This window comes from Lagopus muta, chromosome 1 (genome assembly GCF_023343835.1).
Source record: "Lagopus muta isolate bLagMut1 chromosome 1, bLagMut1 primary, whole genome shotgun sequence".
NCBI lineage: Eukaryota > Metazoa > Chordata > Aves > Galliformes > Phasianidae > Lagopus > Lagopus muta.
Window position 1 is genome coordinate 82396941 of NC_064433.1, and position 498484 is coordinate 82895424.

General features: G+C 39.7%; 1 protein-coding gene across 30 annotated transcripts; it reads left to right on the forward strand.

Moving 5' to 3' along the window:
- The first annotated feature begins 15342 nt into the window (after nucleotides 1-15342).
- Nucleotides 15343-484227, forward strand: ZBTB20 (zinc finger and BTB domain containing 20). 30 transcript variants are annotated; one of them, XM_048958187.1, is made up of 13 exons: nucleotides 15343-15483; nucleotides 15780-15909; nucleotides 76259-76318; nucleotides 108505-108625; nucleotides 152707-152782; nucleotides 179999-180084; nucleotides 181935-182010; nucleotides 301471-301573; nucleotides 347109-347163; nucleotides 430676-430772; nucleotides 437298-437485; nucleotides 458409-460019; nucleotides 463805-484227. In XM_048958187.1, the coding sequence occupies exons 12-13, from the start codon at nucleotides 458429-458431 to the stop codon at nucleotides 464221-464223; spliced, it is 2010 nt and encodes a 669-aa protein (XP_048814144.1). In that variant the 5' UTR covers nucleotides 15343-15483; nucleotides 15780-15909; nucleotides 76259-76318; nucleotides 108505-108625; nucleotides 152707-152782; nucleotides 179999-180084; nucleotides 181935-182010; nucleotides 301471-301573; nucleotides 347109-347163; nucleotides 430676-430772; nucleotides 437298-437485; nucleotides 458409-458428; the 3' UTR covers nucleotides 464224-484227. The 30 variants fall into 30 exon arrangements, 23 of the variants coding, with proteins under 23 accessions (XP_048814144.1, XP_048814115.1, XP_048814153.1 ...); XM_048958148.1 differs by lacking the exons at nucleotides 15343-15483; nucleotides 15780-15909 and adding exons at nucleotides 16613-16749; nucleotides 133347-133417; XM_048958137.1 differs by lacking the exons at nucleotides 15343-15483; nucleotides 15780-15909 and adding exons at nucleotides 16613-16749; nucleotides 178642-178726.
- The last annotated feature ends 14257 nt before the right edge of the window (nucleotides 484228-498484 follow it).

Below are 498484 nucleotides of genomic sequence, written 5' to 3' on the forward strand. Positions count from 1 at the left end.
GTAGTATTTTAAGGGATCTTTCTTCCTTTTGCACACCTAACTGTTGCTGACGGTATTGCAGCCTTCATGTTCGTTATTAGTAGTCTCCAAAATGGACTATCCCATGTTTTCTGAGAACAAGAGCAAAGTACGATTTCTGCTATGCATCCCTGTGCTCCTGTTGGGGTTAGCCAGCCTTTCTGACCTGGCTGTATCATAACTCACCTTTCCTCCCATCACAAACAGGCACAAAAGTACCCTGCCAAATACCCCTACTAGAATTCTCTATCCACTTCTGACCGTGGGGTTCTGGCCATGTGTAGACCTTAAAGGTATGGTGGAATGGGCTCATTGCTTATGCCTTTCTGCTTTTATTTGTTTTATGAAGTATTTCACAAAAGCAAATAAATAACAAAGGATAGGATTTTCAAAAGCTCTCAGCATCAGTCTAGCGCTTCTCCCTTTGAAGACAACGGGGACTTGACTGGAGATGGAATTAAGCCAACGTTGAGCGTTTTCAACAATTCCAGTCATAGCCTCTCCCCAGAGAACTTAGGATCTAACAAAAAGCATTAATTGATTAATACTCATGTTGCCCAATGGATATTAATCTTTAGCTCTAAAGAACAACTCTGATTGTGGAACAAAAAATCTCCTGAGTTTTTGTTTTGATTACTATGAGTTAAGTTTCCTCCCAGTTTGTTTTATTAGAAAATAGTATTTATTTGACTGCAGTACGCTACCTAAAATTGTTATACTTTGTTTCTTTATTTCCATAAACATAACTCTGTTTATTTTGGAAGGATGGTTACTTAAAAAAAATACAAAGTAATTTAAAAAATATATTGGTTATCTCCCATATTTAATCTTCTCTTGTAGTCACTATATGTAATTAGTGAATTAGAGAGAAGGGACATTTGAATCTATTTTCAAGATGGCATATCAGACCACACGCACTTACGGGGTAGAGCACATTTGTTATTTTGGGCAGTACTGAGGAATTTATGAGAAGCTTTCTTTTTTTATACAAAGTTAGTTCAGAGTAGATTAAAGTTTATTTCAAACTCAGCATATTTGACCTCAAGCATCATAAGAGTCATGTAGAATTGGCTCATGCTATTAAATTCCTACAGCGAACTCCATAATAATGATTAATTTCTTTCATAAACTCTTTTCATAATTAATACAGGTTTCATTGTGGGCACTGCTATCCTCATATTGATTATCTCTACAATTTAGATTGGCCTCGTGAAATGATGGCTTTGTTTACTCTGATGACCAGACATTTATTTTATTTGAATAACTCTCATCATTTGCAAGTCGAACTGGGGATATCACTGCTGTAGATATTACAAATATTTCAGAGCTGTTTCATGCAAGAGAAGGGATAATTTTTTGGCACCTGAGATTAATAACACTTTGGTGTTCTCTGATGCCTCTCATCTGAGAATGTGAGTTCTTTATGAACATCAATTAATTAAGCTTTAAGACACCCTTCTGAAATAGGGAGGCATTAGTAGCCTTTTGCACTCAGATTCAGAGGTGCAGACTGACTTAGTCAAAATCGCCTGGCAAACTATCACAAATATAACCCAGATTTGTTGATTACCAGTCTTTCCATTGTGAGGGATTCCTTTATCCTGGCATGGTAATTTCTGATGTGGCACAGTTGCTTTTGGCAAAAGTAGGTTTTTGAAAAAAAGATACAGTGACTGAGGATGTTTTAGCTGCCTGAAGAAGAATGGACCTTTCTCAGTGCTTGTTTCTTCTGAAAAATAAATTAACTTTACAGGATTTTCTCATAAACTGAAGTCAATATTAGTAAATTTTTCAGATTCTCATAATCTCCTATGGAAAAAGGGGATTTTCATATTTCTGGCATGTTTCAGAAGCACCTTTAGGGAAAAAGCAGAAAATATTGAATGACGAGACTGTGAGATTTGAGCGTCAAAGGAAAAAAAGCCACAAAGCAGGTTTTATAACATCACAGCGTACTATACAATGTTATGCAACAGGTGAACCTTCCTCTTGGTCACTCTTGTGTGCTAACAGTATAAATCCTCCTTATCCAGGAAAGCTTCCATATATCTCCAGTCCTCAGAGAGCTCAAGGATGGGGCGCTATATTTTATGCAGTTGTTGCCCAGGCTTTCAGTTTCCTGAGCCCCTCAGCGTTGCTGTGCTGTCCTTGTTTTGTGAATTTCAGAGGGTCCTGGGAGAAGCTGCAGCGACTGACAGAAGACAATCTGCAAAAGACCACTAAGAGAAATAGGAATTCCCATTTTTGAACTGAATTCAGCAACCCTGCTGCTGCCAGACCTACAAGCAGGGAGGGGAGACGTGGATGGAGCAGGCAGCACGTATAGCAGTTAGTGCTTGTGGTCCCCGAGCCTGAGGACAGGGAGTGCAGCTAAGGACATGGTGGAGTTTACAAGAGTACCTCATGTGTTGAGATGCTTTATAGTCCCCCCTGTGACTAGCCTAGCAAAAACCATATGTGAAATATAAATATACTGGGACTTAAAAACTGAGTTGTATTCCAGCCTTTTAAGTTAATTTTATAACATGCTGCATCCGGGGGCTTAATGTGTGCTGTAATGTGGTGCTAGCTGAGAAGCACCACATAAATGTGGTATGTACTGGAGGCACTAGAGAGGCTGATGGAAGATATGGGAAAGAGAAAGGTAGATGGTGGAAATAACATATTCTAGTGAAAGAAGGAATCCAGTTTAAACCAACTGGTTGCTTGCTTCCTTCAGCCCAATGCAACAATGAACTCCTGTTGTCATGCTGAGTCAGTTGGCAGTGACTCATTTTATCAGTCTTAAAATTGTCCAGCATTTCATCAGAACTGGATTACACAATGGGTTTTTCCTTTTCCCCCTCTTTTTTTTTTCCCAATGCACTTGTAATATTAATAGGCACATAAATCATCTGATGTTAACATGTTTCCTCATTAACTTTTACTTTTTTAATTATAAGATTGGTAATCATACAACTTCCCAAAGAGGGACATACGGAAATCCCAAATCTGACTTGAAATTGTAAAGTACGAACTTTCTTAGTTATTCACTTCTCTCAGTTAAAAATAAATTAAAGCCCTTTGTTACTTTCCACAGGATACTGGCATAGCTAACATATGCTCACAATTGTTCAGCTGAGGTATGTGTTCTCTATTGGGTGTGGAGAGAAAATTTGTATGTGGCAACAGCAGCCAACGTGTCAGGGATGATTTTTGTCCTCAGCAGGGCTTTTTCGGCCATTTCTGCAAAAGCCTCTTGGACAAAACACTCAAATGTGGTATTTTATTCACTGAAACACTGCACATGCAATGTGATTTATTTATGGGCTTATTTATTCCTTAAACACACATAAAAAAACATGTTATGTAAAACATAAAGAGAGCGGTTCTGTCATTAAAGCTTACGAACGTTCTCTTGGTCTTCATAGTCTGAAAATGTTAGCTCTGTCAGGTTTATAACTAACTCAGCCTATCAGGGCACTTCACCAGATTCTTTGATTTTAGCACCTATGCTGTTACACAGTTTCAATCACGGTGATATGAATAAATTGAAAATGTGTAAAAAGTGATGCTGAGTTGGCTGGACAGCGATGCATCTGTTCTAAAATCCGGCATTTCTAAGTCAACCATCTTGTGTGCCCTAACATAACATCTGTATTTTCCACCCACATGATTAAATTAATTGTGTTCAATCAAATCCACTTTCTAATTGTAGATTTAGGGCAAAAGGGTGGATTTTAATCTGAGAAAATCTGAACTATTGGAATATGCTCCGTTTCTGTCCCAAGCTATACACCCTGTTCTGGGCTTAATCCCATCTGTCTGTGTTTGGACTCAGTCCTGATGGCTGGGAAATGGAAAGCTTCCAAGCGTCTTTGAATAATTTTTTAATTTTGTTCTTCAGTGGTTCTAGTTCTTTGTTGTTAATTAGATCAAACAGTGTCTCCACCGAGGATGTAACGGTTGTGTCATCAGCCTGTAATCTGTCAGGTCCCTCTGAAACTTCCTTCAACTGCTTTTGTAAATTTAGTATCTCTCTGTAAAGTTCCTCTCTGAGTAAAATGTGTGCTATTTTTTGGGATCAAAGTCCTTCTTGTTCTCAGTGCAAATTTCAGCCTACTTGTTGATGCAGACATAAAGGCATGTGTTCCTGAGAGCAGCAGAAGCAGAAGAAATTATAAGTTTAAATAGCTTTGTTTTAACTTTGTTTCTTGCTGTCTAACGAGTACAGACATTGTGCTCAGGTATTTCATCTTTGTTCTTGGATAGTGTCTTCACTAATGTTTTACTAATACTGTGGTTTTCATTTTGCTACATAATAAATAGCAGAACAAGGGCACGCATTTCACTGTCTGCATGCTAGTGGCCTTCAAGATGTCATTTATCATGTTCACCTACCTCTCCTGCACTGTTCAGTGCTGTTGCTTTTTCTTGTCTTCTGCCTCTGTTTCTTCACTTCTTGTAGTGGACAGTTGAATTTACAAGTCTCTAAAATAAATGTTTCAATCATTGCTATCAATTGCTCCTTTTATGTTCCTTTGAAGGCAATATCATTAAGAAAAAGAAGAAGAAAAAAAAAGATTGCATCTGTCTTGCTAAGTAGAGCTTTTCTTTACAGAATAATCAACTAGTAAGCTCATTTTTGGGTCTTCAAGGCACAAAGGTGTCTAATGTTGAAGAGCATCTAGGAGGTTTGGAACACAGATTTAAATTGTCATTGCAGCTTTGTATGATAATGATAGCACTAAAAACATCTCACTTTCAGGATCATCAGACTCATCAGAGTTCTGCTTCAGTAGTTTCACTTAGAGGAACATCTCACCTTGAAGAGTAGGTAGAAACAAATTGTCTGTGCTTTTTGAGATAGATGTGAATTCATCTCAACTTCCTTAACAATTTCTGACAATGGCTAAAATATACTGCTTAAGAATGACGTCTCGTTTTGTATCACTTTGGTACATGAACTCACTTACTTCCTGTTGCTTTCTGCAACTTTAAGTGAAGTCAAATAAATTAATTTTCTTATGCATGTTAGGGATTAAGTTCCAGTTTTTAACACTGCTATGTATAATATTAAGATATTAACTGCATTAATATTTTTAATGTTAGTAGAACAAGAAACCAGCTCTCTAGATTTAACAGTTAGCAGTGAAAATCTGGGTGAGGCAGCTGGCTTTCCTTGGAACCTTGTTACAGAATACTCTGATGACTTAATGGCAGCTTTTAGATCCTAAAAATATCTTAAGATCACGTTCAAAACTTGACCCATTTACTACTTTCTTTTTAGCATCTGATGACAAATGATTCCATCAACTAGCAGCATCTCTCATCAGCCCCTGATAGCATTGTGTTTCCCCATGTAAGTAGGTAGGCAGAAGTGTATGCTTTTTTCTGTCTTTGACAAGGGTCACTGTACTCGTCACCCCCCTATTAAGTTTTAGAATGTTTAATTTTTTTCATTTTCAATAATTTAATTTTGAAATTAGACCCTAATGTTTCAGGTATCACATTTCCATTCTGTTTTGTTTTCATAGCAGCATTTCTAAGTGACAGATCCTAAATAGACAGCACTAATAGAAAAATGCTACTGGATTGTTCCTGTGCCTGACACTGTACATATAGGTATCATGACTCATGGGCTCTTGGCCAAACTCGATATAAGCAGCAGCAGCAAAATGTAATAACATTTCCTTTGGGACCATTGTGTAGTGCTTGAGGAGTGTTCTGCTGTCACTGTGTTGTCTGTATTCTCAGTGCTCCTTTATGGTTTGTGCTATTGAAAAATTAGATGCAGACGTGGTATCTTGGGTCAGATGTGTTTCTGCTTTTTAAACCATCTGTGGATTTGCCTGTTGGGATTCCATCTCATCAATCATGCCTGTGTGAGTTTTGTTTTGGTGATTAAAGTTAAGAAAGTATAGGGAGCACCTCTCTAGAAGCTAGTGTTCCTTGGATGCTTTCAGCTGCTGAAAAGATATTCTAATTTACCAGTGTAAATACTGTTTTACTGCTTTGTCTATATTTGTCATTGGCATATTTAGTAGTTCTCTATAGCTTAGTGTTGTTGGTGGCAATTTTTTTGTTTGTTTGTTTCTGTTTTTTAAAACTCTCTCTGGTGGCTGCAAAGTAGTCTGCACCTATGTGCCAGTGTTACCCCCTCTGCACGATTTTAGACACAGAAGTGCAGAATCACTGAATTGCAGAGGTTGGAAAGGACCTCAAGAGATCATCAACTAAAACCCCTTTTTAAAGCAAGATCCCTACAATAGGTTGCACAGGTAGGCGTCCAGCTGAATCTTAAATATCTCCGTAGGAGACTCCACAACCTCTCACTCAGAGAGCTGCGGTCAACAATGTCCCAACGAGCAGAGTTTCTCAGAGATTGGTGCTGGGATCAGTGTTATTTAACATCTTTGTAGGCAACATGGAGAGTGCGATTGAGTGCACCCTCAGCAAGTTTGCAGACCACACCAAGCTGAGCGGTGCATTTGGCACGCTAGAGGGAAGGGATGCCATCCAGAGGGGCCTGGACTGGCTTGAGAGGTGGGCCCATGCCAAACTCATGAAGTTCAGCAAGTCCAAATGCAAGGTCCTGCACCTGGATTGAGAAATTCCCAAGCACAGATACAGACTGGGCAGAGAATGGCTTGACAGCAGCCCTGAGAAGAAGGATTTGGGGATGACAGTTGATCAAAGACTCAACATGAGCTGGCAATGTGTGCTTGCAGCCTGGATGGCCAACCATATCCTGGGTTGCATCAAGAGAAGCGTGACAAGCAGGTTGAGGGAGGTGATTCTGTCCCTCAACTCTGTCCTTGTGAGACCCTACCTGAAGTTCTGCATCCAGTTCTGGGGCTCCCAACACAAGAAAGATGTGGAGCTGTTGGAGCAGGTCCAGAGGAGGGCCACGAAGATGATCAGAGGGTTGGAGAACCTCCCCTAAGGGGACAGTAGAAACACAAAACCATGAAGTTAAGGGTGCTTATGCCTGCTCCTAAAACGTGGGAGTGCTCCTGACCATTAATGGTTACAGTGGAGTAGTTCAAGTTACGATATTTTACTCCCAAAATTTAGAGTCTGCATTTGCTACAATTTTCAACGTGCTTCCTAGTCTTTAATCTACCCTGTAGTTAGCTGCTAGAAAACAAATTGAAAGTATCATCTTTTACTCAGGTATGGAGGTTTTTTTTTACACTCCTTGAGGGGAATGAGATAACTCTATGCACTTTTCCCTTATTTTATTCCCCGTTTTGCCTGTCTGCTCCTTGATGGCTTTCACTCTTCGATCAATTCCATCAGTGTTAATTGGAATTTTTTCCCATCTTCTCTTGTGATAAGAATATATTTTCATGTAATCTGTTTCTTTGAGCCCAGTGGTAAAAGGTCTGTCTTTGGGAATTCGGACATCTATTTTCCATTAAAATGAATGGAAAGTATTTGAGCACCTTTAAGCTATTGTGAAGCAAATAGTCTTGTTCCCCTGAAAGGGATCTTTTGCAGTGAATGACAACAGATAATCTTGAGCTTTGAAACACGTGGATAGTGCTGAAAGTCTGTAAGTAAACTCTGTCATTTTATTTGCCTTTCACATAACTTTTCTGTTCTCAGAGGAGTAGCCTTTAAAGTAATCCCAAAGAACTTCCCTCGTCATGAAATACCTAACATCCAAAACACACCAACTTTGTTACGTTGCAGCTTCTCCAGAAAATGATGTAAATTTGTGTCCTTCATATTTTGAGGCAGAGATCCGACTGAGCTGACTTTTGGCAGTATGGAAAACCATTGGTGTTTGTTTTTTTTTCCCTGGTGGTTTACTTCCTGTGCTCCAAAATTACAGCTTTAATTCAGGAGGTAAAAAGCTCACAGCCTCTCTGACTGTGAGCTTCTAATAAAAGATTGCACTAGATGTGAGCTGACACTTGGTTATTTGCAGTCAGATTCCTAATACATGAAGTCTTGGATGCTTGAAGTTGTGTTGACTTTGAAGACTACTGAAAAACATTTAAATGGTAAAATTATTTATTGGAGTTTTTTTGGGTTTTTTGTTTTTACCATTTTTTCAAGAAATAAGCAGGAAAAGAGGTAATCCTATTATGGAGACTTTGCTGCTCTTCAATACTTTGAGCCCTGAATAGATCAAAACATCAGCTTGATAGAGTAATGCTCCGTACATTCTAGCCCTACCTTTCTCAGAGCAGTTTTCTAACTGAATGATTACTAGCACTAGGTGTGTGCATGAGCTGGATATGATGCCAGAGCAGCTAGCCCCAGCTCTCATGACTGATGGTGTGCTGCCCAAGTAGCCATTGGCATGGCACTTCCAGCTGTCTCCCCATCCCGTAAACCCATACGTCATAGCCCCCAGTGAAATTTTATGGTGTGTTACAGCTTTACTATTTGAATCTCCAGGAATTCCAGACTGAAGTTCAGCTTTTCTTATTCAATTGGATGGATGATGGATAGCTTGATATTTTTGTTGGATTTCTGTTCAGACGTGATGTTTCTCTCTTGCCTGGTGCTTGGACCACAAATGGTCCACTGAACCTGAGGCTTTCATTTCACTGCTGTAGTAATACCTTTGTTTCTGAAACAGAAAGCTTTAAGATGTAGCAACATTTATGATTCTAACATTGCAAAGTTATCACGATATGGTAAAAACAAATGTTGATTCATTTCAAGACCACAAAGGGGTTTCTTTAAAAGCCATGCTTATGCCCTGATTTTTACTCATTTTTTGTTGGCTTCTGGAAAATTCAACAAAAGGAACAGTGAGGACAGTAAAATATCAGTTAATACAGAGCTATTTTTATTCCAAACTTCTGTTCATTTATTATTATTATTATTATTTAGTTTGTTACATACTATCAAATGGTTTCACAATGTGACCCCTGATTTTGAAATGAAATAAATTAAATGTTAGTTAGTACTGATTAGTGGAATATTAACATGGATTTTTTTATTTACTAAAAAATCAGGAAATTAAAGTTCCCCTGGCAAACTTAATTATGTGTAATTGCACAGATATTACAATGGGGATCTCATTATATGACCATAGACCATCCTTGCAGCAGTACTAAATATTACAGTCCTTACTAATAATTGCAAGGAAAGTCACAGGAAAAGAGCCATTTGACCATAAAATAGTATCTGACTCAAGCTCTTGACAATACCTGACTGAAGAGTAGCATTGAAGTTGGTACACTTCATTTCCATTATATCATTTCGAAAATATTATGTCACCTTGCTCGGTATGTTCCAGTTCTGTAATGAAAGACTGTTTTGTTCAAATACAGCTAAAATAAAAGAGCTGTTTGTCTATAGGATACCTAATCTTATTTCTGTCAGGCTTGCAGGATGACATCAATACTAACCTCACCAGATCTCCCAATTTTTGATAGATTTCTCTGAAAGAAAGGCTCTTATCTCTATTCTTGCGTAAATAAGACCTGAGGCTTAATTTCGAGTTAATAAAACTTTTTGCTTTTAATTTCTCTGCCTTTAAATAATAAACGCTTTCATCTTTTCCTTCCAAAATGAATTTCAATTAAAAGAAAAATAACCCCAAAAACATCCTTTAAAACAGCTGAACAAACTGTGTTCAGATTACCCAAAAATATTCTCCTTTAGGCCAAAACTGAAGGTCTAATTGGAACCAGTCTTGCCTAGTTTTCTAAGCGAATTTAGCTTATGTAAAATAAAATAATATTCAGACTGAGACATTCCTTTTCCCTATTACATCTAGTATGTCTATCTTTTTTATTCTTCAAGAACATCTTGGAATCAAAGATTATGAATAGTAGATCCTGCCCATCTGCATACAAAAATAACCCCGCTGAGATGGTCTACAGATGGGTAAGTTGTGTGAAAGGGAAACTTGTATACTTAGTTTTGATGTTATTAGTGCTAATATAACATTTGCATCCTTTCTAGTGTTTCCCCTGTATTTGATATGGAGGTCACCACGTCACCGTTTAATGGGTTTTTTATTTTTCTTACAGGGGGATTTTCAGACTAAAAAGGACAAATCTTCGCTTGATGTTTTACTCATTCTCATTTTCTTCTTCTTCCTGCTCTCTGTAGTGTTTCTTTGCCCAGGGAGAAAGGAAACAGAATCAGGCTCTTCTGTACACTGTTCAGGTCAGCCTGTTGCCCTAAACACCCCTCAAGTTCCTTTGTCTGACATTTCCTGTTACTTGGCTATGAGATTTTAAGGAAATATATCCAGAAACTCTAAGCATAGGGACTTAGCAGGAATTTGGACCATTTGAATTTGGGCCTTAGGGTTAATTTTGTGTTGAGTTGCTTACAAGTGTCATACAAGCCACGTGGTCTCAAGAGTCATGCCTTTTCAGTAACGTAAAGTTCTAGTCTGTTTGGTAAATACATTGATTTACCCTTGCCTGTTATATATGGAGACAGGTCTTACATAGGAGTTTTCACACTGTGTCTATATTTGAGGAAAAAAAATCCTATGTCATCTGAAGGGATTTCATGGTGAAGTATTAGATGAATAATGGCATTTAGCATTGTTCCTTTCAAAACTTACAGCGTTATTGCACATGTTGGACCTTCTTTTGGTGTTAGTTGCACAGCCTGAGATTTAAGGAAATTAATAAATAATTTTCCAGTTTCAAAGTTCTAAAGAAATACTTAAAAATACTTGGGAAAAAGTGTGAAAAAGCTAAATAATAACAATCTGATAGCAGTTAAGACACTTGCATAACTTCAGGCTTACTCAGGGGTTTTGAATATTTGAAGTTTCAGTACTGTCTGTCTCTTTTCTCTAGAGGTGGTGTTTGTCTCAATCAAGTCAACCAAATAAATGTTAAAGCATGGAATTTCTCTTTATCCATCTGACAAACAAATTTTATTTTATTTTTTTTCTTTAAGTAGCTACTCATTTAGAGGGCAATAGTCTCATGCAATATTCTAAACTAGAAGATAATTACTTCTTGAAAGAATACCATCTAATGAAAATGGTGACATAAATATTTTCCAGGTAGAAAGGATTCACGCCCATAAGCATACATCAACTCACACTCAGAGGGGCCAAGTTGCTTTCAAAATGTAGCTGGTGATACTTTTCACTTCTTTTTTTTCCATCTGGATCAGATCTCTGTCAACAATAAAATCTGAGCATCTGACCTGATATGACAGTCACTGGAATCACAAAATTTCTTTTCAGACTATTTAAAGGGGGTAAAAATGAACTGATGACAAACCTACAGCTTCAGCATTTTTCCTGTGGTCCATATCCATATCCATCTATAGCTATCTACAATTATTATGGCAGAAATCATATTCTCCTTCATGCTCCCTAAATTTCTGGGACAAAAATACAAATCTTTGATAGCTCATCATAGTTATGTGGTGGAAGAGAGTGATGGATGTGCATCCTCACTTGTTTGTCACCATAGTATCCTTCTAATGATAAAACTACTTTTTACCATTTGCTGATCAGCTTCTAATGGATTTCCTGAAGTGAAACATCAAATTTCTAGTTCTTTAAATACTGACTGAGCTGCAATATGATACTTTATAATTAAATTATAGATAACCTTTGGGAAGCATATAGTTATATAATAGAGGGTGTACAATACAGTGCAGTAGGGTATGTAACAGGATCCGCTTCCATTGTAACTCCATGGCTTGGATGAGGGCCTTACACATTAGCTCAACAGCTAAATTGGTCACAAATTGCCTGCTGATGCAAATAAAGTTGATATCCCAGCACTCTGTAAATGGAGAGGACAAATACAGATGGATCGGAGGCTGCGTGCTTAGCTACAGGTTGTTATATGTTGAATAATTACAACGTAATCCATACATTCAAAATATAAAGTTCACATATGATATTTCAAGTACGCGTACGAACTTGTGCAGGGAGATGGAGATAGAGTATGTGGGAGTTTGAGGACTGCTATGGATTTTTGTTCTTTTTATTGCAGAATGGCACTGTGGTCTGATATCGATCTTCTGGACTCTGTTTTATTAGGATTCTTAGTCCCTGTAGTATAAAGAGCAAGGAATAGTCTGTGTTTGGACAGAATTTCTTACGCTGCGTAGATCTCACTATCACAGCTCACTGATGTAGCAGCTATAATTACTCCACACAGTACTGAAGTAATGCAGCACTGTTGCATCTGATGTGGAATGACTGTACAGGCTAAGCATCATTTTGCAGCTTTTATGCAAGGTGGCCCAAATGCTATAAAGGCACAGTCACTGTTCCTTTGCCAACATGCTGATAGTGTCATCATAAAAGAAAGTGGGCATTTATGGTACATCGTGACTTGGAGGCAGATTTTCACAAAGCCATTGAAACAGTTGGAGACGTATCAGCTTTGCATCTGATCTATTATTCACCACATTCCTGGATTACAAACAAAACAAAACAAAACAAAACAAAACAAACAAAAACAATAGAAAAGCCAGTTCTTGTTCAGCAAATGTGCCCCAGCCTTGCCAATCAATTGGGCTGTCTGAGAGCCTGATCTATAAAGGCAACATAGCCTGAACTGACCAGGAAAGTCTGACATCCCAGTCTCACGTTTGTTTTCAGCAGAATGGTTAACTCTTTCCATTTAGCTTTTACTATTTGTACAATGAGAATAGCGGTAGCTTTTTACCAAAGGAAATTGTGAGATTTGATTTGTTGATAGGTGTGTGCAAAAGGACTGTGGAATCATGGATCAAAGCTGCTAAATTAAAGGAAAATGTTGCTTATTTGGAGTTCTGGCAGTAAGGAATGACTGCTGAGCTGGGGAAGCAGTTGAGATTCTTTGAGTATTGAAAAACTCCAGGAGAGCGCAGTATTCCTCTCCTTCTGTCTTCAGCATCTTCACCAGTAAATGTGCAGGGGTAAAGAGCATCCGCATGGTTCTTCTACATTTTTGTTGACCCCTGCTGATGTAAATCAAACACGCTGTCCTCCTGTTATCTTCAGATTTAGAAAACCTATTTTAATCACTTCATACAGGTACCTAATTTGAATCAGCCTGCCAAGCTGCAGGGCTCTTGTGCTTTTTTAATTGGCATCTTTCTTGTTACATTTGAACATAGTTGTAAAGACACCGCAGAACATGAGCAGAGAAAACTAAATCACCATTCCTGTTGGACTGGCAATGTGATTGTGTGTATAGCAGGGGAATCTGGAGGATATGAACGTGTTCTGAAGGGGACTGCATGGATGAAATCCAGTTCAGATATGTTGGCATGAGTGTTTCAAGGTCTTGCCCACAGTATCTGGCAAAGAGCTGCAACAGAAATTTTTCTGGAATTTTTAACACTAGTATGGTATCCTTACATTCAGCCTCAGGCCCATGTAGGTTATTGCAGTACATGGGATCAGGTGTTTTCACTTGGAATCAGTCTAACAACCTATCTATAATATCTGTAATATCTATAATATCTATAAGATCACTAAGAACCTCAAACTGTGTTTCTGATCTGCTCTTTCTGGATCAGCTGGAAGCCACAAGCTGGTTTATAAGAACAATTCTTGGTATTCTAGTAAAGCAGAGTCCCTGAAGGTGGTGATGAAACTGTGATGGGGCAGATAAGTGGAGTACATAAAAAATAATGTGTTAACCCATCGCAAGGATGAGCTTGGTTCAGGTTCATTGAGTCAGTCTTGCTTAAATGCCTGTAGAATTTGAAAACCAGCGTTTATGAAGCTGCTGAAAGGCCAAATTCTTTCAAATGAAGCAGATCATAGCCTCAGGTGTGGTTGTACGACACCTCTTCCAGTTGTGGTTGCATATAAGATTTGTCTAAACTCACCAAGCTGGTGAGCCTGGGAACATAAAAAGGAGAGGAGAGAACAGGGCACTACAGAGCATGTTATTTGGCACTGAAGCACATTCCTTCCCTCTCAGTCTGTCATCCAGAATCTTGTCATGTACAACAAAGACTTGCACAGCCGTATCAGTTCTGGAGGACAGTTTGACTTTCCCTGTTTTCCATTTGCTCTCGAAGATCAGCATGTTCTTAGGGCTCTGAGCTGAAAAGACAGGTTTACAGAGAAAGAAAAGCAAGTGTTATCTTTCGGGCAGACTAGGTGGCCTGAGGTATAGCGAGAGACAACCCAACCTCTGCTGTCCCTGCGGTATGACAGGCATGTTCTTGAGCACACGTCATGTGCTGTGCGTGGCCAAATGCAGGCTAGCTACTTACCCTTTCCTCTTTCTGCAGGTGAAACAAGTGCATTGGCACCAACCAATACTTGAGAGGAAGAGTGGTGGAAATGAGGGGATGGTGAGCAGACCAAAGAATGAACGTTAGCTTGTGGTAAGAATTCTGGAGTACTAAGACATTCTTATAATATCCTCGCTTTGGAGTAAACCTAATTTTTAAAATTGGAATTCAGAGACTCTTCATATTATTTAAACTGAATAGCAGTGTCTTGTGATTTTCATCAATTGGCTTTGATACAGACAACTCTTGATAAAATATTTATATTCTTCCCATAACATTCCCCATCATATAACTCTGGGATTGGAAAACAAAGCACTTCGTATGTTTATGGTGCTACTTGCCCATGGAACTATTGTTGGGCTCATTTTACAGATGGAAATACTGAGGCAGTGAGTGATCATTGGTCATTTGGCATGTGTACAGCCAGAACGAATTATATAGAGACCCACAATTAGAAAGTCTCCTGGAGCACCTTCTGCTTTCCTAACCTTACATACCCTTCAATAAGGTGATTGTGGTCATAAGTTCCAGACAAACAAATATATAATGAGGCTAAGTTTTGCTGTATTTGAAGTAACTTAACTTGTAGAGCTGTTTCCACGTACTCCATATGTGCATTTAGCTAAATCTTACTGAAGGAGTTGAACTAAGTCACCTAATAGAGATTTTTGCTCTTTGTATTTTATTCTAAGGTAAGAAAGGCAGTGTTTTGATGAAGGTGTTAAAGAAAGTAACTATTTGAAAAAAATTGCTTAATTATTTCTGTATTTACTGTACAGCTATATAAAAATGGGCTGTTTCTAAGCAAAATACAAAAATGTAGTAGCTAGCAGTGAACAAAACTAATCGAATTCACCAGTCACCAGGCTGGTTAATATTATAAAGCCTGCACATGAATCGTGAATATATGGCCAGCCTCAGGATACAAATCCATGAATCCAGGGAGTTTATCTGTCTTTTTAGAAAGCAGGCTATCCCTTTTTGATCACTACAATTTAAGCATATATTGCCTAATAATAAATATGATGATTAAAATGCATTTGGGGAAGTAGGATGTTGTAATAGAGCTTTGAATCAAAAACAGATTCATTTTACTTAATTTTAGCCATCCTCCAGATCACTGCCTCACCTCTCCATGTTCTGTAGGCTCCCTCTTCATTTAGGGGCATGGGGAGCTGGGCAGAAGGGCTTTTTAGAAGTGCCTGTCTCTCCACCAGCAACAGTGAGAGCCTACACAACTGCTTCAGACGGGACGCTTAACTTTTAGTTGACTGCAAGTTACTCGAGGTAAATTCCCCATTAAGCATCAAGAGATTTGGATCCTCATTTGTTTGTCCACTGATTTTCCACATCCCTGGAGGCGTTCAAGGCCAGGTTGGATGGGGCCCAAGGCAGCCTGAGCTGGCGGGGGGCATCCCTGTCCACGGCACAGCATTGGAGCTGGGTGGGCTTCCAGGTCCCTTTCAACCCAACCATTCTGTGGTTCTATAACTGTGATTCTGTGAATCTATGATTCATAGCATAGCCATGGCAATATCACTTAACTTTTTTTTTTTTTTTTTTTTTCTTTCCCTTGGACCCAGTTTTTCCAAGTAAAATAATAATTCCCTGCTGATGAAGTTGTTGGAGGAGCTTTGTCCGAGGGCGAAGTCCGGGCACAAAACCTTGTTTTGCCACTTTCATCGTAAGAATCAACAGAATTCCTGTGACGACGTAAGTTTACGCATGACGTGAGGCAGGGCTGGGTGAAAATTATTTTGAAAGCAGTGTAGATATGAGAGTGTATTGTAAAAATGAATGAAGATGTAGCAGCGAGTGATTGCGTGCGTTGGCTCCCCGGTCTTTTGTCTGCACACCTTGCTCCCAGCCTTTCTCCATCCAAAGAACACGAGGAGTGGGGAGAGCGTGTGCGAAGCCAGCCCTCTATTTTAACTACCCTTGGCCTGTTTGGGAGAGCGTCGTGAGAGATTGATGTCTGCTCACGGAACACCGCGCGCCGGATGCGTTGCACCTGTTCAGACATAAGCACGCTATTACAGATGCTGGGGAAAAGGTTCTCGATCCACGCGGGGACGTATTTGGGGAGGGGGTGTCCGATTGTTTACAGGGTCCCTCCTCTCCGAGCCCCGCCGTCCCCTATTGTCTAGGGAGCCGAGCTCCGCGCCCGGCCCCGCCGCGCACCTCCCTGCCCGCAGCGAGCGGAGCCGGCGGGCGGCGGGGAGGAAGGTGCGGCGGGGCCGCCCCGGAGCCCAACCTGTTGCTGCGGCGGCCGAGCGGGGAAGGAGGGCCGTCGGCCGCCCCGGAGGAGGGCTTTGTCTGCGCCCGGCTCCGCTCCCCCCCGCCGCCGCTCCCGCTCCCTCTGCCCGCCCGCTCTCGCTCTCGCTCTCCCTCTCGCTGTGGTTTTTGTAAGGTAGGTTGCAGCGCGTGTGTGTGTACACAACATCGAGAGCAGGAAAATGGACTCATTAGGGAGGCAGGCGGTCGGGAGCGCTCGCGCTGTAGTGCCGGGGAGACGGAGGCTATGAGGAGGCAAACTGAGGACGGGGGAACAAGGTAGGCCAGCCAACTTTTGGAAAAAAACGAGGGGGGGCGGGGGGGGGGAAGCCCGAGCCCCGCTCCGCTGCGCCCGGCGGCACTTCTTTCTCCGGCCCCCCACCCGGGCTTTAATTTGGAGATGCAAGTTTGGCAGAGCCCAGTGCCAGCCCGCGGCCGGGACCACCGCGCCGAGGCCTGACCCCTGGAAACGTGCTTCCCCCCTCCACTTATCTCAGGGTGTGCCCCCTACGATTCACTTTAATCACTTTCTCTTTTTTTCTTTCTTTTTTTCCCCGATGGCGAAGGAAACAAATGCGTTTGTTTTCCAACACCGCTTCCAAGTAAATCAATATCTCGCACTCCTGTGAGCAGCCCTCCCCGCCCGGCTCGCCGCTTTCCTCCTCTGTTTATGCACTTCCATCTGTCCGTCCATATATCATCTCCTCCTTATTTACCGCTAAATGGGTTTTATTACTATTTGCCGACGACTTCTGCCCGCAGCGCCGGCGACGGGGGTGAACGGGGACTCTTTGTTGTGTGGCTATATGTCGGCTATAAGTTTGAAGTCCAGGCTCGTCATGCGTTAAAATAAAAGCAGAAAAGAGAAAGCGGAGAAAGCAGGTTCCACTCCTCCTGACAGGGCTTTATCCGGAGGTTTTGTTGTTTGTCTGTTTGCCTGCGGGGGCGGAGGGGGTTAATTCGGGTGATCGTACATCGACTTTTTCCTCTCGGGTATTTTTAACGTCTATTTTTCATTATTAGTATTTTTCCAGTTTCCTTTCCTGGGCAGAAAGGAGACGCAGATCGCAACTTTTGTCTCTCGGAGCTGATGTCACGTTATGGAGGCATCGCCGGGTTCGGAAGGACCCCAAACTTTGGCGGAGGGAGTTGGTATCCTCAGCTGCCCCCCACCCTCTGCTCCGCGCTTCCGTCCGTGCCGGCAGGGACGGCAGGGGGAAGGGAGGGGATATTTTTTTACAGCGGTGGCAAATTATGAAATCTATCAAGCCATTTTGTCCAGCACGAGTAACTATTTATTTACCTTTTTTTTTTTTTTTTTAAATTTGAGCAAATATTCCTGCTTATTTGTCATTTCAGACCTTGAAGCTTTCCTCTGAATTAATCCTTATTGTATTTTATTTTATTTTTTTTGTGGTTGGGGAGGGATGTGTGATGCATTTCGTCTCCCACTGAGCACTGTCGAGTTTTGGAGCCCAGATTTACTGTGGGTTCTCAGGGCTGCTCACAGTGATCCATTCGAAATGGTCCTTTTATGTGAGCTCCTGTCAGTGCTGGTGGAGGGCTGAGCTGCTGCTCTGCCGGTGACAGAGAGAGAGGAGAAAGGACAGAGGCAGCCGTGAAAGTGAGTTACATAAAATGTTCTGGAGAACCCGAAGTAATTATGTAAAATGGACGCTGATCGGTGGAGGTCTCTCCATAACAACAATCACCTTTTTAAAGAGAAAATAATTTATTTAATAGCAAGAGGGCTGACTTCTTAAAAAAAAAATAAAATGCATTAGGCCTTCCTCTTAGCACAAAGAAGTGCATAGAGCAGTATTCCCAACCCACCTGGGACTGCTTCGGAGATCCTCCGAAACCTTCAAATCCTTTAAAAATATTTCTTAAAAATCCCTCTTTTATTTTATTATTTTATTTTTTTTTTGCAGCCAGTGCAAACTTCTGCTGCCAACAGGTTTTTGTGGCTGTTGTTGCACTGTTTTTCTCGCTGTCCTTTAACTTGCAGCTCCCCGGTTGCAGCTGAAGTGCCTCCCCGCTGAACAAACTAAGTTAATTGAAATCCAGAGCAGCACATCTATTCACTGGCACGACAACCGCTCAAACTACTTGCTCCATTTTATCCAAAGCTTTATTCCAGAACCTGAGCGAAACTTTTCAAGGTTTTCTCTATCACTGTGCCAAGAACTGGTGGCTTGTCTCTTAGCTGAGGAATGGCATTCATTGATTGCTTTTCCCCCCCCCCCCCCCCCCCTTTTTTTTTCTTTCTCTTTTTTTCTTTTCTTTTTCTGCTTTTCACTCAGGCTTCTACATTAATACTTTGTTGATAGAATTCCAGTGCACTCATGGCTTTGCACTGCCTCTCCTCCCAGAGCTCAGACCTCCAGCTCTGAAGCTGGGATGTGGGGGTCCCAAAGGCACTGTGGTCACCTGCAGAGGGACAGCTGATGTGGCCCCAGGAGGGGTGGCTGTGGGTTCTCTGGGGATGTTCCCTGGATGGATGGCAGTGCTTTTGGGCTCCTCGTGTGTCTTTTGAACTTGCGCAGGTGGGCAGCATCCCACTGGAGGGCAGCAATCCTGGCCCTGGGGGTCTCACCCTTTAGCAGAAGCCCAGCCTCACCTTAATGTTTCAAATAACTTTTAGAACGACTGTGATATATCTCTGCATTTTAGAACACCCCTACAGGGAAAGAAACATTTGAGCGTAGAAAGAGTTGGGAATAGGAGAAATGTTTTTCTGTATGCAGCAAAGTCTCTTTAATCTTAAAAACTTTTTTCGGTAGAAGAAATCAATTTACTTTGAAATGGCTTATTCTTAAAAAAAAAAAAAACAAAAAAAAACTCTTTGCCCTTTTGATGGCACAAAGTCCATCTGCAAACTGGGCACAACGGCAAAGGCTGCAGCATGCTTCAGTAAACTTCAAACCAGCGTGCGATGCTGGGGCTGGCACCCAGCGAGTCCAAGCCTCGGGACGGTGTGGTCTGCAGGGCCGGTGCTCCTGGAACTGCCTTGGCTCTGGGTGTGCGTTGTGCGGTGCAGAACAGACAGTGATCCAGCACCCCCACACCAAGGTAGTGCCCCGGAGTGGTGGTTTTGTGCCTCGCCGTGTCCTGTGGCCAGAATCAGTTTGGAGCGGGGCTGCGTGTGTGCTCCTGTGAGACAGAGCGAGGCAGCTGGGGCTGTGTGTGTGTCGGTTTGGGCCGCTGTTTGTTGTGGGTTTGCTGGTTTGTTGGTTTTTTTTTTTTTCCCCAAATGAGGCCAAAAATGGGGAATAAGGCGGTCAGATCCAAATACCAAACAAATAGCGAGCCAAATTAATTTTAATAGTGGAGGATTTTGCTTTTCTCTTACAGGAGGAAAAAAATACGGGGTTTGTTTATTTTGATAAAGGCAGTTGTAGCAATTTCCTGAGTTGGATATATCATTATTGTAAATATTGCTCATGGTTCTCTTATTTTCACATTTTCTTCATAGGCCCGGCTTATTCATAAGGGAAAACAGCTGCAGAAAATTAGAAAAATGCATTATTATTTATATAAAACTTTGATGTAAATAGGGAACAGTGTCCCCCACTACAGATTTCTGTGGGATGGCTTACAAATCCCATACAAGAAAGATTATGGTCTTACATAAATTGTTATTTAAATCATTTCAAGAGAATCCCGTTTGTTTTTGCAGGCCATATGAGTCTTTAGCAGCACGGTTTGAATAGGACTTCTGTTTAGAAATGGATGGCATGCTGTGGCCTTACAGATCTGAGCCGGTTTCACTCCTGTCCCATTTTATAGGGCCCTTTTACAGGGTGATCTGTGTGGTAAAGAGCTCTGCCTGAAAGAGATTTGTAAATGTTGATGGAAAATTAAACACTGAAATTTAACTTCAGGTTACTTCATCGGTTTGGTTTGGGTTTTTTTTCTTTAGCAAAACTTTCAGAAAACCCAAGCCCTTTATAAACGTTTTTTAAGATTTTTTTAAATGAAATAATGCACTGGAAATAGTTGTTTTTAAACAATAACTTGTTCCCTCTGTAGAGTCGGCAAGTTCAGTCCGTGCTGCAGAGAGAAAAGGATGGCAAATCAAAGTGAAACTGACTTCATTGATTGCTTGAGGGTGGCCCACGAAAATTCTGAAAGTAAACAAACAGCATCATCTATGGAAAATAAATTGGCTTTTTATTCATCTGTCCATTCCAGTAATCCCAGCTCCTCGTGCTAAAGAGCAGTGCATAACTGTGCACGAAGTTTGAAAGTATCGTGGTAATATTTGTACAGTCTTAACTTGAGCAGATTTACATGGGTTGTTCAGAATTTCAGTAAGGAGTGAATAAAGGCAAAAGCTTTCGTCTGGGACAGTTTTTGCTCTGACAGTGTTGCCTGTGTTCCTTGCTATTATTTCCCTTGCAAGTTAGCAGTTGGTTCTGACAGCAGCAATCCAGTCCTCTTTAAGAGGTAAGTGGCATTTTGGAATGCTTACTTCCACTCCACATTTCCACGTTAGTATGGCTCAGATGTCCTGTTTCCCCATGTCCCATGAAAGCTTTTTGCCTGTCTGTACTGGTGGCAGCTCAGTCTGGGAGCTGCTCTGCTGGCGTGGTCACTGGGGTGGACATGATGCCGGTGAGACGCTGCTAGTGGCCCCACATCTGCAATGGAGTGGGAAGGAAATAAGCCCAGCTTCTGCCCCATACATAGCAGCCTCTGTGTCTTGAATAGTTAAAGTACAGCAGCGAGGGAATGGGCTGGTTAGATAGGGCTGCCCCTAAAAAATATGCTGTTCCTGTGATGGCTGGGGTTTGGCTTTGGTGTGGCGAGAGTGTTGGGTCGCAGCCTGCCCTGTGGGGCAGATGCTCACGGTAGGAAAAAGCAAGCCAGTAACGGAGCCGGCACTAGGTGGCACTATGGAAAGAGAGGCCACGGAGCGTGCAAGCACAAAGAGCGAAATGTGGTGGTGCCAAGCAGGGGTCCCTTCCCACCAGCCCCGGGGAAGGCAGGTGTTAGGGCTGCTAGGGCTGCAGTCTGACCTCGCTTGCTCTGCTGCAACCCGGCTCTGCTCCTCAAAGCCCCTTAGCAAAAAGAAGCATTCCACAAGAAGCGAGTTCTGCCAATTCAAGCACTGGCAGCGTCTTCAGCACTTCGTTCTTAGTGCAGTGCTATACACCTTTCCTTGTGCTGTTGTGAAGAGAGCACAGACTCCATTCTCCAGCCAGTTTGCATGAGCGTTAACGGCAGTACAAAAGCTGAGCTCAAACCAGCACATACTTCCTCCAGCTTGATACTAGCTTGAATATTGCCACTATATACTGTTGTATTGAAAATCCTTCATGACTGCTGTGAAGAGGAAAGGAAACCTGAAGGGGCAGGGCAGGGCGTGTGACCCTTTGCAGAGCGTCTGTGCTCTATCTGTTGGAAACATTTGGCAGGACAGAAGTATTGCCATTCTGTAAGTCACGTCTGTAGATGACCTCTTAATGTTATGCTTCCGTAGTAAATTTATCTTGGGGTTGTGGTGGAGCTAAAAATGCAGGCAGTATGGTGCCATTTGATTCTGAGGTAAACATAGCATGGAAAGTACTGGCTTTTTTTTTTTTTTTTTTTAATTTTTTTTTTCTATTTTTCCCAACCAAAAGACTTACTTTCTAATATTTTACTTCTCTGATCATTGACAGCTGAAAGTATGACCCATCTCTTGCAGATACAGAAGTGAGACTGGGAAAGTTGCCTTATGGACTTCAGAGTTTTCCTTTCAGCCAACTGAAAGTTAATTATTGATTTCTCTTCCCTCTCCAGGGCTCCCTATGCCGTTTACTCTGGCTAGAAAGTTGGTGGTCACAGTGCTGGAATTTGGGAGTCATGGCTATATGGCAACATGGGACTTTGTGTTCAGGCAGTCAGGAGCAGATTAGATGGAGGCTGATATGGGGAAGAGTGAAAAAAGATGTTGGTAAAGCTTCTCTAAGCTTTTATGCAGGGTGGACGTAGAGACTGTTCTTCATGGCTTTGGCTCCTAGAAATTTTGATAGCTAAGTGAGTCACTGGTGTTAGTGACAGAGAGGAATGCTGACAATAAAACAAAACCAAACAAGCTAACGGCCCCCCAGACTCATTGTTTAGGCTCAGGCACAAGAAAACCATGTTTAACTGCTACTGTGCTCCCTCTGCTGGCTCTGCAAAACGAACGAATGCAATTCCCAGGAGACTCAGCCACGCCTGCCAGGACAGCACCCTGCAAAAACTGGGGTTAAGTAAGCAAATGGCTTCGAGCTCTCTTCTTCTCCTGTATTTGCAGAAGCCTTCATACAAAGTGTGCTACAGCCTTATATACTTGGCATGACACACTGAGCATGGTCATGAAATCTCAATCCACTAACTCAGACTTCTTTTGCTTTGTTTCCAGTCTCGCTTATATTTGATAGGCGTTTTTTTTTCTGCCTTTCCCAGAAGTTTGAATTTTCCATTTTACTGCTGCTTCCTCTAGGATTCTTCCCCTCTGAAGGAGTTTTAGATATGTTCATGTCGGTGCTTTTATCGTCCATTACAGTGTATGTAGGATCTGAAGAAGCCTGGGTGCAGCTAAGGCTTTGGCTGCTTCCAACTCTCTCTGTCCCAGTTAAATCTGCCTGTCAGCTCTGTACCGCTGTGCCCACTTCATCCTGGCCTTTGGCGTGAATAGCGGCTGTTTTTTCGGGATGCTCTCGAACATCCTTCCTCGTTGTGATGCATCTGTATTTCTTTTCCAAACATAGACCCAATTGTTTCATATGTTCCCTGCGCTGTGCGTTTTCCCCAGTAGATCTGTTTTCAAAATCCAGCATTTTGTACTTTCATACTATGACACACTTTGAAGTTCTGGATAAGGCTGTGTTGGAGAAAAAGCTGGAGAGAGCTTTATTAATTCCATTAGAATATTAGGAATGTGTGGAAGATTCCTGACACAGTAATTATATAGTGAAATACTGTGCTGTATTTCCCGTATTTTTCACCCCTGAGGACTGTCATAATGAGGAACCTCATCTTGCAGCCATAGGCATGTTGGTGGGAGTTGGCCGTGCTGAGTTGCAGCAGGACTGGGCTCGAGTTCTCCGTGTAGAACAGTGAAAAGTTTCCTCTCTGTGAGTCTCACGCTGCCCATCTAGGTGGCTGCTTATTAAATCCTTACCCAGTAGGGACAATAAACCAAACAGCCTGGTGGGTAGCTAATTGGCTGGAGTGACTCAAGCCACATATAAATCTCATTTGTACTCAGAACACTGACTCTCTCTGGCCTCATCGGTCTTCCTAGTATTCATTCGTTTGGAGATGGCCAGAATAGAATACAAAGAAAATCATTCCTTGCTCTTCTTTCTCAGCGTGTCTCTTAGGGTGCACATGGGATGATTCTCCATTATTTCCCTTGCATAGACCCTGCCGTTTAGGAACCCATCCTCCTGTAACATAAAGCAGGGAGCTGGGCCCCGTGTGTGCAGCCACAGCAGAGACATCAGGAAAGCGGAGCAGCGCCGAGAGCAGCTCACCCTCCACCAGGTCCCTTGCCATGAGGAATCGTAGCAGGGGTTGGTATGGAGATGACTTGCCCTCCTGCTGTACCTGCTTTGGGGATAAATAGAGAATTCAGCGCCTGGGGCTACCAATCTGGCACCTTTTGCTAGTACTAAGCTAATGATGTGATTAGGACCAATACACGTTTTCAGCAAAGGCCCGGCCTCTGCTGACTCACGGCGAACTGCTTGAAGCCCAAACACTGTTTTGTTTTTTCCAGCATTTCATAAAAACGCTGCTTTTATTTTCCTTTCCGAGCCACGGCCAAGTTCTGAAAGCTTCAAAACCTGCTCCAACCAGATAGTAAAAGTGCGTTTTTAAGATACTGACGTTTCCTAAATGAGTTGGTCTTTTCTGAGCTATATCAACTTCAAATCATTTATCCACTAAGTCAGTCGAGCTCAGCCTGAAACATTTTGCTGCTGTGAAAGCAGCTGCTCCTGAATGAGGTTAAAAGCCAGTTGTGCTCCTGCAGTACATTTGGCTTTGCTATACTTTGTGCTCGGCAAGAGAAAGCTCAGGCTTTTTCTCTGGTGCAGGGCTTTTTTTTCCTGCTAATCTCTGAGTCCCTTTTTACAGGAGATGGGATCCAATTCAAAGCTTTTCATAATAGTTTTTAGGCAATTTTTTTTAACCTATGTACAAAGATGTTAAATATTTTATTCAGCACGGAGGCACGGAGCAGTATGGGAAATGGCAGTGAGACTGCAGTGTAGTAGCTGGAGCAATGTATGCAAGTACATAGGTACTAGAAAGAATAACCCACTGATGATGGACGCAGAAGTCTTATTTTGGTTATAGTTTATTTTCCAATTTTCAACAAGTCTCCCCATTTCTCAGTTTCTCAGTTCTATGTCTTCAAGACAGGGATAATGACATTTATTTATTTCTGAGAGCAGTTGGGAGATTGGTAGCCACAGCTTTATCAACTAGTTTTAACATGTCAACAATCTCTCCCTCTCTACTTTTTATCCTATTGCCCTAGAAGTGCATTGCAGCCTTTTTCTTTACTTTAATGGGGTTTCCTTAGTCAAGTTTTTGAACGTGTACTCTTTCTCACAGAATCATAGAATCATAGAATGGGTTGAAAAGGACCACAATGATGATTTGGTTTCAACCCCCCTGCTATGTGCAGGGTTGCCAACCACCAAACCAGGCTGCCCAGAGCCACATCCAGCCTGGCCTTGAATGCCTCCAGGGATGGGGCATCCACAGCCTCTTCGGGCAACCTAGAGGTTCCCTAGCATGTCCAAGCAGAACGTACACCTGAGGTCCTGCTTGTTGGTTTTTTGTTTTGTTTTGTTTTTGGGAGAATTTTTCTCCACATGGAGGCAAGTGTTGGCATTTGCTTCAGTGGTAGAGATGGCAGTAACTGTTTAGCCCAACGCACGCAGACGGTACCATCTCAGGTGAATTTTGAATGAGTTGTGAGCCATATATTGCTACTGCAGTCATCCCTAGATTGCCCTTACCAAATTACTGTTAGCAACAGAATTGGCCCAGGTGGAGTGAGAGCCATCTTGTCTAGATCACTTCTGTATCTACCAGCCACAGGGACAAGTTCATTCTGCTACCAAACAATTTTCACTTCACATCTTTTTTTTTTTTTTTTTTTAATTTTTGAGGGAAAAGAAAAGGACAATAAAGAGGGAAGGAGTTAAAATGAACATTTCTGGAGTTCTCTGTTGGAGACTGGTTGTTTAGAAGCATTGTTGACTGAAAGCTTTAAAGGGTTATTGAAATCTGGTTGAGTGATGTTACTACGGAACGCTGGCTTCTATATGGGAGAAAGATACATGTGGAGCATTTAGGAGAGGGGGTTGGGACAATGTGAGCAATAAAAAATAAAAACTGAGACACAGGCAGGGGGCAGAGCTGCTCAAAGAAAATGAGGACAAAAAGTCTGAAGTTCATGCAAAAAGAGGGGCTATCTTGGTCCCACTGGCAGGAAAGGGAAGAAATGTTAGCAGAGGGGTTTGGTTTGAACCGAACCACAGTGGGGTGGGATGAGGCCATGGCTCTTCTCCCTCAAAGGAGCGGTGAACTGGAATAATCATCATACAGCAGTTATCTTGAAAGGACCGTGCTCTTGGGATAAGGAATTCCATGTGAAAGTTCTGGATGTCTGTGTATCTGCTCAAAAGTTTATGGTTCATGTTTTGCCTTAAGTTATGTTTGTGTAGAAGTGGAGTAATTGCTTAAAAACTAGAAGGATCAGCACTGAGCTGAGAGCCAACTTTAGCTTAGTATTTCTAGCTTACTGTCTGTAGTTGGCATCTATCTGAAGCAGTAAAGATGATGCATGGTACTCTACAAATGATCATGGCCAGGATAGAAGCTTTCTCTGGGACAACACTGCTGAATTTGACCTCATTTTTGCTGTTTTCAATACTGTTTCCCCTGTGGCAGCACACATAGGTGTATTAAAAAGATTCTTACCAGATTGTTCCTTGAAATTCAAGCTTACGAGGTCTGATGAAAATTCTTGCTTTCAGGTGTTGGTGATTATTCTCATCATACTCAGGCAAAACCTGCAAATAATTTGACATCCACAAGGTGCCTTTTTGTTGCTGATCATTTTGTTGTTGTGAAAGTTTAAACCTAAAACCTCATGGGATTGTTCTTTTATTTTTTGTTTTGTTTTGTTTTGCTTTGTTCTCATTGCCCAAAGAAGAGAAGTGCCAGTTCTGTCTAAGTCATTCCTGGGCTTTTTAGGTAAAGGAGTGCCACCGGTAGTTCCCAGCAGTGAGCAGTGAGCAGCTGAGTTCATCTGGGGAAGGGAATGCCTACATAAGATTCCAGGACAGTTTAGCCACATATGGCTGCTGATATGGATGAATAACACTTGATGTTTCTGAAGAAACATATTCAAATATCTCACAGTGTTCAACAAAAGTAATCAGTTTAGTTTTGCTTAGCTCCAGTAGCTGAGTTAATGTTATGATTTCAGTTTCTTAAATCAGGAACTATCGAGGCACGGGAGAGAAAGAGGAAGTGATGCCTTCCTTCCTTCCTCAGTTTATTGTACGAGCAGATAGGACCTGGAAAAGTAAAGACCATGTTCCATGGACAAAGAAAGCTCAAATGAGTCTTGACCATATTAAAATTGTTAATGCTTTTTTTAAATCACTGTGGTGTCATAATGCAACTTCTTTGCCATAGAAGTCTTGTACTTTCAGAGTGAGATAAAAAGACTTCACTGTAACTGGAAATCAAGTCCAAACACATTTAATGTGCCCACATGTCTTACTTTTAACAGTGGAATTAAAAAAAAAATAATGTTATTTTGTTTGCTTATTGTATAATTATTTATTATTACTCTGTTAGCTCAGTTAGTATAACTTCAAAGACTTGTAAGCAACAAGTAACTTTTGTTTTCCAGTTGGCTTTACCACATTGAGATCTGTCCCAGTAAGGTACTGAGTTAGATTTGATTCTGCCCAAGAAAGAGGTGTTTGAAAATGGTACCAATATGTCACCTCTATATGCACATTAATAATTATAAGGGAAGATTACACCTTGCTGAAATAAACAGTGGTGTTGCTGGCTTCATGAAGTAGTCGTAAGAAGGAGGCTGAAGCTCTGTATTGCAAATAAAGACAAAAGTACAGTCCAACAGTCATGTTGTTCTGGGCTTCTTGTGTGTATAGCTGCTTGTCTGCATCACTGCTGGTAAGCTCTATGGGAGCTGCAGTAAGTAAGAGAGAGGATAGCCCCTCAGGGTTCTTTGGACACACATATTTGAAGAGGATTGTTACTTGTCTGTATAAACTGTCAGTGGAAACGAGGCATATGCAAGTAATAATGGAAGCTTGCAAGTACTGGATTTGGGCAGAGCACAGTTGTATTACTGCTGAGGCATTTGTGAGGGAAAGAACAGAGCTGTTCGTACATTCAACCTGAAAACTGTGCAGCAAATAGCTGCATTTAACTTTCTATTTCCTGAGAATGAGATTCAAATCTGAATTCTTGAAAACTTGCAGGCAAGTTTTCATTTTGTTCTTCTTTCCCATGTCTCAAATGCCAAATTTAATGTTTACTGATTGGAAGGATGGCAACAGAAAGTTTTATTAGCCAGCACAATTAATACTTTCTCCTTTTGAGAGCCAAATTCATCTAGTTTAGTATGTTTACAGAAGAAAAGGCTGGAATGCACAGCAAGGCTTTTTCTTTATCAGACACATGTGGACTTACCATCACTGGATATATTTGCGAGATGCTCTAACAAAGAGCACTCCTCAGGCATATCTCATATTTCAAGACTCAAAGGGCAAAGTGAGTGAATGTCCCTTGTAGGAAATGGATGAACCAGGTTTTAATATGCGATCTCCAATTGCAGTAATCCTCAAGAAGCTTATAAAAGCCAGGATGGAATCAAAAACCTCCTCTTGTTAACCTCCAGAAGGACACAAAGAGCTTTGGATCTCAAGGCTGGTCTGGATGCCAAATGCACTCCTTAAGTACTCTCAGATTGTCTCAGCGTGCCATAACTTTTGGTAGATACAATATGGTTCATCCAGGAGATGAAGAGACCAGGTTTACTGGGAGAATTCCCACTCAAGAGAGGCTGATCAAGCTGCTTTGTACAGGGAAGCCAATAAATGCCTTATTTGTTTGTTAGTTTTCTCTCACTGGAGGTTTTTCCCTGCTATCCTTTCATTTATGCATAATGACCCATTTCATAGATTGAATGGTCTCTGAGATTTGTTTGCCTCTGCTTGTAGCACTGGTCCTATGAGAGACGTTCCTCAGGACAACTCCATTTGAATGCTCACACCTTTTAGAACACTTAGATCCGGTTTACCTTCTGAACTCAGATGTAGGGAAATTCTGCAGATTACATGCTTGCCTCTGCTTGCTATCTCAATAAAAACCAGCAACTTTGTTTCCTCATTGAGCATTTCCACCCTTATACATTTACTTACATAACTGAGCTTCCACGTCATTGTTTGTATGTTTCTTTCTTTCTCTAATTTGCTGAGATACAACATTTGCTGTATATAATTAGAGCACGTGTATTCTTCACAACTCCAAACCAGTGCTTTATATGGCATTCCATTTTTCCTTTGAGGTGCTATGAACCATATAAATCTACCTGGGTTTTGGGAAAAGGTGGATTGAAGTGCCAATGGCTGTGTAAACATTAAGTTAGCAAACCCAATGGATACTTTTTTTTTTTTTTTTTTAACTATTTTATTGAACTCATCTTTTTGTAGCACTTCCTCCTACCATGATGGGACTAACTGATGTGCTTAGGGGGAAGTTCTCCTTGGCTCTTCTGTTTTCCAAAGCTTCAAACATACTTAGGGATCCACAAGGCAAGTGCATCTTGGGAACTTGAAGAAAGATTGACAGGGCATTCCTTCTGAATGTTTGGGAAGCCTGGGTGAGTGAGCTGCATTTCTGGCTGAATCAGTATTAACCAGAATGGGTGAGACTCTGTGTCTACTCAGAAGTGCTCTCAGTTTAATTCTGTGGGGAGAGACCAGGAAAGGAGCAGTGCAGGAAACATGTAGGCAAATGCCCACTTTGTCATCTGCAAAAAACTACAGAGCTTCAAATCTTTTTTTGCTCTCTGCTTGTTTTACAAAGCTTTTGCTTTTCTGTAATTTCTCTTTTGACATCTATATATTTGACTTTAACAAAAGCAGCATAGTAAGCTGAGCAAATGGAGGAGTGTTCAATTTGCTTATTTTCAGCCTGAGCAGATCACATACCTGCTCCTTGTGGCAGAAAAGGCCATATGCCCTGGCTCCTTCTCTGATATGTGATCTTGTTGTGCATGCACAACAGAATGGAGCTGGGCAGAATTCAGTTGTGGTGCACCGAATTTTCTCATGTGATACAGATGTAATGTCTATGCTCAGGAGCTCCAAAGCTTCTCAGAATCACTGAATTTACTGTGAATGCACCAGAACTGATTGGGTTGAAGTGCATCCTACATGACCTGGCCTTTCTTGACTGCATCCATGTTAATCCTGCGCTTGCAAGGGATTGGGCCTTCCTGAGTGAGTGTCATCAGGAATGGGTCATGAGTGAGAGCAACTGTCCATAAACAAAGGTCAAGCATGCTTAGAACAATCTTCAAACACTAATTTAAAAAAAAAAATCAATCAGGTACTGTTTATATTGACCTTCAATAGTGCGTCTGGAAGAAGTGAAAATGTGAGTAATGTAAATAAACTGACTTTATAGGCCTTGTTACTCATCTAGGTGCTTCACCCCTCTGTTCCCCAGCTCTAAAGTGGAGTGACGGGAGGACCTTCTTCATGCCTTGAAGCTTAGCAAATGTTTTGCCAGGCACTCAGAAATCTTTAGGTGAAAAAGCCTGGTGATGAAACAGTGATTATTGCCACATTTACCTTCTCTTAGTCTGGCAGGAACAAGCAGAAAACTCAAACACTTGTGTTACCATGAGAAACGGAGACATGTTCCTTTCAAAAACTTTCCCGGTGAGGTGGGTAGCCTTTCATACTGTCTGGAAGTTTCTCCACAGAAACGTCTTCTAAAGCTGTAAACCTTTCCCTCCTTATAGTTTTGCCTGATCACCTCATCACTGGAAGAATACAGAAGTGAAACAAAGGGGGGAAGTACTAAAAGCAAGTTCTGACTACTTCAAACCTTGCGTTCCACCGAGATCTGTGGAAGTTTGAATGCCAGCCCAGGGTTGCAGTTAGCTTTCTGGGTATCAGGGAATGAGCAGAGGTTGCAGTATGGGTAGAGAGGAAAATGAGATGAGCAAGCAGTGAGTGTGTGTGGAGTGACTGGAGGAGCTGTATGTAATTGGCAATGTGGAAACATGGCTATGTCACAATGGGGGACATTGCTGTGTTTGTACCATCCCTCCTGACAGGATTTAGGGCAGAGGTAATTTAAGTAAGATGGAAACAAAGAGGGAGAAGGAAATGGAAGGTCCTGTGCTCCGGCAGCCACCGTTGGGGTGCCTGTGTTTATTCTTGAGTTCGTGGCAGTGCTGAATATCGTTGGGGCAGCGCCGTGTTCTCAGTATAAATAGAATCCATAAATAGTTTTGCAGAGAGTCGGGATTTTATTTTGCTTGTGAAGTTGGACTTACTGTGACTGTTGGCTCTGCCGTTTCTTTCCTTACCTTATTGCTGGGATAAAGTTTATATTGCTTAGCCTGAATTCGCGTATATATTAATACGCTTTCATCTCTTTCTCTGTTGCTTTGTTTATCTGTCTCTGTCTATCTCTGTGTGCGCCTGCTGCTTGTCTGCCTGCCAGTTTTTTCTTTGTCTCTATCACTTCATCATTGAACCCATCTGTGTAGAAAATGGGATATTTGGCTGTCTTGTATTTTTTTTTATTATTTTTTTCATTCGTGTCATTTTGTTCCCTCAGACTTACGAGGATAAAACTCGCACTCCTGGGGGTGCCAGGCGTTTCAGATCTTGCTTTTAGGAGGAGCTGTGATGCTTTTTGTGTCTGTTTGTCTGTCCATCTGTCTGCTGGTCTATAATAAGCTGTGCAGCGAGACAGCAGCTTACTATCTGTGTGTGTGAAATTAGCTAATTGGTGTTAGCAGCAATATTTTCACATGTTTTATAAGCAAAGTGCAGCAAGGTATATAAATGTAGATATGATCCAGAGACACACACACATACACACACGCGCGCGCACGCAAGCCTGTCGCTGCTCATGCATAGACGCTCAGAAGTAATTAATGTTAATAAGATTTTAATGTGCTTGTGAGATCATAATGAGGAGAAATGAATGCTGTGATTAGAAAAAGGTAACTGTGTGTGTGTTTTGGCTTAGAACAAGATTTCCCCTCTTTTTTTATAAATCACAATTTCAGAACTTGTTTGTGATTGCATCAATCGGTTTTTATTTTCAAATTAGAGGTCTGTTCAGCCATTTGAATGATTAGCCAAATAAATGGGTAAAATCCTGATCGTAAGGAACAGTGCAGATTGGGAGATTTTTTTTTTCCCTCTTAGAAAGCAATACTAGTATGTGACAGGGCTGGGCACCCCTCATCCTTCTAGCATTACGGGTTGTTTTTTTTTTGATGCTGCTTTTAAAGCCTCATCAGAAACTGCTCCCAGAGACGGCGCTCATTTTTTACAAATAGAGATGTTTATCTATAGGTGTCTGCAGTGCATAATCAACCACTGAAACTATTGTGCCAAGGCACATTCCCGTTCTTCAGTAATGATGAATCCTCAGAGTCCAGATGATCACATGATACCTTGATAATATTTTGAAATAATTAGTTTAAGAAAGAAGAACCGTATAGGTTTATTTTTTAGTTTAATCAGTCGCCTTCTAAAGAAGTCAGATAGGAAAATGCTTGCAGGAAATATTTTCCAAGCTAAGATGTTCTTTCATCCTGGATGCTGCACAGCCACCAGACCGAGGCTGGCTGGAATCCAGATGGACACTAGGGGTCCTTCTCCCCAGCAAATCAGTGAAAATATTGTCCAGAGGGCTCTGCTTTCATTTGCATTCTTATTGTTGTCATTATTTTGAGTCATAAAAGGTATCAAAATATTAAAAAGTTCTTACCTGATGGCACTGCACAAATCACTTTCGGATTGGGGATATTTTTTTTTATTAACTGATGCTGAGAGATTAAATATTCTGTTTTAAAAACGTACAGTGTCTGCACTGTATGCTTCCCACTTCTTTCTTTGGTGGTGCCTGGCTCTAGTGGTGTTCAAAAATATTAATCTGTGTTTGAATTCACAGATTATAATTAATTTTCAGAAATTGCTGGGGTAATACAACAAAGTTCGGGATGAGAAATGATAGAATGTGGTGATCTGATTGCTGTTTCCAAAATTGTGATGAATGAAACCAAGTGTCAGTAGGTACAACTGTGACATGATGTGAGGTCTCCAAAGAAGACGATCTGACAGTTCATTTGAAAAGAATGAATTATTCTGGGGAGAAGAAACATCAGGCATTTTGTATATTTGTTATTCTTCTAAACACTCCCTTCAGCCAGCTGCTTTAATTCAGGAGTAAATTAGTCTTAGGCCAATGTAGCTTAACTGAATAAGGAGCTACAGGGAGCTTTGCTGCTGAATTAGAGCATCCACTCACAGCTTCAAGACAGCTAAGCGTGTGCATATCGAAGTTAAACATTTGGTTGATTTGCCTTAACTTTCTGAACATCTCCATGCAAGCTTGACATTAGAGACAGATAAACTGTCCCAAGAAATTCATTTGATACTGGGCCCCGGAACAAAGCAAATTTCAATAGTTCCTTACTCTGAGAAAAATATTCTGCCACCCAATTACTGCACTGTTCTTGTGAGAGTACTGGTTGTCCAGCCAGTCCTTGGACACTGGTGTTTTTCTGCGCAGTTGTTGGAGGGTACACAGATAACGATGATGATTTTTTCATAGAGTCACTGTACATGCATAGGCTCCAATATTTGGGAGTAAAACATGATGAAGGTAAGAAGTACTGCACGCTTACAGTGACTTCTAGAATTACTAAAAGAAAGGAAAGTGTATTCACAAGTTCTGTCTCCTTTTGGCAACTTGCTTAGATTTGGCTACTCTGGTGTAGGGTTAGCTCAAAGTTGACAGAGGGATGTGCATTTTTCTCTGGTTATACTGAGAGAATATGTTGGGAGCACAGCAATGGCAAGCCATCTTGGGAGAGACTCATTTTCTCTTAAAGAGGCCTATGTACCCTGTGAAAATAGGAGCTCATAACTGTATGTTCAGATTGTGCCCTGAAGAATGTTTTAGAGCACGTTTGCCAGCCTTACTTGTATTACATCCGTTTAATTTGACTTTATTCCTAAGTGCACATATAAGGTTAAAATGCTATTGATTAAAGTTTATAAATGACAAACTGTGAGTTAGCTGAATAGAATCTCCATGCTAAGGAACATGAGATTTGTCCATGTAACTTGCACAGTGAAAACTTCTGTGTATGCATGGATTTTAAAAAAGATCTGCTTGTTCTAGGTTTACCAGGCCAGCAGAAAAAGTGATCAACTTGAAGGTTTTTTTGGAAGTAGTCATCTGCTAGCCTCAAAATGGGTGTGTTTGTTCAAGTATACGAGCCAACCTTATGTTTATCGTATGGAGACAGAGAAAGCATATATTCTGAAACTGTCAAGACTGAAGGATTATCTCATCTTACTTGCCCAGTTCCATAGCTACGGTTCTATGTAAGCAGCTACTTTTTCAGAGTGCTTAATACCAAAAAACCCCTGCAGAATTTGCTGGACGCACCGAACTTTTAGTAGCATGTGGATTTAAAAGAGCCAGTCTATATGCCAGTTTTGAAAATGCTGTACAGAAGTCTTAGGGATCAAGATGAACTAAGAAACTCCAGATAAAAGGTACTTCTGACAAAAACATTATTTCAAATGGTTTTGTGATTGTAGTGTACGTATGGGAACATATGGGTGTCTGTAGGAAAAGAGCTGCTGAAAAAATCAAATAAATTGTTCATAACACTCTGTCTCTTCTGCTTCTCAAAGTGTTAGAAACTTCTGAGATAAATAAGGAAAGTCTTCTAATGAACAAGTAAACTGTCCATGGAGTAAGGTCCTACTTTGCTCTGCCATGGGATAATTCTCCAAATCTTTGAGCAATGTATGTACAGATTTTCTACTTGATTAGAGTTCTGTTTGATGTTATAATGGATATTCATACTAGCCATGTAAAATTTCTTTTTTTATTTTTCTTTTTTTTCTCTCTTTTTTTTTCTTTAAGTAAGCTCTTGATCTCAGTGTTGCTTTGCTGTGGGTATCATGTGATCTGCAGGTTGGATCACACATGGAAGGACTAGCTTAATTTTTCTGAAATATTGTGTGTGAAAGATATTTGGAAATTTGAAGTTTAAAGTAATGTAAAAGCAGACAGCACTGAGCAACTAGATGGAGTCAGAAATACGAATCACTGTATGAATTTGTCTCTTGGTATCTCAACTTCATTCTCTGGGGAACATGTGTCTCCAGAATTCCAGTGGCTTCACAATGGCTACAGCCATGACAGAAATATACAAAATAGTTTAGGTGTGTTTAGATATGTGCTAACCCATACACTTATGCCTGTGTTTACAAGTAGTGCATTTAGAAAGGGTAGGAATCCATAAGAAGTGTTTGAATAAGAAGTTTGGGGAATGGTTCAACTTGTTTGGAAAATGTTGGAACTTAATCTTGTTCCCATCCCCAAACAGTTCTGCCACTGAGATTGAGAGAATTAAGCTTTTTTACCTATGCCTGTATAAGTTACTCAAGAAATTGGCAAACTTCTTGAGTTTCCTCGAGCAAAGCAGTATTATGTATCTACTACCTCAGTTTACCTATTAATAAGATAGGGTAAATATTTTTATAGATTTTTATAACTTCCAATTGAACAGGTGGACTTTAACTGAAGGCGAGAGCCTTTGTTGTGTCGTGTGGAGCCCTTTCACATTTGCTAGGCACTGTACATTGTGTCGGGGACTCACTCATTTGTCAGTCTCTACATTACACTTCCTAGTGATGCAAGTCCTTGCAATTCACATTGGCCAACACGTCACAGCTGTGGGACTCCATGTTCCTGATGCATCTGAGCATCCTGCTGGCCACCTGTGTCTTCTGCATGCGATTCTGGGAAGCAGGCAGAGATCATTGTGTTAGCAATATCTATAGGGCTTAGTATCTCCAAGCTCTGGGAGAAGGGGCTCTGCTAGCAGGCATAATCTGTAGTTACAGCCCAGGTAATGGGAACTATGACATGAGCTGCTGTGTGAAGTCTTATTCCTTGGGCCAGATGAGGTCCTCTTGGCAGGCAAAAAGCTGTGAAATCTGCTTCAGGAGAAAAATCTCTGTAGTTCTCTTTTGTGATACATGCTAAAGACTGAACTTATCCATTGAGTGCATGAACCGCTCAAATACCCAGTGTCTCCCAGCTCTGCCCAGGTGGAGATACTTACCTGACCACATAATAAACATCTTTCCTTCAGTAATGGTCTGGGTCACCTCAACAGCAGTTAAGGCAAGTCATGTGGCATTGGCTTAGGTAAAACAGCCTGTTCTGCTCATGAAACACTGTCAGTCTCTGTTCAAGATTGGGGAGAAGGCCCGAGGCAGCACGGGGCAGGGAACATGCTTGGACCTTGCTTCTGTGAAAGAGAGGAAAGCAGGGAGGGAGTGAAGCAGGGAACAGTACTGCAGGGTGGGCTTGATGGAAGGGCACAGAAAGTGAATTCTATAAAAGCGGTTTTAAGTACAATCTGTGTTAGAAGCATGGGGAGGTGGGGGAATGGAGAGAAGATGAGAATCAACATTAGAGACTGTTGCCACCTGTGCACACTTGAGGTCATCAGAGCTGCGAGATGCTGTTGCCAGTGCATTGCTACCATAAGAAACTTCTCGACTTCTGGAAAGTCTCAAAAATATTATAAATAGGTATGGTTGAGGCCCATTCCTTATTGGATTTTCTGTTCTTCCTTCGTAATACAATAGCCTACTCTTGATGAGTGCACTATTAGCAAAGTCATGCACCCCCAGTAGAACTGCTTTTCAGCATTCTACCTTTGCTTCTTCTCTCATGGTGTTTCCTAACTTATCTTCCTTTTTCTGCCCCTGATAGCAAGTGACAGTAAGTGGTTAAATTTACTGCTGCCACTTTACTGTGACTTGGTGCTGGAAACAGACCAGCTGTAAGGCCTAGCAGGTCCTGGCTTATGTTCTAAAGACTCTGTGTAGTCTTTGAGCACAATGGATTTAGTTGTAAGCAATGTAGTGCATGCTGAAACCAAAGGGGGTTGACAGTCAGTTTTTTTTTGTGCATTTTTTTTTCCTACTCTCTGATATCCGTATTTATGATCATTCATGCTTTTTTGTAGGTATTCCTCTGCTGTTTCTTGAACAGCTGTCTCCATATTTGGACAGTTTGCATCTTGAAACTTGCCAAAACTGAGTAGAGTTGAAGGTTTACTTCCTGTATCCTCTGGGCTACGTCTGCTTTGATAAAGCCAAAAATGACGAATGACCTTGTGCTTCACCAAGATATTGCAAATGTATATCAGGTTTATAATTCACCATAACCTTAGATCCTTTTCTGAAAAGCTGCTGTTGTCTCACTTATATGCTATTTTGTATTTATGTCATTAATTTCTGCCTACGTACAGTACTTCACCCATATTCCTCTTGAATTTCATCCCCTGTCTCTAGACCATTACTTTTATTTGCCAAGGACATTCAGAATTTTATTCAGTCATTCAGTGCCTTTTCAGATTCAAGTTGTTTGCAAGTCTGATAAACTTTTTTTTTTCCCCATCATATACATTATTAATGAAAAAGTCAAATAATAATAATAATTTAAAAAGCCCTCCAAGGCAACAACCCAGTTGTTGTAGTCTTATATTTTAATAATTGTTTGACTCCCATAACCAAGTGCTTTTTTATCTGTACAATGCTTACAAGACGGTGCTTGCTTTTTTCTGAGCTTGCATGTAAGATTATTACATAAAACTGTCAAAAGGCCAAAATGAAGCCAAGGTACATGACACTGGCTGTTTTCCACAAGGCTTCTTATTCTATAGTGGAAGGAAATTAGGTTGTTGACATGATTTGTTTTCAAATCAGTGTTGATTGCTACTCATCTTTTATAGTTAAGTGCTTGCAAGCTGTTCTGATTCATTGTTCAAGAATTTTCTGGAAATTAAGCTCAAGTTGCTGGTCAAGAATTCCCTTGTTTCTTTGTTTTATCTTTTTTCTTGCTTTTCATGGTAGATACTGTATTAATTTGTCCAGACTTCACCTGTCTACCACAAAGTCTCAAAGACTGTTTCAGGCAGTTCTTTAGGTATACTGGGATGAAATTCATCAGGACCAAATGGCTTGAAAAATGTCTAATTTTGCTAAGTACTCTCTAATCTGTTTTGCTCTTCTGGAGTGAGACTGTACGACCATATCCCTCTTTGTGAGTATTAAGTGAATTATCCATGTCTCTTCATGAGAAATTTTGAATGAAAGGTGACATAAAAAGGATGTTAAGCACTTCAGCCTACTCACATCATCTGTCAGTTGATCTTCCTCTCCATTGATTTACAGATCCACATTTTCCTTCATCTACCTAATGTACTAATAGAATGGTATCTTATTATTCTTGATGTCCCTAGTTAGTTTTGTGCTTTGTGCTTTGAGCATAATGATTTTGCCCCTTCATGTTTGTACTATTCTTTTGCTCCTCATCATATATTCTGATACCTTGCTATTTTCTTTGGGCTTTTTATCTCCTGTCTTGATAGCAGTAAAGAGCTCGTAATTTAGTGATGTTAAAACCCTACTACTCTTCTTTATTCCTCTCTATTGGGATAGTTTGTGTTTATGATTTTATTAGAATTTCTCAGAAGAACAGGTATATCTCCTTAACTTCCTTTTCCCTGCAGACTTTCTCTGAGACTTCATTCTACACCCTTTGTGTTGCACTTACTCAGTTTGTTCACCCATGCAGGCTAGAGCCCAAGTCTAGAAAAAGTGTCCATTTAGTCTTTTAATTACTTTCTGTTGTACTAATTAAGCCTCAATCTTGATGATGTGTCAAGGTTTCTAGTTGATTTTTCTATTCACCAAACTTGTTCTTCTCTCAGTTCTTCTTGTAAATAATTTTCTTTTCTTGGGAGCTTTTTTGCATGTTTTGCAGATGATTGCAGACCATTGCAACTATATGGTTCCTCGGAGCTGTACTCTAAAATTAGTATTTGTCCAGTTTTTGTCCCAGTGTTGTGCAAGTCTTTTCTGCCAAACTTTGCTCATGCTCATTTGCCATTTCAACCTGTTCAAAACTAAAAGAAAGCTAAATGCTCTTTCTTTAATCTTAGTTAAACTGAACATCTTAAGGCAATGACAGATTTCCATAGTCATGGACATAGAACTTGTCATGCTGCAACTACTGTTTGCAGATGTGCTTGGGAGGAAATCTTCTACACAGGAGAAGTCAGTAGTTCTTGGCTTATTACTTGGAAGGATTAAAGGACATCTTAACACGCACCTACAGTTTTTTTCTTTTTTTTTCCTTTTTTTTTTTCTTTTAATAACAAATAGTTGGAGAATTCCAGAGAATCTGAAATTAGATTTGTACAATCTAGTTTCTTATGTTAGCTTGTTCAGAGATTGACATTTTAAAATAATGGTTGTGTACAGGTTACTAAATATCAGTCATTTCAAAGGAAAATGCAGTCAAGGCAGCAATTTAGTGTCCCTCTGTTATCAGTGAGAGGAGGAGAAATACCCTTGGAGTCTTACCCATTCTAAGTATGTTCGAGTTTTAGGATGAGATTACTGGCTCTCTGGAGAGTATCATGATGGCTTCAGTTAGATACCTAACTTTTAGATAGTTAATATAGGATATGCATCCCATGCCTGATCGGATTTATCTGAAGAAAATTCTGTTCAATTATGCAACAAAGGATGCTACCATCCTTTGTCTTTTTTTGGAGAGATTTTTTATGTTGGAATTTTCCAGAGTTTCAGAAGTTTATATACGTTTTTAAAAATTCCCTTTTTTGAAGAACTTTGCATCATCTTCCTTGCTTTTTGACTGTAACTTGCTCCCGTGTTTGCTTTGTTGCGAAGAAAGTGTCCAGATTCTTTATTTTGGTGTGGTTTCTTTTTGATGGATCATTTCACTGCCCCAGCTATTTGCTCTTCGACACTGCAGGTAAATACTGTTCCATGTTACCTTCCTCACAGGTGACATGCAGATTAGTTAACATTTGCACAAAGTATTGAGTATGTTAATCCCTCTTTGTAAGCTATTATGTATTTTTGATGACTATTTTTACTTGCATTTAGGAGCGAGCGACTCAAAATAAATGACCGTGAACAACAGATTAAACATATTTGTTGTTTTTTGGGGAATAGTTAATGTCATTTTGGTGCTGCCTAAGTTTTCCTCTTTATTTCTGTACAGCCGTAAGGTGCCCATGACACTATTATTTTGGCCACTCTCTTGCCAAAAAATTGTCAAGAAATTAGTGGAGAATTCAGAGAAGAGCAACAGAAGTTAAGAGGCTGAAGAGATTGAAATATGAGCAAAGATTACAAGAATTTAATATGTACAGTTTGGACTAAATGATGACTAAAACATATGATAACAATCTACAAGTATTTGAAGGGTGTAAAATATTAAGAGAAAAAAAAGAAAAAAAAAAAGGATTATTTTAAGATCTTCAAAGGGGTAAAATGCGGTGAGGAAAAATTTCAGTGTGAACCACAAAGACTTCCAGAGAACTGCGCGTGCTGCCTTCATGGAATGGAGCCTATAAGAAAGTGGTAAGAAGCCTGCAGTTTCATGCAGGCCTGGGATCGCACACGGGTCTGGCTGAACAGCCAGGTTTGCCTGCTCCCCAAATCGTGTTTTCCTGGGGCTTCAGAAGAGAGAGCTGCAGCACAGAGGGTTCCTTCCAGTAGCAGCAGCCTGCCTTCAGCTGCTATTTTTGTGGATCAGCCCTTTTCTATCATGTGGCTGTATGTGTACCCGTCCATTTGAGAAGCGTAGGCAGAATCACGCTATCACCAATGGATTAATTAATCTAATTTTCAACTCATTCCCTGCTGAGGTGTGAGAAATACCCAAGGAAGAGTAGGACAGAGGGGACATTGCAGAACTGGTCTGTTGGTGATGATTTGCCCTTGGCAGCTTTCTTTCCCACACAATCCGGACCTGGAACCAGAGTAATTTCACAGGTAAAGTACAATGTAGGCCTGTAGCAAATTTGGTTATGAGTTGTCAGAAGGTCTTACGTGCATCTAATATTGGAAGAAAACAAATGGCCCATCAAGAAAGGAAACTGAACATCACTTAACAGGACAGTTCTGTAGAAACTAGACCGGCGCAGGCAGCAGATCAAGGAAATGCAATAAGAATAGAATTTCACAGTATCTTGGCAAAGGACTGGAACAACAGCTTAGGTGTTTTTCTTTTCTGTTTGTTTCTTCTTTCCTTTCTCTAAGTTACTGCAATCACATGAAAAACTGTTTCCACATAGATGTTTTTACCCATAACCTGAGAGTGCTCAACAACTATTTGTTCGTTCCAGTAAAGGCTGCAGGTTGATACTGAATGCTTAGACTAATTAGCAGGTCTTCTACCATCCTAGTGAATCATAATGGACTAGTTTAAGCCTAAAAATATTTAACTGTCCTGACCACTATTAACTGGTTGGTATTTTTGCTTAGTAAGGGCTTCTTTACTGTTTACAGCTTGTTTTGCACTCTTAATAGATATTGACAGGAGGAGTGAGGAGTACAGCTCTTGCTCCCTCTTCTGCCCTCTGTTCCTCATTTTTATTTTTGTGTGTATGCAAAACCATCATGCATGCCAGCTTGGGAAGCTGGCATCCCTCCTGTTAAGACCAAACTTACTCTCTGTTGCAATATAAATAGTGCTTGCTTCCAACTTCAGAGCAGTACCCGTGTTGCATGCATTTTGTAGCTGGCTGGGAAGCAGGAGCTGTATTAAAGAGTTTTTCCATGTATATGAGGATTTTATATTTGTAGCTTTACATTTTCTGGCTGACTTGGAGCACACATCTGGGAATAGGCCTTTAAGCTTTTGTGATATTAGGGGGCTGGAGTATTTCAATTTTGGAGTGATTCAGTTTAAGAAAGTCCTTCTTCACTGGCATGTGCGGGAGAAAGAAAAGCAAATGCCATTCTTTATACTACTCCAAATATAAACCTGGGAGCACTCCCAGCTTTGGCAATCCTACATTATCTGTAAATCACTGGAAGAAGAGGGGGAAATTGCACCAGGTGAACCAGATGTATTTGGAAATGTCATTTAGTTTGCTAGTCTGGGCTTTTTGATTTGGTAAAAACACATTGTTCTGCTTTGTAAAAGTACCTGGCTAGGCAAAACTAAGACCATTTGGTCACAGAAAGGACACAGAGGAAGGAAGCTGAAGGGAGGTTTAAGAGAGGACATTCTGAGTTACAGAGGTAGACTTTGCTGTATGTATGTGAAGTTGTGAAGTTTTACCATCAGCGATTAGTCCTTGGGCTTTGGAAAAATGTTCTCTTAAAGTTACACTATAGAAAGAGATAGCTGTTTTCCTTAGACCCACTAGAACTGTTGTCTTCCCAATGGAAAATGCTGATCTGTCTGCCCCAGTTATCCCCTCGGGAAGTGCCTTGCCTCTCCTTGGCTCTCTGGGATTCACGGCCAGCTAAACCTTGGAGAAAAGGAATTACTTTATCCTTTTGTCTGCTGCATTTTGGTTTTGGTTTTGGAGTTGGGATTGTCTGCTGCACACACTCAAGCAAATCTCGCCAAGAGTGATGCTGGGTTTTAGGGTTGCGCTGTGTTGCTACAGATCATGTCACGTCCATGGGTAAACAGTCCAAAAATAAAAGCAGTAAATGATACAAAAAGGAATCCAGTTATATTTTTATATCTCATTAAGTTTCGCTCCTCCTGGTTTTATTGGCAGAGGTATAAGGGGAGTATAAAACTCCATCTGAGAAGAGGTGAGAAGAGTTGTATTGTTTGGGTGGGCGGACATATTTTTTTGCCCCCCTCCTTTTTTTTTTTCTGCTGTGGGGATTAAATGGGAACGGGTTAAGCTCTCATTTGTGGACATCCTTATTTTATCATGTATAGAAAACACCTGTTGATTTAAGAGTAGTTACTAGTATGCTACCAAGGGGTTCTTTATTTAGGTACACAGCTGAAAGAGCTGCTGCCCAAAGCTGTCATTTAACAGAGCAGATTACTTACTATTGCTGTGAGCCAAAGGTATAGGGTATAGGTGGGTGGACTCGTTTTTGAACCCTGAACTTTCCCTGTGTGGTGGTGACAGATGAGTAGGGTGGAAAACAGGCAAGGATCCACAAACACCAGTCTTGTGTCACCGTGTGCATGTCACCAGAGCTGTGCATTAGCTGCAGAATACTGGCTACAAGAGTTGTCCTCTATTTAATGTGAGGCTAATAGCTAATTTGTAGTGTTATCTTTTGTTATTTTGGGTGGTCCTTGACTGCCTACTTTACAGGAAACAGCTAGGATGTGGTTGGACAATTGTGTTGGAAGTTGACTGAAGAGCAGAAGGCTCCAGGGAGACCTCACTGTGGCCTTCCAGTACTTGAAGGGAGCGTATAAACAGGAGAGGGAAAGACTGTTTACAAGTGATAGGACAAGGGCGAATGGTTTTAAACTGAGACAGGGGAGGTTTAGGTTAGAGATTAGGAGGAAGTTTTTCACTCAGAGTGTGATGTAGCACTGGAACAGGTTGCCCAGAGAGGCTGTGGATGCCCCATCCCTGGAGGCATTCAAGGCCAGGCTGGATGTGGCTCTGGGCAGCCTGGTCTGCTGGTTGGTGACCCTGCCTGTGGGAGAAAGGTTGAAACTAGATGGATCACTGTTGTCCTTTTCAACCCAGGCCATTCTATGGTTCTGGTCCAGCAAACTTTTCAGTCTTTAAATTGGAGTAGTGAACCTTTTTTATAGGTTAATCCATAGTGAGTATCTTAGTTCTGCCAGATTTTGATATTGAAAACAGTTGATTTTCAGACAGAGGCTACGGGTTTGATAGAACGGGAGACAGGATTCTTTTTATAGCCATAATCCTGTGCTTTAAGAATTCTGTTTGTCTCATGTCCCTTACTTAGGATTTCTGTGCAGTTATTTATACCATTCTTATTGCATGCAGTAAGGGGCATGACTCCCCAGTGCGGATCTGCAATCATGATGATGCATGGAAAATTTCAGTTAGTATTTAATGAACTTCTTCATATATTCAGTACAAGGACATTGCTGAGGATGCAAGCCTTGATAAGTAGAAGTATCAACTGTTTTGTTTTGTTGTTTTTTTTTTTTTCTTTTTTACCTACTTAAAGCACTGAACTTAAGCACAGTTGAACAAGCATCTAGAGAAAACATATGATTTCTTAAACTCATTTCTGGAAGTTAGTATTGTAAGATGGCCTTGCAAAGACCAAATAATGAGGTATTCCCAGTGAAAGTGTTAAACAAAAAAATCTTAATTAAAGTATGTACGAGTTATGACTATTCTTCCTGTGAAAACACCAGTGTTTCTATCACTTCACTAAAGGTCTTTTTGTACAGTAGACAAAGGCCCGTAAGGAAAACAAAAGACTTTGTATCTAGGAATTAAAAAAGGAGTATTTTCTTTGTTCCAAGTAACCTATACTGTTAATTCTAGAAATGAAATAGAATATTTCTCTAAAAGCTTAGTATGCAGCTCAAGCATTTCCATGGAATGTCCTTTACTATTCACTGACTCACTCGCTATTCATTTATTGTTAATATATGGCACTTTTATTGTGGTTTCTAAAGTATGGAGGTTATGTGAGTCAGATGCAATTTAGAATAGAGATTATCTTTAAATAATCAAAAACATACTTTGCCAAAAATACTTAAAAAAAAAAAAAAAAAAAAAGATAGAAAGCATTGAGTGTTCTCAAAATGAGAAGTGCTTTTAAAAAATAGTTTTTTTCAATAAATAAGGGGGAAGAGGTGTTATGTAAACCTAAGTGCTTAGCAGACATCCGTTCACTTCCTCCAAGGAGAGAAGGGGTTTTAAGATTGTCAGAGCTCATGAGAAAGGCACATCCTTGAGTATTTGCACCAAGGACACGATGGAAACATTTTTCCTTGAAAATCTGCAGTGTGAACACAAAAGGTTGGAGGCGGCACAGATGATGAATTTCTTGAAGATTTTAATCAGGGGTGTTTTGGAGAATCAGTGGACGTTTGGATCTTTCCATAAAAACAGAAGAAAAAAAAAAGCCCCCCAAACAAGCACCTCCCTTTCTGCCCTTTCTTTTTTCACTTCTTTCTTCTTCTTATGTCAATTATGGTTTTCATAAAGTTGTTCATTAACGATATGGTGTTAGTAAGGGCAATTATTAGTTTTTCTGCTGTGACTTTGAAGTCTTTTTGTTGTGACAGCTGTTAGGCTGGCATTTCCTGGACATCAGTGGTGTATTATGATAGCTTGCCTGCTTCCCTTCTTTTGGATGGATTTTCTCAGAAAGGATAGCAGGTTGGCAGACTCAGATTCCTGTCTTATAAGAGCAGAAGGTGGATTGTAGTGCACTGTAGTTGAGAGAAATATGGGGATCCAAAGACTTAACAGCTTTTTTGTAACATACTTAGCAATGTGATCTGTAGACAGATTGAAAGGGATCTCGAAGTTAGAAAGGTGCATGCATCCTTTTGCTATTTGTTTTTAAATTGAGTGCAGCAACAAATAATGCTGGACTATCAAATTGATACCGAATGTAAATAGAGGCCACATTATGATAAATGCATATTTTTTTGCAGTCATGAAAAAACATGCTGTTGGCTTAAAAAAAAAGTCTAAACAGCCCTGCAGAGATGATGTATTTTCAACCATACATTAAGTCTCGTGTCTTTCAATGACAACAGGACTTTTTTCCTCTGCTGTTTTTTTTTTTTTTTAAGTAACCAAAGGAACAAATACGTCTTGGTTTTCAGCTTTATTCTGGTGCTTCGTGTACTCTGATGACCTCCTAATCACACTCTCTGTGACATGTCAATCTGCTGCTATGGAAAGTGGGTGATTTGGGCTGCCATGAAAGTGATGATATGCTCATATATCTTGTGCACTTAGGACAGAAAAGTTCAAAGAAATGCATTAACCAAATGAATGAAATGTTATGGGAGCCCATAATTCAGCTACAGAGTGTCTCTCCCAGTTCATGAGTGGTTCTTTATCTGTGTTGTGACTTTAAATGTGAGCACCAGGTGTGAAGATTTCTATTTATCTTTATTTCAGCAAAAACAAACACAAAAAAATTCAGAGCTGATGCAGATGATGAAATGTAAAGATGTGTGATGGGTTTAGTAAATAGTCATGGTGCATATGTCTAAACAAGGAAGGAGATTGTGGAATGTGGTGTTAGTTTATAATGCTCTCCTTTCATTACTATAGAACCATCTGCCTCTCTGGCATGTTCCTTAAAATTTTACACTGTGGTTTAAACCTTCAACATTACTGTGGTGTTTCCTCTGCTGAGTTAGTGGAATCATCTACATCACAAGGTAAATACCGGCAACATCTACAGCAAATTATTCTTCATCCAAACTGTAAGATATGACTGACTTTTTTTCTTAAATGAAGAAACCATTCTAGTACATAATTTGAGAGCCATGATGCAAATGTGAGTTTTGGGGCAAGAGTAGACTCCTCCTGGCACCAACATCAGTTCCTCTGTGATCTTAGATGCATTACCCAGATGTTCTACAAGGGATCTCCCATCTGTAATGTGCAGATAATGCTACTTGCCTCCCTGGTGAGGATTACCATGGTTAGTTAATGTTTGTAAAGTTCTGTGAAAATAGAAAGTGCTTTATTAAAAAATAAATAAATTGATAAAAATTTTATCCCTGCTGGATGTCCTCAATACATTGAAGACTGTGTTAGTAGATGTTTTTACCTTCAATCCAGCACCTTTTAAGTGTGGAATTGTGGCTGTTTGAGAAATGCGCGGCCCAACATCGTAAATGCACATTTCTTACTTTCTTCAAAGGATATCGTCATCATTTAACAGTTATGACTGAGCTTTTCTTCCAAAAGTTTTTTCTAAAGTTTATCTTCACCTGTTCAGTTTGATCAAATGGTTAGGAGATTTAGATTTATAGAGCTGCATTTCAATCCACCCCAGCTTGCTAGGAATCCTGGAGCGAGTCAGTTTGACACCTAAAGAATGACTCGTGACAGATTCCTTTGGATGTGCCTGATGCTCTTCTGAATACTGTGATGAAGAACAGAGAAACTTGTCCATGGATACAGACTGAGAATCTCTGTTCAGCATTTGTAGTCTATAAATTGGTACAAGGTTTGGAACAGATCTGTGATCTCTTATGTGCTTGTAAAACATGCAAAAATACAGTGTTTTAATTATTGGCTTGCTTCAGTGAATTTGTGATGATGGTTTTAGAAGTGGTAAATGTTTCTTTTGATGCATGGTTTAGGATGAAGGGTTAAAAGATTAGGAAGTCCAAACTCAGTTTATTAGGTCTCTTGGGTGTTTCTTTTTTTGTTTGTTTGTTTGGTTGGCTGGTTGGTTTTGTTTAAATTATAAATACTTTATGAAGAAAAGGAACTTGAAGCTCCTTGCCTAGGCTGATCTTCAGTTGTGGTGTGGATACTTTGAGGGTATAAACCACAGAGGAAGTTGGGATAAAACAGCTACTTAAAAAGAGATTAAGGGATTTACTTCATTGCCTCTATGGGATGTGATTTAAAGGGAGAAGAACCCACTTTTTTGTATCACAGATACTTTTATTGGCTATAGGTTTCAACCTCTTGGAAAGTTTCTCACATCTTTCTATCAGCCAATTTTTAATCCAGACCAGTCAACAGAATTGTACATTGCACTTGATTTCTTGCTAATTTTAAAAGCCTTCAGTGCCTTCTCTGATGGTGTAACTCTCTAGCCTTTTGGCGCAGATGGCAAGGGTGAGCAAGGACAATAGATAACTGAACCTAAATATTATTTTCCAGAGATAAAAGAAATTGAAAGTTGAGTTGTGGAGGGAAGAAGGCATTATGTAAGAACAACTGAACAGAGAATGATGACTCCAGTTCAAATGACTTGTTAAACTCTCTGTGGTTAGTTAATTTTTTCCCCTGTAGAGTTACATTTGGGACAGAATCTGAACTTTGTCTTCCAACTTGCCAGCTACAATCAGTGGGGGCACAGTACTTTTAAACTGTACAAGTTTGCTGACACCCTCAGAATTTGACGGTCACAGTTCTCAATAGTGTATTTTTTAGAAGTTTTTGGTAATCTTTCATGGTAATTGATTTTTATGTGACTGTTTGAGATGGTATGATTTGGGGCACTTGAAATGGGAAGCTCAGTACTGTTACCACTTTCAGTAGGTGGAGGTTTTTTCTGTAGTTCCAAAACAGCATTATATGCCAGTTAGATGTTGTGATTGAAAAGTGTTCTCAGTTGGCTCTTATTCACCTATGTCTGCCTATCCTCTGTGATAAAACTTTCAAGCTGCTTATATTTTCTTTCCCAAAAGCTTGACTCTAGATTTGTTATCTATTTGTGCACATTTATTTTATCTTTATCAAATGTCAGCTCAGTATTTCAACAATAGATCCAGTCATGCTTGAAGTTCTTACAATCCATTTTCAGTAGTGGATCATCCAATTAGGAGATCATGCCCTCTGCACTTCTGCAAAGCTTGATTTATTTTAGGATTAGAAGTATGCGAAGTCACGTTTGAGGAAAAGTTACTGGTGCCTACATAACTTTCTTTATTTAAAAAAGTCAAGTAGTGGAAATTGTATATTGCGACTGATTTGGTCTTCTAAATTAAAGATGGCCAGGAGGTGAGTTTGAACATCTTACTCTTCATCATCCATGCAGTTCATCTGCTATCTCTCTGTGTGGCTGTGCTTTGAACTTTCTTAAGTAATTCCATCCAAGACCAGTCTGTTGTAGGGAGAAATTAGCTCTTTGCAGTGTGAATTTGAGCTAGGTATTGTCATGTAGACTTAGGAATTGAGATTGGTCCCAGGTTCTTTTGTTTTAAAACTCTTCTCTGTTATCGTATAAACGTTGCCTCTGTGACCCAAATGTTAGTCTAGAGAAGAGGAGGCTCAGCTTATAGCTCTCTACACCTACCTGAAAGAAGGTTGTGGCAAGGTGGGCATCTGCCTTTTCTCCTGAGTAACAGTGATGAGGGAATGTAGCAAGGGAGGTTCAGATGGCTATGAGGAAAAATTTCTCCTCAAAAAGAGTGGAAAGGCACTGGAATGGGCTGCCCAGGGAGGTGGTTGAGTCACTATCCCTGGAGGTGTTCAAGAAGTGTGTAGATGTGGTACTAAGGGACATGGTTTAGTGGGCAACATTAGTGGTAGGTGGACAGTTGGGCTAGATGATCTTGGAGGTCTTTTCGAACCTTAATGATTCTGTGATTCTATGGTTAAATGATACAGAAGACTGAGGTAGTTAAAAGGATATAGGTTTGCTGGCAACTCTTAAGACTGTTGAAGTGAAAATAGTAACCTGTTCTCTTCTGTGCCTAATATGAATTTAGAATTGACATTCTAATACACTGTTTTTTTTGCTGTATTCCTTCACCAACAAGACATAACAGCAGCAGGTCTCGTTGACTTTAAAGATGCATGTGATTCAATTTGATGCTACTGAGACACTACCATTTTGGGATACTCTACTGAAGTTAAATGAAGATTGAAGACTTCTCTGTTGAAAAGGGTACAATGCACCACTGAATTTGTGAACAAGTGGAAGCTCTCCTTTTCTTTCTGGACTTTCTGATTCCAGCATCAGTCAAGACAAAGCAGCTGGCTAAATAACCAGATGTTTGCTATCAACCTGCCTTCATGGTTTGTGATGATATATGCTTGCTAAGAATCTGCCTGATAAAGCTGAATCAAAATACAAGGTTTCTGTGCTGGCCCTGGCATTTCACTTTTGTTTATGATCTTGGTCTTGCCTGTGAAAAGACAAAGAGAATTTGATTAATGCCATGATCATGGCTGCCTTTTTACTTGTCATATTTCTGGTTCTTAGTCTAGGTTGAGTGTTTGTTAATAGGTTCCTTTGGAAGACATTCAGTGTTAATAACGTTCTCTTTCTTTGGAAGTGTTTAAGAAATGCTAATAAAAAATCAATGCCATCCAACCCCCGGTGGTTTCTATCATGTAGCTTCTTCTCATTTATAAAATTTCATTGTTGTTGCTTTTAACCAAAACCAGCCAGTTTTAAGTCTACATATTAAGCCTTCGTATTTTTGGTCTAGAGTTTGGAAACAGAAGTGTCTGATACCCAGAGCAACATATAATTTTTTTTTCCCCTGTGTAAATCAAACCCAACTTGATGGATTAGGTGTTTTTGGTTTTTATATGTGGGATAGTAGTGGTGTTGGAAGGAAAACAAGTGAAAAGGACAAACATAACCTGTGAATTCAGACTGGCAGTCAATGTTCCAGAAACCTTAAAGTACTCTTTGAAACTTCTGGAAGGTTTAGCTCCGAAGATTAGGGCTCAAAAAGGCAAATAAAAAAATAAATGTAGAAATATTTCAGGTTAAATCTTTTCAATCTGTTTTTCTCCATGCTGCCTTCCAGCATCCTGTGTTTTCTCTTTGCATTCCATTCCCTGAAAACCTTTTCTACTTTAAGAAACTGTTGAAATGCTTATTTATGATCAGCATAGTATTCAAGATTCTCCAGCTTTTGAGGCACTGAAACCAGTGCTATGCCCTTCATTTCTAGCCCTACGGTTCCCTAAAACACTGAGAGACATAAAGATGAGAAAAGTACCTCCTGTGCACATATCCTGTAGTTTTTGTTCAATATGCCATAAAAATAATCCAAAACCACTCTGTTTTTTAAACACAGAAAGCATTTTAAAATGCTCATCAGGACTGACAGCTTGTATGAAGATTCCATCCCTACATAATTTAAAGCATCAGCTGTATCTTCCCCTCTTCCCTCACCCCAAGTTACCTGAAAATGAGTTTTGTAATGAGTTTTATAACTTTAAACAGAGAGCTGCTGGATACTGCCATAAATGTCATTCCATACATTAAAAAAATTGTATATTTTAAACTAGAACTATTTTTTAAACACAATTAAGCCAAATGCATTTGAATAATATAAGTAGAGAGAAATAAACTAGCTTAACTACAGCTACAACACCTTGCCTCATATTTGCTATCAGAACTTTAACATGGTTTCTTGTGCAATGCTGACACGGAGTTATAGGAATAACAAAAAGGAGAAACAAAAATAATATCTAAGACATGGAATTAGAGCATGGTTGTTGCTTGCTAACTGTACCAGCAGTATGTGCAGTCTGTGGGTCTATTGATCATTCTTTTATGACAAACCCATACTGCATGTGCCAAGTTATTGGGAAGAGCTCTATCTCAGCCAGTTAGAAAATCTTTTATGCTTTTCTCTCATGGTCAGGGGAAAAGAGTAGAAAATCTTAAGTCTTATCTGCATTAAAGTGGAGTTTCTTTGTTTATATGTCAAAACATCACCTGTTTACCTAGTGGAACTTGAGAGGAGTTCTTGAATGGACTAAGATTTGAACTTCATGGATCCAAATTTTACCTTTAAAGAACCCTTTTCAACCAAACATCCTCTTGAGTAAAAATATGCCATGGGCTTACTGTAAAATGGAAAATATTTAGACTGGGAATGGTCATTTCCTGCTGACATGACATCCGGAGGGCAGTGCTTTTGGGGTTACCTTTTGGCAGTGAAAGAAGAGGAGAAATAGGAAATCTGAAGAAATCACCCAACTGTGAGTGCAGAAGTCAGGACAAAATGCACTGAAGCTCAGAAGACAGCAAAAGAACTTGCAAGCAATTGTGTGCAAATACATCAGAGAAAATTGTATTTAGTCATCATACACTATTATGTTGACGCTAGTAGAGATTACATTTGGTTTTAGAGTTTTTAAAGGCTTTTACCAAATTTTACTAACAGTTTCCTGGGCTTTATAGCATTCATAAAAAATACCTGGTCAAAGCAACAGAACCTCAGAATGGTCACTTGCCTTATGTCAAGTCTCTTTACACAGAATAACAGCCATGTTTAAGTCCTTTATTTGAATAAGGTCTTGTCCCCGATCCTCACGTGTCTCAGGTGAAAGACTGTGCTGTTGTGACCTTTTTAGTTTTTCATAAAAGACTCAATAGAATTTGTTTGTTTGTCTGTTTGTTTCTGATGCAAAATGGTAAAAAATGAAATTGTAAAGTTTTGTGGAACAGGAAAAATCAACTCCTCTAAAAGATGCTGAAGCTATGCTTTCAATATTAAGTAAAGAATATTTGCTAAAATGATTATATTGAAGAACATAGGAAAGAATCCCAGCTTCTTCTGTACTGCTCAGTAGAAGTGTAATCAAAACTCTTTAAACAGGAAAATTGTTGTAAATAAGGACTTTTGTTTCCTACAGTTCTAAGTTATAAGGACCTGGTAAGCAAGAGAGAAAGTAGCTAAGCTCTTAACTTTACCCGAATTTCTTGAGGAAGAATCATTATAGAGGACTCTAGTAGTTTCTGATCAGCTACATATGAGTGCAAAGTGCAAGGATATGGATTTGCCTGCAGGATTGGGACTTCCCAACTTCCTGGGGAACAGCAAGGCCTTTCATTCCTTGAAGATGTGAAGTGCACATGCACTGAAAATTGGGTAATGTTTTCCCCAATCGTTTTTCAGTGCTGTTACCGTTAGCTGTATAAGTACAAAAAACTGCAGACAATTGCGGGGTTTTTTTTGTGGTTTTTTTTTTTGAGTGGAAGTTATCTCTTTAGAAGAGGTTTCCATTCATGTTAATAACTACTTCTTAAGTGCTGCTCACCTTGTTGGCATTCCGTGGTCTGAAAACGTGGCAGTGCAGTTCTCTGAGAGGGAATTTGACTTCCATTCAATTCCCACAGGCTTAACACCACTGTCCTTCCTTTCCGCTCTGAAGCACCTGGTAGAACGGTGCTTTTGGTTTGCTTGCAGTGGGGCTTTGAGAGGATTGTGGGTCCATTGAGATCCTGAATTAGGAACAAAAGGGAGAAAACCATTGTTCAATAATTTTCCATGTTTTAAGTCTGTAATAGAGCCCTCAAAGTTTCAGAGCATGCAGTGTTCTCTCAACCATACCCTGGCCTATATTAAATGTATGGCAGCTAGAGCTGGAAAAACTGGTATGGGGCTAGTGCTGTAGCAGGCAAACAGTGGGATACTGGTCCAGTCCCAAACACAGGGCTGTGCCACCTTTTATACATATTCAGCTGAGCTTGGGGATTGGTTTGCAAAGGCTGTTATGAACTTTGAGCTCTTCCCTTTAGGCCTCTGTTCAGTTTTAATACTGTTCCCCTGTTCCCTACTCCTACCTGTAGAAACAATGAAAAATAATACCCAAAAAGAAAAGTTGTAACTAGATTTTGGGCATTCAGTGCTGATTGGCACCCTATTCGTGGCTACGTAGATTGCAGTACTGAAAACAGTGGTGAGACATCTACATACTTCAGAGCAGATCTGACTCTTACTCCATTTTGTTTTCCTAGTGTCCATTTCATAATGACTATGAGCAAAGGCACTGTTATGCTTCTTTAATTACATTTATTTGATTCTAATTAAGTAGGATTTCAGTCTTTCTTTTTTTTTTTTGAAACCACTGTCTGTACTGAAGAAACATGAATTTGGAAAGAGAAGTGAAATGATATAACAATATCCCTTGATCTTACAAAGTAGAAAATAACCCATCTAGGCACATTTTACTGCTTGTTTTTTTCTTTTTTTTTTTTTTTCCTTTTCACTTCGTTAAGGTGTGCCTTAACTCCATTCAAAAGTACAATTAAGAGGTCATTAGAGTTGTGATGAGAAGTATTCAGAATTATAGGAATAAAAAAGTCAAGATTGAACATTTTATTTCAGAGGAGAGACTGGCAGTTTGAAGCCCTCACTTTTCTTTCTTATTGTTGTTATCTGTGTACAGTGCTTTTATAGCTGAATGCTGAAGGAAAAATCCATGTATTTTGTATGTTTGATAAGCTTTCAGTTGAGGCACTTTGTCTCCCTGGTATATGTATTTCACGTTGCATGTTGATGCCTCACACAGCAATTGAAAAAGGAAAAAGCAATAAGGAAAGGGGTAAAACAGTGATCATGAGGGGAAAAAAATAAAGACATTTATAAAACTGTGAACATCTTTAGAATATCCTTAGAGAAGCAGTAAAACCCAGATCTTTGCCCTGCTGATTTAAAAAAAAAAGAGAGACTAGATTTTACATGGGTGGTTCATCAGTTGGCTGTATAGTATGACCTAAATGGATGCTGGAGAGATGTGTAATATCTTATAATGGCAGAGAAACATGTATTAGACCTTTTATTTCTGCATATGCTAGTGTTTTTGTCATAGGTATTGAGTTTATCTTGGCTGATCCACAAGTTTCAAACAAGAGTGTGTTTGAGCTTTCTTCTTATAAACAGAAACACGTTTCTGATGAAATTATATTGCTCTACTACTCAGGATTTTTAGATTCAGAAAAAGAAAAGCATAAACTAAATGAAAAAGACATATGGGTTGTCTCATGTTAAACTTTTAGAGCTCTATTTTACCCTGTATTGTGATTCACAGGTTTTTGGAATCTTTCCGAGGAACTGTTATTGCTATACCTGTTTGTTTATGTAGTTGGTACTGTGCATTTCAGTGTCTCATCTGTCCACAAGGCATCCAGAGCAGTAGCCATCTTGCAGAAAGTCTACAGCTTCCATTTCTGTGGTTATAATCCATCTTGGGAAGCAAGAATGGGAGGAGAAAGAGAAGAAAGGTTGGTACAAACACAGATTTCACTTTGATTTGGAGTTGAGGTGTTGTGTTGAATGTTCTCTTAGGAAGTGAAATGAAGACATACAACTTCTTCACTGTAACTCCTTTCTCTGCTTGACAAGCCTGATCTTCTATGATCAAGCGATCTACCTGGTGGGTGAGGGAGAGGCTTTTACCGTAGCCCATCTAGACTTCAAGCAAAGCCTTCAACACTCTGTCCCACAGTTTTCTCCTAGTGAGGCTTCACCTTGACTACTGTGTTCAGTTTTGGGTCCCTCATTACAAGAAAGACATCGAGGCCTGAAGCGTGTTCAGAGAAGGGCAGCTAAGCTGGTGAGGGGTCTGGAGCACAAGTCTTACAGGGAGCGGCTGAGGGAGCTGGGATAGTTCAGTGTGGAGAAGAGGAGGCTCAGGGGAGACCTCATTGCACTCTACAACTTCCTGAAGGGAGGCTGTGATGAGGTGGAAGTCAGCATCTTCTTTCATGTAACTACCAGTGGGACTAAAGGGAATGGCTTCAATTTGCACCAGGGGAGATTCAGGCTGGATGTTAGGAAATACTTCTCTGAGAAAGCGGTCAGACTGCCCAGGAAGGTGGGGATTCACTGACATGGAGTTGTTCAAGAAACATTTAGATGATGTACTGAGGGACATGGTTTAGTGAGAAATATTGGTGATAGGTGGATGATTGAACTGGATGATCTTGGAGGTCTTTTCCAACCTTGGTGATTCAATGATTCTGTGATTCCAACACTGGCTTTTGGGAAAAAATGAGCTGGTGTGAAGCAGAGCATTCAGTGAAGAGCTCCTGAAAAAGCATCCAGTCTCTGAGACAAAATATTTACCACCTATATGACACATCTCATACATCGTAAGACCTAGTCTTCTGAAAGCAATGACAGAATAGGCTTTATCTTCATTACATCTCACAGCCTAGTCCTGTGCATGACTTTGGAGGATTTGTCTTAATGCTGAGCTTCCTTTCCTTGGGTGCTGACTTCCTGTTTACCTTGCACCCGCTGAGCTGTCCTCATGGAAGCGTTTGTCATGCATTTGCCACCTCCCCCTGTTTACCTCACCACTACCCCAAAAGCAAAAGCCTAATTTCATTGCTATTAATGAGTGAGTGGCACATTATTAAATACTTTTTTTTTTTTTGTCTGAAGGCGCATTATTCATTCTGGGTAGAGACATTTGCCCTCAGTCACATTTATCTACCTGTGTCCGTGTTTCAAGGATTTCCACTTTATTGATATTTCCATTAGAGGAATTTGAAGAATGTTCAATTACATAGAGACCATGAAGCATATTTACTTTTTTGTTTTTAATAGTCTGCCAACTGTTCCCTGCCAAACTTTAAACTGGGCTTATGACTCTTAGATATTTTTTTTTTTTATAACTGCTCTATTGTAATATATACAAGTAGTGTGCACACAAATAAAAGCTCATACCATAGCTTTAGAACACGGTGCTAGATTTTATCTGGAGGATTATTGCAGGCCTGTTTCTAATTTATATAATGTTTTCATTAATAGCAATACCTTTTTAAAATGCCCAATAAAATAGTGTAGCATTAGTTTAAATACAAATTTCAGTCATTTTAGATATCCCCCCATTGTAACAGGTCAGGCTTTTAACAGATGTCTCAATAACTTTGCTATTAGCAGGAATATCTCATGAATTAAAATCAGGCCTCTTTGTCTCTGTCACTCATTTAAATGACCTACATATTTGGCAGATGGAGAGGACTTGCTTGTGCATTAGTACTGATGGGTAGGGTTTTTTCACTTGTGTATTTTTGGAGGAGAAGGATTTAACATAAGTTAACGTTGTTTTTTTTTTATTAATATCATACTTCAGTTTCACTTTACAGAAATATCTTATTAGGCACATCTTGCCTTTTAGGCATAGGCAACATCTAGGACATTTCTCTTGGGCACCAGCCTTCTGTCTTAATGTAAACCTTTCAGTGAAGCAGTGGACAACTTTTTTGCAAGTGTATGCACTAATGGAGTTGAAGTAGAAGGTGTAATAATTCAGTAATTGAATAGGTTCTAGGTAAAGTCTGAAACCTGGGCCTTCCCGGGCCTTTGTGGCTGTAGATTTGCCTGCTAATGTCTTCTTATTTCTTCTTTTCCTGGCATAGTGAGAGTTTCAGAATTACGCTAAGGGTCTCGCTTAAAACAGCTCACTGACATGTTGTTATGCCAGCACCTGTTCCTGTGTCCTTTCAACAATCAAAAAGACTTCTTGAGTTGAAGATTTTGTTGACTCTCATGATGACAGCAGAGCTTGAGGCGTGCTGAGAAGGGTCAAACTGCAGGGAAAGGTTTAGTTGTAGGTTTGGTTCGTTTGTCTGTGCAAAATCACTGTCTGGTGTCCTGTGAACTAGTACATACAGAAGTGATTGCTTATTATTTTTGGTGCGTGTTTGATTGGAATGTAATTAGTTACACAAGCAATTAGAAAAGCTCCGCACCTAAATGTGCTGCATGAGGAAGCAATATATCTCATAGTCATTAATCAAGAGATAATAAAAAATGCAATGCGATAGAGTGAAGTGACTTGAGAGATACGTTTGATGTGCTCTTCCTCCCCCCCTTTTTTTAACTGGTGTGTACTACTGGGGTAGGGGAAAGAGATGCTAGCCTTCTGTGATTTCCATTGACATCATTGAGAGCTGCAAGTTCTTAACGTTTCTTCAAATCAGACTATTTGAACTCAAGCGTATAATATGGCCTGATCAAATTCAATGCCATTTGTCCAGTAAATTCACAGAATAGGTAGTTATGGGCACTGAATTGATATTTTGTTGCTGAAGATTCTCCTTATTTACACAGAAGTTTAACTTTTTCTTGCCCATGAGAACAGTCTACAAGTTAGCAAACAGGAGAGCTTTCCCAGTGATTCCAAACCATAAGAATATTGCTGTGATTGAAAGCAGAAATCATAAGCGGTGTTATGTTATCTTAAGTTTGCCCTTTCCCAAATTCTCTGCTGTTCTTGTGAGCTCTTGTGAACAGAAATATGGCTGAAATTCTCATGTGATGGTGTTGATGATACTTCTACTACTAATGGGAAGAAATACAATGTTGATGATACTACTGATAACCATGAGAAGAAATACTGCAAATTTCAAAACTAAAGTAGTTGCTCAGGATAATATAAATAGATGCATACAAGGTTTTGCCTTCTTATAACTTCAGGTCTTTTTGTACTTAATTAAGATCGAAGCTGAAGTCCGTCTGGTGGCCCAGTTCATTTTAAGACTTAGTGTTTTAAGGAGCTTCCGGTGTTTGAGGAACTGCCATCATTCTTCTTGACCTGCTATTCTATGTGCTTTACACCTGTGTAATGTCAGAGGAAAGAGTCTGAAAAGAGAGCATATACCTTTTCAAAAGAAAAACTAAGTGTTGAGGTAAAACAGTAAGTCATGGGGTTAATCAGCATCTTTCCGCATATCGCTGTTCTCTCTTAAATGGAAGAGGAGATTTTTGATTTATTAGAGGTTTTCCTGTAACAGGAATTGGAAACACAGTCCCATAGAACACTGGATGTTTATTATTTATGTTAAAAGTTAAAAAAAAAAAAAAAGTAATTATACCCTTTTAGCATTATCTTTTAACTCTTTTTCTTCTTATACTAAAAATGACCTTAAGGAGTGAGAAAGACACTTAGGCAGAGACAACAGGGGAAGGGATGTGGTACATCCTGCTCCCATTAACACTGTCAATTAGCACCATTTATCTTGAAATTTGTCCAGCTTGGAACACAAAGAATGTACGTCAGGGTTTGGGCCAGACAGAAACATAGAAAATGATGGTATTTGTGGAGACAGTAGCCAATGTGGGGGAGAGAGCAAAGGCACACAGTTGTTCTAAAAAGAGCTGCTTTTTTTTATGTGTGGAAATTTGATTATAAGATGATTCTTTCAACATAAACACAATTCTCTAAGGACTTATTAATGCTTCAGTAGCATAGTGGAGAGACACTAGTGTAGTCCGCTTTAATAGCTTTCTGGCTTGAACCCCAATACATAATGTTCTAGTAATAGTTTATGGGTGACTACAATAAATTGGTAGCAAGTGTTTTCCATTTTTTGGCTCTTCTTATCAGATCTGCTGGTGGAACATTTTGTTCTGAGAATATTGCAAAGGCAATTGATCTGCTTTGGATGTGTGCTCAAGAGTTTTGTGTCTTTTAAAATATACGTATATATGAGCTTTTTTGTCCTGTTCTGAGATGTACAGTACGAAGCTGGGGGCCGGTAAAATGTTACAGGGGATCTGAACAGTTGGTTAAACCCAGCAGGACTCCACCTTCCCTAAGTAGTGTTCTGTGAGTGCTGCCAAAAAGGCAGTTTTCCTTCCCCCCCGCCACTTCGCTTCCCAATACTGTCATTGTTCTGGTCTTTCCATGCAACAGTGGAAAACTTGTGTCCACAAAGGAATAAAGATCCTTCACACAAGTTCATTTTCAACCCAAATGGCTTTTTGAAATAGAAAGAAACATGGGATTTTTTTGCACTTCATGATGAGGGAAAGAACCATCTGATTAGAGATGGGCCTAATGATCACCTTTGATTTCTATTTGACATGGGGCTGAACTTAACTGTAATTACAGAGTGAGACTCCATGGCCTCTATTATGCAGGAGCTGTCCGGACACTCTTGGTCTTCAATTAATTCACAGCTCCAGATCACCTCTATGGTGAGCCTAATTGAAATACGCTGCTTTCATCTCCGCTCCCACAACTAGAAGATGAGTCTGGTAGCTGAACCCAGACCAGAAATGTCTAGTGAGTTTCTGTCTGCGGGAAGCCAAACAAGAACTGTCAGCCCTATTGCCTCTGGATGTTAATCCTCTGGATGTGACAAAAAAAGTCAGAGGTACAGAGTGTTGAACAGAAAGCAAATATTGCCTACGAGCTGTTGAGTTGCGCCACTGAACATCCAGCACTTGTTCTTAGCTCCATTTCCTTTCTGTAAGCAGCAGGCGTGCTCAGTCACCCAGCATAGTTTGTGGATGAGACTCACAATGAAAATGGGTACATTTCTCTCAGGTAACATTAAACACATGCAAAATTAAAGGCAGCCAAATACCTCCTTCATTCCTTTACGTACTGGAACATTTGTTTTATATAAACGTTATACTAGAAAAACACTGGACTTGGGGCAAAAATCAAGCCTTAAAGAATGTAAACTAAAGTCTGGTGATCTCAAAAGCACAGAGTGAATACATGCTTGAGAAATATTTGAAGGAACAATGTGGACTTTGCCTAGTTAATGTTAAAAGTATCCCAGATGACGGCAGGGGAGTCAGTTTGGTTGTCACATAAAGCTGCAGAGAGAGCTGGAGGTGAACAGAGAGCACTGAAAACCTGGCCCTGGGACAGGAAAATGGAAGTGCAAAGTGATTGAGAGTGCAAATTGACGAAGGAAGTTAGACACAGAGAAGTGCAAAATGACGGTTGCCATGCCAGAACCGTTTGGATTGGTTATTATACTGTCATAAGCCTAATAAATGTGGATATTTGTTCTCTGATAAGTACTTAACTTGTTACAGAAACATGTTATGGACTTACTGAGGGAGAAGAGAGTCATAATAAAAGGGCATTTGAGGGGGGACTCTGTCCACAGTGGTTCAGTGCTACTTTTAAACAGATCCCATCTTCTGGGTCTGCTCTGCTTTTACTGTCTGTCCGTTGTAAACAGGGAATTTTATTTTTTTTTTTAACTTTCTTTCCTTTTATTTCTTTATCTGAATAAGATCACACCATTATCACCTTGGGGGCACTGCTCTATATCAGTAGGGTCTTCTTATTTTCCTAGGGAAAAACCAACAACTCGTTCAGATCCTGTTCGAGGAATCTGTTGCATATTGCATCTGTGGAAGAGCTGCAGTTTTCTGTCTTTCATTCTCACTAACAGAGAGGAGGCTTCAGGCAGCCTGCAAACAATGCGTGAGCTTTCTGTTTCTCTCTGCAAACAGAAATATATCCCATTTCCTGTTGGGGATTCTGGGCAGAATCATCCAACAGATAATTTCCTGTAGTAAACATTGCAATAATTAGAGTTAGCGTTCCAGAGCACTGAACTTTAAGTATCTTTTATTATTGCATCGCAGAAAGTGTACAAGAAGCAACCCCAGTCAGATGTGGCTATTGTTGATCATTTCAGTTGTGTTATGGCAAATATACGACCTGAAGAATGCCCCTAAAATATATGTGCAAGACCAAGCATGCAACTCAAGGCAGAATTTGCACAGGCTAATTCAGCAAGAACAGTTAAAACTCATTTCCTTTAAAAAATAAAAAGCTTTCTTGTGCTTCTCTTCTTTGTGAAGCAATTTAATTATTTTTACTTACTAAGGAGCAGACTTTTTAAAATGACTTCAGCAAAATATTCATATTACAGACAGCCAGTAAAGTCTTGTATAATAGTTAATGCTAAAGTGAGCATCATATTTGTACTCAGGAATGTGGTGATGTTGAGAATGCCCTGCAAGAAGACTCAGTGAGGTTTGGTTCAGATTAATCTGCCCTGGTTAATAGAGGACAATATTTCAGTCATTTTATTTTGGATAGGTCTGAAGCAGAGAATTAGAGGGAGCATGTTTATTAAAAAACAACAACAACAGGAACAAAAAACCTGAAAGTACGAAAAGAAATTGTTGAGGCATACTTTTTACATTTAGTGTATTTCTTCACTGTACAAAGTGGTCTACTTACAGTGCCGTTATGTGTTTGGAATAAACAGCAGAGTGCTATATTTCACTGTAGGGTCTGTCCATAGAACGTGCTGGCTCTTGGCTCAGCTGTTTACATTTTTTTTGAAAAAGCTCCCATCTGTTACATCAAACTTGTTAATATAGGTCTACAGGATATAATAACATTAATGCTCTAAGTATCCAAATGAAATGTCAGAGTCCGGCTGCATACACTGAATTCAAATGTGGCAGTGTCCTGAAGCCACCCCTTCTGCTAACAGGCCATTTAATAATCCATGTAAGTATCCATAGATGTCTAAGTCTTTGAAGGTCTGTCAGGGGCCAGATGTACAAACACGGTTACAACATCAAATCCTCACGAAAGCTTTTCTGCCATGATAGCATGACCATATCAAATTTGGCCTTGATTATTTTTTTTTTTGGCTCTGAAGCTACAGCACCATCAAGACCTATTTAAAATGAAAGTAGGTTTGGTAAAGGAATTCTCAGAGCTTTATGCTGCTTCCAGTAAAGTTAAAGGCAAACGGGCATGTAAAAAGTTACACCATACTTCCATCTATGTTTTGCCATTCATTAGACAAACGAACAAAAAAACAACACGAAAAGAAACCAACACTTTGTGATTTGTTGCTTTTTTTTTCTTTTTCTTTTCTTTTTTGTTTTGTGTCTTGGTTTGCTTTGTTTCAATTTAATACATAACCGAGTCCTTGATATTTTTATTTCTTGTATGAGCTACTGTAATTTATTCTTATAGTGGCCATCTGACCAGAATGAAGATGTATGCCCCCTGTTTTGATCCTTGTAATGATGGAGGGTGAAATGTAAGTTTGTTATATTACCTTTCTTGTTTCTACTCCTTTGTATCCATGGTTTTTTAATTTACATTGCATTGTGAATGAAAACCCTTATCTTCTGCTGTTTTTTTTTTTCCTGCCACTCAAATTTTGCATCAACACAAAAGGTTTGTTCTTCAGTTCGTGTTTAGTATTTGGTCACGTTCATTATGAGGTACATCTAGAATACACAGATCACATAATATACATAAAATATCATTTCTCCCTGCTTTTTCCCTGATATCTCATTATTAAAAGCTATTTTTTTAGTAGATAGAAACCCAGTCTATGCATAAAACTGCCACCAAATGAGCTTTGCACATCTAATCATATGTATTTTTATTCCCAAATGCTCAGTGATCAACAGTAATTTCAAGTAGAACGGTTATAAATCATATTACTCATAAACACAATGCAACTGGCTAAATAGAACCAAGCAGAGGGTTAATAGTCCAATAATAATTAAAATAATCCTCTTCAATTCAGTAATAACTTTGGCCACCTGCCTTCATCCAACCCCCAACACCACCCTCAGTACTCCTTACAAAAATATTCACATTACAGACAATCTTGTGTAACAGATTAACATAACATATCTGGAACATTACTCAGAATTTTGGGCAATGGCAATCTGAATATGTTCCTAAGTTCAGCTTTTTTCCTCACACAACATCCTGCTGTTAACTCTTGACTTTTTAAATCAGTGGGGCTTGGTGTAACTGGAATGCACTGCCTGTGGTATCACATGGAGGATTTGTGTGAGCGTGTGTGTTGGAGCAGAAATACCACATGCTACAAGGGGTCAGCACAGATAGTATTGTAAGGACTGGCTTTCTGTCTTCGCTTTCTGATTTGAATAGCTGCAGTGCCTATCTGATGTCTGATTTTAGTCACGATAGTGGGTGATACAGAGCCGGATGCACAGTTGGATGTGTGAGGTAAATTTCAAAAATGCAAGGTTTTTTTCATTGAAAAAAAGGAGAAAATGAATCTCTTAGGTTCAGAAAAAGTAATGTGATCATCCAAGCACAAGGCTGGAAGTCAGGAAGCCTTTTTTCTTTTGTTCTTCATCTAACCTGGAGTTGTTTTTCAGGTAAGTTTTTCTTGCTTGTAGAACTGGAATCCTGCCAGGGACATTTGTGATGGAAAACATTTGGGGCACCAATTATTGTTGTAGTGTGATACAGTTTTCAGTCATTGTTCCTCATTTTAGGTAACCAGACCTAGAAACAAAATAACTCTGTTCTAATTTAACATTAAAGTCCCATTTTTTGTTACAGATTTCATCTTGTCCATTGCTAAAGTAATTGGCCTCTGTAAGTAAGTGCTAAGTAAACAGTCGAGCAATTTTTGCTGGTACATATTGTAATTCTCATTTTTAAATCACCTAATAAAGATTGCCTTTTAAATAGAGCTATTTGGATATATCAGGGGCGCGTTGTACTAAACAAAAAAGAAAAAAAAGAAAAAAGAAAATGAAAAAAAAAGTCTCTGTCATTTGAAAGAGACCATTTAGCTTTTGAACATATTTGCTCCACACTAAATAATAGATGTTATTCTGAGACAGATAGAACATGGTCTATATCCTTCTATTGGAAACTGCTTTCTTTTGTCTGAATACTTCACCCACTCCAACTACCTGCCCCCATACCAACAAACAGATTTGGCTAATATGAATTGTAGGTAAATTTTAGGGCTGTAATATAAATTATTAATTTAATAAGGTTAATATTTAAATAACTTTTTAATCATTAACAAAAGTGGAAAGTTCAGAGTTAAGATATTCTTTTTCCTCCCTGCAAAAATAAACATTAACAAATCATTCCTGTGCATGATGTAGGTTGGTCTGGTTTGGATAGTTCACTTGCAGTAGCAGATGGCTAGGAAGATATTGCTCTGGCACAGCATTATGATTACTTTCATGCCCTTAAAAAATTGTGCAGAAGTGCTATTGACAAGTTAGTACCTGAAGTAAGAACTATTATCTTTATTGGCAAATGGGTTCTTAAAAGATGCTTGTCACTGAGTCAACTGTTTGTTTTCTCATCATCATATCTTGAGAAAGAGTAGAGGCCATGGAGTGTTTTTCTAGTAAGTTTCGTTTGTTAAGCATAGCTCTTTCTGGAAAAAGCAGGTCAGGTCAACAAATCATGCACGTGTAGAAGGTTCAGCTTTGTTTCTAGAAAAGGCTGTTGCTCTTCTTTGGCTGTAGAAGGTCCTTCTACTCTTAAATAAGTGAGCTGATTGACTGGTCATCGCAGACATGTTGCAGGATGTGGCAAGAGTCCATGTTTGAAACCTAGTGCTGCCCCAGCCATAGGCATGGGCACTGGTCTGCAGCTGCTGCTGCAGTTAGCAATCTTCTCGACTGCTAGCATAACCATTCCCAATGGCAATACCAGCACTACTGTGGGAGCTGTTAGCTTGTAACTTCCATTTGAAACAGAGACTTGCTAAATTGTGAAGCAGTAGCCTGACAGTAAGACCCCCACATTCACTCTTCGGGTTTACAGAGAGAATGATATAAGCATTTCTGTTCTTTAAAGGTTATTTCAGCCACAGCCACATTCATTTTTGCTGGGATTCAGAGGTACTTCCTTTTCTGACTGCTAGGATTTGTGATGGCAGTCTGATAGCAGACCGTTATGACCTTTCTTTGAAAAATCTCATTTTGATGTTTGATGTGAGTTTTATTTATAGCCATTACTTACACTGTCAGCATCTTGAGTATTCCTGTTGGAGTTCCGCCGTGTGCTCAGTGCTACACCAGTCTCAGCTAGATGCAGCAATTTAGTGCCATTTGCTCACAGTGCTAGCAGCTGAAGAAATGGTGGCCAACATTTAGCATGCCCAGAAGCTAAGAAGCAACAGACTTCTGACTGTCTGAATTGTCAGAACATTAACTGTTCTAGGAATATGCACCTGACTTTTCAACATAGAAAGCCTACCCTGGCTTTGCATCTGAAAAAAAGATATCAATGGAACTCCGAGGAGATCTACTTTATGCTATTGATAGGGATATACATTTCACCCATCTTAACAGCTGGCGCTTAGTCATGCCTTCTGAGCTATCTCTATTGACAAAAGAAAAGGAGAGGCTTCTCTGGAGATTGACTTAGCCATTTGTACGATATGAGAAGGAATTGCACTCTTGAGATGGTCACCTCATTCCAGTAGTGGAACAGGCTGCCTATACAACAGTCTGTTGGATGGCCAAAGTTAGGTGAGATTATTTTACCCTTAATCCCTCTGTGTTGGTTTGTTTGGTTGTTTTTAACTGTTTTGAAAGGAAGAATAATATAGTTCTATTTGATTTTGCTCCATCCTGTGTATATAGTACCTTGCAATTCTTAATGCTAGAATTATGCAAATGCAAAGCAGTATGATGATTGGAAATGCTGAGTTAATGCGGCAGATTAATACTGGGATTTTTGTTGTGCCCTTTATATTAATTAATAGATAAGAAGGAAGGCTTTGTTGTTAAAGCAGTGGAATGTAACTTGTGATGAAAGTTCAGCACTCTGTCACTGAATTCCTGAATAACTTTCAGCCAGCTGCTCCATCCTCTGTGTCTCAATACATCTGAAAAAGTAGTCCCTGCTCTATCACTCTTGGCCTGTCTTGTCAGAAGAGTTCTTTCAAGGGACGACTGTCTCACAGTCTGTATTGCTGCAATGCCTACAACATTGGTCTTGCTGGAACCTGTAAACTTTGCTGTAATATAAATAATTTATCAACTGAAAACCAGTTTTTTATGATATATTTCAGAAATTTGTCTAATTTAACATATGAGTACAAATGGATAATCCATTGACCTGCGTTAAACAGGGGAAAGAAAAAAGATCTTTCTGGGTATGTTTGAGGAAAATATAGAAAAAAGCCATATATGTAGATCACGTATATATATGTAATGAAATAATAGTGTAAAATGGATCACATGTTTTGTCAAGAAACAGATCTCTACTATGTAAAGTACTTGTGCTCATAATTTAAATACTCTACAGCATAATAAGCATAAGTCTTTAACAGGAATGACTTGAAATAATTTTTGACTCTGATTGATTTAGGTAAAATTACAGTAAAGATTACTTTGATCTCAAAATATCCATTCACTTTTACTGGGGACTCTTCAACTTAAATATAGAGTCTCTCTTGAATTGTTTCCTTCAGACCTTAATTTATGCAAGTTTTGTTCTATATAAGTGGCATTCTCATAATGGAGTTATCTGCTATCTTGCAGTAGAGCTTCCAACATGGTTTTAATCCAAATACTGTGTACTGATATGTACTGATATATCTCAGCTAAGATTTTTACTAAATCAAACTGTCCTGATGTCCTTAAAGCAGGATGAATGTGAGAACTAAAAATGTCCTACTGATCTGAATATCTCAGTCTTCGTATTGATTAATCTCATAGTTATTTTTGTAAAAATATTAATTTTTTATTAGATCCATTCTTACTACTTGGTCTCTATGTACTAATTTTTACATGTTAATCATTATAAAAAATAAATACTATATCTGTAACAGATTATAGAAATTATAGGAAAAAATAAATGAAAAAGTGATATGAGAGTTGGAGCTGAATTGCGGGCGTTAATACTGTTTCAAGTGCATACTTATAACTCCCCTTACATTTAGACCAGACTAAGGAACATAAGCCTTGTGTCCATAAGTCATTGTAAAGTGGCAAATATTGAATTTTTAATGTCCCTCGCTGAATATAACTGAGAAAAGATACATTTTCAAAGATTTTTTTTCATAGAGGAAACACGAACTGAAATTCTGTATTGTGTTTTCATTTTTCATTGTTGTACATGCGTTGGAATAATTTTGAAGAATTCAGCAAAGTGCAAGAATAAAAAGAATGTGAAATAGGCTCCATTTTGTTTTTGTTTTGTTTCAAAATAAAAAATGGTTTTGAATGTCACCTCACAAAACGTCAACTGAAGAAAGTTAGAAAAGCTTTGGAACTAATATTTTGTCAGGAATGACAATAAACAGCAAGGGTCCTTTGAAATAATACTGAAAATACTTCACCGGTAGAAAAAATGCTTTGGCTGAGATCATATACTTCTGCAGAAGACGAGTCTTGTATTTTCTAAAACATCAGCGTCTGTCTTAGCTACCTCATTATATAGGATTTATAGATATATTGACAAAATGAACAACAGAAGTATAGAAAAAACTAAAACACATTGATTACTTAGAATATTCCTGCTAGAGTACTGTGGGCTTCAGAGGTACCTGGAGGCATCCCTTGCTAGAAGGTTATCATCCTGGGAGGAGTCACTATTCTGGTTTATTTCAAGGGCAGTAAAAACGGACATCGTTACTTGAAGTGGTTCAAGCAATTTGAAAGTTAAGAAAAGCTGAAGCCATTAGCCCAGATGCATTCTTCATGCACTTCCAAGGTAGTAAGAATTGCATTGGAACTGCTTTATGGGTCCGTTCATGTAGGCCCAACTTAGGTGAGGCTGAGGAATTCTCTTTATATGGCCCTTGCAAATGCCTGTAGGAGTACCTTTGATTCACTCTTTAAATAGAGAATGAAAAGGATGCTTTTCCTTGCAACTAAAAGATGAAGATGGGCTAAAATTCCTTTCCAGTCGTAAGTTCTGGACATCAGTACCTCCAAAACAGACATCTCTATAGCTAGATAACTGGATGCCTTACTCAGAACTGTTTTCATAGAATCATAGAATCATAGAATGGCCTGAGTTGAAAAGGACCACGAGACCATCTGGTTTCAACCCCCTTGCTATGTGCAGGGTCGCCAACCAGCAGACCAGGCTGCCCAGAGCCACATCCAGCCTGGCCTTGAATGCCTCCAGGGATGGGGCATCCACAGCCTCTCTGGGCAACCTGTTCAGTGCGTCACCACCTCTGTGTGAAAAACTTCCTCCTAATCTCTAACCTAAACCTCCCCTGTCTCAATTTAAAACCATTCCTCCTTGTCCTATCACTATCCAGCCTTGTAAACAGGCATTCCCCCTCCTGTTTATAAGCTTCCTTCCAGTACTGGAAGGCCACAATGAGGTCTCTCTGGAATCTTCTCCAAGCTAAACAAGCCCAGTTCCCTCAACCTGTCCCCCTCACAGGAGAGGTGCTCCAGCCCTCTGATCATCTTAGTGGCCCTCCTCTGGACCCACTCCAAAAGCTCCATGTCCTTGTACTGGAGGCCCTAGGCCTGGACGCAGCACTGCAGGTGGGGCCTCACAAAAGCTGAGTAGAGGAGTAGAGGGGGACAATCACCTCTCTCTCCCTGCTGGCCACCCCTTTTTTAATGCAGCCCAGAGCACAGTTGGCCTTCCAGGCTTTAGAGCTGTTCCAGGAAAACTTGGGTCTTCTTTGCCTGTCATTTGGAATGACCTGCTGCTCATACACAGTACATCTTTCACTGGGGCTTCCAGCTAACATTGCTTAAGAACACACTGCAAAGGCGCTGCATAACTCATGAGGGTGTATACAGCTAATCTACCCATGTAGTGAAAAAATGGAAGTGCTCATAAACTCAGACAAAAATCCTACTTTTTCTTTGTGGGTCTGGTAAAATGTGAGAGGTTTAGGGGACATTTTCTGTGTGCTTTGTTACAGTTGTCTCCACTGAAAGGCTTCAGCAAGCAAGTTCTCTTTTCCTTTAGCTAGGCAGCTTTCAAGGCCTCCAGAGGAAGATTTGAAATCAAAAGTTAAAGAATGTGCATATATCCCCAATTCTGCCTCTTTTATCCAGACATTGTAAGCTAATTTTTAACTCCATTATCATATTTTTATTTTATTTTATTTTATTTTCTCCACACTTCTGATGCTTGTCCTTATTTTCTTATGGTGGGAGATATATCTATGAAAGACACATATTACTTGTACTTTTTTTCTTTATGTGTTGAACAGAATTTGTTAAGTCATTTGTATGAGCAGTACACAGTAAGCTGTTTTCACACAACACGCTAAATATTAAACATAGACTATAACGTGCTAATAAAACATTGCTAATGTAAGTAGGCCACCTAAATTGGAAGATATGACAGTTCTGTGATTGGGTGCCTCATCTCCTGAATTGAAGCTCTGGAAGGCTTTGGTAGGCAGAACAAAGCGTAGTACGTAAATATTAACAAAATTATTAAGACCTAAAACCAGCAACAAATAACAAGGAAACAAAATAGGGTGGACCATGATGGTCACTAGGAGTAGAGGATATAACATACTATGTTTGTGCAGGTGTGTAGAAGTATAGCAGAAATGCTGAGTCACAGCTTGAAGCAGTGATTGAGCACCTGGTGGGAAGGCAGGGCCAACCCACAGGAACTCAGGTGCAAGCAGTGTTCCTGATTGACCAGAAGGGGTAGACCAGGATCCACCCTTTCCCAGACCTCATTTAAGGGTTGGCAGGGGGGAGGTGTGGGTCTGTTGTTGGTGGTCCTTGTGTTTCTGAAGGCCTTTGTAGGGTAAGCAGTTTGTTGGATTTTTTTTTTCTTTTGTTTCTGTGTCCATGGCTGTTGTGTTTGGGCTTATTCTCACTTACTGTAGCCTGGGATTTTGCTGTTCTGTTATCTTTGCTGTACTTTCTATCGCATTACAGTGTTATATTAAGCAATGAGCGATCAGTGGTCTGTTAGCACCTTCTAAATGTTATCTTAACATCCTTGTAAAGCATCCTTGTAAAGACTTCTGGTTGTGTGTGGAAACTTTAGAATAGATTTTAAGTGGCTTGTCTCACATACGCAGCTTCAGTGTGTGTATATCTTTATTAATCCAGAGCTTCCTAATCAGTATCATGAAATTGTTCCCAAAGAAAAGGTAATTAAGAAAAACAGTCTGAGGTTCACAACTGTGTTTATTCTACGTTAATAGTTTAGCATTTTTCTGGATGACAGTGACTGTATGATGGCTTGAGGTTGCAGAGATGGAGATAGCATTGTTCTAAGCTGTTGATTGCTGGAGACTTGAAAGGGTATGCTCCAACTTCATCATGTGCACTGCTTTAGCACATCTCCAGGAAGGAACTTGGACTTCCCCTTATATCCAATGTGTCACAGGCTATCAATATGATGCAGGATATGCTGCATCAAATTAGCACTGAGTTAGTTAGGGTCAACAATAAATAGGAAGAAGAAAGTACATAAGAATGGTCAGGTACGAACCAGTTACTTGCAGGGTCATCCTGGGCCTCTTTTACTAGAGGTGCAGACAGGGTTTGATTCAACATAGTGTCTTTACTGAGTAGAGAAAGTGGGCTTTTTTCCTGACTCAATATTATCTTTCACTGCAACACTTCTGACTGGAATCTTGACCAGCTTGCCTCTTAATCCTGCTCTTTTTCACCTGATCTACAGAAACAGGAAATGGTGCATATGCCTCTCACAAATGTCATTTTCACTCAATTGCAAGTTAGAAACAAGCCAGCTCATTCACTGGTGAACACATGAGTACAGGATCTCTATACTAAAACTTCTATTTCTGTATTTAAAGTTCCATCAGGGTTCAGTGAGAGGAAGGTATTTTGGGGTTATAAGAAATGTCTGTTCTTCAAAACATCCACCTCAGAAAATACAAGTCCACACAGGCTTAAAAAATATGTGTTGTGTCCTAGAATAAAGCATGTATTTCATGCTCTAAAAGTCTGAGGTTTGTAGTTGAAAAAGATTAAGTAAATAATTCAGAATTTGTTGTGTTTACCTGTTAATAATTAAGCAGGTTAGTCTGTGTACTTTTTATAGATGTTGAGCTTTATTTATTTTTATACTTGGCTCATGTAGTGATTTTTAAATCTGAAGATGTTTCCTCCAAGGAGGAGATGAGAGAAAAGTCGTCAAGGAGTTAAGTGTTGCTGTGGTGTTTTCATCCTGATGGGTAACTAAACTCTACCACACTGCCCTCTCGCTTACCCAACTTAAAGGAAGAGTGGAAGAAAACATGATGGAAAAGGGCTCAAGGATTGTGAAGAGGACAGGGAGATTGTTCACCAGTTACCATCACAGAGAAACCAGACTCAATGTAGGGAGGCTGATGTCGTTTATTGCTTGTAGCTAACCAGCTACTAACCAATCTCTCATCTCTGGGGAGAGAGGAGTATTCATCTTTATCTTCCCTTCTACTTTCAGCTTTCCTTATTTCCAGTGCTTTGAGGGAATTAATTTTTAAGGGTGATAATGATTTTTATTTATTTTTTTTTGGGGGGGGGACAAAGGCAGATACCTTTGATTCCTGCTTTCTGATGCCTGAAATTAGGGATGGAGGAGTCTCTTGTTATAATGTGGCTTTTGGTTTACCTCAATCAAGGGAAAGTGTCAGCCTCTTTTTGTTTTAGAAATGCAACCAAAATGTGGTGGAGAGAAATAAGGAACAGGCACATCATATTTCTGTTTTCTTGAATTGTGAATTAGTTACATTCTGGTGAAAAGTGCTAAGCTGACAGCTCTGAAGTCTGAAATCATCTTTGCTGTTTGAGTAGGTACGGAGAGGCCAGCAGCAGTGTGAGTTTCTCACAAATATATTTAGAACTGTTCCTTGTGGGACTGCATGCTGTGGCAGGTGATAGTTCAATTGAGTGGATCTGTCAGGGCATCTTTGCTTTCAGTAGTCACGATCAGGCCAATAATTTTCCACTTTCCTCTTGAATCTCCATGTCTGTTTCTTGGGGGTGGTGAAGAAGTAAACAATAACAAGAAAACATGATTAGCAACCAAATTACTCTGTTCTACATTCAGTGGTTCTCTGTTGCTGTTCACATAGCCCAGACCTTAGCATAGATAGAAACAGAATGAGATTAGGGTTTCTTTTTTTCTTTTTCCTGCTGCCAGGGAAGAATTCACCCCACTGTTGATAACATTCCCTCCCCACCTTAAGCAAAGTCATCGCCTAATTTTTGGAATGTTTGAAGTGTTTCTCTGGTCTTGGCAGTGTAAGATACCATTTGATATTTTCACTCTCGTTTTCCAAGGGTGAGAGAAAGCATGGGGCATAAGAAAAGTCAGTTGAAATGATTGGCATTAAAAGACAAAAGCTGCTGAAATGTGAGAGTGATCTTTGGTCTATATATTAAAAATCAAAGATGTAGAAAGACTGTTTATGTGAGAATTAATAGCCTGATTTTGTTGACAACTGAAGTCTTCATCTGTTACCATGGCATGTTTTAATTCACTGTCTGCACTGGTATTTCCTTCTGAAGAATTATATATGCTAGTTACTAGTACCACTAGTATTAAAAAATAACATTTGCCTCTCATGTTCCAGGCAATGTTTTCTGTTTAAGTTGAGTTAAATAAAGTTAAGAGGAGGTTAAGCTGGGAGACAGTGTTATGGAATGCTCTGCTACTTCCCTTCCTCCAGTGCATTAATTGCCTTCAAGGGTCATTTTGTTCTTGGCCTGGACAGTTAATCTAAGTCTTCTGTATAGGTAAATGTGGGTAAATAGTTCTCTTCAAATAGAATTTAGAAGTACGCAAAGAACCGGAGTTGTTTTCTAGAGGACTTTATTCTGCATTAACAGTGGGACTGAAAAATGGGTATTATTCTTTAAAACTCACCCCTGCCAAAAAGCCAGTTCTTATCCAGTTTATTTTATGGTCACAGGTCCAGTCAGTAGTCTGTTTCTGGCAGTTTTCATGCAGAAACTTTCTAGAATCTATCTTTATGATGGAAGTTTAATGCTAGTCATTTGATTTTTTTTTTTTTTCCTCCAGACAAACAAGCTTGTGTAGTGAATCAAGTCTAGTTCTCAGTAGACAGAAGTCTGTATCACAAAAGATTTTACTATGGTCAATGGTAATTTGTTGGTGCTTGTAGGTCCAATGGGAGAGACTGAACGAGCCACAGAATCTCATTACGGTCCCTCAGTTCAAGGCAGAGGAACAGCAATAAGCCTGTGTCAGTGAATCTTCTGCTGCTTGCAGTACTGTCCTGGAAATGAGAGGGGTTGAAACTCTAAGCTTGGCAGATTAGCTTTTTTCATAAGCAGTACATTCACATGAGTCTCTTTTCAAAAAGAGCATTACTGTGATGCATTGTCCATTTTGTTAAGGGCATACTTTACCCAATGTTCGTTGCCAGGTTGACTGAACCTGAAAAGTCCAAGAGATTTACTGGTAGTCTCACAGTGAATCACTGTTTGAAACTCTCTTGGTGCTATATTCTTACCATTAATCAACAGTGATTCCTTTCGTCTATGTGCTGCCAGAGTTTAGTTTGCATATATGAAGACTGTGTTTGTGAAGAATTGAATTGGAATAATGCTAATTTATCTTATTCTTTGAATGTTACTGTTTGTACGTAGAGCCTTAAAAAGAGAAGATTCTTGTATAATTGTTATCCTATAATATCTTCTATCCCTTCGGCAAAAGCTTCATAAGCAAGAGAAATGTAAATAAAATTTATGCATTCTTTCATATTATTGAATGGAATGTATTTATCTTAGTTTTACTTAATTTGTTGATAATTCACTGAATAGGTTTTTTTTTTTTTCATTCACAGCAAAGTCAAAAGGCCATGCTCCTTATATGGTATTATCATAAAGAAATGGACGAGTATACATGGTTCTTTCCTGTTAGCATTTATTACTGTTGATACTGTAGAAGCAGCTGGCATAGTGGAAGAAGCATTTCTAATTTAGAACTGTTTATGTTGTACATTTGTTTCTTATCTTTATGGTAGATCTCTTACTAATATACTTCATCCCTGAAAACACACTTTTTTTTTTTGTAGAAAAATATCTCAAGACTGAGGATTGTGATATATTTTGTGACCTTGAGGCCAGTAAGACCTTCCTAAGCTCGTGCTGCAGAATATTCACTTTTGCTTTATACATAAGGTTTATATTTCCAGTGGAACTGAAGTTTATTTCCTGAACTGTGTGCGTAGTTTTTCATGATGTCAGATTTAGAGGGTATTATCTGAAATAATTTGAGTCACCAATAAGCTGTTGCTCCAACTGAAACCATTAAATGTAAACACGGAGATTGGAATTTAAAACAAAACGAACAGCTTGTAATTTTAGATATGATATGCTCTGTTAGCATGTTAGTCCAACAAATAACTACCACAAGTGTAAGTCTTGATTAACTTAAATCTCATATAAAAGTAGTTTTAAAAACTATGTGGCAGAAATGTTATCACTTACTAAACTCAGACTTACAGAAATTTGGAAAGGATTAATTAAAAATAGTGAAAATCAAGATAACATAACAGTTACACTGACTTCTGTGCAGCATTTTCTAGCAAGAATTTTAACTAAGAAAAGGATAGGTGTTTGTCATGGCTGTACAAAATTTGAAATTGCTGTAGACCAGAGAAGACCTGAGACTTTTGATTTCACAGAGATTGAGGAGATAACATCTAAGTATCGCTACAGGCCCAACTAATCAATGAGTTTTAAACAGAGAAGATTTTCCTTCCCCTCGTGATCAATTTTCCTATGCTTTTTCCTGCTTTTCATTTATTTTGAATTCCCCAGCATAATGCACTCTTCCTGGGCTCACCCAGCATACTGTACAGAGATTCAAGTCATCTCTGACTGCAGCACATAGTTTGCCAGCCAGTACAGAGCGCTTTAGTTGTTAGATGACTTAGACAACAAAGCAAGCAGCACAGTTTCCTGCTATCACCTGTATCACTTAAACCATACACCCTCGTGCAGTATGTGTAGCAGCATCTAAAGGTCAAAATCTGATCTCATTACTCGATATTTTAGGCCTTCTGTTTTGCTTTATTCATTGTCAGTGCAGAACTGTCAGACGATTAGAGATTGTGGTTGTGTGATGTTAGAAAGTGCTACCAGCTGCCATACAGTGTGTCTGTTCAGGCAGTGACGGACCTTATGAAAGCTAAAGACATGCTATACAGCCTTAGTTTGAGCAAAATAAATCTTCCCTGAAAACAGTGAAAGACTCCATACAACAGCGGATGCTGGTGACTGACCCATGTAGGCTGGGGAAGTGTCTTCACGTGATGAACTTAGGGCATGGTTTGTTGGTTATGATTGGAGGTAGAAAGCTCCCAGAAAACAAAGGGAAGGCTGCAGATATGCAAAGTTGTGAGTGTGTAGGCAGGAAGGAAACAGAAGCACCTCTGTAGTAGCAAGAGAGAGGTGGGAAGTCAGGCCTGGAAATGATGAACTGGAAGGCCTGCTGTCATTGCAGCATCTTTACCTTGAGTAAGCAATGCATTGCATCCTTTCCTTCCTTATAAACTAGGTTGCTTCAAAGAGCAGTTCTTTTCTGTAGCATTTTACTTTTAGCAGGTAGCAGATCACAGGTCCATTAATACAGCAAATCATCTGAGATCTGGGGAAACAAGCTTATGGCAAATAATTGCTGTTGATTCAGTTCTGTGGTGTGACAAAGGGGTCAAAATCTCAGTGACTAAAATGTCTCTCTGTGTGTAGCTTTGAAAACCCCTCACCAGAGAAGGATTACGGAATACCGCTAAGCTTAGTTAGCCCATTTCTGCCATGGTTGAGCTGGTAATTAGGTTGGCCATGGGTTCCTAGATGGAAGTTCAGTACTTGGGGGTGATGAATAGATCTTGCTGCTCCTGTGAGAAAGCACAAAGCCAGGCTGGACTGGGCTTGGGAATTGTAATCTGAGTGAACCTCTCATAACCGGATTTGGAAATCATGCTGGTTAGATCCCTAGGCCTTATTTAGAAGATCCCTAGGCCTTATTTTGAACTGGTGGACGTAGAGTGCCCAAGTCTAATTTCTGACATCAGAGTACTCCTGTTTGGTATCCAGTTCTGAACACTTTGTCAACTTCTGTTGTATAGTACTAAGTCTGTTTTTAATTCTTTCTCGGAAAGCAGTCTATACAGAGATTTTCTGATCATTTTAGTCACTAAAGCCAATTATAGCTATGACAGATGGAAGGATATCTTACACATTTTTTAAAGAAAAATAGAAGAACCACTTTAAACTCTTGAACTTTTGGAGTATTTACTTGTAACTTTTTCCACAGATGCATTTGAAGATAAAAACAAGTAGCAAAACTTTGGTTGTGGCACCCATTTTTTTTTTATCCCTAGCTGGAATAGAACTACTTGTAATGGAAAAAATAAATGTTTTCTTTTAAGCATGAAGTCATATGAGTTGGTACCTACTGGATTGGTGTTCAGTTGTGTAAGTTTTCTCTCTGAACTATGCACAGGATGTGTCATGTTGTGTGCTAGCGCATTTAGCTTATTTGTTTGTCATCTGTGTGCTAAATGTGAATGTGTAAGACTGCTTTGTTTCCTTCACGTAGTTGTATATTGATATACATACACACACACACATACAGTATTCTGCTCACTTCCCCTGCTGACTCCTAGTTATTTGACTGTTATGAAAACTCAAGATGTTTTGTGTGCAAATCTCAAAACATAAGCTTTAGTAAGTTTTTTTTTTTTTTTTTTTTTTTTTACAGCAGCATAAAAAAGAATTGTTGAGAGCTGCTCTTAACCCTTTTGGAGTCCGAAGTCAAAAGGTAAAATTAAATGCTACTTTCTGGGGGTTTTGATGTTGCTAGTGTAACTGTTTGGAAATGCTATTTCTCTATCACATTTGAACTGAGATTTCCCCTAGGAAAAAAGCAGGGGTACAATAACAAGACTCAAAATATTATTAGATCTCGTTAAGTGCACCAGCATATCTGGGCCTAAATTATGCAGGTAAGTAACAATTGGTAAACTGCAATTATCTGTTTTACTTAATATAAAAACATTGGCGTTGGGAGTCAGTGGGACTTTCAGTAGAGTTTAATATTGCTAAGGATTTAATGATTTTTGTCTCGCTATAACTTGATAGTTTTTATGATATATGAAGTTTTTTCAAATTAAAGTAAGACAAATCCTGTAGCTCTTTTCTCAGGCAAGAATCCCTCAATGGGAGTTTTGCCTGACTGAGAACTGAATGAGGTCTAAATAATTAGCAATTAAAATATTCAGTTATTGTGCTACTGTATATAACAAAGCACTGGAGGTATTAAAAATTGCTAATCTCCTCCTTATTAAAATGTTAACTGCTAAGCATAATACAGCTTTGCATTTTCTATCATTTGTTCATGCAGTTCATTAGTAGAGGTGAAATGTTTGTGACAAATACTCATTTGAACTTTTAAGGGATTGACTTTGAGCAGAAGTGTGTGTTGAAGCCGTGATTTTTCAGTCAAACACTAAATGATGTACAGAGTAACTTTGCGTGGAACTTCTGAATATTTACAGAGCAAACTAGGTGGTAAGCTACTTGTCAGTAGGTGGAACTAAACAGTTTAGGTATTTGTATTTGTTTTCAGCAGCAGCTTCTTGTAGTGAACTCAAAGAAAGTACAGATTAAAGATTGTCCATGGAGTATACTGGGCAAGTAATCTGCACTGAGAGGGTTGAGAGACTAGCATGTGAACAATTCAATAATAAGTTAAGAAGGAGAGTTGGTGCATTTGTTCAACCGTGCATCCAGCTCAGTTAAAATTAGCATGTGAACTGTTTATTACTGAGCTAGTCAAAACGAGGATCAGACTGTTCTCTAACCCTGTTACTGCACAAAAGAATAAAAATGTCTATCCTGTGTCTTTTGGCACAAAGCAGGTGTAGCAAGATGTGATGGAGAGTGAGAAAGGAGTGGTGAGAGAAGGTGATAAGTAGTCAATGAAAAAGGTGAATATAGTATTACAGGAATAATTTGGTGATGGGTGAATTCCCCAAGGGAGGACAATCCCCTGAATACTCTTCCTCTCATAGCCTCTCCCTGGAGTAGATTTTGTTACCTCTTACGCCTAAAGATTTCTTCTAATCTTTCTGAAGAGCCATTCTGGGCATGGGCATTTAATTGTTCCATGTAATGCTGTTGACAATTCAGGCCGTGACTCTGCAAGGATTTACACATGTATTTCACTTACAGCATTATGAGTAATCTTATTGAAGTAGATGAGATTAATTGCAGGACATAAAGCTAAGTATGTATATTAGTCATAGCAGTAAAAGAGGTGTAGTTTTATGTATTAGTTTGTGTTGAGTGTGGAAAAGTTGTTAAAGATATATAAAAACATATTGGATTTTCTACCATTTGTGTGGCAGTTAAAGACAAAGTAGATTGTAACGAACTAAGCTTTTCTGCTTGTTCACAAAATCCACAATTTTGTCAGGTTCTCAGCTGTAAAGTGTGAAAAAGAATAGGCTGCTTTCATTTTCCTTTTTACATGCACAGTTAAACCTCCATCTAGAATGAGATGATCTTACAATTTATTATGGAGCAGTGAAGAGGAGAGAAATCAAACAGGAAGATGTGTGCTTCTGTGGACTCTTGTTTATAATTTCATCAGATTGGTACGCACCTCAGACATTTTACTTAGTGATAAGATATGCAAATTATTCTGGAGCCAGCAGCAATACTTTCACCTGAATGTCGAAACTGACAGGGATTTTTTAAATCAAACTTCAACAACAACTTGTATATTAAAGCAACTCTTCTGAAGATATAACCGAGTGCAGGTCAGTAAGTGCAGAATTGTTTTCATACTTCATACTGTTGATTTCCTTCCCTTCTGGAGTAAGAGAGTTGCAGGTTTACCTGTAAGTGTGGGATGTAACTACGGGCAACAGTGCAGAGGAGCTATAAATCTATGTGAAAGTATGCACTACAAACAGGAATGCATAGTGAAAGTGAGGAGACTTAAAAATGAGATTTACCAGAGGTGATATTTCCTAGTTTTCCAGATGCCTGTATCACACCTTCCATACCTTCGTTTTGTCTGTTTCTTCTCTCTTTGATTTTAGTTTTATGGCATCTTCAGTTTTATTGTGTTCTTAATTCAGAATGTGACAGTAGAAGCCTGTGGATACAGTGGGAAGTTTGGGTGATAGCTGTTCCTTGGGGCTGAGGGCTGAAGTTGCTTAAAGCTGTAGATGTTAGCTGGGGTTTTGTTTTTGAGCTTGCATATAATCATAGGAGGAAGGGTACCACTGAAAATACAGCTTGGGATTTAAATGTTAATTGTGTTTATTTTTGGAGTCTTAGTTCAAGTCAAAGTCCATAGCTTATGATGAGATAATAGCTGAATCCTGTGCGTATTCCTCAGCCTTAGTTCCTCTTCTTCCTCCTGTGAATGTCTGCACATAAATGCATCTGAGCTCTTCCATCTGAAGTTTGCCAAGGGCTTTTACTTAGAGCTTGTTTTCTTCTTTTTGTTGAACTAATGATGTATATTTATTAACCAGAAAGATATCTGGGCTGTAAACACTTAACAGGAATGCAAAAGTTTTTGTCCTTCGTTATAGTTTGAGTGTATGTGGTTGCATGTGAGAGAAAGAGAGGTGACTGCTGAGATTATGAAAGATTACAATTTGCTTTTGATGACGTGCCTAATTGAGTTTGTTTGGCTACTGTGCCTGACTAAATCCTCATGTATTTCCCACTCTGGTCTGCATCAGCGAGGCCTCACCTCACTGTGGTGTTATGAGCACCACTGTATAAGATGGACATAAAAGTACAAGGGATTCCCTAGGGGAGGGTCTGAGGATGGTGAAGGGTCTGGAGGACAAGAGGTGTGAGGAGTGTCTGATGTCCTGTGGTGTGTTCAGCCCAGAGCAGAGGAGCTGAGGGGAGGCCTGATGGCAGCTGCAGCTCCTCACAGGGAGCAGCACTGAGCTCTGCTCTGTGTGACAGCGACAGGGCCCGAGGGAACTGCATGGAGCTGCGTCAGGGGAAGTGAGCAGGGGTGGGGGACAGGGCCTGCACCACAGGGCGCTGGGCACGGAACAGCCTGCCCAGGGCTGTAGGCACAGTCCCAAGTGCCGGAGTTCAAGGAGTGTTTGGACACTGCTCTCAGACATGGAGTTTGGATTTGGGCTGGTGCTGAGCAGGGCCAGGAGTTGGATTCGGTGATCCTTGTGTGTCTCTTCCAATTCAAGATTTTCCATGATTCAGTGATGGTGAAAATGTCTTGTCAGTCGCTGTGATTGGCACCAGCCACTTACAGGTGAGATTTAGCTTTCTTCATTGAAATACTAGCAACATTCTTGTTTTAGTACAAGATAAAAGGAAGGATTTACATATGTGTTTGTGATTAGGGAGATGAGCTGTCTATGCGGTGTAAGCACCATAACATATCCTTGGAGAACTGATTCCCATAGGTCATGGGGTCCCCAGAAGTACTCCCTGTGGAAAAGGACTTTCCAAATTCTCAAGACTTCCTACTTATGCAGATTTAGGCCACTATTTTGTTTATAACATCTAGCACTAGGACCTACGTTGATGTTGTGGATACTTAACTCTTACTGACTTGAGCAGAGGCACTTGAAAATAATTAAAGTGAATGAAAAATCCATACACAGAGCAAAGCCTTTCATGGGGAAAGTGAGTTTATTGAAAGAAAGATTTTGGTGTTTTTTTTTTTTTTTAATACTTTCTTTCAAGGTCTTAAATAAGCAGTAAATGCTCTTGTTGGAAATAAAAACTGAAGCTCAAACTTTGATTTTGTTTTCTGCCATGGCTGAAGAGATTTCGTTGTTGATAGGTAGAAAAGACTGAGTTTGGTTTCCAAAAGCTGATAACATGAGGTAATGTATTAGTGTGAAATGCTGAGTGAGATACCAGTCAGTGAAATACAGTGGGTATTATGATATGTTCACCTTTGATGGATTGCTTGAGAAGAATTTGTAAGATATAGCAGAATTCTGAAAGAATTTCTGGAGGGCTGCAAGGGAGAGGAATGGAGGGGGAACAGCTGTGATGATTCTGATTTATTTTTTTCCCCTCTGATTGGCTACAGGGATTCTGATGGTTTAGTCTTTCAACTAGATGGATGCCCTTTAACCATCTGATCCAGTATTAATACCATGACTGCTTTTAACAACACTGATACTTGCCAGTTGCCATTAAAGTTGTTTACTTCATGCTGTATAGAAAACAATTGCCTATAGCTGATACCAATAACCTTATTAGCCTTACCAAAAATTATGCGTGCATATTTGATAAACAGTGGTATTTGTCATGTTCATTCAACATCAAGCTAAACAGAAGATTTTTCCTCTTGCAAGTTTCTTCCTTAAATGTGAAGTCCAGGAGGGGGAATTCATCTAGTTTCTTATGTTGGCATTAGAGTAGCTGTTGTATTTTCTTTCCTGTGCTGAGTTTGATTCCAGGAATCCAACAGCATTCCAGAAGGAGAGAAGAAAGCAGCATCACAGACTGCACTGCTGCTGCTCTACCTGCCATGAATAATAGCCCACTGGGCTAGTTAATCATTACACTAGCTTTCCTGTTCCTTCATAGCTGATTGCTGCCCAGAGGACGTGGGTTTCAACAGTCCTGCTGTCAACACAGTTCAGTAGTGTGTGTGTGTATTTGTTTACCTGCATGTATACGCACTATGTTTCACAGCAGATACTGTGGTAAAACTAACAATGCAAGGTCAGTGTGTATATTATTCTATACAAAAATAATAGGAGAGAATGTTTTATTTTGGATACACTGATACATTTTGCAGTGTATCTAATTGGCATACTAACAGAACATGTCCTCATTTAGTGCTATATGAGTGAAAAATTGCAGGGTGTTAAAATTTTTGTTCTTCAGTGATTTGGGTTGATGAGAGATGAATTGTAAAAGCAAGTGAGTGGTAAATCTATCTGGTGGTACAAGATTTCCTCTTCAAAATGTTACTGTCTCACAAAGTTCCATAGGTATATCTTTCACTTTTCACTATCTTTCACTAAGTAGTACTCTGTAATCCTTTTTAATCTTCTTCCCTTCTTTGCCTTTCTTTTTCATCCTCCCTTTCACTCTCTTCTCTGTCTCAGCATCTCCTTTTTTTCCCTACCCCTTCTTTCTATAAGTAGACATATGTTTGTGAGAGCTGATTCGGATGTTTGTATGGTGACTCTATGGTGGGGCCACTGAATAACTTTCTTTTGTGCCTTGTTCAAGTTTGCAAACTGTCTAGAGGAGACTATGCAAGATAGGCAATACTATCAATAGCAGAGCAGCAGCATTACTGAGTAGTTCAGTGTTATCAGCAGTGTGAACCAAACCCCTCTTCTTCCTTTACCAGCAAATTAAATGGCAGACAACAAAATGAGACAGCAAGACATGAACATAGTGTGAGCTGGACCATTTACATGGCAGCATCAAGCACATCTTACTGCCAAATAGATGATAACAGACAATTCTGACTCTGAAAAACAGCTCTGAGCCCATTCCCACTGGTTGTTTTCAGTCAAACCTGTATCGTTCTTATTAATATTAGTAGGATTTTTGGGATCATACAGGTCCCTTTGTCTTCAGAAGGCTTGTCTTCAGGATGGCAGAAAGAATTTACACAGATAGGCATTGTCCCTTTTGAGAGACAAGAAGGTGGAACTTGTGGTTTTTTTTCTGCAAGAAATCAATATTGAAGAAAACAATCAGAAACATTGCTACTCATGGAACACTTTCAACTCATTCATTTGACTTTTTAGTAATCTGAATTGTGGTCATTTGCAGAATGGACCAAAAAACATTTTCTGTCCTCCAAATTAAAATGCTTACAGTGATGTTTATAGGCATATGCAGATGTTCTTTATGAGATGGCATTGTCCCAAGATTTCAGTACCCATTTATAAGAGATTTCTTGTTAGTTATGTTCTAATGATTTGATTGGTAGGTGGTTAAAACGCAGTCTTTGAATCTTGAGTGCTTGCCTGGCATGTGAACTAAAAGTGAATCATTTCAGTATGTACCTTAAATATATACCTGGAGATTCTGGAGGCTGCCAAACTCAACCAGGAACAGAGAAACTCATTTATATCACTGGTCTTCAAGGGAGGGTGTCTTCATTTCTGTTGGGACAGAGAACCAGAGATTCTTGAAATCATTTGGAGGTGACTGAGTCTTTGTAGATCTTGGGGGGGAGGGGGATGACATGACCCACCATGTAAGTAATCTCATCTCCCTCCATGGTTCTTCAGGAAAGTGTGTGGAGCTTTATCCAGCCAGGTGTATGGGGAAGGGAGCTGCACAGGTTTTTGTAATAATGCACACATCCATCTTTCTCTGGATATCTGCTTCCTATGGTTTGGAGATCTCCCTGTTGAGTTTTGAGGCAACAGATACACTTGTATGTACACTGAACGTTAGTGGCTTGCAGGTAATCCATCCTTTTGTCTCTAATTCTAGGACTTTAGTGTAAAGTAGAATCACTTACCCAAACTTTGTTTATTACACTAACTGAAACTCAGTGGTAGGTGAGAAGCAACATGAACTTGAACATGAATGCTTTCATGACATTGACAACTTGCATTAAATACATTTGTGCTCTCTGGCTAATTTTTTTTCATAGCACATGCTTGAAATCTAATTGCTTAAATTTTCCATATCCTTAGTTCTGTTGTTTTTTTAACTCATGAAGTTAATCTACCTGCTAGATTTTATACTTATGGTAAAATGACCCTTCCTACTTTTGTTCCTTTCTTTGATAGAAACCCTCAGTTCTCTGAAAAATATGTGCATGTAAATAGTTTTCATCTCATAGTGCAGCCCTTGTTTATCTGAATATCTGTCTTAAATGGCAAAGAGAAGAATATACTGTCATTTGAAAGCAGATATCTTTTGCTTTTCTGATATGTAGCTATTACTTTGGTTAGGCTTGTGTTTAAATGCTTATATCACATTTTTTCTGGAACACATTGAGAGGGAAAGACCTCAGTTACAAGATCTCATTTTTTTTTTTCTGTTAAAATCCTTATTCTGAATGTTGAGTAACATCAGTGCTGAGGTTATATTTTGGCCCACTGTAGAATTAATACATGTAAGCCTTAACAAAGAGACCTGAACTTAGGTTTTGAAATCTCTGCACTCAGCATGTTGATCTGGATTTAGCTTCCTGAATCAGAATTTTGCCTTTGGATAAAATCATACTTCAGTTACTAATACTGTGACATTGAAATAATTGGGTGTTTTTTAAAATCAAGGGATGTGATTTAGCTGAAGGTTTTCCCCCCCCTTTTTTTTTTTTTTTTTTTAATGATTTTCTAGCTGGAGATTTTTTTCCTGAAGTCTTGCCAGTGGCAAAAATAAGGAGGGAATGTGTAGACTCGTGCAGAGTGCTCACTAGGCCAAAAAGAAAAAACCAAAAACCGAGAAAGAGCAACTCCCCTAAGCTATGTCTCAGTAAACTTCACATTTCTCTGATATGAACAGAATGCAAGATTTGCTTCTTACTGCTTTGGAGAAAAATCAAAAGAGCTAACCTTTCCATTTACAGAACAATTTCTGTGTGTTCTAGCTCTGTTTCTCACTGGAAATCAAACTGCTTTTTTTTACATTTTTTTAGACATTTCTCCTGCATGGTTAGTCCTTCATGTACACGCAAAAAAGCACACAAATTCATTAATCCTAGGGAATTGAAGACTTAGGAAGGTGCAGTTTTTGTAGGTTGCTATAAATATGTATAAAAAACTTCCCATCACATGAATTTCCCAAGGGATAGTACATGAAATCACAAAGGAAAATGCTACAGCAAAAAGTAATGAAGTAAACTAAAATCTGGATTATCCTTGTAGGAAGTTACAGGCTCAAGTATCAGCATGACACAGAAATGAAAAATGGAGCAGCAGGAGCCTAGCAGTGTTTGGATCTGAAGTTTTGTTTTTGATGTTCTTCTAGCATGAAGTTGTGGCACGATGTTGGTGCAGTCTCCTGTTGTCTCTTGATTCTTTATAGTTCTGGAAAATACCTGCTTGTTAACTACAAGTGAGATGAGAAGTCTTCATTGTTTTGCATAACTTCCTTTAAAGCGTTATTTGTTAATGCAGCTTTAGATGCACTAAACAAATGTAATCACTCCTGGGGATGATCTCAAACTGGGAACAAGTGCTTTTTTTTTTTATTTAACATTTTTAGCTAAGAGGAGGGGCTTCGGAAATGTCTGTTTGTTTTTTTTTTTTCCATCTAATATACTGCATACACTAAAATACCAGGTGGTAGAACTTTCTCCTAACACAACTGCTATTGTTTCGAGACTGCTCTACTCACACCGAATCTGTGTTGAAACAGGTGCCTCACTTGCTTGGCTCTCCTGGAGCACTTTCATGCACTAAAGCACTGCACACACAGTGCACAGTGGCACTATTAACAGTGTAGAATGAGGCTGGGAGAAAAACTCATATAGGGGCTGCACACCTACGTGCACTTAGTAAACAGAGACAGTTATCCTCATTAAACATAATTAAACCTAATATTGACTGTAAACTGTTACTTACCTTAAACTTCTCTGCAGACATTGTGGAAAAGGGATTAACTTAGCAGATAGGTACGCTAATTACTACCTTCTTCACATTAAAGTTACCATCAGGAAGGCCTATATTCATAAATAAAACATAGTAGGGGATGAGAGACTGAGAAATATGTAAATTCATTTGCAGAAAAAAGACCAAATTAAAAAAAGAAAGTTGAGTGATGCTACTGGAAGCAAAATGGCACTCTAGCTAATTACCATGAAAAGTATGATAAATCATGGACGTGTATCCTTGACTTCTGACTGATAGAGCCTGCGGAGTGCAATCTCTCATGCGTAGCTGCCTCTGACTGATTTAAACCCATACCACTATCAAGTTTGATGGGAAAGCACAAAAGTGTGTTATTTTATTTCCTTGGGTATTGTTGCTACCTCTTTTTCCTAGAAATGACTTGCAATTATTGTGAAAATACAGTCTGATTTCTTGTCTGCAGAATTGTTGTTTGATGCAATTGACAAACAAAGGCTCCAAAGATGGTCGAGTTATGTTTTAATAGCTATATTTTCAAATGCAATTGATCTGGTATATTGAGACAATTAGAGAAATAAAATAAAATGTCAAGGGAGGGGCTGCCTCTGCTTTGGCATATTTATTCTCAGGAAAGAGATCATGTCTTACAGCCAAGATAAAGAGTTAGAAACAATTTTATTTATGAATTTGTTTATTTTTCTGTAGAATTTTAAATGAGTCACACCACTTCATGTTTTTGATCTTTCTTTCCAAATTTCATCATCTTCTGCACTTTTCAACCCTGCAAATGGCTGAATGCATTTATCTGGGATTATACAGAATGAGAGGGGCTTCCAGGATGTGGCCATACGATGTGCTGTCATGTCACTGCTGCTACTGTCTAATCCCGTAAACACTTTATGTTTGAATACATAATTACATGATTGCTATTGGTGGGGTATCTTCTATTTTCCTACTGTATCTGTCCAGAATACTTTCTGCTCAGGTTGTTTCAGAATAAAAGTCTGTTCTGCTGGGTTAGTTCATGACAGAATAATGGGAGTACAGACCTAACTTTATGAGCCAATGCCTAAGCCCTGTGTACAGGGAAAAACCTAAGAGTGCCAATGTTTCAGACTCAAAGTGGGAATTTGTCATTACACTAGTATTCCTAAGTGGATATTTTAACACAAAATTATTATTGGCATCTATTATCCTTTAGCTTTTTATGAACTTGCATCACTGGGCACACCAGAGAAGAAATCTAATATGTGTTGTTTGTAGCTTTACTGAAAGAAGTGAGATAAGTTAATTTACTAGCTGAAGATCTGTAGCTACTACACAGTGAGTACCTTATTTTAGTTGGTTTTACTTTTTCTTTGTTTCCTTTTCTCTTTTTGGTTTCTTCTAGAAAGATTTATTCCCTGTAATATCAATGAGCTGTGCATGTAGGAATGTGTGCTTTCCGAATACTGGTATTATGCTTCAAGAAACAATACTGAGTAATTAACAATATTTTCCTGCTCTGGTAACCCTTATTCTTCCTCTATAGCTCTAGATAGCCAGCTGTAGCATGTGCTGATGGTATCTTATTCTTTCAGCAGTTTCACTGAGTTTTGACAGAATAGGTTTCAAAAATGTATCAGAATTTCATCTTAGGGCTGTGGATTTATGTAGCCGCACTCTGTAGTGATGTGTACAGATGTAAGTTTGTCATGACAGACAGTAAATACAAGGAGTACCCTGTGAGCAGTAGTGTCAAATCATTACCACATGGAAAAATCAAAGGCTAAAGGAAGAACAATTTGCTAGAGAGAACAGAAGTTTTAGAGGCTGGGTTGTTTCAGCTCAAGGAATATCTGCATCTCTTATTCAAAACTATGGGAATGCATGAAGCTTTCACCTGGGATTTGCTTTTGAGGAGCCATTTTCTGTCTGCTTCATTGGGAAGATTCAGAACAATTCTGTGATGAGTTGTTGCTTATTTTTTTTTTTCCTATTTCCCTTCCACATCTTTTCAAAGGGAGAAAAGAGGACTCAGTGGAGAGGAAAAAAGGAAACAAACTTGAGATGTGAAAGTTACAAGGCTACCTAGTCTGCATATGCCTTTTCATTATCAGGTTTCCTGGCCAGATTTCTAAGGACTTATTTTGATTTCAAGGGGAAATCTTGGTCCCACTGCATCTGTACCAGAGGACGGCCCAAATGCTGAGTGAGGATTTTACTATTTGGCCTGTTAGTAACAGCAGCATGCTTTTTATAAACGGAAATAAAAATTGGGTTTATCAGCTTTCTGGAGAAACATTCAAAACTAATATTTTTGATAAATAACCAAGATTAGAAAAGTTTCATTAGCATAAGAAATAAGAATATAAATGCCAACCATGCTTTTGGGATGGAAAGAAACTATTCTACTTATCTTACCACCCTAAAACAAAATTGGATTAATTCCTCTCTTCTGCACATACAGCTGATGTCCACTGGACAATTTACGTTCACTGGACACAATAATAATTGATCTCTTTGATCTCTTGTCCAGCTCATTCCCTTCGGTCTTTTTAATTGTGCGCTTGATGATTCTAGCAAAACAATTATCTAAGTAATAATATGCTTGAATCCCAGTCATCTGCAAAGCATAGGCCAAATTCTTTGAATCCATACTTGAGCAAAATTTCCACTGAAGTCAAAATTAGAAGCTTTGTTTCTTTGCAGATTTCTTTTTTTTCCACAGAAATTCCCTACTTACATTTTTCCACTGTGGTAAGGATGACTAAACACATTTGTAGATGGTTGTAAAAGTTGGATACAGATAATCCATTTTAAAAAGGCAGATATCTTTGAGGTTTTTTATTCTAGGGAAGGACGCATCTCATTTAAGCAATAATATTTCTTAAATAATAGCCAAATGAAGTATTTCAAGATCTGAATTTCCATTTTCCTCACAGCTGGGTCCCAGGACAGACTCAAGGCAAAATGACGGAGCGTAGACGTATCTCTGTCAAGTATAATATGCAGAGATTGGGGGTCAGACTTTTAAAGATGGATAGTACTCTTCGTGTGAGTTTAAGACGTATTCTTAATCAACCAGTTTAATTTTATTTGAATTAAGCAGAGTGTGTCTGTTTAAAATTCTCTTGCATTTTCTACTGGATACGTAATAGGTTTTGAACCTTTTTATCATGTGGATCATATCTGCCACAAAAGATATCTCAGAAAGAAGTCACTACTGGAGAAAGTCCATCACTACTTTTCTTCATCTGAAGTTGTTCCCTATGGAATGCTCTCAGGAACGATAGTAACAGAGCTTCCATCATTTCCTTTGTTTGTAATATCAGAACTAGGCTGTATCACAGAGGGATTCTTAAAGATTCTGAGCACATTTTACTGGTATCCTGGCATCTTCCCTGTGTGTAAACAGGCACCTTGAGGGAAATTCAGCTGTTGTGTGACTCCTTAATTATCAGTTGCAGATTTTGCTCCTCCATGGGTCAGTTCAGCAAGTTTCTGAAAGAAATTCCTTGTTGACCTAGGGCCTAAGAATGAGAGAAGAGAGACTGCTACTGTTTTTTCCATTACTAGCAAGGGAAAAAAAAAAAAAGGTTCCTTCTCATCAAGCTGTTTTAATGAGAGCTAGAGGGAGTCATGCTATGAGTATGGGTGGGGGAAAGATTGTAAGAGAGAGCTGAAAACTATCATTTTGGAATGGATGAAGAGAGGAGCTTGCAGAAACTCCTCCAAATGAGGAGAAAATTTCATTGTTATTGTAAGTACATTCAGCTACTGGGCTGTTGGCATGTTAAGTACCACTATGTATTGAGCAGAGAAATTTGAAGTCAGTCCTTTAAAAGCCTTATAAAGCAGTGTGTCCTCTGCTGCTTCTGTTTCTTATTCATCCCCTTTCATTTTCCTGTTTACTGTTATCCTTCTCCCATACACTGTCTTCTATGTTTCCTTCTCTAATTGTTTTTATCATTTCTTTGTTTCATATTTCTCAGTAATTTTCTTTTGTGGCTAAATCCCCAAATTTCTTGGTTTGTCCTTACTCAAGCAAAACTCCTGTTGAGCTCGGCCAAGCCAAGGGCTTATCTTCCCATGGTTTAGCTTTTGCTTGATAGCAGGTAATTATATTATATCCATTGCAAACTCTTTGTATTTTGAGACACACGCTTCAGCCAGTAAAAGGCTATTTAATGTACATTTACTTCTAGAAATGTCACTGAATCACAGATTAGAATCTTTTACCTCTTTAAAGACAAAGATGGGAGTTCGCTTGTTTAATGTTCAGTAGGATCTCAGTGTTGAGTGTCCAGGGAGTATGAAGTGCTTAAAGCAAATAACTTAGGAACTGAGGAGATAATTATATGTGAGAGGGAATATGGAAAGGAAAGAATGCAAATGCAAACAGGCCAAGACTGACTGAGTGCCACTGAATAATTCCTCATTTGTCCCCTCTAAAAAACACAGATAGTAACCTTCAATAACCTATTTGCATTAGGGAACATTTGGATGTATCTAAAATATTGAGGCAGTTGATGATTACTTTTAGCAGATGTTTGTCTGAGCCTACCCTTGGTCTTCAAGATGTCAACTTACGCTCTTTTGTTTTGAGTAGGAAATAGTGTTTTATCAGTGTAGTGTGGGTTTTATTTGGGCGTACAGATATTCCTGTAAAGGTTATTTTTGCAGTGCAATGGAGTAGATATGGATTTCATACAAAGCATATGAACTGTGAGCATCAGGCTGTTGTAAAAGAGTAGTCAAAACCAAAGTGGTGTTGTCCATAATGAGTCTGATGCACTGTTTCTCCCTTTCCTGAAGCTAAAAATGGTCACTCCATCAGGAGATTGTGAAGTGGGCAATGTTGGTGTGTGAGGCAAAAATCTCACTGATGTTTCAAGTCCAGTCCACCTATTCCAACTGACTATAGAAATGTATCTCGTTAGCTCTACAGCTAAACAGACAAAAGTGCCCACAGTGAAACTCAAGCAATGAACAAAAGTGCTAATATGGAAATATTAAGATAATATTTTGAATTCTGTCACTATCTCTTTTGGAAAGGTTACTGCCTTTCTCTACACGCTGTGGTGGAGAATAGTACTACTGTAGAACTCCTTTGGAATTGTTACAAGTAAAAACATAGATACACATGGTTGGACTTGATGTCTGTTAAGGTCTTTTCCAGCCTAAATGATCTTATGATTGTATGACTTAGATTTGCAGGTATAATCTAATATTAGAGTTTGTATCTCTGGTATGCTATTAATCCGTAGTAGAATGCTTCACTGCTGGCAATAGGACTGAGAATTCTCAATGAAATGGGTTTTTGTCTTGCCCACTGTGCCATCTTCATGTTAGATCATTGCATTTTTTGATGCAGTAGCTTGTGGCATTTTGTGGATATAGTATAGCTACCAGGTGCTTTGGGGTTAACGACTTGAAGTATTTTAATCAGATAGGAAAAATGAGAAATATTATGTTCTATGTTTGGAATGACTACCAGTGGACTTGAATGAAAATAGATGCTAGTAGCTATACAGCCATCAGAGTGAGCTTGGAGTGCCAACTGACTCTCTCTCACTTTCTGTGGTGAACGGTGACTCTGAACAAGAAGTGTTTCCACCCCTGCCTTGAGGTTATGAGATCTGGATATCTAGTAATTAATGCCACTGTATCTTTTTTTTTTTCTAACTGTTACAGAAATACAAAATCAGATGCTCAGATGGCTTCCGTTGGCTTAGCTCCACTGAAGGCAACAAAATGTGATGCCAACTTGTACCAGCTGAGGATCTGGCCCACAGTTAAAAGATAAAAAAGGGGCAGGCTGCCAATATGGCAGGGAACATATTGAGATTTATGGTAGTGACTTAATCAGTAAAAAGTTCTGCTGGAAGTGATTATCTCTCTCTGCACATTCACATTAGTCACTTGAGCTGGAGACATTCAAAGCTGGAGCACTACCTGCGTTGTCACGTTCCCTCTTTGCACCCTCTCCCACACTCTGTGCTGTGGAACACTGAGAGCATCCCACCTCATCCTCTGTGTTCTGGTTGGCTCTGTTTTCACAAACTATTGATGTCTGGGGAAAAAAAAAATACTCATTTGGGCCCGGCAGTTTCCTCACTTGGTCCTATCTGCAGCGTAGGTTAATCTGGGGATCTCTGTGACTTGTAAAATGAAGTTGAGGAAAAAGCTCTCTTCTGCTTTGAAGTGTTCGTCTATGCAACTAACTGATCAATGACTTGGGATCTGACCTACAGCGTGTATGTCCAGCTGCTTTTCTGTGACACCCTATTTAAAGTGTCACATTATTTAAGAAGGATAAACTTTCAGGAGTAGAATTATTTAAATATCTAAAGCCTACAAAGTATGTTGAGTTTTAAATGTAATAAATTTGCTTTTCTGTGCTTTAAAAAAAATAAAAAAAATAAACTAATCATTAGAACATCTCCAGATGTAAAGCTCAGCTGCAGTTTTTAAGAAGCTTCAAAGGAAGCTTTGAATGACAGCCAGTCTTTTACCAGGGTATATTTTTCTGCACTTTAAAGTAAGAGTGAGTCTTCTGTGGCATCTGTATCATGTAGGTGCTGAAAATAATGGTGGGGAGGCAGGACACAATGTTCCTCTCTTTTTGTCTTTGATGTTCCTAATTATTGTGTATTTCAAGGAATGCAGTACGTTAAGTGAAAAATTGTTGTCTGCGTTACAGAGTAACATGGAGCTCTGTCCATTTCTTACCAAGGTCAGTAAAAAGATTCCTGTTGCAAATTTAAACTAAAAGCAGGTAGTATCTTCAAATTCAGCATACTGTAAGTATGATAATTGTAGCTGATTCACTTAAACAGTACATGGAAACACTTAAGCATAATGCTAAGTGCTTATAAGAAAGGTATGACTTGTATTAACACATGGCAATAAACCTTTCAAGCAATACTTATTCTTATATTCTCAGTATTTTTCAGATCTTCCAAAGCACTTTAAAAGTTTCCAAATGGAAATATATTTTTCTAAAGAACCTTAGAGTTGTTATACAAAGTATCATTATCCCCATGTGATAGATGGGGAAACTGAAACACAGAACGTTAAGTAACTTGCTCAAGGTTGTAGAATAATTCATTGCCAAGCTGGGGATAGATTGTTTCGTGACATTGAGTGTTCCCTGCACTATTCTGTGGCTTCTTGGTGTTTAAAAAAAAAAAAAAAGCTACCATGCTTTTATGATAAAATTTAAAAAAGCAGCTGAACTAGTTGTCTCATCTTTGCAAGTCTCTTGAAAAAGCACTGAGATAGTTGAACGTCTCTATTTGCTGACATGACCCTGTATAAGAAAACCGTGTCTTTACACACACATAAACACATACAGGAGAAGACCAGATGCCATCTTGGACTTGCCTGGGATTGCAGTCACAAACAGAGGGCAGATTTGGGCTGAAAAAATACTGAGTTGAAATTCTTATAAATGTACTTTAGCCTTCCAAATACTGTTCCCTGTATCTTGGACCAGAACAGAAGGTTAGTAGGAGATGGATGTCCCTAGTTATAAATAATTGTGACAACAACTAGCAGTACAGTGCACTTGAAAGAACAGCTAAGTCTTGCTGCAAAACGAATCCTAACTACAGAAATGACAACCTCCAGGAAAGTGATCATACATTTCTCATTCAGGTATTATTTCTTAAATAATTGCAGTAGGTGTGAGAACACCTAGTTGATAAGAAATCTAAAGTCAGATTATAGCACCTTTGGTGCAGGGTATAAAATCAGTATCTTTTTTAAAATTACAGTAGCATTTACCTTACAGTGGAATGTTGGTATGTTTGTGGTCTGGCTGGCACCAGTAAAGCCTTTAGTTAATCCAGTTTCTTATTTTACTGAAGCCACTGCAGGAAAGAATACATTCTCTTTCAGGTCTTTTGAAGCTTAGCTGAGGCTCGGTGCCTTGATGTAATTTTAAGGAAGAAGAGGATAACTTTATCCTAAGATTGTTGCCAAAATACTTCTGGTAGTTTCTAGAATCCCTGCTTAGAGTTTAAATATATATATATTTTTTTTAGATTGATTTTTGTCATTAATCTCCATCACAGTGACAAGCTAAGAAGTGTCTTTGTCCACCATTTCAGTGCAGCTGTGGAGATAAATCTGAGCTGCATTTACTTTATGATCCTTCCTAAGTGCTGTTGCCACATCAGTGTTGGCCTTAAAGTAGACGTTCTCCTGGGCCAAAGACCCAGTTGGCCCTTGCATCTGATGCCCTGTTATTACTTCTGGTGAGGAGTAACATATGTTGTATTTTTGACAAGGTTACTTGGTCCTTGTAGCTTACATCTGGAATGAATAGGCACTTTCTTTTGAGAGTTTCATTCTTTTTTAAATGGGAGATGGTTTTGTTGTCACTATGTCTTTACCAGAGGTCCGTGTTTATTTGCCGTGCAATGTGATGCATTGGGTATTGTGTGTCTGATTGTCTTGTGCAAGTATGAAGTGCCTATTGACATCTTTAGAACTGGAGGTACGTTAGGGGAATCAAAAAGCTTGCCTCTGTGTGTGTCACCTGCAGATGCTGTATCATCGCAGGCACAGAGAAGGAAAGATTGCACCCTGCACTTAACACAGAGAAACCTGAAGTAACTTGTGTTACTGTCTCACGATCTTGGAATCACATAAATAAAGCTGAAGTGGCAGTAAGTAAAATATCTTCTTGGAACTTCATTACTGTGTGTGCTTTCTGAAGTCTATGCAGACAAAAGAGATAAGAAGCCTTGCTGCCATTGGCTTTTTTTTTTTTTTTTTGCTAAAAGAATTGGTTTACCAAGTCATGAAGAAAGTAGCTTAAAAGAAGCTGATAAATGAGCCTGTGTTAAACATTTCCATATAGTTTATAGATTATGTTCCCCAGTGTCTTGCCTTTGCTAGGATTGCCTATGGTTTGCCTGATGGGAAATAAACCTGAGACCTGTAGTGTGAAGTGGGCTTCCTGTCAAGAACCTTCTACTCTTACTATTGAGCTCTGACAGTGGATAACCTGTAGCAGTGCTGTCCACAATAATTATATGCTACCAACAGCTATCTTGAGGATGAGTTTAAAGAAGAGAGCAGTTGCTTTGCCCAGGGAAATTTAGATTAGATGCAAAATTGAATTTTTCATAAGGCCTTGTTTTTACCTAGCTACGAATGTTTCCTTAGCACAAGTGAAAACTTTACACATTTTAGCTCAAACTGTACTCTACTAAGCCTCCTACATTTATACCCATCTTCTTGGCAGTCATCCCAAAATATGTTTGGGTTGAGGCATTACACATTACATTTGGTGAAGCTTTAGCATTCCCTGTTGCTCACATCAATCCTTATTTCTGTTTGCTCTTGTAATTTACAGTTAATGAAAATTCTAAGTTTACCTTTGTTTTTGTTGGCGTCTGTACAAGAGAACTCTTTAGCCTTTTCAGCTTCTCATCCAAATGGAAAGCTGAATTCAAAATGGAAGGTAAAGTCTATCTGAGCAGTTTCATTTTAAACAGAAGCCCTTAGCATGCATGTCAGCAGTGTAACATTTTTGAACAAACAGCAAGAGAGCATTGCTCAAGGCTTGACCTCTTGTGATCGGCTTGCTAAGTAGCAGCCAGAAAGCTAGACTAGTAGTTGATCATAACATTAGTGAGCCAGATACTAATGGCTTTAATCAGTTACTGCTGTCTTCCAATTCAGGGAAGATTCTGCCTGAAATTAACAGGACTTTGCCTGATAACCAACATGGGAACATGGCTAATAAAACCATACAGATGACCTTAACACAGTGCGGGCAGTATTGACTGAACAAACTGGGAGTTATTGCAATCTTTTCTAACAAGCCTAGTACACAATTTGTCTGATTTTGTTAGACTTTCAGTTCAGGAAACACATTTTCTGTTTACCTATAGCACCACCCACGAATTGAGCTGTGTATTTGCAATATTATACTGGTAAACAGTGGTCTGTATCTAATGTATCTAATTTCTGTACATTCCCTAAGTCAGATAATTTTTATTAATATTATACCTATGAAGACAATGTATAATTTTGGGCCACAAAAATTCCTGTACTGGTATGAAATTATTTTAAAGTAAACTTTTAAATACTCTTTTTTTTCACTTGTTATTGGTACCTATTGGTACTTGCTACTGGTACTGTTTTTTAAGAAAAAAAAAAAAAATCTTTTCCAGATGAGAAATGCCAATAAACTTGGAAGAAATTGTAAGCTGGAGTTACAATGCAGCTCTGTAAATTTCTGGGGAAAAAAAAGAACTTCACAAAGGCTAATCCTGACCAGGCCTTGCTGTATCTTTACTGCTAGGTACAAGCCATTTTTCTCATGTCATAAAAGTGTCGCTTTATTGGTAAGAGCCTTTATTGTATTCTAAAACTTCGTTTACTGCTTTCTGGTTCTTCTTGTGCTGCCATTGCATGGCTGTGCAGTCTGACACACTGGAGGACCAGGCATGGGAGAAAAGCACTGTTTGCACCTGTTTAAAATCTCCACTGCTTTGTGTGGTTCCTGGGCAACAGACAGGAATCCTGAAAAGCTAGGCTGCACTTACTCAATTGTTGCTGGCAGCTGTGACTTTGAGAGAACACATAGCAGCTCATTAGCAGGTTGCTTGTGTTATGTGACATGCACTGAGCATGGGAAACTCGTAGTTGAGCTTCCTCCCTACGCTGCTTATGAGCAAGACGGGGTTGTCTGGGGTTGCAGACTTGGCTGAGGAAAGCCTCACAGAGCACTAAGGTGAGTTTCTTATTGGTAAGGGTCAAGGAGGTGAGGCAGGTAGAAGTGAATCCATGTTTTGTGATTAGAAAAGAGGAATAACATTGTAGGTTCTCTGTGCCTCTGGATACTAGTTGCCTTTAGCAGTTGTTTTTTGTAGGTTTTTTTTAGAGTGTATTTGCGTTTGTATGATGTAGGTGGTAACATTGAGTGTAATGTATGTGGATGTGTGCATGCACATATCACGTGGGAATTGCAGTGTGGAAATAGAGGATGACTTCATGAGATAACTGTAAATTTTGTTATGAACTTTGATTTCTGGCTCTTGTTTGCTCTGAAGAACTGGAATTAAATCAGTCTTTGCAACCTTGATCTTGGCCTACTTAGGCAGCATCTTAGCAGCAGATGTGGTCACAGTGCATGTCTGATTGGCAAATTCAGACCATTTCATCTTCATACCTCCTGAGTTTATGCCTCTTGGCTTAAATTAAGTATTTCTGTGCTCTTTTAAAAGGAACTTAGTATGCTATAAATCTGTTTAAACAAACTGTAAAGCTACGGCATTGTTATGATCTGTTGAAGTCCTTACCATGAGTTGGTAGGATGAATACTGGTAGGATTTGGTACCATGAATGGCAGGAACAGACCTGCCTTTGCCATGAGGCAAACATTTACACTCTACACTAGGTTAGCCCAGGAGTGATCTATAGACCAGTCTCCTCTTCATATTTGTATCAGAGATATCCTTTCTGCAGCACTAGAAAATCTCCTTTAGATATGCAATGTAATTATTGACAGCAGAAGTCATTATGTAGGATGAAGAAAAACAAGAAGGAAGTCTGTCTGTGAGGCAAATTAGATACACTTGTGAAATAAGTGTGTGTGAATGCAGAGGTAAGAATATAACCACTTGTGCAAGACATCTGTAACCAGCAGATTGTCAGCAACTGGAAAGGTTTAGTCCAGGGCAGCAAGTCTCCTGCTTTGCCTTGCCCACAGCTCCATTGTATAAGTAACTGCCCTGGCCAGTGCCAAGGACACGTGTTAAGCATGTGCAGCTGTCTGTATGATCAGGAAGAAGAGGTTATGTGGACCTGGTAGATTTGCAGTTGTCATGCTTCAGATACACATACTCTGATACCTGTGTATTGCTGTTGATTTCTTTAGCTGAATAAAATAAAGCAGTAATTGTTAGGTACTAAGAGGACATAACGTTATCACATTTACATGTGATACAGCAAGTAGGAACCAGAGTATGCCATGAACTTGATTTATTTTGTTCTCAAGATCTAGGCTTTTTGTTTCCTCATCTAGAAAATGGGAATAACTGGGGATAGTTGCTGTTTGTATGTCATATATGAAAGCAGCATACTGTAAGCTTTCTCTTTATTCTTGTCTTGTCTTTACCTGCTACCACTTCCTTTATAGCCTTAAATGTGGATTATACTCTTATTTCATCACAGAGGGCCTTCAGAATTCAATATCTGAGATTAACCTAAGATATTTGACTATCAAATAGTGGAATAAGTGGTGGTATGTCTTTACAACTGTGTGTGTTTTTACTGTCTTTTGTCATGCAGTCTGAAAACTAGACCACTCTAAAGTTGTTAGCAGCTTGCATATTGGCATCACTTTAGTCAGGGTATGGTTTTTATTTGAGGACGTTTGAATGCATATGGTATTTATTCCTTAGAAAAACACTTGTGACCCCTTTGGTTGGCCTTGTTTAGTGCCTTCTTGATACTTCTTGATACTCCTACAGTCTACCTCTTCCTCTGCAGGTACAGGGAACGCAGAAATTTTTCAGATGTCTCTAAATCCTGCTCCACTGTTCCTAAAACTCTCAGAAATTAGTTCTGTAGGATTTCTTCTGTTAGCGTAGGGCATGCTGTTTGCTGGTAATAACTGCTAAATAGCACACACTAGCCATGAGTTGGATGCTTATGAAACACATGATAATAGGTGTTGTGTTTTACTACTGATTCACTTTATGCAGACCGTGTAATACCAAAACCACCCACTCACAAATAAAATGCAGTAGAGAAATGACATTCAAATGTTAAAGGTATGGCTTAAATTCTCACAACCAAGGACGATAAAGTTGTGAAACTCACTCTGTTTATAAATCATGCTGTTTTCTCAGGCATTCCAGCTCATCTAGTCAAAAGGACTCCCAGTCAGAGGATTATGTAAGATTCTACTTGTAGATACAGGAAGGTAGTTGGATATAGTAGCATCGAGTTTTAGTAGAGATGTTTTTGACAAGTCTGTTTTTAATTTCTTACTTGGGATCCCTGTGGTTTAGTTCATGTTATAAATTATTCTCGTGTCTTTAACGTTCTCAGGGGCTGACAGCCTCCAAAATAAAACATCCCCTATTTCAGGGGGGCATTCTTGCTTTGTTGCTGTAGAGTAGTAGATCTGCATTCACATGCCATGCCAGATCTTTCACCAGTTTCTCATGAACAGAATTGCAGCAGGAAGATGTGCTTGTGTGGGAGCTTTGCTATGCAAGCATAACACGGATTATTCAGAAATATCAGCAAGCCTGTAGGCTTTCTGGTCATAACTCAGAGCTACCAAATATGCCTTGATCAAGATAGCGTGACAGAAGGTAGCTCTGAGGTGGCTGCAGTATTGGCTAGAAAAACTTAAAGGGTTTAGTGACTTTGAAATGGATCATGTCTGAACACATTTTTGGAGGGAGGAGAGAGGGGGAAAAAGAGTGTCTTGAGGATTGTAAGAATGTGCAGAGCTTTCACTCTGGAGTCTGCTTTTTTTTTTTTTTTTTTTTTTTTTTTTTTTTACCTTGTTTTGCATGCTGCACCTTCCACGTGTCCAGACAGGGAAATGCAAAGGCTCTTCAGAGGCTGCTGTTCATTCTACTCTGTAAGTTCAACCATCTGAGCAGGTACTGAGTGACACGTTTTGTCATACTTGTGGTTTTTAAGATTAGTCAGAGCATAGTAAAAGTCCACTTCAGTGCTTGCTAGCCATCCTTGGCCCCTGCCTTTGGAGTGGCTTGTTGGTACATGTCAAATGGAAGATGAGGAAAAGCAGACAGGCAAAAGAAAGACATAGAATTATTTAATATACCTAATATTGACAGATGGTATGTAACATGTATAACGAAATCAAGTAGAAGCTGAATTTTGCTTCCAAAGTGCGGAACCCTCCCTTCTCAGGCGCTCAAGTAGCCAGCCTGTTTCATGGCTGAACTTCCTTGTCAGCATTCCAAAGCACGTACAGCTCTAGGTAGTAGCATTTTTGTTTTACTCTTTGTTTTGCATCTCATAGGTTGTCTGCTCTGCATAGTTACTGAGGGGTACGTCTTCAAGGGCTCCATAAAGCATACCTGTCTGCACTGTCACTGCTTTAAGGGAAAGCAAAGTCCAAGCACACGCTGGAGCACATAAATTTTTCTTCTTTTAAAAGAATGATAAAATTATAACATCTGGGCTATGTTTACTAGCATTTTTTATGTTAATATTCTCCTACATGTGGTTATCCTGTTGATTTGCACAGAAACTTAGCAGCAAAAAGTTACGTTAAAAAAAAAATTAAGAACAAGATTCGCACGAGGTGATCTTATTGTCTTTATTAATCGTGGCTTCAGGTTTCTTTTCAAAATTATTTTTATTTTTTTCCAGTGTTAGCTCAACTAAATCGAAATCAACTCAGGGTAAGGCTAATTTTCATAATTTATACAAGTGGGCCCAGATGGGGATAGTTAGAGCCTGAGACTGGCCAGGTGGTACAGGCAAAAAGCCTTCCAGAATTTGAGATCTGCTATTGTAATATTGAGGCTGATGACATCAAAGATTGTGAAGTTCTTGTACTGTGTTTTCTTTCTTTGATTTCTGCATGAGTTGTTTGTTGTATGATGCAAGTTTGATTTGTGGGTTTTCATGTATTGGAGATGTGTGAAGGAGAGTGTTTACATTAATGAAAAAGCTTTCTTTTAAAGAAAAAACATTGTCTAGTTACTCTAGCATTGTAGCTCTGGTTGATTGTGAAATAGTCAGCAGTGTGTTTCTCAGTGTGGAAGGATAAACAAGGCTCACCTGTGAGTTGGAGCTGTATGGAAGATTCACTCACTGAAGATTTCCTTGCAGGATTGCGTTGTGCTTTTGCTAGGCTGTAGATCTGAAGTGAAGGCTTTGACAATACTCAAGATGTGCAAAGGGAAATCTTTCTTTAACGGGGAACTTGTTCATTGGTATGGGTAAAACAAACTTGGAAACCTTTGAAGGTTTATTTTTTTGTGTAGTGGTGGCAGAATATTATACTCTTCTAACAAGCATATATCATTTCATTGCTATTTACACTGCTCCTTGATCATCCTTCTCCATTCTTGAACTGTCTTTATGTATGTAGCTGTCACAGAAGACTTCCATTTGCTCCCTTGCATCTGACAAAGACTCTAAGCAGGACAGATTCTGATTGTTGACTCTGAGTGTAGATTTTAGCCCAATTTACATAGATCAGATTTGGCGCGTTATCCTATCCCAAGTGAAAAACATGCAATTCTCTGTTCTTCCTGTTGTTTTGTTTGCCAGCAGCCTGGCAAGCAAAACTCTTTTCAAGTCCTGACCTGGGCTATGGCTATTTGAAGGCATAGAAAGAGGGAAAATAAATGGCAGTTAGTGGTTTTTGGACTAGTCTAATTGTATAAGGATTGAGAGTTATGTGCGGCAATTCATTATCACATTGAAGAAGAGCATTGAATTAACCACCACACCTTTTCTATAACTGAGGATAAAGGCTTCATTTCTGTCCGTAAGGGAAGCATTTTCTCAAGAAGGGCAATAAGATTGTCAAAAGATGTGGGAGTAGGTCATCCAGTGCCTACTATGTGGATCTGTAACCATAAGAGTCTGTCTTAACTTTATAGTGATCTGGCTGTAGTATTGTGAAACCCATGCTGATGCTAAAAGCAGGTGAATCATATACATCTTGTATATCAGTTTCACTGTCTTAAAAAAAATGAAGAGTTTTTTTTTCTTTTTCCCCTTCCTTTGAAGTTTTAAAGCAGAACTTGCTGGTGACCCACTTTTGCTAACAGTTCTCTTAACTAACCCCTGTACTCGCTTATACTTTTTTTTTTCCTCTTCCACCCACTGTCTGTCTAGCCTGGTTTAAAATTTTTATATATGTACTTTTAAAAAATTGATTAGTTGGAGAGCTGCCCGTTCTTCTGCGCTGTATAATAAGGATTTAAAAACTGCACGCTGAATTCTGTATAGTGTAATTAAAACTGACCCAGATTTGGACCTGAGAACACCAGGACTTAGCCAAACTTGCCATGAGCTGAGTTCTGATGGCAGATGGGAGCTAATGAGGACACACTACACTCCAGAATTTCCCAGCTGCTTGGCCCCTTTTTGTACAAACAAGGTTTGGAGAGAAGTCCCAATCCCAAGAGCATGTTCAAGCAAATGTACTGCACCCAGTGTTTTGGGAAACAAGGCAGTGCTGTCAGGCTGTTGCAGAAAAATGTTAAGGCATTATTTCCAAAGGGCTTTTACTGCGTATTTGAGTTTTACGCGTATGCTGTCTTCCAGCTTCCATGTTATCGTAGGCTGTGTATGACCATGTGACTCATAGTCTGCCTGAATAGCCTCTACTGAATTCTGCTAGGGGACTTCCACCTTAATTTAATGGAGTGTTAAAATTCCAAAGCACTGGGTCTCCATTTAACCTGTGGTACTCTTCATTGGGTTCAATGTCCTGGGACTGTTTAGGCAGATGTAATTGATTCAGTTTGAGGCAGCTGTAGCTGGCATGTGGTCTCTCAGATTGCTAGCACCTGCTTGGGTATTTTTTTTTAAGTTGTGTTTTTTGTTTGATGGTGAATGGAAGTGGTGCCAGAACCAGCGTTGGTCTTGGAGCTGCTAAAGCATTAGAGGTCTGTATCTCACTCCCCTCCTAGTCTAGCCACCTCATTACTGGTGCCTGCTGTAATGTTGGTGGCAGTGAGCACAAACAGCTTTATGTCTCTCCTTCAAGCCAGTGCCCTGCTGCTACAGACTCTTCTTCATAATCAGTGAGACTTAATTGTGCTCAGGTGTGCAGAGTGTCTGTGCACTCTTTAGAAAAATGGGTAGCCCATGGTTTGCTGTATTGTATGCATGTACCAAATGTATCTACTGCTTAGTCCAACAGTAACTGCTGGCACAGCAACATTACTGTTCATGTCTAACAAATGACCACGTAGTCCCAGGATATGCTCTTCAATATTTCTGTTCCCTTCCTCTGGTGTACTGTCCCTAGACATTGGTTAAAATGTTGCTTCTACAGTCAAATTTTAATAGGGTAAGATTTCAAAAGGGACTGTGAATCACTTGGTTGCCTTCCTGTATCATGTGATTTATCATAATCAAAGTTCAAATTAAACACGATGGTGCACTTGGTCAAGTACAGTAACACACAGCAGTGTGGTTTTCAATATGATATTACAAGATGGCATATTGAAACATTAATTTTTCTAATATATCCCTCCACTGACTTCCCCTCACTTTGTGCATGAAGTTTATGCGCCTTTTGTCTTGTCTCTCTGCGGTCCTGCTGGAGAGATAAGGGCTGTATTAAGGTTCTTAATTCCATCTGTTTTTGTCTTCTCCATTTTCCCCACAGCTCATTTCTTGCTCTTTGCTTTCTCAAGTTTAGTTTCTGTTTCAAGGCTGCAGTTCTGCACTTTGTCTTGAAAGGTGCCACTCCACTGTGGGGTTCTGACAGTGGAAAAGAGTGAATTTCTTAATACAGGTGTAATTATGAACTCCTACTTTGTTTATTTGGAACAGCTTTAAAAGCTGCTATTGCATGCATTTAGAAGTCTAAAGCTGGTTTTCTTCTCTCCTTTTAACCTGCATCTCTCATTTATATCAAATATGAGGAGGTGATGCAATGTGCCTGTGGATATCTGTGATAGAAGCAAAGTCCTTCCTTCTCTGGAATGGTCCATGGTTAAAGTGTCAGTCTACAGGTCTCTTCATTTTGGTGAGCTGAGACATTTGAGGGGTCTAGTAGTGACTTCCCTCAGGGTCTGATATATGCTTCCCTTTCAGCAGGAGGGAAATGGCAGTTGAAATGTATAAAGCATTTTTTCCCCCACTTTTTCGATGAGTGTAGCACAGAGCAGATGCTCCTCTTTGTTTTTAAAGCATAGAAGACAACTACTTCAGATGTAGTGAAATTTACTTTTAAGTTGTTTTTTGTGATTAGGTACAGGTAATACAGGGTAGTTTATCACCGTCTCTGTGGAAGTGGTGCTGCTGTGGACGTCTTTGAACATTGCCAAGTAAAGGTACAAAGGAAGATGAATACTAGAATTCCAGTTGACCCCAAATCACTTTTACAAATACAGTAAGATGGTGTCTCATCTTGATTTTTCTGATGTTCTCTGGTGATCTGTTGCATTTTGTTTGTTCGAGGGCTTGCTTTGTTTCCACCCTTGTTCCCACTTTGCTACTCCATTCAGGTTACCCACTAAAAAATGCCTACCAATAAAAACATTCACAGTGATAGCACTTGTCTGGAGGTGACCCAACTAACAAACAAAGCTGGAGCCACCAATACGGGAGAAGCTAGCTGGTTCTTAATTTAAGCCTTAGTAATGACTGTGGCCCTCAAGATTTGGCAATGTTGCTGTAAAGCATTTTTGCTATTTGCAGCTACCCTTGTGAATAAAATGATGGACAATAAATATGAAGTATTTATTTCAGGAGTTTTGAGTGCCCAGCATTCTTGTTAAGATTAGTAGAAGTATGGAAGGAAAGCTGTTCTTGAGATACAGCACCCATGGATTTGTATGTAAAGCACAACGGAAAGTCAGAAAGTATTGTTTCTATGAAAAAAAATATATATATTTTATTGGTAACAAAAATTGACAAATACAAAAAAAAAAAAAACCAGACCAACACAAGGCTGAATGTGCAAGCAGCACGTTCAGGATTTCTTGGTACCTTTCACAACTAGGCAGAACAGAAAAGCTTTTTCCACTCCTACAATTGTCTTGAAAATAAATATAATTTTAGGTCAGTAGCTAATGTCCCAAAACACTTTATTTCATGTATTAATACTTATTTACTGTTGTAGGCACTAAATAATTGTGAATTCTACACTAAGTACAAATAGTACAAGAAAATAAACAGTATTTATGTTCATATGAAATCTGCATGGCAAAGATGAAAAGTGTTTAATATTTTTTCTTTCCCCAGCCTACTAACATCCCAGACACGTGAGTTACAAACTAAGTAGTGTTTACAGTGCTGAACTATCTTATATCTTTAATTTTAAGTTTTTAGTTTTGAGATTGTACATCCTTTACTTGGATACAGTTAGCTGATCAATCTTGTGTGTAGGATGCTTACTTTTTGCGTTCATGGTGTAGAGCACTTTCAAAATTAAGATATATTAGTGACTAGCACAGTTGGATGACAGAAAGGACAACAAAGGAAGTTAATAAATTGATAATGAAGTGGGATTATAGAGGATTGAGCATGGATATTAGAACTATTCCAGACTTCTTAATCGCTACTACTCTGCTTTGATTCTATCTATTGGCTTTCTAATGGCACCACCCTGAAATGTATTGTTGAGTTTTTGGAAAAAGACCACTCGACTTGTCACTTATTGGCAAGCATGTCTGCATCCTTGACAGAGGCCAGTGGGTTAAATGGATGACAGAGACAAGATTCTTCTGTTAGCCATGTGGTTGGTCCCTCTGGAAGACACTTAAAATAAGTTGACAAAAATATTTTGAAGCTTGCAGTACCCTGCCTGATCTATGTACAAAGATTTTGTTTTCTGGGCTTGTCATTCCATCAGCAAACTCCTACGAAATCAAGCAATCAGTGACGGATTTAACACCGAATTGAATATAGAAACTAACATATCATGATTCTGACTAACAAATAAAATCATGTAAGATAAAGTGATTTCAAGTACAGACAAAGAAGTGCTTGGGAACAGAGTCGGCTCTTAATCTCACTGACTGTTTTTGAGAAGGAATCCTAGCCTGTATCTCTCAGTCATGTGAACCAAGCGGGTTCTTGCCAGAAGAGTGAACTGTAATGTGTGCTGCACACAGCTCCTGGGCACTTCCCAGAGCTTCGTTCTCCCCATACGCTGTGCTTGATGACTGGACAGAAGGCTGTGCTGAGCTGAATTTTATTGTTCTGTTGCTCTCCGTCTATTTGCCATGCACATAATCAGGAATTCAGTATGTCCCAGGAAACTTGTTTAACCTAATGAGAGCAAATGGCAATGGGTGTTCCTTACTTGGGACAACAGTGCCAACGTTTCTGCAGAATTGAGATGCATTTGGCTGGTTCCGGTGCTTCAAGTGGTTTTTAAACAGGTGTGTAATGGGTGCTGAATTCTCGAGCCTGCCTTTTTAATATGGAAGTTGCCAAATAAAGATCAACAGAAATAAAGATATCTATTGCAGGATAAATATTTTTCTTTGTATATTTATTCAGCATAATCTTTACCTTAACTTGAGTCACAGGTGAATGGAGAGGTGTTCCTTCTCATAATTGAGAAAGTCCATTACAGAAAACAACAGGATGTCTAACAAGGTGTCCTAATTAAAATTACCCTGTAATTTGAGCAGAACATTCATTTATATGTAGCTAAGGTTGACCTAAAACCTATCCAAATCAGGAAGATGATTATACACTTTTTCCCATTGAAAATAGAACTTAGCATTCTGACACTAAACAGCACAGTTCTGTTACTGTATTCAAGAGTAAGGGCTTTCTCTTCAGGGTTTTTTTTTTTTTTTTTTAAATCTTTTATGAAAATTTAAAAATGAGTTTCTCTCCTACCTCCTCACTTTGATAGCATTCACATGTGGTTGCATTTCTGCAGTGTTTTGAAAGCAGTCCCGGTATTGCTCTGTGCGTGCTGCAAGCCAATCTGAAACCTTTGGTCGTGGTTAGTGTGCTGGTGAACTAATAAGCAACTGAGATAGCAGCTGCTTAGCAGGACTGATTGGCTCGGGCTCGACTTCACTATCTGCGACTACGCAGTTTGTGACTGGCTTGGTTTGCAAGCTGAGTAATTTTGTTATCTCGGGGAGTGTGGGCCTGCATACATAATCTGCGCTGTATACACGACTGGATAGATTTTAGTTATGTGTATAAAAATGACCTATTCATGCTCTAGCTATCATGTTTTAAAATACTGACGAGGCAAATTGTATTTAATATAATTTATCAAAGTGAATGCTTGAAAGAATTTGCTAGCTTCAGAAATATTGTTTGTATTTAGAAGGGAATTCTCAGCATCTTTAACTTGACAGAATTGTACAAGCTGCAACTTGTTGCTACCCAGGCACAAGCTGGTGGAATTCTTTGTGCTGTTCTTCTGTTTCTCCCCATTTTCTACGCAGGCTGGGAAGGGGGAGGATTTTCAAAAACATTTGGCATGGGTCTGAACGTTCTGCTGATAGATTCTACTAGAACCATTTCCCCATAATTCTAGTGAAAAGAAAATCATGCTATTGCTCCTTTTTGATAATCCCACCCGTGAGGTCTAATGCAAAACGTAAGGAGACAGCTATGGTTGTTGAGCTGATGACTATCAGGTGTCCACACTGACTCTTTTAATTTTCTGAGCTACTGTGACTTGCAGTTACAGTGAATCCCCTATGGTTGTTAACTGACTAGTGAAGCTGCTCATTAGTGACTCCTCCTGAAGAAATTGTAGATGATGGTGCTGGGTGATTATTTACTGCTATAGGATCTCTCTAGTGTAGAGATTAAATGCTCTAAATTGTCTGTTATCCTTAGAGCAAGCAAACTGAAATAAGAGATTTGGACTGCAGTGTCTTCTGTATTCATCTGAAACCCAGAGTTGCATCATGCAACTTCCTGCACAACTGGTAGGACAGAGTGACTTTGGAAATGGTGGTGGTTAGAAAGCTTAGATTCCACTCTGGCCAGAATTAATGCGTGTACTCTGGGAAAAAATAGCAAAAGGGATACTTAATATCGTAACTGCAGAGATGTAAAAGAAAAGTTCTGCTCTTTATATCCAAATGTATTTTCTGAAGTCCTTGAAGGATTTTCAGGAGCTTCTGAATGTCCTGGTAACAGTGGCTCTTAATCGTGCGCTTTATCATTTGCCTTCGGCAAGAAAGCTCCATTCTTTCCTTTTCAATGTGGGACCTTGCCTTATTGCCTCAGGGAAGCATTACTGTAATGCATGTCACTTGAGGCTAATTCAATCTGCCACTTGGAAATTGCCCCTGGTGCAGATTGTAGCAGTGCACCATTATCTCAAGCTATTTTTCATCAAAGCAGAGTGTGTCTGTTCTGCATGATCTGTATAGCCCGTCAGTTTATTTTAGGTTAGCATGTGAGGTGATGGCTTTTCTTTAAACCTGTAAAACCGTGATTGCTTTGGTTTCCAGCGATGTGATAGGAACCTTTCTTTTTACCAAAGCAGTCCGAGGCATCACAAGATGTAGGTTCATGGAAGCTTAAATTGACTGATGTTGAAGCCTCTCTGTTGATGTCCCTTCACGTGTACAGACTCCTTAGCTGTAACCCCAGAATTTTGTGACTGGAAGTTGAATTGTCTGGAAAAAAAAAAAAAAGAAAGGAAAAAAGAAAAAAATTTCATTTGGTTCAAAGTTTCCTGGACCAGAAAATTATCTGATTCTGGCTCAAGGATGAGGTCAGGCACGTGTGTCAGAGGAAAGAGGCAAGAGAAGGGAAGGATTGTTGCAGCAATTTAAATTAACTGAAATTGGTACGATACTGGAAATAGTAACCCAGTGGTGTCACAGCATAAGCTGTAAATAGGGTATGTGACAGCTAAATGAACTTTGGCTTTGAAATTTACTTTCTTCACTGTTTGCTAAAACCTGTGTTTTGGTATGCATGATGAACTCTGAAGATGGCACCTCAACCTTTCTATCCTTGGAAAAGGGAACATGTGAAGGCTTGATTAATTTCTTTTATGAGGTTTGGTTGCTGTACACCATTAGAAGCTGAACAGACAGGAGGGGGGGAAAAGGGAAGAAAACATTTTTGTAAGCAGTAGGGAATTCTCCCCTTTGAAAAACAGCTACAACTTCATTAACATTTCAACCAGCTTTAAATTAAAATTTGTGTCTGCAAGTAATCTATAATGTATTTTGAGTGCCAGTGAGGTACATCAGGGAAGCGCTAGCACAAGTTTCCTCTAGGTACAGCTTGCAGTGCAGCTCTCCTGCCAGTGTTCCTGTGCAGCGAGGCCTCTGTGAGAAGGCCGGTCACCCCAACCCTGGGCCCGCTGCCTGGCCTGCACAGCCAGTGTGGCTGGGGTGAGCAGAACTGAGCAGATGATCGCTGAATGCAAAATACCACACCTTGGGTGGTATCACAGTGAGGTGATGAAGCCAGCAGCTCCGCTATGCGGGCAGCAACAAATGGCACGTGGTTCTGCATCTCTAGGTTTCACACATTTGATGGGAAATGGGGACATGCAGCTTGCAATCCTGCTTTTTTTTTTTCTTGCAGCACTTCTGTGTCACTTGCACGTGGATTAGAACTGCAGCCGCTCTCTGCAGTTGGTTATCCAACTGCAAAGTCTTTGGAGAAAAAGATTTTGCTGATGTATCGTGCTTTTGATGGGCTTGTATTGGAGCTTCTGCCAAGTGTTTCTAAAACTTTTCGTCTTTTGCATTTGTGAGATCTTAAAGATCCTTTTCTTCTCTTCTTGTAGGGAACTGAGGGCTTGACACATCCCTTGCATCTTCCATTTACTCTGACCACAGTCCCTCCCTGTTCTCACAAGTGGAGCTAAGCCCTGCTTCTCTTCCTCTTGATTCCCAGACAGCTACGTGGTAAGTTTTCATTATCCCAATACTTGTTGCCACAAGGTAAAATTCTGGCAGACTCACTCTAAAATCCATTAGCACTGGGCATTGAAGGCAGACTACTTCAAGCCCATCAGTGATCATTCAGTCCTGTTCCAGGCTGACTGTAGGAAAGGAAGATAGTATTGAATTAGCATTGGAGCTGAACTTCAGCATAGATTGTTATAGGAATAAAATATGAAGTAAAATATGTGACAGAATTAAATCCATCAGTTCTAATAAAGGAAACAGAAGAAAGCAAAGAAATCTTGGACCCTTAAATCCCATTAACCAGGCCAGAGAGAGAATGTGTTAAAAGAGAGCTGTGCTGTATCTTTTCTCATTGTTTGATGAAATAATCTTTTCTTACCCTTTAAGTGGTGTGTTTAAAAATCCTGGTATTTCTGAAACAAAGAGAATACACAGCCACCGAGCTAGCTGGTTTTTATACCTTCCTTTTCTGAGTATTGTCCTTCAGTACAATACAGAGCCATTTCTTTGTTCTCACAAGCTAGCAGTTAAATTGTATGTAAATGTATGCAAATTAGATGCTGTCTAATAAAGAGAGTCATTAGATGGAAGAAATATTTAGTTTAGGGGGGAAAAAAGAAAGAAAAGAAAGCAGGTGTATTTTGCAATAGAAAATGTAAGATTGCAAAACCCCCTCAAACTTTGGGTGAAGGCTTTTTGTAAAACCATTAAAACATTTTCTAAGACTTGCCCTATTCTTGGTCCTTTCTTCTATGCATTTTTATGTGTGTATGTGTATATACTTCTGCGGCCTTTTCCATAGAGCTCACATGGCTGTGCTGTGTGTATATGTACGTATTTGAAATGATATGTAAATACTGTATTCATAAATAATGTTTATGGTTACTTTAAACCGTATAGCTATGAATTTACATGCATGTACTTTGTGTTAAGGTGTGTTTTTGATTTCTGAGTCTATACAGGTGGAATCCATGTGGTAAATTTTACTCTCATGGATTGATTTATTCATTATATGCCTTGGCTGTGTACATTATGCTCTCTAAATCATCTACATCAATTTTATAAACCCCTCTCTTTTTCTTTTTTTTCCTTAACTTTGTTCACTGAACCTCAATGTTGGGTATGTTTCCAGTCTTTTGCTAGAATTTCCTACCAAGTAATTCCTTTTTAAATATGGACCTGATTCAAGCCTAAAGTAGAGTGACTTTTCTGAATGTGACAAAGCTGCATCCTGGAGCACTAAAGTGCTAGGAACATGTCCTCAAAGGCTGGAGATCAGATCCCACGCCTATGGGTGGAGCACTCAGCATCCATCTATGCTCTGAAAGATTTATAATTGATGAACCTTACATTCTTGCCACTTCTAAGGAGAAAATAATTAAGACTTTAATCTCTGTACCTTAGGATCTGTAGTTCTGATCTGTCAGTTCTTCTGTCTGGAGAGAATAGCGTACATAGATGACATGGCTCAATTACTATGAAGTCATTATTGCTTTTTGTTTCTGATGGTCAGTTGTCATGATTCAGGATGGGGAGCCAATACCTGTACTTCGGGCATATTTTTTCAGTTGCGTTTTTGCAAGTCTGGAAGCCTTAAGACATGTATATGTGTATGAAATGTAAGTATATAAAAATAATGTTGTTTAAATATTTACATATAAAGCCAAGAGATTGGCTTCCTTCCCAGAATTACTGGAACTACCTTCCCCAGGAACATTTGGACTTGAAAAATCTCTACAGAAACACTTTTCTTCAAAAACTAAACAACTTGTGAAATGAGGGACTAGCTATGCACCCTTAGCTGTTCATATTGGATCTGTTGTTTGGGGTGATGAAATGAGAGAGGGGAGAGACTCCTCTGCATGAGCAATACATTTCCAGTTAATTATGACAAGATGCTCTTTTATTATTCTCTCCGTCCAGTTTCTTATTGATTTATTTTATGAGAGAATATTTATGAAAAAAAAATGTATCAATAGGGATTTTTTTCATTGTTCTAGAACAGGTCCGTGCAGTGGAGTGCATCTGGGCCGCATTTAGTCCAGAGGCAGCAGTTCCTGTCCAAGCAGCTGCAGTGCAGATGAACTGATCACTCAGAGCTTTACTCTCTGTTTACCCCTTGTCCAAACTGTATCTGTTGAGCTACCAGCAGAGAGACCACATTGTGAGTCCTCTGTCTGATGTGGAAGTGTAGACAACATCATTGTAAGGATACTGTGGAAGATTGGCAATGAATATTTCACATACGGAAGAAGGATACCTTCATTCTGTTCAAGTTATTCTTCAATATGCATGGTATTCTTGGATAGGGACTATCCAAGAATCTAGATAGGAGATGTAAGGTGAGGATGGGAGTGCAAGAAGAATCTGAGCTGTAATATGAAGGTGCTAGAGAAAGATAAAGTTAATAAAGTATGTCAAGACACAGGGCATAGTGGTGAGAGAGAGGTATGAGGTAACATCAGCAAACAGAAAATGTTAACGATTTGCTCACTTGGGACACTGCTGTTCTAGGTTATCTGGAAGCAACCTAGAGCTGAGTCACTAGTAATGCAGACGTTTAACACAGATGTTTTGACACAGTTTGCAGTTTATACATGTAACTTCAGCTACCTCTCAGAATCTGAAAACCTGTATTCTGAGACACTAACCAGGGATATTCCTATTGAAGGCAGGACAGGCTAGCTGTCGACGACAGAACTTTGTCTCCCAGAAGTAGATTCCTCAAGAAGAGCTCGAAATACCTAGGCAGACAAGAACATGTTCGTACAGGGGAAGAACAATGCAGGATTAGGTGCAGCAGTATGATTAACTCCATGTTCCTCTCCAGAATTCCTCTGTTTGATGACTATGGATACTTCCTACTTCCTAGGATACATGTCTCTACCTTGCCCATCTTGATAATAAGGGTAATACAGCTTTCTGCATTCAAAATATATTGTGGGGATATATGGTATCCTGAGACATGTTGAAAAGGTGGAGCCAGCACTTTGAGGGAGGTGATCTTTGCCCTCTGCTCTGGTGAGACCACATCTGGAGTTATGCGTCCAGTTCTGGGCTCTCCAGTTCAAAAAGGACAGGGATCTCCTAGAAACAGTCCAGTGGAGGGTAACGAAGATGATTAAGGGCCTGGAGCATCTCCCATGTGAGGAAGGGATGAGACACCTTGGACTCTTCAGACTGGAGAAGGGAAGACAGGAAGGGGATCTTGTTATCTACAATGAGGGAGTCAAGTCAATAGGAGTGGACTCTTCAGTGGCAAGCAACAACAGAATAAGGGGCAACAGGCACAAACACAGACACAGGAAGTTCCGTATAAGCACAAGGAAGAACTTTACTGTTAGAGTGGCAGAGCACTGCATAGGCTGCTCAGAGAGATGTTAGAGTCTCCTTCCATGGAGATATTCAGGACCTGTCTGGACGCCTTCGTGTGCAAGCCATAGGGAATACTGCTTTAGCAGGGGGGCTGGATTCTATAATCTCTAAAGATCCCTTTCAACCCCTGCAATTCTGTGGTCCTCCTATTACATGTCTTCAGCAGTAGCACAGAGAACTACAAGGAATCTGAAGTTGTAATGTGGAACAACCAGCATTTTCACTGACGATCTGAAAATAAATGATAATTTTTTAACTTGTATTCCTCAAGAGCTTGTGCCTCTTAAAAAAAAAAAAAAAAAAAGTTCTAAGAAATAATGTATGCCACAGTAAACTATTCCTAGAGCTAACGAACAGGCAATGGGACTAGCAGCTTTTGCTATTACCTACTGCTTATTATTGTTATTATTATTATTTCTTTTTAATTATGCAAAGTGCTAATCAGTTTGATTATGCACAGTGCTAATCAGGTTAATTATGCAAAGTGCTAATCAGTTGTTCTCTAAGCACATGAGGAGAGCAGAGGTGCTGGCAGTGAATGGTGGTTCTAGATGGGGGTAGTCACGGCAGTCATTCCTTATTAAAAGAGTAGGTGAGATGACAGGGGTTTTTACTTCCATTAAAAAATAAATAAAGAGAAGATAAAAGCAATGAGAGTGATAGTTCTGGTGGAGTAATGTCTTCTTTCACAGCAAGGCAGACTTTTATTCCAAGCTGGCTCACGCTGTTGGATAATTTCTGCTGGAGTTCGAGTGCACTGATTTGGGCAAATATATTGCAGAGGGGTCTTGTAATGGGTGCGATACAAGTACCCCCACTAGAGAAATTGAGATGCAAAACCAGAAAATCACAAATTAGAGGACTTTTTCAATCTAATGAGCACTCAACTTTTAGGAACTGGTAACTAGAACATCAATAATGTAACATGGATGGCACTTCTTCATGTATATGTAGGGTTGAATGTGTGAGTACTCATGTACTGCATGAACATTCAAATTGTACTTCGGTATAATATCTTTACCAACCATGGGAACATAGGGTGTCTTATCATTGGGAGTGTATGTTAAGCTGCCTTTTCTCTTTCTCCTTAGTGCTAAATTATAAATTAAAATTTCGTGTTCTGGTGAAATTGGATCTCTTCTCAATAAGCTGTGTTCTTCTGACAATTACTGAAGATTCAGTGTGCCCATTTTGCTGTGCTCAGTGTCTAATATCTAGCCACTATTTCTTATTTGATTGTGTTTCACTATTGGTGTGGGATACATAAGCACCACTTTTTACAGTTAGTAATGGAGATGACATTCCCAGAGCAGAGAGCTACTCGCTCATAAAAAGTCGTGGGTAAAGGATCGTAAGCGATGATTTTGAAGTCATTAAGAGAAAAGATTAGCATTCTGTAAGGGCTTCAGTGGTAGAAGGTTATTGCATCAAGTGCAAAAGAAGTTTTCCTTGAAAAAGAAATCATTGTGGATGGTTAGCTAAGGGAAATCATGGAAAAATTCGAAGTATATTTAAGGTAAGAGGTGAAGCATCAATATAGCTTAAACCAAAGCCTAAAAACTAATAATATTGCCTTCTTGGCATTGTGACTACTACATGAGACAGAAGACACTCGAAACAAGTTTACTTCCAAGTGTATGGGCACAATTGCTCATCTGTTTTCATAGGTTTATTCTGGTTTTAGAAAGCTAAACCAGTGGTCTACTCTCAAGTCCAGTACTTTGTAGTTGGAATAGAAGAGTATGTGATCTAAGTGCTCAAAAGGATGTGCACAAGAAGCTAAGGTCTCAAATCTGCAGATGCTTTTTTCTCTGATTGGAATCCTCTGAAGCTAGTGCAAAGCTTTGCATACACTAATAGTGAATCAGTTTGCTGTTACTCAAGATGCTGCTCTAAAAGAGCTCAGCATGTTAGCCTCAGATCTGGATTTGATGTGTAGTAGCCCAAATTGCAAGCAGTTTCCATAGAATCACTATTCTGCTTTCATTTGTTGTCAGTGGCCCTGTTTCTGTTTACTTTTTCAGTACGCTCTACTCCTCCCTCATCAGCTCTTTGATGAGACACAATGGGAGAGTGTGTACAGTCAACCGTAGTTGGGGAAAAAACTCTGGCTTCTTCATGTGATCCCTTGGCATCATACAGCCTTCTGTGAGGCAGATCCTTGCTTTGATTGCTGTACCCAAAGAAATGCACAGTTGCACACAGATTTTTGTTTGTTTGTATTTTTTTAATTATTATTTTTGCCTTTTGGAGGCTGGGCTCCAAAATTGCACCAGGAAGAAGAGCGTTTGTTTGAAAAGTATTGTGCTGCTTCAGGCATATTCTTTGTTATCAGCCAGATATTTTCAAATGGGAGTTTTATCCTTTGGAAATAAAATCTCACAGATTTTGTGCTAGTATTACTTATTTCCCCATCTCCCCTATCTTCTACCAGTTCAGAAGTTGTTGTATAGTTAGAGGATACTCGCAAAGCCATTAGCATAAACCACACATTGTAGTATTTGTATGGTACAACTGTAAACCTACCCGAAGCATAATCATAAGCTGTGTTGCATTCCTCTATTTCAGATGCCTGGGCTTCTGATGGATTGTGGAGCTAGTCAGAAAAAATCACATTCTGCTCCAATTTTTTATACTTTTTTTGTAACCCTGCTAAGTTGCATTATCTTACTCTGCTTCTCTTCTCCTTGATAGTGAAACATGGATAATGATACGGACCTAACATGGGATGTGGGAGGAGTGCTAGAAGGCAAATGTATTATTTGCAAAGTGCTTTGATATCTCTGGATTAAAGGAGTTATAGAAGTGTGATGTATTATGGAGAGTTATCTGTGTTATTATGGAGCATCAGCAAATCTTGTGATCTTGAGTAAATTTGTGCAAGATAACACAAAAATATTTTGTGTGTCTCCCTAAAAAGTGAAGCAAGTGGATGGAGGAAGCTCAGTTGCCTTGGCATTAGGATAATAGGTTAGCAACAAATGACAAAATCCAAGTAAAGAAACTGTGCCTGTGATTTAAAAAACAGGTCTCAAGTGAATTGAGGATTCACCTGTCTGTATGTGTTGCTGCAAAACTCCTTTTGCATCTTCTTGAGGGCCTGACCTTCAGAGGTGCACACTAGCTGCTCTGTGGCTCACTAGAAGACGTCTGTTCATTGGCATTCACAGGACTGGGAGCTGAGGGGATTAATGACAAAAAGATCTAAAACGTTCACTCTGACCTTTTTAAAGTTACTGACCTGCGTTCAGGTTACAAATATACAGTGCTTCTCTCTCAAACTATAAAGATTCTAAGTCAGTAACTCCATCAGGCTGGCACTTCCTTGTGCCCAGCTGCCTTGACTGGAATGTAGGAGCAAGAAAACTCACTGTGCACACGATTGTCTTCTGGTGACACAAATACGTGGAAGAAACCCCACTGACATAAACTAACACACTGACACTGTTTGAAAAGTTGTTTTGAATGTCTTCTCCTATTGAGCTTATGCAATGGAGATAAAAAAAAAAAAACAAACCACAAAAAAAACCACCATGTGTGGTGCAGCCAGGCTGAGTATTTTTGCTCCTACAAATGTTTATACATTCTCTGGTGGTTGTTTGTATTGCTGTTTGTTGACTGTAAATTCCAGACCTAGATGTTTATAATGTGTACATTTGTAGGAGAGGTGCATGTTGGGGAATATGGTGAAGGTAATACTTTTTATGAACACAACCAAATGAATAGTGGATGGGTTTTTTTCTTACTTCCAATGTGGTGAATTAACCTTTGTGCTCACAGTGAAAGAGAAGGCTGCTGCAGCAGGAGTTGTAGTGAAGTGGGATATTTTCTGCCCAAATAAAGGCAGGGAGTTGCACAAGAAAGACCACCTCAGATCTGTCAGGTAGGAATCTAGTTAGGTTATCTTCGCTTCCAATTAATAATCAAGTCTGTCTTGCTCTCAGTTTCATTGGTGATGATGATGAGGATGATGTGTTTTGTTACTGATGACAAAATTACTAATTGCAGAGACCTCTGTAACCCCTCTGCTTTGGCTCAGTTTCTCTCCCTGGCCTTTCAGCAAACTTTCCTCTCTTTCACAACTGCTGTTGTCAGCATCTCAGTATCTTGAGTAGTGGGGAGTGTGTAGAAAATCTGGGGAGCTAATGAATGCATTTCTGTCCTCTAAACTGAATGGGCATAGCTTCCGAAACATAACATTACGTTAAAGAAGACTTCAGCTTAATCAGTCTGCATTTTTTGGATGAGATGTGATTTTTTTCCTTCAACTGTGTTTCTGTTGTATTTGTACGAGTCAAAATGATAAGTTTCTGATGCTCCAAACTGTTTAAAGCCTACGTGATGCTTTCCTTTTTGCTCCATCTCATGCATGTTCTCTCCCTTTGTTAGAGGCAGTTGCTGTTATAGCAGCCTCTCTCATTTGCTTAGAAGTTTGACTGAGTTTTAACCATTTGTAGTTAATGTTATTAGCTTTAAACGTAACTTTCAGTGAGGACTTCCAGTATGAGCTCACTGTTCAGAGGTCTGATACCAGTCATTTTGCCCTTTCTAAAATAGTATAATAGCACCTTCTAAGACTTCTTAGACCTTCATGGTTTGTTCAAAATGAAGCTTTGAAAAGAATCAATGACCTTTGTGTCGTTTTTTTTTTTCCCCCTTTCTTGTCAGTTGTGCATCTTGCAACCCTGATAATAGCTGTTTTGTGAAAATAAGGAGGTTTCTACTACCATTATCAGTTTCTTAATGAACTTGACAGAAGGAGGTCTGTCAGGGGAGTCTTAAGGCTGTCAACCTGTTGATGGTCACAGAGCACTGATATGTCAGAGTATAGTACATTCTCTTTTTCAGTTATGTACTTAAAAATCCAGGGAATTAAATACACTAGCTAAGCAAGGTGAAAGAGTATTTCACTTATCTGAAGTCAAATCCGTGAATGCTAGATTTGAAGCTGACTGAGCAGCCTTCATTTGACTTCCCTCTGCTTTTGCGCTCATTAATTATATGATCGCATTCTGTTTTCTGTGGGAACCAGTCTTCTCTTACTACACCTAATGGACGTGGCTGAGAAAGAATATAGGTTCCTTAGTGGGAGGCTGTTTTCTGTAAGATCAATTGCCTTGCTGCAAACATTGAAAAATGCTTAATAAAATGAGGCAGGAGAAAGCTGAGAAAGAACAGATTCTGAAGTTATGGTGCTTTTGCGTATGCTTGAAGAAAAAGTGCTTGAATTGAGTTGCTTATAAAATCAGACACCTATAGGCGGGCTACAAATAAACCTAGTGTTTCTGTGTTCTCTTATGAGTTTACTGGGGCTCCTTTTAACTCTTCTACTTCAATCCTTTTAAAACATTCTGTTTGTTTCCCTAAGATGTGGGGGGGGGAAGAGGTAGTAGCAGCCTGCAATGTGATTGTGTACCTGCAAAATGAGAGAGAAGGTAAATGACACTCCCTTGCCAAAATAGCAGTTCCCAAGATTTTGGCTTTCATTTGGTAGAAAATACACTATGTTCCACGTTACTAAGAAAAGTGGGCACAACTCTCTCTTCCTGATACTTCAACAGTTGTGTTGGCGGTGCTGCTCTGTGCAGAACTGGGCCAGGTTAGTTCTCTAAGCGCTGGGAATTCAGCTGTTTTCTTGTGCATTCTTCTTTTCATATTTTATTACCATAAGGAGAACACAAAGAGTGCTTGTTTCTTTCCTTCTCTCTTTTTTTTTTTTTTTCTCTCTAGTTGACACAATCAGTGTTATTTGAAGAGAAAAAAAATTGCACTCAGAATGGGAAATAGGGTGGGAAAATGTAATAGGATCTGCAAATCTTTTCTGTGTTGTCTGAGTAAATGGGAGCTGATGAGAGATGCAGCACAATGAGGGCTAGGGAATGCTAACTGAACTGGTATATAAAGATTGTTTCATTTTGCTTCATTTCGTTTTACTGTATTGAATTTGAAAAGGAAAATTGCGACGGACATGAAAGTTTGCAGTGGAAACACCTTGGGTTGCTGTACCCTTGACATGAACCTGGGCAAACATGAAAATGAATGTTAAATAAAGTGGTGCATGAATTTTGTAGGTGTGCTTCTGAAGCTACTTTTTGAAGAATGCCTTTCCAGAAGCAGCAACTCTGCCTTTGGGTTATTTTACTGTTTCCATTCTTAATCTTTTATTGTCCACTTAAGTTACCAATTAAGGAAAGGTTTGAGGTTTTTGGTATCCTCCTGTTCTGTTTTCCTTTCTTTTAATGAGCCAAAACCGTGCTGATTCCCAGACATGTATTTTGCAGGATTATATGAAGGCATCATTTTATTTTTTTTCATGCAGGCTTTCAGGAAGACGAGAATGGGATTCTTTACCCTTTTTTACCCATATGTAAGGTTCATCTTGAATTTCTAAATGAATTTAATGCAGGCTAGGGCAGAACTTTGAGAAATTCAGCCCTGGGTGTGATACTACTACAGCGATGCACTCATCACTAGACAAATTTTACTTTTTGTGTTAAAAGCTGTAGTGTTTTTATCTAACTGGAGTGGGTGCACATTGCTTGCTGACGGGAAGAGCTGTAGTTAAAATCGTATGCAAGTCAGTTCAGTCTGAAAAGTTGTCTTTTGCATACTATTATGCTGCTTTAGGGATGGATGATTTTGAAAAAACCTGTGAGGGTAGCATTTTTGGTTTTTTTTTTTTCCTAAGTCAAAATCTGTCGTGGAGGTCTGAAATAAGGTAGCATGAACAGCAAATATTTCTGCATACAATTTCCAACAGCACAGATTATAAGATTTGAGTCTTATTTAGGAGCCACAACTCTGTGAAATATCTTTGATGGTAAAACATTTAAAGATAAAGCCCTTTTTTTTTTTTTCCTCACAAATCTGTTTTTAAATAAGTGAATCAGTGTTCAGAATTAGGATTCAGCACTCTAACTTCAGAGTCCACCTGATGCGATCCCAAGGCAGACCCATGTCATGAAAAGATTTAAGCTGTTGCCTTAAAAAAAATTAACTTAAAAAAGAATTAAAAAAAAATTAAGTCATTTTATGAGATAGTCATGCTTGGCAAGTGTTTACCTGGTGATCAGTTTGTTTTTGATGCTGATTTCCTTACCAGTGTCCCCAAGGCTGTAGTAGCATTGGTGAGAAAGGAAAGAGAACTAAAGGGGATTGATTTTTGCTTTTCTTCCAGAAAAAAAAAAAAGAATGATTTAATGGTATTGTGTAGTAAAGTTTCTGCCACTCTGATGGCAAGGGAGAGATTGTGTTATTTTTATTTATCCTCGTAGCCATCACTAGACAATGCCACTCCCTTGTTAACTGAGGTCAGGCAAAGGGCAGAGGTATCTATAGGGAAATGACTCTTTCTGGGTGAGACTCATTCCAAAGAGCATCTCTTGAACTCGGTATCTAAAATATGCGTGTCATCAAGTGCCATGGATTCATCTGGCCTATTTTTGCTTCCTTTTTCCCTGGTTGCAGTTTTGAAAGTGGAAGGATTTCCCACTCTATAGACATGAACAGTTAAATCTTGGATACCAGAAGAAGAGTGAGGGAAAAAAGTTCTCCTCTTCTCTGTGAGTGAGTATCCCATGGAAGAGGAGGCAGTGTTCCCACTGTGATTAGTAGGTGTAATGGCTAGACAGCTGTAGGGACAGGTCTGAGAATTTAAAAGCTTGCTGAAATCCAAAGAGGTTTGGTGTTTCTTAGGGGGTGGGATGAAGAAGAATGCAGTGTAGCAACCAATCTTTTCTACCAATTATTTTAGTCTAAATCTTTATCCTGTGCAGTCTGAATAGCTATCCTATTTCATATCCAACAGTAATTCAAGGAATATTCTTTTTAGCAGAATAAACAAATTTTTTCTGCTTGACATGGAAATGCTTGTACTAGTAAATTTCACAGGCAGCTTATTCTCCCCTCCCCCCAGTATTGTTTTGTCTGATTATACAACCTTGAAAGTTTAAAATTGACTGGTTTACTGTAAGAAGCATTAAGTAAATGCAATCTCTCTGTTTTTAATAACACTAGCTCAAATTTCATGTGAGATCACACTAGTCCTCCAGTGTAATTAAGTTTATAGTTTTCTTATGCACTTCAAATGCCTGTGATGTGCAGTTAATAGTATTTTTCAGACAAGTATTAGGACACCTCGGCAGCGATGCCAATGTGGGCTGGTGTCTATCAGCAGTGCAGACACCACAAAGTAATGGAAATTGCAAGACACTCTGCTATAATTTGTCTAAAAATATGCATGACAGCAAAGCTTTTTTTTTTTTTTTTTTTTTTACCTGAGTTGAGAAAGTGGTAAGGCTCTGAAATAGAGTGAAGCTTCATAAATGAGTTGGACATGAAACAAGATTTTCAAGTTTGGCTTGAAGTCCAGCATTTATTGAGTCTGAAGTATCTGAAGTATGGCTGAATATCAGAGATCTTCTGCATCTTGGATTTTGTATCATGACTGTACCAGAAATATGATTTCTGCTTCATAAATTTTAACTTCAAGGTGATAGAAGGCTGTATAGGGAATTTCGGAATAAAAGTTTCTATGAACTTTTCCTCAACAAGTATATATATGTGTATGTGTGTGTGTGTATATATATATTTAAACATATAAAGGAATCAATATATTCAGCACAAAGGCATTCTTTTCTATTTCTAAAGAAACAAAATTATAGTAAAGATACCTATGTACTCCAGTGAAATGGGCTGAAGTTATTGAAACAAACAAAAAAAATGTTGTTTTCCTTCCCACCCCATTAAAGCAGTTTGATTTTTATTTTCAAATACTTTGATAAAGGCCAACAGTTGAAATTTTAAGGAGCTTTTTTGTTGTTGATGTTACTCCAAACTGGCACACTTGTCGAATGCTGTGCGTTACAGTCATACTCTGGACACAGAATTGGATTTGAGCCTGCAGCGTGTGCCACGGTGCTGTACCTTAGAAGAACACCCAATTTGTTCTGGTATCTTGGAAGTTCTGGGTCTAAGTCTGCAGCACCAGGGATGTGGGAGTTGTGAGACCCCCATGCGCTTGGTTGTGCGTAGAAATGTTGGAACTGAGCTCCTGGTCATCTTCTGAAATGATTGCCTCTGTTATATCAGGGCTTTGAGGAGTCTCTGTATTCATGCTAAAGTTCACACTGATAAACACACTCTCCTCCTCCAGCAAGCTGGAGTAGAGCTTGTTTCGGCAAAGTTTTTAAAGGCATAGCTAAGACCAATAGCTAGTGTGTGGGGCAGCTTCTCAGTGGCTGCCTTTTAAGTTCATGAGCTAACTCCTATGCAATGCTTAGGCAAGCTGTGTGTTGTGGGGACTGCAGATCTGTGTAATCTCTGGCAAGGAGCCATAAACTAGCCGTTCCCTTCCTTTCCTGAAACAGCACATGCAAATGCTATCCAACTGTTTATTTTGTTCATGCAAATTTTTGCCCATGCAAATTTAAGCTGCAGGTTTTATTCGTTACACGTAAAGAGGCTGGAATGTTCTTTGAAATGGGGAATAATAACAGCGAGAGTTAAGCAGCACCGTCTCTTTCTGTTTTCTCCTTAATCAAAGTAACGTGGCACAGACTTCAGGCTGCTACTTCAGTGAGGACTGCAGGATTTGGCCCAACAGGTATTAACCCATATCAATCTTCCGGGGAGCTTTCTTTGCCTGGTGTCTGTGGTGTCTGCCTTTTAGGAGGACTGCTGGGGGCAGGGAACAAAGCGAATAGGACAGGCTATTGGAGAACCTGCTGTGGCATCAACTGCCCATCGCTGGCTGGGAACTGTGAGCTGACATTTGAGAGAACATGCTTTATATGAGAAAGTGATGAGTGAATAGAAATTAAAACAAAAGGATTGAAAACAGAGCTGTAATCAATCTATCCCAGTATCTCAATAAACCAGGGACATTTTTTTCACAGCAAATTTGGGGCAGATATCAGGGCAAGTGCCACAGTGCCAGGGTCTTCCCCCTCTTTCCCTCCCCTTACATTGTTTCTACATTTGGAAGGTGGATGGTGCTGACTCATAAATTAAATTGGAGTAGTACATACAGTGTATATATATTTCTGTCACTTTGTCTCAAATTAAACAGGAACCTTCTCCCCTGACAAGATGATAGAAAAGTTAATTGCTCGCCCTGGCTTTAAATTGGAATTTGAATTTGCAAAATGCTAAAGGTTTATGAGATCTAAATCATGAGGAGCTTAAATTACATTCCTGTGATAAAATATTAATAAATCAATTAAAACATAAGCCGAGTATAATATTACTTTTTTTGTAGGAACCTCGAACACAATAATTCATTAGAGTGTGCAGTAACAATTATTGTATCTTTTTTAATTTTCTTTTTTATTAGGTTTTTTTTTTTTTTTTAATGGGGGAAACAGCAACATCAGATGGGAAAGCACCACACAATGGTGGAATATTATCCTGATACCGCATCTAGCCATCTCCTAGTAACAATGCACATGCTTACAGAAGCATCTAAGCACCCCTCACTACATACATTATAGTGTGGCTCCCACGTAAAAAGATGCATCCCCTAAAAGTCAGAGGCTATTTCCCCCTTTTGCAGTGTGGAAAAGAAGGGTGGCTGTATAGAAAAAAGGGAAGGGATCATACTGCTCCTGCTTTTTTTCCTTTTTTTCTAGACTCTTTCCTTACCATTTTATTATTCTCTTCCCATTTTCCTTTCCCTTCCTGGGTCTGAGATCGGTAAGATTTCAGTGTAAAAAAAACTGAAAAAATGCACAGGTTTTTCTGTAAAGCTGGCCTGAGTTTCATGCAGGGGAAGCCCTAGGCTGCAATGGATTTTGTTACTAGCTTTTCAGTTACATTACGAACAGCTCTCACAGCTCTAATCTTTACATAACCCATTTCTGCGTACTATATAAAGAGCACTTCAGGCACAGTATGAAACTTAGTTATTATTTGAGGAAGGCGGTGTTATGCTAGCTCAGCATGCATTTCTTATATGCAAACATTAATACACAAGGAATGCAATTATTATATATACCTGCACACCTCTAGTGCCTGTCAAGGTGCGGATTCCTTAGTCAAGTGCTTTTTACCTTCTGAGAAATGACTGGACTGCACGGTTTATCCAGCTCTGCTTGGTAAAGGGTCTAATTGCTATCATTACATTATTTGTGTTGCATTCTTGAAATGTTATTTAGTACAAATTACATGGTAGTGCCAAATTGGCAGCTCAGCGGACTGATGCCTGCTGCATACGTTCATAGCGGAGGTGCTGTGGACCCTGCCTACCCAGTGCCCAGGCATTGTTAGTGCTGGCAAATTGACCACGTAGCCCCCTGGTTTTGCTCATGTGGGCTGCTGGACTTCTCCTTGGTGCGCTTTCTCCTCCCTCTGTGTGGAGGCAGAAGTGTTTCTGACTAGATGAGAGAGAATGAGCAGAAGCTCACGTTGGGCTCTGCGCTTAGGGCAAGCAGCCTGTGGAGGAGGCCTACGGATGAGAAGGAAGGAGCGCATAGCTGCTGTCCCTCTCTGCCTGCTAGCAGCCTGCAGCCATCTCGCTTCCAGCAGCGGGGCAGCTGCTGTTGGCCAGCTGAAGGCAGTTAGGGATGGAGTACGCAGCCAGAGGAGATCCAGGAGCAGGTGGCTGTTGCTCCTGGCCACCTGTCTAAGGAATGCTTTCTGGTGCTGCCCTGAAGCCATGCAGGCACTGGTTTGCCCTAGGCATGGGATTCCACACAACACTCAAGGCCATCCCTGTGGGGAGAAGGGAACTGGGCGTTCTGGAGCCTACCTTACTATGCTCCTGCCTGTCCTTGCCTGGGGGTGACTTCATCTGGTAATTAACCTCAAGTTTCTACAGACTTCTCCATTTGCCATCCCTCTGCTGGCGAGGCCAGTTGGAGTCTGTTGTAATGACACAGGCTATAATAAAACTTTGTGTTTCTAAGCACATGTACTGTGTCACTACTGCTAAGCTCTTCATCAATATTGAAGACCCACTTGTTAGTTTTCATATCTATTGCTTTTCATTATCCTTTTTTTAGAAAGGGGACAAGGAAAAAGTTGTTTCCCACCAGCTGTCAGGGCAGCACAGCAGGCAAGTAGTGAAGATCCCATTAGCCTGTATGTTTTCCAGCAGCCCACCCTCTGAACCTCACCAGAATCGGAGGAATGCCAAAGATAACTAGTCCTGTCCACAGGAAAGTAGAAGGAGTTTTTTTAAGCTTGTTTTTTGTAGACCATTGAACAGCTATCAGGTATGATTAGGTTTTTGTGTTTACTGCAGTGAGCTAGCATTTAAATCACAAAGCTATAACTGAGGGCTTGCTATCACTAGAATGGTCTGATCTTTATTATGATTTCTTGAGCAGTAAACTATTGAGATCTCACCTGGTGTTGACTCACCGCATATGATAATTACATTTACTCAATAGTTTCCATACTTCACAACTACTGGGTTAGAGTGTGGCTGAATCTTTGTGAGCATTTCTGTAATTTTTTTTTAATTGATTAGTGAAAGTTGATGTGGGTGTAGGGAGATGTTGCAGACTTTTCTTGCATACAGAGATGATTTCTAACAGTAGCTAATGGAACTTTTAATGCCAACTTCTTTGTCGGTGATATCTTTCTGCTCATGAAAGGACTTGCAGTAGGACAGCGCTTTCTTGTGTCATGCCATCTTTGCTGGGTAGAAAACAGGCTGGATACTTGAGAAGGTGAGTCGATGTTTATGTATCAGCTCCTAAAATGGAAAGGAAGGGCACGAACTGGTCAGTGACAATGCAGATGATAGGCTATACAGCTTTGTCCCATCACAATTGGTTTTTTGCTTCTGCCTTGGGAAGACTTCCATCCTTCTGGATGGCAGCTTTTGTCAGTTTCTATGTCTGCTGGGGGCACTGAAGAGCACCGAGACTACGGTAAACACGATTTGGCTCCCGAGCGCTCATAATCAGGCTTACTTGTGCTGAGACAGAGATTGCTCTATTGCAGTGCCAGGCCTCTAGCAATACCAACTGTTAAATAATAAACAGGCCCTGCTTCTTGGCAGCGCCTGCCTGCCCTGCTGCCCTCGCCAAACGCTGTGCTTGTTTCTGGGCCTACCTGCCCACCTGCCTCCTGAAGCGCAGCCCTGGCGTTCGGTGTAGGTGGAAGCGGTGCAGAGACATCAGTCTGTGTCTAATCTGCTTACTTTATTATTCTTCTAGGACCTCGGGTGATACAGCAAACATGCAGTGCTTTGGCAGCACTAACAATGGCTTTGCTGCCATTCTAGATAATATTACAGACTTTACCTGATGCATGGGATGTTTTTCTTCTCTCTGTTCATCTGCCTGTTCTTTAAGTTGTTGTTTTTTTGTGTGTTTTTTTGGGGGGGGGGGGAGGGGGGGGGGGTGGAAGGGGGGGAAGGGCGAAATGGAATATTAGGGCTGCTGGGAAGGACTAATTGCTCCTTAATCAGCTTTGTTTTTTCCTGTGAATCAAAAATAAAGTGGCTTGTTCTCCTGGTGACAGAACGGTGTTTATCATCTTACTACATTGAAAAGTATTACCTAACCCTTTTCCTGTTCTTTATGATTAGAACGGGCACTGGAATGAAGAACTTTTATTTTTTTTTTCCTTTGTGAATTAAGGGATTCCATTGTGAAAAACAAGTCTGCCAGTGGGGGAGAAAAAAATATTGCATCCAACAAGCCCGTATTCTTCTGTTTTGGGGATTTTTGTAGTTTTCCTTTAATTTTGTTCTTACTGTGTACATGGTGCACGTGGAAGATGGTATGTCCTATTTTATGCAGAGGAGAAGTTTGAGAGCTTGGAGATAAGTTAAGAAAAATATTATGATATTGTGAAGAGGAAGAGATTATATTGCAGAGTTAAAATATAACTGCATGAATAGATTAGAATGTACATATTAATTTCCCCTTCGTTCTCTAAAACCTTGAGTGGAACACAAGCCAGAATTTTCACTTGGTGGGATAATGATATATTTTTTTTAAATCCATATATGAATGAATTTTAAACATAATCTTATTTTTCCCTCATATAATTAAAAATTGCTACATTTTCAGTCAGCTGAAAACTTTTTATGTTTTTGCACATGTAGCCCATCTCTGAAGGAATTTTCTGAACTGTAGATTAACCATGGCATGGATGCTGAGGAAAAAAATTCCTTTTTTTTTTTTTTTCCCCCCAACAAATTTTCACTATGAAAACTAGTATTTCCTGAAAGTCTGGAGGGAATTCTATCATATGATTTCCTGTCAGCTCCATTTGAAACTCCACCCTCCTATGGTAATTGTGGCAGGTGGCAAATAGAGGGAAGCAAATGTAATTAGTAACCAGACCTGGGAGCATTGCCCTGTCACTGGGTTTTCCTAGCAGCGCATTGCTTTGCCATTACACGTCTCAGAACTCTTCAAAGCCTTTGCATTATCTGTGTTGAGTTTAAAATAAATGCATGAGGGTAAGGTCTGTGGATCACTGATGCTAATCTCTCTTAAAATATGGAATGCTTTATATCCATATTGATTATGGATATTGAAAATGGATATCTATAACTAGAGATGTGTATAATAGGTAAATAAATATGACTGTCAAAGGTCAATCACTGAGTCATGTTAAATGCTATAGGATAAGGTGGAAAAACTCAAGCTTAATGGAATTTTCAAAATGCCTAAATGTCTTACTGTGATACATTTGAGCATTTCTGATTTTTTTTTTAATTATTATTATATGTGTGTTTATTTGTTTTTAATAATCCCTAGAGCATTTGGCTGTTTGATGTGATCTGTGTTGAGACTTCAGCAAAGTCTCGTACTATGTGTCATTTACTTGAGTAGGAGCAGGTCTTTACGGACGGTCATTTGATTTATTCTTAATGGGTATAAGTTGGAGTTCGGTGCTTCTGAACGTCTTTGGAATATGGGAGAAAAAGTAGGTAATGAAATTCTTGGTTGAGCTTTTTTTTTCTGAAATGTGTAAAATTTGCATAGTTTGAGACTTCTTTTTTTTTGTAAGAATGTTGAAGCAATGCCAACAGATAATTTTTAGGAGGCTAAATCAGGGCAGCTACAGGTATGCAGGGAGAGGCACTCAGGAGATTAATGAAGCGCCTTTGCAGCTGCTATTGTAGAAGCTGGAAACCTTGTTTCATTAAGCAGAAAAATAAACTACAGAAACAGAAGACTCCCTCTCCTTCTTTCTGAAAGTGTTTCCTTTCTTAAAATGCACATTTTACTCCAGTGGGAAGAGTCTTTTCTTACTGCTGACACACTCCTTAAATCATATTGTTTTCAGGCAGTAGATAAGAGTGAGTGGATGAGTGACATTTGCTGGTAACTGTAACTAAAACATAGTTTTAGTGACATAAAAAAAAAACTATTGCATTTATGAGCTGAACCATTTACTGCAGGTAGAAGGGAAAATTCAAAACTGGAGTTAGCAACAGAACCTCTCTTATTTCTTGCACTGCCTGTAGCTGTCCCATCTTAGGATGGGATTTATTTAAAAAATGTATTTCATCCAAAGAGGCGCCTGCTGAGTAACTGGTCAAGAGAATTGCTTCTACTAAATACAGGCTGCAGGGAGCTGTAGGAGAGGTTCAGTAGGTGGTGCTGTTCCCTTGAAGCCAGTTCTGATGCTGGGCCTGGAAGAATGTACAAGGGGTGCATATTCCAAAGATCCAGCCTTCAGGTAGAACCTGAAAAGCTAGCAATTTATTGCCGTAAAAACCTTGCTTATGCTTTTTGTTAGCTGTAGTCGTGTTGGAGGCATATTTAAACTTTTGGGAGAATGGGGATGGGAAATAACAGTACAGGATAAAATGCAGTGCTATCTGATATGTACTTGAACTTGGAGCTTGAAGAAAGTTTCAAGGTCCATGAGTTCTAGGAGTTGTAACTGGAAGAGGAGGGAAAAAGAAAAGGAAACAAAAAAAGAAAGAAAGGTTGAGTGTAACAAACCGGTGACTATGAACTGAGAGATTTTTCGTAGTTGTGTGGAAAGCATTCTTTCAGGTTGCACTGGATTTGGCCAAGAACAAGACAGGGTTGAATCTAGAAGCAGACCCAGTGAGAAAAGCAAACATTCCAGAGCTAGGAGTTGTTTGACTGTGAACTCTCAGCGATGGCTTTTCACTGAGCTATGTGCTAGTGGAATAAATAACAAAGAAAGCAGTGCATTTTTCAGAAGATATGACCAGTATATTTCCAAGCTGTCTCCAGGTATTAGAATTCTTTCTCTCAGAAATCTTCAGAATTATCGAAACTGGTGGCACAGTGCTGGATGTATGCATATCTTCTGTGATAGTACCCTTTGTTAAGGTTGTTCAGAAAGAATGTTCTAATTAGTTTTGGAGGTAACATAAAATGTAACACCAGAAACTTACTTTTATATGGTTCGAGGTTAGAAAGGACCATTGGATCATCTGTTTTGACATTTTCTGTGTCACAAGCTGTTATTTTTGCCCAGTCATCCCTATTTTGAACATGTTTATGCAGAGACAGCATCTCTCCGTCTTGAAGCTATCAGGAGGTTAAAGCTCCTCCCTTCCATTGGTAATTTTGTTCCAGTGGCTAATTCTTTTGCTGTTTAAAAATGTGGGATTCGTTTCTGGTTTGATTTGAGTTTTCTTTCTTTCTTTCTTTCTTGGCGTCACGTTCCAGACTTTGGTTCTTGTTATGCCTTTCTTCACCCGATTGAAGATCCCTTCAGAAAACAATGCAAAAAAGAAAAGTAAGAATGCCTTCCCAAGCTTACCCACTACCTCCTGTTTATGCCTCCAGGGATTGCGTTAGCTGTGTTCGCCACACTGCACTGGGTGTTCTTCTGCAGTTGTTTACTTGCTGTGACCTCGAACTCTTTTTCAGAATCACTCTTTTCCAGGATGTCCCCACACCCAATCCTGTAGATACAACATTCTCCTTTTTCTTTAGCGTGTGCCATGCTAAATAGCGTTTCAATTGAAGGAACTGCACTTTGTGCAAATGACTGATTGTTCACACCCACAGGTGCCCTCTTCTCCTGATCTTTTATCAGTCTACCTGTTTTTGCGTCACCTGGAAATTTTTATCAGCAGCGCTTTTATAGCTTACGAATCATTGCTTTAAAATGCTGGATAATGTTGGGGGTTATTACACTTTAACCTGAATCTTACTCTGGATTCCTCTCGTTGAAGATTAAGTAACATTTCCTCTGAGGGTTTCCATTAGCTGTTAAGCCATTCAACATGTGCTTTTGTTGACATAGATGGGAATGCTATGCAGTTGGTGCTAAGTTAAGTGCTTATAGAACTGGAAAGGGTATTACATGTATACCTCTATGTTCAGTAAATGTATGTGCTTAACAGAAAATGAAATCAGGTTTGTAACTTCCATGTGGCTGTGAATAAAATGCACTAGCCCTGGTGACCTCAGACAGAATGGGGAAGGTCTCCAAATGGAACTTTAAGAAGTCCCACATGCATTTTAGTGGATTACAGAGTTAACACTGGATCTGAATTGTTCTTGTATCTTACATAGAGCATATGTATATGCTCTGTGGGCATTGACGCTGTACTCCCACAGTCTTCTCTTGTTTGTACTAAAGCTCAAAGTAAAGCTTGATTTTCCTCAGCTGGTCTCCTCCTTTCATTTTTTAAAGTTGACAGGCTGAACCTAGAGGGGAAATCCTCAAAGTACAGCAGAATTGTAGGTATGATGAGATGACAATGAAGAAGCTGTGCTGTTGTGGATGTGGGAGGTTGATGACTCCTATAAACATCTCAGTGTTTCTTTCTGATAGCTCAAGACGTGATTTTTTTTTTCTCTATGAGCTCTTAAGATATTTTGCACATTAAACAAAAACATCTGCCTTTTTTTTCAGTCTCCAGATGACAAATATTGAAGGGCTCTGCAAGCAAGACAGGGGTGATTGCAGTTGCTTCTGCCTAGTACATAGAACTTTGTCAGATATGGATGGATGAGAGTTGTGTGGATAGATATATTTTAATTGCATGTAAAATGAATGTGTGGATTTTATTTTGTCCCTAGAGCACGTAGAATTCACCAAAATTTGGCTGTAATGGATTGCAGGGGGAAAAAGGAGGGGAAAAAAAAAAAGAATTAGAGTATACAAGAGTGACCTAATTAAAAAATTAAATTTGAAAAAGCAGACTAATGGCTTGTAGCTATGGGATAATGGAATTTGGGACACCGGTGACTACACTTCATCCTAATCTTGCATTTAATTGGCAACAGACCTGTTTATGCTTTATTATGGAAGGACTTTGTGATCAACATACCTTTGTTACGTGACACATTCTTTTTATGAAGCTATTGAGAAAAAAGAAAAAAAAAAAAGGGATTTTTATGTCCAGGGCTAAGATTTTCACTTGGATCTATTTGTATTTTATTCTGAGGGAAATTAACTCTGACTTAAAAGTTATTTTAAGAAAAAATTGCCTCCCTCAAAAGGTGCATACTTGCTATCAAATACTTAAGCTTCTTCCCGTTTGAAGTACAACCAAATGAGGAGCAATATTTCTAATGAACATTGTGTGGTAAGTTAATGTTATTCCTTGTAAAAATATTTAGGGTTGAAACTGTTTCTTCCTGCGTAGAGCAAGAGATTGTTTTGTTTTTTCTTTTTTTAATCTAACCCTTTGGACATTACTATGATACAAATAATTTAATTAGCAACATGCATGGGTTGGAGAAGTTGAAACTGAACTTAAGTGATTTCTGTGTTGTAATGACAGATAAAATTCATGAGTCCCAAGCTCGCTCTCAGCTTGACAACTAAGCAAAGTAACTGGAGTGTTACTTCACGTAGCAGCCGTGAACTGAAACTCTTTCAGGAGATGATTCCTTTACAAGGCAGAGCTTAATGATAAACCATTTGAAACAGGTTTTTTGTTGTTTTTTTTTTTTTTTTTTTTTTTTTGAATTACTGTATTTTTTTCACTCTCTAATTTATTACCATTTTCTCATTCTTCTTGATGAAAGTGGCGTTATATGTCTTAGCAGTTCATCTGTAAATTCAGTCCGTAAGCCCCTCCACCTTAAAAGTTCCTATTAGATTTGGTGTGATACCATGTGCCTTGGGGAGCCTGAATGATTTATTAAAATCCCCACCCTTCATCCCCTTCCAAATACGACAGTCAGAATTCAAAGTGAGAATAATTACAGCTATGCAGTTACAGCCGTTCTGAAAGACAGGGTAATATGAAGACTCCAGAGGAAATGTTAACAATTCTAATAGTTTTTCATGAAAGACAGAGAGACACTGTCAAACCAGAGGTTTAAACAAAGAATAGGTTGTTAAAAATAAAGTATAAAAAAGACTTAAAGGCCATCAAGGGCCAGCTGAGCTGTAATACTGAGCGTAAGCATCCCAAATACTCCTTGTCTAAAACACTGATATCTTGCTAGCAAAAAAAGACATGTCTATTATCTGCCCCACTAGATAAGTCATAGGGGACAGCGAGGAAAGAAATAAATCTTTCACTACCTCTCTCTGAAATACTAAATTAAGGTTAGTGGCCGCGTTTGACAAAGGAAAAGTGTTCTGTCTGTGTTGCATGTAGTGAGCTGTTGGTACGGCTGCTGCATTTACACAAACCGAATGGCACGCTATTGACCGTCATCTTTTTCTTTCCTTTTTTTTTTATCCTCGTTTTGAATAATGCATGAAAAAAAATGATCACTTCATAATGCCACAAACTCGCAGCAGGCAAAACTAATTCTACACTATATGAAAACAGATTTTATTTATTTAAGAGTAATATTTAAAGAGAACAACAACTTTTTTTTGACACCAGCTGCTGGGAAATAAATAGAATATTTTATGACAGAAAAAAAAAAATCTGAATGTGTTAAAAGCTGTTCCCAAGAGATGGATTGGAAAAATAAAACATAGAAATTGGGCAGATAAATTTACACTTATCGGCCACTGATGTAATTGGAATCCTTAAGAGAGTGAAGGATAGTTTTCAGGAGAAAAGGAAAGTTAGGAGGAATGGCAGGTTGCACAGGAGACAGTTTTTGAATGGCTGGTCTCCATGTGCCACTCAGGTGTCAGCCCTTTTCTGTCCTCCAGACCAGATGTATTATTTCAAGATGTTTTATTTCAAGTTACATAACGAGCCAGCCTCTTTTCTTTTCTTTTCTTTTTTATTTTTTTTGGTCTATTTTTTCCATATCTGACCTCCAGTTGTAAGTGGGAGGAAACTTCGAAGGGCTGGGATACAAGGTAAAGCTGCAGCTTTCTTTTCCTTGAGGTAGATTGCGAGTGCTTCAAGAAGTATTCTGGAGGAGGACATAAAAAAAACAAAAAAAAGGGGGGGGGAAATATTTGTTCTTGGCACCACGTGCTGCTTTTCCCCTCTGTGTAATCCTGTAACTGGAGCTGGCTTGGGGATGGAATGGGTTCCTTGGGCTTAATGCAGTGTGCATGAAAGTCCAAGGATCTGTCCTCCTGTGGCGAAAGGAGGAGGGGATGGGAAGCAGGAGAAAGCCTGTGCCATTGTTGTAGCTGAAAAGCATTGGGAACAAATGCCATCAGAATATAAATGCTGTTTATTGCATTTTCGTTTAAAATTGTTTAACCTAAAAACTCTTAGTGACAGAGGGAATGTAAATCTGAGGCTGAGAGCCTGAGTCACCAGCAGAAGTTTATTATTGCTCCTGATAACAGCTGAATTCCAGCCTTCCTGTGTGCTATAAAATGGGGCACTTTTGTCTGTTAATGGCGCCATGTGCACTGTGCTATCCTTATGGGTTTGTCAGCTGTTCAACTCCGAGCCCCTCTTGCCATGGCTTTGTAACTCGACTGTTAAAACTGTACTATGGGATGACACTTGGCATGTGAGAGGAGATCTCAGCAAGTTATGCTGAAAGTTAGGCTGTCCTCATGCAGCTTTGTGATGTTCAGACACAGCGGGTGTGGGTATGGCTCCATTCAAGAGGCAAGAAGGAGCGAGGGCTGTGCCCAGTGTTCTGGGGCCTTGGTGGAAAATGGTGTGTGATGTGCTGAGTGGCCTTATTGGGAGGACTGCCAGATGCCTCTCAACACTCTCGCATTCATCTCAGGTTAAAGTTATATAATTCGTCTGTTCTCATTTGTGCTACTTTTATGCATAAAGAGGTCTAACAAGCCCTTTCTTTGCGTTGGTTTTAATGGGTTAAGTGCACTTAAGTTGTTTTGCTGCAACTCAGGATTTAAATACCATTCCCCTTAATTAGTTAATTTTGTATAGAGCTTGGGCAGTATAAAGTGCTCAAAGTATACGAAGTATATTGTTATTTAATACTGCTAGTAAAATTTTCCAAGAGGTGGATTTCAAGGCTGTAACATAGTTGTAACCACTGGGTGATCATACTAATGTGACCTTTGCTCTAACCCAATGTAGTTTGGTACAAAGAGTGCTGTAATCATGTGAAGAGCACTGTTTGGCAGTTTTGTGTGTTCCACTTCATCAAGGTATGTGGATCAGCAATTTATTTTCTTTATTTATTTTTGACAGAGTGTTGATTTTCAAATTATTCAGAAGCTTTTATGGGGTTTCCATCTTGAGAATAATGCCATCAGGTTATTTTTTGACTTTCTAACTGGTCAAGGTGATCAAAGAGTACCTTTACTTTACTACTGGAAACTGCTGAAAACCCTTTAAACAAAGCAAGAAAATAGTGTTAACAGGTTTATGTAGCTTTATAAGTAGATAGGTCCAACCCCGACATATAAAGTTGTTCTGGGAAAATCAACCATTCTGTACGTCAGATTCAAAAGTGTGGGCAAAAGATTTACAAGAAAAAAAGGTCTGTTCAGGATACAACAAGAGGCAAAGGATAAAAGCCATCATTAGTGGGTTAAAATTCAAATCCTGAGCTGTGTGAAAAAATGGTGCATGTCTTTCACTGTAATGAATAAATACAAATGTCTGTTTGAAAGAAAATTTGTCCATGCTTTGCACATTCAATTTTGTATGTATTTTTCAGTACTTGTTCGTTTGGGCATTTCATGCCTTGCTTCAATGCAGTGATTAAAGAATGGCACTAGAAGTGAAATTTGTCCAGTGAAACAAATTATTGTCTTATGCAGTCACAACTTGGAAATAACTCTGGATTTTCATACAGATTTCAGTGTCCTGGTTTTGCACTACATACACCTAGGATCAAAATGTGGCCAGCAACCTAAAATCAGGGAGTTTAACTTTGTGTTGCAAGGTAACAGTTCATTGGCTTAGACATTCTTTTGCAGAGGTCATCGGATCTGTCTATCCTTGCCTACAAAAAAAAATCTTAAAATCCCCCATTCTTGATACATGACTGTCATAGCTAATGATGATTATCTCAGGGAAAACAGTTAAAGATGGTCACATGGGGATTTGCTACCAAATATTTAAATGTCGTACTGCAGCAGAGATAGAAAATCCATGTAGCAAATGAGCAAGGAGGCTGAGTTCCATCATCTGGAACTAACTTTTTGCTAAACTTTATATGAATTTAGGCACTGTTAGCAGAGCATGTTAAGGTTAAGGGGGTGCATAACCGATAGAGTTCTGCTCGATCAGTCTTTGAGGTCTCAGTTTAAAAAGCATCATTAACTCAGTGTTACCTTTCAGTGCCATTCTAAAATCTTTCATTTTAGACGAGAGGCCTGTGTGCAGAATTTAAGAGGCTTATTCTCTTACACAGAAATAATGCTGCTAAGCTGCTAGAAATCTCAGCAGCTTAATATAAATGTTCAAATAAAAAGTTAGTATTTTAACTGTATAACCTTCAAATATAATTAATAATGAAATCCTAAGCAGGAGCCTAGGGAAAAGCATTTGGATTCTTTCTATTTGTGGAATAGGTGCAGGTCTCTAGTGTGCAGTTGAAAATAGGGACTAAATATGAGCTGATGATTTCGGAAATCACTGTGTGCTGCTGAATGCAGAGTTGGGAAATAAAGTAGAACACAGGAGAAAATGAAAACAGAAAGGCCTGGGCCACCAACTTCATACTCAAAATTCCAAACTTTTGTACCAGTTGGAAGTACTCAAATGCTTTTAGCCTCAGGATTAAATTGTGTTATTGTGCCAGCGCAGGAGCCAGTTATTTTATTTGTCTTCATACCCCTACCAGTGCCACCCAAATAGCCGTTATTGTACAATTATGGGAAACAAAAATCACAGTAAGAGGGTGTGTCGTGACACCTGTTGCACTACCCTGATAATACTTCTGTCACAGAAAGATGCTTTGCAGAAAAACTGCCTCCCAGAGCAAGAAGGTGTTGCTGGGAGCTGATCCAAAGGTCGTGGTCAGATTTTAACTCGGAAAAGGCAGAAGGAAACCATCAGCTAATCAAGGCCCTTTTCAGAAGTGGCATGTGTTCTTCAGTACAGTCAGAATATGATTTCTCTTTTGGCAGTTGCTGGATTTGGAGTCTGTGAACCGCTTTCACACTTGAAGAATGCATGAGAGGGCCACCAGTTTGCCTCTTGATATTGGTACTTAAGCTCTGCTTCAGTGTTAGTTATGAACAGAAACTAGTTGATCATGTGCCAAAACTTTGGCCTCAGTAACGAAATAAGCAGAGAGGAAAACTGTCTGCGGGTACTTTAAGCATAAAGGATGTCTGAACTGTACTCTTCCAAAGTGCAGGTGGAAAAGGCAGATGCCCTCGAAATGACAGGTTATTTTCATTTTATTTTATTTTCCAGCTCTTTAGACTGCTTGCAGCACATCCTGCAGGCAGGATTAAGGTATAAATGAGGGTCAACTTGTGGGTTACTGCACTGAAATCTCTGGAGTCACATGATTGTAAAAAAGATGTGAGTGGAAAATGAAGTTCTGTGTATTCAGTAATCAGTGTTTACATGTTGCTGTCACACTATGAGACCTGAGGTATTGTAGTTATTTCCTAGATAGGTTGCCATTTTGATGAGAGCTTCTGGAGAAGTGATGGTATTTGCTAATAGAGCAATCATTCCACTTGTTGGAAAAGAAAAATATTTATAGACTTTTCATAAAGACAAATATCTGAAATGGCTGATGGTGCATTCAGGTTGCTATATAGTCCTGAGATCTTCTAAGCAGCCTTCCCAAACGATGGTGATATCCAAGTGTGCCTTATGCAACTAACATGTTGTTACTCTTTGATTTTTGAAACTAGTAGCTGACCACTGTGAAGCTATAGAAACTGAAATAAACATCCAATTGTTTTTTCTCCTTAATCCAGATTCAGAATAATGTCCTTGAAATTTTAAGATGCTAGCAGATAAAAATCCTGGATATCTATAATGCTAGCAGATTACCCTCACAATGTATTTAAGAGTTTCATTTGAGAACTTTCCTTAGCAAATTTGTTAAAGCTCATAGGGCATGCAGATTGTTCATCTTGGCCAAAATCAGATCTGGAATGCAGCTTGAGCCTTCTGACCTATTTAGCTGTTGATGAAAAGCAGAAGACTATTTATTTATTTATCTATTTATTGTCAATATGGTGCTTCTTGGTGATGTATTCTCTCCCACCTCAGGGAGACTTCTACTCAGAAACTTTTTTTTTTTTTAATCGAGACTGCAGAAGGTGGCAGAGGAAAATAAAGCTTTTTCAAGAATTTGCAAGAAATAATTTGTTCAATGAGCACAGGAATTCATGAATCTACCAGTCTGCTACTGGTTAGTGTTGCGATTGAGTGACTGGCTGTTTAAGAAGTTAAGAGCTGTCACTGAAGCATTTTTTTGGTGTATTTGAGCTGTTTCTAAACCCATTTCTGTGCTGCTTCAGCTGTGAACTGGTACTAACCTGTACTGCAGTTCTTGTCTTGGGAAATTTGTACTGTTTCTTTCTACCTGTTTGTTGTTGTTGTTTTCCTTTAATGAAGCCTGTAGGACTGTAGCTTTCTTTATTCAGGGTTATACTCCTCTAGCATATTTGGTTGAAATTGGTAAATGTATTTAAGGTATTACTAGGAACAAGATATTTCCAAACAGGACACATTTTTAGCCTTAAGGAAGCCAAGAGAAAAAAAACTGATAACATAGATGGATATCCTTAGTTATTGCAGCTTTAACCAATGATTTGCTCTATGACCTTTGGCAACCACTATTCTCTTTATGCTTCGTAAAAGATGATTGATTGAATTGATCTGCTCATGGGATGAGGGCCATTTTCAGATTCCTGACTGAGGATATCAGGGTTCTTTGTTGCCAAATAATGAGGAGGTAGAAGGTAATGATAAACAGGCTGTCAGTATTTTCTTAAAATATGCTAAGATATATCTTGATAATGAGTCATACTGAACGGTTTGAGCGGGTTCTTCTGGTTCAGTAACGCAGATGAAAATGTTTCCTGAATTAAAGAGAGCTTGGAGTATGGGCTGAACAGTCTGAAGAAAGGAGACCTAAGGGCTGTTGCAGATTTTGAGAGGTTTACTTGAACATTAGCTTCCCATTAATAAAAACATCTTCCAGAAATAAGGAGAGATTTAATTCATTATGTGCTAGCTATGACTTATTGCCAATTGAAACTCACCATAAGAGAAACAGCCTATGTAAGTTTACTTCCTTGGGATATAGTGGGGTGTTTTTTATGATTTTTCTTTTTTTTCCTTACATTGACATATCTGAAAAATAAAGCATCAAGAGCATCAAAGCATCCTTTTCATTCCTTTCACCTATTTGTAAGGTATTCTAGAGCCAATTCTTTCTGTGTCCCTTTTTTAAAAATTAATTTTATTATTATTGATAATGAGATGCAGCATGGGATCAGTGTAGTGAGAAGTTGTGTGTCAGCATTAGATATAGCAAGCTCAGTTTCTCCTCAGGTTTTTACTGCCCAGACTATTGTTTCCACTCTATTTCTACAACCTGTAAATTACTTGTTGAAACTGATCCACTGTAGGGCTTGCCTTACAGCTGATAGTTTAAGGAGAGGAGGGGATCTCAGCAACTTGCCCTGCTTCCCTGAAGCACGTGCCTGTGGCAAGGATTGGAACATTGCTGTGATGAGAGTGTTAGGAAGACTGGTAAATCAGGACAATTTAAAGCTTAAAAGCAAATCTTGGACACTGACATTCATCAACAATGCATATGGGCAATGGTTAGTTTTCAGTTATTATAGACTATCACTAGATATTCCAACAATTGGTTCTTAACTGTATTCTACATTAACCACAAGTGTGCAGTACCACATAGTTCCTTGTGGTTGGTTGTCCTGCAGCCCCAAGTGGTCTTAGTCAGCAAGGCTGAGGGCATCAAAGCTAAGAGCCCTTTCATGAGGGAAGTGGCTTCTTCATTCCTCATCTTCGCTTGCTCTTCCTTGAGGATTCTATGCTTCTCAGCCCTCTTCCCACCCAAAAGGGCTCCCAACATTACCTTATTTTTAGGGCTAGCACTCTCCCTCTCTAGATTAATTTTCTTGATCACTCTGATTCCAGCAGATATCTTTCCTGCCTGCTGTGTGTCATTTTTCTTATCTTACCGATTTTAGTATCCTTCACGTGTTTGGCTGTAACCTCTTTTCTGCAACCATAACGCAAGTATTTGGCCTGTCATAGTTACATCTTACCTACATAGAGGTGCCTAGCTGTATTACAAAATACTTGTGCGCTGTGCCCAGTTTCCCTTGTTGGTGTTATGGTCTTATGAAATACTTGTATGATTATTTCAGTGACTGATTCCAGTGTACTTAGTCTGAGTTCAAGGCAAGCAAATATTTATATCCAGCCCAGCATACTTCTAATTTAGGTGTGCAACAGCCTCTCCTTTGGCTTTCCCAAAAGGCAGAGCTTTCCGCTTCAGGCATGCCCTTTCATGGTATTTGTTTGATTCCTTCATGATGGTGTGGAATTCATCTTCATTGATTCCTCTCAGTACAGAACAGTGGCAGGACAGTGAGAATAACATGTAGAGTTCTGCATAGAAGATGACTTACTGTTCATGGCTTTTATGAGGCCATTGTGTAACCTCCCAGAGCTCATAGTGATTCTGATTAACTGAGTTTGTTATCCAAGATAAAAGGTCACAGGTATAATTGCTCATGCAGTGCTCAATTTCTGTATGAGCAGCAGGTATGAAGCTGAGCATTTGATATATCATGAATTTCACATTCCTTGATTATGCAATGAAAGGGCTGGTGCTTTCAGAATTTGTTGTAGTGCTTTGTAAAAAGAAGATAGTGTTTTGTTCACTTTGTTATTTTCTGGTTTTGTTGTTGCTGTTCTGTGGTCTGGAAAGTGGAGATGAAGGTGCTTCCCCTACAGGGCTCTGTGACGCGACCCAACTTTTGCCCAGTTGCTACTTGCCATGTATGCTTTTCTGTACTCTCTGATCCCCACTACTCTGGGGAGCGAATATCAGCCAGTAAGCATACTGCAAGAAATCTCTGGGGTTGTCAATTGGAAGATACACTTGACCATGCCACATTACATTTAATGAACTTTGTTGTTGTTGCTGGGTTTTTTTATTCAGCTCAAGACCCTGCTTTATTTTTACCAAGTTAATAACAGAAGGCTAACTTGCCCCATTTGTCAAATGATGGCAGTTGGACTAGATGTACTTGGAGGTCTTTTCCATCCTTGGTTGGATACTGAAGTGTTACAACGATCAAGTTAGGATGTCTCCAAAAGTAAGGTATGAGGTCTTGGCATGGGTAGCCTTTTCTTGCAGTGAGGAAAAATAGAACGATGCTTGTCTGAGCATGTCTATGGAAAGCAGCAGGGTGGGTAGGTGGGTGTGACAGGTGAGTTCACTACTGTGTGGTTCTCATAGTATTGCCTACACATTGTCAGTGTGCCATGATGCCTTTCTTAAATACAGAATGTAGTAAGAGGTGGTTAAAAGCTATAGAAGTTTCAGTTTGTAAAGGATCCCAGACTGTATTTAAATGTCTTTGCATGGTTGTTTGTCGTAGGCCAAGCAGAAAAAAACCTGCTGTTTTGGTTCTCAGTGTACATCCCAATTGGCTTGACATTATGTAACATAATGAAGAACCGTGCTGCTTGATTGCAAGAAGAGATCCGCAGTGATGATTCACTTCATTGTATTGCTTCTCTTCACCCATGGCTCTAAACCTGAAATGTATTGTTTTAGCTTTTGATCTTCCATTAATGGCACTGGTATTTTAGGGTGAGTGATTGTAACAGTTATCTGTAGGTGTTTCCCTGTCTGTAGCACTATTTTAATTCTCCTCGGATAGATGTGAGCTCTGTTTGAGATCTCTGCACTTTAATCTTCTTTTGAGAGAGTTTGGTATGATGAGAAAAGAAAGATCAGATTGTCATTCTCCTCAAAATTCTTTGTCCACTCTGGCTTATCTGCCTGTCTCTCCATCAAGTAATGACTGTGACAGAATAATTTTTATTTCACTAAAGGAGCTCATGAGATCCTTAAATGAGATGAGACACCATTTCAATTCCATACTGAAAGTTCTATTGTTTCTCTTATCAAGATGTGTCTTTTTTCTGAGTATTTCTTGAGAACTTTCAGAAACTTAGCAAACATTATTGTGAACTCCTGGAAGAGAAAAAAGCAGTTTCCTGTTTAATGCTTCCAACTACAAAATTTAATATAATTGACCCATGTTCTGTTTCCAGCAACTCAGAAGTTGTCCACATACCTTTTAAGAAAATTGCATCACAGCATTCAAAATGTAAGGATACAACAGAGATATAAAATAAGGAATCATTTTTAAAAGTTTTTACTTAAGGAAACTATTTCGGCATTGTAAGTTCAACTGTGACTTTCAAGTTGCCAGTTGCATGAAATCTGCATTAAATGAATAGCAAAATTTATGTTTGGTATAGGCCATATGCATCAGAGATGTGTACAAGCATGTGAAAAGAAAAAGGAGCACATGCATTTCCTTTATGTATTGTATATAATATGTGTAAATAACAACAACAAAAAAATGTAGAAGTCTAATTTCTTTTTGCTTTTCTTCTTCCCCCATCCCTGCTGTACTAAGTCTTTTCTGCTTCTTCTTTTTTTCTTCTTTACAATATATTGCAGAAAATGAAAAAGACACACATTTTAATTTTTAGTGTTGTAGAATATCTTTAAGATTCTTTCCACTTTAGTATTTCTGGCTTCTGGCTTTCAAACAATTGCCATTTTACCTGAAAGGGCAACGTGTTTACAGACTGTATGTGAAATCACTTTTGAAGGTAATGTGTTTCCTGAATACCTCTATTTTTAGCACAGTGATGGCTCAAAGCTAAGAACCCTTCCCAATTGGCATTGTACTTGTGGGAACTTAAAGATAGGGTTGTTAATTTTTTTTCCTGATACGAACACGTTTTAATGTGGGAGCCATGGTAGGAAATCTGAGACAATCTTCCTCTTATTCGTTGCTGTGAGGCTTTGCTTCCCTCCAGGTTGGATTTGTGTGGTCCTCTGTTTGAGATCCAACCACAACTAATTTCAGTGCAAAGTTAAATGCTGAGTGCATTTTTGGTTGTCTTCTCACTACCTCAAATGCAGTTTAGCAACTCGGAATAAGGTGAACCAAAGCATTGTGACTAACCAGTTTTCTGCAGGCCATCAGCAGGAGTCCACCAGTGGTACATGAATTAGCAAGCTTCTCTGTGAGAAATGGTGGTAGTGCATTAACCTTTTGAAGTGTACTACAAGTTAACACTAACCTGGAACATTTATTTAGTGTTTTACTAAATATAACGAAACAGATTTAATGGGCTAATATGTTTAAGTGGCCTCGGTACCAATTTACTGAATGCAGTGGGATTTTCTACAGCATACAGAGGTATGTTATATACAGAGGTATATTCTGTACACATTTACTTTGTAGAACTTCCTCCTTTTGGACTTTATGTGGCTTAGAACAAAGATGAAACAACTTTCTTCCTGTAATTCATCAATACAGTTATTTAGAGGGATCTTTAATTGTCTCCTTGGGTGTCAGGCCCTTGCTGTACTGGCTCTTTTTGTTAATACAGACTTCCATTCACTGAAGGCAGAGACAGCTAGTTACCTATAGTTCTGGGCTTTTTTGTATCATGACTTAGGAGATGCTAAGTTCCTCTTTTGCCCAAACATGCACTCCAAGCATAAATAGGAAATATAAAGCTATTAACTTTGTAGAGCACTGTTAAAAAATAAAAGCTTAAACTGGAAGACAGAAATGTGTGAGGGAAAGTCTCATGTCAGAGGATTGCTATAGAGGACCTGGCAGCTTGATTCCTGTTCTGCTCCAGCATCTCTCAGTCTGCTGAGGGAATCCTGTAGCTGTAATCATTGTATTTGTTCATGGGAAAAGAGTGTTTCAAAACTGTTTCAAGGTTCAGGGAAAAAAGGCTGAATATGTTTGGAAATTTCTGCCTAGTCATTGTACAAACTGATTATAGAAACATTAAATGTAGTTGAAAACAAGCCCCCATTCAGCTGACATTATATAATACCGTATCTTATGTGACACTCTTTAGTAAACACAGATGCATAATAAGAATGTATAGTTGTATACAATTCTTAAACTCTTGTTCTTTCTCTTACAACTATTTCTCCCAAATTTGGATTCTTTTTACATTTGTTTTTTTCTGCTTCCATATGCAACAACAATCTTTAAAGAGATAGCCACAGTGTGGAACAACATTAGGAGTTTTGTTTCCTGGTAAGCTCAATATATTTTTTGCAAGCACGTTTACTGTGAAAGGTAACAGTTCAGGTTTAGTTCCTTATGCGTTGCTGCTATCTTTGGGGGAAAGAGTGTGTAGTGCTCGTATACATCATTTCAAGTAGAGTTCCTCAGCAAAAAGAACTAGAAGGGAAGCAACTATTCCATGATAGACCCACTTCCCTCATGTAATATTTGTAGAGAACATGTTTTGGGAATACTGAGATCTTTGGGAAAGTGGAGCAGCGGGGAGGAGAAAGCTTTTTGGTCTTCCAAGCAGATTACTTGCAAGTTCCACTTAGTAAGTGCAGATACATTTCAGAGTTGTGATGATGAAATGTTTTGGAAAATCTCTGGTTTTATTCCCTTTAAGGTATAGTGAAGAACTGAAGAGTTTAGTTGTACAGTATATAAATGCTTCTTCTTTTTTTTTTTTTCTTTTTTTAATTTGTGAATGTTATTTTCACTGTCTTAGTAACTGGCCCTGAAATATTTTCTCTGGGCTTAGTGGCAATGCAAAGGCATTAGATCAAGAATGTTCCAAGATTCAGACTGGCTGGTATTTGCTTATATCACTGCAACTGAATGTTACCAGTTTTAAAATGCTTTTTTTGTTGTTCAGGAAATTTTAAAACAGCTTTGATTTCAAACATGAAACTTGGCAAATGAGTGACCCATCATGTGTTTTAATCACTTCGGGTATTTTGGAAAAGACTTGGAAATATTCAGTTATTAGTTGATTAGAAATCTAGTTGCCAATTGTATATTTGAACTTTTCTTCCTCCTTACCTGATGCAACACTGAAAGATAATTAGCATATGGTCTTGTAGTCCTTTCCCCAGTGTTAATGTTAACATGATGGAATTCAATTTTGCACTTTGCTATACAAGGGATTTTTATTTTTTTATTTTTTTACTGTTGAAAAACGTTTTAGATCGATTTCAATTCTGTCGTTTTGTTGACCACCAGGGGGGTGCATTTGATTTCATCTGTTTTATTTAAACAGATTCTAGAACTGGTTGAATACCCAAACTTTTTCTAACGATAATGATTTCCTGCCTATTGGGGGTGGGTGGGTTTTTTGTTTTGGAGGTTGTTGTTAGTTTTATTTTGTTTTATTATTATTATTATTATTATTATTATTTTTATCTTCTTTGATGCAAATGGAGCCAGAATGAATTGTCATCTTGGAACTTTGAATAATTCGATCATTGCAGAAACCCTGCTATTCTGAGCTCATACATAGCATATACTCTTTATCATATGTATTTGGTAATAAATATTGCATTAGATATAAGTGCATGCATGCTATAGTCCCTGGAATAATTACAAAGGTAATTTGTATTGCACCAGCCCAACAGGATGCTTTGAATCCATTCCTGCAGCATATATAAATATACTTTGCCCCTAGAAAAAAGTATACATTCTTTTTACAAATACAGTTTAAACTCATTTAGTAATTATGCTGACGATTTAATAGTTGTTTTTGTAGGATGTGGTTTGCTTTACATGAAACTTATTTGTTGTTTTTACTAATAGTGAAAGTAAATGGAAGGCATTTTTCCGTTCTTTCAAATATTATTTCCTGTTCAGATGGAATGATCAGTTTGAATTGTTGCTGATATGGTTTTTTTACTGTATTGTTTCAAGAGAAAAAAATGAGATTGAGCTTTACCAAATCATAATGCAGGAGCTAACTTTTCTTGAACTTTTTTATAGTCTCAGCTTGCTCTCATTTTCATTTCTCATAGGATGATATCTGATTAAGCAAGTATTATGTGTGTTGACTACACTGGGACATACCTGAAAGCTCACAGTGGTGTTACATTAAGGGTTCAAGCAGCAGGTTTTGTGATGCAGTCTGAAGGTCTCAAAGTCCCTTGGTGTTAAATTTCCAAAATTCTGGAGGTGAATGAAACTGGGGAGAGGTCAGAAGCATTGTTCCTATAACTTTGAATTTTAATAGAGTGTACTATAAGATATTGTTCAGTATCCTCCTTAGGCCTTGAGTTTAATATGGCAGTTGCAAAAACTGAAATGATGTGAATTTTCTCGGCATAGTTTGTGTCTGACATTGTGCAAAATGAAGCTGGTTTTGGACTTCAGGTCAACAGCCTACTGACAAAAGTACGTAATGTGCCTAAGTAAAAGCTTGCATTGATTTTTGTTTGTACACATGATAGGATAAACTTACTCTGTGCATAATCTGGAAGAGTCCTGATACTATTAGTGTTGCACCTGCTTGTGAATTGAAGTGAATTCCTCACTTCACTTTCTATTACCTGTACTTTCCAGTAAAAGATAACATGTCCCACCTTACATGTCGAAATCCTAAGATATTTCCAAGATGCTTGGTCGGAAGTTCCAAGGAGGTTCTACAGATGCATTGCTTGCTGTTGCTACTCTGGAGGGTAACAGAAGGATAGTGCCACTTCTCATTCTCTCCAGCATCAAGGAGAACTACAAATTCAGGTCTCTGTTGCTACCTCTGCCCTCCTTGTCCTTTTCTCTTTTTTGAGGATTGTCCCACCTTCATTCAAAGTCCCTGTGCAGCAAAGGAGGGGGAATGGAAGCTCTGCAGATGGGTTACAAGAGGTGGATTCTTACAGGGCAGGTAGGGCAGCTGTTTGAGGGAAGAAGGAGGATTATTAAATTCTGAGAGAAGAACAAAGGACCCAAAAACATAGGTGATGGGATGCTGAAAATGAGCCAAGCTGAAGGATGCAGTCTGATGACATCAGATTGTCTGATAATGGACCATTAAAGAGAAGTTGAGAGTGGGAATCAACAGTTTTCCAAAGTTTCTTAGAGTGGAAAACATACAAGCTCTACTCATTCAATTTGCTTTTGTTGCTTCAGGAAGGATGACATAACAGAAAAATAACAGAAGTTAGTTTGCCCTCATTCTTGGAGCAGCACAAATAATTTGGAGCTGTGTTATCTATGCAAGGGAAAGGAACACTCCTGCATTACTAAGAGACAAAAGATATAGTGAACTACATGCCTTGCTGCTATTATGGAGTTTGTCCTACAAATATTCAACTGGCACCTTTAATTGCTCAATTCTTAGAGATATTACAAATTCAGAAAGAAGGATTATCACTTTGATCTGTCATATGCCCTATGGAAAGAAAAACCACATGACAGTACACGTACATTTCATCTCAGTATAATGCCTTTCATCCAAGATCTTGCCCTTAAAACGGATAAGGGTCAGACTGAACTTCTTCAAGGCAAGTCACTGATGGAAGCAAAGGGGAGAGGAAGTTACCCATTACGCAGCAAGTACTGTGTGCACACGGTGTCTCAGTGGGGACAGCTCAGTGTTGCACCTTATACCACAGATCAGCAATGAAAAGGCTTTGACTGTTCAGGGGGATGGAAATTCAAGATGACAATTGAAGAAGTACCATGTTTACAAAGAAGAATTTAAGGACATTCTATGTGATTACTTTAAGCTTTAAATTTTAATCATTAGAACTAATATCCCTACTGTAAGAAAAGAAGCTAAATGATCTTGCTTGTCCACAGTGGCTGCAGCTTGGTTTTTAGTTTGCTTTGTAAGGGAATAAGTTTTGCAACTAAACCAAAGTAATGTGACACAGTCATATATTCACATAATGAAAACTTTTTATTTCTGACTTTAAAACCAAATTTTATGTGAGTATTCAATAACGTTTTTGAATGTTAAGATACATGAATACTGCATTGCTCTGGCCAGTGCAAATCTTCATTATTTGGACCTTACAATTTTGATCATTAAAACCCCTTCACACTGGACATACATCTTATTTCTGAATTATCCATTTTGAATGCTGTCAACCTTTACATTCTTATTTTTCTGTTTCTTAATGAATCTGTTTAAGGATAATAATCCTAGCCTCATTGCAAGGCGTCAGAGTAGGTTCTTCTTTCTGTTCTTATCTAATACCATTGATTAATAACTCATTGCTTCCTATCTGTCAGACAGTTCTTATCCACCTCATTGTATTATTATCCAGACCATAATTCTCTAGTCTCTCTATGAGCTTCCTGTGTGGTACTGTGTCAAAGGCCTTGCTAAAATCCAAACAAATTATATCCGCCACATTTCCTTTATCCGCCCAGTTTGTCACTGCACTGAAATACCTATCACAATGAAACATTTATTGATGTAAGTTTCTGTGTTAAACCAGAATAAATGTGAAGGTTCTGCTGTGATTATATGATAGAGCCTGCTTCTTAACAGGTATTATCATTTTATGCACTAAAGATAATTTGAGCCAAGGGAGACGACACCATTCAACAGGAGCAGTGAGGCTGTGCAGATCAAAGCATTATGAACCTTGAAAAGAACTGGGGGAAGCTTATACGCTACAATAACTTGCAATGGGTATAAGCAAAGTCCTTGAGCTGTATTCCAGATGATCAGCAAATGCCAGCTCCGGTTCTAAAAAGGCAGGGATCTCTTGGAAGGAGTCTAGTAGAGGATCACAAAGATGATGAAGGGCCTGGAGCATCTCCTGTATGAGGAAAGGCTGAGTAACCTGGATCTGTTCAGCCTGGAGAGAAGAAGACTGAGAGAGGATCTGATAAATGTTGATAAATATCTGAAGGGAGGTCTGAATGGATGAGGCCAGGCTCCTGTTGGTGGTGCACAGTGATAAAACAAGGAGCAGTGGCCTAAAACTTGAACACAGGATGTTCTGAACAAACATGTGAAAGAACTTCTTTATAGTAAGGATGATGGAGCACTGGGACAGGTTGCCCACAGAGGTTGTGGAGTTTCCTTCTATGGAGATAGGCAAGACCTGTCTGGACACCTACCTGTGTGACCTATTGTAGGGAACCTGCTTTAGCAGGGGGGTTGAACTTGATGATCTGTTGAGGTACCTTCCAACCCCTGAAATTCTGTGATTTAGAGCTGCTTCACAAGAATCTGTATCTTTAGAGAAAGAATCATTTGGGCAAGGCCTCAGGCAAGCTGCGTGCTGTCACTGTTCCTGTTCCTTGAGAACATAAACAGGATTTAGGGACAGCTTGTGCAAGAAAACAGTTGGAATAGGGAATGTCATCATTTTCAGCAGCAAACTTGATTACCATCATTACCCCTAGCTAGAAGGAAAGCTTCATGAGATATTTTGAAGGATGCTGGGTCCCACCTGGCACTAACATAACCACCAGTGAAACTGCACTTCAAGGGTCCAGGTCAGGTCTTAAGTGCAGTTACAAGGAGACTAACTCTTCACTGGGTTGACAAGTTCAGCTACTAACATACTTTTACAGCTGGGTTTCTCAAGTACTTCTTGCTTACTTTGTCAGCACTAGGCATTAAATTAGAGGGGTGGACTGTGCTATTAAGGAATCCAACGCGTTTAGCAGTTATGAGAGCCCTTGCAGTGAAACTGCATACAGCGCGGATTTTGAAGTTACCACTCGGGTTGATCGTGTGTCTCAGCTTCTATGTGTTTGAGTCTCTAAATTTCTGAAACCTAAATTTCAAGTAGTGTTAGTCTTATCCTATGGGCAGTATTTTTCATACTCAAATGAAAACAGTTCAAATGCTTTTTGGGGAAAGGGGAATGAAATATAGTTAAAAATACACCTTTTTCCTTACCAAACTTCTTTTCTAAATGCAACAATCATAGCTTGGAAGCTGAAGTTTGTGATGAGGACAGTCTTCTCTGGGAAAGTAAGCTCATTAGGTAGATGCAGTAAGGAAGAGGAAATCTCTGTAGGTATACAGCTTTGCAGTGAGCTAATAACAGATGCAAGTTTATCATTTTGACAAAGAAACCTTCAGTGTGCTTTTTTTTTCCTATGCTGCAGTGGTAGGGAATCTTGTTCCCAGCACAGTGCCACAGGTTGTCTTCTGCTCCAGCTCTCTTGAGGCACAGAACCCAGGTTTCTCCCACCTGCAGCCCTGTGAGCCAGGAGCTGCAGTCTTGCATTAGGTTTATCTGAAGCTCAGCTCTGTGGTTGACAGTGGGGCTGCATCTGGCACTGTGGCTATACTGTGTAAATGGCCATGAGTTGAAAGACAGTACTTCTTCAAGTGTACAGTTTTTCAATTCAGGAGGGCACACCTGTTTGTGAGGATTCTTTAAGCACAGGCGTTACTTTTTGTTCTTTTTTTTTTTTCACTCTATCCCCTCAAGAGAAACAACTGACACAAAAAGAACCTCTCTATATAGAGAAAAGACTCTTTGGAGTAGTATCAATTGAAGGACATTCACTTTGAAAAGCAGAAGTGATGTAATGCTCTATCTGCATTATTAAGGTTTATACTTCTGCATTACTAATGAGCTGAGACAGACCTTTCTGCTGATGTGCCTATACCAGTTCCAGTTTCAGAGTTTGCCTGTTTCTTGTTACATGGTGAGCCTGTACAGCAGAGATCTCCTTCTCTGACTGCTGTGACAAAATCAGTCCATGACTTGGTGTTTTCAGACATAAAAGGCCAGAAAGTAATCTGGACCATACCCTAAGCCATCATTTGGATTCTGAGATTGGAATGAGTTCTCTTGACTGGTGTCTGAGCTTATTTGAAAATTCTCTTAAAATTAATGGGTTTTCTTTTCTTCTTTTCTTTCTTTGGTTCTTGAAAGGGGCTTTCTTAGCATACGTGATTTTTTCCAGTGAGTAAGGGCATCCATATTTCACTTTCTGTGAGTAGTTATTTGGGGTACTTTCTTCATCATTGATGTGCAGTTCTAGAAGTGAGAACAATGATATGATCAAGTACTTTGAAAATGATCAATGATTGATGTTGTAAATTCTATGTAGAAAATGGAAAAGACGCCAATAAATGTTGCACTTGTATTTTCTCCTACCCTTTCCTCTCTTCCCATAACTAATCCACTGCATGTGATTCTCATTAACCTTCTCCAGTTGACATCAGGTATTCAAGACAAATCAAGCCCTTACAGAGCTTCCTTGCTGCCAAGAAGCAGTTTGCAAAAGGCTAAAATGTTCTGAAATGTTTTCTAGTAACAAATGATTTTTTTCTTTACTTAATTTTTAGATTGAGTGAACGTGGCCCTTCCAAAAATGGTGAACTAGATCACCACCTCCAGACAGACACAGCAGGGTGAGGTGCCTGTACTTCATGGAATATTGCTGACGTGACTTCAGTCATGTCCAGTCGATAGCTTTGCTCTCACATTTTTCAGGCTGTGCATAAATTTAATGGCAAGCAGAAATCATGGGAAAAAAAACCAACCATCAAAACATGCTTACCTTTCTGTGATTTGTTTTTGAAGCATTTACTGAGAGCCAACACTTGCCCTCCTGTTAACACTCCACTGATGTAGCTCATTTTCATACTCATCATTCCTGTAATTTCAGTTCTAGGGCTTCTCGCAAGCAGAATTTCACCAGCAAGCCAGGTTCCTTGCTTTTCTCAAGGGATTCAGGGCTTTCCTTAAAGACAGGAGAGCTGACTTGTGCTAGCCATCTGGCTAAGAAGCCACCTCCTTTTCAACCTCCTGCTCATATGTACTTGTCTAAGTTATTCATCTTGAGATCGTGAATTTCTTAGATCGTGAACTGAAAGATATGATTAAGATGGCAGTGATTGGTATTCTGTGTTTGATGGGGCTTTCTGTAGGTTGTGCTTTGGGTTTGTCTCCAAACTGTAGCTGAAGCAGCTCCTTGCAGCAATCTGGCTGTGAGTGCTGTATGTAGGATGTTGTATTAACTCCAGTTTTTTCACTGCAGTTTTTCAAGATGGCAGCTGAAACAGTCTCATGAGGCTCCATTTCCTTTAGTTGGTGGGCTCGTAGTGTGTGCCAGCTATGCCTGCCTTAAGGAGAGGGAGAGCTACATCTGCAAGCATTGTGCCCTGCTGCTCAGCTCAAATGGCAACACTACATGTTGCCTTCCCTTGTTTTCCTTTTCAATTAGAAGAACGTGCACAGAGCAGGAGGGACTTTGGGGTAATGCTGATCAACAGCTGTCAGGAGAGAGAAGGGGCTGCACTGTCATGTTTTCGTAGGAGAGGGCAAAATGCTTCCTCATTCTCTACGAGAAAAATGGTTATTTTGGACAAAATTTGCTGTGATTAAGTCCAAGCACCAATTTATTCCTATTTAGGTCATCAGAAAAGGGCTTCAGTGTGCAGTCTGTATTCTGGCTCTCTGTACGAGGATACATTTCACCCTCTGCTGAATGCTCTTTGTTTTCTCAGTTGAGGTCAGTTTTTCATTGCATTCATTAAAATAAATAGCTCTGGATTACAAATACCACTGCCCCTGTCCTTCTCAGCTGGCAAGCCAGCATTAGGGTCCTTAAGATTTTAGGAAAGGGGGTAAAATTGAAAGAGGGAGGAGAAGAAAAATGGAAGTTTGGAGGCTGAAGCTGTTAGCGCCCATTTGATGGTTGTGCTCCTGCCTGGTTTGGATGGACTTGCAATTGCTTTGGCTGGATCGCTTCCCCATTCCTCTGTGTGTCTTTCTAGGTGCTGATCAGAAGAGAGAAGGGATGTTATGTAATGTAAAGATTGTGTAGGGAACAAGGAACGTGTTTCTCAGATGATTCATCTTGCCGGGACACTTTGAGAAAGGTTTCATGCCAGGTTGTGCTGTGCAGGTGTTGTCCTAGGAAATCTGGGTGTGAAATCTTGTTCCTTTCAGTTCAGTGCTGAAGGTTTCATTCATTGTGCATGAGATTTGGTGATGCTTGTTGTGCTCTCCCCTTCAATGCTGCCTGCTTTAATATAGCTCATTTTGACAGAGTTAAGCCTGACAGTAACTGAGCTCATTTGTGTTTGTAGGATACATGTATGTATGAGCATGTTTGCATGCTGGCGTATCACACGATAGAGCATGTTTCTTGCTAACATTTATGGGGAAGGAATGTGGAGGATTATATAACACCGAAGCCTGAAAAGCTGTTTTGTGTTTATGTTAAGTTTTGTTTTGGTTTGCTTTTTGTTTTACTCATGGGGATCAAAAATAAAACTTTGGTGAGGAGTTGCCCCCAGACTGTGGGACGTTTGAAATCAGTGTTAGATTTGTGTCCAGAATTTATTCACAGCTCGCTCTCAATATGCAACAGTGAGGAAAATCGCTTTGACATTGAATGGGGCAAATTAGGAAAGTTCTGCTGTCATCTTTTTAAAATAAAATTTGAGCAAGTTTTGATTTGTTTCTTTAATGACTTGGTACGTTGCGTGTGTCTGTATATACAGCTATATGGTTTGTTATTATGAGGTCAAATCCTGACAACTTACTGCAAAATAGTTTTAATTTATTATTAATATTTTCTGTTATTCTCACTTCTCCTGGTTTTGGAACCTTTATAATTAGATATAATTAAAACCACAGGTTTATAATTCCACTCTAGCATTTAAACTTGTATTTATGGCATAACCCCTGGAGTTTTATTGTCATTCCAACTGTATTTTGAAAAAAAAAAAAAGGAAAAAAATGTTTTCTGCGTTTATACGAATGCTTTGTCTGTAACTACCACTTCTTAATAATTTGTTTTGCACGCTAAAATGACATTTTGTTTTACATGATACAAAGCCTTACAGGTTTGAGAGTAGCTATTTCATATCCCTTAACAAATGAGTGCAAGGGACCTTTTGCCTCGTGCACTTTAAAAACAGCTTTCCTCTTTTGGAACTTGTCTTTCTGCTCCTCCATACAACAGTCTGAAGTGCTACATGCTGGAGAGCTGATTTTTAAAAAATGTTGGCTGGCATTATGTAAAGCCACATTTTGCCTTTTGGTGCGTATGTTCTGGTCCTAGCAGTGTCCTTCTTTTACAGAAATTAACATTTTTCCCTTCACAATCGTTGATATGTGGTGATGTTTTTCTGTCATCTTTAATTGTGATGCTTTTTTTTTTCTTTTCCTTTTTACATTAGTATAAGGTTGATTGTTAAAATTAAGTGGCAGAAGGCTTCTTTCCAACTTATTCGAATATATTTTTTTGACTGTAGAAATATATTTTGCTGCTCTCAATTGCCTTTTTCCCCTTCTTCTTTTATTGTAAAATACTCTGGGAAGAGCTTCTTTTAACAAAAAAAAAAAGAAAAAAAAAAAGAAAAAAAAAGGCTACGCTTGACTGATAATGCATTGCTTTGGATGGTGAAACATTATGAAAGTTTAATTTTTAATTAAATCTGAAATACCAATTATAACTGAAAGAGATTTTAACCTGTTTCTTTTCAGACTGCCTGAAGTTACATTGTAGATGCTGAAATCACTGCACCTTAAAAACAAAAAGATTAAGCTGCACTGCATTCTTGTAAGTAAAAGCTTTTCCGGCACCTTTTGTCAGTATTTTTCCTCAATATACATCCGAAGTGTTAGCACAGTAACTGCTCTTGGATAAAGGTCAAATTCCCCCTGAATAGGATTTAGAAGTTCAAAGGATGTTTTATTTGAAAATTAGAACTAAACTTGAATCTTTCAGATCTTTAATTTCAGCCCCCTGAATAGATCTTTCTTTTTTGCTTTGATTGTTATTAGGAAGAGTGTGTGTCTGTTGACATACGGTTCCTACGGCTTTGTCAGTGAGGATTTCTGCACTTTGGAGTACAGAAAATAGAAAATAGTAGAAGGTTCCCCATAGCATAAAATATAGTTTATTCTCTTTTTTTGTTGTCGTAATAATTTTTTGTCCCTTATATAAGAAAAAGATGGAACATCTTTCTAATGACATCACAGGAGGCTTCAGCTGCTTTAGGATATAGACGAAGGCAAAGATGCCTTATTCATCTGTGCTGCAATACAACAAAGCAGTCAAAATTATGTCTTGTGTCTCTCAGTAAGAAAGAAGCCTCTTTCAAGGGCACAGTTATTCCATAAATGCAGGGCAGATTGTACATCTACCCTTATTTAGAATATGTTTACTGAATATGTTTGGGTAAATAATTAAGATTTGGAACTCCTGCGGATGGAGAACAAGCAAGTAAAAGAGGACTGGGAAATGCTGTAGATTCAGCTACTCTGAATTTACCAAAATAATATATGAGTAAAAATCCAAGAGTTTGAAGATAGTAAGAAAGAGTTGATTTTTCAGTTCGACACTGCAAAGCTGTGGAGTATGACAAAGCAAAGTCAGTTTGTTTTCTTCTCTGAGATCAAAATGTACAGTCTGTAATGAAATCCAGCGTCTTTTCCCAAAGTAATACTTCTGTACTTCAATATTGAAATATTTTAACTATTCCATGGTTGTTTTTTTTTTTAACTCTCTGTTCCCCAACTTTTTTTTTTTTCCTTCAAGTTGTATTTTAATGATTTAGTTTAAACTAGCTGAAGGGTACAGTACACTGTAGGCAGCTAATGCATGCCCCTTCTAGTGTGGAACACCAAGCATGACTCAGGCAGGCAGATTGTGCCATTCTGACTCGAATCCATTGTGTTTTTTACATTACTGGCAAGGGCCATGCCATTGTGTTGCTTAAATATTGTGCATTAACTGCAGGCTGTGGCTAGTAAATCGTATTTAACATTTTCTCCTCATCATGGCATATCCAGCTTCCCTGGCCACGAGAAGTTAACCTTGAGATTTAAGTGGAATCTGAACTGAGAACATTGGTGGATTTGTTGGGTCCAGCAACAATTTAAAGGGAGGTATTAAGAGCAAGGGGGAAAGTTAGAGGATATTTGTGAATCTGGTAGTACTGAATATCAAAGTTGTCTTTCTATTTTCTGTGAATAACCAAGAGAAATTTTTTTGGAAACCAATAGTAATTCTCTTTCCAAAATGTAACAGCAGAGTGAGGACTGAATTAAAGCATGTTGTTTGAATCCTTAGAATTCAAATAGTCTGTAAGCCCTGCATGGAAAGCCCTAATGCAGAATACCGGGTAGTGATATATGGACCTCATAGATGATGCTGGAATGGGCTTTTTTAGTTAGAGAAGAGATGGGAATCTAGGAGCAGGAATAAATACACAAGTGCAGAACTCACAAGCAGGGGGAAAAAAAAAAAATAAATTAACGTGTGTAGGGTGGCAAGCAAGTCAAGGCAGAAATACTGTACAGCTTGGTCCAGATCAGAGTAAATCAAGGGCTGAACTAGAAATGGAGCAGGGGATCATGACTATAGCTCTTTTCTGTTCGGTTCTTCTTTACATTCCCTGAGGTAGAGATCTAAGCATCTAATCTTTGAATTTCTTGTTTCATTTGTTTTATTTCCCCAATAATACCCCATCTGTAAACTCCTAGCTGCTCTTAAATTGTGTAGCTTTGTCATACAGCCTGTAATAGAGACAAACAAGTTGGGGAAACTTTCTATGCATGCAGATGTATGCTGTAAAATGAGACTGTGATTATTACTATACCTTCTGTTCATGTAACTATAGGGGCACCGTTGTTGTAGACAGTAATATGCTTGAAGAATTTATTTTCTTTCAGATACATGTTTACTGTTATCAGGTGTCTCTAATTCTGAGACCTTTAATGAAGTAAACTTTCAAGTATGGCTTTCCTGTGTTAACCTGAAAACAGTAAAAAAAAAAAATAGAAATAAAAAAAGGCAAGCCATGCTTTGCTAGTTTTCTATTAGAGAACAGGATTGTTTTAATTGAAGAGTGGAACCTTGTTTTAGGTAGAAATATCCTTAAAATAAATCATTAGTAGAAAAAGGGGCCAAATTTTCAGCTGTTATAAAATGACTTAAATGGCACTACAGGAAAATACAGATTCACAACACGTGAACATCTGGCAGGCAGCTGCACAAGAACACAGCCTTGTAAATGTAGTGCAGGCATTCTCTTAATGGGAAAGGTCTGTGGGCTTGATTCTTTTTATGTTGGGTGGTCAGATCAGCTATGTACTAAAATTATGTGGATTAATAGGCAACTAGATCCACTGAGAACCACGGGTCTACTCAAATACTTAACTTTTAAGATGTGCTTAAGTACTTCACTATTTGCAATTAACCCAAAATAGGATTAAGTCCAGTAAGAAGAGTTAGTTACCTCTGCTGACATTCAACATGTGTTTGATTTTAGAACTGGACAGTGGGGAAAGCATGTTGTCTGTGGAAGAAAATAAATTATGTGCTCACAATCTGAAGACTTATACAAGAGATGCACTGGATGTGCTTTAAAAGTAAATGGTTTTAGTTACAGCTGTCTGATTTTAGGTGTCATTGGCTGAGGCCAACAGGAACATACAACACATTTAAAAAAAAAAAAAAAAAAAAAACAACAACAAACAAGAGGGGTTTTTTCAGTTTCAATCTTACATGGCTTTGTGGTCTGTTTAATGACCAAGAGGTCTGGAGTTTGAATTTTGCTGGATGGTGGCTCATTGAGTGGCTCTGGACAGATCATTTAACCTCTCTGCACCTTGTTTAGCAGATCAGTTTTTCAATCTGGTTATGACTTCAGTACTGATACAGCTCTGTGAACATTATTGAGTTTGTTTTTGCAGAGCTCTTAGAGGAGAAATAGTAACCATTGTTATCATTAATAAGTGTATTGTGTAGACAAAACATGAGGGACAGAGATACAGTCACTCACAGAGGTGATCTTTCACAACTCACTTGTGCCTTTGTTTAATTCCATCACTCAAAGTTATCAAGGCCAACTCCAATTTATAGAAGTATTTCTCATGTCACTCTTCCCACTGTTGAGTATTTTATTGTTTGTGTGTTCTCTCTCCATCTGTTTTTTTGCTACTTTCCTTCATGCTGAATTAACCTTGCATACCAAACCTTATTCCCCCTTTTTTTTTGTATTATGCAGCAGAGACATTCACATAGCCTCAAAATTACAGAGAACAAATTCATTTTGTCTACTGATTGTTTGCTGATGATGTATGAAACAGACAGAAGACAGTTTGAATTTTCATAAGTTCAATTGAGCTTGCAGGCTTAAGGAAGGGAACAGGCAGAACCCAAGCCAATGTGACACAGTAAGCTGGCATCCCAGAGTATATGCAGCATGTATAGCGTCAGGATGTCAAGGCTATACAGGACTTCATCCATCAAAGCAGTGCTTTTAAATGAAGGTAGAATTTTGAAGCAACAAACAAGCTACCCCCGTGTTCTTCATAACACAGGGGTCCTCCTGTTTTCTGATGGATACGGGATCTTTCCTTTCCCTCCTATACCTTGCAGTTTTAACTGGAATTGTGTGTCTAATGTTAGTGTTGTTGAGCCTTGTACATTCGTGGTTGCTATTCCTCGGGCGAAATTTGAACCCTGAATAGCTCACTAAGACCTTTTTGGATGCAGAAAGAGTAGCTGTGCTGGAGAAGATGTCTGAATGCGAAATAAATATATAAGTATGCTTCTTTGAAGAAAGATAAGTGTCTTGGGGCTGGCTGTCACTGAGGAATTGTGTTAGCACTAACAAAGAGAATTAATTTTGCCTTTTCTCCCCTCTTATACCAAGGCATTAATCCAGAAACTCATGGGGATAAATTCTGTCCTGATTTTTACCTGTGGAACCCCAATGGAAACAGAGAGAGGTCATAAATGTTTGTCAAAGCAAAAATTGTCCTAGTGTTAAAGTTGTTGAGAAAGTAGAAACTGGTTGATTGTTACCTGATTTAGGGGCATGAGGGTACATAGAAGCCCTACCTGGCATCTTATGCTTCCAAAAATGTTGTTTTTATTGTATACATTATGCAGGGGGAAAAAAAAATCTAGTGAGTAAAAAGTTATAACCAGTAGCACAGTGATTAATTGTTCTTCATGTCCTCTGGGAGAAAGACCTGAAGAAATCAGTTCAGTGAGCAGTGAAAATTACCAAGGTACATATTAAGAACCATGTTCTGCCTGTGTAGGCAGTAAAACTGTGGAATACCCTACCTCTAGGTACTGTGGAAACTGGGGAAGTTTATTTTTTTTTGAAGAATGGCTTGGAAAACCACCTCAAGAGTAGGCTGAGGTGGACTGGAGTAGGTGAGGATAAGATTGGACTAGATGAGTTTTGTTTTATTCCCTTGCATTTCTCTAATTCAGCATACCATTTGGAAATGTTGGTATGTGGCGAGTACGTTCCTGATTAATAAAACTTAATGTTTGCAAAAATCCCCAGGGTTCTCATTTTTCCATCCTCTCATAACTAAAACCATACTGTCTCTTCAAAGATTTCAGTTGGACTGCCAGCATTTTGTTTTGACCCTTCTTTTTTTAGAGAAAAAACAGGGGAGGGAGTCATACACGCACCAAAGGACAGATGTTTGGTTGCTGTGCATCTGTATGGTTTCTTGACAGCCACTGTACTAATCCTGATTAGATTCAGTTCCTGTTTTTGAAAAATTGGATGAATGGAAACAGTCCAGGTATAGTCTGGTACAAAGGCCCGTGACAAAGATTATGGAGATAGCTTAAAGGTGCAAGTATGTAATGGGGCTCGAGTAAAGCTTTTTGCAAAAAGCAATTTCTCAGGAGATAATGAGCTTTCAGTTTTCTGAATTTTCATGCAAACATCCTTGAAAGATATTTTCACTTTGTGAAACTGCCAATCTCAGAATGCAGTTGGCCAGATAACATTTCTAGTTCTCAGATAGGTTTTAATCAGTCCTGTTCACAACGTAGCACAGAGAAGAGTTGGGAATGATTGTCAGTCAAGTCTATCACTTTTTTTTTTTTTTTTTTTTTGCTGTTGTTGTTACTTTGCAAAAATAATGGGGCGGAGTTTTTCTAGTTCTGTATGTTGAGACCATCGATAGTAGTGTGCAGAAGAATAGAACTCTGACTTTCATTGCATGAGGCAGCTCTTGTTTTTGCAGAATAGTGGCCACAATAGATGAAGATAGGAAAATCGTTCTCTAGTGTGTGGTTGTTTTGGTATATAAAGGAGTATGGTTGTGATTTACTCACATTAAAAAGACATGGGAATATCAGCACTGATCCCCTTTACAACTTACTACTGCATTAAGTTGTAAAACACATCAGTATTTCAGCACCTGAACATGTAGGAGTGGAAAATCTCTAACTCCATTTATCGAAGCACTTGCTGATGTAACTTCAAGACAAAGGGGAGACCAGAGCTCATTGAGCACATACCAAGATTATAAAGACACTATTATAAAGATTATAACGAGTAGAGATTGCCATTAAACAAGCTACAAAAGGGGAAAAAGAACAACATAGGCCTAGTCTTTTCTGATTCCTGGTACTATCCAAAATGAGACTCTTCAGCTAAATCAGAATATAAAGGGAGGAACTCCAAAGAAAAGCATTGTGGTTATTCCATATTTACATCAGTGCCCTTGGGGAGACTCTCACTGAATCATTTTAAATTCCAGCATCTGATGTAGGGCAGTCTGATGAACGTAAGACACCAAAAAATTCTGATCTGTTTTCTTCATTAGTGTAAGTGGTCTAGCTCTGAGTTTTATGATCGAGTATCTGGTTCTTCTTATTGCCCTCTTTCCCGTCATTGCCCCTGCATCTAAATAATAGATTAGAACAGATTTTAATTTCAGTTGTGTCAAAATTGATCTATTGTTTTCAACAGTTTCCACTGGCACAGAAGAGATCAGAATATTTTTAATTTATTATTTTATTTATTTAAAGAAATCATCTGCAGAACTGCACTGCTGACATGTTTGTTGCTTTGGTGCCAATGCATGCTCTGGAGGGTCTTCAAAATTCTGACAGGACGTGCTGTGATTCCATATGTGTTTTAGCAGTTCTGTGTTTCCTCATGACAAAAGAATAATTTGTTTTGTTCATGTGATCATCCTATACCATTCTGGTGATCCTGTGACTTAGAAGGACCTAGTTCTTGCTCCTTCCTTCTTCTTTTTGTACCTCTCTCCTTTAGAAACATTCAGGAGATGGCAGCAAGATGGTCAGGTTTGAGGTAATAAGCACTTGACAGGGAAATTTATGCTTTTAAAGGCCATTGGAAAAATATCTGGCTTTGCAATATGCTTGTGTTAGTAATACTGATGGCATCTCTGAGTCAAAGATACATTTATGAACCCACTGGTTACCTTAGCAGTTGAGTTTGGTTGGTTGTTGTTTTTGGTTTTTTTTTGAGTCTTCTTCATAATGTTTCTAAAGAATTTATTCTGGCTCGTGTACTGTTAACATGGGAATTCTGAGTAATTAAAATATTTAGTAAAGTGGAAGACTTATGGTAATGGTAATGGTAATAAGTGATAGAGTCCTGTGATTCTTAAGAGAAGAAACTTTTCATGGAATTGCATGTGTATTTTCCAGGATGACTGGATTTGTGCAACCAGACCACTGCGTATCCTCTCTCAATATGAACCAGTTTAGATATTGAAATCCCAGTTTATGTAGGCTATAGTGGCACAGTCCCTTTGCATGTAGGCTGCAAGATCAGACCTCCAGTAGGAAAATCTGCCAAATGCTGTTGTCAGAGTCTGAGCCAGAGAGAGATGAAACTTGTTGGAAAATACAAATGATTAGAAATGAGAAATCCTTGACTCAACAGATAGGGCTCCTGCACGTACTCATTTATGCCCACGAACAGCACCTGAGTGTGCAATTGAATTTGTTATGGTGCTTCATGGCTATATGATACTGACCCCAAGAATGATACTATTTACTCTTTCTTCCTCTGCTGCAACTTGGCATGTTAGTAATTCTTGGCCTTTCTTTTCCTTGTGTGTGCAGTTAAGGAAATACTGTTCTGCACTGCTTCCTCTGCCCTTATTCTAATCATGCTTGTAATTCAAGATGTTTGCTGTGATATACAGGTATCACAGGAACTTTAAAGCTAGCTATAGTAACGTTCAGATGCTTGGCTTTTAGGGGCTTTGAAAGCCTGAAAGTAGCATCTTTGTCTAGCACTTGGGAAGTGCTGAGGGCAAAGGGAAGAATCTCGTTGGGTGGACTGCTGCCTAGAGGATAAAGTTTTGGTGATCCTTCCGTGGGTGCAGTTTCTTACCAGCAATTATACTGAGATAGAAAGGATCTCGTCCTCGTTTTAATCATTAGTGTCCTGGAGAATTTCAGATGTGTTAGGTAAATCTTACTCTGTGAAATTATCAGCTGTTCAAACACATTTTATATCTCCCAATCCTTTCAGCAGCAGGAGAGAGACATAGATTTCCCATGGTTTCTGATATTGGAAAGCATTTCTGATGTCCCCGTATTGTCAGACTGTCAGAGGCACAGCTATGTGATTATCGTTATTGTGATTTAATTACATTTAAAAGCATTTACTTTCTAAAAATCTTTTACACTCTCTCTGTCATAATGTTTAGAATGTATCTATACCATACAGTGGTTATTCTTTAAGGCTCCTTATACCTAGAAAATCTTGTAAAAAAATAAAAAATAAAAAATAATTCTGTACAGGAAAGAAGACATTATTTAATGCTGAACTAATTCTTTGAGCTGCATTGCGATTATACGTGGAGGCACTTGTGGAAGTCTAGAAGGGATGATGGACTTTTTCTCCTGACTTTTCCCTGACGAGATCGTAGGAATCACAGACACTGTCTTGTATACACTGAGTCTCACTGCCATGGCTCCTTGACCTTAATCCCACTGTCTGAATGGGACAGCGCTTTACCTGTAACCCAATCCCTCCTGCTACCTGGAGACAGTGGTAGGTGAGTGAAATTTGGGGTGGCAGGTAAACCATGTTTAAACAAGTTGTCTTTGTAGCATCCTGAGAAGTTATACAAGCGTGAAATCTCTAGAATCTGCACACTATTTCTTTAGTGAGTACAATCATTTTCACACCTTGAGTCTTATAGATGAAGTGAGACCCTGATCCCAATAGAGTCGGTGGGATTTTTCCAGATTCCCTTCAGTGTGGCCAGGTTACGTTGCCAATGCCTGTGCTGGAGCTCCCCAACTCCATAGGGTAGGTTCTGTAATCCTGATGCGTTGTATGCACAGATTTTTCCCACCTCTCCAGCTGTGCTGCCTGGATGGATGGGTGCTTACTCTGCTGTGTTCTTGGCCTAGTTGAGGCAGAGGAAATGTTCACAGCAGAAAAATATGTGATGCCTTCTTTAGAGACAAGTTGATTTTGTGTGTGGTGTGTGTGTGTGTGTGTGTGTGTGTGTGTGTATGTGTATGTGTGTTGTTTTTGAAGCAAGTAGATTTAGATGTTGGTTAATAATAAAAAAAATGTAAAAATTGTCATATATGTATTTTAGCCCAGTAGTGGTCAAAGGAAGGTTTGTTTTGTTTTTAATCTCCTAATTTTACATTGTTTGGAATTCTTTTGTGAAGGTTCTTAAGACTATATTGGTTAGAAATTATTCCCCTTTCTCACCTTATCTATCTTTAATATTATCTAATGAAACAGTTTTCTTCTGTGGAGCTGAGGAGAAACTGGCAAATTCCATGTGCAGATCAGACAAACTGGTCCCTTGCGAGGCTGGGCTGTGCTCCCGCTAGTGATGAAACCAGGTGTAAAATCCCCAGTCCCTGCCTCAGTCTGTTTTTTCTGCTCCTCTTAACACTGATCTGCAAATGGAGACTCCCGTGTTGATAATTTCAGTGTTGAGCTTTCAGAACTGAGTGTGTGCTGTCCTGTCTTTGTTTAAATTTAGAAAAATTGACGGAGCTCATTCCACACGTTTGAAATCCCAGTCTTCACACATTCAACTAGCTCACGCATTCATGTGCCTGAATTGACAATAAAGATGTATGGTATCATTCTTTAAGAAGGGTCTTTCATTATTTCAATGGGATTTTTGCTACTTTCTGCCTTTTTCTCCTATTTGCTCTTATGTCTCTAATGCTAAGCTTCTTCTGAAGTTCATTCCTTAATGGCCACTTCCTGAAGAACTTTAGGTTGTGGTAAGACTACAGTTGAACAGAAAGCAATGAGCTGTAACAGAGACTAAACAGAAAGTGTTAATGCAAATTTTACCTATTGCAAATTACAGGGACTGGTGTTGCACACAGCTTCCTCTATTGCTGGGCTTACCATCACTGATTAGTTTACTGGTCCAGGGTAAAATGAGCTCTTCACTGCCCTGTACGTCTCTTCCAGAAGAGAAGAAAACAAATTGTGTCCTCTTGCCTCTCTGCTCTCCCTACTTCATAACTACAACCCCAATTATCTTGTCAAAGAGAAGTCTTTTTTTTTTTTTTTTTTATGGGAAAAGGGTAACATATCACTACAATATCTTCTGAACACAGCTCTTGCCTGAGGATTTGGTGTAACACAGAAGGGTCACGTTTTACCTTCAGGCCCTGTACAAATAGAAGTATAGCTTGCACAGTGAGATAGCAAAATGTGAAATTAAAGAGGGGCAAATGTACATTTACTTTATATATATAGTCACTTTATTCAGGCATATTGTTTTCCTTTGGACTGTTAAAATAAAACTTGTATCAATTAAAAATTTGTGAAGAGAAAATCAGAGGTTTTGCTTGTTTTGTTTTCTATCTACTGTGTGGTCTTGTTATTTTTTGCTTAATTCCATTACCTATAAATAGTAGTGATGTGTGACACTGCATGTTAATCTGTTTCTTGGAATGGAAGGGGCACAGGTTCAGGAAAGGTAAAGGTTCAGTAGGTACTAAGGTAATGCTTAGTGACTGTGCTTCAGTGATACAGAACATAATCTTTCTACAGGGACAAGTTATAGTGCAAATACAGAAATATAAAACAATAAAAGGACTTACTTGGAAACTCTGGTGGATTCATTTTTGACTTTTCAATTCTGTGGAAAAGCTCCGTTGCTTCTTTTTGAGTTCTGAATTCGAAAGGAAATGAGAAGTCAAACTTTCTGATTTTACTTGCATCTCTAAAATGCAACAAAAAGCTTATTAGCTTACTAGCAGATGTAAAGGAATGCCCAGATTTTAAGCCTCTAGACTCATTAACTGATATATATATATCTGATATAATATCTGATCTGTTGCATGTTTAAATGCTGTAAGGATGAATTTTGCCATGCTACAAACTGCATCTCTCTCTGGTTTTCCGACATTGTTTTTGTATCCACATACATCTGATTTTCTGTATTCGGTTAGACTTCAAACAGAATTAAGGTGCTCACCTCTCTTTTTGCTGACAAAGGCTGCTATAATAGATAGATGAGTATTTGTTGTGAGTGCCAGGAGGAATGGCTGTTTTGCGGACAGATATTGTAGTAGACGGAAGTATTGATTGGGTTTCACTGTAGTAAACATCGCCAGATGTTATCTCAGTGTGTACTGTTTATGTTAGTAAATAAATAAATCCTCCAGAGCACAATTATTCTCTATAATGTTTTTTTTTTAAAAAAAAGTTTACTATTGTCTCCTTTTATATGTCTAAGTGAACTTCCTCTGCTCTCTGTGCAGCTTGAGAAACTAATTAGAACATGTGCAACTGATTGTGAAATACAAATCCTGATCTAGACTCAGATACCATGTCAAGGCTGGGTCTGGGATCTGTTCATGCTGGCACATTGTCTTTGGGTAGTCTTTCTTCATGTGAAACCTTCTCTCCTAGGAAATATATGAACTCCCCCTTCACCCCCCCAACTGTTTATGTTACCAACCATGCTGGTAAACACCTTGTCATGGTTAACACCTGTGTTCTTTGACTCTTGGCAGACTCTCAAAGCTGGTGGTCACTTGCTACACAGAATGATGATGAGGTTCCAACATGGGTGAAGTCACTGAAGAAGACCGTTAAATCCCAGTGCTTATAAGCTCAATGTGTTAGTTACTAAATAAGTTAAACAGCTCTCAGAAAGGGCCTCAGCTTCGTCAGAGGTTAAGACTCTTGAGAGCCCAGATTTACTCTTCAGACTGAAGATGGACAGCATCAAACTGCATAGTAGTTCAGTGTGAGAGATGTGCAGAGCTGCTGCTTCTGTTCTTTTCTAGCACTACCTTTTTTCTTGCAAGTGGCAGATTGAAGCATACTTAGGTTTTGCATTTTCTTGATCACTGGTATAATCTGCTCTCCCAGAAACACCAAGCAAGTTCACAAGAGGTTTTTGAAGTTAGTTAGTATCCATAAAACTTCATGTTAAATGAGAGCTGAAATTACCTACTGGGTATTCTAAGAGTGAGGGTTTTTCTTATTTTATTTTTGGTGGAATCCTGTTGGGCTGAAATACTGTTTCCCTGCTTCAGTAGATTTAGCCATCTTGTAATTTATGACTTCAAGTAATGTGTATTTCCACAGACATCCAGGTTCCCCTGGCAAATTGGTTCACTCTGGAGACTCCCCAAAACAGACTTCAAACAGCTTCTGTAGGTTTAAAAAGATGTAGTGTGTATATGAATTCTCTGCTGTGGACCAGTATTAATAACCTTGCATCTCCTAAGTAAAATAATCTCTATATCAGATCTTAAGTTTAGATTCATGTAAAAGATGTGCTTTCCCCTCCAAGTTCTTAATAACATTATTAGCTGTTATTTCTGTTTCTGCCAGTTTATCAGCTGAATTTAGCTGTATTTAGATACCTTTAGGATTCTTTCATTCATTTTACTAGAACTCCTGTGATGAAAGCATAAGCAAGTTGTATGTTTGTTTATTTATGTATTCACAGGTATCCTTATAAAATGCTGGCTATTCCTTTTAAAATATTTTGTGATTGTGGAAAAAGACCATCAAACCTACATTTGTTCAATTAGAAAAAATGAATAGATAGCAAAGGAAGAAGAAAACGTCTCCACTTCTCACCTATTATTTCACATTCTATTTGTGAGTACTTTCAGTGATATATCTGAAAACATTGAAGGGAACTACTTGCTTCCCCAGGTTCCTATGTAGCATAAAGAATACTTGTCCGTTTAAAATGCAGTTCTGCTCCTCATCTTGCTTCCCTTTGCATAAAGTGCACGTCCAAGCAACATCCACTGAAGGAACAATTTCAAGCTGCATGCAAACATGTCTCATCAGCTGTGCATTTTTCCTGTTTCTAAGGAATAAAGATCATAAGTGTGAAATGAAACATAACAGGGAGGCACTGGAGTGCAGATCTGAAGGTAGAATTTGCATTGGCTACACTTCAGCACAGATGGTAGGAAATCTTAAATCTACTCTTGAGTCCTGAGACCTTTAGCCCCTCAGGTTAGCAAACATATCTAAGGGAGGAAACTGGAGTAAGTAGTTCCTGAGGGACTCTGATGATTTATGCTCCCTAGAAGAAAGAGCCACAGGGAATATGCCTGAGCATCACTGTTTTGTTGGCTGTAGTAGGATTTTTGTTCCGTGCAACAGCTTTCCTCATCACCGGTTAATAAAGTAAAAGGTGCAACACAGCCCTCCTCAGTGTTAGTGTTCTGCAAAATTAAATGCCTCGATTGTTCCTCCCATCTAGGCAGGAGAAGTAGACCAAAGAATAACTAGAGCTTACAGTTACTGCCTAATGCCCCCTTTGATTTTAAGGGGTAAGGAATGCATAAGCTTGCTGTGCATCCTCCTCAGTAATTGTGATAGAAAACATTTGTGTAATTCTCCTGTCCTCCGCTCTTGGCTTTGAAGTGATACAGGGACTTACTGTCAAACCAGAAGCTTTGAGGATAATTTAGGACTCCTGATCTCTTGGAGAAACAGTTCACATTTCAGGTAAACGGTGCAACTCTTAGCTGATTTGATTACAGGGAGATTGGTTTGTTTCCTGTTCGATAGAGAGACAGAGGTGTATTTCTCTGTTCGTGCTGTACATTTGTATGAGCCAACCTTGTTTTTTAATGGCAAGTTCCCACAATAAGGTGGGAACTCTTTCTCATGGACCAGTTTAGTTTTTTTGGCATCTCCTACATTACTGTGTGTAGTTACGCTATTTAATGCTCATTGAGGCAGTAGGTTTGTGATTCTGGTTCTTGGCCTAAAGTGGATTGAGATTCATAAAAAAATAATCTCAAATCACAAAGCCACCGTGGGAGTTTCATAGCTTCTGTGACTATCTCACTTGGGCTAGATTTGAATCAGCAATCAGGAGGTGAACGGTTTTGTTCTTATCCCACTGCCAATTTCCTGAGCTAACATAATCTGTATGTGTGCTACAAAATTTTATTTTCCAATTGAATGCGTCCATCTTTTAAAAATAGGTTCAAAAAACAAAAAGACAAAATGTAAAGGAAATTTACCTTCCAAAAAATACAGAGCAGTTATCAGGACTTTAAAATATACGTAAACATCAATTGCTGCCAAGTTAGTCATTACTAAGAGTTAACAACACGGGGGATTGATTGAGAGAATGATTGTTGCTGTAGAACGATGATTTAATAGGAGAATATCTGATAGATTTGACATGCTACATAAAATGTGCAGAACAGTTATTCTTTGGTAAATTGCAACTTTCGTTTGTACCCCTTACAGCCGTGTTTGTTCTGTGCCTTGCCACATTTACCTTCTTCCCTGTTATTCCCTTTCATTACTATAAATCATTAGTATTCACCATTGTTAGACATGTCAGAAAAAAGGCACACACCATTTCCCTTCCCCTTCTTGCCTTCTCTTTCACCTTCACCCGGTTTGTTTTCCCATAGTCGCCTACCAGCTTTGTTGTTCAGCAGGGCACTGCCAAATGTCTTGCTCCCCATTTTGAAAAGATGGCTACTGAGACTCAATTTTATTGCCTCTTGCTACTGCTTTCTTCATACGCACCCACTTCTCACTGTTCTGACTGATTGCTATCTATCCATTGCTTAGTCCTAGCAACATGCTTGGCGCTTTATAAAGAAAATAAAGGCTGTCTGAGCTCTAGGTTGTTGTTTTACAGGACGACTAGATGAAAAAGCCCTTCTATTGTTCCCGTCTTTACGGAGGAGCCAGGCCCTGTCCTATTTTTCAGGAATAATTTATGAGAGGTTACTTTTTCTGAAATGCCCACTACCTCTGTCAGGATCCTATTGCAAGCGTTGCCAGCACGCTTAGTCTTTTGTAAAGCCTGGTGGTGTATGCAGGCCATGCTCAGGTAATAGGAATCACCTTGTCCTAAGCTTTTATACCCTTTTGCAGCATATAGGGTATGCTGAAGTCAGAGTCTGGGTTAAAGATTGTCTTCTACTTGCTTCAGAAAAATGTGGGGCTAGCCTTGCTGCTTGTACTGTATGAATAATAATAATTAAAAAAATAATCCTAGAGTCTGATTACAACAAATAAATTCCATAACACCCTCTGCGCTATTTCTGTTGTTGTGCCAAAGAGTGTAACATAAATTGACTGAGAATAACATCAATTCAAAACAACAGCACACAATAGTGTAATTTGACCCTAAGCACATTTAAAAAAAAAAAATGGTTTAAAAGAAACAGGAGGAAGAAGGCAAAAATGGGACTGTGGACTGGCATTACAAACAGTGTCATGAAACCACAGCCAGAGGTATAAGCCTAGTAGAAAGAAAAAGAGAAGGGGGCTGGGGGGCGAGTTACTTATGAATCAGTACAACTGTGCTTTGTTCTGCATGAGTGTTTTAATAGAGCAAGTGTAATATAAGGATCAGGTGGGCTCGTGGGAATGGAACAAAAGGTTTTGTAAAATTAAAGCAAAATAATTATAGCTCTAGGTGTAGAGTGAGCACACTCCAGCAGTTGATAGCAGGAACCTGTTCAGAATGGAGAAGGGAGGAGGGAGAAAGATGCAGTTAGAAAGCTGTTTTGTTTTGTTTTTTATTTTTTAGTATTTTTGTAAACATACGTGCACAGATGCATAAACATACCTAAAATAAACAAATGTATATATGGATGTTACCAAAGACTTTTTGTCTGTGACAGTTGCAAACAACTTCAGAAGTGATTAATAATACCCTCACACAAAAATGCATTAAATGAAAATTTAAGGAATAGTCTCATATGAATTAATTAGCAACAGAAAAAAAAAATCACAGCAGATCGCTGTCTTTTTAGTGGAATAGAGGACTAGGGTCTAAAACAGATGTGATCCTATGACATGAGATTCAAGTATGTTCTTCCTGTAAAAGCCCAACAAGGAATATATAGAAAGTGCTAAGTGCACCAATTAATTAAGCTCAATGTTACAGAAGGGGATGTGATCTGGGTTCCACAGGAAAGATTTCAGCAATACATTGTGTTAAAGGATCTCCCACATTTGGGCAAAGCATTCTTGCAGCTCTCTTGCAGAAGAGCTGTTTCCTACATGAATTTAAGAGCAGTTTTACCTGTAAGATGACAGCGTGGTTGATCCTAAGGTGCCCTCGATATCACTGGATTTTTGCTTTTACTTTCCTTTGTCATCTGTGTACATATGTATGTAAGTACTAGGATGCTGTGTAAAGGTAACTCTCTCCTCAAACTTCTGTCCCATGACCACAGACCTTCTCGAGTTGTTGGCTGTCTTCAGTGATGTGACAAAAGAAATACTGGGAAGACAGTACAGGTGTGCATCTCTCTCCATAAGTCATGTTAGGTTCAAAATGTTTGGAATCTCTTCTAGTTGTGGGGAGTGGCTTCCAAACAGATATCTTACTTTTCTTTGTGTGTGTATGAAAAGCATTAGTGAACACCGGTTGCCTTGACTCTACATGGCACCTGTGAGTGAGGATGGGCTCCTTCCTTCCTGTATGCTGTTATGTAGAGTGCTACAAGGAAAGCAAGCATAAATCGGTGCATATGTCCTGTGGAAAGGATCTGGTTTTGTCACAGAGCCACAACAGCTTCCCCCTGTGGTGGAAGGCTTGTGACGGGCACAGCTATTCCCACCTGTCCGCGCCGTGAGAGGCAGGCAGGCTGCAGGAGGGAGGTTGTGAGGCGGCCATGAGCTGTGGTAGCAGGCCCAGCTACTACAGATGGCTGGCACGTGAGATAAGGCCCTGGCAAGGAAGGGGGCCGATCAGCCCACCTCCCACCATATTTCCACTTCTTCTGTCATCAGATTTCCCTTATTCAGAGTTTGCTCAGGGTAATTGTTCACAGACAATATATTTTTGTGCTCACGCTGTAATCAGAGGCTGTTGTCAGTTGGAGCAGAGCACATCTCTTAGGTGGTGCTTTCTGCCAGAACGTGGAGGCTGAGATCAGAGTGAAGCTTTACGAGCTCCATTTGGTGCTTTTTACTTCCGTCTTGTTTCTCTCTCTGCAGGGGATGTGAAACTAGATTTGTCCTGTTTCCACAGCAGGGTTTTGGTTTATTTTGTTTTTCCATAGCATTTCATTCGGTGGCGCAAATCCAGAGGAGAGTGTGTTGCAGAGATGGATTTGAATGTCAGACAGAAAGAGTTGTGTTTAATAAACTCTTTGTTGTAAATTATAGAAACTAGAGAGCAGGAGGCCTGTGTTTAATACAAACATTCTGTGGTTAAATTATCACTTTAAGCGTTTACCCCTTAACATAAAGAGTGATGAAAAAAGGAAACTTTGCTAAGGGGGTTTCTTAAGGGTATGAAGCTGAAGACTGAAATTCCTTAGTTATGGGCAGTCATCTCTGACTCCTTCTGCCTTCTGTCTTTTATTTCCTCTGAAACATAAATTGATTATCATATAATCCACCCTGAAATTGAGCTCCTAAATCTCCTCTTTGTTCCTGTGAGAGGTCTGTGGTAATAGGAAAGATCGGGAGTTTTTAAGAGTAACCAAAAATCCCATTTACCCCCTGATTGTTCAGTATTGTGTCCCACTTATATTCCTGCTTCTGTCTTTCATCTTAGAGGTGGCAGCCTAACAAAATTTAAGTGACAGTATGGGACTACTTAAAAGAAAAAGGCAAAAAAATAAACAAACCCCAAAACTGTAGTAGGCTTTCAGGAAAAAAAATAAAATAAAAGGTGCTTTAGCATTATAATACGGTACTTGAAGATGACAGCCCAACATGCAAACAGTTGAATGTGCAGCTCCCCTTATACATAATGACTTCTGCTTATCTCCTGTGCTCACCAGCTTTTGAAAACTCTTTTCTGTTTCTGTCATAGCATGAGGTACATATCTGTATTGATCTCATTTCAGAGTGATTTGTCAACATGAACCTATTATGAAATTAAAGGTCAGTAGCAGGCCAGGCTTTTGACAGGGTAGGCAATGCACACTGGAAAGCAAGAGGTCAAGAATAACACATCAAATCCCAAATCTTCAGATGTGCCTCATGAGTAGCGTGTTTTGCTGTTTAGGAACAGAGATGCTTCAGAGTGGAGCTCTCGTTCACAGCAAGACAATATGCCGGTATCTATCACAGTCCAAGTCCTTGCAACACTACTGAAGTCAGAAAATTCAAGTCCCAGATTCTTCTATTCTTTTAAGATTGGTTCATTTTCCTTCTTGCTATTCCAGTAAATCCCGTATACAAACATGCATACAGATACGCATACAGATGTACTGATTTTTGTTTTCCAAAGCATGGACATAAAGTAATAAAAATAAAGCAAAATAATGTTGGGTTTTTTTTTTTTTTTTCCTTTGTCCTTTTGTTTTCTGGTAAAAGGTACTTCACAAATAGTTTATATTCCAGCTTCATTTTCTTCCATTCACTCTCTGCTAGGAACAAAGTCTAAAGGATTAAGACGGAAACAACCCGGTATTATATAATTCAACAAATAAGCAAAAAGTGCTCCAAATTGCACTAAAAAAAAAAATAATTAACATTTCCACTTCTGTTCACTAAGAACTGATGCAATGCTATTCACATTTCCCTGCTTTCCTTCCATCTATTTTGGAATTCAATGAGCAGTAACGTACAGACAACAGTAAAGACTGCTATCCTTTTCTTTGTTCTTTCATCTGATTCTCCTGCTCTCAGTCTGTAGGAGAATAAATCTAGTCGGGCTAGAGAATTTGCACCTTGCTTTTCTCATAAGGAAGATGAAGTTTTTTAGATAACAGTAGGGACAATTTCTGGTCTCATTGAAGTCATTGGCAGTTTTCCAGATGATTTGTTATGAGATTTGGCCTTGAGAAAAAGGATCAGTCACACTCATCTCCTTTTTATTCTGAACTAGAATGACCCATATCACTACCCAGTGATGGCTGCCTAGGATACTAGCAGTGAATTTTTGGAAAATGATCAAAAGTTCAAATATATGCAAGAATGCATGAAACCCACTGTCTAAGAGACCAGAGAGAATGCAGTCAGCCTCAGCAAAAGATACATGATTAAACAGAACCAAATAAAGCTGCGGGCTTGTTATGAAAGATCATCTATATCCATTTTATTATTTGCCTGTAAAATATTACGTTAGGATGAGGCCTGGAACAGTCATTTTGAACCTAAATGTAAGTATGCATCTCCCTGCATTCTCTAAAATTTTTTGGTTGCAGAGCACTATAAATGGTGCAAAACAAAGTCTCTTTTCCAAGTTCCCTACAGTGAACAACTTAAGAACATTTAGTTTTAGCTGGTTTTAGGACTTTATGTCCTCAGAGAATAAATACTGCCCCTTTGATCTCTAGATATAAAAGTCACCATTTCCCAGGAGCTGGAGAGGATCTGGGGCCCCGGAGCAGAGACAGAGACACAAAATGAGAGCCTGGCAGCTCTGGTCCATTCCCAGCATTGCTGCTGACTCCAATAATTGGAAAAAGACTATCAGTGATGCCCAGTAATCCCTATTTCTGCAATGAATTTAAGAGTACTCATTTATTTTAGCAACATTCATTAAGGAAGGAAAGAAAGTAATGTCAAACAAATAGTAATGCTCTCTGACCTTACCATTAACTTCTTTCACATTTTTATGAAAGCAGGTAGTCTGCAAAGTAAATTCAAAGTAAATTCACCTGATTTTGTGCGTTTCTGTCCTTTGCGGTGCCCTTTCCTATAGGAGAGAAGAAGATGAAAAACAGTGCTTGAATCCAACAGTTTTTCCTGTATATTGGAGGGGAGATGCAGAATGCGGGATGGCAGGTCAAAGAGAATATAAGATTGCATTACAATACAGCTGTGTCTGCATTTGAAAGCATTTCACTAACATGTTGTTATCTAGAGTTTTCCCTTTCAACATTTCTTGTAGGAGGTGAATTTTCCAGTTGGTTTGACTTTGCTGTCAAAAAAGTCAAGCTAATTTTTTTTCTTTCTTCTGATTAAGTGAATAAAATGTTAACAGTAATTAAGCCAAGGATCTTTTTTTTTTTCCTCTTTAATTTCTATCCTAATAAACAAACAGTTTATATCCATCTTTACAGAGAGACTTTAAAACCACTACTGAAAATATACTGTAAAAACACTCTTTCTCACTTGAGAGACAAAATCGCTTTGATGACCCTCAAACCTCGTGTGTTAAACTCACAAGTAGAAATCATGTTTTTCATTATTCCTGTTACCTCAAGGTTACTTCAGGGCTAAGGTTTCCTGTGAAGATCAAACAAGAGTTTGTTGGCTTTTTTTCATTCTGTCTTGCACATTCTCACTTACGTCCAGATTATGCCCTCTGAAAGTACTAAGCGGCAGTCTCTGTGGCCTTGGAGCTGGAGGGAGGATTGTTTGGTGTTTAAAAGGCTCTGATCAGCAGACCAACAGAAATCTGGTTCTTTTCTCGTTTCTGGCTCTGTAACCTTGGCAAAGTTAATATGTCTCTGCCTATATTCCCCAGCTGCAAAGGGCAGGTGGATGCTATTTCCTTGCATACGTCCTTTGAAGATGAACCTGCTCTTGGAAATTGATAAAGAGCACCAGAAAATGCATACGTTGATCTGCACGTGCCCTGGGTGAGGATGTTTTCCTTCCATTGCCCAGTCCTGGAGATCTACCATGCTTGAAAGCACTCACAGGGGGCCTCTGTGTTCATTCCTGTGTACGCTTTGTCAGTGGCTGCTTTAGGAAACCTCTGCTTCTCCCTCCACTGTTTCCCCAGCCGTTGAATAGGGCTGTTGACATACGAGAGAGTTCTGCATGCTCCTCTTGTGCTTTAGGGTGGTCTTGCCCAACTTGTCTTAGTACTTTGGAGTTTTTGATCCCCTTTGTAGGAAGAAAGGAATTGCTTTATAGCTCTAACGTAACATTTTTCCATTATTTATTTTCTGCAAATGTTCGTGTTCCTGATGAACTTGTTTTTGAAATCTTTTGCTGGAGCCTTATCCACATAGGCTGATCATATGTGCCCCAGATATAAACAGGAAGAAAAGGTTTCCAGTTCCATCTGCTGCAGTCTAGAACAATTTTATCCGCCATTTGCTGAGGGAAAGCAATTCTGATTTAAAGGGCATGTAAGCTGTGTTATTAGTCTGATAGGATAATGTGTTACATTCTTTCTTCCTGGTGGATTTTTAAAACTGAGTTGAAAATAATAGCAGTGCAGGAACTGAAAGTAAAGATGTAAAAAACTAAAAAAAGAGAAAAAAAGAAAAAAAAAGAAAAAAAAAGATCAGAGCTGGAATTCACATTAATAGCATAAACTGAGCTATTGGTTGGTTAAAGTCCTTCCAGAAAGAAACTTTGACCAAACACCCAGCCAGCTCTTTTCCAGCAACTTTCAGCAGAGGTAATTGGGAAACCCCACCAAAAAAACCCATCCAATTCTAGGATACAACTGCTTCACCAAGGCCCCAAATTCCTCTACCACTTGGTAACAGTGTAGACCGCCAAGTGACTCCTACTGCTCACCAACCAGCTGAAGCTCTCTCTTCTCAAGCTGGGTTGGTGACAGTCCCACCTTTGTGAATTTGGTGTTGGTAACAGTGGATTCTGACAGCAGGAGCTCAGGTTTGTGTCAGGGTCAGCAGCTGGCCTGTGGATTTCAGTTGGTATTTCTGAATGAAGGCACAGCGTCTAGCACCTGAATTTTAATTCTCCTGGGCCGTTGAATCCTTTGTTAATCACTTATCATTCCTAAACATGGATGGCATTTGCTGGATGTGTTGCTTTTTTCTCAAAATTAGCATTTTCTTTAAGTTTCCAATTTTGAGTTGCGTTTTACTCTTTGGTAGCAGCTGTAAGTGCCCAGCTATAGCTGGCACGTGGCAGTGACCCATTGTGTGTAGTGCTGAGAGCCAGAACTGTTAGGGTCTGAGGAACTGATGAGTTGGAGGTGCCGGTACTGTCAGCCTTTGTGGACCCCAGAAGGCACCAAGGCGTGCTGAGAGGCGAGCTGAGAGAGATGTTTCTTGCAAGAAACCACCAGAGGAAGTCTGTCTAGTTTCAGAAAATTAAAGTACCTTTGAAACTGAAAGCAAACAGGAGCTTCCACTGGAGAGAAAACCAAAAGTGCATTTAAAAAGTTACAGACATCACGTATCCATTTGTCTGTCCGCTCCAAATTCAGAAGTGGTTTCTTGCCAAAAAGCACCCATTAGGAGGCAGGGCCGCACAGAGCCCCGCTGCAGAAGCACGATGCCAGGCAGAGAGGAGGGGCGGCCGTGCTCCGCTGTCGTCCCCCAGGGGACGGCTGTGAAGGAAGGAAGCAGATCACAGTGTGTGAAGTCTGAGAAGTGACAGCGTTTTGCACTCAAGGCAACTGCACGAGGTTACCTGAGGACAGTGTCTGGCTCTGCTAGCTGATTGCTTTGAGCCTTCAAAAATCCAGTTAATGGGGGCACCTCCGAAGCAAACCAGATATCCCTTTTACCATGCAGTCCCTGTTGAGAAGAGTATAATTTTACATTAATTACACTGGATAAGTAAGAATTTGTTGTGTTCCGACTTGATCCAGTAAATTCCCATTTAACCCAGTTGTCCCTATTAAGTGTGTCAGCTTTCCTTTCAAAAGCTCTGCTGTGCAAAGACAAATTAGTATATTAGTGTGAAAATACGTACTTTAAGACAACAAAAATTAGGAAACCCTTATCCTCTTTTTTTCAGAAAGAATTATTTATTATGGAATTTTACAACGAACTCTGATTGCTTACAGTTGTTTATAAAAATCGAATTTATTTTTCTTCATGCTTTTTATTTTTTCACTTCTAAGCCTTAACAGAATTCCATTTGTCACTTTCATTTTCATTAATGTACTTTCATTTTCTCTAACGTACTTTCATTTTGTTTAAAGTTGATTCAAAGTTGCATTTTCAGTTTCTCACATAAATATTGAAAAAAAATTGACCTGAAAGTACCTCCTAAGACTCATCTACTCTTTTCTGCTCTCCTTAAATTATACATAGCATACACTAGACAATAGCTAGATCTAATTCTGATCTACTTTGTCAGTTTAAGTTAAAGCCTAAGGGAAAACCATCCGTTTGTCTTGCACACAGTTAGTATGTAAGTCCATTCAACCAAAGCTGAATGTGTTTTCCAAGACTTTCCCATTGGAGCACAGGTCCACTGTCATCTTATTGAAACCAAGGAAAACTGTCTTTTTTCTGTCCATGGATGAGTGATGGGTCCTAAGTGGACACCTAGAAGTTCTCCTGCTTTTAGGAGTATTAACCATCAGGTGTATTTTATGTTTTTAGAATGTTCACAGGCAAGTCATGCTTAGGGAAGAACGGAGCAGTGGGGTTTTAGTGTTTTGTATGTGTGTCTGTTTATTTTTGACCTTTCACATGCTATTTATTCTGTCATCCTATTTCACTTTTGTTAAATGTGCAGAAGGTGGTCTCAGAGCTCAGTGATCTCTTTACAGTTAGGCAGGTGTGTTTGGAGAGGAAAGTTGAATAATTTCTGAGGTAAAATAACAATCAATTTGGGCATATGGCACTTTGAGATATGCGTACAATAATCTCAGAGATGCCTGGATTGCTTAAGCATGTTATTCACTTGTTGCTCTTTACTGTCTGATACACGGGACACACACAAAATAAATGCATTATTTGCACAAAATAAATGCCTTTTATTAAGAATGTTTGATAGCTCTGGTGCCGTTCATGCTCAGAATGTGTTATTTTAGAGTGCATGTTTGTATGCAAGGGATTATTGTTGCATTTTATCATTTTATGGCTAGAATATGTGGAAAATGTTTTTCTGCAATATCACTACATCATATAAAACACACATGGCAATTCTAAATGTAGTAAAGTGTCCATGACATGATGTTAATCATCAGTCTTTGGCCCACCAGTTGTTTTCACTCATGTAAGAAGTAACCAGACCCAAACTGACTTTGAAAGGTGATCCATTTCTATCTTAAAATGGATGTAAACGGAATCTTTTTCATGCCTTTCAGTCCCAAGTGGGTCTTTTTTTTTCTCCCTGCTGCTCCCTACAAGCGTGTTCTTGTTTTGTATTTCAGAACCTGGATTTTCATTTAGCAATTAATGTGGGTGATTCAAGTTACTCCTTCTGTATTTTATTAATTTTTGCCAAATATAGTATTTCTCAGCCTACTATTGATTGAGCAGAATGGGGCTTGCCTACACAAAATTTCTTAGGAAATACAATTTGCACATCCAGATTTTTAACTACACCCACTCTCCCCATTATTGCAAGGTGTTAATCTAGTTGTATGATGCTGCCTGCACAGATGCATACCCTCTTTAAAAATAGGTTATGTGCCTAAATCCTTTAGAGAGCTTGAATACTGAATTTTTCTAGGTCCTGGTGCTCACCGAATATTTAGCTCTTGTGGTTACTGTAACAGTTTTTGTGAAGGTTTTTCCATGCTTTTGAAAGGTGCTTTTACTAATTAGTTTAATCCTAAAGTGCAGCTGAGTTCTTTTGCAGTAAAAGCAACTACTAATTTTAAAAGTAATTTTAAATTTACACATATCCATTTTAACAGTACTTTTGACTTGAGTACTTCTTTTCCAGAAATCTACCCTGGAGAAAATGTTTTTAATCAGGTTAAAATGGAGGCAAGATAGGAAAAAAAAATGTTTGCTGTGGCTTGACTGCAGCAGTGCTAATGAGCTCTGCTCTAATACATGGAGGAACATATGGCCCCCATCTGAATGCAAACTGGACACAAAGCAGTAATTCAGCTGAGATGTCCTGAATATTGTAAACTGGGTGAATGTGGTTGAAGGTGTTTATAAACGGTGGCTGAATCCCACACACTGACTCACTGCCTTCTAATGTCCGGGGCTCAAGGTGCTGTTTGTAAGAGTATAGAAAATGACCAGAGGAGCGAATTCTTAATTAATGCTAACAAAATAGCTAACTGAAGTGTTATGTTATGAAGAAAAGACTTCTTGTGCTCATGACGCAGCAAGAGACGGATTATGGAGAGGGCGAGTTAGGAGAAGAAAAATCACAGGACAAGCAAATTGAGTATTTACTGGCAAATAATTGCTCTCTTAAGCTGTGGCTCTCTTCCTAAATTCTTGGCATTCCTGAGCGCTAGAACTGTATTTTTAAAAATGCATCGTTACAGAGTAGATGCAAAAAAACCCTCAAAGGCTGATATTACAGGCTTGTGCAGGTAAGACTGTGTTACTGCCTATATTTCTTCTGAAGCTTTAGACTGACTGTTGCTTATGGATAGAATACTGCTTTTTTTTTTTGTTTGTTTCCAAGGAACTGATATTTTGGTTTCACTGCTATATTCTGTCTGAAAGTTAGGGAAATTGAGATAGTCCTCTAGATTGTAGTGCATGCGTTTGTGTCAGCTCGGATATGCCGATGTACATGAAAACAAAACAAGCTTTTAGGAGTCCAATTTTATTTAGTTTAATTGGGGTCTGGCTTTTCTAGAAGTGCCTCTACTTAAAAAAATCTATACAGCAATTGAGTGTGGGCAGAAACATGCCTCTGTGTGCTTGCATTTTGATACGGTTTGATTTCCACAAAGGAGGGCTTGGGAGACTGTAGAGGGACAGAACTTTTCCAAAATAACTCTCTGAATCTGCCCACATCCATATGTATCCCCTAGGTGCAGCTCCCCATGGAAATGAGATTTCTGGAAACCCCTCTGTTTGCATACCTGTCTCCAATTCCTTTAATCTTTTGAGTATAGCCACTTTCAGCCAACTTTGATGGGTGAAAGTGTCCAAGATACCAAAGCTTCCACATGTTTCGTGGAAGTGGGCAGCTCTTTAAAGGAGAAAAACTCTTTTAATGACACCACTGAGGGAAAGGCTACCTCACCATTTTACCCGAATTTATGCATCACAGACCCCACATGGACAGAAATCCAGAAGACAGCAGATACTTTTGGCTACCTGTGAATTGGCTCAGTTTCATGGAGAATTTGATTTTTTTTTGTTTATTCCATGTGTAAACTTCATTTTTTAGTACTGAAAAGATCTGTTAGCCTGTGGAGATCTGTAGACGGTTAGGAATATCTCTGTCTTATATGGTTCTTTTTCACATCTTAATCACCAAATAACAAAACAGTATCATTAGCATTTTTTGTCATGTCTACAAACTGTTCTTCCTTTCTGCCCCCACTTCATGATGCACATTAAAAGGAATGGCCAAAACTATCTCACTTTCCACAAGTAAATAAAAATAGTACCCACGAAGAGCAGAAATGTATTCTCTTTTACAGAGCTGTGATCTTAGTTGTGCCAGCCCTATGCTAAGGGGTATCCCAGCTGAACACTTGACTGATGAGCTCTCAGCCTCACCACGCTGTAAGCATTACAGAACCCAATATCTGGTCCCTCAAGAACAAATTGCTAAGTTCCCGGTGAGGAGTAACAGTGATTTAACCTTTCCCACGGGGGTGGTTTCTCCTTAGCTTGCATCAAACTGAAGTTGGCTTATGTCTTTAAACACAGTTTTCAGTCCTCATACTTTATTGTACACAATTGTAGATATTCTGTTTGTTGACTACTATGCCAGTTATTTCTGTAATTATGTTTATCATTTTTGTAATGGTTCTCTATTATTGTTATTATTATTATGGCAATAATCAGTTCTTTTTAAACTCTCAAAACCTCTTGGCCCTTGTGATGTCTTGGTGCAGAGTCCTGCAAGTTAATTATATATTATGTGGATAAAAAATAATAATCCTTTTATTGGTTTTAATGTTCTATCTTTTAGTTTTAATGTCTGTTTCCTCTTTTCTTGATTGGTCAGACTTACTTTCTTTTCTCTGTGCAGTTATATTTATATCACATCTCCTCTGTTCAGTCTTTTTCATTTTCTCTGCCGTTTCGAAGCTATCTAAACTTTTTGCATATGGAAAGCTCTTGGGGATTTTAATGAGTCTTTTTACTCTGAACCCTTTTTGTTTCTTTTACATCATATTTGAGGAAAGGTGATCAGGGTTGACAGCAAAATCCGGAGGGATGGCATAACACTAACTTACGTATCAGCATTTATAGTATTCTTCAAAGAATTTCCTTTGGAGTCTGTATGAGGTGCTGAGTGATCCCCAAAATTTCTGTTTCCTATGTCTGAGATGAGTGCTGTGAACTGATCATATGTTACAAGATGAAAGCAAGGCGAGTTATTTCTTTATCTCTGATATTAGGAAAGGTTAACTACAGAATCCTGTGAAAAGTTTTTTAAAGTCAAAAGAGAGATCTGTGGAGAGGGATCATTGTACCTTGTGTATTGTAAACTGGAAGGATTCCACAAGATGGTGATGGCTGACATCTAAAGGAAGTACAGCTTGTTCTGTGGCTTCTAGACCATCTGCAACTGACGTGGAAGAGATGAGAGGATGCCAAACAATAGCACAATTGTGATATAGTGGAAGTATGAATCAGGCATTGGTCTACCCTTCCTGGAAAACACAGTCAAAGCCTGGGACTGTTCCTAGGAAGGCACGCAGAGTCTTCATTTGTTTGAAAGAAATAAATTTTATGCACCAATTCAAGACCAGCAATCACATTAAAATATCTGGATCAAGCTTTTTCCAGGTTGGATTCTCAAATTTTATCTTTTTATTTCTGCAGATGTATAGAAGCATGTTATAGAAATATGTATTAAGAAGTCCCTGGGTCCTAGGAGAACGTATCAAGTTGACTCTGGCTTGAAGCAAGTGAGTTTTATTCCTATTCGTTTCACTTCACTCACCTCTTTTCCATTCTCTTCTTGCCACCTCCTGTCTTTCACCTGATTTTTCTTTTCCTTATTAAAAATTCTGACTGACCTGGTACATTTTAATATGATATAGATGGTCATATTTGTCATGAAGGTGATAAAGCATACTTCAGTGCCTTCTCACTTGTCCAAGAGATAACATGGGCTTCAAAAAGCAGGTGACTAACTGGAGAGCCCTGAGATATCACAGAGCTAACAGGTGCAGCTACCAATTCAGCTTCTGCAGTGCAAAGAATTTGTATTTCCCATAAAAATCAGGAGAAAAAAAAAAAAAAAAGAGAGAGAAACAGTGAAAGAGTGAACTCAAAGAGTCCAAATACATACATTTTAAAATTGTATTTATGGTAGATGATGCAGGGAAAGCATTTGTATGCCAAAAATAGCAATCCATGGCTAAGAGGGTAAGTTTCATGGCTAAAGCAGAGTGCTGAAAGGTAGAAACTGCACTGAATTCTTGTGGTCATTGACCTGCTGAGTAATTTGCACAACATTCCTAAGGTCTGTTTCCCACACCAAAGCAAAACTTTGTATAGGAAAAGATGAAAAAGGAAAGGCGTATTACTGCTGAAATGCTGAATACTGAAGTGGCTCAAAATGTGTTTCCAAAACGTGTTTAATGCATCAAGCAAAACAACACGTGTAGGTCATTAGGAAAAATCACACCACTACCAATACCTCTTTCTAGTCATCTTTCCCTCTTCTTACAGGTTTAATATGAGAGAGCCAGCATACCAGTGGTTAAGGAGCTATGCCCACACTTTTTCAGTTCTATATATTTTGACAATAGTGGGCTTCTCTGAGCTATTGATAACTTCAGATGCATTTTATTTGCGTTTTTGTTCATACTACCATAAATCCCAATTTAGAATGACAATGGCTGAGGAATCTAAATACAGCATTACTAATAATATCATTAATAAAATTTTGTGATGTTAAGCTTGAGTTGTCCATCTGAAATCTGTGGTGTGTGCTTACTGAATCAGTGCCGCAGTGCAGGACTGGGAGTCCTTCATTGTCACAGGTGACTTTAAATGCACTCAATCTTGAAATACCAGAGGACTTTGAAGTGGTGTTGCCTTTCCCTAAAAATCAGTAGAATTATCCTTGCAAAAGCAAGTAGTTTGTACAAGGTGATAAAATGATTGTTACATTGCTGGTGGAGGAAAAGATAAAGATCCAAACTACTAACTTTCAGATATGATTACTAGAAAATAAGGTCTTTTAATTCATGGCAAAAATAAGGTGTGGGAAACCAAGAGGATAACTATTCAGAATTTTAGCTAGTAAAGAAAATTAGGGTAGGGCAAATAATGAGCACGATCCTTACTGCCCAGGCATCGAAGTCTTTAAATTTTAGGTTGCAATGAAAGTGTTTCTGTATTTGGTCTATTAGGAAAGAAAAAATCACAGTAATTCCAGTCACATTTTTAAAAGCAATGAATACAGGTATGAGAAAGTATTATAGATAAATTATCCGATGCAGAAGTTTTTCTTAGAGTTACAAAATCTGTTATGTCATATTCACAGTTTTTCCATAAAAAGGTTTTTCCATTAGTCATCAGGTTGGAACAACATTTATAAAACTTGGAAAAACAAGTCATAATACCTATAAAACATTTTGAAAAGTTAAAATGAAAACTTTCCGAGCAGTTGATAGAAAAGAAAATAATGGGGAGCTTTTTTCTGCTTTTGTGTAAAAGGTGGGAGTGTTGACTGGAGAATACTATAGCCAACTGCAAATATATGAAACTGTTAGAGAAAAGATTTCTCTCCTGTTCCTATTTTCAGACAAATTACCTTCGTGGTCCTGGTCCTTTCGTTCCACACAATTATCGACTGAGCTGAAGGAGATCTCCCTATAGCTGTGAGTAGTAATGAGGCTTTAGCATTTCTTTGCACATTGTTGCTAGAGAGTGACCCCACTCTCTAGAAGGCTCACCTTTTCATTACAAAGGTGTTACTTCTTTTCTGCATATTTAAAGCACTGCTTGTGTTACTATGCAATCCCTTCACTGTGGAGTAACAGAAAATTCAAGCTGACATAAGTTCGAACAAGTTTCTTTAACCTTGGAAGTGAAAGGTGGCCAGTAACAGGCAGGAGCTTTGAAAGATAGCAGAAGAATGGATTCATTTTGGATTGTACTCAGAATGTTGTATAAATGGTCCAAGAAACTCAGAGAGATGCCACAAGCACCCTATTAGGGAGATACCAGTGACAGAATGAGAGCTGCTGTCCAAAACTGCTTGAGTTTTGACAGCATTACGTGATGACATCTGAGATGTATGTAGATGCCAGGCAGTGATGGTGTCCTTTGATGAAGTCATTTATTCATTTGACACTGATTTTTCCCCTTGTACCAGTGCATGTACTCTCCTGTGAGACAGAATTGATGTGATCTCATGAAATTCCAAGAAAAGCAGAAATCGGGTAGACAAAATGGATGCTACTACCAAGGAAACTCTACTCAGTACTCTTAGAAGTAAAGGATATGGTGATGAATCAGTCCGCTCAACACAGCACTTCAAGGGATAAATGGTGACTGGGCACGACTCACAGCTCTAAGTGCTATGAGGAGGTGATATCATGTGGCATATTTACCTGGGATTTTTGTGCTGGCAGAGAGTCGGGGAAGGAAATCTTTTTATGATCAAGCAGTATATCTCAAAGCAGCATTGGTTTTATGAATGCGAGTGATAGACAGTGCTGAATCGGAGTTCAGCTGAATTCTAAGCCAAGTGATTGCGATGAGGCAAATTATAGGGGAATTTATGCAAGGATCTCTGCTGCTATAGCTCAGATGATGGGTCTGTGCTGTTTTTGCTCACTCTTTTCCAAGTTTATTTTGTACTATAAATCATTCCTGTAATTGTGTTCTTTGTTGTTTCTCTCCTGACATGTTAAATCCCACAACACAGTCTAGTCTTGATGTTTTCCCTCTCTTTCAAAGAGTCCCAAGAGAGAGAAGCAGGGAAGGTAGATGTATTTGACTTTGGAAAATGAGTTGATGCCAGTTGCAAAGGAAATAAAATATATCATAGGGGTCTGCTAAGGGGAGGGGAGTGAAAACATTTCTTGTTTGTGACAAAAGATTGCCTTGAAGATTGCTTCAGCTTGATCAGTCTGAAGTCCATGTCTCACTGTTTCCATTACAAAGGCTTTAATGTTCCTGTTTCTTTTGGAAAAGGACTTCATCTATTTTGAAATAAGTCCAAGGCTCCCCAAATGTACTGTTTGCTTTTGGGCTCAAAACATGAGACCAATGCATTGGCGTCTCATTCTAGAGGGGCTAGAAAATTAAGTAATGGGCCAGGATAGCCAAGGAGTCAGCATGTGAGCAGCTCCATGGCAGCTGAGGATCATAGAATCCACAGCTTTATGCTGATACAGTGAGCACTACTTCTGCGAGGACTTTGAGTATGAAGATATTTGAGCACAGAACAGGGCCATGGCTTTCTCATGCTCTGGGCAATAGATGCAAGCAATATGCTTAGCAGACAGGAGAACAAGCTGTCAAGCTATGCCTGGCACAAGGACCACAGGATGGGAGAGGAACTGAAGCACTCTGCTGTGCAGGGAGTCTGTACTGCAGTGGGTCACTGCAGGGCTGTAATTAGATAAGGAAATCTCAGCCAGAATGAGTGAAACCCGGTAGATCTTTGTTTTACATACAATTTGTCTGGTTTGCACGTAGGAGGCTGAACTTCAGGACCTGCGTTATGAGGGCAGAGTACTATTCATATGATACCTTCTTGGTGTCAAGCCTGAAAGCTGATGCAATTCATTCCTTCAGAGGATCCCAGTCAGGATTTGTTCAGTGGGGTTGATCATTACAGAGCTGTAGTACATTAATTCAAGTCCTTAGCAAACAGTGGCTCAGTATCCTCCCCAAGCTTCCCACGGCTTCCTGTTGTGAGAACATAGCTTTCTGCTGTTTTTCCTTTATCTGCTCCTGAGATGTCCCTAATCTCTTCCGAGCATCAGCCCCCATTTTTCTGTTTGCAGCAGAGAACTTTTTCAGTACACATGTGGAGCTCATTCCTAACCTGTCGTTTTCATAGTAGCAGTTTAACCTGGTTTTAAAATACAGTTCCATCCTGATACATACATACAGAGGAAGAAAACAAATGCACCTTCTGGAAAGAGATGCTGTGATCTCTAAATCAGTGGCAGCCATCCCTCATAGTGTGTGATATGTTTTAAAGTTTAAGGTCTTTTTTTTTTTTTTTTTTTTTACTTTTTTAGTGTGTTCAACTATTAGCATCAACAGTGGATACATTTAGCTCTGGCTTTTTTCTTTACAAATCCTACAACCTTTTTGGAAATTCCATTCCTCCTGCACTCAGCTCTTAACTTTTTTTTTGTTTGTTTGTTTTTAAAAAAAGTGAAAGCAACTCTCATGTAAGATGAGCACAAGTGAGCTGCCAGGAGGTAAATTCTCTGTGCTGTAAGCAGGCTTCTATTTTACATGGGATAGCCACTGTGGAATGCAACAACTCTGAACAACAGATCGTGAGTCCAGAAAAATACAAATGAAGTGACAGCAGTGTTTACAGTGCTAAGTCACTTAAATGAGAAGATACCTTATTTTAAGTGACTACTGTCCTCCTTTGTTAACTTGAAACCATCTGGTTCTAAGCATGTTTGACAGAAGGACAGAGGCTACAAGGAGACTGAATCCTACCAGTTTTATGAAAATCAGAAGCAGGAAAGAGGCAAAACTTCCTCCTGCCCTGCAGGAGAGTCTGCAGCATGCACTCAAGATACATGCAAGGGTTGTCCAGCCAGCGGGGTGGACATCACTCACAAAGTGGCCTGGCAGCTGGCAGATGTGCTCCTCAGCATGTGTTCTGGGTGCCCTGCCCTTAGCAAAGGAGGCAGGGAGCTGGAGGTGCTGCAGGTAATGGCCAGAGGGAAGCACAAAGAACTCTGGAGGGAGCAGTCCTAGCCAAGATGTTTTGGAGGGGGAGAAGACGAACCAAAAGGGAGCCAAGCCTGTTGCTTGTTGGATGACTTGTTTAATTCAGATACACTCTGATCTGTCACCCGATCCAGAGGTATTTCAACAGTGAAGCATTGCTTTGAGGTTAAAGACTGCAACTAAAGGGGGAAAGACAGAAGTTCTGTTCTTTATCTAGGAGGTGTGAACTTGATGAACCGATTAGAATGTCTGTGTCTCATATTCTTTCTCTCTGAGAGAAGGAATACATGTGTGCTTCAGAGGGGAGCTGAGGTGCTTCATCCGTTTGGAAATGATTTTTCTCCTTTAGGAGACAGATGCTTTACCTTTTCCATGAAAAGCTGTAAATGTTTCAGAAACAATTAAAGAAGCTTCCTGACATCCTCTTGGGTGAGGAAATATGATTGCTGTGGGAAAACTGAGTCAAAAAATCTATCATGTGAATATTTTATTTTAATAGTTAATGAACAGGGAAAAAGAAAGCATTACTATAAAACACATGAGCAAGATTGTGGAAAACTTGGGCAGAGAAAGGGACTGATAAATTCTGTCTTGATTGACATCTCTTGAAGGTCAAAGTGTCTACCCAGTGTATGAGGCAGTGTTAAATTTGCTCATGGTGTATATATATAATCAGAAGACTTTGCCTCTTAGTACTACTCAATTTCAGAATACATGTACTGCATAAGGCTGGCTGGTAAAGTAGAAGTAAATATTTTGAAAAGTGAATACATAAAAAGATAAGCTTTTGGTTTCACATCAGCAACAATATTTTTTATTGTTTTTTATTATTTAGTATTTTTTACATGAAAACCTCAAATTATTTTATGAACAATACCTAATCACCAGATAGCATGCCTCTTCAGGAGATCTCCAAAGGTCTTGATCAAAATATACCACACCATTACACGGTGTTTGTGCATAATGGCATTTCTTACTTGGGAATTTGGAAATAGAGGCACAAAGAAATTATGTAGGTCACACACCAAATGAGTGGCAATTGAGGAAGAAAAAACAGATATCATGACCTTTTCCTCTTTTTTTTAACTCAGAAGATCGGTAGTCTTGCAAGCATGCACATCTGTTTTCAGTTTAAGCTGATTCTTGTTCTTGCAGGATGTGTGATGCTTCAGATGGTCCAGTTGTTTTGACTCCCTCATCCCAAGAGCCAAGGCATCAAATCAGTTACTCTAGGCTAGTGTCAGTTCTCCACTAGGACAAGCCTCCCTTTTTCCATCTCTAGTAGATTACAGGCTGAACACATACCAAGGAGCGTATTAAACTGTGTTCACATTGTGGCAGATGGATACTTATAGGATATATATGGATATTTATATGTATCCAGATGCCTATGGATACTTGAGTACTAATATAAAGTTAACTCTAGTACCTGTGGCAGTTTCTTTCCCCTGCTAGACTTCTGTACATTTATATCATTGTATAAATGCATCTGTATGTCAAGCATTCTATGAAAGAAAAAGAGAAACTTCAGCTGGTAGGAGATTAAACATTTATGGTGAGAAAAGACAGGGCCACCCATAAGTATTGGGTATACACTGACACTAAATGATTATTTTAGATTTGTTTTCATGTTTGTTTTTAGCTCAAGATTTTCAGAAATCGGCAATGCCTTTATTTGATTGCACTGCACTCAATGTGAGGTTTACCATACATTTAAGCTGAAATATGCCAGTACTGGATATTGTGAAAATCTCACTCCTACACGTACCCACTTTCACTTGTGTTCTTGAATCAGATTTGGGAAGTAAATGAACAGAAACGGGCATTATTATATATCCCAGGAGAGCTGGTGCTTTCCAGAATGCTGTCTGTATTTCAGAATTGCTGTGCTTTTAATTGTCTTGCAGCCCAGCTTGTCTTTGCATCCAGTGGGTTTTCTCTCTGGCCTTGTAAAATCCATGAATTTATGAAGTATACTAGACAAGAACCCTTTGCTCTATCCTGTGCCATTCCTAACTTGTGACACAAATAGAAACAAGACTAATTCTGTAAGATTCTCGTGAGAGAGGAAGGTATGTGAGGAAAACACTGTCTAGCCTTCTGAGGTCTGAAGTGTTAGGCTTGTTTCTTGGATTTAATTCCTTAGCTGTGTCACAAGTTTTGGACTGCTCAGTTCCTCTCCCTGGGCCGTGTATTGCAATTTTGAAGTCATCTAGATTCTCTATGTTAAATGTTTATGATTTTCTTTGTCACTTAGAGTCTGAATTGTCCCTTATTTTGTAGAAGGGGAATTCACTTCCTAGTGGTGTCGACAGCAGAAATATGTGAACTGTCCACTTCTGTTATGGTCATGATGAGGTCTAGATTCACCACTAACCATATCAAAAGGAGGCTTACGATGGAGAATATATGACTACCAACTGCCCTTTGCTCCTAAGAAATAGGCTTTTGCATTCTTTGTATCCTGGGAAGGAGAATCATTGTTCTGAAAACCATGCGTATTCACAGCATGATGTGCGTGATGAAGAAGGCACTCAAAGAAAGAATTAAAGCTAGGATGACATCAAAGCAATTCTCCCTTCCATGGTGGATTAATTACGACAGAATGAAACACCAGCTAACTTGAAAATAAAAGCCCATGTGTGTAAGTAGACTATGGCAGTTTATTCTAAAAATGAATTCTTCTCTCACTCCTCAAACTACAGCTCCAACAACATAATCTCCTACTTTGCTTTCTTTGACTCACCTTCTCAAATTTGCTGGCCAACCCATATTGTTGCTTTGAGATTTTTGCTGTTCTGTGTCTCTTGGTTGATTCTCAGAGCTGTAATAGATAATTGCTGGACCCAGTCTACTGATACTACATTGTGCTTGGCATGTGATATGAAGGGATGTTACTTCAGTGCTCCAAGCCTCTCAGTAGACTTTGAGATAAAAAGTTCAGTGTCCCAGCTGAGCACCCAACACACATAGTGGTTACATAAGAAAATGGGAAGAAAGAGCTTTTCAGACAGGAATCTAAGGAGACAACCTCAGTCTGTGTCCTTAAAATGGACACTATCCTATACGTTAAAAAACAAACAAACAAAAAAGAAGTGTGACTAGTCTTTTTTTTTTTCTTCATTTTATGTTACTTTATCTTAAGTGACTTACCCTTGCCCTTGTGTGGTGCTGTTCAGCATGCAGACATTGCAGATGAAAACAATCCCAAGATCCAACAAACTGTTCCCTCAGCCAGATAGTGCTGACTTCTGTCTCAGGAACAGTCACCACACTGAATTGCATTCAGCTGGTGAAACAATTGGGGAAAATAAGAGTTATAGAGAGTAAGTAGATGAGTACTCAAATAACAATCAAAGTAAACCGTGTGCATAAAAGGGATGTAAGACTCAAATCCCAAGCACATAATGTGGAAGCCAATTTGTAATCAATGGCTTTCTTTTCACATGTTCAGTGAGGAAATATTTGTTTTCCAATCTCTATGCATTGTAAGACAAGGTGGACTGCTGTTTGAAGCATATTTTGTGCTAGTGACTTTTTCTCTAGTCTTGGGCAAGTTAGTGATTTTGTATGATTTTTGATAGCTGGAAACAGTGGTACTGATTTCTGCCATAAACAGCTTGTAAAAATGTTGATGTATTAGGGGACCAGAACACAGTGATCTGAGTAATACATTTGTCTGGTACATTAGTAACATCTTTGTGAGCTCTACTTGTTTTCTTGCCCAAAGAAAATGTACTTGCATACAAACAAAAGTACATTTTCAACTTTTATTTCAGTACACGAACATGAAGACAGAAGAGAGACATGCAGTTGCACAGTTGTGCTAAATATGTCCTCCATTATTTGAGACAAAATTAGCTTTTGGACTCTACTGATTAGAACAAGACAGTGAGTTATTATTGAGAATATCAGTGATAGGAGAGAAACATTCTCTGAGCTTTATACCACACTTCCCATTCTTTTGTCAGCTTACATTATAAATAAATAACAAAGCAATTTGACACATGCCCATTGATTAAAAATAAAAATTGTCAGAGTGAGAGGAGAAAGACAAAAATATGAATTATTAATAACAATATTAAGCAATGCAAAAAAGATGCTTAACATGCAGGAAAGTCCCTGAAAAGTCACTTAGTGAAGGGGAAGAAAAGGACAGCCACAAAGACCTTGCCTCCACTACTTTGTGGCCACTTCCTCACTACTAGTCTAGCAACTTGATCCTTGAAGGTCAGGGTGGCCATATGAGAAAGAAGGGTGATTCTGTTAATTCGTGTTATCTTGTTCACCTCCTCTCTACTATTTCTAACATGCACTACCAGCAAGCATGAAGACCTCATGCAAAGTATGGAGTAAATTTAAACTGATCATATTCATGACTGAATTGACTATCTTGTGTTTCTGAGCAATCTTCTTGCCAGTGAGATTTGAACAACTGATTGATGAAACTGACATTTTTGTGGCAGAAGCTAGGCTAATTTAAACTCTTTCTAATTTGGTATATCACAGGTACCTGGGATTTAGTAAACAGATAGTAAGGCATGCAAAAGTATTGTTACTGCTAGTTGTAGTGTGTGTTCTGTGTACAGTGTATTGCCCCAGTTGATGTATCAAACTCTAGCTGGAGTAATTATGCATTTCTTTTCCCACCTTCTGTTGTTTATTTTGGTTGCAACTATTTCAATGCTTTCATTTACCAGGCCAGTTTGAATGGCTACTGGGTATACTGACCATCCTAGCAGTACTTAATTTTCTATCTATGGAGATCAGATTTCTTTTTTTTTTTTTCCCTCTAAAGTGGAAAGGAAGAAAAAGTATACTTGCAAAGAGCAAAAAAAGTAACTATGCGACTTCTCTGAAAACTGTAGAATCTCACTTAGTGACAATCCTGCGTGCTGAAAAATGATGATAATGCATGCTATCACAGTAGAAGAGCTAATCAGAAAGTCTTCCTGGTCAGGTACAACCAAAGGTCCTGTTGTGGTTAAAATAATGGTGTTTGTAGTGGAGCATCGTATGTTTCACTTCCTCATGTCCAGTTGGAAGATTACATTATGTGTAACTGGAGAGATGATATCACAACGAAAATGACTGCAGGAGTAGTAAAGCTCCTAGTCTGTGCTTATGATGTTAATGTTTTGAATTAACAAACTGTTAATGAATTCACAACATGATCTCCTATTTATTGTGTTTTAACTCTGGAAAGCTCCCTTTTAAGCATCTTTGGTTCAAGTAAGGGCTAAGCACTTGTAGCTTTTATGGGTTTCATTAAGAGTCAGAAATACTCAGAGCTTCTGAAAATGAGGTCACTAGCACTTAGTTGCATATGGTGCAGGTACTTCCATCTTATCTCCTTATTTCAACTTCGGTTGCAGTTAGCTGGAGAGTAGTAGGTACTCAGAGGTGTGATTCACCCTATCACAGTGAAAGGCATCCAAAATACTCTTGTGTAAATGCCCACTTCTGTTCACAGACTGTAAAGAAAGTCTGGATGAAGCAGTTAAAAAGTTAACCAAGATTCTTCTGTGTGTGTGCCTTGAGCTGAGTAACTGAAATTAGGGAGTTGTTCTAGAAGTCTTAGACTTGGCTTCTCTGGTTCTGTCTGTAAAATTGTTTTGTATGTTCTGAGAAAGTCATAGAATTGCAGAAAAGGTTTGGGCTGGACTGGAAAGGACTTTGTAACTTCTAGTTACAACCTACCTCCCACTAGAGCAGGTCACCTAAATCCTCATCCGGTCTGGCTTTGAACAGGGATGAGGCATCCACAGCTTCTCTAGGCATCCTGAGCCAGTGCCTCTCAACCCTCTAAATAAAGAATTTCTTTTAATGTCTTATTTAAATCTGCCCTTTTATTTTAAAACCACTACCTTCTGTCCTATCACTGTACTCCGTTAAAGGATCCCTCTCCAGCTTCTTGTAGAACTCCTGCAGGTACTGGAAGGATGCAGTGAGGTCTCCCTGGAGCCTTCTCTTCTCCAGTCTGAACAAGCCCAGCTTGCTCAGCCTTTCTTCACAGGAGAGGTGCTCCAGTCCTTTGAGTATCTTCATGGCCTCCTTTGGACATTCTCCAACAGCTGCATGCTGGAGGTCCTAGAGTAGGATCCAGAGCTGCAAGTGAAGACTCATGAGAGCAAAGTAGAGGGAATCACTTCCCTCTCTCTGCTAGCCACGCTTCTTTTGGTGCAGCCTGGGACACAGTTGCCTTTCTGGGCTCCAAACACATGTTGTCGGTTGATGTCAAGCTTTTAATCCACTGGTATCCCTAGGTCCATCTCTACAGGGCTGTTCTCAATCCACTGTTTCCCATCCTGTATTTATTCTTGGCATTGTCCCTACCCAGAAGCTGGACCATGCACTTGGCTTTGTTGAACCTGGTAAGGCTCTCACAGGCCCACCTCAGTCCTACTGAGGTCTGTCTCAATGGCATCCCTTCCCTCCATTGCATTGATTGCACCACTCAGCTTGCTGTCATCTGCAAACATGCTGAGGGTGCACTCAGTCCCTTTGTTCATGTCGCAAACAAAGCTGCTGAGTAGTACTGGTAAGATAGACTTCTCTTATTTGGTACACTATGTATAGAGGTAAAAGTTCTTAGTAGCTCCTAAATAGTTTTCATTTACTTTCTACTTTTGCATGCAGTATGAGTAAACGTTAACGCTGAGTGATTGTGTCAGTTGGTCTCAGCATGAGTACCACACACTATTGCTAAATTTGGCTTTATAGGAATTATTGGTCTCTCTTAAATAATTAGTACTTCTAATCTGCTAGATCTGGTCCTCAGGGTTTTGGTGAACGTTAATTTGTACATTAAAAGACTGAATTTAAGATAATGTTACTGGTTTGGAAAAGTTATATGAACCAATATTTGCTTAGCAGAGCCCAAGCACAGAACAAACTGAATGAAACAGAATGGCTTCTGTGGCAGGAGTGAGGTGATGGAGAAGGAAACAGCTATCCTTTCTCACATGTACCCAGTACTGTAGCTGAAGTCAAATAAAGACATGTGAAGAGATACTAGCATGCTATGCCTAGCTCCCCTGGGACTGGAAGGCAATCATTTCATAAATCTTCTGGTACCATATTTAGCCTTATTCTAAAATATTTTTCAAATGTCTGCAAGGAAATTTTTAAATGTTTAAAGAATTTTGTCTTCTGATGAGTTTCTTAAGAAAATGAGTTGGCTTTAAAATTAAGCAAAGAGAGTTAAGAGAACCTTGATAAGGAATGTTAAGAATCTGGGAGAAAGCACTTTAATAATACTGCTATAGTAATTTTCATCAGTCTTACTACACCCATGTGCAGTATTTCTACTCTGTAAACTGAAGCATATTTATTTAAATGATTTGCCAAATATCTTATCATGGGTAAGTGGCAAGCTGCAAATGGAACCCAGGAGTCCTAATTTGATTTCTTGTTGAATTCAAAGACAGTATTCAAAGCCTCTGAAAGAAAAACACTCAAGAATTCAACAGTAACACTCTGCGTGAGGAGTCTCCCATTTCAATAAATGTGTGGTTATGATATGTCTGTACTTCACTGACCAAGGTCCCTGAGGTTGCTTTCAATCCAAACCCATGTCTCCTTTGTGGGTGCACATTGCACTACCAGATCTTTCAGTGCTCTGAACCAAAAGTCTTGTTCTTAATGGACATTCTGGGGAAAATACAGCCATCTAAAAACACCACTACTGCCAGTGAAAAAAGCAAGCATGAGTGAAATAAAATCTGTAGAGTCATATGAGTACGAGCTGCAGCTTGAATGCTTCTATCAGTGCTGGGTTTTGGGGTTTTTTTTTAGAGAAGTGAAGATCAGACAGCAGAGGATATTATTTATCTTAAAACTCTGTTCTATCTATTTGCCATCTCTGTGAGATCTTGAATAAATATAGATAAGTCTCTGTGTTTTTAAATTTGTATTTGGAATTTGACAGCACACTGGATGAGCTTTACAGAGAGGTATTTCAGTGGGAGGTTTTTGAGAAAAGGCTCTACCCATCAGCTTGTCTTCCCAGTATATTTTGTAGTACATGATGACAAAAGGTGAGAGCAAGAGCAAACAATAACCATCTTAGAAAATCTCGGTGAACATTTGAAATCAGTAGGCTAAGTTGGCTGGTGTGAAAGTCTTGTGTACATCTAGTCCATAAAATCCAATCTCATAATCTTGAAAGGAAAATTCAAGAGTCAGGGGAAATGCAGTTCGACTTGATTTGCACAGTCAGGACTTATGTTTGTGAACTTCTGTCAGGACTGATCTCAGTATTTATATAAAATATAAAACTGATGTTCTTCCTTAGAATTCCAGTTTCTGCCAGAGTCAGAAGAAATGTTGTGCGTTACAGCCAGTTTACTTTGCAGAGATAGAGTATGAATTTCCTCAGCCGAGACATGGAGAGCATAAAGGGGAATTCCACGAGCAGTTTCTCATTAATATCTAATTTTGTGTGTGTTTGGCCAGAAACAGAAGGAATTTGATTTTCTTACATTTGTGCTGAGATTAAGACGGTCTGAAGAACAGATGGAAAGGTACAGCTTAATACACATGCACTAGCTGTCTGTACAGTAAGTACTCAGTGCATTTGCTTAAACACAGATATTTGGTACAACTTGATGCATCTTCTGACCTCTTGCTGCTTTTCCCAAAAGCCAGGAATCTCAGAAGTGGCAAGTCATGTTTGCTAGATGTATCCAAATATGTTGAAGCTGTAAGGCTTTTGCAGTGGCGCTTGAAAGCTACATTTAAGTAAATGATTTGAGCCCTAAAAATAAAACTTTGCATATTTGTAACCACCTCTGGCACATGATTTAGCGATGACAATGCTACCATGTGATGGTTCAGGAAAAATCCTTTTTCTAGGAGCTATTAGAGGTGAAAATACAGATGATAGATGTAGACCCATTGATTTCATTAATGATTACTTGATTACATTGGTGATCCCCTGGCATTTTAGGTCAGCACTTAGGCCAGGATTTTTACCTATAAATAATCATTCTGTGTATAATGCCTGCAGTGGGCGTGATGAACAGTTAAGAATAATTAGTATACAGTTTAACTTAGCTGACACACTTGTGCTGAGTGGTATGAATATGACTTGAATTCTCACACTGGTATGCATTCGTGCTTACTATTGGTAGACAAAAAAAATCTGGAAGTTAAATTGTGTTGTAACTTCTGTATTAATCATAGTGTCTGTATAACAGATGTTTTTAAAAAGTGAGAATTTAAGTCCATGTTATTGTAGTTTGTGCAGGTTAGGAAGATGTTCTAAATATCTGCAGTTTATTAAATTCTCTAGTATAAAGGAAAAATACCTATTATCTGAAGTTACTCAAAGGAGTATACTGTATGTTTTAAGACATCAGGTTATAATTTTATTTTTTTCTTTTTTAAGATGCAATCCTTATTAGAAGCAACACTGTGAAGTATGAATCTTTTTCTTCTATTTCCTGTAGTAGTACTCTTCTACAACTATTTTCTATCATGAAAATAAGCATAATGACTTTCAGAAACTTTCTCCTTTGCCCTTATTCCAGCAAACCTCCCATTGACTTCTGTAAGTATTTTACCCAAGTAGAGTCCAAATCAGAGCTAGCAAGATACTTCAGGCTTTTATGCTCTATTTAAAGGAACTTGAAAGGATAGATTTCTTCAGTGATGAAATCTGAGGAGCTCTTAAATACTGCCAACTGTTTCTTAACCTTTTCCAGAAAGCAATCTATAGATACTTTCTGCAGAAACCTGTATTTTGTTGATCAGGTCTGAAGGATTTTGCTTTGTGAAACTTCACCTAGAACCAGACCTGCAGAAAAGAGATCACTAAGATCAGTTTGTTTATCTTCTTCTCTGATGTGTTCGTGTTCCATACTGGACAGTTACATTTGCTCTACCTTGATAAAGACAAAGTTTGTGGTCTTTGCTTACACTGTGAAATGTATTTTGATTGTACACAGAATTCAGTGAATTTGGTGAAGACTCTGTCCATTAATTTTGTGGCTTAATGATTTATTTTCTGGTCAGTATTCAGGAGAGAAGATAAAAACACTCAGGTTCACATCCCCTATTGTCCTTGGGTCATGGTGTAGACTCTGGCCAACTATTTCTGATGCAGAAGGTTTAGTAACTTTGATTAATTCATGATCACAGAGTGCTTTGGGCTCCTGGGATAAAAAGCAAAATAGAAGTGCAAAGCGTTATTAATGGAAAGTATGCTTGACATGCTTAGTATACTATATTAAATATCATTTGGGGTTGAGTACATTAGAAGAGTGCGAGTAACTCAGCTGAAGGTAGTTATGGTGATGTCTCTAATTGAGAGAAACAGATTCTTAATCAGTGTATCACAACTACAGCCTTCATGGTAACTTCGTGGTTAGGTTTATGGATCGATTTTATTCCTCTGAATAACATATGGCCTAGAAACTAGGTGCTGACAGCATCTTCTGAGTTTGGGGAACATATGCAGTTACTTCTGGTTTTGATGTCTGGGAATTTCTCTTCCTCTCAAGTCTGGATTTAACAATCCTTCAGTTGCCATTTAATTTCAAAGAGCAACAGCATTCAATGAAGCATGTATTCTCCCCTTCTCCTAGCAGCTGGTAGTAGAAATTTCTGTTTCTTTAGGAACTCTGTAAAATATAACGTGAATTCTGGATCTATGTACACTGGGACAAATCTTATTTGTTTTGACTTACAGTAATACAAGATTTTCCACTGTGTCCCAAAGCCAGGATTCAGCATTTTAGGGTCTGTTCCTATGTTTTGGGAAGCACTGATGGAGAGCTCTGTGAAATCATGGGTACGTTACAGCACCGACTTTTCTTCAGAGCAGCTCAGCTACAAAGCTCTATTAGTGGAATTTCAGTGTTTATGCATAATGTGAGATCCAGAGGGATGTGCACATCTACATTAATATTTTGCTTTGCTGGCAATGGTTGCAGTTTTAATGAAAGTGAAAACCTGGTGTTTTCCTTAAAAATTCCACTCTTGAAGTAAACAGATAATGTCAAGAACCTCAGTTTTTCTTGTGAAAGTTTCTAGTCCTCATGATTGGAAAGAAGACACTGAATCATGATCAAAGCATAACGCAGAGACTTAGAAATGAGAAAAAAAAAGAGATAAATATAAATATAAAGCCTGATACTTATTAGATGGGTTAAAAAATTTTTAATAACATGTTTAGAATTTTCAGGGGGAGAACGGTGAAAGACGGAAGGGAAACAGTATGAGATCAGCATTGGTGGATCTCATTTGCACTTCATTTTGATTTTGGTCTGAAAAATAGTTTCATGGTCTGAATACCAGCACTGAAATCCCTGTGCAAGTTGAGTATCAGCAGCATGACCTGGAATAAAATTCACACCTTCACACCTCTATAAAGAACGACAGCAGTGGGGTTTTACTGCATATTTTGCTAGCCATTTAAACAAAGATTGCTTAAATTATGTTCTGTCTGTGCCTGTGTCCATAATATTTGTGTTACTTATCAGTGTTTTTATTAGTTGACCAAGAGGTGCACTATCGTCATTCATTTGAATGGTGTTTTCTGCCTGTTTCCTTGGCTGGGTTTCTTTTTCTCTCTGTACTCACAAGTACTTGGGCAGTGAAAGTACTAGTTCAAATAAATGTCAAAAGCATTATTTTGTTATCTCGTGCTGGTTTAAATGTGGACTGTGTATTGGTAAAAGGTATCTGCCCATTCAGACTCTAGCTGTTAGGATTGCTATAGGAATTACTGGATGAAAACTGTACTGCAAGATACTGAGGGTCTTCTGTGGCTTTGAAAGCTATGAAATAGCTCTCAAGATTTAAAATGAGTGTTTATGAATTTTTTTCTCTCCAAATTCCATTACAAAAATAACAATGACAATAAAACTTCAAATAAAATAGTTCATTTGCCTAGGGAATTGTTTAGTTTGTTACTTGGATTGTAGTACTGCCCCAGTTCCCAAACAGAATTAGGGTCTGTTTGTAGTAAATGTTTGAGTAGAAATTAAGAGGTTGCCCTGCTTTAGGTCTTCATAATCTACATCAGAGGTTCATACAAATGAGAGGAGACATTGCTATAGGCAAAATGTCAAAGGACATTTTGGAGATAATCCTGTTGTAGAGATGGGCCAAGCTATTCCAAGGCAGCTTCGAATCATGCAGACTGTGGTAGGCACAGTACCTGTTCTGTGGATGACAAATCTGTATAAAGTGAGATTCTTTCCTTTTCCCTTTTCCCTCTCTCCTCTCTCCTTTCTCCTTTCCTGTTTCCCCTTTCTCCGTCCTTTTCCTTTTCCTTTTCCTTTTCCTTTTCCTTTTCCTTTTCCTTTTCCTTTTCCTTTTCCTTTTCCTTTTCCTTTTCCTTTTCCTTTTCCTTTTCCTTTTCCTTTTCCTTTTCCTTTTCCCCTTTCCTTTCTCCCTTCCCTTTCCTCTTTTCTTTCCTTCTTTCCTTTGCTCTTTCATTTTTAAATGCTGAAGATCTTGAATTCTGCAGAAAAATTGACTGTCAGAATATTTCTGATATTCAGCTGACAGTTTTGCATTTAAAAAAAAATCGTAATGCTGTCAGTAAAAGAAATTTTTTGCAAAACAAAAAAAGAAAAAAGCACCCATTCAGCTGCAAATAGATTGAATTTTTCACACACACACACACATATATATTTTAATTAGCCTTTGTTGGGGAAAAAGTTGGAACCTAGTAATAATGCCTGTGACTCACCAGTTTCTTTAACTGACATGGCTTGAAAACTTTTTGAAAAGAACCTAAAAATGCATATCAGTTTCTAAGGGCAAATACAAGTCACCCTCCATACTCTTTTTCAAACTTTTGGCATTCCTACTGGGGAGACCCCCCTGGATCTAGCCAGAAACAGTGTGTTCTGCAGCAGGCTTTAGGTGGAGATTACGTCCGGAATTTGAAGTCAGATCCTGACTGTTTTGCAGATGGGAGGGAGAAGTAGCACTTTTGTTTCTTTTACATTTAATTTTCTTCCATTTCCTAAATAGAACAGTTCCTTACAGGAGAAAATCCAAAGAGAGATCCAGTTCTTTTCCCTGCCTTCCACCTGTAGATGATCTCCTGTGAGTAAATTAGGGCGTATGCCAGGAGTGCTGCTTCCCCAGCCAGCAGCATAAGGAAGATGTCTGGCTATGCAGAGCCAGATTTTTCATCTCTGTGTTTATTAAAGTTAGAAGGAGAAATAAGAGCTTTGGAAACTTAAAACATAAAATGAAAACAAACAAACAAACAAATGCATCAGCTGGCACTTGATGCTAGGAATTTTATATAATGGTGACACAGAAACAAGGTCTTCAGCATGTGTTTTCATCCAGCAGATATTATAGCTCCTCGAAAACTTGAGACTCTTTAAACTTCATTTGCTAGACCACCTTAGAGCAGTTATGAAGCTACTATCTTTTTCCTAAGATCAGGTGGATGTTTTTGGACCCTGAGGGATAACAGTGAAGCTATGGAGAAAATGTAGTCTTCCAAATAGTTATGGTGCAGTTTAGGATGAAGGGAGCTGTATGCTAACAGCTCTTAAATAGTAATCTTCATACTGCCACAGAAAGACACAGAATATTTAAATCAATCTGAAATCCTTCCAGCTAAAAATAAAATAAAGGGAATGGTGCAACTTGGCGAATGCATCTTGACCTCATGCTATTTTTACAAGTCAGACAGATGTGGAGCCACTGATAAGCTGGTACCCAGGACTAGATATCAAATCAGAAATCTGTGGACTCACTCTTCAAATCCCAGCACTAATCGCAATGATAAAGAGCTACCTTTCGATTAATCCTGCCCTGGACTTTAGACGAAAGATACTGCAGTTTAATTACTGAGCGAAATCCACTTTGTCTGATCTGCCAGTCTGCGCTGTAATGTCATAATATAATCAGCTTCACCCCTGTCTGAAGCTCCAGGGCTGTGAAGTCCAAGGACTTGTTTGATTGGAAGAAATAAAACGATGTTCAAACAACCACCAGCCACAGTGCTGTAATTACCAAAATCTTGTTTGCATCTGTCTGTCATTTTTGCCACTGGTTTTTTATGACACTGAAAGGCAAGGAGAGATTGTGGTGGATAAGAACAGCGACCTGACAGATGACAAATAAGATGTGGGAGGGTTTGCTTGGAGAAAATAATCATTGTAAAATATTCAGGCTAATTAAACTGGGTCTCTTTCTTATATATTTCCCATCGGCTTCAGTGACACATGCAAGTTCAAGCAAAGCCAGCCATTGGTACTGTCATCTCATAATTAAAACCTGTAACTGATCTGGGAGTGTCTCCTGCAAAGGTTCCATTGAGGGGACAGAACATGTCAGTGTGCGAGAAATACGTTTTTACCCATGTGAGAGCTGCAGCAGGGCTGCCAACGTGTGCAATGACCCCTACCTCTGCCAGCAGTGGGCACTGGCCGTGACTTGAAGTGACCATTTCTTCAGATAGAGGTCCTGGCTTACTTGTAGGAATCATCGAATGAGTCTTGAGCAGATGTACGTCTCATCTCCCAGAGCAGCATGGGATCATGTAACAAGTTCCACTAGAAGCAAAGGGAGGGTTTAGGGTGCTTGTGCTCTCTTAGTGTGTTGCCTTTCAGTGTCTTTCTCCCTGACCTCCTTTGTTAGGAGTGCCTCCAAGGCGTGTCGGTAGCAATTTCTTTTCAGTGGACCATAGAGAAGTTCATTACCTGCTTCAGACTTGTTTCACAGTGCTCGGTATGTACCAATTGGGCAGCAGTAATGTCCTGTTACCTCTAACCACAGCTGTACTGGGTCACTAAAAGAAGGTGAGAAGATTTAAGTTTTCTAACAAATGCTTTGTTTGGATATCTTTGTGGCAATTCAGGGAGGTTTTGACAGTGATATGGAGAGAAGCTGGCAAAGCTCTCAAAAATAGTTTGCATTCAGTTTATTGCTAAGACAGAGATTATAATGACCAGAGAAGGAAACAAAGCTTTCATCTAGCTGCCCTTTAGGGAGAGCACTCCATCCTGCGCTAGTGAGGTGAAGTCTGACTGACTTTCTTAGTGTCTTTTGACTGCTTAAGCTTTCTTCCCCCAACCACCTTCAAGACCTGATTTATCTCAACTAATTTTCTTATTGTTCTACATTCTTTGCTTTCCCTTTTGCATCTGTCTTGGCTATTTCTAGCTAGATCTTCCTTTTCTCACGTAATGTATTCCTTACAACCCATGTCATCTGATTTGCAATGATTCTCTCTTCCACCCTTCTAGCATGGAGATCGCATCCTTTCACTCTTCTCCCAGCTCTACTCCCCTAAAAAACACTTGCAATTTCCATCTCTATCCATCTGTTTCTGTAGAGTGAGCTACTAGACTATCAGAATCACAACCACAGCTCGATTAAGGTCCCTGTGCCACTTCCTCATCAAAGGGCTGTCTTGTTCAGCGCCTATGACTAAAGAGGCCGAGCACAAGATACCTCAAAGTGTTCTGGAGTTAGAGCCCGTGGGTGGATTTCTGTGCAAAGACCAGTTCTCTTCTGTACTGCAAAATCAGAGCAATGTCTTAGGGCAAAGACTGGGGATGAGGAAGAATAACATACAGCTAGCTGTATGTGTCTCTGTCTTAAACTTGCAGTGCATTTACTTTCTTCCTCTTTCTTTTGTACCCTGTAGCTGACAGTGGTGCCGAGCATCGCCTGTCAGCAGGGATGGCATGCAGGGTGTTTTGCAATGGAAATCTGGCTTTAAACCTAACTGGGTTTGTCACTGGTGTTTTAACTTCTGAATAGTATTTAAACATTTCAGTCTATGGACTGAGTTTCAGCAGGATCTATCCAGAAGAGGCTGTCTAGAGAATCATCTCTGAACCAGCTTTGACCAGCAGCAATGACCCCAAGTGCTTTATTTGTACTTTACTTTTGGCCTCAGTCTAATCCTTTACTTTAGAAAAAGAAATGTCAGAAGGAAGATGTGCACAGCTTCCTTTAAATCTCAGGAGACTACTTTTCAGCACGAAGGAGTCCATCTAGTTACATGGCCTTGCTAATACCAGCACACTGCACTGATATTCTTGCTTCCCAGGGGAAAAATAGCAAGGGAACCTGAAAAATAGTTGTATGGACAGTAACTACAGAAGTTATTTCTTTTGCAAATAGGAGGATAACGGAGGGCACAGGATAGTGCATAACGGCACTTTAAAAGGAAGGAAGAAATTAGTGTGATTGATGAGAATATTGTTTTACAACTGGAGAAGGATATATGTGGGGGAGTGTATGTAAATAGTCAGGTGTTTAGTATGCTTACAGGCATGAAGATGGGAGTATTAACATATTGTCTGTCATATACTTTGGTGAGGTGTGTGCAGTTTTGTGTCCGTGACACCATGCAGCAGCCTGATTAAAACTTTGAGGCCTTCCGCATAGATATGGCAGGTTATGAGAGTAGCTTATAGCTACCACCACATTATCAGGACTGCCACTAGCACTTCTCAGAAGGCCTGACTTAGGGTGTTCCTTGCTGTATACATTGTTTGAGCCTCTTACCTGCCCTAGGAAAATAAGCTTCTCTCTCTTCGCTCTCCATCTCAGTGGACTTGTAGGTCCCAGTTGTCTTAGAATGAGTTCCCTGACATCTACTAAGAAACCATGCTGCTATTAGCTCTAGTACTGTGTGAATTAATGTGTGAGGTTTTTTGCTGTGCAAAATCCAAGCAGTGATGATCTATACTTAAAGGACATAGAAGAGGCGGGAGATCAGGAGAAACGAGAGGAACAAGGAGAGGAGTAATTTGAGGATGGGTAGGAGAGAAAAAGAGTTAGGTTCATATCCCATCCTTCATGGGCCAGTGATGTCATCAGTTCTGGTTCTTCAGTACTTATATTCCTCAGCCTCCAAATCGTTTGCTTATCATAGCAAATTAGAATTGTTTGAGTTGGAAGGGAGCTTTAAAGCTCATCTGGTCCATCTTCCCTGCAATGAACAGGGACACCTACAGCTAGGTCAGGTTGGTCAGAGCCCCATCCAGCCTGACCTTGAGCACCTCCAGTAATGGGGCATCCACCACCCCTTTGGGAAACATGTGCCAGTGCTTCGCTACCCTTATAACAAAAGACCTTTTCCTTATACCCAGTCTAAAAGACTTATTCATGGCCTTGTACTCATGCTTATAAGCCTTACCACTTAGGAATCCACATGCATGTGGCTCACAAGATCATATTTATGAGCATGTTTTCCCAGCTGATTCTCAGTTCCAGCTACCCAAATTCACGTCCAGTTACCAAGACATCTTTTATTCATTCAGGAGCATTTTATTTCTGCAGAAATGAAAGCAGAATTTAATTTAGAAAAATGATAAATTTGGAAAAGATTAGGTGATGAATTGAAAGAATACAAAGTGCAGTCACAATTTCCTGGGCCCCAAGCGGCATAAAAAACTTTGCTGAAAGTAAGGTGATATTTGTAAATATCAGCAGCCATTTCACTCAAATATGTGAATCAAATCTAACTCCTGGAGAACCAGGGGCAAGAACTAGATCTTAAGGGCACTCCTTGACTGCACAAGTTACTGGGAAATAACTCATTTTCTCATTTAAAATTGCATTGTGTTAATGTATTAGTTCTAGAGCTATCAACGTGTCATTTCATCATAATATCCTCTTTCTGCTTTACACAAAGATGTCAATGAATTTTCTGTTCACTTTTGATGGCAGAGGTTGCCATCTCTCCAGGGAGAGATGCTGCTCAGAGAGCACTGGGGAGGAGAGGAGCCACATTCCCTGCTGAATGTATGGACCTGTGCAACAGCACAGGCTAGCTTCTCATGAAGGCACTACAGGGTTCCCTGGTATGATGAGGCCGCTAACTTTGGGATTGACTACAAAGCCCATCTAGGTTCATACTGCTTTCTAAATGGAAGTTAAAGGGAGACTGAATTTAAGCCCATGACATTCTGCAAGAGCAAGCAGAGAGTTAATATTTTTGGTCTCTGGCCTTCCAATGCTGCTAACAATATTTTGAGGGCAGAAGGCAACTAATTGTGATGTAACTTGAATGATTTCATCGCCCTACTCCTCTCACTCAGTTGGGACATTCATCAGCTTTCCAGTCACTGCTGACCTGGGATGCCAGAAATCTGGCAATCCTATAAAGCAGCTTAGCCAACCTGGAGATGATTTATCTACTCTGGTTCATTTCTGTAGATACATATATATTTTATCCATGTATGTGCAGAACACATCCATGCTTATAATTGTGTGGGGACTTTCAATTTTGGTGTGCTTTGTATGTATATATACTTAACAAAACAAACAACAACAACAACAAAAATCCCGACTGAACTACATCATGTCAAAGATGAGGGAAAAAACCTCATTTTTATGTCTTGTTGCCAATCCCCTAATCTATACATTTTTCTCTAAGCCCACTGCTCTAGTAAATAATAAAATATCATTCTGGGGACTGTTATCAGTGGTAGAATCTTTCTCCCCTTTAGCATGAAGAGTAGCTGAGAAACCAGAGGGGCAGCTTGCGTGGCTGTCGGAGCCTCAATTGAATTCATGCACAGGTCTAAAGAGATCAAAATTGTTTGAATTGATCCTTTCTGTTGCTCCTGTGAAGAGAAATCCCTTAAGCCTTTTGCTTTCTTGTCATGTACAGTCTCCCTTTGTCAGTTCATGTCCAAGGTCCCAGTTTTCATTTTTCTTAGGGATAGCAAGATCTCTAGCAATATCTGTCTTTATAATGTCTGCAGTGAGAGAGTATGAGACTGAGCGTGAGGCTATGGGGAGAAGGATAAAATACACACGGTGAGCATCTGACCCCTGAGAACCTTACACTGTCTCTGAGAACCACAACCTTATCAGGCATCACAGTTGTGGCTGCTGTGGCAAAGGATGACAGCAAAAGCAACTTTGCCCACCACAATTATTATTCAGTTTTGAGACCTGGGTTTTAAAACAAATGCATTTGGAGCAGAGATGTGGAAAGAAAGAGAAACACAAGTGCTGCTTATTGGGGGCCCTGCAGACAGAAAATTATTGTGTTTCTAACACTATTGATTTTGTGCAGCAGCTGATATTTCAATCTGGGTGCAGCATGTCTGAGAGTCTACGCATACTGTCAAGAAGAAATATGATAGTGTCTTAAAAGATTAATAATATCGCTGGTCCTCAGGAGGCTTGTCTTAATTCACTGGCCTGTTCCTTGGCATGTACTGTAATTTATCTAGTCTGATTTGAATAGCAAATGGCAATCGGCTGCCATTAGGGAAATAGGCATCAGTCTTATTGATCCAGGATGGGCTGGATTTTATTTAAGGAGAGCTGCAAAATGTTATTAACTTCCGGATGAGAGGCTGCAGGTGGAGAATTTTTTTTTTTGCAGTGTTCCAAGGGAGGGAAATTGCACCAAGTCTTGGAAGTCTTGAAATGGATAGGAAGAGGGGAGGATGTGGGAAGTGGGGCATCAATTGCTACCCATTTGTTTCCAAAGACACCCATTTTTTTCAACACAAATATTTGTTTTTCAGGGCTCTTTGTATGATTTTGTCAGTGAGGGACTGAGTTATCTATGAGTGAAAGCGTTTGGTGCGAAGAAAGTCTGGTGGTTGATTTTCCATATTGATTGAGATACAGCTGGAGCTGCGTAAATGGTTTGTTTTCCAGTCCCCCTCACTGTGCTTAATAAGAGCTACACAATTAATCTCCAGACATCACGCGGAATATGTACTCCTTCTTACAGTCTGCTATCTGTGTGTTTAGAGTTGCCACCAGTAAGTTGCCACCAGTAAGTTGCCACCTAAGGAGAGTGGCTGATGTGACTGGGAGGGAGATATAACCCCACAGCTATTGTTAAGGTTTGATCATGGTTTTCATGTTCATACCAGTCCTCATCTGAAACAACTCTGAGGGATAGAAGCCACTGTCTTTGGGTAATCTTTCAGTGCTGCAAATATTATGGGTACTTTTTTTCAGTGCATGTTGTTGTTAAATATCATGCTAGAGCCATGAATGTGAGGAGAACAGAACTGGTGCAATTCCAGACTCTAGAAAAAAACAAATTGCTTGGCATTACGCGGATCCTGAAAACTAAGTTTAAAGAAGTAAAATTACACTGAATACTTTGGAAAACTTCCAGTCTCATGACATGTCACAGTGAGATAACCTCCCCAGGGAAGTGGAGAATGCCCAGCTATTTGACACGCTTTCAAGTTAGACTAAGTAGAACATCAGGAAAAAAAGCGTAAGGAATACCCATACTCAGGAGGGAGTATGGAGGGAATGATTAAATACCATAGGTCTCTGCAACCTTAATTGCTGTAATTCTTTGATACATCACAGTCTCCCAGCAGGAATCACCAGAAAGGAAGAATCAGGAGTGCCATCTATTAAAAAGCTTATAGATACTTCAGTTCCAGCAGGAGGCATTATAAGGAGCAGTGGAGGAGTGTCGTGTGGAGGGACTTCAAACCTACCCTTCAGTCTGGTCTCCTGGGAAGCCAGCACTCTGGGGAGTGGTGCTGGAATAGCAGCTCCTAGCCCTCGTGCCAGGCTCTGCAGGAGGCACCAGGCAGGAATCACTCTTTCAGAAGATGGGAAGTACGTAATGGAGAAAGGGTTGGGGCAGGGAGGATGTCCACAGCTGGTCAGCATTAGCTTTTGCCTTTGAGAAGCTTCGCAAGGCTCGCAGGGCAATCTCACAGCATTTTCCACCAGCAGTCACAACAAGCAAAAAAAGGTGTGGGAACATTTCAGAAAATTAGCTTCTTGTTTCATGGACTTCATTTGCACCTAAAATATGGGCATAGGCAATAAAGCGCTACAGGAAATGGCCAAGCACAAAAGCAATAAAATAAATTGAAACTGACTTTGGGTTGTTTTTTTTTTTTTTGAGCAGCAGTAATTGCTATACATTGTGATGTTTGCATAAGAAATTAGTTAATGTGTAGGAGAATGACATGTGATACATTTTATTTGCCCGATGACTGTAGTCTCTGAGTGAATGACTTATTAAGGTTAATAAAAAAATTTTTGCTTGTGACTTGTAATAATACAATTGCTAGAATTTAACATCCTCTCATGCATAGTTGCCTAAAGGGGGGAAACTAAATTACACATACGTTCTAATGACCGACTGGCTATGCTTTTATTTATTTCTTAATGGTGATTTGAGAACAAACAATGTGTTCTAAATCGTTGGTCTGTCTGTCTTTCTGCCTGCCTGGGCAGGAACGTTATGGCTCTCTTAATTCTCCTGTGTGATTTATCATCTCCAATTCATTGTTTTGCATAACTCTGCTCAAAATGAAGAAATGTCATTATTTTGCAGTGAAAAAGTTGTCATTTGCATAATGCCTGCCATTAATTATTGTGAGACTAATGCAGTTGTTGATATTTTTAGGGCACAGTGGTACATCCTGCACCTTGTATAATGTCATTCTGAAAACATTGGTAGTTAATAGGTGCCACAACACTGCACAAATGCAAGAAAAGAGGAGGCAAAAAAAGAGGAAGGGCACAGAATGGAACAGGCTGTGGTCTTCATTTAGGCTTTTTGTTTCCTGAAGTACTTGGTGGGAGATGGCTAGAAACAGAAACTAGAGATAAGAAGCTGTGACACCCAAGAGGATGAGGGAATGAAGAAAGTGAAATGCTCCATTCTGCACATGTTAGAAGCTGCCTAAGCTAAAGCTGCCTTGTGCTGGTGATCCCTGGAATATGAGAAAATTCATGGGGGTAGTTAGTGACTGTTATCCCATAGCTGGCACTTTCCCCCTTGGAGAAGCCTTTTGTTATTTGTTTTAGTGGCTTATTTATTTTTACATTGGAGTTATTTTATGATTTCATTTCAAACATATAAAGTGAAAATCCCTGCATATACATAACAAATATTATTTTATAATGTCCTCTGAGTCTGTGAGGGGAGAACAAAACAAACAGATCTGACCCCTATTAAGAATTTAATAAATCTAGTTATTGAAGTATAGTTCTTTATTTCATTTTTGTGGATGAAGTTCACTGCTATTTGAAAGGGTCTCTTGATGCCTGCCACCAGTAGCTGGAGAAAAATATTCTTTCCCAGTTAGACTTACACATGGCCAGAGGAAAACATCTTTTTCATTACTTTTTCACTGTAAAGCTAGCTGATTTGGCCTACAGATATTGGGGGTGGAAAGAGAAAAGAGCAACATTGTAGGCATCCATAAATTCTGTACATTGAGAACATGAAGCTGGACCATTTCCAGTGCTTTTTCCAAGAACTTCCATTGCTCCTGAAGTACTTAAGATGTCGTGTTTTTTGAATAACGTGCATAGTAAATATAAATCATAATAATCAAGTGAAGCAAACACTTGAGTCTCAGGCTGACAGAAGCTTTCCTACATGTCTTGTACAACTAATACTGCTGCTGCAAGATAGTTCAAATGCAATAGGCATTCTTCTATGCCTTTTTTTTTCCTTTTTGGTCCTTAACAAAGAGTATTAGTGAGCAATGTGTTAACCTATAGCAGTGGTTGCATGCTAATGGAGAGAAGCTTGTTCAGAAGGCCTATATCATCATAACCATGATTTATAGTATATTTAGCAGGAAATAAAAAGCCCTGGGATCCTTTGCTATTAAGATTGCTAGGTCCTCTCTTTGTTTGCTTAGATCTTAAAATTCCAGAAAGAGAAAAAAGGGCGATTTACTCCTCAGATGCTGCATTTCACTGCCTCTGAAGGGGTGTTGTTTCTTCTCCTGTTTTCTGCCATTAGAATTAAAGCAACAACAAAGAGAATTAAACCGCAAAAGTTCAAATAATGCTAGAGTCTAACTGAAACCCACAAAGAGCAGGAAATTCATCTCCAAACAGTGCCAGTCTGTCCTCAGCTCACCCTATTGTCACAGAGAACTGAAAGTTGTTCCTACAGTGGGTGATCTTACCGACCACAAGTGCTGCAATTTGTAGTCACAATAGAAAACAATAGAAGAACAGAGATGGAGCTTTACTCTTGGTTTCTTGGCTTCAGTAAGCATGAAACAGACTCCTAATGCACATTAGGGTATTTTCTGTGTATTTTAATGTGCTTAGAGCACAAGTACAGTGTATAAAGTGTATTTCACAAAGTTGTAATTCGTAGTCGTGAACTAAATCCCAACAATAAGTTGCAATCTTTAACATTACAGAAATAATCCACATGTCAGTTGTTAGTATCTTATACTCAGACATGCCACTGCCCCTGCTTTTTAGAAAATAGAATATAAAATACCTCGTGTTGGTAAGAATACTACAGATAACCAATCAGGAGGAGAAATTTCTGCAAAACACTGTAAAAACTAAGTGCTAAAACCAATAATCTACCTCCAAGGGCTTTGCAAATGACACAGCTTTTAACCCCTAGAACAGCTTTTCCCTCTTGGTCCATCCCTGGTATCCCTACCCTATTGAAGAACTTTGCTGTGGACAAGCTGCAGGTCTGTTGGAAGAGCACAAATCTTAAGAGCACTCCTTCTGTAGAATGAGTTCAATAGATGCTTGGCAGTCTTTTGAATAAGATCTAAATTGCCTTCCTGTCTTTGATGTAGACTTCCTGCGTGGCCACAAAGAAGTCACATCATTTCTCTCATAATTTGCTTAAATGAGGAATTATAATCATTCCAGACATCTAAGGATACATTGTGAGGATCAATTCACGAAGATGGTTGAGATATTCAGACACTGCAGTGATGAGTACCACAGAAAAGCCAGAAACAAAAAGCATCTTATTTCATGAAAGACTTGGATGCCACTCAGTAAACAAGGCCTGGGGCCACACACTAAACAGGGAGGATAAAAAAAGAATATTTGAATTATTCTCATGCCTTGTTGCTCCCCATTATACAGAACACAAAATGTATAATCGTAGCATGTAAGACTGTATTGTAACAGTGCAGTTGTTGTGACAGGCTTCATCTTGATATTTTCTTACTTTTGAGTGCTTTCCTCTGTGACCTTAATGTTTCAAGTTAGTTTTTAAAAGATGTTTTTGGGTGGGGCAGTAGATTAACTGCAGATCCTGGAGAAATCACTGCATCATGTGGCTGTTGAATACCCATTAGAACCGAAGTGGCTATCGCTGGTGACTAATTAAGGTACATGGTTTTTAAGTTAGGAATGAATTCCACCAACTGGAAAACCAGCCAGCAAGGAAGACCTGTTGTATCCGTATCACAAGTTTCCTGAAAGAACACCTTGTTCTCTAAACAGTGCTCTTGCTGTTTCACTCGTAGGTCTTTGTTCTTAACAGAGAGTTTAGCTATAATTGTACCTGGGAAAGATATTAATCAATATCCAGCAAGTTGACAATGCAATTGTAAATCATCACTTGCAACCCTAATCCACGTGCTCCATAAATTCATTGTGAAGCCAGAATCCCTGTGATCTATGCATTAGCTATCTTGAAGCTTAGCTGCTCTCTGATAAATTTGTCAGACTGGTTCGTCGTGCTGTTTAGAAAATGGCAGAAGAACCTTCAGTTTCATTGTGCAAAGTAATGTGTTCTGCTTTTAGATCTTTGTGTTTAAAAGCCCTGGTACATCTTTCTGTTAAGATTTTGTCCAATTTCCTTTAGAAACCATTTTTACTTTTGGCATTGAAAACATACCATGCCAGTGAATTCCACAATTTATTTACATAACGTGTGACAAAGCACTTGCTTTTGTTTGTCTTGAACCTGGTACTTGATAACTTCTTTGACTGCTTCCTAGAAATATGTAATTAGAATTTGGGAGCAGTTATTAACTGTTCACGTTGTTCTTATTTGTCATGATTTTATAAATCTCCTCTATATTTTCCTAAATAATTTATTTTCCAGGGCAAAGAATCCAATTCTTTTTCATCTTTCTTTGTGCAGAAGTTTTTCCATACTTTGAATATTTCTGCACTTTTTTCCATTATTTTAGATTGCTTACATCCTGTTTTGCAGTAGAAAGTCAAGCCTACATATAGTATTCAGTATGTGAATCTATTATGGATTTATTTGAAGGGCATAATTATCAATTAAGTTTTGTTTTCTATTTCTGTCTCAATATTTCCCAGCCCCATCCTAAACCTCAGCGATCAATGCTGAGTATTGAGCTGGTGCTTTCACAGGCATACCTACAAGGATTCCCTACTTTCTTTTTTATGTAGTAGTAGCTAATTTAGATTCTATTGTGTTGTATGAATATGTGGGGTCATTTTCCCCATGGACGTTACTGTGTGTTATTAGCATTAATTTTCATTTTTCACTTTGTTGTGTGGCTTCTCAGTGTTACCAGGACTTTCTACAACATTTCAGTTTTAGCTTTTGCTGTATTTTTTTGAATGAAGTGCAAAGTTGGTTGTATCAGTCGTCCTGTTCTTTCCCCAGCCATTTACGAGCATATTGAACACAACAGGTCTTAATGCAAACTGCTGTGGGACTCTGATAGTAGTTGCCTTCCATTGCAAGAACTGAAAGTTTATTGCTTCTACTTGTTGTGCAAACAGTTATTAATGTGAGATGCTCTTTTCTCCTGTGTCATGGTATCTCTCTTTTAGAGTCTTTTGTCTTTTGCAAGGCTTTTCAATTGTTTTTGCTTTTCTTTTTTTAGCAAATACCACTACTTGAATCTCTTGCAGATGTGCCCATTGGATCCTCCTGAAAACTCTGTAAATTTTGTGAAACAGGACTTTTCTCTGCAAAAAGCTAATGTTGTATCTTCCCTTTCTTTTATCTGCCCAAATGTGTGTTATTTATTATGGTTTTTACTGTTTCTGTGTTGTAGTTTATAGACTTTCTGAACTATGTGGATCTTCCTAAAACGCTTTTTTAAAATTGGCATTAAATCACTTTCTATTCTTTTAGAACCCACCTCAATTTTGTGCAGGAGTTACTGGCTAAGTTCTTTCACGTATGATTTTCTTTATAACTGCTAGATTGGAACCATTTTTTCTTTCTGTTGCATATTTTCTCAGACTTTTCAGAGAAAGGGTTTTACTTGCAAGCCTTTATAAACTTTTCCATAATGAACACAAGTCCAGAGAATTTGAGCTTTTGTTTTGTGAAAATATTTTTCACCTCATCGTTGGCCTTACAGATCATGTGCAGGGCATTTGGGAAAGTTGTTAATGGTTTCTTCAGTATCTTCTTGGGCCTGAGTTGTTCTACTAAAGCTTTATTAAAAAATAATAATTTTAAAAAGCACTATTTATTCATTAAATATTACTTCCCCTCTTTGGATAGTAGCTTTTTACTTCTAATAAACCCTTCCGTTAGACTCATTTTAAAAAAAAATCCTATTAAAGATGTTCTTTCACAGGTGATTATGTATTTGTTTTGTGAGTTCAGACTAATGACTATAAATGCATTACCATAGGGCAACTTTAAAAGTTCCTGCATCTAAAGATGTATCATGATTCTCTCCTGGAGATTTTTGCCCCCTTGCAAAGTATTTTCATCTCAAGTGGCAATCAAATTATGACAGTTTACAACCTAGCATAGTCAGGTAAATCAAAACTGTTTCTGGATTTCTTTAGTACCTCAGGCTGTAATTTGTTGTGCCTGCCAGACAAACTGCTGAGATTTTCCTCAAAATGATTGAGGCAGACAACTGGGGGTCAGGATTATTACAGCTATTCTAAGGTAAGGCTTTCCTGTTACGTGTAAGAGACCTGAATCTCTGATAACACATCTTCTAACATCTTAAAGCATTTTTCTTTACTTCTATTCAATTTCTCTTTTACTACATTCCTTACTTTGAATAGATTTATTTTTTTTCTGAAATTACATACTGCCATAGTGGATTTTGCTGTTATTTTTTCAGTCGTATAGATAAATGATTTTATTTGCATTGTGACCTTAATTGCAAGATGGTGCTTTAATATGCAAACTGAAGTAGGTTTAGTGTTCTTAGCACTGAATTAAACTCGTTCCTTCTTTCATAGCTTTTCTAACTAGCTGCTGCTTCTCAAATCTTCCTTTTTACATTTCATGGTCACTGTCAACATTTGATGGATGTTGCATAGTATAATTCTTATCCCTTCTTTTTGGGCATGGAATTAAAAAACACAGTATTTCTTTTTTTCTTTTTTCTTTTTTTTTTCCCCATTTTATTTATATACACTTTCTTTAATTCATAGCACTGTGCATTTTACTTAGTCATTATTACAAAGTGCAACACACAATGTCTGGAGCATTACAATCTCTCACATATTCTTTTTAAGCTTACTATAGTTGGAACCACTCACATCCTTTGTAACATCCCTCCCATTTAAAGGAATCTTCAGCTAAACTTCTCCTTCCTTGAAAGGAGATCAACTGTAAAAAAGAGTTTAACACAATATCTGACTTGCTGGCATCATATTCAGTCAGTCACTTACTCAAGGTAACATACTGCTGGAATCAGAAGTTGTCAGTGTGCTCAAGAAATGTTTTAACATTTGTTCTACATATTGGTTGACACACTTTCCTGTCTTTTGGCTTGTCAGAAGTGCTGCATCCCACAGTCCTGGGGATCCCTCTACCCCAGAGGATGCACTGGGAGCTCTCCCAGTAATACATTGTAAAAAATATTTTGAAGGGTTTTCAGAGTACATCAGAATCACAACTATCTGAAGAGCATGAGAAACACACTGAGTAGAGCTCGATAATCGCGTTTGTGAGTAACCAAAATGCTCTGCATGCTCATGATCTGTGGAAATAATTAGTAATAGAAGCAATTTACCATTTAATTAATAAATGACAAGGGGCAAAACCTTGTCTGGGTTCACTGAATTTGGATAATTGAAGCTCCGCTGTATTTTAGAATCTGAAATATTAACCATTATTCTGTGTGCTTGAGATAATAATCATTTTAAAAATGTGCAAATAACAGGATCTAAGTCTAGTTGATATAGTGCCCTGCATGCAGGGAAAGTTTGTTGTATTTGATTGTTTTTTGAAGTGCCCAGAGTCTGTTTCCCTTAATATATAGATCTGTGTAAGCTTTGAACCTTTAACTACATTCCAGTGCCAGTGAAGGGTTTCACAAGGCAGTGAGTGAATAACCTCTCACTGAGAGAAGGGAGAATGGGTGCAGCAGAACATTTTGAAACTGGTTCTTACTTCAGCAGCCCACAAAGCAAGATTGATGGAGATAAAATGTTGAGATTGATGGAGATGATTTTTTTTTAATGAAATAAGAGGGAGGTAATAATTGTGCTCTGTTAGAAATACCCGTTCAGAATGTGCTATAGCAAGTGGAAGGCTGGGACTGAAGAAAGGCATTCTCGTGTTACAGTGTATTCCAATGGCCTTAACTGCCCTAAACTTACCTTGTTTGCTACCAAATACAAGACATTGAAAAAGAGTTACGGACATCTGCTTTCCTCTGCTTTGCCTGCGTCTCGTGCCATCTCACATGTTTAATAGCACCTAACTCTGAGGCATTGTAGCAGCATGGCTGAAGAACAGGGATAGAACCCCTAATAGGCAGTAGCTTTAGAATCATTTTCAAGCTATCAAAATAGAATGCATTTTCCTTCTCCCTCATATTGTTTGTTGTATTCTATATTTTTATCTCTCAAATCTTCTTAATTCTGGCATCATCCAGAAATATACTGGATAAGAAAATAGGTGTGGTCAAAAATGAGACCACAGATTTCAATCTGTTAAGGACAGTGCATTGAGTCTAATCTCCTGCAGCTGATCTGTCTATTGCTAGTAACCTGTTTCTGGAAACACTGTTGTACCCAGGAGACTTACCTTTATTCAGTTCAGTTTGTACTATCCTCTTCAAGTATATGATAATTGTCTGAGGATGGGCAGTCCTTACAGAAGCTTAATTCCAACCCCACCTCGCTGTTTCATTCACAAGGAATTGGAGGAATGTGCAATTAAACTGCTATGAAGTCCTGGCTGTGCGGGTTCTGTCTACTGCTTCCAAAGAGGTAAAAAGAAAATTGGTCATTTCAATCAAGTTTTTATTGTACTTGTGTCAAGAGTGCTGCAGAATTTAGCATGTACAGAGGTCTCTGCTCTTCAAGGGATCCATTACTGGAAAAGCTGGGAGTCTGTTGTGTCAGAAATGATGAGTTGGCACCATTCATGGTGGTAAGGGAAGCTTGCTTATGCAATGAGCCACATCCTGCCCTCCTAACTCCGTGAGTAACTCTATTGAAGTCCATGCTAATTACTTCTATTAAAATCAGTGGAACTATTTGCATCAATAAGATAAGTAGGATTTGGCCCAAAGGTTGGTTAATATCAATGTTTTTAATCTCTCATTTTCATAAACGCTATATTCATTCAGCAATATGAAGTGAGGTGAATAAAGAACATTCTGTGCTTTGAATAGTTTGGCATCATATGCAGACAGGGCATGTGATTAATACCATATTGTTGGCTTTGTTCTTTGCTTTTCAGTTGTGGCTGGCAATGTCCTTTTCATAACTGCTGATATCCCCATGAGCCTATATAATCACTCGCTACAGCTTTTCTGTGATGCCCTTAGATATTTCCTGCACTCTGCAACATGTTTTTGTATTCACTTATCCTGCCATCAGAACCTTAAAATGTTTCTGATGTACTACTCTGACGTAGTCAGACCTGACGTCTGGCGGTGTGTTCACCTGACAAAGTTTCCAACCCAGACACCTTATCTGTGTCTTCATGGACATAACCGTCACACTACAAAGTCATGCCTTGTGGTTGTGCCTCTGGGAAAATCTGTAGAACTGCAGCACAATCCTTCAGTTGGCAGATAGGAAATTGTGCTTGCATTTGAGATAGTGTACTTTACTTGGCTACCAAAGACAGAATTAGAGGTAAATAATAAAAAAATCCTGTTCTCATCATAGATTTACAAAGATAGACGCTTTGATGGAAACTGACAGTCTTGATACTTTCTCCTGAAAACAGCCAATTTATGATGCTAATAATAAAGTAGAATTTTGATTAATGTAGAAATGTGACCCAGGAATCAAATCACTGAAGTTATCTTCTTGTTTCAGTGTTGTTAAAATTACATAATTAAAGATATACACCTATTGAAAAGAAAAAGAAATGTTCAGTAGATAACATCTAGTGTGCTTCTTTTCCTCCAGTGAACTTCCTGATAGTATTTAACTTCTTGGATGGACATTTATTGTTACCAGGAAGCTTCTTTTGTAAAGCAGACCGTAAGGACTGGTGGTTGTCTGTGCTATTTAGCATGTGTCAGTGAAGTGAAAGCCTTACCACAGTCAGAAAAGATTCATTAATGTGCCATGAAATTCTGCGCTGCCTTCTCACAAGAGATTTCCGTTTTGTTATGTTCTCACTCATGTGACATTCAAGACCAGATTCTGCTTTCAAAGAGATTTGAGGTCATTTGACTGACATTAAAGGATTTTTACTGATTTAACAGCAGAATACATAATTTATGACTACGCATGAAGTCAGAAATACTGTCAATATTATAATTGTTACATGGGTAAAACCTGCATGCATTTATAGTAATAATCCATTCGTTTTTTTATTAGTGTGAAGTTTTCAAAGGAAACTAGAAAATTCCCTTACAAACCCACTCCATGGAAGACTCAGTGGAATTTCCTACAAGTTGTTAAATATCTGACAGGATTCAGCTCCCTACTTATACTGTAGGAGTTGGCAGTCCGTATGTCACTATAAGTGCAATCTAGTCAGTTTTCCTGGATGCCTGAGATATCTGCAGGTACTGTGCAGGCAGGGAAGATAAGATTTGGATCAGCAGCTGAGGGCTGTGAAGGATTCATCCTTGTGAAGACAGAATACTATTACTCAAGTCTTTTCACAATGAAGTATTACGTGTGTTTACAGGTGCTGTAAATAGTAGCTTGCTAGCAAGTTGTATCTTGCATGGGTTATCCAGCTACATTTATGTTCATAATACACTTCATAAGCAGTTCATAAAAACTAATACATGATCTATCAATATTTTAAGAATATTTTTATATGGTTAGTACATATTATACATTTTGTAAGCATATCACAAGTGGATCTATAGGCTATAAACATCAGTTTGTTAAACTCAGTCCTTTCTAAAAGTTAGTAAGCTGTTTATTGAATCTTTTATTGGTTATCTTCTGGTCATGGTATCAGTATGGTCACCTGCCCATGTAAGAAGTTTAAAGGTTCTGAGCTGAGAGTAGAAGATAGACAGTCCAAATGAAATTCTTCTTAACACAGAATTGGACAGTAATAATGAAAACTCTTTTGAATTACACTGTTATTCAAATATTTCTTCTAATCAATTGTTGTAGACCCTATCTTTTAGCAATCATATCGAAAAAGATTCTTACTTGTATATACTTAGAGAAATCTCAAGAAGGCAAATTAATTATAATCCTGAACAGATGAAAATTCAGTAGCACTGAATTCTAGTTAAAAGCCTGGGAAGATTCTGATACTGCTGTTGCATTTACCCATTAATAGATTTCCCCATATTTCTGAAATCAGATTTGTTATCTCAGAAATATGAGGACCAGAGGTCACAAGTGAGAAATGAAACTGGGTTTTGTCATGTTCCTGTCCATTGCTTTGTCATCCATGACTAGTTTTAATTCTTAAGGGTATAGGTAGCTCTATATGCATCCAATTGAAGCCGTATAGAATTAGGTGTTCTACCTAAGATTTCTAGTTTCTAGGCTTTGAAGCCTGAATAGAATGACTATTGCTTCATTGCTTTTTGTGCTGAATTTACTGTGTCTTTCTCTAGAGTTGGTTTTTTTTTGTTTTTTTTTTTTTTGGGGGGGGGGGGGGGAGGTTGGACCAAACAAAGGGAAATAATTGAACAATATTTAAGAATTTTATTTCTATTTTAGCTTGTAAATAACCACATTTCAGAAATTAAAGTGAGGGAAGGTATGGGAACCTTCATATTAGTATTAAGGATGTAAGTCAGTTGGGTAGGATGTCTTCATTCATGTATTAGACTTTCAGAAGAGTCTGTTAGCCTAGAAAAATATATCTGGTGGAATAGTATAGAAGGCCTTCCCAGAATTACTTCCTTCCCAGAGTTATTTCCACCAGATGGATGAAGGAGTGGTTAGGCTTTGTTGAAATGCAGAATGAAGATTTGATTTCAGGAATGTAGAGGAAGGTGACTTGTCAAGATAGGGAGAACTGATGATGTATAGATTATGGTAACCTGACTATCTGTCTCCAGCAGTTTTCATAAAGTATGTGATAAAGGATGTAACCTTCATTCCTCACATTATGTTTCCGTGCATGCTGAATCTTCTACCTGTTAATTTTTCAGGACGTAAAGGCAAGCTTTTTTTGTCTGAGCAGGACCAAGTCAAATAAAGTTGTACGTGGGGAAATATTTCAGTACATTTCAATGTAACTTCTGAATTAATATCTGATAAGAAAATTTGATAGAATCATCAACGTTGGAAGGGATCACTGTTGATTATTTACTCTAATTCTCCTGCTCAAAGCAGCAACACAAAGATCATGTTGCTCAGTGCTTTTCTAAATAAGTTCTGGATATCTCTGAGGATGGAGATTCCACAGTCTCTTTGAGCAACTGTCCAGTGTTTGACTATCCTGACAGTCAAAAGTTTTTTCTTGTATTCAAAATGAATTGCTGCCCTTCCCCACATCAGGTATTTTCTACATGAGTATGGTTCCCCTTCAGTCTTTAAGGTAATTCCTCAAGATTATTATCCACAAAATCCCTTCTCAGTGTCTTCTCAGTGCTTACTGCAGGGAGCAAGGTACTGTTTCTTCATTGTGAAAGGAGCGAGTGATTTGTAACATTTCTCCAGGAAAGCTCGGATGATCATTTTAAGTTAATAGTGATACAATTCAATAGTTTCCTATGGTTTTTGCCAGTATTCTGTTTGTTGATGTCTTTCATTATTTTTGTGAAGATAATCTACAGAGCTAAACATTTTTTTTTTCCTTTTATTTCAAGATCCTTTTTCTGCTGGCTTCTGAAGAGGAATAAGGTGATTTTCTGTGTTCAAAGAATCACAGAAATATTTGAATGTAATAAAAAACCTAGAAGCTCCTGAAAAGATACATCAAACTCAGTGCTTAAACCCTGTAGCATTGCCATTTGGGAAGGCCCTTTATAAAATTTTGAAATTCTTCTGTTGATATTTCAGTTTCAAGAGCTTATTTTGTTCTTAAATCATTTGTAGTATGTGGGGGTTCAAGAAAGAAAAAACTCTGTGTTGTGCTAAGCTAGGGAGGCACTCTTGCAGCCTTCAAATTTTAGAACAACTTTAATGTTTCTCTTGCTGAATTTTCTAAGTCGAACTTTTACTCTTCTGCAGTGGTTATGGGTTAAATTGAGATACTGCTGTAATGGCACATTTCAGGAAGCATGCTGCCTACTCTTTTTCCATGTTCTATTTGCTGTTGGCTATATAGGAGAGCTTCTGTTGTGCAGAGAGATGATAATGGTACCAGTTTGTAGTTGTATGTCTTCAATTTCAGTTCTTGTTTGTTAGAAAGCACTACTGATCAGCTGTTGTCGATGAGCTTTCAGCCTCTGCTAAGATGAGCTGCTCATCAGACTCGGTCGGTTTGCTGCATGCATGTCATTCTTTGAGTTTGTCCCACTAGGCAAAATAATTCAGTTTTATAACTTTTCCTCACTATCTGCCTGTTGAGAAATCAAACAATTATTTTCCTTTTTTTTTTAACCTTCAGATAAGCATTGTTGGTCTCTGAAATTCTGATTCTACTTGTTCGTGCGTGGCTTATGTGTCCTGCTTCATGTTGAACACGTTTGGGGCAGCTTCAGCTTTGTTGAGATTAGTCAGGAGCATGTATTTACCACTTTGTCTTACGTGGTTTCAGACATCAACTAAAGCTTAGTATGTGCATAGATTTTACACTAATGTAATTGTTCTGATTAAATAGATTGATGTTTTTAATGAAGTAATTATACTAGATCAACTTCATGCATGGATATAGTTATACTAATATAAGATTGAGTTATATATCCATTCGGTTGCAAGAGCATAAAGCAACATGACTGTTTTCTTGAGGCAAAGATAGGCCTTATGTTTTTATATTTTAATTTATTTGAAAGTAAAGGGTTACTTTATCTAGTTTGAATTTTACATACCCTTAAATCTTCTTCAAGAAATTATGTAGTATATGAGTAAATCTAATAGAAGGAGTCCTAAGAAGGGGTAGATGTATGTCAGATATTAAAATAGTTTGGCAGACAATGTGCCAAGAATTGAGAGGTATTTATGTGTTCACATAACTGTTTCCTTCAAGCAATATAAGATGTATTAGCTGTTTGTCCCAGCGTATATTTTCTCAGTGCATTGTATATGGAGGAAGGTAGATGCATTTCTTCTGCTCTGGTAACATTCACTCTCTTTGTCACAAGAAGGAGGAATTTTGCATTAAACAGATCCCTTTTATGTTCTACCTACAGAATTTCAAAGAATGCCGAACAAATGAGGTAGGAGTTTATACTTTTGTGCATCAAAGAAATGCTTAAGTAGTTTCTTATATGTCTAAAGGCACAATGTAGGGCACAGCTTCTCAAAGAGGAACTATATTCTGTAATCAGTGTGTTGTTACCTCAAGAATTAAATAATACTTTTCACTTTGGAGATGCTCTTAAACATGCTAAAACTATAAAATACCCTGCTGAGAAATAAAAGTGAATGGACACTGCTAAGAATAGCATAAATGTAGGCTCATTACAGTCATCACAAGACTGTTATTTTTAGCAGTATGGTAGTATTTTCTTAATAGGCACTTCCAGATTGAGGGAGCCCAGATAATACATAGATGAACCTAAAATTCCTTATTTTCTTTTTCAAATTTGTATTTTATTTCTAGATATATAAACTTTTCAAGTACTGTTGACCTCATGTTACTCTGTATGTTGTGCAGTTAAAAAAATTGGCAAGCTAAGAGATTTTTTTTTTAGTATAATTTTAAAATAGTTGTGTAAGTCATCAGTGGATAAAGAGTAACTTTAACAGTGAATATGAGTATAATAATCAAGAAATGGAAATATAAAAAACAAAAATAAATCAAGTGATGATATGTGGAATAATTGTCTGCATAGAAAATATGTATGTATTTTATTTAAATGCCTTCTTGTCTGTTGATTATCTTAAAGCCCCTTCAGTTGGACCATCAAATACCGATTAAGCATCAAATTAATACAGGTCCAGTTTCTTGGGATGTTGAAGTGAATGAAAGAGCAACCATCCATAAGTCTTTGTTTCAGAAGTTTCAGAAGTAGTATTTTTAGATAGCCACACAATCTTGGCATAAAAGGTCTTCATAAGGGTGTTTTTGTTCTTCTGGACTGTGAGTTAAAGGATATTTTAGAACTTCTCTGTGATTTTTAAAATACCCTATTCATTTCTTTGTCCATTAAGTTATAGTTAATTTATAATGTTCATATAATATAAATAGATTTTAATAAATAGTTAAATACATTAGTTAAATATATTTCAACAATTATAATCAATGATAAGTATTTTAAGTTAAACATTATAAGTCATGATGATCATAGTGAATGTATAATAATAGAATACATTAAATATAATGCAAATAAGATAAATAAAAATATATAATTGTGCAGTTATTACCTGGATTTCAGTGTAGACTTTCTTAGACTTGAACATAGTTTTTCACTCCTGTAAAAAGATGAGCCATGTTGTATGGCCAGTATTGAAGTTTTGCAGGCTTGCATGAAGGTTATAGGTGAGGCTGCCTTTTTTGACTGCCCTTTGTAACCAATGGATTTTTTTTCTGTTTGTACCTTATGTCTTTGCCCCATATACTCAATAGTTTTTGGTTTAGGGGTTCCTACTCCTTTCAGAGAGCCCATGAGTGATGTGTTGAATCGGCAGTTCATTTTCACTGTCTTATGAACAATTGGAAAGCTGAAACAGCTTCTGCAAAGAAGGACACACAAACCTCCCAAGTGACTTTGTTGCTTAGCTTTGCTGTTATCTTGTGGAACCTCCTCCTCCAACACCCTTCTGAGCTGATATGATGTGAATGAATAAAGTACTGAATTAGGACGTTAAGATCATCCAGTGGAGACGTGCTATAATCTGTTTCCATAACTGGCCTAATGCAGGCTTTATCACACTACAACATCACAGAGACCTTAGTATCACAGCATAAAGTTTAGTCAGCTTCTTTTGCAGTTCTAATAGACTTAGCAGAACCCCAGCTAGCAGGGAAAAAAAAAAAGGCTGAGACAGACCTTGTCCTGACTGTGGTGACAGGACAGAGCAGCTGGAAGCCTAACTGGTGACGTGGGGAAGGGCGGCATGCTGGTTCTGCTAACAAGAAGGTGAATACTCCTGTTTATCCTTTGGTAATGTGGGAAAATGCTGTTTATTCTTAAAGCCTGGGGAAATGCACGACTAACGCTTGGCCTTAAAATTGCCAGATTGACCTGGATCTGGAGTCGCACCTTGTTTGTTCCCTTTAGGGATTTGTCTCCTGAACTGGCACAAGGTGGCTCAGCCCTGGCCTTTTTAATGAATAGCCTGAGGGAAGCTGCTAGTGGTACCATCAGGGAACCAGGCTGCAGACAGGCTGGCAGTGATTGCACAGCTGTGCCAAGCAAGCTTACACGGAAAAACTCCAGGCAAAATAACAGTCAAATTTGTTGCTGCCTGCGAAGCTACGGCAAAAGAGGAATGTAAGAGAAACTAATTGTACACAGTCCTCTCTAGGCAGCCCACTGAATCACAAACCTTCCTACAGCCAGCCAGGCGTATTCATGTAATTGTTTGGTTTTCGTTGTGTATCTGTCTTCATTTATGTTGTGTATGCCGCATATGTTTATATTTATACAAACCTTACTGTTGAACAGAAGCCTACTGTAAGTATGCATATTTTTGGTTATACCCGTATGTGTGTTTATATGTCTGTATATTTGTGTGCACGCACATGTGTGCGTGTATATATGTCTGTGTGTTTGAGAAACAGATGCACTGTAGGCAGATAAGGCAGATAAATATAGATTCAAATAGAAGCATAAGCCTATAAATATAGGCACAATATAGAGTGAAGGCAAGCGGATCGGCACACTTTCATTATTACTTTCGTTCGTGTAACGAACGAGTTGCTGACACTGAAATTACTGAAGGGATGACACTGTTGGCTTTCAGCAAATGTAGTGAAAAGGTAAGAAAACTTTTCAATATGAGCAGTAATTAAGATGGAAGATTTACCATCTTCACTTATTTGCTTAATACAATTTATCATATAATTTTTACCAGAGCTGAAAACAGAGAATGAAGGCTGCGTAATGTTTCTAATATTACCTTAAAATAAGCAAATAAACATAAAAATCCAGACCCACAGACTGAGAAACTGCTACCACTAGTTTCTGTTTTTACAGTAAACCTTGTGCACTGTGTTTGTGAACTTTCTGCTTCTGCTGCTGTACACATTTTCTTTGCTTCAGGTCCTACAGTCTCTTCAAGTGATTTTGAGAGGCAGAGTATGGGGAAAACATTTAAGTTTGTGACTAAATTAACTTCGAGAAACAATGTGAGTGTGTATGAGTGTATATATGTATCAAATCCTTCTTTTTGCAAACCTCTGATGTCAGTTCTTATATTTTTTCTCTCTTGTAGCAGTTTCACTTTGGCCAATCCACAGCTATGGCATAATTAGTTAGAGTCAAAAAGGTTTTAAACTTACTAGATATAAAGAAAGCACTGTAGTTATTCAGGATGGCCTGGAAAGTCAATTATTTTTTGTTTTAATTCTGCAACAATTTGATGAGAGTGATCAGATTAATCAGCTGCCAAGAGTCAGGCATTCTGTTTCCAACTCTGCTTCTTGCTTAGTGTGGAATCTTACCCAATTTGTGTACTTGTTTCACCATTTGTGAGTGGAATGGGTAGAAGTTATGTCACAGGGTTAGGTAACTGAATAGTATCCTGTTTTGTTAAGAGGTCTCATGATTTCATTGAAACTACTCATGGAACAAGGTGTTTAATATCTCCTCGTACAACGGAGAGAAAAAATAAGAATATAACTGTACAAAATGCTATTGCTGTTTTGCACTGCACCACAAACAATCCCCTTATTTTTAATTTATTTGTTTTCAAAATACACAATTAGCTGATGTGGATTGACGAGTTTCTGTATTCCAAAGAACACAGTGCAAAGCAGAAGAGAGGTAAATGCCACCACACACTCAGATATGCACACACTCAGACAAACAATATTCAGTGAGATAAAACATGACCAAAGTCAGAAAATTAAAATGTCAGGTGGTGGAAGGCTTGGTGTGTTATTTGTGTAATTCTAAAAGAGGCAGCTCAGAGCATCTAGGTTCTGGTCCTGAACTTTTTACATGGGTTGCTGCAAGCCACTTCTTACTCATCTTTTTTTATTTCTATACCTTAAAATAAGCTCTTCCGGGTATATATCAACATTCAGATATCTGGGTTAGACCCCAATTTAAAATCACCTAGGTGCTTTTAAAAAGAATTTCATTTTTGTGTCATGTGAAGTACCCTGTGAAGGTGCTAATTTTTTGCTCTATCTGTTGAGATACATGAATTAAGCTCAAGGAGGAGTCAGAAATTTTATAGGTACGAATAGTGAGAACCACTGGGGAAATTTGTATCTGCCACAGGAGACACTGGCACTTTTGCATTTCCTTGAGCTAGTAGAAGAGTTTTGTAAAGCATGCTGGCTTTGTTCAGGTGCTGTTGCTAGTAGGGCCCATGGCAGAAGCAGTCACAGATCCTCAGACATGCAACCTGCTGTTGGTCTGAACATTCCTGAGTTACTCAGACTCCCCTAGCATCAAACCTGTAGAGTGATATTTGAGAGGTGAGCTAACATAATGAAGTGCAGTACTTTAAAAGTTAACAAGCACTACTGCCTATTCCATAAACTCTTTTGAGCCCCTCCCAGTCTATTCCTATTCTAATACATACTATTGCATCCAGAGTAGCTTCAAAATAGGGTTTTGATTCTAGGGACTGAAACAAATATTAAGGTTTTTTGGATAAGGGCTACATTGAGCCCCCCGTTACTATAGAAATATGGTCTTTTCAAAATCTTGTAGGGAATATCTGCTATGAAAGTTTTTCTATCCCAGAGCATCATATATATCCCCCGTATCACAGGGATTTCTATATTTTGTCTTCTGCATTCCTCCTCCCTTCTCTTTCTAATTCTGATACATTAAATTGATAATTCCTCACCAGATTAATTTATAATGCTATATTGTGTTTGCAATAGAAAAAATAACTTAGATATATCTACATATTTATATAAATATTTTAATGTAGAAGTAAATTTCTACATGATCTAAGTCCTTGTATGTGTTGATTTCAGTCTGGATCAGATAATTGTAGCCGAGTTACAGAGTCTTGAAAAATGAGGTTTATTATGGAAACACTGACATAACCTCACTTATTTTGGTTTTGGCAGACACGACAATAATATCCAGAGACCTTTTTTCTGACTCTACTCTTTGCTAGTCTCCTTGGATTTTATTTTCTGAGTCTTTGCCAATTTTACTGCCATTCATTTTGACTAAAACCATCTCAAAAATATGTCAGTCTGCAGGAACCATTAGGAAATATATCATTACACATGTTTGGTTGGCTGGTTGGGAGGTGGGGAAAATTAAGTAACTTCTGCTGTGTCATGGTCATTTCCAAAATGGTGGGATCCAAGAGGTTCATGTGAAACAGCAGCCTGTGGGGAAAAAAAGTCAAAGTAAATTGCCAGGAAAAACATATTTCTTTCACTGCAAGGAAATACATGTTGCAAGAGGCCTGCAAAAGGTTTATTGATTATTTAACTAGCAAGAAGAGTTAGCAGGCATCTCTAATGTGTTTATTTTTTGTCTCTATCATTTTAATATTTTTTCATTATTCATTTTGCCATTAAAAGTCCATGGCAACCTAGCACTATGCTTTTCTCCTCCTACAGTCATTAAAAAGATGGAAACTGCATTGAAAAACATTAAGCTTACATACAAAATCATGAAATTCTAGAGTGATAACTTGTTTATAACCTTAGTGTCTCCCTTATGATAGTCTTTTCTGAGAAGTCATGTTGCTTTTTAGCAAATGCACAGCTATAGAATCTTTGATACATGCAAATAGTATCTACAGTTAATGTTTTTCTCTAATCAAAAACTAACAACAAAAAAATCCCAAGCTCCAAACCACAAACTTACCTGTTGTAGTGAAAAATAAGACTACTTTGCACATGTGTTGTGGGAAGAACGTGCATCAGAAATGAAAAGCAGTAACATACCATGATGCAAAAAAGAGCAGCAGTTAGTACTGCTGACATTTATTTTAGGATTTTCTGGCCTAAGTATTTCTCCATGATGCCCTTGCTAAAATATTTGGTAGAATTTCATAATTGAGTGGATTTTTAAAGCTTATAAAACTTTTTTTCTTGAAACATGAAACTAGCCAGTATTCACTTTTTAAGCTTTGAGTCTATCCATACTTTTCATTTTTAATGCTTTTTACAATAGATAGTTTAATCCTTTCTTTATTTCCAATTCTTTTAAGTCTCTAGATGTTCTTTTTTTTTTTTCATGTTCCCTATGTGCAAAACAGATGAACTTTTGTTTATTCAAGATCTCATGAAATTGCATATGAGGTAAACATTAAAAATAGAAAATTTGCACAGCAGTTTCCAACATTTTTTGAATGATTGAAGGCAAGCTGATTTTAATGGAAACTTCTGTCAGCTCCAGTTGACAGCCTCTCAAGTACAACATTCATGAGAACTGAACTCCATAATTTGTGTCCCCACATTTTTAGGGGATTTGGATCTCTCTTTGAAGCTTTTCTGTACAGTACTATTGCTTATAACCTAATGTTCAAACTAGTATTTAAATACATATCTCCTCTGGATGTTGGTAAAGTAAACATAGCCCTGTTGGAACTGCTCTTATTGTCATGAGAGCTTGCTTTGCCATTCCTGAAAGTTCTCTATTTTCTCTACGAACCTCTCTTACATATTGTTTCATGAGGTTAATACATTTTATGCTTCTGCTCTGCATCCAATAGGATGAGGACGTACAACATTCTGTGGACTAACTTAAAGTGTATTAACTAGTGCTGAGAATGTCCTCTTCACATGCTTTAAAGAACTTGGGATTGTTTTGATTTTTCTTCTTCTTCTTTTTCTTCTTCTTTTTCTTGTTTTTTTTTAATGTTTGTTCTATGGGTCAGTCTTCCTGAGACACTCATCTTCTATAGCGTCACTTACAGTTTGATCGTTAAGCATAATTTCTCTGGACACCAATACAGTCAGGTAGAGGTAGAGTTTGTGGTAGACTTCTGTGTCTCATTTCTTTATCCCAGTATTCTCGTCGTCCACAGAGGAGAAAGTACTTGGACACATTTTTTGTTGGCCTGACCGATCACTAAAGAGGGCTAAGTTGAGAATGCATGCCCAGCTTTCTCCATCCTGTTCCTTTTTCTCTAAGAGTCAGTTTAATTTTAAGAAAAATCAGACTAGTTAGGCCACACATGATTTTGTGTATAAAACACTTCTGGGGTTATTTCAATGCAGTTTCAGTTTTGTGCAAACAAAATGAATAAGCATGTGTAAGACAGGGAATTACTGTTTTCCTTTTCTCTCTAACCTAAAATCCCAACAGAGATTCTGAATGCATGCCGGCTGGTAGTATCATAGTTAATGTTAGTAGATGTGAATCTGAAAAAAAAGATCAACAGAACAATCAGAGACTTTGTATAGCTGTTAAATTTCCCTAAAATAGGATCTATCTTTTTTATAATGATGTGGGCTTTCTGTTTGTTTGACCTGTAAAGAAAAGCATGCTGTCCATTATATGGAGCTGGAAGAGAACAACATGTGAAATGCATGTCTTCCAGCAAAGATAATGCAAATGAAGCCTTAAGGGCATTGGTAGTTATGGGCTTTGTACATTTTGGTTTTGGATGTTTGGTTTTTGTAATCAGCATCCTCCTTTTTTTTTCTTTTTTTTTTTGACACTAGGCTAGATGTCTGTCATGGCTTGCAATAAGCCTGCTACTTTCAGTCTTTGTCAGTATGCTTTAGAGATTTTATTAACACCCTCTACATTCACATTGACGTTATTAGCAAAATCCCCAGCCCAGTATGTGAATAAAGAAACTGGTGACCAGTGGTTCAGAGTTGTGCCACCCTGGTGATGGCAGAGTGCTTTGTAGGACCCAGAGTCAAGTAGGAACAGGTAGAATTTGGAAACCCATGTCTTGTGTTGGAGACAAAGGATTCGGCAATGTGATGGGCATTCAGCAGTGGGAATGGGAAAATTTCAGCCTACTGAATCAATATGCTTCTTTTTATAGTGTTAGGGTCATGCCAGTGTCTAAGTCGTGGACTCCAGGTGTGTGTTTGCCTGCAAGAGAAAATAACAGAAGTATTTTGGCAGTCCTAATGGATGAGCAAAGCAGACTGCGTTTCTTGTTTCTGTTCTCCAGTTCCCATATTACCATGTTACCCTAACATCTTGAAAAATGCCAGGCTTTATAGCCCATAGTGTCTATCGTGCCTTTAGCTTAAGTAGTCCTACAGTACAGCAGATTCTGAAGGAGTGAGTCAAAAGTTGATCTGAGGTATTGCTAAAGGAATATTTTTCTTAACAATAACCCTCATGGCTGAAAATCAGTTTCCTTTGCATCTTTATACTGGAGTGCCACAATGACATCAGTAACATTTTTCTGGAGTTTATAATGAGATTTAAGTGGTCGGTGTGGGAGGGAAGCCCCACTTCTGACTGGTGGGACTGGTCACTGAACATCTGCTTTGCTGAAGGCCTGGCGGAGGGCACGAAAACACAGAGGAGGGAAAACGTGCTTGGTTCAGAAAAGCAGAATTCTGATCCTGAATGCTTTGCTCCCCTCTTTCCACAGGGCCGCTGTTCACACATACCTTAGATCCCCACCTCACTCCTCTGCCTTCCTCCGTGCGCAGCTCTCGCCGAGCTCTGAATGCATTGTATGGAGCAGTGTAAATCAATAGTAACTGCTGACCGCCCACTCGGGGCTCCGTTACGCAATATCGCATACCGTGTACACTGAGACAAAAAGGGAAAAAGCTCACACAGCCTTTACATTCAAAAGCTCTTGCATAATTTTGCTTTTCTACAGCCAAAAAAAAAAAAAAAAAAGGGAAATAACAGATGGGGAGCCTTGCAGTTTTTTTTCCCTTTTCTCAGGCTTTACCGAAAGGAGTTTGTTTAACATCCATGGTCATTTTCAGTGCCCTGTGCTGCAGATAAGCAAGCCGTACTTGCTCATGCATTAGAATAAGGCTTTCTTCCATCTTCCATGATGTGGTGCACTTCTCAGGTAATACGAGAAAAACTATTACAAAGCGTTTAAGGCTGAATTGGTTATTTGTTTAGCCTCAGCAGAAAAAGGAAAAGAAAAACCTCCCTTGAACTGCTCGCCTGCATGTTACAAAGCGAAAAAGGGACACCGAGTACGGGAGGTTGGACTGAATTCTCTTGTGTCTTTTAATATCTTTTTTTTTTTTTTCCCTTTCTGAAAAGCAAAATACTCTCGCTGCAATATTTATGTAAAAAGCCAGTTATGTAACTCTCGCCTGCCTTTCGCTTTTGCTACCTCTCCGGACTGTAAGGCTCCACTGTTTTTCCTCCCGACAGATTGCATTAAGACCTGCAAATCCCAGTGAAAGGAAGGAGCAACTGGGTGCCTGCAGCACAGGCTTTAATTTCGAGCCTTTTTAAGGGCTTCAGACTGGAAGACAATGGATCTATTTACGATCTTTTTTTGGCTGCTGGAATTCCTATTGAGTACTTTCCTGTCACAGTGTGCTCTGGAACATCCGTGGCTTCTGCACTGTGCTGTGCTCTCCCCCCCTTCTTTCTCCTGTTTTTTTCCCCTCCAAACTTCAAATGTATACAGTGGAAGTGTCCGGTCACTCTTCACTTAACAGCAGCAAGTGCAGAAGCAGAGTAAAATCTTACGTTGCTCTAAACTTTACTTATTCATTTTTATTGCATTTAAGTGATTGATAGCCATAGAAATGAGAAATTCCTTTAATAAGGATGAGCCGGCATATTTTTAATTGATTTCAGTCAAATGTAAATGAAAAATATATAACCCTGCTAATTGGAGGATTTAAAAAAAAAAAAAAAAAAAAAAAAAAGAGAAGGCAAGGGACTGCACTAAGAACATTTCATACTTTTCGATAACATTTCAGGAGGAAAATGTGCCTATATTGCAACCAGTTTATTCATAGCTTGATCCTCTGAGGATCTGACCTGTTTGTGGTTGCGAGTATTGTGTCAGGTTTGTTTTCTTTTGCCCTTTACAAATAGTTCTTGTCTGTGTACACATTCTTGGACAGATTCTTCCCTAGTGTAATGCTGCTAATTTTGTTGATATTACATCAGGGTGTATAAGGTCAATTAACAAGTTATAGGGCTTGATTCGTGGTTATTTTAAAGTGTCGTCCTGGCAATGTAAAGGAGTCATAAAGTGGGCATAGTTTATGCTCACGTTGGGAATAAGACATAATAGTTAAAGCTGACATCTTTTGACAATGATTTCTGAGACAAGTTTTCTTTCTGAAAACAGGAAGTGGAACATTTTACGCTGTATAAATATCTTATGTAAGTATGACGTGTTGTAAGTATATTGTATAGGATACATTTCAGAAAATTGCTGAGCAGTACATAGATCTTCAAAGGGGTATGAGAACACCTGAATTCCCTGCCTGGTTCTGAAACCAACTCTTCAGCTCTGGGCAACTAAAACTTCTGCCTCCATTTCTGTCTCAGTACAATCCTTATAGGGATTATTGTAGATACTTGCTTTATTGTGTCCTACAGAAGTTTTCTCAAATTATTTTGCTATGTTCATAAGGTGGATTTAAATGCAAAGGCAGAAGGTATTGAAATAATTTGGAGAGGTTATCAAAGCCACTTCTGGCCAGTGTTGCCACAAAGACCAAATTGCAGGCACTAACTGTAAATAAAAGTTAGCTGTTGATCAGAAGAAGACCCTAATTGTCAGAGGATTCTCCCTTATAGGAATACCAGGGCCTTGAAAACTCTGTAGTTGAAAAGATGGAGCTGAATCAACTTATCAGTTGCATTTTATGACATGGTTGTATAAAGTGGAGGTGACTAACCCGCCTTATCTTGACAATCCTTCATCCAGGTGTCCCTAATAGCTTTCAACCCTTTATAAAATGCTTAGAAGATATGTATGTGATGCGTATGATTTCAGTGTATAACTTAATCAGAAGAATGGTCATATGTCTTTGAAAGAAAATTGCTTGTGCCATTCTTCTCAGAGGCTTATTCTGTAAGTTTTTTGTCTGCCCTAATTACAGTGGAAGACTTATTTGAAACAGTTTACAAAACATGAAAACTTTTAGTGGTAGACAAGTAGAATTCACTCTTAAAGGCGTTTTCATGCTTTTCAATTATCAAGAAATTTCTTTTTATACCACTAGGTTCTTTCTGGCTTCCCAAGTCTCAAGTTCCCAGCTTCAATTTGTAGGCTTACACGTACTTGTAACAAGGCATTATTCTTTCTGAATGGTCCAATGCATACTTAATTATTTTCTGAGTAATTACTAATTAAACAAGACGAAAAACCATGGCAATACCTGCTGCTAAAAGTTTAGTTATTTATGTGCAATCGAATAGCAACCAGAATTGTGGAACTCTGTTTTCTACAAAATACAAAATTTGATTTATATTTGTAGGGGAGAGGGTGGCTTGACTTGACCAGACTTTAGGCATTCAACCCATGTAGGAAAACTCTGCTTCCACAAAGACAGAATAGGCAAAAGTGATGGTTCAAGCAGCTTGTGGAATGGGATGCTAATATTCAGTTTTACCAAACAGGATTTCATTTCATAACTTAAGAAAACTGTAATATTTATACCTAACCTGTTTGAGTCCTATCACTAGTGTGATCTGTGCCTTACCTTTCTTAAAACCAAGGTTGTTATTTTAGAGAAAAGGTTAAACATGAGAACAGTGGAGTTAAAAACAGCAGCAACAACAATGAGAGCTCTACATTAAATTTATTTTGAGTTTTCATTATTTTTATTCCCTGACACATGCTTGGTGTTGAGTATATTGGGGAAAAAAAGCTAATATGTTTTTGCTATATCCAACAATGTCCTGACTTAACTACAACCCCTTTTTTTCTTTTATAATTTTTTTTTTGCAAGGTTAACCCCTTCTTGTTCTTCAAAATAGATTTTTTATTTTTTTGGCACGTCTAACTCTTCAGTTTAGATTTATTACAGTTTGTGTCCTACACTGTCAACAATTCCCTGCGAATACAGTCAATACCGTCATGTTTTGTTTTGTTTTGTTTTGTTTTACTTACAGGAGTCCCTCAGAGATGATGCCAGAAAGAATACTTGCAAGGTGGCTGTCACAAATGCATCAGATTCTTTTCTCCCATCACAAAACCTCTGTATGCTTGTTTTGCTGTTAAATCTGGTTCAGGCAGGTGGTCCTTGACACCTGCAGGGAGTAATTGTTGAAGTCCAGCAATGTGGAGAGGTTCTCAGCATGGGCACAGTGCCTGTGGCAGAGACTCTTTGGAGAGGTGGACACATGGATGCTCCTTGCTCTCTCCTCGGAACAGTTGTTAATATTTTAGATGAGATATTAGGAGTAAATTCTTTACTCAGAGAGTGCTGAGGCTCTCGCACAGACTGCCAGTAGAATCTGTTGATGTGGTGCTGTTCAGGGCCATGTTGGACGGGGCCCTGATCAAGTTGAATGTGTCCCTGCCCACAGTAGAGAATTGGAACTAGGTGATTTTTAATTCCCTTCCAACCCATACTGTGATTCTATGGTTCTATGATTTTCCTCGTTACGAAACACAGTGTGTTCTGTTAGAACTTAATGCCTGTTCAAAGCTAGCCCAGTGAGAGAATGGACCATGCAATGTATCATACTCACTTTGGAAAAGGTATAAATCCTCATTTCATCCTTTCATCCCTAGCAATCATTTTCTGCTAGTGTCTAGGGTGGGGATCATGGCAAAAGTCTTTTTACCTTTCAGATTAGGAAGCTTTAAAAGCATTCTTTAAGACATCACTCAGCTGTCTAGAGAAGTTCTTGCAGGGACGAGATGCACCAAGAGTTCATCAGTGTAGGGGGGAGAGAGAGGATATTTTGCCCTGAAGGTTTTGCTGATTTATCTGTTATTTATTTGGGTTAGATGGACTCAGTACATTAACTGTATTGTGAACAAGAGCAAAACAAACTTGGTAAGTTTTGCAATCAAAACAAATAAAAATGTCTTTCATGGAAAGATTTTGTGGAACGATGTTAATAGAAAATGGTGCAAGAAACATCTCTGCCCCTAGATTTGGCTGCATATACTTCTTAAACTTTTTTCTTTTTTTTTTTTTTTTTTTTGCTTAAAGGCTCTATTCAATATCCTGATAGCCTTGTGCTCCTTTCATCACTTTAGAAAAAGATCACAAAGCTTCACCCTCGTCTTCTGGGATATTTCTTTTTGGCTTACAAAGAGTCAATGGCAGCTGAGGCTGGAAATGGTCTGTTCTGCTTGGAGAAAGGGAGGGGCAGGTCCATGATGGTTGTTCGGCCGTTTCTGAGAATCAGCTGCTTTTTCTTTATACTGCAAAGATTAAACAAAGAATGTTAAACATTTCCCAATTTAGCATTTATAATGGAAAGCGGCTGTAGGGCCACAGCTCGCTGCTGCAAGGGCAGGCGTTCATATTTGGAGTTGCTGAAAAAGGCTTTTATTTTCTTTGAAGACTTCTCCGTTCCTCTTCCAGCCTGGTTGCAGCACTTTGCAGTCAGGTGGAGGCAGCTTTAAATTTGTTGCTTTCATTTAAGTAGGAGCTGATTTACTTTTGGAAATGGAAGTTAGAGCAGCCCAGCTATCTGCAAAGTGGAGGAGGAGGCACTGTATTCCTTGAACTTCTCAAATGTCTGTGATTTCACACCAACGGGCAAGCAAAAATTGCCTTCCTTAGCTCCTGTTAGTAATAATATGTAGTATTAATGATCTAACATCTTAGCTTCAATTCTTCATCTCAGTTTCTAAAAAAAATATCTGTTGGCTTTGTTCAGTCATCTTTATAGTTGCATCCAGCTCGGAACCTTTGAAGTAAAACGTTGGAGTTTAATTCTTGAGTGCAGCAGAACGACATTTTTTGACCTACTGACAGCACAGCTTTTTCCATAGCATTTCTGTAGCGATTACATGGGGAACTGTGACTTTCTGTTCCTCATAGCAAAGGGAAAGAACTCCCGAGGATGGCTGCGAATGAAAAACAAACAAAACCAAAAAAAGGAGGGGGTGGATTTTGACATGTTAGTGTTAAATATGGTTATATTGTTTTAGTTATTTGTCATTCTTTCTTCTTTTGTCTTACTTGAAGAATCCATAGTCGAAACAAATACCTACTTCAAGCTTTCTTAGTTGAAGCTGAGGGGAATTCCAGCTTTATGCAAATACATGTTTTACTCTCTGCTGGAGTGAAATAAGTGTTAATAAAGTTAGTTTTTAAGAAAGCAGCTAAAAATGTCCTTCATCTCTCAATTGGCCAGATTTCATAAATTCAGCAGTTTTCTGTCATCACATGTGGACAAAATCTAAACATCCCATATAATTAAAACATTTTCAGAAAGAATATTTCTGGTTCCTTTTATAAATTGTAAGCTCTATAAAAATCAGATATCCATTTTCTGCCTTTTCTAGCCTGTCTGCAAGTAGGTTTTGTCTAAACAAAATACACTTGCACTCAGAGCTCACAAACATTTGTGTATTACTTAGGTATAGACATGAGTAATTCTATTTCCCTCTTATAATAGCTTAAATAGATTTGTAAATATTTGCCCATCTTTCTGTTTCGTAAGGGAAGCTTTTCAAAAAATCTTTTTTTTTTTTTTTTAATTTGAAATGAGTCAAAGTGATTGCATTTCTTATAGAACACTGGAATTTTTGGACTGTGCATCTGTTTAAGCACATGGAGAAAGACAAGACTGAGATCATGTAAGTCATGAAACTAAGGTTGAATAATCCATACTTTGTTCTCTCGCCATTTGTACAATTTATATCCAGATGCAAGTAATAAACCAAAAAAAGAAGGAAAAAAAAAGAAAGAAAATCAAAGAAAATCTAGTTTGCATGTATTTTTAAAGTGATTAATGAAAAGCAAAGTTCAAATGAGGCCACAAATCCTGGTGGTGCACAATGGGTTGATTTATTTTGTAAATAGACCATGGATAATTAACCATAAAACAAAACTTTTTTTTTTTTTAACTTGCATAATGACACTGGTTTCTTTTAGTTGCTGCGAGTCGCACAGAGGGATAACGACTTATTCACAACTGGTTGCGACTGGTTACAGCCAAGAAAGGAAAAATCCCAGAGCTGTTAGCGGAAAAAGGCTGTTAAAACCCTGCTACACTTGTAGTTTTACAGAGACGCATTTGCTAACGGCTACAGAGTGGGTGAAGTTGCCCTTGTACAGTAACGTAAAGAGAAGATATACATGCTCTAATGGTGCTTGCTGTGTTATCCCATGCTTTGGCTTAAAACACATTAGCAAAAGACAGCCCTTGCAGCTGGCCTTGTGGTCGGCAACTTTATATTCACATCTAAATAACATTACTTTATGCTGTGTTATAAGCTTCTGTGATGGCTATATCCTTACTTCCCTGTCAGTGGGGAAGAGTCCTCCGGATAGTCAAAATAGTCTGTGTTGCTGCCAAATCCCCTTGTGAGCCAGACTGTGATGGTAGTTTTTCAGATATGTGATACGAGAAAACTGCATGCTCAATTCCCCCCATATCTGTGTCTTCACATTCTGCAGTCATCTGTGGAAGAGATCTCTCATTCCCAAGAAGGAGAAGGCCAGTTTGTTGTGTGAGCACATTCACTACTAATCAAAACTGCCAGCTGGGGTTATAGCACTGGAGGATGTAAATAAACTGGAGCATGAGATGTTCAGATGACAATATGGCAACTTTTGTGGTGTTTTCTATTAGTTGTCCATATTCATGCTTACTTGTCTCTGGCAGCTTGTTAGAATGATGAGAGAATTTCTGTAGGTAATAGTCAAGTTGCAAGAGATTGGATTCACCACAAAGGCTGTATCTATATGAACAACTTAGGCTGCTTTTACGCACCACACTGTGCCTTAAAATTCTTTTGTCTATGTATATAATCTTTGAGGTTTGCATGGAGCTGATATTTGATTGTGCAGTGTTTGTGTGAAAGCTGGCTATGTGTGCAAATGGGCTGCATTTCACAGACAGTTTAAGGTACTTGCAAAAAGCCCCCTTCATTCACAGCTAGACAGAAGTAGTGAGTAAAAATGCTTAAAATCAGCACAGTTTTACATGTGTTTAATCAGTTTATCATAGGAGTGTTATGTGCCGGACTTCTGTGTCTTAAATTGATCTGTAGGCATTAGTTCTCTTCTGCAAATAAGGTGTACCTTTTTGTCAGCAAGACACCGTAGAAACTGAGAAGAGGAGCAGGTCATTAGTGTCAGTATCATGTGCTATCATAGTATCATGTGCTATCTCCATGAGCTTAATGTAGATCACAGGGCAAAAGGATTGCATGTGAAATTTTTAGACTAGATCCCAGATGCAAGACATGGCCTTAAATTGGTTCTTTGAACTTCTAACGAGAACTCCTGAGTTCCCACTGCAAGTTAATACCAGCAACTACAACACATGTGCTGCCACTTCTAATAATTTTTTAGGATGAAGGGTCAGTTTGAAGTAGCACTTAATTTGAGCAAGAGATTCCTATTTGTGGGTGGGAGTCACGCTGCATGCAAGATGAGCATTCTATTTTCAAGTGGCACTGCAGTGAAGACAAGACCCCAAATGTCAGTTAACTCTACTGTCTTTGGCTTCTGCTGAAGTCCTTCTGGAAAGGAAGCCAGTGAGAAAACACTTTGATAATGTTAAGTGGATGTGATTGTCCTGTGGGCTTTCCCTTGAAACTGTTATTTCTCAGACTTTTACTTACGGAATTTGTAGTGACGTATGGAATCTGCTACATACTGTTTATAAGTTTCAACTTGGTTTTATTGACTAACTGAATGCTTTTATTTTGTGACAGTCTTTTTCTGTGCTCTACATCATGCCAAAGAGACAGAGGAGTGGTGTTGGCATATCACTGTATGAATAGGTCTGTCATTAAATATTTGAAATAGAAACATCTGAAATAGATCTTGCCTGAGAAGAACAATGGGGTAACTAGAGAAAGCCAGTTTTCTCCAAATTCACTTTTGGGGGCTGGAGTATTTTGAAAAAGAAAAGAAGAAAAAAAAAGAAGAACAAAGAGATCAGGTATTAACACAGGGTCTTAAAAACATTGAAGCCTCTGAGGCTTGAAGTGAGATACAGAGGAAGCTGAGAGATGAGAGGGAAGAGATATGATTAGAAGAGGGAGCTTTTTTTTCTTCTTTTTTCCTTTTTTCCTTTGTCCTTGTATCTTTAAGATCAACTAAGGAAGAGAGAAGCTGATAATAGGAAAGTGAGAGTCCCTCATTTTGGAAAGGCAATTTATATAGGAAATTGAAGTTTTTTACCATAATGTTGACCTAAGCCCAAGGACCATCCACTGCTAGTGCTGAAGATGCTGAAGGATGAAGTTGTTTATGGGTATTTTGTGTTTTCTCTGGTCTCTAAAATTTGTGGTTTTGTTTTGCGGAGGTGAAGAGTGAGCGAGTCGGTCGTATTCCTGAGGCGGGGCAGCAAGGCTCTGAAATGTTGCTGCTAGGAAGGGGTTACAGGCAGCTTGAGCTGAAGAAACGTGCAGGATGAAGGAGAGTTTGCTCAATTCATTTCAGACTGTGGAAGCTGTCAGCCCGTGGACCCAGTGTGCTGGAGGTACATTCAATAGTCCGCTTGATGTGGGGCAGGGAAAGCTCTGTTAGAGATGTGACAGAAGTAATTGTAGCTCAGGCAGTTGAGCAAGCCTTTGTATTTCTCTCATATGGTAATGACCTGTTTGAAAAGATCTACAGTCTCTCTGTTTTGCCCCTTTGCTACTCTCTTCCCATGTAGCACTCCCCAGATCTAATACTTGAAATAAAAAAACACAGGAGAGGTAATCCCAAAAGTTCTCCCCAAGAGTTTCCCCATCTTTGATTTGCAAAGTGTGACATCAGTATTCCAGGAGGTGGGTTCAAGTTCAAGTCAGAACTGCTTTCATGGGGGACTAAGTAGTACAGTTGTTTGAATCCTTGGATTTCTGCTCCAAGCACTGCATTTAGCAATAAACTTTATAGAAAACAAATTACTTGGTTCTTAATGAGATTCTGTTCATGTTACAAAAGCCGTTCACCAAACAGCACAGGGCGCAACCACTTCTCAAAAGCATCTCAACACTGAAAAATATCCAGGGGTTTCCAATCACTGAGAACGATGTCATCATTTCAGGCCAAGCTATACTTGAGCTCTCTTCTCATCTTCCTAAGGGACTGCTTTATATGTTGGGGTTCTTGCTGCTGCCTGGTTGAGGGGAAATCCCTGAATTCCTCCTGCTGTAGGCCACGATTTATCTTGCAGCTTCAATCAACCTTGCATGCTCTGTGGTATTTTGCTTTTTATTCATTTGTAAATGCATGAGCAGTGAGCAAGAATTGTAGTGGCTGAAGAAAAAGGAATTCCTGTGTACTAAAGATCGTCTTAATTTCAATTATTCTTGTATTTCTCTATACATCAAATTTAAAGATACAAGAGCAGACCAGAAACAACTAACATTATCCTTACTTCTCACTCACAATTCTTCTGTAGAACTCTCTGTGACTGTATGTGCCTCTTAATCCTGGTCAGAACTGGTTTTGATATTTTCCCAAATGGCAATAGTAATTAAGGGTACTTGACCTAACAAGATTTGTGCTAGCAGTTACATAAATGATTGTCTGAGAAAGCCTCTTGCTTTTCATACATCAGTAAGCCCTGCTGGTCTAAGAGTAGACAAGAACAATATACAAGCTAGATTATTAATAATAGTTAGATTGTCACTGATATGCTGATAGAATTTTAAAGTTATTACAAGCTTCTGAGGTGCATTAAAGAGTACTGAAGGGTTAGAATCAGTTAAAAATATCTGATGGAATTCTCTTCTAAGGAAAATACTTGTATGCTTGTTCGTAAATTAAAAACAAAAGCAAAAAGTAAGGAAGAAAGAAATGAATACTTCCAGGACTCAATTTATTTTTATTATCTATATTTCCAGATAAAGCTTTTTTGCGTTAGTGAAACAGAAATGCTTGTTTCAAACTTTTCTTTCAAAAATGTATTCTGTGTTCTAATATAAAATTTAAATCAAAACTGAAAGCAACAATCAAAACAAAATTATTTTGTCAAAACAAAACATTCAATTGATTGATATGATTTTTTTTTTTTATTTTGTTTCATGGGCAATTTTACAGTACACTGTTTAATTCAGCTCTGAAAGAAAGGCAAATTTCAAAGTCTGTAGCTATCGTGTAAAGCAGAAATATTGGATTGTGCTTAGAGGAGTAATTCACCAGAACTCTGTTAAACCTGTTTAAAGAAAAAATCTACAAAATCTCTCATTCTATCAAGACAGTAAAGTTTTTTAAATGTACGAGGAGCCTTAGACTTCACAGAGGTCATGCATTGATGTCATTTGGAGCAATGAACTTCAATGAAGTGCATCCCCTATTCTTGAGATGTTTTTATTGTTGATTTGACTTTCTAGGGATGTTCATAACATTACAATAACAATCTCATGGATTATGTGAGATTCTGTTACGTGACTTGCTCTCTTTGCAACAGTTGATCAGAATATGTCCCTTCACTTATACGTGGATCCCCCTTGGAAATATATTGTCTTTTAGTCCGTAAACTGGGAAGCTTTTATTACCTTTTCAGCTCTACTGGCTTCCTTCTCTGTTGAGTGGCTGTGGACCAAATTTTTCAAACTCTGAACTTGGTAAAATTGCTTGCAAAATCCATGTGTTTTCCTCTACATTTCACTTTCTCATGTAAGATCAGTATACTTAAACACTACAGTTCTTGACCAGTGCCACAATATGTGATGTGCCTCGGCAGCCTATTCCACTGAGTTATGGTTTTGACTGATCTGAAATTCTGAGCCTAAATCCAGCTCAGTGGGAGCACTCTACAAAAGAACAACGTGAGTTTAAAGGGGATATTTTTGACTGAGCTTAGGGCTGAGAGTAACGATTAAAAGTGAAGCACATATTCAAGGGTTGCTCTGTTGCTGGAAAGACTATTGCACATGGAATGTGAAGCACCTGACCTTGTCACAACATTGTGAGCACTGCTGTTCCCTGAACGAGGGCAGGCATACTAGCACACTCACACAGTACCTCAGTTATTCTGGTGTGGCTTCTTTAAATTTGGCTAGTTACAATATCCTGTTCTTGAAGTTTTGTTTCTGTTTTTTGGACCTGTTAAGGGATATTTTGTCATACAGAACTGTGGGAATACAAGAAAGACTATTCAGAGCAGAAGCTGTGGAGCAAGATAAACAGCACAGAACACCTGCTTTTAAATAAATATGTGTTCTAAGGACAGCAGTGTAGTTTGTTCAGTATTTCTCAGTCACCAACCAGTGACAAGATAGGCAAGAATATGTGCTTTGACTAACAGCTGTCTCCTGTAATCATTGGCTATTTTTTAATGCAACAAAGCATATAACATGCTGTATCGGTAAGCACTGAATTTAGTGTTAAGAAAGCTGATTTAGCCTCTAGAGTATGTTTTGCACTGGTCTTGGGCATGAAGAGCTGGTATATTGAGTGTAAAGGCTTTTAAAAGTGTAAAAACAAAAGCTCCACCACTCCAAAGATCCATATTTATTTTTTTTTTAAGTTTATGTTGCAGACATGCTCTCAATATTTCCTGCATGCTAGTAGAGCATTGCATATCCAAAAGATAAGAATGTAAGCAGTAAAATATCCCAAGCAAACAGAAAGCATCTGCAGGGCTTGCTTAGCTGATTAATGTTTTTGGGATGGCTCATTTTAGCTTAACATGCCATTAATGCTTTGCAAATTTATATATACGTGCTGAGGGTTGTCCAGGAGTTCCCTTATAATGGTTACATTCAACTTCTGCACAGCACCTTAGTGCTTACAGACATGTAAGAGGACAGGAAACGTACACAAGAAACTGTTAGACTGTGCAGGATCTGGTCTACCAGCTTTAGTCACAGAAGAACATACTGTGCTATAAACAGGATATAAAGAAATATTTGTAAAGATACTTGGTGAAATCCTGAGATGCAACTGAAGTGTTTGTTAGCTGTTGTCCTAGGATTGATGGTCCATGTCCCTTTGTTGTGCTGCTCTCTTTAATAAATAACACACCAGACTCAGAGGTATGATTTAACTGGAAAGATCTGTATCATTAAAAACTTGTAACAGATGTAAAGAGAAAGCTATTCTGCCTCCCCTTCTTTTTCAGTGCCTTTTCTTTCCCCCACTGTGATAGCTGAATACTGACACATCTCTCTAAGCCTTCTCTTCTAGCCTGCTATTTACTTGCCAGTCTGTCTTCAGAAAGTCAGTCGTTTCTGTGGTGTACAGGACAGAATACTTAGGGGTATGGACAAGGAGGTTTAGTCACTTGAATAAATCCTCTCTTGCAGTGTGAGTTTGGAGATTTCCTCATGTGCTCACATACTCTTTCCATCCTGTCTAGAGGCGTGCTTTTTCTGGACAATTGAGATTGTAAGCATTAATCTAAAAGAGTTCCCAACTGGAGGATGTTGCCAACACTGTTACCAGAGCCTTCCTAAGAAGAGAGGCTTCCTTTCAGAATCAAATCTTTAGGTTTGTACAGTCTTTTCGACAATCTGATGTCACTAGAGATTCTATTTCTCATAGCATTGCTTCCAGTGGTAGTTCCTAGGCAAGAGAGATGAGTTTTTCCCAGTATGGCTCCCACAAAGCAATTAGCAGTCCAGTAAACATGGAATTGATTTAACCTGTCTCTGCTGTGTAACTCAAGTTCATTTTGGATTCCCTTTTCAGATCCAACTGTTTTGTATCACTGTAGTATGAAAAATGGCTGATTTCTGTGTCACAGACAACAAATTGTACAGTATGTTCTCAAATTCTTTCTTCTATAGCAGTTTGTAAAGCGTCTTCATTTCCATAGCCTTCTACTATTCAGCATGAAATCAATTTAGGATTAGGGTCCTTCGTAAGGAGAAGTCCTTCATTCACTCTTTTGTATGAGAATTTAGGATTCTTATGCTTTAACATTCAATATAAATATGAAACTGCCATATTTATGGAGAAATCTTGATTCAGATTTGCTATTATGTGGGGCACATAAGAGATTGTGAAATATCTTTGAAGCTGAAACAATGGGGAGCTGCTTACCTCATGGTATAATAAGATAAAATAAGGTCATGAACAAAATCACGTTTGCAAATTCAGCAATAGAGCTGAATGAATTATTATCAAAAAGTAATTTGGTTGCCAAATATAGCATTATTATCCAATCAAATATCCACAAGTTGATCAGTCTCTTTGGTTCAGGAATCACCGGAATTTATTTGATGGCTACCTTCAACATTTGTATTCTATGGACTCTCTGTCAGTGAAGGTGGAAGAGAGATGGCTGTGGTTTTAATGCTACTTAGCAAAAGCCTGTTCTGCAGTTTTCCTCTCTGGCATCTATCTTGTTAATTTAGTAGTAGTCTTTAATTTTGATGAAAGAGGCTAACAAGTTTAGCATTCATACAACAAAAGTTGACATTTAGCATACGGGAGATTTCATACAAGTTCACTGTTGCAAGGTGATGGAGCTTGATGATCCTTGAGGTCCCTTCCAACACAAGCCACTCTATGATTCTGTGATTCACGAATTCTCATGCATCCTTCACATTACATTTAGATTATTAACCCTATGATTGAAATGGTGGAAAGAACAAACAAACAAAAAGGTTAGAGCAGGCTTAGTGCTGCATGAGTGAGATGGGGAACAGGATGCTCCATGAGTGCATTGGCTTAGAAGACCAGAATGAAGCTCAGTGCACATGTAAGCAGAAACATGTTAGAAGCTACTGCAGGTGGTGCTGTGTTTGGAAAGGCAGCGTGGCACCTGTTCACTTTCCAGCCATCATGTAGTAGAAGAAAGGTGCCACACTGCAGGCCTGTGTTTGCTTCCCTACCTCTGTTCCCAAGAGGTTTGGAATAGGTACTGGCAAGTGCATGTGGCAGTCATTGTTTTTGCCTATGCTTTAGCATGTCCTATTGACTTTAAAGAGCCTCTGTAAGTTAACCAACATACACAAAGAACCCTCAGTTAAAGGGCTGGAAACAAAACTTAGTTCCTACTTTCCTGCCTATTAATTCAGTACATATCTAATTTGAAATCTGTTTGCTACATACACTTGCGTGCATATTCCTTGGCACACGAGCTTCTTGCCATTATGGGGCAGATCCCATAGATTTTCTGCGTCATTAATAGAGAGAGCCAGTCATTTAAAAAAAAAAGGAAATCTTATTTGCCTGAGTCGTTAAGATTTTTTCTCACAGTTCTGCCTGTGGCGCCTGTCACTAGCAGTCAAATAAGGACAATTTTACCATTCTCTCCTGCTGCTCTAATTTTTTTTTTCAGTGCCAGTACATGTATTTGTTATTCTTTATAACTCCCTTTGAAGTTGGGAATCCAAGGGGAATCTAAAACCGACCAGATGTTTCTGCTGCTGGAGACACAAAAAGACAGCAAGGATTAACTTTAACTGAAACTTAGCACTCTACAAAGCCCATTACAGTTAGAATATTTTTCTTCGGGTAGATTTATTTATTATTTATATTTGCACTTGCCATCCTGGGTAGGTGATATCTCAAGTCATCTTGCCCGGGAGGAAAATGGATGATTTATCCAAGTAAACAGTGTATCAGCAGCTGCCTGCGTTGATTTCCCTTATGGGGTTTCAGTTCCATTACACTGCATGTTTCCCACCCACACTCTCCATCCAGCATTTCATGTTGAGGAAAATCATTCCCATCGCTTTAGCTCCAGAGGACAGACATGTGGAAGCATCCAGCGGGAGGGCAGTGTCACTCGTGTGGGGGGACAGGTGGTACATGTGGGAAGGTACCGGCTGGAAAGCAGCGCTGTGTTTTAGCTCCTTCTTGCTGTTAGAAGGTGGGAGAAGGGAATGGAAGCAGGCACAGGAGAGCGGCTGTGGGAAGAATGGAATACGTTAACTTCTTAGATGGGAGGCAGAAAGTTCTCTCGTGTGAGGAAGCACAGGAAGAAATACTTTTATTGACATCTGAATGCCATTGGATGTTTCTGAAGGTGCAAGACGAGAGGAAAAAAATCTTTTAAACGGTCTGTGATATTAAATACGTTATGAATTCTTACAAGGTGTCCGTGTCCCAGTTCTGCCACTGGCAGAATCTACTGGTCTGTGCCTGCAGTCATGGAAATAGCATGGTCAGACTTTGTGGAGGGTTAGGATGGTAGCAGCGAAGAGAGCACGGCTTTGGTCTCTCTGCTAGGCATACACTTACACTACAGTTCAGATCCACCTCCAGATTTCACAAACACTCCAGATATCTGGAGTTGCCAAGTTATCTCATATGAGTTTATGGGACTGACCATTGCTCTGCCTCTATGTCCCACCCATATGTAACTTTAGAGCACAGTGACCATTTTCAGCCATAAAAGAACTTGAAAGATAATTCATGTTCTACAAAATGGATATCGAAAGAGAGGAGGAAAAACTCAAACTAGTGCCCCTGCTGAGGAAAAGAATAGCAGAACTTATCAGTGGAGCAAGCCTAGGAAGAACAGCTGGCTGGCCAGCACATGCCTTACTCCTGAGCAGTCACAGCACGTTGTCTTTTGCTCACTGAGAACTTTATCTTTCTTGTGGGAGAGGAGAGCTGTGATAATTGTTCTCATGTTGTGTAGAGCTTGCAAGCTCCAATCAGGAATCTGTAGGAAGAGAAGCTTTGTTAGTATTTCTTTCATGTCTCAGCTGTTTTGTTTTCGTTACAGTCCAGCTCTCCTTTTTGCTGGTAAGTCAAGGCACATCTCAGGCGTTTTCACGTTCCTCTCTTCTGTGGGGTTACATATTTTCCCTGCTTTTCTCTACGTAGATAGACTGTGTTGTTTCAGTAACTGCCAGGTCTCGATGTTGCAGCCACCATAATTGAGAAATAGTGTTGGGCTCTGCCTAAGTTACTCTTTAATTGGCCAGATGGATTGCTAATGCCTTCACTGAGGCACTGCCCTCCATCATTAGCTGTTGGATTTGCTTCCTAATATTCCAAGGCCCTGTACAACACCCTAATTTGTTTTTAAACAGGGAAATCAGAACCTTGGTAATTACATAGAACCTCCTAATAACCATCAGGTGAAAACAAATGTACGATAACAAGCACTTTTCAGAACAGCAAAAGGATGTGGAATTCAGATTTGCCGGTGACTCCACGTACTTAAAGCTACTTTTTCTGATTTTAAAATGTAAAAAAAAATCAAGCTGTAGAAAGACTGGGTGGTTTCGGGTGTTCCATTTGTTTCTGAGGAAAGATAAAAAGAAAATAATCACATTTTCATTTTATATTCTTAGAATCTGAGTTCCCAGCTTTGTATTAAAGGAATACAAGTTAAAAATCATGGAATTTGGGTTCTACGTATTTTCTCTTCTGTATTTTTTTGTTAAGGCATCGAGGTAGATGGTATGAAAGGCATTTATATTGGTCTCTGCTGATGAAGCTTAACCTAATAATCCAGGACTTGGATCTGGCTGCTTCGATAAAAACACTTTCTGAGAGATTTTTCCATTCAACAAACAAGGAGAAGTTGTTTAATTGACGACATCAGAAATTAGTATCCTGCCAGGACTACGTTGCTTTGCATCTTATTACTTAGAACAAAAGAATTAACATATACTCATTCTGAATTTTCAATATTTTTTTTCCTAAATTAATCCAAAGACGAAGTGGAAAGGTCTACCATAGGATTGTGAGAGAATGGGGAAAGTCCCAGTTACTTGCCAGTTATTACTTTGTCCTAGTTTAAGCACTTGACTCGCTTCTGGTGATTGCTCCATTTTCTTGTTTTTTATAGCGTGCCTGAATCTTTGAAATCTGCAGACATAGCTCAGTCTTTGAAAGGAAGAAATCCTCGCTCTGAAAATGCCAAATTAAGCTGTGATTCAGAATTCCCCTTAATTGCTAGCAACTTCATGTACAGAAAAAGCCACCACTCTTCTGGGGTTTTCCTCCATTCAACTTTAGCCTAAACTTCTTCTTCTATCCTCTTCCCACTTTATGATGCAAACTGAAATGAACAAAGCCAACATAAAAGAAAATAACATAGTTCATGTCTAAAATCTGGAGTTCAGGTCTGTGTGGACTCCTCACCTGCATTCTGATATTTCTGTATATATGTGTAAGACATTGCATTTAAAATATATACAGGAAACTGTGCCTAAGAAGTGTGTACCTTGTAACCATTTTCCTGTGTATAGTTTGAAAGAATGGCAAGGAAGGCAAAGGTGTGGATTTTAAAAATGTTTCTATGCTTTCGTAATACATCCACGGTCCATTTGAGACTGTTCTCATTAAACATAGGTATTCAGATACAGCATAGAAGTTAGCAAATAATTAAACAGATCCTGCTGAATTGTGATGTTAACACTCCAAAGCAGCCCATCCAAGTGGACCTGCAGGATTCTTGCTTACTTTTGCCAGTTTGTGGTGTTTTGTTTTTTTTTCCTAGCTGCTATACAGTGGCTTAAAAATTACTTCTTGTGTCTCTTACAAGAGTATTCTTCCATAGAGTAACACTGCAAGGGAGAGTACATGGTGGAAAGGATTTACTGTGGAAGTGGCATATGCAAAGGTATGGCTTATCTACTGTCTGTGGCATATTGTCTTACAAAGTCAAACAGGAATCCCTTTTCGTCGCTTGCAGTTGAGTATTGGAGTGTACGCAATGAGTCCAAACCAACCAGGAGCCAGAGGGCAGATTGCATATCTGACTGTGAAAGTCATCATCAGGCCAAGAGCTCAATCAAGCCAGTTGTAAAAGCATCTAGTTTCTCAGAGGTAGGACTGGACTTATTTTCTGCCCAGAATGCTCATTTAGAGAGAGGGAATTAGATACTGCTGCAGATACTCAAACACCAAGCAATTACTAGTGCTTCCTGCTGTACTCACTTTCTGAAGGTGCCAAGTGTGTGGATGAGGTGGGGTCATGGACACAGCCTCAGTCTCCCCAGAGAGCTGAATTATCCCAGCAAAGTAGTCTGGACCTCAGTGGAGCATGTTCTTGACTGATTCATATAGTTTTGTGTTCTGATGGGCGTGGAATCAGAGGAATTATGCCTCCTGTGATCTCTTCCTCAAACAGTGCTCCTCCTTCCCTTGTGATTTAACAGCTGTCTTGCAGCTGTGGTTCTTAGATCTACCGTTCTTAGATGTGCACTTTGCCCCATGGCCTCTTTCATCCTCCTTTCTCAGAGCCCTGGTCAGACTCCTACTAGCTGTTGCTTTGTGTCTGCCCTCAGACTGCTGGTGCTGATGTTCTGACAGCCTACCCAAATCCTTCTTTGCTCAGAGGAAATAATAACTCTCATTCGGTTGCTTTCTTAGCATTTATTGTGACATCCAAAGACAAATGCAAACTCATCTCTAGAATCATTATTCTCTTTGAAGAACAACGGATTGTCAGGGGAGGCATTTTTTTTGTGTGGATTCACTTAGAAGTTCTGTCCCCCAGTGTGGTTCTCCAGCTGCCCCTGTCATATCCTCAGTTGTTGTTTATCCAACTTTTAATAATTTCCTTTTCATGCTAGAAAGGCCCACATAATTTTCTCTGTGTGTGCATGTATTTGTATTTATTTCATGTTTCTTTATATCTTTAAATTCATAACATACAAAATATATAGAAAAAACATCTATTGCACAAGATAAATGTGTTACGTATGCATAAATTTTACATGCATATATAATTTCATAAAATGCATATGGATCTTGTGTGCTTACATTTTAAGTGCACTATTGCAGTTTTTCAGGTATCTTAATCACCTCACGTCACACCTGATTCCTGGAAGAAACATACTGATACATGAATAGCTCCACTATGCCCTATTTCTATGCAGAAACAATTGAGAGAACACATCTTTGTACTACTGAAAGAAGTGAAGACTAGATATTGTTTTCTCTTACTCAAAAGTGAGAATGACACTTAGTTCACCTGGGCATCAGCAATTCATGAGGGCATGTTTTCAGGATCGCCAAAGGTACCTTGAGGTACCTGTGTAATTCTGGACTGGCTTTGATTAATGGCTTCTTATTTTGACTAATCTCCATTTCCAGTAAAGATGGGAGTTCAGGCCTGGATTGGAACCAGCCCAAGGTGGCCTGAAAATCCCTAGCTTCATTTGTTCTATTAACAAGCTTTCACCTAAAAGTGTTGAGATGAGATCAGCACAAGGCTTGCCATAACAGAAACGTGCGCAAATACGAGGGTGGAAAATTGCTCAGAGAAATTGTCATTCAGGTTCTCTGGGTAAGATAGGAATATTGTTTATTTTCCTCTGAATAACAATAGCACTTTTACTTGTAGCAAAAGAAGTGGGAAGAAGCAGCTGAAAGACCATCCTTCCATCATGACTTTTGGTTTGATTGTCTCCAGTGAAGTTAATGTTTAAGTGTTGGCTAGCATTCTCAAAAAAAAGGTGATGATTTGCAAATAAAAAGATACAACATTACTGTCTTAATGGGGGTACTGTTGTAATGGTAGGGATGGAGGGAGCACGGAATAGGGGGGCAAATCAAGAGGGAATATCAGAAATGCAGCCCTTGCCCTACAGGAGTGAGTAGGATTTTTACCGAGATCTTTTTTTTTTCAGTTCTGTGTCTGTAAAAAAACCCAAAAACTTTGCAGCCTGCATTTGGCAGACAACAGTTAAATTGCGAGGTGCTAACCTGAAGCACAGAAGCCCTGGCTCTTTCCCTTGCTTCATCACAGCTCTTCAGAGGCCCCCAGGGAAGCCATGGGGGCATCACAGTTCTTTCTGCCTCCTGGGGAGGCTGGGGTAGAGGTGCTGGAAGTCAAGCAAAGCCCTGATGTTGGGGTGATGGAGGCCTATCCAAGAACTTGATATGGAAACCAAGGCTTGATCTGAGGAATGGGATTCATTGAACTGAAGGTAGAAAGCACGTATCTGTGCTGGAAAATGATTCCTTGTACAGGGATCTGTTGTGAGTGTGCCACATGCATGCGTGGCTGCAAAATGCACACAACTTTTCTTTCTGTGTTTCTTTTAAGATGTACACAATAAAAGTGTAGTGTAGTGCTGGTTTTCCATCCTGTGTTAGAACAAGGGTAATCTATCATATTTATAAAATGAGGGTTTTACAGGCATGGAGGACTTTCATCCTATGTTACATAAACGTAGGTGAGTTTGGTTCCTTTTTCCTCCTTTTCCCAAGTTCATGTCATACGAAGAAATTATTAAAACAGGTGAGAGTTAGGGAGATTCATCTTTAATCTGCAAAGGACTTTAAAACCTTTTTCCACATCACAACTTATTTAACTTCCACTTTAAAGACAAAGAGGAGCTCTGTGGCTGGGAGCTGAGGAATATGAAAGCTTTAGTTGCCTTCCTGTGAGAGGAATATGATAATATTCCCTGACAGAGAAACTATAAGGAACAATTATCCCAAGCTGTGTCTTTCAGACAACGCTGTCAGATTTTCCACTTCCTTGAGCACAGCTGGGCATGTGGTGCCAGGATGAGAAATTCCACAGCGGCTGGAAGCTGAGCACACTGGGTGCAGGGCTGCCCTTCAGCACTGGATTTGGGAGCAGACAGTAGAGAGAGGAGGAGGATGACTTTCTCAAGCTTTGAAATTGGAAAGAAAATCCAATTTGGTAGCGTAAGGAAGGACTCTTTCAAAGGTCCCGTTCCCAGACTGCTGCTTCTCAAAGAGTTTTATGTTGGGATTCAGACTCTTAACATACCTGCACTGCCTTTACAAAACAGATGCCACCTACATCCAACTGAAGTGTTTGGTTTTGAAAGGTAGATGCTTTTTTAGCTTGTTTTCTTCTGTACTGCTGTTGCCTGAAGTAAGCTATTGAATGTGGGGATAGTGGCTTGGTTTATTTGTTTTCTGTTAGCTCTGTCTTGTTTTACTTTTGTAATTGAAGTGCTTGCTCAATATTAGCTAACCGAAACTGGGGGCTGTGACAGGTAAGGAAGTGATCCAGGTCGAACTCCGGTGGGCATTCAAATCAGAGGTCTCTGATGCAGAGTTTCAGTCCCACTTGCTTCACTTGAGGTCAGACAACAATGTTGACTCCATCTCTGACTTTTACATATGGAGAACAGTGTGTGTGTTAGCTAAACTTCAACTGATAAGTTGGCTGCATACAGAGAGGCAAGGGGGTGAAGCGATTCCAAACAAGCAGAGATGATGAACTCCTGATCTGTTACTGTGCCTCCTATATACATTAGATTTTGTTTGATGTTCTGTTGGAAATATTAAATGATATAAGCAAATGTTTCATCTTCTGTTTTGATCAGTGTGTCCTGTTCTTGGTAACTTCTAAACTTCGAACTTCTAAAAAGGTTTCTAGCTTTTGAAGAATGGTTTGCTGAATACTTGAGTTAGATAAACTTTGGGACTCCTCTTAGATTACCTTCTTAAATTATCATTTAGATTGCTCATTGCATCAGATTACTTTGACTTTTACCTGCTGCTTTGTCTTAGTGCTCAGAAGGAATGGTCTCTTTTCTCATTCTTTGTGCAATTTTTTTCATAGAGCTTTTCCCTTGCCTACCTTTTTAATGTTTTCCAATTTCTCCATTGAAAACTTGGGAATTCTGGATAATTCCCTAGCTAGTAAGACTGTTCAAATAATGGACCACAAAATGTAGGCTGTTAATTATTTTTCTGTGCAATGGCAACGTAATGTGTGACAATGGAGCTTTTTGGTTACCAATGAAATCATTTTGGACTTACTGAAGTCTGGGATGATTAGCACTTAAATAACATCATGCTTCTGAGGATAGCAAAACACTTTTGTAGCATTTAATGAAGGAGGCCTTCCTTCCAGACCCAAAGGATATGCTTCACTACTTCTAGCTATCTTCATGGGGAAGAGAGGAAACTGGTTCATGGAGAGGTGAGGGACTAGACAATGTTATAATTAGCAGCTGTATTGCCTGATCAGGGTCTCAGTCAAATGCAAACTGAAAGGAACTGCCTTTCAGTCCTGTGCGCACCTTACTGGGGCCCACTGTCAGCAGGGAAGTCTTTCAGGAGCTGTGGCATTGCTGAAGCTCTCTGCAAGCAGACAAATTGGTCCTGCTGGGGGAGAAGACCCTGCTTCCAGCTGGTGCGGTGGCAAGAGAGAAGGGAGAACATGAACATCTATAAAATCATTCTGTTTTTTTTCTAAGGAAGAAGGTTTTTTTATTCAGAGGGTGGTGAGGCTATGGCACAGGCTGCCCAGAGATGCTGTCGATGCCCCATCCCTGGAGGCATTCAAGGCCAAGTTGGATGGGGCCCTGGGCATCTTGAGCTGGTGGGTGGCAACCCTGCCCATGGCAGGGGATTGGAACTGTGTGGGCTTCAAAGTTCCTTCCAACCCAAGCTATTCTGCAGTTCTAAAATAATAGATAGATAGCTGCTTCTACAGGGAGAGACTGGATGAGTACAAGAGTAAAAAAGAGGTAGGAAGATTGTGTGTGAGAGAGACTGATGAAGTGAATGAGTGAGCCCAAAGCATGTTGGACAAAGGAGAGAAAGGTGTGGAATACTAACAGATATTTGCTTTCAGCTACTAGAACTCAGATAGTCATTTTGCTTCCTGTGTAAACAGCACTATGTAGCTGACCATTTTGTAGTTGATGTTCAGCTCTGAAAAATCAGGATGTCTAACTGTATTTTCCAACACCTTTGAACTGTACACATGTAATAAATATCACCATGACATGTCCAAGCAGGATTGTTTTATGATAATGGTCAACTTGAAATTTTTACTTTTCATGTGAAAAGAGATGAGGTTCTTGAGTCATGGTTGCTGTGGCTAATTGTTCTTGCAACGTAAGAGTACTGTGATGATCTTCTTTGTGTGTTCAGCCAGTCCATGAGACCCCAGACACTGTGTTAAATTATTTTGTAAATAGGTACTGCTGATTTTCAATGATTTTTGCCTCAATAATTATAGCAAAAATGTACTTTATCTTGTCTGAGTGTAGTGGTGGTTTGGTATGTTTGTTTTCATTTGTTTACTTTGAATGCAGCAGTATTTTGCTGTACTAAGGATATATTTTTAAGTTCTAGAGAGAACCTGCTAGGCATAAAAGTACAGGATTAAATTTGCACTATGGACAGTGACTTAACGCCTTCAGATTCCTTATCACTGGAATTCCTCAAGGCCAAATTGGATAAGGCCTTGAGCAACCTTCTCTAATGGGAGGTGTCCCTGCCCGTGACACGGGTTTGGAACTGAGTGGTCTTCAAGGTCCCTTCCAACCCAAATCACTCTTCAATTCCACGACAAAGAGGAGAGATATACCTGTGTGTGAGTCCCAGGATTGACTGTTGTACTAGGTGAGTTTTCTTTTAAATTCAGTGTTCCACACTTAAAAATGGCCTATAAGCAAGGCCAGTACCATCAGACATACACGTATGGGACATTTAATAATGGTATTACTTGAAAAATGCCATCATTGTTACAGTTACTTATTCATTTCTTAACATACACACAGTTGAAAAGTGTCTGTGTGATGATTAACAAGATGATTTTACACATTAATATCAGAATAATCAGACCTCATACTTTTAAGGCAGCAACAAAAAGATGCAAATACATTTTGGAAAAGCATTTTCCTATCTGTAGTTGTCACTGGTTGGTTTGGCTGAGTACGTCACGACAACTTGACTTCATATTACTAAAACATGGTTTCTTAAGACATGTCTTTCACAAGATAAGTTAAGAAAATGAAACAACAACGATATGAAAAACTTGGTTAAATTTTTAAGTCCATTAAACGAATGCTGACATTCAGACCAAGGCCACTGGTTCTCAGCTGTTTGTCCTGTATCCTGGATACATACAACACGGGAGAGAATTCGATAACTGGAAAAAGTTAGCCTGATATTTGGTTCCATGTTGGAACAGTGTGTTTATTTAATTATTCCAGTCATTGGAGGATGGTCTTTGGCCTAATTTCATGTTGTCTCTGTAGTACCAAGCAGATTAAATTTGAGCATGGTTTGGGATACCAGGCTGCACCACTGCTCTTCAAAGCTGGTTTTGATGCACAGCCATTGCTCTTCACTGGCTCCTGAGATGCCTTTCAGATGTATGCTTTGCATTTGTATGCATTATTTTTACTCTTACTGCAGTTTTCAAAGAGTAGACAGAGCTGACTCACTGCTGTTGACTCCATGATCTGCTTCCCATTTCAACCTCCACCTGCCCAAAAAGTTTAGTAGTTGGCAGTGTGTCTCCTGGAACTGATGTCTGAGCAGTGAACCATTTTTAAGCAAAATGAAAGGTAAAACTCCTTTTGGTTTGCATAGCAGGAGCTCTAGGCGTGCAAGTGAACACCCATTTTGCTGATCGTTGTACCTAGGGATCTGTGGAAAGAGAAAGAGATTCTTTCTAAGCAAATGCACCTATTGGAAGTCAGCAACCTCTCTTCCTTTCTGTATTAGCTGGTAGGAACACAACTGAAAAGTAGCTTTTTGTGTTCTTCATATGACAAACGTTGAAATATCAGGAGGATAGCAAGTAGCTTAGTGAGGAGTGAATGGTGCAGACATATCCATATTTTGGTTTTATCATTGAATCACTGCATGAATTTGATCACTTAATACCTGTGTCTCAGTTTTCCCTGGTATTTAGTGCAGGTTGCAAAAATGCACACTGCAGTCTTTGATGCTATGGTTTATTTTTGTATATTCCAAGAGCCCCAGCAGTGCTTTAGGTAATGTGTACCCATGCAGTGTATGCTTCAGTAACTTACAGTTTAACCAAATTGTGACCGGTAGAAACTTCATTATGCTAACTTTCCCCATCAAAACCAAATCTCTGTTTTAAGCCTCTGTGAAGCAACAGCACATTTCTGGATTTTGGAAAAGGCTCAGATATACTTGAATGAATTTATTAATGAAGTATTCCCTCACAACAAACAGATTTGTGCTCTCCTATAATTAAACAGTACAGCAGTACTACTTCTCACCTTCCTTTTAGAGAAAGCGAAAACAAGCACCATGCAATGCTAGATAGTTTTCTCCAAAATGAAAGTTTTCTTGCTTTTGAATACTTGCGAGTATTATATTATCATAAACATACGTTTTATTTTCTTCTATGTTAATATATTTTTTTGTTTGCATTCAGATATTCTCCTGAAGAAAGAGTGTTGTTCACACATAAAAATCTTAAATGAGACAAACTTGAAACAGAAGTAAAGCTAGCACATCTGTTTTAATATCTCAGAAAGTAAACCAGCTGTGTATATATGATATATACATGCTAGGGTGCATGTTAAATTAGATTTTAAGAATTTGTTTCAGCTTAATAGCCTAAAATGTTATTAGTAACATAGGTAAGGAAATTACTTAATAAAAAATATATGATTTTTAACCTGACAGTGTCCCTCTTAATTAAGTTATGAGATCCTTAGATGAATGATGTTATAGAAGTACAGTGTGTAGTTTCTATTATTTATAACAGAATGCCAAAGAGCTAGCTCATACCGATTAAAGAAAGGAAAATCTCATTGAAATTTGCCATTCTGAGTAAGTGAATGGTGAATATTTCTAGAGAGTTCATAAAGCCTTATCTCAAACATAGCACACATCTAGCTCCTTTTGATGCAGGAATTACACATGTTGGGAAAATAATGGTGATACTATTAAATTAATAACAAGAATATTCCTAGCAGAATCAGGAATGTGATGAAAAATACAAATATTTCAATTGCGTTGCCTGATGAAATTTGAATTAGAACTGTGGGTACCCTCACCTAATTTACAAAGTTGGAATCGCACAGATTTTGTTGGTTTATTTATAAGATCTTCAAGTTTTCCTAATAGTCAGCTAATTGAGCTCCCCTACTAAAGACCCCTGTGGGAATTATTTCCTCGTGCACTAAGCTGGTCCAGGCTGTCTGTTCTTCAGCACGGCAAGCAGTATAGAGCTGCAGCTCTTTAATCTTCGGATCTCCTAACGATGACAGCAAAGATTTGGGGTTTTCAAGCTTGACTCTTGACTTGTTGCAGGGCTAAGGAGGGGATGATGTATGATCCACAGCAGAGCTGTGCTGGCACAGGGCAGTGCTGAATCATTTCCGTCCTTCATAGCAGGGTGGGAAGCGATTCAGCAGGGACTGCAGAATCAAACCCTAGCAACTCACCCAGGATCCCAGCTGCAAGCTAGTCCAGCTCAATTGTACAGTAAAACAGCAGGACCCTTGAGAAAGTTTGTTATCACTCACTTCTCAACTGCTGTTGGAGGTCCCTGACCTCAGTTCTTTCTTTGTCTATGGCATGTGTCTTCTGGCTTACAGCACTATAGAGATCCCATGTGGTAAATGGCTTTAAGAGAAGGAAGCATAAGAGAATCAAGAGGGTAACTATTCATTTTGTTGGTGTTTCACTTTTCATCAGTGAACTTTTACCTCTGCTAACTTGTTGTAGCAATTAGCTACTTTGGAAATTAAATTCTCTACAGTTTAAGCGTGTAAGAAACCTAAAGCATTGAAATCAATGGTAAATTTTTGTTTTGTTTTCTGAGAAGGCTTTTGTGTTCATTTTTATTTTTTTTTCTTTGATGTTAAGTGTTCGAGTCATTGAGGTAGAGTTGAGTTGATTAGTATCTCTTAATTTCTCTTTCTATTGCCTACCACTCTCTCTAGGGCTATATATGGAATTTCAATCAAAACGTATGTGGTATAAGCAGACTGCAGAGAAGATCTTGTAATGTATTTGAAACATAATCTGCTTTCAGAAAACTCCTAAACAACACAAATAATGAAGTAATTCATGTCAAAGGCTTGATTCTGGGAATACAGTTTAAGGACTCAAAAGACAGAATTCCTAAGCACATCTTCAAGAAAGTACATGTCCTATCTTAATATGATTATCATTTTAAGCCAGTTTTCTATAGCAGTTCAAGCTATAACTGATAGAATATAATCAAGTCTTATGATGATCATGCTTGGCATAGAAAATGAATGTACGCAAGGCTTTGGCTTAGATTAACCATGTCCACAGATGTGTTCGATGCATTTCCTGTTTTGCTTTATAAGCACCCCCAGTCCAATCCTTTAGAGACATTTTTATCTGCTAATAAGCATAATTACAGTAATTCCCGCTGTCATTTATAAAATTATAAGGCATTTCTGTAGTCAGTTGTGGAGTTGAAGACTGCTGAGTTTCTCTGACCAGGGAAGTTCTACTGAATTTCCTTAGAAGTCACTGGCACACCTAGTCTGGCAGTGCTTTTTCTACTAGATCATTAGTCTATTAAGAACCTCTGACTGCACAGAGATTTCCACCAGGTAGATGAGAAGTTCACAACTTGGCCACTCTGTACCATTTAATACTGGATGGAGAGTGTCTGATTTTCCTCTGAATCTTGCAGTTTTGAATCTTGACTGATTGCACTCAAAGCTTCATCACGTGCATTTCCGCAGGCCTACAGCATTTAAACCCAATGTAGTGAGGGGTTTTGGAAATCTGACCACCTGCAGAGAGTTTTCAGGAGCATTGCAGAGGGAGGGAAGTGCTCTGACACAACTCCACTGTAAATGGTGCGCCTTGAGGGACCTTGAGGTAGGGAGGCTGTCTTGAAGACCTTCTGGCGCTCGTTGCAGTTGTGTTATATCTAACTTCAGCCATCCTTTCTCCTTTTGAGAAACTCCTTTGCCGTGTTTTTCACACAGATTGATGAAGATATCATCAATCCCACAATTTGGAAACCTAACGTTATTCTCCAGGACAGGAGTGTTTTCTGTGGACATTCATGACAACAGAAAACCGAGTCATTTATCAGCTTTTCATCTTTCTGTAGTTTTCAAAAATCTTGCCTCAGATATCAAACAGGTTTCACTCTTCCTGGCTCCACAGGCAATGAATAGGTAGGTGTCTTGCACTGTCTTCTTAAGCACTGGACATCTGCAAGTCAACGGTATAAATATCTAACTGATTCTTCTTGTTTGAAGGAGTCTCAGGCTTCATGTATTTAAACTCATCCTACTTAGTTATTCAATATAATACCATGAAGTTCACAAGACGTAAGGTAGTCAGGTGACTGGACACCTGAACACATCCAGAGACTGGACTTTGATTACGTATAATAGTGGTATATATGAAGCATCTAATACATTTCCCTATTACAAGAGTTTGGCATGTCCTTATAAACTGGTAGGAGTTTTGCCATTGACTTGCATTTAAACTGTGAAAGGATTTTTGTTTTGAGAAAAGATATCTCAAAGTTCCAGAACACGCACATCTGTTAGCCAGACGTCACTTCAAAACCCTAAGCTCAGTAGAAAGTTTTAGAGGCTTTGTGGAAAATAATGGACTGCTCTGGGGAACTGTGGAATATTGAGATTAATCATCTAGACAGAAGTTTGCGAGTCTAGGGACTATTCAGCGCGGGAATGCTGAAGTCACTAGCAAAATGTTCTGGTAGGTCACTCAGTTCTACTGAAAAGGAGTATCGTCCTTTTGACTTTTGAAATCCTGCTGTATGAAAGTGGGTTGGAGTATAATAGTTCAGACAGGAACAGCACTGATAAAAACTGTGACTGATACTAATTTCACCCTCAACGGTATTTCTTCCATGCAACTGCTGTTTCCTCTTCCTAATTGACATTATAGTGAGGTTTTTTGTTTATCCATATGAATGGACTAGCTCATGCAGTGGTCTCAAGCAGCAAATAGCTTTGGAAGCCAGACAAAGTGAACTAATCTCCAGTTTATAAAAGTATTGCGATGCTGAAAGAGCAAATGTTTCAGCAAGCAGCTTTAAAGAGGAATTGGGGTGTGGAGTTTCTGAAGGAATGCAGTTGGAGGTGACAGTATACAGGAAGGCCTAAGCTCAATGGCAGACTGACTAGAGAAATTTGATTATATGAAGAAGGGTAACGGATGAATCAACTGGAAAAACAGACACCAGAGAGAGCAGACAGAATACAAGAAAAGAAGCATTTGACTGTAGGAAAATAAAACCAAGCAAATTGAGCGGTTTCCTACAAGCCAGTCTTTGAAACTGAATGAGGCATGTGAGATTTTTAAAATATCATTTATTTTTCAGAGTGCTGGGGATAGGGCTGCTCCCACACAGCTCAAACTGCTTCAGAGTCTGTCCTGTGTAAGGAGGGGTGCAGAGCATCTCACCATCTCTGGATCAAAGTCACGAGACTAAGTACAAAAATTTGTTCAAAGGGCAACTCCAGCAGTCCTTAACCCCAGTGGCAGAAGTGCCAGTGTTCCATACATGAATGTCAGGAAAAAAAAAGAGGATACGGGGGCATTGAGCCAACTGTTCTTTTTTTCTTTTTTGACTTCATTGTAGAAAAGGCTTTGCAGGATGAGAAAGGGAGGGATCACCGTCTGGTAATGCAGGGCTCAGTAGATTCTCCACTGCTCTTTCCACCTGCCCCCAGTTTGCCTTATTCTTTGCTTTATTCAGCCGAGGCAGATCTTCCAGCCTGAAAGGAAGACTTTCCAGAAAGTTATGGGCAAGCAGCCTGAATGGGAACTGTTCTGCAAACTTAATTATAACATTTGCAGTTAAATGCAAACTAGTAACAATGCAGTGGGATTAGCTGCGTTCAGCAGAGGGAGGCCAGGTACAAATGCTTTAGTTAGTTGAATCTGAATTTGAATGAGGCACCTATCAGCATTTAAAAGAAACATTCTCACCTCTGGTTCAGGATATAGTCCTCTTTTTTTTTCCTTTTTTTTTTTTTTTTCCCGTGTCTGTGTGTACAATAAAACCGTAGTCAAAGCAAAGCAAACAACTGTGTTTGGTTCTCCTTAGGGCTATATTGAAATCAATGAAGCATCTTTGTGATCTGTTGTTCTTAAAAATGTATGCGCTGAGTCACTCCCTCAGCATCATCTTCTTGCAGTCCACAATAGGATTTCACCTCGGGTTTCAGTGATTGCTTTGGAGGCAGAGGGGAATTGTGGATGCTTTAATTTTGCTCGTGAGCAGGCTTTCTTACCACTATTAGCCTCTCCAATTGCTGACTGGTAACAGAGGTGGTTGTTTGGGTGCCATTCCTTTCAGGTATTGAAGCCACTGTGAGTTTGAAAGGGCTCAGCAGAATGCCAGACACAGTGCAGAGACTTCATGCTGCACTATGTCAGCAGGCAAGCTCTTGCTGGAGTTGAGGTTTTCCCTATGTGACAAATGAGTTAAAAAGCTGAGGCAAGATTCTGATCTTTTACCCAGGCACGACTCCAGCAACTTTGAAAGAGTTACTTTTGACTTACAGTGTTATAACACAGATCATAGTCTGGGCTTCAATCAGGGCTTCAGCATTTGGCCTTGCTTCTGTGTAGGCTTTTATTAATTTATTTATTTTAGAAAAATGGACAATTACATTGACTTTAATAACCCTTACCTCAAAGTTCACATGAAAGAAAACTTTTTATTTAAAGGGGGAAAAAAAAAAAAAACCCTCTAAAAAAAAAAGAAATGTTTAGCTATGGTCAGCCAGGGTGGGAAATTCCATTGTGGCTGCAAGCCCATGGCAGGTAGAGTGGAATTTAATGAAGGAAACTGCTGTGTTTTTGTGTCTTTCTGTATGTTTTTCCTTTAAAACCAAGAGCTGGGCAGGCTTCCCATTTGACCTGATGTGACCCAAGCAAATTGCTTCTTATATAAAAACAACTGCAGACTTGGAGAATGTGAAAATGCACTGTATCCTTTTTCCAACTCAGGGAAAATGAAAGCCTGAGAAACAGGACGGCCCTGTCAATACTCGTTGAGCAAAACTATCACTCAAACCCGATAAAGAGAGATTAGAACAGGCTTCCTTATGCCGGAGGGATTCAGTGTAAGTTAGATCTCTTTATGTTTTGTGTTGGTTTTTTTAAACAGACACGCTTTACCGTCAGTAAGGGAAAAATCCATTTTTCAGATACTGTTTTTTTGTAAAGAGAGGAGAAAAGGAGCACTTGTAAAGGAGGAGAGGGAGGGAAAGGGGGAAAGGGGGCAAAAAACCCCACCAACTTTAAGTAATACACCCAAACTATAAGACAGAAATTGATAATTGCTCAAATGTGGGCAAAAAGCCCAGGTTTTAGCTTTTGCTGTAACTTGGGAGAGCGCAGGCACAGGGATTCAGGGTGTGTCTGCTGATATTGTATTCAGATGTGTTGCCTTGGCATGTGTACTGACGGATTTATTTAAAAAACAAAACAAAAAAAAAAAGCATTGTGTGCTCGTGAAATGACTTCATAAAATCCTTCCCTTTATGAATTATTTTGATCACAGGGCTTGTTGTTTAAATTTCTAAAGTACGGTGTGGTTTTTTTTTTTTTAATTGCCTTCTTTTCAGAACTGTCTGTTCTAAAGTTGGCACCTTCTGCATAACAGCGTGCGGAGATTAAAGGAGAAAGGAGGGAGAGGAGCTGGGGGGGGGCTGCCATCAGACCAGGGGGTGGCACGGTTCATAAATCAAACCCACCTCTGCTGAGGGTCACCACTGAAACAAGTTCTGAGCTCTCAGCCCTCTGTCTGCTGTAGGAAAGTGTAATCTTCAGTGGAGTGAAGAGCAAATACTCGACACGTCGCGTGCTGCCATGTTGCAGAAGGCAGAATAGACTTCTGTTTGCTGTGCATTGCTTAAAATGGAGGTGAAGGACTTCTTAACCAGGGAGGAAAGATGCTGTGATACAAGATCGGTCCAGCAGGGTCTGCCTTTCCAAAAAATGGGTTTTGCTTGTGCTCAGTGAGCTTCTGACTGCGGTTGTGGTGTTTTCCTGCCATGGCTTGTGAGCACAGCCAATACACTCTATAAGCACTCCACACTAAAGGGGCAGATGTTCAGAAGGACATTTTTTTTTAGACAATTTTGCCCTAAATATTGTGTTAGGGACCTGCAAAGTCAGTATGAGCAACCAACATCTACCATCATCATCATATAGATCCTGTATTTATCCAGACGTTTCAGGGGTACTTTCAGAGTAGGCATGAAAATCAGAATGTTTTACTGGATTAAGCCTTTGTACTAGGGATCAGGGGAGCTGGAGTTCCCTTGCTGTTTCTTTTCATTTGCTGGGGAACATTTACAAGGTCCCTAGTATTTTTTTAAATTTCTTTGTTCACTTCAGACCTCTTGTTGAGGTCTGAAGGAAAGTTGTGCTTCTGACTGCTCTCCAAGACTATTTCTGCATATGCAAAGAAGAAAGTCAAAATAGTCCTTACCTGAAAAGTGGTGAGAGCTTTTTATTTAAGTTTGTATATGGAGCGTTAGAATTTCTGGAGAAAGCTGGATATATTTTTTTTTTTTTTTGGTGGGTAATGCTTATATTTTCAGAAGGTTGTATGCAGAACCATGAGCCTGGCACTGATCTAAGGATAGGAATAACAGTTTTATACTATGTTTATTGATTTATTTGATTCTCTTCTCATTGCGCTGTCTGTACATGTGTGAGATTATGGCAATGATTTAGGATTCTAGATTATGATGAGGAAGATACTGATTTCCATGTAAGCAAAGAATCCTTGCTTGGCTAACTGAACACAGTGTTAAAGCAAAATACATTTATGTTTTGCTGCAGGGAATTTTTCTGCTGGAAGCAGAGTTTTCAGGTCCTGGTTGATATGCTTTTAACTATGTACGGGAAAGCTTCCAGAGGGTAAGAGTAGAAACCCTATTACTTTATTCTCGAGAGTTTGTCTCTTGATTTAGAGATGCTTTGTTCTCAGAACCTCTTTCTGTAGCCTAGTATATCTTAATTCTTATACAGAAAAATGTGGCTGTATGTGGAAATTTTTTGTTAACTTCAGTCCCTTTCCCTTTTCATATTAGACATCACTCTAATCTACAAAACTTTAGGCAACAGGAGATGAGTGCTGTTCAGCCAGACTCCCTTGATGGCATCTCTTCTTGTTCCTTAGTGAGGAGAGTCTATTAAATGTCACATGGTGGAGTTTATATAGCATTATACTGATCTAAAAGTGCTTTTTAACTTCCTGTGCTTAATCACTAGTGCCATTTTGGGTTTCTTCCATTATGAGTCAGACTCTAAAGCTGACCATATAGCTAACATGAATTGTGGTTCGTAAATCTCTGCTGCTCATGCATTTGGCTTTAATGGTGTTTTTGAGGAAGAGTCAAATCCTCCACACAAATATTTTCAGTTGCTCAATTTCTGTAGCATCTAGTGAAAAGTACAATATGTATGTCAACAAAATGTAACATTCTTATCATGCAAAACTTGGGGGGGATTCCTACTTTTCAGAACTTGCTGAGACACACAGATATTTCGGTGGCACATCTTATTTTCTTTATGAAAAGGTATAAGTAATCCACTCCAGTTTTAGGTTAGTCTTAACTGTTTCCACGAGTGCTTCAGGATATGTTTTAGCAGTGGAATGTTGCAGCACCTAGGATGGCAGTGCTTGTGGATTCAACACCAGATTTTTATGTTAGACCTATTCATTTCTTAGTTAATGTCAAGCTTAGAAATATCACTGAGTTCAATGTAATTATTCATATAGATGCCGTAGCTTTCTCAGTAAGAGTGCACTGAGGGCCATTTAGCTAAGTGGGAATACTTCTGGGGAATGTCTATATGCCTTGGTCTGGACTCTGAATACAGAATGTAGGAACAACAGAAAAAGCTACTGATGGAATTATAAAAATTATATGATGGTTATTGCAATTTGTAATACATAAAGGCTCAGAAAACTGATTTATTCATTATGGAATTTGAGAATGTCATTGGTTTTTGGGGTGTGTCACTTCTACTGGAAACTCTATTTGTAAATATTGCAGTATTTTCACTACATACTCATTTTACTTTATGTATTTGTTATATTTTTCAGAGCAGTGATGGCAATATAAAAACTGGTCTTAGTATCTTGAATTTATATTCATCTGAAAAAATTCTAAAGATTTATAAACTTAGGTCTTGCTCTTGCGAATACTTACCAGTACTTACTTAATTTTAATTGTATGATTTGTCCTGTAGGGCTAAAAATTCAGAGGAATAGCTAACCAAATGTAAGCTGAGTATATCTGTACATGTTTTTGTAATTAGGGTTTTGCATTTTTAAAGAAGCTGCACAGAAATCTTATCATCTGGTTTTTAAAACAACAAAAAACAATCACTTTTGGAATAAGAAATGAGAGCGTTATTCACTAACTTCAGACAGCAAAGCATAGAACTTAGGCTTTGATACTGCAAAATGGACTTTAAATAGAAAATTGTATTTATCAAATTTGAAATGTAACAAGCTTTTTCTTTTCTAGTACACAAAGACTTGCAGGATTTGAGTTCGGTCCAAAGTCAAAATAATTAGGATACCTCACTCAAGTTGTACTTGCTTCATTTACTTAAGAATGCATGTATAGCATTTGACAGAGTAGAGTGATATTTTATTTGGTTAAATTAGGGATTGAAGTTTGTGTAGTTTAAACTCATTCTGCTTCGAAGAATGATAAAGGACAGGAACACTATAATCATCTCGTTACATGAGGCCAGAACAGGTGCAGGATATGGAAGAATGAATGTTCTTTCTCCTCACATCTGTTCTCTGATGAACTATTTAACTCTTCTTGCAGGAATCTGTTTAAAAGCTTTTCCTAAGGCTTCTTCTCTGTAGGCAGACAGTTCACTGCAGCACCCACATGCAGCACTTTGGATGCCCTGAAAGTAACATATGTATGTGTCCTTCCTGTTTCTCAGTATGGAATGAGAAAAACAATGTATGTTGAGGGAATGTCTCTGTACCTTCCTTCCAGGTACAGCACACACAGACAAGATTGAAAAGCAGTATCATGATCTGTTTCTGCTAGTGGGAATAACATTTTCTGTTGTGTTTAAAACAATCATTAGAAATGGGTTGCTTTACATCCTTTATGAGCATCTATAAGTTATTCCAGTTTTGGTTTTTGAATAACCAAACAAATGATAAAGGCAAGCGAAACCTCATAAATGTTTAACTTGAATTTCTTTGTGCTTTTGCATCAACAACTTGAGTTTCTTATCACGTTAGGTGTCCTCTTGCTGGGAAAGTAAGCTGAGCTACAGTCCTCACCTCTTTATTTATCTCTGTGATAGAGATGCCAGAAGTTGGAGCTCTTGCTTTTTTTTTTTTCATATCAAGAGGCGTAGTCTCTTCTTAGTGCAGATTTCTACATAACACTAATGGTGATTTTAATGGGATCCATACATAAATCTCTTGTAGAGGAAGGGATCTTAAGCGTTTTGGTTTTCCCATCTGTATATTGGAAATGCCATCTGATGAGAAGGATGAAAAGAGTGCCAGCTTACAGCAGAAAAGTATTAGAGGAATTTCTGCCACACATGCTTTCCCTGCAGTGAAATAGAAGCATGTGCTTACGGGAAAAGACTATTAAGTTTGTGAGGTTAAACTTCCCCCAAGCCTTGAAGTGCTGGAATCCAGCATATGGGTCCAGCCCATCGCTGCTTTGTGAGCTCACACAGTTGAAATCTCAACTACGGGTGAAAATGGCTGGATGACTGTGAAGAGGAAAGGGACCTGGGGGTGGTGGTTGATGCACAGCTGAACATGAGCCGACAGTGTGCCCAGGTGGCCAAGAGGGCCAACGGCATCCTGGCCTGCATTAGAAATAGTGTGGCCAGCAGGAGCAGGGAGGTGATCATCGCTCTCTATACCAGCATTGGTGAGGCCGCACCTCGAGTACTGTGTTGTTTTGGGCCCCTCACTACAAGAAAGACATTGAGGCCCTGGAACTTGTCCAGAGAAGGGCAACGAAACTGGTGAGGGGTCTGGAGCACAAGTCTTATGACGAGCAGCTGAGGGAGCTGGGATTGTTCAGTCTGGAGAAGAGGAGGCTCAGGGGAGACCTCATTGCACTCTACAACTTCCTGAAGGGAGGCTGTGATGAGGAGGGGTTTGGCCTCTTCTCCGAAGCAACAAACAGGACACGAGGAAATGGCCACAAGTTGTACCAGAGGAGGTTTAGGTTAGACATAAGGAAAAACTTTTTCTCTCAGAGTGAACAGGCATTGGAATAGCCTGCCCAGGGAGGTGGTGGAGTCGCTGTGCCTGGCAGTGTTCAAGAGGCGTCTGGATGAGGAGCTGCGAGATATGGGTCAGTGCTTATGGTAACAGTGGTAATGGGAGCAGGGTTGGACTAGATGATCTCATAGGTCCTTTTCAACCTTCTGATTTTATGATTTTATGATTCTATGACTCCTTCCTACTTAATCTTGGAAATGTGAAAGTCAGGATTTCAGATTTTTCTCTAAAATAACTGAAAATAAACCTTATAAGATGGTGATTTAGAATTCTTGGACCGACTTCTTACGATGGGACAAGCTTCTCTTTGAAGACACCTGTCTGTATTCTGACTAAATGGAGAATTTACAGACAGTTAAAAAAAGTGGGATGAAATCTACCTATTGGTGCGTTTTCATGTCTGTAAAAAAACGATAGCAGTTTTGTGTAATTTCTAATTTGACCTTTGCAATTGAGTGTTCCATGAGCTGACACTGATCAGTTGAAATGGATCTCTACCTCAGTAAGAAATCTGACTCATGGAAAAATTTGAATGCAGAGAAATCATCCATATTTCCAAGGCCTTTCCATTTTATATCTATTCCCCAAAACCTTTATATCTCTGAAAAATGAATACCAGGCTGCAGTCGCGCATATGCATGTTGCATTAGATACTGAACTACCAATCTGATCCACTTTTAGTGGAAGTTAGTCCAGGAGAGATGAGAAAACTGGGCACTAGGTGTACCCTGCACAGTTTAGCAGAGAACCCAAGTCAGCAGTGAATGAACTGCCTTTAGGAACAAGAACAACATAAGTCTGACAGAGTGGCACTCTATCCAAACTAGAAGAGCTGCCTTTTTCAAAGTATTGATTTGTTCAGGTGCACTGTGATGCTTTTTCTGCTTTACAGATCCTGATTTGATTATACATGTTCTGTTCTGCTTTGCTGGCAGGTTATACATTCCTTTTCAGATTTATATTGGGTCTAACCATAGCATTGCCTAGAAGAAAAAGCTCAGTTAGGTATTCATTGTTCACAAAGCTGTTTTTAAATATAAAAATGTAATGTATGTTTGTGTTTGTTACCACTTTTGTTTTGGGTTACTATTTTTACCTGTTGAATTCAACCCCACCTGCAGATACAATAAGTACATGTACACGCTCATGAACTAGACTAGTGATGGGAAAGAGAATATTCTGGGAAGATATCACAGGAGGCTTGCTTTCTTTTTCTATCTTTCGTGCTAGATGCACACTCTTGGACTCCACTAGATATGGAGGATTGGGCTAAATGGAGCATCTGCTCTCTTATATCAACATGTGGTTTTCAGAAGACTTTTCATATATATGTTTACCTGAATATATACATAGATAGATACATAGCAAGCCTTTCAGTCTCCAAGGCATAGTAATTAATTATTTTTATCTTGTCCTGTGACTTGTTTAGCAGGTTTAATTAATATTAAAGATTAATATGAGAGGAGGGAGTGCAGCTGCCAGTATTCCTGCCTAGATGACAGGAATGCTGCTTTCCTGCTTTCCAGTTCTTGGTTAAGTCTGGTAGAGAATGAACTGAGCTTGCTTCATGGGATGAGTTCTGGGAATGCAGTGCTGCTACCATACCAGATAATTATATGTTAGTCACTTCATGTTGTGTGTCTGTGTGTTCAGATACATATAGATATATGTTATAGTTTATTTATAAATATGTAAAAATATACAAATGTACCTGCATGCATTCAGGGAAACACTGCATTTAGTACTTCCAGCTCTAATGGCTTAAGCTGTAAGCGTAATTTGAACATCCATAGCTGTCCTTCTCTGGAACAGGACCTCATGTTACTTGTCTTTCTTGCAAACTTTTATCTAGGCACTTCTGTATGATATGATCAGCACTTCATTTGCCTTAAAGAAGTGCAGATGATCTAAGCTGCTCATTGTATGATAATGAAAGTGTATTTTAAACACAAGAGAGTCTGGTGATCTAAGTTTCTAACAGTACTGTGTGATACTGATTTCCTATCGTGGTTTTGGGTAGATCACATTACCCCTTTGCCAGTGTCTTCCCATCCCAAAGGCCACTGAGAGCCTTGACTAAGTAATATTTGGAAGTATCTTTGCAAATGTAAGCTAAATGTAAAAATGCATGAATAAAAAAAAAATAATAAATGCATGGTCTATAGGCATTCTGATGAACTTATCTGAAACTTAGCTCTATATCCTTAAGCTTTAAAAGGCAGAGGAGGTATCTGTAGTAGTACATTGAGTTTCATTCAGTAAAGAGGTTTTTGAAATATATTTTTCTGTATTGTTCAGCAAGCATTCACAAGTTGAGTGGGCTTTTTTTATGAGACCAAAGCACAACACAGGAGAAAGTATTCTATTTTCCTTTTCCAGTTTTTGCATTCTGACCTGACATTTATGTATATTGCATAAAGCAAATTCTGAATGCTGCAGCTTCACTTACTTGTGAACTGACAAATATTTCTTGTCATTTTTATTTTCTTTTTGTAATTTTCTAGGAGGCTAAACATACTGTATTGTGCAGCTCTTTCCAGATAGCATAGAAGGGCTTTGTTGGTGCAGTCAGAGGAGGCTACACTTTGTTTGTATGTGTCCAACTTTTCAATATAAAAACAATGTGTACCTGCATTTAACAGAAATTGTTGTGTCTACCTGATGATGCATCTTTAGAAGCCAAATAATCTAAGCTATGCATGGTTGGATAGACTCAGCATATAAAAACTTCCTTTAAATTAGTCAGATCTTTGATTCAAGAGTCACAGTTGAAATGAGTCAGTTTTCTTCTTTCTGGCACTGGGAAATTTAAGAAGAAAAGCAAAAGAATTCTTGCAGCATAACAATACCCTCCATTGTAACTCAGTGCCAGCCAGAGATACCAGGAAGCCAGGAGCTAGGCCAAATCAGCACTTATTTGTTAATTCCAGGAATGCTTCAAATATTTGAGGGCAGTTTCCGGACAGAGCGATGATGGCAGAGGGTTCTGGCATTGCAATTTGTCGAGGCATGATGGATCTTATGTTTGGATCTGTTCACATTTGGGCACACATTTCACTGCACTTTAAGTGATTGTCCTTCATGCTGTTCCAGCAAGAGTGGCAAAAAAACTGTATGGATGAATAAAGCAAACAGCCCTTCATCAGAGTTCCATCTGGAGGCCAAGTTCATTTTTCCTTTCTCTTTTTTGGAACAGAATTTTGCATCAAGCCAGAGGTCAAAATTCAGGCATCGCAATTGCGGTGCACTCACCTAACAAGTATGTATTGCAATTACTACATTTTTAGGTCATTTTTAGGTATAAAGGGAATTTGTCTTTCTCATTCCTTATTCCCTTGCTTGTCCTAGTGCTTTCCTCACTGTATGTGTGTTACAGATTTATCAGGTCTTTTTGCAAGTACCTCCAACTCATACAGCCAGCTATTTTTTCAAGCAGCCCTCTGCCTTTGTTACATCTGCATAACTCGCGGTTATTCTCCCATGCCAGGTCTAGCTCTCATTTCCTTGGTTTCTTTTCTGGTTGTTTTTTTTTTTTTTTTTTTTTTTTTTTCCTTTCTTTTTTTTAACTTCCATTCTCACAATCTGAATAAGTCTCTCACCCTATGATTTGAATGCAGACATAATGAAGTGAGATTCTATGGCTTGTATTCCTTAGGTAAAAGCGTGCTACTTGGGAAGACTGCTGGAGTTGTAAATTCTTTAATTTGTTTGTTTTAATTCCACTGACAAATGTTTCTTTCTGACCTCTGCAGTTGCATTCAGACTCTTGTATGAGCAGTGCTTTACATCTTTTTGTACAAACAAAATGCATACACATCAGTGAGTTCCCAAACTTGGTAGCACAAATTCACCCAGGAAAAAAAAAGAAAAAGAAAAAGAATAATCTAACAAACAGTAAATTCCAAGGAAAAAAATCGGTTTGAAAAAAAAAATGTAAATTTCTATTTTCAAGATTATTTTTCTGTAGTTGTACTTTTTAATCACATCTCAAAAATCTCACTGGGCAATGCTGCTAATATCTGTCAAGAATGTATGGTCTTTGGCTTCTGCTTTGCCTGATCCAGCGGTGTAATATTGTAACCAGCTTACTGCTCTTTTGTCAGAGTCACCATGCCTTTTCCATTTCTTTTTCTAAGCTAATAACTTTTTATAACTTCTTATGATATGTCTTATTTATTCGCTTATATTAGTTTTTTCCCTAATTTAGTGAATGTAGGTCTAGCATAAATCTGAATTTCTTTAAAACAACCTTTCTGCCATGGTATAAGCAGTATTCTTTGTTCACTTTTGGGGCATTCCAGGTGGTAGGGCCAGACTCACAGCCTCATCTTTCTTCAGACCTGGATGAGCAATGCTTATTGTAACCAACAGCAAATTGCAAATTATTGTATCCTGAGCAAATTGCCTCCTGCTTTTTTATTTTTTTTTTCCTCCAAAGTCTTCGTGGAATTTGTACCTTGTTCAGTGGTCAAGGATGACTGTTTCCCACTTGCCAACCTGGTCTTGTCTACCTCACTTCTCCCATTTCAGCCGTCAAGTGTCAAAAATAGCTAAGATTAACTGTTTCTCCAACAGCAGTCTGGATTGCCAAATAAGATACCAGAGATAAATACAGCTTCCTTCACGCTCACAAAATGACTTGAGATTATGATAATGCAGTTCCAATAGGGAGGCTCTTCAGCAAGTTCTGAGTGGCTGTAGAGCTGGCCAGAAGTGGTGAATACAGTGAATCCATTTGGATACAGAAAACAGTCCCAGGGAAAAAAAAAACAAGTTAAAATGGAGAGCAGCTATTCACATTTGGAGACTGGTGGGGAAACAATGGATATTCTTCATTAGTAGAGCGTTAGTTCAAGAAAATGTAGGGATTCGTTCTGAATTTATTCAGAGGTCAGACTTGGCTGGCTTTCTTATTTCGCACTTTTTATTTTCTTAACTGAGTGTGTAAGAAATAAAAAAGAACATGCAACAAGCAGCACTTGCTTTCTGCAACCTTGCAGTGCACGAGCAGAGAGAAGGTACGCATTCCGGAGGACAGGCCATTTTTATTCTCTTATCTGATGAGCACTGTGTAGTTACATCTTCAATCAGTAAATGTATGTTTTTAATATATACATCTATATACACATGTGCACGTATATATAATTTAAATCAATAACTGTGGAAAGGTGGAAAAATAGTTACAAAAATAAGCATTCTGGACAACAAACGAGCTTAGCGTACATCTAGAGGAAACTTGAAAGAGACAAGCCTTCATGAAGGAATAACGTTGAAACCATATGTTTTCCATGTACTGCAGACACTGTTTTAATAGATTACAAATGTATATAATCACCAAAGGTCTAAAATTAGTGGGTTTTAAGGAACTAGAGATTGACACAAGTCATTCCAGACAGTAGAGCACTTCTTTTCATCCAGATCCAGTGAATAAACTTATGTGATTGAGCTGAAGGAAGTATTGGAGCGGTGTGGTATGCCTCCAGCTGCTGAACAGAGCTCTGCAAAACTTTGTTGCTAATCTGTAGTATCCAAGAGGAAAATTTTAATCAGGCATTGTACCTCACAAGAAGTATGGTGGACTAGACCACAAGTAACCTCAGTTCTGTCCCTTCTCTGCCACTGTTACGCTAAAAGGTCTAGAATAAGGCATTCCTCCTCCTTGTACTTTGAGAGACCATCACAAATCTCTGTAGACCAGACTACTCTGGGAACTGCTGATGAAAGATGGTGGCTAGAAGTTTTATTTTGCCAGCCTTTACTCCCAAAATTTGTTTGAAGTTAGTAACATAGAACAAAACTCAAGTGAGTTTTTATGGCCCTCAGAGTTCTACAAAACGTTGCATACCGCATGTTTTCATTTCAGTAGCTCCAGGGCTACTCTGAGCTGAGCCCACCTTCGCTGAAGAGGTTTGTAAATCTCAGCAAAACCCTAATCATCTGGTCTGAATTAGGAAATGAAATCAAGATCTTCTGTTGGGCTGTAATGGTTTTATCAGTCTGTGTAGCACCGTCTACACTAAAGTGTGTTCTCTTCTCACTAGTTCTCTTGCAGCAGGGCTCACATGGCAGCTCTTCTCTGCTGCACACCCTGCTCAGTCTCCTGCTCGTCTAGATGAACTTCATCAGATGGCTTCATCCTTCGTCAGTTCTGGAATGTGTATGGCAACTGAGGCACACATAGTGATGTCGCCCTGTTCTGTGATATCACAGGCCTCAACTGAACATGATCTGGGTTCCTTCATCCATGATACCTTGTTCTCAAATGCAGTGTAAGGGTGACCATCCAATCCACACGGACACCTTTCTCGTGACTGCTATTTGCATTGTGTCTTGAGATACTTAGGAAGAGAGCTAAGTCACAGAGCTAGCTGGCAACATCACTCACTGAAAAGGTGTTTGAGCATGGCTAGTACTACAGCTAGCCATGTAGTGGCTCTTGCTAACTTCGCAGACTTTCATCCCAGTGATGCTTTTATATGGGGTTTCAAGCCTGCAAGGAACTCATTTCTATTTTAGCAGCACTCTGTACAGCTCTTAGTAGGAGGAAGCTTAAGAAAAAGAGATGTACGCAGGAGAAGTAAGGAAAGTAATTTTGGCCTACAGTAGACAGGCTTGGTGCTTCACCAGACTTTTGAACCACATCTCTGTGCTTTTTTTGCTTTTTTTTTTCCCTGTGGTGAAAATGCATTAACACAAAGCCTCAAACAGAAAAATCTTACTAGAACTTCTGAATTAGTAGAAATCTTCTTCAAGACTTTTACTTTAAAAATTGTCAGAATGTATCTAAGAAAAAGTCTGTTGCTCTATTAATTTCTTTAATGAAGTATTACTTCCGATGTCTGTCGAGAACAGACACATGGAAATCACTGAACAAAAATTTGAAATGTTAAAAGAACAGAATTCTCCGGGGAATAAATTATTTTTACAACTGGCCAATATAAAATAATACAGCACAAGTCTCTTAAAGTAGTAAGTAATAAGGGAATAAAACTGCTAAAACATTTTATCTGTCTTTCTCTGAAGCTAACTATGTAACAGCACTCAGCAGGGCCCAAGGAAAAGTGCAAAGGTGAACGCAGCTTAGAATCTGTCAGAGGGAACTTTCACGAGGCCTGTGCTACCTGCTGCTGGTTGTCAGCAGCCATGTTGCAGCATCACACCTGCTCGTTCTGCACCACCACTGTTTGCCATCCTGAGCCTTTTTCAAAATCTGGTGATAAGCTGATAATTCTCAGGGCATCCCTGAGAAGCGTGATTCTTCCAGTGTGACATATTGGGATACTGAGATATGGCGAGGATAAAGCCTTGGCCTCTTTGCTCTGACAGGTAACATGCTTGTGAAGGCCTCCATCTTACTGCAGCTAACGTGTTCCAACTGTGATTTCCCTGTATGCTACAAAACAGGACTGCCTTTGAATTACATCTGTATTTTAGCTTTGGGATATTGAAATGGAAGCAAAGCATCAACTTTATCTTAGTGGCTGCCTGATTAAAAAACTCTTTCAATACACTGTAAAGCTCTATGAGTGGACTTCAAAGGCTTACTTTACAGAGTGAAAAGGAGAGCGTCCCAAGGGAGATACAGTTCTCCACTACATTGCTGGACTGTGATTCTTGTTTTCTTTAGAAATCGGTCGGTCCCAGAAAAACTTTTTACTTTTCCGTGGAGGAAAAAAGGCTTTTTTTTTTTTTTTCATTCAGTAAACACAGAGAGATTCTTGGATGAAAAAAGCAGAGAAAAAGTGGAGATTTGGGAGAAGGCATATAAATGACATTTCAAATAAGCTTGTTGTGTCTTGGTAGGCCTTTGAGAGACCAAGTGATGTCAGTTCATGCAGGCTTTATCCAGTGATGTCCTCTCTCTGAGTTTTCTTCCTGTTTTTCCGTCCACTGTTGAGACAGTCTGCCCTGCAGCACTTATTTGTTCTTCTGAGATCAGTCACACAGTTGTATGGAATTAGGCTTTTTTTTTTAACTATATCTGTCAACTAACTTTTGGTTTGCTGGGTTTTTTTTCTTTCCTCCCTATTTCTCTCCCCCCAGTGTAAACTCATTCTCTATTAGTTTAATCAGAAGTAAGGCCAAGAACATTCATCTGAATAGTCTCAAACTTGGAGTATACTTTAAAATATAACCCTTTTTTTTTATACATATAAAAACACATGTTTATATATATTTGCAACATACATATTTATATATATATATGCAAAACTGTCTTCATATAATAGCACTTACTTGTAAAACTTCACCCAATCATAATAAGCTTTAAAGATGCTTGAAATTTAGAAATGGGACTACATTTTGCAACATTTCTGTTTTTTGGTATTCCTTAACCATGGGAATAACTGGCTCTTTCTTTTTACTTTGTTCAGTCATAGAGATGATGCTAGAAACTTCAGATTAAAACTGTGGGTAAAAGTAATAGAAGGTGAATGTGCTTTCAGAAATTAAAAGACTTTAAAAAGCCCTGCACCATGCTTACCCTGTGGCTTGCATCTTGGAGTATATGTGTTCTCCTGGTGTGTTCATTGTAAACAGAGTGCATTAATTTCAGAAATAGTGGCATATTTTAAACAACACTGTGGAGATTGTTTCCTTTTATAATCCATGTTATCAGTTATAATTTTCTCTTACTAATTATTTTAGGATTGAAATTGTTATATTTTCTTTGAGACCTGGGGGGATGAAATTACAGTAGGAAAAAAAGGCTTTAGTATTTTTTTAATGGTGATTTTGAGCATATAGAAAGAAATGGGGAAAGAAGGAGAATAAATTACAGTATTTCTAACATATTCAATAATATATTTTGTTTCTGCCTCATTTCCAAATTACACAAATGAATGTTGTTTAAATTTTGCTTGTAGATACCCTAGAGAACCTGGTAATAAATCAAATGCCAAACAAGTTAGTTCAGTAGTTTCAAAGTGGTCTGTATGCATAACATATGTAGACTGAACATCACTTGAGCCTGAACCTCACTATTTTTCTCTGTTGAGATCACTCTCTATTCTCATGGAAACCAACCACTGATTGACAGTAATGCTGTGAACTTCCATTTATTAGCTAATGCATTTTTACTGACTTTTCATGAAAATAGGAGCAGAGTGGTGCACTATGGAATATTCATGGAACAAAATTCCAGAAAAAGAGGTCTTAGGGTCAGGAGAAGGGAGGGAATGGGAAACAGATGCCAGATTGCCTGTAGAGAGTCCAAGCATGTGTTTTTGTTTGTAGCAATGATGCACATGCCTTTTGCGGGTGCAATTATTGCTTCTGCCTTTGAAAGTTTCACCATAAATCTGTTTCTCAATCTCCCTTCATTTTTGACCCAAATTAACCTCTTTTCAGTACAGTTACTTAACCTTATTTTCTCTTGGGAATATCTGTGCACCACCATGTTGTAGGTGTTCTTTCTTAAATGCTGGAGATCACTCTGAATTGAAATCCCTTTCTGGACAGATTTAATTCATTAAATATTTCTATCTTCTCATAATCTGCATGCCCTGGATTTTATATTTCACTGAGTCACTGCAGTGAACAACACCACATGAGTGAAAAAAGACATTCACCCTTTCTTTTTCGTCCCTGCCTACCATCCAGCTTTAAGCAAAGGCATACGATCTGTAAGGAGCTGAAAACTGGGACCTGAGGTATTTGAATATCCATTTAACATATCGTGACACTTTCCTTCTAATCTATCAAACACTTAAAATTCTGATTTCTCTTGTTCTGGCAATAGCTTGTCTCATTTGAGTGACACCTCAGGTCTAATGAAGCTGACTGCAGGTGACTCACAGCTAACTGCAACAGATGTGGGGTGAAAGCTTTTAGCAGCCGCACACCTCCATGTGGGAATTCCCAGCCCATTGTACCCATGACACTGACACTCTTCTATTTTCCCACATCAGACTCAGGCTTTAGCCTCGACCTGACAGATTTAAAGTCGCATAAGCTGTGTCTCATCACAGAGTATTTTATATAAGAGGGAGTTAAGTGTGTTAGCATTTATTAGTTTTGTTTGGGAAATGGACAAAGAACTGTATCTTAACATTCCTGTGCTTTGGGCCACTTTGAGCCTTCTATGAGTTTTCTAACTTCAGTTTAATCTTTGGTCTGGGATGCTAGCAAGTGTTTCAGCCTGCTGCCAGGTAGTTTCAGCTGCTGGTTGTACTGTACCTTACTGAATAGAATATGCACTGGTTTTAAATGTAATGTAAATTGCCATGAAGAGCCAAGTACCAGAATACAGAGCCCCATTATACTGCATACAAAGTGAGAAACTTCCATGCTCTCTCCTGAAAAGAGGAGCTCTTTGGTATCTCGAGAGCCTGTTTGCAACAGAGCTAGCATATTGCCTATGCTTTTTTCCACATGTTTGAATTGAGTTTCTTGTAGTATATCCTGCATGGGACTGATGCTGGGAGAGCGAGAGCTGTAAGACAGCTTATACACGTGAGCCCTGCAGTGCTGGATGGGTTAAGGAGAATCAGTAGGATTGGCAGAATTTCACAGTTTCTAATGTTCTGCTCACAGCAGTTTGAAGTAACTGCAGCCTATATCAGGTCTTTCAAAGCTGAGTGGTAGAACTTCACCCCACGTGGTGCAACCAACCAAATGGGACGCTTACTTGGGATGGCTGTTGTGTATGGATGCTTTTGTCCTAAAGGCACCATGAGCTTATTGATGCCAGCAGCTTCCTGTGATGCTATATTTCAAGAAAGCCATTATTTTGAGTTAGAGGTGCGTATCTGGGCCCTCAAAATAGAAGCTATTTAAATGCATATATATGTATTTTTATTTATTTTATTTTATATGGGGCAAAGTTGCCTGAAGCCTGTTTATTAGTTAATAACCACCTCCAGGTTACCGTCTCTAATCTCATAATGAAATTGAGTTAATAAATCTAAGATATTATTAAATAAAGTAAGTATTTAATATTACTTGTCCTCTTTGAATCCAAGTCGCAATACAACAGAATTTCATTTTATAAATAACACCTTTCGTGCTAGCACCACGGGGCATGATTCAAAAGAATCTAAATAGAACATGAATGCTGTAATCAAATGCAGACCCCGGGAAGGCAAATTAAAAAGGCATGTTGCTGGTTAGCGCAGCAGACGGGGTAAGTATAGCGGGTCACAGGAGAAAAGCTAGTTACAAAAACAAGGGCACAATCGAATGAAAATTGTTTGCTTGCCCACTCCAAACCATGACTGGCTGCTTCTCTGTCCGTGACCTATTTTTTTAATAAAGGAATATTTAGAGAGGCTCTTACATTTTAATTGCTTTATACTAAACAAGAAAACAACAAAAAACTCAACCCCGTGTTTGAATCTGGAGGACAATACTGGATTATCTATTTATAGAGAGTGAAGCTACATCTGGAGAAGACTTTTCCAGTAGTTTATCTCATCTCTCTCTGTCTCTCATCTGGTCTTTTTCTCTTTGCATCCACTGCCATAGCTCGTGCATCTCCTCCTACATTGAGGAACATATAGTAGAGGGGTATGTTGATGGGAAGTGCTGTGAAGCTTACCTTCCAGAGATCCTGCAAGTTTTCGGTTCAGAGGACAGGATTGGCAGGAGTGAAGGAAACTTTTCTCCAGGTCCTCAGAAGCCCAGTGTCAGAGACAGCCTTACCACAGTACAACTCTCCTTGCAGTGTATGCCTGACTCTGTTGCCTATATCATCTTGCTATCTCTCCTCCCTAAGGTTACAGAGGTGGAGCAGAGGTTAAGTAGAGGTTAATGGAGCAAAAACCAGAATTAACCTCCATGGGTTTATTGGTGGCTGCTACCAAGGTGGCCTCTGCTGCATGGGGAGATGAGGGAAGAAAAGCCCATATCTCTGAGACTCTGCTGGGTCTCTTCCCCTTTCTTTGTGAAGGTGTGGGAGAACATCAGCCCCTTGTGGGCTTGTCCTTTCTTGGGCTACTTAAGGCAGAGAGAGAAACCCATAGGATGTATTGTTGTTCTGAAAAGGATTATGGCCAGCTCTGAATTTTGTGTGTGTCTGTGTAGAACAGCAACAGAACACATTTAGCATTCAAGAGCTAGTGGCCAAGTCAGGAGGTAGAAATGAAACGATGTTGGTTTTCCTTATATATACACATGCAGGTACATATGTATACATCTGTATTTATATAAGGTGAATATTACAAAATACTGCCTAGAGAAACATGTTTTAGATGCCACCAAATTAAAACCCGTAATTGTTTGAATACAGGTCCCAAGAAAGAAATTTCAGTTACAGCATCAAGCTACGTAGAGTGACAGTATTTCTGCATGCAGTCGGTTACTTGTACTACAACAGGTAGCATCAGAGCAGCCTAATGCAACATAACAAATCACAAAAACTGGCCTGTTAACATTCCTATGGAAAGAAAAATAACATAAATAAAACCTTCTGGAGTGGTCTGCTGTGTTCAAGGTGAATGAAATATTTAGCGATGGCAGCAGCAGGAAGAAAATGAAATACGAGATCTTGCATCTCAAGTTATTAGTGACCTGTTAAAATACAGACTGACAAGTGCCTTTACCAAATTAAAACTTTGAAAAAGGGCACAAATGGGAAATGTCAAACCAAAAAATCAGTAGAAAATGTCGGTCCTCCTGGCTCTTACTGTTCTGCAGTTCTGAGGCAGGAGCCACTGTTAACAAGAGTGAAACAAGAGTGGCATGATTCTGAGGCTCTCCTGAAGCCTGTAATGGAAATAGGCCACACTGACAGGCACACGGTTGAAATTTGCTGAGATTTTGATCTCAACTGAGTGATCTGTTCTCTGCTTGTGTTGTTTTGTTTAGTTTAATTTTCAGAAACCTCACAGACCTCTTTTTTTTTAATAGATTTTGTTTGGTTCTTTGCTGCCCATTTTTATAGTACAGGCATCCCTAATGATTAATGATACTAAATAATCAGAATGCCAGTGTTTAATTTAGTGTCTGCTATTGATCTCTGGACTGTTAAGTGAATGACTTATTAAACATACAGGACTACTTTTACTTTCATCTATGTAAAGGCAGCTAAGTTTTTGGGAACCTAAGGTCAGTTGATCAGTTTGCTGCTTAGAAATGAGGAAAGTTTTACTGGGCATGAGTAGTGAGAGGTGAATGATGAGAAAATCCAATAAATGAGCAAAGCAGTTCTAGTGAGACAGATCTATCAATGCCTGCTCAAACTTCTCAAGCTTCTTAGGTCTTCTCCCTTTTTGGAGAATGGAGTCAGCTACGATACTGCCTTAAAGCACTTCACATGGGTGCTGGGAAGTGGGCAAATACCTGTTCATGAATGCCTGTGAGCTGAACATGTGCTATGGATTAGTAATGCCCTTACCGAGCTCCTCCTTGAGGATTTTTACTGAAATATCCAAGCAAAGAAAAACAAGTAGCTATAAAAGTGCTAAAATAACCTTGGACTTAAGTCGATCATTTCACTGTGAATAGTGTTTGAGAGAGAGAATATTTGGACTCAGATTACACATTTTTAATTGTTTGGTATTAGCATGTATGACCAGATGGTCAGCTTTACAGTTTACCAGTCAGTCTGCTATAATCAAGTTGAGTTCCTTCTTTCCCACAGCTCCTCAGGTGTTGTATGGGTGTTGTTGCTTTGATTATTCTGTACTGGGAAAATTGGATCTTGAAAATTCTTTTGTTTTATGAAGATCACCTTGGTACCATAGATTTAGTAATGCTTTAACAATGGTTTCCCCAAAAGGTGTAAACCTGAAAGAGCTGTGATTTACTATAAATTTTGCATTAAACACTCTCAGGTTTTCCTTCCAATCGTTCTTCAATCTTGAGCATATCTCTGCCTCATCACCTGCATTCATAGACTGATTGTTGCTAACAAGAATCAGAGGCAGCATTGCTTCGCCAGCAATAACACGCAGGTGTAAAGCTACTTAGTTTAAAAACGTGTTTTCATTTGTAACCTTGTGCATACAGGAACAACAGACTATGCAGTTTTTTGAGATTCAGGACACTGAGATTTGGGACAGGTAGAGATAAGCACTACACTCGCAAGGAAGGAATTGCAGCTCTTTCTTAAATGAAAGAGTCCCATAGAAACAAAGTGTAAATCAGGACTGCCAAGGCGTTTTCAGTATCTCATGATCTTTCGGTCTTTTCTTTGACTTCTCCCCTGAAGTAACTCCTCTCTGGCGGTACGCTGCTTTTCTAGTCATGACCCAAAACGTAGCACTGCCAAGCATCTCGGCTCTCATCAGCAATCTGTGATCTTCTAATGTTGTGCATGCCAGACAGATTTAATAAGCTCCCTAATAATGACTTGTAGCATACTGGTTTCTCATCGTCTCAGGCCATCCCCCCATTCTAGGTCTCAAATATGCTTGATAAATTATTTGAATTATGCATTCTGTTGCCATCTGTGGTTCCTCATAAAGAGACTGCTATTTGCCGTGCATTGTGCCAAATCATGCAGTAGTTTTTGCAGAGCCAGAGACTGGACTGAAATCACCAAACTCATGTCACTTGTGACCCACAGAGCAATCAAATGTGAGCTTTCAGTTGAATGCAGTTTTAGTATTGTGAGATGAGAGCGAATGCATAAAGTCTCCAGCCCATAAAACTCAAAGATTCTAGGGAGGTTTGGGAGAAATTCATGCGTATCTTTTTTAAAAAGAAAAACACCTATATGAAATGATCTTATAGCTATGCATTATAAAACACATAAAATGCTGTTATGTATATAAATGCACAGATATGCACAGACATGTATACACGCACATACATGTACTGTGACCTTCTCCTCCTTCCCCTTGCCTTGAACTTCCTCCCTGAATCTGTGCGAATGGCGGAGCGATGAGCATTTCTAAAGAAATGTAGCCCTGTGTGAAACCTTGGAATAGTGACATCTGTTGAATTTGGACAGTTTTGTTTGTCTACTGGGAAATCTCATGAGCTTCCCAATATTTTTTTTCTGAGTTGGCGTTGCCCTCCTTCCCTCCCTCCCGGAAAGGGAGGGTGGCTTCAGGAGACATGGCTGCTTTCTCGTGTTCTGGTGCGGTGTAAAGTTTTCCGTCGAGAGACAATAATGTACATTCCTCTGGCAGGACGAGATGGATTTTTTTGTTTCTCTTGCTGTTGTTTATTTATAAGACATTTCCTCTTGCTTAGTGGAAGTTTGATCATAAGAGGCTCCAGTGATTTTCCTTCCCACCTCTCCCCTCCCTAATTTCTCTGCCTCGGCACTCGCTCTGGAACACAGTGAACTCAAAAAGCCCATCGGCGCGGGGCACGCTTAGCAGCCAAGCCTTGCCACTCTCCAGAGACTGTGAGGTGATTCTCCTTCGTCACCGCTTGGACCAGGAACCACAGCCCTGGTGAGTGGTGAGCTCCCAGAATTTGATGCGTCAAGGCTTCTATTCTCGGTGCCTCCGAGGCAAAGCAGGAAATAAAGGGTTTTTTGTTGTTGTTGTTGTGTTTTGTTTTGTTGGTTGGGGGTTGTGGGGTTGTGTTTTTTTTCTCTCTCTTTCTTTCTTTTTCTTTCTTTCTTTCTTTCTTTTTTTTTTTTTTTTTTCTCCTTTTAAAAAAAGAATCAGCAACAACCACAGAGGAATATGGAGCTGGGAGCAACCACTGCTGAGCAGAGAGAAGGCAGTTCCACGCCGCAGGCTGCACCCGGTGTCCCCTGCCTTGTGTCCCTCTGCCTTGTGTCCCTGTGGGGCTGAACTCAGCAGCGGCTCCGAGGGGCCAGGGTGGGGGGACGAGAGGGCCGGGCGAGCTGGGAAGGGGAAGGCATGGGAGGGGGTCGAAATGTTAATCCCTCACTTGGAGTTTCTGTCTGGCAAGTTTTCATGCCTCTGTGTTGTGAGCATTTACATTATGCTCTGAATACCTGATTGCCCAGCCAAGCAGAAAAGAATCTCTACAGTGGATGCATAGTAAAAGAAAATGCTTCTGCGGAAGCCACCTCTGGGAATAGGAAGAACTGGTTGGTTTATAGGCTGCGGGTCCATTTGAGGGGGGAGGGAAAGGTTGCATTTATTTTATTTATTAATTAACTCTCTCATTTCCCTTTTTATTCTCTTGGTATGGGGAAATGGGAATCAGAAAAAAAGTGTATTTTGGAGAATTTCATACATGAAATTCTGGACACTAAAGAACTAAGTGTCTCAACCAACACTGGGGCACTTAAGCAGTTATTCCCAGCTGATGGATAGGGAAGCTGAGGCACAGAAAATGACGTTATTTGCTCAAGGCTGCATGGGGAAGCCAGTGGAAAAAAAAAAAGGAATAGGATGTGCATCTGTAGTTTCAAGCCCAGATTACTCAGGGTGTCCTTTTGTCCTCTCCTGCCTGGCTAAATGTATCACTTCTGTTAATCTTACGCTGCTGTAATGCTAAAGAAGGCCAGGGCAGTGCGTGGGTTGTTCCATTCATCTTTTATCATCTCTCATGTTATCTGAGTTGAAGAAATGAATCATCTCTTGACTAACATTTTCTACTGTTAACAAAGTAGGCATATAAGAAACACAGAGTAGCAGTCAAAATATTTTTATTTTGAGGTGTTATCCTGTTCTTTGAAACATGTTGTCCCTGGCAAAAGAACAAAATGTTTAACGGCACCAATGTATCTCACATGGGATATTAATTAGGAAGTGTTCTCCTCCAAGTTATCTTTTGAGTTTGATTCATTTAGGAAGTGTATCAACATACATCTCTGACCCCCATGGTAACACCTACCTCTTCAAACTCTGCTGTTGACCTGTGGCGCATAGAGGAAGTCCAGTCACCATTCCCTGGTTTCATGTCCAGTGTAAATTGGAAGGACAGCAAACAATGATTGGCATTGGCCAGTTTTTCACTGGAGCTGTCAGTGGCTTTGCCATTGATTTCAAAATTGACCTAAATGTCAAACCGAATGCAACCCAAGTTAAAGAACTTGCTATTTCATACAACCGATAAATAAAGCCATTGCAAAGGTTGGTGGTTTTACTGCGTGGCAATTTTTGCAAATATTTTATTTGGTCCTGATCCATTTGGGGCTCCCAGTCCCTCCCAATGATTCAGTTTCAGTCTGAAGTTTGACTAAGCCCAAAAAACAGATGGAGCATAGATTAAGCCTCTGAGTTGTCCTCTGGGCTTATTTTAGAACCACGAAGAACTGCAGACTCCTCTTTTTTTCATCTATAGAGCCTTGACTGTAGACTTCCATCAGCACTGTGCAGTGAGGGTTAGTTATTTCTCACGGTGCATTGCAGTCATGGAACCTCTCCCTGAACCTAAACTAAATAACTAGTTCTTAACAAAACCCACAATTAGGCTGGCCTATTCTCTCAGTAAAGAGTCATATACACACAGAGAATAAGCTTTCCGTCCATCAAAGCCCTAATCCAAATGGTCCTAGCTTTTGAATAAATGGATGTTAAGATCCAAAGTTGGCATTTGCATCACCTTTCTGCAGTGTACTCAAAGAAGCTGACAGATCAGAACATCCCAAACTTTCAGGCAGTTCACATCACAGGCAGAAACATAATGGATTTTTTCTTTTCTCTAAATGGGCTACACTGAACTCCCACACACGCTTTTTGGTCTGATCTTTGAAACTTATCTCTGATTTACTTTCTCCCTCCAGGCAGTGTAAGTCTGAAAGACGTAAGTACTTCTGAAATGGAAAGTTCTTAAAGCACAGTGCAAAATGTCTGAAACTTCAAACTTCTGCCTGTGTAACACTTGCTCTCTGGATAGACTGTAGTCAAGGGCTGTCACTCTGGTGACTTCCACCAAGAAGGCAAAACAGTGTTGAATTTCTTTTTTAAGAGTCTCTGTGTTGCTCTAAACCTCTCAGTGTTTAAATTATTTAATTAATCTATTTATTCTGCAAATCTCTGCAGCAGTAAAAGAACTTGTCTTCACTGGTATTTATGTACAACAATGTGGAGAAAATCAACAGTCTTTCTTATTGTGGTATAAGCTGCTTATTGACACTAGTCCAAGGTTATAATGGTTTGTCTATGGTCTAAAATCATTAGGGTGAAAATCTGCAATTTGAAATCATATTTTAACTGTCTGTTTAAACACTCTGGGACAGTAAGATGATAAACCGTCTCATTAGTGGTAACTTCTTTGCTTAGCACGTAGTGTATTTTGCCATAGCTTCTTTAAAAAAGCAAAATGAATGCATACAGCTGCTCTTTTATAAATGTCCTGTTTACTTCTCTGGGGAGACATTTCAGTTGCACCATCCCTTCCAACTGGAAATCCCAAAGTGCTGTAGAAATGCAGCTGAATTAAACCTCCTGGTGCTACCCGTAGGTGAAGTGGAGAAGGTATAATCTCCTGCCCGACACAATCAAAGAGCAAATGGTAGTCATTCACTTGCATTCAAACCAGCAGTTTATGCTTTTGGAGAAGAGAACATATATTTATGTAGTAGAATCCACAGCATACCAGTTCTGTTTGATGTGATATATTTTTTGTTCTGTTAACTGCATCAGCTGAGAACAAAGCACAGAAGAGGTTGTAATTATAAAGATGCACAGACTCAGAGGTACTGGGACATTTATAAAGTACAAGAACTTAAGCCATACTGCGAATCAGTTTTCACAGTAAAAGCAAATGCTTCATTTCAAGCACCTTTCCTCTTTTAAGGTACTGTAAGTGTTTTATTTATTTATTTTCGCCCCAGAGATTGAACAGTGGCTTATTTCCCGGGATCACAACATTGAAACAACACTATTTTTATTCTCCCCTTCTGTAAAGCAGAAGAGAAAGTGAAACTTGAAGTCATGTAAGAGGGAAAGTTATGAAAGTGAAAGGAAGTTGGCTGGATTGGAGCTGGATGACCTTTAAGGTCAAACATCTGATAATTCTGTGATTTGCAAGGTTTCTTGGTAAAGCGGCAACTAACTGCTGATCACTAATTATCAGCTGCAAAGTTGTGTTGTGATGTGGAACATTAGAACAGTTAACTCGTGATCTCAGCTGAAGGATAAAGGAATAACAAGGTGCATGAGCTGTAAAATGAAGGCTTTTCTTACTGTCCTGGATGGGGAAAAGAAGGATGGATAAATAACATGATGAACGTGAAGGGAAATATAACAGTCCCTGGCAGACCTGAACCTCTGCTGCAGATCGATCACTGTGTGGTCTTTTTCTACATCTCAGTTGCCCTTCTATAAAATGGAAACAGTTTTGGTTTTTTTTTCTGACCACATAGGACTGCAGGACAAGAAAACAAGTTTAGCAAGGCTCAAACATGCTTAAAACTCCTTTAAATCCAGCACATAGATCACACCGCTGCTGCACAGTTTGTTTTTCCCTCTGTGTGTGTTTCAAGTTCCTAGAATAGATGCAAGTTCCAGAGCTAGCATGGGTTTGTGCTGCTGGCAAAACAAAGCAGGTGCAAATTACGGTGGAAATGAAATAGCTAGTGCTTGGAGGCGGTGGAGTGCCCAGTTCACCTCAGGGTATGTGTCTGAGTTCACAAAACATGACTATCATGCATACCCTGATTCATTAGATGTGTTATCCAGCAAACAAGAAACCTAATCATATTTGAGTGGGAACATTCTTATGATAAACTCTGCTTTAGTGAAACTCCATATATAGTGCAATTTCTCCCGGCCGCGTATATTACACGGTGAAGAAAAGCTACCCTGCTGCGTATCAGAAGGCTGTAATTTCATTTAGGGGGTCTATTGACATCGTAAACTGCAAGAGCAGAGCTCAAGTGGCTATTTAAGTCATAGGAACTTCAGACTGAAATTACTGCCTGGCAGTAATTGCCCCTCCCCGGCGGGCATGTGGGCCCCTATGTACGTACTTAATGTTTTCAGCCATGTGCCTATAAATAATAAATCTCTTCCGTGGCCTCTGAAGAGAGCAAATCCAAAATACCAGTGTTATTTGCCACTGTTGCGATGGGGCACAGCCCTCGGGGTAGGACCGAGCATCTCGAGCCAAGGCGATGGCACTTGGCGATGTGACGTGATGACCGGTGCTCCAGAGCCGGTCCTCTGCTGGACCCAGAGGTGTACGCACATGGTGAGCAGCGAGAGGTGAACGCGCCGGCTGCCAGGGCTGTTTGTTGCCATCATAGCTGACACGTCTGACCTTTCCCACTTGTGTGTTGTAGACATCCAGCCTGGCACACGCAAAGATAAATGTGCCGTGCCACCTGTGGTCCCCAAGGCTACAGCGCAACTCCTATTTATATTGCAGCTCCCTCCAATCACTGCCTGCAGCACTGGGGCTGGCATGCTGCTGGAGAGGAGCGGTGGAGGGGAGAGGGCTCAGTGCTGCCCCGAATCTGTGAAATTTGGGAGCAAATCTGGATCTACCAGCAGCATCACCCAGTGCACCCAAACAAGAATTTCCCCTTTTTGGTTTTTAATGCACAGAGAGCTTTATCTAAATTGACAGAATTCTGTGTATTCCACCCTCATGGGTTTGTTTCCAGAAAAGAGTGAGGTCAGAGAGTGTTTGAGTTTTATCAGGAAGGTGAGGTTAACTGTTCATTAGCTTGTCAAGAAACCTGAAATCTAAGCCAGGCACAGGAAGAGACTTTCAGTAGGGGTCTGGACGAGAATCATTAGGACTGTCTGCCTTATATGTCAGCGTAGGCATTTTAATTTGGACATCTGAAAACTCAAGTGTGTCAACTTCATGTAAATTTTGATCTTTGTTTCTCTTATCCTCTTTCTTTTTTTTTTTTCTTTTTTTCCAGACAGTGAGAAAGTATTTTTTGTACTCAATGTTTCTCAGACCTTGGGGTGCAAGATAGGTGTCAAATTCTCAGTGGGAACAGAAACTGTATTTATTTCTTTTCTCTGAACTGGTGTCCTAGTTTCAGCCGAGACTACTAGTCTGGCTATTCTTACATTTCATTTAACAGAATGATGGTTCACCATGTGAAAATTATACAAAGTGTTTGGTCATAGCATTAGTATTTCCATTCTTCATAAAGAAAAACTTGATTTTGATTTCGAAGCTGGCTGTTTTTTTTTCTGGAAAATCATTTAAACCACTGCCTCTCCCTGTTAAATGCCACCATCCTGTGATTCCTGTGACAGTGGTATGGCTCACAGTGACACAGCAGCGTGGAAAGTAAATAAGCAAGGTTTGTATAGCTATTAGCCATGGCAGTCAGCAGTAGCAGGGGAAACTTTTCTGGTCTGAGGGGAAGCTGTTCACGCTTGCATTTCATCTGAGTTTGAGCAATAAACTGCATTTCTTCGTTTGGATAGATTGCTAATCTAGAGAACACGCTGAATATTCCTCACAGGTCTGTGACAGCACCGTGTAACATGGTGTAAATGGGAGAAGTGAATTTTGATTTCTGTGTTGCTGACTGTGGGGATCATGGGTGCAGGTATCAGTAGCATCTCTGCTTTTTTCTGTTTGTGTCAACAACTAGCCAGGTCTTTCTGTGCCATTCCTTACCCACTTCTACTTTACTGGCTTCTGAACCTCATTATGACTGATGTTATTGTGCTGTCTGTGAGAACAAAATGAAGTCCACAAACTGTGGATAACGGCAAATCCCACAGTACAGTGAAATCAAAATAGGATGTTGGATGCCAAGACTTAGAGTTCTCATGGTGCTTATCTCTGTATGGAATAACTGGAAGTGGTTACAGTTTCCTTTGTTTAGTATAACAGAATGTATTGAAGGTTGCATATCTTCAGTGAGATATTGACTGCCTGATGGCACGTGTCCTAATTCTGGGACGTGATGTCCTGGCGTGAAGATAGGGAAGCCTTTTGTCCCACTGAATCTCGAGTGCCTGAAATCTAAAGCTATGTTACTGTATTGGTGTCTGTCCAACAAAGATGTGTGTTCTACTTGTACCATGTGGAAAAATGAATAAAATATCTAAAGTTAAAAAACAATTCATAAACACCATATGCACATACATACTGCATGCACAACTTCTCTTTGAAAATATTACAATGGGACACCCTTCCAGATTCTGGTTGCAAAAGACTGTAACTTAATTTCTTCTACAGGTTTTTAGTCAAGAAATACTGCTACAGAGTCTGTTTGCTTTCAAATCTGCAAAAGTATAATAGACTGTTCTCTAAAACGAAACATCGATCTGTCTGTCTAACGTAGAGTGTTTCTAAAGCTATCATCCTCTGTACTGATAGGCAACAAACAGTAATTCACTTCTGGGGACACTGAAGCAGAAATTGGCAAGCTAATTTGTCTTCCACCATGCTTTGATGGAGTCCACCTGACCACAAGTCCTGTGCTGTAGCTACTTAGGTTAACTTGCCAGAGAGCTGATGTGGTCTTTATGGGAATGTGGGAGCAGTGTATGTACTCTGCAGGTCTCTGAGTCGTGTCATGGGGAAGGAGTATCCTTTGGATCCCAGTGTCATAAGCGGAAGAAAAAGGACTTTTTCCATATGTGCAGCACCAAACTTCTCATCCCCTATAGCTTCTGGAGGTGGCATCAGTGTTTCTGCTGAATCCCTGGCTCACCAAAAAGACCAGCAAGCGGTTTGAGTGCTCTTTTGGTCCCGTCTCCTGTTTGCATCGTTTGCTTTGCTGGCACAGCTCTGCAGTTTCTTTATAAAACTGGAGAGAAGCTGTGCAACTGGTTAGAAATGTGATGGATGACTTTGCTGCAGCACGGAAAGAAGAGAGAGTGTCTGACATATTCATTCTTCCTAGTGAAATCTGCATCTGGGTTTAATATTAGATAGCATCGCTGAGGATAATTGTGGTTGGCAATTTTTACTTTTTAATGACTTAAAATGACCTGTGATGTATTAGGCTCAGCAGTGTCGTTCCCGAGCATGGCTTCATTGTGAGACTTCCTGCTTTCATGAGGAGCGGAGGAAACAGGGCCACTTCATCCCTATTGGTGCTTTCAGTGTGCAGTATACTGTGGTGTAGAGAATGCTACAGCTGCTTTTACTCCAGAAATACCAGTAGACTGTTTGATAGTATATCAGAGGGACTTGCTGCTTCTTAAATTGACTGCTCTGTAGAGCAAAGAACACAAGTACACGGGCACACTGAGTCACTAGCTGTATTTAGATGTGTTTTTGCATTCTTTTGTGAGGAAAGATGTGTACTTGACAGGAGGAAAGCTAATTCTTCTCTGTCAGTCAGTGGAAGGCAGAAAGTTTAGTGAGAAGAGATCAGATGGGCTTGAATGAATTTTGTAATTCTGAACGTATCTAGGAAATCGAGCTGAATGATGTATAGAGAACTCCTCTGTCAGTGTGGAAAATTAGAGATTTGAACAAGATGAGTTTAATACTGAAATGAAATGAGAAGAAGTTTATGATTAATAGGGTCTGGCAGAGACAGCATACTTATATGTAATTTTGGAGGGTTAGGAAATGATCCATGAGCTGATGTGAATCTGAGGGTTTAGGGGAGAGAGGTAGCCCCACAAAGAACCCCAGCTGGCATGTCTGTTTTCAGAAGAAGTTCCAAAAGTTTTCTGCAGGAGGAGGAAAATGTAAGAGCAGAATCTCTGATTTCAGAAATCCTAAGCAGCTCTTAAAATATTTTATGAGACCGAAAAGATAAATTAGGAAGAAAGTGTTTATTGAGCATAAAACAGGTTGTTGGTTCATCTTATCATTAGTCCTGCATCTGAAGGTTATTTCAGGGGCAGGCGGTTTCTCTCTGGATACTGCATCTTCCCAACCAAGCAATTCTGGACATAGAGGCCAGGTTCTTCCTGCCCCTGCAGTGATCAGCATGCCATCCTGAAGCTTGTCAGTTAGCTACATTAACTTATAAATTGCAAAATATGCCGATAGATTAAATTTGCCTTGTCTTACATGGCCACAGATGTAGCTCATAATCATTAAAATTACTCATTCGTCTGTGAGGAAAACAAAGAAAATTATTTCAGAGAAGCTAACAGAAAAGGATAAGATTCACAGTTCTCTCATTATCATCTTTATTCTAGGTGAATAATTTGTGCTTTTATTACATTCTAAAGAACTTGAGAAACTTGGATTGTATCCCTCTCCAGGACACGCTGAAATTCTATGTATTTTGCCTTGCACACTCTTATTTTGAAATGTTCCTTCAGAGCAACAATTCCTTCTCCTTTAAAATTTTTTCCTGTGCAAGAGGAAAGCCTTGTATTTTCATACTGGTATTTTCTATCTTGTAATTATCCTCCTAAAGTCAGAAAACACAGATTAATTACTTCTAATGCAGAATTTGCAATAAACAAGTTATATTAGAAGTGAAGAAACTGCAACTTGTATCTTTGCCTGCCTCTCTCCAGAGCCCCTTCTTGTGCACTTTCCTTTAGGTGGCACTCCCACATTAACTTGTGTACAAGCCGAACAGCTGTTTGTGATCTGTCATTTATGTCTTGAAATATGATGGAGAGACTTAGAAATTGTATTAATTGTGGCGTCCACATCCTCTCTTCATTAGAAGTTGAAAATTGCTGTTCAAATATTTCATAATCAAAAATTAATCCCAGTCTACCTGTTCCAAATCATATATTACATCCTCTGGGGATGAATCCCAAATCCCCATTACAATTTGGATGTTCTCTCCTCTGGGTATTGATTACAAATTCTGGTTATTGTTCACATACTTTGTCATAGGGGGAATTAATCTCAAGTTCCTGTCTACTGTTCTGGGATTGAAAGCTATCTATAATTAAGATTTTTCTATTAAATGGATATCGAAAATGAGCTTTTCTGTCTACATTTTTTGGGTTATCTTTTGGCAAGAAAACTGATTCTCAGCTCAAAGAGAGATTATTAATACTGAATATTTGGACCACCGGCTTGTAGTCCGCCAAGTTCAGGCGTTTTGCAGGAGTCAGTGGCATAGCTGTAGTGTTCTCTAATGCTGACATTTGGTAAGAAAATGTGAACATTTTCACGGGACTTAGCAGAGTGAAGCAAATACGATAGCTGAATAGAATCAGATGCATGGCATCAGAATTGTAAAGGAATATATGAGTGTGTGCTTAGCAATCCTGAAGCACACTACTGTTGCAAACCAGTTTCCACGTGAAATCAAAACAATCTTAGTCGTGTGGAAGGGAAGAATAATCTGTGCTCTTTCTCAGCAGTGGATAGAATGAGAACGAACATTCTGTGGTGAGAGGTAGCAGCAGTACGAAACCACCAGAGAGGCTGTATTTCTGATGTGTGAATCCGTGTTCTGATTTGCGGCTTCGCCTGTAAAAACAACTGCTATATTTTTACGTAGGTATAGGCTTTTGTGTGGAACGATGCAGAGGATAAAAGTTTTCAGTTCCACAGCTGTGTAGATCCCTGGTTTTCTTTTTTTTTTCTTTTTTTTTTTTTTTTTAAAGAAGAAAATCAGATCAAAACAGCCCTGAATTTAGAAAAAGTTGGAATCTGGACCTGCACTTTCTTGTTTCAGACCCACTGCTGCTACTAATAGACATGGTGTTTCCAGTGGCAACAGTTGGCTCATGCATTCTTTCACACTTCAGAAGATATCCCTGTTTCCCTTTTTTTTCTTCTTCTTTAGCAGTGGGCAGCCCTGCAACCTTTTGATCATGCCGACTTTGTACATTACATGACTGAACTCAGCTATGCCAAACATCCTTTTAGAAAGTTGACATTTATGCCATTTGAAAAAAAGAGAGGGGGAGAGAAGGGGAGAGGTAAAAGAATGAATCCCGACTGTTTCCTCCTGCCCTTTTGATTAGGAGAGCAGTAAGTCAGCAGAAGAGGTGGGACTTTTAACAAGCAGGGGTGCATGCAAGCTGGTTGTGGTCTGTGATGTGCACACACGTGAAGGAAAGAAGAGGATGAAAGTTAGACAACAGCAATCAGAAATGATTACAATGAACTAATGGATAGAAAGTGTAAGGAGACAATCAAAGAGACTAGATTAGAACAAGGAGGTGGTCTTTGATACTCTCCTAAACTAAACGAAGGAATTTGAATTCAAGAAACTTTCAAGGACCCTTTCAAACATAATAATTGTGATTGTGTAATGTCTTTTATCTGTTCTTTCATTTTCAATTGATATTTTGCATTCATTTATTATTAATTTTATTTTATTTTGTGCAGTCTTTAATATTTCCACTTCTCCCAGATTTCTTCCCACCTTTGTCTTGGAGATAACACTGAATCTATGGGACCAAAACGGCTGTTGTTAACATGCATAGCATACAAAGAAAACAGGGACAATGAGACTTAATTGTACTAGTGTTTGCGAAGGAAGACAGGGAGAGAAGCATCTTGCATAACTTCAGACAAGTCACATGACTTTGTTATGTCTAACTCGATCCCTTCATTTAGTTAAAATGCCAAAACATCATTAAAAAAAACCGTGTCCATTCCTGCAGTAAGTTAGACAGTTGCACCACTTGCTCCCTTTCCAACATGTTCACTTAGAATTTTGTGTTCTAAAAGCATTAGATTGCTATTTCAATTCTTCCAGAAAAGAGACAGATTTCTACAGACAGTGCTGGCTTTTGCTGAAGGTGAGCTACTGGGCTGAGTGAACCACTGGGTCAGTGCTTTGTGACCGGTCCTCATTCACTTTTTAAAACAGGAGAGGAAGAAAGAAGAATAGAAAAGGAGTGTGTGTGAAAGGAGAGAAGGCCAGAAGGGGCTGTAACGTTAGACAGACTCTTTAGTAACCTTAAAAACCTTTAAAAGTAAGTTTTGCAATGATGTGTGAAATAGTTCCCAGTGTAAAAATCTATATTGATTTTTTTCTTTGTTTGTCTACAGATTATTCTCAGAATAGAAAGCCTTTGACATTTTGCCTTCTTGTATATTTAAATCAGTCGTTTGTGTCGTCCACTCTCACATGCGTGTGTGTTCTGCCTGATCTGCAGAGGATGACTGCTTGCTGCTTCCTCCAGATCATTTGTAGAGTGGATAACTGGTTGGAGAGCCTCCTGCAAGACTGGCTAGTGTGGGATGTCTGATGGTAGGGAAGATCTGCTTTAGGTGGTGACCAGAGTGGGTAATGCTAATGGCTGGGTGTTGCAATCCAGGATGCAGTTGATTGCCATGAGTGTCAACCGGCAGGAGTATGATGGCTTTCAAAACTTACAGCTTTCTATGTTGTTAGGAGCTGGAGCTTAGCTTCAGAGTCCCTGTACTCATTTGCAGTCAGAAAATTGACTTTGTCTTTTGATTGTTTTTTTTTTTTTAATTCCTATTTATTTGCTTTGGTGATAGTAGTCCCAGATAACCTGCCTGACAAAATGATGTGGAAACAAGCTCCTCTTGAACATTCCTTGCGCTTATTTTATAGCTGCTGGGGTCAGCAAACGGTTGTAAGGTCAGAGACAGAGGGTATTTAGAAGAACTTGGGGGCGGGGGGAAGAATGTTGACTATTCTGCAGCAAAAATGTAAGTGGAAAACCACAGAGTCCTGCTCAGCTGCTGAAGCTGAAGGACCCTTTGCAGCACATGTGCAGCCTACCTCACCGAGCTGACCCCAAACACCAAGGCTGTGTTGTGCGTGGCTCCTTCTCCATAGTACTCCCATGCCACAGCGTGCTGGCCAGCACAGAGGGCAGCTAAACCGTGTAGGAATCGATTGCCCAAGGGCAATGAAGCAAGTGGCATATGGATCCCAGTGGCTGTGTGCAGACAGGCTTGCCAAAACCATATTTCTAACAGCTGCCTATAAATGGCCCGTTTATACCTTTCCATACATCATCCCTTCACCTCCTTCCTTTTTAAGTGATGTCTTATGCATAGATTTCTCCAACTGCATTTTGCATTATTACATTTTAATGATATTTGAAGCTCTTTCATACATATTTGAGTTCACTGATGTAAATGAAAAAAGATAAATAATCAGCATACTTGGTTTATCTGATGACATGAAGATGTTCTATCATAAGTTTGCCACTTTCTTGGATAAGATCAAGAACAATATCAAGTACAAGGAGAGGGTCCAAGTACTATCAGAATGACTCTAGAGTTAGAGTCCTTCAACATCCCTCCTTTGCAGCTTGGCCCCATTTGTGCCTCAAAATGTGAACCATTTAACCAGTTCTACCCCTTAAACTGTGTCACTTATGGGTTTGGTTAAAATGCAAAAGATAGAAGTGCCTCCTGACTTTTTTTTCTTTTTTTCTGAGAACGATCATCTCTCATTTTGGCTTTGTTTGAGGATGCTCTGCATGATCTCGAGGGTGTCGCCTCCTCGACCCCGCATCTACTGCCGACTTACGTTCTGTTACAATCTATTAGGAATCTTGAGGCTTGAGGGCAGAATTCTGTGTAGGGATAAAAAATGCTTTCATGTTGGTGCTGTGGGATTTTTTTTTTTTTTTTTTTAATTCTTTCTCTCATTCTCCATTTCATGAAAATTCATTAATCTGTGACATTTAAAGACTCTGTCTGAGAGGTGTCTGGAGCAGCGGCCGGCTGCATACATCAATAGTTTCTCAGAGTCTGGCACTCTGTCAATATTTGGGGGCCTCAGTAACAGCACTTAAATGCACTGCCTGCCAGCCGTCACGCTCTTAGCATGTCTGTAAGAGTCTGAATGAGCGGATATTAGCACGTCAAGTCCTTTCACAACTGGCAACACTTTAGAGACAAACTGCTTGGTAGGTATCTCTCCTCTTCCCTCCCCTCCTGTTTTCTGGCATGCCTTCTTTGTTTATCTGATATGATTTATGTATTTACACACAAATATGCATCCTGCAAGGAGGCATTATAAATCCCGAAGCTGGAGGAGGTATTATGGCATAATCTATATAACAGTGGAAATGGGCTGAAGCTGGATTTGGACCCAGGACCAGATTAAGCTTGAGTTGACTCCTGGGCCAGTTGAGTCAGGAATGGAGTTTTGTTTGGATTTCACGGTGCCAAAATCTTTAGAGTTTAATTCCAAATAATGAGAATCTTGGACAAAAATTTTACAGGAAGTGCTACTGTGGCAATATTTCAACCAGCTCCAAACCAGAAGTGGAAAACAAGCCATTTCAAGACTTGGGTTGTATTCAAATCAAAGCTGTTAGAGCAGGTTCAGAATCCAGACCTTCTGTTCCTTTTTTAATCCTATCCCACTGCATAAATTGGATTCACAGCTGAATATTACTCTAGAATACCCATGAAACCTCCCTGTTTAGTGGAAAAAATCAGGGAAGCAAAATACAGCTTTTTCTTTTTTCCCTGTGTGGTAAGCACAGCAAAAGAATTTCGATTCACAAATATTCATTGTACTCCTCCCCTCCCCTCTTTTATTTTATTGAATATTATGATCAGAGAATGATCAGTGCCTTTTATGATGCATTCATGATTATTTTCTCTTTACCCATTGTTTGCCACCTTTTGCTTGTTATGCCACTGAGGTTGGGGCTCTGAAACTGTGCTGTCTAGAGATGTGAGTGCCTACAGTGTCTGTGAATTTAAGTTGGCTTCTGATAGCTGAAGTTTAGGCACAAAACAGCCCATGAAACTCCATCTGAATGTTTCCAAATATCCTTTTTGTAATATTCTTTTTTGTTCGTATCTCACGCCACATACTCCAAAAGGAGATGAAAGGATGGCTGCACAGTGAGCCCTCCAGTAGGAACATATCCATGACTGACGTTTGGGAGCAAATTCTTTGAAGAATGAATATGAACTTGGGAGCACTCAGAAATCACATCCTTATCATTCCTTCTTTACCACGTCCAGTAACACCAGCTAGTGCCCCTCAGCTGTGACCTTCAGCACATCCTTCAATGCTAGCTTGAGTCAACAGCTTCTTAATCCTTTTCCAATAACATCTAGAAACTTTTTTCAATGAACTGCCAACCCTCACCCAGTAACACCTGCCAAAATTTGGCATGATAACAAAATAGACAAAATTATTCTGCTAGAACTACCTTGCAGAAGTTAGCAATATATATATATATATATATATATATTTAACTACCCCTTTTCAAACATTTCTCTGCTCTTTTTAGCGTTCTCTTATCTGCTGTCTTTGTCTTGAATTTTCCCTTTCTTCAGCCACAGCTGTGTCTGATCTCCATTTTCCTGTTTGTGTCCCCAGAGCACCTGCACTCATACAGTATTTTGTCACCTGTTGAAAAAATAAAAGGAAACCCCTGTGAAAGTTTACAAATCTCTCCACTGAGGTAGTGAGTAACAAGGGAGGCATTTATCCCTGCTTCGGGCCGGCAGCAAAGGGAAAATAAACAGGCTGAAGGCTTCCGTTAGTATTGGTGATGCTTCTGGCTAGATGGCAGCAATGGCCAGTAAGTACAATCGACAGAGAGAAGGATTTATTTTTAATTATAATAATTGCTTCTTTAGCATAGCATGGAGGGGAAGCAGGGGCATTAGCGTGCGGGCGGGAATCGCTGACTGCAGATGTGGCCCTTGGACAGAGCACAGTCGTGTTGATGCCGAGCAGCAGGGCCTGGAAGGCTTTAGTGGTCCCCTCACAGGAGGCTGTGGATGAAGCTCAGCCTCACTGATGAGCTGGCTGCGAGATGGCAGCGGTATGTTTTTGCCTGTTAAAGAGCAGCAGTCCGAAGGATGGAGAGAAATTGTACTCCAGGGTAGCTGAGGTGAGCAGGACTGGGCCCATACAACAAATACGATCACGCAGTTATTCTTTCTCAGGCTGCGCTTTGTTCTGCCTTTTACGGTCTCAGCAAATGAGCACGCGAGCTCACAGTAACCCACGCACCTTTTGTAACCAGGGAGTACATCTTATGACATAATGGGGCACATTCTCAGCTCTGTCCCCAGTGTTTTAAAAACGTGACTGATTTTATTGTCTGTGACAGCCCCGTACGCTCTGAAAAACCTCCCCACCCCCAGCCCTCAGCACTGCACGTCAAAGTTGAAGAGTTCGTCATTTTGCATTAGTTTCTCGATTATTTATTTTCTAAGAAATTCTAGCCACCTTCTGAGTAAGCAAGTGGGCCCTATAGGAGGTATGGGGTCTCCAAAGCAGAAGCACTCTAACCTCTTTCTTCCAGCCTCACAGACTGCTTCTGCCTCTTTACAGATATACCGTAGGACTGCATTAGGAGCTTGCATTTCCCATTCATACCAGTTGCAATATTGTGGCCGAACCTACATTCAGAAGAATGTGGAGGTTACCTGCTTGGCATTTCAGCAAGCAGCTTTAAAGCCACCTGTCTTGCCCTCTCTGAACGGGCTGAATGGGTTTATCCCCAAATAATGGGGACATAAAAGTGCCAAGGAGATCTAGGGTTTCAGACTTCACTCATTACACGTTCCTATTGGTTCCTAGAAGCAGTAAATAAGATGCTTTCTTTTACCACTGGAACTGATGAAACAGGAAAAATCTAGACTTGCCATCCATTCATATTTTACCTCTATTAATAAGTAATTAATTAAAAAAGAAAATGATGGTCCCATGATGGGCCACTAAGTATATGCAAGTGAAACTGTTGGCATTAAAAAGAGATTTGATTGCAGTCAAGCAGTTATTTATATTATAATAAATCATGCAGACTCCGGTTAAGATAAGCAATCTATTATGTTATATGCCATTCAGATGCACTTCAGGAGGTGTATCTAATGCTTAAATTTGCTTAGAGACAGCAGAGGTGAAGGATGGACAGACAGGCAACCATAAAGAAGTGAAATAACTCACCTTGGATGCACAAGCAGGGGCTGAACCAAAATGAGAAGACAAATCCCCCGCCTTCCTGGTCAAACTCATTAGCACTGGTCAAGTGAGTTTATTCACTGCTGTGTGTATCTGACCCATACTGTCTCCTCCCACGTCGAATGAATATTATAGAAAGACTAGGGCCAGGGCTGGTTTGCACTGCTACACTTGAAGAAGGGCCATCAGAAATAGCGCTAGAGAAGTCAGGAGCTGGTGGACTTGTAGTTTAGCCCTTAGATTCAGAGTTGGGTAAAACTGTTGAATATAATGTTTTCTGTGCCAAAATCTGCTTGCCTCACATACATGTTAGCCAAACCTATGGAAAATAAATAATCTGAGAAAAAAAATATTAAAAGAAATGCTTTGTAAAGCCAAAAACTTTTGTCCTTTGTGTCTAAACAAGATTTCTGGCTTTGTTTTGAAACAAAACGTACTTTAATTGAAATGTATCTAACACGAACAAATAGCTACTCCATTTTATAAAACTCCTAGGTGGTGGTGTTTTCTTCCTTTCAGTGTTCGCAGTTCGGTCAGTTACTCAAATAAATCAGTTATTTGCACAAGTCTAATTCTTAACTAGAACGTAGGCCCCTGGGGTCTTGGACTGTATATTTTCAATATAGTACATATTTATAATGCCAAGTACCATGCATGGTACTCCATGTACAGTAATAGCAAGCAGTCCAGTCCCCTGGAGAGATGGGGGCACTGGGGAAGACCCAGTGCATTTTTGCTCTTCATTTTTTATTTTCAGTTGTAGTAATATTTTGGAAGGTATTGCTTACAAGATAAAATTTGCATTTATTTGAGCTACTTACAAATAGGATTCACTGCAAAGCTATCATTAAAGGGAAATAAAGCAGAAGAACAAAAAATGCATTCTCAGCAAAGTTTGATACGTAGTCGCTTTCAGAGAACCTTGGTGCTAAAGGAAAAATGTCATCATCTCACTCTAACACACCCTCTCTCCCAAAATGCTGAAAAACAAGCAAATACAGGGTTGTTTGTGATTTACTGAGATGCAGATACCAACCAACTATATTGTCGACTAATTCCAGTGTTTCTGCCTTGGAATTTAGCTTTTTCCTATGTGATCATTCCTATCTTGAAACAGTTTCATTGAATGCAAAACCCAGTGCCTGTTTATCTGTGTCTGACTTTCAAGGAGAGGGTACTCTGTGTGTGTTATACGTAGCTGGTGGAAACTGTAGGAGTCACTTCAAGTTTCTCTGTATGTTGCTCTTGTTCTTTTTTTAACCAATGTGGTTTCTTTTCCACTTTTTTTTTTCTGCATTTTTGTTTGGTGACATACAACTTCATAACCGTTTTAGAGAAGGGCTTACAGGACAGAGTAAGGTTCTGGTTGCTCAGTGTGATCAGTCTCATTCATCTTGCTCTTTTCTTGCAGAAGTGCCCCTCAGCATGAGTTGACATCCACAAAGTGCTCTGCAGTGCTGTAGCCTGGGTTCTGGTAGTAATGATGCTCTCTCCAGCTGAAGTTCTGTACAGTGTGTGGGGCTGATGCAGTTTTTGGTGCTGCCCCAGTTCCAGTTGAGAGGCTTAGGCATATGGTCCTTGTAGTCTTCTTGTAATGAAATTAATTTCTTCTTATGAACCCAATTGGCTCTCTTAGTTAACGATGGAGAAAGATGCCTGTAGAGTTGCTTGGCCTTGCCTGCTAAGTCCTTGAAGATTATGGCCAGGCTTTTTGATAGAGAGTTCTTCAGCATTCACTTCTCACGACTGAATGATTTTAGCTGTAGAAAACACTGGTACTGGTGATTGATCCAGTGACTACCAAATAGGGATCTAGGATTAAAATATAAGAAAGTAGATTTTTCCAAGCACTCTGCAGCTTCCCACTTACACTCCTACCTGGCTCCTAGGTCAGCTTTGTGCATGTTTCTGAAAATTTTTCTTGACATCTGTGAAGATGCTGTGTCCTTACTTCCGAAAATCGGGGGCACTGCTGGACAAAGCAGGAGTGATCCCCAAGCTGTCAGATTTCTCTCTCACTTCCATTGTCTTCCAGCTGCTACATTTAAAACTACCTGCTGATTGGTGCCATGTGATTCAAGGTAACCTGAAATGTGGTTGGAAAAAAGAGTAGATAAGACGAGTGGAGCTGGAGAATTGCATGAAGGAGCTGCGAGTATGTTGTAGAAGAATGTAGGAGATCAGGCAAGTGTTTTTACTGAGTACATGTGCACGTAGGGAGCAGGGAGCTATCTTCAGTAGTCTTCATTTGTTCAGGATTTTTGCTGTTATATTTTGGCAGTCTTACATCGTTAGTCTAATCCTAATGTTCAAAATATTCATATAGGATTATCGTGCCTCTGAGACTGGAACCTTCAACAAGTGAGATACAGGAGCACACCTTCTCCTGCAGTTACAGTCAGTGCCTTAGTGTAGAAAAATTTGGAAAAGTGGAATTCTTACTGCTAGTGGTTGCAGTTTTCTTTGTGCACCAAATACTCCTGTACCAAGCAAAAGCTTGTCTACGCCAGAGCACAGGGCTACTTACTATCCTCATAATCCATTTCCTTTTACAAACAGCAGTGACTGATCTGAATAAATCAGAAGGGGACATTTACATCATATGTAGCCTCTTTTCTATGAACTTCATTAAGCCTTGGACCATTAGCTCAAGATATGTGATTATTTTGTTTGTTCAAACAGCTAGACGAGCCGAGTCTCCTCTGAGTGTTTCTTTCAAGCAAACCAGCATGACTGAAAACTGGGAGCTTGCCAGAAAATGTTACGTGAAATAGTAGTGGCAGGTTCATCTTAGTGTGGGTGGAGAGAAAACTGTACCCTCTATCTTACTACTTCAAACGTGCAGTGCCCATATGCCACAGATGAGCTGGTTTATGGATGGAGCATGAAGGCTAGTACTTGATCTGTTTCATGCAAACAGTGTGTGTGCTGTAGATATACTGTCTTGTGGATATGATTATCAGCTGTTGATGCAGTCTAAACACACAGCATCAATATTCAGTATGCTATAGACTATCTCATTTTTCTCCTTTATATTTAGTGTTAGTATACAGAGCCAAATACTAAAAAAAAAAAAAGGCAGAGGGGGTCACATGATTAAATTAATTCCATTAATTATTTAGAAACAATCAAAGGAAATACAAGACATCTGGCTTTAAGCCCAAACAACTCATGGCACTGCTGTTGCCTTGTAACCTCATCAGCTCTTAGTCCAGTCATCTCTCTTCTTCTTTCATTAAGGACACAGGAGATGGCCCCCCTCCTTTCCTGCCTTATTTCTGGCAGCTTGGAACACAGATCACAAGACTGGGCTATACAGTTGTCTGATTCTGTGTATTAAATCTGATTAGTTTTATGATGAAAAGACATCCTCCTGCATCCCCATGGTATACAATAGTGTTGCAGCCATAGGTTGTGTTTTTCTCAGTTTAAGGAGCTAGCTAATATAGGAAGGAAAATACTGTTGTTATTGCAGTGCTCAAAGTCCTTAAACATGTGTGTTATATTGTGCAGCATATACCATATAGTGAGAGATGGTTCCTGTCCTGAAGGGTGCACAGCCAAGAGTAGAAAGGAATTGTCCCACTCTCTGCTGTGTAGCCTCACCTGGAGCACTGTTGCAGGCTTAGTGCCACAACATCAAGACATAAAACTACTAGAGAGTGTCCAAAGGAGGGCTACAAAGATGGAGAAAGGTCTGGAGGGCAAGTGGTGTGCTCAGCCCAGAGCAGAGGAGCTCAAGGGAGCCTGATGGTGGCTGCGGCTCCTCACAGGGAGCGGAGGGGCAGCGCTGAGCTCTGCTCTGTGTGACAGCGACGGGGAACGGCATGGAGCTGTCAGGGGAGAGCAGCTGGGGGTCAGGGACAGGGGCTGCACCACAGGGCGCTGGGCATGGAACAGCCTGCCCAGGGCTGTGGGCACGGCACTGAGCTGTGAGAGTTCAAGGAGTGTTTGGCCACTGTTACCAGACACAGGGTTTGAATTTTGCGTGGTGCTGTGTGGGGTCAGGAATTGTACTCAGTGATCCTCATAGGTCCCTTCCAACTCAGGATATCTTGTGATTCCGTAACAGAAAGGCTGGAGAAGAAATAGTATCACAAGGAATGGAAGACTGTGTAAGAAGACTGTGGCGGAACCAGAAATAGAGGCTGGGACTTACCCAGTCCACTGGTCTTGGCGTACTTCTTTCCCTGGCTGAGGGCAGTGGTCCTGCCCTTTGTAGACGTGGCCAGGCATTTTCCATTTGAATAATTTTTCAGCAGAAATTCTTTTCTTGAAATACAAAATTTCCTTGGGAATAACTGTTTTACCCGAGAAAAGTCAAAACAAGTATGTCCCAGCTGCTCATTCTGGAAGGCTCTTTTTCTCTGTTTTCTAGCTAGTCTACAGAAAATATCCATGTTATTTGAGATATCTCAGGTGGATTTTTCCAGAACCACTTTCTCATGGGGAAAGAAGATCCACTTTTATTTTCACTTCCCAGCTTAGGAGTTTTTGCTCCCGCCCGTAGTGATTACATCCCCATGATAAGAAAGTGCTGTTTTCTGTTCACATCTGATCCTGTGTTTTATCAGTACAGGTAACTTAATGCAATTTAATCATGCAATTCTCACGTTCTGTAGCTAACTTAGTATATTCAACTTCCTAGAACAGTTTTACTGGAGCAAAACAAAGGATCTCGCTGATAGTTAGGATTCTACTTTTCTGCATACTGGTGAATGTGAACCCATTTTGATTCATAGCAAATGTGTTGAAGACACTCTCATTACATTTACTGTTAGTTGGGGGGTACTGACTTCTTGCATTAATCCAAGGAGCATGCTTTCACTGGCTGCTGTTCTCTTAAGAGTTGCATTGAAGAACTCTTTTTTTTTTTTTTTTTTTTTTTTTAATGAAAAGGCATTGAAAATTCTATCACTGTAAGGTTATCTTGGCAGTCTTTTACTTACTCTTTAGTACTGTTTGGAAGATGCACATTCCCAGTTATCCATTAAAAAAGTTCTCCTGAAATGAAATAAGCTTCCTTGGTTCTGAAAAGTGTACTTGAGACTGCTGCTCCTTATCGCTTGTGCTATTCCATAGCCTACACTTGTCCTCAAAGAATGATGGCATCAGATGAACATATTGGCTGTGATTTTTCAAAGTATGCAGTTAACCACATTTGATTCCCACTGCATTTGATGCATGTTAACACTACCTTCAACAAAGGCAGTGTTAGGCCCATGTAGAAGGCTTTAAAAAAACAAAAAACAAACACCACCTCTAGCACCCTGGGCTATTTGCAGGCAAGAACATATGTTGTAAGTGCTCATACTGCGTTACAGGGTTTTTGAAGGGACTTAACCTGCTCTATGAGTAATAGCGTAGTGCATTTGATGCTACAATAGGTATGTTTCTCTAATGTTGTCCCTCTAGGTTTATCATATGTTTTCAAAATATTGTATCCTCTGAAGCTGATTTTAGAGACATATTCTCCATATCCAATAACTCGCAGCTGAAGCTATTCCAAGGTTTAATGTATTTGTTTATTTCCTCGTACTAAAGCCAATGCTTTTCATTTTGTTGTCCTCAAATGTAGTCATTATGTGTAGCTTGTTGTTTATATAAAACTTATATTTTTCTTTTTTTTCTTTCCCTTTACTTTGCCTTCTCTTAACATCTACATGGCATGCTGATGGCAAGAGCAGCAGTCGTTGGCAGTTTTCCTCAACTCAACAAGAGAGAGAGAGAGATTTGGTTGGAATGAAACCTTGCTCTTCGTACAGTCTGATTGAGATGCAGCTTTGAAAGGTATCATCCCATTTTCTGTCTTGAAACCAAAGATGAAAACTACTAACAGGTAGAAATTTCAATGTCAAATCACCTGTTAATTCACTGCAGAAAAGCCCTTTGGCAGTTCGATTTTCACTGTATCCACTTGGAACATTTGAGTGGCAAATAACCACAGTATCTGTCTGTACCTGTGTTTTTGGTAAAGAAGCTAAGTTGATCGGGAGTGTTTGGACTGAAATTTAGGTTGTTAGACAGATAAAGACTTTTATTATCTTGGTCTTGCTTTTTGACTGGAGTAGCATTCATCACTCATGTAATTGAGACTAATACTGAAAGTATCAATCCTGAAGTAACATGCTCTACATGGTAAAGTGAAAAGAGATTCATTTAAAGTTCTGTGTATGGAGAGTCCAGACCTGCTTCATATCCTGGTGGACAGAAGTGAGGTATATGGTGAAACTGAAAATGAAAGCTGTGAAATACTCTGTCAGTAGTAGTAATACTTACCTTTTAAGAGCACTGCAAGTCAGAAAATCATTTCAAACTGAGTTAAAATGTTATCCTTGGAGTGCTATACAAATGCTCCTTCTGAACCATGCTTTGCAAAAACAGCCACTGTTTGTTAATATGGCATTAAAATTTTGGACTCCACCCACAGAAATTAATAACATTTTTGAAATAAAAGCAATGTAGGATACTGACACATTTATGTCCATATGTTCTTGGACGTGTGTCCTCCAGTGCATGATAAAACTAGAAATACCAGATATTCTTATTTTTCTTATTTCCTGTAAAGCCATACTGAGAAAGGGGGAGAATGTAAACGATGGCAGATTGACAGGCTTTGGCCCAAGGATAATTGTACAGCAGTACCATATTTTATATTTTTTTGCATCCTCTTATCTATTCTGTTCTACTGGTAGTACCAGTTGACTTCCATGAATAAATGTAATTTAGAGCAGACTTGGACCATGCTATTTATATCTGTGCAGACTGCTCCATGCTTGTGCAACAGTTATTTCTCGAGGATCTGCAGCGTTGTCCAGTGTCATGCAGTGCTTTCCTATGTATTTATGACATGAAAAGTGTTTTGAAACAACATGACAACAGTAAAAGCTGCATAGTAACAGAGTTACCCTTGGCTGTCCGTATAATATGCAATTAATGTGGTTACTGTGCTCTGAAGCCCTTCCAAAGCTGAATAAGATATTCTGAAAACTGGTTAAATACATTTTTTTTCCCAATTTTCTTAAAGATTTCCATTTCAGACGCTACAATGATAAGAGCATACTGTAATGCATGTCTTCAGCAGCAATAATAATGAAGGATGTGAAGTATATCCCCAAAATCTAAAGGTGTGAATTCTAATCAACAGTGAACTCTGTGAGAATTCCATGTAGTAAAACCTAATTCCGTGCTGAAGGGGAACACTGTGAACATCCAGCATAAAATAAAAGATGTTCTGTTCTCTGCTGCGCTATCTTGAGCCAAACTCGGGATCTAAAAGTGAAGCAGGGTTCTTTCATCACCAGTCATAAAGATGCTGTAAGTCAGATTGTTCCCCTAGGCTATATTTGACAACGCAGTAAATTGAGCTTTAGGAACTATCTACAAGATCGAGAACTCTGCCACCTCAAAGCATAAAGCATAGATCCACTGTAAATTCATTCTTTCTCATGCAGTTTTTGAAAATGTTTTGATGCTTTGACTTCATGCTTGCAAACTGCATACTTTATTTGGTATCTTGTGTCCCTCACTGCTATCGTTAAAATATGGAAGGGGTGGCAGAAATGTGATCTCATGCCCTCACATGATCACATGAAATCTGCACTTTGGAGATATCCACTAGTGCATGGTATGTTAATGTCAATTATGATCAAGCACCATCAGCTGTTTGTTACTCCCCTGCATTTTGTCATCTTCCTATTGAGTCCTTATAACTCCAGTCTTCCCAGAATGTTGCACAGGCAGCTGTAAGAGCAAAATCTGATCTGTGTTCAGAATGGGATCAGAAAATATGCTAGATTTTGTGTATGTGTATCAACACCTCCAATTCAGTGAGCTGTGTTGAGAAGAGTGAAAAAAGCTAAGTCTTGTTTCTTTCTCTAAATGAAGCTAGAGTGGTACTGGAAAAGTACAAGGACAAATTCTTTTTTATATAAACTCTAGAGAAACTAATGGACAGACAAAGCTTCATAGTTTTGATGTTAGGATGAGTTTGAGCAGAATTAAAATTTATCTAAAATTCTTATTGTTTTTCTCTGCCCTTTGCTTTTCTGTGTTGTGTGATGAATGCATCATGCCCAGATTTTGCAATTGCAGCTTTGTGCTTAAAAGCCACATTGACACAATGAATCTTTACAAAATTATGTTTCTGAACTCTTGCAGGGAGTTTGTAGTTTGGAAAGACAGAGCTGCATGCAAAGCTTTTCACTTCAGAAATGTTGTGTACTTGGACTTGTACAATTTCCTTCCTTCTTGGTAGGCAAAGATGATTCTGAGTCTGATGGTTTTGGTCTCTGGGAAAGAAAAAGAGGCAGAGGAGGGAAGAACTTTCCGATGATATTGTTGATACAGCTATCCTTAAAACCTATTATTTGGAATTTGGAGAAGTTTTTGATTTGTTTTCCTTCTCTCTCTGACCTAATTAATGTCATAGGACCTCCCCATGGACATAATTTATATGACAAATGAATTACATTAAAATTTGCTGTCATGATAGGAAACCTTTTGTTTATGGTAAATTTAATATGTTTTTGTTGACTTCCCTCTATAAATATTGAGCTACCAGCTGTAGTTTGTTTTCTTTATTTCTTAAATAATTTTGAATATATAGCAACTTATTGTCAGTATTAAAAATATTTGAAAACATAAATAATTAGGAGAAACATCGTAATTCAGCTGTTTAGAACAAAATTTTAGAACAAAGCTTCTGAAGTGGCACTAGCCTTTCCTTTTTAAAAAGTATAGATTATTGTAGAAAAGAGTCAAATAATAACTGGTTTTCAAGTGTACTCACCAATTCCAGGTTATTCTAGAGTAAAAGCATTGACTACCAGTCAGTGCAGTGCGTTGTAGGAAGGAAAAGTATATACCATTTTCCATACCATTTCAGGATTGTCTCCTCTGCAGCATTGGTATCAACCTTTTGAAGCCTGTAGATCTTTTGGTTGGCTGCTCGTTCCACCCCATTTTCGTGTCTACTCAGTCTACTGACTTCACTGAGATAATACACACATTAAAACATCTACCTTTTTTTTCCAAGGCTGTACTCACTTTTCTGAAGGGCTAAAGAGACGTGAGAGTGTGCAGATCCTTGTGAAAACAGCCAGCAATGTACTGACCAGAGCAGAAGGTCGTTTGCTGTAATTGAGGGCCAAATACAAGTTTGGAATTTATATGGATTTTAAAAAATCTTCAGTTACCCTGCAGCGAGGTACTTATTCTTAGGTTGGAAAATGACAGTAAGTTTCCTTTTCTATAGAGAATAAAATGCAGAAAATAATTTAAATGGGGATAAAATTATGCACAGTAAATCTTTAATAATTTATGTTTTGATTATATAGAATAATCCAAGGAAAGGAATTCCTTTGGTAAAAATGCTAAAGACAGAAAAATATCCTAACGTTAATTCAGAAAAATATTCAAACCAGTGCTTAAGGTTAAGGCTGTGCACCAGCACTGCATGGATGAGGCTCGTCTGTGCCGTGTCACAGGGTTTTTGTCCAAATGTGGCAGGGCTGCAGTGGCCAGCCAGCATCCAGAGCAGGATTCGAGGAATATCCTCTGTTAACTGCGAGGAGTGGCAGAGCTGGTAAATTTGCCTCAGGGGATGATAGCAGGGAAAGGCTATTGTGCCTAGAATGTATTTTGAAACACTGGATGCACTTTTTTTTTCTTTTTTCCAGTTTTCTATTTCCATCCCACATTCCCTGCTTTTATAAAGGACTCCTAAGTAATTTCCAAATTAAATTACCTCTCTAGCAGTTTTGTAACCCTCATAAATATGATAAAGACAGACTCTCTGTCTCACTTTTTCTTGTGACACTTCACCATCCTATGGCATGCTAAAAATCTTCCTTCAGCATCAAGACAGCATATTTCTTTGGTTAAAGTTCAGAGGCAAATATAAAATAGTTATTTATGTTAGGTCTGCTCTAACTCTGACATTTTTTGCGGTGATAATTTATTTTCCTTTCTTCAGACGAGAACATGGTGTTGTCCCGCAGTCCTCAGTTTTAATATGAAAATGGATCAAGTTCAGGTTCTGACACACTTGGCAGAGCACCATCGTTTCTCTACCCCTCCCTCAATCTGGGCCATAATTGTGGATATCCTGTGGATGGCAGCCCAGAGACTGCCAGTACTGGGAGCATACGGAAAGGAAGAGATGATGGCAATAGCTGTGTCGCTTGACCTGACATTTGCCTCATTTCTCGGCCACAGAGCGTGATGAAGGGAGCAGAGAGTCTAGTGTGAACTGCATGCAAGAGGTCATGGTTTTTAGGAGCAGTCCCCCCCACCTAACTCAGATATTGTTACTGGGTGCTGTCTGTGTACATATAAATAAGGGCTATTTTGCGTAAAGAGAAAGAATGCAAAAATAGGTAAAATTGTACTCTGGGTAATTCCGGTGCTTACAATTAAGTTGCACTGGAGATAGATGTTAACCCCATAAAATCCCTGGGTCACAGACCATCTTACAATAGACCCCGACAGCTTTGTGGAGACAGATTATGTCAAGCCCTCAAATTTGGAAGTGTAGCAATTCCTCTGTAGTAAGATTGCAAATGAACACCCATTCGGAGATTGCCAACATTATCACAGTTTGTCAGGGTGATCTCACAGCCCACAAAGCGCCGTAAGAGATTGCTTTACAAGTTCTGAAAGATTAGAGTGTTGAAGTATGTGACACCAGAATGATGCTTTGATGCCTGGCTTTGTCAGTCAGCCAGACAAATAAATAATATCCGCTGTTTTTATTAGTGTAAAGCATAACAGGTAATGGAAAAGTATAGAGAAACATTTCCTTGTCATGGCTACACAGAGCACTAAAATATAGGCTGAACAAAAATTGGATGCGTTAATGTCAAATCCTTAGAACAGGCAGTTGTGTACCTACGTGGGTCAGTAACTGCAGAATGGCATTTATGTCTGTTTCAGCAGCTAGTACTTTAAAACATTAGCATTATGGCATGGCTAAATGAAACAGCAAAAATCGGCAGTCTTGGGGTTTGGTCATTTACTGAAGCATGAAAACGTATATTGTAGTGAATGAGGGATGGAGTTCTGGATAGCAAGGAGCAAAAGGTCGGCAGTACGGAAACCATGGGTTCCTCTCCTGGCCTTGGAAGAGGCCAACACAGCTGTACAGCTACAACGTGCCATGGAAGTAAACAGCAGAAGAGTATGAAAGTGAAATTCAGCATTTCTTTCCATGTCAGGAGCTGTGGAAATGCTTTGATGTAACATGGAGACAGAGTTCTGTTATGAGTTTCAGGTATTTAAAACTTTAGAGATCAAAATAAGAATAATCTCAAAGCATATAATTGCTTTTTTCTTTTTTTTTTTTCTTTTTAAACTTTCTGCCAAAACTGAACTTAACAGGATGCCTTTCTTCTAGATTTGTTCAACATTCAGCCCAGGCTTCAGTATATGATGCATGGTCTGAAAACCATTTGTGGAGCCTCGGATAGCAACCATTTATGTTGTAAAGAGTTCCAAAGAAGGCAAATTCATCAGTTTTTGTACTTTAATACAGACTACTGGTATATTTTTATATATACTGGAGTTCTACCAAGGCTTAGCCATAGATCTGATTATTATAAAGGCAACTCAGCCTTTAAGTTTTGTGGAACAGAAGATCTGAACTGCTCATTTGTTGTACTTGTTCATACTTAGGGTGCCATTACATTGTAGGAGCTCAAGATCAGATGCTAATTTATGTATCACTGATCCACCTACAGGTAGAAAACCATCTCTCCTGCCTTGACGCCAAATCATTATTTATCCTTGACCTTGGAGATTTTTTGTGCCTAATTCCCCATCCCCATGAGCAGCAGAGAACTTGCAAGTAGCCAAGCATCAGTTAACAGTTGTTTACACAAACCTTGAGATTGCTTGGATGAAAGACCCTGTGCAAGGGCATAGAATTATTATGACTATTATTAACTGAATGCCTAAACCTAGACAATGTATTTGCACATGTAAGTAATTATGATGCACTTCAAGGCATTCTGTTTGTAATGCTTTGTAATGCTTTGCTCTCCATTTCCTACAAATCAAATTACTGAGGGATAGATTTGATTTCCACATCATTTTGAAAATATTTTCTTTTTCTTTTTTTAATTTCCTTTGTATTAATTTTTTTCAAAGTTCAAAACACAACCAACTGTGACTAAATGCATAAAATCAAACAAAACCCCCTTAAAGTATAACAAAATTAAGACAGCCTAAGATGATATGCAGCAAACAATGTAAATCATACCTAACAAACATGGTTGTAATAATATACCTTATCCATGTCTGATCCACTAATAACAAATACTTATTCAGAGAACAAATAACTCATTCTTCTTCTTAGCGAGAGAGAGGCAAGCCCCAAATTCAAATCATATCTCGCAGCTTCAACAAATACGAAAAACCTGCCAAATCTTCTTATAGAAATCCCAACAATCTTCCATTTTCATTGTATCTCCTGGGAACAATGGGACTGGGAGGAGGAGAAAAAAGGGCAGTTTTTACTGGAAACGTGGGTCTTGGTCTTGTGCCTTTTCCATGAGAATTCCTTACTGCCTTCTGTTGAAAGGTTTCTGTTGTGGGTACTGGGTTCAGGCCAAAACCAGAAGGCATAAGCTGGTGTTGTTTTTAAGAATTAGGGATTTTTCCCTTCCCCTCATGAGAAACTTCTCCAGAACTGTAGGCTCGGCAAGATTGTTATGAGAATAAAGATTGCTACTAGACTGTAATTAATACTTTCCTCTCTGCAACATGGCCAGATAGATTTCTGCCATCTTCCCATTTCCTTTCTGGTTGCAGAAAAGATTATTATTTGTTTAACAGAACAGCAGCATCCTCTCTGTCCTACAGTCAGGGAGCATCACCCTCTTCTTCAGTTCCTGTTGCCCTTCCCTGATCTGTATTTGCTTCAGTGGAGTTCTGGCCACACTGATGGCATGGTTACCTGCAAAAGGGGCAGCAGGCTGCAGAAGGTGAATTGACCTCCATGGTGGGTGGACTTGGTGAGGAGGGACATGGAAACACAAATTCAAGTATAGTTGGAGCCTCACAGATCAGAAATTAGAATTTGTCTTTATGTTCTGACTCTCCATTGCAAAATTATCTGCTTTCTGAAGCACAAGCCTGGGTAAACCTACAGTGTTTTTGTAAGAATGTCCTTTTTGTATCAATTCCCATTGACAGAGACAAAATGCTCAGAATATGGTTTAGTGAAGGGAGAACATATCATTACATCTCAGTTGTACTTTCTTCCTTTTTAATTTTTTCTTCGCACCCATAGACCAAAATTCTTTGTATTTAAGTGAAAATTAATTATTTTCTATACTTTCATGATTCTTTGATGAAGAGAGCTGGAGCTCTAGGCTTAAGCCTAGTGCCTGCCTTAGTCAAAATGGCCAAAGCAACAGAAACAAAGAGGTTCCTGGATTTAATCTGCAGCACAGTTGTGCTGCCCTACAAGATGAGAACTCAGTCACTCGCTGAAAACGTGATTCAGAAATTGAACTGATGGCATGCTGGCCCAGTGTGGTGTGATCTAAGCTGCACTGACTGCTGCAGTTAATCTTTCCAAATCAGGGTAGTAGTTTACATGTCTCCATTCACATCCAGAGTCTTGTCTGGTGTTTCTATCTCTCTCAGCTTGTCCAAGTTTTTGTTGCTTAAATGGTCGTGGGTTTTCACCTTGTTGGATCTTCCTTGTGAAAGCTCCATTTATTTTTTTGATCAGGATGAAGTTTGGTGAGTCTGCTAGAGCCTGACGTGATTTTTCACTCGTGTCTACTTTTTGAATTCTTGCAGGGAAATGACTGCATGCATAGTCACTGGTACATTCCATGGTAGCAGGAAGAGTTTGCTTATGTGCTGTAGCACTGAGGTGAGACCTGAAGGAAGGTCCAAGACCTGCCCAAATCCTGTATTCTCCCCAGAAGGCAGCAGTAGCAGATGTTTGTGAATGACAGCACCTGTCCTGTAATATGACCAGGAAAATAATCCACCGTGGAAATTTCACTTAATTGTCCTGAAGTGAAGCACGGTTTATTGATGCAACTGAAGAGTTTTACGCTCTGTTGTGTTTTGGTTATAGAAGAGCAGTAAAACTGTTTTCATTTAGCACATTATCAGTACAGCCATCAGTTCTAGGGAATTCTCTCATGCACAGTGCCTTCAGAACAGGGAAAGTAAACTTCTACAGTACTTAGCATAGTCTTCAAATTCTCTGCACACACATCTAAGAAGTGCAACAATTCCCTGAGTTATGGCCTAGTGTGAAGGCAAGCATATACAACTGCTTCCTTTAATCTTGCTGATGGGCAGCTAGAATAGACATACAAAATCTTCATAAGGCATCAAAATAAACATACAGATGTTCTCCATCTCTCTCTTCTTGCAGTCACCATGTATCACACAATACACAGACGGTAATAGATCGTATGTCAGGGGAAAACACAGACTACACCCCATGCAGCCATCACACCTTGAAAATAGACATAAAATGGTGAGTCAATATGAATACACAGCTCCTAACAGCCTAATAGAATAGATCGCACCACAGCCAGGTACATCTGTTCTCAGCACTAACCATTATCATTAGTTTAAAACACTTAAAATCACTGAGCTTCCGCAGGTCTGGGGACAGATTATACCAGGAAGAATCTGCTAAATAGATTTAGCAATGTAGCAAAGAGGGACCTTGGCTACATTAAAACAGTACATTTTGCATCTCGAAGGCTGTAGGCTGTTTTCAGAGGAGCAGTCTGAATGAGGAATGATGCTAACACCATGCAGCAATTTCTTTATCATCATTTAAATATAGAGCTTGAAAGTCTTGGACAAACAATTGTGCCAAACTGCAAAACAATTTATTTGTGAAAAATCGGGCTTGCCTTCTCTAGGAAGCCATCAGTTGTCCTGTAGCATGTGTTCTCATCAGACTAATGCATGAGATACAAATATCGAACTGTGACTGGACTGGAGTGTGAGTCTGACAGAAAGAATAAATCTCTGTTAGGTAGGAAAAGAAACAGGGAAAAAGAAAAAATAACAGATTTCTCCAAATCTCTCTGTCTTCCCAGTCTGGTATCTGACTGCTCTGAAGTGTGAGATACAGGTTCTTACATAGACATTGAAGTCAGTCAAGTCATGAAGGCTTCAGGGAAGGCTTCAAAAACAAACAAAAAAGAAGTCTTGATATACATGCATCAATGATTGCTGAGGTAGAATGCTATTGCTTGTTTCAGATTTGCTGTAGAGAGATTTTCCAAGGAATGTGTGTGACTAATTCAATAGGAACAGAGATGTCTGACTCTTCAAAAGAGGTGGAAGTGAAACTAGGCAAAATGCTGGTGATAAATGTATGAAACACTGGTTTTGGTAATGAAAAAGGACAGAAAGATGTGGAAAATAATACATGTATGTTTTGTGTATTAGTGGATAACAGGTCCAGGGAAATAGATAAAAAAGCTTTAGCTTTGTTTCTTACAGATTTTGTCAGGGTAATAAAGAGAAATGTTTCAACTTTATGAATAACAGTGGGAGACAAATGCATATATCTTCTCCCAGACTCAGAATTCCTCGAGAATGCTCCTGCTATTAAGAGAAAAAGCAATTACAGATATGCGTGGAAGGACAACCCTTTTTTTTTTTTTCAAGTTCACTCCTTATTCATCTTTAAGAGAGGACTGAGATCCACTGTTTCCACAGCATCATCTTTTTCATATCCCTCCCATTACTCATACCGCAATTAAAGAAGAGTAAAGGCTGGCCCAGCCATCAGGAGTTCTATATTTCTCCACCACAGAGTGGGCTGGCTGTGATGTCCATTGCCACTATGGCAATGGTGTTTGCCAGTTTGACCTGCAGTTTGGTAAGCTGCTGTAATTTTTTCTTAAAGGCCGCCCTTCCCTTTCAAAGTCCTGAGGATGATTCTTGATGAGGAAGGTGCTGCACTGGAGACCTTGAAGGATTCTTTTCAGGGAGTCTTCTTTGTGCAAGAGGAGTTTGAAGAGTCATACATTTTTAAGGCAGTGTGAATACGTTTGTGGAAAGAAGATAAGCAGATATGCAAGATGTAACTAAACTCCATCAGTTTCCAGAAAGTTCAGTGTTGTCTTTGTGCAGAACATGCCTCTGGTGCAGTACAGGAGCAGCACAAATAAGCTTCTATATTCCTAGCTTTATCTTCCAGCTGTCTTTGAATTTTTTGAATAGCACTTCCTCTGCTTACTTTTTACCAAATCCTGGAAGTTTGTAGTGTAAATAAAAAGGAATTTGGTGTCAACAGTGTGCAGTACATAGTGTAGATGTCTTTATGAAGCAGAAGATCACACACAAAACATCATAGGGTACTACTTTGTAATCAATTCTGCTAAATGTATCTATCTCATCTAAATGGACAGTACTTTCATCTTCGAGGTTCATTCTTTTCCTTCTCAAGTACAGTATAGTGTAATTAGGCACGAAAACTTTAGGACTTAGGAAGCTTTGCCTAGAAAAACACCAGGTTGTGTGTGCTTGGGAGCATGGATCGTGGTTAAAAAGCAAACAAAAAAAACCCAACAACCCACCAAGTACAACAAAGAAAAACCCTGCTGGATATTAATACTGCTTTCCTATATAGGTTACATCAAATCCTGCATATAATGCATGGAGATCAGAATATTACTGTGACAGCTCTGTTTCTCTGGCACAATCAGCCTGCCCGTGCTAAAGGAGAATCTGTAATTTTCTCAGGAGGCAGTCTGAGCCTGTGCACTTAATTCCCTGAGGAACTGGTGGTTAGCATATATCTCACCACTCTCTGCTTCCCATGGGAAAGGTATATCTTTCGTTATGTCTCCTTCAATACAAATACAGGGCATCAAGCACATTGAAGTGCCCCACCAGATCAGGAAACCATATTGCACCCACTTCTAACTCTGGAGAAAGAAGAGGGGAAGAACTGATTCATAGTAGATATGTGAGATAGCACACTCACAGCAGTATCTGGATGGTGCTCTGGCAGCATGGCAATGGTCAGGGAATTAAAAGTTGAATAGAATAGGTGAAAAGCAGAAACTCTGGCAGGAGGAAGGGGCAGCTTGTGGCAAGAAATAACCCACAGCATATGCCTGTTTGTTCAGCTCAAGCAAGAGGATAGGTGGGATATAATCTTTGTAAGAAAAAACAACTAATAAAGTTGCCAAGAACAGATATTTTATAATCTGTGCTAAATCTCTGCTGGAAAACATGAACAGCAATGAAACTGAGAAGACACTAAAAGAAATTCGGGGCAAAGTGCCAGACGCCCAGACGGAAGCAGAATGTGGACCAAAAAGCTTGCGACAATTGGGTAATTATGGTTTATGAATTTCAGCTTTAATCTGTAGTTCAGTGAGTCCTGATTAAATATCTGTTAAACACAATTAAAGTTTGTTTTTGTATTTCACCGTCTTGATCAGAATAATTAGAGACTGCGTGTTTCATGTCAAAAGTAGCAAGAGGAATTTTAGTGAATGAACATCGTTTTTAAAAGCCATTTGTAGCACCAGCTGTTGGCATTATTTTATATTTTAGTGTTATCAGCATAAAGACGGGTCCTCTCAATGCTGAATGCTTTCCAGCAGGGCTAAGATGCTGGGAGAGGCGTGATACAGCAGGAACCGTGCCTGGCCACAGGGCTATGCAGAGCGCCTCGGATGAAGCTCTCCAAGCTACAGCGTAAGACCGTGCACTGAAGTGGCAGAGGGCAAGAAGTGCTGTATGCGGCTCGTGTAGCACCCAGCCTGTGCTTCTCTGCCGAAGATGCTTCAGATAGCAAATGTGACCAGTGTTAGGAAAAATTGCTGGTTGGAGCTGCTGAGCTGAATTTGGATTTTTTCATTGCAGGGTCTTATCAAAAGCTCCGGGTGTCCCGAGGGTTAAACGTTGGAGTGTCAACCCAGAATGATAATTGTGGTAGCATTACAAACACTTTTGGGAAGGAACCCATAAACTGTGCCAGTAGTACCTTAGCAAAGGCAGCAGGCTTCAGGAATGACCTATGTGGATACTGAAAAGGATAGGTATGCACATTCCAGTTTCTGCAGGGACTTCCTAAGTGGATTTGTCTCCATTTATAGCTGTTTCAATTAAGTGATGAGAGGAGAAAAGGTCCTTTAAGCTTTTCCTCTAAAGAAGAGGAAATGAAAAAGGTTTAGTGGGAGGAAAGTGGGATAGTTTTGAGTAAAGACACACTGAGATACAACTTCCATAGATAGAATATATTTTTTCGGGAACCTGAAATGTATCCAAGTGTCACCTGAACATGGTTAGGGTGTGTAAATAAATCCCGGGGCGTATGTGTGTGCATGTATGGCTGACCTGTTTTTAGCCTTCATCTGTCTCTTTATCCCAGTGAAGATGAATCTTCAGTCACATTTAGTGATGCCTAGGGAGGAGGAGTAAATCTCAAATAGAATAAGCTAAAAATTGAAAATGCCTACTAAAGACGCTTGAAAGACAACTCCAGTTTCTCCTCTTGAGTAAGTGTTCTACTGCCTGTATGTCTAGTTTACTTCAAATAATGTAGTTCCTTTGACCTTTTCAGTTTCTGTCTCTTTGATGAGTGTCAAAAGAAGAGGCATGCAGCTCTCGTGTGTGGAAGAGATTTTATCTTCAAGCATGGGACTGAGATGACAGTCCTACTGCAGTCATCCTTTAATAACTAAAGGATCTTTTAGCTTTTGGTCACCAAATCCTTTAGCTTTTGGTCACCAGTGACCTAGAGAAAGGGGTCTATGTGGTTCATTACCATCATGCAGAACCATTTCGTTTGCTGGCAGTTTAATCATTCATTTGTGCTGTAAGCTTGAAAATTTGAGAAAAATATTAGCTTGTCTATAGCTTCATTTTTTTTCCAACACTGGTCAGCTTTTTATACTTTTTCACCTACCTTCCCAAGTAAGAGGGGGTGAAATAGTGCCAGAATTTCTAAATTAGCCTCCCAAGGAAATTATAGGTCTATTAATTCCTAAGTGAAATCAAGGTTAATGGTGAAAGAGTTGAACAGAACTTAAAAATCAAAGATAGTTTGGTAGACAACATCAAAGGCGTATCAAAAATATGGTGGTCTTTTTATAAGCTGCAAGCCCTGAAGAGATGGTGCCCCTAATAGAGCTGAGGGAGAAAGGATCAAAGTGATGATCATATGCGTCTTTAAAGCAGAATGAATATCAGGAGTGAATCTATGAAGTGACAGGTTTTGGATGAAACTTTCATAGCACTGGGATTGTTTATCAAGTTTTTATGCCCGGGCACAGTGCAAATGATCAGATTGCACCAGGGACAGAGGGAAAGAATACTTGGCTTGGGATAGGAAAAGTAAGACCAATTGTTGTCTGTGGAATGACAACATCTGTGTTTAAATGTGTATATTTATACGTATGTTACAACAAGTATCTTTTTAAGATGTGTATTTTATTAATTTGGACCATATCCTCTTTCTTCAAGAGAAATTTATTCTGGTGGGAAAAAGAAGACAGCCCTGGCATTTGGTGAAGTATGTGATTTTTTATTTTCACTTCATAAAGTTAGGAGAAGGGAAATAGAGGTAGGGCTTTTCTTTGTCTTCTCTTGCATTTCTGAATTTCTCTGATTTTCCCTCAAAACCAGCTGCTTAAGTGTATCTCACCAACTGCCTGAGCTTGTCCAAATCCACTACCTCTATGTCTGAGATAAATAAAATCAGGACAACATGTAGGTCTCTAATACAAGTTCCTTTATACGGGGATGGGAAGGGAAATGGGAATCCTGACTTACAATTCTATGTGTGTAGGACTTTCACATTGTGTGTACAAGCCCAGAGGAAAAAAAAAAAAAAAAGGAACTATTTCTTCTTTTGGCAATAGTGTACATAGTTCTTCCACAGAGTTTTATACTATGCCTGAGGGTCATTTCTCTTTTAAAAGAAGCACTGACAGCTGTGATGAATGGCATTACCTGGAAAGAGGGAATATCTAGATGTTTAAACAGATCAAGTTTCTTCTTATAGCACAGTAAACATTAGGTCACAAATCAAGCTGTTCTACTTTCATGGGCAATCAGGATCAATTCTACGCTACTTAAATGTGAACTGGAAAGACTTAAGTATAGCCGCATGCTGACATTAACAGAGGATGGTGGTTTATAACCTGTGTACATTGTCACAGCTATCCTTTTACATGAAGTCATGGATGAATGCCATGTGCCCATGTAGAGTTGCCTCCTTGTCAGCAGGCAAGATTGCCCGTCCATCACTATTATCTGCAACGAGGCTCATTACCTGCCAGCCAGTAAACATCTCACTCTCACCATCTGCAGTGAATTACAAAGTGACTGGAAGAATCAGGATCAGTTTGCCTTGCAGAATGATTGTCAAGTTCATTTTCATCTTTGGAGGCCCTTTGGAAATGGAAAAGATGGTGACTTGGATGGGAAAAAGGATAATGTCCATTACCCTCAGGCAAACAAGCTGACTGATGCTATTCTTATATACCTTCCATTTTACCAAGTGCAGGTGGCTGGAAATTTTCACAGCATGCAGGTGAAATAGTATCTTTTATTTTTGAATGGCTCTATCATTTGTGGTGTATAGCGATGCCATTTTCACATGAGCAGTACTGTCTGATTCAGGAAAGTTTTCAAAAAAATATTAATTGTACTCAGTACAAAAGCATCTCTCATTGACAAAGCTGATGCCCAGCCCATCGGGACCTACTTAGGAAGGAGGATAGCGTACCACAGTAGTTTTTGCTGTAAACATTTTGCCCATCAGTGTTTTTTTTTTTAAGGCCACCAGGTAACTTGATAAAACTTGTAAATTTTAGCATCACTGCATGGGCATACAACTAATTCTGGGCATCTGCTCTAGGGAAGGCAGAATCTATTTCGTAAACCTTTCAAAGGAAAAAGTAACCAGAGAGGCATGAAGACATGAAGAGTGTGATACATTCTCAATAAAGGATCTGCTGGTGATAGACAGATAGATCAGAGATTCTGCTGTGGATAGCAAGAAGGCAGGCAGGGAAATGGGAGCATTAGGGAGCAAAGATTATTCTTATGGCTTCTCCCTCTGGCCTCCAGTACCCGTGTAGAACCTGGCCTTGGGCTTGGATGTCTGTCCTTTCTCTTTGGCCTCTCTCCCAGCAAAATGCAGAGTTAAAAAAAAAATAAAATTAAAAATGGAGTGATATGTGTTTGGTATGTCAGCCAGTGGCCACATGTGCAGTGAGGAAATTTTCTCTGAGAGCTCCCAAAGCTCATAATCATTGTGCAAGACATAATTATACTCTTTAGAAATCCAGATCAGTCCATAGTAAGGGGAGGACGGAAGGGAGTGTTGCAGACAGATTTTAACAAGTGTATGTGTCTCCCTTCTGCAACAATTTTGGTCTTAAGTGCACTTGGCTAAATTCTCATTCTCCCCTGGGAGGGTTACTGGAGGGATTTCCAGGCTTTTCTGTCTGCCTTCAGCAGGCTCATGGGGAGCAAAAGTGATGACTACCAATCGTTGCACCTGCTTCAGAGAGGGGCAGTGCTTGCTCCCAGATGCTTGCCTCAGGGTGCCAGCAGGAACAGGGGAGTAGGAAGAGGCTGGCACTGCTGGTTAAACAGACAGTCCTCCCTCCTGGGAGCTATGGAGTGCCAGTGGGCACGCTATCACCAGGTCTTTGGAGCTGAGCGAATGCTAATGGCAGCATTTTGCCTGCTCCTCATCGGATAAATAGAGAGGCTCAGAGGATGATGGTTTCCTGAGCACTTGCTTCACTCTCACAGCACTTCAGAGGTAGCCAGCGTTCCGTTCTCTGTATGAATAAAGCTTTGTGCTGCTACTTCAGAGAGCAAAATCAAATTAAGCTGGAGAGCAACATGATTTCTAACTGGTTTTAACCACGTGCTTATCCAGCCTAATCTTTGTTGTTAAGCTTTGTCTTTGTTTGCTGAGGTGGAGAACCTGTTTAGGTTTTGTGCCTTCCTAAATATCACTAAAGATTTTCTGAGCAGTGATTTGTTCATAAAACGGGGCTTCAAAATGGCCTACCATTCTGCTTGTTTGTGATATGCAGACATCTGACTGACTACAGACGTTTCATCATTCTCAGATTTGCTATATTTTGCAACTGGAAAAAATGCTTTAATAAAGCAAATGAACAATACCCTCTGAACTCTTGAAGTGAATGTGGATTTTGCCTGGGGCAGTGGTGTCTGGAGGTTCACAGACATCCTTGCATTCTTCCAAAGCAAAATAGTTTGCACTTAGTTCTTGAGGGCAGCGTTTTGCGTGCAGGGATGATCAGATCCTCCAACCAGATAGAGGATTGCCAGCTATTAGCGTAATCTCTTTAGATCGCACCTCAGTATTTGGGATGAGAGGTGAATGTCAGCCACATAGTGTTTCCTGTGTTGTGTTTGGCTACAAGTGTTGTCACTTTTTCCATTGACAGAGACAGTGCAATGGAGGGATCTAGTTGTCAGATATCAGATTATCAAAACTGTGTAGGTGCTTAAAAGTGTGACTGATTGCCTGAAGGTATTTTCAAAACAACCTTAGCCAGTTAAGGAATGTTCCAATGATGCTGGATGTTTCCAGTTCTGTTTGCTGCCTGCTGTTATATTGGATTATAGCAGTTCCTCTTAAGATCTTTGTTATCACTACCAAGGCTTGCCAGCTCTCCCACCAGAGGATTTTGGAATACCCTTTAGGCTTCCATAGGAAGCATGTTGGGGGTGATGATGTGACTCCAGTCTGCTGCTTTGAAACCAAAGTGGAGTGGCCATTTGGCAGCTTTGGTTGAATTTGCTGGGGAAAGTAGGAGGGACATTGTGGTACAGTAGAGAAGATTTATATCCTTGGAACATACTGAAGAAACCTGGATCACTGAGAAGTTGACTCTAGAAACTAGCCAGGAGAAAGACAGAATACAAGTATTGAGAGTTAGAAGGCATAAATAACAGGAAAGCCAAAAAAAAAAAAAAAAAAGAGAAATTTCAACTGTAAAGCATAGAGAAATCTTGTAGAATGAGTGTTGCAATGTAAGCCACAACAGCACAAATGCTGTCATTACGCCTTGTTTTCTGAGTGAGGAATAGATAAACCTTAAGGATGGCAGGCTTGGCGGGCATCTCGTTTGCAATGAAATACTGAACAGACAAATCAGCTGCAAGGGAGACTTCAGCCATTTTGCAGTAAGCACAGCTTGGCTTGATAAATTGCCTCTCAGAAGAAGATATTTACGTCATGAGTCCAGGCTTAGAGAAAAGCTAGTGACTGCAGCTCTCCTTTATGTTATATTTTGTCTATTATGTGCTTCCAAATGGTACTTTTAGTGATATCAGTAGAGAAAAGATGACTGTAAGTATCAAGCAAGAAGGAAATGATAAAAAAGAAGCTGTAGAAAGTGTTTATCAAGAAACCAGAAAGAATGTCAGGCCACTTTTTAGATGCTGTAAAACCAGAATGATTGTTTAGATCTTAGTTGAAACCTACTAAATTTACTTGCAAAATATCCAGCCCTTGGTTTGAGATAATTCATGTAAGCAAGAGCTTTATTCCTATGTAGATAGGGATGCTGATATTCTAAAACATAAAACACAGATTTTTAAACTGAATTAAAATTAATAACTCCTAGTTAGAGGTGTCAGTCTTCAGGAATTTTGAATCGTGAAAAGAAAGACCTGAGATAAACACGAATCTACAAATTGTGAAAGCTCAGATATCCTAACTCCAGCAAGTCAAGCATAAAGAAGAGAGATCGTCTAGCAGAACAGCTGTGCCAAATAGAAGAAGTACTTGCAGTTTCACAAAGAGGAATTCAACACACTTAATATGTTGTTATAATAATTTAGGAATTTGTGTAACTTGAGAAGTGTTTTGGAAGCACACTCTAGAAGCAAAGAAAAATTGAAATGAGAAATATGTAATGATTTCACAAATATCTTTTTACTTAATGTTATTTTTCAGAAGGTCCAGATTAAAACTCGTTAGAGTTGATAGAGAAATTCCCACTGAGTTCTGTGTGCCTTGAATCAGACTTTTGGCAACTCAATGCCCTGAAAACCAGCAGGAAAAATGTTTTGGAAACCTTTGATTTAGGAAAGTGTGATCACAACATAAGAATTACTGTTCTTCCTTGTCATTGTTTGAAAGTTAGTCCAGCTCTCACAATTCTCCATAAAACTTATTCAGAAAGAGATGAGTGGAATTTTACACCAAGTATATGGTGAGATTAATTATATGAGGTGAAGTTTGTGGGATTTTAGCTAGTGAAACACCTGCAAAATGCTGCTTAGAGGTAGGATTTGAGGAAGACCTTGATTGAACTAAAGCTCTATTGGTTTAATGTTTAAATAACTGTGGCACTGTTTGCAATTGCAACATTCATTAAGGCAATTGTGGATTATTGTGTTGTTTGCTTCCTTTCCTTTTGTGCAATGTACTTAGTTTAGCAGAATGGCTATAAAGAAATGATGATCCAGTGTCCTTAATAGCATCTTTGTTGTGATTACTGAGATGGTACAAGGATTCCAGTGATGCGATCTTCTCATCTTTTCCTCATTCAGATCTCTCACTGTCTAGAAAGCATAAGTATCGACTGTGAGACTGAGTTCTAATTCCCTTTCATTTGCAATTTCACAAGTTGAACAACTTATAGTTCATCAGAATTGGGAATATGTATGATTTTGATAGTTTATTTTGTCAGAAAACTTTGTGAAATCCAGGCAGCTGAGGAAGAAACAACATGCCCATCAGTTGCCAAATCCTCCTCAGGCAATGCCTTAGGACATGGTTGGCCATGTTTTAATTTACATATCATGTTCCAGAGCTGAACCAAAAGGCCATGCTGAAGTATGGATGTGGCTGGTTACCAAGGCAGAATCAGTGGTCATTTGGAAGCTTTTCTTGTCATTTTCTGTGTACATATCTTGAGCCAAAATTACATGAGATTAGTTGTCTCTCAAGATTTCTCCATAGTACTTTATTTTTCAATAAGATTGTTGGAGGAAAATTGTAGTGCTATCTAGATAACACTAGAAAATGCACACCTTCTGGTTATTTATAGGAGAAATTTGAATCCAGTTATAAATAATTCTACTCTTCACTAAAGAACTTTTGAGACTGCATCTGCATGCATGTAAACAGAGACTTGTGACTATGTCACAGATGATAAAGATGTTTGAAAGCAGTTTTGGTATTTGAAAGTGGGGATGATCTTAATCTAGTAGGAATAACTGGGCAGTCTTCATCATCCAGAAATCTGTCTGAGCATCATATGGCAGAAGTTGTAACCTCTAACACCAGTGCTCTTTTATATCCAAACCAAATAATTAGAAACTTCCTTCTCTTTTTTATTTGCTATGTTATCAAATGTACGTTGTGTTGTTTGTGCACTTCTAGAGCAAAGACATGATGTGTAGAGAGAATAATGCTGCAGATATGTAAATGTACCCCAAGGTGTTTAAGATAGAAGTTAACGGGGCTGACACACGAAGAGTTGCCACTGTGAATACAATATCTGTGTGTCTGAACTTGTATACACCTTGAGGATGGGAGGTTTTGGAAGAGAAAGAAGGTAGGATCTTATCACAATTTCAGTTAAAGGTTACCAGTGAGGGTAATTGTGGTAATATATAAGCTTCAATATGTTACTATTGTTTGTGGGCATTGGATACAACTGCCCTTAACAGGGAAAGGTTTTCTTCACTTGAAAATGTAACTATACTGCTTTGGGATCCTGAGGTGCTTCACTGAATCTTCTGCTGAGAAGAATTCTCCAGAAAGCAGGATAATCCTTCCTGTGACATTTACTCACTCGATTACCTCCCTGTATTTTGTGCAGGCCACTTCAGGCTTTTCAAATTTTATTTGTTCTTGCCAGACCGCATTTATTCATTAGCTGCATTTATTGTAGTTATGGTTGAGACAGCACTTTTATTGTAAGGCCCCAATCTTTGGTGGTTTATAACTTTCTGAAACAATTACCTTTTTGGCTGAAATTTCTCAAGCTAGTTCTAAGCTCAGAGGTGAATAATGTTTCAGTAAGTTTGAAAAAAATCCATTAAGCCATTTATGAGGACTAGACGTTCCAATAAACGTAGGCGCATTTATTTTTTGATGACCTACTTATTCCAATAAAGTACATTATTATTCTGTTTTCTCCTGTTTTAATTTATGTTGTCTTTTAAAGGAGAATGAGGACATTTTATACTGGATTTTCAGACAGGCTTCAGCTGAGGTTTGTTGACATGCAGTTCTGCACAGGGAAGCATGCTTGCTGACTGTGCTTAGCTCAGAAGCAGGACTGTTTATGGGTGCGAAGGGTTTTGGATTTAGTGTCTTTCTCTACAGGAAAACAACTCAATCCCTTGTGCTTGTAGTGGAGATTTGACAGAGTGCATATGCAACTCAACTGTGCAGTGCAAGGCTAGAGGGAAAAAAACGGGGCTATCTTTGGAACATGCATCTTTGGTTGTGCTGTGATGGTAGGGCAGTGTGAAGATTCAGATATTGCTTGTGCAAAAGTGCAGTCAAGATACTTCTGCTGTCTAGCAGGCACGGGCTGCAGTTTTTTGTGATGATGTCCTGAACAGTGTAAACTAATTTGACAAATGATGAAGTCTCGTGTGATTGAAAAGACAGTGTGGTTTGGGTTTTTTTTTTTTGCACTTTTGCACAGACTGTAATTGAATTCCATGTGCTTTGTCTTGTGTCTACAGCATTCCTTTTTAATACATCTGTGGTGTTTTGTATTGTATGGCTTGTATATTGTATTGCATGCACTGAGAGGAAGTGGAATCAACTTCTGCCTTCCTTATGCTAGCATGATGCTAATAGAATTCTACTTAATAAAAGAAAGACGTTCTAAGTTTATGCCAGTGTAACCAAGAGCAGAATTTGACCCAGTGTGATTAATTGTACTGATGAACTTCGATGCTAAATTCCATGCCCTTTGCACAATTAAAATCTCAACTTTAACATTGCATTAACCCAGCTTTTCATTTAATTATACGTATTTAGTTGAAAGCTCCAAAAATGTTAATATTTTAAGTCCCTTCTCCTGTTTATAATTGAACTTTTTTGTGTGATTGTTTTCTGCAGTAATCAACAGGACATTAGCATGGACAGGAAATGAATCTGGAACTCTAGAGATTAATATTAATCTGCTAATGTCCTGTCCTGATGTTCTCAGGAATCCTTTCTTCTCCAGCACATTATGGTACTTTAGTAATCAGTAATTAGGGTAAGGTTTTCTCATGCCTGAACTATGTCCTCGTATATCTTTCATTTTCTGATTGCTGTGGGAATGATGGTTTTTCCCCCCCATGGAATCAGAGCAAAATGCAATGTTTCTTCTTCACCAGCCACACTGCTTAGACAAATGCAGGGTTTGAGGCATAGCATATTATCAGCGAGGAGATTTGGAGGCTAGTATTCTGAAATTTAACCTCAGGTTATATTTCTGTATGGCATTTGCCATGCACCCATATTTTGAAATACTGATCTTAATCCTCGTGCCAACTACATCAGTAAGCATGTACTTTGTAGTAGTGCTTTGGTAAACACAGAGCCATCAAGAGCTGATCCAGGCACTTAGGAGGCTGGGCCATGCTGAAATGCGTGTCCAGGGACATTCTCATCCTCTGACTATGTAGTCCAGCAAGGCTTTTTTCAGGTCCAGTTTCTCAGTGTAGGGCAAAAAGGCAGAGTGACCTTGATGTATCCAGCAGCTTCAGTATCTCCCTTAATATTCATCACTTCTCAGCCCATCTCGTTGTCCCAGCCCACAAACTGACTGATGCCACTGCATTCATTATTTGTAGCCTCAGAACTACAGTGGACTCCACTGATACTGCTTCCTTCTGTATTCATACGAGTTAGCCAGGACATCCCGAGTACAGAACTGCTCTCTGAGCTGTACTGCTTGTTCCTTGCCATTTTCTCTTCTTACCACACCCCAGATGGTCCTGGAACACTGCACCTTTGCAGCACCTAGGAAATACAGACCTATCTCCGTGAATGCCACTTCATTTGCATAACAAAGCTGAAGTGATTTTTATTTCTTTTAGGATGTATGCAGAACTGAGATAATTAGTTTTCAGGTTTTCAGAGAGTTGTAGGATTTGGGGAGGGGGAAGATAAGAAGAGCATGTTTGTTTTTTTGTTTTTCTTTTCTGGCATAAGTGCCTGTGGGTTTGATCCAAAAAAAAAAAAAAAGAATTGATATTCATCAGAAGCTCAATGCATTTGTTCTGACTTCTGATTTTTATTTTTATTTTTTGTTCTGTAATTTCTGTAAAAAAATAAAAACTCCTCTAAAAGGTGCAATGTTGAGATGCAGTATTGACTTGATTGTAGCAGATCATTCTACTTTAAAAAAAAAAGTCATTGAAATTGTTGTGTTTTCAGTGTTTCACTTTTGAGAAATCGGCATCTTCCAATGGCCATATGTTCTATTGGAAAAATCTCAAGTAGTCTTAGTTGTAGGCACCCAGATGATACTCCATTTCATGATATGTTCCATCGTATGGTATTTAGTACAAAAAAAAAGAAAACAAGAAAGTGATAGTGGAAATGACACCAAGGGCTGTCTTCAGAATAACCGGTTTTGAGTCAAAGCATTGCTTACAGCTTTAATTTCAGCAATATTTATTTTAATGTAGGATACTTCCATTTCATCTCAGATTGGGCCATGTCCTTTATGGCCTATTTGTTCCCATTAAAAATTCCTAGATTATCTGAGCCTTTGACTAGCTAATTATTTATTAGTGGTTTTGCATGATATTCTGGTAAATGACCTTCTGCTGTTCTTAGAAGATGAAGTGAATGGCAAAGTTGGTTTGAGTGGAACAAGTTGGCACTGTTTAATGTAGCAGAAGCTTTATGAAGAAAATGGTCAACAGTTAGTGCAAGCATGCAATTTGTGGAAAGTCTTTCTGGAATGTCACAGTCTCTTCCCCACCTTGTACCCCATAAGTATATACCCAGGTCTTAAGCCAAAAGCTGAGTACAGCTATTCTATCGTTTTCCTCCTTGACCACCAGCAGGAGAAAAGGTTCCATTTCAGCACCTAACTCCCATTTTGGTGCTAAATGTCTGTAGTAGTTACAAGGAAATCAATAAAAATACGATCTTAGACTTCAGCCATAGTTTTTTTATGCCACCACTTCCCACCTGTATGTGCAACCCTCTAATTTATAATGGGTACTTAAAAGATACTTATGGCAAGAACAGAGAACTGCTCAGCGTAGGCAGTACAAGTACTTAAAAGGATAAAGGAAATGAGTACCAAAATCTGTTGAGAGGGTCAGGGGAGGCCCAGGTTCCTCTGGCTGTACAATTTCTGCTATGGCACTGAAGCTCAAAGGTGAGAGATTAACTTCTGAATTGAGCAGAAAACCCAAAAGTTTTGACTCGTGAGTGGAGACGGCTTGCACTGGTGTGATAAACAGTTATCACTCCAAGCTATATGATCTGTCCCCTCTCTTTGAATATATGAGCTTGTTCTGAAGTGTCCCCTGAACCATCACGTTTTATTACCCAGCATTTTAAATAATGCTTTTTTAGACTTCTTTAAATTTGCTTAGGCTACAGTCTAGAATTGTGAGCAATAGCATTTCAAAAATCTGCTTCATGAACATCTCAGGCATTGCTCTAGCAGTGGTGAAGAGCTGGGGCTGGTCAACACTAGATATCCCAGTACCCAGCACTGGTTCTAAGTTATACCAGTTCCTTGTGCTCCAGCTTTGAGGCCAGGTTCCTTCTCCATCTGTCTTCCATCTGCTTGGCAGGAATGCCGATCTGATGTTCTGTACCTAATGTAGTGTGCCTACCTTACTATTAGATTTGAAAAACATAAAATGCTCTGAGGAAATCCGTAATATATACGTATTTTTGAAAGCTTGGCTAGAAACATTTAAACTTCATGCTTCGATCAGGAGAGTTGAAGCAAGCAAGATCTTTTTTAAACTCCCTTCAGAGCCCTTGTTTTCAGTATTGATCCAGTTTTGCTTTTCCAAAGGAGTCCTGGCTCTCAGAATTACAAGCAGGAGATAAAAGAAGCTCACTACAGGCACAGCCTTTATGCTAAGGCTCTCAGTGTCTTCCTGAGATATTGAAGGTCTTGAGGCCAATGGAATTTCATCATTTCTCCTCTCTTTGAACTGTCACAGGGATACAGAGTCTTTCCTTTTGATGGTGATGTATTGTCTTTTAAGAATGAAAGTTCATTTTATACCTGAAGTCTTTTCTTGGTGGCAAGGGGAAACTGAGGCAGGAAATGACTAGATAGCACAAGGGAGCACGGAATGATTTTGATGAGAGCAGAGGCTTTCTGCAGATACTGCTAGCTGGACTCCTCATCTGTTTTCTGTTCATTTGACTTTCAGTTCTAGTAGCTAAAGGACTGGGAGGATCAGTTCATCTAAGTATACAGAATGGTAGAAACCCCTTTGGATGTTTTTAATTGCAAAACTCAACTAGAAGTTTAAGGGCTGTGCTAAACAGAGTGTTTTTTCACTTAGTGTCATAGGCTTAGCAACATGCATTGTACATCTAAGCGATGTTTTTAATAATAAAGGACTGAATAATGCCGTCAGTGCTTTTCTTAATTCGTATAAAATTCAAAGTCCAAATGTGCAACAATTCCCATAACGGAGTGCCTGGTACCTTTGTGTTCGTTCCCAAACTGGAATGGTTAAAGGATTAGTTACTCAGCAGCACTCTGCGTAAAAGATCAGACTGGTTTGCATTTTTTTCTAAGGCAATTCACCCTTCCCTGTGGCAGAAAAGGACAGTTGTATTTATACTGACAAGAACTGTAAATCAGACTTAGAATAAACGTTGACACTGGTTCTTTATTATTTCTGGGAGTTGGGATCAGGTATGCCTTACATTAATGTCCCAGCTCTAAAAGGCCACAGAGTACTTTCCAAAAACTAAACAATACACATGTCCATTTTTTGGATTTCAGCTATAGTACATTGCAGCCCACTGCTCAAACATCTGTTAAAGGAATGGGCCCATTAAAAGAACACTGTGTTGCTGTGATGTGGTGATGCATTTTAATAGTCTCTTGCTGTACTTTTTCATGCTTTTGTAGTTCTGTGAAAAACCAAATTCTCCTCCAGCCTTTTAGCAGCGTTCACATGAACTTACTTGCCCTGGGGCTTACTGTGGGTTCCCCTTAAAGAAATAGGGTTACTACTCAGGTATTCTTCTTTCTTAGAATTGTGTTCTAAACAAGTCTTGCAAAGCCTCAGTTTTCTGCCAGATGCAAGGACATGAGGGCTTTGCTGGGTTGTTAATGGAGGGCTTAAAAGATCTCTGTTTCCAATGTGATTCATCACTCAGTAGTGTCAGATAGTCGTGGCAGGATAACTGCTCTTACATAGTTATTTGCCTGGGGCTAATAGAATTTCATGATAATTTTTCAAAACCTCACTAGCCCCTTGCCCATGATTTCTTCTCTACATTCACTTAAACATTTGGTTGTGACTAAAGTGCTTGCATATTTTATTGCAAACCATCTTGTTTTCTCAAGCATTTATAGGTTTGAGTCACAACTTTCCCATTTCTGGCAGCAAATAATGATTTGAGAATGGAAGACTGACCACTCCCTTGATCAAATTAAGATATTTTTTACTTTGTACAATGCTCCAGCTGGAAATGACTCCTTTTTTCCCAGCATGACCCTGCTCTTCTACCCAGAGAGAAGCTTCCATATGTGCTTAAAGATTAACTGAAGCTAGGGGAGTTGCACTGTTGCTTTAGTATTATTATTGTTTTATTAAGCAAAAGTGTGAATTTTATTCCATTTTTTACAGGTGAGGATAATTTCTGAAATTCAAAGCCTAAAAGCTCAAAATACAGGTGACTCTTTCCACATGATATGCTGCTGAGCACCCACAACTTCAGCAGCTCTAGGGTCTCCTAAGGTCAGCCATCTAAGACCTTTTGAACCAAATTCTGACTTTAGCTACAAAATATGCATGATTTATATAATTGTGACTGTAAATGAAGGCATATTTCAGCCTCTTGTCTTGCTAACATTGTTATAGCCAGTTGTATTCTGAAGCCTGAATGTTCTCTTTTGGTATTGAACAAACCCCACAGGTGCTTTATCTGAAGTATAATGGTTTTAGAATGTTATGGATACTTGACAGTGATTTGCCACAGTGTGCCTTTCCTGCTGTGGAAAGTCCCCAGGAAGGGGTTAATGGTGTTTGAACATTTTATTTCATCACCAGTTTCTCTATGCATTCTAAAAATATTTTCAAGATTTGGCCAAGACCAGGAGCTGGACTCAAAAACAAGTGCTGTATCTTTGTGGTCCTGCTGTAGCTGCTCAGTTCAGGGATGATGACGACATATTGTTGGTCACTCCTAGATTAAAGGTATGGGCACAGAGAAATAGTTAAGGTCAGACTGGGCCTTGCTAGGCTTAAAGCAAAGGCTTTTACCAAACTGAATCCAACCTTTGAAACAAGGGGAAAAGCAGCAAGCCTACTGCACGTGCTTGGCAGAGCAAAGCCATGGTTTAATGCTGCTGTGAGAGATGGCCTCTTGAGACCTGAAGCTTCAGAGCCTTGAAGTCAGGAACTTAATATAAACAAAGACTATAAAGAATAGCACCGCGTGTGCCTGTATAAATAGTGTACAAATCCGATTGTAATGAGACATTCCTGAAGTGATTTCTAAACTCTCTCATCCCAGACAGGCAAATTCCCTGTATGTTACACCACTGGGGGCCATGGGCAGGAATCACCAATGATGTGTTTCTTAGGCCTCGTGGTTGCAAAAGCGTGTCAGGGAGAAACATCTACAGATGCCTGGGTTGTACAGAAGAAACAGAGAGAATGCCTAAGGCCACCAAATGTGGATAGTTTATTGTGGCCCTATTGTAACTTTACTTATATCATGAGGGATTTGATATCTTCTGCTGACTTTATAGTCCTGGGACCTGCCTTCTGGCTGTGATTTATTTTTCTAGTTAAGTCATTGTTCATCATTATGAACTGAGATTATTTTTCTGTGTGTACTTGACAGAAAAGCATTCTTCAAGTTACACACATTTTTAATTTTCAAACAACAACCCCCCCCCCCCCCCCCCCTTTGCCCTTCTGTAATTATGGTACTAAGCAGTTATAACTCTTTACCCTTTGGTCTTCACAGCATTCTTGTCAGATTAGTACAGAGATAGGCTTAAATCAGATTGCTGCCTCTGAGGCACGCAACCAGCCCTGTGCTATCAAGAGCTGTTTAAATCTGCATCCAAATGCAGTCCTGTCCGAACACCAGGAAGTTAATGCAGAAACACGCCACTAAGGCAAGGCCGTACAGTCACCAGATGTACAGTGCAGAAGTAATTGTGTTGTTATTGCTAAGGCTAAAATCCTACAGGAGTAAAACGTAGTTGAGGAACCTGTTGAAGGGGAAAGAAAGAGGCCTGTTAGTTGACCTGGACAGATGTCAGGTGAAGGAATGCGACTGACTCTTAAGAAGATTTGGAACATCATTTGGGCAATCCTTCCAGGCCACCCAAAATTTGGCCTGAAGTGAAGAGCAGGTGCACCCAAGCACATCAGAGGATGTTCCACCTCTCCTGAAGTTGTGGGGTTGTGACTGCATGGCCTTTCAACATCCAGATGCTTTTCAGAGGGGAAGAAGACCCGCAGCGAAGGATGAGGGAGCCCTATCACAGACAGCAAGGGTTTGAAAGGCTGAGAACTCCTTTTCTGACTTTTCAGTTGCAGCAAATCTTGCACAGTGATCATTTTTCACACAATTAAAATTTTCCTTATACTTGCTTAAGTGCAATGATAGTCTCTTAGCTAAAGCAAAACTTGATATGTGATAAAGAAGGACTCAAAAGCTGAGTAGATAAAGGAGTGTTTAATTGTCTTTCAGAATTCTTCTCTTCATGCTATTTAGCAGACTTTTGCTACCACTCAGTACATCTCTTTGTCCTATATATTTTTTAAGCAACCCCCAAAAGCTCCCTAACTTTGGTTGCTTCTTGTTTGAAAGTCTTTGTGGATATATTTGCATCTCTCTTCTCACTCACCCCCTCCTTTCCCTTTCCATTGCTATCCACATGTAAGCTTATCATTCTTTCTACGGGTAAGGAATCCTGGTTGTCTTTGTCTCATATTTTGAGGTCTGCTGAAAGGGGGAAGGGGTAGAAACTTAGAATGACTCATTATTCTTGGCGTCTTGAATGCTGGAATCATCTTCAAAGGGAGTCTTAATTTGGGGGCAGTTGCACATATGAATCCCAAACCTTTGTAAGTTCTTCCCTTTCCTCCTCCTCTCTCCTCATGTAGTCCTAACAGATTTGGCAATTTCAGTTAAGCACGTCTGTGCAGTTTTTTAAAATCCATTACATAAGTTTGTTAGTTTAAGACTCTCTTTTTCAACATATGAGCCTAAAATGGCTTTGATTTAAAAATGGAACTTGGCAGGGAATTTGTTCATATGGTAAGATTATTTTTTTTTTTTAGTTTAGTTTAGTTTATAATATGTTTTAATCATTTTTGGTGTTTTCAAAACAAATGGTGAAATATGTTTTTTTCCCTTCTATTTTTGGCTACCCTCCTCAGAAAGGCCTTACTTCTTTCTTGTGTGTTTAATTTGGTTCTTTAAGAAGCCTTTTTAGATACAGGGGCCTTATGCTGCAAAATGTAGACTTAAACATCCCTATGAAGTGGGAAAATGTGTAGATAGATCCTGCTGTCCACGACTTTGCAACTCAGGGCTTTTCTCTGATGCCAAGCATAGGGTCACTAGCTGGGGCTCAGAGTATATACAAACATAGAAAGAAAATGGAATATGAGGAGGAGAGGGAGGGAAGGAAGTTTCTATTTTCATGATCAGTGCCTCCTAGTTATCTGAGCAATTATTATTTTAAGGACATTTTTTTCACACTCTGAGATGCAGCCAAGCAGATTGCCACCAAACAAAACTTTTTCTCCTATTCCCTAGACACAGGGACTCTGCATTTCCTGATTGACCCTAATTCCCCTGAATTATATTCTTACAGAAATATTCTTTTTTTGGTCTTCTTGGCACAAGAAATAACTCATAGAAGTGGTTTTTGCACTTCAGTCGATGGTTCAAACCATGCTTCTTGTTAAAATCTGTGCACTGGAACTGGCTCCTAATTTTTCAAGGGATCTTCCCTTCATATACCAAGGTCCCAACTCTGTAGGAAGTGGACAAGCAGGAGATGAATTGAAACCTCCATGCCTAAGGCAAGTGCCCTCATCCTGGGACCTCAGAATAAGTTCTTTCAAAGAAATGGGAAGCTCATCACTTGGCCTGTCAGTTGTATCCAGTTATGCAGAAGGCCCTAGCAAATGTTTCCAGCCAGACTAGCTGAAACAGAATGCATTTCATTTCTGCAAAGGATAGCAGCAGTGAGGAGCAATATCAGCCTGAGGAACAGCCCTTTGTTGAAGCAAAGGAAGAGATGATCACCCAAAAAAGGCGTGATGGGGGAAAAAGAAGTTGAAATAGCATTTCAGCTTGGTTAAGGTAAAGGGAAAAATGTTTTAGGATCCAAGATGGGCTTTGGAAGATTAATCTGAAATAAACACTCACAAAAATAAGAAAGCAGAAGGCGTGGGTGGTTATGGGGATTAGTACTGACATATGGAACCTATCAGCTTGAAGTTACATATTTATATCTGACCTAGATCACTCATGTTCAAAAGTCATTACCGTCTGACAGATGTTGGGGTGGCCTCTGTGAAGTGACTTAAGGGTGTGAGCCCAGTTTCTGGTAGCAGGTGTCCACACTGCACAAAATCAATCTGTATTAATTGGGCCCCTACATCTTGGAATCTTAAGCAGAAAGATCAAGTAGTAATTGTTCACCGCAGAGACCGTGCTGTAATATTTTATCCTGGATGTGCCTTAAGGAAAGAGTTGAAAAACTTTGGCAGAAGTATCATAAGAAAAGGCAACACAGCTCTTTGTGTGCCTGTTCTGTAGTCAGTCAGGCCATCAGTTTTTCAGATCTCTTGGACCAGCAGATTTCACTAGCACTGCATTTACTCTTACAGTATGCAGAAAGAAGGTATTGCATAACTGTCAGCTCATGCAATGTTGAATATACATCCATTTGATTTCTACTTTTGGATCATAATAATATAAACAGGAAAACTACATTTTGAATTCATTAAGTTTTTCCTCCACTGTTTATATAAGATAAAAACTTCTTTTTTTTTTAGGATTGATTGGTGTCATGTACATATTCATTCACTTCTGTTTATGCAAGATAATAAGAGTATTAACATGGAGGTGGAATAATGGTGTTTATAATTCCATCACCACTGTTTATATAAGATAAAAACAGTTAGAAAAAAAAAAAAGAAAACAGAAAAAAAAAAAACAGTGAGAGAACATTTGCTGTTATGTACATATATTATTTTTTTCCACCTCTGTTTGTAAAGAATATAAAAGGAAAGAATGTGTAACAAGTTGAAGAGGAGTTGGTTTTCTTTATAATATTTCTGGGCTGTTTACCTAAGATAAATTAATTTATAGTTGATGTAGCCTGGGAGAAGAGAATTGGGGTGAAAGAGTGAGCTAGTGGGGTTGTGCCTGATATTCTTAGTACATTGTAATCCTCTCCTTCATTGAGAAACGTGAAAGATGTGTGCTGAACCTTTCTAGTGGGAATATGGTACCACCTGTGAGGCAGGGGACATGTGCTGATGTCGTGCCAGCTAACACAGCAAGCGCTGCCAAGGGGTAAGGCGTGCTCTCGGGGAGGAGAGAACAGCGACAGTAGTCTGAAAAGATCTCGTGAACGTTAAACCCCTTGGTATCATCGTCGGTGGACTCAGTCCAATAATTGTGTGTCTGTATAACTCCTTTTTGTTCTGCAGCTTTGAAGTCTAATCCTAATTCCTTAAGGAAGAAAGGCTTGTAAAATGCCTGCATTTCGCAGAGACAGGGAATGTTACCTTTGATACAAGATTTTGTTGTCAGCCCTGCATCATAATTAGGAGTCACCCTTGCTCATACTCTGGACGTAGACATACTGACAGAGCAGGGAGGCTGGCAGATGTATTTCCTTGGGATGAACGCTGGTACACGGTTTCTCAGTGTCAACCAGAAAGGCCATTTATAGCTAATAAAAGAGCAACCGTGTGGACATTAACACATGCACACATAAAAAGTCCATGAGTATTCGCTTACTTTTACAAATGAGTTTGCTCCGGCTGCCGTCACACCCTCCATGTGTTTGCCTTGCGCAAACATTCGAGCGGGCAGGCTTTACTCTAGTGAAGGCAAAAGGCCCACTTTAGAGTCACATGCTCCTATTCTCTTCGATAGTGAACTATCAGCTCATGCATGTATTTACTCTGCAAGTGGTAAGTGCTGTGAGATGTGGCTTTGCACACATTTCTCACCTCCATTGTGCAGTCAAAGTAAGCAGCTCAGGAGCTATCCTGACCTTCTGCAAATGGCAATGGACATTCATATGTGACTAGCTTAAGTAAAAACAGCAAGAGAAAATTAAACTGCATCCCTAACCAGGAAGCCACAAAGGGTTGGTAAATCTTGGGAGTATCACATCAAAAATGCTTTCTTTCTCAAAAGAATTCACTTTTAGAATTCCATAGTAGCATTTCTCTAATCCTGAATGAATCCAAATCCTAATGATGTCTTCATCTCTTCTTCCCAATTCCTACTTCAGCTCAATAAATCGTCTCTGCAAAGCAAGCCATTTAAGCACATGCATGGGTCCATTTCTACTAAATAAAACCTGAAGTAAAGGTTAAATTTTAATTACATGCTGTAGTCCCATTGCATTCGCATGTTTGAAGTTAAGCACAGGCTTGAGTACATGGTTTCAGGGCTCAAGGGTTTAACATTAATCCAGTCAGGAGGCAAAAACAATGCTGTTCATCTATTGTGTGATATGGTCGATTGCATTGGTTGATCCCACCTCTGCACCCTTGTTCCAAATGTCAAGTACTTGAAGCAGACTACTGATGCTTAGTGAAGAGCAATGCTCAAGGTAGATTTAAAAAAAAAAAACACCCATAGGCTGCATTGAAAAAAAAAAGTATTGCAGTCTGCTGGTGGATGTTCCGAAAGCAAAGAAGGACGTGAATGAGCCAAGGAAATGATTCCTTGAAATTCTCTCTCTGCTTAATACCAGCTCCTACTTCCCCAAGTGCTGGCACTGGGATGGATGCAAAGAACCAGGATGGATTTGTCGGCTATGGAGAGGAAGCTAAAAGGGGCTGCAGTCAGAAACTTTTATTTTTTAGGTGAACATAAATTGTCACAGGTACAAAACGTCATTTCCTGAACCAAAGGCTACTGTCATCGCTATCTCAGAGCATTCCAACACACAATAATAAGTATCTTAATTATGGGGCTTCAGCGCAAAAGGCACAGAAATTTTACTTTTCAGAGTTGTATAATCAAGTTGCTCCACCTTGCTATTAGGCATGAATGGCAATAAGTGCTCCAGGGAAGCCTGGAATTGAAAGAACAGCAGGTGGGGAGCAGTGGGTCAGGATGGGTATGCATTTAGGAGAGCTGTGTGGGGAGTCCAGAACTAAAATAGCGGGAAGTGCTGTAAATTGGATTGAACGCATCGCTAGTGGACAGGGTGAAAGATTATACAGCATTTGTCTGTGTGACCATAATGAGCTTCTTTCCCATAAAAGATTTGGGGAGAAAGTACTGTGTGTGAATAGGGTCCCCTTAAGAAGCACTTTTAAAAGAGCTCATTTTCGATTCCAATCATGTATATGCCTCAGCAAGACTGTTGCCAGATGCTTGCAGATCTGAAGAAAACAGCCCAGCCCTTTTCTTATCATCTACCAGAGATGACAGACTCTAAAAACTCAATGGCACTTTCGATAACTTCTAACAAGAGCTGGGACTTGCCTGGCTCCATTTGTCTGGTCAAGGCTGTATTTCTGTGATTTATCCCATGGAGGTTTTCAGCAGAACCTTACACTTAGTGTCTAAATTAATGATATTCCTTCCTTTTTGCCATGACAAAAACCACTCTTCACTATATACTTTATGCTAAAGTTTTTGTCATGGACATATTCTGTAAAAGCTTTTTCAGCTTCGTCATTTTGACAAGCTGATTCCATTAAATCCTTCATGGTGATCGCTTTTGTATGGTGCGGGTAGGAGACACTGTTTGCTTGTGTGATTTTCCCTTCTTTGGAACAAGAAAACAGTGATCAACTGCAAGGTTACGTGGTATAGCTTATCTCTGTCCTTTCCAGAGCAAAATATATTTTGAGGAAATACAAGCATTTCGGATAGAGCAATCTTAGCAATTGGCCTGTGGTTATTAGTGTAGTACAGAACTTTTCCTGCAGGCTCTTTCAGGATGTAGACAGAAACTCAACAGGTTGGTTTGTTAATATCTGTGTCTATTAAAGAGCTCAGGCCACAGAAGACATTTCTCCCCACTGCGTTCCTCACTGTTTCACCTGCGCTGACATGGAAACAGTTGAGTGTTTTGACAAAGGACAACCTTCTTAGTTGTTCTCAAGTACGTGATTAACTCAAAATCCTCTGGTGAAATTTCACCACAGCGTGGCAATATCTTTGTCAGATACCTTGTGCTATCTGAGGTACCAAATGAGCCTGGACAACTATTGCTGGCTCTGCCCCTGCCATAGTGGTAACTGCTAGGCATTGGTGATAAAAGCTACAGATGATAAATTAGAGATATGATAATGAAAAAAAAAGATTGTTAATTTTTAAATTAGTTAATTTTTTAATTTTTAAATTCATCCCCTCAGGTGAGGAAGAGAGTTATTTTAACCTCAGGTTTGTGACATGAGAAAACTAAGATTTTGTGACTAAAGTGGAGTTTAGGTGAGGGACCAGATCCCACAAAATCTGTCCCGAGCACCTAGGTGTGCTTTTTTATCTGCCCTTGCTGCAGACTGACACAGTACCTCTTTGCTCTGTTTCTGATGAAGCCTGTAGAAGTTTTCATACTGACTTCAGTGATGGGCATGACCACTGGTCTTTTCAAGCTAACTGTCAGAACAGAATAGCATTGCATACAGCCAGCTTTTGCATAAAAAGAAAAAAGAAATCTCAGTAGGCTGCCAAGGGTATTCAAGCATCTCAGATTCCTTAAAGTATTTATCCTTGCCACAAACAAAAAGCAAATTTTAAAGCCTTTTTTTTCTTGCCACCTGCTAATGGCTGTACCATCCTTCCTTTTCCAGAGCATTTCCACAAATACTCATATTTCTCAGGCTGACAGCTTTCTGATCCCCAAGACTGAATAGCTGGTTATCTTGGCTTCCCATCTTATGTAGAGTTTATCTCCCTCATTTAAAACAGAAAAAGCACCGTCCGCATGCACTGACTATTATCCTGGTTGGGTTGTTAAAGTTACTGTAATGCTGACTTTATTTTCTGTAACAGTTCTGAACAAAATGTTTCCTTTGAAAGGTCTCAGACCTCTATCCTCCCAACTCCTAATCACAGTAATAACCAACCTCAAGGAGTCATTAGTGAAAACTCAAACAATATCTTGTAACAAGTCAGCTATGAAGAAATTGGCATAGTTTATCTCTTTGATTCGTGTTCTTATGAAAATAATGGGTTGCAAAATAAAGCTAGCATTGCTCTTGTGCTATACAGTATCCCTACTATCCCTTCAATCTGATTCTTTCATCTTCCACCCACTGATCTCCCAAACTAACATGGAATGTAACTCTGCAATAGCTTTACAAGATAGAGTTTGTCTATAGAAGTGATATGCTCTTACACTATAATGCCAGTTTATTGTGCTCCTTCTTAAACTGACTCACCTGTGAACATCCTTTTAATTTCTGTAACCTGTTGCAATTTTAGATAAGCTGGGAAGATGTTATAATGATTATGTTCAAGCCCAGCCTATACAGAAAGGTTTAGTTTTCTGAAGCATTTAGATGCAACAAACTATGTAAACTGAATTTGGATAAGTTCTTGGAATTGTTTGCTTCTGATTTTGTCTTTGTGAAATAGACATTATGCTTTGTAGGGAAGCTGATAAATAATGTAAACTATGGCTTGCCACTAAGAAACTGTAAAATCTTTGTATCTGCTGTTCGGTTTGGCTTCAGTAATCAAAGAGATCAGCTTTTCTTCATTGAAAGCAGTAGGCAGATGGCTTTTCAGGTTTCTTTAAGGATTTTTATTCTCACTTGATGTGGTTCAAACTGTAAACTGGATATGAAAAGATAAGAGACCATTTTTCAGTTTTGCTTTATAGATTAGAATAGCTTGATTAGAAGGGACTGACATGGCTCAAGTTCAACTGCCTGACCAAGTTAGGGCTAATTGAAAACTAAAGCATATTTTCGAGGGTATTGTCCAAATGCCTCCTGAACACTGACAGGCATGGGATATCAACCCCCTCCCTAGAAAGCCTGTTCTAGCATTTCACTGCTCTCAAAGTAAATCAGTTTTTCCTAACGTCCAGTCTGAACCTCCCTTGGCACAGCTTTGTGCCATTCTCATGCATCCTATCATTCAGCATTGAATCAACTTCCATTCTTTCATTTATTCATTTCCCATGAAATGGGAATAAGGACAATTCCTCCTGTATAACAAAAGGTAACATTAATCTTGTTGGTGACATTTTTTTTATAAATCAAGCTCATGAGATATTCATACTGAACTCCGAGAGCTTCAAGTCATATTAGTTCCCCTCTAAATGGGCTGTATTGATTTGGCTGAACTATACTGATTTTTAGATAACTGGAAAGCTTGGAAAAGCTCCCAAAACCCTCAAATATTCTTGAAGATCATCCCATCATTCTGTAATGGTGGTGGTGGTCCAAAGGTAATGCCTCCTATTTATTTCCTTGAAAACTACAGCAGATAGTTGTAGTGACCTGCTGTCGCTACTGCTGAAACACACCACCTATCACTTTACTGTGCTCACATCCACTGTTTGGTCTCATCAGTGTCCAGCAAGCATTGATGAATGTCAATGGGTGCAACTTCTACATGGAGGAATTCAATCCCATGCCTTTGTTTCATGCCATTTTGTCAGACTGCCCTTCTGCTGCCATCTGTTACACAGCAACAAAATGTAAGGGAATATTGGTTCAGCCTCTACTGCCATACCACCAGCTTTAGCCTCTGACATTGTGGGCCAGCATAATAACACAGAAGGCATTACTTTCAGAGCGGCCCTTGTATTATTCCATTTGTTGATTGGGTCAGCAAATGAAATTGCCTGGCTGAGGTACTTCAGGATGGCTTGGTGTCTTATGAAAAAGAAGTTCAGGACTGGAACAGTGTCACTTCAGAGAATGAAACCTTTTGGAAAAGGTGCTAGGGACTTACAGTGTGGTTTCTTTTATATTATGTCTGACAGAAACGCACACCTTTTGTTTTCAATTACATTTTGTAATAATTTGATTCAATCAAAAGTCTAGTGTTGCTCTCTATTTGTATTATCAAATGGTTTCTCCAGGTAAGGACAAAGATTAGTGGCCAGCTGAACCACCTGGCTATCAGCACTCAAACCCCCCTTTCTGTAGGGTCATGAGGGTCACAGAGAGAGATACATGATCAAACAAGGAATGAAGGAGGGAGGTGATACAGATAAATTAGCAGTAGCACTTAAGTTTAGGGACAGGATCAGATGCAGTGTAAGAAGATCAGACTCTGATTAGAGACTGCCTTCTTACTTCTTCTGCCAGTCATCCCCATCTAAAGAAAATGAAGAATTCAGTTCCCCTGAAACTCAGTTTTCAGGGCACGTGTCACAAAACTAACTGCATGCTATAGAGCACATTGTTCTCATACCAAATAAAAAAGGGAAAGCATTGTTCCCAGGAGCTGTTTTAGAGGATCTTTATAAGATAGTTTTGATTTATTTTAATAAGCAGAGAACAAAAAGAAGCAAGTGAAAAATAATTTTCCAAGTATTGATTATGGCATCTTAGAAAAAAAAGTTGGTTCTCCTTCTGGAAAATCCAGAAAGGGCACATATTTAACCTGTCTTTATGGGCACTGAGGGCTTAATGTTTCACACACTAGTGCAGCTGCATAACCCTGGTGACTTCAGTGGGTCTGCAGGGGTTTACATGGGAATGACATACTTTCTGTAATGCTTTTTGTCTAGTTCCAAGTGTTTGTGTTTAAAGCAGTACAACTGTTGAAAAAAAAAAAAAAAAAAGAGCACAAACCATATGATTATGGATTTGAAATCCTTACAACTTTCAAAATGATCTCGCTGCTGCTTTGCTCCTGATTTAACAGTCACCCTCATATTCAAGTCCTAAAACACTGCACAGAGTACACAGATCTCTCCAAAAAGAGCAAGCCAGATTTTTCAAGTGCAGTGTAAGACCAGCCTGGGGCCTCTCAGACTTTGCATTACCCCTCCCAGCTCCCCTGCAGCCCCCCAGCTAGCCAGGCTTAGCAGTACCCCCCACTCCATCCCACTGTGTTAGCTCAGCTTTGTGATGCTTACAAACTCAGTGCCCTTTAGTTCTGATCTGCAGTGCCTTCAGGGAAAAATGATATATCGGAGTAGTTATGTCCCAAATTGAATGTTAGTCAAATGTTAAAATGAAAGAAATATTATGGAAAGTCAGCATGTCTCACTTTGGAAATAAATTACGTAAAGTACACTGGAGTGTCATGGCTCTTGGGACCACATATGATCCAAAGATAGCATTTAGAGGAGTGATCACAACATTGCTAGATTTATCAGATCATCATAGAGGAACATTAATACCCAGAAAGAAAATAACAATTAGCAACAGAAAGCTCCCAACCAATAACTTAAACTCATTTTCCAAGGTCAATTCCTCATATTAGTAACCTATTTATATGTATCACTAGAGTTTATAGCAATTATCTCGTTATTAATAGAAGACAACAAGCCCAACTTCACTAATTGCTTTACTTAATACAGACGCATTTGGTTCATAGAACCGTGCTTCTTCAACTTTACATTTCAGTTAACTTAAATGTAGTCTAATTAAATGGTATGGTGTTATGTGATGGTACTTTCTTATTCTCTGTAGTCTGACTTCTTTGGCACTGCTGAGTTGAGAATGGCTATCTGGGTGTAGGTTAAAGGAATGTGGACCCTAGACCAGAGCTGCAAACCTCCAAGTGGGGGAAGTAGAAGATCTGCTTCTCTGTGCATCTCGCAGGAAGGGGAACATGACTTGATGTGGCTATAGTGTGCAACAAGGGATCCAGCTTGTTAGCTGCCAGATTGACCATGTGCCTCAGAATAACAAATTGACTTACATCCATGTGCAGAGCTAATGTTTCGGATGCAATTAATACCTTTATGGTTTGATACTGAAAGACGCATAACCTTTAGATAGATATCCTTGCATGTTTAAGTAGACAGGTGTTACAGTTTCTTCTATCTAAGGTTTTCATCTGTTTAAGGACTGTTGCTTGTGTGGGGGCCTTCCTTCTGCAGGTAGGCGGTGCTGTGTGAGGCTGCAGCTGTGACATAGCAGCCAACCAACCAAACCTCCTGGTTTACCTTATTTTTACAAATTCTTCAGATGTAGTCAGTAGTTACAGTTGTTGAATGTTACATATAATACCATCTCATGCCAACTTGAACTCAGGATCCAAGCTTAAAATGCTATGTTTAAAATATAAAACAAGAATGTATTCAACCCCACTTTTTTTTTTTTCTTTTCTTTTTTTTTTTTTTTTTTTTTTTTTGCTTTTTGCTCATTTAGCTCTCATTTTGCTGAACCTTTTACAGCAACTGCTGTTAAAGCTGTAACGTGCTGTTGCTTCCGAGAGTTCTCCTGCTCTTCTTTGAAAGAAGTTTTCCTCAGAGGTGCTTTGTATGGAGACTTTTCTTGTCTGAAGTTCTTCTTAGGGAGCTGGAGACCTCCAATGGATGTTAATTAGAGTTCAGTCTGCAGATGTAAGAGATTCCTTTTCTTATTTCATCTACCTCATTGCTTTCACTGAGAACAGCTGGTAGGACTTACTTCGGGCTGAGTTACCTGAGGAATGAAACAGCTCCTTCATGGCTTTTTGTTTAGCTTACAGAAACATGAAAGTTCAATTTTCGATTGAATTGTTTTTTTGTCTTATCAAAACATATTATCCACCCTTGCTGGCAAACAGTGTGTGTTGAAAAATCTATTCCATCAAGAATTTTCTCATGTATTTTCTAGTTAAGGGTCTGCAAAATTTTTGTTTGTTTGTTTGCTTTTTAATGTATTTGTGTGTGTGTGCATGCATAGCACTTATTTGAAGTATCCTTTTCCCCTTGCATACTTCTAAATTTGAAAAAGGCAAGGCTATTTTAACTATCCTTAATTGAAAAAGAAACAAAAGAACCCTCTCCTTTTATTACACTTTCTAGTCCAGATTTAACAATCTTAAGTAATAAATTATATACCAATTAAAGAAAACATTAGATATGTATTCATAAACCCACAATAATATGTGGTAAGATAAACCGCAAGGTTTTCTGTCGTCAAGTTTAAGAGTGAAATAAAAAGTCAGTTACCCTTTCCTCTGTCAAGCAAACTGCCTTTGGAAGATGAGTAATGGGCATATTCTCATTAATTACATTCCAAAATTTTTCTCAGATCATTGTTGCATTCTTAATACAACCACTAGTTGCGTATTTATTTCATTAGAAGTATACATGCCTATAGAATCAAGTTTTTTGGTGATACATAACCAAAGTACTTGTGGAAGTATGCTCCAGTGTATGGCAATATACCTTAATTCTAACATGTACAAAAACTCCTTAGCATTTTTAAAGATCATTTTATCTTGATTCTCCTGAATAGTAAGCTAAGACTTGATATATGACCATATAACTGTCCCTCAAGCTCAAGTCGCAGTATTGCCTTCCATTTGTGCTTTTTCACTGGAATAAGCTGTCAATTGTAAAACCATCTCAGTTCGTCACTTTCCTAGCTCTAACTAAACAGAATGATGTTTATTTCCTTTCTTACTAGATAGAGCAGCCAGCCCTTCTCTTAATACTTGTATGAATGAATGAATTCACAGCTATGAGGGCTGCACAGTGGCATCGTCCCTGTTCTCATAGGCACACAGAAGTAAAGATGCCTAATTAATCCTTTGAGAAAACTATTGATTTCAAAGAAAGCAGGATGGGGCTTCTGAGGAGGTCAGGATTTGCAGAATCCTGAATGTTTCTACCTGAATTTTCAGGTAGAAACAGGTCTTCTGGCCTGTTCCCATGCTTTAGCACACGGCTTAAGTAGATGTCATTATCAGTCCCCAAGCAGATACCATTGTGCAATGAGGACTGTTAATACAGAGGAAAATGAAATTCTAGATACTTGGGTAGTTAAAATAGGCATCACCTCAAGAAGCATGAATATATTTAAAAAAAATAGTTGAAGTTCCTCCATATGTTGCCATGTAACTTTCGCTGATGAGGTTCCCTGCCTCATGTGCTGTCTGAGGCTGAAGTGTTCTCATATGTCTGGTATCATAGTATGAAAGAATGGTTTGCGTTGGAAGGAACCTTAAATACCATTTAGATTCAACCTCCTGCAGTGGGCAGAGACACTTCCTGCTCATCCAGGTTGCTTAAAGACACATCCAACCTGCCCTTGAATACCTCCAGAAATGGGCATCCGCAGCTTTTCTGCACAGCGTGTGCCATTGCCTCACCACACTATGAGTAAAGAATTTGTTCCTAAAATGTAATCTGTATCATCTACCCTCTTTTTGTTTAAAACCATTAAACCTTTTCCTATCGCTACAGACCCTGGTAAAAATCTTTCTTATAAGCTCCTTTAAGTTTTGAAAGACCACTTTGAAGTCTCCCCTGAGAGAGCCTCTTCTCTAGGCTGAACAAGACCAGCTCCGTTAGCCTTTCTTGGAGGGAGATTCTCTAGTCCTCCGATCATCCTTGTGGCTTCCTCTGGACACTCTCCAACACTGTCATGTCTTTCTTGTGCTGTGGACACCAGAGCTGTATGCTAACATTTAACTGCCTTCCTGTGTATTTTTATAATTAATTCTAATACTAAAGCAATTTGCATTTCTGGATTCCTCAGCAAGATGATTGAAAGGTGATTTAATTGTACAGCACTGCCAAGGTGATTGTTGGCTATAGCATGAGTTAATGTGGAGGTAATAGGAGATATCACAGGGACTAAGATTTTTCTGGCCATTAGCAAAGGTGACTTCAAAAAGCAAACGATAATTAGCATGGGTTTCACTGAACCAAGTTTCCATCTGCTGCTATTCACTGGATTTTGAGCTGCTCCCCTTTGCTCTCCTATTAAAGATTTGCATGTATTTTCTTGTGTTCCCAGTGAAAAGGACACTTAGGGGAAAAGGATATAAATCAACAAATAACAATGTAACCTGCAGAAATATAAATCTATGTAGATTAATCCATGTTTCCTAAATTGCATACTGGATTGTAATTCAATCAAAGGGTATGGGTCTTGTGACGTTTATGAACATTTATGGATAGCATGAGTGCTCAGATTAAAATGTCAAACCTGGTATTCAGTTTAGAATCACATATTATTGTTGCTCATTAATATATAAAAACAACAATTATATCCACTGAAATCCTCAATTTAATTTTGTTGTAATCTGTCTGCTTTGTCAGAGATGCAGTGTAGCCTCTCTGCCCCCTCAGATCGTTTTCAGGGCTCCACTGAATTTCAGATGGAAGTCTCCCATTCTACTGTTTTTTTTGCAGCACAGCACTGGTTCAGTTTGGCCTCCTTTGAACTGAGGGGTTCTGTACTAACTAAATTATTGTCTTCATCCACCACTGGGACTGAATTGTAGTTCATATACAGAGAAGGTAAAGTGCCTCCAGGAGGAGAGGTATGGCCAGACTCTGTGTCTTAGATTCAATATGCTTGGTAGGTGGCATGTGATAAAGCTCTCCCCTTTGCCACTTCCGTATTGGTAAAGAGTGAAATTGTTTTGAGGTAAAAACACTCCGGTTGGAATTATCTGAATCCATCTGCAGTTCTTCCTGTTTGAAGTGGTCCATAATTTATAAAGCTGTTGAATGAATAACATTTCTCATCTTGGTAGTGTTACGTCTGAGAGATCCTGAATCGTTTTCACAAATGGAGCAGAATTGCTGTTCTGATGGCTAACTGAAGCCATTTAGTGAATAAATTGTTAGAAGCAACTAGATTCGAATTTCAGAAAGAACTCTGGCAGCTAAGATGTTAATTCCCTTGAAAGTAAGTGGTACTTGTGCTAACAAAGGTTAAAAAATTTCAAGTCCTCAGGTGGTTTACAGCCAAAATTGTACCAACTTCCACTAAAATTTGACATGAACGCCTGTCTCCTTGAAAATTATATTTAGATTCATAAATCAATTACCTGCTTACATAGCATAACTAATATGACTGGATTTTACCATCTAACTATCCATAAGTAGAAATTCTTCAGCATTTAGGAGACTAATTCTTAATAAAATCCTTGAGAGATTCCTAAATATCCTTAAGGTTTATGTCTTACTTGTCTTTTTGCCTTTGTGATTTAAATGGCATATATTCACACAGCTGAGAAAGTGGGCAGAATCTGCCCACAATGAATCAAGATCAGATTTAAGATTAGCCGCTGGCTATCATGTCCAATGGCCAAAACAGCTTCCAAGTAATAATGATTAATTAACACTAGGAATTGAATATGAAAAAGATCAGTGGATTCCTTTTGTCTACCCCATGAAATAGAGCAATACTGGGTGGAAAACAAATGGCAGAGAGACTGGTACTTATTCTGCCTATAGTACAAAGAACTAAGAAAAATAGTCAGCTTTCTCATACTTCATTTTTTATGTATTATGCAATAGTATACATTGAAATCCACTGTGTTAATATAATGTAATTAGGTTAAGTATGTCTCTTGTGACAAACAGTGTGGTATGATGAAAAGTTTCAACCCAGCATTTTAATGGTTCAGGTTCTGCTCATGGTTTCAATTAAGTCTGAAAGATTGCACGGGGCACTGAGAAGAGAATTTGGCCCACTTATCTCCAGCATACGTGTGCTACAGTTATCTAACCTGGAACGAAACATAGTTTCCTCAGACACATTTTGTTTTTCAAATACTTTACATGGAAAGTTTTGGGGTTTTTTAAATATATTTTTAAAATAAAACTTGTAATCAAGTATCTAAACCAATTACGATCATTTAAAAAGTTATGGTGTTTCAGTTCTGGTGATTCGCCAGATTCTGGTTTGCAGATTCCAGTATGTTCTGCTTGTCCAGGCTTACCCTACAGTTTTAATTGGGTATGACAGTCTTGTTCATTCCTTACAGCAAAATCTATGGTAATGTTGGTGTAAGTCATTACTCAGCACCTCCAGAGTCTCAGGCCATAATTTGTAGAATTCTTTGGCATCCTTGTTTTTAAAGTTGCTTGACGCTTTTCCTTAAGAGAACTTGTTTTATATCGCTTATAATACAGCCAAAGTCTAACCACTGGGCTGAAATTTTCCATTCTGTGTTTTTTTTCCCATGCTGGATGCCTCCCACTTTTTCTTCTTATTTTTTTTTTCTATTTTCTTTCTTTTTTATTTTTTTTCTTTTTTGCTCTGGGACTCCAAGGCACATTCTTTGGCTCAGACCTCTTGTCTAAGGTTCTTCCATGGTGCAGCTCACTGTCCCAGCTGCCCAAAACCCTGAAAAAATTAATTCCCGGCTACCAGCCACTGCAGTCCTTTTCATACAGTTGTGTCTGTGGGCTTCATGCTTAAATCTCCAGGAGCATTCTAAAAGGCAAATAAGGGATGCATGCTTAGCAAAGCAGGGTTTTTTCTACCAGAATTTCCCTGTTAATTTTCATCAGTTATGGATTTTTGAAAAATAACAGTGATGTGCTCTCCCCCATGCTGACTATGTCCATCTTATTCCATCTTGGGGCACTTCAGCTTTTCAGTGGGCAGCATCCATCTTCTCATCTGTCTCATGCAAGTCTTTCATATGTGTGCGAATAATCAGTTCCCTCTTCTTTAAAAAGAAATTTTGCAGTCAAATAGGGCCTCTCTGGGTGGCCTATCCAATAAATGCTATAAGCATCTTGTTTGCTGCCTTGCAGTTCTTATGATTCTCTCTGTTCTTTGCTGTATTTCTTCTACCACCACTGCTGGATGACCTAACATGAGATAAGCATACGTGCTTTCTCTTGCACTCATCTCTAACACGCCCATAATTCCCACAAATAATAGCTACAGCTCCGAAGAAATTTTCTACTTGCCTTCCTTCTTTCTCTCCTGTGACAGCTCCTCCTTTTTCTTCACTATCTCAACTTAGGTTTGTACTTCTGTGAATATTTTTAATTGCTTTGAGTAATGAGCTAATCTCCTTGTAATTGGCAGGAGACGATAGACGAGGGCCACGGCTTGACTTAAGTACTAGAGTGCACCATAAGGATCCCATGGTCTTTATGCACTGTGCTCCTGGTACCCTGCTCAGCAATCTGTTGGAGAATGCAGTCTGTTCTGACTGCCGGAATTTCTTTCAGCTTGGAAGGCAGAACCAGACTGATTCATAGTCTTTGTCAAATAGGAGTGTATCTTCTTGTTACAATTCAGAGCATTAGGCTTTGATTCATTTTGTCCATTGCTTCATCCCGTGTTAATATGTTTTGCACAGTTGTTGGCAGTAAAGCTTAGATATTCCTTTGTAGGCTTTGGAAACCAGACCTTTCGTCTACCGAAAGTTTGCAATCCCTTAGCCTTTCTGTTTTGATTCATCCGTTCTCTTCTTGGGGGTCTCAGGGTGACAGATCTGTCAAGTCCAAAAGATACTGTGTTGACAGAAGGAACTAAGACAACACAATTTTCCTGTGCAGCTATCAGCTGTAATGTAAGCATCCTCAGCCCTAATAATATGCCTAACCCCTCTTCTGTGAAGGTCAGGATCAAGAAGACGAGTTCTGTTTTAGAGTCCTGTATCATCTGGCATGGCTGCTAAGAAGGATGCCATTCAAATCTGGCAGTGTTTTTGTGATAAGAGCATTTGTCCATAGGAGCCACAAGCCTATTTCACGGAGGCTGTTGAACAGCCACCAGAGGATATTTAGTCTCTGCTGGCTTGGAATTATCCCAGGACTGAAAAACTCCTTGGCCATTGCCAGTTTTCTCAGCTATATAGTTTTGGGGTCAGGTAATTTCAAAACTTCCAAGATTTATGCAGTTTAAAATTTTTAAACACTTTTTTTTTTTTTTTCTCTCCTGTGGGAACTGCTACCATCTGTGAGGCTCCTCAATCCCTCTTTTATTTTGGTATCATTTAAAGTGCTTATTATCACTTAATTTCATAATTTCCTTTTTTTCTCCCTTTTCTTTACAGATCACTCACAGTCAATTTGTGGCCTTCCTCTGAAGGAACCTTTCCTGACTCCTGTGTAAGTATTTATTACCAAACATTTTATACTTTTATTGATTGAAGTTGTACATTTTGTTCAAGTTCCATTCAGATCAGTACAAAGCATTTGGGAACTCCTCTGTTGCTCCGTATGGCCACAAGATTCAGTACTGAGATGCTGTACTGATGCAGTAGCCTAGAATTTCAATGCAGCATCAGCTTCTGGGACTCAGGCTTAGTAACACTGCGATTGATTGATCTGGAATTGATACGTGCATTTTTGGCTGAGAGTATGTACATATCAATTTGGGGATATATTTGTTGTACAGGGTATTACGCTGTTGAACTCTGATAGTATATAGTAATCCATGCTGTGCAAGAGCTAGGTAAGTGTAAGAAACAGTCAGCTAACATTTCAACCCATCCCTGATGGATACTGTCATGGTGCCAAGGAGCCCTTCCTTATCCCACTCCAGTGTACCTTCCCATCTAGTAGTAATCTACACTTCTTATCTGGGTAGATTAAATATATTGCATTCACTTTGGCACCTAACAGTATCAGAATTAAAAACTTGTTACTAGTTTATTGGAAAAATGTTATGTAGGGGTCTTTTCTTGCCTGTTCTCATTCACTGGGGTTTGGTTGCTGCTACGTAATTTGTCAGGGTAGTGGCTTTCTTTGTTGGAGAAAATACTACATAAATCCACGTAATTGTATTATTAAGACTTAGAACAGGAAGAATTAAAATTTTAATGGTTTGAGGTTTTTTGGTTGTTGTTTTCTTTGAGGGGAATAAGAGATTGAATTTTTGAGAGAGTTTGCTCTTTCCTTCTTTTTTAATTTGCCAAGCTCTAAGCCATGTGATGGTTTTGTGTACTTAGAACAAAAGTTTGCACTTTGCTGAGAGTCTTTAATACATATTGGCAATGAAATCTACTGTATTATAACAATGAAACTTTTTGTTGTGAGATAAGGGTAAATATAGCACTACCATATCATAATATTTACTATAATTAAGTAAAGACAGACCGAAGTTTTCCAGTCCGCCAACCTATTAAGCACTGTTTTCAGGTATTTAAGCTGTATTTAGTGATTGCCAAAAACAATGAGGATTTTTTAATTTAGGATTAGAACTTCATGTCCAAATATGCCTGGACTTTGTGTTACCTCAGATCTCCATTTCACAATTTAAATTCATTCCTACAACCTGCTCAGAGAGGAAAGTAGATGGCTGTTAATATGCTGCCTGGAATTAAAGAAGAAAAACATAGCACAGGAAGAAAAATAGCTCTTTCATATTTGGAAGAGGAATTAAACCTGCAAATTTATGTTCAAGTCGAGTTCTGGTTGTTGAAATTTCTTCAAAGGAATGCTGAAGTGCAAAGGGATATTCTGATTTTTTTTCAGGTGTGTGCTGAAACAAAGAGCTTTCTTTTGCTGATAGAAAACCTAAATTATGTGTGTTTAACATTTAAAGGTGACTTGGTACTTTTGACACGCACAAAGAAATGGCACACTTGCTTCTCCCTCACCCTATGGGCACAAACATGAGCTATGCTTCAGTGACTGCCAAAGGTGGGATGACAATGCCAGCTACCACAGAGATGTATTTGAGCTGACCTCTCATGCCAGTGATGGCCCCATATTTCTTTCTGTTCCCCTTCTCCTTTCATTATAAGGTGTCCCAAATCTGTAATTTACAGCACGCTGTCCCCGTTGTGCTCTGATATATTTGCTGCAAATAAGTAGGAGTCTATGCGCGTGCATAGCTCCCCGTGGCAGTGTCAGGCCTGTGAGACGAGGGGAGCAGAGGCCCCTACAGAATACAACATGGCTTACGTCTAATGTGACATTTATTTGACTCAGAAAGGCAATTGATTAAAGTCCCATCAGACCTTTGCCATCATGTATTATGTATTTATCCAGCAGGGGCGGTTCATAACAGCCCCTGACAAATCCTATTATTTTTGTTGCAGAACTTCATAATATCGATAAAAACTGTTAATGATGCTCAGGGCCTCGAAGTGCGCACTGCTTGTGTTAACACTTCCTGTAGCAGCAACGAGGCCCTTTATGTCTGTGGCAGGAACTGCATGCCATCAGCACTGGTACAAGCACATCAGTACCCATGCTCTGCCTCAGCAGCGTGAGGAATCGTGTACAAGTGTTTGGATGGAAGCAATGAACGAGCTTCATGTTGCATGGAAATCCAGAGCCAAAATCCATCTCAGACAGTGCTTCGCTGTGTGACCACAAATAAACCATTTCTCTGATGTCTGCCTTTGTTTCTTAACCTGTGAAGCAAGACTCATACACCTTCTTGCTCCTTTAAGTCAGGTTTATTCTACAGTTGAGGGCTTCTTTTGCCTCTCCATTCTCAACTGAACAAGCTCCGTAGGATCCTCAATTTATTTCAGGCATGTGTGTAAGTTTGTCCTGTTTATACTGGCTCTCTCCTTTCTCTTAATAAGGTAGATCCTTCAGGTCTCTGATCTTTTAAGTTCTTTTTCATAACAGAAAAAATCAAATTGGACATGTTTGCATTAGAAGCTGTTAATGGTACCTATCAAGCATGTTTCTGATCTGTAGATAATAGTGGATTTGTTCTGTATTCTGCCTCATTTCCCATTGCTTGACTTTCTTCACGTATCTCTACCTACAACTTGATGATTATTCATTGTTCCTCCAGGTTATGTACCTGTCTGTTTATCTGTATGTCATCTGGTTTTCAGAGGTGGAGGGATTTCATGTTTCTCTCTCCTAGGCAGTATTCCCATTTAAGAGGAATATGATTAATCTCTGTTCCACTAGAATGTTCTCAGGAGTTTAAAAGAAGCAGGTGGATTCTTTGTTGAAAATAGACCTTTTAATGGAAGAAAATCATCTAATCACTCTTGAGCCTTTCTATCATATTGTCTATGATGCATAACAGCTATTGACAATACTAAAGTGCTTTGCAGTAAGATAGATAGCTACTAAAAAGAGAGGATACTCTTTTTACTTCTTGAGCACTACCCATTCAGGTGGAACCCATACAATATTGAAGAGTTATCCACTGTTAGCTTTGGGTAAGTGCTTGGAAGAAATGCCCCAAAGTGATCCAGATATAGAGAAGTTGCATGTCATGTTAACCTAATTCCATGAACATCTGTTCATTTCCTTGAAATAGGTTTCTGATGTAGCTGGGGTGAACTCCAACATTATTCCTATTAGATTCTGTGCTGATTCTGATTCTCTTGCTTTGATGTCCTGCTTTAAAAAAAAAAAAAAAAAAAAGCGCCATTTATTCTTCAGCTTCATGAAGACATATTCGGTCAAGTAATGATGACCTAAGGGAAGATGAGCAGCATCTTACTGATCTCATCATAGTTATGAGAACCATCCATCATATGATCAGCGATTCGTGTGTCAAAAGACACCCAGCAGTGTTCCAGCCTACCAGTTGGCAGTTTTTGAGAGTACGTATTCACTTTATCAGACATCATGATACTTGAATAGTCTTTGCTATCTATATACATGTTCTTGCTGTTGGTACTTGTTCATCAGCAACTGTTATCTGTTAGCACTCTGAACCGTCATTGTGAAATATCTGCTAATTAGTAGCATCTGAACCCCTTTACTTGGTTTGTGTGCTTGTGTTGTTTAGCGGATGAGGAACTTGAGAACAGCAACAGTGAACAGGAACAGGGAGGAGGCATCTTTTCTGTTCTCAAGTTTCTTAAGAAGCTCTCTGTTACTTCAGAGGAGAATAATAACCTCCAGGTCAAGCTTATTCATGAATCAAAAATGAACATTTGCAAAATGCCAAAAAAAGTCTAGATGTAATAAGCCTCATATTTACAACAGCTTTCAAGAGCTAGCATTTTTCAAGAATTATCATACTTAATGTAATAGATTGACATGCAAATTGTCCAGAGGAATCAGCTTATCCACTCAAGAAAATAAGGAGTTGTTCAAAGGGAATGGTCACCTACACAGCAATTTGAGACAGGAAAGGGATAGTACTTTCCCAGCTATTGTGTGCCTCCTGCAGAGAAGGAATTCTCCAAAAAAGAAAGAACATGAGCAAAGCCCCTAAATTTGGCATTTGTAAGTGAGAGAAACGGTGAAACAAGCTAGAAATAGAAGTGGAGGATAAATTCCATTCTGCAGTGTTTATAGAAATCAAACTGTGTAACTGAGAATCACTCTGGGATGAATGTTCTTATACAAGTGCCAGAGCTTCAACCTTGATTCTTTATCTGAAGACCACCATCAAATGGACTTAGGCAAAAGACTTGCATTAAAAAAAAAAATGACTCTGATAAAGTTCATGGTTTTGTTCTAAAATATTTACATATTTAATAAAAATAGATTATATCCAGAAAATGGTAAAATTAGCTGGGAAGGGAAAAAAGGGCAAAATGTGGTGCAAGTTTTTTGTTTAAGCATTATTTTAAGTGTTAATGTTCAACTTAATTAACAAATAGTAGCGACTATCCATAGATGTGAAGCTTGTGTGTGGATTATGACAGGGGAATGTAAGCAAGCTGTCTGTAATTGCAGTGACTACAGAATATCCTCTGATGCTGAATGAGATTGAATCTGAGATTGGCTAGCGTGACAACTGAAAATGTCACCCTTTTCCGCAATTATGCTTATTGGAGATCCTTTTGTTCTGAGTTATTTTTCATCTAATTAGTGTAATATAATGTATTGAGTGCTAGCTTTCCTTGAAATGTAACAAATTCAAAGTCCAGAAAAATTGGACTTTAAAATAGAAACTTCTGGAAGCATAGTATTTTAGGTTTAGCTAGAAAAAATGAAAGTGACAGAAAGAAAATGCAATTGGCCCGTGCACTTTTTCTTTTTTTAACTTCACATAGGCATCATTTAATCTATTTGGGTAGAAAAAAACACCTTACTGAAGCAGTAGCAGCACTGCCTACAGCAGTTTAAACATCAACCATCCAAATATTAAGACGGTCCAGTTTGTTAGGTCTGAAATCACTGTGCAAAATGGCACAGTGACAGACTGTGGCAGAGCTTTTCAGAATAATCTCTTTGCAGTTATGGTAAATTATCTTCCAACATGGGCAAGTTTGTTGCTGTTCTGCTGTTATACCATCACATCTCTCTCTTTTTTTTTTTTTTTTTTTTTGGAAAAATGCTGTTAGTCCTTTTCCTTATCTAAAAATTCTCTTTGATGCACTGAACTTTAACATCATGCTGTTTACCTGTCTCCTTAAAATGTACAACAGATATAAGGCAGGAGAAAAAAAGTGCTAAAAGCAAGTAGCACTAAGGAGTGATTATTATGAAACCAGGTATCCAGAAATAGATGGTTTCCCAAAAGCCACCTCTTTATCAAAAGGTCATAAATTTGACTGTTGAGACTGTCACTGAAATACTAGTACTCACAGATGTCTAAATGCCAGACCAAGTCTCCAAATGTATGCTAAATATCCTACGTATAGGACACCATGATTGAAAATGAGCTTTTCAGAGTATCTCATGCATTTCCTTATTCTCTCCAACTCTCACTTAAAAAACAAATGTAAGCCATCTACCAGACGTTTTCCTGTGGGCCATTACACAGCTGTACATGTCAAAACATAGAATCGTAGAATCCTTGGAGTTGGAAGGGACCTTTAAAGGTTATCTGGTCCAGCTTCCCTGCAATGAACAGGAACACGCACAGCTAGATCAGGTTGCCCAGAGACTGATCCAGCCTTGCCTTGAACGTCTCCAGGAGCAGGGCATCCAGTACATCTGTGGGCAGCCTGTTCCAGTGCCTCACCAGCCTCCCTGTAAGAGACCATTTCCTTATATCTAACCTAAATCTACCCTCTTTAAGTTTGAAGCCATTTCCCCTTGTTCTATCACCGCAGGCCTTGCTGAAGACTCTGTCCCATTCTTCCTTATTAGCTCCTCTTTAGATACTGAAAGGCCGCTCATGGAAGACCATTGATTAGTCTTCAGGCCATGCTTCATGAAGGCTAGTTTACCTCTTGATGGGAATGGGAAACCTTACATATAAAAGATTCATAGCATATTAAGAAATAATGTTTTCTTCCTCTGAAGTTCTTGCTCGCTGCTGCATCCATCATTTTGGATAATATCATGCTGAATATAATTCACAAATAGAGCCCCCCAGGTAATATTTTCATATGTCTGTGTGCTCAAAGTATTAGACTTTTGACACAACTGAAAGCAAATGCTTTTGGATTTTAATAGGTCTTGCTCTCCTCTTTCACCAGATTGAGTTTTAAATTTAATCGAGTAGCTGTATCAGTTTTCCAAATGCTGTTTTCTAGTGTTTTAATTTCTTAAGGATATGCAAAATGGCTTGAGAGCCATTCAGAAGCAAAATGAGGATTCCAACTTCAAATACCTACAATTTAAGGTATTTTTTTCTTTAACCAATCACAAAAGTAAGGATCAGTTGCAACATTTGGACCTGGATGTGTGTTTAAATCTGCCTTCACTTATCCTTGATGCCTGCAAAAGGGATTAATGGAATTTTGCTTCTTGCAGTAAACTCTGTTTTAGATAAAAGACAGAAATTAATGTGTTACAGTCTGGATGCTCTGCAGTATGCAGTGAAGGGTGTGAAGAATACCTACAATGTATGATCAGTATATAACCAACCTGAAAGAACAGTATGTTTCACAAATTGTTTTTCAATTATTGCACTTAAATCCTTCAAGTTTTAACGCTTGGTGTGAATTTCTTGCTGTGAATGTCCATGATCTAGTTATGACATTAAGAAATTAAATTCTGCCACAGAAGAATAAAAGAAGAATGCAGCTTTTCTTCTTTTCTTCCAATGAACTTTAATGGGAAGGTAACATTTTTTGTCACTGGATTACCTGTAGACTGAGGCATGCCTCAGGGAAGATTGTCAAGCTTATTGAAAATAAGCTGCCAGATGATTTCTTTTGGAGCCTGCAACTTAACCTCATATTGATACTTTCTACTGTGACTTTTGTGGTATTGTCTTCATTTTCCATCTTTGCCTACCTATGTTTTGATGCATGCCATCGTGGCACAGATTATGCCAGTACGATATTATAGCCTTGCTACTGGTCAACCCAGTTTGCCCTAATGAAGAAATCCATAAAATATCATAGCATGAAAAGATCAAGAAAAGCATGCAAGTAATTCAAGGAGAAGCAGTGGGGGTTGTGTTTGTTTGTTTGTTTGTTTTTGTGTAGTTCTTCTGTTCACATAATATTTTTCCTCACCCCATCTTATTCAAGCAGCATTTTGCTGTAAGGCAAGGTCCAGTCTTTAAGCAGGAGACCTGGGCATTCAGCTAGGAGATCTGTAGTAGAAGCTGCTTCCTGTTCTGGGAATAGAAGTGCTTCAAAAGCACAGAATTGATCTAGATGCTTAATGCACATGTAAACTGTTGAGAGATCTGTAGCTCTCTCCCAAAGGACAAAACTGTAGAAATAACATGGAAACGTCACCAAAAATGTATTATAGCAAAAGTGAATAATGCCTAAATATCGCTAATGACAAGTTTACTAAAGCTGATAGGTCCTTTTATGGCTGCTTAGCATGCTCCCTCTTTTTCCTCTTTCTTGTCCCCTCCTTTTGAGGGGTCTCAGAAAGCAAAATTGTGGAATTACTCCTCCCAAACTTTTAAATTTAGCAAATGCTATTTTTTTAAACTGATAATTGTGAAAAAATAGCCTTCATCTTGCCCGATAATTCTGTTTTCAACACTCCCCTTCAGGTAGGCATTTGCTCATTTTACAGTCCTTTTGCTAATCTTCATTTTACCTCATAATTTCCCTTGTGATACCATATCAAATGCTTTACTGATAGATTTAATTTACTACACTTCCTTTGTCTGAATAATCAGTTATCTTATCAAAGAAAGTTATCAGGTTAGTTTACTACAATCTACCTTTGGCAAACTTATGTTGCATTTTATCCCATTTTCCATTTGCCTGTATGCCTTTCTCTTTTTTGCTTGAACATTTGCTATGGTTTTGCTGTTGAAGCTCCTGATGTTACATTAACATCAAACAGATGTGAGATCTGAATCAGTTTCAATAGACTGTAGCAGTCTTGCAGAATCCTATTCATTCTCACACCTACAAAGTGTTAAGTTCTCATCTGTCAGACAAATAAAATATCATCTATTATTTTTCATTGTCATAACAGCAAAGGGCAGGTGAGCTGATTTTGAGCCTTGGCTGGTGAATGTTTCTGGTGATTTGCAAAAGGTTTTCTAGAGATAGAATCAGAGACATCTACCTGCACATGAGAGTGCTTGGGCACTTGCATTAGCAATACCTTAATGTATGTATCAGTAATGAAAATCTTAATTAAGAATGCTGCATCATTGTCCATGAACACTCCTTCTTTCTCTGTGTGTGAAGTCCTTTGTGTATTGCAGCATCTACCTGGTCCAGACAGACAGAGCTCTTCAAGAGTGCATCTGGCAGATCTTCTTGTGATTATTAAAAACCAGCAAATGGCAAACTCTTACTCTTGTTTTGTCTCAGCCTTGATGCTTAGAATAGTGGGGCATACAGTATAACTTACAGTTTGTTTATTTTTTATTATTTTTTCCACTTTGATTGGTTTCAGAATTGATTAGAACTGAACGATGTAGCTTACAGTTACCAAAATGTGCACATGCACTTATCTACCCAACAGTATACTTTTTCCTTTAGAAACAATGCACTTGCCTAGACCATGTTCTGTTTGCACAAAAAGTATGCTAATGTGATGTGAAGACTGAGATTTTAATCTCTGTAAATTCAGGAAATTTAGAGTTAATGTTCCCACAGGAACCTTACCTCTGCCCCTTTCTGACAATTGAGTCTTTTACTGCATGATCCTTAGCTCTGGGTTTACCCAGGCAATGGAGTACCCAGAGAAGAAAATGTGATGGGTAGGACTGCTGAGTTTTTCCCCATAATTATGTTACAATCACATTTTGTTTGTTGAATGCTGTCTATATGTGTGATGTAATTTGAAACAGATTCAGAAAGCCTCTCAAAAATAATGGGCATGAGTTACAGATGTACAGATAAAAACACAAATAGTGTAAGGTGAGGAAGGATACACGCATGCACATTATGCACACACTGCTCTGCATGAAAGCCAATCAGAGTTGTGTCTTTTGCTTTCAGATGAGTCAGGCTGTCATCTCAGATTCACTGTCATGTCACTGACATTGATAGCCTCTCTGGACTCACACCTGCACAGTGGGAGAATATGTGCCAGAAGGGATGAGAGTAAAGTACTGCTATTTTCTTGAAATGAGAAGAGCTCAGGAGTTCCTTCTTGGCTGTACAAATCCACAGAGTTTAGCCCTATACAAAAAGCTGCACATGCACTGACTTTCCTTTTGCACAGAAAGAGTTACTGCAACCTAACCAGAGAATGCTGAGGCCATAGGTTTGCACGAGGCAGAAAAGTCACACATGCCTTTACATCATCGTATGAGAAAATAGTTTTGATAGTGAAGTCTCTGTAATCCAATAATCAATCAAACTGCAGCTCCTGTTTCAGCCACCATTAATATTCTCAGAACCAATATTTACTTCACTAAGGCATCAAAACCTGAAATGCCTCAGATTAAATGAAATGTTTAAATAAATGACTGCTTGATATCATGTCCTTGCACTTTTATCTCGGCAGAATATAAGCAAAGAATCTTCTCCAATCTGATGGCAAGATCCTATAATTAAAACTGCAGGAGTATGCAATGGTAAATTGAATTCAGAACCCTTATGGAAAGCTATTGCCAGCACAGTGAGGGCTGTATACTATGGTAAGGGGAACAACACAGTGTCCTTGTCTACCATAAGTAACAATTCTGAACTTTTGGAGAGCAGATAACCATAGGTCTAGAGCGAGAAGACAGTGCCAGAGCTACAGCAGTTCTCCTCAAAATGCATTTGTGTATACGGAGTGAACTACAGGCAGGACAGAGCCACCTCCTAGTGCCTGCCAGTCTCCTGTGTTGCATCTTACTTAGACTTACTTAGATGGCAAGAATCACGACTCTTTTCCTTCATTTTTGGTGCTTGGGGTTTTTTGGTTTGGTTTTCGGTTTGTTTTTTTTTTAATTTATTTATAAAGTTGAGAAGTTTCAGTCGTGTCCACAGTTAGAAAGCTGTAGCTTAAAGTCTGGTAGAATCTTTAGGAAAAGAAAGATATTTTAATGTGGTAACAGCCTTATTATTTCTAAACCAAATGATTTTGAACATGGCAGTGCTGCTACTTCTCTTTCAGGAATATGTACGTGTCAAGTTTGATGTTTTAAAACAAAGCTGTGTTATAATTATACAAGCATGTTTGAGAAAAAAAAAAAAAAAAAGGCTTATGGAAAACTTAACAGCTGGAAACTGTTTTTTGCATACTTGGATGACTCAAAAACAGCTGAATGAGTTTTTGCAAAGCTTTACCAAAAATGTCACTTCTGAATTGAGACAAGGCATGAGAAATTTCTGCTGAAAAGGTAACAGTTTCAGAAAGATATAAGCAAATATAGACAGAGATTATTTAATTCATCAACTTTGACTGTACAGTCCTTAATGTAATGCTAGAAAAATAAAAGAATTCATATTTATCTGGTTTTTCAAAGATTTCAAAGATCTGTACTAGAATTTAAGGAACTAAGCTTTGTAGCTGTGAGTTAATCAAATATTAATATTTATATTTCATTTGAATATCACATATTCAAACAGGAAAACAAAGACACAGAGAAAGGTGCAGGGCTTGCCAAAGTTTGTGTAGGAAGAAAATGTGAGCATGTTTAGCACCCCCATGCCTTCAGATTGCTCAGCTTTTGAAGTGCAGCTGCTCCCAGGCATGCTTGGCACTGGGGAGCCCAGGGCTCGTCCCTCTCCATCTCCCATAGCAGGTGAAGAAAGAGTCTCACCCACACTAGGTACCCAGCTTGCCTCTTTCTGACTCCCACCTCAGTACCAAAGGTGAATCCTGCCCCATTCTGCTCCTGCGTTCAGGTACTGTCCCCAGCCCCACACATGTGCACACTCGTCCTCCTCCAGGCGATGGTGACAGAGGTGACAGAGCTGCCACTGGCAATGTATTCCGGGGTCTTATTCAGGAAACAGTCCGATCTGTAGCTCAGCAACAATCATTTTACTGTTTGAAACCTCGGTTGGTGAATAAAAGCCATTTTATTGCTGCTTAGTTTGGATGTTGAGCTGTGTTGGAGGAAACTGCTCTTCTTTCATACTGAATTTTGTTTTAGGGCGGTGTGTGTGAAAAATAACACAAATAAGAGTATTTTTGGATGACCACACTGAACAGTCAGCAAGAAGAAAAGTACAGTATGGTGCAGGGAAATCTGTTTGTAGTAAAAGCAATATGAGCTTGTGGCTTGCAATTGGGATCAAAACGTGGGTTTTCGCTTGAGTCCTAGCAGAAATGCTCCCTCTGATGCTGAGAGAATCTCGTGCTTTCCTGTCATTGCCTTCATTTCTCCCTCTGCATATTAGCAGTAATCATGACCCAGCTCTTCAGAACACTGTTCCACCTAGAAGCTCGGCTGTTACCAGCAGTTTTGTAGAAATGCTGTTGTGATCTAAGAAACCCTCTCCCTGTTGAAGCACAGAGCGCTGTTGCTTTACCTTGCCCATCATACAGGCTTCATGGTGCTCCCTCTTTTAGCTCTGCATGATGGCTGATGCCGAGATTGAGAGCGTTGCTCGGCTTGTCTTGCACATTATGCAGCAGATTTCCAGCAGCAACCCCAGGTTAAGGATTCAGTGCTGATATTTCATTGGGCCATAAATGTAATTCCATTTTCGAAGCACAGCTGATCTGAGGTCCTTGTGAAATAATAATAATCAGGGAGACTTCAGCTTGCCATTTCACAGGCACATTTGCAGCAGCCCCAGAATTAGTTAGATTTAATCTGCTCACCTAAACTGTGGATTCATATGAAGAAAAAAATTGTATCTAGGCAGCTAGGAACACCTATCCGAACACATTCCCCCAGAACAGCCAGCTACCACTGATCTTTCTTAAGCTTTTTGAAAGCTTCATCAGAGTGCTCTGTGTATTGACCATCTTGCTCATGAAGGGCCTCCATTTTGTTTGCTCTTCATCTTTTGCCCTTTTGAGGTGACTGGTGTTTCCAGGGCTTCTAGCAACAAGCCAACCTTGTTCTCCTGCCAGCAACAATCTGCTGCCTATGCTCCCAGAAGCACCGATGTGCTTCACAGAATCACAGAATCACCCGGGTTGGAAGGGACCCCAAGGATCATGTAGTTCCAACCCCCCTGCCTAGCAGGGCCACCAAACATACACATTCAGATCAGGTTGCCCAGGACCCCGTCCAACCTGGCCTTAAACACGTCCAAGGACGGGGCATCCACAACCTCCCTGGGCAGCCCGTTCCAGGGCCTAACCACTCTCCTAGTAAAGAACTTCCCCCTAACATCTAACCTAAATCTTCCCTCCTTCAACTTAAAACCATTTCCCCTAGTCCTGCTGTTGTCAGCCCTTTTGAAGAGTTTACTCCCCTCCTGGGTGTAGGTTCCCTTCAGGTATTGATAGGCTGCAATGAGGTCACCCCGCAGCCTTCTCTTCTCCAGGCTGAACAAGCCCAACTCCCTCAGCCTGTCCTCATAGGGGAGGTGCTCCAGCCCCCTGATCATCTTAGTCGCCCTCCTCTGGACCCTTTCCAAAATCTCAATGTCCTTCTTGTACTGAGGGCTCCACACCTGGACACAGTACTCCAGGTGGGGCCTCACAAGAGCCGAGTAGAGAGGGACAATCACCTCCCTGTCCCTGCTGGCCACCCCTCTCCTGATGGAGCCCAGGATCCCATTTGCCTTTCGAGCTGCCAGAGCACACTGCTGGCTCATATTCAGTCTCTCGTCCATCAGGACCCCCAAGTCCTTCTCTGCCGAGCTGCTCTCAATCTTCTCCCATCTTGCTCTACTGAGCTGCAGCCAACAGCTCTGTACCTCTTCTGGTGCTCCTCATGAAATCCCAAACATCAGGGTGTTAACTTTTGGGCACTACGGTATAAGAGGAACAAAGGAATGCTATGAAGATGGGGAAGGGTTTGGAGGGCAAGGTGTGTGAGAAAAAGCTGAGGTCCCATGGTGTGCTCAGCGCAGAGCAGAGGAGCTGAGGGGAGGCCTGATGGCGGCTGCAGCTCCTCACAGGGAGCGGAGGGGCAGCGCTGAGCTCTGCTCTGTGTGACAGCGACAGGGAACGGCATGGAGCTGTCAGTGGAGGGCAGCTGGGGGTGAGGGACAGGGGCTGCAGCACAGGGCGCTGGGCACCGAGTGCAGAGTTTGGACAGCACATTCAGAAATAGTGTTTGGATTTGGGCTGGTGCTTTACGGAGCCAGGAGCTAGACTTGCTGATCCTTCTGGGATTCTTCCCACTCAGGATATTCTGTGATTCTCAAACAAAATGACCACTTGAACCACCCTTTAGCTGGGCATTTGGAGGAAATTATGCTCTTCAAATTTACTAGCAGTTTCTCTGAAATCATGCAAATAATTTTTCTGGCCCAAAACATTTCCACTGTTGCATTTAAATATTTTCTGATTTTCATACAAAAACAAGTCAAATGCTGAGCAGCATCGTTCCACATCTCTCCTTCTTGTACATCTACACTCCATGCAGAAGGAATTTTCAGGTTCTTGGCTATTTTTGTCAGGACTCATTTCTTCTCGATTTCGCAAGTCATCTTTTAGATTGTATGATTTTAAAATATTTGTTAATCAGAGGTTGATATGTTGAGATGACTAGATAGAGAAAAGAGCAGAAGGAGTAGTAGAAGGCAGAAGTCAGTGAGCTACGCTGTTGGAGATAAATACTTACTTGGAGATAGAACCGCATCCTGTAAGGCTGAGAGCAATGTCAGTAGGACGGAGTTGCAGGCTAGCAAATTCTGTGCTTTTCCACTAACTAGTATGAGCAACACTTAAAAAAAGCCAAAAGCATAACAGATCTTTGAATACAGTTGCACTGGAACTCTGTCTGAAGTAGGAGAAGCAAACTAAAACCCAGTAAGCAAAGTCTTTAAAAAAATATTTCCAATGACAATAGTTTGAATACAACAACTGACATCACTTAAAACAGCACAGGTGCATATGGGAGGCATGTCAGAAGCAATGGAAACTCTGCATCCTCTGTGCAATTCCTCCACTTCAACAATTATGGCTTAGCATGGCTGCCTGTGCAACTCCAGCTCTCACCTTTTTGGACTCTTTCTTTTCAAGCTTTGTTAGGATTGAGTAAAAAATAAATATGGAAGGAAAACAATGAACATTTTTGTTTTGTTCTTGCCTACTTGAAACAGCAAAATTAATTGCTGTTTTGGAATGAGAGGCAAGTATAACCTCTCAACTTGAGCAACACAACTGGCTTACAACCCCTTTTTGAACAAACAGAACCATGAGCACAGGCAGAAAAGACTGTAAGAGCAACAGGCAGCAATGCAAAGCATTCTGTTGTGTGTCTTTAACAGCAATATGGCCTTTTTCTACTGCATGTGCACAAAGTCATGTTGAGCTTGCACAGCAAGGTTGTGCTAGCAATGCATGCATAACTCACCTGCGTGTGCATGCTCTTTGTGAATCGTTCTGTCAGCCCATTTGAAGTTTGCCCTGGGATTTTGCAGTTGTGCAGTCTTGGAGATCTCTGGCTTGTCAGAAAGAGCAATAAATGAAATTGGTTTGTATTGCAACAGGGTTGGTAGGAGGATCAAAGCCTTGGTATAATATAAAAATAAAATATTTGGCTTCTACTTGCTTAAATATTTCTATTTCTCTCATTTTTTTTTCATTAGTATTTCCATCTCCAAGTATTGAATTCTCCAGTAGTTAGCAAAATATTGTACCAACACAGTTATTAAAGAAAGGATTGCCTCTCTAGTTACTGTGAGAAGGAGAACGTGTCACTTGTATGAAGGCTCTCAGAGACTGTGTTTTTCTAAGGTTGATCAACATTTCATTTTAAGTTCACAGAGGCAGGCACCTAGACGGCATCACATACCTGATAATTCCAGCTTACCCTGAGAAGTCTGTGGTCAGCTAGAAATTTGGCAGGTTGTCTCTCAGGTCAGGAAGTAGTTCTGGTTTACAGATTTAAAAGCCAAAATCTGTTTTAGTATTTCTTAAATGTCAAAACAACCCTCTGACCTTGAAAATGACTTTCTCTGTATACTTTTTGTGCTATTAAGTGAAAAACAGGCCTTTTTCTTAGTGAAATAGTGTAGCCTGGTAGTTGTCAAATCTGAGAATTGAGGGAAGAAAAAGTGACTTTTACTCATCTATTTCTTCCCTTTGCCAACACAATGAGCATCATTCGTATCAATAGCAGCTGGAAAGGAAAAGTCTTACTAACTGCTAATGCTGCTTCCAGTTTATTTCTATAATGTACACTCCATCTTCTGTCTGTATTATTTCAGATCTTCTAATAACAATACACAGGAGGACAAGATTTGCTGCTGTAAATCAGAAAAGCCCTCCTCTTCCTCCATTTCAGTTTGTACCCTTCTAAGTGTTACAGGAAGGAAAAGGCCGTATTTAATGCCAAATGTATACTTCTCTAGCCCAGACAGATGATTCCCGACTCTTAATATGACTACTTGCATTTAAATACGACATTTGAGCAGTCCATTTAGTTTATGTATCTCCAGTATTCTCATTTCCTATAGAGTCCTTTTGCCACTTCTGAATGTTTAGTGATTTTACTTCCTCTGAAAATGTGCCCTTCTTTCATCCTGCCTCCTTCTTTCCCTCACTCTTTGCTCACTCCTGCAGTTCTGTTACGGTGAATCACCAAACATTCTATAAGGTGAACTCTAGTCCTTTTCTACCTCAGTTATCGGTAGTATCTAATGTGACAGCATTCTCCAACACTTTCTGCCAGAGGGGTTCCTGTGGGTAACTGTTAATGAATTAGTTCTCCTTGGGGTTCCCCGAGCAGATAAATCATATTTTCACCATTTAACTGAGGAGAAAACTGAAGGACAGTTCTTGATTTGACAGAATGCCTAAACACATATTTCTTTTATTATAAGGGTCATTTTTAAGAGACTTTCTGTGAAATCATTGGAAATGTCTACTTCAAGTTGTCTGCTGAAATGCATCTTTATGTGTGGTCTTTATCGCAATTAATTAATTAGATAATATTGTTATGTAGAGGTGAGGAAACAGAAGTATAGCATTTACTTGAAATCATACAACCTGACTGAGTGCTGATGCTCACAGAGTTAAACAGCTTTCTTCTTCATCTTTTGTAGTTCCATTCTTCACTTTCTTCCTGGAGCTGATCATCTGAAAGATTGAACTCTATATAGACTCTTTGGAGAAGAGATTGAATTTGGAGGTGTTAGCTTTAGCATTCTGAGGTGATGGTTATTCAGCCATTTTACAATGTAATGTTAATAATTATTGAGTACATTGAAGCATTAAAAAGTAATACCTGTCAACTTAATATAGAGTGGTACGCCAACTTAATGTAGAGTAAACACCTACTACTGGCCTGTAGTTTAGTTATTTAATCTTGACCTAATCCACCGTTTAAACCAATTTCAAAATGAAGTTGTTATATTGCTGAAGGTGATTGTTTGTTCCAATCTATAGGGCTAAATTCAGAAGTGGCACGAGTAATAGGAGAGAATTACAAATTGCACACAGGTGTGAGGAAAATAAGTGACAAAAAAATATACTCTCGTATATTGCCACAGTTCTCTTTTTTCCTGCTATCACTCATCCCTGTTGGTAGCCATTTCTGCTGACTTGACTTTGCCCCACTTCCTGCCTCCAACATTCAAGTTTCAGCAATATACTGAACATCTCAGATGGAAAGTTGGTACAGATTTACACTTTCTCTGCCCTGAATTCACATTTGCATCCATCCCATGATCTGGTGTAGAAGTGATATCACAGTGGGTTCCACTGGACATTTTCAGTCAGTTTACTTGACCTTGCACTGAGTGAGGGCCACAAGATGCCAGAGTACTTCTAGTGACCTCAGTGGAATTGCTACTGAATCACTGTGATGTAAATATGAGCAGATCTCAACTCAACAGCCCTCAGTGATGAAATGTTTCCAGCATCTCGTTTCAGGAAAAATAGTAAGCCCCTTTGAAGAGAAATACCTCCCTCTTTTTTTTCCCCTCTCTCTCTGAATGCCTCCACAAGACAACGTGGGGGAGAGGAGGAGAAGAGCAAATATTCAACAGGAAATTTTTCATTTTTCTTCAGTCTTTTTGAGAAAAACTTCCCCCTCAATCAAAGCCCCCAAAGACAGAGCCTGGAGACCTAACTGCTGGCTTGAAAAAATAAGAAGGAAGGGAAGATGCCTGGTCTTGTAGCAGGCATTCAGCACAGTACCTGTAGTACTGTGGTGTGATGCTGAAAGCTGTAGGGGACCTAGAGCAAGCGTTACAGATGCAGCAAAAACTCTCATGAAGACGAGCCTCTTAGCAGTGTCTTGAGCTGGTCTGCCATGACTCAGGAAATCCCCCTGGCTAGATGCGGCCTTTTCATCCACTACATCGCTCTGACTCAAACAGAAATCTCATCTAACCTCCCTGACCAGAATCTGAGCATACACACAGGGTACAATGTAAGATTTTGCAATTTCCTTATTTCTGGTTAGTTATTTCCCACCTCCCTCTCTCAAGAAGCCTGTCCTACCTTCCTTTGCTGTTCCATTGCTCTTAGCATGCAAGGACCAATCCTGCCAACACGAGGCACATCCTCCCCCATCCTGTTTCCTGCCGTCCTTCCGTTGTGGTCACATCCCCAGCTGATGTAAACTGGCATAAGGCCACTGACTTGAATATTTTCCCTGGTGGAACACTTGGCCCTTTGATTCTCGTAGAACTTCTCGTTTTTAGTGGCACCACAACTGGCACTACTTGTTTACATGCTTGGGACCATCTACAAGCAAATGCTTGCGTATTAATTACAACAAAGAGCAAATCTACTTGACATTTGATTTTGTTTTTCTTGTTTCCTTGCAAGCTTGAAAATGAGCTGCTTTTGGCAAAAAATAAATAAATAAAAAAAAAATAAAAATGCATTTCACACTTTTTTTTTTTTTTTTTTTTTTTAACTTGAAATAGGCCCCTTGAAAAATCTGACATGTTAAACACCACCAAGAGAATGATTATTTGGACATATGGCTCTTCTTCCTGAACTTTGCAGAGAGGTTAGATAACGCTTTTTCACATCTTAAAAGACTACATTCCTGCTACAGCACTAACATATTCTTATGTAATAATCCAGCACTGACAATATTTTATCCAGTCCCAGTAATATTAGGCTCATTTCTGGTTTGGACGGGTATGACGGACTGGGTTTTTCACAAATTATCTTTGTTTGGCTTTTTTTTGCTTACTCTCTCCTAAAGTAGAGTACAGGATAGAGTAAATCACACATAGAAATACTTAGTGGCTGTCCTTTAATAGGGTCTTGTGTTTTTGTATTGCTTGTATTAAACATTGCTCATTCAGTGCAAAAGTAAAAATAAATGTAAAGCTTCCACCCTTACACGCAGACAGACCCATCCAAACCCATCCAATTTCTTTTCAGAAAAGCTGCTTGATAAAGCTTCAAAAATTACAAGAATCAAAGAAAAGTGCTAAACTACCTGAAATAGTGAAGTTTCACAGGAGAATTATGATCTTTGCCACAACTGATGTTAGCATTCATGTACAGGCTTCAGGCATTTGCAGAATGCATGGACATACAGGAAAACTGTCCAGGAAACAGCAGTTCCCCACAGCGAAAACATCTGAAGTTTTGGAGTGTGCTTTTGTCTTGGCACAGGAACTTCTTCATAAAGAATTTTCAAAACTCTTAGAAAACCCAGGAGAGCCAATGGCTCAGCTGCCAACAGCTGCTCCCCGTGTGGGTGAGACCCATCCAGGTTTCATATCACAGCCTCAACCACCGGGCTCTGCGGTCACTCTCTTTCTCCTTGCCGGAGCCAGAGTTTCCATCTTGGACTTTAGAAACTTCTCTAATAATATTTGCATTGAAGTGCATTAGATAGTTTTAGATTCTTTCACTTGTAAGCAGAAACTCTTGGTCAGAAGCTGTCCTGTGCAAGAACAGAAGTAACTGCTTTATGGCCACTGTCCAGCCTATTTCTTATGCTGTACATAGTTAGTTCCTTTAAAACCACTTTGTTTAGTGACAGTGGGTTGGAAAAGCTTATACGTGCTCACTCCCTAAGTCATAAAATAGGAGTAAGAATTGACATTGTCTGGGCCTAGACTGGACTCCCTTCCTGCATGGGGCAGGGACCCTAATTCAGCTGCCCTGAGTGTACTGCTGCTTTCTGTTGCACACAGGGTGCTCAGCTGGATGGAGACATGGTTTAATCTGATATGACAGCTCCTACATTTTTATCTTTTCAGTGCTTTACTTACATGAATTAATTCTGAAAGCACTCTTGTGACGTTACTCATTGTTACGATTCCCATTTTAGAGACCCTGTGTCTAATTCTTAATTATATTAATTCTTCCCTATGCTGGTGAGGTTCCAGATCTGTGAAAGGGTCTCCCAACTCAGGGAAATGGATTGCAGAAGTGTCAAGGGCAAAATGAGAGTTCGTTGCCCTTTAGCAATTCTCTGTTTCTCTAAGGTCAGGGAGAAATATCAAAAGAAGAATATAAAAGAGGCTCTGTTGATTTGTGCTACAGGCTATACAGGAGTGTGAATAGCTCAAGCCCATAAGAGGTGTTGTATTGGCCAAAATGACATTACTGAGATTTCTGGCACACTTTGTTCAGTGTGGCCACAACCTCATCAAAAGAAAGTGAAAGTTGCATCTATGGCCCCTTCTTTTCTTTTTATTAGAGCATGTTATCAGAGCACTGACACACACACACACACACACCCCAGTAAAAACAGAAGGGGAAGCAGTGAGCTGAAAGGAAGGGGAAGAGTTTGAGACCTGCCCAAGAAGGCAAGCCATTTCAAAGTAGGCATGGTGTGCTGAAACCAGGAGGACTGTTTATAAAACTAACAATAAACTGTGTTTCAAGATAATTTGGAGCAAACAGGCAGGAAAAATGAGTGATGAACTACTCTTCTTTTCTTCCTGAGCTGGTTTTGTTCCAGTCACCTTGCAAGCAGCAGCTGTCAGTGGTGAGAAGGAGATGGCAGTCAGCCCTATTAGGGTCTTCTTTTCTCGTATTCCCAGGATATGATGGACAATCCTCTCTGCTACACAAAAGAGACAGAACACTGTACTCTCCTCTAACACTTTGGCTCCCTCCTTCTCTCATATCGAAGTCTAAGAAAGAAAATCGTATACACAGAGTAGGGACCTTTGCAGCTGGGAATATGTTCCAGAAACCGCCATAAGGACTGGGGAGAAAGCATGTAGGAAGTCATGTCAAGGCAGAGCTGGTTGAGAGGAAATGTTGGGTATGTTTTCAGAAAAAAAACTGATTGTTGGACACAAAAGTCAGAGTCAGAGTGAGATCAGTATTCCCCTACTGAAGTTGCAGTTGTTGGCAATATTGATTTCATTCTGTCATTCTGAGAGAGAGCAAGAAAAGTTATAAAAAGAAGGACTAGTGTAGTTTTAGAAATCAGTCTTGTGACTTCGGTGGGATTCTCATAATTTTGGCATGCTGAGGCTGTCCTAAGACTGCTAGCAATACTATTGTTCTTACAAAGTTTTTGTCCTGTATGAGGAATAGAAAAATAATTAATATTTCTACTCAGCATTGAGCCTATTGAAAAGCCTTCCTGTCATCCTACGTAAGTAAGAGAGAAAATTAAGCCACCTGGCACCCCGAAATTCTCCTCTCAGAAAATCACAGAATAGAATATGATCAAACAGAACAACATAGAGTGAATTGAATATAACACACAGTGCTTTTGATTTTGCAGCAGAGATACAGTCTGGTAACAGCATGGATGACAGAGGATGGTAGAGTGAGATGGAGAGCTAATGTCTTCATTGTTTAAAAGTTTTCTGAGGCCTCACAATAAACAGCCATAGAATGATATAGAAAACATGTTTCCTGCAAAAGCCACCTCTTTATTTATCTGCTTTTTAAGCAGTGACGGGTTTTCCTTCACTCATTAAGAAAATGCATGTATTCCTTTCCAGCTTGTTGTAGCTGAAGAAAGGTGAGAGGGAGTCTTGCTCTTCTCCTGCCTCCTTAGATGTTTTATGGAGCTACCCTAAGCTGCACTGTTGCTTTTCCAGTGAAGGCAGATTGCACTGGTGCCTGTCAGAGCATGGTTCACTTTTCAGCGTCTTACTGCTGGTGGTAATGTGCAAAAAAGAACAACAGTGTCTCTCTCAGACCAGTTTACAGTATTTTAATTTCTTGTTCCACAAAGTAGAGAATTATATTTGTTTCGTCTAGAAGATAAAAAATATGGAGCATCTCTGATGTTCCCCTTACACTTCCTTCTTGTCATCAACTCTCTGAAGGGAAGTGCCTTGGGAGCTGCCTGGTGTCAGTGCTAGGTGCTTTAGGAACCTGTCCTGGACATTTGGCAGTTTTAATACACAACTCTGGTCATCAACACAACAGGGAATAGGCTTGTTTTTTTTTCCCTGAAAAATCAAATTGCATACAAGACAGAAATGAACGATGCTGCAAAGCAGGGCAGCTTTCTTACCTTAGCATACAAAGCTATCTAACATGCATGGGGGTGTGTGTTAGCAATGATTGCATACCCAGAAGATCTTCCCATGAGCAAGGATGAGACTTCTGTAACAAGTGGACTTTTCAGTCCTTTTTTTCTGATTTCTATTGTATGGGTTGATAATCGTGTATTCACCCTCTGCAACATGCTGTGCTGGTTTACATCTCTAAACAAAACGAAGAGACTCACAGATGCTTGTGGGGATAAGCCAATAAAACTAAAGGAATATATTTAAGCAACTCATCCTGAGATTACATAGTTACACCCTCTTTTCAGGTAGATGGAGCTCTTCACTATCCTTCATTACAGAGCACTTCATTCTCTGCAGAGCCAAATTCTCCTCTGTGCCACCCGGATCTCTTGATTTCCCATTAACGTCAGCTCATGTCAGCTGAGTTGCACAGCAGAGTGTTTCGTATACATTAAAGGAATGAGGGCTGTGTCATTTCCAGGTCCTTCCCTGTCTGCTGCTGTTCTGTGTCCTCCTTTTGGCTGCCGTTGTGTAATACAAGTAGAAGTCAGAAAGCGAGGAGCTGTTCTGGTGGCTTTGCCTTTCATAAATCCTGCCATTTGCCAGTGGCAAATGCATTTTACAGTTCTCATATTTAAACATCTATTCCAATTCTATTGCCACATTGCCTTCCTACAGGCTGAGTATCGTGCAGGAGAGACTGAAAGCTTGCTGCAGCACTGATTGCCTTTCCCAAAGGAAACAGCAAACTTTATTCAACCGGTCGGACCAAGCTTTCGGTTCTCACTTATTTGGTGGAACCTTCTTGATGTATGCAGTGATTTTTATGAAAGTCAGATAAGCTAGGGGGTGCAATGCAAAGAAAGAAATCATCATCATGGACATTAATGTAAAACTATGATGAAATCTCAGGAGGGGAAGATGTTGTGCATTTCTGGAGCTACTCTTGGCCTTTTGCATTTAAATTCCAGATCTGTGCTTGAAATGCTGGCAGAAATAAGGAGGTCTTTTACTACTTTGACTGTAGTTTCTGGTAGGAGGGAACCTTCTAAGAGAAGAACTTAGCAGCAGCACTTTCTACATTAAATGCTACAGGAGATTTGGGGATCAGAGTACCAGGAAGACATGCTAATAAAATATGTGCCACGTAGTAGAAACTCACCTGGGTGAAATGCTGCTCCTTCTGATATCAATGGAAATTTCCTTTTGACCAGGGGTTGCTATGGCAGCAAGCACTGGAAATGAGAACAAGGACATTTTGATATGTCTACACTGTGGATTGCAAATTATGATACCCGAATTAGTTTTAAACAGTCTTGCAAGAAGTGGTCTAGTTAAGGCAGCCTGGAACGTCACATGGCCTCATTTACCACTAAGCAGCATGCTGTGCCGCACTCAGTGTCCAACCTGCCTGGGGCAGAGGAGAGGCAAAGAGGTATTTGAGGGAACTCTCATTCTTGTGCAATGGGATGAGGAACAGACTGTGACAAGGAGCAGTGTAGGAAAGAAGAAAACAGCAGGAACGTAAGTCCAGGGAGTCACCTGGATGGAGGGAATGGAAGCAAGATGGCAGCGTTAGAAGTACCAGTACTCTTCCCTCGGTTCCATGGCGTTCAGTGTAGGGCTGCTGAAGCTCAGCATTTCCACTGTCAAGCAAGTATTCTCCGAACCATGGAGGAAGTGTCACTGCTGGTTGCTGCTTGCTTACCAGCAGGTTTATCTGGCAAATCTCTGTATTAGAGCTCTGCAGGTGCTCCTGCTCCACGGAATGGCATTCTGCCTTCAAGTTTGCTTTAAGAGAATACCCTGAGAAATTACGGTGAAAACACATTACTGTAACATTAATGTTACAAAGTCAAGCACTTAAAAGTTAGGAAATGCCACAGTTAATATTGCCTGCGCAACCTTACTGAGGGCCCCTTGTACCATTACTGTAGCATATAATTACGTGGATGTACGCTGTTTCTTGCAGTGAACTCCTGCATCAAGTGGTCACAGCATCTTTCATTAGAAACACAGCCTAGGGCTGTTTTGCACCCTGATGGATTATTAGTCTGGTACTGACCCAGAGAAGGGAAAACTACTTGTCTGTGTCACAGTGCTCTGCAAAATTTCCTAGTCTGGAAGGTGGTTGAGGCCTTTGATGGCACTGTGTTTCTCTGAAATCTGCTTTAGTGGTGCTTTTGGTAGTGCCTTTCCTCTCGTAATCCTGCTAGAGTACTGCACGTTTTGGGTGGCAGCAATTCATATTTTGGAGAGACAACTCATAAGTAGTATTTAACAGATCTCAATGAGTCCAGTGTCCCATTTGTGTACGCAACATGTCTCTCTTCTGCCAAACCCAGTTGATTCTTCCTCCTGTCTCAGCTGTGCCACTCAGGACACTGCATTTTAAATGGAAGAAAGTTGCAGGAACCCACCTTTTCCTGAGAGTCTTGAGCATGAGAGACTGAGAAAAAGGACTAATAATTTTGATGTCCCCTGCCAGCTCTCTGTGGACAGTGAAATACATAAAAAAACTGCTGCTAACTATGCCTGGAGATGTGCATAGAAGAGACGGCTGAATTAATGTAGAGAAGTTACTAAGCCTTCTGTCTGTTTTTTTTTTTTCTATCTTTTTTTAAGCAGCTGTACCCAAAATGTGAAGTGAGAGGGAATCCCTGAGCTCTCCTGAAGACCAGCAGTCAGCCGAGCTTTATACTCCTTCCCTACTTTCTTCTCAGATTTAGAGCAATGCTTGCAGGTTAACCAAGCCCATTTCAAACTTTATATACAGCTCGTAGAGCTGATTGTGAATTTCTGGATTAGTGCTGTGGCAGTACATTACAGTACAGTAGTGTATATGTATATGTATATATAATGTACAGTTGTGGATATGTTTGACATATAGGGAAGATGCCTGTGTCTCACAATAAATTCATCTCTTGCTGTCCTCTTAGAGAAGGTTATGCATGTACCCCAAAGCCCTGAGCAAGTCCACAGCCCCTGACAAGGGACAGCTCTTGGGGAGTGAGGGGACAGTGCTTGGCAGGTTGCATTAAGCTGCAATTCCACCGTGCTGGAGTAATGCTACTATGCACTGCCTGCTGTGGGGCAGGGGCTGCCCAGCCGCACCTTTCCAAGGGGACCTGTGAAAGTACCATAGGCTAAACCAGGCTCTTCAGGCTGGACAGGGCTCTGAGCAACCTGATCTAGCTGTGGGCGTCCCTGTTCATGGCAGGGAGTTGAACTAGATGACCTTTAAGGGTCTCTTCCAAACTCAAACAATTGTACGATTCTATTCTACATTTCCAGGTACCCCCTGCCTGGCATGCAGCTCTGCCGTGTTTGTTGCCAGGATTAGTTCATTCGAGCTGCATTTCAGTTCACAACCTGGGGCAGAACGAATAGATTGCTTTGCCACCTATTTTTAGGTAGAGCTTTTTTTTCATCCCTGGTGCCTGGGACTCGTCTATCCTAATAGCTGGCAGTGCCTTTTTACAGCATCCCCATGCGGATCCAGCAAACACTCAATTTGCCGGTGTGTATGTAGACACATCCGTACCACAGATACGCTCTCAGATCTCTTGTAGTTCCAGAATAAGAAATATTGTCACTGATCCACCAGGAGAATGTGGCTGAGCGGCCCCACACTCCTACAGTATGGGACTGGGGACGGCAGGGACCCGAACCCCTTCCCACCCAGGACGGGTGGCCGTGGGGCTCCAGGACTGCGCCTAGCTGCTTCGGTGGAAGCTCCCGTGGCACAGCAAAGGGCAAGGGAAGGGACCGTCCGGCTTTTGGGAGAGGGCCCCCGTGCAACGCCGTCTGACTCGGTACTTTTTGTTTGGTGGTAAGTTTTAATAGTTATCCTTGGAGGATTTTCCAGGCGAGCTTATCTGAATACACCAACAGTCTTTTTTGTAATATTCGCATTTCCCCTTTGGTTCAGCCGAGCCCACTGACAGATCATTCAAATTCAATTGTTTTATGTCTAAGCCGAACAGCTAATTAAAGTAGGGATGATTAACCTGACTGGCAGTGTCGCTCTCCCTCCCTCCCTCCTCCCTCCCTCCCTCCTGTTCCAATCAGTCTTTTTCTCACACTCTCTCCCTCTCTCTCCCTCTCTCTGTCTTTTGCTCTACTGTTTTTTTTCCTCCCTCCTAAACGTGGTCTGCTTGCTGATGGCAGAATGGCACTCGGAGATTTGTGCATTGTGTCTGGTTTCCTACGGGCAGGCTGACCCAGTGCCTCTAGGGACTTATCAATAGACCACTCAGAAGAGACAGAGACAGGAGAAAGGAGGAGGGGTGGGGGGGTGGGGGGGAGAGAAAGAGAGAGAGAAAGAGGGAGAGAGAGAGAATCAATATCAAGAATAGAAGGAGCTCCGAAGCCATTTTTTTTTTTTTTTTTTAAAGAAGTATCAGGACTTGGGAAGAGGGTGACAAAGAAGGTTTTTCAAAGAGGCAGTGGAGGAGGTTCTAATAAATTTGGAAGGAAACAGTTCCCTGTCTTGGGAAAAAAGGAGAACTCCTGGCTGATTAGCATTCACACCAGGTATGAGATGTTCCCTACCCCTTATCACTGTCGCAACCGAGATGGGAAAAGCTTTTTTTTTTTTTTCTTTTTCCTTTTTTTTTTTTCTTTTTCCTTTTTTTTTTTTTTTTTCTTTTTCTTTTCTTTTCTTTTTTTCTTTTTCTTTTGTTTTTTTTACCCCCCCATCTCTGCTCTTTAAGGAGCTGGAGCGAGCGTGTATTTTGGTATGTCTGTCGCTGGTGGCAGGGGGAGAGGAGCTGTGGGCATTGGTGTGCCGGGAGCAGAGAATGGAAGCAGGGCAGCGGGGAGGGGGCGCGGAGCGCGGCGCGGGGGCTCCTCTTTGTGCACCCCCGGGGGCTGCCCAAGTTCATTGCCAGCAGGTGGATTTAGGCAGGGAGTTACTTAACGCTTGACCGCCAGTTTTGAAAAAAAAAAAAAAAAAGAAAGAGAGAAAGAAAGAAAGAAAGAAAAAAAAAAAAGACCTGCTTCCTATGTCTATTAAAGGAAGCTCCAATTTTTTCCCTCTCTCTCTCTCCTCTCTCTCCGCTTCCCTCTCTTCCTAACCAGACAGCGGGAGGGTTCCTGGCTCCCAGCCAGCCCAAAAGCCTCTAAGTGTTTTGCACTTGTTTCAGGGAGCCCGGGGTTTTTTCAGCATTTTCACTAGAGAACAAAGAGTTCTTTACAAAGGAAGGGGGAGAGCGAGCTTAATGCCGGAGATATGTTTTTCTATTTTTATTAGGGTGTTTTTTTGTGGATTTTTTTTTTCCCCTCCTAAAAGGAAAGAGGCAAAAGCAAGGCACAGAATGTGTGGCAGCAGCAAAATAGATTGAAAGGAAATTCAGTTCCCTTACCCTCCAAATTATAATTTGGAATTAATAAGAGCAGGAATGGAAGGGGGACGAGACCAAGTGAGTTTGATATGTCGTTCTTTTCTCCCCTTTTTCACTTTCTCTTTAAATCTGACTGCTGTTTTGCCAACTTACCTGGTCCTTTTTTTTTTCTTTTTTTTCCTTTTTCTTTTTTGGCATAAAAGTTATACCATGAGCAGTTTCTATTTACTTAAAAAATCAAACAACTAATTCTTACCGGGGAGGGGAAAAAAAAAGAAGGAAACGGGGTGGTTTCAGTGAAACATAAATACGTTGGTGGGAACAGAAATCTTTCACTTTCTGTCACTTAGAAAAAAAGTTGGTAATGGCTTGTTGGAGCTGGGATCCTAAAATACAGATGGGGCATCGGCGTCTGTGCCCACGGCCCCAGATTTTCCCTGACCATCTGTCCAGAAGTCACCTCTCATTGGCAGCCCAAATGATCAGTCGGAGCTCAGGGATTTTTTGTTTGTTTGTTTGTTTGTTTGTTTGTTCCTCCTGGTGGATGGGACCCCCTCTCACAGATCTCCATTTCTCCTTCTGAGTTGGGTTCTCTTGTAGAGCCCCAAATTGAGGATTTGGGGACAGACCTCCTGGAGGTCCGAGGGATAAATCTGAGGTATTTTTTTGTTCTTCTGGCTGTGTTTGTCATATATACACTCTTTGTGTATTCGTGTGTGGAAAAGGCATAGATCTTTTCCCGCACCATATAGAGAGGAATAATGCATCATGCTTAGGAAGATGGTTAGACTGGAAATGTATTGCATCTGGTATATAACACACATGATATCTTCTTTTTGCTGCTTGCTGTACAATGGGTAGGATTTTTGAGAATATGTACCACTGCAAATCCAGTAGCTGGAGGAAGTGCCGTATTTAGCCAGATTCTGCCTTCCCTCCTTTATTGATTTGTATTTTCCTGGCATTGACAAATTACCTATCTCAGAGCCACAATATATATATATCAGTTGTACAGCAAACAGGAGAGGAAACCATGCATTATATCCACACCGTGAGCAGAAGAAGTACACGCTGTATAGAACTGGACAAAATGATGGGAGAGTTACAGTGATCATTCCTGAATGTGGAGCATTATTACTACAATACCTTGATTTTTATATTCATGCGGCGGGCTTCCCTCAGAAGAGATTGCCTGCAAGAGCTAGACAGGTACTGCAGCTGTATCTGTGGCACTGGTTGTGAGCAGTGTCTCTGTGTGGTACGAGTGTTTGCTGAGAATTAGTGCCTTTACAGTCTTCCTAGGATAAAAGAGAGAAACCGTGTCCTTTGGCTCTGCCTGCGCTGCTGTGGGAACACCGCTGTGCTGTAGGGGAAAAAGTCCTGGTGGACGAAGCCCATCCCTTGCAGAACTGAAGTAAAACCTGCCGTGACCAGTATGGACTTTGTACAGGCTCGCTGGACTCTGCTGGACATGGCTGTGGTGGCAGGGTGGCAGAAGGAGGGAGCCAAATGTCCCAACCCTCTGTCCCAGCCCGGTCCCTTCCCAACAGGTGATTGCGGGTGTCTTGAATTAATGGGGAAAGCAGCGTCAAGTCCAAACATTTTGTGGGCTCAATGAGGTAACGTGAAAGGCTTGGCAGAGCCACCAAAACCTGCTCACTGCTCTGCTGACAAATGTAATGAATAGGCGAACTTTTGGCAAATTGCTAATTCCTCTCTTTTATTTGAAATCCTCCCTTTCCTCCTTCCTCCAGAGAGTTTTCCCAACTCCGGGTGATTTTCATGGTCTCAGTGTTTTCACTGACTCCTCTGTCCTGCTCCCTCACTCTGAAAAGGGGAAAAGAGAACAAAATCAGATGAAAAGTAAACAAAAGAGCACTGAAATGAGACTTGGTCTTTGAAGTTTTCCATAGGATAAGCAGTCTCTATGTTTTCCCTCCCCGGATCTTTTTCCTCCTCTCTTTTTCTCTTTTTTTTCCTATACAAGATGTTTTTGTGAGCATTTTGTGTCTGAACCATGGAGTTGGTGACAGAGGAGAAAGGGCAGACAGGTCTGAAGTCTGGAGTTATCCCCTCAGTCTCGAGCAGAAGGCATCTTCCAGCCACTGTCTGTGCTCCCAGAACTGCAGAGAAAGGCGATCACTGCCTATCGAGGACTCCTCGTGGATCTGACCTGAGAGTCACACATTCACAGTATGGAAGAAAAGAGAGAGAGGGCAAAAAAAAAAAAAAAAATTAAAAAGAGGAAAGAAAAGCTCTTTGAGCAGTCACACACTGGCTCTTTCTTCCTGCAGGCAATCCGCTCCAGCTCCTGGCGATGTGTCCTGCACTATCAGATATCATATGACTCTTTATTTGGACTCCCGTTAGCAGTATGGGCCTGCAAGGAGTCTGTTTGTTTTCTTTTTCTTTCATTTCCTTCTCCCCAGTTTCCCCCCAGTTCTATGTGCGAGTATATTCCTTTTATAATCCCTCTTTCTGCGCTGAAGCTTTAGAGAAAAGGAAAAAAAAAAGAAAAAAGACAAAAAGCCTTAATTATTTCCAAGGGCTGTTTTTTATCCTCTGCCAAAATTGGAGTTCATTGTCAAGTTGAAAAAACAACGGACACCTTTCTGTCCTATTTCTCCCTTCTACCTCTTCCCCCTCCCTTCCTCTCACCCCTCTCTGTCCATCCATATGTGCATCCCTCTGGCTTTGCTGCTGGAGTTAGAGTGCACCTGTGTCAGTCCCAGCAGGAATGCAGAGCTGGGACAGCTCTCACTGACCAGCACCATTGGTGTCACTCCCGTAAACTTTTTGCTGTTTCCTTGTTTAATCTGGGCACTTGTACCCACTGACTTTAATAAGCTGCTGGGTAGTGATCTGTTTGCTGGGCTTTCCTGCATTTAGCTGAGCAGCAGTAAGTTAGGGCTGTCAGAAAATTAAGTATTGTTCTCCAGGAACGTAGTTCAGGCCAGAGGTGTGTATCAGAGCTCCTTCGTGCATGCTATGCCCAGAAGTTTGCTGTACTGGAGTGCTGGTGCCTAAGAATAGGCTGGGGAGAACCAGACAGCAGTGAGAGTCGGAGGTGGGCAGCCAAGCAGACAGCAGTGTTTGTGATCCTGAGCCCCTCTTTAGTTCAGTGCGATGACTTCTCTTTTCAGTGTTGGCTTGAGCTAAACAAACTGCTAGAAAACTTGTTGCCTAAAAATGCAATATCACATCAGCAGAAACAATTAGTTGCTATAAAACATGAAATTGTTACAAAAGAAAAGGTCTGTCTCTCCCAAACAGAGGTAATGTTTTGTTTTGCTACTTTCCTATGCGATGTTTTCATTTCTGTTTTTAAACTAAGGGTTTATTTTGACAATTAGTAAGAACTGATTTTTAAAGGAAAGGGAAGAAATCCTTAAAGACATTTCAAAACAAGTGGGTTCAGGGGGGGAAAAATTTAGATTGTTTGTGAGGAACTCGGAGTGTTTGTTTCAGTTTTGTGCGACCTGAATTGTAATGCATTTTGGCAAGCAAACGGGCAGACGAGCTTTTCACACAACTTTGCTCCCTCTGCGATTCCTGCTGGATTTTTGTGAAGCTTCCTGCTTTTCCCGTCTGAGTTTGGTCATAGCCGAAATCCCGTTGGCTCCGCACTGACACAAAGGAGCTGGTGACACTTCTGTGGGAGGCGTTTTGGTCACAGAGTGCCATGCACCGGGCTTGGGCCCTCGCCCCGCTGTGCTGCACCAGGCTGTGGGGCATGCATGGCCTGCACATGGCCTGTGCTGGTGCTCACCTCAGTGGGGCTGAAGATCTGTAAGTTTCAGCATTTCCTCCCCGCTAAATGCTTAGGCCAGTGTACAAAAGCTGTCTTGTATGTTAGGCAAATATAAGCTACGGGTTATTTGTTGTGAATCCAGGAACAACTGTGTTTCACTCCCAGTATGCTGAACCACATCTAGGTCTGCCTGCTAGGTGGTGGTGTTTCTTTTCCCTTATCAAGCTGAGGCACCTTCCTACCGAAGCCAAGGCAGGTTTTCCTGAGAAGAAGCTACTTAAAAGCAGAGCTGAAATGCTGGGATTTCTGGTGATCCACTCAAACTGGAAACCAGAAACTGCAGTGTCACACTGCAAGGCACTGCGTGTTGGACTTGAGGTATACGTGAGCTGAGATGACTCCTGCATTCCCAAACTTTGTTGTTATATATCTCCAGTTCTGACAGAAAATTTTGAACAGGCTGAAGTATCTCTTACTCGCTCTCAACAGCAGGCCCTTCCTTTTTGCCAGTGATCTGAATAAGAAGTAAGAGAATCTTTGACCACAGGCAATATTTTGAGTCTTCTTGCCTTTTCTTTCTTACTCTGGCAACGTGAAACCAGCTTTCCTTTAACATCTTGTGCTCAAGCACACTCGTGGTTCCAAGGCAGGAATTAGAGGCTTTTCTGGATGAAATTTGGTTTTGAAATCAGTGTTACAAATGTTTAAAAACTGCATGCTGTTTGTGCACAGCTCATTGTGTTCCCTGGTACTCCAGGTATGCTCCGGCCATCTGAGCCATTGTAGTTGCTGATATTTATTTGTGAGCTTGTTCTCAAAGCCATCCATGAATTTGGTTGATTTGGCAATCAGCAAGAGCTCAGCATCAAGGCTGAAGCTGAAGGGCAGCAGGCCTGCAAGGCAGAAGGCAGCTCTCAAGCTTATGGCCATTTTCGCAGCTTTAGTTAGAGAAATAATCATTCTTCTCAAACTTTTGGAATTTTGCAGAGAGATTGTTCTATCTCAGAGTTTTTCTAAGCTAAAATCATGATGAAATACATATTTAGCTGCCTTTTTATATAAATACAGTGAAGAGCTGCAGGAATGTTAAAGCCAAGTGCCACAGCTGATGTTTGCGAGCATGGCTCTAGTATGAGCAGAGTAGGCCAGATCCCTTGCTAACGAAGTTTTGTTAGCATAGTTTGGAATCAGTGGAATTGCACCAACGCTGTACTTTGGCTTGGCTTAATTTCCCTGCTTTCATCTGACTTTTTTTTTTTTTTTTTTTTTTTTTTTTTTTTTTTTTTTTCACAAGCCAGCCCAGTCCGGATCTATTCAGTGCCTGGGAGTGTGTTAGCCAAGAGACAAAACAGCTTGTCTGACACACGTCTCTTTAGTGCACCAGTGTGTGGCTCATGGGGCCTCAGACTGGATCACCACCATCAAAATATGTTTTCCTGCAGCATAAGTCATCCTGCTGCCTTCCGATGTTAGGGATCCCTGGTCCAGCTCGTGGTGAAAAGGTCTGCTTGCAGAAGGCATTTCACTTTCATTTGACGTTTCTTTAGGGAAAAGTTCATGTCAATCCAATGTGGCCAGTGTAAGGAACAAATTCAGGTTAATTTTTGCCAGGACGCGTGTTTTTATTCCGTGTCTCTATTAGTGTTATGGCAAGATGATATTTCAATCTGAACACCAACTTCAGTGGTTTACCACCAAAAAGCAAATTGAGTTGAAACTCAAAGGTAGAGCTCATGTTATCTTGGAAAATCTGAAGAAAGTCATGGTTATTTTTTTCTTTTATTCTTTTTTTTTTCCCATATGTGTTGGACAGTCACGATAAGACAGGAGCATTTTCTGATTGACTAATTACTGAAACCTATTAATTTTTTCACTCTCATTCTATTTTCAATTTTTAGTGTTTCTTCAAATACAAAATGAAAATTATAAAGATCCAATTTTTTTAAAGAAATTAGACTTTTAATTTTTAATCTCATAAAACCTAGCAAATTCCAAACAATGTTTTTTTGTAACTCTGCCATGTTGCACATGCCTCTCTCCTCTTTTAAACCTTTGTATTGGCCTTCAAAAAATCCTGAGAAAACACTGAAAGTTTGTCTGAGCCAGCCTTGTTGATTTAAACTCTCCTAAACTTCTGGCACTTTTAGGCATCCAGATTTTGTGATTTGAGCTCATCTCTTTTGAAAATAACAACATGGAATTTCCAGACATTTCTTTGTATGAACTTAAAATTTAAATGAAAATTTAGAAATCGGTGTGATACTGTATTTCCACTGAAGCCAGCAGAAGCAGATCCACATCCTTTGGGTGAGTGACACTTCCCAAAACATGATTTTTGGCCTTTTTGGTTTTGAGCATCTGAAGAGAGCAATAAGTTACATAGAATATTCTTTATGTAGTCCTTTGAATGAGACACATAAAACTCTTTGACCTGTTAATCTCAACTACATATCCCATAAAGCCTAAAGGGCTAGCGTGAGAAATAGTTTTTGTTCCCTCCTCGCAGAAAAGAAGGGTTTTATGATGATTTCTTTGGCTGAAAAATCAGGAAATACCAAAGAGAACTGAGTAGGAAGATGCCAGAATCTTCTTCAGTGAGATCAGTTGTTTGTTTTTTAATGTACTTATCCATATATATATATATATATATATATAAACAAATGCAAAAACTATATATCTATACCTGTATATCTATATTATTTATCTGTCTATCTATCTATATGTTTGGGTTTTGTTTTGTTTTGTTTTGTTTTTTTTCCCCTACAACTCCTGTTTACATGCAATTGTCACCACTGTGAAATCTCTGTCTGGAAAGCATGGCAAAAATGGAGCCTTTTAGAGTAGAGTCTCTGCTACTGGTGTAGTTATAAATTCAACCTATCATTCATACAAAAAAAAAAAAAAAAAGTTATATAGCAGAATGCAAAAGGAAATATTAATCTTGCAGCCTCTTCGTTTTGTGTTATGTTCATGTCAGACAGTGTAAGATCATTTTGATTCTTGCTTTGGAGGACTTTCATGAAACTCTGTAGAGCTGTACAAAGCAGAGGCAGAGGGTGAGAATCTCTCTTGTTTCTGATCAAAATGAAGTGATGTGCCAACTAATGATGACAGAAACCTGGAGAGCTGTAGGTGCTCCCTTTTGTGGGAGATATAAAATAGAGATTCAGACCGCTGTTACAGATTGCATAATGTCCTGGCTAAATTTCAATTAAGGTAATTATATTTGGCTTCCCTGAATTCCCTTTGAAGCGTCAGTTGGGCACAGTGATATTCAGCTCCTGAACTCTATCACTGTGATGCCGGGCATTGTTACGCAGCTGCCTTGTTCCATTCCATGCTGAGTGGAGTAACCACCTTGGAATTTGGTTGTAGTAGCGTTAGCAAACGCTACTCTTCCATACCTTCATTTGTCTCCAAATGTTTGTTATAGAAAGTAATGACTTGAGCCTCTACTCCTGTGCTGCTTGTTGGTATGGGTAAGAATTATCTCCGTTTTGCAGATGAGGAAACTAAGGCATAGAGATTCTGAGTGACTTTTCTAAGTGCACAAAGCAAATCAGTGTCAGAGCCAGGAAGATAACCTGGGAATGCAGGATCCCAGTGCCATGCGCTAGCAGCTAGGAAACACTACCCCTCTGAATGTAAGTTATTGTTATTAAGATGCGGTTTATCTTTCATGTGAGTTGCCATCTGTTATATTGCCTGCTTGCTATTAGTTACGAAAGCTATTCACATTTTAAATTGTTTTGCATTCTCACAGCTGCTTAAGTCCGCAGTAGACTTTTTGACAACAGTAACAGCACTTCTCATGTTAAAGCACTGGACAAATATCAACTCATGTTTTTTTAGTACATTTTTGCAATGCCATAAATGCGTGGTTTAGGATGAATTTAATCAGATTTTGAAAAGTCCACTGTTTTCCTGAAGGTTGGTTCCGTATCTGTTAGTTGTACCATAGTTAAAACATGACTTTCACAGTTATGATGATGAAGATAAATTTCCAAATGGTAATTGAATGTAAATTGAGACATTGATAACTCTATGTGTCTTGGGCCTAGCAGCTCTGTGGCTGCTAAGATCTTTCTAAGATGTAGTAGGAAAAAAAATTATTAATCTTGAGCTCCTACTGATGCTTCTGGGGATCTGAATGAGCCCAGGAAAACTAGGTCAGTTTAATTGGAAGCAGACTAGAAAAGTCCTGAGTAGAAGCTGGGACAGGGACTGGAGCTGTGAAATGAGAGAAGACTCTTGAAAAGTAAACATTATTCTGTTTTTCTTTCTGCGTATGGATGGACAGTAGTGGAACGCATTTGTTTTCATTAATCACCATTTTCAAGGCAGCCAGGAGGCCCTGGCTTGGGAAGGGAAACCTCAGCAAAAATGGAGAAATGTCCTTGTAATTAAGGAGGAAATAAGTTGTTCCGAACTACTCAACATGTACTAGCAGGTGGGAACAATGTGTGAGACTGCCTAACAAAGTCAGAGGGAGCTTGGATTCTGATGCCTTTTCATCTCTGAAGATGGTCAAGCAGCAAGGACCTTTGTGATAAGTCTCATCTGTTTGCCTTTATGTGGTTTAGCCCACTGCATTTCTGGAAGCGTGAGCCGGTGCATATATTTCAGAAAGATAGGTAACCTTAATCTTTAAGTAGAGAATGACCGTATTTAAGTCAATTCTTCTAAACATTTCAACACTCATTTCACTTTTGAATTTGAATTTGTCTAATTTCAGCGTTGGTCTGATGCATAACAGAGCCTTCTTCTGTCAGAAGTCTTCTTGCCATACTTGTTATTAAGAAATTCTGCTGGTCAGGCTTGTTGAGTGTGAATTTTTGGCAATGACAGTATGGTTTGAATATAGGGGCTACAGAGTAGTGGAATTTGAAGGGCGAGGGAGTACTGGTTTCAGAAGAAGTGGTGAAACAGGAAAGGAAAGCTTATGCAGAGGCAGTGGTTTTCTTTCAGAGTAGGTGAGGCTGAAATGAAAGAAATACATAAGTAAATGTGAAGACCAGGTTATAAAGAGGAAAACAGGCTAAAGTAAGAGTGAGGGTGTTTAGAATGGACACAGAAAATAACATGAAGTGTGAAGCATCATAAAGGTATTAAAGAACAGAAAAGAGAAACAAACATAGTTGATGATGCTCAGTAAGTCCTGGACAAATGGGGAAGTAGAAGATTATGTGAAGAAAGTAACAAAAAGTAATGGTAATTCACCTGTGGTAATATGGACTAAGGCATCTAAGTCAGTCGATAGTTCCTATCTCACAGGATACCGACGAGCTTAGCTCATTATGGCTTCGAAAATGTAATGCTTAATCTTCAGGTTAGTGAGGAGCTGGTATGGTGTTAAAGCATCTGAATGTATTCAAACCCTGTGAAAAAAAACAGGCCACATTTTTTGCCCCCAAACCCTCCGTGTTCAGGATCAAAACTCCGGTGTTCAGAGTATAACAAAAGGGAGGCCTAATTAGGTGAGAGAAAGCTCTTTCTACATATATAGTTGGTTTTTGTTGGTTTCTTGTTGTTGATTTTTTTTTTTCTCTAATGACAGAAGAGCGAAGAACAGGGTAAAACTTTCAGAGGGTAACTGTGCTGTCGGTTTTCTCAAGTTTGCTCTGTCTCAGTCAGCCTCCTCTGCAGTGGGATCTCTCCTCGTGCCAGGACCTGGAGCACAAGGAGTTGGACCTGTTCCTCACCTCTGCTCCCTTTCGCAGCGCAGCCTTGGACAAGTCGCTTAGCACCCTTGTTCCAAATGGCTCCGAACCACTCCAAAACTAGCCAGTGGTTTCCTGCCTCGGGGCTGCTGAGAAGGCTGATTGAATATGGGCTGAAAAAAAGTGCTACAAAGTCATCAGGTGCAAGCAGCAAGGTTGCATTTATCTTTGATTTTCACTCCAGTCAGTGTAAAGAGTTGCTGCATCTTTACCTCACATTTTGCGTCATTTCTCTCGTCTTTCTTCATCTGTGAAATAATTCTGATAAAGTTTGCCACTGGTGCTACAAAAGCTCTGTCTTAGAGTGTAACAAATTCAGTGCACTTTGAAGATGTCTGTGTTCTCAAATCTTGATAAAATTATATGGCTAAGGTAAAATTCTGGCTGATTTCTATTAAGACAGATATTTTTATTTCTAAAGGACTTTGATTTTCTTTTCAAAATATGCCTAGTGCTCATCGGTCTGAGAAAATGGAGTGAGACAAAAGATAGTTTCTAAATTGCCATTTTTTTCAGGCCAAGCACTGAAATGCTGCCAATCTGGATTGGTCAGATTAGCTTTTATGAAGGTGATATATGCTTTTATTGTACACTTGAAGATGCAAAAAAAAAAAAAAAAAATAGCCAGTCCTTCAAACTGGCTTTGTATGGCTGACCTGTTGCTGATTTGATGGAAGTATGTGGCATTAAACTCCATCACACACACTGCCTGCTAGGAACACTTCTCTGGGTATTGTTGACTGATCGATCACTGAGGGTTGTGCTCTGACTGATATCTTTCAAACAAGGCTATCCTTCTGCATTTGTACAAGAAGAGAAAAGAAAAATTACTCAGAAGGAGAAAAAAAGAAACAAAAAACTGTTGGAAATATGAAAGTAATTTCTAAAGCCATTTCTGCCTGTCACTGGTGTGAGAAGAATTTTCATTCTCTTTAGGGCTGTTTAAAATATACTTTGGGGCTAAAATAACAGTGAAGATGATCCAATCCATTCTTAGTCCTGAAACCACAATGGGTAACAGATCCCTCTTGCCACATCACGTCCAATGAGATAGCTTACTGGAAGAATTGGTCAGAAAACTTCATTAGTGATTGCAAAAAAAAGAAAAGTAAGAAAATGTTCTCTTTTCCCTTCCTTTTACTTTTTTTTTTCAAGGCAGAACAACAACAAATAAGTCAACAATGCTTGTATTGTTTTATTAAAGATAACACAGTTTTTTAGGTTTTCCAATGTCTGTGAAACTTAATTCTTGCTATTTTTTTTCCATGAGATGAAATACCAGAAAACTGTGAAAGCAGTTAAAATTTTCATTAAAATTTTGCATTTTTAATTTGATACAGAAGATTATTCTCTCACTTTCTGCTGCCCTCCTGCCTCTCTGTTCCATATTCATGCACAGACTCCTGGCTGGCTCTGAATGGCACTTAACCATTCACTCCTTAGAATGAGCAAGTGGCGACTCCATAAATTTGTTGATTAAAGGTGAGATCGTGGTAGGGACCACCCTGGATTCTGGAAATTGCAAAGCTCCTTGAAGGTACTCTTTGTGAAGCAAGTAAGGAATATGATAGCATCACTTCTAATCAGAATGAATATCATTGCAGTCAGCAGTAGTTGTCACAAGCTGTATGGGTACATCAGGGATCTGACATTAAAGCTTTCATGTTATAATGTTTCTGTCACCTACTTGATGCACAATTTCTGACTTCTCTGTGTTGGCTTTTTTCCCGCAGTAGGACATCCTGGCATGGTTAATAAACCTAAATTTCTTTCATTTCTTTGAGAGGTTAGTTAAGGAGTTATGTGGGTGGTGGTACCAATATTTGGAGTTGTTCCTCTTGAAAGACCAGTGCTGCTGGTTTGGTCTGAACTAACATTTTTTCCCTGCTGAAGGCACACCTTTTTTCCAAAGCATTGAAAGACAACAGTGCAACTAGGATACTCTGTGACAATGAAATTAAAAATCATCATTTTAAAATAGACGTTAATATTGCTTCTGTGCCCACCTGTAGCACCTTTTAAATTGAGCTGAATGAAATGGCAGGAGCATGAAGGAGAACTAAATGGGCATTATTGAGCAGATGGGTGCATCTGCTTTCTTACTTTCTCACTGTTTTGTATTCGAGCTGTTTATTTTCACTCTCTGGCTGTCAGACATAACATGAATCAGAACTGAAAGACTCTTTCCCTGCAGTAGGACCTGAAGTCAGGAGTCTCCCAGTCTTCCTGGTCACTCTGCCATTTTGTTGTCTTTTGTAGTTTGTCTTGCAAAAAAGAAAAGAGTTCTGCAAATTGGGATTGCAGTTGAATTTACTTCCAAGAACTAGCAGATAAAAGAGAGGAAGAAATTTGTCCCAGTGGTATTAGAGGAAACCTTGAGTGATCTGACCCAGTCAACAAATGTCAGGAAACATTGCCACTTGTGGAAAAGTTAATGCTTCATTATTGCTCGTAGACAGATAGACCTCCATAAAACACCTGGAAGTGGTCCACAGACCACAGACGGAATGTCACTAAGGCTAATTTAAAAATAAAAATAAGAAAGGGAAAAGAGAGAGCAGATTTTAAGAGATAAATTGATCATCAGCTGGGGTGAGGGAAGTAATCTGTCACAGTTGTGTCTCATGTAGAAACCCAGCATGTTATAGGGTCACAGTCCCTTTCGTCAGATGTTGACCACTGTAAGGGGAAGGCTATCAGACAGCCTGAACCATTACTTTGATGAGAGGAGATCACAGGAGAGAAACATTACTTGTGGTGAGACTGAAGGTGAGTGAGGTAACCACAGAGTACGCTGTAAGAATGTGGATTGTGGGAAGCACTGCTTATAGGAGGAAGGCAGATGGATTGATACTGGCAGTAGCAAGGACTAGCTATTCTCTTTCACCATCCTGGAGTGAGGTGAAACCTGCTGTAAGTAGTAACGGAGAATAGTTGATACAGATCAGACTCCGCCAAAGTAGCGGTGTTGGCATTGAGAGCAGAAAGTTTTGCAGATTTCTCTATGTGTGCACTTGCTACTGGTGTTCCTGGTGGGTGGCTGAATCATCCTGATGGCATTCAACAGGAACCAGCTGCTGAGAATATTAAAATGCAAGCATTTATTCCTCTAGAGAGACAGTAGCATCTGCAAAGTTTTCCTGTCTTGATAGTACAGATAATCCCAGGGAGTATTCTCTAGTAGTTTTTAACTCTCAATTCATTTATGCATTTTCTTTAAAGCCATATGTGCTTTGTGTCTGCTCAGAGAGACAAGTCTAGTCTTAGATCTGAGGCTTTCACAGGTCTCAGGCAGGTAGTTTGCAAGCCCTCTGTTCAGGCTGAGGAACCTTACATGGGAAAAGGAATCCAAGCTTTCTCTCCTTCCTTTACCAACACTTTTATCATCCTCTTTTTCTTGGGAAAGATGCCTCAGAGGCGGCTATGGAACAGAGCATGAGCCCTCTGCCAGGCTGCAGTTCTGTGAGTTGTATATCAGTGTGAGGTTTGGCTTAACATTCATTGTGGCAGTGATTACAAGAAATGGTAAAAATTGTAGGAGGGCAATTTACTGATATGTTAGATAGGATGTTAAGCATGCCCATTACTATTTGTATTTGCTGTCATTAACCCCATCAGGAGCGGAGAGTACTCAGAAACCCTGTCAGGAGAAGGCTTTAAGTCAGACATCTATAACACACAAAGTCATAACCAGAACATCTGAGGGAAGGGGAAAAGAAGGCAGTCTTTTCTCAACTCCTCACATCTTTTCTGCTTTCCTTACAGCGTGTTCTCATGCTAATAGTTTGTGAATTCACATACTAACGATATTCATAGGAAGGGAATGGCAGAGATTCTTCCCATGACATATGATGTGAGAAAAGGTGCAGGATTGTTTTACAGAGAGAGGGAAATGGAGTTCTTACAAGTGCAGCTGCAGTGTTGGCACAAGGAGAAACAAGCTGTAGCCAGCCAGAGCTGTGTGGCAAAAGCAAGGGTGAGGATTGTGGGTTTGTTTAAAAAGCAGAATAATTTGGTGTGCTCATCAGTGTAGCATTGTATTAAAGTATTTCAGCCTTATCTAAATAGGCTTGCATAAAATACCTGCCTACCTGCTAGGCAGTGAATAGCTTGGCCCTGTTTTTCCAAGCTGAAATATTAGCACGTCTGAGGTAAAAGAACAAATTCTCTCCGTACAGCAAACCTCCACTCCAAGGGTCCACCTTTCATCATCTCCAGTCATCCTCAGAGTCTGGCAGAATATGTCAACAAATCAAGGTTTTGACAGGATCTTACAGACGCAACAAGTGGGACTACAAACACCACTCTTCAGAGTTTATTGATAGCCTCTCTCATGATGTGACAGGCCAAGGAAAGCTGTCGTAGGAGAGGTGACAGCAACAGCAACGTTTTATAGCCGATCTGATTTCAGCTTTGCCTTGGAAAGAGCTGCTGAAACCTCTTAGCAGTGTTAAGACATATAGTTTAATCTCAGTGAAGCATCACAGTGATGATGCATACATCAAAGACTCTGTTGTGCTTTCCCCTTTTTGTGTGAATTATGTTTGCTCATTTGTTTAAAAAAAATAGCATAATGATTTCAATTCTAAGAGGCTTAAGCCCAAAGCTTTGAAAAGTCTTAACAAAGAATGATTTAATGAACTGGCTATTGTGTTTATTGTTATGCTCAGCTACTTAAGTATGTCATAGGCTCTGCAATACAAACAATTAATGGTCAAGCTTCTGAGCTCAAGTGCTAAGGTCTTCTGCTTTTAGAAAGGGAGAAGTAGTATTTGAAGTCTGTTCCCACTTAAGCAGTAGTGCAATAAAACTGCACTGGATTTAGATGTAATGGCTTAGGGTTGGATTTGTTGTTTGTTTGTTGGTACAAAAAAATAACATGGAACTAACTCCTGAAAAAAAGCAGCACTAGAAAATTTCAGAAAATACTGAATGATACTCAGCTTTCTTTCACCCCAGCGTTTCCTCTAAAGAAAATTTTCTCTGTTAAAATAGCCAGAGGGAAAAAAGCAGTTCTTGAGCTTTGCCTCAGTAGTGTTGGAGATTAGAAGAGTGTTGCACAGAGACAGTCGTCCTCATCAAACTTAGAGAGAGGGCTGAATCATACTGCATACCATGAGACATCATGTCTTTAGTCCTCAGGGCATCAGGAGGCTCTTAGTCCAGCTCAGCTGACAGCATGAGGTTGGTATGCAACTCAGAAGCAGTAAACTACGTTTCCCAACAACTCCTGGAGAGCTGGGTTCTCCGGTGCAATGAAGACTATGAGTAATGTTAGGAAGATTCCCATTTCTTTAATCTTCTATATTTTGTCATGGGTACTTCATGATTTTACTGCTTATCTGCTCTTCATATTTACCACGAATAATGAGGAGATGAGGTTTAAAGAGAAATAATTATTTTTTAAAGATGTTTATTGTGTTCAAATAGCATGGATCCTCCAGGGCAATACCCCCCATCTGGTCAAAGCAGCCAGCAGAAAGAAATCTGGACGCAGATTCAGCCACTAAGAGTGAAGTCAGACTCAGAGCTATGATAATAAATTCCATCCTGAGAAGAAAGGAAAGTCTGAGGCTGCCAATGGAGCAACTGATTTGGAGGCATCTACAGAGCTATGACTTGGTTCTCCCTTTGCCATCCTGTGGCTGAAATAAAACTACGTCTGTGAGTTATTTACCTCTTTGGCCACAAGAAAATAGCAAGCCTGAAATTCCCGCCAGTGCTGCCCGCATAGCTGCCCTGTTTTAACCTCAGGATACTATGTGACACCTGAGTGGTGAGCTACGCTAATGCTGTGGTAAATACCTCACTTACTCCAAAAGTAATGCCTCCTGTTTATTTCTGTGGAAACTACAACAGATACAAAGAGCACAGTAACAGTATTTGGTGGAGAAGATTCTCAGCTACATAAGAGTATTTTTCAGCATCCATTTCGCCACTGTGCTCACATCCACTGTTTGGTCTCTACATACATTCAACAAGCATTGATGAATGTCCATGGGTGCCATGTTTCCAGATGGAAGAATTCAGTGATACACCTTTGCTTCATCTGCACTTCCGTGTCATGTGGCATTCTGCCAGACTGCCCCTCTGCTGTCACGGCAGCAACATGTATCAGGATATTGGCGGGAAGGTTCAGTCTCTACTGCCGTCCCACCAACTGCTTTTCACACTGTGGGCCATGATAACAAAATAGGAGGCATTACTGTCAGAGCATCCCTTGTATCATGGTAGTAGTTACTACTGTGCTATGTTTTGTTAGGAGTTCTTTATGCAACTATTTGGGTCAAGTCTTGTGCTTTTTCCACTCCGTTTTGGTCGATGGATGTTTCCCCTGACTGCTGTCTATTCTGTCAGGCAGTTTCTGTGAGTGACAAAACTGAAACCCAGGGCCAAAATAGTTGAGAGTTCAAGTTGCCTATTTTGGGATATTGTTGTATTCTATCTCTAATTAGGAAAAGGATATGTAAATTCCAGAGCAAATACAATTGAAGCTGTTTGAAATCTAGCAGTTCAGACTGAGACCACTGTGGAAGTTTAGTAAGCTCCTACATGAGGCACATGGAAGTGCGTACTGAGATCTGGGGCAAAGTAATGTTTGTCATTAAACATTGTAGGGAAATCTGAGTTATCCTTCACAGAGGTTTTGCAGACGGCTGAAGGTTCCATGAGACATAGAAGAGTTTTTGGCTTCTTGTAGTCTCTGATGTCCAAGTGCACAGAACACTGTGAGGAAGAAAGAACAGTAAAAAAAGATACCTCTTCTCCCATAATCTTTCTGTAAATCTCAGCCACCCTATAGGGTAACTTCTCCATTAGTAGCTTTCACTTCCAGCCACAAGCAGTGGAACCACAAAGACAGGCATCCATTCAAAGATGATGAAGACTTCATTATGTTTAGAAAGTTCATCACAACACATTTACTTGTACACTGTAAAGTAGTTTCACAAATTAAACCTAAGCGGTTGTCAAAATAAATGAGTTAAGTGTGCTTTGTGATGCTTTATCCTTTGTTTATTTATATTTTGTATTGTCTGTTCAAGTGTTTCCTAATTTGAAAAATTCAGTTACTTGTGATAGGTCAGCATCCTTGCTACTAACTTGAATTAGGAGGATCATATTATTTTTTTGACTAGATACCCTCCTAATAGCAAAAGCGTTAGCTGAAAGATTTTTATGTTTGGGCTGGAAGAGCATGGTCACTGCAGAATAATCCAAAAGATTACTTCATAAGGGATTATCCTAAATTAGTGCTTTGCCAAACTGCCTGCTCTCTCAAAGGTTGCGTCGCTTCTGTGCTAGACTCTGCGACAAGCCACATTTCAGTGTTTGCAGGAGGAGAGGTTCCAAAAGAAAGTGACGGAGGTGGCAGAACTGGGTGACATGTGGTAGGCATGTCAGCAAAGGGAACGGCATGCCACACACCTGCTTTGTGGCTCTGCCGTGCCACAAGTTAACATTTTGATGAGCAATTTCCATTCTGTTGTTTTCTCTCAACACATGGGGTTCAAAAAACAGTTAAAGGAAAACTGTACCCATTTGCTCATCCCCAAAGCCTACAATTTCAGAAGTCTGCCAGATTAATTTTTACATATACAATATTTCAGAGTTGAAGTACATATAGGAGTGCAGTTTATGTTTTGAAATTGTAGTGTGATGGCTAAAGAATAGGTGTGCATTGCTCTAACTTTGTGAAATGCCTCTGATTGATGGTTTATAGTTTAAAAAAAGAAAAATCTTTCTTTTCATGTAATCAAAACTTTCAGAAGTTTCTCAAGTCTGTGTAATAATCATGAATACCAACCCTTACAGAAAGACTTTTTTTCTCTACGGCTGTGTACAAAAACTAGAGAAACACAACAATCCTTTTGCTGGCTACATTTCTGTAAAAAAACTGCTTTTTATAATCACCATACTTGAACTAGGCTGCACATTAAACCTGCACTAGGATGATATGATATAATCTATTGGTCTACTGTGCTAAAACATTTCATTTTTGTCTGTGTTTGCTCCTTAGCACCCTCTGTGTGAGGGAAGTGGGGAAATGACTGCAGAACTAGATGGCATTGAGATGCAATAAGTGATGTGGTATCACAAAAATGTGTTTGTTGGCCATATATTTTAGTCAGAAATAGGCTAGCCCTTTGCTAATTTACCCTGAGAAGTAACTGCCACATGACTGAGGAAGGAATTAGACACGTATTTTCTAGTTAAAACTCTAATCTGATACTCATGGAGCAGATTTGGTAGCAAATTTTGGCTACTGAAAAGTATCTGGCTACTGGTAGGCCTGTATCTGTGTAATTGGAAAACAGAAGAGATTCTGTCACTTTAATCTGACGCTTATCTCCATCCTCCTTAAGGCAGCAGAAAAGCCAAGGGATTTAGCATCTTCCTTCTTTTCTTGCAACTTACTGAGACTAACTATGGTTAGAAGCTCTTCATGATGCATTTTATGGCAGGATGTCCGCGCTGCTAGAAGCCTTTTGTTGCTGAAGTCTGAAGCATTATATCATTCAATAACCCCTTATTTTTGTCTTCCAGGAGAGCGTCAGCTTGTAAAAAGTGACATGATCAGCACAAAAGTCAGCCTTTGACATGCCCTTTCACCTGCAGGTCATGTTCATGCACTCACTACTAGAGCAGTTTAAAGGTTTTCAGTAACCTTTTAATAGAGGTAATTTCACCGATCCCTTTCAAGGGGTCCACTTGATCATATATCAGTAAGGAGAGATGCTATTTGAGAACAGTTGATATGCTCACAATTTTTGTAAGCAAAGACCTTGACGAGTTCCTCTGCAGTCAATCTCTTTGGGCTAAAATTTCAACCTATTACATGGGGATTTAGCCACTCGTTTCCCATAAACATCAATGGGAGTCATGTGGCTAAATCCCTGTGCAACACATTGAAAATGTATTCCCTTATGTTTAAACTCATTTTGATGCAGATGTTTCCTTCTGCAGGAAACAAGTGAAACGAAGAAGCCATTTATTTCTTTTCATTTGTGTCTGCCCCAGATCACCAAACACCTAAATTATCTTCTCTTCTGCCTAGGTACCAGAGTATCCTGTAGGATGTGCTGAATGCTGTGTATGTATGACACTAAGTTAAGAGGGCAAGCTTCAAGACGTTAGGACAATGGATGCTAATTTGTATTTATTACCTACTCATGTGTGGGAAAAATTGCACAGATGACAGGCTGTCTCTTCACCCATAAGAACAATATTTCTCATTTTTCTCAGTTCTCCATCGCCTGCTGTGTTACATATTAAAGGAGGGACAACATGCTCTTTTTTGGGGATTTAACTAGTGATCTTTGAATGGAAGTTTCAGTGTAGGGCCCATTACTCGCCTCTTGGTTGATGTGTGCTTACAATACTCTCTTACAAGTTTAATGGATCTGCTGTGGTCACAATACAGAGTTCTGCTTTACAAATTTCCTTATTGAAGATGAGGAAGATCTTTTAGGCCAAATATTGGAGGGTGGGGAAGTAAATGGCTATCAGGATGTAGGCACAAATGTGAATATACTATTTCAAAATCATCACGTATGATTTTCAATAATGGCACGTGTGCTAAGATGCAATTTTGTGCCTGCAAAGAATTGTGTTCATAATAAATGGCAGGTGCTTTTAAAGCATTTAAATATTGCATTTTCTATTTCCACCTGCGCACCAGGTAACTGGGTATTAATATGCTCCTAGTTGAGCCCATGATTCATTGCAGGTGCAGTGCTCTGGAAATCAAGGATTGCATTGAGGTCCTGATGAAAATCATGCCCTCAGGCACATCTGATCTCCATTTTGATCAACAAGCCAAAAATAAGACTTTTACTTCAATTACAGTTCATCTGATTTTGAACTTAATGATGCAACTCAAAGTCTATTGGCTTAGCTCCTGAGACCCAGGAAGGAGGATGTCTGGGACCTTGTCTATTCAGTGGAATAGAGGTTCCCATTAAATTCACTCTGATCTCATTACATGTCTTTTATTTGTTCAGAAGCTCTATTTTTGCTCTTCCTGGCCTTATTGAATCTGTTGTTGATTCATTGTGCAGACTTGGTATTAATGAAAAAGACTGCCTCACTCAGGTCTCTCCGGAGGGTGAGGTTTTCCATAGTCCTGTGTCTGTACAACGCATTGGAAGCACAGAATCCGATGGCTTGCCTTGTGAAACTAGATTTGAGCACAGCTTTATTAATAGGCTGATGAGATGTACCAGCTTGGCTGGGCTGTCTGCCTCCATAATGAGCGAGGGCTGCATTTTCCTTTCTTTAACGATCAGAAAAAATCCTCAGTTATGCCTTTCCTGTCCCACTGCTCTCCACATTCCTATTTCAAAGGCCTCTTTAAAGGTCTCTATTATCTCAGCTGCCTTTAGGTGTCACTCGAAGCTTTGGGTTCCTCCTGTTCACCCGGCCCTTTGTATATTTAGTTTTGCCCTCCCTGCCATTCAACTGCTCTGGCAGCTGGGGACCCCTGGTCACCCCGCCTCTACTCCATTCTCCATTGCCCCACTTGTCCACACTCACCGCATGCTTATTGCTGCTAATGGAACATTTTGATTCACATGGTTTGGTGCTTATGTAGGGCACTTAGTTGAAGGAAAAAAAGTGTTTCATTTTGGCGACTTTTCTCATTTTAAGGATTGCTAGGTGTCAAAGGCTGGGTCTGTATTGCTGTATTTGAAACTCCACTGCAGGAGAGCACGGTTGTCCTGCAATTTGTAACAGATGGTAGACCTGTATTTTTAACTTTCAGAAGAGTAGAAGGGCTGCCTTCTGTCCTGCTTATGTCAGGCACTGTCAGGCTGTCCCAGCTCCTTCCCCTACAAGACTTCAGGAACTGTTAATCTGGTCTTTTCCATTTCAAGGCTGATCTGAACATTTTAGAGTGGGCCAAGTACTTCCTTGGCCTTCTGACTAAGCTTAGGTGGCTCATATGGTAATTCATTAATTTGGAGACTGTATTCCGCCTTTGCTGGGAGTTAAGAATGGTGTTCTAATAGCTTCCTTCCATCTGGAACAGTCATAAACCAGATGGATAAAGGATTGGCACCACTTATTTTGACTCTACCCAACTCACCCCATGTAAAGAGACCTCGCAATATTTCCCAGACAATTGTTGCATGTATCCAGAATAGCAAGCAAAAAAAAAATCAAGATCAGATGTGTGGGCTGCCATTTGGGGAAAGCATTGGAAAGGTGAGCAATACAATTATCCCTTCCTTTGCAACGCTATGTTGGAATCCATCATTAGAAACCACATATAAGATGGTTTTGAATCTAAAAATTATTTTAAAGTTTTATTGCCTAGTTTCAGTTCTAAAGATTGAAGTACCTAGAGTTAAAACATTTCAGTGTGGGATTTGTTTCTTAAATAGAATGGTAAGAGGTAGGTTTTCAAGGTTGTTGTGTACAAAGATCTTAGCAATTTGTCTAACTAGATCCATTCTCTTCCTCCTGGTTTTCATGAAAATAAATTCATCATGCTACTTTTCACTGCATTCCTTTAATATGATTTAGTAAAAATGAGAATATTGCCAGAGACTTAAAGTTGCACCTACATCTACTTATTTGGTTAAATTAAAAATAATAATATTTAATTAATGAATGGCTAGAAGGAAGCAGCCCTGATGCGTTGCAAATAACATGTCTTTAAAGAACTGGTCTTTGGTCCAGGCCTGCATTGTAGTACTAGGAAAGTTTCAGAAACAATTCTGATTCTGCTGAATACCAGAACAGATACATAAAGGTAGCCTACTTTATTTTTGCTTAAAGAAATATGAAAGGGAAGTCTGTAAAATTCGGATAGCATAATAAAACAATTCACAAAAGCTCCTTAAGCAGATCAGAGAAGTCATGTAGATGTGCACTGCAAAGCGCGGGGAGGTGAGTCTGCCTAAATGCGGAAAGGTACAGGAGGCTGTTGACGCCAAACAAGTTCTTTTCCCTCAGTGGAAGTCGAAGCAGAACCATCAGAAAGATTGAAAACCTCAGATACAATTTACAGAAAAGAAGGACTCAATGTGACTCGAAAAGTGTACCCATACAAAGACAGAGGTTCTGTACTTCAGCTTGGGAGTCTGAGGAGAAATAGGCAGGGTTACTGTTAAAGAAGAAAGGGAACATTTAATGGTAGGAAGCCTGCAATATTGTAAAGATTTTCTTTTCATTTATCATTATTGTATTTATCAGAGGCCTTTATGACTTTCCACTGATTAAAATCCTTTTAGACTACTTTCAGAGAGGATGCCTGAAAGAAGAAACAAACATGAATTATGATGTATCATCCAGACTCATGCTGCATATGAATCCTAGAGTCAGGGAACTGAAAAGAAGGTGTTGGAGCTTCTAGCCAAAAAAATTTAATCTGTTCTTGAAATTAGCTGGGGATGCAAGGATTTTCAAGGGTTTCTCTAATATTTTGAAAGACCAGGAATTAAATGGATTTTGTAAATTTTGCTTCAGTAGTTTGTAAATAATTTACCACTCCAGATAAAAATGTCAGCAGTTTTTGTAGGCTTGTAAGTCTTCACTGGTTGTTTCCACTTGCTTGGAAGAGCCTGTCAGTGCCAGAGTGCTTAAATGCCTGCTGACTCCCCCTGTGAAGAAGAGAGCCCTCTGCTCCTGGCTGTCATACCATGGAAGGCACCTTTTGAAGCACTAAATGCAAGGATATTCCTGCTACCAGCTAGATTCTGTTCTGAGAAGTACTGGCTGGCAGCTGGTACTGTGTATTGAATCCAGCATCTATTTCCTGGGATAGCCACAAAGATAGGAGAGAGATGGGGGACATGTTATCACTACAGAAGTTAATAATTGAGTCCAGTCTGTCTTTGTGGTTTTGTGATAAGGAGTATATTAGAAGAGCCAGTTCCTTTTAACAGTTTCTGCCTGAAATGTGCTGGAATGTGAAGTGCTCAGATGAAATCCTTCCTGCCAGCACCTCTCTTTCTTCATCTTCTGCCATTCCCAAATAACAAATTTCTCCCAAGAAAGATGCTGACTTGAGGTGTTGTGTCAAAAAAATGTGTCCCTTTGAGTAACTCATCAGTTTAATATACAGGTGTGCTTCTCATTATAAAATCAAGTGAAACTGAACTATAAGAAAACGAAAGCACCACAGTAATAACCGGAACATATTGGCTTTCAATGTTGTTTCACCTGACCTTCAAAATGTGGAAATCCGCTGTCTGATCAGTTATTTACAAACTCCAGAAGAGAAGGCAACCTGTTAACGGCAGTAGTCCAGCTTCTCCATTGCCATGTTGGTAGCACTGCTACACGGTCCAGCGAGTAAAATTTACACTTGCACATGCTATTTGCTGCTAACTCCTTACATTGGTGCTGAGCGAGCCAAAAACTCTGCTTGAAAAAGGGACCAGCAGGAAATCAGCAGCTTCTGTCTCTTAACACACCAGAGCTATAGAAACTGCCTAGCAAATACCATGGGTCTCAGCTTTCTGAAAGCACATAGGCTATTTTTCATTATTCATCCTAATTGTTCACGGTATTGAAGTTACATTAGCCTGGTCTTGCTTTTTGCCATTTTGGTTCAGTACGTCTTCAGTCAGCTGTTGCAAACTGGAAAAGCTGGAAACAAAAGGCCTGATCGTGCTCAGAGGCCGGTGTCAGTGATGTTAGTGAGGCTACCAAAATAAGAAAGACCTGTGAGGATTAGGCTCTCAGTGCTCATACCAGCTGAAAATAGGTTGGGACCCAGTTCAAATCATCAGGTAGTGGTGGCAGCTAGAACTGCTTGATTCTGAAATCTGACATCTTGTGACCTGCCTGTGCTGGAGGCACTTCTGCGGCCTTGTAGCAAAGCTTTGAAGGCCAGCAAATCGTTCCAGCACCAGTCCCAGACTATGATCTAAGTAAATAAATAAATAAAAAGACAATTCTCTCTGTCCTCAATGCAACAAAACAGTGCATAAATACAGTCTTGTGAAATGACATCTGCTGTTCAGAAGAACAAAAGGCAGAACCGAGAAGGTCGTCATTTTGGCTTCTCTTACTTGTGCTTGCCTGAATTCTAACCATAGCATTATTAACGTAAAACGTAGCTGCTCTGCTTTCTGTGAGCTTTTTTGTTATCTCTAATAAATTAGCACCTTACAGAGGAGTGCTCTTAGCTCGCCATAACGACCAGTGTGTTGGAAGTATTGATCTCAAAATACGGATTACTGATGCGATCATTTGCCCCAGTTGCAACCTTTTGTGATAACCTCTAATGCAACAGGCATTAAAAAATACAGCATGTGATAACGGGGGCTGCTTAGTTACTCCCTAGCAGAGCCAGGAAGAACTCTGTATTTTCACTTTGCAAACCTTGGCAAAGACATAATGCTGTATATGCCAAATTTTCAAAAATGATGGAATTTGGCTTTCATGCCCAGGAACAAAATAGCCTAAGGTACCAACCAATAGAAAAATTGATTGGGAGGGGGAATACCCAACTGTCTAGGATGCTGTTTTTTTGTAGATTTCAGACACTGGCAAATATTGCCCAATTACTACAGCGGGACAAAGGCATCTCTAGACTTTTTGCTCTGAGATCTACAAAAATAAACATCTGACATCAAATAGGGCAATAAAAATACCTCTGCATTCTGTATCCCGATTCAGCAAATCTCAGATGTAAGTAAATGAAATAGCTGAAATGTCAGCCTTGACAGAAAAGAAGAGAGTACAATGAAAAAAGAAAAAAAAAAAAAGAAAAAAAAAGTATAATCTAGGTTAATAACTGCTTTCTCTGTTATTAAAATTGAGAGAACAAGTTAGTTTATCACTGAATCATTCAGTTGTTAACTTACTGAATAGACGAATGCAGAAGTTTTCCAAATTTCTTTCCATTTTACAAAACACTAGTTCATAGCTGCAACCTGGAGTGAAGCTGTTTACAGCTCTGTGCTAAGTAGAAAGTTCAAATCAATTATTGTCCATTAGAGTTAGGTATAACTGATGAAATATCCCCAGAGGAGTATTGTAAATGTATCAAGATGTCCTCCCCCATTACAGAAATGGGGAGGCATGGTAAATTACTTACCTTCTCTCTTACACTTAATGTTTCTGAAATGCTGCCAGGCAGAAAAGGCTTATCTCGTCTCACTGGATTTAAGAGAGGTCTACACTGTAGTCTGGGATGTAAGGGAAGGAAAAAAGGTACTAGGAGAGGGCAGACCCACATTAGGCTTTATTCCCAGATGGGACTAAGAACACAGAAATAGATAAAAGGTGCTTAATAACCAACAGTGGATTCAAAATACTGATCCAAAAGTCAGGAGAAGAGTTTTTTTATAATATAACTGAAATCTTGTGCAGTGAGCTATGTAATAAATGCACTCATTAAAACATACACTGCGATAGGATTGGGCCAGAACATGCAAACACATCCATGCTTAAGGTTGTCTCCTAGCGCTGAAGTAGAGTGAGCATAGTACTGAAAGTAACTAGTATTCGTGATTTGTTTCCATCAGGATCTTTTCCTTTAGCAGCCTTTAGCCTGCTTCTCACTTGTTATCTATCTGCATCCAGGACTGTACAGGACATTGTAAAGAAATATGGAAAGAAAAGATTCTTGCACGCAGGGAGCATTATTTTGTGTAAGGCCTTTGCTAGGGATGTAATGAAGTTTGTTACTGCGAGACGTACTTTTCTGACACCTGATTGTAATGTTCTCAGACTACTGTTGTATCTCTGCTAGTATACAAGATCTCTTTGTGATAAAATGTGAGTGATCTCTGTTGAATGTGACCATCAGCACCACTGAGCACAAGACAGTACAGACAGGGGAGAAACACTATCTTGGGCCCAACCACTCTGAGACAGAATAGAGCAATAAGAACATCCTGGCAGAGAATGGGAAAAGGAGGTACCATGTTGTTGAACAGCCATGTTCCTAAACGGTCTGTGAAAGTGAATCTTGACCTAATCAGTGAGTTCAGGTGTATGAAAGACTTAATAGGTGTCCAGTGTTCTCTGAGCATCCAAAATGGAAATGGGAAATGCACAGTGCAAGAAGAAGTGTACATCCCTCCTTAACGTTGCCAGAAAAGGTTGCCAAAAGAAATTGTAGCTGATGCTGCCCATGGAGAAGCTCAGACTCAAGTTTTGCAAAATGTTTGGAATGTGTGGAATGTTCAGCAATTCAGTGAAGCAACAGGAGAAGGTAGGGTCAAAAGTTAAAAATCATGTGGGAGTGGTTCCTGACTCTTTGGGACTTCTGGCACTGCAGCCTCTGCTTATCTCAGCAGCAGTAAGAAACAACAAAGCTGCCAGATCAGATTCAGTGATGTAGGAGTACAAGAGAAGAGGGGTCTTGACGGTCTTTAATTCTGAGGTGGACAGCCACGACTATTTCAATTGTTACAATATCACTAACTTGGAATTCCAAAGTCTCATTTTCAGATTTCTACATATTTAGGATTTCTTACGTGACTCTTAGACAAGTAACTCGACCTCTCCAAGCTTTCATTTCTAACTCTGTAAAGAGGAATGCTAATACATTAGCAGTCATGGAATCAGTCGTAGAATCATAGGATCCTTAGATTGGAAAATACCTCTAAAGGCCATCTAGTCCAGCTTCTCCGCAATGAACAGGGACAATCACACCTAGATCGGGTTTCCCAGGGGCCTGATCCAGCCTCATCTTAAAAGTCTCCAGGGACAGGGCATCAACACATCACCAGGCAATCTGTTCCAGTGCCTCACCACACTTGCTATAAAAGATTTTTTCATTACATCTAACCTAAATCTACTATCTTTGAGCTTTCCCCTTGTTCTGTCACCACAGACCCTGCTAAAGAGCCTGTCCCCTTCTTTCCTGTAGCTCCCCTTTAGATACTAAAAGGCTGCTATCAGGTCACCTCAGAGCATTCTCTTCTCCAGGTTGAACAGCCCCAGCTCTCTCAGTCATCCTTTGGATCATTTTTGCAGCCCTCCTCTGAATGTGCTCCAACAAGTCTATGTCTCTCCTGTACTGACCATGCTTGTTTTGATGTAGTCCAGGATACAGTTGGCTTTCTGAGCATGTTGCTGGCTCATGTCCAGCTTGCCATCCACCAGTACCCCCAGGTCTTTTATCGCAGGGAAATCTACAAGGATTTTATGAGACAATGTAACATATTAAAGGTTTTGAGATGAGCTGATGCTACAACTGTATGATTCACATAAGTATCCAGGAAATAATGTTGGGAATGCAAATCTAGTGGAATAAGGGCACAGTAATTTGACCACAGCAAAGTATAGATTTGTTTGTACAAAATCTTCCATCATGATTATAAGATGTATGGTAAGATCCAGCTCTCTTCTCAATCTTCAGTATAATTTTCAAAGCATTTTGCAAGGGAGTTAGTTTTGTCATTCATATCAGAATGCATTAATCATATTTCTGGTTGTTGGAACCTAGTGGATACTGGGCTGTGCACAAGTTTCTATTGATATCAGTGGTATATGATCTCAGCATCTCACATAATCAGAAGAAATCATTATTGACAGCTTTTGGACTTTATCTACTCCATTTTTCTCCCTGATTTTCCCTGCAAGCTACAGTGATTAAGATAACCTACTGTTGAGAGTGACAGCCAGTAAGTAGTGGGTGCAGCAAATTCAGAGGTTGGAACTAGATGGTCTTTAAGCCCAATCTGTTCTATGATCCTGTGACTTTCCCTCTTGCTCCACTCATGGATGTTGTGGCCAGCTATGCTAAGGTGCAAAAGGAGCTGCCTTGGGGGAGCACAGCTCTTTGACAGCTATGCTCTTGGAGTAGTGAGAGGATATAACACAACTGAGCTCAAAGGCTTCTTTTTAAGAAAACCAAGAAATGGAGGTTTAAGTTCCCTGCACTCTTCTGCTGCCATTGACACCATGTGCTACTATAGAAATGTGGAAAGAGAGAACTGTATGTGGATCTCAACCAGTAATCAGATTTGCTGCCTCCGCTTCTCTCCCACTCACTTTGAATGGAGAAGCTCAAGGCCTGGAGTGGGATTATCAGGAGACAACAAACTGCACTCACGAGCTAAATTGAGTAAGAACTGGAAGGTTTCTTCTTTTATTGATGTACCGTGGCTGGACAGTGTTTGACGCTTGGCATAATGTCTTTAAAGGCACAGGTTTGGAGGGATCTCTTTCCTGGAAAGTAGCAAATTCTATGACAAGTCAGTAAAATAAACATTTCCATATGAATTTAACACATTCTGTATCACTCTGTAATTCCTGACATGCAACTCTTGGTAAAATAAAACCATTTACAAAAATACTATAATATAAATATAGAGTTTCCTATTTCAGTTGTTGATACTCTTCTTCCATCTTTAAAATATCTTCAATCTCAGGCCTGGCAAAACATCACAAAATGGTATCTGTTCATATTTGTTCAGATAGTGCTTTATGCTGTAGTTCTCTCCTAATTAATATTTCAAAAATGTACTGGTGAAGACTTTTATGATTATGAATGCTTATGCATCATTTGGAATCTATCGTCCTGACTGTGATGTTTGTCATTTGGTTAAAAACAGGAAGCATATGACATAAATGACCAGACACATGGTATAAATAACAAGGTAAAAAAATGAATCATAGAATAAATAACATGGTAAAAAATATGAGTCCTTCATATATCACCAATGGAATGTAAACCAATTAACCCACCTGTTTAGTATACACACCAATGAATAACAGTGTAATTTAAAAATAAAAAAAAAAAGTCTTGTGTACCAGAAATAAGAAGTCAAATATTTCCATTCTGAATCACTTGTTCAGTCAACTCTACCAGTCCTTCATGACTATCTTAGAGATAGGGAATGGCTGTAAACAGATTGTAGAATAATTTGAGAAGTACATCTGTGTGGCTGTTTTGTACATAGTGTAGCTATATATAGTGTTGCTGATCTCTCAGGACTGTACAGGCCTCCAACCCAGTTCTGCGTATCCGCTGTACAAATGGAAGGATTGTCTTGCAGATACAGAATTCCCTTATTTCTTGGCATTGCAAAATTCACACCTTGTATTCGTCATTATTCCGGGAATCAAAATTACCTTTCAGGGGCTTTGGACCACTGCATTTCATGGTCAGATATTCTACAAGTGATGAAAGAAAAAAAAATACGTATATGCAATTGTTAATATTTTTACAGGGAAGGGAAGAAGAAAAATTAATTCGGGAACAGGAAGAGAGGTAGTTTTTTTTGTAAGCATGAAGAAACTCAGGGTACTGGAAATCACACTGTGGAGGCAGATCTGTGACCTACAGTCTGCTGCAACTCCTATTAGGGAGAATGCCATGGTAGAGATGATATTCATGTATTTGTGATATAATACAGATAATGTTATTGACATGAGCCTAGGATAGTCTCCATTTCCAAGTGGTTCTGCTCATCCTAAATAAAGGAAGATGCAGGGAAAGTGTTTTGTATTCTTTAATGATACATATATTACAGAAAATATTTTAGGTAAGCTTTAGGCGTGCTGTGTCTCTTTCCTTAAGTACAGGGGTAATTCATCTTATCTGTTCATCTTCAGCCAGATACTTCAGATATCACAAGAGATACAGCACAAAACTTGGGAAGTATTTAATGAGTATAAAATGCTTACAGGATGTGCATATGAGTGTATATATTGAGGTATAAATATATATTCATACATGCCTGTGAATATATATATGTAAAAATAAGATTATATAGTTTTTTATTTATATGCAAGTACAAGTATGCGTTGTTGGAATTTTGTGTGTGTGTTCAGACATAAATTTGGGTATTTATATATGAAATATGTGAAATGTATTCATATAGCCACTAATTTTGGTCTTACAACAGTCAAAAATAAGCATAGCATGTCTGTTTATGAAATCTGCTGTCTTTTCTGAAGCAGTGATGTTCTCCTTCTTCCAAGGCAAGGCAGAGATTACAGATTAACATAAAGATAACATTTTGAATGAAGACTGGACTGTAGGCTGCTGCAGTTTTAAAGAGGAATATTGTATCTGAAACAGAGAAGAAAAACCTGTTTCATTGAATGGGAAGAGGCAGTTGTTTGAAATGCACGGATTGGAGAACTGTTAATCTAATTCTTGGGGGGAAAGGTTAGCCAGCAGGAGACGCAAATGTAGGACACTTAAAATTACTGCTGTGAAAAATAAATTTAGAAAGCACATGTATGATTTGTTACATGCATATCCCTTCCACATATGTGACATACGATGCTTTCAGAAGCAGGTATTAGTAAGAAATGAAATTGACTGACTGAGAAAGGTTGTGGCTTTATAGATTTCATTCTAGCAGTTTTGAGCTTTGAAAGCAGGCTCTCTAAAGACATTACCCTTTTCAAACAGCTAATTTCTGGGGAGAATAGCAAGAGTTTGTACTGTAACCCTTGGGTATGCAGGAATACTTGCTCCCCATCCATTGGGCCTTGTATCATCTTGGGGCAGGTGGGTTCTTGCTGTGATCATAACACAACAAATGTTCTTGCTGAAGTATTTCATCAAAGCCTTCTCTGAGCTGGCATTCTCCCTCTTGCCCTTGGTAAGCATATACACTGGAAGGCAAAGTGGAGGGAGCTGGAGTTTTCATGGCTTTGAAATGAGGGTGAAAAGCCCCTTTCTGGGTGTTCAGAGAGGAGACCTGGTATACCCTTGGGTCAGCTCTGTGCCATTATAAATAGACTGCTGTAAACAAGAGGACAAATTACTCTGACTTGTTCCAGACAGACATACAGTACGTGCAGCTTAGCAGGCAGCATTCTGAGTCACTGTATGCAAAATAAGCTTCCCAGGAGACTCTGCGATAAAAAAGAAGAAAGCAATTTGTTGTTATTTCAGTCATCACGACCAATGAGCTGCATTGACTCTGGCTACCCACAGAGCCACCCGTGACCAAGCAGTTGGACACTTCGTGGCTTCTGCCTTCTCTCAGATCGTTAAACACACTGGGGTTCCCAAGTGTTTCTGGGCCACCTTGACATAGTCAACTTTTGTGTTCGGTTAGACTTAAAAAGTGAAAAGAGCAGTCTGTTATGTACAGTCAAAGGAGAACTTAACTACTTTTGATGCCGAGTCCATCCTGGCTGCTGCTATGCGCTCCTGTCTGGATTGCCTGGCTGCTGAAGGACAACTCACTGCTTAAATACCAAACCTCTTCTCATCATCTTGCTTTAACAGAAGAGGGAGTAGCAGAGGAGTTATTAACTGAGGAAATATCATTGGAAGTGACACGTGATGCCTTGCATCTCAGCACGGAGCAGTCAGAAGAGTCTGAACAGACAGCCCAGCACCAAGAAAGGGCTCCAGTCTGACTGTGCAGATAAAGGAACGAGCTCTTTCTACAAATCCAAGATACTGCCATCCAGGATAGATGTATCCAACAGAGGGGACATGGTACATGAAGTTGCAGGAATCGTTTGAGAAAGTGCTATCACTGATAAACGTAATGAATTTCCTTTTCTCTCTTTTCTCTTTGTCGTCTTCCCTATCCATACAAAGCCACAGTTTATCTTTCTGTCCTCGGGAACAAGGAAGCTGGCAGGCAGAAATTGAAGAGCCCGCACTAGCACAGAATGGAGCAAAGAATTCTCCATCATCACTACAGATCTGACCAGCCTGTATTTAAGGTTTTTTTTTTCTCTGTGCAGGCACAAATGCAATTAGGAAACCTGTGATTTCTCCTGAGTCTTGCCAGTCTGACAGCTTGGGAGAAGGAAGTGATGAGAATGCAGGGAGTCACTGAGCTAACAATGATCGGCAGCCGCTCTCAGAACATCTCTCCAATCAAGGAGGGCGTATCGGGCACCAAGGTCTCACTTCATTCTGCAAACTGTGGCATCTTGGCACTTGCAGGCAGTGTGCACATTGTCAATCACTCTGTGGCAGCCAGCACTGCTTCCACGAGCACTTAATTCCCCCTCTTGCCTTTCCTGGAGTGGTATGAACTGAAGAGGATAGGAAATCAGAGCTAACGAAAGGTGACGGTGAGAGACTGAGAGAGTTTATCATAATAAATGCAAGGTAAAGGTAAACATACAACTTACAGTCCAGATTCTGTGCTCGTGTATGACATTGACAGTGCCAGGGATGGTGAGTAGGAACAGCAGAAACACAGATGTGCAGTAGAGGATACTGCAGAATATAGGACTGAAAGTGGAAAGCAAGCATAAGGCTAAGGGAAAGGCTACAAATGAAGACAAACAGACAAGTATAAACAGCAGGTAAAAGAACAGACAGAAAGAAAGGAGTGCAGTGGAAGAGATGGGTACAACTTACAGTGCATCCTCTCCTGAGACTGTCTGCCCCCCCCAAAAATGGGTAGGATCTTTGAAACCTTTAAAGAGATTAAACTCACAATTTACCTTGAAATAAAAAGAGGCTTGTGAGTGTAACACGCTCAGCTGGTCTTAAAATATTTCTGCATTCTTGGCAGCATCCAGTAACACCAGCAGGAGCAGCATGACTTAAAGCCCTACAAATGAAAGTTAGCATGCACCCCAAACACTTCATTAAACACTAATGCATATACTATGCAATGCGAGTGTGCACTGAAAGGCTAGATATTTTTTCTCAAAGCATTTATGGATGTATGTATTGTGTTGCCTACATGCTCTAGAAGACTTTACACAGATGAAGTAGCTTGATATTGTCCATTCTAAGATTTAGCTTCAGCGACCTATTACTTTTCAGCCTTCACCCTGGAAACACCCATGATTCTAAACACATTTATGCTTCGATGTAAAGACCTCCAAATTCTAGTTAGAGGTATTTTAGTTCGGTGCCTGCAATTAGTGGATAGTTGTTATTTTGATTTTTCCTTGTTTCTCTGCAAAATGTGTAGCTCTGCTGCCTTTTCCCAGAGATATTCTGAAGACTAAGGAATGAGATTTTAAATTGAAAAGCTGTTTGGCTACAGTGCAGTGCATAACAAAGGCTCACTGGAAGCTTTAGGTAGTGAGGTATTCCAATGATGTTCCTGATGTTCCTCCTCTGAAACCGGAGGTTTGTTGTGTGCAGCCAGGGCAGATGCTCGCTTAGCTGTGACTGAGCTGCTAAAACCAAAGCTGTGTTTACCATCCGCTGCCCTGCAGATCTGAAATGTAGCAGAATGTTAGCGGCAATGCAAGGAAAGCTACCTGCATGCATTAAGCTTAGTGGTGTATCAGACAATGGGCCCTGAAATACTGCTGTGGGAAGTGACAAGGAGATGCAAATACACTCTGCTTTGTCAAAAATGAGTAACACTTTGGAAGGGAAAAGGTGCATCAGATAAACGTCAAAATGACTCTTACAGCAAGGGTCAATAGAGAAACGTGAACAAAATCTGCCAGATTTAACAGAACGTTAATTTAACATCCTAAGCTTTAAAACCAAGCTTTTCTTCAGCTGATTTTGAAGGAATATTAGTGAATAATGTAAATCAGATGCCAGCTGATGAGTCTAGGCATCTGTGAATTGATTTATTTTTGTAAATGTAAACAGTAAAACGACTGTTCAGCAAAAACTAACCTGTTTTAGAATAGCCCCTTTTTAGAACCAGCTTTTCTAATATATGGCATATGGGTTTCCATTAGCATCATCGGGATGACCTCATGTATATCCTGGGGCAAGTTTTGGCCCCGGATGTTCTATAATTAAGTTCTAGTGGCTCACACTGCAAGCTTGTGTTTTGGATAACTTACTTAAGGCTGCTAGCATTTAAATGGCCACAAGTGGGGCCTTCATGTTAATGCCCCATTAATCCCTCTGCTCTGGGATCAGGTTTTCCTGCTTTAACATCTGTTGCACCAGCAGTCGGTGCACCTACGCTGTCAGCATGCAGAAGGTCAGAGGCACAGGGGAGGCTGTGTGGGTTTCTGCTAAAGGGACTGTTTCAACAGGACCACAGTTTGCATCTCATTCAGCCATGTTTGCTGCTCCTGCCTGAAAAAGCATCTTTATGTCTTATAGCCCGCCCAACCTGGTGTTAGCTATGGGGTTTCTTGAAATGTCCCAGCCACCTATTTGAATCCACTAGCATCTCTTATTAGGAGCTGAATCAGCCATAAATTAGTGATTAGATATTCTAGTACCTAATACCTTATGTGCCAGAAAAAAAGATCCTAATTCATCCTTCACATGCTAAGTTACTTGTAAGTGGAAATTAAGACCTGCTTGCATTTGACTGGCTTTTGTTGCTCTGGTCTTAGAAATCTTAGAAGCCTTGTCAGAGATGTAGATGCTTTCTGAATATAGAAGCACGGTGTTGTTTACATTAGTATTTGGTGGGGAATTGTAACAAGATCTTTCTTGTTGTGGATCTTACTATGATTATCTATGTGGGGGATGGTTCAAAAACTTCAGCTCATGCATGTACAGGGCAACTTCTTGCTTATATATAGTATGTTTTCTGCCACAAAATTTAATATATTGCTGCTCTCTGGATGGCACTGACTTCCATGTTGTTCTCAGACATGATCTAAGGGATGCTTTTGGGCCTTCAAGGGGCTTTGTGGGTTTTGTTCTCGTTCTCATCTGATCGGTTTGGACACTGATTCACTCACACTCCTTGTCCCACTGGTTACCACATTCCTGCCTCTCCATTCTTTCTCTCTCTCCAAGTACTTTTATTTGTGGGGAAAGCCCTATCTGTTTCCCACACTTTGGGGAATGGGAAGCAGGGAAGTGAACTACATGAGGAGTGAACATGTGGCTATGCAAACTGAGGGAAGAAAATCTGGACTTGTTTCTGTAAGAGGAGAGACCTTTTTTAATGTTGATATAAGGCACAATCAGACTGTTCTTTGTGATTTTAAAGATCAATTTACGTACACACATCAAACTTCCAAGAAGGCTTATTTTACAAATCTTAGCAAATTTAAAAAATCCCTTTATGCTCTTAGAAAATTGTCGTGTTATCAAAGTGATAGAAAGCACACCATTTTAAGCAGTTTGATTACCAGTGACTGCAATGCTCTGCTTGGTGTTCAGAAAAGCTATCAGCTGTCAGTCACGTCAGCAGAACCCATGGGGTTAGGAGTGCTGGTTTGGCCAGGCTGAAGGTCATTAAAGCATCCTGTCTATATGGACTTACAGTATTAACTTTAAAATTAGCTTGCTCTTGGGGGAGTGAGCAGCATTGTGTTTCCTCCTCATATTTAAGTGTTATCCTAGCCATAATGGCTGTCAGAAGCATTTTGTCTGTCAGCTGCTTGGAAGGTCCACAGTGACGTACATGGGGTTTTAGGATACAAGGCCTGTCGAAGCTGAGGTAAGCAATGAAATATTGCATGTATGTTACAAGTGCAGAGCACCAGTTAGCAATGTGTATCAGCTGGAAGATGAACACACAGCCTCAAGACTGCAGCACCAGGCAGACACATGGTAGCCTTCTCTTCTATTAAACTTAGCAGGGATTTCTTTCTGTTCTTTCAAAAGGAGCTATATTTGGCTTTGCAGATAGACAGGTACATACAATTAGTTAGTGGGGAACTGTGGAAAGTTAATAAGCTGCCCAGGCTGGGATTTGACAGTACATGGGCTGCAGGGACCAAATCAGTTCAACAGATTTCCCTCTTGGGCTGCTCAGGCTTGCCAATATATTGCAGTTCCCAAGTCCCCCACTTGTGCCAACACAGCTGTTAGTGGCATTGCATTATGAGGGGAGACAACTAATCTTTCTTTAAATCATGGATTTTTTTGCAGGGATTGCAATGTGCTGGGGAGTAATGAGAATACCTTATCTGATATTGCTTCTGAAATCACTGTTTTGTTGGACCTTCAGCTTCAGGGCATGATTTGCAAAGTAATTAGTACTGCATTTATGTCCAGCATTTTGTGCAGGAAGTACCATTGCTAGTGCAAACAGCTCAATATCTCCAAAAAATCCAAAATTTAATGAGATTTTTTTACTGCACCTCTTGAAAGGATCCCATAGTAGAGCTGTACACCTAGAGCTTAGGTGGTGCCAGGAGATGCTGCATCGTCAGCTATCTGAGGCAGTACCTCCTGTGTGAGACCACACGGAGTTAAATCAGTGTCTTTGGTCCCAAGAGGGATTGTGTTTTTCCCTTGGTTCAAAGCTACGTGCAAAGAGGAACAGATGACACTCAAATAGATATACCGCTAACCTAATTTTTGTCTTCAACAACACCGCTGATGTAAAGTTCATCCTTCTTGCTCAAAATAATCAGTAAAACTGAAGTTATTCCTCCGTCTCTACCTTTCCCTTGCTTCTCATCAGTTAGCTCTTCGCTTTCCAGTTTCAAAAGCTAAGAAGGCTGAAAACAGCTGATACCTGGTCCCAAGTTCAGCTGGTGGCTTTTCCTTCTGCTGTCCTTTGCTGGCACAGGTTTTGGATGGGAAGTGCCAGAATCATTTAATCTCATCATTTTCTCACACCTGCCTGCCTTCCACTGCCACCCCTTGCATGGATTTTGTCTGGTGCAACTTTTTTTAGTGTTTTAATGCTTAAGTAAGAGGAGTATTACTTTTTGTTTAAAAGCTTTTATCTGCTGTTCAGTGGTGTGGAGGAGTGCAAGGCTCAATCTTTCTGTCATTGTCTTTACACTGCTTTACAGAAAGACCAGCTCCCTTTTGCACTGTCAGGTTTCTGGGTTTGTGATACACTTTCCCTTTAGCAGCTGATTGACTCACAGGTCAGAAGGTCACGTACTCTTTTAAGTCATTTCCTCCCTGCTATTGTCACGTCTGTTGTTTGATCCGTACATGCTGCTCTCTCTTTATGCAGTGGATTATCCACTCCTCTTGTGTGACCATTGCTTGTGATGCCATCCAGTGCCGAAAGAGCCATCTCCTCAGTTCTCGAGGTTTTGCTCCTTGCTGATCTGCTCCTTTCCTCTTACACAACTCCATCTCACTCATAGTGTTCTTCATCAACAATAATTTTAGTCTCCTTCTGGTTAATCATCATCTAACCTGCCAAAGTGTGTTTCATGGGTTTCCATATTTTTCAAAGATGGTTTTTAGGCCAGAAAAACACAGTGTACCTTGGAGTCATCAAACTGGAAAAACAATCAGGACCTGCTCAGCCCATCTCCCCAGGGCCAGTGGAAGATTGTGTGTGCATCACATGTTCAGTGTTTTGTCTCGAGTTTGCAACACAGTCAGCCTTCAGTTCCTTCCCTAAGGAGACTGCTCTTCAGACTTAGGCTGGAATTGATGTTACTGCTCTTGATTTTATCCATATACCTTTTATTAGTAGGTTTGTTTGTTTGTTTGTTTTTTGCATTTGCATCTTTTAATTATACAAAGCTTGGTTTCATGCCTTTATCTGCTAGCCATTGTCATGTAACTGGGCTATGCAGATGTAGCACATTAGCTCTTCTTTTCTGTTTTATTTTTTTCATACCACCCTGGTCATTTTATGTACCTCTTCTCTGAACTCTCCAATCGCTCTGATGAGAAGGTGTCCAGAAACTAATGTCAGATTCCAGGTGATTTCACCTCAGAGCACAGACAGAGAGACTGTTGCTACATCTCACTGTTATGTGATGTGATTACTTAGCTTCTAATGCTGCTGATTTGTCTTGACTTCTCTGTGTGTGTTAGGTCTAGACTGGAGCCATCATCTGTGGCTCTTAAAAATGAACTTTTAGGCAGGACCCAGGCTGGTTATGTGTTTCTGATTTTGTTAATCTTCCTTTTGGGCTCCCTCAGCCTCCTTGCTTTCCCTTTTTCTTGTAAGAGTGTAAGCCTCTCATGTTACAGGTGTTTCAGTTACTGCAGCTTACTGCTGCACCTGCTTTCTGAGCCAGTCCTGTGGGCTAGGACTTCAGGGTCACCAGCTCCTATGTGTAGCACATACCTTTGGTATTCTAAGCCTGTCCAAAGCAAAGGCATATGCTTCCTTAAAGATGCTGGGGGAAGGGAATCACGTTACCTGTAGTGAATCTTTGTGAGACTAGGTCATAAAGTAACATCGGCCTGGAGCAAAACAAGGTCAAGGCACTTCTCCCCAGTTGTCAGGTGGCTTGAACCCAGATGCTACAGATGTATAGAAACAGGGAAAGAACCAAGGAGAAATACACTGAGATAACATGAAATTTTTTGGAGGTATTTGTATTCCAGTAGATGTTTTCCCCTAGCCCTTGCAGTCAGCAGAGCTGGCGTCAGATTCAAGTAAACAAATAATCTGAGCAGCTTCTTAAAATGCATGAAATGTAAAAGGCAAGATTTTGTTTCTCTCCACAGTGCTCACCACCAGGTAAATCTACTTTGTCCATCTGGCAGTTAGATATTTTGATCACTGATATGCTTAGGAACATTGTTATTCTCATTCTCATGCTGTTTGTTCCTTAAATATTTACTTCTGGCATGTGTATATGCAGATGTACCAAAGCTTATACCTTTCCATATGCCCAGAACGCTTTGGGCTCATGCTCAGCTCTGTCGTGGAACCCCCTGGGTAGCCGTGCTGCAGTGACCTTTGTGCTAACTGCAGTGTCATGGCCTCTGTGCTAATTGCAGCTTGGTATTGAAAAGGCAGAATTTATGTCCTCGTTAGTGAAGCCTTTTCAGGATAAGGTAAGGAAAAGATACACACCTCTCCACTGTCTGCTAACGTTGATAACGCAAGATAAGGAAAATGTGTAGAGTACAGTAGAAGGCATATGCTGTAAACAAGAAGCTGTAAACATGGTTGTGTTGAAATGCACTGCCCAGTGGATGAATGCGGTTGTGCTGGTCCTTTTGAATTGTTAACGCACCACTACTTGAATTTTTTTGTAGAATGAATTCTTAATCAGTAAACTGGTCCATGCTTGGGTAGTTCTGACTCTTGGCTTCTTTCTTTACAATTAACTCGCAGCAAGAGTTGGGACAATGATTAACCAAAACGTTGATGGATGGATTTGGTACTGCAGCTGTCATGTGATAATCTGGTAGCTTCTGTTCGTCATTTACATCCCAGTAAAACGATCTGGAAAGTTTGCATCAAATCAGAATCATTTTGTTTTGTTCTTATAGCTCTCTTGATTTTAGTATGCTCACTTTGCATCTCTTTTCCTTTATTTCTAATGTAGTTCATGAGTTTAATCTATTAAAGGCTATCCATCTACTATTACAATACCGAAAAGTTTCAGAAAGCCAGTTCTGTTTTAAACACAAGAGAACTACATAGTTGCTTAGAGTCAAGGACTGGTGGGCTCCCTATCACCTCTTGTTTGCTGATTCTTCATCTATTTGAGAGGGGAATGTGCTGAGTTGCCTGTTTGGCTGAAACTTCCTTTGGAAATAAAATCCAAAAAGGAAGCGATTTGTTCTTTCCCTGCAATTTCCAGGAAATGGTTGAGTTTCACAGTCTCTTCTATTTAGTATTACCCGAATCATTGCATTTCTTTTTGTCTCTCCTTCCTCATAATAGTTACTACGTAAAGACCTCGAAGTGTTTTCTGAACATTCATGAGTTAAGCCTTAGAAATTGCTTGTGAAGTCAATCTGTTTTTAAGATGATTGGCCTTACAGAGAAGTTGAAGCACAGAGCACTGAAATGTCTTTCTCAGGGCCGGGCAGAGATTCCCCAGAAGAGGTGTAAGTAGGACCCAGATTTCCCGATTCCTAGTGCTGTTCTTTAAAATAAATCAAATTCCCTTTTGAATTCTGAGGATGCTCTTTGATGGTGGTGATGGTAGTGCAGCAAGCCTTGTTTCATATTTGTAAAACTTTGTATTTTCCCTTTTGATCTCACATCCTTTAAACCTTATTATTATTATTATTATTTTTACTGATGCCGGCTCTAATCTATTTCTATTTTTATTTTGGCAGCCCTGAGTTTTCCATCAAATTGGTGGAACTGTCGCTTCCTAAACTACTTCATAATATTAAAATTGATGAGATTGACTTGAAGCTGCTTTTACTTTTCTTTCCTTTTTTCTTGCTCTTTTAATAAAGGCAAATCAAACTGATATGTTCCACATTTAAACCTGTACATTCTTTCACTTGGTATATTCTGATTGATGGCTCTGTTTCTTACTACTCCTTTTCTATTATCATGCGTATCCATTTGTAGTAAAATACCTAGCTATCTTCACTGTTGTATTTTCATACTCCAGTCAAAAAGCTCATTGCCTCTCAGTAACCGATTGCAAACCCTTTTCTTTTCCATCCTTTTCAGGTGCTCTGTGTGGCAGCTCAGTCCTGCTGCAGACTAAAACCTTTGCTTCTTTTTTCTTTCCTCGTACCGTGAAGTCATGTGTGAAGTCAGTGACATCACAGTGGGCTGCTGTGGGAAATCTTGTGATATCTGAAGGAGAGGATTATAAATAGGTTAACAAAGCCATGGCAAGACTGGAATGATAAAGGTGTTTATCATACCATAAAGCATCTCAGTAATTAGAAATTTAAGCACAGACGTTTCCTGTTTTTTGAGGGAGAGCTGGAATTTTATCTGCTTTTCTGTTGCTTCATCAAGGAAGTTCACGTTTATAAGCAAGAATTGAAGCTGCACTTTGTTTTTCACACAGTAATAGGGAAGGGAGAATATTCAGGCAGGCTTGGTCTATAACATTGATTTGTAACCAACAAAGGAAATGTCTACTTATGAGACACAAATCAATGTAACCAGACTGTGAAAGTGCAAACAGAGATGTGAGAAAATTGTTTGATCATTACTCTTGCTTTGGAAAAGAGAGAGGGCCAGATTCTGCTTTCATTTATGAGGATGTAACTGCCATGAAAGCCAGAGACTCACCAGAATAATTATGAAGGAAGTTTCATTTGGAGTCCTTCTGATGGCTGGAGGTGTAAGGTATTTGAATCAGGAAGGAGGCTAAGTGGCAATGGGAGGCAGAGAAAGGATGCTGTAGCAAAGAAGATATGAACCAGGTTTTGTTATTAATGAGATTAATGAGTTGTAGGTACAGAAAATATATTGATGTACCTTCCCATGCAGAGATGACCTATGTGAACTGTGCACCTGCTTAATTCAGCGGAAATCATAAAACAGTTTGCTTTAACTTCAGACTTTTTTGCCACAGGGTGAGATATTTCCTTAGAAATGAACTGCTCTCCTGAGAATAATCTAGTCCTGCAGGATCTAGCCTGCAGGGTCCGTTATCTAGGAAAAACACATATTAGCAACAAAAGCCACCATATTTTGAAGATAATAAGAGAATTCAGTGGTTTCAGTCCATTTGGCCTGTTGGCACTACTAGATGCTGATTTGAAAGCAAACCCCTTTATTCTTTGCATGGATAGGCTTTATAAGGACTTTGTACTCTGTAGAGGGATGCAGTTAGTTGTGCCAATGCCAAATCTCTGGGGTAAACAGCTTCTGAAGCTGTGGTTTGGTGGATCTGGGTCCTAATGCACCATCAAAAACACTGTAGCCACATAACACGAAGTGTTGATCTAGGATAAACTTGCATACCGGTTCAAATGTTTTCAGAACAAATGGATTAACTTCATATGGTAGGCTTTGTGCCAGATCAGATATCACCTGTCTGCGCCACTCTGACTTCAGGCTAGATTATATATCGTCTGTTCTCCCACAGCAACATCAACTCTTGCTAATTTGATAGTAATGTGATCATGTGCCCATACCCAAAGCAGGTCAGATCTGTATTGCTGAGTGATCCAGTGTTAAGGGCTGTGGGCTGACAGTCTGAGTCTGTTCATTAGTGGGGAAACTGCCTCTTAACGTCAGCCCACCGAGGCTGAAGCAAACCCTCCTTCCTTCAGTTGAGCACCTGGCTTCATTTCATGTTTCAGTCACCCTCTTCCATCATCAGTGCTCATAGTGACAGTGGGCTTTCCTCAGATGTTCCCATTCGGTTCCATCAGAGAAGCAGGCCAACATGCGCATACATACCTACCCAGCTGACAGGCGCGGAAATCCGGTTGGAGGTAGATATTTTTATTCTGGTTGAACTACTCTCATTCCTGTGGTTATTGTTTTATTTATGTCACAATACAAGATTAAATCAGGCTATGGCTTCCCAACAGGCAAACAGGGCGAGTCTGAACAAATGATGTTTTCAAAAGTTTTTGGGATAAGAATAATTCTGAATCTGAAATGCGTGAAAGGAACATTCGGGATTTGTTACAAGTTAAACTGCCCTTTAAAGAAGGAGGTGCAACAAGTTCTTTCATCTAACGTTGTAAATAAATTTTAAAAAGTCCTCCTTTTAGTTTTTTCTAACTTTTAAACTATACTGGGCTTTGAGATGGAGGCAAAACTCTCCATGTTACTTGCCCCCAACTCTCACATGCAGTGAATATTTACCTTTGAGTGCTCCTTGCATCATGATATTTTAAAGTAAATGTCTTTGTGTCAGGGATGGCTCTTATATAATACATGTTGTCATCTGGAGTGAGGCACAGTTGTGCATATTTAGCTGGTTTACTTTGTAATGCATCATTACAAGTGACCAAAAACATGGTACAGGAAGTTGTTTGTGTGCTTTTTTTTCATTGCTTATGCAACTCCCAAGCTGAAAATGTTCTAGAGAGCAGATGGTACAGAACAGTCAACTGCAGACTCCATTTTCCAGATGCATAGATGTTTCATGTCTAGTTGAAACCAGTTCAGATGGTTTTGTAAACTTGAGACCAACTATTGTTTAACCCTTTGCTGTGCCACCGGTGGAAGTTTCCTATGGAAGCTTCAGTCCTAATAAAATAATCTAAACGCACAAGATATGCTGTGTTCCCAGATGCTGAACTGGAATATGGGGCCATGCTGTGATAGGCAACTAAAATATTAATCCTGTTGTTCTAGAAGGGATATTGCAATTTGAGCAACTCATGCATGGTCCGTGGCTTCTATTCCTTTCTCTTTCTTTTCCAAATAGTACACTGTAACACTATGGCCAATATCTGAATTTCTTACTGCTTGACAAGGGGATTACTAGATAGTGAAAACAAATTAATTTGACTTCCTACAGAAAAGGTAAGAACTTCCTACCCTAGGGCAGTAGCACAGTCAGCTCATCATGACTGCATGATACTGATAAACTACAGTTTACAACTCAGCAGGTTTCTTGTTTGATTTGTTTTTTTCACTTGCTTGGGTCTTTGGACTTTTCACAGTAGGCTTGTGGCTGCTCAGCCATCAGTTTTTATTTGATAATAAATAAAAGTACTAGTCCAATTTTTTCCCCAGTTGTACTCAAAAAAATCTCTCTGAGATCATAGGAGTACTACAGACTAACTTATTTGGAGGTTATCCAGGAAAGCCAGTGTGCAGTTGTTGACCAGTCCAATCAATTTCTGTGTTCAAACACAGTTTAGCTTTAGTTCAGTTCTGACTTTACTGTCAGACAGTTGGTGGATCCAGGATTGTAATAAGCAAGGCACTTGATCTCCCAGTACAAAACTGTTGATGAATGCCCACAGTATTTGAAAGGGGCAAATAGCAGTTCCTCCAAAGATAGTGCCTGGTTAAATGGTACAACTCGGTCAGAAGTAGACATAGAACCAGAGTCTCACATCTGATCCATTCTGCCTTACTGTTCTCAGATACTTCCAACAAACTTTAAAGAAAGATTATCTAAGCTGACAATAACTTTAGAAATAAAAGCTGAAGAGAAACATTTTTCTTTGTTACCCACTCAGTTTTTAACTATTTGTTACATTCTCTGAATGTGAAGAGATGGACCTAGACTGAATTCACAATTCTGAAGAATCCAGAGGTCAAACTGACTTTATGAATCTCTGACTATGATCCATCTCTTAAACCAAGAGAATGTAGCAGTCTGGAATGGCTGAAGTCTGGCTCTTATGTTGGTAATACTGTATAATTCAAACTTAGATGCCAAAGTATGCTGGTTGATGGTAAGAGAGGTCAGAAGAAACTCGTTTCTTTGGAAAACTTTATAAAACAGCTTGGAACCTGTTCATTTTTCTCTTCCTTTGAAGAGTTCTGAGTTATTTATTAAGCAGAGTCATGATGCTACAATTGATGTACCTGAGAGCACATTTCTCTACTACTAAGGTTTGTCCCATTTGGCAAGAGGACAGACAATTCAATGTCTCAATGAATAGCACAAAAGTTACTGGAGAGAATTTCTTCTTTGGCCTCCTACTGAAAGTGTAGAATTTTTATGAGGGCAGTATAATCTTTAGAAACTCGTCCTTTAAGCAAACCACCTGTGGACTGCAATATAAATAGTATTTTCAAGATAAAGAATTTTTATTGGAAGATCTCATTATTGATTTGCAACATTTCCTATTAGCCTTACAGTAATGAATGAGTTTCATATTTTCCTTCACTCTACCAAGGAGAAAACAGAGGATAGAAAACATAATGGTGTGTCAGAACTATGGAAAGTAACAGTTTTATTAAAATGTATGCCTTCTCTAAGAGACAGATGGAGAATTCACGTCTAGCAAGAGTTAAGCTTTCCAGTCAGACTCCAGTGGTGGTCTTTGCCATTTAATGCTCTTTCAAAACCAAATGCTGCTGTTGCTTTTTCTTTCACTCCCTCTTGCTGCTCGGGCTGTGAAGCAAATTGTATGTACTGAACTGGTTTCTCAAGGCAATAAGTGAAAAAAAATGGCATTTTAAAATAATAGTTGCCAGGTCCTGCATCTCAGAACTGTCATATTGCATGTTAAAAGCTCTCTCCTTCCCAGAAGTGAGGTGTAAAAAGTAATATGAATATTTGTGTGTGAGTGCATGTGTCTGGGTCTGGGACACAGACAGATTCCCTACCTGGAAATGGCTTGCTATTATTAGATATTCAGTTACCAGGGGTTATGTAAGACAATTGAAGCTCTGTTTTTTAACAGAGACATGATTCATGCTACTTGTAGTAACACTAACCACCTCCAAACCAGACAGAAAGCAGACACAGACAAAAGGCTGAAGAAATCAATGCAGGCTGAACACAGCCATTCTCCTGATATCTTCTCCTTCTTCAGCAGCCCTCAGGTTATCAGCAGCAGAGTTTAATGCTAATTCTGAAGTCACTTGGAATTATCAAGCTGATGCATCCCTATCCGTGGCCTTTGCAAGGAGCATCTGAGGCTGTAGGAGCTGGGACAGGGGACAGTACTGGATATGCTTTGCCGTATTCCCAGCAGTGTCTCTGGTGTTCTGCAGGATGCCGAGGGAACTGTGAGAAGAACTAACACTCCTACCCTATTTTCTCAGTTACTCCAGCTGGGAAGGCTGGAACCAAAACAACTTTTGGCTTCTCTGCCATTAACACTTCTACAGTCATTTTTATAGTAATGTGGAGGGAGAGTTGAGACCTGGAGTAGCTTTGAACTTCTGCCAGTATTCTTCATTAGAGCAAACTGTGAAATCTTATCAAACTAGAATAAATCTGAGCTCCCCTGCAGCTAACTTTCCTTATCCATTTCCTATGGTACTTCTTGGTGGTCATGGAGGAGATTAGAATATATGCAAGCTCCTTTTTGATTTTGTTCAATGGAGCGGTTTTCGTATGACAGTTTCTGTTGGGAGATAGCAGGAGTAAGGTAGCTGCCAGATTGTCTACAGTTAAAGATCTAGTCTTTTTCTTACAGAGAAAAAAAAATGGGGTTAGGCTCAGGACACCAAAGCGAACACTTGATGGGGTGTTTATCTACAGCATATATCTTTCCAGAAATAAAATGTGGGGAAGTTGCTGCAAGGTCCCCTCCAGCCACTGCCATTCCCTACTCTGTATCGTCTTGGAAGACTGGATCTTCTGTATTATTTCATTTCAGCAACATCTAAACCATCCTGTATAGTAACTTCTGCTGTCAAGGAGGAAGATGCTAAAGATTTGGAAATGGTCTTCTTAGCGCACTGGAGGCAGCCCTTCTACATTAGCAGATCTTATCGAGCAAAAGAGCCAACTGCTTTCAGTTTCATTCAAAAAAGTTTTGAAATAACCAGAGAAATAGCCTTGAAGAGGATCAGAGGAGAGCTGAATTCAAATACATTCCAAGAGTTCATTGTTTGCTAGTACAGCAATAAGAAAAACAAATATTACTGATACATTATTTTCCTTAATGCGTTATGCTATATGTACTGTTGAGAGCAGAAACCACTTCAGCAGCTATTAATGTTAGTAATCGTTCTCCATCAGCCGCACTGCATAAAGTTTTAGGAGAAAAGCGTGCTTTAAAAATGGCATTTAGTCATGTCTCCGACCTTTCCTGGCGCTGTGTATTTAAAACCCAGATCAGGTGGCACTGACATCTCTACACTTCAGATAAACTAAAGAAAAAATCCTTTTTTGATGCAGCTGATACATAACTTAAAAAAGCAAATAATTATCACAAATATATATCACACCTCAGGACACATTGCTGTCAGTGACTTGACATTTCAAATGATGAGTTTCACAAACGCGCATAACCGTCAGATTTGATTGAACAATGTTTTAGAATAATTCACATGTTCATCTAGAACTTTTTTTCATTGTGTTTTGGCACTGAAGCATGAAACAGGAAATCTACAGTGGGTTTCTCTTTGCTTTTGAGGAAGCGAACGCTTTGATCAGTTCTACATACTCCAAGGCTGCAGTCAGTTATTCCTCAATGGATAATGAAACCAAAGCCCTGAGTGGCTCTGTTTCTCTGTGGATCCCGTGTGATATTTTATATATAGTTTTTGACATAAATCAAACAAGCTTTCATTTGTACAGTTTGAGGCCAGAGGCAGCAAGCACACAGGAAGAATGGTATGCATATTTGGAAAAACATGTTCATGGTTCTTTTTACCTAGTCTTTTCACTTTGTTGGTTACTAGCTCTGCAATGATTGACTTGCAAGGAAAATCTTCAGAGACTGGAGACAGTCAGCCAAAACATCAACAAAAAACTTGAAATCATTTGAGTGTTTTTTTCCTGACTGCCAGTAACATCATTGTTTAGCTCTGCATTTGGGCAGTGATGAATCTTAAAACTTAAGATTCCTTGTCTGGGGCATGATCTTTAATCACAGAATCACAGAACTGCAGGGGTTGGAAGGGACCTCAAGAGGTCATTGAGTCCAACCCCCCTGCTAAAGCAGGTTCCCTACAATAGGTCGCACAGGTCAGCATCCAGGCAGGTCTTGAATATCTCCATAGAAGAAGACTCCACAGCCTCTTTGGGCAACCTGTCCCAGTGCTCCGTCAACCTTACCGTAAAGAAGTTCTTCTGCATGTCTGTATGGAACTTACTGTGTTCAAGTTTTAGGCCTTTAGTCCTTGTCCTGTTTCTATACGCCACCAAGAAGAGCCTGGCCTCATCAATTTGCCTCCCACCTCCCTTTAGATATTTATAAATATTAATCAGATCCCTCTTAAGTCTTCTTTTCCCCAGGCTGAACGGACCAAGTTTACTCAGCCTTTCCTCACACGGGAGATACTCCAGACCCTTCATCATGTGTGTGGCCCTGTGCTGGACTTCTTCCAGGAGACCCCCTGTTTTTTTGAACTGAGAACCCCAGAACTGGACACAGTATTCTAAATGTGACCTCACCAAGTCAGAGTACAGGGAGAAGATCACCTCCCTCAACCTTTTGGCCACGTTCTTTTTACCATTGGCCTTCTTGGCCACAAGGACACACTGCTGGGTCATGGCCATCCTGTTGTCCACCAGGACCCCCAGGTCCTTCTCTGCAGAGCTCCTCTCCAGCAGGTAACCTGTACTGATTCATGCGGTTATTCCTCCCCAGATGCAAGACTCTACACTTGCTCTTGTTAAACCTCATCAGATTCCTCCCTGTCCAATATAAATATAACATAAATCTTCCTCTAGCAAAGGCATCAGTATGATAAGTAGCAAGTTTCTTCTTCTCCTTCTAAAACAAGTATCATAATAATAATAAGTCAAAGAGAAGAATTTCTCTTATATGATTCTTACTGGGGGGAGAGGGGTAAGTCATCCCATCTTTTTGCTTATCCCTTCAATAATCCCTCATTGTACTGTACAACTTCCTGAAGGGAGGTTGTGGTGCAAAAGGGTCTGGCCTCTTCTCCCAGGCAAATAGTAGGACCCGAGGAAACGGCCAGAAGTTGTACCAGAGGAGGTTTAGGTTGGATATTAGGAGAAACTTTTTCTCTCAAAGGGTGGTCAGGCACTGGAATGGCTGCCCAGGGAGGTGGTGGAGTCGCCATCCCTGGCAGTGTTCAAGAGGCGTCTGGATGTGGAGCTACGAGAGATGGTTTAGTGCTTGTGGTACTGATAGGAATGGGAGGGTGGTTGGACTAGATGATCTTGCAGGTCGTTTCCAACCTTGTGATTCTGTGTGATTCTGTAATAACTTGATTCTTGCTGTTTGAGAAAAATAGATCTATGAGTAAAAATTTCATTTACTGCTTTATATTGTTCTTGGGTTTTTTTTTGTTTTTTTTGTTTTTTTTGTGACAAATGAATAAAATCCACTTAAATTTATATCCGGCATTATGCTATTGGCCTTCATGGAATTATATCATGAATTAATCTAAATAGTATCTCATGGTTTCTGCAGACAACAAGCATTGAAGGAGCAGAATCTGATTGCTATGATTTTTATCAGTTACCATTTTGTTTCACCTTCCAAAATTACAGCAATGCAGTTCAGATTTGTGATTGATGAGAAATACAGATGTGGTGGCCAGGCATTGGATAAATCAAATGCTACAGGACTTAGACCATGATGGAAGTGGTTTCCACTTGTTAGAACCAGTGCCAGTAGTGTAAAGTGTAACACAGTTGTGCTCACAAAATCTCACAATTGTGAGATTTATTGTCCTCTTCAATATCTTCATTGATGATCCAGATGAGGGCATTGAGTGACCCTCCGTAAGTTTGCAAATGACACCAAGTTGGCAGGAAGTGTCAGTCAGCCTGAGGGCAGAAAGGCTGTACAGACGTATCTGGACAGGTTGGATCACTGGGGTGAAGCCAATGGAATGAGGTTCAACAAGACCAAGTACTGGGTCCTGCACTTTGGCCACAGCAGCCCCAGGCAACGTTACAGGCTTGGGGCAGAGTGGCTGGAAGACTGTGTACGGGAAACAAATTTGATGCTCAACTGAACATGAGCCAGCATTGTGCCCAGGTGGCCAAGAAGGCCAATGGCATCCTGGCCTGCATCCAAAACATTATTGCCAGCAGGAGTAGGGAGGTAATTGTCCCTCTGTACTCAGCACTGATGAGTCCACACCTTGAGTACTGCCTTCAGTTTTGGGCCCCCACTGCAAGAAAGACATTGAGGCCCTGGAGTGCATCCAGAGAAGGGCAGTGAAGCTCGTGAGGGGTCTGGAGCACAAGCCTAATGAAGAGTTGCTGAGGGAGCTGGGATTGTTCAGTCTGGAGAAGAAGAGGCTTAGGGGAGACCTTATTGCTATCTATAACTACCTGAAGGGAGGTTGTAGTGAGCTGGGGGTCAGCCTCTTCTGTTGTGTTACTAGTGACAGGACTAGAGGGAATGGCCTCAAATTGTACCAGGGGGGATTCAGGTTGGATGTTAGAAAATACAGCTTTTCTTAAAGAGTGGTCAGTTGCTGGAATGGGCTGCTCAGGGAGGTGGTGGATTCACAACTCTGGAGGTGTTCAAGGAACATTTAGACATTTTGTTGAGGGACGTGGTTTAGTGAGAACTGTCGGTGATAGGTGAACAGTTAGACTGGATGAGTAGGTCTTTTCCAACCTGGTGATTCTATGATTCTATGATTCTGTGATAATGCAGTCCCTGCAGGTGAAAGTACATTATACATTTGCAATTCTGGTTGCTGAAACCTTTTTTTGTGGACATTCAGTACTTCCTTCAGTTCATCAACATCTATGGTAATAAGAGTTTCAGAGTTTATGCTGAAGTATTTGTAAGGACAGCAGTCAATCAAACCACAGCAGTGTGTAAGGGAGGAGGAAAAAACTCAGCTCATTCTCTTCATATGCTTTCATTGTTTTTGTTCTTCCTGAAAAATAATGTCCTTTCAGATTTCGTTTGACATCTCCATGATGTTGAACAGATTCGGAGAAATCACCAATATTTTGACAGGGTTCCTTGGCAATGAAATGCTCATGAAGCTCATCTGTCATGAGCTAATCTGGCTCATCTAGCCAAAGCAGTAGCTTAGGCAGATACATTACTGTAACAATTTAATTTCTACACATTTTCTTCATCTCGGTGACTGCAGTGATGGCAACTAGTATTTCAGTGGCAGAAACATTGGCAATAACTGCAGCACAACAATACCTTTGTTTTTCTTGTGGGAACCTTGCTCAAGTGGAGCAATACAATATCATGTTGTCCAAAGCACCTTTTTCTTGGTGACAAGGCAATATTCTGTATGTGCTGGCAAACTTCAGTGTTCATGGCTTTAAAACCTCTTACCTTCAGCCCCTCCCATCAACCTTTTGAGTTTCATACTGTAGAGCTCAAGGATTGTAACTTACAGCATCAACATGGAGCTTCTTATAGAATCACAGAATCCTTGGAGTTGGAGGGAACCTTTAAAGGTCATCTAGTCCAAGTCCCCTGCAATGAACAGAGACATGCACAGCTACATCAGGTTGCCCAGGGCCTGATCCAACCTCGCCTTGAAAGTCTCCAGGGACAGGACATCCACCACATCTGTGGGCAACTGTTCCAGTGCCTCACCACCCTCACTGTAAAAGACCTTTTCCCTGTATCTAACCTAAACCAACCCTCTTTAAGCTTGAAACCATTTCCCCTTGTTCTGTCACACAGACCCTGCTAAAGAGTCTGTCCCCTTCTTTCCTGTGGCCCCCATTTAGATACTGAAAGGCCATTATTGGGTCACCTTGGCGCCTTCTCCAGGATGAACAGTCCCAGCTCTCTCAGTCTGTCCTCATCAGGGAGGTGTTCCATCCCTTGGATCATTTTTGTGGCCCTCCTCTGGACGCACTCCAACAGGTCTTCGTCTGTCCTGTACTGAGGACTCCACATCTGGACACAGTTCTCCAGGTGTGTTGACTGCACCCCCACAGCTTGGTGTCAGCAGCAAACTTTCTGAGGATGCACTCAACCCCACTGTCAATGTCACTGATGAAGATACTGAAGAGTATTGGTGCCAGCACTGACCCCTGCAGTACACCACTTATCCCTGATCTCCATCCAGACATTGAGCCACTGACCATCATTCTCTGGACTTGATACTGCAGCTAGTTTTTTGTCCATTGAACAGTCCAACCATTAAATCTGTATCTTTCCAATTTGAAGAGAAAGATGTCAAAGGCTGTGTCAAAGGCCTTACTGAAGTCCAGATAGATGACATCAGTGGCTCTTTCCTTGTCTGTTGATGCAGTGACACCATCATAAAAGGCCACTAGGTTGGTCAAGCAGGATTTGCCCTTGGTGAAGCCATGCTAGTTCTCCAGTATCACCTTCCTGTATTCCATGTGTCTTAGCATAACTTATAGGAGGATCTGCTCCTCGTTCTCTCCTGGCACAGGTGAGACTAATAGGTCAGTAGTTCCCCGGGGTCATCCTCTTTACCCTTGTTAAAAATGGGTGTGATGTTGCCTTTTTTCTAGTCACCAGGCACTTCACCTAATTGCCACGACATTTCAGATATCATTGAGAGTTGCTCAAACTGCTTCTATTAATAGTAGGTATCTAGAAAACGAGTGCTTAAAACTCAACACTAGCAGCGTACAAGGACCACCCAGAAATCAGTCTGTTTCCTGGAACATTTATGTAGGTGCAGTGCCACTGAGCACAGGTTTACTCTGAATTTAAAACTAGTACCCGTACATTCCTTTTTTACATATTTGCCTCAGTCATGCCCTGTTTTAGTGAATAGTTTTGGAAAGTATGCAGTTTCTTTGAGCATTAAGATACATTTGTGATGGCTCTGTTGGTAGGAATATAGAGAATGCTGTGTTTTTATACACAACAATATTTTGTCAGAATAATTTAAAAATAATAACCATGTAGGTAACTGTGCAGACATCCACGTATATATGGTTGCCCTGTATACATATACCAAACTATGTGTACAGCATCATTCTTTTTAACACTAGTGAGAAGACAGCTCATGGTCTGACACACTGTCATGGTTCAGTCTGACACTGCAGCTTTTTTTGTTCATGTGGATGTCTGCCGTAGTGTTACTTTGGCCTTGCAGTGATCTGCTTCCACTCTTATTGTGTCTCCCACCTACTGACAAAACATTGCCTTTTCCAGGTGCCAGTTTTCTTCACCGTTTCAAATCAGGCATGCAAAGTCCCAGTAGATACCTAACACTACTTTTCTAATTAGCAACAAGGAAGAGTTCAGAAGGCCTCCTCTTCCTCTCTTGGTTCTTTGTGGTGAGGCAGAAGAAGCATCCATTGACTCTGCTCTCTGGTTTCTGAGGTTTGGCTCCGCATAGGTACCATCTAACTCCCTTCTCTGCAAGAGTTAAGTTTATACACCTGACACAACAAGCACAATGAGATCTTCACTAGTGAGAAAATATGCAGCACTTCAATATATTTGTTAAATGGGAGAGAGCATTTCCCAGAGTTCACAGTTGAGGCTTTGTATGACAGCCTAGGGCAGGAGGGGCCATTCAGCACAGGGAGCAGAGGGGAAGGTTCATGGAAGAGTTGTTTGTCCTTTTGGACCTTAGCTCTTAAAAGTAGCTAGCTGTTGCATTAACAATACCACTTGCAAAACAGCAAGAAATCTCAGCAAGAATCAGCAGATGAAAGTGATACCTAGAAAATGCCTTTTCCAAAGTGCCAAATTCAAACTGAAGAAAAGAGTTGCCTGTTAAGGGAAGAGGAATTTTATACTCTCAGATAAAAAGGAGTGAGAGAAGGGAAAAAGAAACAGATACAGGAAAGTCATACACAGTGTGTGAGACAAACATTGTAAACATGATGTAGGCGTTGCTACAAACTACATTGCTGTTGCAGAATTCGGTAAAAACCCCTGGGACTTCAGGGAGAGGTTTTTTCTATAGTACTTTTGAAAATATGCCTTTATGGGAAATTGGCCTTCACTAGGCTAGAGCAGTCCAGCCTCTTTAAACAGACTTTCTGTGAACATCTAATCCATTAACAATATCATTTCTGGATTTCAGACCTAATTACAGATAGTGGATGTGCAGTGTTTCCAGCAGGGTACAGCAATGAACAGTTTCCTCTCAAAGATGAAGGTCTGAGTGTTGAGAAAAAATTGTGCTATTCTGACAGCATGACCTGTGCTGGTAAATGTTTCTGCTTTCTGTGGCACACATTCTGGCCTCCATTGGGAAGGTGTTTTGTGAACAATCATGCATCTTGATCTCTGTTTAAGACATTGAAGTTGGATATCTACAGGTAGCTGACATCCTACCTTGTTCACTTAACATAAATGCTGCGGTCTGCCCTAGGCAGAGGATGTGTTTTCTTTTGAAAAAGAACCAGGACTCACCTGCCTCATGCAAGAAGTTGACTTCTGAATCACACCTGTTGATGGCTAGCACTGCTGCTCACATCTTTTCCTTCTTGTTGCTGCTTTAAAAGTATCACCTAAAATGCTACTCCTGGAGAGAAAAAGTGGCCACAAAAGAATTGCATTTATCCTAGGCAGCTTAGTCTGAAGATATATCCATGATTGTGAAAGCGTCATTTAAAATTGACCCCACCCTACTCAAGAGACCTGTACAATATGTGGATTAAGATCAAACGTGCTTATTTCTGTGGCAATAGCAAGTTCTTATTTTTCTTTGCCTCGTGATAGACTGTGCTGTGCCAGTGCAACAAATAATTATGAGAAATAAGCTCACAAGAAGCTCATCTTTTAATTTTTTATCACTGGGAATCACACAGAAGGCAGAAAGGAGCAGACTTTCCCTGAAGATATCAGAGTAAAAAGTATTACAGGGATAAAATAAATAGCAATTAACTAAAATATTGAGCCTTCTTGATCAGGAGTCGCCAAGAGAAGGTAACAGAAGTCTGGTACCTGGTCTCAAGCCCAATGCACAAAGAGAAAGCTATTTCATTGATCGTATTGTGCATGTCAGACATATGGCTGCTCCTAACAAATGTGGAATAATGAGAGTTTGGTGATATATCTGAGTGAAAGGAGTGGAGTTAGGGACAGAGACAGAAATGCCCTACAAGGAATAAACCTGGAAAAAGCAGATTTCAGGACTGAGCACCAGCAGGAAGTTGATGTTTATGGTATTCCAGTCAACTGTAAAGGAAATATTGTGGTGGTGTGTTGTCTAAAGATCAGAGTCAGGCCACTGCTTGCTTATGTGTGTTTTAAGTAATAGATTATGACAGACCACATCAGATCAATGGTGCTGATTAATGAACAACAATGGAAAGGTAGAAAATGAGATGAAAGAGTCAAGACACAAGTTTGAGGAGGGAGGAGGAGGAGGGTCAATGCGTCAGAATATAGAGTTATGGTTTGGGATCCCATTAATCGTTAGCGTTATTATGTAAAGTACCATATTTTCTGCTGACATTGTACCCACTGTGTCTCCACTGAAGCTACTATAGAAATTGAGCTAAAGTTTGCATCTTAAATTACAATCTGTAGTACATCGAAGCCATCATAAAATAGATATTCCTTAATAAAAATAGTAATATGTTACTTACACCCTCTAAATTAGTTAAAAATTGGGAAGAATAAGGTGGAATGTATGTGAAGATACATAAAATGCTGAAGTTAGTATCATCCACAAAAATATTAAAGAGATAACAGTCTGCACTTCTGGAATGCATTCATCCAGAAAAATTATCCTCTAAGATCTTAATTAAGAACACAGTACCTCATGGAGCAGAGAAGTTAATGTTTTCCTTTTCTGAATAGAGATGCACAGTTAGATCGGGGAAAAGTGACTTAACTCAGTGTCACACGTCCCATTCCTCTGCTGTCCTGTTTGTGTCTCTTTTTACCCAGTCTTCTCATGGTCAAAAATTATTTTCCTCTAATTTTTCTGTAACTAGATTATGGCTTTTAGAACATGTTGAAGTGTTTCCTTGTCTGTTAAGCTTCGTATGTCTTACAAAGCAGCATCAGCATTGCTGATTTTATGTGCTTAAAATGAACCTAAGAACCGTGGATGATCTCAGTGCTTTATGTTCATCACATCGAAGGAAAAGAGATGCATCTTCCCAAGCCACAGAAAAAATGATGGAGAAAAATGGAGATATTCTTAGTTCTTATTTCCACAGGGAGTTTGGTGTGCAGATTTTATAGAAGACTTTGAACAGCCCATCTCTAACAACTTGTCTCTCTGACCCTTGATGTCAAGCCAGATTGAGTGCTAGGCAGCACTGCAACAGAGAGCCACTTGGATTGGAATCCCAGCGATTGGAAGAAAAACAAATGACACACAAAGAGAGATGTGACAAAATATGCAGGATTAGTACATTCAGTTCCTTAGACTTCTCTTGTGTGAAATTAGGAGCGAAGTGAGCAGGAGTTCTGCTGAAGTAAAGACTAAAGACCTGATTCTGTGATTTTTCTGCTTCTAGTGCAAGTTAAAAATGCACACTGACTGAAGTAGTGGGCAGTCCTCAAGCCATGCAGGATTTATGCCTTAAAAAGAGGAGGAATACTCAGATAAAAGACAGACTGATGTGTGCAGAGTGGATACAAGAAGTGAGGTCAGCGTTAACAGAAAAGGCGGAGCACATATGGAAGTGGAGAGTCTGAAAGTAAGCCATGCTGAGTGTTAGCAAGGGCTTCAGTCTGCAGAATCGCTGAGCATTACTTCACCTTTGAAATTCAAACCTTTGTGCTGGTCAAAGGTGTCACTGTTTCATGAAGTTCTTTTGAGCTAACCTGATGCTGGCATATGGTTCCACTCCAAGCTCCAGTGAAAGTCAGAGGTCCAGGCTGAGCTGAGGATTTTTTTTTTTTTTTCTGTTTGAATTTTCTACATCTGCAATTCAAAGCAGGCTTCAAAAGGGGAGAGTCCAAGAAAATTGGAATCAAGAAAATGTTTTTTGAGCCCCTGTGAAGTGTAGTTGCCAGGTTTTGTGTAGCCTGTTGAAATGAGTATGTAGCACGTATCTCAGTTCCCATTAAATATCATCATTACAAAATATGTAAATTGAACATAAAACTGAATGTATATTTTGTGAAGCACGTTATTACAGTGTCATCTAAAATCCTTCATTGTGTCTGCTGGCACTCATTCCAGTGTTCCTGCTGCACTAACAGTGGTTTTTTTTTTTTACTGTGTTGCATTTATGGCCATAAATTCCAGCTTGCACAATGACATGAACTACCTGTGAAATAACAATTACATCTCTTATCATTTTTTGTTCACCTCCCTGATTTCTTTGATAAAGCAAATATTTGCTTTTCTTGTCTGATTGGAGTAGGCAAAATTATTTATTCATGGAAACAGCACCACTGGCTTCACTGTGGGTAGGACTGAATATGCTGATGTCCCAGGAGTTCCTTGCATAAGTGAAGTGAGCAGGATTTCATTCTGTCTCTGGATGTTAACTTCAGAAATACTTCCAACATCCACAACGAGCCACCCAAAGATTATAAGAAGTTAGCAAAGGAGGAGTTCTGTTAGTCTAGCAAAGGATTCAAGTCCCCCCAAAGATGTAAATACTCCCAAAAACTTAGGTCTGGGTGGTAAAATCGCCCTCTAATAAATATTGGAGCTGAGATTTCTCTTCAGATTCATTCCTGTATTAGTCCATTGAGTCCAACTCCCTCTATAGCTCAGAAGATTACATCCATAAAGCTGTTCCTGAGCTGAACCTTCACTGGAAGCCTGACAATAAGATGTTTGACTGCTCTCACTGCAGTGGTCCTGATGGGAGATGAATAGGGATTTTTTTTTTTATATGAGCCATCATTTTTATATGTGATATGAAGACAGCAAAAGAAGTGAAGGAGTTTTTTTCTTCCTTCTCCTACCTTTTAGTTCTGAGGAAGCGTTCGTCGCTGCACTGAACAGGACTAGCCTTGTTCTGATGAGATGCATTTTAGTGCCAAGTTTGTGCTAGCTCTCCATTGCTTTTCCATGCTCATGCCATCAAAGTGAGCAAATTCTTAGCGAAGAATCCTACTGATAGCATTTTGCTGGCTAGCCCTCCCTGTCCCAGCTTCACCAGAATAGGTTGCATGGGCAGCCTTTGGAAGCTGGGAGCCGATTCTGTTGTCATGTACAGCTGGGGCTGGAGAGACTGAACAAGGCTCCAGCCAGCTGTACTGACAGTGGAGAACGCCAGTTATCATTGCAACGAGTTTTCTTGCTCTCAATAAATAATTATTATTTCCCCCCTGACCTTTCCTTTTGGTTCTTTCTGTTGCAGACACAGCCTCTCTCTGTTCCCTGCCCCAATGAACGTGTGCACTAAGTCCAAGGCTTGGAGTAATTTACCTGAGGAGTGATACCATTTGGAAACCACTGTAAGTATATTTTATCTCTTATAAAAGGCTGCTTGTTTCAGCAAAAGAAAAAAAAAAAAAAAAAAGGACGGATTTAAAAAATAAAACAAAAACAAACTGCAACACCTGCGAGCATTACTGATGAGAGTAAACTGAGTTTTTGCTTTTGAAATTTACAAGGAAATATGTGGGCGAAAAATATGTCAATAAAAAACTTTTAAATATTTAAGTCATAGCCTCGGAGCATAGTTCAGCAATGGCTGTTGTGCTTGTGTCTCTTACTTTGGCAGGTTCTACTTGCTTACTGATCTAGTTTGTGTTGTTCTAGTCGGTTCATCCATGTTTGTCTTCAGAGTGTTTATCTTCTTTTTATTCTTATTACTTTTTAATGAGACACCTTTCCTCTTGCTGGTGTTTCATGCATTGTAGATTGAATTTACTACAACTCCTTAAAGGTTTAAGCTATTTCTTCCAGGCCTTGAGTCATCTCTAATTTGGGCTGGAGTTTCTTTAGGCCATTGCAATTTGGTAAATTTGGCTGGATTATGTAAGTACAGTTGCCTGAGATTGTAAACAGTTTTGACTTTGTGTTGTGGTTTTATTATACTGCGAAATGATCAACTTTATGTTATCTACATTGTTGGTTTTCCCTGTAGATCTCATAGTTCTGATTTGTTGTGATCAGTTCTCATATTGTGGCAGTGTTGCTGTGGCCAAGGTGCTCTGAGGGTATAAGCGAGGCAAGTTTTGTAGGCATGGAGTAACTTTTTTGAGGTTTGTGGTTTAGGTGGAGAAATGGACAAGCTGGGGAGGCATGTCAGCCTCACTGCAGGTCTGAAAAAGACTCAGCAAATTTCAGTCTAAGTTTAACTTAATCTCTGAGTTTAACTTAATTATGTTAATCAGTCTCCTGTAAGGGATTTTGGAGTTTATTTCACTTTTCTGCGTTGATTAAATTTTCCAGGCTTTTATTGCATGAGAACATTGGGCCTCTCTTGTCAGCTCTCCATGCCTCCTATTCTTGCTTTTCAGTGTTCTGCTGGGATTTCCCTTTCATATTACATTTTATGGCGATGTTTTCAGGAGTTTGTATTTTCCACTGTATGACACAAACTTGCAGTCAGAGATTTTAAACAAACTGCCAGTCATGTAGCTATAACAGCATGAAGATCAATGTGGCTGCAAAATCATCAGAGAAACCGTGTGAATATTCAGGCAGTCAGTCTGTGCAGGACTTCTTACTGCTGAAGCAACACTTCTGGCAGGAAAATTAGGATGGCTTAGGTTGTTTTAAAGCAAGCTTGTCTGCAGAAACTTCACTCGTGGTTCTTCTCTTCAGTCACCCTGAATTTTGAGGTGAGGGCTCTGGGCAGACATAACACTTCTGTTGGGTGTTTTTGCTTTTTCTTTTCCTTTTTCTTTATATATATATATATAGATGTATTCAGTAATTATACTCATCTCTCTCTCTTTCACTCTGTCAGTTTCTAAATATGTATTGTCAATGTCACGTCTGGAAGAGACACAACACTGGCAGTGATAAGCACTGATATCAAGAGCTGTGTTAGTCGTGTACAGACAGAGGAAGAATGTGCAGCACAACACTCGGTGAAAAATACTGCTTAAAACCAAACGTGAACTGTTTTCACACCTTTATATTTTTAGGATCTGAAAAACTAGGGTTTTAAAATGATAGATTGTGTGAATTACTAAGATTAGAGACACCAGTGAGTTAAGTACCTGGCTTGGGCACTAAAGGCATCTCTGACCTGAGGGCAGTTACTGGAAGGTGATGTCATATCTGTTAAGAGATATAATGCCAGGGATGTGGATGGGCAAACTCAACCAGCAGCAACATTTGTAACATCAGCAACCTTATGCCATGTTCCCTCCATGCTCTTTAGTATGCGATGAACAAAGGTCTGGTTAGTGACCCAGCCCTCCCTGTATTCAGAGGCTGAAAACTGCCTCATTATTGTTCATTATGTAGCATTATTCTCATACAGTCACATTATCATAGCTTCCCCTGAGAGCCAGGATACTACTGTGTGTTCTGCACAGCTACACAGGATCCAAGACCTGAGCTAATTTGTTCACTGCTAACCTAGTGGTTAGGACGGAAAGCTGCCCTCTCTGCAAGGGTAGGTTCAATCATTAGTGGTAGCCACCCTGTGAAAAGCACTTGTAGCTCTACAACATAGGTTGCCTGTGTTTTAGGGGGTTTGGACCTGATTTAGGGGTTCAGCTGTGAGAACATGATAACCCATCACAGGGAAATCCATTCTGAGCTCAAGCAGTGGTTACGAGGGCAATGCAAAGAAATCGTGTGCAGAGCATGTGGAGAACTGGGGGCAAGAAAGCTGAGTAAGTGAGTGGCAGCAAGAAGAGGTAAAGTTAGCAGGGATTTTAAAGGCATTCCAAAGCTCAGTGGTGGCAATGTTTCCAGATAGCTCCGAGGCTAGGATATCCAAAACATTATGTTCTGCCTTCAAATTAAGCAGAAAGGATCCTGTCCTATTTTGCAGCCAATGCCATCGCTGCAGTAAATGTCACACTGTTATCTGTCACCCATCTGAGACCTCAGTGTGTGATACTGTAGCATTGAGGTAGATGGAAAGAAGGAAATACCTCACTGCAGTGACGACAGTGACCAAGAAGCTTTGGGAAACAGAAATAAAAAGCTGGGAAGGATTCCTGTTTCACACAAGATGTAGAAATCACTAATGCACACAGTTTAGTTCGGGGATGTAAGTGGTTGCAGTTCAGTTCATATTAAGTATTAAAGAGCATGCAGTTAAGAAAGAAAATGTATTTTAGATGGTGTAAGTGAACACAATGAGAGTAACACAGTAAAAACAAAGGAATGCTGAAAATGAATACCAACAAAAGAAAAGTACCTGAACATAGGATGTAATTTAAAGAGATGAGTAGGTTGGATGTTTAGAACTGCTGGATAAACTTCTTATATATCAGCAGTAAAAAATATATCTGTAGTGACTCTTCAGATTCAGGTTATCTTGGAAGGGTCAGTGTCATTTCTGTCCATTACTTCTGGGAGTCTTTCCATCAGCTTCATATACAGACATGCCTTTCCTTTCTTTTCCATGTTGGCTTTCTGCTGTCCTTCACATGAAGCAAAGATGATATATGGCCTTCTGATGGTTTTCGGGAGGAACGCAGTATTTGGAAGGGCTTGTAGTGAACCTAAGTGTGGAGAAGGAGCTCAGAGATAACTGAAGGTTAGACCAGATTTCTGAGCTCCAAAGGCAAATTCCCAAGTTTTTTGCAAGTATCTTCAACTTTCATTGCCCTAAGCAACAAGTATATTGCAAACTTCTTGTTTGGATTAGTCTGTGGAGGAGGACATACTCAGATAAACTTAAGTAATTAGGTAGGCTGACTTTCACAACAGAAATAATCACACAAGACTGACAGTTAGTGAAGTCCAAGGACAAGTAGTTATACTTTGGGAAGGTTCCACAATTAATCTTTATTGCATGCTTCATTCTCATGCCTATCCCTGTGCTTTCATTCTTATATTTTTTTCACATAGCTAAGTCATACTCTTCCACAGGTAGTGTCCCATTTTACCTCTGGAACACAGAGGTTTATTAGAGAGCTCACTGATGGAAGTGTTCATAGAAGAACTGTGCAATCAGAGAAGAAATTAGGTTGGAAGGGTCCTCTGGAGGTCCCTAGCCCAATTCCCCACTCAGAGCAGGGCTGACTTCCAAGTTGGATCAGGTTACTCAGGGCCTGGTTCAATTAAGTTTTGAAAATCTCCAAGGATGGAAATGCCACAACCTGTCTTGTCAGCCTGATCCAGTGCTTAACAACTCTCCCTGTAAAGAATGTAGCAATAAGATAGCAATATAGATTTTGTAAATGAAGGCATGAATGTTTAATTATAACATATAGGTGAAGATCGTAACAATAGGAATTTTTTCTAAGGGAGATAAGGTAGAACAAGAGGATAACAATATACTTAGAGCAATTGGAGCTTTTTTCTGGTTTTACCTATTTTCTTTAGCTGACAATTGCAGTCTGACATTGCAGACTGCAGAGGAAGAACCACATTTGAGTTTCTTCATAAGCTCTTTCCTTTACTGAAATTTCCTCATGTGGAGGCCTGCATTCCCTTCAGGTAGTATTGAGGCACAGCACATGTCTAAATGGAGAGAAATGGAGAGCTGCTGTGGAAAGGTATTGCATTTAGTGTCATTCTAGAAACACTGCTTCTCCTCCCATCCAAGTCACCATGCTACAGGGCTCTAATGTGGAAAAGTGATGGTGCAAGACCATCTGAAGTAGGTTTGGAATATGTAGGTTTGGAAAGGAAAAAGCAGGAGATGCTGTACACAGCCTCACTGGTGTCGTTTTTATTTCAAGTACAAGCGAGTTCTGGGAGGCAGATGCAGGATCAGAATGGATTAAATGTCAGCCTTGGTCAGTGCTAGGTCTAACAACATACTCTGGCTGTGCTAGCAGCCTACAAGCAGTGCTTGCTCAGAGCCCCTATCCTACAAATAACAGCACTGTCCTTCTCAAAGGAAGCAGCTTTGCGTGGGGATTGAGCTGGAGCCAGAGGCCATACTCCAAGTATACAATTTGAGCTAACACTGGACTGCAAACAGACCTTAAATACAGGAGCTGAGCTTCCAAATGCGCTCAGAGTCTAACTCTATGTATGTCCTTTGCTGCCTGGACAAAAGCCATGCTATCTGAAAGCCTCTTGGGTAGCAATGCTGTAAAAAGCCACTGATTTATACACACTGCAGTATCCAGCATGTGCTGGGTGCACATGGGGAAGTCATGGGGTCAGGACATGATACGTGTGAGGGCATGCAGTGGAAGTCACCAGAGTTAGTATGCCAAGGAGCTACACAAACTGCTATGAACAAAACACAGGCAGTCTGTACGCTTTAAAATATACATGCTCACATGCAAGCTGTGCATCTCATGCAGGCTCAGCTATGTAGCAAGAGGTGGATCTTGGTGACAGGATGGGAAACAGACGGAGGGATGCCAGAGCTTGGATTGACAAAAAATGCTGTGTTTACTCTTCATGAAAAACATGCTTTTAAATGCTTTCATTTTCCTTCTGTTCAAGATAAATTAATCCGGTTCAACCCTTAGCTGTACCTTTGCAATTTTAAGTAAGGTGCACTTTGTCATCTCCTATTTGTTACTGTTTAAATCTGATTTGATGTTGGCCCATCTTATTTTGAGCATATTGATTATATATGTGGAGAATGCAGCAGCCTGTGCCCGCTGTCTGTGGTACATCTGCTGCGAGGAATTTTAGCCCCATTACTCCAAAACACATCGAGGCTTCATCGGTCAGCTTTGTTTTCCCTAAAATCTCTGCTGCAAGACCTAAACGCAGACTTTCTGGACAAGAGGGAGCACTTGGGGTCGTTTGGGCAGCTTAGGGACCCCGCCGTTGTGAGCACATCGCCCTTAACTCATTGCCGTGCCTCAGTTTCCCCCCCTTTTTTTAACTCCCCATCTTTCCTTCACCTTTCGATTCTTCTCGGCCTGTGGGACGTGGTTTGTTTGTTTATTTTGCGCTCGTTTAACTTTTGCTTTCTCCTTTCCTTTCTTCCCCGAGCTTCGGCCGAAGGGACACCGCCGGGCACGGCAGCTGCTGCCCCCCAACGGCGGCCGAAGGGAAATGGCGGCGGGTCCCGGCCCTGCCCCTGGCCCTGCCCCCGGCCGGGCGTGCCTCCCTTATATAACGCCCTTATGTAAGCGCCCGGGGGCTGAAAAACTCCGCGTTCTGGCGTGTCAGCCACAGGCTGTTCTAGGTGGGATATGGAGAGCAGAGCGTGTGTGGGGAAGGAGCCCCTGGATGTCCATGCGGGAGACCTGCTGTGTGAATCAAAGCCTGCCACATCCCTTCTTTGTGCCTCAATTTCCCCAACTGTGAAATGGATGCAGCAGTCACCACCTGCTTACAGCTTCTAATTCCCTGTGTTTACAAAATGCTGCGAGGAAGGAGGCCTTGAGGGCTTGCAGAGTACGTCGTTTCAGGCTCCAAAACTTAACGCTTTACTGAGATGACCTCTGCATCTCAAAATTACTTCAGTGCTTTTTTCTACAAATCAAGTCTTTTCTCTGATTTGTGTTGAACTGGAAACTTGCATATTTGTTTGCTTTTCAGACAAATCTATTACGTTTCTCTGTAACTATTCAGAACGCTACAGCCTTGGTTAATATTTGTCAAACGGAGCTCCGACTGTCTAAACCACTGGGACGAGTTTCGCTTTATATGTCATCAGTAGGGGCAGAATGAGGAGCTTCGTGCTTGGCCTCTTTGCTGTAATACAGTCTCAGGGCCATTGCATCAGAGTCAAAACAAGGAGCAGCTTGTTTCCAAACAAGAAGCATGGAGGAAAGTCTTCTCTGCCTCCCTCCCTGCAAGGGAAAGGAGAGAAGGGAGGGGGGTGAGAGGGGGAAAAAGAAAGTTATCTTTAACAGATTCTAAAAATGCCTTTTCCCAAATATGCAGCCAGTCCCTTCAAAGGTCTCTTTGTTTATTTTCAGGAAGAAACCCAAGACAGCTGAAAACCAGAAGGCGTCTGAGGAGAATGAGATTACTCAGACGGGTGCATGCAGCGCCAAGCCAGGCCTTCCCTGCCTGAACCTTGAAGCTGTTCCGTCTCTGAGCCCGGCCCTCATCCACTCACCACATTCACCAACAAACCTACACGCACACACAGGGTCATCTGATTGTGAGTACACCAACGCACTGCTGGGTTGCACTGGGGTTCCTGAAAGCACGTTCCTTACTGTAGACCAGGCTTTCAAGCCAATTGGATGTTCTTTCCATAATGGCTCAAGCAAGACTTCCTCAGAGTTTACTTTTTCCCTGTGGGAATTACCTTTGAAAAAAGAGTGTTTTGTGATAAGGTCATGGTAATGCAGTCAAACAGAGGAAGCTGAGAACATGATGATGGGTCAAGTTGCTGGCTGCTCCAACTTCTTACGAAGCAAAAAGGGAAGATCCTTTGAGCATGACTCCTTCTAACTAGAACTGTAGTTAATTCTCTCCAGATAGTCTCATACTTCTCATTACCCAAGCTCATCTACTGACTGGAATTTTCAGCCTATTATTGTATTGCAGCGTCTGGCTCTAACATGCTGCCTTGTAAAGGATTTCTACTTTGAAAGGGAGGAGTGTTTCTATGGATGGAATCAGATTCAATACGTGATAGACGGGGAGATCTTTATAGACCTGTGTGATTGTACCAGTCTAAGGCCCATGTTTTCAGTGCATTCACTTTCAGATTACTCAGCACGCGTTAATCAGCTTTTTTTAAAATGTTCATTTTGTTCTTCCTCCCTCCTCTTCCCCACTTCCAGCCCTCTTCCCTCTGCCCCTCTCTTCCCCCCAGAAAAGAGGAAATGATTAAAACTGGATTCTGGAGTGTCAGCACTTAGCCTGTCAGGTGTTCAAACAGTGTCATTTCACAGTGGTCCATACCTGAAAGTCTCTTGGGAAGGAACATGGAGGGTGTTGTTAACCCTATCATTGACTAGTTATATAAAACACAGCTAAACTCTTTTGTGGTGGTTTTAGGACACTGTAAAACTTACAAGGGGCAAGAAAGGAAAAGGAATCATAGAATCATAGGAAAATGGTGATGCCGGGTTTCAAGAGCTCAGAAGCCAATCAGACTTTTCAAAGGCCTATAAAAAAATCAGGGCATGACAATAAAAAATCAGATTAAAAAGTATGTGTATTCTTTTTTCTTTTTAAATTTAAAAATCTTGCCTCAAGGCCAAGCTTGGAAGCAGCTGGGTTATAGGGATCATCACTATCAAAATCACTTTAGCTGCAATTCATTCCTGCTGGCTTCTGACTGTATTCATTATGAGCTTCTTCTGGAGATCTTGATTTTAGTAGAACTGATAAAAACATTGGGGAGAATTTCCTAAATCTCACCTAGTGATCTGAGGAGAAGAAAGAAGTGTGAAGCGGTTGAACAGCAGGCAGTATGCAATTTGGTATATATAAGAATTCTCTTCAAATTGGTGATGTCAAACACTTTGTCAAAGCTGGGATACAGTTTTGTCTTGTAATGTTTTCTAAAAACAAAAGTCTTGTAAGAAGATGCAAAAATGAGCAGAACAACAAGAAAAAATAATCCTTATTTTCAAACAAAGAATCTCTTTATCCCATTCACAAAGATGAAAGAGTTCATTAGTAAATGGGATTTGAAACCTCACACTGATGGTTTTTGACAGTACAAATAGAAACCCATGAAAGTAACCTTAGGACAGAGGCCAGCAGGAATTGTAGAGAACTCAGAGAATGAACTGCTTTTGCTCACTGAGGTGGCCAAATGCAGGGGTGAGGAAAATTGGTGAACTCTTCGTACTCTTGTTTCGTGGACAAGCAGACCTTTAGACACCCAAGATTTTAATGTTCACAAATCACCTCCCACTCCTGCTAAATTCACAGTGTCAATTGGAAAGAAAACCTTCAAACCTAGACTAGATGTTCCTTTCACATTGAAGTCAGTTTTTGAAAAAGGATGTTTAATAGTATTTTCAGCATTAGAATCGTTCTATCTCGGAAGCTGTTGAAATCTGGTTCCCAAAATACAGTTAGAGTCCTACAAAAATTCAAGAAATGCTAAAAACCTCTTATGGTGTTGATCTGTTAGTTGATTCCTTGTACTTTGAAACGGTTGGAAAAGCTCTCTTGCTATTTACGATGGGTTATAACCTTCATCAGGCTGTATTTGTTTGGGGCGGTATGCCTGTAATTAATGTTTGGCATGTTCTTGCAAAATATCAATGCCAGTTTCTGACATGAAGATAAAATGAGGCAGGACGGATTTATGCTTGCGTATTTACTACAGCTGTTTAACATGGTATGCGTATTTTTTTAGATGTTGTTTCAGTCCCTACTGCTAGAACACATTGGTTGACCCAAGCGATTGGCGTCTGTCGTTCCCTTTACCTCTTCCCTTCCCTGACTTCTGGACTGGTTCTTTCCTCCTACACTAGATCCCTCCTTTTGCCCTCAGAATTATGTTGCCACACCTCTGTTTTTCTCCTCAGCTATTGGACCTGCAATTATGTCTTCCTTCTTTGGGCCAGCAGCACTTCCTGTTCTTCCCAAAGCCTTCTTGACAGTACAGCACTGTTTCTTGTCCCTTTTGCCCAGACCACTATACAGCCTTTACCCTTGTGACTGAGCAGATTGTATTTCATTCTCAAATGGACACTTTTTACTCTGGTGGGATGTTTTCTAGAGGATGGCTAATATTCTATTTATAAACTGGAATTAGACAAAATGTTTGACAGGAATTGTTTCATGCAAAATATCAAAAACATCCAGAAAAAGTCAGCATGTAGGGTATTTCCATTCTTGGAAAAGTGTACTGATGTCCAGATGGCTCTGTAAGTCCTCATTTATGTATCTGGAAAAAAGTCTTTGATTTTATGGACCACCTATTCAAATCAGCTTGAAATCTTCACTGACCATTTTGCATGCACAATCACTAGTGCTTGGCAGAAAACATCACCACATTTATTATGAGAAATATTCATAAGCCAGTCTACTTTGAAAAATCAGGGTGCTTTTGGAATGATTCAGACCAAAATACTTTTTCCAAGCATAGGAAATAAAAACTCTGTGATAGCCATCTGCTCCTCAGCCGTAAAGGCAGAGGTGAAGAAAGCCTGAGCAATAGACTGAATGCCAGTCTTACTGAATTGAATTCTTAGTGGGGAAAAATATATATATATGTAAAAGTCAACTGTGATACACAATAAATTATAGAGCTTAAGGCAGTATATTCTGCATGCTGCCTCTTGTACTACCTCTTCACAATGAAACAGGATCGTTTCTGACCATTTTAGGACTTTGGGTTTAATTATAATATATTTTCAGTGCAGCTGAACCCTTGAAGCAAAATCCAGAACTCGGGAGACGTTGTGTCCATTCCCAGCTTTTTCATTCTTGGGAAATGAATGGTCAGGCAATGCAGTTGTAGAAAGAGGTCACAGGAAGAGGTACTTCCTGAGGTAACTATTTCCATGTGGGACTTGGCAGATAGAAATCACCGCTTTGAATTAATCTGGAATCAAATCATAGACTGAGCTGATAGAGCTCCAAATACCTCTAGCTACTCAGCTGTCGCAAACAGATGTAGCTGCTTGCTCAGAAGAAAGGTGTTCTTGCAAAAAACTACAAAGACAAGTAAAGAAGGGAGGAAAGGGTTCTGGAAAGGTTACAAAGAAGCCACATATACGAGAGTGATGTCGTTTGCAACTTTCCATGCTCTTTCTTGCTTGTGGGCAGAGCATGCATAAACTTGGTACTGTCCTAGATCTGAAGGCTGAGCTCCCTCAGGTAAAGCTTTTGAAGATTTTCCTGAGAGGAAAATCAGTCCACCAGGACTTGGCTCTCTGTTTAAACTGTTTTGGTCTGTATAGGCCACTTATTTCAGGAGCCCTTTAGAAAGCATCTATCATTATATATGTTTTGCAAGTGCCAAGAGATAAGATCATTCTGGCAGAAACTTTCACAAATGCTAAGAGATACAATCAGACAAAAACTTCATTCAGACTCTGATGTATGCATCTTAACAGATGTGTCCAAACTCAAAGAAATCCCATGGGAACAGTGCAACTGAATCTCTTTGTCTCTATTGATAGTTAAAGGAGTTATTCTTAGATATTGGATGGTCCATCTGCCTAGGAATTTGTTCCAGACAAGGGAAAAGCAGCATCTTAGCAAAGAGTTTCCAATGGGCTGAGAAGCAGCTTGGACAGTCATTGGAAAAACTGCTGAAGAATTTTTCATGATTTTGGAGAACACAAAATTCTTGGAGATCTGCGACTCTGATAGGCAATGAAAGTTGCAAAGAAAAGGGAGGCATGGATATCTTTTTTAAAAAAATATGTGGAACAATCATTGACAAGTTATTGCGATGGAGGAGGACTTCTTTAAGTCACATCTTAGCAACAGGCTGGAGAGTTCTTGAGAAATAGAATGCAGTTTGTAATAAACACTTCTGATGATGGACCAGATGAAAACCACTTGTCCATACATGCTCAAGTGATGTGGCTAACTTGGTCTGATTCCAGCACTTTTTTTGTTGTTGTTAACTTTTATAGGATGAGAACTTTGAGGCCATCTATTTTCCTTTTTCTAAATTCTGGTTTTGGTATCTTGATAGCTTTCCAGCATAATGGGAAAAGGCAGAGAGGGAACCTCAGAAGGTTCCTGAACAGAGCATTGAGAGAAGGCTTGAAACTCTAGTTTTTCATTTTCTTGAGCAGCTAGAGGGATCATCCATTTCCTTCCCATGAATCAACAGGTTTGATTTGCCCGTTGCTAATGTAGAGGCTAGATGGATCTGAAGGTGGTTTGGCCTCATCTTTATGTTTTAGGTTTCCTGTGTTTCTCTTTGAGGTTCTGTGGCAGGAAAAGAATGGTTATATGCCCTTATGGTCTTCCTGCTTTGCCTCTGGAAATGTGTGATTATGATTACCTGATAACTGCTCTGGAGCTTTGAAATGGTTTCCCCTCTGAGGGGAGAAGGAGGATCCTGATTCCTTCTTTACAGAGACAGACAGTATGTTAATAGTCATTTCATCTGTATTTTTGCTAGTCTAAGTATGGTATGTGTTAGCTAATGCTGAATATTTTTAGGTTGTTTTTGGTGACCTAAGAAATGATGTATGTTTAGATATCTATTTTAGACAATATAATAATGAGATAGGCCTTCTCTGCAGCAACTAAGCTGAAAGATACCCATAGTTCTCAAATGCTGAATCTCACAAGACTTAGCTATTTGTTTATCTTGCAGAACATTCTAATATTTGTTTAGTAAATACTTTGGTTCTTAGCAGTCACGGGTGGTTTCTCATCCTGTAAATTTATATTTTTGTTCGTAATATTATCAAAGAAATGTCAGCCAAAAACGACTTGTGTTTTCACGGAAGCAGACATATGTTGCTTGAATTGTGTAGAGTCAGAAATAAATACAAGTAAAGATGTAAAACTATAAGCTGAGCTCACTCTACCTCTGTTGAAAAAGCTGTTGCTATACACCAAAGTGTTAGTGATATTATACTACCAATCTGAACTGGTCTCTGTATTCCTACGTACCTAAGTGAGTTTTGTCAGGTTGATCTCTTGGGCTTTTCTTCTCTTGAGAAATGACTAAAAACATATGGTACTTCAGTTATGAAGTCAGTGAGTATGTTTTCAGAAACAACTGTGTGACTTTGGAACTTAACTTTTACTGATGCTTAAATCACAGGGAAAGTTACTTAAAGGATTTTTAAAAATTTGTTTATCTTTAATGGTGATTCTCTTATTAGATGACCCTGTAATACTGACTTGATGCTAGCTTGTCAGTCATTGTGGCCTTCAGTGCTTTTCTTACTGGTCTCCCCTTGGAGAACTGTAAGTGATCACATGCATAACTTCAGCTTTGATTGGAAAAAGCCACGAGAGTGTCTAGCTTTCATGCTTTCAAGGGAGAGCTTGAAGATATGTCCCCAGCATATGTATTACTTCTAAGTACAAGGAATAAGAATAAAAAATGTATTACTCTTTGAAATTCTAAATTTTCTATTCTTAAGATTTTAAGATTTTGATAATACAGCAGTATTTGTAAGTTTGCTGAAGCACTGAGATATACTGTAACTGTCCAGTAAAACACTGGTAGTCTGTATCTCAGTCTACCTGTTCATGCCTTCAGAGTCTACCTCCCACAGATTTTTGTTACCATTAAGTTGCAAGCCTTTTTGCAAATCCCTCCCTTAAATGAGACTTTCAACTATTTCACTCACTGAGTGAACAGTGAAAAATATGCAACTCTCAAGTGTTTATCACTGTTTATAAAGACGTAGTAATGCTCCATTGCTGGTCTTGGTTTCTCATTCATTGGTTGGTCTGTGTTTGTTTTGTTTGTTTTTTTTTTTAATTATGGTTTTGTTGTTGGCTTTTTTTGTTGTGATTTGGTTTTGTATTTTTTTCGATAACTGTCTCCAGGACAGTGCTTTCTTCCTATCCCCCTTGAGGTAGTTTACCTTCTCCCATCATCTTCCATTCTGAAAATTAAAGCAAAATTCCACTGCATAATTTCTGTAACCTCTTTGATTACTTTTATTGCTTTCATAAATCTGTAGTCCAGCCAACCCACTGACTCTGCTCCTTGCCTGTTTAATCTATCAAACTACATAATCTAAGGCACTTCTTAGGTACCAGTCATTGCCCTGTAAGCTTCCTTTATCTGATGTGTTTAAAAAATATTTTATTACAGTATTTGTCTTTATACTCCTAGCTGTTTTTAAATTTCCCCTTTGTCCTGCCTAATCTTTGTTTTACATCTAGCCTGCAACAGTTTATGCTCTGTTCTATTAGTGTCACTTGGGCATGATTTCCTTGTTTGGAAAGATACATTTTCAGCTTTGATGAGCTCTTATACTTCATTATTTAACCATTGTATTGTTTTTCTTTTTTCTTTATATTTATTATTGTTGTTGTCCTTGCATATGGAGTCTAATATTAATGTTATTAAGGCCACCTTCCTGATGATCGTATGGATTTAAATTCCTTCTCTTTTCCTTTAAGACCCTTTCTAACTTCCTCTTTTATTTATTTCTTTTCTTTTACTAGTTGTCCCTCCTGAAGATCACAGAATCACACAGTCAAAGAGCCATAGAGGTTGGAAGGGACCTGTGGGGATCATCTAGTCCAACCCCTCTGCTAAAGCAGGTTCCCTGGAGTAGATTGCAGAGAAACACGTTCAGGCAGGTTTAGAATATCTCCAGAAGAGACTCCATAACCTCTCTGGGCAGCCTGTTCCAGTGCTCTGTCACCGTCAAAGTTATGAAGTTTTTTCTCCTGTTCAGAGAATGTAAGCAGTCTTACAGCTAATAGTACAAAAGGAAACAGTGCAGGAGAATACTGTAGAAATGATCGTGCCAATAGTTGCTATTTCATATCTTAATCATGCATGCTTCTGCTGTCATCTCCTCAGTCCTAATCAGTTGAGATGACTGAACTAAATGTACCATTTCCTTAGCATGGTCCACAGAAGGACACTTCATGTAGCGGTCAAACGCAAATGATTTTCCTGTGATTGACAGGTGGCTCTTCCTAAAAGAAAGCTGAAGCAGCCACATCTACCATCTTTTGTTCTGCTGTGTGTTACTGAAACCCTGTGTAACTCAGTGCTTCTGTATCTCTTGGTTTGTCCTTTGTATGCTGTGAGGAGACACCTTCCGTGCTTGGGGAAGCATTGTCTGGCACATTACTTGTCAGGTTTGTTACAACTATGCAACTTCAAATCTACAAATGTAAAAATAGACTTGGTCACCTTCTGTTCCTTTTCATCGCTGTGACTTGTTTAGCACTAGAGCTTTTTGCTCTTTTCATCTCAGCTTCCGTGGTCATTTTCTCTTCTTTTCTCTTGTTTAGCCAGGGTAGAACAGCCATATAATCCTTGTGCCGTGATCCCACTCAAAAACTTTAGGACAAGGTGGGGCTAGAGCAGTATTCAAATAAAATAACAAAATAAAACAAAACCAGAACGATTATTTTATTGTTCATGTCTGACCAAAGGGAGCTCATTCATTCCAAATACTTTTGAAGTGCAGTCTTAACATGGTACTGGGAGAGAACCTGAGAAATAAAAGCAAGCTGCTGCTTAATACTGCCTACTGATGTTTATAAAATGTGCTAGGGGATTCCACAGGGGGTAGGAATCACCTGTTTCCACAAGAAACATGATGTTTGATCTATTCCATAGGTAAAAATCAGTTGTAAGCCATATGAGTGCTGTTAAACTCCTTCCTTGCTATCAAAGCATTTGTTCTGGCAGCCTCATGAATATATGGTAGAGCACAACAGTGTGTTCTTGTTGGCCAAAGAACTATACTTGGTTCCAGAGTGCACTAAGTATTATTGTTTCTTACGAGAATGCTATCATGCCATCTTTTTATTTGTTTTCTATGTGTATTTTCATTGTCCATAAAGTCATTTACAAGACTAAAATAACGCGAGATCTAGATTTGCCCATCTGCCACTCAGTAACTGGAATATAAAGAGAATTCAAGATATCTAGTTAATCTGTCATCAGAAATAGCTCCTCAATGAATTAACCGTGCCTATGAAAAAGAAAAAGAAAAAAGAAAAAAGAAAAAAAAAAGGAAGAAAAAAAAAACAGGATAAACAAATCCTAGAACCCCTACTCCTATTAGCTTTGTTGTGTTAAACACTGAAGGGAGCTCTGCCCAGTTGGGATGAGCAATATATACTCTGTATCAATCTGTGACATGTGGTGAAATGCTTCTTCTTGAAAACCCAGGAGAGAGAAGTAGTATAAATTAAGAGTAATCTCACTACAGCTATTTTTGAGATCTTAACCAGTGAAAATGTAAGTGTAGCAATATTGTGCATCTATTAAAAATCTTGAAAGGCTCTTTATAACTAGATGATAGGAGTGATAACGTGTAATTTATTGATGTTACACAGAGAAAAAAAAATACACACAAAGTAGCAATTTTTGTGTGAAAAGGGGTATGATAGAGGAAATAAAAACAGAGCAAGGGACTTCTCCCCAGAGCTTCATGCCTGTATGTGTGGCCGTGTCAACTTCAACAAAAATACCTTGTGCTTTGATCCCATGTGGTGTTTCAAAAGAAGGCATAGCCCTCCCTGCATTCAAAAGTAAAACCCCTAGATGTTATCTCTAATGTCTTTTGGCTGAGTAGAGGGTAAAATGTGCCTGAAGGCAGACCTGAGAAATAACTCTTAAGCACAATAGTAGTCTCACCTGTTAGTGTCTGTATGCATGTGCTTACCTGTAGTTCCCGAGCCTTTTCCCTATAGAGAAAAAAAAAAAAATACCAGAACTGACAACGTACATTTAACGGTACAGACCTATCTGATGGTGTCAAGTCACCCATGAAAGCTGTGTTCTTTTTTATTACTGTCATCTATTAGTTTAGAGCATTCTGTCCTACACTGTTCTTCCTATCGAAACAAGCAGGTGGTTTTGGAATGTGCCTGTTACCGAGGATTGCAGAGGTCTCACTGAGGACAGAGATTTTCCCTGTGGCCTTCAGCATCATTGACATGAGCATGTACTGTTTCCCACTGGGTTTTGAATCTGAATTAGAAGCAGGCCTGAACGCTTACCCCCTAAACTCAAAATAAAGAAGCCACAGTCTAGTGCAGTATGAATATCTGTCTCACAATATTTCTAAGTTGAGATATTCACCAAAGCACCCAGTTGTACTAGTTAACAATTACTCTTTCACTGACAGATAAAAAAGATAAATGGAAAAAAAATAACCAAGTAAAATATAGCTTTTTTCATGTGATAGCTTTCCTCTAGCCAGAACTGAGCGAGGCACAGCCACTGGAAGATACAAAAGAGTCTTTTTCCCAGTCATGGGGACTGGCATTTACAGCTTCTCCTCCATTCCTTGTTTGTCCCATCAACCACTACGTCTGTGACCAGAAAAAAGTCTCCTACATTTTAAGGCCTTTCTCTGGAAACATGTAGGATATAAGCAGACTGCAGTTCTCCCACCAAAGCCAACCATTTCTGTCCAACTGCACCCTTCTCCTAACAGACTGCTACTATAACTCCCCACAGAAGATTTTAGCCTCAATAGAAACCTTCTAAACAGTTAATTATCTTAAGAGGTTTTAATCTATATTTTCCTTTTAACCAAAGCCCATAGGCTTTCAGGCTTACTGTATTTAACCATGCTCAAACTGATAAGCTTTTCCTCCTTGTCTCTCTGCCTGGGGGAAAACCTAACAATACAGCGCAAATCTGAAAGGGTTTGTGGAATAGCAATTGTCTCTTTTGGAGACACATTTTAATATATTTTAACTATTAGCCCTTGAATTCCTTCCTCCTCCACACTCAGATCCCACCCTCAGCCCTTTCTCCTCCCAGTGTTTCTGAAAGGGGACATAAATTTCTAGAATCCAACACAGAGAGATGACCGAAGGGGACTTCCCATTCACTATTCTTGCAATCTGAAATATATTATTAGGATTTATGCAAAAGCCCTTAAATTAGGCGAAAACATTCTGAATTAATATAGTAAGCTTTTAATATGGACCATTGAGTATCAAAATACATCACCATGGTTGCCTGTATTTTTCTAAAGTTTATTGTTTTTCCCAAGAAATGTCCCTCATCCTTTGTTTAAATTAAGAGTATTTCAGCTTAATTCCATGGGCATTGTTGGCCTATCTTACTTCTTTCCTAATCGGTGGCTCTTTTGCAACATACCCACTGGTACAGAATGCGTTCTGAGTGACAGCACCTGGCACTGCAGAGGAAATCCAGCAATACATGTATGCACCTAGGTTTTTAAAGAGCCCAAATGCCTTAAACTTACAGCCAATTAGAACAGTTGGGCCATGCTGGGCCTTGGCATAATCGTGTATGAGCTCTCTGGGAACAAGCGAATGCAGTTGAAACAGTTTTCATTTAGAATATTAAAATGTTCCCTAACGAAGAGGAGCCGAGCCGAGCCTGGTTTCTCTTCCTAGGAAATGGTGCCATCATGTGGCCACGTTACTTTCTCTGATTCCTATTGCAAAAGGGTGGTTTTCTCACTTTCTGTTTTCAGTGGTTTGCTGATCCCACCTTTTGCTAATGAAAATTGGTTACAGGTGGTCGGGGCACAAGAGCTAGCACCCATATTGTGAGATTGCCATCCAGGTGCAATACCTGTCAGTGCAGCTATAGCAACAGCCCTCGTGGTTCTTCTGTTGACATTGTGTATGTGCAGTTGTGAGTAGTATGTTCAGCATCAAGAGGCATAAAGGAATCAAGGCACTAGAGCAGGACAGATGAAATCTTGATTTTGTAAGCCTGGAGAACAAAATCTTGTGTGTCTTCTGGAATTAATTCTTGGTCTTTCTCTACTGCTCTTCACAAGTTGTTCTGCATTTCTTGGATAAAGATTAATTGAGGCACCCAGTCCTTCTGCAGAACTGGGCACATGATGCTATCCCTCTTTTACATGCAAAGCAAAGTGAGGCACAGACTCATTGCTGCCCTGCAGATGAGAAGCAAATGGGGTTATGGCTAATGGACTCTTCCTGCAGACTTCCAGGCAAAGCACAGGGAAGTGATTCAGTGCCTGCACCCCAAGCATCTTGCCTGAAATAGAGGCTTTTGTGCTCAGCGTTGAGGATTTAGGACTGCTGGATATAGAAGCAATTTTATGTGCAGAACACCTATGGTTTAGTTTTCTGTTTGATGAAAAATGGATATCTCATCACTATGGATGCTAAAAAGAACGGGGCAGTTAGCTAAATAAATCATCCGTAGGACATTTGCTGAACATTGCTTAGCCTGCAGAAAAAGCCTGTCTTCTCAAAAAAGTTTAAACAAACTCTGATTAGCCATCTACTCTATATGTTTGCTCCTTGGAGAATAAGGTTGTGTTCGTGTGTGCACGCATTTCTGTCTTTCAAATAAACGTAGTTATTAGACTATGAAATTTAGAGAAGTTTGACAGCTTTCAGAACACAGTGATTCTTTTTTCCATAGATTTTATTACTGACACATTAATAGATGTTGTGCTGGTAAAAATACAGTACTTCCTGTTAAATGTAGACTGCTACATATTTTGATTCTAACAACAATCTGGTAGGGTTAGGGCAATTCGTGTAGTGTCATCTGGTGTTTGTTTTGGATAGATATTATAGAAGGAGATACTGATTTTCAAGATGTTCAAGCAGATGATTGGGTGAGAACTCCAGCAAACCTTTAAAGCAACAGAAAGCAAGAGCTGCTCCTGGTCAGATCTCCTGCTGAGGATACAAATGTTCTTCCTGTGCTCCCGAAACTCCATACAGGTTTTATCCCTTGAAGGCCCCTTTTCAGAATGAAGCCAAATATTCAGAAGAATGAATCCAAACAGAATTGGATAAATTGGTCTCTCTGGCATCATTGGGATGTACTAAGAAGTCAGCCACTACTGGGTTTGCAGAATTTTAAATTCAGGTCACTTCTTTGAGTGGAAAAGTGTCCTTCTGTTAAATGCAGTCTCAGAGATTTGAAGCCTGATGTAGGACTAATTTTGTCAATGGCAACACCAGATATGAATTTTCACTCCATTCATGCAGTTTTATTTTAGAATAACTAATTTCAGAACAACAGAACATAAACCTTCATCACTAGGGATAAATCAGGTCATTGGAGCTGAAGAATGCACCCGTGGTTTTTGATTACTAAGGTTGGAACAGGAGATGCTGATGTATGGAAATGAGAAAACTTCCTATGGTAATTGTGGGGCTTTCATATGTTGTGATAGAAATGCTGTATTTCTAATGAACTGCCATGTTTATGCAAGACTTCAGATTTTTCATTCCAAATTAAGCATTCTTTACTGAGACATGCTTTTTTTTTTTTTTAAGGAAAATCAGTAGAGTTTCATTTTGATAACAGGGCTTTACTTGCTTGATTGTATTTATCCTATAAGGTATTTAATAGTATTGTATGTGAGGTGTCTCAGGCAAGCGTTTCATTCACACTGTTACTGAACAAAAACTTCAGTCTGAAAGATGACTTCTTAAGACCAATGTGGATTTTAAAAAAGTAGGCATTCTCTATTGCGGTGCTGGATGCACAGGGTTGGGTGTACATGTTATGTGCACAAAAAGTCTCCACAATATATACATTTTACTCATTACATTTAAAGCTGCATAAGCATTACTGATTGACTGCTACAAACTGTTTGGTACAATCTGATTGGATTAAGGCCACTTGCTGAGTTTCGCTTGGCTATACATTGGATTGGCAAATCTAGTGGCTAATGTTTAGTTGTTACTGTTCTTTACTTCCCTACCTATGTGCTACCTTCAAGAGGCTGCAAAATGTAAGTAGCCCAAGACACACTGCAAAATATACCATGAGACACAGTGCAGACATAAAAACATACACTGTGACTTAGTTGGTATAATCATTACAACATTGGTTAGCTAGAACACTTAACCTGCTTTAGGGCAGTGCATTTTTAAGTGAAAGAAGGACAAATGGAGTAGAAGACGGAAGAAAAGAATGTATGTATGTCCAGTGAGTGTGATGGGGAGAACAGAGTTTGGATTTTCTAGGAAAGACAGGCTTAAAGAAGAAATGTGAGGCATTTTCCAGTATGTGGGAGGCTGCTATAGAAAGGAAAATAGTCAACACTTCTCTATGTCTGTTGGAGAAAAGGATGATTAATTGATTTCGAAGTAGAATACTAGGAAAACTTTCTTATTATAAAGATGGTAGACAGTCTGTCTGAGGAGAGAGTGGAAATCCCACGCATTTGTGGTTTTTGCAAATGTCTTAGGCAAATTTCTGAGCGCATGGTGTAACTAAATTGTTCCCGCTACGAGGAAGAGGAGTAAACGTGATGACTATATGAAGAACTTAACACATCCTTTTGCTACAGCCAGCAGGCTGTGATCCTCCAGCACTTGATTTGGATGGCAAAGGTTAGAGATAACCAAAACAAACCACTGCTGGGACAGAGAGTAAAGAGTAGATGCTGGTCTCCAGCAGCAGCAGGTTAATTTAGTTTGTGGTGCTTCCAGGAACTGGATTACAGGTGCACGTACTCTATAGGAGATAAAAATGCCTCCAGCTTTTCTTCAGTCACTCAGAGTGGGAGATCTTCTCAATGCAAGGCCTGAGGAGCTTGTCAGGAAGACAAGCTAAAGCAGCAACATCAAAATAGTTCTAGTTAATCTTGTCTAAGTATCAATGAGATGAATTGCCAAACAATTTTCTGGATGCTTCTGCAGAAAATTGAGGCTAAAACTCAATCCATTTATGTTTCAATAGGCCTACCAGCTCTGAAGTATATGAGGTGACTATTTCACCCTTGAAGTATGAAGTTAAGAGTAGAGCCTTTGGAGTTCCCCCTGCAGAGTTATTCCTGTGAAAGATCACACAGTAAGTTCCAAAAAAGAGCCTGGATTCCAGCAACACTGGCAGCTTGCTCCAGGGGAAGGCCATGCACTGAGCTACTGCGGGCTTACAGCAGCTGCAGTGGTTTCCTCATCACTGTTTCTAGGAATGGTCAGTCATCATTGAGCAGTATGCTTTGAGAGACTGTGATTTTGAAGGGCAATAGAGAAAATCAAATTCTGTGATACCTTACAGGTATGAGCTTTAAAGCAACAAACGTTGGCTTTGCAGAAAGGGACATCTAGTGGCTGTACAAAAAAAACCTTACATTTTAAAACATTTTAAAACATACAGCATAGCCATTTGTGTATGACCAGCAGTCTTCAGCATTCTGTACAACTTTGTAACTGTGCTACATCATGCATTTGCTAGGATCATTCACTACATTTCTGACAAAAAAGTCGCTTTTGTGAGCTGTACCTTTCCACTTTTGTGAAGATCTATGTACTGTAGCTTTAATGTATAGAAATCTTCCTTCAAGCTGTGCTTGATGTATCTCTCGGCTTTACTTCCACGTATTTTAAAACATGTTCTGAGAGTCCACTGCCTGCTGTTTCCTTCTGCCTTTGTACCCTCAGTACCCTCTGGCACTGCCTTCCTTAGAACACCCTTAGCATAAAAGTCAGCAGGAGGGGTGGAAGAGATTCAAGAAAACACTAATCTAAGCATTCAGTCATGTATTGCACAACAAAAGTTTTTCCCTTTCCCATCCATGTTGTGCTCCTTCTTACTGGCTGAGGATGAATTCCATGCATGTTTCTGTGAATAGCCTGACAGTTTAATCGGTACATTTGCATACGGGGAACTGGAGCTTTTTTCAAAGTTGCGCAGTAATATGTTTCACCTTTATGCCATGCCAGCTTCAAATTGCAGCTCAGGAGGATTGCAAATGTGCATAATCTGCGCTGTTGACTGGGCTTTTTTTTCCCCTTTTTTCTTCCTCTTTTTTCTTTCTCTCTCTCTCTCTTTTTTTTTTTTTTTAACTGCCCAAACTCCTATTCATTGCCCATCTGAGTAAGAATGGCCTTTGCGTTTTCAAACCCATTCTTTCCTATATGGTTTGTGAATACCCCTCCAATCAGAACTTGCTTCATAGAAAGGGGACAAAACCATTTTACAGGAGTTTCTTAGAATGAGTCCATTGGGATCTCTACATCATATTTACTGGACAAAAAAGGGGGGAGAGGCGGGGAGGCACTTAACAAAGGCCACTTGAATTTCACAGAAAGTTTCCCACTGTCTCATGTTTAAAAGAGTGGCAGGCCTGAGCAGAGCCTGAGACAGTAGTCTTTTTCTCGAGCCAGGCATTCTGTAGGTGAGTGACTGAGTGTGTGTGTGTGTATGTGTGCACATGTGCACCCGCATGTGGGTGTTGCTGGATCTTGTGACGAACTGATACACTCTGAGACATGCTGAAAGAACTGATACCAGCTTGGGCTTGCGTAAGATTCTAGTATTCTTTGTCAGAATATCACATTTACTTTGGAGTTAAACCTTACAAGTCCTGCTCTTATGGGAAACACCAACTTTGGACTGCTTAGAACAATGTAAAGGACAACTCCAGAACTTGGATCTGAACATAGTTCCCTGCAGAAAGGGAGAGGCTGCGTTGAACAGGGCAATCTCTAGAACTTGTTAGAGTGAACTGCTGCTTCTTTTATGCTACTGTGGTTTGTGTACTAGCTTCTCTAACACAATCATTGCAAGTACTTCGGTTGCACTTTAAATGGGTGTGGTTTTCAGTGTTGAAAATCAAGGAAGATAGCTTGGAAAAATCATCCTCAAAATCTGCATGAGATTGTGTTGTTTTTGTTTTTTACCATTCATTATGTGTCTCTTCCATGCACCACTCCTCTTTCATCCTTAAGGAGTGAATTTCAATTGTTTCTCTGTTGAAGTAGGGAAGGTGTTTCAATTTCACTTGAAGAAGTAAAGAGACTAGATGAGGCTTTTTTTAAGAGAGAGCTCTGTTTATGCCAGGCACAACCAAAATACCTTTGCCTTACATGGAGTGACTCACGTTGTCACAATTACATCAATATGTCATGATGTATATTTTAATGTCTACATTATGTTTTGCTATATGTTTTATAATGTGTCTTGTGCTACTTATGTATTATGACATTTTGAGTAATCATGGTGGTAAACCATAAGGAAACGAGGCAGCAGATAGATAGGCAAGTAAAGAAGATTAATGACTAAACACTAGCCACTAGATTTGCCAATCAAATTTGTAGCCAAACGAAACTCACCAAGCAGCCTTAATCCAGTCAGATTGTACCAAATAGTTTGTAGCATCTGTTTGTTGGAAATATCCAAATAATTTTTGTCAGGACAATATCTCTGATAAAAGCAGATTTTATTCGCGATTGCAATGGCGGGCATCCTGCAAGCAGGAACACACCTATGAACACAACATGACAGCCTTTATACCCTGTTTTCCCCTGTTGCCTCCCCTCTCCCCTGTTTTCCTCCCCCCCTCCCTCCATTTCCCCACTGGCCGGTACTCCAGGTTCACAGTCTTATCAGAAGGTTTACATTTGTTAATTTATTCGTTATCTGGTGTCAGTCCTGTCGTTTCCAAGACTTCTCAACATTCTTCTTGTTCATATTGATATGGTGATTTTGTTCAGAGTCCTTGTTAAGCAAAGAATACGGAGGGGAGGTGCCCGATCTTCCTTAATACCTTCTTCAGGCACTCCCTGCGGCATGTAACGAATTGTCCTTTTAATTTGCACAGGATGCTCTTGCAATGTGTGTGACATATATCTTCAATGCTGGCTATACATAAGTTGTTACTAGCTTATATATATATATACATATAGCTTATATACTGAGTATGTGCTGTTGGGGAAGATTTATCTAGGGGATTAGCAATGAAGACTTATCAGAGAACCCCAGTAAAGTAGAAGGGCCCCCTGAAAAGAACTATTAGTTTAATAAAGGACCCAAATGGTAGCAGAGGCCATGAAATTAACAAAATTCTTACTTTGTTCTGATGCAGAAGCAGCATTCAATTCGCACACATTCAATAATGCTTATGCAGCTTTAAATGTATTGAGAAGACTTTTTGAAGACTTTTTGTGCTGGGCGTGCATGTTAAATGGGGTGATCCACTATGGATCCAGTGCCACAATAAAGAAGGCTTGCGCTTTAATACCACATTGGTCTTCAGGAGTTATCTTTCAGACTGGCATTTCTGTTCAGTAACAAAATGACTTTGAGTCCAGTTCATACACCTCAAGGAATTTGGTGTCCTAGATCAGTTCCTATTAGAGAGCTATTCACATCAGTCTCTTGTGAGCACACACACCTCTTTTTCTTAGCCTTGTTTAACCCTGACTGGTGATTTTCATTAGTAGCTAATGACCAAATACAATGCAGCAGAGAAGGCTGCTGAAACATACAGATAATCCCCATCTTTCCTTCCTTCTGTACTTGTAAACAGGTAGTGAGATTCCCTTTCCTGATTTCTTGATACAGATCACAGTGAAAAGGAGCTGAGGATGCATTTTTTGGGGAATTTAACTCACAAAATTAATGCTTTCTGCCAAGGTTCATATGAACAAGGTAGAATTCTTTTCAGATCAGGCCTAGCCAGCATGAATTCATGAAAGGCAGGTCCTGTTTGATCTACCTGTTCTTGACCCACCTGTTGATTGAGGGAAATGCTATGGATGTAATTAATCTACCTAGACTTTAGTAAAACCTTTGACTGTCTCCCATAGCATTTTCTTGGAGAAGCTGGCAACACATGGCTTGAACAGATACACTTTTCATTGAGTGAAAAAGTGGCTAGAGGGCTGGGCCCAGTGTGTGGTGATGAATGGAGTTGAATCCAGCTGACAGCTGGTCACTAGTGATGTTCTTCAGAGGTCAGTACTGGGCCTGTCCTGTTTAATATCTTTATAGATAATCTGGGCTGTGCACCCTCAGTACGTATTCAGATGACATCAAGGTGGGAGGAAGTGATGACCTTCCTGAGGGTAGAAAGGCCCTGGATGTGGATAAACTGGATCGATGGGCTGAGTCCAATTGTATGAGCTTTAACAAGGCCAAGTTCCAAGTCCTGCATTTCAGTCACAACAACTGCATGCATCGCTACAACTGCCTGAAAGGAGGTTGTGTTGAGGTGGGGGTCAGCCTCTTCTCCCTGGTGATTAGCAATAGGACAAGAAGTAATGGCCTTAAGTTAAGCCAAGGGAGGTTAAGGTTAGATAGCAGGAAAAAATTATTCTTGGAAAGGGTGGTGATATAATGGAACAGATTGCCCAAGGAGGTGGTGGAGTCACCGTGCTTGGAGATTTTCAAGGAAAGGGTAGATGTGGCACTGAGGAACATTGTGTATAGTGGACACAAGCGTGGTTTGATGGTTGTACAAGGTGATGTCCATGGTCTTTTCCAACCTTTGTGATTCTAGGATTCTGTATCTCTTCTTATTATCAAATTCCCCGTTTGATAAAACAGAGGACAAACTAGATGTCATTCTCTTTTTCAGGAGAGTATCTCAAAAACCTACTCTCACAAAGGGGAAATAATAGGGTCAAACCAAGTAGTAAGCAATATTTTGTGATGGGAAGCATACTGATAGGCTGGCACTCAAAGGGAGATAAAGATAAATGGATACTTATGGAATAACTTGCCACGGCCTACTGTAAGTGTTGAGAAGGTCCTCTGTTCACCACTAATCATCCATCTATCTGTTTCTCCACCAACACAAAGCTTTTACAAAGTCCTTTTCCTTTCAAATCAAGGATATCAATTTTTTTTTTTAAAATGTGTGTTTTCCATACTTACGTGGTCTGAGATGCTGGGAAGGAAAGCATCTGGAACTATCTTGGAGGCCTCTGGAGAATAACTGTCTGGTGGAGTAATTTATACATTATTCTGTTTAATAGTAATTGTGGTGCCCATGAAGGAAAGGCTCCGAATTGCTGAGACATTTTTCCAATCCTCATGATCCAGATCATCAGAGGAAGAAGTTCATGTTTCCCAGCAAAGCTTATTAAGCAAGACAGAAGTAATTCACAACACCCATGATATTGTTAGTAATTTTCTCCTTGTTACAGTTATCTGGGCATCCCCCTAGTGCTCTGACTTCACATCTTCTGACACTGGCTAGTTCACATCTGTTAGCATCAGACTTCTTCAGATAGCTTGGCCTCATCAGGATTTCCAATTCCTGACCTTTATGCTTCCTTTTATCATCATCATCTTCACAGAATTAAAATGACAACCTGTATCCAGGGAGATTTCTGTATGAAGCAGCAAAAGAAAAGAAGCTTGAGATGGCAGGAGTAGATAAATGAGAAGGAAACAGTGGAAGAGGGAAAACTCCACATTTTCCTGCATATTGTAATACATAATATTCTATAGCTTGCATATGAGATGTAAGACACCCATTAGGCCGGACCAGAGGATCACTGTTGGGTTAAAAAGCATGTGTATGAAACCACTTTTGATGCCATTTATTTTCTCTTTGTATTTCTCTTAAAGCAGACGGTGGCACTAAGCTTGTTTAATTTACTCATACTTCTCTGTCAAATTCGTCTTTTAGATTCTTAAGCACTAGCTGTGCAAAAGGTGCTGTAACTTTGGTAGGAATATTTAAGAAGAAATGTTCCATAATAGGGGTAGTGATTTAAAAGACGAAAAAGTAGTTTCTGCCATCAAAATCTAAGTAGATGAAAAATGAATAAAGAATATGAAAAGAAATAAAAAAGCATTAATCCAAAGAATGCAGGTTGGACATAGGGAAAAGTGAATCAACAGTTTAAGAAGTTAGACATGAAGGTTAATTTTGAAGGATACATTTGCTTTGTACCTATATCAGTTAGATGCCTTTCTAAACTATTCCCTATTTAGATCATTCAGCCAAACTAAGTCTAAGTCTTAGAGAAAATGCCTGTGATTTTCCAGTTTCTGTCAAGTAAATAACAGCAGGAGAACATTTGTTTATATGATGGCATTCTGGTGCCAATCAGAACTTGGGATATGCTTTAAACTAAAGGGGACAGCTCATGTTATCTTTTTTGCTTAGGGTTCTTAAGGAGGACTGTTTGTTACTATCGGGTAGCAAATGTTCTCATCCACAACCCCAGACAAAACTGTGCGTGGGATTTTAGGAACATTTACATTATAAATCTTGATATCTTGGGAAGTGAACGCCAACTTTTTGTACAAGTAGCTGTAGTATAAAAACCAGCACGCAAATTCCTTGGAATGACATTCTGGATAGAAACCACATTTTCACGTAGACTCTTTGCATTAACAAGTTGATGTAAAGGGTAATTAAAGTAATAATTTGATCATTTCTGGAGCGGATCCACATCCGTACAGCTTAAAACCCAGCTCGGTGCTTACAGTTGGCTGGCTCTAGGATTTTAAAGCCATGTAAGCTGGTAGGAAGCTTGAGGCCCAGAAAAGTGGTTGAAATATTGACCAGCTACACTTTCTTTGCCTCCTTTTGTTCAGAAATTCGGAACTTTCTCAACTCTGCAAAAGAGTTGTATAATTTTATTTCTATCCTTAAAAAGGAGGTATCTTCTTACCAGTGCCTTTGTTTGTGACTGTTATGGTATGATCTCTTCTGTTTACCCAGTGGGCAGTCACCTTTGTCAGTGTCCTGTCTGCAGAGGAAAAGACCCAATCTCCTCTTTTTTTTTTGTCACCTGCTTTGCTACAGGTAACATCAGTTGCAAGGGGATGACAGAGCGCATTCATAGCATCAACCTTCACAACTTCAGCAATTCTGTGCTCGAGACCCTCAACGAGCAGCGCAACCGTGGCCACTTCTGTGACGTGACGGTCCGCATCCACGGGAGCATGCTACGCGCCCACCGCTGCGTGCTGGCGGCTGGCAGCCCCTTCTTCCAAGACAAGCTGCTGCTGGGCTACAGTGACATCGAGATTCCCTCAGTGGTGTCAGTCCAGTCTGTGCAAAAGCTCATTGACTTCATGTACAGTGGGGTGCTGCGGGTCTCGCAATCAGAGGCCCTCCAAATCCTCACAGCTGCCAGCATCCTGCAGATCAAGACTGTGATTGATGAGTGCACAAGGATTGTCTCGCAAAATGTTGGAGAGGTCTACCCGGTGATTCAGGATTCTGGCCAGGAGACACCCAGAGGAACACCCGAATCAGGCACCTCGGGGCAGAGCACTGACACAGAGTCTGGCTACCTGCAGAGCCACTCACAGCACAGTGTGGACAGGATCTACTCAGCCCTCTACGCCTGTTCCATGCAAAATGGCAGTGGGGAGCGCTCCTTCTATAGTGGGGCTGTGGTCAGCCACCATGAAACAGCCCTGGGTCTCCCTAGGGACCATCACATGGAAGACCCCAGCTGGATTACCAGGATCCATGAACGGTCACAGCAGATGGAGCGGTACCTCTCTACTACTCCAGAAACCACACATTGCCGCAAGCAACCACGCCCTGTCCGAATTCAAACCTTGATGGGCAACATCCATATTAAGCAGGAGATGGAGGATGACTATGACTACTATGGCCAACAGAGGGTGCAGATCCTTGAGCGCAATGAGTCTGAGGAATGCACTGAGGACACTGACCAAGCAGAAGGCACTGAGAGTGAACCCAAAGGGGAGAGTTTTGACTCGGGAGTCAGTTCCTCCATTGGTACTGAGCCTGATTCTGTGGAGCAGCAGTTTATGACTGGTCTGGGCAGGGATGGGCAGCAAGAACCTTCTCAAGCAGATCAAAATGATATCCCTGCTGATGGCAGTCAGCCTCCGCAGCAGCAGCAGCAGCATGTGGATGCCAACTCTTCCTCGCCAGAGAGAAGCAATGACGTTGAAATGGACAGCAAAGTGCTCACAGTCAATAACAGCACCGAAAAGGGGGCTTTGCAGCCTTCTGTCAACACAACTGTTGCCCAACCGTTGCCAACCACACAGATCTACTTACGCCAGACAGAATCCCTCACCAGCAATCTGAGGATGCCACTGACTCTGACCAGCAACACTCAGGTCATTGGCACAGCTGGCAACACGTACCTGCCTGCCCTTTTCACCACACAGTCTGCTGGCAGTGGCCCTAAGCCTTTTCTCTTCAGCCTGCCCCAGCCCATAGCTGGCCAACAGACACAGTTTGTGACAGTGTCCCAGCCTGGCCTGTCAACTTTCACTGCTCAACTGCCAGCCCCTCAGCCCTTAGCCCCATCTGCAGGCCACAGCACAGCAGGTGGGCAAGGCGAAAAAAAGCCTTACGAGTGCACTCTCTGTAACAAGACTTTCACCGCCAAACAGAACTACGTCAAGCACATGTTTGTACACACAGGTAAGAGTTTGTCCTATTGGCTTACACATGAAGCCAGGGAAAATCCATTACAAACAAGGACTTAAGTTCTGTTTCCCAACCTGACAGCCCTCAGCACAAACAGGAGGGAGAGGCTACCCAGGGAGCTGGTATCACTGAACACTAAGCTGACTGCATTGAAGTTGAGCCCCTGTGGACACACGTAGGTCCCACACAGGGGTCTAACTGTGCATGGTGCAGAAACAAGCTCTTTATGCTTGGAGTAAAAGGTGTCCTGCATCCATACAAGGAAATGGTAAGCACTTGTTTTCCTCTGCTGGCTGGCCAGGCAACACTTAAGTGGCATGACAAAATTATAATAGAGTCATCAAAAGAAGAATGCATCTACTGTGGAAAAGCTTCCCAGTGCTACAGCTGTAGGGGTTTAGGTTCAAATGGTGATGACTGGAATGACGTTAGGGCATGTTCATTCCCGGTGGAGTTGCAGCACTAGGTCCAGGCCTGGGTGTTACACAGAATGCCACATATTTTCTAAATCTCACATACATTTGGAGTTTTTTAGGAAGTTTTTCTGTACTTCTGTACTACTTCTTAAATGTTTTACTAGCTAGGACTACAGAGACATGGGACTCAGAAAAAAAAATAAAGTAATGAATGTAGAACACAGCAGCAGCACCCTTTTTCTTTAAAAAATGTTTTTAGTGTACGATCTTCTGAGGCAACTTAGGTGACTGCTTTTACTACTAATCCAAAACTACCTTTTCTGGCTTTTAGTTATAAGATTTTAAATCAAGGATATTGTATCTGTCTACCTATCTGTTGGTCATGGAGAAGCTGTCTGGGGTTTAGGGCTAAATTTTGCTTTCTTTAGCCCTCATCTCATTTTGATTTTGGAAAGAAATTCCAGTTTAGAGAAAGAGTAAATATTTCTCTCACCAACCAGTCTTTTTGTTAACATCAAATCTTAAAGTAAATTTTGGGGTTGTGATATATAGAGTAGAACCTGGAGAAATTGCCTAAGGTATGGAAAGAATGTAAATCATGCCTCCCTACTGTATCAGATAAATTTCACTTCCATTGTAAGTAAACTTTTAACTACTATTTATGTATAAGCATCACTTAAATTAAAAGATTCTTTAGAAATCTAAGGCAGACATGTACACACACATATAATTTACAGGAAGGTTCACTTCTCATGACTGATAAAAAATGTATGGTTGCAAAGATCAAGAATCCTGAGTCCCAAAATTATCCTTTTGTGTTTATGTTCTCTATCTTTCTGCTGTGGATAAGTGGCTAAAATACTATGTAGATAATGTTGTGTTTTTCAGGAAAATATCCCATTAAAAAGGCAGTCACTTATATCTGCCTGCATCCTAGTTCTAAGAGCTAGAAAGGCTTTTTTTCTTTCTTTTTTTTCTTTTTTTTTACAAATAATTTCACTGAGATCAGGTGCTTTACCTTCCCCAGTCTCAACTATGCACTGCACGCAGTGTTTGGAGTCAAATAAGGGGTAACATTGAAAGATCTGTCTTAAAGTATTTCTAAGTACTACACACAGTCAACCAAGGTGACTAAGAAGCAATAGCACCTTGAGCAACAGAAGGCAGAGCTTCCAAAAAAACATTCTGAAAATAAACTTTTTATGCACAGTCTTGAAGAAGGCTTGTCTGCTGCTTGCCCATGATATATGGCTCTAGTGAGGATCCAAGGAAAATGAGAAAGATTTGGGAGATGCAGGTGTTTGAATTTGTCTTGCTCTCAAGAGAATTCATGAGGTATCTACTCGTAAACCAGAATTCAACAACCCTTAGATCTCCCAATCCCAATTTTAAGATTCCAAGACCAATATTCTGATGCAACTTTTCATGCAATGAAAGTCCTGTAGTGTAGACACAAACCTACCCCCTTTTCTTCTTTCACATTGTGTTCCATGTGAACTGGTGTAAATGTACCCCATGATGTTCTCAGAAGTTAGTGTTCTGAAAACACAGTGGTAGAACATTTGCAGTGACCTGCACCTTATAAACCATCATTGCCTTCTCCTGTATGCTACACATTAATATTGAGTAACTTTCTCATGTTATTGGCTAAAAGCAGTCGAATATAAAGTAAAGAACCAAAAGGAAGAACATATGCATCTAATTGATGGAACGCCTGATTTCAAGAGGAAGAATCATGGGAACAAAGAATCCACAGTGGGAAAAGGCAACAAAGTGATTACTTAAGGAACACGTAAATTGGCATATAAAAAAGAAAATCTAAAAAGTTTTAAGATTTTTAGGAAAGAACTCCCAGGAAGGCTTTGAAGCTAAGATTAGAAAAAAGCCAGAACCCAGCATATCTTAGAAATATGTGCAGGCAAAAATGAGGGTGTTTTTATAGCATAAACTTAACAAGGTCTAGAGCAGAGGAGACTGACTTATTACAAACTCTGGGAGATATGTTGCCTAAGGCAAAAATGAGCACTGTAAATGTAATCAGTCTCTTGTAAATTAGCCTGACATGATTATAGCTGACACACTATCGTTTCCTACATAACACGTCAAGTATATTGGCCTGTCTATGCTCACCACACTACTGTGTTGAACAAAGCCAAGAAATTTAATTTTTTTTATACAAAGTATCTTTGACCAAGTCAGGACAAAATCACCGTTGCTACGCAGACGTGGAGCTCGTGGATTCTATCTGCAGATGTTGCCATCATACGTGCAAGCTGTGAAATAAAGAGAAACAAAAACTCAGAAGAGACAAGAAAAGTGGATCCTTCCCATCCAATCCATATGAATCATGCTCTCTGAAAACTGAATGTACCTCACTGCACAAAGAGTAAATGATATATTACCACGGGAATGCGATGGTCCCTGAAAATTGACTCTTCAAGATTTAAAGCAGTCCTAGGCAGACTGTAAAAGGGAGGAAGTAGGATGTGAAAGAAAAGGATCTCTGCTAGACAGGAAATTGCAGAATAGTCAAAGGAAAATTATTTTCCAGTCAGCAAAACAAAGGATGACTGTGACAGTTTCAGAGTTATGGGAATGTCTCCCTCCCTGATAGGCTTAGGGCTGATAATTTGCCCATCTGAAATATACAAGACATTTAAAAAGATTTGAAAGCACCTTTTGATGCGACGTTTGGATATACAGCTATATATTTGTATTATGGAATACACAGTAATCCATATTTCAGATATTAAATTTGACCAGAAAAAGGGGCAGCAAATATAAACTCTCATAAAAAAGCTGGATTCCCTTGGCAATCTTTAGCACTTATCTTCCTATAAATCTAAAGCAATTTGACAGAAAAGAGTGTATTACAGGTCAGCTGTCTGGTCAGTCATGTTTTTATTGCATACACATAGGGAAATGGAGGCACTAAAAGGTAAAATAACCTGACCAAGACCTTCCTAGGAAGTGAAAGAGAACAGGACAGAAACGGTGTTCCCTCTCCTGCCCGAAGCAGCAGAGGCTGTGCCATTGAAGCTGAGCATAGATGCCAGAATCTTTTTATCTCCACTCCTGTCTTTGCAATTGTTTGTTCTAGGAGCTCACATGAGCTCCATTTTACAGTGTGTAACTTGGGAGTACCTATAGCCTCCATTGTAAAGCATCATGAATCCTCTGATCAAACAAGGTTTTGTGTATCAAAGCACAGTTACTAACAGAATTAGTCTTTCTTAGAGCATCTCTCCAGAGACCGCTATGGGGTTCACCTTTCATTTACTGCAAAGCATCATAATTCTGTTACCTTTTTTTTATTTTTTTCCCCATCTAATTTTCGTTTTCTCTCTTTTTGGTAATGGGCAGGTGAGAAGCCTCACCAGTGCAGCATCTGTTGGCGCTCCTTCTCTCTAAAGGATTACCTAATCAAACACATGGTGACGCACACCGGCGTGAGGGCCTACCAGTGCAGCATCTGCAACAAGCGCTTCACCCAGAAGAGCTCCCTGAATGTGCACATGCGCCTGCACCGCGGGGAGAAGTCCTACGAGTGCTATATCTGCAAGAAGAAGTTCTCCCACAAGACCCTGCTGGAGAGGCATGTGGCTCTGCACAGTGCCACCAACGGCACGCCTGGAGCCACCGGCACCGGCGCGAGGGCCGTCCCCGCCGGGGTGGTGGCCTGCACAGAGGGGACCACGTACGTCTGCTCTGTCTGTCCAGCTAAGTTTGACCAAATTGAGCATTTCAACGACCACATGAGGATGCATGTGTCAGACGGATAAGTAGAATCTCTCTCTCTCTTTGTTGTGAACAAAAAATAGAAACAACAACAACAAAAAAAAGCTATGGCACTAGAATTTAAGAAATGATTTTTGTTTCATTTTTACCTTTATTTTCCTCCTTTTTTTTGGGTTCGTTTCGTTTTGTTGTTTTTGTACTACATGAAGAACTGTTTTTTGCCTGCTGGTACATTACATTTCCGGAGGCTGGGTGAATAATAATTTTCCCAGCCTCCCTTGGATGGTGGCCTTAAGGCCAGGTAGTGCTTCACGAGCTCCACTGGTTGGATCTCTAACTACTGGCCTCTAAATACAACCCTTCTTTACTACAAAAAACAAACAAACAAACAAAAAAAATCATAAAAAATCAAAAAACAGACAGAAAAAATAAAAAAAAAAAAGATTTCTTTTTTCTCACTTGTGAAGAGCACTACAAAAAAAAAGAAAGAAACAAAACAAAATATATTACAAAATCTACAAGGCCTACTGTCGTTATAAGTACACCGCTCGCAGTGTTTCAATGGACATAATTCACAATGCTGACCGCTTTTGGACTTCACAGTATCCAGTTAGAACTGTGGAATATTTTACTTCTGGTTGAGCAGCAACCAGAGGAACCAAGGCCCTGCTGGTCTCCACCACGTGTCTGCTTTCTCACTCACATGCACCCACAAACACACGAAAGGGCTGAGGGGAGTGCAAGGCAGTGTGGCTTGGATAGTGTGGAGTCCCTGCAGGATGAGGAAAAAGAATCAGAGGTTCCTCACCTGGATTCTGCTCCATCCCACGCTCTCTGGCTCACCCTCCCCGCTGCTTTTCCCATATCATCACCACCTTACAGCAGAAACCAAGAAGATTCAGACAACGAGCAACGGTGGCTTTTTGTAATTTATTCAGTGTCTTCGCTGAGCCCAGGGCCTCAGCACAATCAAGAGGGACTTTCACAGAAGGCAAAGAGAAACACAGAGGAAAATCAAAGATATCAGAGGTTGCAACCTATGGATCTAGGTACAAGAGAAGGGTTAGTTCCCACAATCTTTGCAAAAAAAAAAAAAAAAAAAAAAAAAAAAAAAGTTGCATCAGGATTTATTCTTGTGGAAGAAGGAGGAATAGAGGGGGGGCGGGGAGGGGAATAATTAAAAAAAAAAAAAAGAGTTATTGGGACTTTTTTTAATTCAAAATTTTATAGAGGGGCAAAAGTGACGTTTACCAGATAGAATGCTGATTTTTTTAATATATTTACAACAGTATTTGTGTAAAAAAAAAAAACAAAAAGTGAGATTGTTAAAAGTAATTTTTTCTTTGTTTTCTTTTTTGTTTTGCGTACACTGCCACTAATATCTTCTCTTTTATTATATATATGAATATATATATAAATATATATTTTATTTTAAATTGAGACTGTTAAGGTTAGCTAACCTGCTTCCAGATAGAGGGGGGAGGGGAGATGATCTTGATTTTTATTTTAAAAAAGAGGAAGGATGTTTCCTGATTTCTTTTTCCAAGTATTATTTCTCTCTTTCTCTCTCTCTCTCTTTTCTAATGGAATCAAGAATTACCTGGGTCGATGAGGGGCTCTGTGAAGTCATCTGTGGGTTTATCTACTAGAGTTTGTGCGTCTTGCGGTATCGGTTATACTTTGTTTTTGAGTTATGTGGTTCTCTTTTGGCTCTTACCAAGGTTCTGTTGTTTCTGGTTTTGGTTCCATCTCAAAATTTATTTCCGCTGAAGGGAGATTCCTTTTGAGAAAGAGATTTTCTCTCAATGTTCCCTTGGTTTTGGGGATGATAGAATTTGTATTCTTTTTTTTTTTTTCTTGTCTTTCTTCATTTTTGCAAATGTCATGGAACTTTTGGAGGTGTATAATAACTAGGATTCCCCTTCTTTTTGGTCACTGGACGAGAATACATCGCTGCATTGTTCTCTCATCCCTGCCTGAAGCTTGCTAGAGAGCTTCCATATTTGTATGGGAATCTGATCCTGCCCCTGGTAGTTTGTGCTGATGCCAAAATGACTTAAAACGTTACCATTGCATATGACCTTCCCTTCTTCATTTGCAAAAATATCTAACTTAAGGGCCACATCCCACATTCTCTGCATATGCAAAGCTATGCAAGGAATGTAGGATCACTGTGAAAGGTTGATTCCTGATCTGCATATATGTGTTGGTGTTTTGTATTTTGTTTTATTGTATCAGCTAGTGTTCTCCCTAGTCATCTTCTGTGCATCCGTGTGAGAATTTTCCCCCAAAGCCAACTCCCAAAGTACATGGGTCCTTAGTTCAGTTGGATCAGTGTCTGACACTGTCTTTGTCTTGCTTGAAATCCATAGCTAGGATTTGCACCAGCTGCACTCTGGACTTTATATTTTAGGCAGAGAAAAAGCACCTAACAAAAATATGCAAAAAGGAAAAAAAAAAAAGAAAAACTGCTAGTTTAGCTTTTACTTGTGTCTATACTTAAATTAAGCTTTCTTAAGTTTACGAAGCTTGTGAACACTTAGCATTTCACACGAGACATTCTATTATGCTGGACAACTTTCTAAATACTGAATCAATAGGACTACACATAAAATGTGTGTTCTTTACACCCGCAGCTTCTGTACTCAGAACAAGTAACCCCATTGCTGCCTTCTAGGCCTTTTCCATTTCTGATTTTTTATAGGGAAAAAAAATGACAGATACTTGAGTCTCAGAATCTTTCAGTAACCTGCAAGGTATTGTTCAGCAGATCCTAAGTGTCCAAGGCCTGATTCTCACTTGCACTAGACAACGTAAAGAGACTTTGAGATGAGTCCCAGAGCAAATGAACTTTCTATGTGGTAACGTCTTTTTTGTCACCAGTTTATTTGGATAGTTGAAGGATTTTCAAAAAGTATCTACATTAGTTTGGCAAGTTAAAAATACATTGTTTTCATAACTGCACTGGTAAGATCAATGCTGACCTGTAAAGCTAGAGGTGAAAAGACTAAGCCTAAGACAAAGACAGGAAGAACTAGTATCTGCTGTGTGAAGGCACACTAAGTCTGAAAATTCAGGTTGTAGAGACCAGGGTGGGTAAGAGAATAGAATAATGAGCCTATACAAAATGAATTAAAGGTGTTTCCGTGGGGAAAGTAGATGGGTTGTTTTTGATTTCTTTCTTTTTTTTTTTTCCCTGAGATCTTTAGTATTGAAATGTTTCATGCTCTCCAGTTTGAAGAATTCATTAATTTTGCCCGGCTTAAAAATTTGTAGCTGTTCATTTGCCATCTGAGGTCTGGGGAAAAGCTGTTTAATTTGCCACTGTTCAATCTGGTCAACTATAGTCAAAATGTAGCATATTCTGAAATTTGGTTCTCATACCAGAAGAGATGCCCGTAAACAGGAAATAAGAATCAAGGTTTACATCCACCAAAATCCTAATAATAGTTTAGAGTGAGAAATCCTATACAAATCTTAATTCTTCAATTTTCAACCTTTCTTAAATGAAAAAAAAAAAAAAAGCATCATCTTTGAAATGCAAATTTATTACAGGGCATAATCAATTTAAAGTGAATTAAATATCAGTTACTAATGAATGAATGTTGCCAATTAAAAGTAAACTCCTTAAAGTAAAGCTAAGGCATATAAATTGAATTCTAAATCAGTTGACAGAGAGCTTAGGCCAAGGTCTTCACAAACAGAAATATAAACAGATTTTGTCAAATGTCTAGGCTCTAAAAGTAGTGGCTAGATTTTGTAAAACATGGAGCAACTTGCAGCTTTCCTGCAAATGTTGCCGAAAATGCTCATCAGGTCACTTATGCATTTAAGTGCCCTTCTGTGAACTTAGCTCAAACATAGATCCCTTTGTCTTTTAAAATGTTAAATTATTTTTAGTAATGCTTCCTCCTAACCATAGGAAAATTTGTATACTATGTGGAAACAAATACAATAGCTAACTTTTGCAAGTATTATTCAGCTTCATGTATTGCTAGGCCCAGCGATCTACAAACTGCTGTTTGAGTGCATCTGTCTCAGTATGCTCAAAAGGTTTCCTTCAAAACACCTAATAAAATTACATAGATGAGCAAGAGCGGACAGTAGCACACATCCCTATGATGTGTGAAGCACACAGCATCCTGCATTCCTTGAACCTGATTCTCACTTTCTCTACAGCTCTAATTATTTTGCTTCAAGCAATGGAAAACAGCATCAAATGAAGCACAAATTCAAAAGTAGAAATGAAGGCTTCTCTACACTTCAAAAGTGGAAGGAAGCCTTAGGGTAAATGAGAGGGAAGTGCCTTCTCGTACTGCTGCTGAGGCTGATGAAGTCAATTGAAAATATAGGGACAGCCACAGATTCACCCTGTGGTCCACCTCTCTTGGTGTTCTGTCTCTAAGACCCATGTTGGATAATTACAAAGTAGTAAGCTTTGTAAACAAAATAAGGGGAAAGATTTATTATAGTCCCTATCAGATATGTATCTGCTTATAACCTGAAGATGTAATAATTGATGGCCTTAACCTTTTATTCCTTATAAAAATTGTATATTGTGGCAAATAATTCTCATTATCCTTTAAAGATCTAGCTTACTAATTGATAATTGGCCCCACTGCTATCCTGTGGAAGTGAGTTGCTCTGTGGAATTACTGCCTTACAGAAAAATATCATTTTCTGGTTAAATTTATTGCTGTTCATTGAAACACCATTGTTCTTGTATCCCATGAAAACATAAATCAGATGACCAAAATTTGCCTTTTCTTGCCCATTCCCCTGAAGCCTGCCTGTCTTTGAGAAATCTGAATCCACAAGGAATGCAGGATCACGAGATCAGTGTCTACTGGTCAGAAAGTAGAGAACAGCTAGCAGCTGTGTGTGTGTGTGCGTGTTGGGCATGTGCATCAGTGAGGTTCTCCGTCAAGATTTCTTGCAGAGGCACGGAAAGTACAGCTCTTATATAATCAGAAAATAACAAGGAAGTATACCAGTATTTAGAAATTGATATTACACATAGTAATATGAGCATTTTGAGCTTGTCACTTCTCTCACGAAACCCCCAGTAATTGTCTCTCATAAGGAAAACAGGCATAGATGTGTTGCAGGAGCTGCTTGGAACAACTGTCTTGCTGCCAGTAGACTCACTTCTGGCCCATGCAGTTAGATATTTTCAAAACCAGCCCAAATTCACCATAAGCTAACAGAGAAAAGTATCATTTAATGCGCTAAGACAATATGATTTCCTTTTGCTCTTAATCAAAGAATCCTCCCCTACAAAGAGGCTGAGGGATGGGCTTGTTCAGCCTAGAGAAGAGAAGACTGCAGGGTGACCTCATTGCAGCATTTCAGTGCCTAAAGGGAGCCTACAAACAGGAGGGGAATCAACTCTTTGAAAGGGTAGATAACAGCAGGACAAGGGGAAATGGTTTTAAGTTGAGGGAGGGAAGATTTAGGTTGGATGTCAGGGGGAAGTTCTTTACCAACAGAGTGAGTGCTGGAACAGGCTGCCCAGAGAGACTGTGGATGCCCCGTCCCTGGAGGTGTTCAAGGCCAGGTTGGATGGGCCCTTGGGCAGCCTGGTATTAAATATGGACATTGGCAGCCCCACCTGCAGCAGGGGTTTGGAGTTTGATAATCCTTGAGGTCCCTTCCAACCCTTGCCATTCTGTGATTCTATGTTAAGTGATGCCCATTTTTCTTCTTCTGATTTCTTTTTCATCCGAAGAAAAGTTGAAAAATAACCCACATCAGCCCCCTCACTTCTTACTGACCCTAAACTGGCTGATTTCAGTCATCCTTAAGCTGCTCAGGTAATGCTGGATTGTTCATATGGTGGAATAACAGATCTCTTGCCTCTAGTATTATTGTAGCATGTTCTGCCTCTCTTAGTATAGAAAACAAACCTTGCAGGGGGAAGGCACAAAACATATTCTTTGCATAAGCACTGAGCCCAATCCAAAAACATTTCAAACACAACCAGACGTCCAGTATGCTTATGACTATGACCCTTTCAACAGTCTTATGGTAAGGTAATCCTGCAGCTCTCATTGCTCAAGATGACTTGCTACTCAAAAAGAAGTATAATATCACTTTAGTACCTGGTGGCTGTTCTCTCAAGGCAAACTAGACCTTGATAATCCCACTCTTTCAATTCTGCATCCAACTCCTCTGATCTATTGAAAGAAACGTGATAGAAATGAATCAGCACGCAACCTAACTGAAACAGCATCTCATCAGCCTAAAGCAAAATAGCTACCTTTCACATTCTTTGATTTGTTGTTACGCTAGCTGTGACAATTTGTGAAGGAGGTGCAACCTGATGAACTTGACTTGGAGAGGTTCTGAGCCTCCTCAGCTCCCAAGGGGCTTGTCACTCAGTGGGATTTAGCCCCTAAGTGATCACAACCCTGCTAAAGAAAGACCTAGGAAAGAAACCACACAAAATGTTACATCTGTAGTCTTGACTTTGTAGATGGAAAGAAAACCCTTGCTAGTGCAATACAAGCAGCAAGTAAGCTGAAATTAGAAGAAAAAAATAAGAAGCTTAACATTGAGGGTGGAAAGGTCTTCCAAAAATGTCGTCAGTTTGGATTGTAACCTCCCAGTTTGCACATTTGTCCTTAGCTATTTTTCAAAAAGCAAAGAGCAGTGAAATACTTCTTTGGGAAATGAAAACACTACAGCCTCAAACACAATTGCTTAAAACAGAAATGCATCTGAGCTCTATAGTGTACTTAAGTTTTGTATACGTAGCAGAGTTCTATACAAAACATTCTCTTCATATGAAATGTATTGTTTTGTGTTTTCTTGTATAAGGGGGAAGCAAAGAAGTAAAGAAATGATTCCTGTTGTTCTCTTTACACTGGATGGTGTTTCCAGCTGTTTCTTATCTTTTCTTACATCTCCACGTTTGGTCCTCTTCCAAAGTGATCCTGTCTAATATTGAGTTGGCATCAACTCCCTGTAAAACACTGGAGGATAAATCTTGCTCCTGTACTAAATTAACAACATGAGCAAAAGGCTGCATACTTCATTCATATGACTTTGTGGTGATTTTTTATCATGTTCTGCTGCAACAGAACAACTGAGGAAAGTGCAGAGCTTTGTTAAATACGTTCTGTAGTGCTCAGCTGTCTGTTTCTGCAGCGTCCCATTTATACAAAATGGATAGGCACATTTCTGAGGTCTGTACATCTAACTAGGCATCTTTTCTGTTTAACTTTGCTCCTTTTCTTTTTGCCACCTGAATATTTCCATGTTCTTTGTTGACAACTGCAGAGTTCCCTAAAAGTATCCCATGTGGAAGATCTACTGTTTGACTAGAGAGGAACAGTGCATTGAGGAATAAGGACTACAGTCATGCAACTGCCCTGAAACACAACACAGCTTTTTTCTTATTCTTCCCCAAAAGTCTTTTTCTTGGTTTTCGTTTGTTGCATAGTCTGTTGGTATCTATGGGGTCTCTGAATGAAACCAAATTATGTGTCCTCCGTGCACATGTGCATGCAAATAGATGTGTGAGTGTGCATGTGTATGTGTGCATGTGTAGGTAGGTAGCTAGCTAGATCTGGATTGGGAAAGGGTTCCAATGAAACAGCATTAACTGTGGAACACTGACATGAATCTGTAGTACACTACTTAAACAGTATACATGCACACATATATTCATCAAATGCACTTTTGGTTGGCCAAATGCACTAAAGTACATATTTGCCCAAATAAAATGTTTGCCTCTGTTCAAAACTTGAACAGAGTTCCCAGAACTGGCCCGGTGTATTTTTGTTAGTACCTACTCTGAAGGGAAAGCTAAAGTGTGCCTCTCAGATGGACATTTAGCCACAATATAAATAAGGTTGTGTTGCTCAGCAGGTTTTGCTGGCTGAAGTGAACAGCCAGGGGACTAGCAACTCTAGGGCTATCTTGTTGAGCTCAGTCCCTCATTTCCGCTGAATTTCATGTTCACCTAACAGGGGAATAAAATGAAAAAAAAAAGGCCCAAAACAAAACATAATCTAACATTCCTCTTGCCCACATTAAAAAGGATAGTAAAAAATTATCAAGTCATTAAACAGTTAGCAATACAGTGTACTGATGGGCTCAATAATAACCTCTTGTATCCAGAGGCCCGTATCAAACAGCTCTTTCCCCACCTCATATACTCTGCAACATGTTGGCTATGAATATTTTCGAAATAAGATGAATAAGGTAATCAGAATGTACAGCCACTAATAATTAACTTTCCTCTGGTCTTTGCCAAAGCTTTTTCAGGAACATCTTTAATGTGTCAAGAAGGCTAGTCAATTATCAGGAGGAGAAGGAAATGGTTGGTGAGCATAGTCAGCATGTATTCCACGAGAAGTGAAGGAGCTCTGGAACGCACTTTGCTCTCATTTCATTAGCAGGATGAATCAGTATGTTAAGCTACAGCTGCCTACTTTGGTATTGTGTGGCCCTAAAGTAGCTTTTTATTCTTTTTATTCTGGAATTCTTGTTTCATTGTCACAGAAAGGGTAATTGATGATTTGGGGTGTGTTGTTTTTGGGTTTTTTTTTTCCCTTTTTCATTTTCACTCACACAAAGTTGAGTAAATGTTATTCCTTTTCTTATATTGGTGGCATTTCCCTTCCTCGTTTGAGTAAGATGATAAATGCAACAATTTTGGCTGGATGATTTTGGGGTGAGGTTTTTATTTTGGTTTGGGGTTTTCCTTTGGTTAAATGTACATTGTCTCTCTATAGTCAAAATGTCTGTGACTGTAACAGTATGTATTTCTTTTACTGGAGAAAATAGACTTTTTGGTTTTTGTTAACAGTACTAGTGACTTTGTGGAAAATGACAAGTTGCTATTTAGATCTGCTTAGTAAGTACAGTACACTACAATACAGTATTTCTGAAAGCTAGAACATACAGTACACAATATATATAGCAATTCTATATCAATATATATACATAGTATAATCATTTAACTTTTGCATCTGCCTATGATCATAGAAAAAAATATTTTCACATTTATCATTCACAACCCAATCAACTGCTGCAGCTACTTGAAGCATTTAACAATCATTATTACAGCTCTTTTGTGCTTTTTCATATTATTTGCTTCTTTATTGTCTTTACAAGTATTTTTTTCAGGCTTTTAAGAATCTCTATGTAGCAGAATGTAGGAAAATAATTTTTTATGAAAAGGTAAAACAGTATTAGGTTCTACAGAAAGTTAGATGTTGTTCCCTGCTATCAATCTCATATCAGAAGAACAATTAATCAAAACAATTAAGATTATCTATTTGCTCTCTTCAAAGATGTCCTGTTGTTTCATTTGCAAAAGCATCTGTCAGACTTTCCTCTTCCACTACCACTAGCCTTGGAGAAAGATGCCAGAAGTGATCCTTTACTCTTTCCAAATTCCATTTCTTTGAAGTTTTAAGATTTCCTAAAATTCTTCCCTGCACCAAGAAGAAGAATTATGACTCTTTTTTACAGTCATTCTGAATGTGGCCAGTGGATTTTGACAGGAATTGGATACAAAATACCTCCATCCACCGCTATTAATATATTCCAATTAGATTTTCCATATCCACTTGATCATTTCTTTTTCAAAGGTCAGCACCTCCCTGAAGTTGGAGTTTCAGTTTGAAAGTTTTCCAGTGTTGAGTGTTGCCTTTGTTATCTTCCAGTTGGTTCTGAGTTTGGAGTCAGACCTGTTAGGATTTCACCATGGAGCTGCTGAAAAAATGTCACTAGGCTTATGGCAACATCTGAATAGCCCAGAAGAAACTGATCAACACCCAAACCTACTGCCTGGAGGTTGCACTCTCATCTTGCAGCAGATCACCCAGGCAGCAAGTCTAGATCCAGATTTTGTACAAGTCCAATCTTATGAGAGCTTGGAAATTTGTTTGCTTTTCCAGTTCACTTACATCTCAGGTGATCTTTATTCTTTTGGTCAATAGCATATTAATTTGAGATGAAAATGTGCAAAATCAAGTGGACAAGAGCTGTGGAGGAGGTGTTCATTGTATCTTATTTCTTCTAACTGTAAAGACTGGAAGAAATGAGTAATGGTCACATTGATTATGAACTGTGCTTTCACTGAGAATGAGAAAATCTGTGTCACTGCAAATCAGTAAACTTAAAGGTGATTTTGGAGTGAGAGAAGAGGGAAAGATTTATCTATGCCACCTCGTGGGATGATAGCATGAGAACTTCAAGCACGGGAGTCATCAGGAGCTGGCAGTTTTTACAGACTCCTGTCGTCTGCCATTTGCACTTACGTGGAGGCCACCACCACATCCTTTTTCTTTCTACATGCAGTTGAAAAGTCATGGTCTTCCAGCAGTGATTTCTAACTCTGGCTTGTCTTTATTCTGTGTATATCCATTTGTGAGGGAAGGAAGAGACTACTAATTTGCCCTAATACAGAGAAGATTATTTTGGTCCCCTTAAACCAAAAAGGTGCCATTTCCCAAATTAATTCCAGTTAGCTGCTGCAACAGAGTGCTGATTCAGTGGTCCACAATTTCTGACCATGGTCTTTGCCTTTTCCTTTGACTCAGTGCTAAATCATACATATTTTAGTAGAGAGTGTTCTCCCTTCACTGAGAACGTCTGCTCATTTAAATGGCTGCATACCCATTCCATGCTTCCCCTGCTAATCCTTTGTAAGGTTCAGTAATTCATTTAGGATAATGACTAGTTAATACGCTTCTTGATTTAACTTCCTTGTTGCCTTTTATTTTTCCTAATGCTTTTTTAAGCACCACCGCTCATTTTGCATCTTATACAGTTTACAGTTTATATTTTTAGGCTAAGAAGTGGTTTTACAAACAGGATGGTACCAAACAGGTAGATTATCCACACTAGAGATTGTACTTTTAGAATGCAGTGTGTACAGATACAATTGCCTAAGGGAAAGTGAAACTAACAAAATAATCAGCTGGTGAACACTACTTTAACATATATTTTACATAAAGAACAGTCAGTCATTTGTGAATCCAGAAATCTTGCTTTTTTGAACATGTATCCTTTCTTTTTCGTTCTCTGAAGAAACGCTAAGCTTGAAAATTGTTATGTTCTACAAAACTTGTATGTGCATGTTTTCTGTTCTTCTGAAGAGAGAGAAAACAGAAGGTGATACTGGCTTTGCAGTTTTCCAGTCTTGCTTTGGAGACTTTTCTTGAATGGCATAAACATTAAGGGAAGACTCTATCCAAGCATTAGCTTTATCCTATTATATGGTTTTCATTGTTGTTTTCTGTTTTCATCTCCTCATTGACCAAGTAGACCTCCTGGGCTAATGCAAGCCATATTTCTGCAGATGATAGCATTACCATCCAGCTCCCTTCTGCACTTCTTTTCTGTTTAATACAGCTTTTGAGGAACGCAACAGTGGAAGTAGGTAACACTGTCACCGCAAGAGGGAGAACCTTGTACTAAGAGAGCATTACCCTGTACTGCTGTGTGGGGACAGAAAGGGATTCTAAAGCTCAGATCTGCAAGGCTGAATAAGAGGAGGGTCCCTCTGCCTTGACTGGGGGATCTTCCAAGAGAAAGAAATGTTTGAACTCCATACAAGGGACTTTCTCTTCACCCACTCCACTTAGAGAAAAAGACTGAATCGTCAGCATCTGCTGTTGCTCTTTTTTTATTCATATATAACAATCTTTAGCTTTTTAGAATGTATAGTTCCTATTTATTGATGGAAGAGATGTCACTGTTTTAGTTTTTGGTGTCAGAACTAAATCAGTTCACAAGTATCTTCAACAGGTTTCATTGTCTTTTGGGGCGTGTCCTTTTTCCCTTGCCATAATACCAGAATGTAGACTGGATTTCGATGAAATTCAGGATCCTTTAAATCTTTGATTCATTCCCAGTTCCATATATATTGAGCATTCAGTCCCTTGGATCCTAACTCCAAATTGTTGACAAACGTAAGATAGACAGGCTGCTCAGCTCAGGCTGGATGTCCTGCATAACCTTCTTGTCAGCATCAGAGAGCGCTGTACTTAATCCCAAAAACAGAATAGACCAATGCCTTCTGGGCCAAATCCTGCAGACGTGACTTACAGACTTTTTTGTTGACTTTGTGCATCCTCTCAGACTGCAAAAGCATATGTAGTCCTACCGAAGGTCATAGTCCTAAGAACTAATTTCATATACATCCTCTAAGATGTCACAAGACTGTTCCCCATAACTTAGAATGTTCCTGCCCAAGGTTTTCACTCTTCCTAAAACTGACTTAAGATTTGATTTCATTCTACCAGGCAGATTTTGCCATTTTTAAGGGCTCTACGATTAAAGGGACAGTTTCTTGCTGGGAGGCTTAAACAGTCATAAGAAATACACAGAATACAGGGCAGGACAACCACTTCCCAATAGTCTTGAGTCTTTCATTCCACAAATGCACAAGTACATAGCCTCTTTTGATTGGCAATAGCATGTTAATCTTAAATAATTAAATAGGGGGCCACAACAGCTAGTGTAGATATATGATGCACAGCAATTGTTTTTCCCTAATCTACAGCATTGCTGTGTCACTTTTCTATTACTAGAACAATGTACAGGCGTTTGGGGTGTAAATGAGAGCTGTGACTCTGGGACATTGCAGCAGTGATATGTGGAGTTAAATGATTCTACGTTTCTGGCTATTTTACCAGTAGGCTTTCTTGCAGTACCTTGTTCTACAGTCATTTGGGTGAAATAAAATAGTTTATTTGTAAGGTCTGATTAAAATAACCCAAAATTCAGAGAATACATCATGTTTTTCTTTAGATTTCCTTTAAAAAACATACGATTGCATCTTGTGTGCAGGAGAATGGATGGGAGCCCTCACAGTTTTTCATAAGCTTAGCATTTTTGCGAACAGGACACCCTCAAAGTACAGCCAAATAGAGAAAAAATCATTGCTGATGGTTATACTGGCTAAATTGTTGTTTACAGGCTTTACAGAAGAGCTAGCAAGCATTACCCGTTTTGTGTCTTGTGCATGCTTTGACATGGGACACATTGCTGCGGCTCTGTTTCTCACAAAAACCCGGAGACAGAAGGTTTAGGTGCTTGGCCCCTTCCCTTAGTTAACAATTCAGTTGCAGTCTCTATTTTTTCTGACATTCTCATTACTAAAATTAGACAGCAAATCTCCTCGTGACCTGGCATTTTTCTGCTTTGGAGATGAATATTCAGGATCCCCATACCCTTAATTAGACTCCTCTTTCATTCCTTCTTCTTTCCGTGCACTCGAAGACCTCTTAATCTTTAGACTGAAACAGAGTGTATCTGTGCATCTGACTCGAGGGCATGGTTCTTATGTTTCTGCAAGAGAAAGAAAAAGGAGGAACTTGTTTCTCATTTATGCTTTGGTTTATTTGCTGGGGTTTGCTTTTGTTCACGTTCTAGGTAGGCTGCAATTTTCAACAAGGGATTGGGAATGGGAGAAAAGGGAGAAGACATGAGAAAGCCTGTGCCTGAGCCTAGATGAAGCATCATGCAATATTCCTCTATATACTGAGCAATTGTAGACAGACTTGTATAGCAGCAGCAGGATTGCCCTAGTATGTTTCTATACATTTCCTTTTCTTCCTCTTCCTCCCCCACTGTGGCCTCTTACACTATTTTAGAGGTTCCCCACACTCCTTTCTCATTGTTATGAGTGCTAGATGGAAGCTCTGGTAGCGGTCCAAACCAACATTAATCTCCAAGTACTGGTGAAACCCCCATGGTCTTTATGATGTTTTTCCAAGTGATACTTTAGTGAGTGGCAAGCCCTGGCAGATGTTGTTTTATTGAAACAGATCAATAAACTAGGGGAGGCATAGGCTGATTGGGATCTGGTAAGCTACTTGCCTTTGTTACTAGTGAGCTTCATAATATTTTGCTATGTATTTTCAGTTTTAGGTACGTAAAAGCTTATATGCCTGTCATTAAAATTCCTGCTTCTCCCACCATAGCTCTAGAAGACCTATGAAAAAGGTCCTTTATATATATTGCTTGTGTATTTGAAAGGTGAGGGAGGGAACTTTCCATGCACGTGTGATTTCGTGCGAGGGAGAAAACTGAAGTTAGTGTTGATCTGTCCATTTGTTTTAGGGTGGCCAGAGAGCTGCCACTTTGAGAAGTTGATTGCACTACAGAACCTTAGCTTGGGCACTGTTGAAATGAAGGCTGTATTTTGGGAACAGGGAAGTTTTTTGGTTTTTTATCCACACTTACACATGCCCTTTGCAAGATGTACCCTTGCAGATTTTGCATCTGACAAGTTTGTATAAAACCACTACTGACCTTTTTGCTGTATCCATTTAGTTCTCTCTTCTTTCTGCAGCCCCTAGAAAATGTTGTCCCCTTTCCATTTTCAGTCATTTGGTTTCTTATATTTTCGATAATTATCCCATCTACTAATGAGATCTCTGTATTGAGCAGGAGGAGGAGAGAAATTGAGGCATGTGAAAGTGTGGCTGGGAGACTGCAAATCCCCCACTGTTTGGGGGCATTCATATACTTTTACTGAGAGCTGATTTCTTGGGGGTTGGGTGGGGTGGGGAGGGAGTTTGTGCTTTTTTGGTCTGGGTAAGGCTTTTTATTTTTGCACTAAGTATGACTGCACTGCACTGCATTGCACTACTGAAATGTATTTACATGTGGTGGGTTTGGAAGGGGCCAATTAAGCAGGAAGGGAAAGGAGAAAGGGATGGGCACAGAAATCAGATGTATCACAGACTTGACCAAGTTGAAAGAGAACTGGGGCTACCTTTACTTTAAACAACTAGTCAGACACTGAGATAGCTGTACTGGATAGCTTCTGTAAAAAAAATAAACTAAAATAAAAAAATAAGAGTAACAAAAAGCACTATAATAGAAACAGAAGAGGCATCACAGGATTCAGAGTGCTAGGGATCTTTTTCCCCCCATTTTCCTTGAGTGTTCTTTGTGGCTGTGAGAGAGTTAAGGGAACTAAGCATAAATCCAGAGTAAGGCATCAGTATGAAAATACCAATTTCTAGTTCAAAATCTGCTCAGGATCTGCCTTGTCAGATGGGATCTCTTCAGAGAGATTTGGCTGTGATTAGTATCCCTTGGGTATAAGTATGATCTCCCAGCTCGAGAAGTGAAGCCACAAAACAGGCTTACCAAAGGGGAAGGTCACTGATAAAAAAAGCTCTTTTTTCAAATGTTGTTATGGGAATGGTGCAATAAAGTCATTCTGAACACTCGATCAGAAGTGTTCCAGTCAAGCCTTAGGGGCGGAAGGAGCAGGCAGGACTAGTGGACAAAGAGGTGTGATGTGGAACTCAGTACAATAAGAATGTTCCTGCTTGGACAAAGATACTCTTCGGCATTTTTTGATCTTCAGTCTGATTTCTCTACTCAAACAAACAGTAAAGCATGGGAAAGGCTTCTGGCTGGAAACAAATGGAATTCATAGCATAGTTTTTTTACAATCATGATTCATGGTGGCCTATATCTTTGTCATCAGCCCTGTAACAAGGATAATAGAAGAAAAAAGAAAGCAATGGCAATGTGCAGCAAGGACCATCTTTGCTGTAGCTCTTTGTGATCTATAAACTCTCAAAAGTTTGTGTTGATTTCTTCAGTAAAATTATAATTACAACTTTTGCCAGAAGATAAAGTAGCATCATGAATAATGCTCTGTATAACAACTAGGAGAGAAGTGTAAAACATGAGGGCATCTGCAGTGCAGGGGCCACCTGTCTAATGTGCACAGAGGTTTCATGAACAAAAGAGGGGAGGTAAACATCCAATTCCTAAGGAAAGCCTACAGTAATTGGGTGTTCAAAAGTCTACTAATGCCCTGAGTTTCTCTGTAGGCCCAAAGCTAAGACCTTTTGGCATCATTAGTATCAAGTAGTGCAGACCTTACACAGAACTGCACAGTGCAGAGCTAATTGTTGCTGGTCATTGTTGGGCTGCCTCATTCAAGAAAAGTAGCAAGAACTAAGGAGAAATAACACCTGAGGCTGGTCCTGGGTGAGATGAGCAAGCCTGTCTGGAACAAGAAGAAAATGGTTAGGAATGTGTCTGTCAAAGAAACACTGAGATTTCCATTTTTTGTTAGATTTCCATCCTGGCTTGGGAGTGCCGGAAGAGAACTGGAGATAACCCCTGATATGGTGCCAGGTGAACTACTGAATGGCTCTTCCCTCAAGAGCAGGCAGTTCAGTGGAACACATGGTCTCTTTCCAAGCCATCTGTGGGAATCCTGGAAGGCCTTCTTCCAGTAATGAGGCAGAGGTCACCCAACAAAAGCACAGTTCGTTTGAGAGCCAGCATAATACGGTGGCTGGAGAGCACATTTCATTTGTAAAGTGGCATTTACTTCCATGTGAATAGTTATAGCTACAGGTTCATGATATGGGAGGGAATCGAGTCTGTCTACTGAAGTTAGTTCAGGTTATGAGCCAATACTCCCCCTTTTAGTTTAGGTGAGTTTTTGTTTTGTTTTCTTGTATAAAACAGCTGCATTTATTGCTACTGTCAGAGTGGATTTGCGTTGTCAAAGAGGAATAGTGGACTACTCCCCCAGAAAAATGAAGCTGAGGATTTACTGAGCCTGCTGTGTCCAGAGTGCCTTTCCTGCTGTGGTAAAATAAAGAACTTCTGTAGTTTGAGCTGTTCTGGCTGACTGATTGCTGCATATTCCTCCCTTGTGGGATACCTGATGTCAGCCGTTTTTGGACAAGGAGAGGAACACTGCATGCTTGCAATGCTGTGATAAGATGCCATTTGCACTAGTTTTTTTGTTTTTTTTTTAAGTACTGCGACCTGAAGAAGTGGGCTTTGAGCCATGCACCCCAACAGGGTTTGAATTCAGCCTGTTTAAACCTGATTTCTTCTGACTCAGTTTCAATAAAACCAATCCCATCCATGTAGAAAAGAACCAAACCATTTTTAAAAGCCACATTCCAGCCTCTGTTCTTGCTTGGTTACAGTGCTCAACCAGATCAGTTCTTGGATGTATAGTTGTACAGTGATAGCACAGCTTTAAATGGCTTTTAAACAGGTTGTTCCTTTTTACCTGGTCAGTTTGAAATTAGATTAACAGAAAATACCTTTAAATACAGCACAAACTCAGTTTTTTCAGCATGGTACTAAAGCCCCACATAGACAGTGCTTGACTGAGAAACCAAGGATAACTTGAGGTTCATTTTAAGAAGCCAAAACATATGTTGCTGATCAGAGATGCCACGTAACTTAATGTCCTATTTTTTTCTCCCAATGGAGAAAAACTAACTTCCATCATTCTCCTCCATTTGTCATCCTGCTTCATTGTTGCACCTTTTCTCTTGAATGAAAATCACTTTGGCCAGTGGGCTAGATCCAAAACAGAACTTCCCTTTTCTGTGTGATGATTAGTTTCTGCATGTTCCTGTGCTAGACACTAACAAACACTACTGAGGATCAGCTTGAGAATTTGCTGAGACTGCGTGGCTTAGTTACAGTTCAGTAAGATTCTAGTGATGTTTTCAATGCTATCTCAAGTGTATAGCTTAGCCTTTAAGAAAATATTATGTTTCAGAAGTTCCAGTGGAAAAAAAAAAGCCAGGAATTATGATGGAGCTTCAGTCACAGTGCTATGGCTAAGTTTTTAGGGAACATGCTTCTGGTGGCTGGTAATGATGACATTTACAAAGATGATTCTAAAGCAATAGAGAATGTATGCCTTCTCATCCCTGTTGAACTTGGAGAGTTTTTGCTAACAGAATGATCCCAGACTATCCTGTTAGAGTTCATTACTTTTTTCCCCAATGGAGAAGGCTAAGCAACCTGTCACTTCAACTTCAGCAGCCTGAGTTTGACTCTAGACTACTCCCAAATGGCCAGCCAGCCAGGTGCCCTCCCTGACTGATCCCACTTCTATGCTAGCTGGTGGTTTGTCAGATCAGCCGAGGTGACCACGTCACAACCTTGGCTCCAGATAGGAGCCTTGTACCTTTTCCTTTTTGGTTTCCATCAAACTGGGAGTGCAATTAGCAGTGAGTGGATGTCAGGTCAGCCTTTGCTCCAGGTGACAAGAATGGCAGAACTGGGCAGCAAATTGAGCTACTGTTGTCCTTTAGGACACCGGTAAAGGCAAGAGGCTGGGCTCTGGTTGCTGGTGTAGCTGCAAACCTACAGCATCTGCTCCAAACTTGTTCTGACAGCTATGCTGTTGCTCTCGAATATGCTTTGTGTGTGAAAAACTGAATGCAGTTGTTGTGTTGTCTGTCTCCTCGATTCTGCATCATGGATGTGGCACCACCTTGCTCTCACAATGAACTTGGGTGTTGTTTTGCTGTTGTTATTAACATGTAATTCTACTGTAGACCAAAAAATATGAAAAAGAAAAAAAATCAGTTTCAAGACATAGAAGACCAGTGAGTGAAAGGTGAAAAATACAGGAAGCAAAGGTGTGAGAGAAGCAGTGGTTAACTGTGCTAAGTTAAAAATCTCAGAATAGCCTTACCTATTTCTTAACCAATGCTTACCAATCATCCAGTAGTGGGGTTAGATAGCTTTCTTGGCTCATTCGTACCTGTATCCTAATATATATTATATATAATTTTTGTTTCTTTGGTATTGCTGTTGCACATCATGTTGTCTTTCATAATGCCTGATTTTATTGTATTGTACGGTCCGGTTTGTTTTTGTTTTTGTCTTGAAGGACGGGAAAAATAATGTTTCCTTTTTGTTTTGAATTCATGAGAAAGAAATGCACTGGAAGTAAACACAAACAAATTTTGCCATTTGAAAACTAAAAAAAAAAAAAAAAAAGAAAGAAAGAAAGAGGAAAACACACAGCCACGCAGTGGAAAAAGCTAAGGAAAAGCTCCCCTCTTCTTCCTTACAATGGAAGCATCCTCTAAAACATATGCTAGAAAGAAAACAATCAATCTCAAACAAAGGAAGGGAGAAGCCTCTTTGATCCCAGCTCTGCAATCTGGAATATTTAAGCACAATGTTTTGCAGGGCTGGGCTTCTACTTGGCCAACGGTCATAAAATCCAGAACCACATGGGGCAAATTTATCCCTGGTGCAAGCAGACGTAATTGCAGTGAAATCAAAGGAGGTACACAAAAGATGGATTTAGCCACGCCTGCAAGGTACAGCTGCCTTCCCTATTGTACCTACTGCTAGATGTCACCGATGTCGGTCTTTTGGCTGTGTTAATCACGTAATACACATTAAACCATGTTTGAGGTAGGCAAAACACTTTCCCACTGAATAAGTCAGTTCTGGATGCACCTTTGCGTGACACTTACTGCCTACCGGCTTTCCACTGTTACCCGCTCCCAGTCGCGAGCCAATCTAATTGACCCTGGTCGAAGAGCCCTGCCTTTGCCAGAAAACGGACTTGACTAGTGAGTGTAGTAAAACATTGCGTATTTAACTACTATAATCCAGAAATTGCCCTTGCACTTTTGAGGCATATGGAAAGATCCTCTCTGTCTTTCAAAACGGCTCTGGTTCTTTTGCGAGTGAAACACACACACGTGCATACAATCCAGGGGCTCCACACCCCACCTTCTTTCCTGGTCCCGTACTCGGCTGTGTCCTGTCTCCCAGCCCTGGCCATTTGAGCCCAGCGGGACAGATGCGCATTGGAATAAATGCAAAGAGCATGCCTTTTAAAAGGCAGATGATTTTCCTGTTATGCCAGCATCTCTCAATCCCCATATCAGCTGATGATTTTCCTAGCCCGATGGCGTTCAATCAGTCATTGAAACATTGGCTTTCTCTGTTTTGTTTTCTAAGGAGGGAATGTGGGGTGGGGAGAATAATGTGTTGTTTTTTGTAACTTCACAGTCCTGATAGTTGGTTTGTATCTTCCATATTTTATGCAAAAACAGACATTATAAGTCAATAAATACTTGTGCCCTAGGTTGAAAGTTAAGTGTTCAGGAAAAGAAAAAAAAATGGTTGGCATTTTTCTACATTTTTGTGAAGACTCTTTTGGAAAGGAAGGGTACATATTTTTGTTGTGTAGTATTTTCTATTTTTGAATGCATTTTCTTGGTACAAGACTGTTTTGTGGAATTTTTTTTTTTTTTCCTTTTGGTGAACACATTATTTAAAAAAAGAAAAAAAAAGAAAAAAAGAAAAGAAAGAAAAAAAAACTAATTGAAAAGTTTGCCCTTAAGGATATGCTGCAGTTTTGAGGTTTAAAAAAAAAAATAAATAAAACATTGAAGGCGCGTGTTAAAAGTTGGGGGATTGTATTGTTGGGAGTTTTTTTGTAATTGTTACGAGAAGAAGTTTGTAGCCACTGCTGTTTATTTTGTTTCAGATGAGTAAGTAAAGGGATTGTTCTTGTGTTATTCTTTTTTTAAAAAAAAAAGTTATTTATGAAATGTCACAAACACTGGACTGTGAGTTTGTGTGGAAGCATTTTACCACCCTGTGTCTTCATAGAGCTGTTGGTGATCCTAGTTCTCATTGCTCTGCCTTATGATTTCCTGGGCAAATCTGGGGGGAATGGTGGGAGGGAGAGAAACTAGATGCATTTTTGAGACAGAAAAATGCAAACAATGTTTTGGAATTCCCATACACGGACCGTCAGCTCTACTTCTTCTCATTTGTACCACAAGAAAGAGAGGGGCTTGCAGGGGAAGGAAACCTTGTGGTACAGTAGACTTGGCAGTGTGCAAGGGGCTAAGCAACCGAGAACTGTGGTGCTCATGATGACCTCTGTAAATGGCATCCCAGTTCCTCAGTAAGCAGCTCCCCTAGCTTGCCCATCCTCAAAACAGCGGCTTTTGGGACAGCTTCACCAACCCAAGCCAACCAAAACCTTGGGGATAGTTTGCCCTTACAGTTGCCAACAAGCTTTTTTGGCACCCCATCAGTGGGCATGAGCAGCGGGGATTGCTGCTCGGTATGATCAGTGCTTCTGGATCTGAGGAGAAGTAGAGGCTGAAGGCAGCCGGGGAGGTGTGTGGTGCGCACAGTTTGGAAGGATATTCTTAATAAGACTGAAAGGCAGTGCTCCAGGCACTCATGGGACCAGAGAAAAGGGAAGGAGGAAGACACCAACAGCCGTAACAAAAAACTGGAGATATGTAACTGGGCTATATACTAGACCAACCAGACTCTTCCTTCCTGGACAATAATGCAGCCAAATCTTGAGACTGTCAAGCAGACAGAAAGCTGAATGTGGCCTTCATTTCTCCTGCCTTTCCTTTTTATTGTCCCTCTTCCTTTGCCCTGAGATTTCTTCTCAGTGAGCGTCTGCTCCACTGAGCACTTTTTTTGCCCTCCGCCTAAACTGCCCTTGCTTTCAAAATGTGGGTTCAGTCAGGACTGAGTAAAATCATGTGCCTTCTTTTTCCAGTTTTGTACTTATGCCAACCTTCTCCCCTTCCCCACCTTACACACGCAAGATGCAGAAGGAGGCTGTTAAGGAGTGCTGCTTGTCTGCAGGCATCCAGCAAAACATCGAGGTGGTGGTGAGGAGAAGGGGAGCAGAGAGAGCTATTAACTCCTTTCCCTTTCAACAAATAGCACGTCTTCCCTGGCAGAGGGTGGCAGAGGAGACACCCTCTGCCACCACCTCCTCTGATGGTCCCCTCTCCTACAAATTAGTCCTAGCAGGCATGGGATGGCTTTTCACTCTGGTTCCTGTCCTGGCTGAGTGAAACGCTCACTCTATTGGGGTTCATGTCATTCACAAGCAGTTATATCGAGGAAACCAATGCAGTTTGTGGCCTTATCAAGATGACTTTTAAACCACTATAAGACAAAAAGGCAACTCAATTCCTGCCCAAGGTTTGTTTCACTTTCGAAAAACCCAGCCCTCAGTTGTTTAGACTCCTTTAACCTCAGTCCATTTTAATGATGGTGGCTCAACTGACCAGCCAAGCGGTGAAGTACTAGACTGTCTGGTCTCATGCTTTCTTTGCTGTAATCCCCACTGTCTGCTTGCTTTTCTTACTTTCTCTGCATTCTCTGCTTTACAAGCAGCCCTATTGTTTGGTAAAAGGTGAGAGGAGCCAGTGAGATCCTGGTTCAGGGAAAGGAGTTGATAGATCATTTTTCAGTGTTTTAGCAGAAGGATACCCCAGCTGCCACAGCACATGCATGTTATGATGGACAGGCTACGGTATTTTCATGGACAAGAATCCCCACCCTGTTATTGGAGCATGGCTTATTCCCAGGTCCAAATGGATAGGAAATAGCACTTTAGCACTGAAAAAAGTGACTTGCCACCCACAGCTGCTCTTGTGCACATAAGGCCTGGTTGGAAAGACATGGAGCCAGCTGCCCCTGCCCTCTCTGCAGATTTGCCTGCTGCACTGTGGAGGCTTTTTCTAGTTTTAAGAATCAGTGCAAAGCATCCCCAGATAGTACCCACCCAGCAGGAGGGCCATCTACCCATGCTGCTGAGAGATGGCAAAGAAACATCCCTACATCGTTTCCATCAAGGAGCCAGTAAATGAAGATGCTGTGGATGAAGGACTGGGAATTATTCTGTAGGTCAGGCTCTAGGGACAATGAGGAGTAGCAGGGTAGCAATGGGTGCATCTCATTAATGGTCTGCACAATGTCTCCTCTCTTCAGAGGAGGAGTGTAATCCTACCAACCTTTGGTGCTGATGGACTTAAGACATTCGTCCAAGGCCTTTTGACACACTATACACTTAGTATAAACTACGTTACATGCAATATTTCCAAAAAAAAAACAAAAAAGGAAAAGAGAGAGGGAGGGAGGAGAGCATTGCGGGCAGTCAGGATTGTTAGGGTTGCATTATTTTGCATCTTTTGTAAAACTGTAAATTCAGCAGTGCCTTACTCCTAATAGATGCTGGCACTTGGGACACACACACAAAAAGTATCGATGACAGCCAGAGCTAGGGAGAGTCAGACGTATGCATCTGTAAGACAGAGGTCAGTGATCACCGAATGACACAGCTATGTCAGACATTCAAATACTCAAGCTCTCAAGCAATTTCCCTTCTGCCACCTCCTGCCTTCCCTCCTTGCCAATGGTGCTGCCCAAGAATAGCTGCCTACACTGAGGCCTGTCACTGCCCCATTTGCTTTTGGTGTTGTCGAGTCAAGGAGTTCCGCATAGTTGAGCTTTCCACCACTATCGTGTTTTCCATGGGGCATGTGAATGCCAGTTATTTTGCTTTAAATGCACTTTAAAAAAAAAAAAATCAAATCAAAGCTCCAGACTGTTTCAAATGCATAGGGGAAGCTAGTGCATATGTGTTTGAACCCAGTTCACCTTATCTCCAGTTGAAATGTACTCCATGCAGTGTGTATGTATAGAACAATGTGTATACGTACGAGCACACATGTCAACCTTAACTATCAGCAGACTATAACCTTTCTCCTTAAGCTCATGAAACCAGATGCTACACAAACACAGCAGCAGCAGAGGAATTATGTTGGGCTCTTGAAACAGATCACAAAAAACAAAAGCAACTACTTGGTCCTTTCTGTATATACAATAATTACAGGAGGAATTGGGTTGTAACCGGAATAAAAAGGAACGGTGCTAACTGAGTGAATGGGCAAAACCAACAGAAACAAAAACAAAAACTCAGCCCAATAACACAGTTTGACTTTTACACTAATTCTTACATTGGGTTGTTTGGTTATGTTGTTTTTTGTTTTGTTCTATATGAAAGAAAAAAAAAAAAATTGCATCTAAATTGATCCACCTGCAAAAGAAAAAGCAAACAAAGTGAAACGCATCCTGCCCTGAGGAAGCTTTTGTTTATGGAGGATGTCAGAAGTCTCAAAACTCTCGGCCTTGCTCTCACGTACCACATGCTCGATCAGTCCTTTTTTTAGAAATGTCTGAAACTGAAAAAAAAAAAAAAAGGAAAAAAAAAAAAAAAGAAAGAAAAAAAAGAAAAAACGAGAAAAAAAAAAAGAAAAAAAAAAAACCTTTTTGAAGCACCTTACGTGGCTTTCCCATGCCGAGAGTGCAAGGGTGGGAGCCACCTTTTTTTCTTTGAGCACCTTACTGATGTGTTAATGCTATCTGCTGTCTTTTTGTTACCCACGGGCTGAGCGGTGGCTGCCAGCGGAGATGTGCGGGCGTGTGGGGCCTCTCTGCACAACGTGGCACGGGGCCGAGCATGCGGCCATCACCTTCCGCTTCCTCGTGGCATCAGCGGGGACCTGGGTGGAAATTTCTGGGTCGGTCTTCGCTCTGTTTCACGGAGGGAGAAAAGGGGAAGGCGAAACTGGTGAGCAGTGGAGGGGAACAAATGGGGCGCTTTCGTTTTTGAGGAAAATTCCCAACAGTCAGAGTGGAATGAATGGGAAGCCGCACCCCAGGCTGCATCCTGGGGTCTCCACGCCAGCAACTCCCTGCATTCAGCAGCGGCCTTGCCTGCATGGAGACCCGTGGATGTGGCCCCACTGAGCCCCATTCGCTCACATTGCTGCTCGCCTGCCCGCCACGCTCCACACGTGCACCGCAATACAGACATCTCTGGAGAAACATGGTTTGTGATGATGTGAAGAGCAGGTCAACAGTTTTGAGGGGTTAAGTTCCTTTTTTTTCTCTCATTATACTCTGTAAATGGTATGTCAGTTATCAAAAACAAGCAAATAGAAAATTGTTAAAAAAAAAAAAAATACCTTGCATACGCCTTTTCTATCAAGTGCTTTAAAATATAGAATAAATACACACATCCTGCCAGTTTTTTCTTACAGTGAGAGTATCCTTACCTGCCATTTAATATTAGCCTCGTATTTTTCTCACGTATATTTACCTGTGACTTGTATTTGTTATTTAAAACAGGAAAAAAAAAAATAAAAAAAGAAAATTAACTGTAGCGCTTCATTATACTATATTATTATTATTATTATTGTGACATTTTGGAATACTGTGAAGTTTTATCTCTTGCATATACTTTATACGGAAGTATTACGCCTTAAAAAAATACGAAAATAAATTTTACAAGGTTTCTGTTTTGTGTGGAAGAGTAATTGATGTTGCTAAGAATGATGTTTGTTTTTTTGTTTTTTTTTTTTTTTAATGTTACCAGCACTTTTTTTGTAAGTTTCACTTTCTGAGGTATTGTACAAGTTCACACTGTTTGTGAAGTTTGAATATGAAGGAATAATTAAAAAAAAAAAAAAAAAGACAAAAGAACGTGACAGTTGTCTTTGTGCATTTGTTTTTCTCTGGGGGATCCCGTTGTGATTGCTGTTAAGTCTGACCATCACCAGGAATGGCTGCTGGGGCCGTGTGCTTGGAAGGCTGCGGTGTGCTGTTTGAGTTTGCTATAGATTAAATGAGTTTTGGATGGGTTCCTGAGCACCCTGCTCTGGGTGGCCCTGCTTGGGTTGGGTTGAAGCAACCAACATTGGGTTGGACCAGATGGACCGTGCCAACCTGAGCCATTCTGGGGTGTGGTGGAGGACTTCCCTCTCCACTAACTGTAAGGGATTTGCACTAGAGCTGGGAGAGCAACACCCATCACTTTCCAGCCCACCCCAAATGCCTGAAACAGATTCTACCTGTTCATTGACATAGAAAGAGTGAAGTTCTCCCTAGGGCTGGCGGGATCTGCACTCACTCTGAAGGGCCTTTAGTGGTTTTCCCAGGTATTTGCTTTTATTCACAATGACCAGTCCTGTCCTTTTGTTTGACTGTATAAAATAGTAAATAAAAATTCCTTACTCTCCCAAAGCATGTATGGGTTCATGCTGTTCACCAAAGATTTTTGGTACAGAAATAAACTTAAAATGGTCAAAATCATACAGACACTGCATGCAACAGAGAAGTGGTTGAATAGAACGGAACAGTGTTGCAATACAGCAGCTTTCAAAACAAACTTGTAAGTGATGCAAATTTTGTTAAATATCACATTTTAAAAATGACAAAAGATGTCAACAGTGCCATTCAGCCCTACTGTTCAGCATTGCCGATTGAGCCCTGCTGTTTTCATAGTGGATGTCATTCTTTTCATACTGCTCCTACAGCATTCCCTGCAGTACAAATTCACCCATGAGATGCAATATTCTAGGACTCTGGGCAGCCTGGTCTAGTGGTTGGTGACCCTGCCCATGGCAGGGGGGTTGAAACTAGATGATCTTTAAGATCCTTTTCAACCCAGGCCATTCTATGATTCTATGATTAAGACTGATGACTTTGATTAAACACATTCAGTAGGCAAGGGCCACCAGGCTCACTGTGAACTCACTCTTGAACCAATGCCTAAAGACTACAGAATAGGTTTCTGCAAATTACACCTAGAATGATCTAAAAACAGGGTGTGGGCATTGCCAATGTGCAACTGAGGCTGAGAATTAGAATTACTGTACAAACCAGAATTAGAAATGCAGACATAAGCTAAGTTCCTACTCGCTTCCTGAGCACTGTTTCTCACTGAAGTCTGCTCTCTCTTAACCAAAACCATATGGGACCTGGAAAAATCTCTAATTTTGCTGCAAACAGCTTGGTTCTATTTACCAGCTTTCCACATGGAGCAGATTGAGAGCTCCAAGGAGAGACTAAGGTCTCCTGTCCTAACTTCGTCCTCGTGAAATTTAGGTCCATTTTGTCAACTCGTTTTCTACTGCATGCACTGCATATGAAACAATTATCTTCTCCATTTTCCATGATGCAACGAAGGATCACTGTCTCTACACTCCTCCAATGCCTGTGTGGTAGAAAAGAAGGGATTCTCCCACCATGGATAAGCCTCTCCACAAAGGCTCAGAGGAGTATTTTGGCATGGAACTAGCATCCTGTTTCTCACCTACCATCAGCAGAGATCCAAATCTGCCTCACATCTAATGCCTGACACCTCCCTCTGAGAGAGTATGACGAATGGGCAGGCTGTGGGCATGCAGCAGTTCACTCTTGTGCAGCCTCACGTAGGAGGCTGAAGCCTGGAAGGTTTCTGTGGCACAACAAAGCCATCTTATTGTTCAGAAAAGTCCTCTCCACATTGCTTGCAAACAGAATGCAGCATGCTCAGTCCCTCTCACAGACCTCATGTCAGATCTGCATTCTCAGGGACTGAGGGTGAGGGATCACTTCTAGGCACTGCAGCTCAATGTGTTGCCAGTGGCCCAAGCCACAACTTTGTGAGCACATTCCCTGTGTGCCACTGGCAGTGACAACCCTGAAGTGGGTTGGAATGACAAGATGCTGCAATTGGTCCTACCTGGGTCTTGCCCAAGAGACCTTGCTGTCCCTCATTATGAGTGATGATCCCTCATGATGAGTGATGGTCACTTAGCTTCTCATCCTCCCTCACAAGGTGGCACTCACTACTAGTTTTGCTGGTCTTTTTCCAATGAACTCTAGTAGAAACATTTGCAGAAACCTATTCAGAAGTGCAAAACTAATTAAGAAAAGCCTCATGAGAAATAGGGCAGAGCAGCAGCACAGATTTCTTATCAGTGCTTCAATGCCTCCACTCACACCACATCGACCCACAGCAAACACTAGGGCCATCTCTAGGCCCAGCTGTGTAGAATTTTGTCACGGGCTATACGTGTCAACACTTGCAAAATTCTGCCTGCCAGATAAAGGTCTGTTTACCTTTCAGCCAGCCCCACAACAGTTTCACTGATTTCCACAAGCAGCTCATTCTCATGCCTCTGCCACAACTCCGCTCCTAGACTGGCTCACCTTTTACAGATCTGGGAGAAACAGAGGAGCCCAAGAGACCCAAGTGATGCTGGCAATGATAGGACTGATCTCAGGATCACACACACACCTTCCAGACTTCACTGCCTTCCTCTTTGTCAAGTCATCCTTTTTTTATTGCAATGTTTATGCTGCTGATATGGCCTTCATACCACAAGGTACTCAGGTTCACTAGGCCCTCTTCTGCAGGTTGGTCCTCCTCTGCTGCTGTCCCTTAGCATCCATGGGAAAGGCCTTTCACTATGTGTTTTGTGCTTTTGTTTGCTTGTTTTTAGAAGGCAAACCAAGTTGTTAAAATTTCTCCTCAAACCAGGAGACACACTCTCAGGAACACTGAATCGACTGTTCCCCCAAACAGCAGGAAGGATTGGTACTACAGCTTGAGTCAAGTTTGAGCAATGCTTCAGTATGACCCTACCGCAGGTCATGCTGTCTCCTGAGTTGATGTGCAGATCTTAATGGAGAAGTGAAGAGGAGATGGGGAATAGATGTGATCAGAGATGCATCTTGATACCAGACCAACAGGGTGTGGGAGTCTTTCTGGAAGGAATTACGCACTAAGTGACAAGCAGAAGGAAGACCCTGCAGGAAACTTGTCTCCAGATATGGAGGAAGTGTACCTTCACCTTTGGCCCATGAAGGAAATGAGAGTCCCCTGGGGCTTCTGTGGGGGCTTTAAGCACATTTAGATACACAAGATAAGCATGAAATGTGCATTCTAGAACAAGGTTTTCCCCAGAATTGCACCTACAGTCACTAGGAAATGGGAAACTGTCTAGAAATGGGCTTTTGGAAAGACATGGCATGGTCTAACTAAATAGCTGGAAGGAAATGGGGGCATATTACACATACACACACACATGCAGACATTCATTTATACCTTCATACCTTCACACAGCTCTGAGAGGTTTCCTTGCCTTCCTGGTGGCATAAACCTCAGGCACCCAAAGGGAACAGGAGATGGAGGAGAACTCAAAATCACAAACTTGGTGCGGGTTGAAGACTCTTCCTGATTTTCTGAGGAAGGAAATCTTAAGGAAAGACTGGTGAAGGGAGCACTCCTGGGGGTTCATGGGCTAAAAAAGGTCCATCACTGCTCATTACAAGTCTTTCCCCAGCCTTCAGGCTTCTTACCTCCAAGAAGCCAGGCAGTTGTGTGCAGACTGTCACCAGACTGGCTGGAGTCTTCCCTGCTGAGCACCTCTAACCGCTCTGCCTGGGCTCAGAAATTGGTCAGCCGCACAGCCCAGATGTGCAACAAGATGACTGTATGACCAAGCATCTTGATTCCCAAGGCGTACACCTCACACCATACGACAACGCTAGGACACAACAGTGTGACATTCCTCTAGAGCCTCCATCAGTGGCCGACAGCACTGCCTGACCCACCAACAGGATGGGTAAGCTTCACTGCCAGCTGACTGACATAGAGGCAGTCCCAATTTTAATTTGTTCAGAAGTGACCCTACAAAGGTCAACGGATTGATAAAATGGCCCACAAGATAAGTATCATTCATATGCAATAGAATATAACATTAGCATAGCCATGTAGTATCCACAGCTGGGGATTTACAGCTCATGCTTTAGGCTATAGCAAAACTCCCAGATCAGGATCTTAAGAAATACACGTTTGAATATTCACATCTGCATGTTTTAGGACATGGAGAAAAGGAACATAACTTTCTTCAAAAACAGCAACTTCAACATTTTTTCAGGCTACTTTCTGACAAGTAAAAATGCCTCCATGTGCCAAAATTGAAATGAATAATTCCCTTTTCCCTATGAAAACACACTAAGTTCAAATCATTTCTATTGAAACTGTGGGTTTTGATGTGGTAACAAAATACTAAATTATAGTCAAATATCATTAAATATAGCCTGTTGTTGTTTTGTTGCTGTTTTGTTGGGGTTTTGGGTTTTTTTTTGTGGGGATTTTTTTGTTTTTCAGAAATGCTACATTCTTAATGTTTCTAATAGATACCATGGGATGCAAGACAGCTGTCAGACATAGCCCAGTGATTTTAGAGGTCCGGTCAGATTCTTGAAATGCCTTCAAGGGGGTCCAAGGAAACAATTCCATATCTTGAATGTGGCTTGGTTTCAAAGGAGGCAAAGGACCTACACATCTCCTCAGAACTGAGTCTCTGCCCTTTTCAAAAGCAGGACGTAGCTGTTCTCAAAACTTCTCACTTGCCAAGAATTTTTTTCTACTATTACCCTTGGTTTACCTGGCCCCTTTTAAGGAACATTTTACCTCCAACAACCCAGAAGGAAAGGTGTGGACTTCGCCATCATAATCCCACTCTGTTGCCAGAGAGAGCTTTTTTGCCAGGTTTGCTCAGCTGCACCAGTTCCAGCTCACCAACCAAGCATGAGTGTATGGGAACTGCTGAAACACGGCCTGAACCTCTGATTGATCACCTGAGACGAGCAATGAGTCAGTCCTGGGAGCACAGGTGAAAGCAATTTACCTGTGCTGCTGGAAGGGGGTGGAGTCTGGCTTTACCTCTCCTAGACCTATTTAAGAGCTGGCTACCAGTGGGGGAAGGATCTCTTCTGGAGTTTTGCAGTGAGCCCAGGATGTGGTAAGCATTCTATTTGTTCTCTTTTTGTTATTATAATTTTCTGTTCCAAACTCTCTTGCTTATTTCATAATTGTAATGTCTTTATATTCATTGATTATTCAATGAGCCTTTGCTAGCTCCAGAACCATTGTCAGCATCCCTTTGGCTATGTCTCCTTTAAAAGGAGAAAGAGGAATAGCAGTGAGATGGGTGATCTAACCCGGAGCTTCCATTAGGGCAGCAGGAAAATTTTGGACAAGATTGCCTCTAGAAGCCTCTTCCCCAACCCCCCCCCCCCCCCCCTTAGCCATTCTATGCAAATTGTTGTAAATCCTTAAGCTTCCAGTCTGTTGCAGGCTTCTGTCATCTTCAGATGCAATCAGAAAAGCAGCAGAAAAATATAGAGTAAAATTACTCATCTCTCTAATTGAAGAGGATCAAAAAAAAAAAGCAGAGCTTTCATCAAGCTCTGTGCACTGCTGAGATTATCCGTATGGAGATCAACTGCTGTCCTGCTTCTGCAACCCATCCTGTCCCTGTGATGGTATTCAATAGAAAACCCCTGAAATATACTGGATATGCTCAGTTGTTGTTGCCTTGTGCGGCCTTAGATCTCAATCCAGTTTTTGGAATCTGTCATCCTTTTAAGTAAGATTAGCCACAGTTCGTGGCAACGTGCATTTATGGTTCTTGATGACACTCATACAGATGTGAAGACCAAGTCATTGTACTGGTGGTGAGAGAAGGACATTAAGCTATTAAAAAGCATCCAAAGGAAGGATGTGAAGGTAGTGAAGGTTCTGGAAGGCAAGGTGTATTAGGGGTAGCTGAGGTCCTGTGGTGTGCTCAGCCCAAAGCAGAGGGGAGGCCTGGTGGTGGCTGTAGCTCCTCACGGGGAGCAGAGGGACAGTGATGAGCTCTGCTCTGTGTGACAGTGGCAGGGCCTGAGGGAACGGCATGGAGCTGCGTCAGGGGAGGGCAGCTGGGGGTGAGGGAAAAGTTCTTCCAATTTTCCTAAGAGTGGTGGCATGGAACAGGCTGCCCGGGGTAGTGGGCATGGCCCCAAGCTGATGGTTTGTTTGGACACTGCTCTCAGACATAGGGTTTTAAACTTTTTGTTTAGTCCCATGTAGAGATGAGAGTTGGGCTCTACAATCCTTGTGGGTCCCTTCCAACTCAGGATACTCTATAATTCTATGATTCTATAAATTCCTACATATCATTAACCCAAGGAATTACAAGTGTTTGTGGAAATACAGCTGTGCAGTGTTAGATTCAGTGATGTCCAGAGGTCCCTTCCAAATGCTCTGAGTCAGTGAGCTGTCCTACTTATGGGCATCTATTTAGTGTTGCCCCTTCCTTGTGCTTTCAGCAATCTGGATGTGGCAATGAGTTAGGAGCTCTCTCACATGCAGTGGTACAATGCTGACAAGCCCACACAAAGATCCCATCTGAGCCCTTTGCTATATATACCATGGCAATATCTCACCATGCTGGCACTGAGTGTGGGCCATGACTGAGGGCATGCATGACACCAGCACTTTTGCTGACCATCATCCCATCTCGGCTCATTGAAATAAGCAAATGAAGAATCTAGTTATTCAGGCAAGTACTGTTTTCCATAAAACTACATCAGCCATCATCAATTAGCCTGATGAATGAGACAGAGTCAGCTGCCTGGAAGAGACTGAAAACAAAGCAATGAAAGGGAAAAAGAAAATAAACAAACAATCAATCAAACAATGGGATCCCAACTTCCCAGGCAACAACATAACCCTTTTTTTTTTTCCTTGCATCTTTTTGGAGGCCAGCAGCACTTCAGGAAGAACTGAATGATGGAAGCAGCTTGCCCGGTCTGCAGATGAGCATTTCAGAAAAGCCTCAAGATTTCTCACTCCCTGCCTGAACCAAAGGAAAGCCACCATAACTCAGTGCCCTCCTAGGACTGTACCTGGACCAGAGACTATGAGGATGCTAGTTACCTACCCCAGCATCCCCATGCTGGAAGCAGCCTGGCCATGCTGCCACCAAGCCATGAAAGCCTTGGGCCCTTACTTGGCCCTTATGCTGACACTGGTTGGTTTCCCAACAGAAGGTCCATGTTTTAAGCCTTATAGTTTTTATCATCAAGAGATTTCTGTTTTCTTCAACACACCTCAGAAAATATCTTCATCTATTCACCCTATATTAACTTTGCTAGTGCTGCCATATAACCTGGTGTCTCAGGGTGGCCAGAAGAAAACACATAAGTCACTAACAAATAATAGCACTTGCAGATCCTGCTCTATACTTCAGTGGCAGATCTCATGAGAAGGAAAGTCTGTCAGCCCAATATATCCTTGTTCTCTGAAATTTAAAATCTATGCATGCTGTGCCAAGATGCCTGTATGATGTCTATGGGAAGCTCTCTTATCTGTAGAATGGCAACAGGAGATGAGGATTTTATCAATAGTTACTGTCATTAAAAAAAAAAACAAAAACAAACACAGGAGGCAAGGTTAGATGGCTACAGGCCTGTCCTTTCTCCCACATATTCCGAGGAACACATCAAAAGTGATTTTGTTATCTACTGGGGAATCTGAGGTGCAGACCATAACTACGAAAGCCACAAGCATTCCATCAGATTTTTCTGCTCTCCTGCTGCTGACTTCCTGGCAGCATTGAAATAACTATGATCGAGACCTCAGAAAAGATTGGAAGGGTCTCATTCCTGCCCTGCCTCACAAGCCAGTGGAGCTGAGCGTGGGTCAGCTCTGGGGTCTCCAACTCTCTGTCTGTAGAGGCTGCTCACTGCCTCCTCATCTCAGTCCCACACTGTAGCACTGTACCAAAATTTCACCTACTCTTAATTGTAGGTCTTCTCTCTGCTTGTCTTCTCCAAATGCCTTTTAAAAACCAATTTACTGTCCAGAGTGAGGAGGTCAACAGCCTGACTTCACGGCTGCTCTTTGCTTTGAGGATGTTTTACTTTTCACGACGGCTCTGGTCTGCCTGTGTGGGTCCTGTCATTGTGTCTTTGCCCAGAAGTGCATTAGTGATCTGGGCTGGCTATAAATACAAGTTGATGGTCTTAAAGACCTCATGCAGAAAAGTAACTTTAAGGCATTTTATGCTCATTTCCTTCCCCTTCCTCCTCAAGGTTTTGGATAATGTCTACCCAATTCTATATATCTTCTCTCTCCCCTTTTCATCAGACCCTTCTTTGGTCCATCTGCTATCTGCTTACATGTCTTTTGGGAAGATATTTTAGAGACTGTGTTTCATCATAGTGCTGAGGCTTATTTGGGTTTATGTCTTTGGATAGCTTCCAAAGAACTTTATCCAAGGGACTTAATTAGTCACCATTAATAAAGTGTATAAACAGCTGCTTAGGAGAAAAAAAAAAAAAAAAAAACAGATCATAAAAGCAAGTATTTTAACAAGGCCACTAGGCTGCAATTATATGCGAGAAAGAAAAATGCTACCAGACCACCCTGTGCCAGCCTTGGGTGACATTTGAAAAAATACCAGGGAAATTTAATTTCTGGCACCCTTCTGAGTCCTGGCAGCAATGCTGGAACTGCAGAGCAGCTGCACTCCTTAGAGCCCTCTACTCCTTTTCTCTCCTGAGGATGAGCACAGGCAACCAAGGGTGGGAAGCAAGCATGTCCCCAATACATATGGCCACTAAACCATGGGTCCTGTAAGGTCTGTCCTAAAGCATTTTTTAGATACTGTGACTGTCTGAACATGCTCTTGAGCTGACATTTTGTGAAAGACCACCAGGAAATACATCTCCCTTTGTGTCTATGTGTGAAGTGGCATCTAGCAAAAACAGATACATAACTGTATGGCTGAACTTAAACAGTGATGATTGACGTGTGTATTGGCATGGGACCAAAGCTTTTCTGACAGCAACAGGAACCACTGCTGCACAGAGGAGCAGCTGAGGGAACTGGGGATGTTCAGTCTGGAGAAGAGGAGGCTGTGGGGAGGCCTCATCATTCTCTACAACAATCTGAAAGGAATCTGCAGTCAGGAGGTGTAGGTCTCTTTTCTCTGGTCATAAGCGCTGGTATGCAAGGAAATAGCCTCAAGTTGCTCCATGGGAGGTTTAAATTGGATGTCAGGAAGCATTTCTTCATGG

Bases quoted from the DNA above. Each gene is read 5' to 3' on its own strand.
- ZBTB20 (XM_048958187.1), top strand. From the start codon at position 458,429: ATGACAGAGCGCATTCATAGCATCAACCTTCACAACTTCAGCAATTCT. The intron at 460,020-463,804 runs GTAAGAGTTTGT...GGTAATGGGCAG, and splicing joins GCACATGTTTGTACACACAG to GTGAGAAGCCTCACCAGTGC.